This window comes from Kogia breviceps, chromosome 3 (genome assembly GCF_026419965.1).
Source record: "Kogia breviceps isolate mKogBre1 chromosome 3, mKogBre1 haplotype 1, whole genome shotgun sequence".
Taxonomy (NCBI): domain Eukaryota; kingdom Metazoa; phylum Chordata; class Mammalia; order Artiodactyla; family Physeteridae; genus Kogia; species Kogia breviceps.
Genome location: NC_081312.1, coordinates 121,643,491 through 122,175,301, shown reverse-complemented (window position 1 = coordinate 122,175,301; position 531,811 = coordinate 121,643,491). Strand labels below are relative to the sequence as shown.

At 41.6% G+C, this 531,811-nt stretch overlaps 2 protein-coding genes across 17 annotated transcripts; one reads left to right on the top strand and one right to left on the bottom strand.

Moving 5' to 3' along the window:
• The first annotated feature begins 23,266 nt into the window (after nucleotides 1-23,266).
• Nucleotides 23,267-85,598, top strand: KLHL25 (kelch like family member 25). The gene is made up of 3 exons (XM_059058822.2): nucleotides 23,267-23,430; nucleotides 61,939-63,743; nucleotides 84,023-85,598. The coding sequence occupies exon 2, from the start codon at nucleotides 61,950-61,952 to the stop codon at nucleotides 63,717-63,719; it is 1,770 nt and encodes a 589-aa protein (XP_058914805.1). The 5' UTR covers nucleotides 23,267-23,430; nucleotides 61,939-61,949; the 3' UTR covers nucleotides 63,720-63,743; nucleotides 84,023-85,598.
• A 28,500-nt stretch (nucleotides 85,599-114,098) lies between these two features.
• Nucleotides 114,099-460,686, bottom strand: AKAP13 (A-kinase anchoring protein 13). 16 transcript variants are annotated; one of them, XM_067029582.1, is made up of 40 exons: nucleotides 460,410-460,507; nucleotides 377,659-377,705; nucleotides 360,458-360,501; nucleotides 328,236-328,383; nucleotides 315,167-315,463; nucleotides 305,473-305,656; nucleotides 280,546-280,744; nucleotides 274,454-277,601; nucleotides 270,375-270,508; nucleotides 209,630-209,705; nucleotides 203,964-204,100; nucleotides 193,396-193,766; nucleotides 191,135-191,188; nucleotides 187,859-187,924; nucleotides 185,747-185,939; nucleotides 182,575-182,683; nucleotides 176,872-176,997; nucleotides 173,002-173,044; nucleotides 171,113-171,245; nucleotides 164,411-164,585; nucleotides 149,395-149,462; nucleotides 147,162-147,228; nucleotides 143,613-143,748; nucleotides 142,065-142,177; nucleotides 141,328-141,480; nucleotides 140,469-140,719; nucleotides 138,031-138,156; nucleotides 137,797-137,914; nucleotides 136,882-137,130; nucleotides 133,431-133,507; nucleotides 132,717-132,898; nucleotides 132,514-132,596; nucleotides 129,439-129,633; nucleotides 126,183-126,344; nucleotides 125,675-125,745; nucleotides 125,159-125,203; nucleotides 122,529-122,579; nucleotides 121,443-121,892; nucleotides 119,682-120,009; nucleotides 114,099-118,855 (listed from the first exon to the last, which is right to left on the bottom strand). In XM_067029582.1, the coding sequence occupies exons 3-40, from the start codon at nucleotides 360,488-360,490 to the stop codon at nucleotides 118,806-118,808; spliced, it is 8,601 nt and encodes a 2,866-aa protein (XP_066885683.1). In that variant the 5' UTR covers nucleotides 360,491-360,501; nucleotides 377,659-377,705; nucleotides 460,410-460,507; the 3' UTR covers nucleotides 114,099-118,805. The 16 variants fall into 16 exon arrangements, with proteins under 16 accessions (XP_066885683.1, XP_066885684.1, XP_058914797.1 ...); XM_067029583.1 differs by lacking the exon at nucleotides 460,410-460,507 and adding an exon at nucleotides 417,487-417,526; XM_059058814.2 differs by lacking the exon at nucleotides 377,659-377,705 and having other exon boundaries at nucleotides 141,328-141,477; nucleotides 460,410-460,686.
• Between the last annotated feature and the right edge of the window lie 71,125 nt (nucleotides 460,687-531,811).

Sequence of the window (531,811 nt, the reverse complement as noted above, 5' to 3'; positions counted from 1 at the left end):
GGGGTGGAATGTTCTATAAATATCAATTAGATGCATCTGGTCTATTGTGTCATTTAAAGCTTGTGTTTCCTTATTTATTTTCTGTTCGGATGATCTGTCCATTGGTGTAAGTGGGTGTTAAAGTCCCCTACTATTATTGTGTTACTGTCGATTTCTCCTTTCATGGTTGTTATCATTTACCTTACATATTGAGGTGCTCCTATGTTGGATGCATAAACATTTATAATTGTTATATCTTCCTCTTGGATTGATCCTTTGATCATTATGTAGTGTCCCTCCTTATCTCTTGTAGCAGTCTTTATTTTAAAGTCTATTTTACCTGATATGTATATTGCTATTCCAGATTTCTTTTGATTTCCACTTGCATGGAATATCTTTTTCCATCCCCTCATTTTCAGTCTGTATGTGTCCCTAGTTCTGAAGTGGGTCTCTTGTAGACAGCATATATATGGGTCTTATTTTTGTATCCATTCAGCCAGTCTGTGTCTTTTGGTTGGGTCATTTAATCCATTTACATTCAAGGTTATTATCAATATGTATGTTCCTATTAACATTTTCTTGTTTTGGGTTTGTTTTATATGGCTCTTTTTCATCTCTTGTGTTTCCTGCTTAGAGAAGTAACTTTAGCATTTGTTGTAAAGCTGGTTTGGTGGTGCTGAACTCTCTCAGCTTTTGCTTGTCCTGAAAGGTTTTAATTTCTCCATCAAATCTGAATGAGATCCTTGCTGGGTAGAGTAATCTTGGTTGTAGGTTTTTCTCTCTCATCACTTTAAGTATATCCTGCCACTCCCTTCTTGCTTGCAGAGTTTCCACTGAAAACTCAGCTGATAACCTTATGGGGATTCCTTTGTATGTTGTTTTTTGTTTTTCCCTTGCTGTTTTTAATATTTTTTCTTTGAATTTAATTTTTGTGAGTTTGATTAATATGTGTCCTGATGTGTTTTTCCTAGAGTTTATCCTGTATAGGACTCTCTGTGCTTCCTGGACTTGGGACTATTTCCTTTCCCATGTTAGAGAAGTTTTTAAGTATAATCTCTTCAAATATTTTCTCAGACCCTTTTTTTTCTCTTCTTCTGGGACTCCTATAATTCGAATGTTGGTGCATTTATAGTTGTCCCAGAGGTCTCTGAGATTGTCTTCAATTCTTTTCTTTCTTTTTTCTTTATTCTGCTCTGCAGTAGTTATTTCCACTATTTTATTCTCCAGGTCACGTGTATGTTCTTCTGCCTCAGTTATTCTGTTATTGATTCCTTCTAGTGTATATTTCATTTCAGTTATTGTGTTGTTCATCTCCGTATTTTTGTTCTTTAGTTCTTCTGGATCTTTGTTAAACATTTCTTGTGAAAAACCACATTCACAGAAAGATAGACAAGATGAAAAGGCAGAGGGCTATGTACCAGATGAAGGAACAAGATAAAACCCCAGAAAAACAACTAAATGAAGTGGAGATAGGCAACCTTACAGAAAAAGAATTCAGAATAATGATAGTGAAGATGATCCAGGACCTCGGAAAAAGAATTGAGGCAAAGATTGAGAAGATGTGAGAAATGGTTGACAAAGATCTAGAAGAATTAAAGAAAAAACAAAGAGAGATGAACAATATAATAACTGAAATGAGAAATACACTAGAAGGAATCAATAGCAGAATAACTGAAGCAGAAGACCAGATAAATGACCTGGAAGACAGATTGGCAGAATTCACTGATGCAGAGCAGAATAAAGAAAAAACAATGAAAAGAAATGAGGACAGCCTATGATACCTCTGGGATAACATTAAACGCAACAACATTCGCATTCTAGGGGTACCAGAAGGAGAAGAGAGAGAGAAAGGACCTGAGAAAATAGTTGAAGAGATTATAGTCGAAAATTTCCCTAACATGGGAAAGGAATTAGCCACCCAAGTTCAGGAAGTGCAGAGCCCCAAGCAGGATAAACCCAAAGAGAAACATGCCAAGACACATAGTAATCAAATTGGCAAAAATTAAAAACAAAGAAAAATTACTGAAAGCAGCAAGGGAAAAATGACAAATAACATACAAGGGAACTCCCATAAGGTTAACAGCTGATTTCTCAGCAGAAACTCTACAAGCCAGAAGGGAGTGGCATGACATGTTTAAAGTGATGAAAGTGAAGAAACTGCAACCAAGATTACTCTACCCAGCAAGGATCTCATTCAGATTTGATGGAGAAATCAAAAGCTTTACAGACAAGCAAAAGCTAAGAGAATTCAGCACCACCAAACTAGCTCTGCAACAAATGCTAAAGGAACTTATCTAAGTGGGAAACACAAGAGAAGAAAAGGACCTACAAAAACAAACCCATAACAATTAAGAAGATGGTAATAGGAACATACATATTGATAATTACCTTAAATGTGAATGGATTAAATGCTCCAACCAAAAGACACAGGCTCACTGAATGGATACAAAAACAAGACCCATATATATGGTGTCTACAATAGACCCACTTCAGACGTACAGACACATACAGACTGAAAGTGAGGGGATGGAGAAATATATTCCATGCAAATGGAAATCAAAAGAAAGCTGGAGTAGCAGTACTCATTTCAGATAAATTAGACTTTAAAATAAACAATATTACAAGAGACAAGGAAGGACATTACATAATGATCAAGGGATCAATCCAAGAAGAAGATATAACAATTATAAATATGTATGCATCCAACATAGGAGTACCTCAATACATAAGGCAACTGCTAACAGCTATAAAAGAGGAAATCAACAGTAACACAATAATAGCAGGGGACGTTAACACCTCACTTACACCAATGGACAGATCACCCAGACAGAATATTAATAAGGAAACAAAATCTTTAAATAACACAATAGACCAGATAGATTTAATTGATATTTATAGGACATTCCATCCCAAAACAGCAGATTACACTTTCTTCTCAAGTGCACATGGAACATTCTCCAGGATAGATCACATCTTGGGTCACAAATCAAGCCTCAGTAAATTAAGAAAATTGAAATCATATCAAGCATCTTTTCTGAACACAACACATGAGATTAGAAATCAATTACAGGGGAAAAAATGGAAAAAACACAAACACATGGAGGCTAAACAATACGTTAATAAATAACCAAGAAATCATTGAAGAAATCAAAGAGGAAATCAAAAAATACCTAGAGACAAATGACAATGAAAACACTACAGTCCAAAACCTATGGGATGCAGCAAAAGCAGTTCTAAGAGGGAGGTTTATTGCAATACAAGCCTACCTTAAGAAACAAGAAAAATCTCAAACAATCTAACCTTACACCTAAATGAACTAGAGAAAGAAGAACAAACAGAACCCAAAGTTAGTAGAAGGAAAGAAATCATAAAAATCAGAGCAGAAATAAATGAGATAGAAACAAAGAAAACAATAGCAAAGATCAATAAAACTAAAAGCTGGTTCTTTGAGAAGATAAACAAAATTGATAAACCATTAGCCAGACTCATCAAGAAAAAGAGGGAGAGGACTCAAATCAATAAAACTAGAAACAAAAAAGGAGAAGTTACAACAGACACTGCAGAAATACAAAGCATCCTAAGACAGTACTGCAAGCAACTCTATGCCAGTAAAATGGACAACCAGGAAGAAATGGACAAATTCTTAGAAAGGTATAACCTTCCAAGACTGAACCAGGAAGAAATAGAAAATATGAACAGACCAATCACACATGATGAAATTGAAACTGTGATTAAAACTCTTCCAACAATCAAAAGTTCAGGACCAGATGGCTTCACAGGTGAATTCTATCAAACATTTAGAGAAGAGCTAACACCAATCCTTCTCAAACTCTTCCAAAAAATTGCAGAGGAAGGAACACTCCCAAACTCATTCTATGACGCCACCATCACCCTGATACCAAAACCAGACAAAGCTACTACAAAAGAAGAAAATTACAGACCAATATCTTTGATGAATATGGATGCAAAAATCCTCAACAAAATACTAGCAAACTGAATCTAACAAAACATTAAAAGGATCATACACCATGATCCAGTGGGATTTATCCCAGGGATGCAAGGATTCTTCAATATATGCTAATCAATCAATGTGGCACACTGTATTAACAAATTGAAGAATAAAAACCATATGATCATCTCAATAGATGCAGAAAAAGCTTCTGACAAAATTCAATACCAAATTATGATAAAAACTCTCCAGAAAGTGGGCAAAGAGGGAACGTACTTCAACATAATAAAGGCCATATATGACAAACCCACAGCCAACATCATTCTCAGTAGTGAAAAACTGAAACCATTTCCTCTAAAATCAGGAAGAAGACAGGGATGTCCACGCTCACCAGTACTATTCAGCATAGTTTTGGAAGTCCTAGCCACAGCAATAGAGAAGAAAAAGAAATAAAAAGAATACAAATTGGAAAAGAAGAAGTAAAATTGTCACTGTTTGTAGATGACATGAAACTATACATAGAGAATCCTAAAGATGCCACCAGAAAACTGCTAGAGCTAATCAATGAATTTGGTAAAGTTGCAGGATACAAAATTAATGCACAGAAATCTCTAGCATTCTTATACATGAATGATGAAAAATCTGAAAGAGAAATTAAGGAAATACTCCCAATTACCATTGCAACAAAAGAATAAAGTACCTAGGAATAAACCTACCTAGAGAGACAAAAGAGCTGTATGCAGAAAACTGTAAGACACTGATGAAAGAAATTAAAGATGATACAAAGAGCTGGAGAGATATACCATGTTCTTGGATTGGAAGAATCAATATTGTGAGAATGACTATACTACCCGAAGCAATCTACAGATTCAATGCAATCCCTATCAAACTACCACTGGCATTTTTTACAGAACTAGAACAAAAAATCTTAGACACAATGACCCCGAATAGCCAAAGCCATCTTGAGAAAGAAAAACAGAGCTGGAGGAATCAGGCTCCCTGACTTCAGACTATACTACAAAGCTACAGTAATCAAGACAGTACGGTACTGGCACAAAAACAGAAATATAGATCAATGGAATCAGATAGAAAGCCAGAGATAAAGCCACACACATATGGTCACCTTATCTTTGATAAAGGAGTCAAGAATATACAATGGAGAAAAGGCAGCCTCTTCAATAAGTGGTGCTGGGAAAACTGGACAGCTACATGTAAAAGAATGAAATTAGAACACTCCCTAACACCACACAAAAAATAAGCTCAAAGTGGATTAAAGACCTAAACATAAGGCCAGACACTATAAAACTCTTAGAGGAAAACATAGGAAGAACACTCCGTGACATAAATCACAGCAAGATCCTTTTTGACCCACCTCCTAGAGAAATGGAAATAAAAACAAAAATAAACAAATGGGACCTAAAACAAAACAAAAAAACATTTCTTGTAGTTTCTCAATACATGCCTCCATTCTATTTCCAAGACTCTGGATCTTCTTTACTATCATTACTCTGAATTCTTTTTCAGGTAGATTGCCTATTTCCTTTTCATTTATTTGGTTTTGTAGGTTTTTACCTTGCTCCTTCATCTGCAACATATTTTTTTGCCATCTCTTTTTTTTTTTTTTTTTTTTTAAAATGAGTGGGATTGTGTTCCTGTCTTACTTGTTTGCCCTGAGGCTTCCAACACTGGAGTTTGTAGGCTGTTGGGTAGAGCTGGGTCTTTGTGCTGAGATGAGGACCTCCAGGAGACCTCACTCCGATGAATATTCCCTGGGGTCTGAGGTTCTCTGTTAGTCCAGTGGTTCAGACTTGGAGCTCCCACGGCAGGAGCTTTGGCCCGATCCCGGGCTCGTGAACCAAGGTCCTGCAAGTGGTGTGGGGTGTCGGTTCACTTTGGAGTTCCTCCAGTCTCCTTGGGTATCAGAGTCCCCCACCAGCCACTGGCAGTCACCTTGTTTTTGGGAAGATGCTAACTCCGTGTCTTTCCACACCACCATCTTCAATCAACTACACTTTGATTTTTCAAAACTAAATAAAATAAAATGTAAAGTTGCCACCATCAAAAATAAATAAATAAATAAAATAAATAATAAATGCCTACACTAAGCAGTACACTTAAATGTGAAGTATCAAATGCTTTTCCCATGAAGTCAGAAAGGAAACAAGGTTGCTATGAGCACCATTTCTACCTACAATGTACCTGGTTCCAAGGCAGTTCAATAAAGCATGAAAAGGAGATGAGAACTATAAGGATTGGACAGGAAGAAATAAAGCTGTTATTATTTACAGAGAATATGGTTTTGTACTTTGAAAATTCAAAAGAATCTATAGATGAATTATTAGAATTAATAAGTGAATTTATAAGGGACCATGGAGGAAAGAAGAGTCTGTTTAAAAATCAATTTTATTTCCACATGGGAACAACAAACCAATAGAAAATGAAAATTTTAAACAAATGCCATTTACAACAGCACCAAAAAACACCAAACGTTGCTTGGCTCTGGAGCCCATGGATGAGCAGCTCAAGGCTGATTACTTCAAAGCAAACAAAACGAAACAAAACAAAAATACTCAATGCCCAATGGGCTCTGGAGCTGTTAATTTCCATTTCTGTTTCATTTCATTCATGCTGTAAATTTCCCTCCAGCCTAGCCCAGGTCCTGTCTAAAGTAGTATCCCTCCCTGGGAGGTGTGATTGAAAAGGTGCTAAGACCTGTTCTGTAAACTGAAAGATAAATATGAGTAGTAGAATTAATGCCACCAGACCACTCTGAAGGCCTCTTGGGTAAAGCCAAAGATGCTCCCTGGGTAGGATTGGATTCTGGAAGTACACCTGGAGGCCAGAATCTGAAAGAAGAGGTAAGAAACTTTACAAATTGAGTGGTGGAGCTTCTGACCTTTCCCTCCACTCAGACTTGGTGTTGGGAGAATCTGCACAGCTGTGTCAGTCAAAACGGAGAAGAGCTTTTCTCACTCACAGCAAAAGAAAACTGTCTATTTTTTTGAGGAATTTGGGTGAAGTTTCCCTGGGGTTTGTTGCAAGCTATTTGAGTACCATCATCCACTTTCCCCCCCAAATCCCTTGCCTCTCACCCTCCACTCATTTTGCCAACAGCCCCATTTTGTTTGTTTGCCTAAGATAAGTCTTTTAAGTTTGGTGTTGCCACCATTGGCCCCACATTTTTGTCGCATTCTGCGGGGACATTCTCTGGGAATTCAGGAGCCTGTGCTGGCACATTAGAGCTCCTGGTCATTTTATCCACAAGGCACTTTGGTTTCCTTAACTAAGGCTGATGAGCTTTAAAGGACCTACTGACATGTTAGAAACCAGGGGAAGTGCATGGGCTCTAAAATAGAAAAAGGCAACTCAAACACCAATATGAATATGTGTTTAAATGTCTATAAGATGGAACCTAGGCAGCTAGTCAATTTCAACTCCCCTCAGCCCTTTCTGGGCTTTATATGAATTACATTTTATTTGGCTCATGGATAGATTTTAATGTGCTTTGCAGGGAGGTGTTGTCTCTAAAATTAGGCGTGCTCAGTGGCCTTCTGAAGTCTTATACTATGGCCCTCCAGGATTTCCAAGGTGGACTTGCAGGGAACTTCACAAGTTGAAGATTAAATGAGATCACAGAAAATAAACTACTTTGAAAGTAGATTTTTTTAGGTTCTTTGAGGATCTCTTCTGTCATTCTTTTATCCTCTCCTTTTCCAATATCAGAGAATGAGTCACGATTTCCCAGAGCCACTTCCATCCCCAACTCCTACTCCTGTTTCTTCCGCTAATCCAATCCCACTCTAAATCTGCCACTGGAGGCTAGACAAAATCCAAGTAAGGGAAATTTTCTCTGTCATTTCTTGTGCCCCATAGAAACTTGATTTTTCTAAGGCTCACAAATGTTATTATGCCACCCTTGCCAAAAGTATTAACAATTGATTTAGGAAGATTTGGGAACCAGGATTAATAGGGGCAAATTTGGGGACAAGTGGGTCTCCTCAAGTGCCCTTAGGCCTACTGGAACCCTTCCCTTTACCCCTAAAATGTTCTCGGCATACTTAGCTCCCAATTTTCTCCATGATTGAAGAAAAAGTGTGTTTCTTTCCCTTTTCCTCCCTATCTTTTAACTTTTGCTTTTCAGCAAAAGCAGTATATTCTCTCATTATTGTCAGTTCACGGGCAGAGGATGATAATGATAATTATGATACTAGTAATTATTGTCCTAACTTTCTCACTGTTCTGATTGTGCAGCCTCATGTAGTAGAGTTATTTTTCAGGGATGCAAGACCACACTTTGTATCTGCGATTTCTCCAGCAGGCACTTGGAATTTAGAATCCATATTCTCAAACTCTAGCATTTATTAGAGGACATGTGATTAATCCAAGTTTTGCTCATGATGTAAAAAATGTTCCCGGGGTATTAGAAGACCTTGAGTCTAAATCAATGGGTGTTCTTTGAGGAAGTAGTATTTCTCCACACTTCACATCACCTGTGGAGTTGTGGCAGTATAGACAAAAACAGGAATTTTCGGGCTTCCCTGGTGGCGCAGTGGTTGAGAGTCCACCTGCCGATGTAGGGGACGCGGGTTCGTGCCCCGGTCCGGGAGGATCCCACATGCCGGGAGCGGCTGGGCCCGTGAGCCATGGCCGCTGCGCCTGCACATCCGGAGCCTGTGCTCCGCAACGGGAAAGGCCACAACAGTGAGAGGCCCGTGTACCACACACACACACACAAAACAAAACAAAAAACAGGAATTTTCTTCCCTACCCACCAAACCTGCTCTTCCTCCTCTGCTCCATTTCTGAGTATGAAATTGCTCATCAATTCACCCTCTGAACCTTGCAGTCACTTTCAGTATCTCTTCTACCTTCAAGGCTCAAGCCAATGTCAGGTACCGCTCCAGTGAACTACCTCTCCCCGGCAAGCACTGCTGTGAATCCTCGCCCTGTGATTGGTCCCCCCACCTGGAGCCCTATCCATACAAGTCCTTACCAGACACTCCAAAAGATGATGCTTCCCAAACCGAAGTTCATGTCATTAAGAGCCAGAAATAGTTCCTTACCTGATCGTCTGTCAGGTTAAGGAAATTTTCTTCTATTAGAAATTTTAAAAAATCAGACATAAGGATTTATTGTATAGCACCGGGAACTATGTTCAATATCTTGTAATATCCTATAAAAGAATCTGAAAAAATATACATATATATATATACACATATATATGTATATGTAATATATGTGTATAAACATATATAAAAGTATATATACTGAAAGTATATATACTGCATCACTTTGCTGTACACCTGAAACTAACACAATATTGTAAATCAACTATATCTCAATTACATAAATAAATAAAATTTTTAAAAATCAGCAATAAGCATTAAGTTTACTAAAATTTTTTAGTATCTCTTAACTTAGCATGTGGAATTCTTATTGGATTTACTGATATGCCATATCATATTAATATATTTTCTATTTTTATGCCATTTTCACCCTCCTGAGATAAACCCTACTTCATTGTCATAGCAGATAATTGTTTTAAATTGAATTCAGTTTGTTAGTGTTTTGTTTGGAATTTTCACAGCTATGATTCTCAATAATTAGGGCATTACAATAGTAGTGATTTTCAAACAGTGAGTTGTATGGCCCTTAGTTTCCACAGAGGCCCCCAATGTATTTGAGGGTGAGGAATAGGAATTGGGATGGGGGGAAGAGGGGAAAGCAAGTAGGTGAGTACAAGCTCTCCTCTCTTCCTCAACCAGAGATGCAACGTTTTTAAATCTTTTTTATACATTAGTGTTCCATGTGTGGTTTTAGAGTTGACATTATTTGAGTGAAATGAATTGGGTGGTTTTCAATCTGTTCATATTTGCTGAGACACTTTAAATAGCATGGGAAATTATCTGTTCTGTAAAATCATATGAAATCAGATCTTTTTAACAGGCGGAAGAGTGCAAGGGTCAGTAAGTTTTTGAAAACCCTTTAACTTGAAATTTCTGTTGAGGTGATTGTAGATTCATATGTAGTTGTAAGAGATAGTCCAGAGAGGTTCTCTGTGCACTTTGGCCAATTTACCCCAGGTAACATTTTCAAAATTATAGTATAATATCAGAACCAAGATATTGTCATTGATGTAATCCACGGTCTTATTCAGGTTTCCTGAGTTTTACTTGTATTCTGTGTGTGTGTGTGTGTGTGTGTCTGTGCATGCGCACGTTTGCGTGCTCTATACAATTTTATCACCTGTGTGTGTTCATGTATCCAGCAGCACAATCAGGCTACTCAGCAGTCCCAACTCCACAAAGATCCCTCACATTGCCCTTTTATAATCAAACCCACACCCCTCCTGATACCCCTTCCCTCTCCCCTTTTCTAATCCCTGGAAATCTCTAATATGTCCTTCATTTCTTTTTTTTTTTCCACTTAAAAAATGTTACATGAATGGAAACATACAGTGTGTAACCTTTTGGGATTGGCTTTTCTCACTTAGCATAATTTCCTGGCTATTCATTCAAGTCATTGTGTGTAGCAACTGCTGCTTCCTTTTTCATTTCTGAGTAGTATTCTATGGCATGGATGTTCCACAGTTTGTTTAACCATTCATCTGTTGAAGGATATCTGAGTTATTTCCAGTTTTTGACTATTACAAATAAAGCTGCTATGAACATTTGCATACAGGTTTTTGTAAGAATGTAAGTTCTCGGGCTTCACTGGTGGCGCAGTGGTTGAGAGTCCGCCTGCCGATGCAGGGGACGTGGGTTCATGCCCCGGTCCGGGAAGATCCCACATGCGGCGGAGCGGCTGGACCCTTGAGCCATGGCCACTGAGCTTGCGCGTCCGGAGCCTGCGCTCCGCGACGGGAGAGGCCACAGCAGTGAGAGGCCCGCGTACCACAAAAAAAAAAAAGAAAAAAATAAAAGAATGTAGGTTCTCATTTCTCTAGGATAAATGCTCAATTGATGGACTGTATGGTAAGTGAGTATTCAATTTTATAACAAACCGCCAAACTGTTACCCAAGGTGATGGTACCATTTTATGTTCCCTCCAACAAATGTAGGAGTGATCCAGTTTGTTTGTTTCCCTGCCAGCATTTGGTGTTGTCACTATTTTTTATTTTGGTCATTATGATAGATAGGTAATAAGAGGTCATGTGGTTTTTATTTTCCTTTGAGATAATTGACATACAATAATAGATTCAGGTGTTCATTGTGGTTTTAATTTGCATTTCCCTGATGACTGATGATGTTGAACACCTTTTCATATGCTTATATGTCATCTTATACCCTTTTCAATGAACTGTCTATTCATGTCTTTTATGCATTTTCTAATTAGATTGTTTGTTGTTTTTGCTGTTGAGTTTTGAGTTCTTTATACATTGTAGAAATTTGTCCTTTGTTGGATATGGTTTGCAAGTATTTTCTCCCAGTATGTAATGTTTCCTCTTCACATGAACTTTCTCAGAACAAAAATTTTAATTTCAATTAAGTCCAATTTAACAATTTTTCCTTTTATAGATCATGCTTTTTGTGTCAAGTCTAAGAACTCTATGTCTAGTTCTAAATCCCAAAGATTTTTGCCTATTTTTTCCTAAAAGTTTATAGCTTTATGTTCACATTTAAAGTCTATGATCCATTTTGAGTTAATTTTTGTATAAAGTGTGAGATTTAGGTCGAAAGAGGTTCTTTTTGGATGTCCAACAGTTTTAGCACCATCTGTTAAAAAGGCCATCCTTCCTCCATTGAATGGCTTTTGTATCTTTGTCAAAAAACAGTTGAGCATATTTGTGTGGGTCTATTTCTGGGTTCCCTATGATCTTAAGTATATCTCCCTGCCATTAACACCCAGTCTTGAATACTGCAGCCACATAATGTCTTGAAATCAGGTAGTCTGATTTTTCCCACCTTGTTCTTCTTTTTAAAAATTATTTTGTCTATCTACTTTCTTTGGCTTTCCATTTAAATTTTAGAAAATGCTTGTCTGTGTCTACAGAAAACCTTGTGAGATATTGATAAGTGTTGTATTAAACCTATCAATCAGTTTGGAGAGAGTTGGTATCTTAACTATATAGAGTCTTCCAATCAATAACACAGTATGTCTCCCCATTTATGTAATTCTTCTTTGATGTTTTTCATCAGCATTTTGCAATTGTCAGCATTCAGATCCTGTACATGTTTGGTTAAGTGTACAATCTAAGTATTTCATTTTCATTAGAGTGACTGAGAATGGTATCATGTTCCATTCCATTTTGCATGTTCATTGTTATTATATAGAAATGCAATTGATTATTATGAATGATCTCTTATCCTTGGAGAACATCCTTATTAGTTCTCAGAGGGTTTGTAATGGGGGGGTGGAATTTTCTATGCAGACAATCATGACATCTACAAATAAAGGTAGTTTTATTTCTTCCTTCTTAATCTGTATGACTTTTATCTATTTTTTCTTAGATTTGTGGAGTGGCTAGCACTTCCAGTACCATGCTGAGTAAGAGTGGTGAAAGTGGACATCCTTGCCTAGTTTCCAATCTTAGAGGGAAAGCAGCCAGTCTTTCACAACTAAGTTTAAAGTTAGCTGTAGGATTTTCATAGATGCTGTTTATCAAGTTGTAGCATTTCCCCTCTATCCCGAACTTGCTCAAAGTTTTGATCACAAATGGGTGTTGGATTTTGTCAAATGTTTTTTATGTCAATTGCTATAATCATATGATTTTTGGTTTTTAGCTTGTTGATATGGTGGATTTCATTGATTGATTTTGAATGTTGAACCAGCCTTGCATACCTGGAATGAATCCCACTTGGTCCTGGTACATAATTCTTTTTACATTTTGCTAAATTCTACTTGCTAGCATTTTGTTGAAGAATTTTGTGTCTGAGTTCATGAGAAATACTTGTCTATAGTTTTCATTTTTGGTACCGTTTTTGGTATCAGTGTAATACTAACTTCATAAAACAAATAGGGGAGTGCTTCCTTCTTGTCTGTTTTCTGAAGAAATTATGTAGAATTGGTATTTATTCTTCTTTAAATATTTGGTCGAATTCTCTAGTGAATCTATCTGAGGCTGGAGATTTCTTTTTCAGGAGTTTTAAATTTCTAATTCTGTTACTCTAGAGGCTACAAGACTAGTCAAATTGTCTATTTCATCTTGGTTAAGTAGTTTGTGGTTTTCTTGAGGAAATGGTCCATTTCTTCTAAGTTGTCAAATTTATCACTGTAAAGTTGTTCATAGTATAACCTTATTATCCTCATAGTAAAAGATCTACAGTGTCCGATGTTTTTAAAAAAAAGAGAAAGAAAGAGTTTGCTACTCTATTGTATGTTACAAAAGAATTATAGATTGTGGAATGCAGTTTAAAGATGCCATATGCCAACAAGCACCTTGTATTATATGGCACTGCCATAATTTAAAATTGTTTTTATCTTGGAATTGTTTGGTATTAAAAATTAAAACTTCTGCTCACAGGCACACCAAGTTGTGTACCCTGTAAACATGGTATCAGTGATTTTTTTAAAAAGTTATTATTATTCTGGAGTCTCAAACAAGAATTATAACTTATGTGATTATCATTTCTTTCCTTTAATTATTTCTGTAACACTCCACACTGAGTTTTGCAAACTCATCCCTTATTTTTTTAACAAAAAGGGGGAAAAAGTTTGTTACTCTGTTGAATGTTAAAAGATTGACAGAACCTGTAGTGATGTCCCGTATTTCGTTCTTATTACTGGTAATTTATGTCTTCTCTCTTTCTGCTTCATCAGTCTTCCTACAGGCTTATCAATTTTATTGATTTTTTTACCCCAAGAACCAGATTTTTCTTTCATTGATTTCCTCTATTGTTTTCCTATTTTCCATTTCATTGATTTCTGCTTTTGTCTTGATTCCTTCCTTCCTTCTTGCTTTGGGTTTATTTTTGCTTTTCTTTTTCTAATCTCTTGAGGTAGGAACTCAGGTTTTTAACTTGAGACTTTTCCTCATTTCTAATATAAGCATTCAGTGCTATCAATGTCCCTCTCAACACCACCTTGGCATCATCCTGACATATTTTGATACATTGTACTTTTTGTTTTCATTCAGTTCTGTAACATGTAATTGTCAGAAGTGTACTTTATTCATTGTCCATGATTCACTCTTATACAAATGATGCCATGAAGAACTTCAGTTTACAAACAGTTCTTAGCCGTGCCTGGTGTAAAAAAGAAAAAACAAACAAACAGTAGAAACTCTCTCAAAGTCAAATGTGCATCTGGAAACAATTCGAAGATACCGTGATAATCTTGGAGGGAAGTCAGTAAGAAATTATGTGGGAAGAAGGGGGTGTAGCAGGCGCTGTCATTCCATCCATGTGTGCGTTTCCTGAAGATCTGCTTTGCTCCTGTGAGGGAGAAAATATGGGGCATTTACTACCTGGTGCACATCAAATCAATCCTCTTTTCATTATGCCAAAAAACTTCTTACCAAGACCTTGGGTTCTCTGCTTACAACACTTTTACAGGGAATTGGACTTCTGTGGCTTTTAATATTGAAAAGATGTCTTAAAAGATGTATTATTGAGATCGATTGTGTGTGTGTGTGTGTGTGTGTGTGTGTGTGTGTGTGTGTGTTTTCTATTTTCTTTGAGACTTCTTTTTTGACCCATTGTTTTTGGGAACTGAGTTGTTCAATTCCTACATGTTTAGAAATTTTCTAATTGTTTTTCTGTTATTGATTGTTATGTTTGTTATTGTTATGATTATTATTGTTTTGTTATGTTTGATTCCATTATGGTCAGAGAACATTGTATGATTTCATTTTATTTATCTATTTTTTTAATTGAAGTGATTTCATTTAAAAAAATTTGTTGAGGTTTATTTTATGGCCTCAGAGATAATTTATCTTGGTGAATGTTTCTTGGGCACTTGAAAAATAATTTATATTTTGTTGTTGGGTGGGATGTTTTATAAATATGAATTAGAGCCTGATGACTGATTATCCTGTTCAGGTCTCCTATATCTCTGATTTTAGAGGCTGATTAGAACTCTAGTAGTTCTATAAGTTGCTGAGACGGGAGTGTTGAAGTCCCCAACTATAACTGTGGATTTGTCTGTTTCTCCTTTCAGCTCTATCAGTTATTACTTCACCTATTTTGAGGGTCTGTTGTTTGGCCTATGCACATTTAAAGTCATTCTATGGATTGGTGGATTGATTGTTTTTAATAACTTTTTTAACTCCTTTTATTGTCATTGAGCCCTTCATGGCTCCTACACCTCTTCGAGGTAGTTTTAATAACCTATATTTTCCCAGAAAATCTTCAATGGCATTGAGGTTCTCAAAATATTTTGTTATCCCAAAGCATATTGTGTGTGTCTATGCGTACAAGGTATTTTTATATTTACATAATATAAATAACTATGTGCAAACACTATATATACTTTATAGTATTGCTTTGGAAGATTTTATAATATACATAAATGTGATTGTACCCTATGTATCCATTTGCAAATTGCTTTCCTCACTCACTCAACATCATGTTCTCCAGATGTATCCATGTTGACACGTAAAGATACCTCATTGCTTTTAACTGCTGTGCAGTAACCTTTTGTGTGAATACACATTAACAGTTTATCCACTCTCATGCCTGGTTTCTCCTGTCTTGAGTTTTCATTATGCTATGGGCCTGGGTAGGCTCTGTAGCCAGACAGTTGGCAGGACAGCTAATCGAGAGTTAGTCACTCTCTTCCCTACCTTCTGGTCTTTTCTCCTCTGCCCACACCACCCTTATCCCTTCTCCCTATCCTCCCACTAAATGCCATAGTCCTCCCGGGGCTCCTCTTCTTTTCTGAAATCTGTCTCTGCAGTTTTTCCATGCCAGCTCTTTATTTATACCTTGGGAAGCTTTCTCTACCCGTGTTGAATTTTCCTCACCCCAAGGACTATGATTTATTCATCTCTGTGCCCCATCTCTCTCCAGATCTACTCAGCTCCCAGCATTGTTCTAGAATCTGCTGGGCATTCAATCAACATTTTTTAAAATCAGCACATCAATGAACAAAGCTTGTAGCCTTTAAACAACTTCTAGAGACCACTCCCACTTGGCTAGGCATGAACTCATCTGAGTGTGGAATAAAATCCCATAGGGCACACTGTCTATTTTCCTGGAGAAGCTGTTCGGGAGCCAGGCTCAGGAATCCTCCAGTCCTGCCCTGGCCATGGCCCCCACTGCTTTCAGGGATGCTCGGGTGAGGGCCTGAGGGGTGAAGGCCCCTGTCCCCAAAACCCAAAGGGATCAGACCCCTAATTGGGACAGATTTTCAGGGGTGGCAAGCGAGAAGTACAGGGCTCCTGCCCCTCTAGCTGGGGAGTCACCAGAGACCGCCTGTAAAGTTATGGAATTCCCAAATAATAATTACAATTAATTGAACACTTAGGGTAAGTAACCCAGGGACATTCCTTGGCACTTGACAAACACCTGGTTGTACTTGCAGCTGCTAATATTTTAGGGTTTATTAGGTCCAAGGCTCTGGGCTAAGTGCTCCTTACAGATTTTTTTTCTTAATTTCACCTTTTCAAGAACCCTATGTAGTAGGAACTAGTAGTAGCAGCAGCAGTAGTAGTAGCAGTACTAGTAGCAGTACCAGTAGTAGCAATAGTAGTAGTAGCAGTAGTAGCAGCAGCAGCAGCAGCAGTAGCAGTAGTAGCAGTAGCAGTAGTAATAGTAGCAGCAGTAGTAGCAGCAGCAGTAATAGTAGCAGTAGTAGTAGCAGTAGTAGTAGCAGCAGCAGTACCAGTAGTAGCAGTACCAGTAGTAGCAGTAGTAATAGTAGCAGCAGTAGTAGCAGCAGCAGTAATAGTAGCAGTAGTAGTAGCAGCAGCAGCAGCAGTAGTAGCAGTACCAGTAGTAGCAGTAATAGTAGTAATAGTAGCAGTACCAGTAGTAGCAGTAGCAGTATCCCCACTTTACTGATAAAGAAACTGAGGCTCAGATGAGGCAAAGTATCCCGCTCATGATCACACAGTAAGTGGCAGAGCCAGGATACAAACCGAGGTGGTGGTGCTGTCTCCAAATGCCCTTGTTTCTTCCCTCTGTCCCTCCCTCCCTGCTTTTCTTCCTCCCTTTCTGTTAAACATGATTTTTTTATTATACAAAGAAAACCTGAATATATTTTTCTAAAATTCCAGACCATATACCTAGAGTATAAATCTTTATTATCCTCCCTCTTCTCCCATCCTAATCTGTGCATAGAAATACAGGGCTTTATTTCATTTTGAAGCTCCTGACTGGTTTTGTTTTTGTTTTTTGGCTGTATTGGGTCTTCGTTGCTGTGTGCAGGCTTTCTCTAGTTGCGGCAAGTAGGGGCTACTCTTTGTTGTGGTGTGCAGGGTTCTCACCGTTGTGGCTTCTCCTGTGGCGGAGCATAGGCTCTAGGCGCACGGGCTTCAGTAGTTGCAGCACGTGGGCTCAGTAGTTGCGGCACGAGGGTCCTAGTGCACACAGGCTTCAGTAGTTGTGGCGCACGGGCTTAGTTGCTCCGCGGCATGTGGGATCTTCCTGCACCAGGGATGGAACCTGTGTCCCCTGCATTGGCAGGAGGATTCTTAACCACTGCACCACTAGGGAAGTCCCCTCTGACTGGTTTTTAAATGATTTTTTTTTTCTTTTGGGGGGGTAAGCGATAGATTCCCACGGCTCAGAAATCAAACTCTCTAACTATCCAGCACTGTCTCCATCTCTGCCCTGCATCATCCCCACTGCCCCTCCTCACCCACAGGGGACCACTGGGCTCATTTTCCCCATGTCCTCCCAGGGCATCTTCATTTACATCCACGCATGGACAAGTGTCCTTTCTGGTTTCTCCCAATTCGGGCCCCAAAGGTAGCACACTCTCCACACTGTTCTGCATCTTCAACAGTTTTTTATGAACCATTGTTCCATAATGTGTTTTGCCTCTGGTTTGTGGGAAGGAAGGGAGTAGGGCAGTCCCCGGGCAACATGTCTCAAAAGAGGCATTTGTTCTGTGATGTTCTCCTAGCTTCCTTCCTGCAGCTCATTCCCACCCCTCTTGGTCCAGCTCCACCACTGCTGGGTCCTGGATGTCTGAACGTCCTCCCTGACGGCTCTGCACATGCCCGACCAAAGCCATTACCCTCTTTGCCCTTTCCACACCACCAGGATGCACTGCTTGGTACGGAAGCATTAGTGTCCCCCTGTATCGAGTAAAGAGCTAATGGTGGCGTTTCTGGCAGTGCGGGGAGAGTGCCTTTGGGGAAAGGGCCTCATGGGTACTGCCGAATGGAGCTCAGCAAGTGGCTGCAGCATCTTGGGGTAGAAGGAGCAGCAAATCCGGAAAGCTTCTTTCTCATGCAGTGCCCACACTGCCACCAGGCGAGGGCAGGACACCATCCCGCCTTGCACAGCTTCTGTCCCTGCCAGCCCCAGCCCTGCCCTGCTCCTTTGTGCACCCAGAGCTGAAGTGATGACTCACCAGTGACCTTGATCGCAGCTGCTCCCTCAGAAGGAAAGTCGTTGCCTCCCAGCCTCTCCCTTGGGAACCAAAGCTGACAGAGTCATCTCCTGCCACAGCCTTGCCCTGGGTGGGCCTCACCTGACAAGGGCTTCCATTTGGGGGGAGCTTGACCAAAAATGGAAGATTTGATTGAATTTATCCAACGCTGATATCAGAAACTACTGACTTAATGGTGGCTAATACTGCCCCTAAAACTACCTGAATTCATTTTGAATTCATTGAATACATATGTATGGAGAGCCGCCTATGAGCCATGCACTGTTCTATGTCTCGAAATGGAGCAGTGAATACAAACCTTTGTTCTCGTGGGACTTACATCCTGGGAGAGCAGGCAGCCAATCAGATCCTCCCACACCAAATAAAGTGTGTGTGTGTGCTTGTACTGCCAATATTTGTGTATTTGTACTGTCAATGAGGAATACCTATAGATGAACAAGTTGGGTTTATTACTTGTTGCAAAAAAGGAGCCCACACACCATAGGGGAACTGAGGGCACCTCAGCACAAGGGTGTTAGGAAGAACCTAGAACAGGATTTGGGCTTTGGCTGGGTGGTGTGGGAAAGGGCCTGAGAAAGTGGGGCCTTGACCTGGATTGGGTGCTGCCAGAAAGCAGTGATGAGTCTATGATAGGGTACCTTAGTAAATCTCATCTAAAAGGAGGGATACCAGATGGAGGTCAAAGCTGTAATTAATAAAGAAATAGCAGTCACTCCTATTACCCAGGAGACACAGATTTGGGTATTTTGTGGCTTGGACAATGCTCGTGTTTTGCTGCGTTCAGACGTGATAATGGAGTGATCTTGGTTTTGTCTTGACACATCGTGGTCACAGAGGGACCTTGTCTGATGGTGACGTCCTAATAAATTGTTTCTATTCAATGGGAAAACAGCAAAGCCTAGAGGTGCATGCAGGGCCAGCTCCCAGATGTCAAGGCTGCTTCTCTGTCAAGCTCTCTCTCACTCTGTATATAATGTATACGTAACTTCAGGTGGAAGTAAGTGCTTTGGAGACAGAGAGGGCTAGGAGTTGCCAGCGTGGGGAATGTGGTCACTTTGAAGCAGGTGGTCAGCAAGGCCTTAGGGAAGGTACCATCTGAGCAGAAACTTGAGGAAGCCAGGAGAGAACCACGTGGACATCCGGGGAAGAGCTTCCTGGCTGGAGTCAGCAAAGGCCCCCGCGGTGGGAGTGGGCTTGGCTTGTTTGAAGGGGGCTTCTCTTGTTGCGGAGCATGGGCTCTAGGTGCGCAGGCTCAGTAGTTGTGGCACACGGGCTTAGTTGATCTGTGGTATGTGGGATCTTCCTGGGCCAGGGCTCGAACCTGTGACTCCTGCATTGGCAGGCAGATTCTTAACCACTGTGCCACCAGGGAAGCCTGCATGCAGCAACAAAGACCCAACACGGCCAAAAGTAAATAAAGAAAATAAATAAATTTGTAAAGAAAAGAAGGGGGTCAGTGGGCCTGGAGCAGAGTGAGTGAGGGGCAGGGTGGTGGAAGATGAAGTGTGAGGGGTGGTCCAGGCCCGATGGGGTCAAGCCTGTTGGCCAATGTGAAGAATTTGGCCTTCATTCTGAGTGAGATGGGAGCCATTGGAGGATTTTGCAGGGACAATGGACACAGTCAGATTATATTATAAAAAGCCCCCTCTGGCTGCTTTTGAGACTGGACTGTAGGCAGCAGAGATGGGAAATGCTTCAGGAGGCTGCTGAGATGGCCCAGGGGAGGAGAGATGATGGTGGTTTGGACCAGCTTGGTGGTGGCAGATAAAGTGGTATGAAGTGCTCGGACTGGACACGGATTGGAGGTAGGGTAAAACAGAATGGTGCCAAGGTTTTTTATTTGAGCAAAAGATTGAGTTGTCCTTTCCTGAGATAGGGAAGCCCACTGAAGGAGCAGGATGTCTTTTGCAAAGCAGTGCATCGGGAGCTCAATGGAGGCGTGCTAAGGTGAGGAGGTGTCCCTAGACATCCAAGCCGAGGCGTCGAGTAAGCAGATGCACCTGTGGGCCTGAAGTTCCTGGAGAAGTTTGGTGGGAGTACAGATACAGGAGCTGTCTTATGTTTATCTGAACATAAGGCATGGGCCTGGATGAAATCACCTAGATCTGAGTGTACAGAGGGAAAAGGTTTTGTTTATCTGTACTCACTTCCCAGGCACTCCAATATTTGGAAATCTGGGAAGTGAGGAAAAATCAACAGAGGAGACTGGAAAGGAACATCCAGAGAGGTAGAAGAACCAAGAATTCAATCATCTATTAACAAATACGTATTGAATTCTGAACATCATCTCAGGATTTCTAAGACCTTAGATTCTGAACTACTGAAATACTGGACAGATGGCAATGCCAGGAGGGGAAAAAAGGTGTGGGCCAAGACTGTTCGTTGACACCAGGAATTTCTTCCCTCTTTCTTGATAAAAGAAACCTGACTCTGTTTGGAGAGGCAATGTACTCATATAAACCTCTACATAAGATATAAATGGAAGTATCATGTGGGACTTTTGCACTTGCTTCAATGGAGTTAACACGGTTAGGAGGCACACATCTGCTCTTCTGCTCTTATTCCTTCCTGCTGTGTGAAAGATAGATGTTATAGTTGGAGCTCCAGCAGCCATCTTGAATCATGAGGCATCAGCAAAAGGAAACCAAGCATTAAGGATGGCAGAATGGAAGTACAGGAGCCCATGCTCTTTAAAACTATGGAGTTGCCAACTAGTCATAGATTACTTAACTTTAGGTTTATTTTTCATGAGCAAGAAACAAACTTCTGTCTTTTTAAAATTCACAGTTATTTTAGGTTCTCTGTCATAATGTTGCAAAATCTGATTCTAACTGAGATGAGATTTATTCATAGTTTTTCAAAATTATGTGCACAACTTGTGTGAGGAACCAAGTTGCCTACACAGCTTGTCATGGTCTGTGCCCTCCCAGGACTCCGTGTGTGGTGGGGAAGACTAACAGGTAATGGGTCATTACAGCATTGGTTGGTAGGGGCTGTGATGGTGGTGGTGCTCCAGGGTCTACAGTGAGAACTGAGACAGATGGCAATGCAAGCCCCATCCCCTCCATTCCTTTCAAATCATATCTAAATTCAATGACTCAACAAGTGTTCTTGGTCTGATTTTGTTCCCTTGCCTACATTTAATTTTAATTTATTCCAGTACCTAATTTAAGCTTGGAGTTGAGGAGGGGAAAAAAATGATAATGTGGACCAGATTTTAGATGGTTGGCACTTATAATTTCACAGAGAGTCTCAATGGAATAATAAGCAATGGTTATGAACTTGCTAAGAACCAATTTGGTATGTGGAGTTTCATCCAACTAACAATTATATAAAAACTCAAGCTCTAGAAAATTGGCAGGACGCTAAAATTACAAATGTGATCTGTGTCATTTCTTTAATGGGCCAATTATGTTGATGCCCCCTTTTCCCCTTGGAAGGCACCTTAGCAGCACACTTGGCTAGCTTCTTACCTCTGGCCAAGACTGCTCTTGACTAACAGAACCTTCGTGTCTTACCCATCTCCAGATCTAGGCCAAATGGAGACACAAATCTATATTGCGCACTTATTAGTTACCAGGCCCATTACATGCGTGCTCTTGTCTAATCTTTACCATAACCCTGCAAAATAAGTTCTAGAATCTTCTTTTCACCAGTAAGAATCCAACACCCAGAGAGCCTGAGCACTCTGCCTCCAGTCTTAAACAGCTCTTGAGGGTAGAGCTGGGATTCAAACCCTTTCCTCTACACCATGCTGTTTCTCCCCAAAATGCCTAGTGTCTTCCCTGTCATCTTACAGACTTTGAAGCCTGGAATCTCTTCTGTCCAATCTAAACAGCTTCCTACCCATAGGTTCTCCTTCCCAGTTTCCACCAGTCAAAATCCTACACCTCATCCAAATCTTTTGTGTAGTCGCATCACCTCCCCAATAAACTTCCTTGCACCTCCCATCAGTGTGAACTGTGCTTCCTGGGAATTCTCCCCGCTCCATGCTTGGCTCTTACAACACTTATCATTTTCTGTACTTTACCAGGGCTTTTTGCATCCTTTTTGTATCCTACCTGAATTATCCATTTTCAGCGGGAGGGAGGAAAGAAAGGACATTTGTTGCACACTTACTTTGTCATAGGAGTTTGTCTCCTTTAATCCCTCAGATAATCCGATGAGGACTTTTTACCTGCCATGTTACAGATGAAGTTGGATACACAGCAACCTGAAGTGGTGGAATGAGATGCAAACCCAGAAAGCAAGAAGGAGAAATTATAGATAATTTTCCCCACTCTGAGCCTAGCCCATCGCTCAGGCATCCAGCAAATGTTTGTGGAGTGAATTAATGAATGGATGAATGAATGAATGAATATTTGAAGGTCGGCTTACAAAGGAACTTAGTAAGAAATGACATTGGTAGGAGAGCTGAAGTACCCTGAAAAATACATATTCCAAGCACAGATGGGGTTCAGTGGCTGAAGAAAATCCCAAACACTGAAACGAGCTCAAAATAAAAAGAAACGGTTCCCTTAACACTTTCACAACTAAAGGTGTGTCTCCGCAGACCAGGTACAGAAGACGCATTTGCAATCTACAGAGCTCCCTCCTTCGGAAAGCTCTGGAACACAGTTGTTCGCAAACTTCGGCCGCGGGGGCGGGCAGGGGCCTGCCCCTTTAAGAATCTGGTCGAAGTCCTTTTTCTCTCCCTGCCCCCCCCCACTCGCGGTGCCGGGGAAGCCCAGCGCCCACCCCTTTCTCCTCTTGCGGGCTTAACTACGGGTTCGCATGCCCATCTGTCACAGAGACACCACCTCTGATTGGCTTCGGGCCGGGAGGCGGGGCGGGAAGGCCGGAGAAACTAGTTTGTTGGCGGCGCCCGGGCTGTACAGCGGTAGCAGTTCGCTCAGCGGCTTTTGCGAGCCAGGGGAGGGGAGCGGCGGCGGCGGCGAGGGCTGCTGAGCCTCGCGCGGGCGGCTAGGGGCCTCTGAGCGCGGCGGGTGGTGACGCCCCGAGCGGTGAGTACCCGGGCTGGGCTGGGGGCGCCGTCCTCGGGCCGGTCTAGCCGCGCGCCCGGCCGCCGGCTTTGGCACTTGTCACCACCCCCCACCCCGGGCCGGGACCAGGAGCGCCAGGTCCTGCGCGCTCCACCGTGGGAGCCCCCAGCAGAGTGAGCCTCGCGGGACCGCGTGCCCCGCTAGCAGCACAGCGGGGCTCGAGTCTCTGGAACCGCCTCGGGGTCTCGGGGGGCTGGAGTCGGGGACAATGGTGGGGAGTGGAGGTCTGTAGAGAGCCGTCCCCTCCCCAACCCCGCTCCTCCCTCTTCGCGAGTGCCGGGGGACGCGGCGAGGGTATTTGCTGAAAGCTCTGAGCGAGAAAATGAATTGTTTTGCAAATGGATGTTGCGCGCGGGAGCTGCAACTCTTTCCCCTGGGAGTGCTTGATTCATTGAGTCCGCAGACTCTCTTTTTAAAAAATTACTATCGATCCTGGAAAGAGGAGGCTGCCTGTCTTTGAGGATGTGAGCAGCCCGGCTTTGCGCCGCGGGCCGGGCGAAGTCCCCGCTCATTTGACGCCGAGGGCCAGATGGCTGCCTGCCTCGTGCAGAGCTAGGGCAGAGGGGTTTAACCAAGGGAAAGGTCGTCCACGCGAGCCCGGCCCGAAGTCTCCTGTGCCCCGGCCGTTTACGTCCCACCTGACAGGGCCCCTCGTCTCTGTTTAGAGAGCTGTGGAGCAGCAGGGGAATGGTCACCCGTCCTAAGCCCTGCCCACCTGCCCCCCAGGGTGGCCGCCACGGTAGCAGGTCCAGAGCAAGCCTTCTCTGGCCCCGGCTGTCCTGTTCACCCCATCTTGCCCTGGCTCCGGGACCCCGCAGCACTTGGGCACGCCCCCCACTCCTTTTCCCCCTCGTGGTTGCTTGAGAAGCTTTCTGGTTGGGACTCTGTGCCCCTAGGGGCACCATACATTTTTTTGCTGGTGCTTCAAAGAACCCAAAGTTCATTTCCACTATCTTTGAGCAGAGAAATCTTTATAGAGATCTTAACAAAGGGGGTGGGGTGGAGGCCGACCCAGGTCCCCTGCAGGTTTAACGCAGCCACTCTTGGTCCTGCTGGGTTGCTTTTGGGTGGGGGAAGGCTCCCTGAGCTTTGGCCCTCCCTGGTGAGTCAGGGCAGAGAAGGCCAGGTGTCTGGGCATTTTGGTTTCACTCTGGTTCTGGCGGCATGACTGAGGGAGGGAAGTTGCCAGGGGGAGAGGAGGCGGGAACCCCACAGTCTGATCACAGGCCGGACTCTGGTGACTCTGACTTGGTTCAGGCCCTTTGGGACCTTGGGCCTCAGTCTGCCCATTCACAGGTGGGGCCGATGCTCTTTGAGCCCAGGTGTGCTGTTAGGATTGCTAAGGGGGCGTTGGTGAAGGCTTGCATTTGGGCACTGGGAGGAGTAGGACCCAACCAAGGTCCACCCCACCGGGGGCAGGTTTGGTGTCCTTCTAACACGGGGTCCTTGAGTCCCCAAGCCGTGCCTTTGGAGGATGACGGAATCAGTCTTCCGTGCCCGGCAGCTATCTCCGTCTTGAGCCATTCTCTTTGTCAGGAAGTGACTCCATGCAGGTTACTCAAAGGAAGGCAGAGAGAAATGGTAGAGACCTTCCTCTCGGTGCTCAGGCTGCAGCCAGATTTATGTATGCGATGCAGAGAGAGGAGCCGCGGGCGAGTGACACACTCCACCTCAGAGGCGTCTTCTGCAGCCTGATGTCCCTTAATAGCATCTTAAACCTGCGGGCGCTCAGTGTGGGAGAGGAGAGCAGGAAGAAAGAGGACGATTACCCGGGCCTTGGACTTCCTGGTCTGCAGCGAAAGCAGGCTTGGTTCTCCTTCCCATCTATTACCGTGATGCACGATGGGGGTGGGGGGATCAAAGGGAGTGGTGGTTTGTTCATTCATTCGTTAATCGACTCATGGTTTGAAGGGGCGTGATTGGGACCCTGCCTTCGGGGAGCTCCTGGACCAGGTGCGCTGGCATGTGGGTTAGAGGCCCTGACACATTGAGGTGTGCACAGTACCCCAGTGACAAAGGCAGCAAGGGGAGCTGAGGGGACACAGGAGGTACGCGGGTGGTGAAGGCTTCCTGGAGAGAGGATGCCTTGATTAAGTAAAGATGAGAAAGGCATGTCGTGGGCCACCACCTCCCCCCACCCACTCACACTTCTTCCAGAGGCCACTTCATTGCCAGCCTCCAGGCAGGTGCAGGCTGAAGGCAGAGAGCATGCAGGTGGGAGGTGATGGAAAGGTTCACCTGGGACTATGGTGGTCTGGCCCAGGAGTCCCCCAGGAAGATGGGTGGCTTCTGGATACAGCCGATCTGCTCAGGGGATCATGGGAGACCCCACCCCACCAGCCCCAAAGACCAGCCCATCGCCTGAGCCCTTAGTCCCATGGTACCAGCCCTCAGTGTGGGTGTGGCCTGAAAAAGGAGGGGGCTAGCAGAGCTGGCACAAGAAAACAGAGTGGCCAGACACAAATGAATTGGTTGATTGAGATGCTCCTTTTCATCTAATGTGGTAAATTTCATAATTGAATTGCCTTAGGCAACTAGGGCTGTTGAAGCGTTTTCCCAGCCAGAAAACACTTAGTTGGGACAGCTGGGGGTGGGGGGTGGGGAAAGTGTATGCATCCACAGCTTTTACTCACAGCATCCCAGCAGGCCTTTTCCCTTAGGAATCTGGATCTGTCGCCAGGTGATGGAAGTCAGCCCAGCCTCCCCTGTAGGTTCTACTCCCTTTCCTAGACCATCTGGCCCCTGAGCAGCACTGCTCCCACCCCAGTCTAATATGTAGCTAAAGTTGATACCTGTCACCTTCAGGCACTCACCTTGCCAGACTTACTCAAGGTGCCTTAGCTGTTAGGAGCATGGAGGGGGGATTGTGGGATGGAGGGCAGAGAGAGGACTCAGGGATGGGAGGGTTCCCTGTTATTAAGTCTCTTCAGCACCAGGTTGGGGGTTGCGGGGAAGCGCATGGGCTCTTTGAACTGGACTCGGGTTCAGATGTTGTTTATATGTCTGTGGTCAGCCCTCTCCTGGAGTCCCAGCCACCTGCACCCACCCTGCTCCCTCCCTCTGGTGCCAGTAGACGCTGTTCTTTCTCACTGCTAAACCTTTCCTTCCCAGGCCTGTCAGTGACCTTTTGGATGAAAAATGGTAGGCGTGTGTGGCTCACTAACCTGTTTTTCAATGTGCCAGCTCTGTGGTCTCAGAAATCCAGCTTAGTTGGGAAATTTCACTGTATTTTCTGCAAATACATAAATATCTCCCAAGCCATTCTCTCCCCCAACGATGGTCTCCTGCACCTCTGGGACAGAGTTTAGATGAGGCTCTCTGGGCCCCACCTTGTTTCAGTGTGATTGAGGCCCAAGGCCAGCTGCACCTCTTCACCAGCTAGCCCACAGATGGAACCCTCACACCTGGACCGTGTCAGCAGAAAGAGCACTTAAGTTGGGGGGGGGGGGCGGGTTCTGGGAGTCCTGCTCTGCCCCTACCTGGCTGTATGACTTCCTGTAGGTCCCCTTACCTCTATGGGCCTAGATTTGCTCTTCTGTAAAATGGGTGGATGTTCTTCGGTACAATGCTTCTACTAAATGTCTTGCTGTAAAATCTCAAAAGGTCTTGTGTCCTCTGGTATTAAGTAATTTTATAAGGCTCGAGTCACTTGCATAGCTCTCGGGCAGGAAGAGGGAGAGGTGGCCGGTAGAGTGCAGAGGGGCTGAATTAGAAGGCAGGAATCTGGCGTCCTAGCTCCAGCTCCGCCTCTGATGGGTGCTGTGGACCTTTGGGCAGGTCACCTTCTGCCTCTGGGCCCTCGTTTTTCTACCTGTAGAATGAAAGTGGTGTAGTAGGCAGGTGCGCTATTTCCTTTCCTTTCTTGGTGAGTGGAAACTGAGTCAGACTTTCCCAGTAACTCCAGAGGGACAGGCTCTCTCCTCCCTCGGTCCCCTGCCTCTGTCCACTGCCTTGGAGTTTGGGGTCCAGGTGTGAAGGGCAGCAGGTGTGGGAGCACTTAAATTGACACCCCCCCCACCCAGCCTGGAACAGATGGGGTGAGACCTCGCCTGCAGAGTGTTCCCTGGGCATAGAGCCTAGGGCCACCTCTGAAAGGAGAGATGGACAAAGACTTCCTAGGGGGCAAGAGGGATCTTGAGGGAGCCCAGGGCGACTGAGGAGGACGCCAGGCTCCCTGCCTTCTGCATGCAGCACTTTGACAAGGAGGCGCCTGCAAGACCAGTCTGATGGCTCCGGTGGTAGGCGGGGACTGAGCAGGGCCGTGGGAGAACTGTGTCAGCGGCTGCCAAAGGGAGGACCCCTTTGTCGCTCCCCACCCACCTCTGTCTGCCAGGAAGTCACCTTGGACTGTCAGTGGCTTGCCCGTCAGAGTAGGATGCGTGGATAGGATGGAAACTCAAACTCAGGCTTGCTTATTTTCTTCCTGCTCCTGTTGGGCCCCCAGGGAGAGGCTGACCACAGATCAATCTAGGCTGAAAGGAATTAATTTCCTAATTAAGATAAGAAAGGCTTGGCTCATTCAAACCCCAGAATGAGCTGCCTGCCAGATTTGCAGTTGGCCAGGTCAGATCTGTCTGGGCAGGAGTGAGGGCCAAGAGACGGAGGATCTCTTTTTCTAGAAAGCCATGGCGATTGCATCCTGCATCCAGAGTTCAAGTTCTGCTGCATCCCAGCTGGGCTTGCGAGACCCTGGGCAGCAAGTCCCTTAACCCGTGAGCACCTGTATTGTTTGCGGCTTTGGAAATCCGAGGGAGCGAGTTGTACAGCTCCATTCAGGCAACAGACATTTATTCAGCACCTTCTGAATGGCTCACCCTGGACAAGAAACTGGTAAGGGAAAGTCAGGTTCAAAGAGGGTCGGTACTTGCAAGCTCGGCCTCTGGCCTGGGAGACAGACAAGTAGTCAGGTGGTTATGGGTCAGTGCTAGGCTGTGAGTGGCGTGGCCAGAGCCATTGGACACTTGAGGAAATGGACTGTCGTTTGTGTCTCAATTCCTAAAGTGGCCAACGAATGTTTTTTGCTGTCTGTTTTTCTGCCAGGCTCTGTGGTGCAGCAGAGAACAAGGCAAGGTCCCCACCATCCTGGGGCCCCCATTCAACTGGGGGAGGCAGACCACAGATGGATAAAATAAATAGAGCTGCGGTTGGGCTGCAGAAGGTGGACAAGGAGGTGTGAGCAAAAGGATCAAGGTAGGGCATCTGCTTAGACGAGGGAGCTCTGGGCTGGTGACATTTGAGCCGAGACCTCCAAGATGGCAAGAGACAGCTGTGGGAAGATCTGAGGAAGGGGGTGCCCAGCAAGTGCACAGGCTGGGAACCTCGTGGGCTGGGGAGGGGGTCGAGATGAGACCCAGAGATAGGCTGCAGCCATTCCATTCTGGAATCTTCTGATGCGTAGGGAGCCTAAGGAAAACATGTTCCTTTTAAGTTGTTTTATTGTCTTTAATTTCAATCATACATCAGTAGGTTCCCTTTATAAACAAACAATGTAAGAAGAAATGGAGCATGGTGTGAAAGTGGCCCCATCCTTAGTATCTGTCAGCAGTTTGGGGCATACTGTTCTCATCCCCCTTTTCATATACAGATTTTGTGCTTATGTAATGTGGATCATACTCAGTACTCCACAGTGTCTATCACTTACTGTGTGGTGGATCTCTTTCACTTTTCACAGCAGTGTAATATTCCACAGTGCGGCCAGACCATCATCTTTCAGCTCACAGTCTCCTAACAGAAGACGTTTCGGTTGTGTCTGATTTTTCTTCCCCCCTATACAATCCATGAAGTCGTGTACATCTTTGATCATACATCTTTCTCGTCTTTAAATTTTCATTGTCAAAACCAAGTGCCGTTTGCAAAGACTAATAAGCCAGTTTTCTCCCCCATTGATGGTGTCTGGGAGCCCACTTCCCCACGCCCTCACCATGCTTGTTATTATCCACATTTTCCCTTTTAGCTAATGTGATGGGGGAAAAGGATCTCATTATTCCTTAAAAAAAAAAAAAAGTGATCCAGTTTATTCAGGCTTTCTCTTTTTATTGTAATCCATCATTGTTTTTCTCCAGAGGATCAAGGTTTAGTGAGTGCTGCCTCTCGCTGGTGTGACCACGGCTGGGGACTCAGCGAAGCCTTTGCCCTGTGTACTCATCTGTGAAATGAGGTCCCTTTAATCCCCGCCCTGCCCCCTGCCAGGCTGCTGTTTTGCGCGTGGGAAAACATTCCTGAAAGTTCATTTTATGCTGAAAAGCTCTGCAGACATCATGGGTTTTACTAGTGAAAGGCAGATATCTGGAGCCTGGAACATTTGAATGGATGTGAGTGTTTCTAAACAGCCAGTGTGTCCAGGGGAGGAGCTGGGCTGCCTTTAGGTGGGATGTCTGCCTTGCATCCCTGAGATGGGCAGGGCCTCACCCAGCTGAGTCAAAGAATGAACCAGGAGGGCAGAGAAAGTTCTCTAGCTGGTCCTCTAGCTGGTCTGGGGACAGGCTCAGAAAGGGGCATTGGTCACCACAGACTTGATCCCCCGTTTATCTGTTGGTAGAGACCAAAGTCTGGGGCTCCTAGAACTTTGTGTATTTCCATGTTTGTTACTTTGGGGGTCCTTATCTGTTTTCCTGTAACAGGAGGCTTTAAAATAAGCAAAAGATTGACAAAAGGGCCTTGTACTTGATTTGGAGACAGAAGGAGGGGAAGCTGTGGGGATTGATAAAGGAAAGGTGGGATCAGGGCCAAGGAAAACCAGGCCCATGTGGTCCCGTGATGCAGGAGCCAGGGAGCTGGCTGGGCCCCTGGAGGAATTCATCACTGCTGGGATTCAGGTGCCTGGGGATATATAGTTAGGCTCTCCTGTTCTTCCCCAAGTGGGCTCTAACACAGCGGGCCCACACCTTAGGGAGCAGCATCCAGGCTTGGCTGCGGTTGCCCTGCTGCCGCCTGGGACCTAAGCCCTGGTGGAGGCTTCTGTTATCCCCACGAGCCCGACCTGGTTGGGACAGCTGTGGGGAGCTGGGGGGGACTAGGCCACAGACAGGAAGGTGGACAGACATGGGGTGGGGGCAGTGATAGCAGCGGACGAACAAGTAGGTGGACGCAGGGCTTTGCTCGGGAGGCATCCTGCCTTTGTACCTCTGCAGCCAGTGGGCAGGAGGAGAGGAGGCTGAGACCTTGGCTGCAGGTACATCTTTGCATTTGTTAGGCATCCCATGGTTCTGAGGGTTGGGTTTTTCATGAAGGGAGTGAGGGGAGCATCTCACTCAGGAGCTGGCTCGAGGGCAGTCGGTGAGGGCAGGGGCAGAGTGGGCTGCCCTTTCTGGGTCCCACCCCACTGCCACCCCCAGCCCAGCCTGCAGGGGTTTGTGGAGTCAGAGTGAGGTCGAGTCGCCAGGTTTTGTTTCAGGCACCAGGATCAACTGGTCTGTCCGTGTTGCAGGAAGTTGCAGCTGCTATTTTTACTGCTCCAACTAGGACTTTTTACAGGAAGGTACAATTACAAGCAAAATGTCAGGGTTTGGCTGGCCAGCTGATCCCTGGGAGGCTGCCACAGACCAAGGCAGGGACGACGGCGGTGTCAGTGGGTGTGTAAAGCAAGACTTATTTGCACGTGGACACATCCCTACCCTGGGTGCCGGGTGGCTTCCTGTGAACTGCTTGCAGTGTCTATATAGTTTTCCTCTAGGCAGAAAAGAGGACTTTGCCGGAATTTGTCCAGGTTAGTACACCTGAACACATTATGATTGGCTGGTCATGCGATTATGAAGCCAATCTGGGGAGCTGTAAGCCATTCTGTTCCGGACTGCTCAGGAAGTTGAAATTTTGTTAAATGAAATTATTGAGAACCTACGGTGTGATAGCCACACTGCTAAGTGCTAGAGGTAGAGATGGATCAGACAGACCCCGCCCTAGAGCATCACCCATGCAGCATTAAGGATGCAGAAAGTGCCATCCCTGAACCCTTTGGACAAGCACCTGGTATGTTTTTAATTTATATGCCTTATGGCCAGAGGCCAAGCAGGGCTTACATTAGCTTCTGTTGTGGCCTCACGCATCACCACTAACTTAGTGGCTTAAACGATACCTACTTATTAGCTCACAGTTCTGTAGGTCAGAAACCTGGGCTGGCTCAACTTGGTTCTCTGCTTAGGCTGTCACAAGTCCAAGGTCAAGTACCAGCTGGACTGGGCTCTCATCCTGAGGCTCTGGGGGAGAATCTGCTTCCAGACTCATTCAGGTTGTTGGGAGAATCAAGTTCTTGGTGGTTGTAGGACTGAGGTCCCTCTCTCCTCCCTGGCTGTCAGCTAGGTGCTGATCTTGGCTCCTACAGGCTGCTGCATTCCATGCCAGATACCCTCTACCCCACCCCATCTCTAAGCAGCAGTGGAGCGTCAGATCCTTTCCTGCTTCAGATCTCTGACATCAGCTTCTGCAATCAGCTGAAGAAAACTCTGCTTTAAAGAGCTCACGTGATTAAGTCAGGCCCACTCAGAGCATCTCCCTATTTTAAGGCTACCTGATGAGTTAGTAACATCATTAATTATATCTGCAAATCCCTTTGCTATGTAGGTAACATGGTCACAGGAGTAAGACCAGGGGTGGAGATCAGGGTGCCATCCTTGAATTTTCCTGCGAAGGGCTTGTGCCAACAGGGGCTACAGTATTGATAACAGCAGGTCTCATGAATAGAGTGAATTTTGTGTGTCCCACCATGCTGGGCTCTTTACATGGACCTTCTCATTTAATTCTCAGGATAGCACATTGACACTTAATTCCACCTGTCCCATTTTCCAGATGAGAAAAACTGAGGCTCAGAGAATATAAGTACCTTGGGCCAGTCATACAGGTAGAAACAGCAGTGCTGGGATTTGAGACCAGGACCTTAGCGCCTAACCACCCCCTCAGGGTGCTCAACGCCAGCATCTCCAGTTTGATTACTGTGATTTGCAGAACACCATGTAGGACAGGGATGAGGGTTGCTCTTTCCCATCCAGCATTTAAAATACTTAAAATATGAAACATACCAATCATATTGCAGGTTAACACAGCAGACACTGAGGACCTCTCACGTGGATCTTTTTGATTCTTATTCCAGTGGGTATTTGTGGTTAATCTACTTCCCATTCAGCAATGTTATCGATCTAGTGTATTCCAGGCAGCAAATATAACACAGAATAGTGTCCTCAATTAGTTGAAAATAAAAATAAAGGCAGAGTACCCAATGCCATGAAGGAATAAGTAGTGCTGGACTAGAGAAGAGCCCTCACAGCACCGCAGCAAAGGGCCAACGGGTATTAGAACGTTAATTGCAGGAGACAAGACAAAAATGTTCTCTTTACTCTCTGCCATGTTCCTGGTGCATAGCACAGGGCCCAGCACATGGTAGGTGCTCAGAAATTCCTTGTCAGGTTAATTTTTTCAGTATCTACTATGTATGAGGCCCTGTACACGCCAGACAGATGTCAAGTCCAGGGGAGGGTGCGAGCATGAAAAGAGAGGGCTTATGGAGAGAGGGAGTGGGGAGGGAGAGCTAGAAAGTCCAGCATGTGCCCCAGCGAATGGTGGGGGAGAGTGGCTGGGGACCAGATTGCACAAGGCTTGGATGTCCAAGCCTCCTTGAAGCTTTAGAGCAGGAGAGAATGGTGGTCAAAAGTGAAGACCGGATTGCCTGGAGTGGGAGAGACTGGGGACAGGGCCTGTTCATAGCCCATTCCTCAGCTGTGAAGTCCTCACCTTGTTTCCGACGTAGGACTAGCCACACCAGGGACCCGGGAAGGAGGATTTAATGGAACTTGGTAGCCGAATGATATGCTAAAAATGTATGTATGAATGAGTTGCAGTTTCTGGGCACCCATGTATTTAGCTATAAATACACATTACATATGTAATTTCAAGAGACCAAGAATCATCAACTGCAAAGCCCAAGGGCAGCAGCCCATGCGTGGGCCCTGTAGTTTGCCGTCTCAGGCGCTGCCCTCTGCAAACCACCGAGGTCTGTTATTTGGGGGAAAATGAGGGGTCTTGTGGCGAGAAGAAAGCATCTGGTGATGGAGGGAGGGGCAGAGCAGGCTGGGTTCTTCGAGGGGAGGCCGGCAAGCGGGGATCAGGGGGTGCCAGCTCCTGTGCCCACATGTCCATGCAAGCTGGGGAGGGGCTGAGACCCTCCAGGCAGGTGATTGCACTCTCACTGCCCTTCACTTTCCATGGCAGTTTCTTTTTCGAGTCCTTCTAAAAAAACATGGTTAATGTGTGGAGGATGAGGAAGTTTTGCTAACCCACTGTTCTCACAGTGTGGTCCAGGAGGGTCCCTGGGATTTTTTGGGGGGGTCCACGGGGTCAAAACTGTTTTCATAGTAACACCCAGATATTATTTGCCTTTTTCAACCATTCCCTCCAAGTGCATAACCCTGTGACCCAGTGTTTTCCAGATGACCATTGCGTGAAGTTACTAAATCATGCATGGATAAGTGAGCCAGAGTGCAAGACAGACCAGGAGATGGGAAGGTCATAGAGTACACAAGTGCACCACACGGGCTCAGGTCCTACACTGCAGCTAATCTTTAAGAAACTAGTGCTTGACAAGTCTTAGTGTTTTGTCAAAGAGGAATATCCAAAATGATCTGAAAAGGCTCTTAAAATCTGTTCCGTTTTCCAACTCCTTGTCTGTATGAGGCTGGATTTTCTTCTAGTCGTCAATGAAAACATTTTACAATGTTCAGGAGTATGGGATTAACACTTACACACTACTATATATAAAATAGGTAAGCAATAAGGATTTACTGTATAGCACTGGGAATTATATTCAGGATCTTGTAATAACCTATGATGGAAAGTAATCTAAAAACATATATATAACAATCACTTTGCTGTACACCTGAAACTAACACAATATTGTAAATCAGCTATACTTCAATTAAAAAAAAAAAACACGACATTTTACAACAAATTGAATGCAGAAGCAGAGAGTCTGGCCACTATTCTCAATAAAATAAATTTTTTTTTGGAAAGTAGATTTATGAAAAACAGCTGTTATTTATGCTAACATACGAGTTTATTATTGTTCTTCAGGTAACTAGTATACATTTCAGTTTTGTCTCAGTTTTAATTTTGTCTGTAATAAATATCAATAGGTTAAACCATGTAACAGAAGCCCCTTAGGGTCCTCAATCCTTTTCAAATTGTAAAAAGATCCTGACACCAAACCATTTGAGAACAGGGGTGCTAGGCAAAGCCCTTGCAAGCTGGGACCTGGGTGTGGGCCCTGAACCCTGCTCTGTTCATCTGTTTTCCCCTTTTAGTCCCCTGGCAATCCTGCGAGGTTGGTGTGATTATTTTCATGTCCATTTTACAAATGTGGAAACCGAGGCACTGAGCATTTGAATACCCAGCACAAGCCTCGCAGTATAGAGGTGGCAGTGCCAGCTAGCAGGGAGGTGCCAGACCGACGTCCCTGTTCCCCAGGCAGGGAGGAAGGCAGGCACCTGAGAGAGAGCTTGTAACGCAGGCCTGGTCTGTGTCCTCAAGTTACATGCTGTTGGATGTAGTGCAAGCTCTTCAGGGTGGCACGGGGCCTGGCAGGTGGGGAGGCACACTTCCACACCCTTCCTCCTTTCCTGAGGCCCAGGAAGGCAGACTCAGGTTTGCTAAGTGGCAGCGAGGCACTTGGGAAATCAAGTGTTTTTCATTATAAACAGCATCTCCTGTTCAGGCACACACGGCATTTGCAGCCAGGAAGGTGGTTCTTCTTTCTAAACAGCCCATGTTATGCCTTTCGAGCAGGGACTTTGGAGCAAAACAGCTTTGAATACTGAGGATGTGTACGCGTTTCTTACCTTCTCTGAGCCTCAGTTTGCCCACCTGTACAATAGGGACCGTGACGCCTCAAAGAGGTGCTGTAAGGATGAAATGAAAGAAGGCATGTACAGGGCCTGGTGCAAAAGCTCGCTCACAGCCAGGTTCGAAAAAAAGTGACCCCGGGACTTCCCTGGCGGTCCGGTGGTTAGGACTGAGCACTGCACAGGGCACAGGTTTGACCCCTGGCCGGGGAACTAAGATCCCACGTGCTGTGTGGCACGACCCCCCCCCCCAAAAAAAAGTGAACCTGCATCTGGCACAGTGTCCTGCAGGTTCAGGGGTGTGTGCGGTGGGGACAGCCTCCCCGCCCTCCTCCCCAGTGGTAGCTATCAACCCGTTTCTCACCCAGCCTACCAGAGACAGTCTGCAACCCCAGCAGGTGTGTGTGTGTGTGTGTATTACGTGTCTATGTGTATGACTAGGTAGTCGGTTTTTAACATGTAAGAGATGGCATCCTATTCATAGAACTTCTCGTTTTAGCAGAGAAAGCCAGTTGCTTATTTTTTTATATATATATAGTTCTGTAGTACTCCATTGTATGAATGAACCACCATTTCTTTAACTGGGCCTCTTGCCTGTGAACATTGAGCCTCTTTCTAGCCTTTTGCTTGCAGCCAAGAGGGAACATGCAAGTGTGATGGAGGGCAGGATTCCTGGGCGTGGAGAGGCTGGGGTAGAGGGCTTTTGTCATTTTGAAAGATCTTACCAAAGTGCTCTCCAGCTACACTCCCCTGCCCCCCTCCCTCTCCACAGGAGGGGAGAAACAGAGCTGTGTCTTGGGCTTTAGCAAATTGAGGCACATTCCCATTCTGGTTCGACAGCAGTCCTGGCAGCCTGGAGTAGAACGAAGCTTCTAGAGCACAGGGAGAAAGAAATCCACGAACAAGTAGCCGGTGCTTGACTTTTTTTTTTTTTTTTCCCCTTTCTGTCCTGTTCTGCGTGTGCATTTTCCTCCCAGGCTGTCACTCCAGGTGGCTCACTGAAAGTGATATCTAGGCCACAGTGCTTTTAATGACTCCATCTGTGGGCCTCTGTGACTCTTTCAGGGGACCAGACAGGAAGAGAGACAGCCTCCCTCCAGGCCCCCAGCCTCCCTCTGTTTGCCAAGGGCCCAGCCAGTCCTGCTGAAGAGGGAGGAACCCAGGACCAGGAGGCGATGTTTGCTTTGTACAGGGGCTGTTCTCTGCCCCTGCTTGTTTCTCTCCGTCTCGCTCTGGAAAAGTGAAAGGAAACAAGTGATTTCAACAGATGGGTGAACCTGAGCACCAAGTTCTTTGTCCCCTCTGTGGTTAGACCAGGGATGTCCATTTCTTTGGCCCCACTCCCTCCCGTCTGCAGCAATAGCTGGGCTTGCAGACCCCCAGCCTCGGGGGCCAGAGACAGTCCAGGTGGCCCCACTGAGCTGAGGGGCAGCAGGGTGCGGCAGTGGAAGCCAGGTGGCAGCTTCTCTCGGCCCTGCCCTGCCGAATTTGGAGGCATCTGAGCCACTCCTCCCTTAGCTGAAAGAAGCCTCTTTGTTGCAGCGGTGGTTTCATTAAGCATGGAAACCAGAGCTTCTATGACAGTATGACGTCACACATCTGTAATTCTTCTCCAGAGATTTTTATCTCAAGAGAATACAGTGATTCATAATACACCACAGCAGAGATGATTTTGTTCGTTGGATACAAATGCAAAACTATGGATGAATGAATTAGTAAGTCATGGTGCTTATATAATTCACAGACTTTAAAAATTACTGCTGACAACCCCAGAGACGCTGGGATAAACCAACCGGTTCATCCCAGTGTCTGCACGCAGGAGACCCCTGATCAATCTGTGTTCAGTGGTGAATGAAGGATAAGAGCCTGCAAGCTCTGTGAATGGTAAAAAAACAATGTGAAATTGTGTTCTATAGTTGCAACAATGTAAAATGTTTGTTTTGGGATAAAGGCTGAGAATAATAAGCCAAAGTGAAAATAGTCATTGTGTTTGCAGTGCCTCTCAACCTTATCACTTCCCCCCACGAACCTTTTTGGGCCTTTTATTCCTAATTGCACTCAACCCCCCTGCCCGCCATAAATTTTAATACCACATACGCTATATGTCTGTCTGTGTTCTGTATGTATGTCTGTGCTTTGTACCTAAAACAAGTAAGATTTTTTTTCTGTCTTCCAAGAACCAGTTTTTGCCTCCTTAGGACGGTGTTCCTGCCCACCACCTCCTGACCCCTTCACCCCCCGTGAGAACGTCTGCGTTGGGGTTGTGACTCCTTGGGGATCTGTCGTCTTTTGTGTCTTGCCTTCACTTTTGTGTTGTCTTCTCAGTAAAAATGACTGAGCTCCTGGGTGTGCCTGTTGGCCTATCTCACTTGGTGTGTGGAGCTCACACTCAGAAGAGGGGGTCCTGGGCAGAAAAGGGGGTGCCAACCCTCTGTGGCTGTGTCTGCTGGGCTGGGCGTGTGGCTGGGCAGTCATTACAGGGAGTCATTCCCACATCTCCCTGCCCCGTGTCCCGGCCTGAAAAAAGCACCCAGACCAGTGCCCGGTACATAGTAATTGCTCAGTCACTATGACTTATTGGTAGTAGTACTGTTGTCATTACCATTCATCTCTGAGCTGCTGTTTTCTTATCTGTAAATTACAAGACTAATAGGGCATATGGCAGGATGGCACCTCTGGTGCTGTCCCGGTGAATGAAGCCTCATGACTCGTTTTAGCTAATGAGATGGGGACAGAAATGATGTGCGTCTTTCTAAGGCCAAGCACCAAATTGGCAGTGCTACTTTCCAGAGCGTTCTCTATTTTCCCATTGGCCTGGTGACATGGCTACTACTCTGTCATGTGGGTCCCTGGGAGTGACAGTGGTCTCCTCCCCCCCGCCCCACCCCAACCACCAACTAACCCACAGCGCATGTAGCGTAAGCACTAAATGTCTCTGTCCCCAAAGCCACCGAGATTCGGGGGTGTTTGTTGCTGCAGCACAACCTAGCCCATCTTGATTAAAACAGAGTCATAACCTTGTCAGGCTTGGTTGTGAGGATGAAATCTTCCACGTAAGAGGCCCAGCACAGTATGGATACATGGTAGTCATGTGCGCCATGTGGCTCCCTCCCCGACCAGAATTCACTGTGGATTCTTTGCCACAGGTGTTGCTTCTTCCTACAGCAGTTTCACAGGCCTTGAGCCCTTACCCCTGTCCTCTGCCTTTTCTGGGAAGGCAGAGCCTGTTGCCTGGGAAAGGCCAGGGCAGTGCACCACCCAGACCCTTCCTCCAGAAGTGCCCCGCCCACCCCGGCAGAGCTGGCATCTATCCCCATAGTATCTATCAACTAGGAATAACAGCTCTGACTCCCCGTTGACCAGAGGCTGCTGTCAGCCTGAGACCTGGCTATCAATCACAGGAGCTAAAGTGGCTGCCCTTCCTCAAATGTGCCTAACATTCGTGTTCATTGAGTAAAAAGGCTGGAGCGCATGGAGAAGGCACCTAGGCAGTTGCCTGCCCCGCTGGGTCTGCTGGGACCACGCTCCCCTTCCTGCCTTTGGGTGCAGGAAGCTGGGCCATGTGTAGGATTCAGTGCCCACCTGGGACTGTGTGTGTGAGTGTGTGTGAGCCTTTAGAGAGAGTGCACTTGCTCTGTTGCTCACGCCCTCAGGACAGCAGGTGCGAACCGGGCTGTCTCACACTGTGCCTTGTCAGAGGGTGTGGAAGCCTTCGGCTTCTGTCCAGAGGGGACGGGCTGAGGGGCGGGCTCCACCCTTTGTGGGACATTCTGGCACTGCCTGAAGAGAACCCCATTTATTACCAAGCAGGGTATGAAGCAGACACCCTCACGCCTTCCCTGAACCTCACTCCATTCTAGAACCACCACCCGCATGGCCAGCCCATTCGCCTGCAGGAGGGCCGGGGCTTGCAGTGAGGCAAGGGTAGGGTGAGGCTGGGGGCTGGGATAGGGCGGAGTAGCATCCAGCAGGCTAACCACGGGAGAGCAGGAGGCGTGCGTTACACAATTCCCGTGACTTTACTGCGGATTTGAAGTCTTTCAAAATCAAAAGCTGAAAAACAAGATCAAAATAAATAAATACACAGCAAAAAATATAAAGTTTTAACCTGTTGTATTTTCAATACAAATTCAGGTAATACAGCTTCTGAATAAATATATATATATATAAAGTTGTTTTTTGTAAAAGAAAGGGCCATTGGAAGGTAGAAACATCTAGGGAAAGGACCCATTGTCTGATAATTCACTTGTATCTAGAGTGATCTGTGGCTCTGATTCAGTTACAGTGGTCATACTGATTTTACTTTCACTTAACAATTAGATTTGTCTACTTCATACGGTGTTTAGTTTGTTTACCACTTGAAAGTTGGACGGATGGCTGCTCCTGCACCCCATGGGCTCCCCGAGGTGTGTGTGTCCCCCAGACTTGGGCAGGGTGGGGATTTGAGCTACAGTATCATGGGGCGTCCTCTCGGAACCCCGCTCCTGGGAACCTTGTTGCAGCATGCTGCCCTGCATAGCCCTGATATCTGATAGTGTTGGAATCCTTCATTATCACAGTTCTGGAGTAACCCAGATCCAGCAGGCTTGAAGAAAACCTTTAGTGTTTTCCCTGACTATAAAAATATTACATACTCATTAAAAAAAAAATCAAACAACTTAAAAATGAAGAGAGTAGACAGTGAAAATCCCCTTATTCAAAGTGGAGGTTGGGGTAGTGTCTGCTGTGTTCCTTATTCAGTGACGGTGGTAATGACAACAGCAACAATAATAAAACAGCTGACCGAGTAAGCAGGAGAGGGCCAGGCTGTCCCAAATGCTTGTCATCTACGGTCTCATTTAAGTCTCAAACGAACCTATGAAGTAGCAGCTGTTTTCGTCATCACTTTATGATTGAGAAAAATAGCCCGGAGAGGTGAATTAACTTTCCCAGGGTCACCAGTAAGGGCTAAGCTGTCTTCAGGTGCCCTGTTCCTGTGCACTGGCGTTTCCTTGGGGCTGCTTTATCACAGGCGTGTCAGTGCAGCTGGGGCAGAACCCCTTGGGAGATACAGCTTCAAAACACTTGCTGCCCTTCCCCTCTGCGGGCTGGGGTCCACCTGCTGCAGCTGGAATGTCCAAGGCAAATTCTTCACTTACACGACTGGCCCCAGGGCTCACATGCCACTGGCCCTGTGTGATAGCGCCCCTGCCTGTCCCTGGCCTTTCTCTTCCCTGAAGGGCCGCTGGTTTCCACCCAGCCTTTGCACCTGCTGCTTCTCCACCTGAACCCTCCTTTCCCCGCCATCACATCCAGGCTGTGCTCATCACTTAAGTTTCATCCCAGATGTCCCCTCTTCACAGGGGCCTAAATGAGCCCACCGTCGTCTTGTTCCTCTGTGGCCCGTTGCCATTTTATTTTCTTCATAGAACTCCCAGGAAGTGAAAATGTCCTGTTCACTGGTTTGGTTCCTTATCACTGGTCTGTCTGCCCCCTTCCATACCACCAACCACAGAGTGCAGCCCCACGGGGGCAGGAACCCTGTCTCTGTGCATCACTGTCTCCCTGCCTGGCACGTGGGAATTGTTCGGGAAGCTTCTGGTGGATGAGCGAGTCAGAACCACATTACCTGCAACCCCTCAGCTGGGCCCTGGGATTTTCTGGCTCCCTCTGGCCCCCAGCGAAGAGTGATGGAGTTGACACCCTCATTTAGAAAATTGCTAACTCCTGGCTGGGGGTGGAAGGTGGGGAGGGCATTAGCGCTGCAGGACAGAGCTGGGCCTCCCAGAGAGTGACCCCCAGAATGCAGCTTTGATTGCCTCTGGTGCCTTTTTCTCTGAGAGTGGAGGTCTTTAGATCTTAGTCGCTGGAATCTTCAGAGAGCTTGGCAAGTTTTCTTCTGAAGGTCTTGCCTCTTGGCTAGTTTGTTTACTTATGTTTTTGGCTAACTTTCCAAGGAGGATGAAAGGTGAGCTGGGCACCTTGCTATTTGGTGCTTTTTTTTTGCAATTTTATTTTATTATTATGTTTTTAAATAAATTATTTTTGGCTGCGTTTGGTCTTCGTTGCAGTGCGTGGGCTTCTCATTGCGGTGGCTTCTCTTATGGAACACGGGCTCTAGGAGCGTGGGCCTCAGTACTTGTGGCGCATGGGCTTGGTTGCTCTGCAGCATGTGGGATCTTCCCGGACCAGGGCTCGAACCCATGTCCCCTTCATTGGCAGGCAGATTCTTAACCACTGTGCCACCAAGGAAGTCCCTTTTTGAAATTTTAAAACTATATATATATATATATATATATATATATATTATATTGGAGTGTAGTTGATTTACAATGTTGTGTTAGTTTCAGGTGTACAGCAAAGTGATTCAATTAGACATACACATATATTCATTCTTTTTCAGATTCTTTTCTCATATAGGTTATCACAGAACGTTGAGTAGACTTCCCTGTGCTGTACAGTAGGTCCTTGTTGGTTATCTGTCTTACATATAGTGGTGCGTATGTTCATCCCAAGCTCCTAATTTACCATTACCCCCCCCCACATTTCCCTTTTGATAACCATGAGTTTGTTTTCGATATCTGTAAATCTATTTCTGTTTTGTAAATAAGTTCATTTGTATCATTTTTTTTAGATTCCACATATAAGTGATACCGTATATTTGTCTTTGTCTGACTTCACTTAGTATGATAATCACTAGGTCCATCCATGTTGCTGCAAATGGCATTATTTCCTTCTTTTTTATGGCTGAGTAATATTCCATTGTAGGTATGAACCACATCTTCTTTATCTATTCCTCTGTCGATGGACAGTTAGTTTGCTTCTGTGTCTTGGCTGTTGTAAATAGTGCTGCAGTGAACAATGGGGTGCATGTATCTTTTCGAATTATGGTTTTCGCCTTATATATGCCCAGTAGTGGGATTACAGGATTATTTGGTAGTTCTATTTTTAGTTTTTTAAGGAACCACCATACTGTTCTCCATAGTGGCTGTATCAGTTTACATTCCCACTAACATGTAGGAGAGTTCCCTTTTCTCCACACCCTCTCCTGTTTAGACTTTTTGAGGATGGCCATCCTGACTGGTGTGGGGTAATACATCATTGCAGTTTTGATTTGCAGTTCTCTAATAATTAGTGATGTTGGGTATCTTTCCATGTGCTTTTTGGCCATCCATATGTCTTCTTTGGAGAAACGTCTATTTAGATCTTCTGCCCATCTTTTTTGGGGGGTTGTTTGTTTTTTGGATACAGAACAGCATATGCTGTTTGTATATGTTGGAGATTAATCCCTGTCGGTTGCATCGTTAGCAAGTATTTTCTCCCATTCTGTGGGTTGTCTTTTCATTTTGTTTATGGTTTCCTTTGCTGTGCAGAAGATTTTACGTTTAATTAGATCCCATTTGTTTATTTTCGTTTTTATTTTCATTAGGAGGTGAATCCAAAAAGGTATTGCTGTGATATATGTCAAAGAGTGTTCTGCCTATGTTTTCCTCTAAGAGTTTTATAGTGTCCAGCCTTACATTAGGTCTTTGATCCTTTTTGAGTTTATTTATGTGTATGGTATTAGAGAATGTTCTAATTTCATTCTTTTATATGTAGCTGTCCGGTGTTCCCAGCATCACTTACTGAAGAGGCTGTATTCTCTCCATTGTATATTCTTGCCTCCTTGGTCATAGATTAGTTAACCATAGGTGCATGGGTTTATTTCTGGGCTTTGTATCCCATTCCAATGAGCTATATTTCTGGTTTTGTGCCAGTACCATACTGTTTTGATGACTGTAGCTTTGTAGTATAGTCTGAAGTTAGGAAGCCTGATTCCTCCAGGTCCATTTTTCTTTCTCAGGATTGCTTTGGCTATTGGGGGTCTTTTTTGTCTCCATAAAAATTTAAAAAAATTTTGTTCTAGTTCTGTGAAAAATGCCATTGGTAATTTGATAGGGATTGCATTGAATCTATAGATTGCCTTGGGTAGTATAGTCATTTTGAAAATATTGATTCTTCCAATGCAAGAACATGGTGTATCTCTCCATGTGTTTGTGTCATCTTCGATTTCTTTCATTAGTGTCTTATTGTTTTCAGAGTACAGGCAGGTCTCTTGTCTCCTTAGGTAGGTTTATTCCTAGGTGTTTTATTCTTTTTGATGTGATGGTAAATGGGATTGTTTCCTTAATTTCTCTTTCTGGATCTTTTGTCGTTAGCGTATAGAAATGCAACAGATTTCTGTGTATTAATTTTCTTCCTTTTTAAAATAAATTTATTTATTTAATTTATTTATTATTGGGTCCTTCCTGCTGCACGTGGGCTTTCTCTAGTTGCGGCAAGTGGGGCCTACTCTTCGTTGCAGTGCATGTGCTTCTCATTGCGATGGCTTCTCTTGTTGTGGAGCATGGGCTCTAGGCACATGGGCTTCAGGAATTGTGGCATGAAGGCTCAGTACTTGTGGCTCGCAGGCTCTAGAGTGCAGGCTCAGTAGTTGTGGCCCACGGGCTTAGTTGCTCCATGGCATGTGGGATTTTCCCAGACCAGGGGTTGAACTCAAGTTCCCTGCATTGGCAGGTGGATTCTCAACCACAGCACCACCAGGGAAGTCCTGTATTAATTTTCTATCCTGCAACTTTACCGAATTCATTGCTGAGCTCTAGTAGTTTTCTCATAGCATCTTTAGGATTTTCTATGTATAGTATCATGTCATCTGCAAACAGTGACAATTTTACTTCTTTTCCAATTTGGATTCCTTTTCTTCTTCTCTGATTGCTGTGGTTAGGACTACCAAAAAAACTACATTGAGGAAAAGTGGCGAGAGTGGATATCCTTGTCTAGTTCCTGATCTTAGAGGGAATGCTTTCAGCTTTTCACCATTGAGAATGATGTTAGCTGTAAGTTTGCCATATATGGCCTTTATTATGTTGAGGTAAGTTCCCTCTGTGCCCACTTTCTGGAGACTTTTTATGATAAATGGGTGTTGAATTTTGTCAAAAGCTTTTTCTGCATCTATTGAGATGATCACATGGTTTTTATTCTTGAGTTTGTTAATGTGGTATATCATACTGATTGATTAGTGCATATCGAAGAATCCTTGCATCCCAGGGATAAATCCCATTTGTTCATGGTGTGTGATCCTTTTAATGTGTTGTTGGATTCTGTTTGCTAGTATTTTGTTGAGGATTTTTGCATCTATATTCATCAGTGATATTGGTCTGTAATTTTCTTTTTTTGTAGTATCTCTGTCTGGTTTTGATATCAGGGTGATGGGTGGCCTTGTAGAATGAGATTGGGAGTGTTCCTTCCTCTGCAATTTTTTGGAAGAGTTTGGGAAGGATGAGTGTTAGCTCTTCTCTAAAAGTTTGATAGAATTCACCTGTGAAGCCGTCTGGTCCTGGACTTTTGTTTGTTGGTAGTTTTAAAATCACTGTTTCAATTTCATTACTTGTGGTCTGTTCATATTTTCCATTTCTTCCTGGTTCAGTCTTGGAAGATTGTACCTTTCTAAGAATTTGTCCATTTCTTCTACGGTGTCCATTTTAGTTGTCCATTTGAGCCCTCTCCCTTTTTTTCTCAAAGAGTCTGGCTAAAGGTTTATCAATTTTGTTTATCTTTTGAAGGAACCAGCTTTTTGTTTCATTGATTTTTTTCTATTATTTTCTTCTCTATTTCATTTATTTCTGGTCTCTGTTGCTTCTTGGCCTTTTGGCTAAGATCAAGTGTATTTTTGCTGTGATCTTTATCATTTCTTTTTTTCCAACTTTGGGTTTTGTTTCATCTTTCTCTAGTTGCTTTGGATTTAAGTTAAGTTGTTTATTTGAGATTTTTTTTGTTTGTTTCCTGAGGTAAGATTGTATTGCTATAGATTTCCCTCTTGGAACTGTTAGCCTCATCCCATAGGTTTTGGATCATCATGCTTTCATTTTCGTTTGTCTCTAGGTATTTTTTGATTTCCTCTTTGATTTCTTCAGTGATCCATTGGTTGATTAGTAAGATATTGTTTAGCCTCCATGTGTTTGTGTTTTCTACAGTTTTTTTTTCCCTGTAATTGACTTCTAATCTCATAGTGTTGTGGTCGGAAAAGATGCTTGATATGATTTCGATTTTCTTAAATTTACCATGGCTTGATTTGTGACCCAAGATGTGACCTTTCCTGGAGAATGTACCATGTGCACTTGAGAAGAAAGTGTATTCTGTTGCTTTTGGATGCACTGTTCTATAAATATCAGTTAAGTCCATCTGGTCTAATGTGTCATTTAAGGCCTGTGTTTCCTTATTGATTTTCTGTCTGGATGATCTGTCCAATGATGAAAGTGGGGTGTTAAAGTCTCCCACTATTATTGTGTTACTGTCAATTTCTCCTTTTATGGCTCTTAGTATTTGCCTTATATATTGAGGTGTTTCTATGTTGTGTGCATATATATTTACAATTGTTATATCTTCTTCTTGGATTGATCCCTTGATCATTATGTAGCGACCTTCCTTGTCTGTTGTAACAGTCTTTATTTTAAACTCTATTTTGTCTGATATGAGCATTGCTAATCCAGCTTTCTTTTGATTTCCACTTGCATGGAATACCTTTTTCCATCCCCTCACTTTGTTTGTACGTGTCCCTAGATCTGAAGTGTGTCTCTTGTAGACAGCATAAATATGGGTATTGTTTTTGTATCCATTCAGCCAGTCTATGTCTTTTCATTGGAGCATTTAATCCATTTACATTTAAGGTAATTATCAATATGTGTGTTCTTATTGCCATTTTGTTAATTGTTTTGCATTTGTTTTTGAGCATCTTTTTTCTTCCCTTCCTCTTTTGTTCTCTTATGATTTAATGTCTATCTTTAGTGTTGTATTTTGATTGCTTTTCCTTTTTTGTGTGTGTTTCTATTGTAGATTTTTGGTTTGTGGTTCCCATGAGGTTTTGTTATAGCAGTATATGTGTATACCAGATTGTTTTAAATTGCTGGTCTCTTAATTTCCAATGCATTTCCAGTATCCTGCATTTGTATTCTTCTCACGATTGCTGGCTTTGATAATATATTTGTGTGTAGATGTTTACGTTATGTTTGCCTTTACTGGTGAGCTTTCCCATTCATAATTTTCTTGATTCTATTGTAGTTGTGGCCATTTCTTTTCCACTTAGAGAAGTTTCTTTAGGATTTGTTTTAAAGCTGCTTTGGTGGTGCTGAACTCTCTTAGCTTTTGGTTGTCTGTAAAGCTTTTGATTTCTCCATCAAATATGAATGAGAGCCTTGCTGGATAGTGTATTCTTGGTTGTAGATTTTAACCTTTCATCAGTTTAATTTTTTTAACATCTTTATTGGAATATAACTGTTTTACCATGGTGTGTTTCTGCTTTACAACAAAGTGAATCAGTTATACATATACATATGTTCCCATATCTCTTCCCTCTTGCGTCTCCGTACCTCTCACCCTCCCTATCCCACCCCTCTAGGTGGTCACAAAGCATAGAGCTGATCTCCCTGTGCTATGCAGCTGCTTCCCTCTAGCTATCTATTTTACATTTGGTAGTGTATATATGTCCATGCCACTCTCTCACTTCGTCACTGCTTACCCTTCCTCCTACCCATAGCCTCAGGTCCATGCTCTAGTAGGTCTGTGTTTTATTCCCATCTGACCACTAATCTCTTCATGATATTTTTTTCTTAGATTCCATATATATGTGTTAGCATACGGTATTTGTTTTTGTCCTTCTGACTTACTTCACTCTGTATGACAGACTCCAGGTCTCTCCACCTCATTACAAATAACTCAGTTTCATTTCTTTTTATGGCTGAGTAATATTCCATTGTATATATGTGCCACATCTTCTTTATCCATTCATCTGTTGATGGACACTTAGGTTGCTTCCATGTCCTGGCTATTGTAAATACAGCTGCAATAAACATTTTGGTACATGACTCTTTTTGAATTATGGTTTTCTCAGGGTATGTGCCCAGTAGTGGGATTGTGGGGTTGTATGGTAGTTCTATTTTTAGTTTTTTAAGGAACCTCCATACTGATCTCCATAGTGGATGTATCAGTTTACATTCCCACCAGCAGTGCAAGAGTGTTCCCTTTTCTCCACACCCTCTCCAGCATTTATTGTTTCTAGAGTTTTTGATGATGGCAATTGTGACCGGTGTGAGATGATATCTCATTGTAGTTTTGATTTGCATTTCTCTAATGATTAATGATGTTGAGCATTCTTTCATGTGTTTGTTGGCAATCTGTATATCTTCTTTGGAGAAATGTCTATTTAGTTCTTCTGCCCATTTTTGGATTGGGTTGTTTGTTTTTTTGTTATTGAGCTGCATGAGTTGCTTATAAATTTTGGAGATTAATCCTCTGCCGTTGCTTCATTTGCAACTATTTTCTCCCATTCTGAGGGCTGTCTTTTGGTGTTATTTATGGTATCCTTTGCTGTGCAAAAGCTTTGAAGTTTCATTAGGTCCCATTTGTTTATTTTTGTTTTTATTTCCATTTCTCTAGGAGGTGGGTCACAAAGGATCTTGCTGTGATTGATGTCATATAGTGTTCTGCCTATGTTTTCCTCTAAGAGTTTGATAGTGTCTGGCCTTACATTTAGGTCTTTAACCCATTTTGAGTTTATTTTTGTGTGTGGTGTTAGGGAGTGTTCTAATTGCGTACTTTTACAGGTAGCTGTCCAGTTTTCCCAGCACCACTTACTGAAGAGGCTGTCTTTTCTCCACTGTATATCCTTCCCTCCTTTATCAAAGATAAGGTGACCATATGTGTGTGGGTTTATCTCTGGGCTTTCTATCCTGTTCCATTGATCTATATTTCTGTTTTTGTGTCAGTACCATACTGTCTTGATTACTGTAGCTTTGTAGTATAGTCTGAAGTCAGGGAGCCTGATTCCTCCAGCTCCATTTTTCGTTCTCCTGATTGTTTTGCCTATTCGGAGTCTTTTGTGTCTCCATACAAATTGTGAAATCTTTTGTTCTAGTTCTGTAAAAAATGCCAGTGGTAATTTGATAGGGATTGCATTGAATCTGTAGATTGCTTTTGGTAATAGAGTCATTTTCATAATGTTGATTCTTCCAATCCAAGAACATGGTATATCTCTACACCTATTTGTATCATCTTTAATTTCTTTCATCAGTGTCTTATAGTTTTCTGCATATAAGTCTTTTGTCTCCTTAGGTAGGTTTATTCCTAGATATTTTATTCTTTTTGTTGCAGTGGTAAATGGGAGTGTTTTCTTAATTTCACTCAGATATTTCATCATTAGTGTATAACAATGCCAGAGATTTCTGTGCATTAATTTTGTATCCTGCTACTTTACCGAATTCATTGATTAGATCTAGAAGTTTTCTGGTAGCATCCTTAGGATTTTCTATGTATAGTATCATGTCATCGGCAAACAGTGACAGCTTTACTTCTTCTTTTCCAATTTGGATTCCTTTTATTTCTTTTTCTTCTCTGAATGCTGTGGCTAGAAATTCCAAAACTGTTAAATAAGAGTGGTGAGAGTGGGCAACCTTGTCTTCTTCCTGATCTTAGTGGAAATGGTTTCAGTTTTTCACCATTGAGAACGATGCTGGCTGTGGGTTTGTCATATATGGCCTTAATTATGTTGAGGAAAGTTCACTTTATGCCTACTTTCTGCAGGGTTTTTATCATAAATGGGTGTTGAATTTTGTCAAAAGCTTTCTCTGCATCTATTGAGATGATCATATGTTTTTTCTTCTTCAGTTTGTTGATATGGTGTATCACATCGATTGATTTGCGTATATTGAAGAGTCCTTGCATTCCTGGAATAAACCTCACTTGATCATGGTGTATGATCCTATTAATGTGCTGTTGGATTCTGTTTGCTAGTATTTTGTTGAGGATTTTTGCATCTATGTTCATCAGTGATATTGGCCTGTAGTTTTCTTTTGTTGTGACGTCTTTGTCTGGTTTTGGTATCAGGGTGATGGTGGCCTCATAGAATGAGTTTAGGAGTGTTCCTCCCTCTGCTATCTTTTGGAAGAGTTTGAGAAGGATAGGTGTTAGCTCTTCTCTAAATGTTTGATAGAATTCGCCTGTGAAGCCATCTGGTGCTGGGCTTTTGTTTGTTGGAAGATTTTTAAATGCAGTTTCAATTTCAGTGCTTGTGATTGGTCTGTTCATATTTTCTATTTCTTCCTGGTTCAGTCTCAGCAGCTTGTGCATTTCGAAGAATTTGTCCATTTCTTCCAGGTTGTCCATTTTATTGGCATACAGTTGCTTATAGTAATCTCTAATAATCTTTTCTATTACTGCAGTGTCAGTTGTTACGTCTCCTTTTTCATTTCTAATTCTATTGATTTGAGTCTTCTCCCTTTTCTTCTTGATGAGTCTGGCTAATGGTTTATCAATTTTATTTATCTTCTCAAAGAACCAGCTTTTACTTTTATTGATCTTTGCTATTGTTTCCTTCATTTCTTTTTCACTTATTTCTGATCTGATCTTTATGATTTCTTTCCTTCTGCTAAATTTGGGGGTTTTTTGTTCTTTTTCTAATTGCTTTAGGTGTAAGGTTAGGTTGTTTATTCGAGATGTTTCCTGTTTCTTAAGGTAGGATTGTATTGCTCTAAACTTCCCTCTTAGAACTGCTTTTGCTGCATCCCATAGGTTTTGGTTCATCGTGTCTCCATTGTCATTTGTTTCTAAGTATTTTTTGATTTCCTCTTTGATTTCTTCAGTGATCACTTCGTTATTAAGTAGTGTATTGTTTAGCCTCCATGTGTTTGTATTTTTTACAGATCTTTTCCTGTAATTGATATCTAGTCTCATAGCATTGTGGTCCGAAAAGATACTTGATATGATTTCAATTTTCTTAAATTTACTATGGCTAGATTAGTGACCCAACATATGATCTATCCTGGAGAATGTTCCATGAGCACTTGAGAAGAATGTGTATTCTGTTGTTTTTGTATGAAATGTCCTATAAATATCAATTAAGTCCATCTTGTGTAATGTATCATTTAAAGCTTGTGTTTCCTTATTTATTTTCATTTTGGATTATCTGTCCATTGGTGAAAGTGGGGTGTTAAAGTCCCCTACTATGATTGTGTTACTGTCGATTTTCCCTTTTATGGCTGTTTGTATTTGCCTTATGTATTGAGGTGCCCCTGTGTTAGGGGCATAAATATTTACAATTGTTGTATCTTCTTCATGGATCGATACCTTGATCATTATGTAGTGTCCTTCTTTGTCTCTTGTAATAGTTATTATTTTAAAGTCTATTTTGTCTGATGTGAGAATTGCTACTTCAGCTTTCTTCTGATTTCCATTTGCATGGAATAGCTTTTTCCATCCCCTCACTTTCAGTCTGTATGTGTCCCTGGGTCTGAAGTGGGTCTCTTGTAGACAGCATATATATGGGTCTTGTTTTTGTATCCATTCAGCCAGTCTGTGTCTTTTGGTGGGAGCATTTAATCCAATTACATTTAAGGTAATTATCGATATGTATGTTCCTATTACCATTTACTTAATTGTTTCGGGTTTGTTCTTCTATGTCTTTTCCTCCTCTTGTGTTTCTTGCTTAGAGAAGTTCCTTTAGCATTTGTTGTAAAGCTGGTTTGGTGGTGCTGAACTCTCTCAGCTTTTGCTTGTCCTGAAAGGTTTTAATTTCTCCATAAAATCTGAATGAGATCCTTGCTGGGTAGAGTAATCTTGGTTGTAGGGTTTTTTCCTTCATCACTTTAAATATGTCCTGCCACTCCCTTCTGGCTTGCAGAGTTTCTGCTGAAAGATCAGCTGTTATACTTATGGGGATTCCTTGTGTGTTATTTGTTTTTCCCTGGCTGCTTTTAATATGTTTTCTTTGTATTTAATTTTTGATAATTTGATTCATATGTGTTTTGGTGTGTTTCTCCTTGGATTTATCCTGTATGGGACTCTCTGTGCTTCCTGGACTTGATTAACTATTTCCTTCCCCATATTAGGGAAGTTTTCAACTATAATCGGTTCAAATATTTTCTCAGGCCCTTTGTTTTCTTCTTCTGGGACCCCTATAATTCGAATATTGGTGTGTTTAATGTTGTCCCAGAGGTCTCTGAGACTGTCCTCAGTTGTTTTCATTCTTTTTTCTTTATTCTGCTCTGTAGTAGTTATTTCCACTATTTATCTTTCAGGTCACTTATCTGTTTTTCTGCCTCAGTTATTCTGCTATTGATCCCTTCTAGAGTATTTTTAATTTCATTTATTGTGTTGTTCATCGTTGCTTGCTTCCTCTTTATTTCTTCTAGGTCCTTGTTAAATGTTGCTTGTATTTTCTCCCTTTTGTTTCCTAGATTTTGGATCATCTTTACTATCATTATTCTGAATTATTTTTCAGGTAGACTGCCTATTTCCTCTTCTTTTGTTAGTTCTGCTGGGTTTTTACCTTGCTCCTTCATCTGCTGTGTGTTTTTCTGTCATTTCATTTTGCTTATCTTACTGTGTTTGGAGTCTCCTTTTTTCAGGCTGCAGGTTCATAGTTCCTGTTGTTTTTGGTGACTGTCCCCAGTGGCTAAGGTTGGTTCACTGGGTTCAGTAGGTTTCCTGGTTGGTGGGACTAGTGCCTGTGTTCTGGTGGATGAGGCTGGATCTTGTCTTTCTGGTGGGCAGGTCCACGTCTGCTGGTGTGTTTGGGGATGTCGGTAGCCTTATTTTGATTTTAGGTAGCCTCTCTGCTAATGGCTGGGGCTGTAGTCCTGTCTTGCTATTCGTTGGGCATTGGGTGTCCAGCACTGTACGTTGCTGGTCCTTGAATGAAGCTGGGTCTTGTTGTCGAGGTGGAGATCTCTGGGAGATTTTCGCCATTTGATATTGCGTGGAGCTGGGAGGTCTCTTGTGGACCTGTGTCCTGAGGTTGGTTCTCCCACCTCAGAGACACAGCCGTGGCGCCTGGTTGGAGTGCCAAGAGTCTTTAATCTACACGGCTCAAAATAAAAGGGAGAAAAAATAGAAAGGAAAGGAAGGAAGGAAGGAAGGAATTAAGGAAGGGAGGAAGGAAGAAATGAAGGAAGGAAGAAAGGAAGGAAGTAATGAAGGAAGGAAGAGAGGAAGAAAGCAAGGAAGGAAGGGAGGAAAGAAGGGAGGAAGGAAGGGAGAAAGAAGGGAGGGGGGAAGGAAGGGAGGAAGAAAGGAAGGAAGAAAGCAAGAAAGGAAGGAAGGAAGGAAGAAAGGGAGGAAGGAAGTGAGGAAGAAAGGAAGGAAAGAAGGGAGGAAGGGAGGAAGGAAGGAGGGAAGAAAGAAAGGAAGAAGACAAAATGAAGTAGGATAAAATATAGTTATTAAAATAAAAAATAATTATTAAGAAGAAAAGTTTTTTAAAAATGGGTCAGTCAGAACCTTAGGACAAATGGTGAAAGCAAAGCTATACAGACAAAATCTCACACAGAAGCACACACATACACACTCACAAAAAGAAAAAAGGGAAAATAATAGTATATCTTGCTCCCAAAGTCCACCTCCTCAACTTGGGATATTTCGCTATCTATTCAGGTTTTCCACAGATGCAGGGTACTTCAGGTTGATTTTGGAGTTTTAATCCACTGCTTCTGAGGCTGCTGGGAGAGACCTCCCCCTCTCCTCTTTGTTCGCACAGCTCCTGGGGTTCAGCTTTGGACTTGGCCCCGCCTCTGCGCGCAGGTCGTCTGAGGGCATCTGCTCTTTGCTCAGACAGGACGGGGTTAAAGGAGCAGCTGATTCAGGGGCCCTGGCTCACTCAGCCCAGGGGGAGGGAGGGGCATGGATGCGGGGCGAGCCTGCGGTGGCAGTTGCCAGCGTGACGCTGCACCGGCCCGAGGCACGCTGCGTGTTCTCCCAGGGAAGCTGTCCCTGGATCCTGGGACCCCGGGAGTGGCGGGCTACACAGGCTCCCGGGAGGGGCGGTGTGGAGAGTGACCTGTGCTCGCACACAGGCCTCTTGGTGGCGGCAGCAGCAACCCTAGAGTCCCACACCCGTCTCTGGTGTCCACGCCAACAGCCGCGGCTCGCGCCCGTTTCTGGAGCTCCTTTATGCGGTGCGCTTAATCCCCACTCCTCGCGCACCAGGTAACAAAAGAGGCAAGAAAAAGTCTCCTGTCTCTTCATCACCTCCGCGCCCGTCTCTGGAGCTCCTTTAAGTGGCGTGCTTAAGCCCCTCTCCTTGCGCACCAGGAAGCAAAGAGGGAAGAGAAGGTCTCTTGCCTCTTCGGCAGCTCCAGACTTCTCCTGGACTCCTGCCCAGCTAGCTGTGCTGCACTAACCCCTTCAGGCTGTTTTCACTCTTGCCAACCCCAGTCCTCTCCCTGCAATCCAACCAAAGCCGGAGCCCCAGCTCCCAGCCCCCACCCACCCCGGCGGGTGAGCAGACAAGCCTCTCGGGCTGGTGAGTGCCGGTCGGCCTCGATACTCTGTGCGGGAATCTCTCCGCTTTGCCTTCCACACCCCTGTTGCTATGCTCTCCTCCGCGGCTCCGAAGCTTCCCCCCTCCACCACCCACAGTCTCCGCCTGCAAAGGGGCCTCTAGTGTGTGGAAACCTTTCCTCCTTCACAGCTCCCTCCCACTGGTGCAGGTCCCGTCCCTATTCTTTTGTCTCTGTTTATTCTTTTTTCTTATGCCCTACCCAGGTACGGGGGGAGTTTCTTGCCTTTTGGGAGGTCCGAGGTCTTCTGCCAGCGTTCGGTGGGCGTTCTATAGAAGAATTTCCACTTGTAGGTGTATTTCTGATGTCTCTGTGAGGAGGAAGGTGATCCCCGCGTCTTACTCTTCCGCCATCTTCTCTAGTCTCCTCATCAGTTTAACTGTATAGTGCCACTCCCTTCAGGCTTTTGCAAAATTTCTGCTGAAAAATCAGCTGAAAACCTTATGGGGATTCCCTTGTATGTTACTTGTTTCTTTTTCCTTGTGGCTTTTAATATTCTTTCTTTGTCTTTCATTTTTGTCAGTTTGATTAATATGTGTCTCATAATGGTCCTCATCGGGTTTATCTTATATGGGACTCTGTGCTTCCTGGATTTGAGTGAGTGTTTCCTTTCTCATGTTAGGGAAATTTTCAGCTATTATCTATTCAAATATTTTCTCACGTCCTTTCTCTCTTTTCCTTCTGGGACTCCTATAATGCAAATATTTGTGTGTTTAATAGTGTTCCAGAGGTCTCTGAGACCGACCTTATTTCTTTTCATATTTTTTCTTTATTCTGTTCTACAGCTGTGATTTCCACCACTCTTTCAGTCAGTTATTTGTTCTTCTGCCTCAGTTATTCTGTTGATTCCTCTAGTGTATTTTTCATTCCAGTTATTGTATTGTTCATCTCTGTTTGTTTGTTCTTTAAATCTTCTAGCTTTTTGTTAATCATCTCTTCTATCGTCTCAATCCGTGCCTCCGTTCTTTTTTTAAGATCTTGGACTATCCTTACTATCATTACCCTAAATTCTCTTTCAGGTAGGTTGCCTATCTCCACTTCATTTAGTTGTTCTTTTGGGTTTTTGTCTTGTTCCTTCATCTGGAACATATTTATCTACCATCTCATTTTGTCTAACTTTCTGTGTTTGTGGTTTCCTTTCTGCTGGCTGCAGGATCATAGCTCCTCTTGCTTCTGGTGTCTGCCCCTTGGTGGGTGAAGTTGGTCCTGGTGTTTGTGCAGGCTTCCTGGTGGGAGGGACTGGTGCCTGCCCACTGGTGGGTTCAGCTGGGTCTTGTCCCTGTAGTGGGCAGGGCCGTGTCAAGTGGTGTGTTTAGAGGTGGCTGTGAGCTCCGTAAGGCTTTAGGCAGCCTGTCTGCTGATGGGTGGGGCTGTTCCTATCCTGCTGTTTGTTTGGCCTGAGGCGTTCCAGCACTGGAGCCTGCAGGCTGTTTGGTAGGGCCAGGTCTTGATGCCAAAATAGTGACCTCCAGGAGAGGTAATGCTGATCAATATTCTCTGGGGCCTCTGCCACCAGTGTCCTTGCTCCCTCCCCAGTCAGCCACAGCCTACCCCTGCCTCCCCAGGACACCCTCCAAGACTCATAGGTAGGTCCAGCCTTGGCTTCTATGGAGTTACTGCTTTGGGCTGGGTCCCAGTGTATGTGAAATCTTGGGTGTGCCCTCTAAGAGTGGAGTCCCTCTTTGCCCCAGTTCTGTGGAGTTCCTGCACTCAAGCCCCACTGGCCTTCAAAGCCAAATGCTCTGGGGGTTCCTCCTGCTGATATCAGACCCTCAGGCTGGGGAACCTGACATGGGGCTCAGGACTCTCACTCCTGTGGGAGAGCCTCTATGATATAATTATTTTCCAATTTGTGGGTCGCCCACCTGGTGGGTATGCGATTTGACTATGTCATGAAAGCCTCCCTCCTACCATCTTGCTGTGGCTCCTTCTTTGTCTTTGAATCTAAAATATCTCTTTTTTGGTCGGTCCCTGTCTTTTTCGTTGATGGCTGTTCAGCAGTTTGTTGTGATTTTGGTGTTTTCATGAGAGGAGGTAGGCTCAAGTCCTTCTACTCCACCATGTTTTCCAGAAGAGAGGGGCTTCCTTTAGTTTGGATGCTTGCTGTCTCTTTCTTTAGCGTGTGCTGGCTGTTATCCCCTTGATATGGGGTGTGCAGGTGCAGTGGCCCTTGTGCACTCCCAGGATGGCGGGGGCAGTGCTTGGTGCCTGTTCGCAGGTCTCGTAACAGTAGCTGCTGTCTGTGTATTCCTGGGAGACTGGGGGCAGCGCTTGGCACCCGCTTGCGTGTCTCATAGCAGCGACTCACGCCCACCCGTGGAGCTCTGGTAGGCGGTGTCCTGTTGCCTGGGAGCGCTCACAGGGAAAGAAGCTCTTCTGGTGGTCCAACTCCTCTCCTCATGCCCCCTCCCTGTAATGGTGCCTTGCCTCTCTGGTAGGCCCAGGCTTCTTCCAAGTACCCCCTCAGTTGCCACACTCCAGCCTCTTCAGGCTGTCTCCATGCAGCCATCCCCGGTCCTTTCCCTGGGTCTGACCTCTGAAGCCTGAGCTTTAGCTTCACCCAGCCCCCACCTGCACCGAAAGATGAGAGTCTCAGGCTGGGGAGCGCAGGGTGGCGGTGCCGACCTCCTCTGCAGGTTACTCTCCGTTTTGCCTTCCACCTACCAGTTGCTGTACTCTTCTCCGAGGCTCTGAAGCTCCCCCTCCATCCAGGCTCACCTCCCTGCCGGTGAGGAGACTTCCCAAGGTGTGGAAACCTTTCCTCCTTCATAGCTCCCTCCCTGGGACGCAAGCCCCCTCCCAGTTTCTTTCTTTTTTTCTTTCCTTTTGTCCTACGCAGTTACATGGAGGTTTTCTTGCCCTTTCAGAAGTCTGAGGCCTTCTGCCGGCGTTCAGTAGGTGTTCTGTGCGTGTTGGTCCACTTGTAGGTGTATTTTTAATGTTTTTGTGGGAGCAGGTGAGCTCCCCATCCTGTTCCTCTGCCATCTTGATCTCATCCCTTCTATCTGGTGCGTTTTAACCTCTTTCCTGTAGGTTAGGACTGCAGTCAGGGAAGTGGAGCTGTTGTCGGAGGTGGATCAGTACCTCTTAGCAGGATGATAAATTGCTCGTCAGGAGCATAGCAGTGTCATGCAGTTAATTTATGTGCCTTAAATCCATCAATACCCGGGATGACGCTTAGGTCATCAAAATAGTCCTGAGATACATACAGCTTGAGAGTGTGATTTTGGGAGGCCCCCAAAGGCAGGGGGCCATGGAGACAGGCTTCCAAGAGTCTGGACAGACCTGACTCTGCACACACACTTTTGGTGCTCACCCTTCCTGCCACCTGGAACCTTTTGTCTTATACTCTCTTTGGATCTTATACCTTTATCTTATACTCTCTTTGGATCCCCCAGCCCCTGCATAGGGCTGGGTGTGTGACTGGTACTGAACACTGGAAATCACCTCATGAAACCCGTTCTTGGTGTCTAGGGTGGCCTCCCCTGGAGGTGCAAAGGGTGGCAGGACTCACATAGCTAAGACCCCTTACTAAGGCCAGCAGTCCTGATCCCTGATTCAGGAACCGACATCCCACTGATCCTTTTACTAGTTGGGACTCCTGGTGGCAAGTGACAGAAAGGAAGGGGGCGGACTGGCTCAGGTCAGCAGGCATGAGGGCCCCGCTCTCCTCTGTGCAACTCCCACCTCGGGCAGCACTCCCGCTCCCAGCCTCCGTTCAATCTGTCAGCAGCCCCAGGAACAGAGCCGGCCTCACCCCATGCAGCTGAGTAAACATCGTAGACTAGAGTCTCCTGGGCCCATCCTGGGTGTGGGCCCGTCACAGTGGCTGGGAGGATACTGGAGCCCAGGGATGCACCACTTTGGCCAGCCCGGTGCCCCGCCTTGGATCCCGTGTCTAAACAGCCTGGAGTGGAGATGGGTGGTTCCTGAGAACAGCTGGATGTTGGGACAAGCAGGAGGGGGGCTGTGCTGGCTTGCATGTCCACCATGCCCACCCATCGTCACAGCTACCTCGGCAGCATCCACAGCTATCTCAGCCTGCATCTTCTCTGGGCCTGGAGGGCAGCTGGGCGAGCACCACAGTGCATGTTAGTGAGGTGAGCTTTATGCACCATATGCGTCTCAGTGTCATCATTTAGTCCAGTCAAGTGGTCACTCTGTGCCGGGTCCCGTCAGCACCACACATGGTCCCCACCTTCAGGGGCCAGAGATGCAGGAGGCAGATAAGCGCATGATGCTAAGTTGTGATGGGTGCTGCGAAGGCAGAAGTAGGGGAGTGTGGGAGGGGGTGACCTCACCAAGGTGGCCACTCTCAGGAGGCTTGAGAGTGAGCCACTCAGGAAAAATGGGGTGGGCAGGGGCACGTTCCAGGCAGAAGAACAGCACATGAAAAGGTCCTGAGGCCAGTGACAAGTCCGGCGCAGCCTGGGGGGCAGCTCTTTGGGACGTGGCAGGATGTGAGGACACAGGGGTAGCCAGTGGAGACCTGGAGGCCACAGTAGGGACCTGGGATTTTACTGAGGGTGCTGGGACGGCCCTGGAGAGTTTTGAGCTGGGCGTGGTGTGATCCAGGTGACGCTGTTTAAAAGGTAACTCTGGTCTCTGGATGCGTTCAGAGCCTGGAGGGCGTGAGCAGAAGCAGAGGCTGGTGAGGGGTGTTTCTGTTAGTCTAGGGGTAGGGGGCGGGGGTCAGGTCCAGGGCTCGGGTAGGAGGCGCGGCCACAGGACATGTGGTGGCCTGGTTGTTGGGACAATGGGATGTGAGCACCAAGGAACGTGTTGGTGGCATTTCCCAGACCGAGGGAGGAGCAGGTTTGGTGGGAGTTTTGGACATGTTACAACTGAGGTAATGCTTCGGCTTCCGGGTATTTTCTGGTGGAGGTAGGAGCCTGAGGTGGGGCACACAGCATCCAGGGCCCCCGGCTTTCGGGCCTGTCCTCCCACACCGCCGGCCTGGAGCTGAAGGGCAGCCCTGGGCACCCGTGGGCCTGGGTGGAGACTCGATTCGCAGTCTCTGCAGCCCCCTCCCTGTGTCTGGGCCTCAGTCTCCTTGTCTGGAAACTGGGGCCAGTGAGACTCTGCACCCCTCCCCCCCCCCAGAATCCTGGTGCCTTGGGGCTGTCCCTGGAAGACTGGCTCAGGTCCCGGCGCCTCCTGGGAGGAGGCAGGACAGACAGGAGAGACGGCCCTCCTGGCAGGCGCTGCTGCCCTCGGCTCTGCTCAGAAGAGCCTGGGCCGGCAGCCGTCTGGAGGTGGGAACCTGCTTGGGTGTGTCCGTGCGTCGCGGGCTCTCTGCAGGGGTGGGAGTTGGCATCAGCGGGCAGGCATCCTGGTACTGAGCGAGACAGAGTCAGCTCAGGAGCCCTGGGCTGCCCACTCAGCGTTGCCCTTGGAGAGGTCACCACTTGACCTCATTCTCAGGGCAAACGTGGCCGCTCTGTTGGGGTTTGCCCTGCTTTTTGGCACCTTCTCAGTCTTTGAGTCCTGCTTCGTCTTGCCCTTAACGCCCTCCTAAGGGAGTCTCCACCTGGATCCCTCCCAGGGCGGCCCTGTTAACTGCCCCCCAGAGTGGAGGGGGGCCCAGCCCATTCCCACAGCCTCAGTGCCGGCTGCCTCAACGTGGACCTGGGCCCGGGAGGGAGGGAAGCGTGCCACACGGGGCCAGAAAACCCAAGAGGGCCTTCGCCTGACGGGCTGAGAGTGTGTGTCCACATGTGACTGTGGGAGGAAAACAGGGCCATCCACTCTCTGGCTAGCCCCAGGGCCAGGCCCTGTGGGCAGCCTCTGAGCCCACCGCCCCCCCAGGAGCAGCTACTAGTGACGTCCTGTTTGCACGGCAGAGAGCTGGCATTCCAACCCGGAGCTGTCTGTAAAGTGAGTCCAGGAGGAGTTGGGCACCATGCATGGGTGTCCAAGCCCCAGCTTTCAAGGCTACGTTCCTGTGGCGCTCAGAAGCAGCCTGGTTTCCTGGCTGGGGTGGGGCACAGGGCAAGGGCAGTGAGGTGTTCAGGGACCCAGAGCAGATGGGGCCTGTAGAACAGCAGGAACCGAGGTCAAACGTCAGCATCAGGGCCCTGAATTGGAGTCCTCGGAGCCAGTCCCCTAGGTGGCACACAGATCAAAGGCCACGTCCCTCCAACAGCCCAGACACGTGGGAGCCGGATGGACAGTCACCAGGTGGATGGCCACATTTGGGAAGGTGCCCGGTGATCAAGGAGGCAGAAGCCGGAATGAGGATTTAGCAGCCACGTGAGATTCGGGGAGCCGTGTTGCAAGTCTGGAGTTCAGGTTGGGCAATTCAGACCTGGTGGGGGCAGGGGGACTTCCCAGGAAGCCTCTGCGGCCAGGTCAGCGCAGTCTCTCATCTCTGCAGTGCCTGGCCCCAGGGCCAGGCTCGGAGGTCAAGCTCTGTAAATAATTGCCAACGAGTGAGGGACTCCCGGAGGCCCAAGCAGAGCAGGGACTTTGTCTTACACTAGAGAAAAAAACTAAGTTGCAGAGGAGGGGAGAGGTGCCCTAGGACAGGTGGTAGAGTGGGGACCACCGTGTACAGCCTGGACGTCGGGTCCAGCACTCTCCCGCCCCTGTGGGCTGCACTCGGACACACACCCCGCCCTCAGGCGAACCTCTAACCTGGAGCTCAGTGCTCCGCGGTGGCAGGTTTGCACTGCAGGGACCCTGACGGGTCATCGGCCTGCAGTCCGCCTGGAGCTCGGGGGCCAGAGCAGCAAGGCCAGGCCCAGCCCCTGTGTCTTCCCTGCCCCAGCCCGGGAGCAGGGGCCTTGCCCGGGCAGCTCTGATCGCGTCACTCGGTGGCTTCCCTGGCTCTTTGCCAGGAGAGGAGTGCGCAAGGGAGAGAACAGTGCACTTGGACAGTAATTTACCATCCAGTGAAGCATGAGATCACAGCCTTCCTTTACCAGACTATTAAGTACAAAATTGACTTGGAGCTGGGAGTGGGGGGAGTTTACACTTCTGAAAATAAAAATGAAAAAGAAGAGGTTTTTCTGGCCTCCTCACCAGCAGGAAGGAGGAAGCCCAGGCTTTTGGGGTCAGGACGCTGAATGCAGTTTGCTTTTTGGCCACTTTCTCTTGAGGCCTAGGATCTTTGCCTGCCGTCTGGCTGAGCCTCATTCCCATAGTACCACAGTGGGGTCTTGGGTCATGCCATCGGCCAGACTTTAATTCAAGTGCTTTGGAATCCCCACGTTCCAGTGGGCGACGAGCCTGTGTCTCTCTGCACTGGGGAGCCACACTCTGAGCCCTAAGTCCCGGGCCTGGCAGAGGACGCCAGACGAGGGGGCAGGTGGAGCGTTCGCTGTGGCCCGGGAGCCTGGAGTCGCCTGTCGGGACCAGGGAGGCTCCGATGGTGGCAGGTTTTCCTGCTGCTTTGGTTGAGGCAAATCTGGATTGTTTTAGCATCCCGCTGTCACCCAGGACTTTGTCTTGGCTTCCCCTTGGGACCTCAGAATCGAGCAGGTGTCCAGAGGGTGAGCCACAGACTAGCTGGCCTCATCTCCACACCTTGTTTATCGCAGCTGGGTCCGGAAGCCTCTGGAGAGCCCTGGATTTGCAGAACGTGTCTATGCTGAGCGCTTGGGCTGTGACAGCAGTTCTTGGGGAACTTTCCAAGGGCAAGAGGTGTGAGGGGCGTGGCCAGGGCTGCTTGGAGCCCAGCTCAGGACAGGGCGCACTGGGAGCAGAGGGGGGCGTAAGGCTCTGCTTGGGGTCTGTGGCTCCTTGGGAACGGCTTTCAAAATCTCCCTGCAGGAATACCAGTCTCCATGGGCAGATGGGGTGTAGAGATTGGGCTGGAACCAGACAGCCCACGAGGGAATTCTGGCTGCAGCACGTGAGGCAGCCACTTTGTGTCTCTGAGCCTTGGCTTCCCCGGCTGCAGAATGGGGCCACACAGTAGCAGCCCTGGACAGTGGAATGCGTCCAGAGCACATGCTCCTTAGCGCTGCCCTGCTGTGTCTTCTTAACCAGGCTGGGGACACTATTGCACGTTCTAGCAGCCACGGGAGGCAGCTGCAGCTCGAGGTCACCCAAGGAGGCTCGTATCCAGAGCTGGTGCTCTGGATACCAACCGCAAAAGCGGTTGGTCTGAACCCCAGCCTCTACCATCCGAGTCATCCTTGGCTGGCAGATTGAGGGGTGGGGCTTGGGCTGGGTTTGGCAGAGCCGAGCAGAGAGCAGGGGTGGAGGGGGCAGGCCGGCCAGGCTTGGGGGCTGAGCGGGGAGCCGTGGGGGCGCCAGGCCCTGGCCCCTCTCACCTGTGGCCTTGTCCCCCCCGGCAGGTTGGCTCAGCATGTCGGTCAGCGTCCATGAGACCCGCAAGTCGCGGAGCAGCACGGGCTCCATGAACATCACGCTGTTCCACAAGGCCTCGCACCCCGACTGCGTGCTGGCGCATCTCAACACGCTGCGCAAGCACCGCATGTTCACGGACGTCACGCTCTGGGCCGGCGACCGCGCCTTCCCCTGCCACCGTGCCGTGCTGGCCGCCTCCAGCCGCTACTTCGAGGCCATGTTCAGCCACGGCCTGCGGGAGAGCCGCGACGACACGGTCAACTTCCAGGACAACCTGCACCCGGAGGTGCTGGAGCTGCTGCTGGACTTCGCCTACTCTTCCCGCATCGTCATCAACGAGGAGAACGCAGAGTCGCTGCTCGAGGCGGGCGACATGCTGCAGTTCCACGACGTGCGCGACGCGGCCGCCGAGTTCCTGGAGAAGAACCTGTTCCCGTCCAACTGCCTGGGCATGATGCTGCTGTCGGACGCCCACCAGTGCCGCCGGCTCTACGAGTTCTCGTGGCGCATGTGCCTGGTGCACTTTGAGGCCGTGCGGCAGAGCGAGGACTTCAACAGCCTGTCCAAGGACACCCTGCTGGACCTCATCTCGAGCGACGAGCTGGAGGCGGAGGACGAGCGCGTGGTCTTCGAGGCCATCCTGCAGTGGGTCAGGCACGACCTGGAGCGGCGCAAGGCCCACCTGCCCGAGCTGCTGCGCGGTGTGCGGCTGGCCCTGCTGCCGTCCGACTGCCTGAAGGAGGCCGTGTCGGGCGAGGCCCTGCTCATGGCCGACGAGCGCACGCGGCTCATCGTGGACGAGGCGCTGCGCTGCAAGGCCCGCATCCTGCAGAACGACGGCGTGGTCACCAGCCCCTGTGCCCGGCCGCGCAGGGCCGGACACACGCTGCTCATCCTCGGGGGCCAGACCTTCATGTGTGACAAGATCTACCAGGTGGACCACAAGGCCAAGGAGATCATCCCCAAGGCGGACCTGCCCAGCCCCCGCAAGGAGTTCAGCGCCTCGGCCATCGGCTGCAAGGTCTACGTGACCGGGGGCCGGGGCTCCGAGAACGGGGTCTCCAAGGACGTGTGGGTGTACAACACCGTCCACGAGGAGTGGTCCAAGGCAGCGCCCATGCTCATCGCCCGCTTCGGCCACGGCTCGGCCGAGCTGGAGAACTGCCTCTACGTGGTCGGGGGGCACACGTCCCTGGCTGGCGTCTTCCCGGCCTCGCCGTCTGTCTCCCTGAAGCAGGTGGAGAAGTACGACCCCGGGGCTAACAAGTGGACGATGGTGGCCCCACTGAGGGATGGCGTCAGCAATGCCGCGGTCGTGAGCGCCAAGCTGAAGCTCTTTGTCTTCGGGGGGACCAGCATCCACCGGGACATGGTGTCCAAAGTCCAGTGCTACGACCCCGCAGAGAACCGGTGGACGATCAAGGCCGAGTGTCCCCAGCCTTGGCGGTACACCGCTGCCGCCGTCCTGGGCAGCCAGATCTTCATCATGGGAGGCGACACGGAGTTCACAGCTGCCTCGGCCTACCGCTTCGACTGCGAGACCAACCAGTGGACGCGGATCGGGGACATGACTGCCAAGCGCATGTCCTGCCACGCCCTGGCCTCGGGCAACAAGCTCTACGTGGTGGGGGGCTACTTCGGGACCCAGCGGTGTAAGACCCTGGACTGCTATGACCCCACCTCGGACACGTGGAACTGCATCACCACCGTGCCCTACTCGCTTATCCCCACGGCCTTTGTCAGCACCTGGAAGCACCTGCCCGCATGAGGCGCACCTGTACAGCCCAACCAGGTGAGCTCCCACACCCCAGGCCTGATCCCACCCTGGGTAAAGGCTGCATCTTCCGCGGAAGGCCGGGCGAGGCAGGACCTCAGGTGACTGGGGGGCTCTGGGACCCTTTCTAAATTCCGGAGCCGGAGCCTGGCTCTGCCCCTTACTTGTAGTTGATGAGCAAAACACATAACCCCGCTGCCACATGGGGGTGACAGTCTTAGACTGTGGCGGTGGTTCCCAGGCATGGCCGTAGGTCAGAGTCCCCGGGGGCCTTCTGACAATCCTATGTGGAGTCTAGGCCAACCTGTGAAGTCTGAGGGCACAGTCTCCACGCAGGGGCACCCTCCCTCTGACACCAGCTGTGAGGTCGGGGTTCCCCAGAACCGTCTCAGATCCAGCACTCACTGGAAAGACTCATGAATGTGCTGAAGGCATATGTGCATGGTTATGGCTTATTATGGGCAGAGGATACAGACTAAGATCAGAGGGCAGAGATGCAGGGGTCAGAGTCCTGGACGGGGGTCCAAATGCAAAGCATCCCTTGTCCACTCCCCATGGAGTTGGGACACCGTTACTCTCGCAGCATCAGCGAGTGACAGCACGCGCGGAACGCTGCCCGCCAGGGGAGCTCACAGAAGCTGCGGTGTGCAGAATTTTTAGCGGGGCCCCATCACGTGGGCATGACCGATTGATCGTGTCCCCGTGGTTACTGTCAAGTCAGCTGGTCCAGAGTGACCCAAAGCCCCCACCCTAAACAAAGACACTCCTATCAGGTGTGACCCAGATCACCTCCCAGAAGCCAAGGGCAAAGGCCAGGTCTCTATTGGGGCAAGGCCACAAATTCTTCCCTACTCAAATGCTAAGCCCAGGCCTCGCCCTAGGCCATTCGGGGCCTCTGGGGCCCAGGCCTCAGTGGCCGTTATAGCTCCAGGTGAGTCCGTGTACAGCCAAGGTGAGAGCCCCCCCCCCAGGGGGGGTCCTTGAGAGGCAACAGGTGGGGAGTGGATGGAGGGCTCAGAGGGAGGCGGGGGCTGGCGCCCTGGGGCCGGGTGCCACTGTGGACATCTGGTGGTTCCAGGGCTCTGGGACCAGACGGCCCTGGGATTGGGTCCTGCCTCTCCTGGGGGGCGGCTTTGTGCTCACTGGTGTGCGAGGGAACCTCTTGTCTCCCATCCCTCCGCAAGATGGAGAGAGAAGGCCTTCCTCAGAGCAGGCGTCACGATTACGTGAGGAACAGCCCCCCAGCAGGGCTTGCTGCAGTGCTGCCCCAGTTATCCCGAGTTATCTTGCTCTCTGTTCTTAGCGCCATCATTATATGAAATCGTTGCTTGAAAAGGGAAGGTGACAGTGGGTGCCAGGGGCAAAGGGACACATTCAGGCACTCTCTGTGGGTGACAGAGGAACAGGGAGATGGGAGGAGGGACTTGCCCAGGGCCCAGGACGGGTGCAGAGTCAGGGGAAGGGACAGGGTGGAAGGAAGGACCAGCATGTCCCGGAGGGCCTCTTCTGAGGGGTGGGCGGGGTCTTTCCTGCAACCCCGCTGGGGCAGGACCCACAGCAGGCACTGAGGTTGGATTAGGGTGTCCTGAGCCAGCCAGGCAGGGGTGCAGGAGCAGGGGCTGCAATGGAGTGGTGGACTCGTGGGCACTGGAGAAGGTCGTCCACGGTCAGGTCCCAACTCTTAGCCCTCCTCGGGTCCTTGGCCCTTGAGGTGGTGAGGTCTGGGGATGCCTGGTGGATGGGAGTCAGGAGGCATATGTCCTGGGGGCTCTAAGAAGTGGTGTCGGTGGGAGATCCCAGGGTCACGCAGTGGGAGCCTTCCTACCCGGCCCTGGGCTGTCCTGTCCACCAAGGTGTTTGTCTGCCTGGCCGGCCCTGCCCGCACCTGCCTTGTGCTCTTGCAGCTGTGAGGAACCAGCGCCGCACCCTTCACGTTACAGGAACCCCGTCGGGAGCTAGCCAGAGCGGAGAAATTAATTTCCTCAATGACCTGGCAGCTGCTGACAAGAACGCTGAAAGCTGTGCACAGCGAAAGCAATCATACTTAGCTGGGATTGCTTCTGAATGGAATCTGATGTCTCAGCTATTAAATCACATCCAGCCGTGCCTTCGAGGCCCTTAAAGAGATAAGTCCTCTGGCAGGCAAGGCAGGCAGGGCAGGACCCAGCGAAGGCATCAGAGGTGCCATACAGGGTGTTTGGCCTCATAAAGTCCAGCCTGGATGAGAATAGGCTTTGTTCTCTTTTAAGGTTTCTCTGCTTTGTTTTGTTTTAATGTGCTCTCTTCCTCTTTGGGAGAAAAATCTGACCAGCAAAATGTCTTGGTCCTGGGGAATAGGCTTCAAAGAGAACACTGGCATTTCCTTGTTGGTTCCCTGTTCCTACACTCTGGGGACTCAGGCTGGTCACCTGCGGGGCCCAAAGGCTCCTCCCGTCTCAGGCCACCCAGCCCAGGCCAGGTGGCTCTGACCCTGTCTGCTGTTTGCCCATCCCCGGGACCCTGGAGGGCAGTTCTTCCCCAAGCGGGAGAGGGTGGGGGGTAGGTCAGCCGGACCCAGTGAGCCCTTTATTTTTCCAGGACCTCCCCCCATTTCAGGGACCGTGGAAGGGTTGGCTCTTACTCTTGCTGGCTGCTTGACCCTGGTTGCTTAACTTCTCTGAGCTTCAGCTTTCTCATCTGGAGAACGGGAATAAAAACTATTACAGTAGTTGAGGAGGAGAGACCGAGTGAGGGGCTGGGTTCAGAGTCTGCTTTTATATGAGGTTGCAAGGAGGAGGGGATGGTAGTGCTAATGGTTTCGGGATGCCTTGGGCGGCAGGGACCTCTGGATGTCCCTGGGCCAGCCCCTCCTTCGGGAAGGGTCCATCCCTCGCGGTCGGGATCGCACTTGCCATTGCCTGGCTGAGTGCCGCACGGGCCTTGTTCCTTCTGTGCTCCCCAGCCCACGGCGTGGGTGCTGTGGTCTCGGGAACGAGGATGTGGCAGGCACTGGGGTAGGAAGCTGATGCCTGGGCCCATCCGGCCCTCCCTCAGCTCCTGGGAAGCGGAGCTCTGTGGCAGGAAGGCTCCCTCGCTCTGCTGCAGCCGGGGCAGTCGCCACAGTGCTGCCAGGACCCGCTGGGGGAGCAGCCCTCACTCGGAAGGCCGCAGACCAGGTGGTCCTGAGCCGGGGGGCTGCGGCAGGTGGGGGGGATGGAAGGGGCCCGTGACAGCAGTGTTGGGTAAGGAGCTGGGCCCACGCACCCTCGACAAGGCTGCAGGTCGTGACAAGCAGAGATTAGCACGCCTGCTGCCCCTCCGGCACGGGCCTCCCTCTGTCCACCCAGCCTGGCTGCCAGCCGGAAATCCCCATGCCGGGGCCAGAGAATGGCGTCTGTACCCATTGCACCCCCCGAGTGCCCCTCCTTGCTCTACTGTCCCAGTCCCTCCTGCAGGCATAGCACCAGCCTGGGGTCCTGTCTGCAGTGCCTCTCTGGTCCCCGAACCCCACGTCCATCTCTTAAGACTCCACTTAACTTCAGGAACCACCAGCCAGAGCCCTGCGCTCTGCAACCCCTCCCCATCACCCTGAGTGACTTCCCCCATTCGTCCCCAAGTGCTTTGTTTCCCCATTTCGGACACCACTCGTGAGCTCTGGGTGGTGCCTGCATCCACACCAGGTGTCCCAGTCGTGAGCTCATTTAACCCTGGGAAGCATTTGTCATCGGGGCTGCTGTTAACGGAGCTGGCACCTGAGACTCAGCATAGGTGGCTGACATCACATTAACAGCTGGTGAGGGTTGGAGTGGGATCTGAGCCCTGGAGGTGCCTCAGGCCTGCAGGCGTCTCTGGAGACCCGGGCACTGGGCACCCCACATCTGCACCCTGGTGCCGAGGGCAGGCCACACGGTGCTACCCGGCAGTGGGGGTGGAGTGCTGTGCGGGAAGCTGAACGCCGGCAGGACCTCCAGGACCAGCCTAGCTCCCGTGTCACATCCGATCCTTGTCCCTAGGTGACAGCGGCCAGCGGTGGCAGGAGGCCCCTGGAGCTGGGGTGGGTGCCCATCTCCCCGGGCTCCCCACCAAGTGTAGACTAGCTGTGAACGTTCTTTTCTCTTGTTCTCTCCCGCTGAGCTCCCAGCTCCCCCAGCCTGCCTCTGGCCTGAGGGCTTCAGAACATCGGGGCAGGGGTCCAGGTTGCCGGGAGCCGTATTCTCCTCACGGGCATTGTTGGAACCCAGACACTTGGGGTGCCGGGGCACGGGCTCCAGCCCCTCTCTGGGAAGGGCTGGAGCCCGTCAGTCCCCTAGGGGGCCCTGCAGGGGACTCAGTTGCCACCAGAGGAGGGCTGATTCAGCACACTGTCCTACCTTGAGAGAGATTGTGCCTGAGAGGCAACCCAGGAGCACAGGATTCAGGACTGGGCTGGTGTGGCCGGGGCGGGGGGGGTGCCCGGGGCAGGAGGGCAGGCCTTTTGCAACAACCCGCGTCCACCCATCCGCCTGCGCACCCACGGCCTCCCGTTCTGCCTGTGTTCACCAGGGCCTCCCTGTGCCAGGCCCGCGATGGGGACGGCGTTAGTGGCTGCCCGCACGGCAGGCCCCCACCAGCACGCCACGGGACAGTGAGAGCAGTCACGGGGCTGGCCGGGGCCACTGTGCACGGGCGGTGGGCTAGACAAGTGTCCTATTGACTGGAAAAAAAAAAAAAAACCACACAACCTAAAGGTTGAGAATTATGTTTTATTTGGCGGACAAAACTGAGGACTTAAGCCTGGGACACAGCCTCTCAGATAGCTCTGAGGGACTGCTCCCAAGAGGTCGTGGGGGGAGCCAGCACATATAGGAGTTCTTACAATGAAGACCAGGTAGCCAGAACATCAAAAGAATATTGTTAAAGAAACCAGACATCTCAAGTTAAGGAATTTAGCGCTTTTCTGTGTATGGGAAGATGCAAGAGTCTGGGCTCACCGAAGTCATTCCTTTAAGACGCACTTCAGCTGTCAGGGGTCCAGTATCCTGTGCTTTCCCATCCTGAGTCTCCTCAGGGTGCACCGTCAGGGGCGGCTGCAACATCCTTTGTTTACTGACGTGGCGGGCACCATTTCTGCATTGATACATGGTCCCATTTCACAGATGAGGAAACCAGGCCTCAGAGAAGCAACTGCCAGAAATCAGGGTGGCGCAGACCAGCACGGCCATGGGACGCGCCTGAGTGATCCAGGCAGTGCGGCTTCCCAGCTCCTCTGCCTTCAGGGTGCCACCTCTTCCTCAGCAACTCGGGCCAGCCCAGGAGGGCCACTCGCCAGGTCAGGGTCCCACAGCCCCTCACCCCCGGCGCAGGGGGCTCTGAGGCTTGGCTGGGGGCCTGCCCCGAGGGGAACCCCATGTCTGCTTGGTGTTCTGGCAGGCCCCCAAGCTTTGGGTTCACCGCCTTAGGGCTTCTCAGGATGTTTACGGGCCTGTGAGGAGCTTGGAGGGATTTGGGGGCCCTTCACAAGCCCCACTGAGAACACAGTGGTCGCCTTGCTCAGCCCACACATCTGGGAGCTTGCTGACCCCCTGGGCTCGACCAGCTTCCAGCAGAGCTCGAGTCGGCCTTCCAGAAGCCTTGCGAATGAGGGGTGCATCCCACTTGAAGGAAACAGGTCCATAGGTCCGAGTGCTGGCTTGAATTTGTTTCATTATAATGTTACTTAAATACGTACAGACTTACAACTAGATGTAAGCTCCCTGTGTTTGTAGCTCTTTCACAGCTGCAGCGCTAACAATTGTACAGGTGAAATACACCCAAAGACGTAAGACCAAGAACGTGGTCTCCGCTAACTGATGCGTTGTGGAAGCTGTGTTGCCTCCCTCTGCCTCTTGGATGGCTGGATATGCAGGTTTATGGGGAGCTCAGCCCGCCTGTGTGGGAGGCTCCTTCTCTTTTCCTTTTTGGAGCCGCCGTGAGACCCCTTTGGGCAGCTCGGTGTGGGTGGAGGTGGGGGGACAGCATCTGTGTTCCCTGGCACAAACCTGCCTCCTTGGTCTAGGGCTGCCTCTGAGCCTGTGGCCCTCAGAGAGCTGGCCAGAGTAACTGTGCCGTCTGGCATTGTGGATGGGTGGGGAGTGGGGAACACCCTTGGCAAGAACCCCAAGCTCCCTCCCCTGGTACTCCAGAGAACCTGTTTTTTTGTTTTGTTTTATTTTTTTTCAGTATGCGGCCCTCTCACTGCTGTGGCCTCCCCCGTTGCGGAGCGCAGGCTCCGGACGCGCAGGCTCAGCGGCCATGGCTCACGGGCCCAGCCGCTCCGCGGTATGTGGGATCTTCCCGGACCGGGACACAAACCCATGTCCCCTGCATCGGCAGGTGGACTCTCAACCACTGCGCCACCAGGGAAGGCCCAGAGAACCTGTTTTTAAAATAGAATCCCACAGGGGTGTGTCTGCCTGTGGAAGCTGAGTGGGCAGTCCGCCCATCGCTGTCCTGAGTGTTCCCCCCTCCCCACCCCTCTAGGTCCTTCCTGGGCCTGCTGTATCCTTTCTCCACTAGGTGATCAACTCAGGAGCTGCTACCGCAGCCAAGGGCACCACCTCCTGGACACACGTCCACGGCCACATCTCTGCTTGGAGTCAGGCTAGGTTATGCCGAGCTGTCGCTGTGGGTGGGCTTAGAAATGATCACACTGGCCAGCTGCGTTTTCTTCGTTGCTTCCAGGACATTCTACACTAAGCCTTTCGTGTGCATTAGATGGCTCCATCCTTCTCTGGGAGAAGGCAGGTATCTGTCCCCATTTTCCACAGGAAAATGCAAAGCTCAGAGCAGATGCCATACTGATTGAGAACCCAGCACTGGAGTGTGAGCTTCATGACCAAGGGGACCGTTTGACCTCATTCACCACTGCATCTGTCCTGCAGAGTCTGGGTTGACAGGCTGTGCAGTAAATATCTGTCGTGTGCAGGAATGAATGTGTTGGCTGCTGCCCACAGCTGTACTGTTCTTCCTGGTGACCTGACTGGCCGTGACCATGTCTGCCCTCCCTCTCTCACCATTTCCACCTCACTGGCCTACATTCAGGTTCTCAAAAATATCAATACGAGATTCCTACCCCCAGGCCTTTGCACATGCCATTCCTTCTGCCTGGAGTGCTTTTTTGCCTTTCTAACAAACTCCTGTCTGTCCTGCAGGTCTCAGGTTAAATATTACCTCCTTCCCATACCCTCCACCAAATGAAAAGAAAGTCCTCCTTCTAATCTCTAATTTTTTTTTTTTTATTATATATTTTATTTTTTTTAAATTTTGTTTTATATTGGAGTATAGTTGATTAACAATGTTGTATTAGTTTCAGGTGTACAGCAAAGTGATTCAGTTATACATATACTTGTATCCTTTTTCAAATGCATTTCCCATTTAGGTTATTACAGAATATTGAGCAGCGTTCCCTATTCTATACAGTAGGTCCTTGTTGGTTATCTATTTCAAATATAGTATTGTGTACATGTCAACCCCAAACTCCCAATCCATCCCTCCCCCAGCCCTTCCCCCACTCCCAGTAACCATAAGTTTCTTCTCTAAGTCTGTGGCTCTGTTTTGTAAATAAGTTCATTTGTATCATTTTTTTAGATTCTGCATATGAGCGATATCATATGTTTGTCTTTCTCTATCTGACTTACTTCACTTAGTACGATAATCTCCAGGTCCATCCATGTTGCTGGAAATGGCATTATTTTATTCTTTTTAACGGCTGAGTAATATTCCATTATATATACGTACCACATCGTTACCCATTCATTTGTCGATGGATATTTAGGTTGCTTCCATGTTCTGGCTATTGTAAACAGCGTTGCAATGAACATTGGGGTGCATGTATCCTTTCGAACCATATTTTTCTCCAACTATATGCCCAAGTATGATTACTGGATCATACGGTAGTTCTATTTTTAGTTTCTTAAGGAAACTTCATACTGTTCTTCATAGTGGCTGTACCAATTTACATTCCCAACAACAGTGTAGGAGGATTCCCTTTTCTCCACACCCTCTCCAGCATTTATTGTTTGTAGACTTTGATGATGGCTGTTTTGACTGGTGTGAGATGATACTGGAGTGTTTTTTGTTTGTTTTGGTTTTTTTAATTCTTATTTATTTTTTAAAACATCTTTATTGGAGTATAATTGCTTTACAATCATGTAATAGTTTCTGCTTTACAACAAAGTGAATCAGTTATACATATACATATGTTCCCATATCTCTTCCCTCTTGCATCACCCTCCATCCCACCCTCCCTATCCCACCCCTCTAGGTGGTCACATAACACCTAGCTGATCTCCCTGTGCCATGCGGCTGCTTCCCACTAGCTATCCACGCTACGTTTGGTAGTGTATAGATGTCCATGCCACTCTCTCACTTCATCACAGCTTACCCTTCCCCCTCCCCATATCCTCAAGTCCATGCTCTAGTAGGTCTGTGTTTTATTCCCATCCTACCCCTAGTCTATTCATGACATTTTTTTCTTAGATTCCATATATATGTGTTAGCATATGGTATTTGTTTTTCTCCTTCTGACTTACTTCACTCTGTATGACAGACTCCAGGTCTATCCACCTCATTACAAATAACTCAGTTTCATTTCTTTTTATGGCTGAGTAATATTCCATTGTATATATGTGCCACATCTTCTTTATCCATTCATCTGTTGGACACTTAGGTTGCTTCCGTGTCCTGGCTATTGTAAATAGAGCTGCAGTGAACATTTTAGTACATGACCCTTTTTGAATTATGTTTTTCTCAGGGTATATGCCCAGTAGGGGGAATGCTAGATCGTATGGTAGTTCTATTTGTAGTTTTTTAAGGAACCTCCATACTGTTCTCCATAGTGGCTGTATCAATTTACATTCCCACCAGCAGTGCAGGAGTGTTCCCTTTTCTCCACACCCCTCTCCAGCATTTATTGTTTCTAGATTTTTTGATGATGGCCAATCTGACCGGTGTGAGATGATATCTCATTGTAGTTTTGATTTGCATTTCTCTAATGATTAATGATGTTGAGCATTCTTTCATATGTTTGTTGGCAGTCTGTATATCTTCTTTGGAGAAATGTCTATTTAGTTCTTCTGCCCATTTTTGGATTGGGTTGTTTTTCTGTTATTGAGCTGCCTGAGTTGCTTATAAATTTTGGAGATTAATCCTTTGTCAGTTGCTTCATTTGCAACTATTTTCTCCCATTCTGAGGGCTGTCTTTTGGTCTTATTTATGGTATCCTTTGCTGTGCAAAAGCTTTGAAGTTTCATTAGGTCCCATTTGTTTATTTTTGTTTTTATTTCCATTTCTCTAGGAGGTGGGTCACAAAGGATCTTGCTGTGATTTATGGCATAGAGTGTTCTGCCTATGTTTTCCTCTAAGAGTTTGATAGTGTCTGGCCTTACATTTAGGTCTTTAACCCATTTTGAGTTTATTTTTGTGTATGGTGTTAGGGAGTGTTCTAATTTCATACTTCTACAGGTAGCTGTCCAGTTTTCCCAGCACCACTTATTGAAGAGGCTGTCTTTTCTCCACTGTATATCCTTCCCTCCTTTATCAAAGATAAGGTGACCATATGTGTGTGGGTTTATCTCTGGGCTTTCTATCCTGTTCCATTGATCTATATTTCTGTTTTTGTGTCAGTACCATACTGTCTTGATTACTGTAGTTTGTAGTAAAGTCTGAAGTCAGGGAGCCTGATTCCTCCAGCTCTATTTTTCATTCTCAAGATTGCTTTGGCTATTCGGGGTCTTTTGTGTCTCCATACAAATTGTGAAATTTTTTGTTCTAGTTCTGTAAAATATACCAGTGGTAGTTTGATAGGGATTGCATTGTATCTGTAGATTGCTTTGGGTAGTAGAGTCATTTTCATAATGTTGATTCTTCCAATCCAAGAACATGGTATATCTCTCCACCTATTTGTATCATCTTTAATTTCTTTCATCAATGTCTTATAATTTTCTGCATACAGGTCTTTTGTCTCCTTAGGTAGGTTTATTCCTAGATATTTTATTCTTTTTGTTGCATTGGTAAATGGGAGTGTTTTCTTAATTTCGCTCTCAGATTTTTCATCATTAGTGTATAAGAATGCTAGAGATTTCTGTGCATTAATTTTGTATCCTGCTACTTTGCCAAATTCATTGATTAACTCTAGTAGTTTTCTGGTAGCATCTTTAGGATTCTCTATGTATAGTATCATGTCATCCGCAAACAGTGACAGCTTTACTTCTTCTTTTCCGATTTGGATTCCTTTTATTTCTTTTTCTTCTCTGATTGCTGTGGCTAGAACTTCCAAAACTATGTTGAATAATAGTGGTGAGAGTGGGCAACCTTGTCTTCTTCCTGATCTTAGTGGAAATGGTTTCAGTTTTTCACCATTGAGGATGATGTTGGCTGTGGGTTTGTCATATATGGCCTTAATTATGTTGAGGAAAGTTCCTCTATGCCTACTTTCTGCAGGGTTTTTATCATAAATGGGTGTTGAATTTTGTCAAAAGCTTTCTCTGCATCTATTGAGATGATCATGTGGTTTTTCTCCTTCGGTTTGTTATGGTATATCACGTTGATTGATTTGCGTATATTGAAGAATCCTTGCTTTCCTGGAATAAACCCCACTTGATCATGGTGTATGATCCTTTTAATGTGCTGTTGGATTCTGTTTGCTAGTATTTTGTTGAGGATTTTTGCATCTGTGTTCATCAGTGATGTTGGCCTGTAGTTTTCTTTCTTTGTGACGTCTTTGTCTGGTTTTGGTATCAGGGTTATGGTGGCCTCATACAATGAGTTTGGGAGTGTCCTACCCTCTGCTATCTTTGGGAAGAGTTTGAGAAGCATAGGTGTTAGCTCTTCTCTAAATGTTTGATAGAATTCGCCTGTGAAGCCATCTGGTGCTGGGCTTTTGTTTGTTGGAAGATTTTTAATAACAGTTTCAATTTCAGTGCTTGTGATTGGTCTGTTCATATTTTCTATTTCATCCTGGTTCATTCTTGGCAGGTTGTGCATTTCGAAGAATTTGTCCATTTCTTCCAGGTTGTCCATTTTATTGGCATAGAGTTGCTTGTAGTAATCTCTCATGATCCTTTGTATTTCTGCAGTGTCAATTGTTACTTCTTTTTCATTTTTACTTCTATTGATTTGAGTCTTCTCCCATTTTTTCTTGATGAGTCTGGCTAATGGTTTATCAATTTTGTTTATCTTCTTAAAGAACCAGCTTTTAGTTTTATTGATCTTTGCTATCATTTCCTTCATTTCTTTTTCATTTATTTCTGATCTGATCTTTATGATTTCTTTCCTTCTGCTAAATTTGGGTTTTTTTTTTTTTGTTCTTCTTTCTCTAATTGCTTTAGGTGTAAGTTTAGGTTGTTTATTTCAGGTGTTTCCTGTTTCTTAAGGTAGGATGTTATTGCTCTAAACTTCCCTCTTAGAAGTGCTTTTGCTGCATCCCATAGGTTTTGGTTCATCGTGTCTCCATTGTCATTTATTTCTAAGTATTTTTTGATTTCCTCTTTGATTTCTTCAGTGATCACTTCGTTATTAAGTAGTGTATTGTTTAGCCTCCATGTGTTTGTATTTTTTACAGATCTTTTCCTGTAATTGATATCTAGTCTCATAGCATTGTGGTCGGAAAAGATATTTGATACAATTTCAATTTTCTTAAATTTACCAAGGCTAGATTTGTGACTGAAGATATGATCCTGGAGAATGTTCCATGAGCACTTGAGAAGAATGTGTATTCTGTTGTTTTGGGATGGAATGTCCTATAAATATCAATTAAGTCCATCTTCTTAAATGTATCACTTAAAGCTTGTCTATCCTTACTTATTTTCATTTTGGATCATTTGTCCATTGGAGAAAGTGGGGTGTTAAAGTCCCCTACTATGATTGTGTTACTGTCGATTTCTCCTTTTATGGCTGTTTGTATTTGCCTTATGTATTGAGGTGCTTCTGTGTTGAGTGCATACATATTTACAATTGTTATATCTTCTTCATGGATCGATCCCTTGATCGTTATGTAGTGTCCTTGTTTGTCTCTTGTAATAGTCTTTATTTTAAAGTCTATTTTGTCTGATATGAGAATTGCTACTTCAGCTTTCTTCTGATTTCCATTTGCATGGAATAGCTTTTTCCATCCCCTCCCTTTCAGTCTGTATGTGTCCCTAGGTCTGAAGTGGGTCTCTTGCAGACAGCATATATACGGGTCTTGTTTTGTATCCCTTCAGCCAGTCTGTGTCTTTTGGTGGAAGCATTTAATCCATTTACATTTAAGGTAATTATCAATATGTATGTTCCTATTACCATTTACTTAATTGTTTTGAGTTTGTTCTTGTAGGTCATTTCCTTCTCTTGTGTTTCTTTCTTAGAGAAGTTCCTTTAGCATTTGTTGTAAAGCTGGTTTGGTGGTGCTGAACTCTCTCAGCTTTTGCTTGTCCTGAAAGGTTTTAATTTCTCCATCAAATCTGAATGAGATCCTTGCTGGGTAGAGTAATCTTGGTTGTAGGGTTTTTTCCTTCATCACTTTAAATAAGTCCTGCCACTCCCTTCTGGCTTGCAGAGTTTCTGCTGAAAGATCAGCTGTTATACTTATGGGGATTCCTTGTGTGTTATTTGTTTTTCCCTGGCTGCTTTTAATATGTTTTCTTTGTATTTAATTTTTTTTTTTTTTTTTTTTTTTGTGGTATGCGGGCCTCTCACTGCTGTGGCCTCTCCCGCTGCGGAGCACAGGCTCCGGACGTGCAGGCCCAGCGGCCATGGCTCACGGGCCCAGTCGCTCCGCGGCACGTGGGATCTTCCCGGACCAGGGCACGAACCCGCGCCTCCCACAACGGCAGGCGGACTCTCAACCACTGCGCCACCAGGGAAGCCCTGTATTTTATTTTTGATAGTGTGATTCATATGTGTTTTGGTGTGTTTCTCCTTGGATTTATCCTGTATGGGATTCTCTGTGCTTCCTGGACTTGATTAACTATTTCCTTCCCCATATTAGGGAAGTTTTCAACTATAATCGGTTCACAAATTTTCTCAGGCCCTTTGTTTTCTTCTTCTGGGACCCCTATAATTCGAATATTGGTGTGTTTAATGTTGTCCCAGAGGTCTCTGAGACTGTCCTCAGTTGTTTTCATTCTTTTTTCTTTATTCTGCTCTGTAGTAGTTATTTCCACTATTTATCTTTCAGGACACTTATCTGTTTTTCTGCCTCAGTTATTCTGCTATTGATCCCTTCTAGAGTATTTTTTATTTCATTTATTGCATTGTTCATCGTTGCTTGCTTCCTCTTTATTTCTTCTAGGTCCTTGTTAAATGTTGCTTGTATTTTCTCCCTTCTGTTTCCTAGATTTTGGATCATCTTTACTATCATTATTCTGAATTCTTTTTCAGGTAGACTGCCTATTTCCTCTTCATTTGTTAGTTCTGCTGGGTTTTTACCTTGCTCCTTCATCCGCTGTATGTTTTTCTGTCATTTCATTTTGCTTATCTTACTGTGTTTGGGGTCTCCTTTTTGCAGGCTGCAAGTTTGTAGTTCCCATTGTTTTTGGTGTCTGTCCCCAGTGGCTAAGGTTGGTTCAGTTTGTTGAGTAGGTTTCCTGGTTGAGAGGACTAGTGCCTGTGTTCTAGTGGATGAGGCTGGATCTTGTCTTTCTGGTGGGCAGGTCCACGTCTGGTGGTGTGTTTTGGGGTGTCTGTAGCCTTATGATTTTAGGCAGCCTCTCTGCTAATGGATGGGGCTGTGGTCCTGTCTTGGTAGTTGTGGGGCCTAGGGTGTCCAGCACTGTAGCTTGCTGGTTGTTGAGTGAAGCTGGGTGTTGGTGTTGAGGTGGAGATCTCTGGGAGATTTTCACCGCTTGATATTACATGGGGCTGGGAGGTCTCTTGTGCATCAGCGTCCTGAAGTTGATTCTCCCACCTCAGAGACACAGCCCTGACACCTGGTTGGAGCACCAAGAGCCTTTAATCCACATGGCTCAGAAGAAAAGGGAGAAAATATAGAAAGGAAAGAAAGAAAGGAAGGAGGGAAGAAATGAAGGAAGAAAGTAAAGGAAGGAAGGGAAAAAGGAAGAAAGAAAAAGAATGAAGATAAAATAAAGTAGGATAAAATAGTTATTAAAATAAGAAATTAAGAAAAATTTTTAAAAATTGAAATAAAAAAGTGGGACGGTCAGAGTCCTAGGACAAATGGTAGAAGCAAAGCTATACAGACAAAATCTCACACAGAAGCACACACATACAGACTCACAGAAAGACAAAAAGGGGAAAAAATAATATATCTTACTCCCAAAGTCCACCTCCTCAACTTGGGATGATTTGCTTTCTATTCAGGTATTCCACAGATGCCGGGCACTTCAGGTTGATTGTGGAGCTTTAATCCGCTGCTTCTGAGGCTGCTGGGAGAGACCTCCCCCTCTTCTCTTTGTTCGCACAGCTCCTGGGGTTCAGCTTTGGATTTGGCTCTGCGTGTAGGTCGTCTGAGGGCGTCTGCCCTTCACTCAGACAGGACAGGGTTAAAGGAGCAGCTGATTCGGGGGCTCTAGCTCACTCAGACCGGGGGTAGGGAGGGGTACGGATGCAGGGTGAGCCTGCGGCGGCAGAGGCCGGCGTGATGTTGCACCGGCCTGAAGCGCGCTGTGCGTTCTCTCAGGGAAGTTGTCCCTGGATCCTGGGACCTTGGCAGTGGCGGGCTGCACAAGTTCCCAGAAGGGGAGGTTTGGAGAGTGACCTGTGCTCGCACACAGGCTTCTTGGTGGTGGCAGCAGCAGCCTTAGCGTCTCATGCCCGTCTCTGGTGTCCGCGATGATAGCTGCGGCTCACGCCCATTTCTGGAGCTCCTTTACGTGGCACACTTAATCCCCTCTCCTCTCACACCAGGAAACAAAGAGGCAAGAAAAAGTCTCGTCTCTTCGGCAGCTCCGCATCCGTCTCTGGAGCTCCTTTAAGCGGCACGCTTAATCCCCTCTCCTCGCACCCCAGGAAGCAAAGAGGGAAGAAAAAGTGTCTTGTCTCTTCGGCAGCTCCAGACTTCTCCTGGACTCCCTCCCGGCTAGCTGTGGTGCACTAACCCCTTCAGGCTGTGTTCACGCCGCCAACCCCAGTCCTCTCCCGGCTTCCGACCGAAGCCCAAGCCTCAGCTGTCAGCCCCTGCCCATCCCGGCGGGTGAGCAGAGAAGCCTCTTGGGCTGGTGAGTGCTGGTCGGCACCGATCCTCTGTGGGAATCTCTCCGCTTTGCCCTCTGCACACTGTTACTGTGCTCTCCTCTGTGGCTCTGAAGCTTCACTCTCTGCCCCCTCGTCTCCGCCCGTGAAGGGGCTTCTAGAGTGTGGAAACCTTTCCTCCTTCATAGCTCCCTCCCACTGGTGCAGGTCCCGTCCCTATTCTTTTGTCTCTGTTTATTCTTTTTTCTTTTGCCCTACCCAGGTACAGGGGGAGTTTCTTGCCTTTTGGAAGGTCTGAGGTATTCTGCCAGTGTTCAGTCGGTGTTCTATGAGCAGTTCCACGTGTAGATGTATTTCTGATGTATCTGGGGGGAGGAAGGTGATCTCCCCATCTTACTCTTCCGCCATCTTCTCCCCTGGAGCCTGATTTTCTATCCTGCAAGTATACCAGTTTCATTGATGAGTTCTAGTAGTATTCTGGTAGCATTTTTAGGATTTTCTCTGTATAGTATCATGTCATCTGCAAACAGTGACAGTTCTTTTCCAACTTGGATTCCTTTTATTTCTTTTTCTTCTCTGTTTGCCGTGTCTAGGACTTCCAAAACGTTGTTGAATAATAGTGGCGAGGGTGGACATCCTTGTCTTGTTCCTGATCTTAGAGGAAATGCTTTCAGTTTTTTACCATTGAGAATTATGTTATCTGTTGGTTTGTTGTATATGGCCTTTATTATGTTGAGGTATGTTCCCTCTCTGTCCACTTTCTGGAGTTTTTTTTTTAATCATAAATGTGTGTTGAACTTTGTCAAAAGCTTTTTCTGAATCTATTGGGATGGTCATATGGTTTTTATTCTTCAGTTTTTTAATGTGGTGTATCACACTGGTTGATTAGCGGATATTGAAGAATCTGGGCATCTCTGGGATAAATTCCACTTGATCATGGTGTATGATCCTTTTAATGTATTGTTGGATTTGGGTTGCTTGTATTTTGTTGAGTCTTTCTGCATCTATGTTCATCAGTGATATTGGCCTGTAAGTTTTTTTGTGGTATCTTTGGTTTTGGTATCAGGGTGATGGTGGCCTCATAGAATGAGTTTGGGAGTGTTCCTTTTTCTGCAGTTTTTTGGATTAATTTCAGAAGGATAGGTGTTAATCTTCTCTAAATGTTTGATAGAATTTGCTTATGAAGCCATCTGGTCCTGGACTTTCGTTTGTTAGGAGTTTTTACATCACAGTTTCAATTTCAGTACTTGTGATTGGTCTGTTCATATTTCCTATTTCTTCCTGGTTCAGTCTGGTAGATTGTACGTTTCTAAGAATTTGTTCATTTCTTCTGGGTCGCCCATTTTATTGGCATATAGTTGCTTGTAGTAGTCTCTTATGATCCTTTATATTTCTGTGGTGTTGGTTGTAACTTCTCCTTTTGCATTTCTAATTTTATTGATTTGAGCCCCATTCCTTTTTTTCTTGATGAGTCTGGCTAAAGGTTTATCAATTTTGTTTATCTTTTCAAAGAACCAGCTTTTAGTTTCATTGATCTTTTCTATTGTTTTCTTCATCTCTATTTCATTTATTTCTGCTCTGATCTTTATGATTTCTTTCCTTATACTAACTAGGTTTTGTTTTTCTTTCTCTAGTTGCTTTAGGTGTAAGGTTTGGTTGTTTGTTTGATATTTTTCTTGTTTCCTGAGGTAAGATTTGTATTGCTATAAACTTCCCTCTTAGAACTGCTTTTACTGCATCCCATTGGTTTTGGATTGTCATATTTTCGTTGTCATTTGTCTCTAGGTATGTTTTGATTTCCTCTTAGATTTCTTCTGTGATCCATTGGTTGTTTAGTGGCATATTGCTTAAGCCTCCACATGTTTGTGTTTTTTAGTTTTTTTTCCTGTAATTGATTGCTAATCTCATAACATTGTGGTTGGAAAAGAAGCTTGATATTATTTCAATTATCCTAAATTTACCGAGGCTCACTTTGTGGCCTAGCATATGATCTATCCTGGAGAATTTTCCATGTGCACTTGAGAAGACTGTGTATTCTGTTGCTTTTGAACAGAATACTGTATAAATTAAGTCCATCTGATCTAATGTGTCATTTAAGGTCTGTGTTTCCTTTATTGATTTTCTGTCTGGATGATCTCTCCAATGATGAAAGTGGGGTGTTAAAGTCCCACACTATTACTGTTACTGTTGATTTCTTCTTTTATGGCTGTTATTATTTGCCTTTTCTCTTCCCCTCACTTTGTTTGTATGTGTCCCTAGATCTGAAGTGGGTCTCTAGTAACATATATATGGGTCTTGTTTTTGTATCCAACCAGTCTTTGTCTTTTGGTTGGAGCATTTAATCCATTTACATTTAAGGTAATTATCAATATGTGTGTCCTTATTGCCATTTTGTTGATTGTTTTGGATTTGTTTTCCTAGTTCTTTTATCTTCCTCTATTGTTCTCTTGTGATTTGATGACTAACGTTAGTGTTGTGTTGGATTCCTTTTTCTTGTTTGTGTATTGTAGATTTTTGGTTTGCAGTTGTTGTGAGATTTTGAAATAGCAGTCTGTATATAAACAAGATTGTTTTTTAAGTTCCTGTTCTTTTAATTTCAAATGCATTTCCAATATTCTGCATTTGTGCTCTCCCCTTCTCACAGTTGCTGGCTTTGATATCATATTTGTGTGTAGATGACTTCCTGCCTTTCCTGTATCTTTGCCTTTATCTGTGAACTTTTCCATTTGTAATTTTCTTATTTCTAGTTGTGGCCTTTTCTTTCCCACCTAGAGAAGTTCCTTTAGCATTTGTTGCAAAGCTGGTCTGGTGGTGCTGAATTCTTTTAGCTTCTGCTTGTCTGTAAAGCTTTTGATTTCTCTGAGAGCCTTGCTGGGTAGAGTATTCTCGGTTATAGGTTCTTCTGTTTCATCACTTTAAATATATGGTGCTACTTCCTTCTGGCCTGCAGAGTTTCTGCTGAACAATCAGCTGGTAACCTTATGGAATGTACCTTGTATGCTATCTGTCATTTTTCCCTTGTTGTTTTTAATATTTTTTCTGTGTCTTTAATTTTTGTCAATTTGATTATTATGTCTCTCGGTGTGTTCCTCCTTGCATTTATCCTGCCTATGACTCTCTGTGCTTCCTGGACTTGGGTGACTGTTTCCATTCCCATGTTAGGGAAGTTTTCAGCTATTATCTCTTCAAATATTTTCTCAGGTCCTTTCTCTCCCTCTTCTCCCTCTGCGACTGCTATAACGGAAATGTTGGTGCGTTTCATGTTGTCCCAGAGGTCTCTTAGACTGTCCTCATTTCTTTTATTTTTTCTTTATTCTGTTCCGTGGCAGTGATTTCCACCATTCTGTCTTCCAGCTCACTTATCTGTTCCTCTGTCTCAGTTATTCTGCTATTGATTCATTCTGGTGTATTTTTCATTTCAGTTATCATATTCATCTCTGTTTTTTAGTTCTAGGTTTTTGTTAAACATTTCTTGTATCTTCTCGATCTGTACCTCCTTTTTCTGAGATCTTGGATCATCTTTACTATCATTTCTCTGAATTCTTTCTTGGGTAGACTGCCTGTTTCCACTTCACTTACTTTTTCTTCTGGGGTTTAATCTTATTCCTTCATCTGGGATATATTCCTCTGCCATCTCATTTTGTCTAGCTTTCTGTGACTGCAGTTTCTGTTTCACAGGTTGTAGTTCTTCTTGCTTCTGCTCTCTGCCCCCCAGTAGATGAGGCTGTCTAAAAGGCCTGTGAAGGCTTCCTGGTGAGAGGGATTGGATCCTGCCCACTGGTGGGTGGAGCTGGGTCTTGTCCCTCTGGTGGGCAGGGCCACATCAGGGGGTGTGTTTAGTGGACAGCTGTGTGCTCAGGAAGACTAAGCAGCCCACCTGCTTATGGGTGAGGCTGTGTTCTCATCTTGTTGGCCGTCTGGCATGAGGCGTCCCAGCACTAGAGCCCACAGGCTGTTGGGTGGGGCCAGGTCCTAGTGAGGAAATGGTGGCCTCTGGGAGGGCTCATGGCAATGAGCACTCCTCAGAACTATCGCTGCCAGTGTCTTTGTCCCCACAGTGAGCCACAGCCCCCCACCTCCACAGAAGACCCTCCAGTATCAGCAGGTAGGTTTGGCCCAGGCTCTTATGAGGTTACTGCTTTTCTTCTGTATTCTGCTTTGCATGAGACATTGTCTGCACCCTCCAAGAGTGTAGTTTCTGTTTCCCCCAGTCCTGTGGAATTCCTGTGAACAAACCCCACTAACCTTCAACGCCAGATTCTCTGGGGGCTTTTCCTGTTGCCAGACCCCCAGGCTGGGGAGCCTGACGTGGGACTCAGAACTTTCACTCCTGTGGGATAACTTCTGTGGTATAATTATCTTCCAGTTTGTGGGTTGCCCGCTGGCAAGCGTGGTATTTGATTTTATCACAGTTGCGCCTCTCTTACCATCTCTTTGTGGCTTCTTCTTTGTCTTTGGATGTAGGATATGTTTTTTGGTAGGTTCCAGCATTTTTTGTCAATGGTTGCTAAGCAGTTGTGATTTTGGTGATTTTGTAAGTAGTGAGCTCACATCCTTCTCTGCCATCTTGTCTCCGTCTCCTCTAATCACTGTTTTATACGCTACTTTCTTCCATGTTTTATTGGCTCCTTTTTTTCCTTTGTGCTTATTTAGTTCAGTTTCACTTGTTCATAGGTTGCCAGTACAGAGGCCTCTCACCCAGGACTTCAGGCAAGCATTCCTAGTGTGAAATGGCTCCCTAATGTCTAACTTTTTTTTCACATATAGCTCTTTTGTTAGTGTGTGATGGCTGTATACATTTATTTGTACAAGCCTGCAGTTTCTCCCAATGAAGGATGATCCATGGAGACAGCAGTAGCGGTGTCTGCCCTTCCTGTTTCCCCAGGCCTGGCACAGTGCCTGCCGGTTTGAGGGTGCTCAGGTGGACATGGCTGGAGGGGCTGAATGGACCTATGAGTAGTTCCCATCTAGGTGAGGAAAGCATGCATCAGGAAGGTTACAGAACCATTCGGGACTGTACTGCTGGTAAACGAGAGAGCTCCATTCTCACACCCAGGACTTCCACTCAGGGTCTGAGCTCCAGCCCTTCTGTGTGGCTTCTTGATCATCATCTGGTTCCAGGTTAGGACAGAACATTGTTGGTATGATTCACATTCTCTCTCATTCCTCCACAGACGCTGTGTGTTTCTCCCCACCCCACGGCTGCAGCCCTCACTGTTGCACGGTGGCCCGTCTGCCACAGCGGGAACCTCAGCCCGGCCCCAGGCCCAGTACCCCGAGCAGCTGGAAGTCGGCCCCACCAGCTCTGGGCGGCTTCGGGGGCTGCTCTGAGCTTCAGAGAAGAAAATCCATCTCCAGCACCCTGTGTGTCTGGCCGAGGCCTTTCCTGTTTTGCAGTGGTTTGCAGAGGAGAGGACCTTTCAAGGGGAGTGTGGAAGGACGCCAGGACTCCCTCAGCCTTGGGGAGAAGGACACATTTGCAGAGCTTTGAGGTCGCCTATTTCAGCAAGTTCTGGATTGGGACGGGGGTGCTGGGTGTGTGTGTGGGGGGTGTCCCTGAAGGGGTGGGGGTGGCAGCACTGACAGCATCGTCTTTGGCTCAGGGCTTCCCTATTGGTATTGTAACGTCTCCCCACAGATGATGTCCCAGGCCTCTGGGAAACAGGTGCACTGGGGCTGAGAGCAGAATGTGCCATGGAGAAAGTCAACACATAAAGGGAGGGAACCCTTCAGTGATGCCCACCAGTTTCCATAAGCAAATCACACTCAGACTCCCAGGGTTAACAGGCCCCTCCCCAGAGTCGGGCCTTGCTCCCAGTGACTTCACCACTTCCTGGTCAGGCCAGCTATGCCCTAGGATACTGTGCGTAGGTGCAGATGCATGTGGCGATCAGGGCATGCGCCATCACCTCCCCTCAGAGCCCAGCCCAAGGGGCAGCAATGACCCCATCTCCTGACAGGAGCACAGTCACCCAAGAATATGGCACTACCCTCCAAGACCAGCAGCAGATATGAGCTGGGGACCACCGAGGGACTCCAGGGTGCCCACTATAGATCCCACCGGGGCTGGACACATCTCAACTTGGAGGATGACAAGGCCCATGACGCTGGCCCCCATCCAGTGCCCGCTGTCCTCTGAAATCTTGCCCTTCCAGCTGGTAATGGGATCTGGCCCCTTTACCCCCTGAGCTCAAAGACAATGGTCCCAAGAAAACTGCCAACCATTTGTTCATTTTTTCCACCTCCCAAGTCATTGGGTACCTCATAGGTACTACCTCAGCATCTGGGGTTCTGGAGAGGTTGGCTCCTGCCAGCGGCCCTCCTCACACCTAGTGTTAGAGTCTCTGAGCTGGTCCTTCGCTTGCCCCAGTGCAAGACCATCAGCTGCCACTTGGGAAAAAGCCAAAAGCGGAAGGCACATCTCCAGGTTCTTTGGACCATACAGACCCCACCTGTGTGAGAGGCTGACCTCTTGCTGCTCTTGGTGCTTCATCTCAGCCACCTAGAAGCCAGGTGAGCCATCTCCCAGGAGATGGCTCTGCCTGAGATTTGGGGAGGCCCTGGGGCTGGTGGGGAAGCAGCAGCCCCAGGGCCAGAGCCCACACTGCCTGGAGGGGCCCCTGTGGCCTGTTTCATTGCTGAGCCGAGTTAAGCACAGATCTCACAGCACAGTGGACCTCTCAGTGGTGCTTTTCCCAAAAGTTGTGTTGCTTTTATCCGTTTCTAACTTAATAAAAGAGTTGAGAAAAATCTTGCTTTCTTTGGGTGCTGGGGCCAGTCTTGTGGGACATTAAGGCATAAGCAAACTGATTTCCACCCCACCAGCCAGGGCTCACAGTCTGCCCCTCTGGGGGCCTTGAGGGAGATTCACCTTCCTCAAGCACCCACAAGCACGCAGAGGAGACGGCTTCCTGTCCTCAGATTGATTGTTTCAGCAGCAGAAGCCTTTAACTGATTCTCATGCATAGAATCCTGAGTACTTTTTTCCTGAAAAATCCGTGCGTGGGTGAACTCTAACTTGAAGATGTAATTCCATTCATTTCCATGTGTTCTTTTGTGTGCTGTGAACGCCCAGTTGACAATTGTGTGAAAATAACACAAGCAGTGTTAAGGCAGGCATCGATACTCCAGTGGCTAGCATCAGTTATCACGACACAAATGCTAATGCTCATGTTCACCTGCTCTCCTTTCACACATTTTCACAGCTGTTATGAACCATAAACTCAAGAATGTGGAGACAGGGCTGTGACAGCCACAGATTATAAAGAGGAGGCCGTTCCCAACATCCCACTGCAGGCCCTGAACACCACAACATCAAACACACCACCTATCAAGGGGACAACAGCCAACACACCTTGGAGAAAGACGAGGCTGGCATCCATTCCCAAAACAGCCCTTGCACCAAAAATATTGGATTCACACAGCCTACACTGGGATGCTCCACATAAAAACACCCCTTCAAGACCACAGTAGGTAATTGTTTCTTCTAAATTTGTAGAGACAAACATAAAATGAAAAAGCAGAGAATATAATCCCAATTAAAAGAAAAAGAGAAATCCTGTGAAAGAACAAATAATGAAGCAGACCTCACCAGTCTACTAGACCCAGAGTTCAAAGAGGAGATAATAAAAGTAATTAAGAAAGGTTATTGATAGAAATGCAGATCACTGTAATAAAAATTAGACACTATAAAGAGGAACCAATCAAAATTAAACAATTGCTGAGATAAAAACCAATCTAGAAGTGGTGAATAGCAGACTAAAAATGCAAAACTGAATAAGTGATCTGGAAGATAGAATAATGGAAATCACCCAATCAAAACAACAAAGAGACAAATGAAAAAAAAGAAGAAAACATGTATGGGACAATATAAAACCTGCCAACTTACACATAATAGGGGTTTTAGAAGAAGAATAAAAGAAGGGGATCAAAAATGTATTTGAAGAGGGCTTCCCTGGTGGCGCAGTGGTTGAGAGTCCGCCTGCAGATGCAGGGGACGCGGGTTCGTGCCCTGGTCTGGGAAGATCCCACATGCCGCGGAGCAACTAAGCCCGTGAGCCATGGCCGCTGGGCCTGCACGTCCGGAGCCTGTGCTCCGCAGCGGGAGAGGCCACAACAATGAGAGGCCTGCATACCGAAAAAAAAAAAAAAATGTATTTGAAGAAATTATGGCTGAAAACTTCCCAACCTGAAGAAATGAAACATATCCAGGTACAGGAAGCACAGAAAGTCCCAAACAGACCCACACCAGGATATATCATAGCTAAAATGGCAAAAGTTAAATAGGACTCTAAAGGCAGCAAGAGAGAAACAAGAGTCAGTTACAAGGGAACCCACATAAGACTATCAGCGATTTCTCTGCAGAAAATTTGCAGGCTGGAAGCAGGTGGCAGGATATATTCAAAATCTGGAAAGAAAAAAAGCCTGCAACCTAGGATACTCTACCCAGAAAGATTATCATTTAGCTAGAAGGAGAGAGAAAGAATTAATCAGACAAGCAAACACTAAAAGAATACAGCAATACTAAACCTAACCAAAAAGAAATATTGAAAGGTCTTCTCTAAATAGAAAAGAAGCAAGAATCTATAGGAAAGGGAAAATCACAATGGGAAAGGCAAATACATAAGAGGATTAAAATCATTTATATAAACCAGTACATACATTAAAATACAATCAAAAAATTTTTGTAGAAGTGATTATAACTTTTAGAATGTGTTTGAACTTATATGACTAAGTCTAAAGCAAGTAGATATAGCTATGAGTTAACATACTTGAAAACCACGGCAACTGCAAAGGAAAAGCATACAATAGACTCACAAAAGCCAAAAAAAAGGAACTCAAGCATAACAAAAAAGAAAACCATCAAACCACAAAAGGAAAAATAAGAAATGAACAAAGAACTACAAACTCAGCTAGAAAACAAGGTTTAAAATGGCAATAAGTGCATACATATCAGTAATTACTATCCTATCAGTAATTACTGATAGTAATTGACCTATCAGTAGACTAAATGTTCCTATCAGAAGACATCAAGTGGCAGATTGGATAAGAAAACAAGAGATTCACTTTAGAGTGAAAGACACAGATGGAAAGTGAGGGGATGGAAAAAGCTTTCACGCAAATGGAAATGACAAGAAAGTGGGGGTTGCAATACTCATATCAGACAACATAGACTTTAAAACAAAGTCCATTAAAAAAGACAAAGAAGGACATTATTTAATGATAAAGGGATCAAGACAAGAAGAGGATATTGCACTTATTAACATATATGCACCCAGTACAGGAGCACCTAAATATATAAAACAAATACTGTCATAAAGCAAGAAATTGATGGGAATACAATAATAGTAGGAGACTTTAACACCCCACTAGCATCAGTGAACAGATCTTCCAGACAGAAGATCAACAAGGCGACAGAAAACCTAAGTGATACAATGGAACAGTTAGACTTGATATCTACAGGACACTACATCCATAAAAACCAGAATACACATTCTTTTGGAGTGCACATGGAACATTCTCTAGGATAGACCACATACTAGGTCACAAAACAAGTCTCAACAGATTTAAGAGGACAGAAGTTATTTCAAGCATTTTTTCTGAACACAACGGTATGAAACTAGAGATCAATCACAGGAAATACATGGAGAGTAAACAACATGCTAGTAAAAACAATAATGGCTTAATGATCAAATCAAAGAGGAAATCAGAGAATACCTTGAGACAAATGACAATGAGAACACAACCTTATAAAATCTATGGGATGCAGCAAATCAGTTCTAAGAGGGAAAGTTCATAGCGATACAGGCCTTCCTCAAGAAATAAGAAAAATCTCAAACAACCTAACCTACCACCTAAAAGAATTAGAAAAAGAACAAAGCCCAAAGTCAGCAGAAGGAAGGAAATAAAAAGATCAGAGAGAAAATAGATTTAAAAAACAACAATGAAACTAAGATGGTTTTTAAAGAAGATAAATCAACAAACCTCTAGTCAGCCTCACCAAGAAGAACAAGAGAGGACCCAAATAAACAATAGGAAATGAAAGAGGAGAAATAACTACCAATACCACAGAAATAAAAACAAAAACATATTAGAATACTATGAACAGTTACATGACAACAAATTGGATAACCTAGTGGAAATGGACAAGTTTCTAGAAATATACAGCCTGCCAAAATTGAGTCAAGAAGAAACATAATTTGAACAGACCAGTCGCTAGAAGTGAAATAGAATCTGTAAAAAAAAAAAAAAAAACCTCCCTGAAACAGAAGTCCAGTACTGGACAGCTTCACTGGGGAATTCTACCAAACATACAAAGAAGAATTTATACCAGTCTTTCTCAAACTCTTCCAAAAGATTGAAGAGGAGGGAACAAGCCCAAAGTCATTCTGTGAAGACATTATCACCCTGATACCAAAATCAGACAAAGACACTACAAAAACAAATCACAGGCCAATATCTCTGATGAATATTGATGCAAAAATCCTCAACAAAATATTAGCAAACCTTGGCAACCGGCAGCCTACTGAGCAGGACGCATCAGGATCACCAGGCGGCAGGGACTCGTGGTATCCCCAGGCACGTGGCATGGTCCCAATCCTTCTGGTAAACATTTCTTGGCCTGGGATTGGGGCTGGGGATCAGGAACAGGGGACTTGGCAACTTTTTTTCAAACGTTCCTGAGCCAGGTACAACTGCCAGGTTGGGGCAGGGAGGGCTGATTCCTCTCCAACATGCTTCCTGGTCCATGCTGGGCTGGTCCCAGGCACCAGAATTCACTTCAAAGTTTCACCGCAGCATCCTGCTGGGGCTGCCTTCAGCCAGCACAAGCACATTGAGAAATTTTCAACAACGGAAAGACATCCTTCGTATATAAACTTCTGTCAATTGGACACCCTTTGTGTGTGGAGAAAGTTTACTTTTTTCCCCCACTGCTGCTGCAATGAAAAAAAAAAAATCAATAAGACTAATAAAAATATAGGAATATTTAAAATAAAAAAATTTAGCTAACTGAATTCAGCAATACATAAGAAGGATCATACACCCTGGTCAAGTTGAATTCATTCCAGGTTTCAAGGATGGTTCAACATGCGCAAATCAATCAGTGTGATATACCACATTAACAAAAGAAAAGATAAAACCCACATGATCATCTTGATAGAGAAAAAGCATCTGATAAAATTCAACATCTAGGGGCTTCCCTGGTGGTGCGGTGGTTAAGAACTCGCCTGCCAATGCAGGGGACATGGGTTCGAGCCCTGGTCCGGGAAGATCCATCCCACATGCTGCGGAGCAACTAAGCCTGCAAGCCACAACTACTGAAGCCTGTGCGCCTAGAGCCCGTGCTCCGCAATGAGAAGCTCGTGCACCGCAACAAAGACCCAATGCAGCCAAAATTAAATAATAAATAAATTATGGGCTTCCCTGGTGGCGCAGGGGTTGAGAGTCCACCTGCCGATGCAGGGGACGTGGGTTCGTGCCCCGGTCCGGGAAGATCCCACATGCCGCGGAGCGGCTGGGCCCGTGAGCCATGGCCGCCGAGCCTGCGCGTCCGGAGCCTGTGCTCCGCAACGGGAGAGCCCACAACAGTGAGAGGCCCGCGTACCGAAAAAAAAAAAAAAAAAAAAGATGAAAATTCAACATCTATTCATGATAAAAACTCTCACCAAGTGGGTATAGAGGGAACAAAGCAGTTTATGATAACCCCATAGCTAATATGACATTCAATGGTGAAAACCTAAAAGCCTTCCTGCTAACTAAATTCAGGAACAAGACAAGGATGCCCACTGTCATCTCTTCTATTCAACATAGTATAAGTCATAGCCACAGCAATCAGACAATAAAAAGAAATAATAGGTATCCAAACTGGCAGAGGTAAAACTCACTATTTGCAGATGATATGATACTCCATATAGAGAACCCCAAAATTCCACACAAAAACAATTATAGGGGAAGCATAAGCTGGATGAAGTGCGAGAGTAGCACTGACATATATACACTACCAAATGTAAAATAGCTAGTGGGAAGCACCTGCATAGCACAGGGAGATCAGCTCAGTGCTTTGTGACCACCTAGAGGGGTGGGATAGGGAGGGTGGGAGGGAAATGCAAGACAGAGGAGATATGGGGATATATGTACACATATAGCTGATTCACTTTTGTTATACAGCAGAAACTAACACACCATTGTAAAGCAATTATATGCCAATAAAGATGTTAAAAAAACTATTAAAACAAATAAATGAATTCAGGAGGGTAGCAGGATACAAGATTAATCTGTATACAAGATTATCTGGATAAGAAATCTGTTACGTTTCTTTACACTAACAATGAAATATCAGAAAGTAAAAAAACAGTCCTGTTTAAAGTCACATTAAAAACAATACCTAGGAATAAACTTAATCAAGGAAGTAAAAGAACTATGTGCTGAAAACTATAAAACATTGATAAAGGAAATTGAAGATGATTCAAAGAAATGGAAAGATAGCCCATGCTCTTGCATTGGGAAGAATTCATATAGTTAAAATGGCCATACTATCCAAAGCAATCTATAGATTTAATGCAATCCCTATCAAATTATCCATGATATTTTTCACAGAACCAGAACAAATAATTGTAAAATTTACATGGACCCACTAAAGACCCAGAATTGCCAAAGCAATCCTGAGGAAAAAGAACAAAGCTGGAGGCATAACCCTTCCAGATTTCAAACAATACAACAAAGATACAGTAATCAAAACAGTGTAATACTGGCACAAAAACAGACATAAAGTTCAATGAAACAGAATAGAGGGCCCAGAAATAAACCCACACACCTACAGTCAATTAATCTACGACAAAGGAGGCAAGAATATACAGTGGAGAAAAGACAGTCTCTTCAGCAATGGTGTTGGGAAAGCTGGACAGCTATATATAAATCAAATTAGAACACTTCATATACAAAATTAAACAAAATGGTTTAAAGACCTAAATATGACATGACACCATAAGACTCCTAGAAGAGAACATAGGCAAAATATACTCTGTCATAAATTGTAGCAATATTTTCTTACATCAATCTCCCAAGGCAAAAGAAATAAAAGAAAAAATAAACAAATGGGACCTAGTCGAACTTAAAAGCTTTTGCACAACAAAGGAAACCAACAACAAAACAAGACAACCTACGGAATGGGAGAAAATATTTGTAAACAGTGCAAATGACAAGGGGTTAATATCTAAAATGTACAAACAGCTCATACAACTTGATATGAAAAGAACAACCCACCCAATCAAAAAAGGGCAGAAGACCTAAATAGACATTTCTCCAAAGAAGACATACAAATGGCCAACAGGTACATAAAAAGATGCTCAAAATCACTAATTATTAGAGAAATGCAAATCAAAACCACAATGAGGTATCATTTCACACAGGTCAGAATGGCCATCATCAAAAAGTCTACAAATAATAAATGCTGGAGAGGGTGTGGAGAAAAGGGAACCCTCCTACACTGTTGGTGTGAATATAAATTGGTACAGCCACTATGGAAAACAGTATGGAGGTTCCTTAAAAAACTAAAAATTGAGCTACCATATGATCCTGCAATCCCATACCTGGCATATATCCAGAAAAGATGAAAACTCTAATTCAAAAAGATACATGCACCCCAGTGTTCATAGCAGCACTATTTACAATAGTCAAGACACAGAAACAACCCAAGTGCCCATCAATGGATGATTGGTTTAAGAAGATGTGGTATATATACACAGTGAAATATTATTCAGCCATAAAAAATGAAATATTGCCATTTTCAGCAACATGGATGGACCTAGAATTTGTCATACTAAGTGAAGACAAAGATGAATATGATATGATACCATTTTTGCATGGAATCTAAAAAATAATAAAAATGAATCTATATACAAAACAGAAACAGACTCACAGATGTAGAAAACTTATGGTCACCAAAGGGGAAAGGGAGAGGTGGGGGAGGGATAAATTAGAAGTATGGGAAAAAAAAAAAAAAAAATTAGAAGTATGGGATTATATACAAACTACTATGCATAAAATAGATGAGCAACAGTGATTTACTGTATAGCACTGGGAACTATATTCAATATCTTGTAGTAACCTATAATGGAAAATAATCTGAAAATATATATATATACATACATAGCTGAATCACTTTGCTGTATACCTGAAATTAACACCACATTGTAAATCAACTATACTTCAATTTTTAAAAAAAGTGTAGGCACAGGCAAGACACGCTGCTGGGCAGTGTCTGTGATCTGACCTCAAGAGGCCCCTAGGTGGGCAGCTCAGTGGTTGGGTGAGGGCACCTCTGCTCTATACCTCAGCAGTGTGCAGGCCCCCAGAGCTGAAACTGAGATTTAACACTGTGAAGAAATGCTTCAGGTGCTGAAGTAGGGGTATTACAGCACATTTCTCATAAAATTGATCATCACCTGAATGAATGAGGGGATCTCAAAAGTATGGTGCTGGTAGAAGAGCCAAGAGCAGAGATGCCCTTCACAGCCCCCAGGCCCAGCCCTGGGAGGGACACTGGCTACATCACACTGTCCACTCCTGCTGCAGTGGTGAGAACAGCCAAGGTAAGCACCACCTCCTCCCAGGCCTGAGATCTGGTCACTTAAGTTCAGCCTCTCGTTAGGCTGCTATAGAAACAGCCCAGACAGGAAGTAAGGGTGTATTTCTCATTTATGCAGCCGTGACATGAGTATAAACAAGCCAAGGCTGGAGTGGCTGCACAGGGTTGGCTGCAGCCTCCTTCTATCTTGTGGCTCTGCCAGCTTCCATGCAGGCTTCCACCTCCTAGCCCAACATGGCCACCTAGCCCCTGCCATCTCATCTGCATTCCAGCCAGAGAGAAGGGAAGAAGATGACATGACTAGCAAGCCTCTTTAAGGACACATAACTTATGCAAACTCCCAAGGGAGGCTGGGAAGTGTCAGTAAACCTCTATTACTGAGCAAAGGGGAGGGAGGCTATCGAGAGACAATAGCAGCCTCTCAATCTTTCCACCTGGTGTGGAGTGGAACCTGCCTACACCGACCTGCTCCCCCTTCTCTGAGATGGGGAAGCGGGACATGCGTGCCCAGCTATCAATCCATTTCAAGAGCCTGGCCCTTGCGTGCGTACTAGCATTTGTCAGCTGCAACTCTGCTGCCCCCTGACCAGTGCTTTGCATAACTGCCTCCTTTAATCCTCACAGTGACCCCCTGGGAGGTGGGCATCTTTGTCCTCTTCCTGCTGGTGAGGAAACAGGCCAAGAGGTTAAAGCTGCTCACCACAGGCTCACACTGGTAAGGAGGCACCAGGCTGCAGTGGGCAGAACATGGTCTCTGGGGCTAGGCCCGCTGGGTTTGGGTCCCAGCTCTCTCATCTGTGTGCAGGCTTGGATAAACCATTTGATTCTCTGATAGAGGTTTAACAATGGTCAAGTTCTGTAAAGCACTAAACACCTGGAGAGCCCTGGATACAGTGGGAATGGCCACCACCATTGCAGTGAGTGGGACTCGCACCCAGTCACTGACCCACTGGCTCCTTGGCTTCCCAGGGGCCAGACTGACTCTGGGGTGAGAGAGGGAGCTTTCCCATCAGTGATGGGGCAAGGGATCCTGGGGACCTCGGTCCCAAGAGGACCCAGCCGAGCTTTCATGGGTTGTGGCTCCCGATGCAAGAAAGAGAACAGGCCACCTGGAGGGTCAGTGTCCCTGGAGACGCTGCGTTTCCCAGGGCGAGGAGGGGCACAGACTTCCTCCCCTAACTGCTCTTCAGCCAGCCCTCCCTGGTCCAAAGGGCCTTCCCGGCGGTTCTGGGCACTTTCTCTGTAAGAATCTTTGCCATTGACATCTTTGTCCCAAGCATTTTCACTGCCTAACTAGTCAGCCGTAAGACAATTTTGCTGTAAAAGATAAAATAACTGGTTGACAGTTTGGTTTCATTTCTCCATTGACACAATACTCCCATTTACATATTACATAAATCTTAGGAATTTTCAGGAACCTCTGGCATTTAGCATTTTCATAATAGCCTATACAGTGATGGGTAGATGCAGGAGTCTTAAAATAGTGGAAGATAACCATTATGTATATGGATGTGATAGGAAATACGGTGATGAAACTTACTGGAAGTGTGAAATAACAAAGTGCAAAGCCACACTGCCTGCTATACTAGGAAATTATAACCTATCCGTTTGTAAATCCTTCGGTGATTTGAAGGCCCAGAGTTGAACCCACATTTCCCGTAGAACTTTGGAACGTCTATCAGCAGACATATGACAAAATGCCAAAAACAAAAGAGCAGTGAAAGAGGCTTTCACAACACAATACAGAGCTCAGCTATGAATATGCTCTTAGTACTTGGAAAACATACTTTCTTAATGAAGGAAGAAATTTTAATGAAAAAGTGTGATGTCAACGAAACAGATGAACAAGCAAATAAAAATATGTATAAAATACTATGACTTGGAAGACAAGGGCTTAGATACAACTCACAAAATAAAATCAGTTTTTTGTGCAGTATTGCCATGAATCTACACACATTTTAAATGTATTCAAATATTTTGTATTTCACGTTTTAAATTTTGTTATTCATTTCTCATATTTTATTATGTTCTTTTTAACATTCCTCTCTTATTTTTAATTATTTTATCTTTTACAGCAAAATTGTCTTATGGCCAATTAGTTATGTGGTAAACATTCTTACAGCAAAGATGTTTAGGGTGAAAGTACTGGACAGGCTTCTTGGTACACCTGAGCCTGTAAATCATAAATGATAGTGGGGAAAGAAGGAGCTTTTTTTTTTTTAAATTGAAGTATAGTTAACTTCTAATATTGTGTTAGTTTCAGGTGTACCTCAAAGTGATTCAGTTATACATATATATATATGTATATATATATATTTTTTTTTTCGATTCTTTTCCATTATAGAAGGAACCTTTTGGGACTTCCCTGGCGGTCCAGTGGTTGAGACTTCGCCTTCCAATGCAGGGAGTGTGGGTTCGATCCCTGGTCAGGGAGATAGGATCCCACATGCCTCAGGGCCAAAGAAACCAAAAACAGAAGCAATATTGTAACAAATTCAATAAAGACTTTAAAGAAAAAATAAGGAGCTTTAAAGCAGCGATTGTCTTTAATAAGCACAGCTTGAAAAGAGCTTTGGTTCGTCTCGGTGGGTATTTCACACAGCAAGAAACTTGCAAACTCCATCCTGTCCCAGCCCCCCAGCCCCGATGGCTCCACCCACCGGCCTCTCTCCTTCAGGAGGGGGAACATTCTTTTTTTTTTTTTTTTTTTTGGCTGCGTCAGGTCTTAGTTGCGGCACACGGGCTCCCTAGTTGTGGCTCATGGGCTTAGTTGCCCCACGGCATGTGGGATCTTAGATCCCCGACCAGGGATCGAACCCATGTCCCCTGCATTGGAAGGCGGATTCTTAACCACTGCACCACCAGGGAAGTTCCTGGAGGGGGAACATTCTTGAAACACACAGGTGGACTTCTTGATGGGGGCAAGTCTCCTGCTGCCTTCCTGCCCCTCTAGCAGCCAGGCCAGAGCCAGCCACCTGACCTCTAGTCCCAGGCCCACGGCACCTGCTGGAGTGGCCCTGCCCAAGCCAGGCAGGTTGGGGAGACTCTCCAACACAGATGCTCACTTGCCTTGTTGGTGCCTAGGGCTTGGGCTCTGCCTTATTAGCCATTAAGATGAAGCCTGGAGAGACCCCAGGCCTTCCTAAACTTGGGTTCGGGATCAAATTCAAGGGCCCATGCACTTGGATGGGAAAGAATTACACCCTTATTTTCAGGTAACTCTGACATTTAGCATTTTCTTCAACCAGGAAGTAGGCAACCACTCCACTGGTATCAGCAGTCCTCAGGTTGGTATCTCTGGATATTTTCATATGACACTACAGTCATAGATATCTTGAAATACTACATACACTCATTACCATCTTCAAATTACAGTGATTCTTAGACCAGCCACTAGATTGCCTTACTTAATGTGTTAATAAAGGAACACGGATATTACTATTAATATAACATATATTTTTAGTTTTTTTAGGTGTTATGTGTTGAATTGTGTCCCCCAATTCATATGTTGATGACTTAACCCCCAGTTCCTCAGAATGTGACCTTCTTTGGAGACAGGGTCCTTGCCGATGTAATTAGTTAAGACGAGCTCACACTGGCCCCTAATCTGTTATAACTGGTGTCCTTAGGTGGAGGGGAAGTTTGGACACAGACATGCACACGGCAATGCACGTGAAGACTAGAGTTATGCCACCACAAGCCAAGGAACTGTAAGCAGACAGGAGAGGCCTGGACAGACCCTGCCCTGGTATGAAGATAGCGGGTCCTGCTGACACCTTGATCTTGGGCTTGCAGCCTCCAGAGCTGTGAGATGCTAGCTAGGTTCCTGTTGTTTAAGCTACCCAATCTGGGGTACTTTGTTATGGCAGCCCCAGCAAACTCATACTACAAGTTTCCTTTGCTGGCCTGGGTATTATATGTTATGTATTTAAAAACATTCCCCCCAAGCGGTCCACAGAGGGGCAGAGCACGGAAAATGTTAGAAAGCCCTGATGACCCAGGGTAAGCCGAGGGGCACAGAGTCCCACACAGAGCTAGAGGGTCCCATCTGGACAAGAGTCCGCGACCCCGGCTCACTGCAGGATGTCCAGCAGCTACGGCCTCTGCAGGGCCCTCAGCCCAGGCCCCAGCAGCTCTCCTGTCCCCCTGGCATCCTGGTCCAGGAGGGGCAGGGTCTGCCCAGCCTCAGGTCCATTCCAGGACCCCAATGGGCAGGACTGGGCAGGCATCGGGATGGGCCACCCTCACTGGCAGCGGGGTCACTCTCTTCCCCGCTGGCTCACGTGGCACTGCTCCAGGAGCCCCAGCCAGACTTCAGGTTATGTGCCCAAGCGCCTGCCACTCCATCCAGGGGTCCCAGAGCTGTGCTCACACACTGAGCCTTCCTCTCCTGACCACCTGCGCTCCCAGGCCATGGCTGCAAGAGCCGCTCCTGGGTTCACTTCCAGCCTTATCCTCCCTGACCACGGGAGGCCAATCCTGGACCCTGGGTCAGAGAAGTGCCAGCTGTGACTGTTGGGGGCCTTGAATACCGTGTACGAATTTGTAATGGGTGCACGGAGGCCAGGAACCCATTTCCCAGATCGATGACATGAGGGCCAGCCAGAGCCACAAGCTCCTCCCCCAGACGGCCAGGGCAGAGCCTGCAGGTGGGATCGTGCTGCATCCCTGTGGCCCAGCATCCTCCTGCATCCACTCATCTGGCCTCCAGTTGGCTCACCCAAGCCAGGGATCCCCCGCCACCTTTGTAAGAAATGATTGTAAAAGATCTAAACGGAAGAGGGGAACTAGTTCACACCACGTGCTCTTCACCTCCTCTAGATACGTGTCCATCTGACGCCAGGCTCTGGGATAACCCTCTGCAGGACCAGCTTTCGTACTGTTTGGCTTTTGTGTGTCTCCATGTCCCGCTGCTCCATACAGACAGGACCCCGTGGCTCTCACACACTCTGGCCTTGGACCAGACACTTAAGGTCCCTGTGCTTCAACTGCCACATGTGTAAAAATAGAAAACGTCATGAGTGGCCACCTTTCCTTGCGGTTCCTGTTGGCTGAGCACGATGGCCTTTCCTTGTGCCAAGATCCCACCACAGCTCAATCTGTCCCCCTGCATGTGCCCATGGGGCCGATTCTTATCTGTGGTTTCTAGGTTAGTGGTTATCAGTTGAATCACCGTGAACATTTTTGCACACATCACTTTTTCCTTCCCCTGTCAATGCTTTGGGCCATATTATACCCCAGAGTGGTTTTGGAGGTCAGAGTGCGGTGTAGTTTTAATGGAGAAGACACAGGCTTTGAGGTGAAAGGGCATGGTTTGCACCAGAAGAGACTCCAGCTTCAAAGCCAAGTGGATCCAGATTGAAATCTGGCATCGCTCCCCTCAACAGCCTCGCCTTGGGCAAGATATTGTCTGAGACTTTACATCATCTGTAAAATAAAGGATCCTTTCACCTACCTGGAAGGATAATTAAAGGGCTTTAAATAAGAACATGTGTATTTTCTTTCCTTAAAAAACGGTTGGGAGAGATCTGGGGGTGAGGAGGGCCCTCTCAGACTCAGGCTCTGAAGGGAACTTAGGATGCCCTTGGGACACAGACCTCGGGCCCTCCAGCCATCCAAGGGAGATTGCTTGTCACCTGGAGCCCCAGGTGTCTCTGCCCTGTCTAGTTTAGGGCATTTTTTTTCAGGTGGGCTACAGAGGCCAGGGGTTGCCTTCAGAAGAAAGCTGAGCAGAGCAAAGCAACAGTGGCCAGTACCTGCGTGGGAATGGGGGGCCTCGGCACCAAGTGTGTGGGCCCGGATGGGATTTCCTCAGGGAGAATTTAGGATTTGGTTAAGAGAGCCTGGGGAGTTTGTGCCCATGTCCAGGGCGACCAGCTGTCCTGGTTTGCCTGGAACTGAGGGTTCCCAGGATGTGGGAAAGTCCCGTAGAGACCAGGACAGTTGGTCACTCTTCCCGTGGCCCCTCTGGCGTCCCCTGGCCTTCCCGGCCCCATGAGCTGCGGGAGACTTGCTCTGGGCCTGGGGCTGAACTGGGCGCTGCAGCTGGATGTCAGGGCCCCGGGTTCACAGCAGAGAAGGGGAACAGCGACTCTTTCAGACTCTACACATCAGCAGTGCACCATTGGGCAACCTCACTGCCTTTCAGATCCTGCATCTGTAAAGAGGGCTGGTTAGCCCTTCACGGGGTTAATTACACACACTCTAGTCTGAACGCGCCCAGGGGGCAGTCCCCGCAGGCAGGAGCTCAGTAACTGGTTTGTTGAGTTGAACTGGGTAAGACTGGACCATTTTCCTGGCCTTTCTGCAGCTAAGGAAGAGGAGGAGCCTTGCTGTGGGATCCCAGAAGAAGCTTCCAGACACCCCTGCACTGTACAACCAGCTAATTCATCTGATGTATGGGGCACCAACCCCAAGCCAGGCACTGGCTCCAGTGGGTTCCCATCCCCGCAGGGTCCAGCCCTCCCTGTGGGTGACAGGCCCCACCCACGTGCTCACATCACGTCTCCGCCCCCAGCCAGGCCCCCCCCACCCCCCGCGTGGCTCTAAAGTAGTTTGCAGGTAGACTTGTCACTGCTTCACCTGTAACACCCAGGGTGGTCCCACCCAAGCAGCCCTGCCGTGGTGAGGAACCAGGAGAGGAGGGACCAAGAGGGACAGCTCCATTCCCACCCCCAAGACTCATCCAGACGCCAGCACTGAGGGGAAGGCAGGCTCTGAGACTGGACAGCTTCTTTGCCACACGGTAGCTCATTTCAGCTTTGTAATAACTTTGAGACAGCCCTACCTGTGTCCGCTTCACAGAGGGGACGCTAGTGCTCTGGGTCACATCTCCACACTCCTATGAGGGTCTTGTCTCTTCCGCTCTCCAGCTCCCTGCTTCTCAGGGAGAGACACGAGATTTTAACACAAGAGAAGAAACAATATCCCAAAGCCCGGGCTGCTGAGTTTGGCTAGGAAGTCATGACTCGAAGCTGGGCCGGCTGAGGCTCCAGCTTCCCCTCTGCTCTCCAGGCTGCACACTGATGCTCTGGGTGATGCTCCGGGTGGGTTGCGCCCTCCTGGCTGCCTCTGGCCCCTCCCACGGGGAGTGTGAGCTGTGCTCCAGGGTACCGGTCAGGCCTCACAGACAGTGTACATTGTCCCCACTGGCTGAGCCCTCAGGGTGCACAGCACAGGGCAAGGGCGACACACTGGGAGTCAGGCCAGCTGGGGCCCAGGTCACAGCCCGCCTTGTATGTGGTGACCCTCCTCCAGAAAGTCCTTTTACTCCTCAGAAAAATAAAGAGGTTACAGATTTCCTTCAACAATGTCCACGTCCTCTGCCCCATGTAAGGTTCCAACTGAGTAATTTTTGTGTATGTGTTAGGAAAACCATTATTAGAAAGGAGAAAGCATTCCAGAATTTTGGGGGTGGTGGATCAAAGGAAACTCCATTAGAAATACATGTTTCCCTTTGAGCCCTGGCTGCCAGGAAGCCCTGAGCCAACTGGGAGGCTGAGCACGGAGGCCACGATCTCCCTCTTCTTGGCACACCTGCTTCCCCCTCCTGCCACGGCCGGGATTTTCATTTCATGAGCCAACAGTTACTGCAATCACAGGACCTCAGCTCCTGCTTGGAAGTTGTGCAGAATCTTAAGAAACTTGCTCTGGCTCCTGATTCTGAAACTTTTCTCCGTGGGAGACTGACTGCCTCCAGGAAGAGGGAGGCCCTGTGTTGCCGGCGGCCCCGTCCCCTTCAGGCCCAGGCCTCCATCTGCCGCTGAGAGAAGAGTGTTTGGGTCCATACCGTGCACAGTGCACACCCAGCATCGAGGGGCCTGGCCACCGCTTGGGGGTCTTCTCCCAGGAGACCTCGCGGGTCACGGAATGTAAGCAGGTATCAGGGCGAGCAATTTGGGAGGCCTCTCTCTCCAGGTAAAAGCTGGGGCTCCCAGCTCTGGTGGTGATGGGGAAACAGCCGGAAGCCCCGTCAGGAGAAGTGGCCCCAGCCCCAGGAAAGCTTTGGGACAGACGCTTTTCCCTGCTCCTCCTTTCACACCTCCCTGCCTCCATTGTTCTTTCATTCCACAAAAGAAAGACACAACTCTCCCCCACTCCTGAAACTCATTATGCTGCAGGCCCAGAGTACAAAAACTGCCAGAGCCTCCAAGGGATGCGTTAAAAACAGCCGGCACTGAGGACAAGGTTGACAGCAAAGCACAAGTTTATGAAAGAAGCCCGTGCCTTTGGAATTCAACTGACAAAAGCATGGCTGGGTTCCCCATCTTTGTGTGTCTGTCTGTCCACACGCCCATCCATCTCTCCATCTGCCCTAGTTACCTCCCTATCTATCTACCTCTCTATACAATTCTTGGCTTGAATCATAATTCAAAAATGAGAGTGTTGTCACTGGAATGTAGGTTAACAATTTTTATTTAACTTTAAAAAACAAAATCAAACATTTTCTGGTGGAAACAAATTCCAAATTGGCCAGTTTGCCAGTAAGGATTGGCTTTGCTAATTAGTTTACATGGTGGACATTTTCTATGAAGCAAACAGCTTAAATCTTCAGCCCTAAATCTATTTAAAGCACGTAAATACTGTGTCCCCAATTTTATATTTTGAACTATTAAACTTGTGATACCATTTTAGAGATCAACTCAAAAATGCAAGATTGTTTTGCAATTATTTTCGGGAGGACATGGGACCCCAAAAGCCTGCTGATCACTGTCTGGGCCTGCCCCGTGCTGGAACAGGGCTCAGATGAATTCCTCTCTGCCTCTGGGCCCATGTGGGGCTGAGGCCTGGATGTGGAGGAAGAGGCACTGGCTTTGAGCCCATTCCCAAAGCTGGCCCGAGACCTTCTCAGCACCTGGGGCCACCTGGGCAGTGAGAGGCAGGAATGTGAGGAATGAAGGGCTTCCTACAGGTTCCCTACCCAGGCAGAGCGCTGGTTCTCAAGGTCCCTTCCAGGGAGGCCAGGCCAGGCCCAGCAGAGGATGGGCACTTGGTAGCCTGTCCCAGCTGGGGCAGAAGAGGGGCCCCTGAAGCCAGAAAGACTCAGAAGGATCATCTGGGATTCCGTTGTTTGGAATAAATTTACTGCATCGTTGAACATAAGAGGCTAAGTGGCCATTAAATATTTAATAAGTATTTAATGACTTGGAAAGATGGTTGGGATATATTACCAAGTGGAAAAAAAAAAGCAGGGTTACCCCATTTTGTAAAATAAAGTGTGTGTTCATAGAAAAGAGATTGGAAGGATATATCACAATGTGAATTGTGCTTATTTCTAGATGCTCACTGTAGGTGATTTTTAGAAACAGCTTTATTGGGTGTAATAGATATACAATAAATTTCATGTATTTAAATTGTACACAATTTTATAAATTTTGAGATATGGATACATCTGTGAAATCATCACAATCACTGTCGTGATATATCCATCACTGACGAAAGTTTCCTCCTGCCTCCTTGTTAATATATATATTTTATTGAGATAGAATTTACATACTGTACAATTCACCCACACCAAGGGTACAATTCAATGGCTGTTAGTATATTCACAGAGTTATGCAACCATCATCAGAGTCTATTTTAGAACATTTTCATTCCCCCCAAAAGAAACCCCATCCCCATGAGTAGTCACCCCCCTTCCCCGCCAACAGTCCTGGGCAATCATTGATCTACTCTGTCTCCATGCATTTGCCTATTCTGGACATTTTGTATAAATGGAATAATACAAAATAATAAATGGAGTCCTTTGTGACTGGCTTCTCTGACTTTGCATGATGTTTTCAAGGTTCACCCTTGTAGCAAGTATCAGTATACAATGATTAACCACTTGAGAAATTGTCAGAACATTTTCCAAAGCAGCTGCATCATTTATATTCCCAGGAGCAGTGTATGAGGGTTCTAATTTCTCTACATCCTCCTCAACACTTATCTGTTTTCTTCTTTTATTATAGCCTTCCTAGTGAGTGTGAATTGATATCTCATTTTTTGTGTGTATGGTTTTGATGTGCATTTCTCTGATAACTAATGATGTTGAGCATCTTTTCATATGCTTATTGGCTATTTATATATCTTCTTTGGAGAAATGCCTATTCAGATGCTTTGACCATTTTAAAATTTGGTTGTCTTTTTATTATTGAGTTGTAACTGTTCTTTATATAGTCTAGATAAAATTCCCATGTCAGATTAATGATTTGCAAATATTGTCACCCATTCTGTGTGTTGTCTTTTCATTTTCTTGATGGTATCTTTTGAGGCACAAAAGTTTTAAAATCTGATGAAGCACAGTTTATGTATTTTTTCTTTTGTCATTTGTGCTTCTGGTTTCACATCTAGGAAGGCTTTGCCTAACACAAAGTCATGAAGATTTGATCCTATGTTTTTTTCTTAGCTCTTACAGTAGGTCTAGCATTAATTCTGAGTTGTTATGTGTGGTGTGAGGAAGGGGTGGTCTAAATTCATTCTCTTCATGTAGGTAACAAGTTGTCCCAGTATGATTTATTGAAAAGACTGTTCTTTCCACATTGAAGAGTCCTGGCTTCCTTGTCAAACATCAGTTGACCATAAATGTGAGAGTCTTTTTGGACTCACAATTCTATTCTACTGGCATAAGGACAGATCTCCATGTCTATCCTGAAGTCAGTAATACCCTGTCTTGATTAAAATAGCTTTGTAGTGAGCTTTGAAATTGGGAAGTGTGAGTCTTCCAACTTTGCTCTTCTTTTTCAAGATTGTTTTAGCTATTCTGGGTCTTTTGAATTCCCATATGAAGTTTAGAATCAGCTTGTCAGTTTCTGCAAGGAACCATCTGGGGTTTTGATACGGATTGTGTGAATCTGTAGATTAATTTGGGGAATATTGGCACCTTTTTAAATTTATTTATTATACAGCAGGTTCTTATTACTTATCCATTTTATACATATTAGTGTATATATGTCAATCCCAATCTTTAAATTCATCCCACTGCCACCATCCGCCCCTGCCACTTTCCCCCTTGGTGTCCATACGTTTGTTCTCTACATCTGTTTCTCTATTTCTGCCTTGCAAACCAGTTCATCTGTACCATTTTTCTAGACTCTACATATAGGTATTAATATATGATATTTTTCTCTGACTTACTTCATTCTGTATGACAGTCTCTAGATCCATCCATGTCTCTACAAATGACCCATTTTCGTTCCTTCTTAAGGTTGAGTAATATTCCATTGTATATATGTACCACATCTTCTTTATCCATTCGTCTGTCAATGGGCATTTAGGTTGCTTCTATGACCTGACTATTGTAAATAGTGCTGAAATGAACATTGGTGTGCATGTGTCTTTTTGAATTATGGTTTTCTCTGGGTATATGCCCAGTAGTGGGATGCTGGGTCGTATGGTAGTTCTATTTTTAGTTTTTTAAGGAACCTCCATACTGTTCGCCATAGTGGCTGTATCAATTTACACTCACACCAACAGTGCAAGAGGGTTCCCTTTCTCCACACCCTCTCCAGCATTTGTTGTTGGTAGATTTTCTGATGATGTCCATTCTAACCGCTGTGAGGTGATACCTCACTGGAGTTTTGATTTGCATTTCTCTAATAATTAGTGATGTTGAGCAGCTTACATGTGTTTCTTGGCCATCTGTATGTCTTCTTTGGAGAAATGTCTATTTAGGTCTTCTGCCCATTTTTGATTGGTTATTCATTTTTTAAAATATTGAGCTGCATGAGCTACTTATGTATTTTGGAGATTAATCCTTTGTTGATTCACTTGCAAATATTTTCTCCCATTCTGAGGATTGTCTTTTCGTCTTGTTTATAGTTTCCTTTGCTGTGCAAAAGCTTTGAAGTTTCATTAGGTCCCATTTGTTTATTTTTGTTTTTATTTCCATTACTCTAGGAGGTGGATCAAAAAAGATCTTGCTGTGATTTATGTCAAAGAGTGTTCTTCCTATGTTTTTCTCTAAGAGTTTTATACTGTCCAGTCTTACATTTAGATCTCTAATCCATTTTGAGTTCATTTTTGTGTATGGTGTTAGGGAGTGTCTCACAGTCTACCTTCAAGTGATATTATACAACTTCCTATATAGTACAAGAATCTTCCAATAGTTTACTTCTATTTCTCTCCAATTAGCCTTAGTGCTATAGTTGTCATTTTATTCTTACGTACGTTAAAAACCCTATACTACATTATTATTTTTTTTGCTTAAACAGTCATCCATCTTTTTTTTTTTTTTTTGCGGTACGCAGGCCTCTCACTGTTGTGGCCCTTCCCGTTGTGGAGCACAGGCTCTGGACGCGCAGGCTCAGCGGCCATGGCTCACGGGCCCGGCCGCTCTGCAGCATGTGGGATCCCCTCAGACCAGGGCACGAACCCGTGTTCCCTGCATTGGCAGGCGGACTCCCAACCACTGCGCCACCAGGGAAGCCCAGTCATCCATCTTTTAAAGCGTGTTAAACAATAAGAAAAAAACATATGTCTTCCCAGGTAATTACTTTTTCTAGTGCCCTTTATTCCTTTATATAGATCATATTTCCATCTGGTATCATTTTCCTTCAGTTTAAAATATCTTGTAGTGAGGGTCTGTTGGTGATGAATTCTTTTAGCTTTTGTACATCTGAAAAAGTATTTGTTTTGCTTTCACTTTTGAAAAATGTTTTCAATGAGTATAGGATTCTAGTTTGACAAATTGCCCCCCAGTATTTTAAAGATGTTGTTCCACTATTTTCTCTGTTACATTGTTTCTTACAAGAAATCTGCTGTCATCCTTATCTTTGGTCCGCTGTACAGAATGTGCCTTTTTTCCCTGGATGTTTTTAAGATTTTCTTTTTATCACTGGTTTAGAGCAACTTGATTATGATGTGTATTGATGTCATTTTTCTCATATTTCTTGTCCTTGGGGTTTGCTGAACCTCAACTACGGGTTTATATTTTTCATCAAATTTGGGAAAACTTGGCTATTATTTCTTCAGATAATTTATTTCTGTCTCCTACCCCCTTTCTGGGACTCCAATTACAAAATTATTAGGCTGCTTGAAGTTGTCTCACAGTTCCCTGATGTTATGTTAATTTTTTCCAGTCTTTTTTTCTGTTAGACATATGGTTTTTATCTGTAGGAATTTAACTTGGGTCTTTAATGATATCTTTGATGCTTCTAAAACTTTTTAAACATATAGAACGTAGTTATAATAAGTTTTAACATCCTTGTCTGATAATTCTAACATCTGTGTCAGTTTACATGATTTTTATCCTATAATTTTTTTTTTAACATGTGTAGTAATTTTTATTGGATGTCAGACACTGAATGTTACTCTGTTGTGTGATGGATGTTTCTGTAAGTATTCCTGAACTTTGTTCTGGGATGTGGTTAAGTTACTTGGAAACTGTTTGATCCTTTTAGGTCTTGCTTTTAAAGACTTGTTAGGTAAAACTGCAGCAGTGCTTCATCTAGGGCTAATTATTCCCTATTACTAAGGAAAGACCCTTCTGTGTTCTCTACCCTGTGCCCTGTGAATGATTTTTCCAGGCTGGCTGGTGGGAATAGGCACTATACCTGGTCCTGTGTGAGCACTGGGTATTATCACCTCTAATCGTTTGGGACGATTCTTTTCTAGACTTCAACACTTTTCTCACATGTGTGCACTGATCAGTCCTCTAATGAATACTTGAGGGGGACCCACTGAAGATCCCTAGAATTCTGTGTGCATCTCTCTCTTCTGTATTCTGTCCTGCCTATTCTATCTGTCTTCATCTCCCCTGATTCTCAGCTCCATCCTCTCAACTTGGGGAGTCTGCCAGATTCCATCTGAGTCTTCATCCTTTGCTGCAGCCTGGAAACTCAGGGCAGTTGCAAGGCCTAAGGCAGTAAGGCTCCCTTGGTCTCTCAGGGATACCTGTACTTTGTTGTTTGATTTCCAGTGTCCTTAAAACCATCATTCCATATATTTCATCTGAAGTTTTGGTTGTTTTGGGTAGGTAGGTAAGGTAAATCTGGTCCCTATTACTCTATCTTGGGTGGAAGCAGAAGTTCCTACTATGGTTGATTTTCACTTATTTATTCTACTTATTAATAATTTCTACATTTTCTCTAATAAACATGTTTTTACTTTGAAACAGGGGGAAAAAAGATGCTATCAATTAGTCCTGTATGTTATTCATAAGAATGAAAAATTGGAAATACTTAAATTCCCAACAGTGATATATCTAGAAAGTGGAACAATAATAATATCTATAAAGTGGAATATTAAGTACCCAATGTTTGTATGAAAATGTGGAATGAAGTAAATAGGATATAAATGTCTATATAAAACATAACTTTAATTTTGCTAAATAAAAATGTCTACAAAGACTCTTGGTGGGAATGTAAAATGGTGCCGCCACTATGGAAAACAGTATGGAGGTTCCTTAAAAAACTAAAAATAGAGCTACCATATGATCCAGCAGTCCCACTCCTGGCTATATTTCCAGAAAAGATGAAAACTCTAATTCAAAAAGATATATGCACCCCAGTGTTCATAGCAGCACTATTTACAATAGTCAAGACATGGAAACAACCCAAGGGCCCATCAACAGGTGATTGGTTTAAGAAGATGTGGTGGGTCTTCCCTAGTGGTGCAGTGGTTAGGAGTCCACCTGCCAATGCAGGGGACCCGAGTTTGAACCCTGGTCCAGGAAGATCCCATATGCTGTGGAGCAGCTAAGCCCACGTGCCACAACTACTGAGCCTGTGCGCCACAACTACTGAAGCCCGAGCGCCTAGAGCCCATGCTCCACAGCAAGAGAAGCCACCGTAATGAGAAGCCCGCTCACTGCAACTGGAGAAAGCCTGCTCACAGCAACAAAGACCCAACACAGCCAAAAATAAAATAAATTTATATTAAAAAAAAAAGATGTGGTGTGTGTGTGTGTGTGTGTGTGTGTGTGTGTGTGTGTGTGTGTGTATAAATATTACTCAGCCATAAAAATGAATGAAATATTGCCATTTGCTGCAACATGGATGGACCAAAACAATTTATGCTGAGTGAAATGAGTCAGACAAAGACAAATACTATATGATATCACTTATATGTGGAATCTAAAAAAGAATACAAACGAATCTATATACAAAACAGAAACAGACTCACAGATGTAGAAAACAAACTTACGGTTACCAAAGGGGACAGGGTTGTGGGGGAGGGAAGAATGAAGAGTATGGGATTAGCAGATACAAACTGCTACACATAAAGTAGATGAGCAATAAGGATTTACTGCAGAGCAGAGGGAATTATGCCTAATGTCTTGTAATAACCTATAATGGAATATCATTTGCCAAAAAAAAATTACCCCGAATCACTATGATGTACACCTAATTTACAGTATTATAAATCAGCTATACTTCAGTATTTTTAAAGTGTGTATGAAGAAAACAATGACATATTAGTGGATAGTTTCTTCTGGGTGATGGGACTATAGGTGTTTAAAAATGTTAAAAATAAATCAGTATTTCCCATATTTTTTTTTTTAAGGGAATATGAGTTACAATTATATCAAACAACAAATCCCCGCTAAACGTTAAGACAGCATCCTTGCAGAGGAGTGGCTCCTATCAGGCTGGGAGAGGGCAGAGGGAGAGGATGTGGGTGTGAAAGGGCAGGTGGAGCTGGGGCAGGGATCACGATGGTCTAGAATCCTTGGGGGGAATGTCAGCTGGAGGTTGGCACCAGAATCTGGGACTTGCAGGCAGTGCTCGAGCCAACTGAGCTTGGCTCAGACCTCCAGAGTGGGCCGGGGCCCCTGTCTTCTCTGCCCACCATTTTCATTACTTCTGGAGGCCCCTGGAGTGTTCCCTCAAGCCCAGGCCCAGTTCCCCTTGGGCTGTGCTCCTTCCATGGGCAACACTTCTGCCTTGTTCTCCCTCATATTTACTCTGCTGCTTGGCAGACTCTAGTGGGATTCAAGGCCCCAAGGAGAGAGCAGTCATCTTTCAGGCCCAAAGCCCAGGCTTCCGTCAGACACAGAGACGGCTCCATCTCAGGGGCTGTTTGGAGACCCTGGGGGAGGGAGCCTCACCTGCAGGACAGAGCTGATCTCTGGGATCAAGCTTGGGGATCATCCAGCCTCTCAACCTCAGCTGCACGTAGGAACCACCCATAACTGTTCAAATGTACTAATGCCTGGGCCCCATCTTAAAGGTTCTGGGGGGGATCTGCCACACGTGTGGCCTGGGCCGCTGAGGCGCAAAGCCCCCCCAGATGATTCTAACGTGTGCAAGGCTGAGAGCCGCTCTCTAGTCCAACCACCTACTTTGTGGATGTGACACATTCAAGGCCACCCAGCCCTTCAGTGACAAGGTCGGCACACACAACAATGGCAGGAGAAATCTACGGAGCACCGATTCTGTGCTGTCCTGTCATCTCATCATCACAGCAGCCCTTGGGGTCGTAGGGTTCCTACCTTGCAGATGAAGAGGCTGAAGGCTGTACCTTGCCCAGAATCATGCAACTGCTCCCAGACTTTGTCAACAGGTTTGTAAACAGCCAGAATGTTCGCGGAGCATTATCTGCAGAACAAGAGCAGGATTCCATGGAGGGAACTTCTGTTTGCAGAGTGGAAAGGACCTCACTGCTCTGAGGGGTGGGATACTGGAGCTCTCTCCTTCTTCCTTTCCACTCCCCTCCCCAATTTGCCGGGGTGGGACTATTGGGTGCACCCAGGGTCTCTCGAACTGTGGTATGCGTAAAACTCCCCGGGGAGTTAGTGAAAGCTGCGAGTTTCCTAGCCTCCTCCCAGGAGATTCTGACTCATTAAATCTGGGGTTGGGCCCAGGGAGATGCATTTCTAACAAGCAGCCCAGATAGTTCAAATGCAGGGATCTAAAGTGTCCTTTGAGGAACACCGGTCTAAGGGCGAAGCTTGGGTCTGCATGTAGGCAGGCATGGGCTTGCTGCTGGCTCTGGCTGGGCCGATCACCTAACTCCATGAGCCTTGGTGTGATCATCCACAAATGGGGGACTCAGACGCCCTTTAGGTGGTCAGGTTCAAAGGCATCATTGATATGAGTCCTATGGCTTTCCAGCCAGTGAGAGCCCCTTGCTCTTGGGCCTTCCAAGGGAAGGTCATTCCAAGAAGAAGACAAGACACTGGGGCAAACTTTCTTTGACCCAGAAGAAACTGAAAGCTTGGGGGAGCCCTGAAGTCACAGTAAATGCTCATGCCTGCAGGCCCACATGTCTGCACAGTCCCAAGATCCAGGCCTTTATCTTGTCTCTTCCTGCCAAGCAAAAGAAAGGACACGTAATTTTTTTTTTTTTACAGTAACAGTATGGGGGTAGGTGCCATCATCCCCACTTTACAGAGGAGGAAACTGTACTCAGAGAGGTTAAGCATGTTGGCCCAGGGCACACAGGAGTGGGGCACCAGGGTATGAACTTGAGTGGCTCTATTTCCAGACCCAGCTGATTTGGCTTTCCCAGGCTGCCTTTCTCAGAGACGCTCTCATCTCCAGTGGGAGAGGGTGAGAGAGCCCCCCCCCCAGGCTTCCTGGTCCCAGATTGGGCAGAGTGGTCTGGCCCACTTTTGGCTGCAAGACCTGATGGGGGTGAGGCTCAGCTGCTTTGTAGGGGCAGGGGCTGGCGGCCATCCCAGCCCTGGCAGCAGGACTCTGTATGGTTCAACCAGAGACCATCCATGGGGAGAGACTTCTTGGAGTTAGCTGGAGCTGAGGGCCACCTGCCACCTTGGCCCTGCTGGCAGAGCAGTGGCCCCTGCCTCTTCCAGGCCCTGGGACAATCCTGCCTTTCCACTCCCAGCACTGCAGTCTTGGAATGAGGGTGTGTGGGGCGTGGGCTTCAGGCTCAGCCTTGCTTTCTGGTCTGGAAGCTAGGGGGAGGGGGACACTAGCCAAAGGCTGGTGGTTCCAGGTGTCACGTGTTCTGTGTAGGCCGGAGGGTTCCAGATGCTAAGGGCAGACCGGGGCGGGGGGCGGGGGGGGCTGGATTGGGCTTGCCCTGGCTGTCAGGGAAGGATTCCTCTAGGAAGTAACAGTTTACCTGAGCCAAATGAGGGAAGGGGGACAGGTATCCCAAACCAGAAGCTCAGAGACAAGGAGCTCCAAGCCACGCCCTGGGCTGGGCACCACTGCCAGGTGATGGGGAAGGTCGTTTCTTCCTCCGGGCACTCACCTCCAGGTACAGAGACAGAGGTCAGGTATGGGATTCCGGCACTGCTGCTGTGACAGGCTCCTCCTGCAGCTGTGGGTAACAGGCTCTGGAATCAAGAATCATGTGCTGGGGACCAACATTCAGCATCTCACCGAATTGTCACAGCAAATCTGCAAGCTAGATACCCTGGTTCCCGAATGAAAGAGGAAAACAGGGATAGACAGGTTCAATAACTTGTCCAAGGTCACTTGGCCATTAGATGGCTGGACTGGACTTTGAGCCCAGACTCTGATCCGAAGTCTGCGCCTGTTCTTTCACTCACCCTATGGACCCCCAGCCTTTGTCCACTGTGCCCTCAATGGAGCGGGACCCCAGCTGGGGTCCGTCCCCAGCTCCTCACCCCAGCTCCTCCTGCGGGTGGAGGGGGCATTGTTTCAGGCGCCAGGTCCTTTGTCCTTTGGATGCAGAGACCAGGCAAGGCTGGGAACCAGGGTTGTCCAGGCAACGGCACAGCTTCAACCTCAAAGCTGCTGGGGGTGGGGTGGGAAGTTCAGGGCCCTCAAGGGATGTGCTGACAAGGGAGGGGGAGAAAAGCAGGCCGGGTTCTCAGCTGGTCTAAGGAGCTCACTCCCCTCATGCCCCCTGAGCCCGGCCAGCCAATCCCCCCAGAGGCCCTCCTGGGTCCCTCTCCCCTCCCACCTCCATCCCAAGGGTCCAGATACCGTTTCCCAGGAAGAAAGTCTCACCAAGGAGCCTGGAGGGAGGAGCTGCCCAAACTTCAGAGGGACTATTTACAGCTGTGTGAGTGATTACCATATGAAAGAAAGAGGCCAAAGGGGCCTGGGGATGCCCTGGCTGTAACTTGGACACCAAAGGATTTGGGAGGGGGTGGATGGGGGAGGCCCGTGGGGCCCTGCAGCCCACATCCCCCAAGTCTGGGGTGCACCAAGCTCTGCCTCTTTTTCCACGTCGGACTCTTCTTGGGACCCTGATGGGGGTGGCATCATGTCCACCTGGATTGCTCCACCACCTCCGGGCAACCTTCCGGGGGTGACCTGAGGTCCTGAAGGAATGGGGGTAAAGTTAAGGGAAAAGGAATCTCCCAAGAATCCCAGAGCAGGAGCTGTGGAAACCAGGGATGCGGTGATGGCAGGAGGTTCCTGATCTTATTCCGGATGCTCTGCAGCACAGCTCACCATGCATCTACTTTTGTTCCCGCTTCCTAGGAAGTAACAAAACCCGTGCGCTGTATTTCCTCCCTACCCTGCAAGCTGTCTTCTGGACTTTCCAGCATCCCAACCTCTTCCCGGCGTTTGTGACTCAGGTTTCTGTCCTGCTGCGTTGGTTAGCAGGACTCCCTTCCTGGGCACATGGCTGCTACAACCTGGTCTCCCTTCCGGTGGGAGGTCCTCAGACAGGAGTGGCCCCTTTTACTTGGGGTACCTTCTCCCTCAGGGGCAGGCAGAGGCCCCACGCCCCACTGGATGGATGGCCGGTCCTTGTGGAGCCCTGCAGGCTTTGTGCCTCTGCTCTTCTTCTGGAACAAAAGATGGCACCTCCTCCCTCTTCTGGCCTGCCTCCCACTTGGAGCCTGTCCCTGGCTCAGACCCAAGCATGATGGCTGGCGCAGGAGCAGAGCGGCGGAGGAGGGAGGCCGTGGGAACCACTCTCCCAGCCCTGCTGGGGGTGTCAGGACGCTGCAGCTGCTGTGACAGCCAAGGGCAGGCGGCAGAGAGAAGGGACCAGTGTTTGCTGGCTTCTGGGGAGGGATCTATTGCCAGGGCTGCAGGACTCCTTAGAAACCTGGGCACTTCCAAGTTCACTGAGCAAGGCAAAGCGCTTGGCAACCCGGCAGGACTTTCCTCTTTTTGGGTGTCACTTGGGGAGGGCCAGGGAGCTTGGGAGCGCAGAGCTGGGAAACGAGGCAGCTCTGCCCACGTTCTTCGCATTACACCACGCAGCCGGCTGGACCGAGGGGCCTCTCATAGGGACAGCAGGCCTGGACTCCGGGGAGGCAGCCAGCGATTCAGGAAGAGGGGCACAGGTGCCCACAGGCAGCAGCGGCAACAGCTCCTACCGTGCATTCCAGCAATTTCTCAGAGGATCAGACCCAGTAAATCCCTGTGGAGCTACATGCAAATGGGATTCTTCTTTCTGAATTAGTTTCTGGCAGCTCCCTTGTTTGGGGGTGGGATGAGGTGAAAAAAGTTGGCAAAGAAAAGCAAACTGACATCCATCTTTTTTACGTAGTAGAATCTATAGCAAGGATGTTTCTTACCGCGCTGATTTGACTGAAAATGGTTCTGACTCTTGGTGTCCCCGGGTTAGGGTCCAGCTCCAGGGGACTTGAGTTCCCCGGGAGCTGCTTTGTGCTCCGAGGCTGTCCTCCTGAGTCCTGTTCCCGAAGGTAAAGAAATAAGGTTTCACTGGAGAGAAGGGTCCCTTAGAGCTGGGTAGGGGGTGCCCCTTCACCAGGAACCCAGAGTATCCTGGAAGCCTTCACTTCAGGAAGCCCACAGGGACAGGAATACAACACAGTCACCATCGAGACTTAAAGGACATTTATTATTATTTTTTGAAAGGGTGGAGGGGGACTTTACAAGGGTCGGAAGCTGCTAACCAGAAAGGAAGATAAATAAAATACAAAGCCAGTACATTGTGGCAAAATTCCAGAAAACACACCGAAAAAATCTTTACAGTTTAAAACTGCTTCACTTTATACATAATTACAAATTAATATACAGCATCTGGGTTTTAACCCCTTTTTATCTAATAGGATTCAGCACAGAAATGTTCATTTAGCATTTGAGAACAAACGAGAGCAGAGGTATAAGGTGCATGGTAATCACCCTCCTGCATGTCCTGGTGTCCCCTGCCTGCCCAGCGGGGCGAAACGCCAGAAACCTCAGGCTAAACCGTGACTGTGGGCCAGCCGACCGGGCAGGCCCCTGTCAGTGCTCTGGAGCGGCCCATCCTGGCAGGTGGTCACAAAAGGCAGAGGCATTCAAGCAGGGTGAGCAGAGACGGGGCTCAGCCTGGGTGTCTGGAGCAGGCTGCCACCGTCGCAGCAGGAGAGACTTCAGCCAGCTGGGTCTGCCTGTCTTTAAACCTTAGCAAGATGGAGAACTCACTCAAGGACTGTCGAGCTTTTGACAAATTAAATCCGATTGGTACATGGAAAGAAGCCTTTGTTTTTTTCCCTCTTATGGCAGCACTAAAAGACTTTTCACTTTAAAACCTGGCCAGCAGGCAGTAGATCCCAAAGCTCCGGTTAACTAGGAATGTTATGCTACATGGAAAGAAAGAAAGAAAGAAAACGAAGAACCGAACCAAAACAATCTCTTTGCCCCTTTCCTTGTCTCCGAGGGTCAAAAGGAGCAACAGCGCCAGGTGGGGCCGTGATCCCAGGACCACAGGTGTGTGTGCCACACTGTCCCGCTGCAGGAAGGCAAGGCACACATCCCTCAACCACTGCCGTGGAATTGGAAGGGTTCTTTCTGGGCTTCCACATTCCAAGTGTCCCCACACCCCTTGGCAGTGTCTGGGGTCCCCCCCTCCAAGCCACCCTCTTCATGGCTGCTGAAGCCCACTCACCAGGACCGTCTCTCTCAACGTGCTCCCACCCCAGTCCCTGGGCTTAGCTGTCCTCTGGGCACAACTGGCCCCCCCATCAACGCTGTATCAACAACTGCAGCTCCAAGGCTGATACCAAATCCTTGGGGAGAAAGAACCGGCTATGGAAAAAGAACTCTGTGACCAATGGATGAAATGGATAAAGTACTTCTGTGAATGGTACCTTTGGGATGCAGTTCTGGGCCCTAAGGTTATGGTGCTACCTTTTATTTAAGGGGGGGGCCTATTTATAAACCCTACACACTAACACCCACTCTCCAAATAAAGGTACGACAAACCCCAAGGATCTTAAAAATGTGTGCTCACTAATGCTAATACTAGGGGCTTGGGAAGATGACAAATAAGGGAGAATATCAGCAAAGGAACAACTTTTAGTGGTATTACCCTGAGACATGAGAGGAAAAAAGGTAAGATTCGTACCTTTCCCCAAAAAAAAGTCTTCATAAGGATTTCTTCCCCACAGACAGCTCTCATGGGGGTAGAGGATGGAATGATGGCAAAGGTCGAATTATGGCAATCTGCATGTTTTTAACCCTCTCCATTTTCAAAGAAAACAGTTAGCATACTTGATTGTCTCGCAAGTGAAGCTGACTGTAGAGAGCGTTTAAAGTGCACATGCCACCCGATTGGGATGACGACCACTGAGATGATGGAAGTTTTGAGAGAAGATGCAGCCTCCTTCCAGGCAACTCATGAGATTCCGGAACTCTGGATGGTGCTTCCATCTGTCCCCCAAAACCTAAACACAAGGAAGGCCAGGCCTCTGATTTCCGGAGCTAGAGAAGCACGGTCCCTAGCGTGGGGACACCGTGGAGAACTGAGTCTGAGCTGTCCCGGGAGACAGCCCCTTCTCACATGAAGGACACCTCAGTAACCAGGACAGGCTTCAAGGTCAGAGGAGGCCGCAAGGCCATCAGCAAAAGCAGGAGCAGCAACAATCCCAGGCGGTCCCCCAAAAGCGCAACAAAGTCCCCGAGCTCCTTATCAAAGGGGGAGAGAGAGGACGAAGGCATGGAAAAGCACGGGTCCGGGTAAGTGGTTCTCCCTCTGCACCGCATACTGTTTTGGGGGAGATGCCTTCTGATTCGGATTCTAAACTTGTCCAACCACAGGCTGACCAAAGTATTTTAAGTCAGTGGGGTGCAGGTGAAGGGGAAATCACCATTTTTAAAAAACTATCACCGAATAACCAAGGCAACCGAAACTTCACAACTAGTTGGGAGTAAGAGACCCTTTAAAGTTGAAAGCCACCTGTGCAGCTATATACAGAAACTCGGTGTCCAGGGTGCTTTTTGTGAAGAGCTTGCGATAGGGCAAGCCCCATCAGCACTGAGCCCTGGTTTCAAGCCCAGAGACAGGGAGGCCCGGCCTACACGGACAGAGGAAGGAGGATGCAGGTCCTCATTCACCAGCCCCACCCCTTTCCAGCAGAGCTTCCCTCTGTGGGACGGGGACCCACAGAGGTGAACCTGAGCCAGTGACCAGGACAGACGGCTGAGCTCCCTGTGGATCTGAGAAAGGCATGACAGGCTGGCCGTACTCAAGCTGAGCTGTGCAGACTGGCGGCAGGAAGCAACCTAACCTTTTGCTGTTTAGGGTCTCTGTGGGGGGGCAAGCGGGGGTAGTACATCAAGGTTCAATAGAAAATCAGCTGGTCCTGCTCAAGGTGTGTTTCTGAAGGGTAAGAAATCTCCACGACAAAACTAGGCAAATGTAGCCCATGGGTGGCAAGTTTCTTAACTGTCAAGCAAGGAAGAAGACATCCCTTGATCAAAGTGTGAGGTGAGGGTGGGAGGGAGAAGGAAATGGACCCCTCCCCCAACGCTTAATTTTCCTTTGGGCCTTCGAGGCACTTTGACAGACACGGGGGAGTAAGGAAGCAGCACTGGCTGCTGGACTGGACAGTTGAAACCGTTGGGCTGGTGTGTTCACCCTTAAAACACACACACACACACACACACACGCACACAACACACAAATAAATAAAACAAATCTAAGCTAAAAATTTTAAACCAGACCTCTTTCAAATAAACTGAAAGATAAATATCTCCATCTGCAAGGCCAGCTTGCAATTCATCAACAAGCACCAAGTTACAGATTTTTTTGTTTTTAAAAAGTATGTTCAAAGACCCATGCTCCTGAGGGGCAAAAGGCAGGAATCAAAGACCACATTTAAAGCACAGGATTTTCCAGGGTTTCCCCTCCTGGGGGGTTAACAAGTGTGGCAGGTGCAGGGGCCTCAGGGAGAAACATCCTGCACCTCCCTGCTGGTGACAAGCCTCAAGGAATACAGATCAAAACACAGTGGGACAAGAAAAAGATAGAAGGAAAAGAACAAACAGGCAGCATCTGTGGATTCTTCGAGTAGAGTACAATAACCAACAGGCCTTTCATTTTTAAAACTTTTTAAAGAAATCAAATTTTGCCAGGCCTCCTGATAGGAGAACTTCCCAAGCCATACCTTCTGGCCAGCTCCTCTCTCGGTCTGTACTGGTGGGAACCGCTTCATATGCGCCTAACACACCCACCTGAACCTGCTTTTCGGCCAGCTGTCTAGTACAGGGTGGGAACCCCCCGGCAGCAGGAGAAGCAGACGGTCCCTGAGCGGGTGGAGCGCGGATGGGGCCACCCTCTCCCACGGCGACTGCCAGGCAGGAGCAGCTTCCCTGGGGAGGCACCTCGAGGTCTCAGGAATACTGCAAGGAGGCTGTGGCCACTGCTGAATGGCCAGTGACAACCAAAAAGTGTCACGCCGCAGGGGTGATGGTGAGGAGGCCTCTCTACTTCGTCTGTGCCCAGAAAATGTGGGCAAACATCTTGGAAAGCCAATATATGATTTCTTTTAGACTTGATAAAGTTAGATACACTTTTTCTTTTTAAAGTGACTGAAACACCAAAATCAAGGTGTTTCAAGATCATCTGCTTTTTAAAGACATCAAGCCTTCTCTCACTGGTTCTCACAAATGTTTGTCGTCCCTTCTGAAGTGAAATGAGAAATACACGCAAAAAGGGGTGAGGCGTGCATGGGGTGAGTTTACAGGGAGACCACCTGGGAGGGCTAGTGGGTGAGGCTCTGAATGAGCGCTCCCTGAGCGGTGGTGGGCGGCGCCCCTCATGCGGGGCTTGAGCTGAGCGCCCAGCAGGCACCTGGTATAGACCGTGCACAGTTCTGGTGCACTCCACGTGTATGTGCGGATGGGCTACTGTACGTGCTCAGATAAGTCCAAACTACCTGCTGTTTGATTTTTGGTTCTGTTCCCCAAAATAAAAGGCAGTTAAGAGTTTCAGACCGCATTTGGAAACACTCTTTCAGCCTCTAGGAATTCCTGACATGCCCAAAACCATCGCCTGGACTTCTGGGGCCACTACTCTCAGTGTAACATCCACCATCCAGCAGGGCTGGCCCCAACCCGAGAGGCGTTGGGTTGCCAATCCTGGGCCTCCTTCCCCACCCTGACCCCCAAGACCAGTTGTTCTTCTGGTCCAGGACCTGGGCAGTGCAGGAGGGCTGGGCACCACGTGACACGGGCATCAGTGTAGGAGAGTGGGCGCACAGGACAGCAGGGGTTGGGGCTGTAACCGTGGCGGGACAGGAGTGGCTGCCTCGGAGAGGAACGGGGTCAGCAGAAGATCTCCTCCCCCTCTGCGGGTACTTCAGATGCAGAGCCATCTGGAAAAAAGGAAACCAAGGTGGAAAAAGAAATTCAGAAAAACTGCTCTTTTCATTGGTAAATTCTGTTCGTTCCTCCCCAAACGCAAGTCTTCTGGGAGGCAAACAGATGCCAGGCTGGAGGGCAATGACATCCTCCAGCTGGGCCTCCCGGTGACGTAGTGCACCAGGTCGTCAGTGATGTCCTCCGTGTCTACAGCTCCTTAACCTTTACAGAAACACGAGGCTTGCTGTTTATAGAAGGCCTGGAAATAGGGATTTCTCTTCAACCTCCCACACAGAAGGGAGAGAGCAATCCTAATGAGAAGGGCTCAGACCTTGGGCAGTGTGATTTGATAGCACGCCCTGTGGCGGCAGGCAGCTCAGTTAATCCTGAGCTTCAGCTTCCCAGTGTGTCTGGCGGTCAGCAACACCTTTCTCACAGTCACCTGCAGGATTAAAGCAGCCCTCAGAAAATGCTCACCAAGCACCTGTTATTAGTATTACTGGACCAGGCCTAGAAAGGCAGGGAGGACTGAAGCTGCTTCACTGAGTTTCAGCTCCTCAGCTGGACAGTAAGTATGAAAAATGAGCCCGCACTCTCTACTTCGTGCACGTGCCACACAGAGTGGGTTCTTAAATGTCCTTTGAATCTGTGTTCTTAGTGTAAGTTCCAACAGTCCTTTGCGGGCAGAGCAAGTGGGTTTGGTGAGATGTATATGGTTCAGCTTTTACACACCTGAATGGCAGCCACCTCTTTTTAACCACTCCCATGCTGCTAAAGCCACCCACTCTTCAGGATCCAGGGACCACACGGCCAGAGGGAGACCTGGTGTGTGTAACTCACCACCGGGCTGCGAGCGGCTTCCTTTGTTCTTCTTCTTTTTCTCCTTCTTTTCCTTTGGCTTAGCTAACCCAAACAGGCGGGTGGACGTGGACACTGGGGTCTGGCTCTGACCCTCTGGTACTCTGTTTGTCTGGCTGGTGGAACCCAGTATGTGAAAAGGCCCCTTTTCTTTGTGTGTCCGAGAGATGCTGTTCCTTTTTGGGGACACTAAGAGTTCTGAGTCCAATGATCCTGATTTGGCTATGGAAGGTGCCGGTGGCAAGAGGGTCTCCTCAGGATTCGGAAGGAAGGATGGGATCCTCAGCAGCTTGGTGTGTTGATATGAAACCTGCACATGGTCAAGAGAAGGGGTCTGTCTTGGAGGCCGGCAGCATCCCCAGTGCCTACTCGGTGAACACTCCCTGAGGTCACCGGCTGTGTCAGTGGGTCAGCCCCGTGTGCACCCACTGCCTTGGACTCCAGAGAAATGGTAAAAAGATTATGATCTTCTCAGCTCCATTTCCTCCCTCCCTCAGGTAGTATCTATGAAAGTGCTAAAAATATCATCTGATACCATTACTATTTTTATTATCAGCAACATAAAGAATTAAAACTAGCTTGGAAGAGGCAGCTTAGAACTCCATTCCCTGAAGAAGCAGCAAGAGCTGCTTATCCAATGACTGATTTACACGGGGGTGTAGATAATTATTTCAGGGCTAAGAGATTATAAAGGTCTGTTCAGGTTAGAGGGCAGGTGGAGATGTGCTTATAGCAAGAACCTAACCAAAGGTTAAACCAAAGATAAAGAGAGATAATCAGTCTAATCTGTGCTCCCGCTGGGCCTTGCAGCCTTCCCTGTGGAAGCCATCCTTGTGTCACAAAAAGCACACAGAGCCACTGGCTACTCCCCCCACAGACATGAAAAACTCAGGAAGCTAAACTGCTCCCTCTGGAAGATGTCAGTTTCCTTTTCTTTCATGATCCAAGGTCAATCGATCAAACAAATGGCACCCCGAGTATCAGCAGACAGGAGGATCTGTGTGCACCCAAGCTTCCCACCTGCCACAGGTGTCCCGTTCCAGAATAACCGTAGAACACCACTGAAATAAACTCGGGGGTCAGCGTGCTTCCCACATATATGATGCCTTCCTATATAAGTAGCAGCTGCAGGATAAGAAAGGTTTCATCCACAGTAGCGAGACAAATCAGGAATTGAGGCCAGATGTCTGAGCATCCCTGAGCAGGAATATCCTCTCTCCCTAAGAGGGGCTGCCTTCCATCATTTGCCCGGATGGGCTCCTCCCTGTAGCTGACGCCCACTGACCCCACCATGTGGGTTCTTTCAGGAACTCAGGCATTACTGCTCTCTGTGAGCCCAGGCACTGTACTCTGGGGGTACCTGTGTCCTCGGTGTGTTGTCCCCATCCAACTACAAGTTCCTTTAGCTGGGGACCATTCTGATTTCTTAGGTGGCACAGGGCAGAGGGGTTGCTCCCAAAATCCTGGATGGCTGACTGCCATCCTCAGAGATGCTGAGGCTACTCCAGCCTAAGCAACTGAGGGCTGAGGGGAGTGCCAGGCATCCATTAACTCCCTTGGCCAAACCCCAACCCATCATGCTGAGATGCAAAAAGGAGAAAAAGACTCGCTTCCTCACCTGCCCCCTGGTGGTGCATAAACAGATCTGTAGAAGCAGCCTTTATATTATCTGCCTACTTTCCTCCGCTGCTCGGAGGGTTCTTGGTTATGCGGGTCGTGACCCGGCCCCCCAGCGCCCCGTACCTGGCCGACGTCACAGTCGGCAGGCCTCTGGCTGAGCCGGTCGGCCTCCCGCTTCAGCTGCTCCTGCTCGCGCTCGAGCTGCCTCTGGGCGGCGCGCAGGCGCTCCAGGTCGCTCTGGTAGGCGACCTTCCTCTGCTGCAGCTCATCGTGCTCGCGCTCCAGGTCCTGGTGGCCGCGCCGCAGCTCGTCCTCGCGCTGCACCAGCCGCGCCTCGCGCTCCTGCAGCGCCCTCTCGCGGGCCTCCCACTCGCGCTCGCGCCGCCGCTTCTCCTCCAGGTGCTGCGCCTGCTGCCGCTGCAGGTTGGTCAGGTCCTGGCGCTGCTTCTCCAGGCTGCGCTGCTTCTCCTGCTCGAGGAGGGAGCTGGGCCGCGACGCCGTCCGCGTGAGCGCCCGCTCGGTCAGCAGCAGCTTCTGGTCCTCGATGTAGCTGTCCTGCTGCAGCACCACCCCCTGCGGGGGAGACGCACAAGGGGGACAATGCGCCTCCGTCTGGAGGACGAGGACTCCACCCCCGACTACGGCCCTCCCCTGGTTTCTAAGCTGCTCTGGGAAAATGCTCCAGCGTAACCCTGGGCGGCAACCAAGTCGCGATGCCAATGGTGTGGGGGATTCGGATTTTGCAGTCAGCGGCTTTGTCTGGGGTGGGGAGCGTGTGTTTTGGAGGTGGGAGGAGGTATGAACTGGACTGGTTAGAAATTGAGGATATTTCCAGAAAGCTGTGTGGGGAGGGTCACCCTATCCAAATACCAAACAGAGACATGGAATATGGAAGCTTACAATCCTACCAAAGGCCTACCAGACTGAAACCATCTCCTCTGTGCATGTCAGCACCCCATGTGCTCTGGGGCATGGCTATCAAGGGTACCTGCAGTCCACCACGTGCTCGTCAAGTCTAGTCTTAGCAGGCCGATGATACTCTAACCACTGCATTCTGGAACCTTTCTCATCATGAGAGCCAGTCTTCTCTAGTCTGAGGGCCCCATTTACCCATAAGAAACCTATAGACCTCAAAGATACAGGCCAACAATACCCTGGTCACCGATCCTCTCGAAACAAGGAAGTGAAGGGATAAAGAAGGGCACATACCTGCAAAGTGCTGAGGAGCTCGTGCAGATGGACGACGCTCTGGACGACCTGCTGCAAAAGGAATCAAAGGACCATCACCTCAGACTCTGAGGCTCAGACCCCAGCACACTGCATGTCATCCGACAAGAACCCACCCTACCACACAGCAAGGGGCTTGCATTTGAACCAAGTACTTTCAGACTGAAAGCACCACAGACAGTACAAGTAGCCAAGAAAAACAAGATCAAACGAAGTAACTGTGTATGTAGGAGGGAAGTCAGAACACAGTGAAAGGTATTACAAAGCTCCAATTATTTAAAATGACTGGCACAAAAATGGCACACACACCAATGTAACAAAACAAAGCCCAGAAGCAAACCGCAGCATTAGTATATGATACAAAGAGCATTTCTAGTCAATGGAGAAGGAAAGAATATTCAGTGAATTGTTCTGAAAAAACTGGCTAAATCTTTGGAAAAAATTAAGTTGTGATCCACAGAAAAAACATTCAAATGGATTGGAATGTTAAGTGTAGAAAAGAACTGTAAAAGAGCTGTAAGAAAATGTGAGAATGTTTTCTGATCTTGAAACAGGGAATGCTTCTCAGAGACCAACAATGGAAGAAACCACACACACACACACAATTTCAACTTTTTCTATGTAAAAATGTATAATAAAAAGGCAAAGGAAACAGTGAACAGAACAAGGCAAAAAAAACCCCTTTAATTTAAAAAAGGCTCTCGTAGATCAATAAAATAATGAATATTCCAGTAGAAAAACAAACACAGAACATAAACCAGCAATTTACAAAGGAAGAAATACAAATGGCCAATTATATAACATATTAAAAATGATTCAACTTTATTTGAAATCAGAAAAATGCAAAAATAAAGAAATAACCACTTGAACTTATCAACAAAATGTCAATTAAAAAATAATTCCCAGTGTTGGTGAAAGTATGATGAGAATAGATACTCTTGTACTGACAGGGATGAACGCTGTATAACCTTTCTAGAGAGTGGATGACGTGCTGAGGAAATAATCAGAGCCGTGCAAAAAAAAGTATGAGGATGCTCTTGGCTGCATCCTTTTAAAAAGCAAAAGAGTAGAGAAAGAACCACTGGAAAGATTAATAAATAAATTATGGCACATAACATAATAATATGCAGCTGTTAATTAGCATGTTTTGTACAAATATGCCCTGGGGAGATGCTTCTGGTGTGTTAAGAGAAAAAAAAGCAGGATATGAAGCTCCAGTGAGTAGTGAAACAAATTGTATAAAACTATGTTTATGCAATTCACACTCACACATAAAATACATGTCCTGTATAAGAAAAGGCTGGAAATATGAACACCAAACATTTAATAGTAGCTATTTCTCAGTGGTACTATGTTTACTTATTTTTTTCCTTTTTTACATTATTGGATGTTTTCCAAATCTTCTACCACAAACATGTATTCCTTTTATAATATTTAAAACACAAAAACTTAATTATCAGGCTTAGCTCTTCTGAGAATACGATTTACCCCTCATTTAAGTTTATTCTTAATTAACAGAGAGAGGGAGAAGTCACAGCAGACCAGCTGACTCCGGCTGGGCATCCGTAAGTGTATAATCCATGCTGGAATGCCTGAAAACCACTGGTCTTGTACTGTCTCTTATCTGACTCTTCTCACTAAATATGAGGGGGAAGTTGCCAGGTGAAAAAATCAACTAAGGGCTACTTTTTAAGCAGCACCAGAGCACAACAGCCTGTGTGGGAGCAGGTTTACTGCATTCAAGGATGGACACCCTGAAGGGGGTTAGATGTCAGCATGTAGACTAACATGCCAACAAACAGAAGACAACACCCTTCTGTGATTTAGGGAAAAAAGGAAAGATTTCCTTAATCTGAAATTTCAAAAGAAAGCTCCTCAGGGATTTAAGGTATTCTATTAAAAGCAGGAAGAAACACAGAGAACACCCTGAGAGGTACACCCTAGCACCCCACTGTCCCGTGTCCAATTCCAGCCTACTGACACAGTCACACGCTTGGAGTCAACTAGGTTTGGAGACAGTAGTAACCTTGAGGAGGATTTCCTAAGAGGGACCCAAGGAGATGGGGAAACGGTGAAAGACGTGGGTTATCCTGCAGGGTCAGCAGAACTCAGCGGAAGGCAGGTGACAGACTTGCATGGGGACCTGATCTCTAGCTAGGAGATGACAAGGCTACTTTTAGAGTGACACACACAGAGCGAAAAGCAGTGCTCGAAGAAGAAAACTCAGGCTGAGTTGCAGGATAAGAAATTATTATGCAAAATTTTACCCACAGTCAATTTGCCACGTTCCAGACTGTGGCTTTTGGTGCCAGGCTTGTGTTACAGCAAAGGTGGCTACAAATTCTACTCAGTGTGCGTGGATGGAAAGAAGTCACCATGGGAGCTTCATGGCCCACGTTTAGAGAAAGCAAGGGGCTTCTCAAGGACAGAGAAGCAGAGGCAGTACTCTGGCAAAAGGGTGAGATGAGGCCCTGAGGCCAGGGAAAGGAAACACAACTGCACAGATCAGCCAGGAGCCAAGCTTGTTCATCACGGCAAAACAGAAATGAGTATTCCTAACCTAGCAATTATAACAAAATCATATTCTTTTAAATAGCTCATAATGTTCTTACCTCACTGTTTCTTTTAAGCATAAATACCAGGTTAGCATTTCCACCCTATAAAACAAACAAAAAAAGTGCATTTAAAAACAACAAAGACTCTGAGGCAAAAATGATATCCAGCGTGTGTCTGAGTTATGCCGTGACTCCCCGTTTTCGTTCTTTTCTACAGTAGCTTCTCACTGCAGGGCAGTGAAGATTTGAGGCTGAACTGTTCCTGAAGCCTTGAAAAGAGTTCAGGTGGGTGTGTGCATTTAAACAAGCCTCTTAATGAAACTGGTCCAGCCACGGCCGCGGCAGAGCTGTGCACGTAGGACGTGGTGTCTGGAGACAGGCCCAACGGCCAAGAACGTGGGGCTCTGAATTGTACTGTTTGCTTAAAAACGTGCTTTTCTCTTAAGATAAAACCGGAAATAAAAACGGCAAATTGGGCATCCAAAACAAAATCAAAGTAGGCTAATTTCAAAGACTATGAATTTAGAGGAAGTGCCGGGGAGGACTTAGGGAGTGTATTTTAGAAAGAATTACCTTTTTCAGACCACTATCCGATTCTGTTCTCCTAAGATCTTGGCCATCATCTCCCTCTTCCTTCTCACCTCCTAAACAAACAAACAAGGTAGTTTTTTTTTTTTTTTTTTTGCAGTTGTAAAACAGATTAGCCAAGGAAATACTATATACATAGCTTAGGGACAGAATATTTCTGAATCATATTAATGCAAATGGCAGCTAAGTGATTGATTATTAATAATTTTACTGATGCAGAAGAACTAGAAGCAGAAAGGAAAAACAAGTGTTATTACCCCCATCTGGCTATAGCTTAGCTGAGATCTCAGGAAAACCTCTTTTATTACTGAAAATGAACATGACATTCATAGAGGTCCCTGAGTGTTTTAGCAGCTAGATACTTATTAGGATCTCACTAAAACATTTACTGACTGATTGGGACAGAGGAGATGGAGCTACCAGAGTACAGATCATTTTTAGTTGTGATAGTTAAGGACTGCCCATAAGAACACATGAGTTCAAAACCACTGACCTTTTGAAGCATTCATCTGATGGCTGTCAAAGCCTCCAAAGGTCTCTGCTCTCCGGGGCAAGGAAACAGGGCCTACCATGCCTTCTTGTTCAACAGGGCTGCTGACAGCCTGCCCAAGTGTGCCTCCCAGGCTTCCACTCACCAAACCCTGAAGGATCTCCACTGGAAGAAAGGAAACATGCAAAACTGACAACTCCTCTTTTAATAGGAAAAAAAAAAATCTCAAGGTCATGCACTATATGTACAGGGAAGGTGAACAGAAAATTCCAAAGTGACTACGTGACTTCCTTTGCTCAGAGAAAGCTCTCAGCTCAGAATACATGCGTTAGTTGGATTCTACTGGAAATGCAGAGATTAACTCTTCAGCCTTATTCACATGAGACCTAGGAGATTTAAAAGGGTACAGGAAAGGCAGAGTAATTTACTGGAAGGGGCATGGCTCCTGGAGTCAGATCCCAAGCAGCCAAAAGGAATTCCCTAGGAAGTAAGGTGAGCCAATTTGAGAACTGCAGAGGTCAAGGGGCTAGAGCAGTCTAAGCATCTGAATTCTCAAATCCAAGCAGCTAGGGTTCTCTTCTAGAGCAGCAGTGTCCCACAGAAAGGAGAAAGTGCTGAAAGTGGAATAAAAATTGAGCAGGAGAGAAGCAACAGAGATAAAGGAAAAAGAAGGTCCAGACGGAATAAGGGAGGAAACAGAGGCAGGGAATCTCCTAAGACAAGCCATTGTTATTTTCTAAAAACACTACGTGAAAACAACAGAAGAGTCTGATGAAGTGAAAAAAGCCATCTGAGCCTAAAAATGTAGGAAACTTATTTCACGCAAAAATGAGCAACAGAAAAACATCAAAGTCAAATCCCACACAAAGTTAAGAAAAAGCAGAGAGAGAGAAAGAACACGGGGCATAACTTCCCTACATATAATAAAAGCACATCAGAAGGACATGTCCATAAAATAAGTGAGCTAATAAAATAAAGAAAATGACACAAGACATGAAAGAACTTAAGTCAGAATCAGAAAACACAGAAAGGAGGTGGCAAAACTCAAGTGGAAATGAAAGGAAAAAAGGTATCCCTTTAAGAAATGAAAACTGAACTAGAATATGAGAGCAAATAAACCCAAAGGAAAATGACTTAAGATAATAGATGGTGAAAGGGTATTTAAACATTAAAAAGATGAAGCTATAAAAAGTACTATGGGAAAGCAAGAAGTATTGAAGACAGGCAAAGATGATCCAACATATGGATAGTGGGAGTTCTTGAAGAAAAAAATCAAAGCAAGGGTGTAGGAAAAAATACTAAAAACTATAAGAATACATCTCTGAAATCTGAAAAATCTGAAACTATACGTCAAAATAGAACACTGTGAACCTGAGAACATCATTCCAGAATAACCAACAACACACCAAGGCATATTCTAGTAAAACTACTCGGATTTAGGGGGAAAAAAATCCTTTGAGCATCCAGGCAAAGAGCATGCAACTTACATGGGGAAAATCAAATTACGGTCAGACTCTGCCAGCAATGCTTTACGTCAGAAAAAAATAAATAGCATATTCGAGAATTAAGATACTCAGAGGAAGAAAACATGAACCAAGGATTTTATATCCAGAACAGATTTTCAAGTATAAAGGGCACAAATTATTAAGGACTCAGTATATTAGCCTCACGAACCTTTCCTGAGACATCTACTAAAGAATAAGCTTTAGACATCCAAAATGACTGGAGAGACAGTGATAAAAACTGGTGGTGGTTCTTGCAGAAGAATGAAGACTACAGGTCGGGTCTAAAAAGGGGAGAGTGCCGTATACAGTGGTTGTAAGCTGACAGGATAGACAGAGTACAACTGGTAAATAAAAAAGGGGGGAGGGAATGGGGATAGCTGAAAAGAGTCATATTTAGTGATAGCAGTATTAGTATTGTTATTCTGATGTGTATGTTAGGATAAATATAGGATATTTTATTTCTACGACGTATCCTTGAGAATGAGGATTCACAATGTGGAAGAAAAGAGATACAGATGATATAGAAGAGATTAAGCCCTGTAGTCCACAATTTGAATTAAACACGTATCAGTGTAACTTCATTACCCCATCCCCTCACGTACACACACAAGTATATTTCCCCCAAAGCGGCCCACTGAAAAGGCCCAACCTAGTAACAATGAAAACCCCAGCAGCAATAACCACCCCTAGTGCCTAGACAGTGGTCTTGAAACATCATTTCCCACTAAAAGAAACCAGAGCTTCTCAGAAAGATGGCTAATTCCAGGTATGGGCAGAAAACAAGATGAGCCTGGAACATCTTAACATACCAAACAGCAAAGCAGCTCTCAAAGACTGCTGGGGTCACGCCAAAAGGACTCAGAAGCCCCATAAAGAGGTGCTCCCTTGGCAAAGAGAGGACCTTTTTAACTTTTAATAAGGCTAAGAACTGCAATGACTTGAAGCACATCACACATATTTAATTCATGAGTCTATAATAATATATTAAAAATACTGGTCACTTTCAGAGAATGACCATAAGTCAATTCACTACTTTGAAAACTGGTAAATAATGGGGGTGGGGGGAATCAAGCATTTATCTATCCTTTTATCTTGTTTTCCCTATATGTTACAAAATAAAGAAGACAACTAGACATTTTGTGTCCCCAGATGAAAGAGCACAACACTACAGTAACACAGCTTGCCAAAGGGATTATGTCTGAGCAACTGAGCCTCCAAGTCCAGTAGAGAATCTAAAGGAAACGGAGGGCAGAAGAACAGAACCCCTGTGTGAATAAACCCCCAAAAGAGAAACCCATAGGTCAAAGCTCAAGGATAAATTGTGTGGAATAGAAAGAGATGGTGGGGTGGGTGGGAGACTGTAAATAAAGAATCCTAAAAGGCATATCAAAAACCATGAATACAACTGAATCACAGGGTCTATGAACAGGCACTTGGCCATAAAACCATAAAGAAACCTAAGCGATTACTATAAAAGTCACAATATACTTTCAGGAGGGAGGGAGAGAGCTCTGATGGGGACAGGACATGTGGAAGGGCTTTTAGGGGTCTGGTCACATTTTATTTCTTGACCTGGGTAGTAGTTACAAGGATGCCCACCTGATAATGATTTACTAAAGTGAAATATGTATTGGGTTGTTTTCTGTATTTGTGATTTATTTTACAATTAAAAAAGTACGAACTGGTAGATAATATTAGTATGTAAACCACTGTGGGAGGAAACAAAGAGGGGGGCAATGATGAATGTAAATTACCCTCATTTATTGCACTTTTCATTAAAGGCCCTCCTTTGAGAGCCTCTTCTGTGTTGGATCGGAAGAGGATTCTAGAGCTTTGAGTTGGGGAGCAATCCTCTGGCAAGGGAGTGCTGTACTCAGTCATGTCCCGGAAAATCAACTCCTTCTCTTCCAGTAAGAGTAGGATCTGCTGGTCCTTTTGTTGAAGTTGTTCTGCAGGTGCACAGAGAAGAGATCTGGTGACTTGACTGTTCACTGTGATGAGATGACTAAGACATGAGCACCACCTTGTGGTAACGCATGGAACCACAAGGAACATAGCTTCCCCCACTTCCTTTTTCATCATGAAGGCAGTATCAAGCTTTTGATCTGTAATGTCTACCTGGAAAACTATCCTGGGTCTTTCTAGGCAAATACCAGAATTTCTGACATAACGAAATTGCACTCTGTTCCATTCTCCTGCCTCCTGTTTATTTCTCAACCCACACACTCTTCTCTGGCTTCTGCCCATCACTACTCTGCATCTGCTCTTTCCAAGGTTACCCTTTACTACTGAATCCAGTGAAATCTTTCATCTTTTCCAGCATGGATGACTTTCCCCATTTAAAACTGTTTCCCGGGCTTCCCCGGTGGCGCAGTGGTTGAGAGTCCGCCTGCCGATGCAGGGGACACGGGTTCGAGCCCTGGTCTGGGAAGACCCCATGTGCCGCGGAGCAACTAAGCCCGTGTGCCACAACTACTGAGCCTGCACTCTACAGCCTGTGAGCCACAACTACTGAAGCCTGCGCACGCCTAGAGCCCGTACTCTGCAACAAGAGAAGCCACTGCAATGAGAACTCCCCACTAGCCGCAACTAGAGAAAGCCAGTGTACAGCAACGAAGACCCAAGGCAGCCCAAAATGAATGAATGAATGGATGAATGAATAAAATAATAAAACAAAATAAAAATGTTTCCCTCCCCATCTGCTTTTTTTTTTTGCGGTACGGGGGCCTCTCACTTCTGTGGCCTCTCGCGCTGCGGAGCACAGGCTCCGGATGCGCAGGCTCAGCGGCCATGGCTCACGGGCCCAGCTGCTCCGCGGCATGTGGGATCCTCCCGGACCGGGGCACGAACCCATGTCCCCTGCATGGGCAGGCGGACCCTCAACCACTGCGCCACCAGGGAAGCCCTCCCCATCTGCTTTTGAGGACACACTGCTGGTTCTCTTCCTACCACTCTTACTCCAGCACTTTACAGAGCAGACCTGCCACCTGCCATGAATGAGTATCTGGGCTCCCCCCCACACCCCAGCCCCGGGCTCCATCCTAGACTCCTTTCTATACTTTACATGCTTTCCTTTCGGGGACCTCAGTCTCTCCCATGGCTTCAATTACCTCTTATGTGCTGATAACTCACAAAAGGCACCCCAAATCCTACCCACTTTTTGAGCACCAGACCGCTGAGTCCCGCTGTCAGGCGGGCTCTCTCCACCTAGACGCTTTGTTCTCCGCAGGTCAGAAACTTCTGTTCTCCCTTCTTGCCACCCCACCTCCTCCCTGCAGCCTGTGGCCTCTTCCTCAGGCAACAACATTATCATCTCCCAGTTACCCAGCTGGAAACCTGGGAGCGGTTTTGTCTCCTCACTCTGTCCCACCACCCACAGTGGTTCCTTTTTTCTTACTCACTTCCATCCCCCCTCCAGCCTACTTCTCACCAAACTTATCCCAAGAGTCCCCCAACTGGCTTTTCCACTCCCAGTGGGCTCCCCCAGCCCACTAAGTAATTCTCCCAACTGGTGTCAATACCAATTTTAAAAATCTAAGTTTAAATTTTGCTAAAGCAATTGTATCATTCCCTTTGTTGCCTTTCAAGATGTGGTGGCTTCCTAGCTTAATCTCCCATCACTCAGCCCTGACTCTCCAGACATACCAAACCTTCATTCCTTGGCAGACATGTCAAGTCCTTTTTCACTTTTCACCTAACTATTCTTCATCTGGTGAGGTAATTTTTTTCAGATGTAGCTCATGTGTTGTCTTCTCTGTGAGACTCACCACAGGGAGGATTCGTGTGTCCTACACATTTTATATGTGCCTGTGGTCTAGGTGGCCTGTCATTTACGTAGCTCTCCCTTGCCACAGTGTGGGTTTCCCAATGGCAGGGAAAGTGTTTTAGGGCTCGTTGCATCCCTAGCACCTAGCGTTATGCCTGGCCAGGTGCTTCATACATGTGAAAAGGCGGCAGTTCTTATCTCTGCCATCCTAATCACAGGAAGAGATTAAAAAATGTGATACTGGCTCCAGTCTGAATCTGTCTATCTCTCTCTTTTTTTTTTTTCTCCCCATTGAAACAGAATGAAGTAATAAGTAAACTCCTTGGGCACCTATATTTACTTGACTCTGGGCCTTACTTCTACCCAAAGCACAACACGTATTTACTTCAGAACACTCAGCAAGCACCGGCAAAGGGGCACAAGCACTGCACCCTGCAGCTGAGCAGACAGGGAGCACAGCCCTGGCTCTGCCATGAACTGTGTGTGTGTGACCCTGGCTTGCTTGGCCTTCATGGGCCTCAGCCTTCTCACCTACACAGTGGGGATTACAATACAGGTCGTGCAGGGATGCCAACAAGACTACATGAAACAGTAGGGCCTTGACAGAGAGTGGTCAAACATAACCCATAAGCACACTTCTCCCCAAACCACCTCATGACGGATTTGGAACGCAGGGCACAGTGGCAGAGGTAACTGACAAACGGATTAACTGGAAAATTCTTTCCCGTAAGTACCTTTCTCTCCTTGTTTTAATCTTAGATGTGACCATGAATTCTGGCACATTCTTCTGTGACAAAGTACAAAGACTGTCACCAGGGTCCAAGGACACTGATACCGAGACGAGAGACCCAACATCCCCTCGATCTAGTATCAGACACATTCCTACAGCCATTGTTCACCAGGACCTGTGCCAGCTCAGATTTGGTTTCTCTTTTGTTAGGAGCTATTCTCCTCCCCGGTTCACATGCGTACCGGGACGGCTCTGGGATAGAGGAGCGGCGGGGACTCTACGGGACTGCAGACGCCCCCAGACAGGGCCTCAGATCGCTTCCACCAGCTTTACCTTTTAACTCCCGAGCTTTGGTGTCCAACATCTTCTTTTCTTCCTCATTCTCACTAGGAATTCCTTCATCTTCATCTCTGTTCCTAATACAACCACAACAGAACAGCACATTCTGAAGATGTCAGTTAGTCTGATGGCGGCCCAACCATTATGAAAGCACAGAGGCACCAGGAGGCGGGGGTAGGCCAGGGTGTGTGACTCACAGGGTGCTGATCGTGTCCTGGATGATCTGAATCCAGCTGTTCCGCTCCTCTTTGGAGCTGGCATGGACTTCCACCATCTCTGGATCCTTCATCCCCATACTGATTAGGAATAAACCTTTCTCCTCGTGCGCTACCTCTCTTACAATCAGCTTCTTTAGAGAGATCACCGTTGACTTCTGGTCCTGGAAAATGGGGAGAGTGCAGATGTAAGACATGGATACAACATTCTAACTCTTAAGACAACCTCCATCTAAGGTAAGACTAGATGCCTTTTAAAAGCATATGGCTCACTCACATTTTATGCAACAGAAAAAGATTTCCAAAAAGGAAACAAAAATTTAAGGTTATCAAGGTTCAAGTCCTGTTTTGTGCACGATGAGTCCATTCCGGTTCATCACAGAATCTGGTTGGCAATGTTATAAATTGGCAACATTTGTAATACGTAATGTGTGAGACATACTCCAGTGAAAGATTTCTTTTTAGATCAAATGCCAAAGGCTCTCAAAAGGATTATGAGGGAACAGAAAAATAATTGGTGGGGAGGGAGGTGGGCAGAAAATTGCAAGGGTATATAAGAAATGACTCCGAGGCATTTGTCCTGAGCCAATTTTAAGAAAGTGGGAGAGCAGTAATACAGTGTTAACACTCACCACCTACCATCACGGGTTTGAATACTATTAATTACAAACAGCAGAGACAAACAATTCAGCTTACCAATGACGCAAAGATGTATTTTTGGTCTTTTTCTTGAAGGAAAACTAAAACGTCAGTAAGCAGGACCGCTTGAACCTCTGTAGACGGGGGAAGGGAAGAGAAAACAATGACCACTGAACAGTGAAGCACCTTCAGGGCACTTCATTAGAGGAAAATTCAGCAACACACCCGCACAGCACATTACTACACTCCTCCAAGGCAAGGGCTTGACATTTCTGCAGGATCCAGATATGGTCATTAGATTTTTAGAGGCATTTTAAAATGGGACGTATCACCAAAGCCTTGTCTTGGGAAGGTTTAAGCATTCAGTGCTGGAAAGACATATCCCACAAGGCAAGATTTTTAAGAATAAATACTTTAAGAGTAAAGCTGGAGGGCTTCCCTGGTGGCACAGTGGTTGAGAGTCCTCCTGCCCATGCAGGGGACACGGGTTCGTGCCCCGGTCTGGGAAGATCCCACATGCCGCGGAGCGGCTGGGCCCGTGAGCCATGGCCACTGAGCCTGTGCGTCCGGAACCTGTGCTCCGCAACGGGAGAGGCCACAACAGTGAGAGGCCCGTGTACCGCAAAAAACAAACAAACAAAAAAAACAAACAACAACAAAACAGTAAAGCTGGAAAGCAGGACTTTAACAGACGCTAAATAGCAACACATTCTACAGGTCATAATATTCAGGTCATAGTATTTCTCAACTTCTAATCATAGTAATGGGAAAAAGACGTGGGACAGCAGACAGGAAGGCTGCCAGAAGGTGATGTACAAGAATATCTCAGTCTAATGAAAGGCGGGTTTCATCCACACGTCCTAGAGGACACGGATGGCTAGACAACACCCGCTGCCGTCAGAGTACACGGAGTACAGTGGCTCCGCTCCCAGCTCCAACAAAGCACAGTCAACCTCAATCCCTTTGTACCGTGGAAACAGCCTTCTCTTCTTCTCAATTAAGACAAAACAAAAGCCAAATTAACATCTCTAGTTGGATCCAGGAATCAAAAGAATGCCACAAACTCTTGCTCTAATCCTCTAGGAGTATGAAGTGACATTTCCCATCATTCCCTTAAGGACAAAGTGGGAACCCCCTGGAGGTGAGCCATCTACTGAGACCTAACAGGTCCCTCTGTACTACCTTCACTCTGGAAAGGGGAGCCTACAAATCTCTGGGAAAACAACGGGCTGACTTATGCAGCTGCCTCCTGGGTGGTCAGGACCCTCTTGACCTTTTCTACCACTACTGCCAAAACTGGGGTGCCCTCTCTGTGTAATTCATTGCAAAGCTATGAGGTAAACAGAAGCAAGGATGTCTGATTCCTAGGGTGGTCTAGTTTTTCAGCCTAGACCACAGTAATTTTCCATGCACTACCATTAGTTTTGACAAGTTTTTTTTTTTAACTTTACTTTTAAATAGTTCAGGTGTCTGCCAAAAAAAAAAAAAAAAAAGAGCTCTAAGTTTCAACTTTATTGAATCCTGAAGTTTATGTGATCACAGCGTCAGTAGATCAGAGAAGAACAATCCTACCCCTTTCAAGGGTTACCCAACACAGGACTGGCTGTTCTTGGCACAAGTCATTTTCACTTGGGGGTGAAAATGACTAAACACCAAACTCTTATCTCCACTGGAGACATTTTAGGCCAGAAAACCTATCGTTCTGCCATTGCTTTGACCACAACATTATTCCAACAGCTGGAATCTATTAGTTTTTATTTTGGGAATGAATAAATAAACTGCTGTGTAAAGAAAATACAGCACTGGCAGCAACTCTAGGAAATCCACCCTTACAAGAGAGGGCAGGTACTTCTCTACCACCAGGCTACCTCCGACATGGCCTCACAATGGCGGTGAGGCCAGAGCCCTCAACTGTGGTCTCAGGACATCACAGAGCATCAGGGCTGGAAGGAAGGAGCTGCAGGGATCGCACAGTTCAAGTTCATCATGGAGCAGTGAGAGGCACAGCTGGCTGGTGGCAGGAAGGGGTATTTCTTCTCTCTGAGATGACCCTGCCCAGAGAAGCCCTTCCCGGATCCCTGCAACAATGACTGCCCTCGTCTCGGTCACTGGTACCTCCGCACCCCTGCTGTCCTCTACCCTGCCCCCAGCAGCTGAACTACACACACTCTGACTCACCCCTTTCCTGTTCAAACCCTCCATTCTGAGCCCATTCTTCACTCACTCCCATCACCAGCATCCTTGTCAGCCCCCTAGCCTGGAGCACGCACCCACCCCAACCTGGCCCCCGGCCGAGTCTTCAGCCGTATTTCCCGCCTCACTCTGCTGCCAAAGACCCCAACTGCCCACCCTTCCCGATGGGCCAGACCCGTCAGCTCCACGCTTCCACGCTTATTCCTGCCTTCTGCCTGGCTCCCTCCTCTTGTCCTCACTTCACACCCCTCTACTCTAGCAACCATCATACTGCAGAGCAAGAATCTCTTTACAAGTCTCTTCATTCTGAGCCCAACTTCTAATGCAGGGTGTCCTGCGACATTCACCTTTGAGAACAGCTGAATGCCTGGGATCTCTTTACTACGTGGTCTGAGCATGGTGAGACCCTAGCTAAGGACTCCTGGGAATTCTCCGAGAGCAGCTACCTACAGCCTTACTTATACCTCGGTGATGAGAGAAGCACACATTTCACTCACCTGAGTTTTATGCCAGCGGGGCTGATGGCACTGGGCTGCTTTGTGTGCTCAGCTCACCGAGGCCAGGGAGGTGGGCTGGGTATACTCAAGGCTACTGGTGAGGTTAGAGTTACCATATAGGCCCAGAGGATACAGGTTTGATGAAAACAATTATTAAAAAAACAAACACACCAGATGTACAGATGAACAAACCTCCTAACTTCCTTCACTTGATAGGGCTGATCATTTAAAAGGTAAAAACTAAAATAAAACAGAAAATGAGTATCTTTTATGATCTCTTTTGCTTAGAGAAAGATAAAAGATGAAAAACAAAGTTTAATAATAAATCTAGTTGCAGTGAGTTAAACTTTCGTTTCTCTAAGGTCTCAGGAGCTGAGAATTCCTCTGCCATCTCTTAGGAACGAGTGATGTATTTTTAATCTCAGAGAATCTATGAATTGTGCAACTGATGGTATTTCCCTCCTAGCAATTCTTTTGCCAGAGAACCTGACCCCAAATTTGTTGCCCCTCTTTTATAGGGAAAGTATGTCTTCCTTACAACCTTGCTTTTTTGTATGAATCTTACCCTTTGCTTTGTTCTTTAAAAAAAATTTCTTTTTTCATTTCCCCTGACTGCATCATTTCCTCGTTCTCTTACTGTATTCTATATGGTTTTGTAAGCCATCTCAAACCAGTCTTTTCTGATGCAAGATTAAGATCGATTAAATTACCGCTGCTCCTGTGTGATGTCATGGGTCCCTGGGAACAACCTGGTGCCATATGGATTCTGCCCGCCGCCCTCTGGCACACGATTAGACTCTGACGAGAGTGAGCCTCACCTTTCAACCTCCCTGTTGTGCTCTTCAGAAACACGCTCCCATCCCGCACGAGCTTCTTCCGCTTCAGATCCTCCTTGGCAAACATCTGACCACTCTTCATTCTCATGATCGACTTGCTGTCTGTCTTTGTATAAATCTCATTGAGACGGACCTTCTTTTCATAACTTGCCACTTTGCTGTCCACAGCTCCAATCACATCCTTCACCAGGCCCAGGGACTGAGCTAGATCTTCCTGCTCCACTTCACTGTCTGAGAAGCAAAGAATAACTGTCTCTACTGGGCAGAAGGAGCGGGGGGGGCCCTGCCTTCTTGCCCCACGTCACCGTCTTCCCTCTGTGGGCATGCTGGCAGAGCGAAGCCAACACGTCGAAGGGCACGTGCCTACCCCTCGCTCTGCCAGAGTTTAAATCAAGTGAGAAGTTTCAGTGATACAGACGACATGCAATTATGTGCCACATTCTGAAGTGGAAGGAACCCAACATTTTTAGGGAGGGAGAGGAGCAATGGGGTTTTTTATTTACGTCTTTGTTTTACCTAATCCTTAATGTAACTGCCTAGGAGCAGGATTAGCTGAGAGAGAAACTACTAAGTAGTGATTAAACGAGAAACAGTGTTGATTCTAGTACTTGCAGGTGGGAATCATCTCCCAGTCTAGGGACAAGTGACAAGTTGCTCAGGTCACTGAACTCTCACTGGGATCACTAAGTGGTTCCTTCCCTTCTTGCTCTCATTCACCCTAAGTCTGCTGCTATAACACTTTAGGCTTTCACTAAAGAAAACTATTTTTAAGATAAAACACAGGCTCTCTTTTAGACCTTCTCGACGTAAACGAGTTCTTCTACGGGGTCTCCAGTGCTGTTGGACAGACTGGAACAGTCCACTGGCAAACAAGACTGAGTCCAGAGAGAGACTCACCTTTGGTACATTGCAATATTCTTTGGAACAGAACCGGGTATTTGGTGATCCGTTGGGTAACAAGCAATATACACTCTGGGATTCCAAGCCTCCGTACGACTGAACTGCTCATCTTCTTCTGCAAGGAAGTAAACCAAGTGTCAGGAACTACCCAAGGGAGAAGGCTCGAGCTAAAACTGACAGTGACACAATGCTGTGGACAACATGGAAATCCCCACCGTTTCACATCAATACCTTCACAAAGGCCTGAAAACGCTTATCCTTGGTATAGAGGTCTTTGAAGTAGTTTACAGACTGGTTGTGCTGCCCACAAAACTTGCCGTATGTCTTCTTTAAGCGTTCTGCGTTCTCTCCTGAAAACTGCAGAGGAAAGAGAACAGAGGTTATGCCATAACTCAGGGTGCTAAACTCCTATTATCATTTTGTCCAAAGTTTCCAGTCTACTTGTGAAACCCAAGAGAGCTTCCTCATAACTTCCCCCCAAGGATTAAAAGATTAAAATGGTACAGGAGCTTTGGAAAACAGTTTAGCAGTTCCTCAAAAAGTTAAATATAGAGTTACCATATGACCCAGCAATTCTACTCCTAGACATAAAAACATACGTCCACACAAAAACCTGTATATGAATGTTCACAGCAGCATTATTCACAACAGCCCCAGAGTGGAAATAACCCAAGTGTTCATCAGAGGATAAATGGATAACGTATGAACGAAAAAAGCCAATCACAAAGGACAAATACTGCTTTATTCCATTTATATAAAATGTGCAGAACAGACAAACCCACAGAGAAAAGTAGATTAGTGGTTGCCTAGGGCTGGGGAAGTTGATGGGGGTGATGATGATAAAAATGTTCTACAACGGACCGTGGCGATGGCTGCACAAGAGTCACGATATACTGAAAACCACTGAACTGTGCACTTTAAATGGGTGGATCACATGGCATATGAATTATATTTCAATAAAGCTGTTACATATATTTAAAAAATAATAAACACAGAAATATCTATGTACTGTGCACATAAGAAATGCAAGATGTGTTTTAACTCCCATTTGTCATAACACAGTAATAAAATAGACTCCCTAGAAGTCTTTCATGAGGTAGCAGTCTCAAAGAAGTCATCCTGATAAGTTAGAAAGACATCAGAAACGGCCATCATTACCTAGGGATCTGTTTATCCTACTTACGTCAGGCCAGCAGTCCTAACAATTCTGCGTGGCCCTTACATCATTCCCAAGTGTGTGCAATCTCAACGGTTCATCTGAAGCTACGTTCACTGTGGGGTACCCGCTGAGTCTCTGTATGTGGTCCACAAGACACGTGCTAAGCATCAATTCCCGCTGAACTAACAAATCTCTGGAGGCAACACAACTTGATCCTTACCGCCAAACTTGAAAAAACGTTCAGGGCAGCCTTTCCTTTTCCCCTTTACCAACAGGGAAGCTGAGGCAGAGAGATTTTTAAGTGACTGGCTCCCATCACAAAGCAAGTGCCCTAAAAGGGTGACTCTAGCACTGGCGCTCAGAACCAACAAACGGACACCATGGGGCTAACATCTTACTAGAGGACATGCGCAGACACAAGGAGGTTCAAGGTCAGAGGAAGTACCAGTGCAGGTCTGGGGGTGGAGAGGAGAGGCAGAGGGAGAGACATGGAAAACGACAGGAGTGGGTGTCTGGGGAGGAAGGGCCCTCACTTGCAGAGCTGACCGGGCCCACTCCGAGGCCCTGACCACCAGTGTGCACGCGTTCACTACACTGCATCTGCATTTACTTCACCACGTGCCTATCCTTTACTCCTAGAACATGAGTTCCATGAAGCAGAGGTCTACACTACATTTACCTTTGTGGTTCCACATGGTATTGAGTAACTCCCCAGTAAATGCATGACAAATGAATGAATGAAGGCACCAATGAATTAATAGGGCGAGGGATACAGACTCAAGAATACAACGAAAGGACAATATTTCCAATTCTCAGGCAAATGTTCCAGCAAGTAAGCCTCTGCTTCCACAATGAGGCAGAGACTTGCCGGTGAGAAAGAGCTAGTCAGATATGATGTGATACCCCTCTGCCTATAAAGGTTATACTGGCATTACTCTTCTTTCAGAAAGAATGTTTTAAAAAAGAAACATTTAGAAACTGCCTATGACATATACATCTGAAAGTATCAAAACAATTTTTAGCTAAAGTGCTTTTGACGTAGGATTGAAACCATACCGTACCTTGATGAAAATATTAGCAAGAAATATTTTATGAATTATTTTACAGATGGTTTCTTAGTCAAGTTTTTAGCCTCATGTGGTTTTTAGATAAATGAGCCTTTTGATTTGAGGCACAGGTTCAAGTTGAGACTTCCAAAAACTATTCTTTGATCTCTTAAACTATAGTATCTCTGATGTTGGTACAGACTCTGAGGAAGAAAAACTGGCTTTTACTGCCTATCTACCATGTATGCTGGGTACTTTATATATACATTACCTTTTAAATTTTAAAATAGCATTAAAAGAGAAAATCTACTGTCCTCAATTACAGAAAAAGAAACTGAGGGTCAGAGAGGTGCAAATCACTTGCCTAAGCTCGCAGAGATCGTGAGCAGTACAGCCAGGATGTGAACGCCCGGCTACGGGGCCCCCACTGCGTGTGAGGCACCAAGGGCCCTCCGGCTGCTCACCTGGTGCACAAGCACATCCCCAATCCTCTTGATGAGAAAGTTCTTTTCACTTTTATCCACCAGAGAGTCCTTCTTCCGCTCCAGGATCCTCTGAAAGAACTGGCTGTGGATACTGATCAGCTCATCCAAACAGGGGAAGAGCTTCTCCACCATCTGCTGCTCGAAGAGCAGGTCGGCCGTCATGCCCCGGCTGTACACGTCGCTCATGATCTTGAGTGTGCGGAGGTGGTGGAACTCCGTCTGCATCAGCTCTGGGGGAGGGACAAGGCTCAGCGGTCAGGAATGCTCTCCTCGAGGATTCTCCTGCAAAGTGTGTCTGCTGCTACTAAGAGCCCAATTTTGTCTTAAGGCTATTTAAGGCCCAATTTAAACTTTAAAACTGAGTCAACAGCTGTCTTTTCACCCTATTCCTCGATTTTTCACGGGACCTCACACTATTTTCTGACAGGTGTACTGGATTCCATCACTCTTAAGTGGTGGTTTCCAAAGTTGTCTTCATTGGGATTCAAGACCTTTCATAATTTACTATGTTCCTATTTCCCAGAAATGACCTGTGTTTAGTCTAGTTTCTACTGTAGCTGAGGAATTAAACTGTACTGTCACCAAGAGATCTCTTTTTAGGACTATCGCATAAATAAGCACTCATATTAAATAAAATGTCCAATAAAATTAAAGAATATAATTTTACAGAGAGAGTAAAGGATAGATATAAGATGTCTCTATACCTCAAAGTTTTCAAAAGAAAATCTTTGAGAGGCTACATACTTGAAAATTGACTTGACACAGACCAATAAATCCCCTAATAAACAATGCCAGACAATGCAAATCAAATATTAGTAGAGCACATGAAGAGTCTCACCATAAATCACTTCTTGCCGTTTGACCACATCTTTCTTTTGTTGTTTCAGAAACTTGCTGTCCACTATCTGACTCCAGGACTCTGCTTCCAGCTGTTTGGACTCAATCTCAAAGTCTCCCATTAGCTGCCCTTCATTCATGTCTGTACCTACTCCTCAAAATACAAAAAAAATCAATATCAGAATCCTGCATCTGTGACCTCTAAAAAAAAAAACCTCTGCTGGACGTTCCTCAGGGCGATAATTTCATGAGACATAAACATTCTACACTAATACAGGGATGTTCATAGAATATATATTCTATTAGAAAAGATCATTTTCTGTTCCGGAATGACATACTCTATATTCAAGACTTTGGTTAAGGGTGATAAATATCACATAAATCAAAGGTGATTAAGACATGATCAGGGTCCTGGTGGCTTTACTTGTTTAAGAGAGTAGGCTTACAGCTGTGCCAAAAGAGCTAGAACTGAACGTGTATGAAAGTCTAGGGGAAGAAGAAGCGTTTGTACCAGAGTCTGACCACATTAAAATCAATGACATCCTTCAGTGGACAACCATCTAACAACAAGATAAGTGGGTTTGCCAACTCATTATAAAGCATGTGATGCTTTACAGACAGTTCAGAGAAGTCTCACAGGAGTAAGGAAGAGGCAGGAGGCGCGTTAGTGCTTGCATTCTAGGAGATGGCACAAAGTCTCTGCAGACGCACACAATACACGCTGTGGCTTCTGCTTACCCTCATCGGTAAGGGACTCTGTTGACTCATTGACCTTGCTGATTTTATTTAGTGAGTCAGTTGAATGAGACAGGAATTTCCAGGTGTTTGATATGTTCTCATCATTGCCAACTCTGGGGGCAAAAGGAAACACATACTGTCAGATACATTCTGAGAAGCCACAGTTTCCGGTCTTAAGTGAAGATCTGAAAAACTATAAAATGACAGCTGGCTGCAAGTACTACAATGATGGAAGACAAATTACTTATGTCAGGTACCCAGCAATATGTAACACAAACTATTAAGGAAGGTTGGAGGCATTTAACATCACTGCAAGCATGAACTTTTTGAGCCTTGGGGTTTTTTTAAACGATAGGTAGCAAGGAGAATTCTCTTCCTTCAAACTGCATACACATTATAAAAGAAATTTTTCTGTTTGAAACTCATGTCTAACCACTACACTTTTTCCCTGTGTTCCCTAAATAACTATAGACCAAACACATACATTAAACCACATTCTTCGAACTTTTCTTGACCCCCAACTCACCAGCTAGCACATTAGGCACCCAGTAGGTGTTTGTGGTACAACACAAAAGTAAGCCAGTCATTTAAAACTAAATTTTATTTAAAGGCCAACTTTTAAAAGTCATAATATAAACTCATTTGGATAACATAAGAACTCTGAAAAGAAAGCCTTTGGTTAATTACAACAGAAAGACAAAACAATATAAAAATACCTGAAACTTTTTTTTTTTAAGGAGGAAGAAACATTAGCCAGCACAGAGGTTAGGAAACACAGACAAAAGGAGATTTGCATCCTTCAGTTGGGAATTTTCCTCCAGCCTAGGTTAAGAGAGCTGCAAGAGATGTTTTGAGTCCTACATTTGAGATGACTTCTTTACTGCATGGGAAGGCAGGCATCTTACCCCAAACAGCCAGCAACATCATAATCGGCCCTGTGCTAACCACAGACAGCCGAGGCCTGAACAATCAGGGGCCACAGCAACTTCTGGAGGGACCACAAAAAAAACTTCTGGAGGGACCTCATCAGTGCAGATGAGGGACGGGGAACCTACTGTAGTACCCGGCCCATTATTCATTCCCATGACTTAAGAGTCAAGAGGTGAGTTTAAAAAAAAAAAAAAAAAAAAAAGCAAAATGAAACAAAGTTACTCCCTCCCCCCAGGTTCATCTGACCAACAGAAAAGTGTGACATATGCAAATACAAGTGATTGAAACCAAACATTCAGAATTAAACCTTTTTTCCTATTCCCACTTCTTATTTTGATGTGAAAAATCATCCTTTTAGGAGGCAGTTTCTTTAAAAGCAGGGCTGATCATGTATAAAAGCACAAGACAATTGGCCTAAAAATGATGTTTAAAGGGGATCCTTGCTACAAAATGGCAATCATGATGGCACATCAAAGTGTAATCCTCACCCCACGCATCTGTAGCACTAACCCATTACGTTATACATTTCTTTCTAAAATAATCTTTTTGTCAGATGGTATAAATTATTATGCTCTGTCACCCAGATGTCAACTGTGCTAGCTTTACATCCCCACTCACCCAGCAATGTTCTGAATGGAGACACTTTTGGAGAGCGACACACTCTGCTGGGACCGTCTGTTAGCAAACATGGGGGCGGCAGTGGTTTCATCGGCCAGGAGGACTGCGGACCGAGGTCGCTCCTTGGGCTGGGAGGCTGTAAAGAACGAAAGGACACCAAATGAAGTATCACCGACACATGCCCACCAGCACTGACTCACCTGATGAATGCCAAATAGAAGCAAACTGCTTTAAAAGAGATTTACCCTGGGAGTGTAAATAGGTACAAAAACTCTATGGAAGACACCTTGGCAATAGCTGTTGAAACTGTAAATGCCTATATCTTTGATCCAGTAATTCCATTTAGGATATGCTTATTCCACAAGATTTACTTGTTTATATTCGAAATGACATATGTCCAAAGTTATTCAATGCAAAGTTTTGTAAAAGCAAAATGAGTATCCAAAGAAGATCAGTTAATAAATCATGGTACAGCCTACATGTGAATACTATGAAGCTTTAAAAAAAAATGAGGACACTCTCCATGAACTGACACAGATCTGCAGATAACATATTAAGGGGGAAAAAAAATCAAGGTGCAGGGTAAAGTGCGCAACAGACTACCTTTTATGTTTTAAAAACATAATTAATAATCCAAATTGGTATCTGCTTTATTTTAACAAAGAAACTTAAGGAAGATTAAATATAAAACTAAGAAAAGCGGTTTACCTGTGGGGTGTGATGGCAATGAGGATAAAGAATCGTGTGAAAGTATCATATATTTAAAAATTTAAACTAATTCAAAGTCAGAGAAAAGGAGACCAAAAGAATTTCAAGGATAAAAGGAGCCTCAGAGATAACTGAGGCTGGTGTTCTTTGGGAGGACCTACCAAGAAACATGTGAGGGGCTGGTTAGATATGCAAATTCCCAGCCCTCCTTGTTCTGTGCGGGTGGGACTTGGGAGCCTACACATTTACCAGCTCCCCAAGTGATTCTTCTGTACAATGTCTGAGAACACAGGTTTTGACCAATTCCTTTAATTTACAGATGAGGAAAATGCAACGTGTGTTTGATGTCACATAGCTAATTTGTCCTCATACTGCATATTTCTCTTGAACTTGACCAAAGAGGAAACTGGAGCTCTAATTTCATGCTAAAGTAGTCACACTGCCATCTGGGTAACAAATTATTTTTCCTTGGTAGCTAACTAAACTGCTGCATTATCTGTCCATCCCCAGGAGCATCAGAAGCTGAAGGAAATAAGACTGGGGCAGCTGTTATGGCTTCACAGTATTACAGGATATTTCTGACTTAATAAAATTAATAAAACCATTAATTTCCAATTCAAATTCTATTTAGAAGAAGGTGATATAATAAACACCAGAAACATGCTACCCTATAACACGACCAGACCCTTCCTGCAGGAAGCACACAGGAAACTAGGAGATGTGGGTCCCACACCAACAGGGAAGAAGGGCAACCGGCAGGAAAGAGAACATGCTCAAGTGTTCAAGAGCCTGGAGCACATCCTCAGTGTCTCAGAAGGGAAGCTGATAAGCAGATAAAATCTGATGGAGGAAGAAACACCAGTTCTTGAAGAACAGTAGGATGTGGGTAAGTCAACAGAGAAAGAGGACATTCTGATGAGAACGGCATGAAGGAAGGCAGAAACACTCTATTAATGTGAAAGGGAGATAACAAGCAGAAGAGGAAGTAATCAGAGGGGTGCACATAAGGGATCAGCAGTGAAACGGCCGGAGAAGCAGAACGAAGTCATGCCATGCAGAGCCCTGAAAATTATAAAGAAAAACCTGCATCTAAAAGGCAGCATAGGAGGGTGAAAACAACAACTTTCCCTTGTTGAAACCAATCCACTCCACTCAGGGAAGTTGCTAACTACTCTCTGAGCCTCAGCATCCTTGTTTGTGATGGTGATGGTAGTGGTGAAAGCAAACACTGAAGGAGGCCTCTCACCAAGTACTTCATTGGTGTGATCTCACTTAAACCCGATGACCGCCTGCTGATAACTATTACCATCCTTTCACAGAAGAGGAAAACGAGGCACAGGGGATTTAGTAAACGTCCGAGGTTACGTGGCTGTTAAGTGGGACGCCGGGACTCAAACCCATCCAACTTGAATCCACAATCTGTACTCTTACCGCTACGTTACCTCAGGAATAAAATGGGTAAAACAGGAATAAGAATACATGTGGGGGTCAGACATAATAGGTATTTTTTGGAAAAAATGCTATTTTATCTGATTTAAAAGAGGAAAAAAGGTTTCTGAAATAAGGGATAATGTCACAGAACCAAAGTTTAAGGAAGATTAGACTTGTAAAAGGTGTTGGAATGGGTTGGATCATTGGTAAAAGTGGGTGACAGTCTGGCACAACTTTTCTTCTAGGAATCCACGTGCAAAGATGGGCAATAACTGGACTTCTGTCTAAAGGGACTCCACACCCTCCTGGTAGCACAGTCTCTACAGCCATTCTGGGGCCATCTGGAAGCACTCAGAGCAGTTGGGCACGGGGCAGTGGGTCCTCAAGCTCGAGCGTCTGCATCACCATCACCTGGAGCATCTACTAAAACACAGATCACTGGGCTCCGCCTCTGGAATCTCTAACGTAGTAGGTCTGGGTAGGGCCCAAGAATTGGCACTTCTGATTGATCCAGGATCCACACTTTGTAAAACACGGCCTGAGGGTAAGTTTCACATGGGCTCCCATAGAGCAAATTTAGGTGATATTCATTACTGCATCTTTATGGCAGGAGTTGGAAACAACTCAGAGAACCATCTTTGGGGGAACTGATAATTAAAATGTGATATATATTTAGGAAAGAAGACCATGCAGCGGTCTGAGACAACAGCTTACATATAGTAACACGCATAGATCTCAAAACCATATTGAGTGGAAAAAACCCCAGCAGAATGGATAAGCAAGTCATATCATCTAATTTAAATTTAACACACAAAATCATAAGAGATACTTCCAGAGGTACACATATGTCTAAAGATTCGGCAGATTAGAGAGGTTTACATTAAATATACTGCAGTGCGTGCTGAGGAGGGGAAAGGAATGAGATAGGGAATGAAGAATGAAAAGGTGAAAATATTAGGTAAAACCAAAGTGAAGCTTTGCACACACTGGAGAAGACAGGTTGATGTGAATGGGAGAGGTGTGATTTACCCAATTTGTGTACCACTGAAGTCCTTGGGGAAAAAAAGAACTATTTTCATAACTCCACAGTTTGTCAAGAAGTTTAATAAGCAAGATCTCATTTGATGCAACTGTAACGCTGCTAAAAGCAAGTTTCACTGTCGACTCATGCAAGAGAAATTTCAAGACACACAGGGCTAAGGTGCTGCCTTTTAAGCTAAGACACACACTATTCTAGAACCTTCCAGAGAGTTTGATGGTAGAATCTTAAGGTTTTGGTCAATGAAACTGCAGCCTTCTCTAAGTATTCAGATCTTGCTTAAGAATAACAAATAAATACTACAGAAGCATGGGTAAGTCCTGAACCAGAGAGGCGAAAAGGAATCATGAGAGGTGGGCTGAGCTACTTACACTTGCTTCTCATAATGACTGTGGGCAGCGAAGATGTGTCATGTGCTTGAAGGCTCCCTTTGGGCTGCTGAAAGGAAAAGAAAGCCTGAGTGAACACTGCATTTACAATTTATCTTCTGTCAAGTTTCAAGAGGCCTAGAGCAGGAAGCCAGCTGCTCCTACTTCCCTGCTCTGTTCCGGCCAATGGTCCTCGGCATCCTAGTCCTAGCTACGGCCACCCACTCTGGCTCTCCTCTGAATCTGCCAAGCACTCTGATCCTGCAAATGCCAACTCTTCTGCCTGGAATGCTCTCTTCACCTTCACAGGCACGGCATTCTTCTATTTCAAGATAATCCCTTCTTGGTAGAGCCATCTGTTAGTTTCTTTCTTCTCCTCACCTGAGGCAGTGACTGGCACCCCTTAGAATCCTGCACGTGCCCCCGCCTAGTTTGTTCCTTATTTACGGTCATCGTCTGCTTGTCCATCTTCCCCACCAGAATGCTGGTTCCTTAAGAGCGGCATCTGTGCCCTTTTTGTTTCTATTTCTCCAGTGACTCGCATTTATAAGGTGTTAAGTAATTCTTAGGTAAAGTGTTAATTTTAAGACTTTTGATGTAGCATGGAACAGAGACACTGTGTGAGAAATTACAGACTGAAGCAATTAGTCTGAGATAAATCACTAGTGAAAAATGGGTCCATTTAAAATGGAACTCCCCCTTTCAGGTTACGTCCTTTTCTAGGGGATATGCTGTATCCCTATCATTCTCCTTCTCTATAGCACATTCACAGTAACAGCAGTCTTACCAGAGATCACAAACTCAAATGCCTGTGGGGTCAGGCAGGTAACAAAGGACAGAGGCGAGTTGGAAGAGCAGGGGAGTGGCAGTCTGGGGCTTGTACATCTTGTCTAGAGGAGGCAGCAGCCACTCAGCCCCAGTGGATTATCACCCACCACCCACCTCTCCAACATTTAAGGAACTAAAGGACAGATACTGTTCTACATGCTTAGGAGCTATTGATGGATCAAACACTCCTGACTTCAGACTGCTTGACAAGTTTAGTGCTTACATTCTAGTGGGGGGAAGGTACAGATCATAAAAAGTAAATGTAATATAATAAATACAGTGTGTTAAGTAGACCCTAAGAAGGTGATAAGTACTATGGAAAAAAAAGAAACAGAGTAAGGTGGCAAAAGGGAATGCTAGGTAAGGGGAAATACCAGGGCTGTGAGACCTTCCATTTCTTCAGGAGAAATCAGAAATCCAAATTGGTGTGAAATACGATTTTTCAATAAATACACTAACTCAAATTTTACAAAAATTACTCCATGAGCCAAACAAAATTTATATCCATGGACTGAATAAGATCTGGGGTACAGAGGTCTGTCATCTTTACACTAGAGTTCAGTGCTTCTCAAAGTGTGGTCCTCGGACTAGCAGCATTAGCATCATCTGGGAACTTATTAGAAAGGCAAGTTCCTGGCCCCTCCCTACCCGCCAAATTGGAAACTCTGGGAGTGGGGCCCAGTGTCATCTTATAACAAGCCCCCGAGGTGATTCTAATGCACACTCCAGTTTGAGGCCACTGCACTAGATAAATGCGTTTGGTTATTGGAAGCACACAGCATGCTGAGCACTTGTGTAGATGGAGCTGGAGAGCACTCTTCTGACAAGGAACAAAGACATTTATGAGTGACTACCACACTGAAAACCACACAGGCCACCTGAACACCCATCTGCCCCCAGCCCCATACTCTTTAAGGGCTCCGATATGCAGTGCCTGTTATCACACAGCTGCATAGTCGGAGCACCGTACCATCATACACTTCCTGCTCCTGTCATGTGATCCACACGAGCCTGTGGAGAAAAGTGCTGCCAGACAGGCCCATTTAACCCTGACACTCCCCAGCCCATCAGCGTGTCAGAGCCCCTGAATTCCACCTGCTGCCCTCATGGTCCTGAAGGAAGCCAGGCGTGTGAAAGGCAGAGTAGGCCTGCAGACACAGTTAAGAAGAAAACCACTTCAATGTCAACACAGATTAAAATCACAGAGAAATGTGCATTTAACATGGAGAAGTTCTGAAAGTATTTTACCTTCCAAAAGCCACAAATTCCCGAGTGTGTTAAGAAGAGAAAAATCATTTTTGGTTATTTTAGTCTCAAAGTAGGTAGCAAATGATGAAAATAAACAAAAACTACAACCCCAAATCTTCCAACTCTGCAGAGTTTATTGGTTTAGCCAGAAATGTCTTACCTTCATTTTGACCTTTGCACAGGAGGCCAGACTTTCTCTACAGCCTTTGTGGACAAAAGCACTACAATCTGAAAAGAGAGCAAAACCCCAGGTGACGTTAATACACAGCAAACAGATCCCCCAGACTGATTTTCCACTGCCACAGCAACCGAAAGACTGCCAGGTGAAGTCGCTCACACGTCAGAATGTGACTAGCCAAAATGACAGATTGCAGCCCTCTTCCAGGAAGCAGGCATGCGATGTCATTTGGAGGAGGAGAAACAAGAGCAGATGTGATTTCTGATTAATAAAAACTAGAAATCCGAGACTTCTTGGGCAGGAACCTGAGAGGCTACAAAACTAAAAGTGAAAGCATCTGCTGTCAATATGTAAGTCTAAGTCACAAATAATACATAAATGATATGTACTGACATATACAGACATTTACATATACGTTTAATAACACCCACAAATAATACATAAATACAGCCCCTTAACAGGGGCTGTGAAATCTGTATGGCTGTGTCAAAGGTGGAATGTGAATGTGAAAACCTACCTGTTTATGTCCTTTGACTTGGAAACCTAACTACCCTGAACTTTTTGCAACACCCCGAGTGAGTCAAGAGCCGCAGAAGAAAGGTCATCAGAACCACCCTAAAGCACCTCTGGGAGCCCTGACTCAAGAGAAAGCGGGAGACTTCCTGAATGATGAACAGCAATTTCCCGAAAGATGAAGCACAGCCCAGAATCCTCCAAGGACACGATTTTATTTCAACTCATTTCTCACTCCTTGGCCCACAAGGGCCACTGATGTAAAAACCCCGCCCTCTGTGCCTCACAACACAAGGGTCATCATCAGCTTGTACTGCTGCTATGAACTCATAAAACAGAACTGCGCCAGGAGGCCAGAGGTGAAGTAAAACAAATAAAAGAGCTGTCTGTGGGGACACCCCATGACGAGCATCTCTCCAGGGAAGGACTGCCTGAGAAAATCAACAGATACCACCCATCAGGCAACGCTTCACAGCCTGATTCAGGAAGCACCACGGGTCCTGCCTATGGTAACCCACGAACCATGGGCCAGGATGCTCTCCGGGTTCCTATGTACGGATTATGAGAATACTAGAATGGAGGCTGCCAGAACCCCAGACCCCAGAGGCTTTTTTTTCCCCATTCCTTCCTCAATGCCTACTCGGTTCACAGGTCTCTTCCCTAACACCACCAGTCACAATGCGTTGGATAATCTTATAGTTTTCTCCTCCACTGAGTGCTCCTCTAGGGCAGGGTCCCTTCAGCTACTGCCGAATCCTTAATCAGGTCTCCCTAGCATAATGCCTGGCTTATGCCACCTACTCAAATGTCTGTTTGAGATCTTATGTCTATTTTATCCAAAAGCCAAGTGCCCTGACACAACCTAGATTACAGTATGTCAGATATCTTATCAACACTAAAAGGAGTGCTAGAAGAACAACCATCACACTAAATGTGATTTAGGTCCTGGCTCTCCTAATTAGTTAATGTTACCCTATGCAAGTTCCTTCTCTATAGGCCTCAGTTTCCTCAGACCTATAGAATGAAAGGAAGTACCACATCTTCCCCCCAGTTCCTTTTCTCTGTGATCCTATAAGACTCCTTATGCTACAACTCTTGAAGAAAGAGATAATTTTCCAAGTAAATCCACTAGATTGTTCTATAAGGTTCATGTTGCAGAAGAGTTTTCAACTTAGTCATCTGAATTATCACTAGGACAGACCCCATCCTTCAACGGCATGGTTAGGGAAAGTTCCAACTGGAGAAATCTTGGCTGAAGCTATTTCCATAAAAGAGGCGATAGGGAGCAACTCTACTTTTGTTGACAGGATGGCCCAGAGTGGGAACTTGTCTGGAAGTGGGGTGGGGTGAAGTATTCTGGGCCTTTTACTCTCAGGCCTACCAAGCTTTCTATCTAGCTAAGCTCTTCTAGCTTCACCGCAAGTGAAATTCACTGTCTGGTCATTTTTCTGATGTTAAACAATCAGAAGAGACATCCATTTACCAATGGCAGCATGAGGAGAGACTCTCCTCAGAAAGGCTCACTCAGGGAATCAACAAGAGGAAAAAGCCTGGAAGGTTTTATCTCAGTCACAGCTCTACTCTTATTTCCATTGTTTTCTTCTCCAGGAGGAGACTGTAAGGGAGCTATATGGATGCTATATGCTCCCTGCAATTTCTTCTGTTTGTGATCATGACCATTTCCACATAAGTCGTCAAACTGTTCCAGAAGTCAGCAGTTATAAAAGGGTTATGTATCACTGAATATTAATGCCAGGGTTTCTCAGCAACATCCCTTTCAGGGCACAAGGAAGGCTCTGCAGAAAGAGACCCTGGGGAGTGACTCATTCTAATCAGCAAAAGGAAACATTTTGAGGATATTTTTCTCAAGAACCGGAAACCACTGGCCTTCATTAAATTGTCTAGTTCTCTGCTACTTGAAAATAAGGATACATTTTGATAAAAGAAATCGTCTTACTACTCAGAGAAAAAAGCAGAATCACAAATAGAAATCCACATAACTCTGAGATGCCAATGCTGTTATGCCCTTCTATACATCAGGCAATGTAATTCATATTCCAGGATCTAGACTTGGTGAACTTTGGCTCAAGACTTTAAGCCCCACTAGCCAATGGTCTTCCAGTAAGGGTCAAAGAGACAACAGGTGGGCTGGACCATTTGTTCTTATTGATTTGTATTCAAAACTTTTTGCCTCTCTCTTCTCAGAAACTTTTTTAATGGCTCCCCATCATCTTTAGGATAAAGCCCAAACTTCTTACTTAGCTTGACATGGCCCATCACGTGCTGTGTACATTTCTAGGCCCTTGCCATGTTCTGTCACACCTCTGAGCTCTGAACAAACTGTTTCCCGTACTTGTATCCCTTTCCCTCTCTTCCTTACCTGACTAGGTTGGCAGGACTCAGCTCTCTGAAGTCTTCTCTGACTCTCGCAGGGAAGATAAGACTCCCCACCTCTATGCTTTTGGTATTCCATGCTTGCCTCTGTCATGGCACTGTACTGTGATGGCCACACTCTTCCACTGGACAGAAAACTCCTGGAGGGAGTCTAACTCTGTCTTTCTAAATTTTATATCCCTACCCCCAGCCTCAGGCCCACAGTAAACACTAGATGTCTGAAGGAGAGAGAGGGGTGGGCAGGTGAGCTCCAAGCTGCTAGACCCACAGTATGAAGTATAACAAAGTAGTTGAGGCAAACATCTATACTCGTCTTCTAGTAAGAGAGAACGTGTTTCCCCCTCATCGGCCCCACTCTCCTTACTCAGGGTACGTGTCTCCCCTCCCTCCTCTGCTACACAGATGCCTGGGACCACGGAGTGGTCTTGTTGATCCATCATCTCTTTCTCATGCACAGGCTTTCCAGCTCCCCTCCCCATCTTTTCCCTCTGTCTGTCACATACACCTTCTTTAATCCCATTCTTCCTTACCCTCTGAGTCTTGCCTCGGTACCCTAGGAGAACCTCTTCTTCACTCCATTTTACTTAAACAAAATATACTTTAAAACATGGGTGATAAGAATATGAGGAAAACTAATGAATTCATATCATGGACAAAGAAAAGCACACATTTCAAAATGGAATTAAAGGTAGTGCCATAGCCAACAACACCATCTTAAAAATGTTTAAAACTCCTCATAAAACAATAAGACAAAGAACCAAACAAAAAAACAATACAAAGACTATGAACAGGCAATTCACAAAAAACACAAAATGGTGCTCAAGCTCTCTAGAAATTAGAGAAATGCAAGCTCAAACAACATAGAAATATCATTTCACATCCAATCAGACTGGTCAAAATAAAAGTCTGCCAGTTCTAGGCACTGGTGAGGATATGGTGATGCAGGAGCTCGCATCATCTGCCGATGGATGCTACATCTATTTTGGAAAGTAATTTGGCAACATCCAGTAAAGGTAAAAACATGCTCACTTTATAAATTAGCAATTCCCTTCTTGGTATATAGCCTGGTGATACACACAAGTACAATTAAGGATGTTCCCTGCGGCACTGTTTGTAACAGACAGAAATTGGAAATAACCCAAATGACTTAGCAGTGGAACAGATCTGATATATTCAAAAATGAAATACCATATAAGAGTTAGAAGTCAATAATCTAGATCCACGTGTTTCAATATCCTGTCTGGATCCCCCAAATATGATGCTGAGGAGAATAAAGCAAGTTACAGAATGAGATACATTGTATGGTGCCACTTAAATAAACTAAAAGAAAAAAAATTTTAATATTGTTTATATATAAGATAGTTATAAAACACTGGCTACATACACACTGAATTCATGATAGTGTTTGTCTTGGGGAGGAAGGAAGAGGAATGGGATTACGCAGGGAAACAGGGGAATTCAACCTTAACTATAATGGTTTATTTCTTCAAAACTGAAAAATAATCTAAAGTAATATGACAAAAATGTTACTTTTATTTTCATCCTGAGTAATGGGCACATAGGTGTTAGTGATGTTATCCATGCACTATTTTATATTAGTGTGTTCTTTTTTAAAACCCAAATTCTAATTCCTTCAAAGTTCCCTGCATTTGCTTATCTTTTAAAACAAATATATAACAATTCTCAATTCGATTTTATTATCTTATATTCCAGTTAAAAAACAATTTTCTCCTTTGCTGTAATGAAAATCGATATTTTAGGCATGAATGGGAAACACAGGGTGGTGGATTTGCTTGAGAACTTGCCACTAATTCTGATCTACAAAAATGACCAACTAGTACACCGTGGACAGAACTTGCTTTCAAGTTGCATTCTTCCTGTTCCTTTCCTCCCCATCAGTTCCATCACCCTATACAGAATTAAACAATGTAAAGGTACAATCACTTTTAAACAGATTTTAGCAATATTCAAGTTCTCAGGCCAGTGTTTGAGAATTAAAAGACAACTGCAATTGATGAATCATAAAAGCAGAAGTAATATTTAAAATGCACTTCTGATAAACAACTTTTCACACAAATCCACTTTAGTTAACTGAGACATGTCCCCAAACCCACAACCCAGCTGAAAATTTTAATATACTTTATTAACATGGTCACAAGTCTTAGAGATAAACAGTTTGCATGGATGTCTGCTTAACTTAACTCAAGTACCTACTTGCAAACCACTCTACTTGTTACCAGGCTGTCCTGGACTCAGTTCATGGCAATGGTTTTAGTGGTATACGTGAGTGATTTAGAAACTTCCGCCCCACTATCAGCCAAGGTCATATGGTTAAAACCTCTGTTTTGGAAAACAGACAATTACTGAGAACTTAAGAATCGAAGACAAATCTAATACACTTTCAAGCCCTCTGCCACAAACTATACCATGATGTTAGGGAGACCAAAGAATTATTTGGCTTTTTATTTATTTTTCAAAAAGATTTCCTGATAGCAGTAAGCAATATACTCTCATTCTTTAAAGTTCTTCAAAAAGGTCTTGGCACAGTGGTTTATGGGAACAGAGCTCACCCTTAATTAGACTCCTCTGAACTGAAAAGCAAACAGCCCAGCCTTCAACTTCTTTTCTTGCTACAAGGAGGCATCAAACAAAAGGATATGAAGGAAAACCCACGTGACTGGGAGCTATTATCTATCTGTTGCTGCATTTTTTTTAACCTCTGCCACCAGATCTTTGGTGAACTGTTATATACTATATACTCTCTTTCAGCAGAAAAATCAAACAACACATTAGAGAGACTGGCTTAAGAAAATCAGCATTAAGAAGGGTAAGACGAGTGGCCACGCCAAATTGAAATTACAGCATGGCATATTCCAGGCCTCCCTGTTAAGGGAAGGATTCACCTTGAGTTGTGTTGGGGACCTGAAGGAAGGGCTCTTCTGCCACTTCAGTCCAGTGGGCGATGTGCTGAAGAGCTCCTCCTAGAGACAGGTCTGAGCAGCAAAATCCATCTGGGGAAAATTCTCTGACCCTTCTTAAGGATAAACGTTGGAGAGTTTTTTAACTTTAAGGAGAGAAAGGTGCAACTGCTTCCTATTGTGTCAACCCTAACCAAGAAAACTCAAACAACAAAAACAACAAAAAAACATTTAAATACCAACAATTTAGAAATACACGCTCCAAAATTATTTCCACAACTTCTTGTTTAAATTCTTTGGGGAATGTGAGACACTGCCTGGTATGGACTGATAAAGTATAGATACAAAAGCCTTGCAAGATATTCTTGGTAGTTAGTATAATAACCACAATGCTGATGTACAGGACAAGAGGAAAGCCACAAATGAGCCAAATCATCTTAGCTGAAGTGCTCACCTAGCAGCAGTTTTCAGAAGAACACTGGTAAACAAACAAACAAACAAAAACCAAAATGAAAGTGCTCTGTTTGGATAATAATTAACTTTATTGCTTAGGCTCTTTCACCTTCCTTTGCCCTAAACGAACTTCTTTTCCCTAATCAGTTATATGTATTTTACTATCTAAGCAATGAATTCTAAATACGAGAAAACTGCCTATCTGGAGAGCTGTCTTCCTGGATAAAATCTAAAGCTGAATCCAACCATCACAAACATTCTAAACTCTTACGTTTCCTTAGATTGCAGCTGGTCTACTTATTTTTTTAATCAAGAGAACCAACCTACCACAAAAGTACTCAGAAGCTGCTAACACAACAGAAAATAAATCCACAATAATCTCAATATCATTTTACATCTGTTTAAAGCAAACAAAACAGAACCACTGGCAAGATCCAAAAAACCCCAAACAGAACGGATTCCATACTCTGAAAGACTCCACACCAAGCATTCCAAAGACCAAATTATTTGTGGCAGCTGGAAAGAACAGCTGATTATTCAAGGGAAGCTTTACATAACTACAAGTAAGAACTGGAAAGACGCTCTTCTCCTTTCTCCATTAAAGTCACTGAAATCCTAAAATAAGAATAGAGTTTTGGCTGAGTTTTAAAAAACACACAACCCTGTCAAGTTTCCCATAAATTAAATTACTTTGAAGTAGTCCCGACAAGGGGCTTCAGTCCCTGCTCTCACCATTTGTTGGTTTTCCAGGAGCGGACTGCAGAGAAACTACAGGGAGGCTTTGCTCCTGCTCCTTGCTATTTCTAGCATCTGTGATCTTGACCATTTCCATCTAAGGGACTCAGCTTTCACCACGACTATGACTTCAGACCGGTCCAGGTGTGTTCTACTGGGGTCAAGAGATGCTGATTTGTTTTCAAAATTCTATCCTGCTGAATCTCTTAATATGTGCATGCAAAAAGATATATTAAAGTGAATAGACATTTGAAAGACAGGCGAAGATCAACATCAGCCAGCATCACACATAACCATGACGAACCATGCGGCTGATCTCTCTAAACCACGAGTCAAAACTGACTGAGCAGCCACTTGGGGTCTGAAGCTCCAGGGTCAGCAAACAGGGTTAATGTTAAACCAAAAAAGGGAAGCTAAGAGCACAAGGGTTTCCTGGGAGTTAAATGAACTGGAGGGATGCTATGTTTCCTGAGACCCCTGGGAAGATCCTGGACATGAGAGGGGATGGAGGGAGGGGGGAAAAGAGATTCTGAGTCTCCAAATTACTCATATTTTCCACTTCCTGCCAAGGTTACAGATGGTGCTTCACACACACAAACATGCACTGCAGGCACTGTTCTTCAGGAAGCTGGAGAGAACCAGCTCATTACTTTTGTTCCTTCGGGAAGATGACTACATGTTGTTCCTTTGCTTTCAAGCCTTGATTTTTTTCCCTCTTTTTTTAAGCGGCAGGCAGCACCCTGTCAACAAACAGACCTTAATGCCACCACTAAATGTAGAGTTTATTTCAACATTACCTCTGCAGCGGACTGCAAAGGCATAGCTGAGATAGGAAGCCCCTAAGATTCTGAGGTGGGGTGGCATTTAAACTAAAAATGTATTTTTGCACCTTAGGTGCATAGTAGGGTAATAATCAGGCCCTATCAAACAGTTCCTTTTTGCCATCTGATTCTTTCAGTTTATTTATTTTAAATTTTATTAAAAAAATTTTTTTTGGCCACACCACACGGCATGTGGGATCTTAGTTCCCCAACCAGGGATTGAACCCACGTCCCCTGCACTGGAAGCACAGAGTCTTAACCACTGGACCTCCAGGGAAGTCCCTTGATTCTTTCAGTTTAAACTGAAAAACATTAACTTTTCTTCCTTGTTTTGCTAAGCGGGTGGAACTAAGATAATCTGTGACATTTTCAGTTTGATCAAGTGATTTCCATAAATCAAAGAACCGCTGGCAGAGGACATGATGACTATACTTCCTCCCCCAGACTGATTCTCCAAACAGAAAAGACTCTTGTGATGACACACTGGACTCCATGAAATAATCTGCTTCCAAAAGAAATAGACACCTGAGGTGACTTAACATTAAAAATTACAAATTAAAAAAAAAAATTTACAAATTAAACCAAAAAACCCCCATGCTACTTATTATAAACACTGTTAGCATAAAACTAGTAGTCAACCTATTTTACTGATTTTCTACTTTTAAAAAGTCTTAAATAAAATATTGTTATATTGTGTGCTATCAAATATGTAAAATATTTAGTATAGATATTTGAACTATAATTTTAACATTTACTTTTGAAGTTAATAAAAGAGAAAATGAAGTTGTTTTGATGGATCCAAAAATGAGAAATCAGGTGCATATTATACTTGGATTTCACATAACTACCTCAGCATCTAATTTATGCCTGTATTTAGTTTTGCATACATAACATAGAGAATATCTTCATTTTCATAGATAAGCTGGTACAAATATTAGCAGTTAAAAAAAAATGGCTTGCCTTGCAATTATATTACGTTCTTCAGTTAATTCGAGATGGAAGGAAAAATCCAAACAAGTAGGTAGACTGACAGCTAAAGTTAATATGCTGATGTTAAAATTTGGTTACACTTTTGAGCATGTATATTTTTAAGTGGGTTTTAAATTAGTTTAAATCCAAAAATCTGGAACTTCCAAAACACCAGTTCCACAAAAAACATTCTGAAAACCACTGTCCTAGCTACCAAACTATTTAATTACTACACAGATGTGTGGCTGAGAAGTTCCATCTACAAGTCTCAAACCTCTTTTTTAAAAAAAATTTATTTTATTTTTTGCTGCGTTGGGTCTTCGTTGCTGCGTGAGGGCTTTTCTCTAGTTGCGGTGAGCAGGGGCTACTCTTCGTTGCGGTGTGCGGGCTTCTCATTGTGGCACCTTCTCTTGTTGCGGAGCACGGGGCTCTAGGTGCGCGGGCTCAGTAGTTGTGGCGCATGGGCTTAGTTGCTCCGTGGCATGTGGGATCTTCCTGGACCAGGGCTTGAACCCGTGTCCCCTGCATTGGCAGGCGGATTCTTAACCACTGCGCCACCAGGGAAGCCCTCAAACCTCTTAAGTCTGTTTTTTCCTCACCAGTACCAGACCCCACACAAGTTGAATCTCCATGGGTTGCTCTGGTATCCTTGGGCCATAGAAGTTTCCAAAAGGTACCCCAGGTGTCCCCTCCAGGGGGAGTTCTGCCACAAGCTATACTGACAGCATAAAGCAGTTCAACAGTCTGAGGTGCCCTAGGTGTATTTCATCATGAAGTGAGTCCAATAAAAGAGAATTTCTATTTATGTTTCACAGGAAAAGGTATGAAAAAAACAGAACTGGGTTTAGGATGCCTGGTTAAAAGAGGTGTGTTCTCCTACATCATAGTGGGTATTTTTGCTACCTGACAAATCAATCATATGTCAGTTGCAGGTTTAGTAGTCACTGTAGTCTAACACAGACTAATGATACAGTCAAGGAGAGTATAATTCAACTCTTTTAACCTGGAAATAATGTATACTCAAAAATCAATGACAATGATAAGATGTTTCATACACTGACATATATTAGACTTTTTCCAGCCTGCATTTAAATTGAAAAGTAACCTGGAGCTAGTCATGGAAAAAGTCATCCACTCACTATAACCACAAACTGGTCCTCTATAGCACAAAGAAAAGTATTCTTTGGGTCCTCAAACAAGATTTTCTCTTTCTTTTGTCCCTAAACCTTCTGATAATATTTCACTTCACAAATCAGAACTGAGAGTTGGTGGGATCAACGATACTGCTTCTTATTCATGCTGGTGCTATACAGAGCAACTCTCCGTAGGTCTTCTGTCAGGCTGACTGCTTTCCAGAGATCATTTTGTTCTTTGTCATTAAGTTCTTCATTCAACATCAACATATTTTGCTCTTTCATCAGAGACCAGCTGACAACCAGAAAAAACCTTTGAAACTACCAGTGATCTGATGTTTACATTTTTTTTTACTCAGAGAAACAATATTTAAGTACAGTCTTAAAAAATTCAAACAACACAAAAGTATAAAATAAAAACTTAGTCTCCTTCAATCTCTCCTCTCCTAACCTATTTTTCAAATTGTTAACAGTTTGGTGTATATCCTTTTAGATATTCTTATACATCTACGTAAACAATTACTGTTTACTTATCTGCTTTCTGTAAATTGGGATCATACATACAGTTCTGTTTATTGCCTCTCAAGTTATCAAAATGTCTTGGAAATCTGTCTGTACCTGCAGAGCTATCCCAGTGGCTGGCAAACCATGGCCTGGGGGCCCAAGTCAGCCCACATCTGTTTTGTAAATACAGACTTATTGGAACATAGTCACATTCACATTTATGTCTTGTCTATGGCTGCTTTTGTGCTGCAAGAGCTGGGCAGGGTAGTCACCACAGACACCTAATAGTCTGCAGAGCCTGATGTACAATCAGTTCCTTCACAGAAAAAGCTTGCCGACCTTTGATCTATTCTATTTTTACTATTGGCCTAATATTCCACCTGATGAATATCTTATATTTTACTGTTGGATATTTAGTTCCTTTAAAATTTTCCACAATATGAATAATGCTGCAATGAGTAAGTACCAAGGATTATACCTTGAGAACTCTTCTTTCTTTCTTTATTTAATTTATTTATTTTTTTGGTGGTGCTGGGTCTTTGCTGCATGTGGGCTTTCTCTAGTTGCGGCGAACGGGCTACTCTTCATTGTGGTGCGCGGGCTTCTCGCTGCAGTGGCTTCTCTTGTTGCAGAGCACGGGCCCTAGGCGCGCGGGCTTCAGTAGTTGTTGCTCACGGGCTCTAGAGCACAGGCTCAGTAGTTGTGGTGCACGGGCTCAGTTGCTCTGTGGTATATGGGATCTTCCGGACCAGGGCTTGAACCTGTGTCCCCTGCATTGGCAGGCAGATTCTTAACCACTGCACCACCAGCGAAGTCTCGAGAACTCTTCTTATAAGCCACTGTGTAACAAGCAACTTGAGAAAGGTGCCTCTAATTATATATTCCAACCACTAAGAAGAAGGGATCATCATGTGATGTGACAGAGGTGCTAAATATGACTACAATGGCAATCAGATTACAATATATAAATGCATCAAATTAATGCTTTGCATTATTTAAGTTTACACAGTGTTACATGTCAAATATATTCAGTTTTAAGAAAGAGTAAGAGAAAGGTGCCTGCCACATTCAGCTGCTCAATGAATATTTGTTGATGAACTGCTTTTGAATGAACCACAGTGCCTTGCAGAGTTTAGGCAACTGATCTTTGCTGAGTAACTTAAGAAACTCAAATGCATACTTACTGGTAGTTAAATGTAAAAAATAAATCCAGTCTGAAGTCATCAAGATCTCCTAGAATGTTCGCCCAGCTCTCCCCGTACTGAAGCAGAGGACAGAGTGGAAGCCATTTTCTCTTTTATATATATAATAAATATAAATCAGAACAATCCACTGAGGATACAGAACACTGAAGTATGTGAAAATCTCCATGAAGATTCTTCAAGAACTACTTTCATTCTTGAAGTTTTATTCAGTTATTTTTCAAACCTACCCCTTGGTTGTGTAGTACTCTGAGCAGTAGAGAGCATCCCCCTCAACTGGGGACAGGATAAGTGGTCTCAGGGCACATAGTGGGAGTTGGAACTGAGACCCCTAAATAAAGCCAACAGCTTTAAACTAAAGACTGTAACAGCCATGCTGAAGGGCCTGGAAAAAGTCCACCTCTCAGGGTCCTGCCCTCCCCAGGACTCTGAGTGAGAATTCATTCTGTATCACATATGAATCCAGGGTCCAAATTTACACCATCCATATCTCCTGGAACCCTGAGTTAAGAAATCTTCTCTAGAGGTTTAATGGAATCCCAATCTAGGAATGATGAAGCCCTGAGGGATCCAGCTGAAACAAATGCAGAACTGCTGCATCACAGGGTCACTGTGACAAAACAGGGAATCTAGAGGTTCCCACGGGAGGGAAAAATGTCTTACAAACTTACGAAAAAAAAAAAAAAACCCAGATACCATGTAAGGAAGCAAACTGCTATGAAGAAGCGTTAGCAAATGCACAGGCAAGAGAAGATGCTGAGAGTTATTAAAAGTCCCTAATGGAAAGAAAAGAATCTATACTGCTCGGGGATTTTCTTTTCTACATGCTCAGTTATGCATTAGTTTTCTAAAAAATATATTTTATTGAAAATACATATTTAAAAATTACGTTTTATAGCAGAAAGCAGGTGTTCAGTCTGCTGTACTGATGAAGTTCCTTGAATATTAATTTTATGCTGCCAGTCAAGAAATATGATCTTTCCCTATTCTTCTCTGAGACCAGTACTCCCAAAATGGAGATCAGGCACTTTGCAGGAGGAATGCACAAAATGATCCTTTGAAATAGGGGAGGAAATTTTTATAGCTCTCACTTATATTGACTTAAAAGAGAAATGGAGTTAATATATAGACTAATAAATGGGTGGCTCACTCAGCCTTAATGTTAGGCGGCTTCCTGTTATGTTTGATCCTAGAGGATTCTGGAAGGAAGAAGAGGCTCTCGGAAGGTAGGTCAGGGATATGTAACAGTTGCACCCTTCCTTGTTTGTTTACTTGCAGCATCTTGTGATGAATGGAAATTTACAGGTGCTCAATAAAGTAAACTTATAAATTATATTTAGTTTCAACTAAAATAAAATGAAAAAGAGACAAATTCCTACAAAGAAACTGTGCATCTAGGACAATATTAAGGAGACTAATAACTAACCAGCAAACAAGAAAATGGCAAACCTGACTTCTCGTTCCTAGAATGAGCTCCTTGTAATTATAGTATAGAACATGTATGTAATTTTTTACACACACACTCCACACACACACATACCCCATGTGAGTAGACTAAGTATGTTTTAATGATAGATAAACATACTAAAAAGTGCTTGGTGACTACTGCCCTAGACAACCAAGTTATTCTAGTATTGAGAAGCTGTCTGTGTCCAGTGGCTAAGAAACTAAACTGGTGACTGGTTTCCTAAGAATGAGTCCTATTAGAACCTGGGCTCCAGAATAACATGCTGGGGGGATACTGAACAGTGACAGTCTCGAGGTCACATAAAATGTATTACTATGCTGGAGCTGTTATCATCGTCCCGGTAAGTCACACATGAAGGAGGACATAAATGTATGTGATATGTGCACACTAGGATGAAAAAAGAGATGAGAGCTCCCCGGAAGTTTTCTTAAAAAAAAGGACAGTAAAACAAATATGGCTGTAGACAATATTGGGGTATTATATATATTATATTTTATATATAATATATATATTATATATATATCCATAAGAGGCATTTTATAAGCACATGAGTGTTAATGCCAGTCATTTAAAAAGTCACAACAGCTGCAGCGTGGATAAGACAGGCTGTGTGCCAGCTGTCACTCCACTCTTTCTCTAAATATCAAGAAAGCAAGTGAGTGGAAATTATTATTGCAGTAACTTTGACTCTGCTCAAATAAAGTTTGAAAATTTTCAAATTTCAGTAAGTTAACTATTTTTAGTAACAGATCACTTGGGATACTTCACGTAAGTGACTGAAATCAAGACAATGTCATGACATCATGGTCTGAGGAGTGCTTCTTGGAGTCTGAGTTAGTCACTATTTGGTCTGAATTGGTTACAGGTATGACAAGATCTGAATCACCTCAGCCTCTGGAAGAGTGGACCTTCACACTGGCCACTTCTGACCACAAGCAGCCTCCTTGATTTTCCTTGGTGTGCACTATGAATATTATTACTTTCTATCTGTGTGCAACCACAAAATTTTGAGATGTAGTGCCTCAGAGCAAGGATCTGCGAATTAACAGCCTGTGGGCCAAATCTGGCCTGTAACCTATTTTTGTATGGCCCGTGAACTACAAAGGGTTTTTACATTTTTAAATGGTTGAAAAATAGAAAAGATTAATATTCCATGACACATGAAAATTACATGAAATTCAAATTTCACTGCCCATAAATGAAGTTTTACTGGAACACAGCCATACTCATTGGTTTATGTATTATCTATGGCTGCTTTTGCACTACAGCAGCAGAGTTCAGTAGTGTGGCAGAGACTGTATTGCCCATGAAGTCTAAGAAGTCTGCTATCTGCTCCTAGACAGAAAAAGTTAGCCATCCTCTGTCTCAGAGCATATTGTCAAAACCAGGAACCAAGTTCAGTTAACAGACTTGGTTTTAAGGTGGTAGTAAGCAGGTTAGCAAGAGGTCAACACGGAACATCTCCGCATGCGAAGGTACTCTCCCTCTCCCTTGGCAGTTTCCATGACTTGACGCTGGTCAATGGCTGAAGCATATACCAAAGTACTAGAGTAAAAAATGAGCATATATGACCTGACAAGGGACTGCTGGGTAGCTTGAGGGTTTGAGGTTATGAGACTGTTTTCATGCTGACATGGACTTCTGGAATAAGGTAGTGGCTTAGGGACAACAGGACAGAATATTTAAAATTGGGCTGTCTGAAAAAATTATAGGCTGTATGTTATATAGCTAGAATTAATTTCTTCAATGCTATTTAAAGAAAGATAGAAAAAGGGCTACGTCTCCACATAAACGAGGAACAGATTAGGGGTGGTAAGGACAGGAAACTAGAAATGAGTTTTTCTGAGCCAAGAGAGTTCCATCACACAGGAAGAAGCACATCTCTTACTTGCACAAGTATAGGCGTCTTTGTTGGTGAAAGGCTTCGTGCACTGGCTACAGCTGATGGGACCCACAATAGGGATGGAACTGAAAGTGTGCCCGTTCAGAGTCTTCTTGTCCTTCTCCTTCTCTTTGGAATCTTTCTCCTTCTCCTTAATTTTATCTTTCTCCTTTTCCTTTTCCTGCCAAAGAAAACAATCGACAGTTAACTGAAGGCCTTCAGTTAACACTAGAAGGCCTTCCCTTCTGGAAGGGTACCCAGCTGGCATGTGGTCAACAGTGGCTGGTGAATGTTTTGGATGAAAATTCAGAACACTGTCCTGGACAAAATTTTTTTTTATTAAGCTGTGGGCATTTGAGCTACATTAGAAAAACCTTAAGAGGACTGGGAAGGCTAAACAGTTCTGTCAGTGGCTTATTCACTGGTTATTTATGCCAACAGACACATTCATTGCCCAATGACCAGCACCAGAGAGAAAGAGGCTTCTGGTGCTGGAGGAGGAGGAGTCTGCAGTGGCCATGAATCCTGCTCAGTGAGCCACAGCTCGGCCCACAGGTGAAGCCAGCAATGAGTTCAGGGCCAGCTGCAGGCAGGAAGCAGAAGAAAGGATGGTGACAGTTCTGGGATCAGCCTGAGGGAGAGGAAGGATGATTGGGCAGCATCAAAAATGACTCGAGGGTCCCCTCTGACTGCCTCCCAGTCATCGCATATCCCCACGTGAGGGCACGTCTCTGATGTTTCCTCCCTCACTCTAGCCAGAAATATTAACTATCCCCCCACATATACACTTTCTGTTCTTACTAATTAGAATTTCAGGGTTCATAGATATTAACTTTAGCCCAATTTTCAAATTGGGGGAGGAGGGATTTAAACTCTAAATATTTAAAGAAATACTAATGAGTGCTAGATCCTTAATATACTACCCAAAGTAGCCAGGGACATTTCAGGTACACACTACTGTCAGGAGACAAGGGCTGTGGGGTCTAACTATATGCTCTCCACAAGAGGTCCTTCACAAACATGGCTAGGCACACGCTTGGCTGGTTAACCAATACCAAACGAATAATTCTCTTTCAAACTAACTGGACCATGAACTACAACTCACAGAGGTAGGTAGAATGCATTTAATACTTGTCATCAGCACTAGCCTTGGGGTACCCATTTTCCAGGGCATACAATACTACTGTTGTAATCTAAAAAAATTCCTGGAAAATAGGTACCCCAAAGTCAGTGATCCTGACAACTACCAAATGCCTTACATTTTGAATCAATGCCTTCTACATACATTATTTCATCTGATTCAATAATTCTGAGGTGAGTAGAGTGGGCATAATGCTTCCCATGTTCTAACTGAAAAGAGCAAGATAATAAATAGCAGCTAAAAGTTTGAACAGTTACTGTGTGCCAAGCACTGTAGTATACAATTGACATGAATTTTCTCATACATTGGGTACAACCCAATGAACTAAGTACTAGCTATGATCTCCATTTCACATTTGAGGAGACTGAGGCTTAGAGATGTCTCATACTAGAGGCCACATACCAGTAACTGCCCAAGCTGGAATTAAGTTCCAGATCTGCCAACTCTAAAGCTCAGCTCTCATTCACTACGCTCTACTGCCAAGGGCTGGAGAGGTCTGTTGACTCACAGAAGGTCACACAGCAAATGATCTGCAGTTAAAATCAGAACCCAGGTCTTCTGACTTCCTATTCAAAACCCATTTGCTATACTGAAATGGTGAATATTTGCTAAGTCTATGATTCATGTAAACTCCTTTGTTAACAGAATGAATATGGTAAAACTCTAAGAGCCAAATTGCTACACTTTAGAACCATAAAAAATAATGGAGAGGAAGGGAGAAGAACAAACTACTTCACTTTACAAAACAGGAAACTGTTCTGAGTGAAAATTAGTAATTGCTAAAGTATGCAAAACGAATAAAAATTGAGTTTTTCTAATAATTTCTTTCTTTTAACTAAATTTTGCTAGACTTCATACGTAAAATGTTAAACTGAAAAGCACCTGACATTTTGCTCAAGAAAGCGAAAAAAAAGCATGCTGTAAGAGTTAAGAAAATCTTCTATGGGGACTTCCCTGGTGGAGCAGTGGTTAAGAATCCGCCTGCCAATGTAGAGGACATGGGTTCAAGCCCTGGTCCGGGAAGATCCCACATGCCACTGAGCAACAAAGCCCGTGCACCACAACTACTGAGCCTGGGCTCTAGAGCCCGTGAGCCATAACTACTGAGCCTGTGTGCCACAACTACTGAGCCCACGTGCCGCAACTACTGAAGCCCACGCACCTAGAGCCCTTGCTCCGCAACATAAGAAGCCACCACAATGAGAAGCCTGCACACCGCAATGAAGAGTAGTCCCCATTTGCTGCAACTAGAGAAAGCCCGCGTGCAACAAAAACCCAACGCAGCCAATAAATAAATAAATATATAAATTTAAAGAAAAAAAGACCTCATTTCTACCTTTAAAAAAAAAAGAAAAGAAAAAGAAAATCTTCTATGGTAACTCTCTCAAGCCTTGCAATGCTCTTCGAATCTGAATAGATAACAAATAATTTCCTCATCCTTTGCAACAATCCAAACTAGCTCCTCCAGGGATAAAAACAACACAAAACAATAAACTCCACTGTCTCTTTCTGTATTTATTAGGTCAGTGCTTTAAAGAATTCAGGCGCTTACCTCCCCATGTTTTGGTCCTATGAATCTCACTGTTATAAGGGGTGCTTCATGAAACCGACCCCATTTTACCGACATGATTCGATCCCCATGCCAGGAAATGTGTTCTCACGGAAGGAGGGGCTCATGCCAGCAGGGCACAGCCCAGCAGCTTCGAGCTGCCATCAGAGCAACCATTAGAGAAACGGTAAGAGGAAGCCACGGACTGGTTGAGAAAGGGAAGGAGGGAGGGCTGAGGCTGCTTGTTTCCTTAAGACAAGCTTAACTATTTGCATGCTGCCAGTACAGCCAACCACCCTAGTTAAAAAGAACACAGGACACGAAAGAGAACAAATTCCCCCTAACACAGTGTGTGTGGACAGTACTTAAGTTGCAAGATGGGAACTCTGGCAAGATTGAGGCCGATTTTTTAACACTAGAAGTTAAGGAACACATCTATTTAATTAGATGTGCTCATTTTATAAAAAGCAATACATTTATGAAGAAAACTTTTTTTAGTGAAGTCGTGCCTCTGGGTAAGGCGGTGATTGGTAGTTTTCTGAAGTTTGACTTTTCCTTGTTTAACACCTGCCAAAATGCTTTTTAAACCTGTGTGCTGGGGAAATAGAAACTAAGAATATTTAAAGAGAAAACTGCAGGTAACAACTATACTAGGATACTATGAGGGAAAGTGATTTTTTCGTTTTTCTAAACCTACCATTTGAGACAAGTAATTACAAAAAAAAAAAACCAGAGAACTTTCTGGAAAACTGTGAAGCATGCTGTGATTAAGCAACTGTCACACTACAGGTCTTTAATCAAAGAAGGAACGAGAGAGATAATGATATTTAATGCTGATTTAAGCCTTTGCAAACACAACTCTACCCTAGTCGGCACCTTTGAAAGGCGGAGGGGTTTAGTTCTTTTTTAGACACACCACAGGAACTGGGAGTTGAAGCTGAATGTCTTGTTACTAAGTCATGGAGTATATTAACAGCTGTGCAGGAGTCTGATCCTTACATCCGAACATACCTGCTTCAAATCAGATTAAGAATTTGTCTCAAACATCCCTAACTGTCCCCCTGTTGTTTGCAAAGAGGAAAGCTTAGAAAGAAGAAAATCAGTGTGACAGGATGGTTTAAAGAAGGGTCACCCCACTCCCTCTGTGAATGCGGACATTATGCATATTAGTGTTTAAATACTCTGCAGCAAGTAAACTTACTTAGCAGGAAACAGTACTACCTCTTAAAGATACTAAAGACAAAAGCAGAAACTGCCAGTCTTCCTGTTATACTTCCTGTTTAGGTTCTCCCTCTTTCAGAAAAAGATTCAAATATTTACCTTATAACTCATGCCAGTTAATGAGAATTCTTAAAAGGACATATAAAGGATGAGTACTCAATTTCCCCCAAATTTCTCATATACTGGCTACAGGTATGAGAATATATGTATAATATATATAGTGTATACTATGTTATACATAGTATATTATATATACTATAGAGTGCTTATACTAATTAACATAAAAAACCAGTGCTAACATTTATAGTAGCATCTTCAATTTTTTAAGCATTATGGAGAACTAACATTATTCAATCGCTAAGGAAAAGAGTAGAGCTAGCATCATCACACCAAGAAATTATTCACACTTATTTTTGTGCTATCCTTTAGAGAATAAAATACTTCTGAATGGTTAAGCTCTCCTGTGGGTACAATGGCAAATAAAGACAAGGTATTTAATTTTAACATAAAATATATTACTTCACCATTTCCCCTATTTCTTACTATCTTTTGGTATACTGACAAAAGCTGAGCTGTCCTATGGGGGGATAAAACAACCTTATTTAAAGTGAGCTAGTAACAATGATCAAAGGTGACTCTTAAGCTTCTTAATATATTTGGCTACTGGGGCACCTAAACCCCTGATAATGTGAAAAGGATTGCAATCCAGGGTTATAGATTTGTGACTTTTTGTGAATTTCCATCACTAGAGATAGCACAAGCCCCCAGAGATCAAACCTTGAAGCCAAGAGCCTGAAAGAGGAAGCAGCTTCATTGCAAAAGAGTGCTTCACTTTGACAAAGGAGAAGATGGGAGGTGACAGGTCAACTGATGCCGTCTTGCCACTGACGACAGGCTGCACTTATACACAAATTGCCTTCTTTTCTCCTGCCCCTTCTCTTCATCCCCCTACTAGCAAACTCCACTCCTTTGAGGTTATGAAAAAAGTTAAAGGAAAAAGATACTGTGCAGTAAGTTCACTCTTGTTGAAGAGTGAACATGAAATGAAGAGTTCTACTTGCTAGCAGTCAGATCACAAGATATGATCTAGTCTGTTACCTGAAGCATACTTCTCTGCACTTCAGTCTGTAAAATAAGGAAGCTGGTGCAAGACTTTTTTAAAGGTCAGGTTCCAATTTCTAAATTCAGTCTTACATTGTTTCATTCTTGTCTGTTTGTATTACCTTGTCAATGCGATCACTGGTGTATTCACTGCTCTGCCCTTAAGTCAGTGGTATTAGGGGGTGGATGGAAAGGGGGATCTCCACTTTATATTGGTCTTCCAATTAAAAGTTTGTTTGAAGAAAAGATTCCACCATTTAAAAACAAGATAAAAAACAACAGCAACATTTGAAATCATCCAAACAGATCATAAAAATTTTCAAGGTAAAGACTATGTGGCTTTGGTTCTTTTGGGTGCTTGTTAGTACCTAGCAGAATGCTGGTAACAGAAGCCACTCAATAATATTTGGCCAAATTATACTGAACTTTCAAGGAGATTTTCTTTTGTTGGAGCCAACCAGTGTCCAAGCTGGCGGTGATAAGTAAGATAGATATGGCTCTATTTTAAGCCTTGCTGCCGTAATGTAGAATAATGATAAGCATTCTGCCCTCTTTAACCTTAATTTTTTTGAATTATAAAACAAGGCTAAGCGTGACGTTAACGCTTAAATATGCGACTATTCTAGAAACGATTTGCTAGACTTTTTTTCCCTACAAAATTCTGAATTTATTATTCCAAGATTAAGTATCATTTCTACATTTTATACTATTTGTAAAATAATAGTTCACGATTTGCTAGACTCTGCATCTTTTCCAGTTCGCCCATTTTCTGTCCATTATGCATTTGGGCAGGAGAAATGAAGAGAAAACACAATTCTGGTGGCAGGTTTTGTAGAAAAATTTATCTGAGTGATGACCAAATCTAGTATCTGCTAAAAGAAAGAGATCTTATTTACAAAATCAGTAAAGTACATTGGCTCTATTTCTACCAGCCCACTTACCTAACGACCTAAGAAGCTTGTCTGCATTTGCGCTGGTGGCGGGGGTGTAGGTGGCGTGGTGCGTGCACTTTTACAACGATACCCTTGCGTCCTGTGCTTGTTTATTCCCATACTTCTAAGTACATACGTACCTGTGTATATGTGTTTAACACACACATATATAGTGATTCCTGTGCAAGAACTCCATAACTCATTTCCTTTTTTTTTTTTTCTTCTTATTTTGCTGGAGTTTGGGTGGGTGAACAGAGTGTAGGGGAGTGCGAGGCAGAAAGTTTATCCCCACTAATTTGAAATGGAATCTCTTGGTTTAGCACCAGGAATTGGTATAAGAGAGTTAATGCCCTTTTTTCCCCCTTTCTTTCTAAAAATACATGAAAAAAATATTAGAAGAGTAGTTATCTCTACGTGGGATTATTACAGGTAATTTTTATTTCCTAAATTTCCCAGATAAGGTACCTTACTCCTAGAAAAGGGAGATAATATCTACCATACACGGTTGTAGAAAGGATTGAATGAGATTCTATATGGAAAGTTCTTAGCCTATAGTAAAAACTCAATTGGTGGTAGCACCTCTTATTGTTATTTTCCTTGCTGCTAGTCTTCTTCAAATATTAGGCTATTTGAGCCAGCATCTCTGAACTTATTTCTACTTGTCCCCATCATTTAATTAGTTTCCTGGTGTGTGCAGGTTGTGCCTGGAGCCTACTGAGGGCCTGCTGAGGTGGTCACACAGAAGCGCCCATGAGAGTACTTACCCTGCTCTTCTTACTGCTGGACATTTTATTCCTGATGTAGCTGAACGTACGACTGACTTTTGTTCCACTCTTCCCTTCAAAATCTTTCTTGGAGGGGCTTTGTGGCAGGAAATTAAAGTTCTCTTCTGTTATACTAAATAGAAAAAAGAAGAGTTTTTAAAAAGATTATAGAAGTTGATTTTTAAAAATTACAGCACTCTACATATAATTCTTTGTAACCATCGTTGTCATATATTATTTTAGCTACAAGTCACAGCCAACTTATATACTCACATGCAAATGGGAAAAGGTGGACAGAGGCTGACGAATGGTTTTATAGAATAATATCTATCCGAGAACAGAGCACGCCAGAATGCCCATGTTCTAATGTCAAAGCTTGGCTAAGTTTTCTTATATCACTTATTAGTGTTTTACTAACGGGTTTTCGTGATCTGATGATAGAGTCTAAAGATCAATTATTCATTAATTATTTTATCTGAAATTTTTTAATCTAAGCACCCATTTATAAACTTCTTTGCATTAAATACGTGTTTGAAAAGAAACCCATTATATGTGATGCAAACCAAGGAATTTTTATGACTGAATGGATATCCAAGTTCCCTAACAGCAGAGATCACACCTCTTTTTCAGTCCTCTGGCACACTGGACAATCAATACGTGAATTCAGCTATGCACAATTTCAGGCAGGCAAAACAGTAGGCAAAACTGACACCTAGTGTAGAAAGATCCATTCTAGGAGTTTCACAGAGATCCAGATGTACTGACCTACTTATTTAGTAGGACACCTGTATTCTAAGTTCATCCACAATGGGCATGTCTGGACCCTAGGAAATTCACAAAGGTTGATTTCCTCAAAGAATGCTGGGCCCTTGTACACATAATGATTTGTATACATATACAATTATGTACAGTTGTATACATAATCTATTATATAGAAATCTATTCAAACTACTTTTCCTAGGTGTTCTGGAACAGTTATGTTAGAAGTTTTCCATAGAACGTAGTGTAGTGTTTGCCTCAAGGGCCTCTGTGAGAGGGCAGACAAGCAGAACCACAAGGGTCCTATTCAGTAGCTAAAGTCTATTTATATATAAAATATTGTTTACAATATAAGGCAGTCTGTTACTAAGATAAAGGGGAAATGGTGGGAAAATCACCACTCTAGAAAGAACAAAGAATAGGTAAAATATAACAGAAGTGCAAAGAAGAGCACTCATATTGAGAGAGTTCTGGATCACTGAGTCACAACTGATGCCTTTGTGAAAAGGAAGGCAACTTAAAAACCACTGTGGGGTAACAGTCAGAACCCCATTTATGCTTAAATTAGAATATTTAATCTCATAAGCTTGAAAAGAGGAATACAAAAATAAACAATGAGTCCAAATAGCAATCTTTTGCCTGTTGTCAAGTAAAGAACCAATTCACTTATTTGGACAGAGGTGTGTACCATATCAATGGATACTGAAGAAAATAGCTTCAAAGCTTAAACTGGCTAAGAAGGCAGCAATACTGCATGAACACGAACACACACACACACACACAGATTATGAAACAAAATGTTCTTAAGACTTAGGAATTATAAATTCCCATAAGCAAAGAGTGCAAAGTTCATAAAGTTAAATATAAGTGTATCCTTATGTGAATAAATGCAAACTCTTTATTATTCAGATGGTGTAAAGAATAAAGGTGGAAAACTATTCAAGACGTTAATTAAAAAGGATATAGCCTTCATTAAAAAAACATTTCTAACTACTATTCCAAATTTATCAGTCAAGGAAGTAAGATTCGAATGAGCTCAATTAACTTAGTTTGCCTAAATGCCGTTAAGACATTTCGGATTTCCTTTATTTCATCTTGGGAAAAGGAGTAACAAAATAAATATATAATACCTCTCAGTCAGATTAGCATTGGTGTTGTGGAAGGGCCGTGAATCTAGAAAACAAGAAAGGCAGAATAAAAGTTAGAACAAAAGGATTTTACCTGGATAACAGATAAAATGTTTAACGTTTTTACAACTGACACAGATAAAGCAAAAATAGCCTTTGAAAGCCAGTGTGGGATGCCTTCTCCTCATGAGTGTTTGGAAGAAGGAAAAATTAAAAATGAAACCCTCAAATCAGAACAGGAAAATTGGCAGCAATGGGGAGTGAATTTCCCATGTGGCAAAAAATTTTAATCCAGGATTCAAGTCAAACAAACCCCAAATCAACTTAAAAACACACACACACACACAAAAAAGACAAGCTCAAATGCACGTTTAATTCCTGTTCTTGTGAAGGTACAGAGCCCATAGGCCATCTTTCTGAGATGATGTCAGAGGAGGAATATACAAAAGGAAATTAAATGTCATCCTGTATGCTGTTAATTTTGCTTTCATATATTTCTATGCTAAAAATCTAGCTAATATAGGTCTGATATTTTCTTAAGCATTCCTAGAAATGGATTAGTGAACAGGAAAGAGCATCAGAGCTAGCCTATAAGGTCTAGGCCCTGCCACTAATTTGAGGTGAGATCTCTGGATTTCATTTCTTCATCTATGAAATGAAGAAGATAAAACAGATGCTAAGGTTCTTTCCAGGTTGATACTGATCGAATGAGTAGGCCAGATACATTTTTCCTCCTTCCACAACTATCAGACCGTAAACTAAAATGGGTCATTAAATCTAAGGCTAAGTCAAACAGGACAATAACTAGAACAAATATAGAAGGAACAATACCATTATTTTACCTACGACATGTTAATCAAGGTTGAGCTACTTTAGGACTTAGATGAGAGAAAGGCCGCAATCACACAATGATAAATGGTTTCCAAGGTTTTAGGAGATCAGGTATAGAAACACTTTCAGTGTATGATTCCAGGTAGACAAAGGTTGCTCTGTATAACTACTGTTATAATGCGGACAAAACACACCTTTTCTCCTTGAAGTTACTGTGAGTAAAACTTTAATTTGATAGAGATTTGAAAATGTTCCACTACCAGATTACCAGCATTTGGAACTCTTAAAAACTCCAAATTGTTCCAGATTCTGAATAGAAATGCAAAGTTGAAGTTATTACTAACAAACAGCCAACAGGTGGAAATAATGCATGAGAAACTTAAAAATGAATTCTAAGTCTTCAAAAGATTGCTTTCTATAGTTTTTCCTTTTACTTATTTGGGGTTCTTCTTCTATTGCAGTTATCATGCATGGTTAACAATAGCCAGAAGAAAGAGAAAGATGAAGAGTAAGATTTGGGATCTATCTTCCAGTTCTGCATGATCTAAGTGTGAAACCATCAGCATTTTAACCTCAGAATGCCTTAATTTACTTAAACAAAAATCAAGAGTATGATTTAGGGGGCTTTAAAACTTTTTCCACTCAAGGAGCCCTGAATGGTATAAGCAGCATTAAATTCTCTCAGGCTGCCAGGATTCTGTTGTACACTTTATCAATTACCTAGTAAGTTACCACCCTAGTGATATGAACAAAGTAAAAATAAACCCATAAAGAAAAACACCAACCAGCAGAGAGCATGGCCAAAAATAAGCTCCCAGAAGGTCTCTGTCAAATAAACTAAAAACAAGTAAGTGATGTGAATACTGGGAGAATCTATGACTCCTATAAGAATTTCCAACTTTTTTGCTGCTGAAAGGTATTTTAATTCATTTACTATGACCTCTGAGATATGGTTCTGAAAACAGCGATTAATCCACCAATGTTTCTAAAATGCCCCTGAAATTCCTAAAGTGTCATCAACTTTTCAGGGCATCTAAGAATATGATATAACCAGTGTTACTTCCATGCTATAATTGTAGACAGAAGCAAAGAAATCTGTCATTGAAGTTAGCTTATGAAGTACTGTTGCACGTAAATAGCATATTTCAACTAGACCTTTTTTTTTTAAAGGCATGAAATAATTGGCGGACCTAATATAACAATATTCCAGGACTGGAACTATTGGATGGACGCAGTCAATATTTTTTAAAGTATGTTCCTTGGAACACTCGTCTCATGAGATGTTACACATCATCGTGAACATACTGTAGTTAGGTTAGTATGTTTGGGAAACACCGCATACTGAACGTTGCCTTCGAAATTCACAATGTATACATTAGCCTTTGAAACCTGCTTAAAACAGTTTCCTAAATTTATATGGCCAAGAACCAACCCTTTCTTTTTCTTCCTTTTCCCCCTTCCCCATAATTCTCACTGTTCACTGTGAAAATTGTTCACTGTGTTCAAAGGGACACATTCTGAGGAATGCTGGATATTTGACTCAAAGGTTTCTTCAAGCTTCTATACTTTTATGATTACATCAGGTTGGATTAACTGAGTAACCAGTGCTGATTAACTGAATAAACAGTCATAATTTTACTAGTGGTAGAAGAAATACTACTGGGACCTTAGTTTTTTTTCTGCCGTGCTGACCTATTTCTCAGCATATTACAAATACTTTGAGATGAAACAGCTTTGAGAATTTCTGAACACTCAAAGTTGCTGATGAATTTTCACAACTTCCCTCCTATGACAACTGGTACAGACTGAATATCTTGTGTTCCTAAACCAAATTCCTTTTAACTGTGAGAAAATATTGAACATATAAGACCTTCATTTGTGCATAAGCCACTCTCCTTTAAGAACAATGCAAAAATGTCACCCTGAGCTTGATATTGCTTAAGTATTAAATTTTAATATTTAAATATTAAATAATTATTTAGATATTGCTAAAACTCAGGATCAGCAAATGGTAGGGAATTAGGATGCTTAATCATATGGATATTGTAATTGCCTGAGACTCATGAGTTATATGAAATGAAAACAATTCATTATTTAACTTTATATTAGAAGTAGTTTTTCCATTAAAAATAGCAATCCTGGAATCATCTAGAAATCCCGCACAACTGAAAACAGTGATTTTCATGGGGGTGGGAGGGATTCATTTCCTCTCCAAACTTACTAAAACTGATACCTTATAAAGTTTTTAAACTAGGTTATTATCAAGTAACAATATAATAATCTGAAACCTACAGTGTAGTTAAAAGGATTGAAAAATAAAAGTTCAAAAGGAGAAAAGGTAGGGAAACAAATATCTAACTTCCACCCAATAATCCATGTGGTTTAATCTCAAAGAAAAGGTATTCTTAAATAAATGGTCTGGGGGGGTCCCTGGTGGCCCAGTGGTTAGGATTCCAGGCTTTCACTGCCATGGCCCAGGTTCAATCCCTGGTTGGGGAATTGAGATCCCACAAGCCGTGCAGCACGGCCAAAAAAACCTCCAAAAACAAACAAAAAACTGACAAAGATTTAAAAAAAAAGAAATGGTCTGAAAGGTGAGAAGAAAAAAGTTTAACATTAGTTTTTAAGTATAACAAGTGGACATCTAGGTATCTGTCCCATGAGACAAAAAAAGCAAAATAATGAAAATGAAATTTACATGATCAAATGGAAAGTTTTGTGAAATTACTACTCAGCATTACAAAAGGTACAAGGTGGGATGGGAAGCCCTTATGCCTTTGAAGGTATCTCTGTTCTGAGAGGGTGTCTCAGGCCCTGGAATCAGGTCACTGGATCAGTCAGCACTGGTAGTGTAGAGACGACAAAAACTTTGTTGTTTTATCCAAATTAATTTTCAAAGCAAAGCATGAAGACGAATGATTTATAAATGATGACATGCAAGGGGAGAAAAGTCCCCAAATTTCCTAGTACCAAGCCTATAGCATTTTCAGCACTGGTCAGACACTGGAGAACAGCCATTGGACCCCAAAGTTGCTTACTTACTATGCAACTCCTCCTCCTCACCACTGGAATAAGAGCCAAGAGAAAAGAGAGTTTTAGACTTAAGGAGGAGCGGAGGGATGCTGACGGAGAAGGAGATCCGCGTTGTTGGCTGCATCTGCTGCTGGGCTGAGGAGTGGGTGGACAGAAGACGTTAGAGCATGCAGATCATACCAGAACAGAGTGAAAGGCACCTCAGACCCACAGTGCCGAGAATAATGTCATTGGCCTGGATGATTCCAGGAGAGCCTGTCTAGGTGGACAACGTAATGTATTCACATTTTCATCTTTATTTCTGAATATGCAGAATTCTAATGCAGCTTAAGAAAATTCATCCAACCAATACATACTTGTTAGATTAGGAAGACAAGAAGTATATTACTTTTCACAATCATCATTTACAGCTGGAGTTTTTTTCCTTCAAAGTAAGGAAATGCCTGGAGTGGTGGTGTTCCCTCAGGATCCCGTACTTGGCTCTCTTCCCCCTCACCCCAAATCCCCTCATTCACTGTCTCCCCTTTGAGTACAATTTGCATGTGATATAGTGGTGACTCCACAACTTTCTATTTTCAAGCCAGGTCTCTCCTTTGAATTCAAGCCTCATTCATCTCACTGCCCACCTGTGGGTGGATATCCCACAGCAGCTCAAACTGAACAAGTGCATATATCAACTTACCCCCTTCCTCCTGACCTGTTCCTCCTCCTTTATTCCTTCCTTTGGTGAGTGGTACCTAACATCTAACTAATGCAGAACACAAACCTGGGTACCATCCTTGAATCCTTTTATCACATCACTCAGTCCTTTTGATTTTGCCTTCTAGAATTCTCTGAACATCAACTTTTCCCTACTGCCAGTGCTCTACGGCCTGGTCCAGGCCACCATCTACTTTCACCAGAATCCTGCAATAGCCTTCTACTGATCTACCAGCCTCTCCTCCCCAACACCTTCTTCAGTGTGGTCTCTCTGAAGTGTTTGAATCAATTAATTAATCGATTTAATCAACTTAAATCACTCCATTGCCCTCAGACAAGAAGCCCAAATTCCTCAGTCTAGCTTTCCACATACTAGTTCACCCAGCAAATTCCTAGACTCCTCTTGGTCTCAACTCTGGTATCACTTCTCCCCAGTAAGCCTTCTCTGGTCCCTCAAGTCGGAGGCTCCTAAACACCCAACGTTTCTTTCAATTGCTGCATTTATCATCTTCTGTTACACTCAACTGTTCTCATGTCCATCAGTTTAAGTGTGGTGAGAAAAGGAACTGTGTCTGGAAGTTCATCCCTTCTCCCTTCTCTCCTTCCACTAGCCTGGTGCCTAGCAAAGAGTAGGTACTCAAATATTTATTGAATAAATAAATTAATGAATGAATTTCCTTTTGTCAGGCTTCTGGAAGCTCAATAACCTAAATAAAATGAAGGAAAAAGCCCTGTATCTACCCAACACAAAAGCCACTCCACACCCCAGATAAATGCTAAGTGATGACAGACTGCAGGGTGCAGCCACTGCTAGTAACAGAGATCACCTGGCACAAATTCATGTACACTGGCTTTTTAGGCAGCGACGGTCTAGTACAAAAGAAAGATACCATTTTAATGTTTGTTCTAAAGTATTTCCAAATGTAAAGCAAATTTAGGAAATGAAAATGAGCTCTCTTATTACCCCAAATCTAAGAGTATCCCCTTCTTTTGTCACACGATCATGGATCATAAAGAGAAACCTGCTTTGTATGAATAAGGAGTATCTTCAACATATATGGAAAGAATATATTCTGTTAACACAGGGATTCAATTTTACAACATACTCAACTTTAATGACTATGTGTATATTCCAGCCTTGCAATATAATCAAAAAGACCAATATAAAAAGTCTATTTGCCTGACTGAATTTTTGTTCTGACAAATTTGTCAAATGTTACCTTCTCCAAACAGAACTAGCCTAAGAAAATAAATGTATTCCAATAAAGTCTCATCCCACTGTCCAGTTAGAGAGAAACTAAGAACAGAAAGTAAAGATAAAATATCCTCATTAGCATCGATGCCTAACTTTCTATACTCCCACCCTGATCTTTGGTCGCATGGATCATTTAGCTTTGAAGATCCGGTGCATTTTATATATGTAAATGCCACACTTCAAGTTCTTAAGAACCACTTAGCTTTTGTAGTCTAATGCGAGCTATACAATTACAAGCTAGTGTTGCCATCAAAACATGCATAAGGAACTTGGTCAATTCACACATCATGAGTGAAGGTCTGAGAATGATTCCAAGGACAAGTGCGATTTGTGAACACCGTTCTTTGTGATAACAAACCCTGAAAAATGAAGGGCAAAATGAAATCTCATTAAGAAGCCCAGGAGGTTAAATTGTCTAATGGGTATCATTCACTTTTTAATATTACCACCACTAATATGCTTAGCAGGGATACAACCAAACAGTTTACTGTTTCTAAGTATCTTCTGGGTGCAAGCAGTGAAAAGTTAAAAAATATAGTCTTGTTAAGGGATTGTCTGTAATAACTGAATTATTCCATATCTGCAAAATAAAGTTTGTTTTTAAGCTCTACTGAGAAACCATCTGAGTCTCCTGGCAAGCTGGAAGTCTCCACTCAACCCTATGTTGGGAACACATTTCCTGGAGTGGTTCCTCTGAGGGCAGTCCTCCCCGGCATTTTCCCACACAATACATGCCGCATCAGTGCTACTCTGATTCCCTAAAAAGATGAGCCAGCAAGATTCCTCTGTTATGTTCCCCCCACCAAGACAGCAAATGGAAGACACGGGCTAGGACAGCTTTCCTGCCCATTACGGTTCCTAAATCAGCTGTTGCCCATCTACTTTCCACCCCCAGAAAATGACACAGAAATATTTTAGTCGTCACCTTTATGTGGTATTGTCCTCTACATCAATGAATTTTTGAAACAGATTCCAGTTTGGGAATAATGCTGAGTTTGTCTGTTTTTCTAACCTGGCCAGTGATCCAGTGATGGGATATTCCAGACAACAGCTCGGTGGACACACGTTTTCAGAAATGCTCAAATGGTAACAGCTATGAAAGCTTGTGGGAGAAGCAGCTAATTTCCTTCAAGGTAGAAGCTACAACACAAGTAATAGCTGGGAAGTAGTGAGATAAGGCTGAGTTTAGGAAGTACTGTGTCCCTAGACACAGCCACTTAGAGAAAATGAGGGACCACGTTCTAGTTTCTTCATCATTGCTTAGACTCTGGTCAGAGAAAAACGGACCCCGGCACTGCCTGTACACTGTGAACTCATTCCATAAAGATAAAAATGCTTACCATAAGCCAGGAAACACGCTAATGTGAATTTTAAATAAATTCAACTTAAGCCCTATCATATTATTAGCACTGTTTAATAGTTCAAGGACCCAAGGTCACAAAGCCACTACGTGTGCTTACAATAAAGCATTAGTTAAAATATCTTAAGTGTACCACACACTTTAGCCTTTAAAACCACTGGGTAGGTTTTAATTATGATAGTTTCAGCAAGGACGACCATGGCAGAAGATGACTCATGCAGAGTATTTAAGGGATCTGGAATGAAGATTTGTGTCTGCAGCAAGTCGAGAACCACCCAGTCACCCTGAGACTTAAAGGCTCAGCATGCAAGATACAAGTTTTAGCCTTTTGTTTAACAGCCAGAATTTTTACATCTTCAAAAAAATTATGTTTCTAGAGCAGAATAAAAAAAATACAGTTGGGAAAATTAATTGTATATGGGGAGGGACTAAGGAGAAATACTGTCATTAGCGTTGATGAGCCCTCCAATTATAGTATATGCTTAGGGAAGTAAGTGGGGCTGGCTAATCATTCCAATCTGCATGAAATGTACATGACAAATCAGAATGAGGGTACTCTACTTTGATGAAAGGGTTGGACTCTTGCTCCAAGATCTACTCATGACAGCAGTCAGCTACTGATCTCGGTACCCCTCAGTGAGCTGAGCCACAAGTCCCCAGCAACGAGATGTGCCAGAGCTCCTGGCGCTAGAGGACAGTGTTTCCTGGGGGTGACTTGCGTCATTTAGAGTGCTGGTTAGCAACTGGAAGCACAGTCAAAAACCATCTTGCTTTTTGGAGGAAAAATAATGAAATGTTTCATGTACGAGGCAAGAGCATGTGTCACAGAACAATGGAAAAAGCTTTCTCTCTGGGCCACGTTCTGTTGGTACTGGGCAGCTGTTGCTGCAGGAGCAGGCCCTTCACCAGGCCATGGGAGGAGGGGGTGCAGAGCTGAAACGCCTCACTGACTGTCTTTGGTTATCAAGTTCTAGTTCTCTGTGTTCAAAGCCACTATAAACTATTTTGTTATAATAATTTTCGTTCTATACCAGCAAAACCACTAACCCAAAGCCAAATCAAAACCAAACCAAACCAAACCAAGACTCAAACAAAAACAGGAACAGCTATTTCAGTCAAGTTCTGTGAGGTTGTACCTGTTATCTTGGGGAATAAGTCATTATTAGGCACCTTTAGTACAACAGGCCAGACTGGTATTTGAAGTACTAATCATATGAAAATGAGGACGAAGTTAATAGAATTATCCATTATGCCTTAACTCCATGGAAATTAAGAAAATGAGGCCTCTAGTAAGTCATGAATGGAGACAGAACATCCCATTAATGCAGGGCAGCTACTCCTGTCAACTCTTTTAAGATGAGTTATATATCAGGGGACGCTGAAGAAACACCAGAAATACCAGGAGGGGTTATACCCTTTGCTTCAACCCCCTGAATACATGATCTTTCAGTAAAGAATGTAATGTACCATACTCTTTGATGAGAATTTAAATCTTTATATCAAGATCCCACACTGCAACTACTCATGAAAAAGAAATCTATTTTAAAAATAAAACAAAAAAAGTGGGGTTTCCCAAAGAAACCTTTCTGTGGCAAACATCTGGACCCAATTCAAATACGTTTTCGAGCATCTTTAATTTGCAAATGCTCTGTGCCTGTGGATGCCCAATGTCTCTACATAACTTTCACAGTCGTGGATCCTGAATCTGCATACAGCTCCAGTAATCATTTTTGGCTGTAATCCGTTTGGCATTTACTTAACTGACTAAAAATGTATCTCAGTCTCTCTTTATCCTTCAAGAGCTTGACATTTTTGAAGAGCTCAGGAAACTAGTACTGGATAAAGTGTGGATAACTGTACTGTGGTAATATAAGAAAATATCTTTGAGCCATAAGAGCATTATATGTGTAACTTACTTTCGAATGTTTCAAAAAAATCTTTAAGGACAGAGATAAAGACAGGGAGCAAGATGGATAAAACAAGTGTTAAGATAACATTTGGAGGCTCCAGGTAAAGAATGTGTGATTAAGTCTTTGTACTGTTTTTGCAACTATTTTAAAAAATAGTTATTTTTAATTAGAAAATAGTTATAAATAAAAAAGTTATTTTTAACCAGAAATTATCATAAAATAGAAAGTATTTTAAAATGTCAGGTTTAGGCCTAAGAATACAATGAATTTAATGTGTAAAGGAGATTTTTATGTAGTAAAAGGAGGAAGATCCCCATACTGAACTCTGTGTCACCTTTTTTATAAATGATGAGCCATTCATTCAGAGGAACAGGCAGGCAAATGTTGTAAGGTAATGGCATAGTGTCTTAAAGTGGAAAAAAAAAAAGAGATAGAAAGAGAGGAAAAATGTTTAAAATATATTTAATTTTAAAAAGTAGTATACTCACTGTCCAACCCAGGATGGCTGATTGTCATTAATGAGATGGATTTTGTCAATGGAGAAGAAATGGCTGATGTACAGTAATTAAATCCTTGTTGTTTCGATCTGTGACATGTCTGTGAAGGAAAAAAAGTAAACAGGTTCTGAGTACCTGCTCTCATATTTCTAGATAAGCACCAAATTTTATATTCCGACTCAGCCTAGGGAAATAAGGCAGTACACAAGAGGGATAAGAGCACAGGCTTTATAGTCAAAAGTCTCCCATGCCACAAAACAGCTGCTCAACTTCAGAGAAGCTACCTAACTTTTCTGAGCCTTAGTGTTCTTAACGGTAAAATGGGGATAGTTAGAGTAGCCATCCTTCACAGTTGTCTTGTATCCCTCATAATACCTAATGATGTTTCAAACTTCATAAGTGCTTAATAAAACATCTACTGAATGCATAAACAGATAAAAATAATTTCACTGGAAATACTAAAACTACATATAGTTCTTGCTCTTTGAAAATCTAAATATCACTTACAGATATAGGATACTGGTAATATCATTCTTATTTTAAAGAGTTGGAAACAGAGATACAAATAGAAAGTGTTTTAAGATCACAAGCAAAGTTGCCTGTGCATCTGGACAGAAGCCTAAATCATTTTCACTTCCTCTTCTAAGATTACACTGCTTCTACATGAACATGAGGGTGACTGAAATTTGACAACTGAACTCCCTCAGTAAATTCAGCCACTTCAAGGCCATGTAATCCAACCCACTGCAGAAGTTCCTGCAACAAAACTCACGACAGTCAACCAGTGTTTACTAGTATGCTTCCAGTGATGATGGGATCCCTCTCCTTTTGCTTTGAGGGAGGCCATTCTAATTGGCAACTAACTTTAATTACCATAAATCCCTTCCCTTCATAGTAGGCTGAAATCTGTACATGCTGAAAGGGAAGCAATGAAAATCCGTTACCAGGGTGAACTCAATTGCGCCAAAGACTTCTGATTATTTAGAGCTTGTTCCATGGGTAACCATGGAGTCTGAGACAAACAGTTGCTATGTTTTGAATACAACCGTGAGGTCTGAAAAATGACATCAGTGAAAGGCAGAGACCTTCAACAGGAAGTTGGCTGCAGGCAACTTGTGCACATCAGTGACACCAGCAGCTCAAATATCCACTCTGAGGTTACACACAAGATGGAAAATTATGGGTGGGCAGAGCCGCCAGAAGCCTAAGCACACAAGGTGCTACACTGTCAACAACTTCAGCTAGGCAGACTTAATCAGAAAGGTCATTAGAAAGACAGCACTTGGGCTTCTCTGGTGGCGCAGTGGTTGAGAGCCCACCTGCCGATGCAGGGGACACGGGTTCGTGCCTCGGTCCGGGAGGATCCCACATGCCGTGGAGCGGCTGGGCCCGTGGGCCATGGCCGCTGAGCCTGCGTGTCCGGAGCCTGTGCTCCGCAATGGGAGAGGCCACAGCAGTGAGAGGCCCGCGTACAGCGAAAAGAAAAAAAAAAAATCACTTACTATAAAACAGGGTCACAGCTAAAATTCCTATGAATGTCAGTTCAGGAAAGGTTATTACATAAACAATATTAAGAAAATTAAAATGTTCTCATTTCCTCATTAAAAGTCATCTACTTCAAAGACATGGAAAAAAACAGTGAGACTAACAGTCTGGAATTCTGAGTTTAATACTGTTCAGCTAATAGCCAGTTACCAGGCTTAGGCAAGTCACTTAAATGGGCTTGAAGTTCTCACACACCAAAGCTTAAGTGGAACAGGAAGGGATACATTGGCTCTAAGTCTATGATTCTGTTCACAAACACACAATTTTTGGTATTTTACATGGTCCTACAAATGACTTCCAAAGGATTCTATACATGTAAAATGCAACTTTTTCACTTGTCAGACTTTCCACTTGTCAGAGGTGCTCTCGGTAGTCACCAAATTACTGTTTCCTATTTTTTCCCTCCCCTTTCCTGTTACCATTAGGCTAAATAAATCTAAACCATTTACTTCAATGAATATATTCTCTGTATTCTTGTTATTTTTCTTAACTTTTTCTATAAAGTATCAGGCCAAGAAGCCACAGGTGGGGGCCAAAAGGAGGTAAAATTCCTTTAGGCCTTCAATTGCATTTTCCTTAGGCCTAAATTCTCTTAAGCCTTCACATGAGCATAAGCGATACATTCATTACTAAAGTAATCCTCTAGTGCCAAATTTATATTTGGTCATATCATTGCTATGTAATAAAAAATTAAATTTCTACACAAAACCTTAGTCACCGATTCAAAAACAGTTAAGGTTTTTGTTTGTTTAATTTGAAATGTTTCCTTACATTTCTATCTAAAATGCCAGTCACCTATTCAGAGACAGGTGTTTAACTTTTTTGTTTGTTTAACTAGACATGTTTCATTTGAATGTGTATCCCGGAATCCTCTCAGAAGTTAATCTGAAGTCTCCTTGGCCGAAGAGGAAGAAAAAGGACTCGGAGTGGGGTAGGATGCTAGAAGAGCATACGATTCAAATTCTCAACTCAAAAACTCCCCGAGGGTAAGTGATAAAGAGAAGATGAGAACTGAGAAAAAGTCACTCGGTCTGGTTGAAAAGGAAGCCTAGGACTTTCAAGACAGGAATTTCAAGAGCGTGATAGTGGTGGACATTAGGTAGGGAGAAAGGGAAGGCAGGGAGTGCAGACGGTGTCTCCAGTAGCTTGGTAGTGATAGGAAGCAGAGAGAATACTTAGTTGTTGCCTAGACAATGCGATGAGACAAAATTTTTTTTCCCCAGGAAGGAGAAACTTAGGATATGTTTTTGAGAACTGGGAAATTTAACTATGGTAAGTAATACACTTCAAGACTCATTTTACTACTGGCGTGGTAAAAGAAGTCCTCAGACAAGAAGAAAAACTCAATTTAATATCCTGGATACTCGCCTAATTTCAAAATGTTTGCTTTGCTGGAATATTTAAATCTATGCAGATTAATGGCATTCTTTAATTAGTATTAAGTGCTAAAAAACTGCTGTGTGCTACACTGAGAATATTATGTAGTGGGTAAGTAATCATAGCTCCTAGCCTTATATTAACATAAATCTTGCCTTCTTTGTTCCTAATATGAGGACATATTTAGGGAAATAAAACTATTTTTTTCCAAATTAGCAACATATACCCATTTCAGCCTTACCTGCTGATCAAACATCCTATGTTCTCTCTGGCCTGATTCCAGATCCTCTTCTGAAAGTGACACCAACGAGTCACCCCTTTCCTCGCCACTAAAAGGGTGTCTGAGCTCTTTGGTGTTTGAAGAGTTTACTTCCAGAGATGAGGATGGCTTGTTTCCAATACCAGCTCCTCCTGTCAAGCCTTCTAGACTGAAACTGAACACAGAACCAAGAGTTAATTCATTCTACTTCTGAGTTTCAGAAAGGAAGGAGGATACAAAATCCCTTTAGCTGTATCTCCCTTGCTCATAACTATTTCTATGTCACCCAGCAAAACCATCTGCAAGGGCATGGCCATGAGCGCCACCTACCATTCCCCACAAATATCCTGGTATGCTGAGAAACCTACTGCACTTAGATTTTTTTTTTTTTTTAACCTCATTCAACTTATTCAAATGTTGAACCACTTAAGGTCATTTTCTCAGACATTTTTCAATATACCATATGGATAGGCCAAATTAGCTTATTGATCTTTTATTCATGTATGTTTTTTCCCTTGATCTGATGTGATCAATCTTTGCCAGAATCTGAACTCTGCAAATGCCAAAGAATTACATGGCACAGAGAGAATATGAGCATAAGTAACTTTCAGAAGGCAAAGAGGGAGACCTAGACTTGCCCTTGCATCCATCAAGTGGACCTTTATAACTTTACATTCAACTATAGTCTAGGTGACTTTTATAACTTCACAGGTATGCATCCACCCCCAGAAATCCCACATTACGTAGGAGCTTTAACATCTGTGCACACCTGCCCGGACAACAACTGCTTTGACAGGTTTCCTGAGAACTGTTAGTTGCAGACAGGCACATGTGACACCTTACAGGGCAAAAGCTGAAAAGCTACTGCATCTAAAAGAGGTTTAATTTTTTTTTTCCCCCTTAATACTGACAAAGGGGAAAAAAAGCAAACTTAAGGTTTGGTATCTAAAATGGAATCCTTGGAATAGCCTATGTGGTTTGTGGAGTGAAAAGCATATTTTTGTAAGCAGGAGGCTATAGAGAGAGGTTGGCCATCTATCATCCTTGGGGTTACTAGCCAGAATAATTCACATCTGGTTACAACTGGATCTCAGAATACAGCTGTAGCAGACCATGTCCTCAGTTACAAGCATCTGGAATTGTATTTGAAGGTATACTGAAGTTATTTAGTTATCTCTGCTCAAAGTTAATTGCTACGAAAAATTTATGTATGCCAGTCTAGAAGGGTTTCTATTTGCTCTTTTTCCCCATGAATTACTTATTATGAACTGAAACCGTATGCCTCTATTTTCTTGAGTGAGTAAATTAAACAATGGATTTTGTTTTTCTTATTTCAATATGACAATAGAAATCATGACTAACTACACATAAATGTCTCTGTAAAACTCATTTTCAATAGCAGGGATAAGAAGACAGACTAAGTGCAGAAATTAAGTTTTCTATTATGAATTATTTGTAAAGCCTGGGAAAGCCAGATCTATGCTTACCACAAAATCTAAATCTGAAAATGTTTTAGTAATTAAATCTGGCTGCTTAGTTGAGAGAAGAATGTGTAATGATGAGGAATCTGTGAATTTGGAATCTAAACAGATTGGTGGTCTTTTGTCACTTTGTTATACAGCAGCGACTAACACAATATTGCAAAGCAATTATACTCCAATAAAGATGTTTAAAAAAATAAAGAGACTGGTGGATTTGGAAGTGTAAAAAGATGAGTGCATCTTATTAGCTGCCTTATTTCTGTTACTGTTTCCTCAGGATGTAGGAATTCCTAGGATCTGGGAATTAGGACAGATCAAAAAAAACAGAAAAGTGATTTACCATACCATGGAGACAAGTCTGTGCAGAAAACACCAAATCTATAGACACTAGAGCCAAAAAGGATGCATCAGGGTATACCATCCAACTCCTAGGCTGAAGTCCCTTCAACTGGATCAGTGGTGCCCACAGCAGAGGCAGCAGAACACTGTGCTCACAGACAAAGCAGGCTGCCATATGCATTCTAGCCACAGAGAAGCCAGCTCCAAGCCAAAAGCTCAAGTGCCATATTTTATGATTCCCCCTTTGGTGGCTGGACACACAACAATACCATACCTTCTGTAATTAAAGTCAGCACTCAGGGCAGCAGAGTATTGCACACCAGAGGGACACCAGCTCATACTGGGGATGACATCAAAGGAAGAAACAGAAATGGAAGAAGAGGAAACAGGGATGGGATTATTGGGTTTAAAAAGAAAGGGCATGGTTAGAGACAGACGGTTTTATCTGATTATCAAAAAATTAGGAATGTAACATTGATTTAGAACTTAGAAAATGGCTAGAACAAAACACATGGAAACTTAAAATTGTTCTACTGATGTCCATCTACATAATGTGTTGGAAATGACTACGTGAATTATTTACAGGATAACGAGTCCAATCTTGGAAAACCAAGAATTCCTCCTAGCGAACCCTGAACAGAGAATCCACCCTACGTGTGGCTTCTTCTTTGTTCCAACCTCCACTACTGGGGACAATCTCTCTATACATCGCACCACTCCTACAACTCCCTTACCACAGTATCTCTAATCCTTAACTAAAAGGAATGATGACAAAATGCACTAGGGTAGGCTCACTGAGTCATCATTTTTTTTCACGTTTCCATTAAGGATCCATCTAAGCTAGACAATTCATATATCTTTCACAATGATACACAATCAACACTTAGATTCACCTTCAAACCCTATTCACTAGGCTTGTACACTAAAGATAAAACATATAACAATGATCCTGTTTCCTTGTATTTTAATGATAACGAAGGGATTTCTTTCCTTAAAAAGAAAAGGAATTTTATAGTACTGAGTGAGCAATGTGCCTCTTAATTTTAGGTTTGTATCCACTTTCCCAAAAGATTTTTTAAAAATCCACTTGATCATCTATTTCCTTGACTATCTCAGCACTGATATTTATTCTCAAGCAGCAAGAACAGAAAATCTGGGGTTAGAAATGCTAAGTAAACATAATCAGCCAAAAAATAACCAATTCAAAATATCAGATACTCTGTGAAAGGAGCTGCATCCATACTAGAGGATTTCTGATTAACAAAAGCTATCATTTAAAAAATAACACTGCTATTATTTTGGCCTTAAGGTCCTCAGTGACATGCTTTTGTTTTAAGTAAACAGTAAAACCAATCAGCTTCCTGAAGCTTCAAATGGGAAGACCTACAGACACCAAAAAAACCCACCTTGTCTTGAATACAGCTGATAACTCTGTTTTGTTGACAAGTGGGAGGTTTTTGACAGGTGAAAAAAGACAAGGAAAATGGTGGGAGAATAAATATGAGCTACCTCTATGGATCCTCTAAAAGTAAATCTTTAAAATAATATCATTAAAAAATAATTTAAATGGTAAAACATTTTAAATCAGATTAAATTAATAGTACAAAGCTCACAAGTGCAAAAGCAGATTGTGGAAATATACACCTGAGACATGTCTCTATTAGTCTGCTAAGCAAGACCAGACTGACTTATAATTTACTTGTGTGAGGGAAGCAAGACTTGATATAGTTTGCAGACACACATGAGATTCAGAAATCCATTCTTTGAAAATTAACTTAATTTTATATCTCTAAACTGTTAATAAAAAGGTATATTATGCCTAAATAGCCAATTTATTAAAAACAGAATGTAGAAAAAATTAGTAACTGAATATATTTTGCCGATTTATCATTCATTAAAAATAAAATAATGTCTTTCTTTCTACAGATTTAAACCTCCCTTTACTCTCAGAAAATGACAATGATGTGAGAGACTGGGATGAAATTTAGGATGAAGAGAATGAAGAACAACAGGGAGACAGAAACCATGTCCGAAAAGCTTTTCTAAGGATTCAGGAAGGAAGCTGCAGATGGTCCTACAGTAGCAGAAAATTCCTTTCACAACTAAGAGTATTTTTGAGAGCATCCTAATTTCCTCAATTCCTCAACTGGGGGGAGGGTAACAATTCATGGTTCTTTAGCTTTATTTTGAGATTTAGTAGTTCCAGATTTAAAAAACAAAAACAGAAACAAGTATCCCGCTCCCCCCACCTTTTAATACTTGTTGGAATGTTTCGATTTTAGTAGCTAAGGCTTAATACAAAATTTAAAATTATAACCCATGTTCTTCATACAGAAATATGACTAGGGATGAAACTGTCACTGGAGCTGCTGTGACGGCTATCTCTACATGCTAACCTGGACTGTATCCAGCAACTTGTCATCTTCCAGTGTCATCCAGTGCATGATTTTAATAAGTCCATACTGAAGAGTTTAAAAGAAAGTCAGACAAATATATCTCTAAAGGTTAGATACTTCTACTGAAAAAGGCATTTAACAACTTGTTCCCCTGGAGAAAAACTTAACCAGGTTCATGATTATCTAAGATTCATGAGAACATTTGTATTTGAGCTCAACTCTGTGCCTAAATCTGGAATTAAAGGGAACACCCACTTGAAAAAGATGAAGTGGGAAAGACCGTTATTTGCCTGCTTCCCAAAAAACAGCTACAGCTAATAGTTAAAAATACCTCTTTACAAGTATCTCCTAATATGAGACACTAACAATAATCTAACCATCGTTTTTAGATTTCTAAATTTTTTCCCAAACAAGGGAAGAAAAAGTCACAAATGACTTCTGTATGGTAAATATAAAACAAAACTCAGCAGTTGAACAATTTAAAGCAAATCAGCACTTTCTGGCTAGAAATGACTTTTTAGCTTATAAATCGCTATAATTTTTAGCTTCAAAATTTTATGTGACAAAAAATAATTAAGGAATTGAAAGACTGAGAGGGCCCCTGAGAAATCAGCTGATGCCTCTTACTTGCTTTAAGGAATGACCACATCAGCAGTGGAATGGAGAGTGCCAGGTGGCCTAGGAAGACAGGCTTTCATCACATTATTAAAGAACATGTTGAAAATATTTTAGGGCCTGTACATGAGCACACTCATGTTTCTGGTTCTTCCCCTTTTTCTGGAAAGAAAGAAAAAGTACTCCCCAGGATCCATTACATAGGCACAACAGACACTTCTTTGAATTCTCCTGGATAAAGCTGGGGAGACCCTATTATCAAAATGACCTAACACCAAAAAGCACAAGATGGAAGAAATGTTTTTTAAATTGTTTTTCAAAAAATAAAAGTAGAATAGGAAAAAAAACTTCAAATTCGAGAAACCATTTCATATGGAATGGACATTAGCAATTAATAAGTACCTGTATTTTATTTGTCTGAAGCAGACATGACATTATTTAAAAATAGACTGTTTAATCACAGATGAAGCAGAATGAGATGCTTGTTAGTATAAGCTCAAAGGCAAACAGTTAGTCCATCAAGTTAGTGAACTCTGTACCTTCTCCTATGAATGGGAGGTCTCCTGACAACATCCCCAAGAATTCGCATTGAACTGAAAATGAATGGTGGAAGAGGTCAGTGTCGAGTTGAAATAAAATGGATACAAATGCATGAAACATACAGACATCACACTGGGAAGAGACACAATCGCCAAAGAGAAATAGTTCAGGGAGTAAGGGAATGAAAGAATGTGGAATCAGGAAAATATCATGACCAAAAAGGCCTGATAATTTCTGAGAAGGGCTACTTTGCTCCCTCCCTGCTCCAAGGAGTTAATCAGATGACCAAGAATGAGGTTTATTAAATTATAAAAGTAAAAGGATTTTTTTTAAAAGGCCACTCAAAACTTATATAAAAGGGTTTTCTTAAGACTCTACAATTCAGATTACACTATATGCAGATAACACTAAAAGAATTAGTCAAACTAATTAAAGTGAACCCTAACTCTCATTCCATTATCTCCAGAGGTATTGGGACAGTGGTGCTAAGCAATCCTTAATGATAAACTCAAACAGGAGATTCCATGGTATCACATAGGTTGAAAATATAAACAATTTAGGTGATACGGTTCTAATCTTTGCTCAGTCCTAAAATCACCATGTAATCTTAGGCAAAATCATTTAATCTGAGCTTCAATTTCCTCATTGGAGCTACGTGACCCATGAAGTCACATCTAGCTCGGAAATCAAAGTCATGGCAAAGGGATCCATAGTGGTTTATAAAGGAAAACAGATTATATGTAAAGTAAATCCTCATTTCTCAATGCTGTCATCATCTAAGATAAGTATATCCTGTCAAGAAGCTTCTCTTGCTTCAAGAAGGGAATTCTGACTGTAGGGATCATTCCCCCAACCTTATTTTTTCTTGTTGTGTGAATGCATTAAAAAAAAAAAAAAAAAAGTACAGCCTGAATAAAGCTGGGAAGGAAAGCTTTTAGAAACTGCTTTTTACATAATCTAGGATTTCAAATATATATAAAAACTGCCCATCAGATAAAGCAACCACTTATTTTTAAGCTTAGCATCCTGAACTCCACCCCAGAATAATACAGTCGTAGAAAGAGCTCCTGACCAGGAAACTGGAAACGTGGATCCCACTGACCTTGGGTAAATGATATAAACTACCTGCAGAATCTCATCTGCAAAAATGGGGTTAATCCCACCAGACTCATGAAGAGGTTGCAAAATTACATGACACATGTGTTATTAAAAGAATCTGAAAAGGGTAGCAAGTCAGGAAGGGGTAAGGTATGATGAAGGCAGGGACTTTGTTCACCTCTGGGTCTCCAGAACGTAGAAATGCCTGACATGCAGGTGGTGCTTACTATATGTTGGCCGAATAAAAGAATAAATGAGCGAGTGAATGTGATCACACTACATGTACTTACAGCTATGAGCCAAAGTATTAGGAGGTCAAGGAATTTTTAAAAAGCAAACAAACCAGTAACTGCTGCGGGTGAACCGTTTATATCAATTGTTTTACAACTGTCAGCCTCCTCCCTTGGCTGCTTGTCCTCATTAAGAAAGTAGCTTTGGAGTAGGCACACCTTTGTACATACGCACTTGTTCTTTACACTTAAAGCCTTAAATCTGCTTAAATTCATCTAGGCAGCCAATGAATGGTCAGAAGCCAATCCAACTTTTCTTATAGCCTGCTTCCAAACTGAAGGTATGAGACTGGGTGGCACTCACAAGAGAGCCCCAAGACTGAGTGATACATGGCAAAATAGCAACAATTGAATGATTATTATGATCTCTTAAGGATTAAACACTGGTAATTTAGACTTCATCAAAACTCTCTGCACTAGAAACAGATGGCAATTTCTCTGAAGCACTGTGAAGACTTAGATGTGTTAAGACTGTAAGAGTTCATTTCTTAATTCAAAATTGACATGAAACTATTCCCCCCAAATTTTCTCATCTCTGAATTTCATGAACAAATCTGGCCTGAACAAATGCTACCATTTATTAAACACCCACGTGACTGACATATTTCACTTGTAATCTTTATTATTACAAATATTCTGAAAGGCAGGTGTTTTACAGATGAGAAAGTTAAAGCTCAGAAAGGTCAAGTAATTTGCCAAGGTTATCCACATAGTAAGTTATAGAGCTAGAGTTTGAACACAGATTTTACTGATTCCAAAGCCTATATTCTTTCTTCTATACCATGGTGTCTCCTAAAATCTTTTACTACTAGTAACACCAAATCAAAAGCAAGCAGACACTGAGAGACTGGACAAACAGCCTGCCGTCTCACCTCCGGTGGTTCATTTCTGCGTCACTGGCTGCATTCTTCCCAGGACCCCAGCTGTGCCTCCGGAAAGGGGACAGAGAGCGCATAGAGCTCCTCAGGACAGAGCAGTTCGCAGGCACTTCGGTGATGCTGTCCATCTCCTCCTCTTCCATCTCACCTGAGCCGGCAGGCTCACTCTCACTCTCTCGACCCTCAGCTCCCACCCCATGGTTGTAGAAACCATCAAGACATTGCTGGTATCTGGACCTGTTCAAATTTGAAATCTGGGGGAGGGACACATCACTGCCATGAGAAGAATGTCGATCCAAGGACGCTGTGTCATCGGTGGAGGAACTGGATCCAGTGATATCACAGGCCAACTGTTCTTCCTCAGGCTGTAATGGAGAGAAAGCACGTATGGTTGGAAATGGCAGGACCAAGCCGACAGCTCTCTGTTATTCCCCATCGAGCTAATGCCTTTACAGTGGGTAGGACAGGCAAGATCACAGTTGGCTTCAAACAGATTTCTTTCTTAAAGCATGATCACAGACGGATTCAAACAGCGTCCAGTAAAGGTAGGGTCGAGGTCTATGCTCTTTTTACCCTTTTACTAGAGGTGCTAGATGGGAAGTACATCATTTTCCCTTTCTTACAGAGGAACAGATCTAATTCAAGTCATTTCCTTTCAGTCTATACCATCAACTGAAATGAAGGGAAACTATGTCTCTGAGGTTTCTGCTTATGAAAACTCTAAATTCATACCATATAAAGTTTAGGGGTTTTTTTTGTTTTGTTTTGTTTACGAGCCTTAACTAAAAACAAGGTAGTGTGCTTGGCTACAACAGTGATATACTGAAGTTTATATTCTGAAAGCAAGTCTGTTTTCAGTAGCATCTTGAAAAATGCAGAATAGCTTATTATCCCACCTAAAGTCTGCCACAAATGCCCAAATTCTGGCCACAAACACCTAAATGCAAGAAATCTATCCCCTTTTTTCCTTTAACTGAGTACTGGCTGAGTTTTATTGAGACAAACTGTACATAAAATAATCAGTCCTGGCAATGCAGTCTTTGATAAAGTGATGATGCTCTTTCCCTGGCCAACTTCTAGAGCCTAACAGGAACTGTACCATTTTGATCTCAGTGGCCTGACATTCTCTACATGCTGAAAGACACCAGAACACATAATTTGATGTGTGAGGGAAAGGTAAGCATCATGGCATTCAAAAAATAAATTTACCCAAAAGATAAGTAAAGTGTCTAAAAAGACACATGCTCACATTCTGAGTTATAGATGTGGGCACTGTACTATCTTAATACTTTTATTTTGCATTCTTATGGGATAGGGAGCAGGGAATAGAGAAAGGTATTCTGTGATTTTTTTTTCCCCTTCACAGTATTTCCCTAATTAGTCAGTCTACTCAGTTTTAATTAGGAGTAAAGAAACTTACAGTTCTTCAAGAAAGATTTTAAAAATTATGGAAACTAATGAGCCCTGTTAGATGTGAAACAGAAAACAACTCCCATACTAACGGGAGTGCCACTTTAAAGGCTTAAGGTAACACTTCAAAAGCACTTTACCTTCTGAAAGCATTTTTTTAAAACATCTTTATTGGAGTATAATTGCTTTACAATGGTGTGTTAGTTTCTGCTCTACAACTGATTCACTTTGTTGAAAGCATTCTTTATACCACTGGGGCCGGATCTCACCAGCTCATATGAGCCTTTTTTTTCCACCCTGTAGAATCCCGTTACTTACGTTAATTGCTCTTTAAATGATGAGTGAGGGAAAGATGCCAGGGGACCATTGGACAGTCAGAAATCTGAGGCCCAGACTGTCTCATGGGCTCCCCAACCCCCCGAAGTACAGGAGAAGCAAGATCTGAACGGAGGTTGATTTCAACTTTTAAACTGCCCTGTTCTGTTATCTTAAAAAAAAGAAAACCAATCCTGTAAGGATAAGATCACCTTAAAAAAAAAACAAAAACAAAAACAGCAAATCACCCTGTAAAGATAAGATCTCAAAGTCAATATCAGAAAAGCTAGCAGTGTTCCCTTCACTGGGCCACACTGTAAAATAAAACTATATGCTTTACCAAGTAGATTCTAAAACAGGGTAGGTCTTGTTTTAAAATTATCGATGACTCCTTTTAAATTAGTGAGGATTGACCTGGGCATCCTAAAGTTTCTATTCCTGGGGCCACTCTCCACAGAAAGGGAGACTATAAATGGTCATAAATACCAACTTTAGAAGACACTTTTAGGATGTCTTAGCTTTTTCACTGTACTGTGTTGAACAGTGTCCTCCTCAAATCCACATCCTTTTCGGAATGTGACCTTATTTGGTTGAGTCTCTGCAAATGTTATTCGTTAAGATGAGGTCATACTACACTAGGGTAGTTCGTGAATCCAAAAGGAGTAGTGTCCTTATAAGAAGAGACAGCAGCCCCTCTGATACACTGCTTTTAGGACCTCCTGCCTCCAGGACTATGAAAGAATAAATTTATATTGTTTCAAGCCACCAAATTTGTGGTAATTGGTTACATGGGTCCTGGGAAACTAAAGCTGCCTAAAGCTGCCTAAATGTCTAATTCTCAAAACAATACCAAGGGACAAGCAGAACGGGTATTAAAAAAGCAAAATGTGTGATGAACCTGTTTTAAAACACACAAGCAAGGCTTCAAAAGATATGAAAGCTTTCAAGCTGAAGTTTCCATTTATCACACATTCTTCGTACAAGTTAGCTCTTCCCAGTGTGAAAATGACTTGCAGATGGTAGAATAGGTATTTCTCTGTAAAAAGGAGAAATCTGCCTAGCATACAGCCTCAACATAGCCTTGTTCCTTGTGTGTGCTATGGCATTTCTTGGTGTGTGCTTTTAACTCTGATTTTTTTTTTTTTTTTTTTTTTTTTTTTTTTTTTTTTGCGGTGTGCAGGCCTCTCACCGCTGTGGCCTCTCCCATTGTGGAGCACAGGCTCTGGATGCGCAGGCTCAGCAGCCATGGCTCACAGGCCCAGCCGCTCCGCTGCATGTGGGATTTTCCCGGACCGTGGCATGAACCCATGTCCCCTGCATCGGCAGGCGGATTCTCAACCACTGCGCCACCAGGGAAGCCCAACTCTGATTTTTAAAAAAACAAAAAACACAAAATAAAAGACCTGGGAGTTTTTTCATAGTAACACGTGATTTCTTTAGTTTTGAATTCCTGATCCTGATTTAAGAATTAGGTTCACACAGTATAATATTCTTACACTCAAGTATTTTTGTGAGCTAGCAGTTATTATCTGAAAAGGGGAAAATAGGACAAATTCAGAAATTAAGACTGAGCTCATTTATTAAGTATTGAGGCAAATGGTTTTAACTTTAGATTGAATCTAAAGAAGGCTCTAAACTACTTTTTTCCAAGTCTTCTTTAGCATTCTCAAAAGAATTTCCCAACTTCATCACATCTTTACAGACTTTGCAGACTAGAAAGTAGTCAGTGGTGTAATGAGAAATCAAACCCGGAGTATGGTCATAGCCTTTCTATAGCTAGGTATGTATCTATGGATAAGTCACATGATGATCTTTAGATCTAAAGGTTAGAAATTAATATTAGGTCTGTTGAAAAGTATTGTCCATTTAAATCATGGATAACAGAGGAAAGAAGGAAAGCAGGTTTTTAAAACTTTTGAACTGTTTTTGCAATGTTCCCTTTCCAGTCCCTGAATTTGTTAGTGCTACAGTTCTTAGAGAGATCTGCCAAATAACAGATGTGAGAACTACTACTTCCACCATTTTCCTCCCTCCTCAAAAAAGTACCAGATTTGGGGGGATGCTGTTTTTTCATTTATATATATTAGAAAGGGAAAAAAATTATGGCTTCTGACACAGATAGAATGTTCCATGCCTAATATTTGAAGCTCTTCTTAAGAGTTTTTGAGTTATGTGTCAGTCTTTCTTCAGAGAGGTCTTTTCTCTTAAAATGTCTGCTAATTAAACGACTTTCAAGACTTAGGAAATTATTGCTGATTGTCTGGAGGAATGGTGCCATGGGATCAGTTAAACTAACACATTTTTTAAAAATTTAGATTTGAATCCATGTAAATCAAATGTACTAAACATATATATGTAATATAAATATATATTTATATGAATACTTATGCATTTATATATAAATATGTATAAGAATGAAAATATATGTATATATATTTTTTCATTCTTATAAACAAATGGCCAAAACACAATTGTGATGAGTATTAAGATTGGGTTGGGGCAGAGAAGTAGAAGAGATGTTAAAAGGTGGAAACAGGAGAGAAGGGGTGGTTGGGAGTCACGTATGTATGCTAAAAAGCAAGCATACTAGGGAAACTAAGACCAAGTCTGTACCTGAGACTGACACACAAATCCTTCCTCTCTTGAGTTTTCATAATTGGTTTCCCTCCTGCATATAGGAGGATGGGAACACACACAAATAACTATCATCTCTACCATCAGCTTCTCTCTCCTTGGGGTTTATAACATTTTGAAAATCTGCAAATGGTTATCAGGCTAGAAAAACCCAACAGGCATCAGAGAGAATGCCCTCTGAGCACTACAGAGGTGTGAGAGTGGCTGGTCTTTCCAACACTAGCCTTACAGAGACAGTTCTGGCTTCAGGGGCAGGGGCTGAGTCCAACAGAGTGACCCAAGGATACTTGGGTTTTGCTTAATTTAAGGCCAAATAAACTAGGGAGAATGAAATTACAAAATAATTACATAAATACAAGTTAATGTAAAAGTCCAAAACAAATGATGATGTTTATATAAAGCTTGAGAGAATCTATTACTTAAATATATGTGCAGTATAACTATTATATAAATTTGAATAATAATTATTTACTGGATACTCACCATGTGTGGGGCTCTATACTAAGTGATTTCGATGTATGATTTCTTTTAATCCTCACAACTATTTGATTTAGTAGCTATTCTTATTCACATTTTATAGATGAGAAAACTGAAGCTCAGTGAGGTTACATAATAAACTCAAGTTTCTAATTTAACTGGAGTAAGGGCCAGACTTTTTTTTCTTTGTCTTTGTCTTTTTCCCTTCTTCTTCTTCTTCTTCTTCTTCTTCTTCTTCAAGCTCTCCAGGTGATTCTAGGTACAGCTAGGATTCAATCCTATTGCTAAAAACTACAGAGCTGTTACTGCAGCTGGGGGCAGACAAATCAATAACAAGATAGGACACAGGTAGCAATAACTATAAAAATGTGATATGTTACACTTCATCAAAATTTTAAAAATTCAGTTCATCAAGAGAGCATTATCGGGCTTCCCTGGTGGCGCAGCGGTTGAGAATCCGCCTGCCGATGCAGGAGACACGGGTTCGTGCCCCGGTCCGGGAAGATCCCACATGCCGCGGAGCGGCTGGGCCCGTGAGCCATGGCCGCTGAGCCTGCGCGTCCGGAGCCTGTGCTCCGCAACGGGAGAGGCCACAACAGTGAGAGGCCCGCGTATCGCAAAAAAAAAAAAAAAAAAAAAAAAAAAAAAAAGAGAGCATTATCAAAGTGAACAGGCAGCCACAGAGTGGAAGAAAATATTTGTAAATCTAACAAAGGACTGGTATCCAGGATACATATATAGAATTCCTACTTCTCATCAACAAAAAGACAAACAATCTAATTTTTTTCATGGGCAAAAGAGATGAACAGACATTCCATAAAGGAAGATACACACAAGTGGCCAATAAACACATGAAAATATGTTTAACATAATCATTAGGTGTCAAGGAAAAGCAAATCAGAAACATAGTGAGATACCACTACATGCACACCAGAAATGCTAAAGTCAAAGCAAAACAAAACAATTATACATGTTGATAAGGACATGGTGCCACTATAATTCTCATTCTTGCTGTGGAGAATAAAAAATGGTACAACCACTTTGGAAAAAGGTCTGGCAATTTCTTATAAAACTAACCTACACTTACGATATGATCCAGAAATTCCACTCCTGGGTATTTATCTAAGAGGAATGATAATATTTATATTTCATTTATATGAAGTTCTGAAATAGGAAAAATTAACCTGTGGTAGAAAAAAATTAGAACAGTTGCTGCCTCTAGTGGGCTAGAGAGGAGACAGACTGGGAAGGGGCATGAGAAAACTTTCCAAAGTGATATATCCTTATGGGGGTTTAGGTTACAAAGATGGGTGAATGCATTAATCAAAGGTCACTGAAGTACAGCTGTTATGGAAAACAGTATGGAGGTTCCTCAAAAAATTAAAGGCAGGACTAACTGCCATATGTGATCCAGCAATCCCACATCTGGGTATATATCCAAAGGAAATAAAGTCACTGTCTTGAAGAGCTTTGTGCACTCCCATGTTCAAAGCAGCATTATTGACAGTAGCCAACATGGAAATATCCTAAGTGTCCACTGACAGATGAATGGATGTAGAATTATTCAGCCTTGAAAAAGAAGGAAATCCTGCCATTTGCGATAACATGGATGCATCTTGAGGGCATCATACTAAGTGAAATAAGCCAGACACAGAAAGACAAATACTGCACGATCTCACTTAAATGTGAAATCTAAAAATGTCAAACTCATAGTAACAGGGAGTATAATGGTGGTTACTGGGGGCTGGAGGGATGGGGGAAATGGAAGATGTTAGTCAAAGGGAACATACTTTCAGTTATGAAATGAGTAAGTTCTGGAGACCTAATATATACCATGGTCACTATAGTTAATAATAAGGTACTGTATCCTTGAAATCTGCCAAGAAAGTAAATCTCAAATGTTTTCACCACACATATAAAAAGTAACTATGTGAGGTGACAAATATGTTAGTTAGCCTGATTGTGGTAATCACTTCACAATGTATGTATGTAATATGTATATAAGTATTATATATATGTGTGTTTATCTCAAATATATATGATTTTTATTTGTCAGTTATAACTCAGTAAAGTTGGGGGGGAGTCATTGAATGGTACTCTTGAGACTGCATACTTCATTGTATGTAAATTTTATAAAAAAACAAAAAACAACAACCCTATAAACAAATACTGAATTCTAAGTATTTAGGGGTGAAGTGTATTGATATCTGTAAGTTATTTTGAAGTGCATCAAAGAAATTAGATGAACTGGTGGGTGGAAGAATGAGAGACAGATGCATAACTATGTAACAAAGCAAATATAATACAAAGTTAATTGCAGAATTTAGGTGGTGGATGTTCACTGCACAATTCTTCTAACTTTTCTGTTTCAGAATTTTTAAAATAAAATGTTGGGGAAAAAAAATGCCTGATGGCTTTCTTAACCAGCGTTATACCATATAGGTATGATATAGATATGTATATAGAGAGGTGTAAACATTATATACACTTATATACATAGAAATATAGAAATAGCTATGCAGTTTGTATCTTATTACTACACCTGAAGGAATCATGCTTAATATTGCCAAAATACTAGTCCTTTAATTTTCATTCATTTACTTGTCAAATACTTATAAATTATTATCTATTATATTATACACAGGGCACTGCCATGTGCCTTGAAAATAAAAGCTCATATTTTAAAATCCTAATGTATGCCAATCACTTAATCCATTTATGTGCAATACTTTATTTAAGTATCCGATAGCAAGCATCAGCCCTGCTTCACAGTTCTGAAATTACAATAATTTCAATACTTATGCATAAGTGATTATAGTTTTTCTAATTTGGATTCTGTAAACATATTTACTTTTATCTCTAAAAGTTTAAAATAAAAGGTAAATTTTTGGCTTGGAGTTTAAGTACTTGAGAGCAAACTACAGCATAGGAAATAAAGGATTTTCCTTTAAGGGTTAGCATCTTAGGGGAGTTACTTTGATTTTCTTAATCAATTGTGGATATGTCTTATAACTTGGAGGAAAAAACAAGGTGTAAGGGCTTTACTTTACCTCTGGAAAAAGAGGCTATTAGTATTTTCTGTGGCCTTCAATTATCCTTTTGGATAACAGAGTGGCCCAGATCGTGTGTTTTATGATCACACTTTTCTTTCTTAGCTAGTGCCAGAAAGCATCCTAGGATTTCTTCTCACGTTAAAAACAAAATTTAAATTTTATGCTGTTGATCTATGGAAAAGAAAGAACTTCGAAAACGAGCAAATATCCATAAGAATAAACATGAAGCTCTCAACGCTCACCAAAGAGTCATACTTGCCAGGAGGCAGGCATACTTAGTGGAAACATAAGATTAAGTGGAAAGTTCTGACAAACACTGCAGGCTAATGTTAAAGAGACCTCTGTTAAGGCCAGAGTCACACAAGTGGCTGCAGGAAGTGACCTAATGCACCACTCATGGTTCGCAGAAAAGGATGTTGCAATGCCTTGGCTACAGATTATTTTTTAGAGAAGGGAGAGTGGGAGGGCTGGAGCCTGAGAAGAAACTCTGGGACAGTCTGATGTTTCACAGTACATGTTGTGTGGATGACCACAGAGGAGGCTTTTAAGGAAGTACCTGATGGCCTGTCTGCCACTGCCATGCTTCTATATAAAAAAAGCACTGGTTATTAAAGCAGGTGTCTGGAAGTTGAGAGCAAAATAACAGAAAATGAACAGATTTCAGAGTTAGGGCTAAGTACAAATCTCAATTTTGTTACTTAACAGCTGAGTAATTTTGAGTAAACTTCTTTACCAATCAGAGCCTCTATTTCCTCAGGAGTATAATGAAGATAAGATCATCCACCCTGCAGGGTTGCTGGGAGCATGAAATGTGATCACATACGTAAAAAATTCTGTTCAGTGCCTAGTATAAAGTAAGTATTTTGTACCCTCCAAACCTCGCCCCAGGCCATCAGACATTCTTCTGTCAGCATGAAGAGGTGAAACTGCATCCGCCATTTCTAGACTTCCTGAGGCACCCCCGTATGAAATGTTGGTAAAAGTTTATTCAGGGATATGCTTCGACCTTTAAAAACTGTATCTGTCCAGGCATCCTGAAAAAACTGCCAAATCTAGCACTGGCCATTTGTATGAACAATCTCCTAGTGCTTTTGGCAGTTCGAATAATTAGGTAAAACGTAGTAAATTCTAATTCTCCTTAGCTAGTAAAATCATTCAATTTAGTAACCAGAAATAACTATCATTCTGCAGAGATGGTAACACTCAGGGCAAGCTATCACGCACCTAGGAAGTTCAAGCAATTATTTCTTAATGGAAACTTTGCAATTTGTTAAAAATTTCTTACTAAGAAAATTTTCACACATATACAAATGTTTAACAAATCCTCATGTATTCATGACCCAGCTTCAGTGATTACTGATGACTGTTTTAAAGCTGGAACTTAGAGCTATTATCTAATGTATTTATCTCAGACAAAAGCAATACATTTTTAAAGACATGCACCTTTGGAATGGTATTCCCCTTGGGAGGAGGCAGACACTTTAGGAGTCCTTACAATGAAAACCTCAAAATCACAGTGGAAATTACCTAAATTCTGTTGGTTAAAAAAAAAAAGATCATATTGGTGTCCCTCTCCCTAAATAACTTCAGAGAAGGACAGATCCTCCAAGTTGTGTGGACTTTTTACTTTACAGAATCCCTTCTATGAGTAACAATTCCATGAGTCTTTCCAAGGCCCTCTGGAAGACAATGACCACAAGGAAAAGGAACGAGGAAAAGGGCGAGGAAAAGGGCGAGGGGAGGCCAAGCGGGCATATGAGAGCCGCTGAGCCAAAATGAAGGGAAAGTGAAACTAAATGCACAGAGGCTTAAATATATTCCAGACCAGAGTCCCAGAACGGTAAGCCTTCTCCTAGCGTAACTTTTAAACCCAGCATCATCACGCTGCCTTGGAGAACCTAATCAGCCACTAACCCAACTGCTCTCACCACTTCTCCAAAGTCATCGTGAACCCTCACAAGTGTCTGCACAGCTGCCATGTTTCTGCCCCCTCAACCACTCTCTATTATAAAGACAAGCACTTGTGGCATATAACCGAGTACCATTTGCTGATCCTGCTGTGGGAAAGAACTCTATTCTTCTTAGGAGACAAAATCAACCTTGCTGCAACTAGATACAAACATAAGCAAAAGAAAGCAACCCCACACACACTCTCTTAGAGCCTCAAATTATATGAAAACACGAGGTGATTCATGTGGATGGGCTTGGCTTTTCACTAGTGAAAAAGCTTGGATTCCTGAGCAGAGCTCTAGAAACTTCCAATTAAGCAGGCTCGATGAGGACGAATGACATCACCAAGCTCAGAAGTGAGCCTCAGGCCTAAATACATTAATCAGAAGGCTCTGTGGTTAGTTTATACACTTGACATCATACAGTCCGAGCTGTGGTTCCCCTTCCTTCCCCCTGAGAAGTATTCACTGTCATCTGATTTAATTCACATTAATGGAACTTTCATTTCTTTAGGCTTCAATGTGAGCTTCAAAACCTGTATGTAACCAGACATGATTCTACAGAAAATAAAGTGGCCAAGGCCTCTTTCTAAGGCCTGGCAACCTGGAGCTTCATTCTCTGAAAGGGAGCATTTACACTTCTCTAAGACCTGAAGAGAAGCCCTGTAAGGCTAGTAGGAGTCACATCTTACTAGCAGGAGTCACACACTGAGGCCAACAGTACCTTGGAGAAGATAATGCTGTCCACTTCTTCACTGTGTGAGTGAAAGAGGTCAGAATCACTCCCAGATTCTCTTTTAAGGACACCTTGTTTTGAGGCACACTCTCTGCCCAATCCAACTTCCAGGAAGTTATCACATTCTGAAAAAGAAAATTTATTCAACCTCTGCTTTAAAAAAAAATCAGTTTCTTTTCATTCCAGCCTTTTAAATCAACCAACTGATCAATCTCCCTCCCTCCTCATGCTAAGAAGCTGTAAAGGACACAGTTGAATTAGTAGCTTTCAATTCTCAGTTGATACAGTTACTACAGGACAACCATGAGTTTGTCATGTAAACCACAGGTACAGAAAGATAAAACAATGATTTAGAACCATAATTCCACCTATGTATTTAAATAATGATCTTTTCCTCCCGGTAGTTACAGAATTTATTTCTTTTGCTACCAAAATCAGAAGTTCCTTATTATGAAACTATGTGATAGGGTTTGTGGGCAATTTCTGTTTTGAGACTTAAGTTCTTTCTGGAAACTTGTTACTTTATCAAAATACCAAGATAAAAGACAAAGGGGGAGCATAACTAATAAAACATATCAGTGTATTAAACTCACGGGTTCTATTAAGCAATAACAGAAATATAACTATTTAAATTCTCGTACCTTAAACAGATCTGACATTGGATGAATAATGTGATGAAGAAAAATATATAATGTAGAAACTGTTTTCCGTTCAACAACTAGGATATGGACTCTGGTGAACCAGACAGAGGACGCCTTGATAGAAATATTACATTGGTACATCGAGGGATTCTAAAGATTTGTATGCTTAAATTAGCAAAGTATTTAACCTATTTTCTTCTTTAACTCTGTAAACAAAAAGGACGTGATCTGATAACAACAGAGATAAAAATATCTCTATGTACATAGTGAAACCAAGAAAGACATCAACCTCCTTCAAGAAGTTTTGAAGAATGAAGCATTTCCATTCTAGTTAGCATCATGCATGAATTGGAAAAACATACGTATGTTTATCAAACCTGCAGGGTGATACTAAGTGATGAGGGACAGAGTAGATAACCTGGCTACCTGGCAGTTCATGAGAACTCTACCTGGAGGTTTTGCTTGAAAGCAAATTCAAGAGGAGTTGACAATACAAGGTTATGGCAAAACAAACAGAAATACTAATAGTTTTAGGCTCTGTTAATAGAAAATGCACCCAAATCCAAAGTGGGGACAGTCTGGCCAGTATGTGCCACCAACACTGCACCTATACGGTTGTGTTTGTTCCTAAATATTGATAAATTAAATTAAAACACTGATAAACAAAAAGCATGCATGGTAATGAGGTCACCATGAGTGGAAACACCTGAGATACATTCAGGTTGCAGAGGAGCTTGAAGAAAATGTGTCTGAGGATGGCTGCAGATTTGCCCTGTGCCATTCAGGAGGGAGAACAAAGCCCGCCAAGTGGAAGTCAGAGCTTCACTATAACAGGGCTTCAGGCCATAGGCTGGCAGCCTTATAAAGTCATGAGGCTCGTTCACCAGAAGGGCTGGAGCAAAGGCTGAGCGACCGTGGCGAGACATTTCGAAAAAGCTGTCTGCGCAGAAGTGGAAGTGGAGACTGAACTAGATGACCCCTAATGTCTCTTACAGTCTATGCTTAGACGATAAGTGTGTGTGTGTGTGTGTGTGTGTGTGTGTGTGTGTGTGTGTACAGGTCTGTGTTCAGAGATAATGAGAAGAGGAAGTTTTTCTTATCTAAATTAACTAATAATTGATCATCAATCAATAAATAACTTGCCCTGCATTAGCCAGGAATCTTAGAGGAAGGGTCAAAGAGGCACTGCACTGATACAGGTCATGATTCACTTGTCAATAAAATTACCTTTTCTATTAGTTAGTCATTTGACTAGGTACTGGGAATTATCCAAATAAAAAGAGATGTCTAATGTTTGTGTGTATGTGGGGGGGGGTAGTTTACAATTTTGTAGTAGAAATGAATATATTAAGAGGTAATTTCAACACAGAAGTACAGAAAGGATGCCATAGGAATAGAGGCACGGCCCGTAGATTAATCTGAAAATGTTTCAGTTAAAGAAAAAATTACCTTGGTCCATTTCAGTCTTGGTCCAAACTATTTCTGAGTATGTTAGTTAATGGGAATAGCCTTGCCTTTAAAAGACTGGAAATCATGGGGATTCTGGAGTTCTGGTCCCTTTTTTCCCACATCTCAGAGTATGTACTAACTTAGGTGGAGCTGGTAGCTGTGATTTTTCTACTTGTTCCCCCCACACCTTTTCTCCACTTGGAAAACTCAAAAACTCCACTCCATGGTTGAGGGGAAAATAGGGGGACTGGCCAAGGAAAGAAAGGGCTGCTGCAGCAACTATGCTAAGGTGCTAGCTGTCCAGCTGGCAGTCAAACAGACCACGTCCCAATTCCCGACCTGGAAAACAGAGCAGCTCAAGACATTCTAATGGAAAATCCACGGGGAAGATCCAGACTCAGCCCTGATAGGAATACCTCACCCAGAAAATAAATCCAAGCCAGCACTACAAGGGACCACAAACCAAGTATGGGATGAGAATCTGATGCTGTGATACAATGTTGGTTGGTGAGCTGGGGCGGAGGGAAGACTATGAAAACAAGGAACAAGGGAGAGAAAAGGACCTTAAGCCATTATGAAACCCCACAAATGGAAGTGGGGGGGACCCTAAGGCAGAGCTAATCTATACCCCATTTCACATGTGTTGACAATTTTCAAAATGGATGAAATCTTTCCTTTCTTCTTACATGCCTCCTTCCTAAGGAAAAAAGTGGAGCAGCAAACAAAGGTATAAACAGGAACGAATGATCATTGGTTTCAGAGTGAGGCTGATGAGGCTCAAATCTGGATCTGAATACTTACAGCAAAAAGATCCCAGGCAAGAAGGAATTTGACCCTCTAAGTTTCCATTTCCATACCAATGAAATGGGATGATTTGTACCTCCCTAAAATAGTTGTAGGGATGGTTAGAAATAATTTATACATATAGTAAACAGAACTCTGCCCCTGAGTACACAGCACGCATGTGATAAACATGCCTAATGGAGTTAAGGCTTCATTAACCTGTAACGTGTGATTTGACAAGTATCCAGTAAGGACATTACACCTTGAGGTGGGCCAGCCCCATTTTATGACCCATATATAAATCTGTCTATAACTTTTGTGTTCTGAACCACTAGCTTTTTAAAAGCTAAAAAAATGTGTACTTTTAAAGTGCTATCTAGTCTTTTAGGTTTCAATTATATATATGTAAACAAATTATAGTTGGGGAAGGGTAGGAAAACTTAGCAGCAGCCCACTCACTGGGCTTTGCGGAACCACGTTAATCATAATGCATCTGTATTTATTTCTATTTAAATAGGTTTGCATTTATCCTGGATTGAAGAGTATACAAAGTGATTTTAAATGTTACTATCTTATTTAGTCTAACACTACTGCTCTCTTGAGCTGTGTTTAAAAGTAAAATAAAGAGGGCTTCCCTCGTGGTGCACTGGTTGAGAGCCCGCCTGCCGATGCAGGGGACATGGGTTCGTGCCCCGGTCCGTGAAGATCCCACATGCCGTGGAGCGGCTGGGCCCGTGAGCCATGGCCGCTGAGCCTGCGCGTCCGGAGCCTATGCTCTGCAACGGGAGAGGCCACAACAGTGAGGCCCGTGTACCCCCCAAAAAAAAAGTAAAAGAAAGAAACCTACATGACTGAAAGTACCTAGAATTCACAAAAAACCAAAAAACTATGCCTAAAATTAAAATCTCAGATCTGAAGTTCAGAAGCATAATCCAGATCTGGGGTTTTGATAAACTGAAGTTTAAAAAGAATCACTCTAGGGCTTCCCTGGTGGCGCAGTGGTTGAGAATCCGCCTGCCGATGCAGGGGTCACGGGTTCGTGCCCTGGTCCGGGAAGATCCCACATGCCGCGGAGCAACTAAGCCCGTGAGCCATGGCCGCTAGGCCTGCGCGTCTGGAGCCTGTGCTCCGCAACGGGAGAGGCCACAGCAGTGAGAGGCCCGCATACCACAAAAAAAAAAAAAAAAAAAAAAAGAATCACTCTAAAAAGACCAAAGTCTTTTTGGGGGCTGGGGCATGGAGAAGGTCAACAAAATTCAAGATTATACCCTGGGGAAAATGCTCAGGGGTTCAAAATTCATTTCCTTAAACGAGTAAAATAAACTGCAGCATGTGAAGAAACTTCCTGTGAATATTCAAATTATGAGGCAAACTCTACATAGCAGACAATTTCACTGCTTGAGTGGTTGAGAGTAATTACACTTTTAGAAAAAGCCCCAAACAGCTTAAAGAACCAAAACATAGTAAGTACTATACTTTTAAGTAGGAGATTCTAGGGGGAGAGATGGGGAAAATGTCAAGTTAAATCTGTGAACAAGGTCAGTCTTATAATATTCGGAGACCCGAAACACAACTACAGCATAATAATATCCTTTAACCTCTTTCTCCACGTGAGAGAAAAATAGAAAAAAACTTTTCATATTTATTCTGACACTTCCTTTGGAGCAAAGTCAGAGGATTGAGAATCAGGAGGAAACTTCTCCGGAGATAGAGGATTTGAACCATCTGTCTTTAAATTTAATACTACTGCAGGACATCCACAGCTGAACTGTCTCTAAAAAGACCAGTAAATGAAAACTCAGTAATTTTTAAAGCAGGTCAGTGAAAATTGGGAAGGTTAACAGAGGTTTTGTTGGGTAAAGTCGACTCAAGAGCCCAAAATGCAAATTACCAGCTGCAAGAACAGGCAGAGAGACTTCAGTTACTCACCAGGTCATTCAGACTCTTCCCTTAAGAAAGGCCAGTAAGGCTTTAGGGATGGAAGACAATAGAGCACATAGACATTAGGGAATGTACCTTACATCACAGTGAATTACTGGCTAAACTTGGATAAAAAGTTGGAATTCCTAACTAACCACAGATCATGTGCTGTGTGTCATTAACCAGCAAGGTCTTAAGAGCATTGCCCTCATCCAATGCTACTAATACCTCATGGGTGCTTAAGGAAAGACTCAATTGCTGACAATACTTCCAAAGATTATGGGTCTCAATCTAGGCTACAAAGCAGAGGAACCACCGGAGCTTTTAAAGATTCTGGTGCCCAGACCACACCCCAGCCCAATTAAATCAGAATCCCTAGGGGCAGGACCCAGAGATCACTACATTTTTAAAGCTCCCTAGATAATTTCAATGCACAGCCAAAATCGAGAGCCCCAGGATTAGTCCTTAATAACACATATTTATAGTTTTTATAAATTTTCTATATTAAGAAACTTTTATCACATGTACATATATGCACAGCACATATGCCTTCACGATGAATTAATAAATCATAAAGCCACATGTGAAAACTTAATACTGAAGTGAAATTTAGGTAATTAAGTGTTCATTTTCAACTGTGAGACAAAATGACTACAAACCCAAATCACGTACACCCCTTCTTCTGATTTATCCAAACCCAAATCACGTACTCCCCTTCTTCTGATTTATCCCATTAATGTTCATGAAGGACAGACCTTGAAATCAAACAATCTGTTATTAGAGTGGGAATGTGGCTCTAGAAAATGGACATTTTGGATGCAGTTATTCAAGCAAATTGGAAGTTGGAGAATCCCCACGTACCTGGGCTCTGCGTGGGAGCCAAAAGAGATGCTGCACCTGGGCATGGCTCAATGGTACACCAGCTTTCTCGGTTTATCTGAAAAAAAAGAAAAAGAGATTGAGTTTCAGACAGTGAAGTAGTGTGGGATGTTTATACAGCTGCTGCAAGTATATCTACCACACCAACACTCCTATCTTTTTCTTTAATATTTTATTGCAAAGTGGGTAAAATTATGTCATGACAAAACCTTTTTCACAACACAACAAAGCAATCTATACTCAATTAAGACTCTAAAGAAACTGTCAGTAAAAGTTAGACATATAAAAGCAAAAGGAAAAAAGATACAAAGAGGAAGATCATGGTGCAGGCCAACGGTGAAATAAAAAAGAAAAATAAGTTAACAGGTGAAAAGGCTCAAATATTGAAATATGCATTTCACATCCTAGGTTGCAACTTAGAAAATGCAAAAATAATTCCTATTTATTCAAGAATTACTGTATGTTGGGCATCAGGTTAAGAATTCTACATATATTATTGCATTTAATCCCCACACTAGCTCCAAGAAGTTTGTAATATCTCTATCCAAAGAATAGCTACGCTTGGAGGAGGGAGTTGCTAAGGTAATAAATGGCAGGACTGGGAATGGAATACAAGCCTATGTGATTCTAAAGCATATTAAGAAGCACATACATCTGCCCTAAAATATTTTTTAAAAATTTAGCCTTTACAACTCCAAACCATCTTAACGTTATAACTTTCTACTTTCATTAGATTAAAAATAACGTAATTTTTAAAACTACCATAAGAGATTTCAACAGCCCTCTCTCTGTAATTGATAAAACAGGTAGACACAAAATCAGCAAGAATATACAAAGAACTTGGAAAACATCATCAACCAATTTGATTTAATCAACATATACTCAGTCTTTTACCCAACAATAGAATACACATTCTTTTCAAATGCACATGGTATGTTCATCAAGATAGAATCTATTCTGTCGTATAACACAAGTCTCAAATTTGAGGATTAAAATCATATTATCCCTGGTGGTGCAGTGGTTGAGAGTCCGCCTGCCAATGCAGGGGACACGGGTTCGTGCCCCAGTCCAGGAAGATCCCACATGCTACAGAGCAGCTGGGCCCATGAGCCATGGCCACTGGGCCCCCGTGTCTGGAGGCTGTGCTCCGCAACGGGAGAGGTCACAACAGTGAGAGGCCCGCGTACCGCAAAAAAAAAAAAAAAAAAAAAAGAAAAAAAATCATATTAAGCATGCTCTTTGACCACAACAATATCAAATTAGAAACCAGAATCAAAAAGATATCTGGAAAAACCCAATATTTAAAAAAATTTTAAAAAAACTTTTAAAAAGAAATCTTAAGGAAACATTAAAATCAGAAAATATCTCAAGCTGAATAAAAACAGAAATACCACATATGAAAATTTGTGAGATACAGCCAAAATAATGCCTAGAGCAAAATTTATAATATTAAATCCCTGTATTAGAAATGTCTCAAATCAGTAATCTAGGCTTCCACCTTAAGAACGTAGAGAGCAAAATTAACACAAAGCAAACATGGTAAGTAAAACAAAGAGAAGAAATCAGTGAAAGAGAAAATAGAAAAATAAAATCAATAAGATCAAAAGCTGGAACCTTAGAAGATCAGTTTACTGATATCAGTAAAACTTTAACTAGATTGACCAGAAAAGAATTCTAAGTTAAAAAGTACCAGTATCAGGAATTTAAAGGGGGACATCACTAAAGATCCTACAGACACTGAAAGGATAATAGGGAAATATCAATATTACTAACAAGAAATACAAGTTAGATGAAATGGAAGCATTTCATGAAAGACACAAACTACCAAAATTCTTTCAAGAAGATACAGATAATCTGAACACCCTTATTCTATTAAAGACATTCAATACATAGTTTAAAACCTTCCTGTAAGGAAAACTCCAGGCCCAGATGACTTCAGAGGTGAATGGCACCAGACATTTAAGGAAGAAATAATAGCAAACTCCTAAGGAAAACAAAAGAGGAGGGAACATACAGCTCATTTTATAAGCCCAGCATTACGCTGACACCAAAACTAGACAAAAACATAAGAAAATTATAAATCAATATCCTCAGGAACATAGACGAAAAAATCCTGAGCAAAAATTAGGAAACTGAATCCAGCAATATAGAAAAAAGATAAACATCGTGACTAAATTTATCCCAGTAAAATAAGGTTGGTTTAATATTTGAAAATCAATTTATTAACAGACCAAAACCTCCCACAAACTAATGATTATCAAGAGATGCAGAAAAGAATTTGGCAAAATTCAACATCTAAAACTCATAGAACACTGAAAACAGAAAGGAAATTCCTCAACCTGATAAAGGCCATCTATTTAAAAAATCCTGATACATCACTCTGAGATCAAAAACAAGGCAAGAATGTCCACTTCTCAGCACCATTATTCAACATGTACAGGAGGTTCTAGTCAATGCAGTAAAGCAGAAAAAGAAATAAAATGCACAGATGTAGAAAAGAAGTAGTTTTACTACTTTATTCATAGATGGCATGATTATCTATGGAGAAGATCTCAAGGAATCTACAAAAATGCTACTAGAATAAACGAGTTTAGCAAAGCTGAAGGTTATAAAGTCAATGTACAAAAGAAAATCAATACTAGTCCTATATATTAGGAGTGAACAATTAAAAATTAAAGTTAAAAACAAAAATGATATAATTTACAATAGCCTCAAGAAATATAAAATAATTAGGCATAAATTTAATAAAATATGAGCAAGACCTGTACTCTAAACACTGCAAAACACTACTGAGAAAAATGAAAGCATGCTTAAATAGAGACACCATGTTCATAGATCAGGAAACTCAATTCTGTTAAATTGCTAATTCTCCCCAATTCATCACTACTTGATCTCAAGACTTACTATATATAAAAACTTTTTTGGGAGACTGGTTCAGGATGGCGAAGTAAAAGGACCTGCGCTCATTCCCTCTTGCGAGGGCACCGAAATCACAACTAACTGCTGAACAATCATCGACAGGAAGACACTGGAACTCACCAAAAAACATACCCCACATCCAAAGACAACACAATGAGACGGCAGGAGGGGCGCAATCAATAAAATCAAATATCATAACTGCTGGGTGACTCACAAACTGGAGAACACTTATACCACAGAATTCCACCCACTGGAGTGAAGGTTCTGAGCCCCACATCAGGCTTCCCAACCTGGGGGTCTGGAAACGGGAGGAGGAATTCCTAGAGAATCAGACTTTGAAGGCTAGCGGGGCTTGACTGCAGGACTTGGACAGGACTGGGGGAAACAGAGATTCCACTCATGGAGGGCACGCACAAAGTGGTGTGTGCATCAGGACCCAGGGGAAGGAGCAGTGACTCCATAGGAAACTGAACCAGACTTACCTGCTACTGTTGGAGGGTCTGCTGCAGAGGCGGGGGTGGCTGTGCCTCACCGTGAGGACAAGGACACTGGCAGCAGAAGTTCTGGGAAGTACTCCTTGGTGTGAGCCCTCCCAGAGTCTGCCATTAGCTCAACCAAAGAGCCTGGGTAGGCTCCAGTGTTGGGCTGCGTCAGGCAAAACAACCAACAGGGAGGGAACCCAGCCCAACCCATCAGGAGAGAAGCAGACTTAAGTTTTACTGAGCTCTGCCCAATAGAGTAACACCCAGTGCTACCCACCACCAGTCCCTCCTATCAGGACACTTGCACAAGCCTCACAGATAGTCTCATTCATCAGCAGACAAGCAGACTGAAGTTTTACTGAGCTCTGCCCAACAGAACAACACCCAGCACTCCCCACCACCAGTCACCAGTCGCTCCTACCAGGAAACTTGCACAAGCCTCACAGATAACCTCATCGACCAGCAGAAGCAGAAAGAACTAGAACCCTGCAGCCTGTGGAACAAAAACCACAATCACAGAAAGACAAGATGAAACAGCAGAGGGCTATGAATCAGATGAAGTAACAAGATAAAACCCAAAAAAAACAACTAAATGAAGTGGAAATAGGAAACCTTCCAGAAAAAGAATTCAGAATAATGATAGTGAAGATGATTCAGGACCTTGGAAAAAAAATGGAGGCAAAGATCAAGAAGATGTAAGACATGTTTAACAAAGACCTAGAAGAATTAAAGAACAAACACCTAGAATAATTAGAGATGAACAATACAATAACTGAAATAAAAAATACACTAGAAGGAATCAACAGCAGAATAACTGAGGCAGAAGAACGGATAAGTGACCTGGAAACAGGATGGTGGAATTCACTGCCATGGAACAGAATAAAGAAAAAAGAATGAAAAAAAATGAAGACAGCCTGAGACTTCTGGGACAACATTAAACACAACATTCGCATTACAGGGGTCCCAGAAGGAGAAGAGAGAGAGAAAGGACCCGAGAAAATACCTGAAGATATCATAGTCGAAAACTTCCCTAACATGGGAAAGGAAATAGCCACCCATGTCCAGGAAGTGCAGAGAGTTGCAGGCAGGATAAAGCCAAGGAGAAACACACTGAGATGCACAGTAATCAAACCGGCAAAAATTAAAGACAAAGAAAAATTACTGAAAGCAAACAAAGGAAAAACGACAAATAACATACAAGGGAACTCCCATAAGGTTAACAGCTGACTTCTCAGCAGAAACTCTACAAGCCAGATGGGAGTGGCATGACATATTTAAAGCGATGAAAGGGAAGAATCTACAACCAAGATTACTCTGCCTGACAAGGGGCTCCTTCAGATTCGACAGAGAAATCAAAAGCTTTACAGACAAGCAAAAGCTAAGAGAATTCAGCACCACCAAACCAGCACCACCAAAAAACAAATGCTAAAGGAACTTCTCTAAGTGGAAAACACAAGAGAAGAAAAGGACCAACAAAAACAAACCCCAAACAATTAAGAAAATGGTAACAGAAAAATACATATTGATAATTACCTTAAACGTGAATGGATTAAAATGCTCCAACCGAAAGACACAGGCTTGCTGAATGCATAGAAGTACAGGACTCATATATATGCTGTCTACAACAGACCCACTTCAGACCTAGTGACACATTCAGACTGAAAGTGGGGGGATGGAAAAAGATATTCCATGCAAATGGAAATCAAAAGAAAGCTGGAATAGCAATACTCATATCAGATAAAATAGACTTTAAAATAAAGAATGTTACAAGAGACAAGGAAGGACACTACATAATGATGAAGGGATCAATCCAAGAAGAAGATATAACAATTATAAATATATATACACCCAACATAGGAGCATCTGAATACATAAGGCAACTGCTAATAGCTATAAAAGAGGAAATCGACAGTAACACAATAATAATGGGGGACTTTAACACCTCACTTACACCAATGGACAGATCATCCAAACAGAAAACTAATATGGAAACACAAGCTTTAAATGACACAACAGACCAGAGAGATTAAATTGATATTTATAGAACATTCCATCCAAAAACAGCAGATTACACTTTCTTCTCAAGTGTGCACGGAACATTCTCCAGGATAGGTCATATCTTGAGTCACAAATCAAGCCTCAGTAAATTTAAGAAAATTGAAATCATATCAAGCATCTTTTCTGACCACAACGCTATGAGATTAGAAATCAATTACAGGGAAAAAAAACATAACAAACACATGGAGGCTAAACAATACATTATAAATAACCAAGAGATCACTGAAGAAATCAAAGAGGAAATAAAAACATATCTAGAGACAAATGACAATGAAAACAAGACGGTCCAAAACCTATGGGACACAGTAAAGGCAGTTCTAAGAGGGAAGTTTATAGCAGTACAAGCCTACCTCAAGAAAAATCTCAAACAATCTAACCTTACACCTAAAGGAACTAGAGAAAGAAGAACAAACAAAACCTAAAGTTAGTAGAAGGAAAGAAATCATAAAGATCAGAGCAGAAATAAATGAAATAGAAACAAAGAAAACAACAGCAAAGATCAATAAAACTAAAAGCTGGTTTTTGAGAAGATAAACAAAATTGTTAAACCATTAGCCAGACTCAACAAGAAAAAGACGGAGAGGACTCAAATCAATAAAATTAGAAATGAAAAAGGAGAAGTTACAACACTGCGGAAATACAAAGCATCCTAAGACACTACAAGCGACACTATGCCAATAAAATGGGCAACTAGGAAGAAATGGACAAATTCTGAGAAAGGTATAACCTTCCAAGACTGAACCAGGAAGAAATAGAAAATATGAATAGACCAATCACAAGTAATGAAACTGAAACTGTGATTAAAAATCCTCCAACAAACGAATGTCCAGGACCAGATAGCTTCATAGGTGAATTCTATCAAACATTTAGAGGAGAGCTAACACCAAGCCCTCTCAAACTCTTCCAAAAAAGTGCAGAGGAAGGAACACTCCCAAACTCATTCTATGAGGCCACCATCACCCTGATACCAAAAGCAGACAAAGATACTAAAAAAAACGAAAATTATAGACCAATATCACTGATGAATATAGATGCAAAAATCCTCAACAAAATACTAGCAAACAGAATCCAACAACACATTAAAAGGATCATACACCATGATCAAGTGGGAATTATCCCAGGGATGCAAGGATTCTTCAATATATGCAAATCAATCAACATGATACACCATATTAACAAACTGAAGAATAAAAACAATATGATCATCTAACAGATGCAGAAAAAGCTTTTGACAAAATTCAACACCCATTTATGATTAAAAAAAACTCTCCAAAAAGTGGGCATAGAGGGAACCTACCTCAACATAATAAAGGTCATATATGACAAACCCACAGCCAACATCATTCTCAATGGTGAAAAACTGAAAGAATTTCCTCTAAGATCAGGAAAGAGACAAGGATGTCCATTCTCACCACTATTATTCAACACAGTTTTGGAAGTCCTAGCCATAGCAATCAGAGAAGAAAAAGAAATAAAAAGAATACAAATTGGAAAGGAAGAAGTAAAACTGTCACTGTTTGCAGATGACCTGATACGATATATAGAGAATCCTAAAGATGCCACCAGAAAACTACTAGAGCTAATCAATGAATTTGGTAAAGTTGTAGGATACAAAATTAATGCACAGAAATCTCTTGCATTCCTATACACTAATGATGAAAAATCTGAAAGAGAAATTAAGGAAACACTCCCATTTACCACTGCAACAAAAAGAATAAAATATCTAGGAATAAACCTACCTAGGGAGACAAAAGACTCTTATATGTAGAAAACTATAAGACACTGATGAAAGAAATTAAAGATGATATAAACAGATGGAGAGATATACCATGTTCTTGGATTGGAAGAATCAACATTGTGAAAATGATTATACTACCCAAAGCAATCTACAGATTCAATGCAATTCCTATCGAATCACCAATGGGATTTTTTTACGGAACTAGAACAAAAAATCTTAAAATTTGTATGGAGGCACAAAAGACCCAGAATAGCTAAAGCAGTCTTGAGGGGAAAAAAACGGAGCTGGAGGAATAAGACTCCCTGACTTCAGACTATACTACAAAGCTACAGTAATCAAGACAATATGGTACTGGCACAAAAACAAATATAGATCAATGGGACAGGATAGAAATCACAGAGATAAACCCACTCACCTATGGTCAACTAATCTATGACAAAGGAGGCAAGGATATACAATGGAGAAAAGACAGTCTCTTCATTAAGTGGTGCTGGGAAAACTGGAGAGCTATATGTAAAAGAATGAAATTAGAACACTCCCTAACACCATACACAAAAATGAACTAAAAATGGATTCGAGATCTAAATGTAAGACCAGACACTATAAAACTCTTAGAGAAAAACATAGGAAGAACACTCTGACATAAATCACAGCAAGATCTGTTTTGATCCACCTCCTAGAGTAATGGAAATAAAAACAAAAATAAACAAATGGGACCTAATGAAACTTAAAAGCTTTTGCAAAGAGCTTTTGCAAAGGAATCTACAAACAAGACGAAAAGACAACCTTCAGAAATGGGAGAAAATATTTGCAAACGAATCAAAGGACAAACGATTAATCTCCAAAATATATAAACAGCTCATGCAGCTCAATATTAAAAAAACAAACAACCCAATCCAAAACTGGGCAGAAGACCTAAATAGACATTTCTCCAAAAAAGACATACAGATGGACAAGAAGCACATGAAAAGCTGCTCAACATCACTAATTATTAGAGAAATGCAAGTCAAAACTACAATGAAGTATCACCTCACACCAGTTAGAATGGGCATCATCAGAAAATCTACAAACAACAAATGCTGGAGAGGGTGTGGAGAGAAGGGAACCCTCTTGCACTGTTGGTGTAAATGTAAATTGATACAGCCACTATGGAGAACAATATGGAGGTTCCTTAAAAAACTAAGAATAGAATTACCATATGACCCAGCAATCCACTACTGGGCATATACCCAGAGAAAACTGTAACTCAAAAAGACACAAGCACTCCAATGTTCACTGCAGCACTATTTACAATAGCCAGGTCATGGAAGCACCCTAAATGCCCACTGACAGACGAATGGATAAAGAAGATGTGGTACATATATACAATGGAATTACTCAGCCATATAAAGGAACGAAATTGGGTCATTTGTAGAGACATGGATGGATCTAGAGACTGTCATACAGAGTGAAGTAAGTCAGGAAGAGAAAAACAAATATCGTATCTTAACGCATAGATGGGGAACCTAGAAAAATAGTACTGATGAACCGGTTTGCAGGGCAGAAATTGAGACACAGATGTAGAGAACAAACGTATGGACACCAAGAGGGGAAAGTGGCAGGGGTGGTGGTGGGATGAATTGGGAGATTGGGAATGACATGTATACACTGATGTGTATAAAATGGATAACTAATAAGAACCTACTGTATAAAAAAATAAATTTAAAAAACAAAGTACTTTTAGAAGTTTGGATAATTTCCCAAAATGTAGAGATAGTGAAGGTTTTAGTTCACTGAAGTATTTGTTTTTGTATTGTTAATAGCTTTAGCTTTTGGAATGCTAAAATTAAACTAAACAAACAAACAAACAAACATTAAATAAAATCCATACCCCCCCCCAAAAAAAAAAAGAAATAAAGAAAAAGCTATATTGTGACTTCTTCCCTCGTGGTGCAGTGGTTAAGAATCCGTCTGCCAATGCAGGGGATACGGGTTCAAGCCCTGGTCCGGGACGATCCCACTAAGCCCACACGCCACAACTACTGAGCCTGTGCTCTAGAGCCTGCGAGCCACAACTACTGAGCCTGCGTGCCACAACTACTGAAGCCCGTGCGCCTAGAGCCCATGTTATGCAACAAAGAGAAGCCACCACAAGGAGAAGCCCGTGTTCCACAACAAAGAGTAGCCCCTGCTCGCTGCAACTAGAGAAAGCCCATGCGCAGCAACGAAGACCCAACGCAGCCAAAAATCAATCAATTTATTTTTTAAAAAGGCTATATTAATAAAGCCAGTTTGGTACTGGTATAAATACAGGCATACAGATCGAAAGAACAAGAGAGAATCCACAAATAGACCTTCACAGATATGACCTATTCATTTTTGACAAAGATGTCTAGGTATTCCAATGAGGAAAGAATAGGTTTTTAACAAATGATGTTGCAAAAATTGGGTGTTCATGTGAAAATAAATAAATCTCCCCCAAATCTCAAACTTTATATTGTCTATAAAAATGAGCTCAATATATATCTAAAAAACAACAAAACTTCTACAAGAAACAGGGGAATGTTTTTTGTGACACTGGGTTAGGCAAAGATTTCCTAGCATGCATTAAAAAAGCATGAAAAGAAACTTGTAAATTTGACTACGTCAAAATTCTTTTAAAGTCTTGCTCCTCAAAAGGCATTGTTAAGAAAATGAAAAGGCAAGCCACAGACTGGGAGAAAATATTTACAAAACATCTATCTTCTAAAGGACTGGTAATTAGAATATTAAAATATACATAACAACAACAACAACAAAACTTCTTACAATGCCATAAGACAAACATGCTTTTTCAAATAGGCAAAAGATTTGAATAAACATTTCATCAAAGAAGATTATGAATGGCAAATAAACACAGGAAAAGATGCTGAACACCGTTAATCATCAGGGAAAAGTAAATTAAAACCACAAGGAAATAACCGTCTATAGCCATTCAAATGGTTAAAATTAAAAACTGGTAATTCCAAGTGCTGCCAAAGATGGAGCATCTGAAACACTGGTAACATTGCTGGGAGAATGCAAAATAGTAAGTCACTTTAGAAAGTAGTTTAGCAGTTTCTTATAAAGTCAAACATATATTTATAGACAACATAGCAATCAATCCCACTGTGGTATTTACCACCCCCCAAATCAAAATATACCTTTACACAAAGACTTTTACTGGGATTTCATAGCAGCTTAATTCATTATAACCCCAAACTGAAAACAGCCCAGACCGTCATCAATGGGTAAATGGATGAATCAATTGTGATATATCATTCATTGCAATAGCCTCAGAATCAGAAGGAATGAACTACTGATACAAACAACATGGACAAATCTCAAGATCACTATGTTAAATTAAAAGAAAAAAGCCAGACAGAAAGACTACCTACTGTATGGTTCCATTTATATAATACCTTAGAAAAGGCGAAATTAATACAAGAAAGCATATTACTGATTAACAGGGACTGGAGGAAGATGCTGACTGCAAGGGGACAGGAGGGAACTGTAGGGGTGATGGAAATGTTCCTAACATGACTGTGGCAGTGATTACACAATTCAACATTTGTCAAAACTCATCAAACTGTGAACTTAAATTGGTGAGTTTTATTGTATATAAATTATATCGCAATAAAGCTGAAAAAATGTATCCCCAAAAGTATAATATTATATTTTAGTTTTCACCACTCCCAAACACCTTAACATTATAATCCTCTAGTTTCATTAACAATGAAACCGTCAGTGGATTCTAAACAATATAAGTAGGAGTATCCAAACAAATTACCAAGTAGTTGAATATTTATAATGCTCAAAGATGATTTTACTTAACGGTTTCTACAATGTCATGTGTACCTACTGATAAATTTCTGATCTTTGGTGAGAAGATACTAAACTATATTGGTGAGAAGGACCAACAGTTTTACAAAGTATGCTACGTGGGATAAGGTAGAAAGCTATGGGACATTCTGTCAAATTACAACTGTGTGACAAAGAAGAAATGCAAGGAATTAGGCTGCTTGCAAATAACCATGAAACAAAAAAACCAAATCATTTGCTCGTTTCAGCTCTTTCAACATTAGAGGAGAGGAGGTGGGGACCAGGGGCCATCAATGTTTCAATTCCTGGTGTTACAAAATGATGCCAAAAATCTGAAAGTGATCTTGAATGGAAAAGAATCTCCAGCAGGTTCCCTGGGATTATGCAAAATAGCCCCTTTCAAAATGCGATTTGACTATGCCTAAGGAAGAAACCTCAAATCCACCTATCCACATCTTTCAAAGAATTGAAACAGCAAATTTTCTTTAAAACTAAAAAATCTTCCATTTAGAGAAGGATTTTCTTACTGTGAACTGCAACTCATTTGAAATGAGCCAAAGTTCACTTCCAGTGAAGTAAGTTTCTCTGTTAACAGGAAAAGCAAGAGTCCAGAATTGCTGTACTTTTGCTCCATGAATACAGCAACAAATTTAAATAGGTAACAGAAATAAAAAAGCAGATCCTTTAAACAGCGAAGAATGCCAAGCCGCTCTGAATTATCAGGACATTGCTCTCTCCCCTTCCATGACCTTCAACACCTCTTCAGTCAACATTTTAGGAAACTTCGTTAAAATTCTTTATCTGAAAATGTTTTTCATCACCTTTTCACACGTCATTCCATAGCCAATAAGTAAACCGAACATTCTTGCCTTCAATATTTGAGGAACTAATACTCTACACGTTTCATGTAATTTTAGGCATTTGTGTGTTACAGAAAGTGAGTTATACATCTTGCAAAATAACATATAATGTAAATAATCCATAAATATTTGAGTATTACTTAAAATAATATATAATACTGGAAGAAATTAAAATTAAATCAAACCTCTAACTAAATACACTAATTTCTGAATAACAATGATGAGAATATATTAGTGATGGGAGGCAATTCCCCATGGGTCTCCCCTTTTTCTGCATGTCTTGTGGGCAAAGGACACTGACTGTCCTTTTGTTCTAGACTATCTTTTCAAGAATGTCTATGTATCAAACAGCCTTGGAAGATAGAGATATTGTTTCTTTCTGAAGCAAAGGGCAGATGTGTTGAATCAGAGCAAAGGTCAGGTAGGCTTACTGCCCAATGTAAAAATTCAGGTTTCCTAAGGTTGGGGTTCCTCAGCTGTGACAGAGCATCTACCTGGGCCCCTCCGTATTGCCCCCGTGAGACTAGGGAAGCAAGAAGAACCAACGAGAAGCTGATGCTCATGGTGCTTTTTGAACGATGAGTAATAAATTCATCTGTCTCTGACCCAGGAGTTCCGTGACTTCAGCCAGCAGCCATGAAATTGTCAGGCTAACTTGGTACCTTACAAGCAGGGTAAAATCTCAGACCCATCACGTTTTGACAAATGAGTCTATATTAAACAGTATTAAAATGCTTATAACACAGTGGCAGCCAAAAATCTCTCGATATGATCACACCTATGTGGTGAAAAACTCTAATCTGATTCAATCTTTCACTGAGTGGTTATGCTTGAATAATCATCAAGAGACAACTAATATCCATTTTAATTTTTCTATAGTTTCCTGAATTTTCTTTAATGACTGTGTTACTTTTTAAAAAATTTTATAAACTTGGATAGTACAGAATTATCATACACAGGGTCTCACCAGTTTCTCCAATGTTACATAATCACAGTACATTTGTCAATACTAAGAAACCAACACTGGTACACTACTATTAATTAAATTACAGACTTTGGATTTCATTCATTTTTCCAATAATCTTCTTTACTGTTCCAGGATCCAATCCAGGATACCACAGTGCATTTTGTGTGTGTATGTGTGTGTGTGTAATTTTGCATTTTAGGACCTTTATTGAAATGTAATTCATACACTCTAAAACTCACCCATTTAATAGAGTTGTGTAACCATCATCACTAACTAATTTTAGAATATTTTCATGGCACCAAAAAGAAACTCTGAGTAGTAGTCACAACCCACCCCAAACCCAGTTCTAGGCAATCAGTAATCTACTTTCTGTCTCTATGGATTTGCCTACTCTGGACATTTCATATAAATAGAATTGTACATTATGAGGTCTTCGGTGACTGGCTTCTTTCACTTAGCAAGAGGCTTTCAAGGTTCATCCGTGTCTTAGCATGTATTAGTACTTAATCTTACTGCCAAATAATGTTCCACTGTATAGATAAGCCCACATTTTATTTATTTATTCTTCAGCTGATGGACATTTGGGCTATTTTCACTTGCTGGCTGTTATGAATAATCCTGTTGTGAATAACCATATACAAGTTTTTGGTGGACGTGTTTCATTTCTCTTGGGTATACATCTAGGAGTAGAACTGCTGTGTCATATGATAACTTTATGTTTAAAATTTTGAGGAACTGCCAGACTTTTCCAGAGTGGCTGCACCATTTGACATTCCCACTAGCAACATATGAGTGTTCTAATTTCTCCACACCCTTGCCAACACTTGTTACTGTTCTTGTCTGTGTTTTGGTTGTAGCCAAACTAGCAGGTATGAATGGTACCTCATATGACTATATGAGATATACTTCCAAACTTCCATTCTTTTAAAATGGAAAATATTTTTTAATCTATTGGTTACTTTCTAGGAAATGAAGATTCTATAAAGACACAATGCTAAGCACCCTCAGATTTGTTTCCTTCCTTCTTTTATTTAAAAAAAAAAAAAAGTACTAAATAGGGACTTCCCTGGCAGTCCAGTGGTTAAGACTTTGCCTTCCAATGCAGGGGATGCGGGTTTGATCCCTAGTCCGGGAGTTAAGATCCCACATGCCGTGTGGCCAAAGAAAACAAAACATAAAACAGAAGCAATATTGTAATAAATTCAATACTTAAAAAAAAAAAGTACTAAAACCTTCTGTGTATCAAAACATTGTGTCAAGCCTTAAAAGCAGAAGTAGTAAAAGAACTGAGTCCTCAAAGAACTCATAGTTTATGTGAGAGAGACATGGAAATGTTAAGTAAATAAGCGTTCCATAGCGTTTTGCACACATCAGGCACTGAAATGTGTGCTGACTTGGCCAAGGTGTGCTGTGACCAACATACATGGGAATTAGAGTGAATGCGATACTCTTAACGACAAACCATACTTGAAATGCTTTATACATTTCTGCCCAGGTCACAAATGCAACATACAGAGACACTGCGCCAGAATAACAACTCTTCTCTTTCACTTCATACAAGGCATTGCACAATATATAGAGGGGGGAGGTCAGAGATTGCCATGCCCTTGTAGAAGCAGAAGAATTCAGAGAGATGAGTTTCACAGAAGTTAAAGAAGCAGAGGGCTGAAAAGAGAAGGTAGGTCCACAGTGCCAACTGCTGCTGAGAAGTCAAAACTGATAAATTTTTGAAAGGAAGTTACTGAATTGGGCAACTGTGAGGTTTGTGGTGAGTTTGGAAAGAACAGTTTTAACAAGACAGGTGATACCAGAATTAAAACTGTAAAACATCTCCTTATATTTCTAAATTCATGGTACCTTAAAGTTTGCAAAATATTGTCACCTAGATTTGACCTTTCTCCTGTCCCACAAGGAGGCATGCTACCACTTTCGAGAAGAGGCCACACACTCAGTGCGGCTAGATTTGGGGATGGTATAGTTGTGTGTGGACTATATTGTACTGGTAACTTTATCTGCTCAAAAGACTGTAAGCTTCTTGAGAACTGAATCCCATCTTTTATTCCACAGATCTCCCAATGAGTAGATGGTAGATGCTTAGCGAATAATCTTTGAATTCCTTATCATCAATGATTTTACAGAGAACTGTAAGTTGGGAGAAACTTCAGGGTTATCACTCTGCCTCCCTTTACTAGCTCCATTGAAGGGGGATGGGGGCACATCCCCCTTCAATAAGAGACTCAAAGGAGGTAACACAGCACTTAGAGACAGAGTGAGGACCCAGTTTTCCTCACTTCCAGTCCAGCGCTTTCCCCACCCCTGCAAATGTCTCTTCTTATTCTTAATTTTGTCTCAGAATTCAAGTTTTGTTTAAACAATTTTAATAGCAATATGAAATTGGATAAGTCTGGCAAAGTGCATTTAACATCTCTGAAGAAGATTTGTTGGAAAATAGAGTCAACGTTCAATTTAGACCAAAATATTTTAAAAATAAAGTATTATCATAATGCAACAACTAATATATGGTAGTGTGGGTGCCGATATTCCGAACAATGAAATGCTGTAATTGAAAGAAATGTTTTTTGTTTGTTTTGGCTTTGTCTATTTCAAGGAGTCTGCATTTTCAATCACTAACAGTTAATTACCAATGATGTGCTGAGAAGGCTCACTGTCTCTAAGTACACAAAAAACTTCAGGAAATCTGGCAATGACGCAGTTCCAGTCAGTTCCTTCTTTGGAATTAGGACTCATTCACAAACACTGAAAGTAAAACCTATACTGAAAATTAGTAAATTTCAGGTAAATCAAAGACTTCCTCACCAGGAAAGGAGGGGGAAATCTAGCATAACAAGTCTTCCTAGAACTATCTTGCTGATTCATTCACACGTTGGCCAGTCAGCTTTTGGGGAGTACTGTACCCACTTTAGGCAAGGACCAGTGTCAAGGTACAGCAATAGAAAGACAAATCATGATCCTGATGACAACTGGCATAATAGGTCCCACAGTTTTAAAGTATGAGGGACCTCTTTAAAATGTCAAGGGTTTACATCTGCCTCCACATCCCAGGATGACACACGTATAACCATACGGGTCTAAGGATTATCAGACCCCATGAAATAACTCCACAAACTGGGGACTACAGGTTCGGAAACAGACTAGTTTGTGAAATACAATAGGTAAACTAGTACCTGAAACCCAGAGAGGTAAGGAAGTCTCTAGTATTAAAAAAAAAAGATAATTTCTGGCTCAGAGATTTGGGAAAAGCTTATTAACAAAGCTGGTGGTATATGAGGTAAGCCCTACAGGGGGGGAGGTGTTCCTAAAAGAGAGAGATGGTAAGGCAGGGCACTCCAGCCACGTGACAAAGAGGATGAGCAAACAGGACGCTTCAGAGCTGGAGTGCACAGCCTTTGGTGCACAGACTCCTTCAAGAATCTGAGGGAAGCCACGGACCCCCTTCCCAGAAACATGCATGTATGTCAGTGGTTCTGGAGCACAGCTTTACAACTCAGAGCAGAGACTCTTCCTTACATGTTTTTGAGGAGCACAAAAAGCCCAAGAGTGTCCAGAAGTATAAACTGAGGAAAGAAGAATAATGGGAGATATGGCTTTGTTCTCTACCAGGGTGGACCCCTCTCCCCAATTATATAAGCAAGGGAGTGGAAAAAAATCAGTATTATACTAGGAAAACAACTATAGAAATGTACAGATAAAATCGGACAGTGGGGAGGAAAAGAAGCAGCACGGGACATCCAGGACACACAAGACCAGTCGGGAGGGGCCCAGACTGCTCTGGTCTGGAGACAGCGTGTGCCTGGACTGGGGACATGGCCTTTGGAGCACAGAAGCAGCAGCAGGTCAGCAAATTGGTACAAAGGGCAGAACCCACAGAAATGAGAGAGAAAGAGGAACCAAAAATCCAAAATTTAACAGACTCAGAATATCCAGAGGGGATGATGATGGTGCCTTCTATTTGACTGTGTTGAGTTTTAAGTGTTAAGATGTCTTCCAAACGGTTAAACAAAGGTATGGTTATTGAGAGAAAGGTTGGAACTGGCTTCATCTGTTCTTGAGTAAAAGGTGAATAGAATGTGTAAGAGAGTATAGAGGCAGAACACACCAAGAGAAAAGACACACTGAAGGCAGCATGCATGTTAGATAACACACATCTACAGATGAAGCAGCTTAGAAAGCTGGCTTATTACAAACATAAACAGCATAAAATTGAGTGTGGATTAACAAAATGCAAATAAATCAAAACCACAGTGAGATACCACATCACACCCGTCTTATGATGGCTGTTATTAAACACACACACACAGACACACGTACCACCACCACCAACCACCTCCAGAAAATAACCAGTGTTGGTGAGAATGCAGAGAAACTGAAACCTTTGTGCATGCAAACTCTTGAGAATGTAAAGCGGCACAGTCACTGTATAAAACAGTAAGGGGGTTCCTCCAAAACTTAAACAGAATTACCTTATGATCCAGCAATTCCATTTCTGGGTACACACCCAAAAGAATTGAAAGCAGGAACTCAAACAGATATTTGTATACCAACATTCACAGCAGCAATATTCACAATAGACAAAAGGGGAAAACAACTCAAATGGCCATCAACAGATGAACAGATAAACGAAAGGTAGTACATACATGCAGTGGAATGTTATTCAGCCTTAAACTAAGGAGAGAATTCTGACACATGCTACAACATGGATAAACCCTGAAGACCTTATGCTAAGTGAAATAAGCCAGTCACAAAAAGGACAAATACTGTATGATTCCACTTATGTAAGATACCTAGAGTTGTCAAATTCATAGAGCCAAAAAACAGAATAGTGGTTGCCAGGGACTGGGGGAAGGGGGAAATGAAGAGTTATTGTTTAACAGCTACAGAGTTTCAGTTCGCAAAGATGAAAAAGTTCTGGAGATGGACAGTGGTAATATAATAGCTGTACAGCAATATGAATGTACTTAATGCCCCTGAACTGTACACTTAAATGTGGTAAATTTTATGTTATGTATATTTTCCTGACCAAAACAAAAGGGAGTGTGCAGCAGTTAGAGAGAAGCGAGCTTGTTCAGAGAAAAGAAGACGGGCAGCCCAGTCAGAAGGATTACTGGTAATCTGGGCCAGATGCTACCAATCATGGTCAATGCCATTAACCAGAAGACAAACTCCTTATGCACGGAGTGTGGAAAGAATGTCAAAATATGTATCAGCGTTTTCAACCACATCCTCTATACAGTAATAGCAACACCAAGCAGATCATATTCATGTGTGAAAAATACTGTGCTTATTATATGTAAGTAAGCTGTTTAAGATATAAACTGGATTACAAAACATCTCTCCCTCCTTCTGCCCGGTTTCAGAATCACTGATGTGACAGATAAATTTACCCTGGTCTTGACTCTATTTTTCAACAACCCCCCTGTTTCTCACTCACACAATGAGATAACTTAAAGGCCACACACACTACGTAGCTCCACTTGAAACATTTTCAGAGTGCCTGCTATGGGCCAGAGAAAATGCCAGGCCCTGATTATATACATGATAAGACACCTCTTCTCATATTAGTCTCTTTTCCAAAAGGTGACTGCTAAGACTCAGGTTTCTGTATTACTGGATGATGACCTGGTTCTCTGTACTACCGACACTCTTCTTAGCCAGCTCTGAGACTAGACTTGGAAGAAGATTCTGATCGCCAGCAGAATTAGGAGACAGACTAGAAAGAAACAGCAGTGTTGAGATTGCTAATAATTTGAGCTTAAGAGAAAAACAAAGATAATGATTAATAGTAAGCCCCTTTATCCCAGGTTTTGCCCTATGGAATCTCTGAATTATTAGCAAAATACAGGATTGGCAACTGATTGAATGGTTAGGAGAGGAAACAGTTCAAAATGATTCTGAAATTTTGCTTAGCAAGTAATTGGAAATGAGGAAAACAGATTTTGCCATTAAATATCCACATCTTTTGGAGGAATAAGTTACCAAAAACCACTTCCTGGCTCTGACTCCATTTATGATTCTTTTGCTAAAACACAAACTTAGTCCTTTGTCCATGTTATATCTCCATGACAACCAGACCATGAACACTACATGTACTGAACATCCAAAGTCCTGGTGAGTTATAGTGCACATGGAACACGGGATAAGAGAAGTTAATTCAAAAGAAATGTCGACCCATCCTGGTAATTTTTCATTCCTGTCACAAACACTGGGATCCCTTGTGATTATTTAAACCACACCTAAGTTGCGTTCCCATCAGTCTGAAAATAGAGTTGTACATATTTTCAGTGGAGAGAGAACTCTTGTTTTTGGCAGTGTTTCTGCTACTGTTTATATCTGAACATCCTAATAATACAGCTCATGGTTACACCCAGCCTTCCCAGCCATTGCCTGTATTTACTTCCTCTGCAACTGTCTCAGGAGATCTAGCCAGAGTTACAAGGCTGAACAAAAGGAAGCAAAAACCCCTCCATCTGGACATGGAAGCCAACACTTGAGTCAGAGTTTTTTCAGGGAATCTGAGTGTAACTGAGCAGACAGGCATAGTTGTCTTCAATCCTTAGACTCCTTATGTCTTTTGTGTGAAGCAGCATGGAAGTGTCTCAAAGCAAGTAAACTTTTTAAAGGATGTGTACTTCTCTGGAAAATGACACTGAAGTTAAAGACAAATTACTCCTTCCGCGCTTTCGCTAATGAGGTCAGGCGGCCTGCCCAAACATCAAGGACGGGGAGGGGGTCATCCTCCTCTGTGAACATTTTTATTCAATGCACGCAAAACATGGTTGCAAATCTTTTAACCATTCATCTGATACTCTGAATTACTAGCGACAAAGTAAGTTCTCAATAAATCATCAGTAACATGAAAACTCATGTTATTATTAGTAGGCAACGTTTTTCCAGGTACCCAAAGTAATAAAACTAGTAAAACAGAAATGGTCCCTGTACATTTAAAATCAGTTTAAGTCAGCAGTTAATCCTAGATTCCGACTCCCCTCTTTCTGGTTTGCTAGTTTAGCAGTAAGTTCCAGATACTTGGTATCCTCTTGTGTTAGGAGTGGTCTCTTACTCAATGCACTCATGAGTTAGCTACTGAACCGCGTCAGACAAAGGGTCCTATCATTCACCAACTTGTGAGGTCAACACTAGCTTTTTGAAGTATGCTGAGGAAAATGGGCATGTTGATACCAAAGGGCCTCTGCCAAGAATTAAAATTCTTATCCCATTCTGTGCACATGATTCATAGTTACCAACCACTTAACGATCGTGTAAGGCCAGAAGGCATATATGCACTGGGGGAGAGGGGTAACCAATATGGTGAGGAAGAGAAGGTGTGTGTGCGTGTACTGGGCTGGGGGATGGCGGCATGGGTGACCAAAGGATACTATCAACCTACACCTTATTATTTAGAAAAAAATTCAGAAAGTAGGTAAGATTTCAGAGGATGCTGGGGGCTGATGGTGGGAAGCAAGAGCTGATCTGAGGATAAAGACCAGTGTGCCCAGCCTTAGGGAAATCCTAAGAGATGGCTTTGATGCAGAAAAGCTGCCATGAAACTAACTGTACAGAACTGACAAAGGGAACGGATCAGAATGTGGAATAAGCCCAAGAAAGTATGGGTATATAAAAGAGGATCAGAATCTTGAAGTTAATCTACAGTGAATTATTCAGATGCCAATGGGAGGGACCGGAGTTGTAAATGTGTGTGATACCAAAGGGATAGGGGCTCACAATCTAAATTTTGTGATGACTGTCATAATTCATCTCTCTGTTCTTACCCCAATCTCATCAGTACATTAAGTATAGTTTGCATAACATGAACAAATATTAAAAGATTAACTCATTCAATTAACAAAACTTACTGCGCATTTAGTACGAATGAGGGACACTGTTTAGATATAGTGAGTAGATGAAAAAATTACAAACTCCTTACTATAAAATAAAGCAATCTTCCACAGAAAAGAAGAAAATATACATGGATCACTTGAGAACTGAAGTGGCATATACACCCAATATAATTATTAAAAAAAAAATAGTGGCACTGGAGTGTCATGGACATATATACACTACCAAATGTAAAATAGATAGCTAGTGGGAAGCAGCCGCATAGCACAGGGAGATCAGCTAGGTGCTTTGTGACCACCTAGAGGGGTGGGATAGGGAGGGTGGGAGGGAGGGAGGTGCAAGAAGGAAGAGATATGGGAACATATGTATATGTATAACTGATTCACTTTGTTATAAAGCAGAAACTAATACACCACTGTAAAGCAATTATACTCCAATAAGGATGTTAAAAAAAAAACAACAACCATTGATTAAAGACACAAATTCAAAATGGAAGATAACTGGAGACCACTTCTGAATGACTAAAAATCATTCTAAAAATTGTGTGGCAAAATGAATTTAGATGAGATCATGCACCTGTCCAAAGTGCTGCAGAACGAATTCCCGCACTGGGAAAAAAAGTGCTTGCGATAACTTCTAAGACTTCTTCCAATAGAAAAAGTTTGATTTTTAAAAATACATATATATATAAATAAAAATTGATATACATATTCATGCAATAAGAGGAATTGGCTGACTCAAAGAGGAGACCTAGGGTAGCAAGAAAAAACATGAACTTTGAAAACAATCAGATCTGGAGTTGCATCCTATTACCTACTATGTGTGAGCTGTGAGAACTTAGGAAAATTACTGACTATCTGAATCTGTTTTTCCATATGTAAAATGAGACAAATACTAGGAATGATGTAAAAATTAAATGCCTGTAACTCATACCCATCCACTTATTACCACTTCAGACCACAAAGCCATTTCATCATGCCTGGACTACCATAACGGCAGCTTAAGAGACTCCCACATGCTGGAATGATCTTCTAAAAAAATAAAGAAGTAACATATCTAAGCAAAGCAAACTCCTCACCATGGCTGTCAAGGCCCAGCCCTTCCAGGGCCTGCTTATGACTCCACCCCGGTTGCGGAGTATTTTCTCATCACAATGGCCCTGCCCATTCTTCCCTACCTCAGGGCCTCTGTATATGCCGTTCCTTCTTTCTGGAACGCCTTCCCATGGTATAGCTCCAGCATCTCTTTATCCTCTGGAGTACAGTTTTTTAAATGTCAGCACCTCAGAAAGATCCTCTAACTGAAATATTATTCCCATTATTCCCATAGAGCACACTGTTTATTTCTATCAAATCACTAACAGTAATTTGTACTTTTTGTTTCTCTATTTACTGCCTGTCTTTAAGCAATACGAGGACCTTAAAGACCCACGTGCCCCTTGGACCTAGCACGTCTGACATCGAACAGGTCATTAATATAGTTTTCATGTAGAGCTCTCAGTGATGTCACCTTCTCTGTCTCCAAAGCAAAGAATCAGCACCAAACTCACCCATCTCATTTCAAACTGGAAATAGCGTATTTTCAGGATTCTTTGTGTTTCCTTATTTGTAATAAGTGCTTACTTTCTGAGAAGTGAAGTTTCCTCTACTGAAAATCTTTCATTGCGTAAGGGCCGTATGGTGAAAAAAATAATACAAACACAGGTACATCTTAAAAAAACCTAATTATGTCCTTTATTAGCTGTGGCCTTGCGGAAAAAAAATCACATCACTCAAGTCCTTTACGTTCCTCACCCTGGCTCAGGAGAATCCTCAGTCTCTTCATATGAAGAGGTGGGGGAACCATTGCTGCCTGACCAGTCAGTCTCAAACGAAACAACATACATAAAAGTGTCTTGTTAAAACTGTAAAAGCATCTACGAAGCCAAGAAGCCTGTGCTAATTTAGCCCCATTCCTGAGGGCTTTCATGCCCCATGAGAATGAAGAGTACTGAACATTTTAGCACTATTTTAAATGTACCATACTCCTTGTGATACTCAGATTGAGATTTTCTATCCTCCCTCCCCTCTTTTCCTTCTTTCTTTTTCCCCCAGACAGGTAAAATCATAAAGAGTCAAGCATATGAAGGTTCTAAAAACTAGGCTCTCCTAAACATGAGGAGAAAAATTTTAAAACATCACTGTGATTTCACAGTGGAAATCACATTTCAGAGAAACCAAAATGAATAATATCTCAGATCAAGTTCAAAATACCAAGTTGCCCACTGCTCTCAGCCTCGGCCTGGCACATCAAACCACCACCTGACAGCGATCATGGAGGGACAGACGCCACTCCCTCCACAGTCACAACTCCTCCACCTAGCCCCTCATCCAGTGTGGTAGTGTTATTTCATTGACTTTTGTGTCTAGCCTTCTGAGCCGTTTCTTGGCCTCAATGGATCAATGAAAAGAATTAAGGAGTCTCAAGTAATACACTGAATTGATAAATCAGTACAAGAGCTCCACTATTTCCCTGACCAGGGCGATACATTACTACTTTGCCTGGACTCCCCTGGCTCCACACCTTCACAAGTCCAGGTACTGAGGTTCTCTTGGCAACTGTGAAGCACTTGCTTGGCTTCCAATTTCCCTTGCCTTTGCCGGAAAACTGCTAAACTTCCAAAAAGTGCTCCCTGAGTCGTCCAACATTCCCAGACTCCCATCTTATGGCTGGAGGAGTCCTTACTAATTTTAGATTCAAGGATGCCTTCTGTGAGCAATCAGCCATCCAGAGTCTCCGCCCCCATCCTGCTTAGACACCCAGCATCACTACCGGAAGAAAACAAACAAATACAGCTATTAACATTCAAAGGCTAGACCTGAAAAGCAGTCAAACCAAGCCAAAGGGGCCACTTTGCCACTTTAATAAATAGACTGACCGGAGATCCTTCCAAAGGAAATAAGTACTGTCTATCTTTCCCCTCAGAGCTGTGAGGAGAGACAGCAGAAACAACAGATAGAAAAGACTCAAGCAAAAGACAAAGAGACAGAGGCAGAGGGAGAGAGACTGACAGAGAAAGATATCCCCCCAGATGGGGGCCTGGGGTTGGGAGGAGAGGGATGGGGATGACAGGGACAGAGGGACACAGACATCTGGGAAAGGGCAGCTCTGAAGGTGAATTTCTCCGTCTGTGATTTTCAAGAGTATGAGGTTCTCCTGAGCATAAGAATCCATTTTAAAGCAAGTAAAATGACAATGAAACAGTAAGTGGCTCAATGCTGATTCTGAAGTCCCCACTGTTTCTGTTCAGATATTCTGCTAAGAACCTTAAAATCACCAACCCAACCCAGCACTCCCCACTGTTCATTCACACACACACACTTCTCAGACGTACTCCCAATACAGGGGGGCCAGGCAATCCAGCTACTGGATTCAGAGACAGAAGAGCCTGAGAGCTTTGGAGTGGATGGAGTGTGGCCCCTTACCTTCAGCAACACCACGTCCACAGTCCTGTCCACCTTGGAGATGTCACATAGGCTGTAGCGCCTCTTGTGCCGTTCATACATTTTGTCCAAATGCAGAAGAGAGGAAGTAAGATGAAGGAGATGTACCCACTGTCAACCTGGGGGACCACTGCACTCCCGCAAGTCCAGAGCTCCAAGTTTCTTACCGTGAGCTGGAAGGATTTATGACTTCCAGACTCCTCTATGTAGAAAACCCTCAAAGGGTCAAAAACTGAATTAAAGAAAACCAAGCAGAATCCCAATTCCTTGAACAGACTGAGAACTTCCTGGCAACTTCAGAGCACTGGGATGATGAATTTACAATTTATAATTCACAATATGAACAATAAATGCTTCCAGATGATATACTTTAGGCAGATCTTGACCGAAAGAGAAGCACACACCATTTCCATCACTGGCGATAATTCCAGTGGAAAAATTAAGAATTAACCGGCTACACATAATGGCTGACGCACGTGGTGGAATAGACCAAAGCAGGCAATAAAAATCCAGTATGTACTCTGTCAGGAAAAGAGAAAGAGAGAAGAAGGGAAGACAACTCTAATTTGAAGGGATGATAGGAAAATATTCTCTCATTAAATCCTCTTCTTGCTTATAAAACAAAAACGAAGACAAGGAAAATCAATTTTTCCTTTACAGGAAAAAAAAAAAAAAAGTTGAAGCTCCGAGATTCTGTTCAAAGTAAAGAGTCTTTAGTCAGCCTCTTGCTCGCCAGGCGGTAGGGCTTGGTCCTGATTTCAGTTGAAAATATCTAATGACAGCAGAGCGAAAGGAGGGAAAAAAAAAACAACAGACCACTCCTTCCTTCTTGCTCCCTCCCTTCTTGGGCGCTGGCCCTTCCCTAGCCCAGACCCCTCACCCCTTTTCCCTGCCTCTCAGGAACGTCACTACTTGCCCTTTCAGCCCTGAGCCAGCAGCCTCGGAGGCTTGAAAACCTAACGGCAGTGGTGGGAACGTGATTCATCCACAGACGAAGAAGAGAAAAACAAGGCTTCCTTTTCCAACCCGTTTCCTCCTCCTCCCCTTTCTCCTCCTCACACTGTTCCCTATGAAAAAGGCTCTGTAAGGCATTTCCAGATGCACCCCAAGCGCTTTGATGTAGGGGGAGGTATGGTAATAAAGGGAGGGGGTGTCATCGTAAACACCACAGGCAAGTTCAACACACTTATCTGTTCCACGAAATCAGGGAAATTGAAACTACACAAGGCAGACACTGCATCTCCCTGCCAAACGCAAGTCAGTGATTTAATGAGAAAAATGCTAGCCAATATTTCAGGGCTATGTTTCCAGGATCCAGAAAGGGTTACAGAAGTGACTGACAAGGCTTAGAAATCTTCAAGAGGTCAGCTTTTTTTTCTTGGCGGAGAGGAAGGGAGGGATGGGGAGGCGGTAGGAGGAGCACTTTAAAGAAAATTTTAGAGGAAAGGAGTAGAATGATAGGCACGTGTGTCCTTACGTTGTATGACTAAGAAGAGTCGCCTGCCTGGGACTTCTTCCCCCGTGAAAGCCACCACTCACATTAACTGTGCCCGGACTGTGGCTCTACCACTCTGTGCGCCCGCTCTCTTACTATCCAAGAGCCCTCCAGCCCCACCCTAGCCAAGATTCTCAGGGGCAGACCTGTTCCAGAATTCATTTTCTTACCTGGGTCATAAACGATCTGGGAGGGAAAGGAGGAAAAGGAACTGAGGGGGACAAAAAGGGAACAGTGGAGAAAGGAAAACTCCAAAGATGTTCTCCTTCTAGGAGCATTAGGCAGCTGGCATTTTCCTCAAGTGGCCAGAGGAGTCCTTGGCTAGAGTGTCAATGAGGGGACTCAAACATCACAAGTGGAAAGAAAAAAGAGATTTAGTACTTAAATTTCTGTCAATATCACAAACAGAGCTGGGGATGAGGCTTTCCAGGAGCTATGAAAGGGGCAGAGAAGGTCAGATGAGTCACCATTTCCTCTGGCCAGGCATTCAAGTAGCTAACCAGCTCAAAGGAGAGCAAGGCAGCCAATCCTGCTAGTACGCATCTCCCCCTCTACCTAACACACCGCAGCCACTGAGCCCAGTCCCACACTGTTCCATCCACCACAGGGAGGTAGACAGCCCCTCCCCTTCCCCACACGCCCCCAGTGAGCCTAGCTCTGTGATGCTACCAACGTGGACAGTGAACCAGATGTTGCTTTTCATTAGAGTGACGATGGGAAACAGTAGAAACAGATGATTAGAGAGAGATTAGAAAGTTGTAAATAAAATTCTAGCTCAGGCTTACCAAAAGGGTGGGAACCTGGCCGGGGATTTACAACTACTCTGAAACTATGTGGTCTAGGGCACAAATCGAAAGGTCCTTTAGGCTTTAGTGTAGGGAAAAATGGATAGTTTATTATCTTTTCTGTATGAACTTTCACCAAGCAATAATTTAGAACTCTCCTTCCTCCCCATATAAACACAAAGCTGCCACCCCTCTGTCCTCAATATGGTTTATTCCTCACTGCCGCTCCCTTCTGTTTTAATTAGAATCAAATGTTTCCTGCTTCCAAGGTTTCCAGGCATCTCCCTAAGGATCATAGATGCTTTAATCGCCACAGAGCCTTTCTATTCCCAACCTCAAGTAACTCCTGACTTAAATAATCTATACTGATTTAACAGATATTTTGTGCCTTGCAGCAAAGGCAAACAAAAGAAACAAAGAACAAGGTCTCTGTCCTCAAGAAGTTTATATAATTAGAAACCTCTTTCAAAGTTATACAATTGTCTGGAATGGCCGAGATTACTGTTTTGAGACAAACAGATTAATTTCTGTATTTCTGATGATCTGCTGGCTTTGTGCTACAGGCTGGAAATCGAGACTTCCTACTTTTTCTGTACACATAAACATATTAAAAGGATTTGGAATTGTCCTTGAGTATTTTGTTCCTTCTTGGAGAACAAATTCTCTGGGTAGGGAACACATACTCTGGCGGGGCAAGAGTCTGTTTTGCTTTCCCCTCTGGATTTGTTCAGCACTCTCCACAGAAGACTGAGTCTGTAGTTCTGTGCTTCTGCTGCTGATGTGACAATTCCAAGTTTTTATCAGAAACATCTGGAACCACTGAACAGTTACTCTGTTAGGATTTGGAAACACAGAAACCAATCATTTTACATCCAAACCATACAGCTGATACCTATGAATTTTCATTTTAAGAATATTCTCCTTTTCCTTAATTTTGGGAACTTGTAGTAAAGTATGTTTATTATTTACAACCTCTTACAACAGTAATTATTCACAAGATTAATTATATCTCCCTTCTTTCTGTGTCCTCCATCCCACTCTCCAGCCACAACAAGGAGCCCTACATTCTTCAATAGAAGCTTCAAGTGCTTAAAGTCTGTTCATACCACAGGCCCAACATATATTCTTAAAGATTCCAGAAAATGAAGTATAAAAATATTTTATGCATTTGAAGTTAACTAGAGCATTTCTGTTCATGAATTAAATTTTCCCTTGATATTTAACTCTTAAGGTCTAACACTTACCCAAATTATTTCAGCATTCTTATGGGTCAACTCTACTTGGCTCCTTTTGCTTCAGTTAAGGCAGGGTTCTAACCCTATCTAAAGTCTCACAGCAAAGTTTCTAAATTAGGACACCACTTAGTGGGTATATGAAAGATCCAAACAGAACACGAAGGCCAGCAAACACTGGGGCAGGGAGAGGGGTGTCTACTGCTACTAAAACATTTGTCCTGTACCCCAAAGTGAACATAAAGTAGTAGCATGTCACTGGCTAAAAGAGCCACCAATGATCAGTTTCGTCTCTGCAAGGAGCACAAGGTGAAAATCAAAGGTTCTTTCCACTCGTAGGTGTGCCACTATCTCACTGAGCATCCTGCGACAATTAGTTTGACTCTTGGATCTGGGTTTCCAGAACTGGAAAATGAGAAGGGCTGGACACTAGATTGTATCTGAAGTTCCTTCTTGATCGGAAATGGTCGGTTAGTCTGAGACTAACAAATCTTTATCACTTGCCATTTAGCTCATGGGATGTGGGTAGATGCAGAGGAAAAAGAAAAAGGCATTGAGAAGTTCTCTCAAAACCTGTTGTAGAAAACATGTAGTATATTCTTGCTTAATTATATTTTCCACCTCCACTTTTCATGTGAAATGAAAAGGAAGGAAATGTCTACCACAGTCAACAATTTTCATTAACCTATGATTTCATTAACTTAAAAAATAGTGAGTCATCCAGAGCTACACATTTGTTGGTGGCAAAGTTTACTACAATATAGATAAAACATTGTATTATCTTTATTATTATAGCCTCCACGTGAGCAACTCCAGTCTGCTTAAAATAACAGTCTGCTCCAAATAAGATGTTTGAGTAATTGAGAGAGGACGGGAATTATTTACAACAGCTGCATTGTTTCCAGTGAGGATTTCCTTTTTCATTTCAATTTAGGTGTTTAAGCACTACTGGTCCAGGAGAGGAAGGCCTAAGGCCCCCACTCCCCTGGCTTTTCTTCCACTCCCAGATTTGGAGGTTCCAAGAAGGTTAAAAGAATAAAGGAGAAGGGGAAGGCCTAAAGGGCAAGCAACCAGTCAACCAGCAATTCTCCTCAAACTACCATCTGGGGGGCAGCAGGCAGCTCCTCTGCTTTAACCCTTTCTTGACTTCTTCAAGAAGAAACCATAACACAATTTAGCTGGTAGCAGCAGGTTGTTTGACAACAATAACAATGGCAAAAAGTAATTAAGATGGAAGTAAGAGAAGACAAAGCTCTAAAAATGTCTCTTCACCAACCTGTGCTCCTCACAGGAAATAGGTCTCATGGAACAAGCACACATATGTTAAATTTTACTAAAATTACCAACAACGTGGTGAAATAAAAGGCAGGAGGAAGGGAGAGAGGGAGACAGCTGAATCAGAATTCATCTGGAAAAGTGGTGATAGGATAGTTTAACCTCTAGGACAGGTCTTCTGGTGCAAGATTAATAACAACATTCACTGAGTGCCTCCTGTATGCCATGTGCTTCCACATGTACAATTTCACTTATTCCTCATAAAAAGCTATAGGGCAAAACATCACTGTCTATAGATGCAGAAAAGTCGCACTCAGAGCTTAAGTCAGTTGTATCAGGTCACACAGCTAATAAAACGAGTCTGCATTAAACTCGGTTCTGTAAATCTTTCTTTCCATATGCATCTTATTTTGCCTTGAGTAATCCCCTAAACTGAAAGAAATGAAACTATCATGGAGAAAATGTAAGTTAACATTTGAGGAAAGAGAACTTAGAATTTGTTACTCATATCATTGGCATTCTTACATTTGATATTATACAAATGCCAAAGGATAGAAAAAGATTTTATTTTTTCAATAAAAATGACAAATGTTTCCTAATTTTAGAAAGTACAGGTAGAAAGTGTGTCATTACATTCAACGGACTCAATTCTTTGCCAACATTTTAATACTTGATATTTACTTTTTAAAATAGCTTCTCACTATTGGTAATATGTGATAATAATCAGAATGAACACATCTAGCATAGAGGCTAAAAGATTTCTGGATACTGACAACTGTTCTCTAGGTCTCCTTTAGAATGAATGGGTGTACTGTTCCTAGTTCTCCTCTTGGGAACAAACACTAGTTACTTCTTATGGCAGCATTTCAAATATCTGAAGATACTTATTACGACTCGCTACCCTCCTCAAAACTTCTCTTCTGGATCATGGTTCCCACAACTGTTCCTCATGCCACAGGGTAACTGACTGAGGGCTCTCTAGTTAGTCGGTGTCCTTCTTGTGATGCGAACACCAAAACAAAACCCTCTAGTGTTGAGTACACTGGGATGATTAAGATCCAACTGGCTTTCTTAACACGAATACCACACCATTAGAAGTATATAAGCTTGTAGTGAAGTAAGTCATTTCTCATATCTTTTCTTAGTTGGATGTGTCAAAACAGGCCTCCTCCATACTATAATCTTGTGATTTTATTGTAAAACTCATTTTACATCTTTCCTTGTTTAAAGTGTACTAGATAATTTGTAAACGTTTAATTTTTTTAGGTTGAATTTTCAGCTTCCCAAGGAATGTGGCTTTAAAATACATTAGTATTTTTTAAACCTAGACTGCTAAGGATGCTAAAAAGGGCAAATTTACTATCAGTAACAATTTAAACAACAAGAAGTTTTACATGGTAAATCCATAATACTGTTGTGATTGTAAACTACAACTTCTCATGTGTCACTGTCCTGAATCTTCAACAAGCTTTTCAGTAAATGAAATTCGTTCAATCATTAGACAAATATTCATTGAACACCTATTTCTGGCACTGAGAATATAACAGAGAACCAGACAGACATTAAATAGTTACAATAATGTGTGTGAGAAGTGCCAGAATAGAGGAATCACAGGCTACTACTAGAACATCTCCCTTTAGATGTAACATAAACGTCTGTGTCTGGAGCTCGGGAGAACAGCTGGGGCTGGCACACCAATTTGGAAGTCAACACACAGATGTGACATCGAGGAAACAAAAGAAAAAAATGGTAAACAGTGCCAAATGTTGTGAAAAAGTCAAGCCAATAAGAGATCTGGGTTTGGGTATGTAAATGTTTCATGGACCTTGCTTGGTAAGGGCAAGTTCTGGTGTAGTAGTAGAGTGATGAAAGCTGAATTTCAATATTCTACCATTTCACAGGGGAAAATTTAAGTTCTGCCTGTACACTTCGTTTGCTTTTTCCAGTTTTCTCTTAAGACATTTTACCCTTCAGACAAAGTGCCTTAGTGAATCATAAAAAAATAGTTGCTACAGGATGGCTAACCTGGAAATAAACACTTTAGTGTGTAAAAAACTTTCTGAGAAGTAAATGAAGCATTAACAGAGATAAAGAACCATTAACACAAAGTGAGTTCTATGTCCGTTCTTTCAATTCTTTCCAAGAGATCCTGTCACAGAGACCAAAAGGGAACACTTGAGCGCACACACTGCATCTTGGTCAGGAATATGAACAAAGGTTTCATAATAGCTAGAGCAGGGAAGCAGGGCAGACAGTGTTTTGGCAAGGAAATGGAAACAGAAGGAACAGCCAACAAGTAAGAAACTCCCTTTCCATATGATCATCTATAGAAATAAGGACAAACCTCATTCTATAAAACAAAGGCAATGAGGTCAGGGAAACAACACTGACAATTATGGACGAGAATTTCCTCATGGGAGTCTGTCATCACCAGCATGTCATGGCCAACTAGTAGCCAACTAGCTAATATTAGCCAAATTTATTTATCTGTTCAACAATATTTAAATCTCTGCCTAAGTTATGGTGCTCTGTGAGGTGTTATGAGAGATATGAAGATGCATGAGACATTTCTGGGACCTCAAGGAAACATAGCAGGGGCAATGGTATGAAATATAAGATGGCATGAGTAGTACAAATGAAATATAGGGTTTCAGCAAGGAATAAAGATCTCTGACTAAACTGACTAGGCAGAAAAGTTTCATGAAGGTGGTGGTTTAACATATAGGGACAGAAAGAGAGAAAATGGGAGGGAGGAGGCAGCCATCCCCAATGAAGACTGTGGGAGAAGGTGCAGACGTTGATGCGCAACAGGTAGCACAGAGGACGAGCGAGCCGTCTACTACCTGCATCAGATGCCTGTGAGAGCAGTGCTATGGCCCTGGCCTGGAAAAGCATTCACAGGCTAGATTATGGAAGCATATGATGCCGTGCTAAAAAGTTCAGACTCTATTCAGAGGCAACAGGGAGCCATCGAAGATGTGCCAGCACAGAAGCGGTATGACTTGTGCTGTAATTCAGACAGGCTGTACAAGTCTCTAGCCTCATCAAGTCTAATCTCTCTTGTCTGGATATCATAGTATACCATGATCCTTAACCTCATTTGCTGTCATTCCTCAAGATATGTAAACGGGTGATCTCTCAAGGTTCCACAATTAGGATATGGGGTTCTTCCTACCTCAGTGACCCTGGCTCTTAGGACAATCATGGTTTCTGGAATTCCCTACCGTGTCTCTTCCACCTTAACCACAATCTACCCTTCAAATCCCACTTTTCTAGTTAGGCTCTCTGCCTGCTCTAACTCTCCTTCTAAACGCTGTACTATGAACTAAGATGGTCCTTAGACTCTGCCGCACTGACTTTACGGTGCTCTGTCCTGTGTTCTTCCTTGCTGCTGCTGCTGCTGCATATTAGTCTTACTCTAAGTAGAATGGTGACTTCCTTAAAGGCAACAGGTACTTTTAAAATCTCTCCCAGAGTGCTAAAAACGGTACTAGACATCCAAAGGCTGGCTGAGTTACTGATTATGCATTCGTTTCTTACCACAATCATAATCCTAAGACTTTTCAAAAGGCTGACCAGATTCAGTTATTAAAGGAGAGAAAAAGTGTTTGTCACTGTTAACTGTACACAAAAGGTGAGTAGTCTAAAAGAGGTTCTAGATTTAAAGGATAAAAATCCTGGCCAGACATGAAAACTTGTGTTTAAAATAACCATATCCTTAGGAAAAATTTGTATCTTACATAAAATGAGAATGTGCTACTTTAGCCACCCGACTTATTCTTATTCTTCACTTCACAGCAAAAAGAACAGCTCTAGCACAGTCAGTCAGACAAGCCAAAAAATGACTCAGCTTCCCATGGAAGACATCCCTCATCCCTCCCAGGCAAACACACGCCAGTACAGTCAAGTCTTCCCAAAGAATGAAGAGGTATAACTTGCTCTTTATATCAATTGTCCAAAAGACAAAACAAAGGGAAAAGAGAAAAATCCTTCAAGAAGAAAAGCTACTTTTTAACACTACTGTCAGGAGATAAAAATAATAAAGACATATAGTATTTTTTTTTTTTTTTAATTTTTGACCACACCATGAGGCATGTGGGATCTTAGCTCCCCAACCAAGGACTGAACCCTCGTTCCCTGCACTGGAAGGCGGAGTCTTAACCACTAGACCGCCAGGGAAGTCCCAAGACATATTGTATTGATAAAAGAAAAATGTTGCTATGAGGAATAAAGCAATGAATACACAAAGTATTTTGTATAATGCCTGTGGCATGAGTACTACATAAGTATTAGTTGCTATATTTTTAATTTTATTATCATCGCTGTATCTTTGCCTTTTTTTTTTTTTTTGCGGTACACAGGCCTCTCACTGTGTGGCCTCTCCCGTTGCGGAGCACAGCCTCCGGACGCGCAGGCTCAGCAGCCATGGCTCATTGGCCTAGCCGCTCCCCGGCATGTGGAACCTCCCCGGACCGGGGCACGAACCCGTGTCCCCTGCATCGGCAGGCGGACTCTCAACCACTGTGCCACCAGGGAAGCCCCTGCCTTATTTTTTAAAGAGGTATTTAAGTCAGTCTACAAGGGAGCATATAAGAAAAAAACAAGTAACTGAAAATTCTGACTTAAGATACAGCTGAAAGAAGAAAACATCAGACCACCATGTTCCCTCTGAAAATATTTTGTATCATGAGACAGGAAAGCAGACAGAGGGAAAGTTAGGTTCTCTTTCCTCTGATAAGTGGAGAAGGTAGGTAGCTGCCCCAGAAGCTAACACTAAAGGAACTTCTATGCATCTGAATGCCAAGCTGTTTTATACAGAAACAGTTCTTTAAAATTTAAGGTCAACATAGGACTGAGAACTCAGATGGAAGAGTTAGCCTTGGGGAAAAGAAAGAAAAAAAGCCTCTTTATCTGAAGCAAAGGGAAAGAAGTAAAAGATATTTATAGATTTTTTTCCTGGCCAATCCCCAAGTGCCTAATTTGGACGGAACTCAAAGTGTCCCTGAACAGTCCCCACCCAGACGGCCGAAATACCAGTGTCACCACTGGGACAGAGAGCATGTGGCTCTTGGAGGTGACTCTGGGAGGAAAGCCTAGCACCATGTCAGCCTCTCGGGTCTCTCCTCTCACCTCTCCTTGGAAAACTCTTCCACTGCAGTCACAAAAGTCAACTTACTGTGCTCAGATTAGCTGTGACATCTGGCTGCCTCCACGTCCTGGACCCTGCCCCCGTGTTTTTCCCCACAGAAGCAAAACTGGTCAAGTCTTTAAGACCCCTTCAAAAACCATCACATCCTGATACCTCCACTGAACACCTCAGTCAAAAAACTGGCCTGTCGGGACTTCCCTGGAGGTCCAGTGGGTAAGACTCCATGCTCCCAGTGCAGGGGGCCCGGATTCAATCCCTGGTCGGGGAACTAGATCCCACATGCACGCCGCAACTAAGAGTCTGCATGCTGCAACTAAAAGATTCCATGTGCCACAACGAAGACCTGGTGCAGCCAAAATAAATAAATAATTTTTTTAAAATGTGATTCTGTATTTAAAAAAAAAAAAACTGGCCCTGTCCTTTCTCCAACTCTTTTAGAACTGCGTTAGCACTCCTATCACACTTAAATCACAGATTATCACAGTTATCTGGGTACCTGTTGTACAAGTCTCTTGGACCAAGACATCTGTTTCTTTGGCTTTCCTATATGTTCTGGGGCTTATTTAGCATTCAACAAATGGTTCCTATGTGAATGAATAAATATCCATCTCTCTGTCTGAAGAGGAACTTTCAGGCAAGGTAACCCATTCTCAGGAGTAGATCAAACTGGTGCAGGCAACCTAGATTCAGAAGCTCCTTTATTCATAAATGTATATAACCCCTGGATTTTTTTTTTTTTTTTTTTTTTTTTTTTTTTTTTTTTTTTTGCAGTATGCGGGCCTCTCACTGTTGTGGCCTCTCCCGTTGCGGAGCACAGGCTGCGGACGCGCAGGCTCAGCGGCCATGGCTCACGGGCCCAGCCGCTCCGCGGCATGTGGGATCTTCCCGGACCGGGACACGAACCCGTGTCCCCTGCATCGACAGGCGGACTCTCAACCACTGCGCCACCAGGGAAGCCCAACCCCTGGATTTTTGATACAGAGACACACACTAGAGAAAAGGGATCTACTCTGCTCACCACAAACAAATGGCATTAGTTAGACCTTATCAATAAATGGGACATGTCAGAACTTAATCAGCAAGTAAAAGAACAGAATTCTCTGCCTACCCTGAATTTTAAAATTTTTTTTAAAATAAAAATTGCAGTTTGGGTGGGCTCTATAAGATTATCCATGCTGGAGATCTGTCTGACTAAATACATACTAATTTGGGGGTTACTATTTTATTTGTTCATAATTTTTAACCAACTGATATCCCAGTACCTTCCTAAATATGCCTAGGTCTCTTTTCAAAATTAGTGTGAATGCTTTTAATATAAACCCTGAAGAGGGGAAAAAAAACTGTTCCCCTCGAAACTTAAAAATATACATACTCTGCACACAACAGTCAATTCAGGACCAAGTTTCATTTTGATAATTTCTCCAAAAATATGTGAGTGCATATGTATGTATGTTTAATGGCTCAGAAGATTGCACAGCACTGACTGGTTGTGCACTACGTCAAGGACAGCACATCTAACAAACCAGGGAACCCATGGAGATAGTGGAAGTAACTGGTAAAAGCATAAAGTATTATGAGGGTCACCCCCTGAGCCCCCAGCACTGAGCAGGAAGGACACAGAAAAGGCCTTGCTCTGTCCCTGCAACTTGCCATCTATAAGATTATTATGAATACTTCTCTTTTGCTTCCCTGTGAGGATGTGATAATAATATTAATAGTCTTCAAAAGAGCACAGTATTACAGTATTATTTAATATGGCTTACTGTTACTATCTTTCTTTCATACAAGTAGAGTTTTCCTGGGTCTGAATTCTAATGGCTCTATGCCTCTAAACCTTTTACCGATAAACCCAAAGAAGCTTTGACCTATTCTGTGTCACTACAAAGGCAACTCTCCAAATTCTACATATAGGCTCAATCCCAAATACTCATATTAATGGGTTATCAATGAGGAACTTCCTTTTTCTCCACCTAGTTTTTAGTTGAAACTCCTGCCATATTAATTAAACCATTTTTAAGCTGAACTAACAAAACATAAAATCCTCAAATATATTTGTTATGAAAATAGGACATAGAATTTTAAAAGAAAGGGAACTACTAAAGGTTATCAGTGCCCTAAGAAGAGAAATTGATAAATGAAGTATACTCTTAGGTAAAGTCCACTGAAGTCATACCTACAAAAAAACTGTCAATTAACTAGAAATCTGCCTTGCCAAAGTTCTTCCTGTCTTTCAAGATACCCACCAGTCATCCTACATTATAAATGCCCATCGTGTGTGAGACACCGTGGCAGGTCCCTGCCCACGAAACATGGCTAAGGCAGCGCCCCTATCAGGAGATGAAGTACTGTGCAGGCCTCACAGTTCCCAGCACAGTTCCACCACCCAATGTTCCAGAGAGGGTAAAGATGGTGAGAGGAGGGTATGCAGGAGGCCTGAGAGAGTGTGGAGTGCAGCACGGGGCAGCGCTTCTGAGAAGGGTCTTAAAGAATCAAAGAGTAAGTACCCAGGTAGGCTCCAAGGATACATTTCAGGCAGAGAATACCTCGTGGATAAAGAGGGGTCTGGCGTGGCTGGCAGCTGGACTGTGGAACAGAACAGCAGAGCTGACGGTACCGTCTGAGTAATCTCAGGAGCCAGACTGTGAAGTCCATGCCACACCACAACGTTTAGCAAGAATCTCTAACATGAGCCAGAGCAGCGGGTCTCAACACGTGGTCTGCAAAACCTTCAGGGACCCAGAGACCTCTTCAGGGCATCTGTGGGGTCAAAACTATTTTCATAGTAATCCTAAGATGTCATTTGCCCTTTTACTGCGTTGACATTTGCACTGACAGGCCTTAGCACAAACCAACGCAGCGGCACCAAAGTGAACCAGCAGTTGCTATATTCTCCATAGTATAAAAAACAAAAACAAAGAAATATTTTCACACAGAATGTCCTTGATGAAGCTGTAAACATTATTAATATCATTCAATTTCAAGCTTTAGATACTCATTTTTTGATACTCTGTGTGACAAATGGGAAGTAGACATAAAATACTTCTGTCATGGAGGTATTACGGCTGTCTTGAGGAAAATCACCTGTGCAATTGTTTTAAGTTGTGAGCCGATGCAGACACTTTTGTCATGGAACAACATTTTTATTCGAAAGAAAGACTGGCAAATGAAGCATGGCGCTTCAGCACTTGCGTGTTTTCCTGAAAATGAACAAAGTGAACCTGTTTCTCAAAAGAAGCAACTGGCAGTATTTATTGCTGAGGATAAAATTCAGACTTTCAAGGGAAAATGCGATTTTTGAAAACCTGTATCTGACACTGTGAACTTGCCAATTTACTAATACCTAAAGACATTTCAGATGAGATTGGTGGTGATACTACCAAACGTGATTTTCTGATTTGTAGAATGAAATGTTCAACATTTGGAAGAGTTGTATTATTCAGTGAATCAACATTTCCCAAATGACCAATGCATGATGCTAGAAAATCATGCATGAATAAAAAAAATCCATTCAAAGTACAAGATAGACCAAGTGGCTTTTAATGTGCTAGAGTGCAGAAAGTTCAGTGATATGATTTCAGATTCCACACTACAGATAACTTTTAAGAACTTACCATTTGTCAATTCTCATCTAGTATCAAAGAAGAATAGCACAATTATCTGAGAAAACTATTAAAATATTCCTCTCTTTTCAAGCATATATCTGTGTTAGGCTGGATTTTCCCTGTTGCAACAGTCTGAATGAATAAGAGATATGAGAATCTGTTTTCTACTGAGCCAGAAGTAAAACAATGTCACTCTTCTAATTTTGTTTTTGTTTTGGAAAAGTTATTTTTCATGAAAATATGCTCTTTATGTTAACAAGTAGTGGGTTTACTATTGTTACTGTGAATGAATTACATATTTTTAATGTATCAGCTTTAATTTCTAATATGGTAAATAACTGAAGATATAACTCATATAAACAAAATTTCTTTGGAATGCTCAATAGCAGAAAGAGATTAGTGGTAAGGAAACCAATGAGTCCAGGTGAGAGAAGATGAATATCTAACCCAGAAGTTTGAAGTGATAAGTTCAATTTGACTGAAAAAAATTTTTTTGATTTGTGCTAAGAGGAAGGAATCTGGGATGAAAGCTTTCTAGCTTACGAGACTGTATGCAGTCTTTAGCAAGTGGTGTTGGGAAAGGTGGACAGCCACATGTAAATCAATCAAGTTAGAACACACCCTCACATTACACACAAAAATACACTCAAAATGGCTTAAAGACTTAAATACAAGACATGACTCCATAAAACTCCTATAAGAGAACACAGGCAAAACATTCTCTTGACATAAATCGTACCAATGGTTTCTCAGGTCAGTCTCCCAAGGCAATAGAAATGAAAGCAAAAATAAACAAATGGGACCTAATCAAACTTAGAAGTTTTTGTACAGCAAAGGAAACCATAAACAAAATGAAAAGACAACCTATGGATTGAGAGAAAATATTTGCAAATGATGCAACTGACAAGGGCTTAATTTCCAAAATATACAAACAGCTCATACAACTCAACAAAAAAACAAACAACCCAATCAAAAATTGGGCAGAAGACCTGAACAGACATTTCTCCAAAGAAGACATACAGATGGCCAACAGGCACATGAAAAGATGCTCAACATCACTAATTATTAGAGAAATGCAAATCAAAACTATAATGAGGTACCATCTTACACTGGTCAGAATGGCTATTATTAATCTACAAATAACAAATGCTGGAGAGGGTGTGGAGAAAAGGGAATCCTCCTACACTGATGGTGGGAATATACACTAGGGCAGCCACTATGGAAAACAGTATGGAGGCTCCTCAGAAAACTAAAAATAAAGTTGTCATATGATCCAGCAATCCCACTCCTGGGCATGTATACGGACAAAACTGTACTTCGAAAAGATACATGCACCTCTATGTTCATAGCAGCACTATTCACAATAGCCAAGACATGGAAACAACCTAAATATTCATCAAAAGATGAATAAACAAGATCTCACACACACACATACAATGGAATACTAACTACTTGGCCATAAAAAAGAACGAAATAAATGCCATTCACAGCAACATGGATGGACTTCAGGATTATAATACTAAGTGATGTAACTCAGAAAGGGAACAACAAACTTCACATGATATCATTTATATGCGGAATTTAAAATAAAACAAATGAACTCATCTGTGAAACAGAAATAGACTCACAGACACAGAGAACAGACCTCTGGTTGCTGGGGTGTGGGGGAGGGGTGGACTGGGAGGTTGGGGTTTCATAGCAGATACGAGCTATTACACATAGAAGAGGTAAACAACAAGGTCCCACTGTACAGCACAGGGAACTGTATTCAATACCCTGGGATAAACCACAATGGAAAACAAAACGGAAAAGAATTGTATATATATGTATAACTGAATCACTTTGCTGTACAGCAGAAATTAACACAACATTGTAAATCAACTACACTTCAATAAAATAAATTTTTTAAAAAAGAAAGAAAAATAGAGAGAGACTGCATGAAAGCCAGTGCCTTCAGTTTTATATATGTGAAGCGAGGTCCAAACTATTTCCTAATATTCTCAATAAGGCTGATGAATTAAGAGTAACTACAGCAGGAATGAAAAGCAGAGATGGTTTTCTGAAGAGCAAAGAAAATTCTTTAGGAAAAGACTGTTTCCATGGTCTATGTGTGAATGAATTTAGCTGAAAGGCACTTTCTCATAGACCACATGGACGACTGTGTCTCATTCCATTTTTGAAAGACTGAGGCAAATGACCAAGAGGTAAACTGACATGAGTAACTCTTTCATCCAAGTTTCTGGACTGCTAGTAGGATCAGTGCCTGCTGATGTACATCCTTATTACACAACAGTCAAATGATAGCCATAATGATACTCTTGAGCCATCAAGAAGAGGATAAATTTTGTTCAATATTTAAGAAGCAAGTCAAATACATAGGTATCTTAGAAATATACTACAGCAAAGACTTCCAAATGGAAGCACCAGCACTTAAGGCTTTACCTCCAGCTATCTGAAAACTCTGCAATTTCAAAAAGATTCACTTGTCAAAGCCTGCACAGAGTAGAAATGTTTCAATCTAATTATGCGATGGCTCTTCACTCCTGGGGCAGGTAATATGAGGAACCACAAGGCACAATTCTAAGGAATGGAAGTTAAAGACACGGTCGAAGACGTCATATATTTTTCTCTCCCTGCCAGAGCTGAGTTCTCTCTGCTACTCCCTCTGGTCATCAGAGCATATATGCATTTGGGGGATGCGGGGTGGGGGGCGGGGGGGAAGTTATATCCCTTTAAAAGGCCACCTTGTTAAAATGTTTAAAAATGTAAAATCAATGACAAGCATTTGTCAAGTGTCTTACTACTATTTCTTTATTAAAAAGAAGTTCCTAAAGAAACATTTGTTTTGTGAAAACAAGTGCCAATATTTAAAGTCCTGTCTATTACTTTAAAGATGGCCCAGCGGTGCCTCTGCTTAGCAACAGCTGTTGAAATTTCCTGAGTAACTGTGTACATCTAAAAGTTAGAACCTTGCTCTTAAAAATATTTTGACAATTTCCACTTTCTACTTATTTAGATTTGTGCAATTATCTCCCTCCATTAGACTAAGTTAATTGGTTAAGTGGTAAAATCCTTTTCAGAAGAGAAATCAGCCAGCCCTCCTTTTTTTAATATCTCATTTTATAATCTCATCTTCCCCAGTCTATGCTGGGGTGATAAATTATAAGAACTTATACGAACAACTGCTAGAAGAATGAGACAACCTGGGTCTTTTCACAGCTGTTGCCGTTCCAGGCCTTTAGAGCTTGGTCAGTTGCGGATGCTGTAAGGAGGCTTATGTTTTGTTACCCTTCTGCTTTCTCAACCCCCACATTAAAGCTCTCCTTCATCCTCCCTTTCCTTTCTGCTACCTCCCTCCTTTCTGCTCCATGTTCCCACTAACCAGCCTTACGGAGGAAGGATCAAGGCAACTTTTCACATTAGTCGCTTTCAGGGCACCTTCATGTTTGTCCACTAATAAGTGGCTGGAATTAGGTAACCCATGGGGACTCTAAGTCTAAAAATAATAATAATAATAACAAGATTGAGTCAAAACAATCACAACACAAGCATCACTTTCTGGAACTGGAATGAAAAAACTGACTCCCTATTTTAAGGCCAGCAAGGCTGTCAACAGGGGAAAATCTCCTGAGTGAGACATTTCAGAACTCCATTTCATGCCTGATGTTATAATGCCACCAAAAGTGAACAGAAGGGACACTGGTACGTATAGGCCTAAACAAGAGATGATTCTTGAAAGGGCATGCATTATCTTGTTTTTACTTAAACGAAGAGCCATGCCAAGAGATAGACATGTGGCAATAAAGGTCCCCATGGGGAATAAAACAAAGATGAGAAAACTAAGCATTATTAGGCGCTGATGAGCTTTCCACCCCCAGCCCTCACTGGCCCCAGGGACAGCTGAAACAGGAGCTCCCAGTATGACACCAAAACCAAAGTGAGTAGGTAGAGATATATGGTCACTATGACACTGAGCAGCAGATGTCAATCATCTGTATTCAGCATTTCCAGCATTTCCTAAGAACCTCTACTGGCTTTATTGAGCCTGGGGGGCTATGCAGGTGGAGTGCGCCAATGACAAACTCTTTCTCAAAGCCTACAGGACACAGTCTTTCGACTTATAAAGCAAACCTCAGAGCATTGTCCATATTATGTGCCAATCTTGAAACAGCATTTCTGATCACAGCTTGCAAGGTGGGTTCAGCTGCAATAGCAAATGTATTAAAGTCCCACGTCAAGAAAGCCAGGATTTAAATCCTCTTCCTGGGTCAAGGAGCAAAGAATAGTCTCAGGTAAGGAGAAAAACAATTCAATGAGCATGATGTGAAGTAGACACAGCATTAATGAGGGAGGAGGACCAGAGCTCTATTTTCTTCCTCTAGATCATCCCATTAGGGAAATCTAATGACTCCTAGGAAGGAACACAGCCTACTGCGTTGTGGACAATGGTGATAGAGACAGGAACTGTTCCATGGCAAAACAATCACAACACAAGCATCACTTTCTGGAACTGGAATGAAAAGACTGGCTCCCTATTTTAAGGCCAGCAAGGCTGTCAACAGGGGAAAATCCCCTGGGTGAGACATTTCAGAACTCCACTTAATGCCTGATGTTATAATGCCACCAAAAGTGAACAGAAGGGACACTGGTATATATAGGCCTAAACAAGAGATGATTCCTTCCCTAAGTTCCCATGACTCAGATGCCAACTAGTGGTTCATTCCTTTATCTCTCCTAACAGAGCTTCTTGAGGGATGGGATGTATCTTACTCACTTAACCCATCATGCACCCTCAGTTTCTATTATAATGTTCAACACACAAAACAGTAGGTGTCTGCAAATTAAAGGCTTGATTTAGTTTTGGAAATGCACAACAGTAAGTAAGTCCTGTAGGAAGGGAATACATTCTAACAGTATCGTTTACCACTGGAATCTTTTGTTATAAACGTTTAAAAGTAAGGAACTCATGCATGGATATATATGTGCTCTCTCCATGCTTCCCCTGCTGACAAGTCAGTCTGTGGCTTCCCACAATCCCTGGCCTCACAGGGGTGGAATGAGACAAAAATCTCCTGAGTCTCTTGGAATGGATGTCCCGTTGCCCACAAAGTGGAGGTCACACACTGCACGGATTCTGGGGCTTCTTGTCATACATCCCCCTCCAGACTGGTCCAGGCCCTGGTCCAATCTCAAGAGGCCTGTAGCTGAGGCAGTGGCCCTGGCTCTTCTTTTGCCACCTCTGCCACTAGCCCAGCATGGGAGGGAGAGGCCCGATGCCAACCCACTGCAACCCACTGCAACCCCTAGACCCCTCTGCCTAAAAGGAGCTTGGCTTGTAGATGATTCAATGGGGAAATGAATACAATAGAATTTGGGGTGGCAAAATGAGGAGGGCTGGCAAAGAAATGAATCGATGATGCCAGAAACACAAGAGCCCACAAGCACATTTCCATAAGTTATTATTTTCATAGAAACAGAAAGATGAAGGGCACTGGAAAGGGGATCCTCCTCCCTTTCTGCTTTTCCCAGGGATGCTGGGTTATCTCCCCTAGGGGAGGACAAGGCGAGCACAAGGCTCTTCCCTGTCTCATGCCATTCGTCTACGTGGCACGGCCAGGAAGCATCATTAAACCCACCTGTAGTCCTGACGGACTCACAAGGGCTCATCTGGAACCAAAGACCTCCTGCCTTGGTAAGTAACAAATTGCATTAAATTACAGGGAAGGCAACCCAGGACAAGCACACATCAAAATCAAGCTGCCATTATCTGGAAAGCAAAAAGCAACAAGAGGTGAGACTCTTACATCTGTCCAGATTGCCCTGCACTGTGATCGGCATGAGGCCCCACCACAGGCCCCCAAGAATCCACGTGAGATGGCAATTTGCTGCAGGCAGCACTGCAGAGCCGACCAGGCAGCAGATGCCTGCAGCACAGGACTCAGTGTGCAGATTCAGCTGTGCCCTTCCCATGACTTCTCTCTACGTATGGGGATGGCGTGAGGATTTCGTAAAACAGAAGAGGGTCACTCATCAGGAGAGGTGGTCCTATTTAAGTATTTCCCCAGCAGAGGAAGCACAGGCCTGGAGAGGTTTGCAGGGTGCCTCAGCTTACGGTGGGACACTAAGGAGATGACTTCAGTGAGATGAGGTGATCTCTCCAGTAGAGGTGGGCAGGCAGGGAGAGGCTGGCCCACAGCAAGGATCCAGAGTTTGGGGTCCTGGGCCTGGCTCTGTGCTAACCAGCTGCGCAAAGAAGGGCAGGCCCTTTGAGCACTGGAGCACTCTGGGTATAGACTGCAAACTATAGGGTATAGACTGCATGACAGAGACTACAATTGCTGCCCTACACTAAGATTCTATAACAAGAACAACTTGTTCTGGAAGATTTTGACTTCCTGTAGTTGCAGAATCTGGATTACAAACAGAAAAGACCTTTTTTTAAAATTTAAAAAAAATTTTTTTAACATCTTTATTGGAGTATAATTGCTTTACAATGGTGTGTTAGTTTCTGCTTTATAACACAGTGAATCAGCTACACATATACATATATGCCCATATCTCTTCCCTCTTGCATCTCCCTCCCTAACACCCTCCCTATCCCACCCCTCTAGGTGGTCACAAATCATGGAGCTGATCTCCCTGTTCTATGGGGCTGCTTCCCACTAGCTATCTGTTTTACGTTTGGTCATGTATAATGTATGTCCATGCCACTCTCTCACTTTGTCCCAGCTTACCCTTCCCCCTCCCCATGTCCTCAAGTCCATTCTCTAGTAGGTCTGCATCTTTATTCCTGTCTTGCTCCTAGGTTCTTCATGACCATTTTTTAAAATTCCATATATATGTGTTAGCATATGGTATTTGTTTTTCTCTTTCTGACTTACTTCATTCTGTATGACAATCTCTAGTTCCATCCACCTCACTACAAATAACTCAGTTTCGTTCCTTTTTATGGCTGAGTACTATTCCATTGTATATATGTGCCACATCTTCTTTATCCATTCACCTGTTGATGGACACTTAGGTTGCTTCCATGTCCTGGCTATTGTAAATAGAGCTGCAATGAACATTTTGGTACATGACTCTTTTTGAATTATGGTTTTCTCAGGATATATGCCCAGTAGTGGGATTGCTGGGTCATATGGTAGTTCTATTTGTAGTTTTTTAAGGAACCTCCATACTGTTCTCCATAGTGGCTGTATCAATTTACATTCCCACCCACAGTGCAAGAGGGTTCCCTTTTCTCCACATCCTCTCCAGCATTTACTGTTCGTAGATTTTTTGATGATGGCCATTCTAACTGCTGTGAGATGATATCTCATTGTAGTTTTGATTTGCATTTCTCTAATGATTAATGATGTTGAGCATTCTTTCATGTGTTTGCTGGCAATCTGCATATTTTCTTTGGAGAAATGTCTACATAGGTCTTCTGCCCATTTTTGGTTTGGGTTGTGTGGTTTTTTGATATTAAGCTGCATGAGCTGCTTGTAAATTTTGGAGATTAATCCTTTGTCAGTTGCTTCATTTGCAAATATTTTCTCCCATTGTGAGGGTTGTCTTTACCTCTTGTTTATGGTTTCCTTTGCTGTGCAAAAGCTTTTAAGTTTCATTAGGTCCCATTTTTTTGTTTGTGTTTTTATTTCCCTTTCTCTAGGAGGTGGGTCAAAGAGGATCTTGCTGTCATTTATGTCACAGAGTGTTCTGCCTATATTTTCCGCTAAGCGTTTGAAGGTGTCTGACCTTACATTTAGGTCTTTAATCCATTTTGAGTTTATTTTTGTGTATGGTGTTAGGGAGTGTTCTAATTTCATTCTTTTACATGTAGCTGTCCAGTTTCCCAGCACCACTTATTGAAGAGGCTGTCTTTTCTCCACTGTATATTCTTGCCCCCTTTATCAAAGATAAGGTGACCATATGTGTATGGGCTTATCTCTGGGCTTTCTATCCTGTTCCACTGATCTGTATTTCTGTTTCTGTGCCAGTACCATACTGTCTTCATTACTGTAGCTTTGTAGTATAGTCTGAAGTCAGGGAGCCTGATTCCTCCAGCTCCATTTTTCTTTCTCAAGATTGCTTTGGCTATTCAGGGTCTTTTGTGTCTCCATACAAGACTGTGAAATTTTTTTGTTCTAGTTCTGTGAAAAATGCGAGTGGAAATTTGAAAGGTATTGCATTGAATCTGTAGATTGCTTTGGGTAGTAGTCATTTTCACAATGTTGATTCTTCCAATCCAAGAACATGGTATATCTCTCCATCTATTTGTATCATCTTTAATTGATTTCATCAGTGTCTTATAGTTTTCTACATACAGGTCTTTTGTCTCCTTAGGTAGGTTTATTCCTAGATATTTTATTCTTTTTGTTGCAATGGTAAATGGGAGTGTTTTCTTAATTTCACTTTCAGATTTTTCATCATTAGTATAGAGGAATGCAAGAGATTTCTGTGCATTAATTTTGTATCCTACTTTACCAAATTTATTGATTAGCTCTAGTAGTTTTCTGGTAGCATCTCTAGGATTCTCTATGTATAGTATCATGTCATCTGCAAACAGTGAAAGCTTTACTTCTTTTCCAATTTGGATTCCTTTTACTTCTTTTTCTTCTCTGATTGCTATGGCTAAAACTTCCAAAACTATGTTGAATAATAGTGGTGAGAGTGGGCAACCTTGTCTTGTTCCTGATCTTAGTGGAAGTGGTTTCAGTTTTTCACCACAGAGGACGATGTTGGCTGTGGGTCTGTCATATATGGCCTTTATTATGTTGAGGAAAGTTCCCTGTGTGCCTACTTTCTGGAGGGTTTTTATCATAAATGGGTGTTGAATTTTGTCAAAAGCTTCCTCTGCATCTATTAAGATGATCATACGGTTTTTCTCCTTCAATTTGTTAATATGATGTATCACGTTCATTGATTTGCATATATTGAAAAATCCTTGCATTCCTGGGATAAACCCCACTTGCTCATAGTGTACGATCCTTTTAATGTGCTGTTGGATTCTGTTTGCTAGTATTTTGTTGAGGATTTTTGCATCTATGTTCATCAGTGATACTGGTCTGTAATTTTCTTTCTTTGTGACATCTTTGTCTGGTTTGGTATCAGAGTGATGGTGGCCTCATACAATGAGTTTGGGCGTGTTCCTCCCTCTGCTATATTTTGGAAGAGTTTGAGAAGGATAAGTATTAGCTCTTCTCTGAATGTTTGATAGAATTCGCCGTGAAGCCCTCTGGTCCTGGGCTTTTGTTTGTTGGAAGATTTTAATCACAGTTTCAATTTCAGTGATTGTGATTGGTCTGTTCATATTTTCTGTTTCTTCCTGGTTCAGTCTTGGAAGGTTGTGCATTTCTAAGAATTTGTCCATTTCTTCCAGGTTGTCCATTTTATTGGCATAGAGTTGCTTGTAGTAATCTCTCATGATCCTTTTTATTTCTGCAGTGTCAATTGTTACTTCTCATTTTTCATTTCTAATTCTACTGATTTGGGTCTTCTCCCTTTTTTTCTTGATGAGTCTGGCTAACGGTTTATCAGTTTTGTTTATCTTCTCAAAGAACCAGCCTTTAGTTTTATTGATCTTTGCTATCATTTCCTTCATTTCTTTTTCATTTATTTCTGATCTGATCTTTCTCATTTGTTTCCTTCTGCTAACTTTGGGGGGTTTTTGTTCTTTTTTATCTAATTGCTTTAGGTGTAAGGTTAGGTTGTTTAACTGAGATGTTTCTTGTTTCTTGTTTCTTAAGGTAGAATTGTATTGCTATAAACTTCCCTCTTAGAACTGCTTTTGCTGCATCCCATAAGCTTTGGATCATTATGTTTTGTCATTTGTTTCTAGGTATTTTTTTATTTCCTCTTTGATTTCTTCAGTGATCTCTTGGTTATTAAGTACTGTGTTGTTTAGCCTCCATGTGTTTGTATTTCTTACAGATTTTTTCCTGTAATTGATATCTAGTCTCATAGCGTTGTGGTCGGGAAAGATAGCTGATACGATATCAATTTTGTTAAATTCACCAAGCCTTGATTTTTGACCCAAGATATCATCTATCCTGGATAATGTTCCATGCGTACTTGAGAAGAATGTATATTCTGTTGTTTATGGACAGAATGTCCTATAAATATCAATTAAGTCCATCTTGTTTAATGTATCATTTCAAGCTTGTGTTTCCTTATTTATTTTCATTTTGGATGATCTGTCCATTGGTCAAAATGCGGTGTTAAAGTCCCCTACTATGATTGTGTTACTGTCGATTTCCCCTTTTCTGGCTGTTAGCATTTGCCTTATGTATTGAGTTGCTCCTATGCTGGATGCATAAATATTTACAATTGTTATATCTTCTTCTCCTTGGATTAATCCCTTGATCATTATGTAGTGTCCTTCTTTGTCTCTCTCTTGTAATAGTCTTTGTTTTAAAGTCTATTCTGTCTGATACGAGAGTTGCTACTCCAGCTTTCTTTTGATTTCCATTTGCATCTAGTATCTTTTTCCATCCCCTCATTTTCAGTCTGTACGTGTCCCTAGGTCTGAAGTGGGTCTCTTGTAGACAGCATATATACGGGTCTTGTTTTTGTATCCAACCAGTCTTTGTCTTTTGGTTGGAGCATTTAATCCATTTACATTTAAGGTAATTATCGATATGTATGTTCCTATTACCATTTTCTTAATTGTTTTGGGTTTATTATTGTAGGTCTTTTCCTTCTCTTGTGTTTCCTGCCTAGAGAAGTTCCTTTAGCATTTGTTGTAAAGCTGGTTGGGAGGTGCTGAATTCTCTTAGCTTTTGCTTGTCCAGAAAGGTTTTAATTTCTCCATCAAATCTGAATGAGATCCTTGCTGGGTAGAGTAATCTTGGTTGTAGGTTTTTCTCCTTCATCCCTTTAAATATGTCCTGCCACTCCCTTCTGCTTGCAGAGTTTCTGCTGAAAGATCAGCTGTTAACCTTATGGGGATTCCCTTATGCGTTATTTGTTGTTTTTCCCTTGCTGCTTTTAATATTTGTTCTTTGTACTTAATTTTTGATAGTTTGATTAATATGTGTCTTGGAGTGTTTCTCCTTGGATTTATCCTGTATGGGACTCTCTGTGCTTCCTGGACTTAATTAACTATTTCCTTTCCTAACTATTTCCTTAGGGAAGTTTTCAACTATAATCTCTTCAAATATTTTCTCAGTCCCTTTCTTTTTCTCTTCTTCTTCTGGGACCCCTATAATTCAAATGTTGGTGCGTTTAATGTTGTCCCAGAGATCTCTGAGACTGTCCTCAATTCTTTTCATTCTTTTTTCTTTATTCTGCTCTGTGGCAGTTATTTCCACTATTTTATCTTCTAGGTCACTTATCCGTTCTTCTGCCTCAGTTATTCTGCTATTGATCCCTTCTAGAGAATTTTTAATTTCATTTATTTTGCTGTTCATCACTGTTTGTTTGCTCTTTAGTCCTTCTAGGTCCTTGTTAAATGTTTCTTGTATTTTCTCCATTCTATTTCCAAGATTTTGGATCATCTTTAATGTCATTATTCTGAATTATTTTTCAGGTAGACTGCCTATTTCCTCTTCATTTGTTAGGTCTGGTGGGTTTTTGCCTTGCTCCTTCATCTGCTGTGTGTTTCTCTGTCTTCTCATTTCGCTTAACTCACTGTGTTAGGGGTCTCCTTTTCACAGGCTGCACGTTCGTAGTTTCCATTGTTTTTGGTGTCTGCCCCCATTGGCTAAGGTTGGTTCAGTGGGTTGTGTAGGTTTCCTGGTGGAGGGTACTAGTGCCTTTGTTCTGGTGGATGAGGCTGGATCTTGTCTTTCTGGTGGGCAGGTCCATGTCTGGTGGTGTGTTTGGGGGTTTCTGTGGCCTTATTATGATTTTAGGCAGCCTCTGTGCTAACGGATGGTGTTGTGTTCCTATCCTGATGGTTGTTTGGCATGGGGTGTCCAGCACTGTAGCTTGCTGGTCGTTGAGTGAAGCTGGGTCTTGGCGTTGAGATGGAGTTCTCTGGGAGATTTTCGCCATTTGATATTACGTGGAGCTGGGATGTCTCTTGTGGACCAGTGTCCTAAACTTGGCTCTCCCACCTTAGTGGCACAGCCCTGACGGCTGGGTGGATCACCAAGAGCCTGTCCTCCACATGGCTTTTGCGCCATCCTAGTCTCGAAGCTCCCGCCCCTGTTCCTCAGGCTGGGACCGCATGGGAGCAGAAAAGACCTTTAAATGGTCCCACTACAAATCTTATGATCCCATTCTATTTCTGCAAACAAACCAAATGGGTGGCGAGGTATCTCCAACTTAAGTACATTTTTCTACTGGTCTTTCTTCAAGGAGACTCCGAGCAAGAAACTAAGTCATACTTTTTCACTATTTATCCCCCTCTCCATTTTTTTTTTTTTTTTTTTTTTTTTTTTTTTTTTTTTTACTACTGCTTTACTACTACTACTTTTTTTTAATACTGCTTCAGGAAAGGGGTAGAGCAAAATTTCCCAGATGCTGTGATGCTCGAAAAGTATCTCATGTTCTATGTAGTAGAAGAAACACACACACGTGTATGTATACAGTAGGCCCCCTCATCTGAGGTTTTATTTTCCATGATTTCAGTTACCTGTGCTCAACCATAGTCAGAAAATATTAAATGTAAAATTCCAGAAGTAAACAATTCATATGTTTTTAGTTGTGCACCATTCTGTGTAGCCTGATGTAATCTCACACCATCCCGCTCTGCCCCACCTGGGACATGAGTCATTCCTTTGTTTGGCGTATCCTGCCCATTAGTCACTTAGTAGCTGTTTTGGTTATCAGACTGACTATGTCAGTACACAGTGTGGTGTTCAACTAACCCTTATTTTATTTAATAATGGTCCCAAAGCACAAGAGTAGTGATGCTGGCATTTTGGATCTACCACAGATGTAAAGTGCATCTTTTAAGTGAAAGATGAAAGTTCTAGACTTAATAGGGAAGGGGGGAAAAATCGAATGCTGAGATTGGTTGCTAAGATCTATGGTAAGGATGAATTTTCTGTGAAATTGCGAAGAAGCATAAAGAAAACAGTGCTATTTTTACCATAGCACCTCAAACTGCAAAAATTATGGGCACCGTGCGTGCTTAGTTAAGATAGAAAAGACATTACAGATTTAAGGTATTCTGAGAGAGACATCACATTCATGTAACTTGTATTACAGTATAGTTATAACTGTTCCATTTTATTATTGTTGTTGTTAATCTCTTACTGTGTCTAATTCATAAATTAAACTTTTTCACAGGTATGTATTTATATGGAAAAACATAGTCTATATAGGATTTGGCACTATCCAAGGTTTCAGGCGTCTACAGGGGTCTGGGAACACATGCCCCATGCATGGATAAGGGGGGACTACTGTATAACTCACATGAATGAAAGTTCCAAGTCAAATTTAGACATTCAACTAAACACTTTCCACAGTGTCCGCTTTGGGGAGCTATACACTTAATCTAATTATTCCTGTTATAAGTAGTTCAAACTGTTCCAGAAATCATCTTCTGCAACTATCTTCAATAGAAATCCAGGAACCAAACACAAAAAATCTATTTCATTCTTATACTTCGGTTCGGCCCCAAATTCCAACTGCATAATGACTAGGCTTTCGAAACTCTTAAATATGGATCAATTCTGATGACTCAGGACAGAATGCCAACTGCTGCACAGATAAGGAAGATCAATATAATAAATATTTGGCTTACTGTGACTTCTGAGTAAGGCTTAAACTCAAGATATTTTAATTGTGCTCCTAAGAGTATTATCTGTTCTGAACTTTATGGAAAGTATATCTTCATCATCAACTAACTTTCTATTGAAGACTACACACGTGGCAATGATTTAAGACCATGTCACAATTCTTCAGTTCCATAAGGAGGGATGGGGCTTTGGGGGTTCTCAGAATGGAAGCAAAATGGCTATATCACTGCATGAAAGAGGCAAGGAGGAAATGTAGATTTATACTGGCTGAATGGAAATATTTCAACAGAGGTACTACTCTTTTTAATTCCTACATGGCTCACATATTACCAAATACTTCCATTCTTTATGCTTCTTTTGGTAAATGTTACTTTTCAGTTTCCTAAACTGAAATTGGGGTGTTTCTGGCAATTCTTGGATCCTTGAAGGGCCAACTACATTGTGAAAGCAATAAAGAACTATAAAGCTGGAGAGCACATCAAAGGCTCCCTGAACCTATCCCTACTTTCTAATGAATATTTATACCACATGTGTTACAACAAGGCTATCACCAAGGAAACATCACTACATTTCAGACAAGCACTTCTCAGGAAGAACTCATCTCTCTGTGAACTTCTAGAGCACCTTAAAGGCACCTATGGCACATCTCACATACTGAAGCCACAGATTGTGATTATGCCTGTATGTGCTTTCTTTATTTAACTAAACTGGGGACAAAGACAATATCTAACCTCTTTTTTACTTCCCTACATATTCGATGCAATACCTTGAGAGAGAAAGGCATTCATTTAAAGTTTACTAAACGAATGAATAAAAGAAATCAAAGCCACAGACTACATCATGAAGTTGAACAGCCTATTAGGCCCCAAATATCAGAAATCAGTACCTCTGAAACCTTTTCTGGATAAACAATTCCATATACAGCGTGCACCTCTACTCTTATGGTGGCCAACCAGCAAGGCATCTTCTTAAAATACGCAATCAAAATCTGAGAAATCTATAAGTGTCCCAATTATGTGCATCACTGAGAAAGACCTAAGCCTTTCTCCACAGATCAAATGATATTTTTCTTTTAGTTTTTCTACTATGGAAGTTTCTTCTCTTTAGAGGGGAAAACAAGTAGCCATAAAGTCATGTTTATGTCAGTAAGATGAACATAGAACTTGGGATCAGAAGCAATACACTAGTTTATCTGAGAGGTCGCCCAGTGGGGGGCCCGCCCTTCCAAGCCTACTGGCAGAAATAAGTTACACCCAAGCCTGAGTTTCTGACACGGAATGCACATATCTTCACCCCCACAAAAGACAATCCTCCTTTAAAATGAAACTTGGGAAGCCACTTGAGGTAAACATCGTTAAAAATAATACACCATTCCTTAGAAACGCCCCTCCTCCCAGGGGGTATATAGGAAGGAACCTAGGAGAATTTACCATTTATCTAGCTGAAATGTATCTATTCATGAGCCATCCTGAGTTTGCCTATACATTTTAACACTTACCAGACTGTATCTTATTGGTTTAGTAATTGTCTCTTCCCACTGGAATATGAATTTGAATGTAGAGACAGGCTTATTTTCATTTCAGCATTTCTAAGGTCTAGCACAGAGTTCAAGAACATTTGTTGAATGAGGTACTGAATAAATCAGTGCACCCTCACAGTAAACACAAACTGACATGGTAATTTAATTAAGTAACATTATGGCCTGATACAGTTGGTAACTTCTTCCAAGATCACTTTAACCATCACCTATTTAAAATCATTCATCCATAGAGTCTTAAGAGTGGGTCTGATAATTCTGAGTTAGTTTAAAATGAGATTATAGAGTTACATCCTACTGCTTATAAAACATCTAGCACATGGTGGACACTATACTAACTCTAGTTAGTACAAATAACTCTTGAAGTTGGCATCATTATCCCAAATTTATAGATGAGGAAACTGAGCCTCTAAACAAATGGATCAAAGTGGCAGATCAAGGGCCAGAATTGGGATTAAAACCGTGGTTTACTGGGCTCCATAATCTTTCCACTGTGCTTGGCTACTAACCTTGGCTGTCAATATAATGAGATAAGAATGAACAAAAGTGAGATGAGGAGTGTAACAAATGGGCCAAAAGAGTGATAAGAATCACATTTGGTTCTTTTGTCCCAAGAGGCGGAAAAAAGAAAAGGCACACACGCCTCCTCCAAAATGCACATATGACCTATGAGTAAGCAGTTCTATGAGAGAAAGAAGTGGATTATTAATCAAAGTAAGACTGCAGAGCAAAACACCCTGGAAAATGTTCAAAGAAAAAGTGATCAGTAAGAACTGAACATTCAAGAAAGTGTGATTTTAAAAAGTCCTTTGCGGTTGGCCCTTTTACTCCAATACAGTAAGATATACACCCCAACATTCATGAACTTTTTCTTATCATTTTAGAATCACACACTGGTTAAAAATTAAGAACCTGAAGAAACATTAGAGATTACCTAACCGTTATACAAGTGGGAAAATGGAGATCAGAGAAATTAAATAATTTCCTCAAGGTCACTGGAAAATGTATAGCTATATACAATGGTATACTACTACTCAGCCATAAAAAAGAATGGATTTTTGCCATTTGCAGTAATATGGATGAACTTGGAAGGTATTACGCTAAGTGAAGTAAGTCCAACAGAGAAAGACAAATACTGTATGATATCGCTTATACATGGAATCTAAGAAAATAAAACAAACTAGTGAATGTAACAAAACAGAAAGAGACTCACAGATAAAAAGAACAAACTAGTGGTCACCAGGGGGTAGAAAGAAGGAGGGAAGGGCAAGATAGGGTCAGGGGATTAAGAGGGACAAACTACTATGTATAAAATAAATAAGTTACAAGGATATATTATACAACAGAGGGAATATAGCCAATATTTTTCAGTAATTATAAATGGAACATAACCTTTAAAAATTGTGAATCACTGCTAAACAGCTGAAACATATAATATTGTACATCATCTGTACATCAGTTTTTTAAAAAAAGGAAAAAATGTATAGTTAGATCATTAAATTATACTCTTACATATATTATTTACAGATATTTTTACATTAAGGATGTAGTTTTTCCACTTACGGCTTTATGATCTGGGGTTCTTTAAGGCACTTCTTTTTTGCAACTATCTTCTCTAGAAGCACACTTGGAGAATTTCTTGTTGACCCCATTTCAGAAGAGACATCCAGAGTATCTCCAAAAATTCTGTATGAAAAAGCTGAGGAGTATGTTTCCCTGTGACTGAAGCTAGCTCTAGATTTGGACCCAAAAAGGATAATTGGCAGCAGGCGGTGGGTGCAGTGCTAGTTCTCTTACATGCCAAATATACGCAGAGAAGACTTACTGGCGACATGAAGAGGCCACTTTGCTTTTTTTAAAAGACCTTTTTAAAAACTGAAAACTGTTAAATAAGAGGGTAAGATGTGTGAGTCATTTTGAATATCAGTGCCACAACCAGTCCAGTTAGTTACCAGATAGCCTGAGAGCTGCCATATTTTCCTACGGTAGGTGTGCATGAAGGGTATGAAAAGCCACACAAAACGAAAACTTTTTTGAAGAGATTCCTGGACTAGGGATGGAAATGCAAGCTCGCCCCCTTGAGACAAGAGGAAGGAAACACAGAACATAATCAAACTACAGGGAGAATTCAAGATTTTAACCAGAAATAGTCCAACACTGCCCTTACCACAACCTTGAAGAAACAAATATTAATACTGTTGTAAAAATAACTAAGAATGGAAATTCAGTTAATTTAATGTTTGGCTGTGTCGATTTTTGTTTTTTAAGAAATTTATTTATTTGTTTATTTTTGTCAGCGTTGGGTCCTCGTTGCTGCACGTGGGCTTTCTCTAGCTGCGGCGAGCGGGGACTACTCTTCATTGGGGTGCGCAGGCTTCTCATTGCAGTGGCTTCTCTTGTTGTGGAGCATGGGCTCTAGGTGCTTGGGCTTCAGTAGTTGTGGTTCGCGGGCTCTAGAGCACAGGCTCAGTAGTTGTGGCGCACAGGCTTAGCTGCTCCGCGGCATGTGGGATCTTCCCAGACCAGGGCTCCAACCCGTGTCCCCTGCATTGGCAGGCGGATTCTTAACCACTGTGCCACCAGGGAAGCCCTGTGTAGTTATTTTTTTTTTTTTAAAGGGAGCATGGTTCTGACTGGGGAGTGTGTGTTAAATGAAGAGTAGACTTTCCCAGTAACCTAACACTCAACATATGGGATTTTACAGTTGTGCTTGAACATATTTGTTCTCGAGTGTTTGGCTGCTAGGACCATAGGCATCCTGACAAGATATACCTGGCTTGCTGAATTAACTCTTCCATATGGCTAATGAGCTTCTGCAATGATCATTTGGAAAAGGAATTATTACAGAAATACCTTAATGAACAGATCCCCCAGGGAAGCAAGCTCCTTCCTAATGAACTTGGCCACATGTTGAAAAGATTCACAGAGGACATGGAGTATGCTGGTTTGCAGCACTGTGGCAGGGAAGTAGGAGTCAGAATTCCTTCCTGGCCACCATGGAGCATATTCTCAAGGTGAAAGGTCCCAGAAGGCTTTCTGTTCTGGACTCAAGTATTGAATGTCACCTCTACACCCAGTCATATCATTCTTTAGCAAATAAATGGCAGGTTTGGAAAATCTTAGTAATTGTACATCAAAAGCAAACTCTCTGGACAAATACCATCTTGATGGTACTTAGCTACAGCTAAACAAATTATAGTAAGAACATGAGACTTATTTTAAAGTGAATCAGCTTAGATCCTAAAACAGCCAAAGGAATTTCTCCAACTATCACTGAAAGCATGAGGGTATAATGCAATGGTTTTAGAATTTTAGGGTATGTATGCATCATGCAGGGGTACTTGTTTAAAATGCAAAAACCCATCCAAGTGAACTGAATTCCCCAGAAGTATACCCTCAGGATGACTTTTCTGGAAACCACAGTGTAGCAGAAATATTACGGACAGAGAAATGAGGTTCTAGTCTAGAATACAGAATTAACTAGTTGTAAAATGAGGCAAGTTGCTTAACTTTCCAGAAACCATTTTTTCCCTCCTATAAAGCAAAGGTATTAGACTTCAGATAATCTTTAAGCTTCAAATTCTAAAGGTCTCAGAAGTAAAACAAGCACCATGTCTCCCAACTTAAATTAACATTTGATGTTATTCCTGAAGCTTTTATAACAATGTTCAAGAAGCAGAACCTGAGGCTTGATTGTTTTAGGAACCACCATATGCCACTGGTTACTTACATGAGTAAAAAGGATACTGGAATCTAAAGTTATAAAACTAATTAATAATAATATTGCTAAGTGGTACTTATTGCATGTCAGGCTCTAAGTACTTGATATATATTAACTCACTGAGGGGAAAAAAAGAGGACTACAAAAGGTAATCTGAGAACCTTGAAACCAGGAATGTATATAAGAAGGGACAATGTTGAATATTAAATTGTAACTAGTATTAAGGCTTTGGCAATACTTAATAACAACCATGACTATAAAATGCTGATAAAATGACTAATGGGAATGGACCATATTGTGTATAAAACCTGGCCTCTGGGGCTTCCCTGGTGGCGCAGTGGTTGAGAGTCCGCCTGCCGATGCAGGGGACACGGGTTCGTGCCCCGGTCCGGGAGGATCCCACATGCCGCGGAGCGGCTGGGCCCGTGAGCCATGGCCGCTGAGCCTGCGCGTCCGGAGCCTGTGCTCCGCAACGGGAGAGGCCACAACAGTGAGAGGCCCACATACCACCAAAAAAAAAAAAAAAAAAAACCTGGCCTCTGGAATTGTAGAACAATTTTCGATTCAGTGAAGACATATCTGTTAGGACCACGAATCATGTATTGAGACACCCGTAGCATTTAACACATACATGCGTTTTCTCTGAGGATATAAGCAAGCACTATTCTTGATACTGCCTAATTCCTTTATGAACCTATGCTCTAGGTTTTCAAGACAGCGGCAAAGCATAAGATACAGTTTTTTCCCATTTTACATTTGGAAGAGGATGATTCAGTGAAACAATGAGTCAATGAAGCAATGACTGGCTTATTCCCAAGGCCAACAAAGAGACTGGGCATGTGTCTGAAAGATTGAATTAAATAATGCTAAACAAATGCCACTCCACCCTTGACTACAATCACAAGCTCAAGTAACCCTTTTCAGACTGCAAACCCAGACTCCAGAAGGTTAAGGTTAGAAGACGAATAGAGTAAGGAAGCTGAGCCCTGGAGAGACTAAGTCAAAAAGCAAATTCAGGAGAAACACAGAATCGGAACTCTCCACCTTCCTACAGTGCAGTTTAATAATCAGAGCTTTCACAGCAAGCTGAAACAATTTAGCAAAGAAAAAAATTCCACTTGCTTTCTCTTTCTTTTCATCCACTGAAGCACTCTAGGCCAGGAGCCCACAAACTACCACCACTAGGCCACCGCTTGTTTTTGTACAGCCTGTAAAAAAAAACCCTAAGAGTAGGTTCTACATTTTTTAATGATTGAAAAAAATTCAAAGAAGAATATTTCAAAATATTAAATTACTTCATGAAATGAAATTCAAATTTCTATGAAGTTTTATTGGAACACAGTCACACTCTTGTTTACATGCAGCCTGTGGCTGCTTTCACACTATAACATCAAAGTTGATTAGTTGTTACAGAAACTGTATGTCCCACATACCCTAAAATATTTACTCTCTGTCCTTTACCAAAAACGTTTGGGAACTTCTCAATGAATATAACATGTGAAAAGTTAAATGGGAAAAGAGAGAAAATGGGGCATTGGAAAGATCAAATTGTGTGTCCATGCTTTCTCCTTTCAATCCATAGCAAGTAAGGCAAGGCTGGCAGAGCAACAGGGAGGGGGAGGTCAGTGGTCAGATTTCACGTCACTTTAAGAATGCCGTGAACACAAAACCCCCCACTGTGTAAACCTGAAAATCTTCACGAACTAAAAATTCCATTAACGTATGCTTTCTCTGATTACGCTAAGTGAAGGCAGATACAAAGCACAGATAACCCCTAGCAACAGACAATCCCTAGCAAAAGACAAATTACATGGTTCTCACATACTGATGCTCTTTAGAATATACCCACAGTCACAGCACCTGGGGTTAAGAGTCAGGGAGGAAAGCACCCCACTGGGCAAGTCCTAGGTTAGAACCAAACTACAAGGTCCCATTCTAGCAGGCTCTGACCTTGAGCTAGCCATGTGACTCTCTGAGGGTGTAATTCTTTTATCTGTAAAATGAGGCTTGATGACCAACCAGAGGAATATTACCTCTCTCAACTCCTAAAACTGGAGGAAAAATGAGAAGAGGAAAGAGACGAGGAGAGGAGGAACTTTCTTTTAAAAAAACAGTGTTTTGTTTTCTTTTTTATAATAGTCAAGATACAGTCAGGACAGAGATATCCTCATGGGAAAGCAAAAGGTCTATGGCCAAGCATCAGGCTGCACTCAAGGACACTAATTAGCGGGCTTCCCTGGTGGCGCAGTGGTTGAGAGTCCGCCTGCCGATGCAGGGGACACGGGTTCATGCCCCGGTCCGGGAAGATCCCACATGCCGCGGAGCGGCTGGGCCCGTGAACCATGGCCGCTGAGCTTGCGCATCCGGAGCCTGTGCTCCACAACGGGAGAGGCCACAACAGTGAGAGGCCCGCGTACCGCAAAAAAATAAATAAATTAATAAATTTTAAAAAAAGGACACTAATTAGCAAGACTTCAGATGGAAGACTAAGAAACAGAGGCATTTGAATTCAAGGATGTGAGTTGGTTCCTTTCCTTTTTTAGGGGCTCCTGGAAACAAAGACACATGTACCCATGCAGGGTGTGTTCTCTTTTCTTTCCCCAGGGGCAAAAGCAACATTTGTCTGTATAATGCCTGCTGTACGAGTAGCCACCCAGGCATTAGTCATGAATACTATCTGTAATAAGGGGTGGGTGAAAACAGTCAGCACCTCCCTACCACTGTACTCCAATAAAATGAAGCTTGTTTATCACAGTCCATACACTTGAAACAGTCTGGGAGGGTATAGTTCTGTTTATGTACTGGGGTAACTTTCTGAAAAATTACTTAGCCCTCTGAAGAGCAAACACAGTGCACCCTCAAGTCTAGACAAGGAAGGCTCATTTTCCGATGGGCAATATGATTTAGGCCAGTAACTCGATTTTTCAGCTTCCAAAAGGTGTTCATTTTTTAAAAACAAGTGTGGAATCTAAAGCTTAGAACCGTGTTTCTCTCAACAAGTTTAAGTTCTCTGTTTTACAAGTTAATAGCTTTAAACAAGAAGAACAATAATCTCAAGACCCTGAAGAAAACCATTTTTGAAAACTTAGTAAGTATTAAATATAAAATTACCATATGGGTCAGCACACCCATTACTAAGTATATGAAAACATATGTCCACACAAACTTACACACAAATGTTCACAGCAGTTATTATTCACAATAGCGAAAAAGTAGAAACCATTCAAATGCACAACATGTGGTATATAACCATACAACAGGATATTATTACTTGGCAATAAAAAGAAATGAAACACTGACCGATGTTACAACATGGATGAACCTTGAAACATTACACTAAGTGAAAGAAACCAGTCACCAAGGCCACATATTCTATAATTTCATTTATATGAAGTTCCGGAATGGGCAAACCCATAGAGACAGAAAGATTAGTGACTGTTAGCTGAGGGGTGTGGGAGTGAACTGCTAATGAACATGGGGTTTCTTTTCAGCATGATGACAACGTTACAAAATTAGACGGTGGTAACAGTTTTAAGACTTTGTAAATATGTAAATATATTAAAAACTACTAAAATGCGCACTTTACTTGAATGAGTGAATTTTACGGTTATGTGAACTATGTCTCAATAGAGCTATTATGAAAATCTAGTGAACCTTTTTTTCCATCATTAAAAATGACATACTTCATATTTTAGTCAGTATTGTGCTTTAAGTTAAAATCTCATTTTTGCTATCAGTTTCTATATAAAGAAAGAAGAGTCAGGTTTAAGAAGGGTTAATAGATCCCTTTTTCTGGTAATTCCCATCTTGTGACATGTTAAAACTCATGACAAATTGGAAAGTCTTGTGCTCACAGGAAAAGCATTTTTCATTATAATCTCCAAGGGATCCCTGCAGGAGGGTCCATTCTAAAACTATGCTATGCAAAAGCTTCACTGCAACATGTCCACATTTATATATGAGGGAACAAGGGAGAAAGGGAAAAAAATCCTACTGTGAATCAAAAAAAAATCCCCCAAGCAAGTCCATAAATCAGACACAGCAGAGCAGGCTAAACACACTTTGTGCTCATACAGACTTACCGCCTGGGTCTTCGGGCCTTGTTTCACCTCCGGCGTAGAAGCTATGTTTCCTACAGCCACCTCTTCAGAAACTGAACTCTCCTTGGTATTACTCAGAAAATCCACTTCATCTTGAGCTTTCGTGTCTGGCATTTCTGAAGAGAACAAGGTGGTTACAAAGTACATTTGAAAAATTGATTCCTGGGCCTTACTGTTTACACAACATGCTCCAGGTTTCATGTGTTTTGTTTGCCTTTCCCTTTGTGTTAAATAGAAAGTATTATTCTGGAGCTGGTGTCATTTCTGACCCTGTGCTGAACTAGTCCCTCATCACCTGGTTATATGGTTTTCTCCAGCTTCTGTGTGGGTCTGTAGCTAAGGTAAGATCCAGTTCAATGTCCACTGAACTTCCATCTTCACTACTGACTTTTTCATGACAATTTGATGAGTGTGGTGCTGACGTGCACATGGAAAAGAAAACTGACAAGCTTTAAGGGAACAGATTAATAGCTAAAGCTAGTAGTCCATCCTGACCATTATCAAAGAGGCAAGAGATGTATCTGTACAGGACAAAAAGGAAAGAGCTACTGAGAATGAGATAAAGCTTTAAGAGTCTTTCTTTAAAAACATACTACACACACTCACCTACCCATCACAGCAATTGTGAACTATTCTTAATAAATCAGTTTTTGTTTTAACTTTTATTTCTTCCCAAACCAAAACACACTATCAACAGCAATTCCTTTTCTGAAGAAAAAGTTTTTTTATGTTTTCTTTAGAATTATGCTCAACAGACCAAACAGTAGTGGTTTTTGTTACATGACTACCAACCATATGGTCAAGCTAATACAGGAAGGAAGTGGTAAAATGATGCCTGAGGCAAATTTAGGCTTCGACACTTCTTTAAAGGGGACTGATGGTTGAACAGTCAAAATTCACCTTGATAATCCAAATACAAATGGAACTACCATCTCGATTTCATTTGGAAAATTTTCTGTGGTTGTTATTAATCTAGTCACACTACTATTCTGGCAGAGAAAAATGTTCCCTACACCAGAGGGCACAGAGGCTTCTTTCACCAAAGAATAAATTATATTATATTGTATTATGTATTTTATAATTATATAAATAAAATATATTAAGATTTTCTTCTAATAGCACACTGTGAGAATGTATACCTTTATACACTGTGACATATAAAGGTCTACTTTAGATTTAGGGAAGTGACGTTCCTATAAATGAACAGTTGTAAGTCTCCATTCTTTGCCCTAATATTTTAATTACATAAACTTACTAGCAATTAAAAAAATGGGCAGGGCTTCCCCTGTGGCGCAGTGGTTGAGAATTCGCCTGCCGATGCAGGGGACATGGGTTCGTGCCCCAGTCCGGGAAGATCCCACATGCTGCGGAGCGGCTGGGCCCATGAGCCATGGCTCGTGAGCCTGTGCGTCCGGAGCCTGTGCTCCGCAACGGGAGAGGCCACAGCAGTGAGAGGCCCGAGTACCGCAAAAAAAAAAAAAAGGGCAAACACGTTTCCTTGCCCAAAGAACCAAAATCTTTCTTACATTTCATAAAACGTGATTAAAGTTAAAAAAAAAAAAAAAGTGACTAAGCAACCCCCTTAGAAGTATTCCTTGATCAAAACGTTTCTGAGTAAGATAGGGTTGTTTTTTGTTTTTTTTGAAGGGGGGCTGTTGATGATTTTTATTTTATTTATTTGGGGATGTGATTTCTGACACATCCTTACTATCCTACATCCATCAACTGAAAATACGTATCTTGGCAAGTAGCAACCAGTCACAGTGGTAAACAGAGATTAGTGAGACCTGTGGGGTGTTGGCAGCCTCCTCAGGACTGGCCTGGCTCAGTTACGCACAACTAACTTCCCAAAGCACTGCGGCCAATCCTCCTGATGGGTAAAGGGGCCACATCCCCTCGCTCTAACTGGAAGTTTTGTGTTTTCCTCATCTCAATTTCTATTTGGCTTTGTCAACAGCAGTATATAAAAACAAAAGCCAATGCCATGTGGCTCCTTCCAAATCAGCAGTTAAACCGATGTCTCCTCACTTATAAAACAGTATGGTTAAATTCATAAATGGCATGTAAACTTCCTAGAAAATACCCTTTGGTCTGAGATCACACTCAGGTGCTTTTTCTCTAGGGCAATGTGACCAGGGACTTTCCCCAATCCTGGCTATTTTCTGAAAAAAGCACCAATTTCTTCATCACTGGTTACTTCTCTCTGCCCTTTGAGGCCATGAGCATGGAGCACATATGACTTCTCTGGACAGCAGAATAAGTAACTCGTCCCCCACCCCACACACACACCAAAATCCCAAGCCCAGAGACACCACTAAAACTTCATTTTCGTCTCATTTTCCTTCCTAAAGCCTTAAAATCTTAAGCATAATTTCTTAGCACCTTTACTATCTTTGTGTGCTATTAAAAATCAAAGTCTGAAAAAAAAATCAAAGTCGGCTTGGTTTCTATCTTTTCTCTGAAGGTACTATAGACACAAACCTTACATAGTTTGTACTTGCTTGGGTTAAATTCTGACTAGTGAGCCGGAAAGATAAATAATTCCAGCCCATGTGGCAAAAGACACAGCACCCAAATGAAAACAACATAGCCAGGCATCAGCTTACAGCCACTCCCATTCTTCTGAAATGTCAACCTGCCAGGGCCCCCAAAATAGACTTGCTGTTGTGCCTTCTTCTAAAAATTAGAGACCTTCTCATTGAAATTCTGAGATTGTTAGTGATAGAAATTTGTTGGCTGCTAACAATCCAAGACACTTTAATAAAACAAAAAGTGTGAAATCACCAAAAATACCATCTCAGGTTTCTTAAATTCCTCAACTGGAAAAATAGATTATAAATGGTTAAACACCCTCTATCAGGGAAAATAACCACTGTGTTTAAATTGCTCTTTTTCTAAAGCCACTTCTCTCCTTATTCTATTTGTTCATTTCTATTCATGCCCCAACCCAAATTCTTAACACCTACTACAGTAAAGGGGTTTTCAAAAATTAGAAAGACGGCAAGAGCAATCAAAAGATAAAAACAAAACAGGCTTCTTACCTACGAGAGCCTGGGGGCAAGCAAGGAGATAGGTCTTCTGTCTATACCTGGTAACAGGTGATGGTCGCAAAGTGTGAATCAAACTGACCTTGAACGACTTCAGGAGTCAAAACCGAGTCCGACTCCAATTTGAACTTCAGCCTCAACCCCCAATAAGGAGTTTTATTCAGATCGTTTCTTTCCACTGAACACCAGTGGATTCTCTTTGCTCTCTCTGGACATGGTTACCCACAGACGGAACGGGCTGGTGCTGTGTGAGCAATCTGCTTGCTGCAGCTGCTTCACCAAGATAAGCAGACACAACGTCTGCCCTGTGACAGCAGCTCAGCAGACTAGGCTCTGGCGGAAATCCTGTATCCTATCCCCTGCACTTCACAGGGTCCTCAATTCCCAGACTGCTGCCCAAGAGCAACAGGCAATGGAACTGGAGGTCTGCTCCTCAGGCAGGAAAAGGAGGGAGTTCCCTTCCCACAGCCTCCACCAATGACCTAATACCACCATTTGGGATGCTGGGCCATCGGCTTACAATGATATTTAGAGCTGTTTGTGAAACCACTCTGACTAAATTTGCTCAGGACACAGACTAGGATGATAGGGAAAGAAAGGAGTTTCAGGTTTGTAATAAAACACACTTTTTCAGCACTGTTTGTTATGGTTCTTGAGAAAAAGGAATAAGCCATGTGAACAAAAACATCTGCTAAATTCCTTTATCATTTTAGAGCACCTGGGATCTAGGCACTGCTTTCCAGGTTAGGAAAGTCCTGACTGCTCCCGTGCAACAGATAGAGCATTTATAGGCTTTAAGCAATCAAGCCAGAAGTCTGGAATGCAGGGAGCAAAAACTGCCCAACCCTGAGATGACGTGCCTCTCCGGATGGTGTTGACTGGTAACTTGGCAACCTACCTGATGAACGCCAGCCCTCTAAACAACACGACACCTATGTTTTTACCAGCACATCACAAAGACTCTTAAAGGAATTTGTTTCTGAAACTGTTGATTTCGTACTCTGCTTTGCTTACCTGTTGTCGGAGTTGGTCCCTGGAGAGGCAGAATAATCTTCTCTGGCTCCTCCCTTCCAGCAAAGCATCCTGCAAGGTTCCCAGAGGCTTCTCCATGACTACTACTGCCCATTGGCGGGGTCTCCGCAGGCTGGAAAGCACTTGCCTTCCCTGCAGAAGCACTCTCCAACTGTTCAGGCCCTGGGCCCGACTCGGAAGGACAGGGCAGTGACATGTGACTGATTTCCCCCTCTGTCATCAGTTCTCCCGAGGCCTTGACTCGTTCTATGACAGCATCCACTATGCGACTCGCAGCCTCTTCAATCAAGTCTGCTGTCTCAGGCAGAAGCACGGCTTTGGCAGTGACGGTGCAGGGCAGAAGGGCAGCATCCCTTCCCCTGTCTGGGGCCTTGTCACCACGGCTTGAGAGCGCAGTCTCTGTGGGGTGCTCTTTGGCAGCAGGCTGCGGTGGGACGTGATGCGCTTCCTCATTCACCTGTGTCTCCTTGGAGTCGCCTGTGCTACGGCTGCCACCTGCTCCCCCCACCTTCCCCTTCTCCCAACCCAGGGACACGACCTCTGAGGGTGCGGCGCCCTGAGGGTCAGTCACACCTTTGTCCGGTAAAGCTCCTGGCAAACCCAGGATCATATTCTTCTCCTGGCTCGAAGAGACTTGTGGAATCTGGATGTCTGGAGCGTTGTGTGGTATATCCTTTCTCCTGGCCCCAGTGGTGCCTTGCAGAGCACTGACCACGGCACCATCCAATGCTGCATTTCCACTCATCTCACAAGCAATGGTCTTCCCCTGGGACTGAGTGTTTTTCATCTCAACATCCAGAGCAGAAGATTGCTCACAATTAAGAACCTCGAACCCATCTGGTAACAGACTTGGCAATGGAGGTGAGCTGTTCTGCTCTGTACCTGAGGCCTCCTGGCTTGAGTCTGCAGCCAGACTTGCTCCTGGTGGCACCAGGCTCTGTGCAGCCCCACCTTCAATCAGCTGTGTGACTGGTGGGGCCACTTCCTTGTTATGTTTAGTTTCTGCGTGAAGACAGGCCAAGGGTGTGCCCAGTGAATTACCGTTCTGAGGAGCTCTGTCCTCATCACAGGCAGCTGAGCCAGGTTCTTCACAGAATCCCGGGGCCTCTTGTCCAGGAGGTGGTGTTCTCGGCTCTTCCTGCAACGTTCCTGAACGAAGAGTGTTGTCCTTAATGGAGGAACGGGTCACTGCTTTATCCTTGTCTTCTGGTCCCTGAGCTGCAGTGCTCTCTGGAACCACCGGATCTTTCCCTTCTTCAGTCAAAGCGGAATCAGAGGCCAAAGTGGCCTGACCCACATGGAGCAGGGAAGAGTCAGTGGCCCCCTCGACGATATTCAGGACTTCAGGGTCTGCTGAGAGGCAGGGACGTTCACACTCCCCACCAGGTCCTACGGGACTGGTATTGCCCATGCCGGGGTGAATATCTAGAGCAGAGGAGGGTGTGCACAGGCCCGCTGCACTGTCTTCTGCTGGCTGCTTCTCCAGATCATTCGAATTTCCATCTGGGCCAACTCTACAATTTGTATGTGGTTCAAGAGTTGCTGTTCCTTTTTCATTCTGGGAGGAGGGGACAAGAGAAAGTGCGTCATCTTTGGTTACTGATTCACTGCCGGGACTGCCTGTCAGAGAGAAAGTCCTGCCTGATGTCACTGCCTGGTCCGACACCCATTCTTTCTCAGCTTTGGGGACAAGAGCATGTGGATATGGAACTACCTCAAGCATATTTGCTAAAGATGTTTCTAGTTTCGAATCTTTTCCTTGGCTTTCTTTATCCAAAACTTGGAGAGGACAAAAATCCACATGTTCCTGGGTGTCTCTTTCAGGGTCAGGGGTGACTGTGTTAGCCTGTGGGCCTTCCGAGCAGCTGGCAGTGGGCAGTGGTTGTGTGCTGAGCAGCCCTGTGGTGGTGCCTTCAGGCTGGGTAACTATGTCATCGCAGTGTTCTACAGGCAACACACCACTAGAAGTCGCCATGTTCTGTCGACATGCAGAGGCAGCACAAAGTTTATCATCTCCAGTTGTAGAACAGATGGGTGATTTGCTGTTTTGGCTTTGAACACGAGATGAATCCGTTTCTGATTTCTGGTTTGGCATAACATCTTTTTGCGGCCTGGGAAAGGTTAAATCAGAAGGTGACACCGCCACACACATGTTGGCTAAGGGAGTGTCAAGTTCGAGACCTTCTGAAATCTCATCTTTTGCAGCAGCTAGAATTAACTGAGAGTTCTGAGCCCCTGGAGCATCAGCACTCTCTTCACAACTTCTAGAAGTTTCAGTTTCTGCAGTGTTTTCATCAATGGCAGTTTCTTCATCACTAACGACAAGTAAAGACTCAGCAGGCTTGTCAGCAACTAGGGAGCCAGAGGCAGAGACACCGTTTGGAACGCTGGCTTTATCCATAGGCTCGTCTGTGACTTTTACGTCAGAGGCTCCAGCTGTGCTGATATAAGAGTCCTCAAATCCTTCCTTCATACTCTCCCCTGCTGCAAGCACATCCCTCTGGATGGTGGCCTCTGGGTTCACGAGACTGTGTTCCGTTTCCCCTGCAGTGTCTGCGACGCTGGCACCTGCTGGTGAAGGGACCACCAGTACACCTCCAGAGAAAGACTGGGCAGTGCCGGGCTCCAGGGCTACGCCTCCCTGCAGGACATGGCCTCCACTGCCTGGAGACTCCTGGTCTGTGGCCATTGCCGAAGATTTTGCTCCAGTTTCTTCATTTCTGACTCCACAGGATGGAAGGTCTTCTGTGTCCTTTCCTTTGCAATCAGGTGTGCTCTGACAGCAGCTGTCAGGATCAGACGCAGTCCCAGAGTCCACGATAGGTGCTGGCTCCACCTCGTCTCCTTTTCTCTCCACGCCTGTATTTTTCTTCCTACGGGAAGAGTCTGTATTCTCTTCCTTAACCACACTTGACAAATCATAGGAACTTTCAATCTGCCCCACAGTGCTCCCATGGCAGCACTGAGAGCTCTCAGCACCTTCAGGAGAAGAAAGCTGCTGGCTGGCTGTGGGCTCTGATGCACAGGGAAGAAACTGACCATCTGTATCTTGGTCACTGGGCAGACTTGAAGGTTCTTGTGCTGTCACCACTGAGGGCATAAGACTGTCCATCTGTTTGAGGTTTGTTTTCTAGGAGGAAATGGAAGATACTTTAAAAAAAAAATTGTCCGGGGGAAAAGATGTCACTGACACCTATAAGCAAAAATTCTGTTGGAGAGAACTCAGTAGCATTCCAGCCTCTCAAGTCACAGGATAAGCCAACCTAAATAAATACAAATAAATTCTCTCTTGTCCCTGACATTAATTTCCTCTTATAGTTGCATATCCACTAGAATGATAAAAATGGTAAGAATAATACAATATGACTATTTTCTATATTATGAACTTATTTTATTTAGAAAATAGATAAAATACTAATAGATAAAAACTGAGCCTTGGGCTTCCCTGGTGGGGCAGTGGTTGAGAGTCCGCCTGCCGATGCAGGGGACGTGGGTTCGTGCCCCGGTCCGGGAGGATCCCACGTGCCGCAGAGCGGCTGGGCCCGTGAGACATGGCCGCTGGGCCTGCGCGTCCAGAGACTGTGCTCCGCAACGGGAGGGGCCATGGCTGTGAGAGGCCCGCATACTGCAAAAAAAAACCAAACCAAAAACAAAAAACTGAGCCTCAAAAAAGCTCAGCGGCTATCTTCAAATGAGCAGCTAAGAAAGATACTTTTCATAGGGGCTTTAGAGGAACAGAGGCTGCTTCCATCCCACCTCATATATACAAGTAAAAACAAATCCTGGCCGGTCTGGTAAACTCTCTTCAATCACAAGGCACAGACATATGCTCCCATGACCTAAATTCTCACTGAGGAGTTACACAGCATCCTTTAATCTACAAAATATGCTCCGTTCAATCTAGTTTAACAATTTTAGTTATGGGGTTGTAATTTCAAAAAGAGTGGCACGGTCGACTATTTTACTCCTTGATAAAAGCAGTTCCTCTGTTCCTCTAATACTGAATATTAAATAAATAAGAATATATTAAACTAGTAATACCTAATTCTTGATTATTCTCAGATGGTACTGTGCTTTGAGGATATTATAGGTCATCTCAAAAAGTTTTTGCAACTTGAAAAACAGATGTAACCAACTATACAGGAATGGTTAAAACAATCATGGTTAATCAACCTGATGGAAAATGCTATGCTGTTATATAAGTGTTAACCATGAAGACCACAGTGAAATAAGGAAAAGATATTTATAACATAATGTTTAAGAAAATAAATAAAACTTATAGTTAAACTAAGGTTATAATTATGCAAAAACTACAAGTACATGTAGATAAGGCTTAGGAAAAACTGGAGAAAAACAAACACAGCTGAACTTTAGAGTGGGTTTACCTTTAAATCAAAATTTCAGGAATCCTTAAAATGATACTATTTTTTTTTTCAACACATAAAGACTATTTCTCTTTTTTTTTTTTTTTTTGGCTGCACTGCGCAGCTTGCGAGATCTCAGTTCCCTGACCAGGGATTGAACCCAGGCCACGGCAACGAAAGCCCAGAATCCTAACCACTAGGCCTCCAGGGAAGTCCCAAAACTATTTTTATAACACCTGGTTTGCTCTTCACTCATTATCTGATCTACTACTATAATCTCACACAAATCCACCATGCACTGTCATCTCATTCACTTACCCATTCAGTTCCTATGTCGAGCACTTACAGTACTCCATCATCAGCCAATTCCTGTCTACTCACTGGGTCTGATGTAAAAGTTCACACATGTAAGTGTAAAATGAGTTATGCTCACTAAAGTCCTTCTAATAATACAGTACACGAAAAATGAATTTTCACTGAAAGCGTCTGTGCTATGCTCCTTAGGGTATTCAAAATGGCTTGCTTCCCTTCCCACTGAGAGTATAACTGACGCCAAAAAAATTATGAAAGCAGGTCATTAAATTTAATAAAGGGTGCACATTACAGAACAGAGATTTGCAGAAAAAAGTTGTATTGCTTGAAAAATTTTAGATGCTCCTAACACAAGCATGTTCTCACAGTTTTAATATCTCATGCTTTCCTGTAAAATATTCCCACACTTTGCAGGTAGCTTTGGCATCTACAAACTGCTGTTATCAAATGGACTATCATTCACCCAGTAAGAAGAGCCCTAAAGGAAAACCTGACCTTCTGGCAGTCTCTTCAGAGGAAAATAAAATGACACCTATTCTGGAACAAATATGACTCGAAGAGGCAGAGGCAGGTAACATCTACAACCTGCTATGAAGTGTCCTGGCCTGCTGCTCTCCGAAACAAGCAAGGCCTGCTCCCAAAGAAGGCTCTGGCGTTAAGCTGACCCCAGATGACCTTAAATGAAATTACCGCCAAGCTTTTTCCAAATCAAATCAACTCTGAAATAAAATGGGTGGAAAAATTATCTAAACTTAGCCTTTCAGATGTTGCGGCCAAGAGAGATGTACCCATGTGACGTTTATATTATCCATAATAAATGCTACCAGTGAGTATGTAATGTTTTTATGTCTGGCAACAACTTTATCTTGAAGGCTTGAGTGGATTATAAAATCTTTATTGTTTTAGTGATCTTTTTACCACACAACTACCAATTTAAATATAGTAACACAGTCATCACTCATTGAAATAGCTGTGCTCCATTTCTGAGTAAATTTGGTTCTTATTCTTCAGCAACAATCTCAGAAACTGTTTAGCTCATTTTGTTTTATAAAGTTAAACCAACAAATTTACAGAGTTAAATAAATTTCCTTTTATGCCAGGAAAATTTAGTTCTAGTTGTTGCATATATCTGTATCTGCAATGTGTAGGTGTGTCTTTTGCTATTTTAAAAGCCTGGCAAAAAAAAAAAAAAAAAAAGAAAAATTCTCACAGTCTCCTATTGCTACTACCCCAGTGCTGAGTTCTGTCTCTATAAATGCTAACATCTAATATAGCTAAAACTGCTTTACAGGTTTCACAATCTTTGAGGGAAGCACTGTTATGTTCTAATTATAGCAAGGCTCATCGGGGGAAAGGGTGAGGGCACAAATGCCTGAAAATCGAAATTTTCTGTCTTACCATTAGCTGCTGTTGGATGTTCATAAGTTTAAAAATATGTCCAGTGCAACTGTCTCCAGGAAGTAGGGGTTCCTGGTGTGGTTCAGACTCAGAGGTTAACGTATAGATGTCCAGCTCTCGGTGATGCCTCACAGAACAGTCTCCGTAAGGGATTTCATATGATAAACTGCTCCAGGAGTCTGGTTCTCCAGTATCCTCCCTGAAAGCAAGCAAACTCTGGTTAATATATATGTATATTTTATACATAATATACATGAATATATTATAATATTAATATATAATAACATATATACGTATTCTGCCTCCCAGGCAAAGGTTTAACCCTCTAAGTCTTATGCAAAATTTCTAACCTCGTTGCTCTTTGAGGCTCTGCAGCAGAAATCTGGTTTGCACAGTTCCCCAGTAATTCAGGCATATAACTTTCATTCTCTTCATAAGAGGTCATAAATGAGCTAAATGAAAACTGCAGGATTCCTCGCTAAGGATGTTCTTTTGATCAACATAAAGAGAAGACTAGGATCCTAAAATAGTTAATATTATGCTCACAACCAAATAATGAGGAAATTTAAGGAGGATGGTTTTGCCCTGGTTTTCAAAAAAAGCAAGGCTTATGAAGCGTTTCTCTTAAAATGCGTGATACCATATGCTAAATGCAGTTGATCATATTGGGAAGGGAAGAACTAATCAATCCAATCCGTGCAAGGGTACTCCAATTTTTGTTAAAAATAGGTGGAGGAAGCACTCTCAAAATTCTCGAAGTCAACTATATAGAGGAAAACTATCAATATTATAATGCCTTATCATACTACACTTGTCAATATAATTATCAATCCTTTTTTGAATGAAGCACTTGGTTCCAAGAACTTTAAGCTATAACTTTAAATTTAAAAGACAAACAACTTTGCTCAACTCACATCATTATAGATACACCTCATATTCAAATAAAGCCGACAAATGCCCAGGTATGTAAAAAAGCATTTCTGGGATAGGCCTCAAAACATGAAATCTCTTTACGTGGTTCTAATGAACCAGTACGCTGATAAGGTATCCCAGAGATTCTGGAAGAAGGAGGAAGGTAGTGTTTGAGATCATTATCATGTTTTAAAATAAAAAATGAAACTAAAGAATTAAGAACTAATAGACATGCCATCCACTGACAAATATGAGAGGGAAACATTACTTCAACTCTCTCTCCAGTGTTCTGTCTACTAAATCATACCTGTCAGTTATTAACAATTCACCAGAGAATAATTGGAATTTGAAAGCTAAAAATATGCTATAGTGGAAAACTGGAGAGTCATGCACTGGCTGAAGGTAACAATTAAGGCTGCTCCAAAAGAAAACTATTATAATTTCCATACTCAAGAGTGACTCCCAAACAGTTGCTTAAAATGAACTTAGCATATGCTATGCTAAATGTTTCATGCATTTACCAAGCTGCTCTACGCTGAGTAAAGTGACCTCAAACAGAAAGGTACCTAAAAGACAGTCACTTAAAAGTTCAGGGTTTGCCTGGTGGCGCAGTGGTTGAGAATCCGCCTGCCGATGCAGGGGACGCGGGTTCGTGCCCTGGTCCGGGAAGATCCCACATGCCGTGGAGCGGCTGGGCCCGTGAGCCATGGCCGCTGAGCCTGCGCATCCGGGGCCTGTGCTCCGCAACGCGAGAGGCCACAACAGTGAGAGGCCCGCGTACCACAAAAAAACAAAAGACAAAAAACAAACAAACAAACAAATATATTAAAAGTTCAACTGAATGACTCAAGAAGTCAATCAGCTCCACCAAATGAGAGGGAGGCAACGTCTCTGTAAATTCAACTTTGGAGCTTGAGTTGACATTGTCACTAACTGCTTAACTGTCTGACAGGCATTACTGGCATATCTGCTTACTCAGATTACCACTTATAGCCATGCCCCAATTTCTTTTTTTTTAAAAAAAGGTCTTTGAAAACAGAACTTGATTTATACATCACCACTGAGTGTAAACCAAATACAACAAGCTAGGAGAGAACTGTTTGCCAAGGCAGGGGCAATTAAATAGTGATACAGTCCATTTCCAGCAAGATGGAGTTTTCTACCAACCTTGCCACTATTAATTCTCAAATTGCTTCTTTTCTAATATCTAAACCTTGGGAAATTCCCTTCTGTAACCACAATCTATTTATCTCCTACCTCTCCCATGCTCTCCCCTGACAGAAGAATGTGCTTTTGTTGCCACAAGTGCTAACCCTTCAATCTCCCAATTCATCGTCCCTGTGGATTTTTGTTGCTTGCTAGCCCACCTAGAAACCAAAGACTAGTTAATGCAATTATTCTCCCACTGGTTTCCATGAATACTTGCTGCTATTGACACTCTTCAAGCCCATCGTGCCTGTAGGTCTGGGTAAACCCCACCATTCAGCAAGTATTTGTGCCAGTATTCTTGGTGCTGGTGACACAAACGAAAATCCTTGTCCTGTTGAAGCTTATATACTTAGCAAGGGAGACAAGAGCAATCAAGATAAACACCTAGAATTCTGGAAGACAGCAAGTGTCGTGGAGAAAATAAACCAGATGAGGGCTGCACTTTGAAATGTGGTGGGTCAGGGAAGGCCTCACCAAGGTGACATTTAAGCCAATGCATGTCTGCTCTGTATTCAACACTGTATAGAACCTTGGCTGGATCCACTGATAAAACTTGGCAAAGTTCTATGACTAGGAATGTTTACTGTAACATTAGGTATAATAGTACTAAAGACTGGAAACACCCTAACCGAGTCAGTAACTAGAGGGATGTTTGGTAAATTAAAGAACACATCTACAGACTATTATGGAGCCATTAAATATAACTGAAAAAACAGTTCAATAACACTGAAATCTATATTCAGTAAAATAAGCAAAATAAAAAGAGCAAAAGAATATAAGTATAGACAGTAAACTGCACAATAAAAATAGTGTCAGGGTGGTTGGGTTATAGGTTTTCTTCTTCTCTGGGATTTTAATTAATGTCTTAAATAATTTTTTAAAGTTCCTATTCAGCCAGGCCTCGCTGCTGCTCTGTAATGCTTTTTACTCGTGTGTTAATCCATCCCCATGGGGGTTATCAAAATGTTCTGTAATTGCCTCAAAGGCCTAACATTAACCTGGTCTACTTTATTCTCAGGTGACCTTTTCTCCCATCTTAGTGAAAAGCTTGAGGCCATCTAACATGAACTAAACCCATCTTCAATCCACCAAAAAATGCCTGTGCCTGTCTCCTCTAACTTCAGGGCACCTCTCTATACCAGTGGGTTTGCTCTGTTCCACACCCCCGTCCTTAGGTAACTGGCTCGGTAATCACCCCCTGGATGCCTGTAGTTTTCCACCTGCTTCTGGACTAGCTCCTTCCCCATCCACCTGCAAGTACCATGAAAACCTCACCAGTAGACAGAGCAGAGGCAGGAAAAGGGATTACTGCACAGATGCCGGCAGCAGCAGCAGAAATCTTTACTCAGCCCAGCCCTGCAGACCAGCGGTTCTCTCTGAGGAATCCAGACCCCAGGGGACATCTGACAGTGTCTGGAGACATTTTTTGTTGTCACAACCTGGGGATGGGGAGGGGTCCTACGGTGCACAGGACAGCTCCCTACAAGAAAGAATCAGGCCCAAACTGCCAGTTGTGCTGGTGTTGAGAAATCCTGCTGTAAACCCCCGAATCCCTTTCTGTCTGCCCTCTTCTTCCTTCCCTTCTACCTCCTTACCAGCCATTTGAACAATTAAAGGCTTTGCACCTACTCCCTCCCACTGCTACTAAAACTTCTGTCTCGGGTTCCACTGACAAAATAAATCTCCAAGTCCAATGGCTTTTCTTTGTCCCCACTGTCCTTGAGTTTTGTAGAATCTTAAAATGGTGACCTGATTCTTCTTTTGACATTTATTCTCACTTGACATCCATGAAGAATCATCCTATTCACCCACTGTTTTCTCTGGCTTTTTCTTCTTCTTCTCACATCTTAGATGTGAACATATGTCAACTTCCTGAACTTGGTCTTCTATTAAATGGTAGGCACTGTGCTAGATGCCAGGGCTACAAGGTTAATTATGATACCTTTCTCAAGAATAATGTAAACACACAGCCTAAGGTCAAACATGAATTACTATTAGATAGCCACAGTTTGGCTTACTGGTGTAACTGTCACCTCCATGGAAACGAAAAGCAGAAACAATCTCATGGGAGTTTTACCCTTATGAGTGTGGCATTTTATGCACTAAATATACCATATTTCATCAAAATTACAATGCTATTACTTGTAAAAGCAACATCATTTTATGTATTACTAAAAAGAACTGTTGTGAGTTAAATTATGACACAAGTTAGAAAAATTTACATCTTAAAAGAGATAATACAGGGAATTCCCTGGCAGTCCAGGGGTTAGGACTCCTCGCTTTGGGCGCAGATTCGATCCCTGGTTGGGGAACTGAGATACTGCAAGCTGAGTGGTGTGGCCAAAGAAAAAAAAAAAAGAGAGAGAGATAACAGAGTATAAATACAGTCAACTGTCTCTCTGAATACTGGTATGGGTAGTACAAACAGTTCAAATGAACAAACAGTTCCAACATCAACTGCTTAACTTCATGTGCACATTCGCCTGTGAGTCACAAGCCTGCAACAAACGGACAGCAGATACAAGTGAAAAGGGCAGCTCAGAGGCTTTAGACAGACTTCAACACCTAAGACACTAGTTTTCAAACTTTTAAGTAGCTGAACAGTTTCAAATAAAACCACATGCAGAAACAGAGTTGCTCTGGTGATAGGGGCAATAGAGGGAAGGAAAGGCAAAGCCCGGCCCTCCCTCCAGCCTCCCTCCTAGGTGGGCTGTGAGACTCATACCTAAACCCAAGGAGTAGCTAAATGTTCTTAATTCCCAAAGTACAGGCTTTCTTTATGTACAACTACATTTCCCATATGAAGGTCATTCTCCTTGTTTAGTCTCCTTTGCACTTGTAGAATAACTACTCTACATTCTCCTGATTGAAGCCCTTTGTATGCTTGCAGTCAGTAATTAAGTTGACCCCTCGGCCTTGTATTTCTGCCATGGAGAAGAATATGCCTGGGTATCTAAAATTTACCTTAGAAACACACACAAAGATTTTATGTAATCAAATCAAGTCTGGCAGGACAGAAAAGCACATCCACGAATGCACTAGAAATTCTGGTTATTTCAGTTGGTGAATTAAGAGGCACCATAGCCTCAGCTGAGGCTTTTTTAAAAAAAATGAGTGAAAGGGAGATCTGTAGATGAAGGAGTATAAATGCTGTGGGAAGGTTTACAGAGCTCTCCACGACCTTTCATTTTTCACCCCTATGAGGACACCACCACTCTGAACAAAGAAGAGGGTAGTTTTACTACCAATTGTGGCAACTGTGCAGTATAGGCATTATTTCATTACTATGACATCAGATGGTACTGGGGTAGAATTTCTTAGATTGTTACATTCAACCACATCCCAGAACAGACTTCAAGATATAAGGACTGATATTATGATTACTGGAAACTTTCAATCATCCTGTCAGTAAGGCAATTAATATTGTTTTCAACCATTCTCGGGCGCCTTGAATTCATCTGGAGTATCCAGCACAACTCCAAGTGCAGTCTCCCGCCTCTGAGCCCTGAAAGACTTGTTCTGCACTGTAACCTTTTCTTCATTCATCTGGAACCCCTAAGGAGGAGCAGGACCATACATACACCTTCTGACTTGCTGGGTCTCACTACTCTGCTTCATCTCCTGACACATTGTAGGTATTCAAATATTTGTTGGGATTTCACTCCAGGGCAAAAGAGTAGGGATATTCTTTATAAACAAATGGTTTGATATCCCTAAGAACTCACTCTTTGTGAAAGGACAGATAACCTAAAGAAGTAATTCTAGTAAGACCTAATGTAGTGGCAGTAATGGCTTAAAAGGTCTAGTTGGTAAAGGAGACTAAAAAGTCATGACAACTGAATTCAGTATATGATAAAGATGAGGAGGAAAAATCATTGCGTGAAAGGATATGTTTGGCAGCTGGTGAAAACTGAATATAAACTATGTATTAGATAATCATAATATATTAATGTTATATTACTGATTTTGATAATTGCCCTGTTATAAGAACATGCTGAAACAATTAGGAACAAAGGGGCATGATATTGGCAACAACTCTCAAAAGAGTTCAGTAAAATTCTATCCACCTATCTACACACACACATAAAGCAAATAAAACATTAACAACTGGTGGATTTAGGTGAAGGATACACAGTGGTTCGCTGTACTATTCTTCAATTTTAAAAAATTAATTAATTTATCTTTGGCTGCATTGGGTCTTCATTGCTGCACGCGGGCTTTCTCTAGTTGCAGTGAGTGGGGGCTACTCTTCGTTGCAGTGCACAGGCTCCTCATTGTGGTGGTTTCTCTTGGTGTGGAGCACAGGCTCTAAGTGTGCAGGCTCATTAGCTGTGGTGCACGGGCTTATTAGCTGCTCCGCGGCATGAGGGACCTTGCCAGACCAGGGCTCGAACCGGTGTCCCCTGCATTGGCAGGGAGATTCTTAACCACTGCACCACCAGAGAAGCCCCTGCCTTTTTAAAAATTGATGTTTTATATTTAACTTTTTGTTCTGAAAAATTTTGAACTCATAGAAAAGGTGTGAGAATAGTACAATGGGACTTCCCTGGTGGCACAGTGGTTAAGAATCTCCCTGCCAATGCAGGGGACACCGGTTCGAGCCCTGGTCTGGCAAGGTCCCTCATGCCGCGGAGCAGCTAATAAGCCCGTGCACCACAGCTAATGAGCCTGCACACTTAGAGCCTGTGCTCCACACCAAGAGAAACCACCACAATGAGGAGCCTGTGCACTGCAACGAAGAGTAGCCCCCACTCACTGCAACTAGAGAAAGCCCGCGTGCAGCAATGAAGACCCAATGCAGCCAAAGATAAATTAATTAATTTTTTAAAATTGAAGAATAGTACAGCGAACCACTGTGTATCCTTCACCTAAATCCACCAGTTGTTAATGTTTTATTTGCTTTATCTGTGTGTGTGCCCCAGTCTGGGAAGATCCCACATGCCGCGGAGTGGCTGGGCCCCTGAGCCATGGCCGCTGGGCCTGCGCGTCCAGAGCCTGTGCTCCGCAACGGGAGAGGCCACAGCAGTGAGAGGACCGTGTACCACAAAAATAAATAAATAAAATTTAAAAAGGCAGAGGGTAGTAATTCTTTCACTATTCTATGATTACTATTTACTTCTGGCAGGGAAGAAACTAATATTTGGGTATCTACTAAGAGACAGGTACCTTGATACCCCATATATTTAATCCTCATATGAGTCTTTCAAAGAAGTGTTATTTCTAGTTCAGAGGAGGGAAAACTGAGACTCAAAAATACTAATTCATTTGCTTAAGATATAACACATACATCAGACTTTGATAAACCTGGCGTCAAATGACAAATTTTACCACTTACGAGAAGTAAGCATTTGGTCTGGATATGTAGTCTCTTTGAGTATGTATCATAATCTATAAAAAGACAGTAAGAGTCCCTTTAAAAGTTGCAGTGGTAATTAACGGGGACAGGAAACAAAGTATCTAATAATGCTTGCACACAGGAGGCAGTCAGTAAACATTAGTACTCAATTATGTAATGGAGTAACAGATCTGGATCCATGTTGGACTGACCCCCAAAGCCTGTACTCCCCCCCACCTAATACAGCACTGCTTCCAGTGGAAAGGGCTGGTCTTTATAGGAACTCATCAGGTGCCACAGCAGGAAGCACTGAGGGTCATTTGAAGGAAGCATGGAGCAAAGAGGCCTTTAGGGGAAACATTTCTTCACGAATTAAAAGAATGTCCACTCCAGGCAGAACATTTTTCAACACACAAGCATTCTCCAATGAAAAGTTCTGAAGTCTGCCCTCTTCTGAGTTTCTCACAGAATGAGCAAATCAACCACAGTCATTCTTCGGTGTCTGGTGAGACTCTGACAAAGTGTAGGACAAATAGCAGAGCCCACATTCTCATTACCTAGCTATTTTCAAAATGAGCACACATTCTACTCATTTGAAGGACAATATCAACTTGGGCATTTATCCCTTCAATTTTTTTCACAAATGACACACCCAAACTGTTCACCACATTTTCCGTAGAACTGACACCAATCGGTACCTACCTTTTCCTAATGGGAAATAATATTCTACTCACCATAAGAAATCACCACAAATTCATCTAATTATGTTTAATTTAGATTTCCCTAGAGGCTAAATCACCAGGCAATATGAGGGGAAAAGCATGGGTATTGAGGTCTGCATAGAATCTCATTTATGCCATGATCTGATCTAAGAAAAATTATTTAGCTTCTATGAGCCAGAGTTTTTTCATCTGCTTTTTAAAAAGTGGGATAATATTAGCTTTCTTACAGAGTTGTTTTAAGGATTAAAAGATATATGGATAGAGACAGCCTTACTATATATATGCCTAGTTAAGTACTTATTAAATATTGGGTTCTATTTCCTTCCACAAGCAAAGGGTACAAACATAACCACTCTCTTTTACAGCTAAATTTAATCATTTAAAAATGTGTCAAATACTGAGCTGTGTGTTTTACATATCACCTAATTTATTCTTTTAACTATCCTGTGAGGGAAGATACTATTACCCCAATTTGCAGATGAGGAAACTGAAACTGTGAGAATTTAATAACTTGCCTAACAGTCTGTTAAGCCAGAATTTGGGCTGACATTCTAAACCACCACACAAAATTACCTCTGCTGCCTTTATAAAAAAATTTTTTAATTTAATTTTATTTTTTTTTATACAGCAGGTTCTTATTTGTTATCCATTTTATACACATCAGTGTATACATGTCTATCCCAACCGCCCAATTCATCAAACCACCATCCCCACGCCCCCGCGGCTTTCCCCCCTTGGTGTCCATACGTTTGTTCTCTACATCTGTGTCTCAACTTCTGCCCTGCAAACCGGTTCATCTGTACTATTTTTCTAGGTTCCACATACATGAGTCTCTGCTGCCTATTTTGCACCAGAAATGGCAGACCAATGAAACAAACTAAATATTTTTAACATACAGACTCTGGAGGATTAAGTTTTGGAGATGCAAGTTCTAGATTATTGTGCATTGTGGACATGGGTATAGTTTGTGGTCCACGGCTTTTGTGGTCATTCTTCTCTGTTCCTTTTCACTCTGAGGGGCTACTTGGGCTCTCTTACTCTACGGTTCCATGACTTTTGGAATACCTTGCTCCTCTAACAGCTGAAGTTCTCTATTCTCTAGCTTCACCTTATTGCACTGCTTTCAAATCCTGAAAAATAATTTTTAATACCTACCATGATACTAGTTATATTTACATCAATATCTAATATACCAACATTCACATGGTAAGTAAAAATTAAAGTCAAGTTTATACTAGATTAACATCCAAATATTTATTGAGGTGATCAAGCTACTTAGTTGCTGACTGTTCTTACTTAATCAGATTTACGCCACCAACCTAATTCAACAAACTCTCAGGAATTAATTTTCAGATGCAATGTTAAGTCTAATTTTCCCACTAAAGCAAAGTTCTTAATCTTAACTGCATTTCAGAATTACCTGGAGAGCTTTTAAAAATCCTCATGTCCAGGGCTTCCCTGGTGGCGCAGTGGTCGAGAGTCCACCTGCCGATGCAGGGGACGCGGGTTCGTGCCCCGGTCCGGGAGGATCCCATGTGTCGCAGAGTGGCTGGGCCCATGAGCCATGGCCGCTGAGCCTGCGCTCCACAATGGGAGAGGCCACAACAGTGAGAAGCCCGCGTACCGCAAAAAAACACACGAACAAACAAAAAAACCTCATGTCCAGATCACACCTCACACGAACTAAATAAAAATCTCTAGAGGTGGCCCTGAGGCATCAATATTTTTTTAAAGGTTCCCAGGAGATTCTAACGTATAATTAGAATCCCCATGTGATTCTAATGTGCAGCTAAGGTTGTAAAACACCACATTAAAGTAACCTACAGGTCCCAATTCATTTACATAAGTATAGCTAAGGCTAACAAGACTGCAATGAATACTAGAGTTGTTAATATATCCTTTGACCTAATTATACAGTTCTCTGGGATTTATCCTATATAAATAATTTAACAGAAATAAAAATCAGTAAGTAAAAAAATGAGGCTCACTGCAGCATTCATTAGTTAATTTCTGGGTTTTTTAAGATTAAAATTAACATTCAACGTTAAATGGTTTAAATACTCATGATAAACAAAATATTTTAGATGGCCTAAAAGATAATTATAAAGACCAGAGAAACAGATTAAGAGTATGAAAAGTGAAAATATATCAGAATAGAAAACAGAATATCAGCTGCAACTATTTAAGCAATTCCATGCAATGTGGGAGGTAATATCTGATAATAAAATAAACCTGTCTTCTGGTGGCAGCATTATGAATAATTTTGTTACATAAACTTAATTGTTTAAAAAATGCTAATTCTTCCCTCCCTGTTATCTTTCTTGCTTCTGGCCTAAGTCAGAAGACAAAGGCAGCTTAGTGCAGGCATCTTCGAGAGTTGCATCAAGGGAAAATGGAGATATAAACCACAACACAGGGACTTCCCTGGTGGTCCAGTGGTTAAGAATCCACCTTCTGATGCAGGGGGACACAGGTTCGATCCCTGGTTGGGGAACTAAGTTCCCACATGCTGTGGGGCAACTAAGCCCCCGCACCACAACTACAGAGCCCATGCACTCTGGAGCCTGCGTCCCACAACCAGAGAGCCTGCGAGATGAAACTACTGAGTCTGTGCACTGTGGAGCCCACGTGCCACAACTAGAGAGCCCATGTGATGCAACTACTGAGCCCATGCACTCTGGAGCCCACATGCCACAGCTAGAGAGCCCGTGTGCCGCAACTACTGAGCCTGTGTGCTGTGGAGCCTGCGTGCCACAACTAGAGAGCCTCCTGCATTCCGCAACTACTGAGACCAAGTGCCATAACTACGAGCCCACGTGCCGCAACTACTGAGCCCGCATGCCACAAATGGAGAGAAGCCAACATGTCACAACTAGAGAGAAGTCCACACACTGCAATGAAAGATCCTGCGTGCTACAACTAAGACCTGACACAGCCAAGAATAAATAAATATTTAAAAACAAAAAACACAACACAGAAGTCTCAGCTTGGACTCTGATACAGTTACATTTAATTCATCCCCAGAACAACACCAGGCACTTCAAATATATCTTCAGCTAAGAAGCAACCCAGATGGATCAATCTCTACTCACTCAGTAATGCATGCTCTCTTTCTCAGCCCCCTCACTTCCCAGATGACTTTAGGTCAGCTAAGGGATAGAGATTTCTATTTAAATATTACTGGGTTTATCCTTATATATAGATTGATCTCTCACAGAACTTATGATTCTCTGCCTATTCCATGACAGTTATTGGCTTAACACCTACTTACGTCCTTTGCCTACAAAGTGCCTGATGTTACTTAATGAGAGTTAGAAACACAGGCACATGGGAATTATTTTGAAAGGGAGAACATTATCACTGTTGACTAAAATTAAATTCTAGGTTGGGAAAAGAGACAGAAATGCTTACAAAATAGTCTGAAACTTGGGAAGAAAAATAGAACTGTATGAAGTAACTTCAGACTGATAACAGAAAACAGATCAGGAAGAAAAGTCCAATATCTAACTATTAGAAGAGAGGTAATATGTCTTTAAAATGTTAGTTTCTTCTTTAGCTTTCTCATGGAGCAAACACACAAACAAAATCAAATAGCAACCCTATATGTTTACCGATTTAAATAATCTATTCATGATAGAGGGAAAGGAACGCACATCCATTTTTTCCAATCTTATTTCTGACAAGCACTTGCAACTCAGTATGATAGAAAGATTAAGAGCTAAATATGAATCCCAAACTCCAATGTAATGGTGACCATTAAAATCAGCTGAGTAACAGGCTTCCAACAGTGAAGATTCCATGATTCTATAGATAAGCTATTTGTTCTACTTATAGAAACTGATAACTTTAATACAAGTCATCACCCTGTAAACTAGCTTTTCCAGTTCAGGAAAAAGAAAAAGAATTTTTGTTCATTAATCTGGGCAGGACTCTTATCTTCAGGCATGAAGTTCATTTGACTTTATAGCAGGTTACTGTCATTAAAATTTAAAAAAAGAACCCATACTTAAGTCCAATAAGCTTCTAAAGGTCTTGTGTATTTTTATAAACCTCACTGCCCTTATTCAACACTTTTCATAATTTAACTGATGAAATGGATTAATCTTACTTAGAAGCAGTTAGATAAGTAAAATAAGTCAAAACAAACACTAGTCACAGACCAGATGTGACTTTTTTTCAGGTCTCCTCTAAGTTGCTACTTTTGCAGAAACCATAAAACATTGATCTACTCTCCCTGATTACAGCACTATACAATAAGTAGTACAATAAATGAGTCAGACAAGAACTTCTCAAACTATTTATGAATTTCCAATTCATCACAGAAGTAAAAATTCTAAAAATTATTAGACAAAACTTACAAGATAACAAAACACGTATGCCCAAAGTTTTAATAGATTCAATAGACATATAATTACTCTGTCAAATTACTATTAAAAGTTTCTAAACACATACAGTACTCTCATTATACATTATACTGATCTCATCATGGACCAGGGACAAAGAGTTGGCAGATCAGCCCTGATTCAGGGCCTCCCTAACTTTGAACAGCAGTGTGTTATACAACAGAGATCCCTCCAGACTGCGAGGAACCACATCTTACATTCTTAACATCTAGAGACCCTGGAGAGAAGGTAAGTGGCAACAGAAAGAAAAGTCATGGCATAGACTGGAATATGGAATGTGGTACCAGCTACAGACCCACTGGACAAATTTCCTTTTCTCCCAAGGTATACTTCACATCGGCCTGGAAAAGCTGAAAACTGACTCAATAATATTCAAGAGTATTTTAAAAGTTCAATCCCAAACAGTGTTTATAATTATTATTTTTAGAAAATCAAAAGCACCTAAAAAAATCCACTTTAACAGACACATCACAAAGAGCTTCTGTAATTTACTGACATGATTTCCTTTAATCAAACGTGAAATACAGGAAACTAATCACTGTACACAATAAAAATGATTCAGTTGACCCCTGAACAACATAATTTTGAATTGCACAGGTCCTACACATACATGGATATTTTTCAATAAAGACATATAGTACTACACAATCTGCAGTTGCTTAAATTTGAGGCTGTGCAACTGCAGATATAGATGGCCAACTATGGGACTTGAGCATCCATGGATTTTGGTATCAGTGGCAGGTCCTGGAACCAAACCCCAAGGATACTGAGAGACTACTGTACACTGTAAAGCAGTACCCAGCTTTTCAGAGCTCTTTCATTATAAATATCATTTGTAATATCCCAAGTGATAAAGCCGATGTTCTGCGTGTAGACGGAGAACAAAGTTCGGGTACACCAACCAAGGTTTCACAGAGCTAAGGGCTGAATGAAGGTTAAAACACAGTTTTAAAAATTCATTCCAAGCAATCTATTCCTAAGCAATTTAGTAGAGTAACATGTGGATTAATGAGCTAAAAGAAAAGCTACAAGCTAAATGTTTCTTTAGATTACCCTTTAAAAAGGTACTAAGAAGTATCCTACTGAACACCTGTATCTTAACAAACTCATTTTCATATTAGCACATATTCTCTAAAATGGTATATGTATAAAAAGATCTCAGAAGATATTTACAGCATAAACATATAGAGAATTTTAACTTACTCTGTACAAGTTTAAAATGAAAATCTAAATCCTATTAAATAGGAGGGAACTGGGTTACATATGTGGCAATTACAAAAATATTATTTCTCAATATATGAAAAGCTCTGTATGAACACTTGTTTTCAAATGTTCATATACATATTTTTCTATTGCTAAATAAAATGTTACCAAAAGTCCATTGAAAAGATAACACTACAGATGGTATGCCACTGTATTACAAATGCATTCTACCTGGAATTTGGTCTTCTCTATGTTGTTCTTAAGTTCATATTTCAGGATATTTAAAAAAACCATATTTTCAGAAAATGAATAGTCTAGGTTATACATATTTTTCATTTATTCATTCAAACATTCAACAAGCATTCATGCAGTATCTTTTATGTTCCTAGGCACAAGAAATATACTGATGAATAAATAAGACAGCCAAGTTTCCTACCATAATGGAACTTATAGTATAGAGGGGTATGATTACAGTATCAGAAAAATCTTTCAGGAGATAAGGCAATTGATCTGAATCATACAAAAGAGCCAGCATGTGGAGTTTACTGGGACAGAATGTATCAGGCAAAGGGTACAGCAAGTACAATGAGCCTGAGGTGGCAACCAGCTGGTCAGTGCAGTTGGGGCCAATGTAGCTGTACAGAGAAAGCAATGGAAATAAAGAGAATGTTATGAAATGAGGTCTGAGAGTTGTACAGAGTTCGGATCTCATGGAGCTTTGCAGATCATGCAGGAACCAGAATTTTATTTTGAGTGGGGTGAGAACATATTAGAAGGAGGAAGCCAAAGGGGAAAAAAACCAAAGAATGAAACCAACAATACTAGTACAATTAGTATGGTACCAGGTGTATATTACTGACTTTTAATCCTTACAACCTGTTTGAGGCAGGGGTCAGTGTATTTCCATGTTTCATGTGAGGACACTTAGGCTTAAGGAATAACTTGCCCCAGTTCACAGTTAGTAAGTGAAAAGGCCAGAACTTGTACCCAGATCTAATTCTAAAACTTCTGTACCTCTTTACACTATCCAGAGTAATACTTACCCTCTAACAGTTTCAAACAAACTATGAGCACATATTCAAATTATGCAAATTATAAGTCTGATATAATGTTTATCAGAAGCTAATCAGGTATACTGGGTTTTCTGTTATAAATTTTATAACATCCACAGCAAGTTTTCAACTGTAGAAAAACACAAATTAAGACGCCATTCCTCAGAGAAAGGATTACATCATCCAAACTGAGTATCCATAGCTGGCCCCAAACCTCAAGGTTTATGTATGTGGTACAACAAAATTCAATAAGCTCAGAATGAATTTCAACTTATTTCCCAGCATTCCGGTTGTTATGCAACAGTCAACAACCAATCAACCTCTGCCTTCTTACCTTGTCTAGCACGTTGCAACTCAAGAAGAAAGTTCAGTTTGATGCTAACGGACCTGTAAAACCCTGTCAAATCAACTGCAGAGAAAAACATTTTTCCGGTATTAGTCATTCAGGCGGAAGCTCAAAGATACTTGCTAAGATACAGCAAAAAGCCAGATCAAATGGCAGAGAATAAACAATGAAGGTCAACAATGCAATGATTTGGAAGCCGATACTCACTTATGGCTGCCCAAGCACCACGAGTATCGCAAGCCCATCCTATTTGGGTCCTGGCTTTAACAGCAGAGGAAACCCAGCCAGCTCAGCCTTCCCAAAAGGCATGTTTTGCTGAGTCTACGTCTGACAGGAACTGCAGCACCTAGTTCCTTATTTGAGGGTTACAGCAATATCTTCCATGAAACCACATCACCCTAACAGTGCCAAACCTCAAGGAGTCCTACAGAATCAACCACAGCTCCACTGAGATGGAGTGGGAGAAGCTAAATGCCAGAAAAGGGGGAGGGAGGGGGAGGGGAATCGCCGATCCACCTCAAAATGAATAGGAGGCTACTGTCTTAGGTGTCAGTAGGGAACTCACTGCTAGACTAGTTACGCATTCACAAACATGCAGATTCACTAGAAATTCTGGCACTGATACTCGCAGTTTTTGTCCTCCCTCCTTCTTTTGACATAGTACTGCCACTCTGCCCTTAACAGATAGAATGGGAAGAGCGCAAAGGAAAAAGAACACATAATCTGAACAATTACTGTGCATCAGCAATTTGGTACAAATTCTATGCTGTTAAATAATTTAAAACAAAAGTTTTATAAGGCAATGGTTAGAACACGAGCTGGAAAGTCAGACAGACTTGGTTTGACTCCACACTTTAACACCTGGGGGATCTTGGGTTACTTACACAAATTTCTCTGCAGCTCAATTTCCTCATCTGTAAAGTGGGAGTGACTAGGTTTGCTGTGAGGTCAAATGACCTCGAATGTAAAGTGTTACCAGCATAGCGTTTGGCTCTCCCAAAGTGCTCAATAAATTGTGACTATATGGGACACCAGGGTTGGTGTAACTCTAATGAGCAAAACAGAAGGCCATTTCTGAGTATTAGACGTTTAAAAAGGAAAAAAAAAAAAAAAAGGCACAGAGACCTTGTTTTTGGAGTAACTGTCAGGCAGCCACCTCTAAATCTCCCTACCACTAGAAGAAAACAGGACTCTTAATTCCCTGCTGTTTCACAGGATAGCATTACAGTTGCAGGGTGAGTTTGACCAGGAAACGATACGTCAGAAACTGGATGGTGGTGCAAAGAGATGTCATATTCATGTAAAGCTGAGTGACCATCTCATTTCCAATGAATCTTCATTCCTAGCTCTCTGAATAAAGGGACATGCTAAAGTTCCTAACAACTTTATAAGCATGTTCTCACTTAATCATAACAGACCTACGAGGTACATGCTATCATCTCCCATTTTACAGATGAGGAAACTAAGGCTCAAAAATGACAAGCAATAGGGATGCACTCAAGTTCAGCTCTGCCATTTTTTTAAATATTTATTTTTATTTTTGACTGTGTGGACTCTCTAGTTGTGGTGTGGGGGCTTAGATGCCCGGCACGTGGGATCTTAGTTCCCCGACCAGAGACTGAACCCGCGTCCCCTGCATTGGAAGGCGGATTCTTAACCACTGGACCACCAGGGAAGTCCAGCTTTGCCATTTTTAAGGCCAAACAGTTGAATGCCTACCAAACATGTATGTGATCAACGATCAAGTACATAATTTAAAGTGCACATCTCCTTATCTGCTTTTGATGCAAAAATTCTAATGACCACTTAAAGTATAAATGTGTATTTACTATGAGTAAAACACTACAATAATTAGTGTTTGTGAAAATTGTTAATGCTATGCACAACAGTGTTTCAAATGATTAAATTAATAGAGAAATAGCTTGACAGTTAATATAAATATTAAGAGAGTGCAGTGGCTAGATAACTTTACGAAGATCATTTTACCTTTTCTGAGGCACAACTGTTTATAAAAATTTTAATGATATAAGGAAGAATCACAGAATTATAGATATTACATTATATTTAAAAAACCCTAATTTTGATTAACTCTTTGTTAACTCATTCATAACAGTAAATAAACATTCACTAGAATAAATGTTTTAAGTTGTACATATCTCTTTCCATTTAAACCAAGTGTCCTTCAGGGGAAAATTCGATTTGTAAATTATTCATATCTTAAAAGAAAAAAAATTAAAAGCAGAATGTCAACACTGCCACCTCCAAATTTACAAGGAGACATGGCCAAAACCATGTATAACAACTAAGACACATCATCCTCAATCCAGACATAAATGTATTAGAAAAAATGTATTGGAAAAAAATGAGGTACCTCAAATATGTTTTGGTTTTGCAAACCAAAAGTCAAAACAACAGACTTCACTAAGACTACTTCAAGGATATAACAGTATACAGGCCGTGCCTCAGTATCAGCAGGGGATTTGTTCCAAGACCCCCCATGTATACCTAAATCTGTGGATGCTCAAGTTCTTTATATAAAATGGCATAGTGTGTAGTTGTAAGTGTATATGGACACTAAACATTTGAACAAAACCTTGTCAAAATGATTGTTTTACAATGCTAAACAAGTTCAGCAGCTCAAGTACTTTTGAGATTCAATAAATCAAGAATCCTAAGTACAAAATTCCTCTTAGAAAACCTGTTCTGGGAAAACTCCCCTGAATTATAATCTTCTATCACCCACCTGGTTAGAGATACTAATGCTCCAGTAGAAAATGAGTGTGCTGTTAATGAATCAAGAGCAATCTAGAAGCTGGTAATGCTGAGAAATCATTGTTCTTCCACTATAAAATTTTTAAAATAAGACTATTAAATCTTAATAAACATACAGAATTACATTTTATACTATTCCATATTTATTCCTGTATGACACAACTTCATTCTATACTGGTGATATTCAGCTTTGGCCACATATTGATTTTAGCCAAAATGTTTATTCAACAACCCTTATTTTTTTCCTTGCTTAAAAATCATTTTTTATTTTTGTTAACAATAAATGCAGGTAAAATTTTCAAGTCATTCTTTCTATTGGTATGCCTCTAAGGAAATTTCAAAATTGATCAAATAATGTGTAATATGCTAAAGGTTTGTGTTTTTTTAGAGGGGCAGAAGGTGCCAAGTGATCCTTCATTTTCTCACATACACCTATCAAGTCCTATACTCTAGGTTCACGTTTACTTCCAACTGGGTCTGTAGTGAAGTCAGAAATCCTTTCAAAGATCACATGCTGTTGCCATAGACAATTTGTTACCACAGGTTAAGCTGTGTAACTTCATAACTCTGAAGAATACCTCTAAGGCCTAAATGTTACACCAAGAACAAACACAGGCTGGGGCCATTTGTGTGCATACAGCAGGGAGAAAAAAGAAGCGTACGGTAGGAACCACAAGACATATGAAATGGCTTTGTTATTCCAACCAACTTCCAATACCCACGCATCTTCTTAGAAAGCCCAAGACAGTGTAAAAGGCCATGGGTTTTGGATTTGCAACCTGGTTCAAATTACTGCTCCATAACTTACCAGCTATGGTGATCACCTTGTGACCTGAAGATAACATGCCCACCCGCAAAGGGTCTGGGAGAAGAGAAAAGGTGAGAATTTGCACAAAATGCCTAACACAAATACAATAAATGGTAACTAGCATAACTGTTAAATAAATACAAACATTATCCTCAGAAAATACATTTTTCAATTTTCCAGCAGGTTGCCAGATAGGGCAATCCTGAGATTAGTAGTTGAATGATTAAAAAAAAAAAACTACAAAATGTCAAAATTCTTAAAATGCTTCAGTGAGAAATTTACCAAAAAAGGGGGGGAATAAAGTCACTGAAAGTCAGATCTATGAATCATTGTAATTAAATTAGTTTGGTTATAAGTCTGACAATGTTACCAAACATACCTCCCCACAAAATTCTATTAAAAGAGTTTAAAAACAACCAAATGACAGACTTGTGAATAATGGCAACTTACTAACTATATGGCCTTGGGCAATCTAGCCTCTCTGGGTCTATTTTCTCATCTGTAGAAACATACTAACTGTATTAACTATGTCTTAGACATTTCCTGAGAGGTTTTAAATAAGAACACATGTAAACCACCAATGCAGCAGGTAATCAACATTCAGTAACAGTTACTGCCCTCCTCCTCTTTCTAGTTTCCACTCAGTCCTACCACCTTACCTTTACCAAAACACAAAGATCCAAATCTTGCAATGAGAAAGGAGGATGAGTGGATGGATAAATGGATGGATGGATGGGTAGGACTTAGGCCGGAGAAATGTAAAGTAAAAAAAAAAAAGTATTTTTTCTCTCTGGCCATTATTTTGAAGATAAGTTTGTACTTTGTTTCATCCTTTCCCCTCCTAAGCAAAAGCAAAGGCTCCAAACTTGTTTTACACCAGATGGGCTACTGAGGAGTCACTTGTCTAGTACCTCAAGAGAACCCTAAAAAGGCAACCACTATGTTAACAGAACATCTTGCTCAACAAGACTCGGTTCTATTGTGAAATATGTACACTTGAGTACTAGCTACTCTACCATCTGACCCTGACCCAGGTTTCAAGTGCAAATGTGTCAAAAGGAGGACTTGGGAACTACAGACACACTCTTTGAGAGGGGCCAATACTGCATGCTACAATAATAAACCACTGACTGAGAGGCTAGTGTTCGCCAGGCTGGGTCTGTGCTCTGCATATGCACACGGGTCATCTCAACCTAAGCAGATCGTTCACTGGACTCTGAGCCTGAGCCTGGTTTGTAGCCTTGTGATGTTGGGCAACTCACTTTACCTCTCTGGCCTCAGGTTCCCTGATTATAAAACAGGGATAATACCACCGACCCACTCATTAGCCTGTTGGGAGAATCAGAATGTAAAAAGACAGCCTAAGGGTAACCAAAAATAGTTTTAAAACCATATGATGGGTAGTACAAATGTAAAGATTTTAGTGAGGATCTTGTTCTCCTCAGGAAAGTAGAGGCTAGGACTAAATGGAAATCCTGTTACCCTTTCCTAATTAAGTGCTGTTCATCCAGTATCCCAGGGGCCTTTTCCCAAGTCTCTTTCCTTCTGTCAAATTTTTGTAGAGGGAAGAATGTGGGCCTTGGAATTCCACAGATGTGTGTGTACTAGTAACTCTACCATTTCTATAAAGCCTGGCTAGTTACTTCAGTTCTCTGAGCCACCATATTTCATCTGTAAAACAGATAATACAAATTTCAAAAGGTTGTAATAAGGTTAAAATGAAACATTATGTGTAACATACCAACCATGACTTCTAGTGCATTGTAGGCATTCAACAAATAAAGATTTGTTGAGCTGATATGGAAAATGAGATGAAGTATGAGGACAAATACTTTAAAACTTAATCTTAGGGCAAATAAAATATTTTAGCACTTTTATGTCAACACTAGAGAGTTGAAATTCTCCAAAGATATACTCTTCCTGTAAGGGTAACAGCATTGTAAATGATTCCTTATCAATCTCGAGTTCCTAGTTCCATCAACATCACAGCATGTATCAGAGAGCCAAACTAATTTTTTAAAGTGTTATCTATTACACAAGGGAATAATTTCAAACTCTTATTAAATAGGGATGTCCAAATGCTGCCTGAAAATACTTCAAGACTGTGGGCATACTTCCTTAATGTATGAAAGATTGATACAGGCCTAGAAGGAAAGGAAAATTAAGAAAAGAGCAATAATAGATAACATTTATGTCAGTCACTATTTTATGCCCCCCTCTCACTGAAATGTTATGCATTCTTTTGTTCATTTCTCAAAGCAACCCCCTGAAGATAGTCCTCTTATTCTTCCCATGTTACAAACAAGGCACTGAGGAGGTTAAGTGGATCACCCAAGACCACGTCGCTCCACAAGAGGGAGACCGTGGAGTCAAAACTAGCCTGCCTCACTACAATTCTCCCAACCTTTCTACTAACTGTAATTCACAGAGAACTACAATAAACATTACAAAAAGAGATAGTGTAACCAGATCAATCAATGGGAATTTGAGTTTCACTGATCAGTGAACTATCATTTCACTGATTTTATGACTACATAGGAAACTTTCACATAGAGCCCCTTAGAGTTTAACAAGGTATCTGCACAAATCTCACTTGGTTCTAATGACCTGATGATGTCAACAGACTAGATACACTATCCATAAGGAATGAGAAACATGAGACTCAGAGTGGGTAGGTGACTTTTTGTGAGTCACACATTCTACTAAGTGAGGAAACTTAGATTTTAATTAAGTTTTTCGTCCCTAAGCAATTCCACCATACTATACTGTCTCTCTTCAAGCTGAAATATTTATAACCCCTACATTTGCTCCAGGAAATAACCATAATCTGTGTGACAAATAAACCCTGATTTTTTACATTGTACACACCCAGCCCTTAGTTATCATTCTAGAAAGTAGACATTATCCTTTAAAAAAAAAAAAAATCAGATGAAGACATTGAAGCTTAGACAGGAAAGTTACTCAATGTGACCAAAGTAATACAGCTAAAAATGGCAGAGCTGAAATGCAAGCTTATGCTTGACTCCAAAGTTTGCACACTTTGCCATTACCAGGAACTGCCTCTCAATCTCAGCTCTAATGAGTGACCCAGGTCCTAAGACTTCTTATTTGTCATATGTGAGCGAGATATCAGGCAGCATCTGGCTCTAACATTCTCTGTTAGATGGCTCCAATGCAACACTCATCTATTATCATCACTTCCTAGCATCCTAACCTAAGAGCCTGAAGACTCGGGTTCTCTCCCTACTCGGCCCATCGCTAATTAAGGGACCTTGGGCAGGGTGTTCAACCAACTCCTCTTCAAAATGTGGGGGATGACTGTGCATCTACCTAAGAGCAGAAGTAGGTGTAGGTGCTCTGGGTACTCTTCCAGGACTAAGATTTCTCAGGCAAAACTCGTAACATTTGTGTTTAAGGTGAATTTTCAGATCACAAATGCATCCATATTCATAATGTAAATCAAAATATAAGCTAAAGCAAAAGAGCTATAAGTCAACAAAATCTCTCTCTTCCCTGTCACTGAACGAAGTGAAAGTTAACAGTTTCGGGTTACAGAAAAGGGGAACTGCCAAAAATGTCCTAAATAGAGTTCCCTAAAGACATGAGTCTTATTTAGAGAAAGCTTCTTCTTCTAAGCACAGAAGAATCAATAGAAATGACTCAGTTTATCAAAATGGACTATCTAAATAAGGCTTAGGCACACAAACACAAAAATAACTTGGACACTAATAAGCACAATGTCCTCTCTTTCCCCCCTCAAATAAACCAGCATAAGCAGCAAAGAATTAAACGAACAAATTTATTTGGGGAGAGGTATAAAAGGAGTAAAATAAACTTGATACTTCAGTTAGGGCTGGAATAAATGTAAAGTGTATATGCTTCAATTAATAAATGTAAAGTGTATATACTTCAATTTCATATTAACTGAAAAGAGGATAAGAGACAGGCCTATATGAAAATTTTCAATTTGAAAGGGGGGAGGGGTAAGAACACCCAAGTCTAAAGATTTTAGTGAACTACTAGAAAGATATCAGCATATAGTGGAGCAACTCTTAACTTTCCACAAATCTTTTTGTGAATTTCACAAAACAATCTCTTTACTCAGAAACACACGTGCATAAACTTTTACCTGTAATTTCAAAGGATGCAGACCCCATGAAGTCTACTCTTGGGTTCTTTGACTCCTAGGGGTGGAAGGCGCTCTGGACAGCCTCTTAGGAGATGTGGTTTCTGTTTCTGGCCCTGCCACCTTGTCATTCTAATCCACTCAGTTTCCTCATCTGTTAAAGATGATCTTTCCTGACTTCATGGTTGAAATTCTAGCAAAGTCTACTGATATCACAGTAAGAGCGAAGGATTTAGGAAAATCACCACCTGATCTTTTTTAAAATTGTTAATTACAACTCTGCACTTTTTCTAGGTTGCAGAACAATAACACCCAGAAGAATCTAAGTTCAGAGCTAGACCTGCAGCAAGGTGCTCCTACTCTCCTACTACATACAGTCCTCTATTCGAAGACTTCTCAAGTTGGCTTTCCCTTACCCATTCCCCTTCAAAAGGAGCTAAGTTGCTCTCCAACATGTAATAGAGGTAGCAAACTATAAAGCAAGCCAAAAACTATTCTCCAAGAACAAACACACTCTAGTTTCCTTAAAGCTGTGCTGTTAAGAACAGCCTTGTGACATTCTCACCCAGCATATAATGAAGCTGTTGTAATCACTATTTCCCCATTTGGATGGCAATCCTTAACCAACTCTGCTTCCCAGCAAAACCTCTGAGTTCTAAGATTGAATTTAGAGAAACTGCACTTGAACTTCACGATAGTCATACTGAGATAATTGTTTCAACTTCTGGGAGGAAGCCTGTCTTCCTAAGGCCATGAGGCAAACAAGCAGAAGGAATCAAATCACTGGCCAGATGGGAAGTACAAAGGAATGGAACATATCACTCTCTGGAATACTGTCCTAGGAGAGCTCAAGTATCCAAAGCTCATCTGAGATGAGGTGTGCCCCTCCTGCCGTCATTGTATCTAGAGCACCCATCAGAAAGCTTTCTGCAAAGAACCTTCTGTCTGGCTTGACTGGGGAAGTTATAAGCATGGCAGATAAAGAAAAACAAACAAACAAAAAACCCCTATTTATATAACACTAAGTATCATTACATTCTGCGATCTCTTCTTGGCCCTTCCAGATCACCCCTTACACACAGCTTAAAATAGTAAAAGAATAAAATGCAACTAAATTAAGTCTAACATGGGCAAAATATCTGAGAATTTGGGAATACTGACTTAATTTATAAAGATCCTTCAAAAAATAACATAGATCCAATGGGATTGATTCTCGTTTAGATTATGTGGTGGAAAAGATAATGACGACCCTAAAACAATATAAAAATCATTAAACAAGAGAAACTATACTTGAAATTTTCTGCCTTTTATAATATTCCAATGAAAAGTGTTGGCTGTCATAATGCATTTATTTTTCTATTTATTCAAGAAAAAAAGAAAAAAGAACTCTTCTAATGTTTTGACTAACAACCTTCCTTCAAAGGACTCTCTATAAAGAGTCAGAATGTATAACAATTGAACCCACAAACACATAGACAGGATTTCCTACTGCACGTTTCCAGGACAGCTCAGTTGCTTTTTACTGCTACTCATATGAAGAGACCACTGCTCTCGATTTTATTTATAGACATTACATTCAAAGCAAAACTCAGTGTTCAGCGTACTTTCCATAAGCAATTATTAAAGTATTTCTAGTTAACTCTTTCAAAGCTTGAAGACATACCAGAAAGAAAAGTATATGGTACAGAAAAACCGTTTCCTCTTGTACTAAACCAGGAAAAACTGGATACCTTGGTAATGGAGTGCTACCCCTACAGACCAGACTTATTCTGAGTTTTCAGTAAAAATTAAGAGGCATGAAGCAGTAAGGGCAGGGAAACAGAGGAGAGGAAAAAAATGGGAATATGACTTACTTGTGTTACTCTCAGACAATGAAGTCGTGAGCAGGAGCAAGCTTATAAACCTCCAGCAAAAGGCAAGGCACAGAGCCGAGGTTTTAGTTCCTGGCGAAGGCTGGAGATGCCAAGGGGGCAGGGCTACTATGAATCGGGGGTGGGGCTGGTGCTGAGAAGAAGGAAATGGGGAGAAGGAGCACTTACTCAGTTAGAAGCCTGTGCAGCTTGTGATAACCCCGCTCCAAGGCCAAGCTCACAGGGGTCGCTCCTTCTTGGTTGTGGATGCTGAGAGCTCCGCGGCCACCTGGCTTCTGCAACAGGAACCACGTCAACCTCAGCAGCCCCAGCCGGGCAGCAAAATGCAACAATGTCTCTCGGGGGCCACCACCTGCAGATGGGGGAGAAAATGAAAATCAGTGAGGAGAATGTGAAAACCCAAAGTAAACAAACAAAGAGATGGTTCAGGTAAACACCACTGCCTCCAAGCACCTAAGATCCTCAAGTTAAGCCACAACATACAACATGAACAATTTTCTTGTGGCAGAGTAGAATCAGCTCCCAAAGACAAAATGAAGCTAGAAAAAATATAAGAAGCAAAATCTCCAATAGGAGACAGTCCTACAAAAGAGAATCCATTTCTATATTCTGATTTAATGCATTTGTTCAACAAATTTATACAGGCAGATTTTCAGGGTGACTGTACTACACATATGTTCTTTTCCTGAACAGAAAAAGAAAGAAAGAAGTGAATGCAACCTCATAACACGGGGATCAGGATCCAAGGGGAATAGTTATTGGGGCTTAGACGGGTATATCAAAAATGGTATAATTACTTTAAAAAAAAAAATAACACCCAGAGAGCAGTTGGCTAGTTAAACACTAAAAACAGGTTCTGCTTGTTAAGTACACACAGCTCTTTTTATTCTCCCACATTAAGGGCAAATCAAATTGCTGGCACAGTCAGCTTTTTTGGTTGGTTGTTTAATGAAAGAAAGAAATGCATCTCCAGGCATAAGAAAGACTAACTCTGAGATGATATGCTAACACCTTCAGAGAGAAAAACACGCGTCTATTTCACCTGAGGTGAAGTCAAGACCCCTGCTTGGTACAGAGTCACTCTGAAAGTGACAGAGGGGGCTTCCCTGGTGGCGCAGTGGTTGAGAATCCGTCTGCCAATGCAGGGGACACGGGTTCGAGCCCTGGTCCGGGAAGATCCCGCACGCCGCAAAGCAACTAAGCCCGCGCACCACAACTACTGAGCCTGTGCTCTGGAGCCCGCAGGCCACAGGTGCTGAAGCCCGCGTGCCTAGAGCCCATGCTCCACAACAGGAGAAGCCACGGTGGTGAGAGGCCCACGCACAGCGGTGAAGAGTAGCCCCTGCTCGCCACAACTAGAGAGGTGCCCACGCGCAGCAGTGAAGACCCAACGCAGCCCCAAATAAATAAATAAATAATTTTTTTAAAAAAAGAAAGTGGCAGAATGAGGAAGGGCTTTGGAGTCAGACAAATCTGGGCTCAAATTTGGCATTTACCATCATGTGACTGGGCATAATCCATTTCAGTTCTCTGAGCTCTGCTCTCTTCATCCCTAGAGGGGGTTACCACACCACCTCACTCCCATGGCTGCAGTAACAAATCAGAGGGGTAGGTGACATGCTAGTGAGCTGATGGCCCGTAGCAGGCACTCACTGAATAAATGTTGGGTTCCTTTCCTCCCCACCCCCCTTCTCTGTCCCTCCCAACTTCCAATCACATTCTAGGTTCACTGGCAACACTCTCTGTGCCTCAGGCATCCTCTTGTGCCCAACCTGTTAAGGCGGGAGCTACAGCTACCCCAGGGCTTCAGTACACAGCCCGAGATGCTGGCTTACTCAACCACAGGGAGCACCACTCAGAGTCTGGAAACAGGAGTGGTGCCCTGCAGTTGTGCTCGCTTTCATCCCCTCAGCTGAGCTAACATCGTTCATTCTCCGTGGCTTCCAGCAGGTCTCAACTTCCTGAGCATTCTCAGACTTCTTGGACCCCAGTGTTTTCTCCTTACACTGAAGTCCCCGATGCTTCTGTACGTGAGCAGCACGGTAAGAATGAAGGCATCTTTGACCCTGCAGTTTTACACGAGCTGCACTGTCTTCTAACGTCACATGTGCCTTAGTCTTGTCTCCTTACTGCCGGGGTAAATTTCCTTGGAAGCAAAAATTATCTTTCATATTTTACACTTTCCCTATAGAACTCTGCACACTGACTAATTCAGGATTTATATGATGTTCAGCACAGGCACAGGCTGGAAAGACATCAACACTACAGAAGAAACCACTGCACATGTAGGTACAAATTTTAATAATCAACAACTAAGAGCAGGTGGCCAGGCCGGACAAAAGGACAGAAAGAACCTTCAGAAAAGATCAAATATCACCATCTGACTTGTGCCTTACAGTTGTTCACAGGCACTCTGACATCCTTATCAAATACAAAAAAGCTAATAAGGTACTGCCCAGGAACTAGGTGATTTTTTTAGAGACTAGCTAAGTCCCGTCTCACTACCTGACACTTCCTTAAAGTAGCTTCCTCTACACCCCCACCCATTCTCATCCCCTACTTGCTCCGAGTCAGCTCAGCCTTCAAGAGTAGAGTTCCAACACCAAGAGGGGAAAGTGTGGGTGGCGGGTGGTGCTGGTGGGATGAATAGGGAGATTGGGATTGACATGTATACACTAATATGTATAAAGCAGATAACTAATAAGAACCTGCTGTACAAAAAAATAAATAAAATTCAAAAACAAAAAAGATCTCACATTCTTGAGGGGGGGAAGAGTTCCAATAACAAGGCCATACACCTGCTCCAAGCTGGCACCCCAATTCCAGCACCTGCAGGGCTCCCAAATCTCATCCTAACGTCCTTAGCAGCAGGTGCCACATCTGCTTTTCGGTCACCCCCTCTCTGCAATCAACAGATAATAAGAAAAGTAATATCTGGTGAAGACTAGGTGCCGTGCACTGGGCTAAGCGGTTTGTATTCACTTTTTTCATTCTCACAATAACCCTGTGAGGTCTCGTTATCCTCATTTTGCAGATGAAGACAGGTTAATAACTTACCCATGGCAAAAAATCATCAAAATTTGAAAATTCTTGTCTTGGGTCTAGAAACCATACCCTCTCTACTACTCCACCCCATCTCTTTTTGTAAAAATCAATCATGCAAGCATTCTAATACTGTAGTTTAAAAAGTACCTTCTCATGTTTTCCTCCAAAAATAATTTTCTCTTACCTATCATACCTTGCATCATTGCTTTTGTTCCTTTTGTCTCAGTTTAAAATCCAGAGCACCTACAATTTAGAATCAACCTCTTTTCTCGACTCCGTTTTTTTCTCTCTTGTGATCTTTGTGTTTTCCCTCTGTATTATGAGAGCTACTCAACTTTGTTTTTCAGGTCACTAACTGCATTTCCTATGACGTCAATTGGGTCCTTTACCCCAATTTGAATTTAATTATGCTCTGGGATTCTGGATGTCCTTGCATCATTTAAGCCAACTCCCTTCCATCTTTGCCCTCATCGTGATGGCTTTTTTGCAGTAATTAAAGTGCCTAATCAGTTGATTTAATAAGGAAGATTATCCTGGCTAATCTGGGTAGGCCTAACAGAATCAGCTGGAAGGCTTTAAAAGCAGGGCTGAGATTTCCCCTGGAGAGAGAAGAAATCCTGCCCGAGGAGGGCAGAGTCAGGCTGTGCTCGTGGAGTGCCATCCAGCTCAGGATTTCCCCTTCCTGTCTGAGGATGACAGCTTTGGCTCGTGCTGGTGGGTTTGAGCTTGCCCGTGATGTTCTCTTCCACTCTTACCCTACAAATTTTGGACTTGCTTAGCCAGCCCCCACCATTGTGCAAGCCATTCCCTGAAACAAAACTTAATACATATTTTCCTACTGGTTCTGATACTCTGAGTGACCCTGACTGACAAAATCATTAAACTTATTTTTCTCCTTGTTGCTTCCTTCTCCTTCCTTCCTATTTTATAATAGGTCTGACGTCTTCAATCTTTTAAAGGACAAATGGCAAACCTCTTCTAAATTTTTCTTTGGTTTCTTAACGAAAAGTAGAGTCTGCCATCTGAATATTCATGATACTTTTCCATTTCCTTTATGCTATAGTGTTATTTCATAGGCCATATGTTGGTTGGTTAGTTTTCCTGTTTAACAGTGTTCAACTGGAAAAATCTCTCTGTGGGCCCAGCTTCCCACAGAGAAGGTAGGAGAAAATGTCTGAAGCCCTGCTTACTATCTGCTTGTATGCTGGAAGCACCCCTCCACGCATTCCCTCAGCTCTGCAGAGAAAGGTGCTGGGCCTCGCAGGCATTAGACCGTGAGAAGCAGGCGAGATGGCTGCACCTTTTCAAGTTGTCAGATTTTCTGTCTAAGCAAAACATTCTGAGTTCTGTGAACAAAATAGTATTCAAAGGCTACAGGTACTTTTCCTACCCCATCGATCCACCCTGCTCACAGGACTCTCTGACTGTGTATCTATGAGACTCCAAAATCACCATTCTTTCTACTATTCTGTACTACTTCTTAAATAAACCTCAAGTCCCACATGATGCAGGAATTCTCACACCCCGTGGGGAAGGGAAACAGCAGGCCCATGTGAGAAACGGGCATTTGGAAAAATGACACCTATAACCTTGTGACCGAATCAAGGTTTGAGAGGGAACAAAACCTTTTGGAGTTAAAGTGCTGCCATTACGAGGAACCACTTGTCCTGGAGTCAATCCCTTAGACTATTACAATATATTATTAAAATATATTTTAATATTTTATTATTTTCTTTTTTAGCAGCTACGATAGCTTAAAAACATACAAAATTACTAGTGGGTGTAGCTAAGGAAAAATTTTCATGGAAAGCTATCAATCTGGAAAAGGTGTGGGAACTAAAACACTAAATGATTAAGGTTGTGGTTCCATTAACCAACATCAGATGTAAAGAACTGAGAACACACAGACTGCTTTTAGTGCAGCCTGGCTTAAACCTGTCTCATCCTTCTCTCCATCCAAATTTCTCTATGTGGGGAGGGTTCCCACCCCAGAGGTGATTAGATCTTCTTTTCATTTAGTTATACAACACCATGACTAAATAAGAATGCAATTGCCCCCAGGACCTTTCTCCTCTTTGCTTTCTTCAGAGCAAGTCCTCAAAGGCCCACCCTTTGTTACCTGAGAGTTATGCTGATTGCTACTGTACAAGGGTCTTTCAGGGGAAAAACCATCCTAATTCACCATTTCACTAACCACAGAGGCACTGAAGAGCTGAAACAATTAAGTGAAACTTGGTAACTCAGAGGGAAGTTATTCCAACCCCACCATTCACCCTCCACCCAGACGAATCCATATTATTTGCCTTTAAGGCAGAACTAAGGCTAAAAGTACAGTACTTTATGTAACTAGGGGTTAAAGAACTCTTGGAAAAATAAAATGGACAAATTCCCTCTTGCTGATGTTTAAAGTAAGGACTTCCTGTAGAAATAAGCTTAAAAAAAAAGTCTCATTCTTCTTCAAAGAGGTTTTTTTTTTTAAAGTGCTATACTGTTTTATCCTTTTATAGAACATGTCACTTTCCCTCATCAGAGCTCATCAGTGTTTTGTCTCCAAAAGGTTACTGGACATTGGTCATGGTACATTAAAAATGAAGAGCCTGCAAAGTAGCACACACTATTGGATATATTTTCCTCCATTTTACAGATGAAGAAATTGAGAAACAGCGAGATTAAGTATTCTGCACAAACTCTTGCAATGAAGCCCGGATATCAACAAACTGACTCTGCAGCCTATGCTCTTTCTACCTGACAATATCAAGCCTAAGCCAAGAGTTCTTAACACCATGTTCACGCCTGCGGTGCAGGGAGACTGAATCCCTGAAACAATATGCAAATTTTTGCAGGTAGCCCCTATGTATACTTTTTCCTAAGGAGAAATCCGAGCTATTTTCAAAGGAGTCACTGACCTGAATAAAAGTTAAAAAGCACTACATCTTAAACGATTAGAGTGGGACGATTAACCATAAATCTTACATGACTCCTTTGTACAAGTATTAGGCTGGAACACCTGTAAACATCCTAGCTTTCAACAGCAAGTAGTCCTGTTATATGACAAGGTGCCCTATTTAGCTGCATGATTATCCCAGGCAACAAGCTGACTTCGTACCTTCTTCCTTTAAACACCTTTAAAAAAGTATCTGATGTGCAACTCACTGCTGTAAGCAGTGTGTTCCTTTGCATTTGTCCCCCAACAGCAAGCAAGGACCTCTTAATTGATGCTATTCAGCCTTAAAATACCCACTGTTTGCAGATTCTAATCCACAATTAACTGAACAATTTCAACTGCAGAATGTGAATCCAGCACTTGAAATCAGACTCCTGATCCCAAGGTGGACATTAGTCCCTTGCATGCATTTCACCTGGTAAAGTATACAGATAACTTGTTCAATTTCTTCTGTTCTTTTGTTTTTAGTTTATGTACAATAAAGTTCACTTTTGGGGAGTGTACAGTCCTATGAGTTTGAGCACATGCACAGATTCTTAAAACCACCACCAATAAGACACAAAACCATTTCAACACCCAAAGAATTCCCCCATGATACCCCTCTGTGGTCAGACCTTTTCCCTACTTCTAGCCCCTGGCAACTAATAACCTATTTTCTGTTCCTACAATTTTGCCCTTTCTAGAGTATCATATAAATAGAATCATAGAGTAAATAACTTTGGAAACTGACTTCTTTACTTAGTGCAATGCATTTAAAATGCATTCAAGTTGATGCACGTGTCAACAGTTTGTTCCTTTTTTATTGCTGAGTAGTATTCCATAGTATGGGTGTACCACAGTTTGTATACACAGTCACCCGGTGAGGGAGATCTGGGTTGTTTCTAGTTTGGGATGATTATAAATAATGCTGCTATAGGCACATTTGTGAAGACATTTTTTTTTTAGTATATATAAGTTTTCATTTCTCTAGAACAAAGAACCAAAAGTAGGATTGCTGGGTCATATAGTAAATGTACATTTAACTTTATAGGAGACTGCCAAACTGTTTCCTGGAGTGGCTGTATTATTTTGCACTCCCACCAGCAATGTATGAGATGTTGTTCTGCATCCTTGCCAGTGCTTGGTACTTTTAATTTTGGTCTTCCTAAAGGTGTGTGATGGCACGTTATTGTGGTTTTCAGGCATTTCCCTAAGTGTTCAAATTTGATTTAGCCTTCACTAGCACTGCTTGAACAATTTTGTACATCAGAAACTTCAGAAGCACATGGAAAGACTATAAAATATTAAAGCTGGCGAGCTGCCTATTAAAGACAAAGATGCTAAGACCCAGAGAAGGGAAGGATATGCCTGAAGTCTCAGACCTGTGCTTTTCTAACAGTTCTTTCTAATCATGTGGCATGAACCAACTATCCAATTCCTGTACCCTCTTTAAACAAGACAAAGCAAAACCACACAAAATAAACTTTAAGCCCCACAAATAACTAATGAAATCCTTTCTGATACTGATTTATAAAGGGCAACCAGAACAATCATTCTGATCACAACACAGAAACAGCATGAGCTAGGTTTCCAAACATTAGATTTCTGAAAAGGTGCCCATGCCCTGTATAATGGCAAATATTTTGATCTCTAGATCTCAGCAATGTAGAGGTTTCTTAGATGTTGTATAAGAAAAGGAAAATAAGAAAAGGAAAAGGGACAAGTGCTTTTTCCCTTCATTTCAGAGTCCACGCTTTCTTTTGTATTTTACCTGGCAGGAGGGGCCCAGTCATTACCTTGACAGGAAGCCCCTGATAGAGAGGGACATCATTCTTGCAGCTGATCACCACCTTAATGGTTAAATTCAGCGGGTTTAAGAGAGCCAAAACTAGCAAACAACTCCTCACCATTCTTCCACGGGAGGAAGAACACAGTTACCTGACAGGTCTGCGGGAGCAGGAACTGAGCGTGCCCCTGGCTCAGCTCCTCTCAGCACTTCTCCTCAGGATCTGCGTGCCTGCGGTGGGGCGGGGGGGAGGGGGGGGCGGTGACTTCCGGGTGCTCCCCTACAGAACACAATAATCAAAGCTGGTGGACGCTGAAGGGCAGTCCTGTGATTGTCCAGCTCTTTCAGAAATAAAGTAGAAAGGATACGCAACCCCTTCCGGCAAGCAGTCTGAAGTCAGCCTTTCAATCTAGCTTTTGTCAGGAAAAAGGCAAACATTTTAAACTCTGTGTAACTCCTAAATCTTTCCATGATTTGCACTCAGGAGGGAAAGATGATGTTATTTATTGGACTCCAGGTCTATATTGCTTCATTAAATACGTGTGTGTGTGTATGCACATACATATGTATTCACAATATCTAGTAGATGTCATGTGCCACAAGAATAATTACACAGGAAATCCCCTGTCTGAATAAGAAGAACATAAATAGACACTACATCAGTGTTTTTTTAAAAAGTAGAGCCCTTCCTTCAATGAACTCTCATATGGAGAGCCAGCCAGTAGATAAAATAAACAAGAGTGAAAATACTCTGGTTAAAAATGTGCGGGATTTTCCAGAGCTCAGCCTGCTCTCGTGCTGCCCCCCAATTACTTCCCAGTCTTTTCCTTTCCTCCAACTTCGTGGAGTCTCTAGAGAACTTGAGAAGACAATAAGGAAAACCCTGCTTTGATAATGAAACATGAAAGAAGTATCCCAAGTTACTCTGCTACCCTCCTCATGAAGGTCAGGTCTCTTTCTACACACAGAACATCAAGCCTGAAATCTGGGCCCATGGAGGCGACATGCCAACCTCTACTTTATTTTGTGGGTTTTTTGGGGAATATTATTTATTTTTTATACAGCAGGTTCTTATTAGTTATCCATTTTATGCATATTAGTGTATATGTGTCAATCCAAATCTCCCAATTCATCCCACCACCACCACTGCCACTTTCCCCCCTTGGTGTCCATACGTTTGTTCTCTACATTTGTGTCTGTTTCTGCCCTGAAAACTGGTTCATCTGTACCATTTTTCTAGGTTCCACATATATGCGTTAACATACAATATTTGTTTTACTCTTTCTGACTTGATTCACTCTGTATGACAGTCTCCAGATCCATCTACATCTCCACAAATGACCCAATTTTGTTCCGTTTTATGGCTGAATAATATTCCATTGTATATATGTGCCACATCCTCTTTATCCATTCTTCTGTCAATGGGCATTTAGGTTGCTTCCATGACCTGACTATTGTAAACAGAGCTGCAATGAACATTGGGGTGCATGTATCTTTGAGTTACGGTTTTCTCTGGGTATATGCCCAGCAGTGGGATTGCTGGGTCATTTGGTAATTCTATTTTTAGTTTTTTAAGGAACCTCCATACTGTTCTCCATAGTGGCTGTATCAATTTACATTCCCACCAACAGTGCAGGAGGGTTCCCTTTTCTCCACACCTTCTCCATCACTTGTTGTTTGTAGATTTTTGGATGATGCCCATTCTGACCGGTGTGAGGTGATACCTCATTGTCCTTTTGATTTGCATTTTTCCGATGATTAGTGATGCTGAGCAGCTTTTTACGTGCTTCTCGGCCATCTGTCTGTCTTCTTTGGAGAAATGTCTATTTAGGTCTTCTGCCCATTTTTTGATTGGCCACCCTCTACTTTAAATAAGAGCTGCCAAAGACAACAGCGAGCTCTCTCTGGGGTCATTTCACTGCAAGAACAGGTCTAACAGCTCAGCTGAAGAACCGAGGAGAGAGGCCACCGAGGTCACTCCACTACAGTAACTGCAAGGTCTATTCAGCCACAGTGGCAGATGTGAAGACAATCGCCATATAAAAGCAGCCCCATCCAAAAACATAAGAATTCCAAATTCAGAGACTGTGGGTCACTGAAGTTCTTACCATGCGAAGTTGCATCTGTTCCCAACACATTCCACTCCGCTGGCAGCTTCAGGTGCCTGAACGCCAGGGAAACCTTCTCATCAAGGGAATTCACGTCCGTGGACGGGGGTCCTGACCGATCCAGGAAACGGGTGAAGTTCAGAGCCTGCTGATTTCCAGCACTGGTTGCCAGGAACTGGGCTGCATCATAGGCCTCGTCCTGGATGAACCTGAAGTCTTCCTCTGCCACCACAAACACAGGCAGGCCCTCTTTGGAAGCACAGAGCAGCACCTTCACCGTTTCGCAGCAGTCATGACCTAAGGAAACACATGCAGCAAGGAAAACAGGATTAGAGCCCTCCTCCTGAAAGGTGGACACTGCGGGGTGGGGGTGGGGGTGCTTCTCAGCTCTTCCTGCGTGACATACAAGCTCCCCTTCCTAAAACAAACCTCTCCTTCCTCCGAGCTCTAACAGCAATCTTCCAAAATTCTTAAAACTCCATTTCCAACTCATTTTTACAATTGCTATTTGCAATTATGAACTGGTTCCCCTACCAAACAACAAATAACTTTGTATTCCAGCTGCCACCATGCCCAGCATAGTGTTCGGTACTAACAGTCTCTGAAAATCTCAATGTACATTGAACTACAGCGGTTCAGCTTGAACAAATTAAAGAATGAAAGGTGAAGGACCCTAGCGTACAATGGGAAGTCTAACCCCTCCCTAACTGCACTGGATCCGAAAAGCCAACAGGGAAAAAGTCACTCATACAGGTTACATGGCAGGAATTGTACAGATGCCCCAGAACCTGCCTCACTTTCACCACGATACAATACAATTAAGCAGCTGAGGAAGCACTTAGAAAAGTACAAAGCGACTTGATTTTATTTTACTATTATGAAGCAATTCAAGGCCTAGAAAATAACTTTTGCTCTGAGATACACGTTCTTTCCTGTAATGTAAAGAGAACTTCAATCAAATCACCTAGGTCACCCAGGGATGACACAATGCTGTGGCTAGAAACCTGGTTGAGGAGAAGCAAGCATGCCAGAGACTACAGTGCCCACTGTCCAAAGGGGCAGAGACCTCACAAGCTGCAACACTGGCAGCAAGCTACGTGTCACCTCAAAGAGCTCTGTTCAAGTAAGATCAGGAAGGTTTAACAGCAGTGTTTCCCGTGGGGAGGCCTTCCTGGAGAATCAGAATTTCTATGGGTTTTCAGCCTCACAGAACTAAGTATTTCCAAGATATAGAATATTCATCAAAACACGTTTTTCCTCAACTAGCTGGAACTATGCTACTAACATTATCGTTTCTTTCATAAGTATCTTTCTGATGAGAAAAAAGAAAAGGAAATGAAATTGATGCTTCTGTTTGAGTTGCCGCCCCCCTCCCCGGTGCGCTGCCTGATTAACTGCAGGCACCTGAGGCCTGGGCTGCCCTGCGCCCACCAACACGCACTGACCGCTTCCCAGCAGCAGGATGAGGAGGAGGGTCCCTGAATCTGGCTCTCCAGACCACGGGCACAGCCAACAGAGGCTTCACACTTCACAGAACAAAGTAAGCTGGTCTCTTTTTTTTTTTTCGGTACTCAGGCCTCTCACTGCTGTGGCCTCTCCCGTTGTGGAGCACAGGCTCTGAACACGCAGGCCCAGCGGCCATGGCTCACAGGCCCAGCCGCTCTGCGGCATGTGGGATCTTCCCGGACCGGGGCACGAACCCGTGTCCCCTGCATCGGCAGGCGGACTCTCAACCACTGCGCCACCAGGGAAGCCCCTGCTTTCTGCTGTCTTTGAAAGAGAAAACAATTATTTTTTTCCATGTGACCAGTGAGGGTAATAATAGATTTTCCACATATACTTTTTCCCCAGGTGCCTCCTTAAGCTTTTACTTTGTGACAAAAGAAATCTCTCCCTGCTGTGTAATTTGAGGATGGTAACAAGTCTCAATACTTACTAACCAAGAACCTACCACATACCAGGCATCTGACATGTCATTTTCCCTACACAACAAATTTATGAGGTGTGTATTGTCCTCACATTACAGATGAGAAAACTGAGACTTCAAGAAGTAATTTGCCCAAGTTTACACACATGTGAAGGAGCAGAATCCATCATTCAAATTCAAGTCTGATGCCAAAGGTCATGGCCTATTATATCATGATGTGAAAGTTTTGTAACACATTGCTTATAGATAAAGAGGGAAGGGTGACAGCTACATCCCTACCCACGAGGAGCCCAACACTTGGAATGACAGGCCAGTATGACTATTAAGCAAGAGGTACAGGTCCATGAACCACCGAGATCAGTCTCCACACAAACGCGTAACTCCACCAAGGTGCTCCCAACTGCATTCCCAGTTGAATTCCTTCCATGAAGGCTGTGGGAAAGTGAAGCATCCTCTGGCACGCATACGTGCACACATGTGCATGGCGATGTATATACACCCATGTTTTTATTTCAATTCAATAAATATGTTGAATTTATACATCTACTATGTGAAATGAAATTAGAAAAAAGAATCTTAATCTTTCTTTGAAGGGCAGCCAGCCTAGTTACTTAAGACAACAACATCGGGATAAACAAATCAACTGATTCAGGTAATAAAGGTTTGGGTGTTTTTCTGGCAGAAAGTAGTTCTTCTAAACTGTTCTGTAACATTTAACGATTAACATCTGGGGAATTCCCTGGCAGTCCAGTGGTTAGGACTCAGTGCTTTCACTGCTGGGGTCCAGGTTCAATCCTTGGTCGGGGAACTAAGTTCTCGTGAGCTGTTCGGTGCAGCCAAAAATAACATGTGGACATCCACCAAGCCTACCTAGCACACTGTAATTAGAAGCTAATCACAGTGAATCTGAGCTCTCCAGATGTTTATAGCCTATGAGGTGGCAATCAACCAAGCTGCAGATCACTGCAAAATGGGGTGGGTTCTAAAGAAACACATACCATGCGACTCGCCAGAGAGGACCAGTGCATTTCACAGGTGAGCAAAAGAAAGGTGGCAGTCAAGAGGACCTTTTTGATAGGCATCCTGCTCCCAACTCTCCAATCGCAGCAGTTCTTCACTGCAACCCTCAGAACTCAGATGCATAGTCCTATCCTATCCCTCCCTATCTATCTATCACTTCTCTAATAATATCTATCTATCTATCCATCTATCACTTCTCTAATAATTTCTCTGTGCCAGGCACCATCCTCAGTGATTTCCTAATAACAGTTCATTTAAGTATCATAACAACCCTCGCAGTAGGTACTATTATTATCCCCATTTGCCAGATGAGGAAATCAAGTCACAAAAATGTTAAGTAATTTGTCCAAGATTATAAAACTCCTAAGTGGCAGTGGAATTAGAATCTGAACCCAAGTTTCCTTGCTCTCCTGTCTGCCCCTAAACCCAAGATTCATGAAGACAAGAAGGCTTAAACGGGAAATAAAGGTACTATGGAAAACTAAAAGCAAAGGAAGGAAAACACTATGCTCAAATCCTGACTATAAGACTCCTAAGTTGAATGACCTCAGATCATCTGTGCTTCTCCAGGCCTCAATTTCTTCATGTACAGAATAAGGGCAGCCTCTGCAGGCTCTATGGTTTCCCCAGCTGTACAAACCCATGGGTTTTACCAGGCAGAAGGTGGGCAGAGACAAACTTAGGAGGTGATTCCAGGAACAAGAAACAGTTTCAAAAACATAAAAATGGAAGCAGAGAGTAAGTTCAAAGGATGGAATAATTTCTGCAAGAGGCAGTTTCAGGAAGATATTAACTAGGCTACACCTAGATGTTTCATGTGAGGAGAGACCTGGGTTCAAACCTATTTTGTTACTTCCTAAGCTATGTGGCCTGAGGTAAATGATAACTTCTCTAACACTTTAAAATCTGGAGAGTATCCTAATCTCATAAATCAAGAGCTATAATTTAGAAGACTCCTCTCAAATTCTTTAATACTATCACCCAAAATAACATATACAGGCTCATTTCACTTCCAATCAAACTAGACAGACAGACACAGCTATATATATTTCAGTCAGGATAATTACTGTTGACCCTTTAAAAAGATGAGTTTGAACTGCCTGGGTCCACTTATATGTGGATTTTTTCCTTCAATGCTACATATATGTACCACTATATTTACGATCCATGGTTGTCTGAATTTCCGGATGCAGAACTATGGCTACAGAGGGCTAATGAAGGGACTTGAGCATCTGCAGATTTTTGTATCCATGGGGGTCCTGGAACCAATCCCTTTGCAGATACTGACAGATGACTATACTTTAAGAATGTTGTGTTTCTCATTCATGAATCTCACCAGTAATTATATCATTTCCCATTTATTCAGGATTAAGCTCATTTAAAAATTCCTGACACTCCTTTGAGGTAGATACAAATAAATGTCAATAAAAACTAAACTTACAGGTTTCACAATTCAATGATGAGAATGTGAATAATGTGGAATCCAAACTGAATTCTACCTTCAAAACTTAAACACACTGTCTTAGAAGAGATATTAAACTAACCTACAATAATGACATCCACTGCCCCACATATCCAAACAGTTATTCTTTCTTACTCGTCTCCTTCCCCAAGCCTGTGCAGAGGTGTCAGACACCTGAGCGCTTGAGCCAGAAAGCGAGTCACACCATTGCTAAAAGTCAACATCATCACCGCTCTGTAAAATCACCTCCTGTATATACACAGGGTCCAGGCCATAGTCCATACCTTCAACTTCATCTCACACTCTCCTGCACAGGCGCACGCACACGCACACACGCACACACAAACACACACACACACACAGCCAAAAGCCATGGTGAAGCAATACCACCTTAACTCAAAACTGGAAAGTGCAAACGTAATACATCTGCACAGAAATCTATCTGAAATTGCTAAAATGACTTTACTTGGCTAGGACGGGGTAGGGAAAACAAAGAGGGAGAAATAGAAGGTGGTTTAGGGGTGTGTATATGTGTGCACATGTGCTTAGCAGCATAAGCATGCATAATTCTTTCTGCTGCTTTAGCAGAATCTCTTAGAAGGTGGATGGGTGGATGGGCAAACTATCGTCTGCTCTATTTATGGAGAACTAAAACGAAACCATGTATTAGAGAAGATAGGATGTTAGCAAAGGCCATGAAATAGATATCTAGGAAAAGCCATCCAATTGTTAGCCCAATATTTTCCCTTTAGACATGAACTCACAATCTGAAGGAGAAACTATGAATCATCCTAAGTAAAATGTGCCATAAATCTGGAATTGGTTTGGTATGATTATAGGCTTCTTTTTCCAAAGAAAAACTGAGGGTTAAAAGAGGAGTGAAAAACTGAGGGTTTCCTGGCTCAGTCTTTATTAAACTTTCAGTAAATTGGAAGAATTACTATTTAGCTCGAGCAAAGTGCCTCCCCTACCGTCTGGAAAACCACCTCGCAAGGCTGGCAGGGCTACTGTCTCACATTCACGTTTTCTATTAGGCTCAAATGGTTCACAAGATTAGTTTTTAATCCCTATGACCTTTCAGATACAGCATCTAGAAAAAAAAAATCAACGTTTTTCAAAAACAAAGGTTATGTAATATGGACCATTAATAAAACTGAAGTCACTGCATCTGTACACATAAAATCTCTTACTACCATAAATTAGCTCTAAAGACACAACTGTTTTCAGGGGCCATTAGTCTTATGACTGCCTTTGTACACACAAAATACAAGGCATTAACGATGTCTACATCTTCAGGGCAAAAACATGGGGATGGGAAACTATACCCAATTCGACATGATAACCACAATTAACTTCTTTTTACATGAAGACAGAAGCTGCAGCATAAAGAAGAGTAACAAGGTTTTCAGCTAGTTCCATGGTGTTTTTCCTTCCACTCAATTTCCTGGTAACAAAAAAAAGAAAATAAAAATCACAAGTCCTTTTAAAAGGGGAAGTTCTGAAAATTTTACTGAGCTTCTTCTGAGGGAAATACCCCCAGAGAATTGAGACAGGGGAAGAAGAGAGATGAACTGTTAAGGAACATGGCTGAAACCTCAATTCCATTTTTTAAAAGTGACTTCTGAATATATGCTACAATCAGGTCCGAGTCGATTACAACAGAAGTATGAAGTAAATTTTGGGGAGGGAGAGATCGAACACTTACTGAGTGAATTGTAAGAGGTACTGAAGTATGCTGACAACTAGCTGTAGAGTCAGAAGATAACAGGTTTGAGTCTCACCTCCACTGCAAACAGGCTGGGTCAACCTGAAAAAGTCACTCGACCTTGAAGTCTGTTTGCTTGCACACAAAAATGGGAACATCACCAACCTTCCAGGTTATTTAAAAAAAAATCAGAGATGGCTGTACACAAAGCAGACACCTGGCATAAACAGGCATCTAAACCTGGTACTTATCATCAGTATTAGCTATTAAAATCCTCCTATTCATGTGACTCAAGGAAAAGAGATGCCTATTACTCTATCAAGAGCTTCTGCATAAGCCCAACACAGCAAATGCTGCTCCTGACACTGTAGAACTGAAAAAACAAAGGGAAGGAGGAAGAATGCCAAATAAACAACACACAACCAGTAGCACCTAGGTGGGAAACAAAAATTTAACTGCTGATGGTCCTCTTAAAAGCATCTAATCCAAACCTTTTTTAAGCTCACACATCAGGTGTGTGCTCCTGTGGTTGGAGAGCTTTTCCGCAGGCTCCTTATCACTATATGAAGCACCCATACCCATGGAAACGAAACAGTGTACGGATAAACAAAACTGCTGAAGCATGACCCAAGAATTACTTCATTTCCTATTAGGCTAAAAGTGGCACACATCCCATCCAGGCCTTCTCTTTTGAGAATGAAACAATTGCGACTTTGTTTCACCAGCTATCCAAAAAGGAACCCTGAAAGTGCTTGCTGGGCCAACCAAGCCCAGACCCACTCAGTCATTTCCTACCAGAAGACTGCATTTGTAGTCAAAGGTGGAAAATATAAAAATTATATCTTTTACTACTTCATTTTGGCAGCAAAAGTATTTAAAAATTTGGTGTCTTTTTCTTCCCTTTGAAGTGGCTATACAGGGTTGAAGGAAATTTTCAGTCTTCAGACCCACACTCTAACAGGCACAGGATTATGTGCAGAAGTATGTACCTACTGCTAGTTTTCGCTGGTCTAATGGTAGATGTGCAAATTTGGGATACGTATCAAAGATCTCTGTATGTACAGGAGTATTTACGCAGAGGGGGAAAAGACGGCAGGCACAGGAATCATGTATTGATACATCTGGGGGGAGAAAGGGGTTAATTAACACTAAAAATTTGATGTGCTATATAATCCAGCTTATTACTCTAAGGCAGTGCTTCTCAACCTTTTATTCACTGTCATCCCCCAAGCAGCCTTTTGTTTTATTTTGTTTTGTTTTGTGGTACGCGGACCTCTCACTGTTGTGGACTCTCCCGTTGCGGAGCACAGGCTCCGGACGCGCAGGCTCAGAGGCCATGGCTCACGGGCTGGATCTGCGGCTGGGATCTTCCCAGACCGGGGCACGAACTCATCCCCTGCATGAGCAGGCAGATTCTCAACCACTGTGCCACCAGGAAAGCCCCCCAAGGAGCCTTTTTAAACATTTCTATTTGCCACACCCATCCCATGAAACTTTAATACAACAGATATACCATATATTTGTATATGTGTATCTGTGATCTCTATATAAAGAGTTAAGTTTTTTTAACCCCCCTAAGAACCAATTCTCACCCCCTTGGGGGTACTGGCCCCAGTGCAACGTGCGTGCTCCATTCTAGTGCTATGTTCATAGTTCCAAGGTGATGAAGTATCCACACAGGCGTTAATTACAACAGGACAGCAGATACACTTCCCTTCAACTAGTCCTCAGTTTGTTTTTCCAGGATAGCCACTATATATACTGACTAGCATTGGGACAGTAATTTAAGCCTTTTAAAATATAAAATCATGTCTGTCTAGAGACAGCCTTGTAGTAGGAATATTTTAGGATGGTATTTTAGGATAACTGATTACTTTGGCAGAGAGAGGGCACCAGGATTCTCTGATTGTGCCAGTTAAAAGCCAAGGACTTCTTTTCAAATGTGTTATTCAATTTGGCAACCTCTGGACGTCCGCTGCTAGAAACAGTCTTGGTTCACAAGAACTGAGAGACACACGATGACACATGATTTAACTGCAGGACTATTTGTTGAGACCTGGGCTATAAGCACTGGTTTTTAATTAAACCACAAGAGACTTCTGATCATGGTAAATGTACTTTTTTCTTTCTTTTTAATAACAAATATACTTTTATATAGTACCTTCCCTTTGATTAAGTGAGAAAGAAAAGAAATATACGAGAGAGCGGAGTCAAATTCTGGGTCAGTGAATGTTTGCAGTTTTCCTGTCAAACAAGAACCCTTGCTGTGAAGTCTAAAAGTAAGTAACAGACATGCTGAAAAAAAAAAAAAAAAAAAAAGATTTCATTTTATGATAGATTCTGCACCAAAGCCTTTCACAGAAATAGTATGAGCATCCACTAAACATCCTGTCTCATTTTCCATTCTGCAATTACTGTCTGCTTGGTCTAAATTCACATTTAAGTAATAAAAATGAATCCATGACAGTACCTCATATCCCTCAAGAATTACCTTCCAAGGATACTCAGATTTCTTTATATTACTTACCAGTCCTATAGTCTTTTAAAGAAAACACCTTGGCTTCATCCCTCAAGGAAAATCACTGTTTTGTTAAAATGGGATTTGGGGTTGGATTTGTTTTATGTGAAGAGAAAAGAATGGAGATATTTTATTTTCATTTATTACAAACGCAACACCTTTTGTCTGTAGAGATATATTTTCATTTCAGGATGTATTTCACAGCAAATTATATTCTTAAACCAGCCAATTCATAGGTATTTTGAATGTGGTATTTTATTATAATGCTTGTTTATGTTTGTTTAGTGTTCATTAGCACAGATAGTTTATTTTCAAAAGAGAGGACATTATTTCCAAAGTCTTCAATATGTTTTTATTAAAAATTACTATATTCAATATGTTAAAAATAACATGTGCACTTTTAAAACATTCAAACAATTTAAAGACAGATGAAGCCTCCAAAGGCTCCAACTAACTGTCCCTTAAGATGCTACTATTCAACATAATTTCATTTTTAAAGGAGGAGGACTATATCACATCTGCAGCCTTTCTGTAGTGTTAAGGCAAGGGGAAATTACTTTTAAAAGACTTTACGGGCTTCCCTGGTGGCGCAGTGGTTGAGAATCCGCCTGCCGATGCAGGAGACACGGGTTCGTGCCCTGGTCCGGGAAGATCCCACGTGCCGCGGAGCAACTAAACCCGTGAGCCATGGCCGCTAGGCCTGCGCGTCCGGAGCCTGTGCTCCACAATGGGAGAGGCCACAGGAGTGAGAGGCCCGCATACCGCAAAAAAAAAAAAAAAAAAAAAAAAAGACTTTACAATTTCTTTATAACTAAACATACATACACAATTCACTGTAAGCTTCTCATCAGAAAGAGTGAGAAAATATGAAAAAAGGAAAAAAATGGACTGTAATCTCGGTATCTCAAGTCAAAGAGGTTTTTTTCCAGGAGACTATTAAGAAACGTCTCATCTCCCTACCCCCCAAATCATAAAAGGTTACAGACTAACATCAAGGAGTAGCTGTCTGTGAAGGTCAATCAATCATCTGGTTTTAGTGAAAACTAAAATAGTACAAAACACTGACAGTGAAACACGCAGAGAACTCAAAGAAAAATCAGAGCCAGCAATCTGGATGAAACATGACATTAAAAGCAAGATCAAGACACACAGCTCTTTTTCTTCCCATTGTCAGCAAAATGACTAGGACTCAAGGAGCTAGCCCCACACAGGAGAAGAAAGGGCGCAGGTACATCCCTCTCGGTCGCAGCTGCTGCAAACAGACCGTGCATGTTTACCCAGTAACTGGGATGCACGAAGCAATGCAGACTTTCCACGAAGAATCTTGACTAATCGGACACTGCCCTCCACAGACAGGAAATCTGAGGCTATCAATATGGCTAACTGATGCACAGAAATCATTAGAGGTAGCTCTGGAAAGAGCACACAGACCCCTGACCCAAGCCAAGAAGCCAGACTCCTCTTGCAGTTTTCAAAAGAAAGGGTGTGTGTGTGTGTGTGTACACATGCACATACGTATGCACAACCTTTCTAGAAGGGTGCTTCTGAGAACCAGGATGAGTTTCAACAATGCAGAAACTCAGTCCCATCAAGTGATAGGAATTCACAGAAAAAGCCTTCTTAGCATATACCGGTGAACATAACAGACATAAATCCTTGCCCTCAGGAAGCTGACACTGCAGTAGAGGCAAGTAGAAAATAAATAATATATATCATGTGGCCGACGTTGATAAGTGCAGTGGAGAAAAGTAAAGCAGGGAAGGGGAACAGGGAGCGTGGAGAGGAGGCAGTTGTATATTTTTATAAGGTGGACAGGAAAGGCCTTACTGAGAAGGTGATATCTGAGTAAAGACCTCAAGGAAAGTACAGAACAAGTCAAAGAAATCTCCCAAAGCAGATTTAAGGCGGCTTAACTCTAGACAAAACTATTAACTCCATGATACAAACAAGCAATTCCAAACTAACTTAACCCCCACAAGTCTCCCTATCTCTACCCATCCCTCTACAACAATTAGTGGCCCACTCTGGATAGCAGCTGAAGAAGACAAGTGAACAGAAAAATGACACATGTGATGACCTGAGCAGCAAGATCCACTCAGGAATCTCCTTTGTTTCAATAGTTAACAGAGGTTCTACTTCACCAAGGAGGGAGGCTCACTGGGACTCCTGCACATATCAAAGTCTCACATGCTGCCTTACTCTTTGTTCAGCCTGCTTGTACAAGAGGGCCTTTCAGGGACTCTGATCCTCTGTCACCTCTGTTGTGATTAGGGGCCTCAGGCAGCAGGCGGACTGAATTCAGGTGGGTAGCAGAACATTCTGGCCAACTGGGGGCAAAGGGGACAAGTTGTAAGAATATGGTAAATAGGTAAGATCATAACTCGAGGGGACGAGAGCTGATCAGTGAAATATTAGGAGAAACCAGGTACTGTGATTCCAGGCCCCAAGCAAATGGGTCAGGAATGATTACTGAGGATTCAGATCAAATGAGAGGGAAAGAGCAGAATAATTCAATGCACATTCTGGCTGGCTGGAGTCAACAGGTCTAGGGCACTCAGAGTCAGTCAGTACCAAAGGATACCCAGAGATGGGTGGGGCTGGAAAAGAGGGGGGCCTGAAACAGACTGAAGAAGTGTTAGACCAAAAGCAAGAGAAGAAATGGGAACTGAAGTTCCAAAACAGTAGGCTGGGGACAGTATACAAGGATGTGGTACAAACCTAGAGCTCTTGACTCTCATACAAGTTCCATGGGGTCTGTGAACCCGAGGAGAGTAACTGCTTGCAGTCCACACTAATTTAAGCACCTCGTCATTGAAGGTATACGAGCCACCAGGCACATCCCTCTCCACCAGGAGGCTGGACTCGGCTGGTACCTGTGACTGAGGACGGCAGTGAGGGCACGGGGCTATGTCCTTGTAATAGCCGGCCTTCCTCGAACATTCTCCTTATGTCTACTTTCACGCTTTCTCGCTCTCTATATATACGCACACACAAACATATACACATACACACTTAAACTGCTAAAGCACTTCTAAATCAGGAAAAGAGTAAGTCTATAAAAATTACCTCCATTCCCTTCCTAATAAGAGCCCAGTCAGGGACTGACTGATTCTACCTAGCTGAGGGTCTGTTTCTCACAGTCACCCACACCTAAGAAATGTTTAGCAGTGGTGACACTGGATGGCACCTGCTGGAGCAGACATCAAGTTCCAGATCAGCCTCTCTGACATGATATACTTCACAGGAAACAAGACTAGAGCTTTAAGTTACAAAGAAGGATACTTAATACTCTTTAGGGAAAAAATCAGTACCTATCCTGAACTCCATGCTAAATTTCCTATCCCTAAAAGTTTGGAGGGAATATACATAGAAATTGTCAAGAATCTTTAAATCCTGTATTTTCAAAATCACCGTTGTCGAGTAGGAGGATAAATACATCTTTCAACTGTCCTAATCTCAGTTCTTGAATGTGGTTTAACTTCCAGGATCTGGTAGGCATCAGACATGAAGATAATGTATGGAAAATAGCACAGCAGCAACCAAAAACTGACAATCTGATCTAATACCAGCAAGACCAGATATTGAAAGTGCTTGATAAACTAATTCTTTTTTACACCATCTATTTCAACAAAGTGGAATCAGAGTTACATAAAATCACTGGTTACAGGAAATGTTTCAATAAGAACTAAATCCATTTTATTTTCTAAAGGCAAATGGTTCAACTGTCAACATTTTTAGGGGTTCCCCCTAAATGTGCCCTCTTTTGTATTCTGATGAAAATTAACCAATTATTAACTTTGAAGCAAGGTCAATTAAAGAAAGAAGCTCATTTCCAAACATGAATCAATACACCTTCAGGTACCTGGGGTCAGTCAAAAGATCAGCCACTTCTGGTGGAAATAGCAATGACTTAATGACTTTATAAAGAATTTTTAAAAGTAAACATTTTCCTTTTAATTCTGTTAAATGGATAAATGCAATAGTGATTGATTAAGTATTCATTTCACCATGAACTATAATCTGTTAATTTGGGGAAGCTCTGGCTTTTACAGAAGATTTTTAGTCTTCCCTCACGGATACTGAGGAATGTGTTACTAATTGTATTTTACCTTTGCTTTTGCCACAATGATATTCAGAATCAAATATGCAGTCACACCATAGTAACCACATGAACTTTTATCTTTCAAATGTGTTTTAGTTTTCTTCCACATTCGAATAAATTAATATTTTTGATCTTAATTACTGTCTTTCAATTTATGACACCATTTTATTTCAATTATTTCTAGTTAGGCTCAGATTTTTGTGCAACAAGCAAGAAACAAAATACTTTAAAGTGTATTTAAAACAAAGATCTAACAATAGTTCTATCACCCTGATTACTCTATACCAGAACACAGAATAAATAAAGGCTAGTAAAGATTCCACTCAAATACTTACCAGGAGCAATGGTCTCCAGCGTATCAGAACTGACCTTCCGAGTACTTGTACAGTGATGGAGGGTGGAACCCGAAAATACCAAGTAAAAAACTACATCATCCTCAACTTTGTCCTCTTCAGTGAGCAGTACAGTAACAACACAATCGCCCTAGGAAAAGGGAAGAGAGAGCAAGTTTGCATTGGTAAGGTTCCTCTTGGGAGCTTATCTTTAGAAAACATCAAATTTAAGGGGAAATCAAATGTATCATCCAAACTGTGCCCATTCTAGTCAGTTTATACAAATATAAACACTGATTGAGCCCCTATGTGCCGGGAAATATTCTAGGCATTGAGAATACAAAACAATCTGAAAATAAGATCTCTGTCCTCTTTAAGCTTACATTTTAGTGGAGATGGTTAGACAAATAAGTAAACCAACAAGATAATGGTACATTCACTTGGAAAAAAATTTTTTAAAGAATGTAAAATAGCTCCCCAAAAAAGCTCTGTAAAAATTCCAGGAAAATCTAAAAGTAAGGCAGAGAGGATGGAGGAAGTATATTAAACAGTTACATCCTTATACTCAGAATGCCCCTTAACCTCTGTATTCCGTTTGCAGCAATAACTCACTGAACTCTACATCCCACAGAATCACTGCCAAGTCCACTCATTCTCCATTAAACATGGAGAGCCTCTAACAGAGCTGGCCTGGAAGTGGTAAAGTGCAAAGAGCTTGGGCTCCAGACAAATCTGGGTTTAAATTCCATCTACAAAGACTTTACTTAAATCCTCTAAATCTCAGGTTCCTTGACTATATAAATGGAGATAATACCTTCTCTTCTTACAGCTAATACGTGAGAATTCTTGAAGCATATTCACCACTCAGCCTAGGATAATATTCTTAATCTATGAGGATGGGAGGGGTGCTTTTCCGACAATTTGTGTTTCCTGACCATCTGGAATCGCTACTCTTCTTTATCCACCCCTCCCTTGAGCCCACGGAATCAGACATAAATCTTGTGCCAGTAACTCTACCCGTGACTCTGCAACTATTTAGAAGTTAAGACACCTCCGTCCTTTATTTGCAAATATTCTTCTAGCAATTTTTATACATTTTTTTAAATTGAGGTCACTGGATAAATTAAATTTATTCTATGAAATAGAGTCCTAATTACCATTCTGCCAATCATAAACATTATATAATTCATGTGGTAACCATAAACAAAAGATTTTAAAGCACTGAGGTTTAGTACTGTGTAAACCTTAATGATGCATTATGGAAAATCCAATTTAGAGAAAGCCAGGCCATTTTAACATTAAATAGGGGAGAGAATTCCCATTACTTAAAACATTTTTTTCCTCTCCACTTTAGCAGTAGTAAAGCCTATTAGAGAACCATGGCACCCTGTGGCCACAACTTAATGGCCAGCAGCAGAAAGGAGCAGCAGGTAGTGTTTCACTAAATAATAAAAACCAAAAATCATGAAGTCAAACTTGGGATCAAGTCTAGTAACAGAAATGCTCCAGCAGGTTGATTCTGAAGACCAAATTCAAAGTATTTCCTATAGCCCTGAGTGTCTCTTTCTTATCTCTCCCCAGTACTCTGTGTAGCACCCTGTATATGGTAGGGGTTCCAATCTGTTGTAAGAAGTCAGAATGAACTACAAATAAGCTGTAACTTACTAGGACTGCTGAACTGGAAAGCTCCAAAGCACCCTAACACAGGAATAGCACAGTCGGTACAACAGAATTATCACTGACTTCAGACACTATTTAGAATTATACTTTTGGACTTGTATATAAGTCCCTATCTTGGGGGACTGTATTAATAGTACTGAAATCACCTTTATGTACTTATTAATAAGTAAAAAAACATATGTTATTTCCACTTAGATTTCTAACCTGGAAATCTAAGAATAGATCTTCCTTTTCTAGACCAAGGATTCTCTCTCTACATTAGACCTACCTACCATTTTGCTGAGAGACTCGCCATGCCCCAAGATATCAGTTGTGTCTGGGGCCTTCCTTTAACTGGGGACAGTAACTTGATTTGGGGAAAAAAAATGAAATCGGGAAGAGAAGAGCATCTGAGGGATGGGAGAGAGTGACTTACAGTGTGGGGCAAACAAGGCCTTGGAAACAGGGAAGATGTTAGGTGGAGATGAGAGGAATGAGATAGGGAGTTTTGTAGGAGGAATGTTAAAAGAAGGGATAGCACTGATCTCTTAGATAGCAAGACAGTGTCAGTCAAAAGGCTCCTGAAGGTGGGCACAGCCAGCAGCAAGATAACTGCAGTGGTATGCTGGAGCTGGCCTGTACAGGCTTGCAAGAGCGCATCGTATTTTCAGGATTTCTGCAAGCCAGGTGTTAAACACGGCCATTATTAAAAAGTAAATGATATAAGCTTACAATTAATTTAAAAGAGATGTAATAAATACTCAAAACATCACATTTTAATCTTTTGCCACATCTTACTATTATCTACGCTCTTGAGGTTTACATCTGTTGTATCTGTTATAATGGTGTGCTACTGCACATCTTTTCCCAACACACCTCTTGCCAATTCTGTGTTCAGTGATGTGGCATTGATATCTTGAAGTCAACAATTATGGGTATATTTACACCACTGAAATTGGCAAGTGCTACAAATCAGGGTTTGGTTTGGTTTTTTCTTTTTAACCGTCACATCATTGAGAACAGGTCAGTAGAAGGGAAGAGGGGGAAAGTAAGAGAATTTCCTTAGGAAGGCCCAATCAAGAGAGGTCACTGCTTACACGGAATAAGAGTGGAGGAGTAAGAGAAAACCCTAGGCAAGTACAAAGCATCTCAGGTATAGACAACAATGCTGCCATAGTTCTGTTCCCAAGAGTTCAACAGAATCACCACCTTAATTTGTTTTCTAACTTTCAGACTTGGCTTATAACTTGTTACCATACCACAGTAGTTAAGAGGATGGTCTCTGCCTGAATCACAGTATGGCACATCACTTTGTAGCTGTTTAACCTGCGGTATACTAAATTCTCTGCCATAAGAGAGCAACAATCACACTTACTTCATAAGGTTGTTTTCAGAATTAAATGATTGATAAAAGCAAAGCACCTACAGCAGTGCACTGGCACATAATAAATGTTCAATAAATGATAGTTAGAATGTACTGTACAGCATGATGACTACAGTTAACTAGTTAACAATACCGTATTGTTCATGTGAAAGTTGCTAAGAGAATAAACCTTAAATGTTCTCATCACAAGAAAAAATCTGTAACTATATGTGATGGATGTTAACTAAACTTACTGTGGTAATCATTTTGCAATATACACATATATCAAATCATTATGTTGTATACTTCAAACTTATACAATGTTATATGTTAATTACATCTCAATTTTTAAAAATGATAGCTATTATTGTTTACCAGAATGTAAGCCCCATGAGAACAAATTTTACTCACTGAGATATTCCCTTTGTCTAGAATAATAAGTAGCAGGTGCTCAAAACACATATTTGAAAAGAAAGTAAAGGAGACCCCAAAACTTTAATAGTAATTATTCCTAGGTAGTAATTGAGGCCAATTTTAATTTACTTTGTGCTTTGGCTTTCCAATTTTAAAAAATAAAGATTGATTATTTTTAAAAGAAAAAACTTACTTTTAAAAATAATCTTCTCACTTACAAGTTACAAAGGGAAAGATAGAAACCTGGCACATACCACACAAATCAAGTGATCAAAAAAGTTAACAACACAAATAATGAAACGAACTAACATCACATGTCTTCTGATCCCACCCACTGAGGACACAGCATCACTTAGTGTTCCTAATAAAAATATATAACCTCAACCTACTCAGAAGAAAACATCAGACAAACCCAAATTGAGAGGCCTTCTATAAAAATTTAAAAACAAACACACACAAAAAAACTGGCCTGTACTCTTCCAGAATGTCACTAATGAAAAACAAAGAAAGACTGAAGTACTATTCCAGATTAAGGAGACTGAAAAGACTTTCCAACTAAATGCGATACATGATCCTGGGCTGGATCCTGAACAATAAAAACAAATTGCTATTAAGAACATTAACGGGACAAGTGTCCAGATTTGAATGAGGTTCACACATTTAACACTGTAACAATGTTAAAAGTTTCCTGGTTTTGGTAACTGTGCGGTGGTTATGTAAGAGAATATCCTTATTCTTAAGAAATACACAATGAAGTATTTGGGGTAAAGGAGCATGTCTACAAGTTACTCTCAAATGATTCAGGGTAAAAAATGAGAAATAATGATTAAGCAAATGAGAAAGAATGTTAACAGTTGGTGAATCTGGGTTTAGGGTATATGGGATTTCTAACTTTTCTGTAAATTTGAAATTATTTTAAAATAAGAAGTTTCCAAGAAAAAATTTTTCAAATAATTTATATGGTCAGATATTCAAAGTTAAAAGGTGCAAAATTAAGTTACATTTCTGAGGCTAATTTTTATATCTTGCAGACATAAATATTTAGTACAGATATTCTTGCAGGATCCCAGAATGATGAAGTTATAACAATAACTAGCTTTTATTCAAGAATCTTAAAGGAGGTTTACAGGTCTTCCCAAACCAATTTCCCAGTTTGCCAAAATGACAAGATTTATACCCAACAATCATAAGGGAAAAGTGAAACAAAGAAAGTAAGTAATACTAAGTAAATACTGAGCATTACTCCAAAGTATTATCTTTCCATGAGGTGGTAAATATTATACTACCAAAAGAATAACTCCAAAGTGAGTCCTTGTATAATTCAGATACTATATGCATCCATGCAATTAGCTTCATTCTCGCTTTTAATACAAGAGTAAAGGCAACTGACATACCATTTTGCATAATCATCTCCTAAAGCAACCAAAGACTGACAGTCAGCTATAGCTTTTCCACTGTCTGAAATGCAAAGTCTATCCTCTGGAAACGCAAGGCAGCTAGTTTTTAATTTCATTAAAGCCTCACACAACAGAAGGACACCCAGTACCAACGATCATACCTAATGCTCAGATCTTGGTCACTGATAGCATTCTCCACTAAAAGGAACCAAGGCTGCTCAAAGAAATGACTGTTTCCAGGTCTCGGTCAGGGTATGTACAAGATGAGATGGGAACATCTTGTTTTGACAGAAAATAAGGAAATTGGACTTCCCTGGTGGCGCAGTGGTTGAGAGTCCGCCTGCTGATGCAGGGGACACAGGTTCACGCCCCGGTCCAGGAAGATCCCACATGCCGCGGAGCGGCTGGCCCCGTGAGCCATGGCCGTTGAGCCTGCGCGTCCGGAGCCTCTGCTCCACAACAGGAGAGGCCCGTGTACCCGGGGGGGGGGTGGGGGGGGGGATTGACAGAAAATAAAGGAACAAAACATCTTGTTTTGACAAAAAAAAAAAAAAGGATGGGGACATGCTGCCATGCTGCACATTCACGTAGCTTCCTCTGGCCAAATCTGGGACCAATTTTAGACCAAATTGTCAATTAAGAACAGTAATGAATTCTAAACAATAAAAAAAAAAATAGGAAGTCATGAATCTATATTAACAACAGACAGAAAGAGGAAAAAGCGAGAACTCTTATGTGTGGTGGAATGATGAAGCCTGACAGTCAAAGTGGGAAAAGTGCTGAAGTAGTAAAACTATCATTTTGCAATCCTAATGGTAGAAATTGATTCCAGCAAAAATGTTCAATGAATGCTCAACTTAGTGGGAAATTCTGATGAGTAACAAGTTATGTACACTGTCTTAAACGTGTCTCCCCCCAGACTTCTAACAAGTTACAAGGAAGAAAGAAAGCAGTATTTATTCAGGGAATAAATCTACCAAAACCTTGACCAGATAATCAAAATAAACATCCTCAGTAGAGATAAATGAACACTGTGTGCCTCCAGATGTGATACCCTGAGAAGGACATAAAATTACCTATGCATTACTCTGACCAGGAACACAAAACCTCAATCTAACCACAAGGAAGCACGAGACAAATAAAAAATGAGAAATGTTCTACTGAAAAGGAGAGGGGTACTGTGTTCTTCAAAATGGTCAAGGCCATAAAAGATAAAGAGAGGCTGTGGACATGTCCCACATTAAAGAAGTCTAAAAGAGACATGACAACTAAAAATAGTGATTAACCCTACTATGATTTATGAGACAGAAGTTCCTGTCTTAGAAAATTCAGACTGAAGCACTTCAGGGATAAAAGGCCAGGATATACACACCTTACTGACAGATAGTAAAGGAAACACTGTGGATGTATATAGGTTTTTAGCTAGAGAGTGCAAATGATAAATCAAATGGGGTAAAATGTTAACAGGTGTAATCCTGAGTAACTCATATCTGGGTATTCTTTGTACTGTTTTTTACCACTTTTTATAAATTTGAAATTATTTCCACACATAAAGTTTTAAGAACATAAAGATAAGGAAAAAATGTTTAATTCAAAAGGCTTTAAAGGACTTAAGGACTGGGAATATGTTATGCTCTATCAACACAGATGTGGACAAAGCTCTATACCAACAGCAAACTTTGCTTATAAAGTTCCGTTGGCGCTCCACCCCAGGCTGGGAGCAGGGAGCCTGTCCTCACCCCTGTACAACTGTCTCTTACCCAACAATAGAGGGAAAATAACTAGTACAATGCAGCAACCATTTTAATCACAAATTAGTATTCTATAAACAATAAACACAACAGGAGATTGGTGACAGGAGAAAAGGACACAGGCTCACTACAACCATTTTCTGCAGGTCGGAGGCAGAACCAGCTGCTTTGCAAACACTGCAGGGTGAGTATCTTTATCCCTGCTTTGGAGATGAGAAAACTGTAACCCAGAAGATTTGTAATGTCTTGTCTAAGAACAAAGCTAGAAAGGGCTAAAGCTGGGATTCAAACCCAAGTAGGATGCCGAAGTCTGTCTTCTTTCCACAATTCTGACACTAAGGTTAAGTGCAGGAGACAGAGTTAAGTGGCAGGAAGGAGAAATGTGCAAAGAGGCAATTATCAGTAGAAGAAACACAAGTTCAATAGCAAGCAAGTGACAGACACCAAAAGGTCTATAGGTAGAACAGGGGTACTGTATTCTTCAAAATGGTCCAGGCCATAAAAGAGATAGAGAGGCTGTGGACACATCCCGTATTAGGTAGGAAGAAGGAAGAGGGTGCTGAAAATAAGGGAGACAGAAGTATCCGGAGGTGCTGAAGAAGAGAGCAGGCAGGAGACATGCTTACATTTGGGGTAAACTCAAACCTGGGCACACCGGCTGCTTGGACCCAAGGATGTGTGACAGAGCCAGAGTGTGTTTAAGTGTACACTCAGCCCACTACATCGTACATACTTCTCATCACCATCTGAAGCTTATGGAAAGCAAGAATTGTGTCTTTTGGGGCACTTCACACAATGCCTATGTAGCAACAGGAAGCTTTTCAATAACTATATGAATGAACAAAGGTAGCAGAGATCAGTTTATGTAGCATATTAATGGCAAGCCAAAAGATTCATACTTGAACCTGTGTGTAGGCAAGAAAAAAAAACACAGCCTTGTGTGGTATGTACTGGGAGAAAATTGGAGGTCAAGGAGTGGAGGGTGACATGCCAAAAGCAGCAAATGTTCTAGAAAGGTTTATCTCACAGCAGTATCCTAAGAAGGAAAACGAGAATAGAGGAAACCATCTGGGGAAAATATTACAAAAACATAGTGTGAGGAAGCAGAATGGGCTTAAACTGCTATAGTACCAAGATGATCTTAAAAGAAATAAATGTGAGGGCTTCCCTGGTGGCGCAGTGGTTGAGAGTCCACCTGCCGATGCAGGAGACACGGGTTCGTGCCCTGGTCCGGGAAGATCCCACATGCCGCGGAGCAACTAAGCCCGTGAGCCATGGCCGCTGGGCCTGTGCGTCCGGAGCCTGTGCCCCGCAACAGGAGAGGCCACAGCAGTGAGAGGCCCGCATACCGCAAAAAAAAAAAAAAAAAAAGAAAGAAATGTGAGAAAGGCATGTGGTTGAAAATAATTTGATGAAATATGGTAACTGATGATGGGGGCTGAACAAAGATAGGAAGAGAGTAAACATTAAGCAACATTAACAGAAAAGGGAGTATCTCTGTAAAGAAAAAAGGGAGGGGGTATGGGAATGATTTGTGAGAAAGAGAATAATAAGCTCTAAATGTCAAGTTTCATCTACCAACAGGATGGGAAGTTGTAGATATTATACATCCAAGAAGTAGTTAGCAGGACAGGCTGTCAGAAAAGGTCTGGGCTGGTGAGGCAGATCTGAGAGTCAACCTGCACTAAGTTAAGAAGCCCTGACCATCAATGAGGTCTCCGAGGTAACAGAGAGCCAAGGACTAGACCCTGGGTTCCTTCAGGGGAGGGCAGGGAGAAACAAACCAAGCAAGGAAAGGCCAGCCAGATAAGAGGAGAAATCAGGGAACAGAGGATCAGTGATGCTAAAAGAGGCAAGGATTAACGGACTTGCAGTTTTAAAAGGAATGATTTTTAAGCAATCCTCAGAACACACAAAGGAGGAGAGATCCAAAGACAGAAAAGCAGCAAACTATAGAACTGTTTCATTTTTCTCCAGCCTTAAATGGGTCTTGTCACAACATACTATTCATCTACCTATTCCCGTGCCTCAACCCCAGAAACAGGGTCCTTTGGACCCAAAAGCTCAAACTCAAATGCCATCAAGAAAGATTATGAGACTTACCATATTTCTCTTTGTTAATGGCAGCCACAACTGAGCCCTCTTTAGCCAAAAACTTAAAATACTTAGATTTTCTCCTTTTGAGTATTCCAGCGAGCTCATAACTAAAATAAATATCATTTCCTAGATTCATGATGCAGTTAATTTCCCACCATCTAAAATATTTCAAATTTCTCTTTATTTTAACCATCTTGTTAACAATACCCTCAGTAACTACAAAAAGTCTTTGGGGATGATATGATCTAGGCAAAATATAATTGTTGATCTGTACTAATCAGGTAGAAAGCTGGACTGAATTAATGAAAGTTAAAGGACTTTCCAATGACTTATTGCTATCACATATAATAGGACTACTAACCATTAGTATTGGGGCTATTTTGAAAATATGAATATTTGAAAATATGAATATTATACTAAACATTAATGTTATATGTAAATGAGCCTTAAAATATTTGAAAACCTTTTATTACTTTAAACACTTCCTTTCGTTTATTTTACTTTATTTCATAACTTTTTACCGCTAGTATAAAATTTTTATTCTAGTCCATCCATCAAGTAGATAAGTTAAATAGTTGAAAGATATTTAATAGCCCAATATTAATGTGTTCTTTACCTTCCTTTCTTTTCTGTTCCCATTAGCAAAGCCTTAAGTTATTCATCCATTCATGCTAAACAAGCACGAAGTGCCTCTATTTAATATAGTTTGTCTCTGCTATGAACTGGTATTAGAATTATAAATACTTCCTGTTGCCTGCCCTCCAGAAGCCTAGACAGACATGCATATAGACAGAATACCAGCGGGTAAGTGCTATAATTAGCATAAACACCCAGCGTCTCTAGGTGCAGAGGAGGAGATGGGCGCCCAAACTTTGCCTTGTGGGGTATACGAGGAAAGCCTCTGTGGAGAAATGGCTGTGCCCAGTGCTGCTCGTGGCTCAGGACAGATCACCCCAGGCAGGAACATACCTTCTGAAAGCTTAGCCATCTACAGTGAAGTTGGGGAACAGACTATCTAGTTCATCTTTGACTATCTAGTTGATCTTTGTACACTCAACATCTCTTCAAAGGGCCTGACATACAGCAAGGGCTCAGTGTTTGCTGGGCTGAACCAAAAACATTTCATCCTTTTAAAAAACAAAACACAAAATGCTACAAATAAGCCAAACATTAAGTGTGTCTTGCTTATCAATTCCTTCACTTAACTAAAGATTGGTTGAGCATCTGGGTAGGATACTACAGTAGATACCAAGGATATGAAGACAAGACAATTTCTGCTCTCTTGGAGTTCACAGTTTTTCAAGGGAGAAAGAGACACATAAAGCAGTAATTCAGCCACAATAATTCTGCTGGAAAAGCAAGGTTCAGGTACTGTAGGAATTAGAGGAAGCACTGGACACAAGACTGAGCTAAAGTCAGGGGAGGGAGGCTTCCCACAAGGTCATCTCAAACACAGGCCATTGGAAGGAGCCAGAGGAACAAGAACTCCCTCTGAAAGAGATGGTGGTTGCAATGAGTGGACAGGGGTGTGGGAGGAGGTGAAAGAGGATACAATCTAAATGAATCCAAAAATCTTTCAGGAAACAGCTGTCAGATCAGAGGGGTTTTAAACACTGAATGTAATGGAGCTTAAAGAAAAAAAAAGTGTATGTATATATATATATGATAGTAGCAAACCTCAAAGAAATAGCAATCTTGTATTTCTACCTTTGTGAGCACCCCAAAGTGCAGTTCCTTGGCCTTCTTTACACTGGGATTCATTCAAAAGGAGAATACCACAAACTTTAATTACAGAAGGACACAAGAGTTACATTTGTGCTGCCTAATTTACTGGAGTGTTCTAGGTAGGGAAATAAAAGGCAAGTTTATAAGGCACAGTCATGGCAAAGTAGTACCCTGAGTGCCTTTAAGATAAGAACTAACATAAATGCATGATGTTGTTGCCATCAGGCTAAAAACAGAAGACTTACCAGAAAGAAAAAAAAATCCCAAACCCAAATCACTGGACAGGGCTGTTCAGTTCTGCTGGCTTTTTAATATTTCCCCAAAGTAACTTGTATGGTTCTCAGGGTGGCTTCCATTTTCTGGGCAACTAACACCATCACAAAGCACTAGCGCGCACACACACACACACACACACACACACACACGTGTGTGTGTGCGTGCACACGAGAGAGAGCAAGAGAGCGCGCACAAATGTGCCCACACATACACAAATCAATATTATTTAGCATCCACTATTTCTTCAATGTAACACGTTACACACTAACAGAGTATCTGCCACCACAAAGGGTAGTGAAGTAAGAAAAACCGCTGGCACGGGAGTAAGGTCAGAATCACTTAATAGCTAAGTATAGCTGGTTGTTTTATAGACCTGATACATAACCACCTGAAACTCATTTTGTTTGTCAGCAAAACAGGTTTATTCATTACAATATTTACTGATCATCAAACATGTGTCAAACACTGTTAAGAATTAGGGAATAAACCTGAAAGAGACAAGGCTTCTGGCCTCATAGAGCTTATGTTTTAGCAGGTAAGACAACCAAATTATAAAAAATAACATTGGGGGAAAGTTCTGTTACAAAGAATAAAACAGCATAAGGGATTAAGGCGTGTCTGAAGTGGGGGTGAGAGGCTGCTTCAGGTAGGCTGGTCAGGAAAGGCTACTACAGGCTAAGTCACATTTGAGCAGAAACCTGAATGAAGAAGCAAGTTACAAGTGTTCGAGGCCAAGAGAACAGCAACTGGAAGACAAGTATAAACTTGGCATGTATACAGAACAAAGGTCAGTCTGGAAGAGCAAGTGAATAACACTGGATAGGAGATGAGGATGGAGTTTGGATTTTTTCCCGAGTGTGATGCTAAACTAAGCCCCTGGAAGGTTCTGAAAAGAGTGACATAAACCTGATTCACGTTTTAAAAGAATCACTGTCGTTCCCTCTCCTTGGAAAGACTTCATCCTTTGTCTGCCTAGTCCACGCCTACAGGCTTTGAACAACCATGGCCCATTTGAGGAGTAACACGCTGTGGCTTGAGCATAGAGAACAATAAGCAGGAGATGAGTTCACAAAGAAATGCCAAGGATTCTGGCCTTTATACTAGTGCAAGGGGAGCCATGGAAGGCTTAACAACATTACTTCTCCCGTGTACTTTCTACACATTGTTGAAAGATCAAATAAGAAAATCATAAACAACTTTTATATAACATTAATGATTATTCTTCAAATGTCCCCTTATCAGTGAGGTCTTCCCTGACCATCCTAAATGAAATATAGAACTCCCCCGCCCCAACTCTCCTTAGCTTGCCCTGTGTTTTTTCCCCATAGCAATTTTTACTCTCTGACACATATATTTACGTTTATGTGTGTACATGAGTTTATATATACGTACTCAGTGTATATTTTACATACATAAAATTCTAAGAGTATATATTTATTTACATATTGCCCTGACTCCCTCTTCTCCTCCCAACTATTATGTAAGCTTCAGGAGGTCAGGGAGCACATTTGCTTTACTCAATGCAATATCATGGCCTAAAACTATAGCTGGTTGTTTTAAGTGCTCAATAAATGTTGGGTGAATGAATGAATTAATGAATTCCTAACTGGACTTTCTTCCTGTGAACAATCTGCGTCTCTCTCCTTAACCCATTTAAACACTTAAGAAGACGAGATGAGAAATTAAAAGACCATAAATCTAACGCTCTGGCTATGCCAAATTTTTAGCTCAGTGGTCCTTAAACAGTCACGTAAAATATAACTAAGGCTCAAAAGGGCCAGTGACGAGAAGAGAACAAAACAGCATCGTCCCTGGTTTTTTTACCCTAGGGACTTTACCCATCTCTCTGTTAAGTGGAAAAATATTCAGATACTCTTCCACTCTCCTCAGAATAAAGGCCACTCTCCAGACTGGCTAGCAAAGCCCTTTTCATAACACTTCCCTTGAAAGATGTCTCAAAGCACCTCAAGTAACATGAACAAAGTCAACTCTGAAATTTATTAATTTGGGACATAAATTAAATTCATTCCGTATAAGCAGATTTGGGTTGATTTTAATGTTAGAAAACAAGTAACCATTTTAGTTGACATTTGAAGTTAGTTTTTATTTCAACCAGGCTAATCTTTTGCCAGATATAGATATGGGTCAGTGAAATTCCTATAACCTGCCTTCATTTTTAATCAAATATGTCTATATTCTAGCCAAAAAGCATTCCCCTTCTCAATGCAAAACTATTATTTTAAATACTACTACTAATTATGATCAAAATTCATACTGTCTTCCAGCTTCATAATTTTGCAAAACTAAGATATACACAAATACTTAAAGATTTCCAAGCACCATCTATTCGGTCCATTAAAATAAAACCAGCAGATGGTGCTCAATGAGTCTGCTGAGTGCTCTGTATGGAATGGTTTGAGGAACTATTCTCTGTAACAGGGAAGAATCTTGAAACTTCAGCTGGAAAAGGAATCAAAATTACAGAAAGTTTGGAAATCATTTAACGTATGGTCCCCTTAATGCAAAGTGTTCCTTAAAAATAAGAGTTTTTTAGAATTCTAATAAGAGTATGAGCTTTTTGTTTCAATGTACAACCCTGCCTCTCAGTCTATTCTTGTTAATAAGCAAAGCTAAATTGGTTGAAGCCCGTTAGCTGGTGGCTTTAAAAAGCAGCCTCACCCTCTCACAAATGTTTCACAGCTCTCTGGAACTGCTAGAGTAATTAGGTCAACACTTCAAGAGACAGTCCCCCTTTGCTAACAGGACCAGATATTTGGTTAAAATGCAGGGACCGTAAGGATTTTTATTAATTCTTGACAGAATATTCCTCTCTTCCTTCCCTGCCCTCCCAGAGAACAGATGATTCAAGTGGGGACATTCTATAATTAAAATCTATCAGCTTGACTTCTGTTCCACCCATCTCCCATACTTACCACCTAGCTTCCTTGGATATTCCCTGGTCACTTCCCTTGGTTTTCCTCTCAAGTCATCTATGAAATCGGGTCTCCAGGCTTCCAGGCTAGCCCTTCACACAGTAGGAGACCATAGAAGAGTCTCCTACATATGATCTGACCAAGTTACTCCCCTGAAACTCACGGACGGTGAACAGGATAACATCCTAACTCGGGAGCACGTCCCTCTCACCGGCGGCAGACAAGGCCCCCACAGCCTGGCCCTTGCTGACCTCCCCACAAACTCACCACAATCACAGCAAACCAGGAGGACGCCAAGAGGCTGAAGCCTCACTCTTACTCCATGTCTCACTCGCTACCTGGCCATGCTGCTCCCTTTCCCTGTCACACCCTCCTCTCACCTGACTGATGACAGGCCCAAGAGAGGACAGCATGAAACAAGTCCTGCCTTGCTTTCCTGAGGAGACACCTGGGCTCCTTCCTCAGGGGGAAGGCCTCCTTACCTGATCTAACACACTATGCCTCACTCACTGCACGTAGGTCAAGGTCTCTCCAATCCCTCCCCTGTCTGTGTACTGGGCATGTGTCAGGGCAATGCCTCAGGAGGGGAACCCAGCTCGTCAAGTTGAACCACACCTGCTCAGATCTCATTCCTGGCCCAGGATACAACAAACCGTGAGACCACGAAAAGCAATATTCAAAGCTGGCCAGTGGGGACACTGTCAACTACACCAAGATTAGGAGGGAAGATGCAAATGCAGAACGGGAGGCATCGCTTTGGGAGGCAAGCTCACTGGCCTTGAAGTCGCACGACTCAGAACACCAGCTTCAGTTGTCACCAGCTGTGTGACTCTTCTAGGAGCCACCTCGAGTCCTTCTGGGGAACTGCTAGATTGTAAACTCCACAAGAGTAGAAGCTGTGTTAGGATATCCATATATTTGAAGTGCCTGAAACAATTTAATAACAGCTCTTTCATCAAGTGCTCACTATAAACCAGCACCACTTCAACTGCCTTACACAGATTAGGGTTACTATTTAATCCCCTTAAGTACTAGTATTTTAACAAGTATCTAGCGTACAGCAGACACAGAATAAATGTCCCCACTCATTCGCAAGTAAATGAAAATATCCCCCATTTCAGAATCTCCATGTTTTTACTTTCCTTCATACTCTCTTCTCGTAAAATATATTATTTCTCAAACAGAGCAAAATAAAGTAATAAATTTTACTATTTGGGGGTTTTATTTAATTATGAGTGAAGGATTTTAACTGGATGGCAAAATTGGCTTTATGACACCTTCTGAAAAGCAGCCATAAAGGAAGGGAGAAAGAGTTAAAAACTTGATTAGTTTTAAAGGTAAATTATAAAGGTTTCTTAAAGCTGGTTAAGCTTTCTAACTGATAATAAATGGTATATGGGCATTAAACGATCCATAATACTTGAAAACCGTAAAGAAGTAAGAAGAAATATTCTACCATTTCAGATGATAGCAACATTTTTCTTATACAGCCTTACTGGTAAAACCATTGCATATAAATATCCACAATTTGGTTTTTTTGGGTTTTTTTTAAGTTTTCCTTTTAAAGTGTCAAAATTTTAAAAAGTAATAAATTAGCTTTATGAAAACCTAACTAAGGTGCATTACACATTTCCCGGCCTTCTTAAATGCGGACAGGGAAGGGCAGGAGTGGTAAGTGAGCAACCCCCATGTGCTAGGAGCTCTATATGTGGGGACAACAGTATTTAACGGTTGAAGAGTAAATGATGTATGTGAAGCATTTCTCAAAGAACCTGGTACTTAGTAAGTATTCAATAAGTGCTAGATATTGTTGTCATTTAAAAAATCACATTTAACCCTCACAAAAACCCTGTAATACAGGCATTACCCTGCTGAATTTAACAGATGAAGACTCTAAGGCTCCTACAGCTGGTTAGTACTACAGCAGGAATTTAAAACCATATCTACTTGACACCTACAAAGGAGTCACTTTTCTCTACACAGGTTCTCCAAGTGTTGTCCCAGAACCAAAAGTATCACCCGGAAGCTTATTAGAAATGCAAATTCTCAGCTCTGCCCCAAGTGGAGTAAATCAGAAGCTCTGGAGCTGTGGCCCTGCAATCTGTGTGTTAACAAGTCCTCCAGGTGATTCCCATGCAGGTTCAAGTTTGAGAACCAGTAGCCCGCACTGCACTGTACCCCACTGGAATGGCTATCGCAGAAGGTCTAGTGTTTGTCCCCAAATGGTTTCCCTTCTTTCCAAATAATTCCACTTTTCACTGTCTCCTTCTGCCTTCAGTAATCCCATCAATACCTTTATTTTACAAATCCTCAGCAACAGCCCACTTCTTCCCACACCATGGAGGGTAAGAGCCAACACACAGTAGCAGTACACTGACATCGGGAGCCCGGCTTCTGAAGTAAGAAAGGCTAGTGTGAACTCCAACTCTATCCCTTACTAGATGCACGACCTCAGCAAATGGCTGAAGCTCTCTCGCCCTATTTCCTCACCTTCTAACATACAGAAGACAATGGTTATCTCATGAGGTTGTTAGTGTGATTAAATGAGAAAATGAAAGGACATATAGCATAGTGGGAAAGTACCAGAAGGTATTCAATAAATGGAGGCTCCACAGACATGGAAAACAAACTTGTGGTTACCAAAGGGGAAGGGGGTGGGAGGTAGGGACACGGATAAAACAAGAATTTGGGATTAACAGACACACACTACTATACATAAAATAAACAACAAGGATCTACTGTATAGCCCAGGGAACTATGTTCAATACCTTGTAATAACCTATAATGGAAAAGAATCCAAAAAAGAATATATATAGTATGTATATGTGTGTGTATATATATATGTATGTGTATATGTATGTATGTATACGTATAACTACATCATTTTGATGTACACCTGAAACACTGTAAATCAACTATACGTCAATTAAAAATTAATTTTTAGGGCTTCCCTGGTGGCGCAGTGGTTGAGAGTCCACCTGCCGATGCAGGGGACATGGGTTCGTGCCCCGGTCCGGAAAGATCCCACATGCCGTGGAGCGGCTGGGCCCGTGAGCCATGACCGCTGAGCCTGTGTGTCCGCTGCTCTGCAACAGGAGAAGCCACAACAGTGAAAGGCCCACGTACCGCAAAAAAAAATCAATTTTAAAAAAATGGAGGCTCTTAGGATTACCATTTTAATACAATATGCATTTCTGCTGCCTTCTACTGCATATACCTACATTACAGCAAATGAAAAATCAAGACCACAACCCCGTAATCAACAGGAAGACTGGAGTTGGAATCTTAGCACACCACTTCTTAAAATGTCCACTTTTGTCTCATAATAAAGAAGACCCACTTCTAATTCTGAGACCTAGTAAGGTATGGACAAACTATAATCATACCCATACATGTGGCAAGGATAAAAGAACCAACTGTATGGAGATCTGGAAAACGAGGATTTGTGGAGAAGAGATACTGGCTATGAGAAACACCCACAGTAGTAGCTCCTTAATATTATGCTGCCTGGGATCCCTTAACCACACAAGATAGGATGAACCAGACAATGTTGGCAAAACCTAATAAGCTTTAATCAAAGTAGAATTTAAGAATGCAGGAAGTGACCAAAGAGGAATTCATAGTCATGAGAGTAAGTTAAGATCACCCCTGGCCTTTTAACTAGTTCAAGAAGATGATAGGAATGGCAGAAAATAAGTCCACAATCAGATTGGTGGATCCCATGGACCAAAAAAGGAATGCACCACTGCCTGAGTAGTAAGATAAAACTCACATTTCCTTCTGTGGACATAACAAAGAGAGACAGCTGAAAATTCCATCCTAGCTGCCAGATGCTCTGTATATCACACAGGGTCAGCAGTTAATCCAAACACAGAGCTTTGTGAAGGGCTCCAAGGATGCACAAGGGCCAATAGCTCTTTTTCGGTTTAAAAAAGAATAAACAAGCAAACAAATCTCTGAGAGTACAGATGATGTTCTCTATACTTAAAGATGAGGACCCACATAAAAGGAAACAATCAGAATCTCTGGAGGAGAAATGTGTAGGAATGAGAAAAAGTACTAAAGATGCACATCACCAGTTCATTAAACAATCACTAAATTAGTGTACCTCTCAGAAGAATATGATTTCTAAATCCCTGCTGATATAAATATATTCCTAATGTTCTATCTGTATGGAGCTATTTTCGGATTTTTGAATTACAGATTCACTGAGGTGACTCTGTGAATCTACCTAACAGTTTCATCTCAGATGGCATAGCAAATTCCAAAGAGGACAATAAAGATCTTTAGTCTTATAATGAACTTACTAAAACTTTATTTTTTTTTTTTACTGAAGTATAGTTGATGTACAATATTCTACAAGTGACATGTGTACAATACAGTGATTCATAATTTTTAAAGGCTATACTCCATTTGTAGTTATAATAAAATGTTGGCTATATTCCGTGTTGTACAATATATCCTTGTAGCTTATTTTATACTTAATAGCTGTACTAAAACTTCAAAATACAAATCTTACTGTCTCAGTTTCCCCATCTGTACAGTACAAAAACAATTCCTCCTAATTCACAGGTTTGTCAAACCAATAAAATGAGATAAGTACAGAAAGAAGCAAACACAGAGAGTTCCAAGTAAAGAGCCCACACACAACACAGAAGTATTAAACTATTTGGGTTGAAATTCAGTTTTTCATCAAGTATCATTCCCAAGTTTTCCTAGAGGCCCCATCTCAGGGGTCAAAGTGACCCTTTGTCACTGGTTCCAGGTCACAAAGTCCCCTATGTTGTTTGATCTCTTGAGTGGCCTACCCTTCAGGGTCATAAGTTTTACCCCACCCACCCCCCAAAAATCTCATTTTTGACTAATCAGACATTTATAACCATCCATGCATGCAGCAAAGCTCTTTCCCAAACAGCTGTAATTCTATTATATTTAATCAAAAACACTGAGAACCTATTATGTGCAAGGTACTATGACAGAAGCTGAAATTAAAGTGAGAGCAGTAACAACAACAAGTCAAGTATAAAGTCAAGATAGACACAGTAAATGAAAAAGGGCAGGTAAGCAAAAGTGCAATCATTTAAAGTGCTTGAGGTGTTACAGTAAAGTCTGTACAGAGGAGTGATAGATTCCACAGGAGGCTGAAGGTTCAGGAAGAGCACCACAGAGACAAATGACAGGAACTGCATACTGGAAGATGAGCAGTTTTCTTTGTGTGTGTGTGTGTTGGGGGTAGTGGAGAGGGTTTACTGTATTTCAGAGAGAGGGAGAGATGCAAGAACTGTTTTACCTGGCTGAAGGCTAGCACACACAGAGCTGTAACTGGTTTCCCTGCAGTACCACTGACTCAGCATAGGGTCCATAGCTAAACTCCCCAAGGCTGACTTCAAATTTTTTAAAATTCATTGATGCCGTCCAAAAATCCATTACAGAAGCCTGTTTACAACACCATTCCAAAACCCAGCTGCTCTTATGAGCTCCATTTGCATCATGAACTGCTCTGCTAACTAACTATAAAGCAGATCTGGTTGTAATTATTCACAACCACACAAAGAAGAAATCATGAGAAATCTTAAATGACATAAAAATACTGTGAAAAATAATGCAAAGTATTAACTCCCTTAATTGAAAATCACTACCACCTCCTGCTAAGAAATAAGCAGCCCTGTGTTCAATATTGCACACCTTGACGTTATTTTGAGTCAATAATCTAGTAATAATTTACTCAGGAATCCACCATAGATCCATCCATTTGAAACAATATCCTACTTAATGCATATCATTTCCTATATATCTCCAGTCAACCACTGCTGATGGGTTAACAGTCAGCCATGTTGGAAGATCTAAATCTACCCAAGATGCTCCAACTTAATTCATAGGAAAGGGGCTTTTAAAACTATCCTTTTTGTTCACTTGGTTCACGCTTAAACACTGCGGTGCATTAGAATCATCTGGAGCGCTTATTTAAAAATAGCTTGTAGGGCTCCACCCCAAGCATTCTGATTCAGTAGATCTGGGCTGGGCATGAAAATCTACATTTTTAACAAGTTTCTAATGATGTTCACACTGGTGTTAGGGACCACACTGTGAAAACCAGTGCTCAAGAACAATTCAGTTGAAAGTCAGTCCAGGTAACTCCTCACACCAATGACTGCTGTGAGCAAACAATGTTTACAGGATCTCTACCTTACATTTGAAAAAGCGATGGCAAGTGGAATTCAGTGCTAAAGCCAACCTCTAAATGTAGAATGTGATATAAGCATCAGGCTTCGAGTTCCCAGGTTAAGAGAGGGTGGTAGTAATCTGAGGGACTGGTAGTGAAACCATCCTTACTTAGAGAGACTAGACAGAAAGGGCAAGATTTCTGAGTTCAAACCTCTGTTTCACCTCTTACTAGCTACTGTCCTTCATCTATAATATGGGCCTCACAAGGCTGAGGAGAAAATGTACTTAAGTCACCCTACGTGGAAGGTGCTCAGTAAATGCTGTTCCCCTCCCCTTTCTAAGCAAACCAGGGAAAGAGCTGTCAACACAAGTGCATGTGCAGAGATGCAAGAGGAAGTCACCCGATATGTTTATACACTTTTGCACTGTCAAAATAAAGGAGATGGGTCTCTTTTTTTTTTTTTTTTTTTTTTGCGGTATGCGGGCCTCTCACTGTTGTGGCCCCTCCCGTTGCGGAGCACAGGCTCCGGACGCGCAGGCCCAGCGGCCATGGCTCACGGGCCCAGCCGCTCCGCGGCATGTGGGATCTTCCCGGACCAGGGCACGAACCCGTGTCCCCTGCATCGGCAGGCGGATTCTCAACCACTGCGCCACCAGGGAAGCCCGATGGGTCTCTTTTAAAAACCACCTATATATTTAAAGTTTCTATCCATCATTTGTTAAGTATGCTTACCCCATTTAATCCTCCCGACCAACACCACGACCAGCGCACCCCACCCCCTGCGCCACAGGCCGCCATACAGACGCAACCGTTCGCAACCGGTCTCCCTCCGAGGGCCAAGGCAGCTCCGCCCTCACCTACTGGCGCTACACCGTTCTCCCTCTGCCTCTCATGGTAAGATCCTCGGTGTTCCTATCTGTGGCTCCTTGATGCTCTCAGTCATTCTACCAAACAAAATCCATCTGTTCTTCGGAGCAGCTTATCCATCCTCACATCCACTCAGCACGCTGTAACGGTAAACAGGCCTACTCGCTTGATAGTCCCTCACTGCTCTTCCTCTGCTCTCCACACCTCTCCATCAATGCTCTTTGGGTACTACTTTCATCATGTTACTGTCTGCCTAATCAGAAGACCTCCAGTTGCTCTATATCCTGCTTGTAAAATGCTATATTCCATCAGTGCTGGCCAAGAAAATTTTCTGCAGTGATGGAAACAGTCTATATCCACACTGTCCAAAATGGTTGCCACCAGCCACATGTGGCAACTGAGCACTCTGCAATGGAAGAACTGAATTTTTAATTTTATATCGTTTAAATTAATTTAAATGGCTACATGGGGCTAGTGACTACTATACTGAACAGAGTAGATCTATACAATCTCATCTCCATGTATTCTTCCATGTGAACTGTCCTCTCCAGTCAAGCCAGATCCCTCACCACCACTGATAACACCATGTCCAGACCTTACTTCTAGGACTGTGTTCCCTTCTCCAGCTCTGCACTTCCCTTTATCCACAGCCAAATCTGTCCAGGCTAACAGAGCCCCCCATCTTTCCTGAAGGCTTCATGATCATTTCTGCCAACATCTCATTCCTCTCCCTGCTATGAACCATCCCTGTGTAACCATCTGTATAACTCATCCAAGCACCTGAACAAGTACTGCTTGTGCTGTCATTTAACTCTTCAAGCATCTGAGCCCCGGGGAAAGAATCTATTCCTCTAAGACCAGGTCCTCCATTCACTAACAGGTGCTTCACAAATACTTGGTGAATGAGCTAAGGGTACAGAGCACTCACTACATTTTAGTCTTCTGTGCACAGCAAGACTTCTCTTCACTAGAACCAAATGGAAAATTTAACTCCAGCCCCGCTGCCCCATATCCAGATGCTTGGGAAACACCAAGTTATTGTAAAGACATCATGCATGTACACAGACCCTGAAAAGGCTCTGACCTCTAAGTATTTTCATCTACTCTGAAAATGCCAAGGAAAAATAAAATGCTACCTGCAAATGCAAAATCTGTTAACTTCAAAGCACGTTTCTGGAGATGGATTAAAAAGTCCCAACAGAAGGAAACTGAAGCTCTTGCTCTGTAAAACCATCAAACGCTAAACTGAGGAACACTTGACTTTCTTATTTCTTCTGGCACTAGTGACAAAGTTTTCATTATTTAAACAGTCCTCAGATCTGGCTGGAAAGAGCCTCCAAGCTACAAAATGTTGGAGCTGACCCATCAGACATATATTGTTAAGGCTAAGGCAGGTAATTCATTTAAGAGATCAGAAGGCTGATAAAGCTCTCTTGCTCTCCTTGTAAGAGAAAAATGTGACCCAGTAATAGCCAAGCAAGAGGCATAGCCAGATTAGTTCAACTCCTGCTATGGAAACACATTTCCCAGGAAGAGATAAAATGTTGCTATTATCATATAGGTCCTCTTCCCTAAAAGGAGGCAACTGAGAAGATTAAACCTGGGGTAATTTAAACTCTGCAGCCCTTCACAGCTTTGATTATTTATGCCAACTATACTTATGCAAGAATAAACTTTTAATTGCTCATTTTAAACCCGCTTCTTTCTGAGCACATCTCCACTTGCACTCTCATCTTCTGGTACTGTTTGGGCTCTGAGGCCACTTCTGATTAGCACACACACAGCATATTAACCCACTGCACAAAGTCCTCTTCACTGAGGCTGGACACAGAAGTCCAGAGTCAACAAGAATCCAATGTAATGGCAGGAAATCACTCAAGTTTTTCTCAAGATCTAAATGTGAGTCAAACGGAAAGGCTCTTCTGATTTCCCTTATTTAAACGGGCTTGGGAATCATTCACAGGATTTGAACCCTAGGTCCACCATAGCTGCAACCTCAGACAAGTCAGTTACCCTTTGGAACCCTCACTTCACTGGCTCTAAAGTAGAAATACTGACCAAATCTTTTGTCTCTTGTGAAGATTAATAAGGGAATGTGTATAAAGGCCCATCAGGGTACCCTGCCAAGAAGAAGTTCTCAACCAATACCAGCACCCTAACCCACCTTTCCCTTCCTTGAGAAAACAGAGAGTAACATCATCTTAAGAGACAGACCCTTTTCTAACAGAAATAGTTATAATCACTGGATATTGTTTTGTTTTGTTCATTTTAAATGAAGAAAGGAATCCAATGCCAAAGATCTACCTTCCTATGATGTTCTTCTACTGTCAGGATGTTCCAGGCAAACACTCAGTACTAAGGAAAAAGAGAAATGTGAAAGGACATACATAATAAACCAGATCTGTTGGGGTTCTGGAAATTTGTTCTGTAATTAGAATGGCTCCTCCCCTTGAAAATCTAATAAATGTGGGTTTCATCCCAATCATATGGCAGGTAATAAGTATCCCATACATAACCGTGCAGCACGCTTAGAACAGAATTTATACCTCACATCTATCTCTTTGCTTCTAAAAAAGTATTTAGTTTGTAAGGTAAAAAAAAAAAAAAAAAAAAAATGCCTTTTGGTTTTCCTGAGGGAGACCTAGAGATGTGTTCAATAGACCACAAATCTTGGGGACACCAAAAAAGAACAAGTTTATAACTGAAGGATCTGAGAAATGAACTCCAAGTTTTTCCTCTTTAAATGTGTCCTTATGGTCATTTTAGTTAGTGAATCATCAGCGTCCAATATAAGCCTTCTGAGTCACTGTTAAGAGTCACAACCATCCATTCTGGAATGTTATTAACCATAAAGTGCCCAATGCCCACTGGAACACTTTGGCAATCAGTTAAGGACATTATTCTAATATAGAAAAGCATCAAAGACCTGCAGGAGCTGTACTTTACAAGAGAAATGCCTCACTTACTGTACAGGGGTCTTGACCTTCCCTTCTTTTTACTGGTCCAGGGCTAAAAAGCCACCCACCCTCCTGAAGATAAGTATCTGACCAAGTAATTCACCAGGATGGCTATTACTGACTTCCCTACATCCAAAGTTACAACCCACATTTTATTTTTACTCTTTTCTTCTACTGAAGAGGGATTTCAATTAATAACTGTAAACTACTCTCCAATGTGTCTACAGCCCAAAAGACATTCTAATCCTAACCTGTTCTACTTTGAAACAGGGTTCAAGGCTATCTTTTCAAATATTCCTCTCTTCTTCGGCATTCCCACAGCTACCTTTTTTCCTCTGACTTAGCCCACTTACCACCAGACTTATACCACAACTTCTCTGTGTGTGTACTCTGAATCCTAAATTCAAGCCACAGCCTCCTGCACACTGGCTGGGCTAATTATTTGCAGATCCTGCTACATGACCAGATCTATCACAACCCCTATGAAACTTCAGGCAAATCCCTCAATCTCTCTGTAGCTCAGTTTCTTCACTCTTCCCGAAGGAAGAGTGAGCTCAACCACGGGCAAGATACAATGATCCCTATGACTCATCAAATTGTTCTCCCATCCTGACCTCCCCTACAAACTGCATCCCCACACAGAGCACTGACTATGGGACAATCACTTGGGTGCATCATCACAACTTTTTCTCCAGAAAAGTAAAGTGATGAGAGGAGAAAGGAAGTGACTTTTTCTGGAACAATCCGGATCTCCTTATTCTTGACCCCTACTGTCTCCTTGTGCCTTGTAGACCTTCGGGTTTGGCCTGGCCACATTTCTTCTAGAATTAGCCTGAGGCCTGAGATAAGAGGCATCCAAAGACTCTTTCATGCTCCTCCTTCAGAAGTTTAAAAATCTTTCATCCCCTTCAGCTGTTAGTCTGGGGGAGGATTTATTTACTGTTGCTAATGTCCAGTTGCTAGTTTGCTAGGTCCCCTAGTGCTTAGTGTGTAGGGGTGGTGGTAGGGACTCTTTTGTTTTATAAATACCAACCTTTGCTTCATGTGCTTGGCTTTTTCTTTTATCACCTGATAGCATTCCCCCATCCCCTATCCTTTCTGGGAATAGTCTATGCTTTTTTTTTTTTTTTCATTGGGGTATGGTTGTTTTACTATGTTGTGTTAGTTTCTACTGTACAGCAAAGTGAAGTAGAATTCCCTGGAAAAGTCTATGCTTTTATCTTGATAGTGAGAAGGGCTCTAGAGCCAAAGGGTACATGTACTATGTTCATAAAATTATTAGCAGCCACGTGGTTTGCTGCATGTTGTTTACTGTAAACAACTGGCTCAGACCATAAGTCCCATAATGGCTAGAGATAATAGTTCAGGACTCAAGAGATACAGGCACTATGTCTAGCATGCCTTTTCAATTCGCTAAATGACTAGGTAGGTTAGTTATTTCATAGAATACATCTCTGGAATAAAATCAAATACTCTAGGCTACACTTTGCAGGGATGGTGTACATATCTCCTTACAATTATAAGGAAGTTACATATGCACAATAAAGACATCGTTATCACATTTATTTCCTTGTTAGCAATACTTTTAATCACAAAGATGACATTACTGACTATTCAGGACTCACACAAGGTAAACTTAATCAATAATGAAACTTGGGAAACAAACGAGCATCTTTATTTTTTTTTTAATGAGCAACTTTTAAAAGGCAGTTGTTCTGTCAAAAAGAAGCAAAGTGCTACAAAATAACTGGCTAACTGGCCTATACTCTTCCAAAATGTCGGTATCAGGAAAGACAGAGAAGCAAAGGAACTGTTCCTGATTAAGAGATTAAAGAGACTGTAAATAAATACAGTGTGTAATCCTGGATTAAATCCTGAACTGGGGAGAAGAGGGGAGGAGGATGCTATAAAGGACATTATTGGGATGATCAGAGAAATTTGGATATGGACTTACATTACATAAGAGTATTACATCGATGTTACAATTCCTGTTTTTGTTAATTGTACTGTGTTTCTGAAAGAAAATGTCCCAGTTCTTAAGAAATCTATGCTGAAATATTTAAGGAGAATAGGGTATGATGCCTGGGAAAAGCAACTTCCAAACAGTTCAAAAAATATATGTAATACAGAAAATGATAAGCAAATCACATTTAGGTCACACCTAAATGTTAATAAAAGATAAGTAGAGGTGAAGTTGCATTCTTCTAACTTTTCTATAAATGTGAACGTCTTTCAAATAAAACATTTAAAAAATTTAAAAACATGGGAAATGGAAGACTAAACTTGGGTTACTTATTTTAAAAAGGACTTTATATGTGCAAGTCTCTATCACATTAAGTGGGATGAGATTTGTGTGTTTTATGTAACAATTATGGACAGCAACTGTGCATGTCAGCTTGGTATACAGAAGAAAGATAATGGGTTTGAGAGTCACGATTTCTGGGTAAAGCCCTAACTTTTGCATATACTAAATGAACCATCTTGAGCTCTTATTTCCTCAAGTATTATGAGGGTAAGAATGAAGCTTCCTCCACCCTCACAAGGTTGCTGCGAGAACCAAATGATATAATGTATGCAAATGTGCATTTTAAATCAGGAGGTAGTATATGAACATGAACTCTTGCTTTTAAGGAGTTGTCATCCAGAAAGGTTACAGGTGATGCAAATGAGTATTACACCAGTAGGTGAAGCATTCACGGAAAACCAGAAAATGAAAGGACTACTATGAAATCCTAACATACACTGTTCATTTAGGTTCACAAATGGACTAACAGCAAGTTTTGACAATACATTTTTTTCTCCCCAGAAGCAATTCAACCATGAAAGAATATAAAAACTAAGCAGAAATTTTTAATTACACTATCCTTTAATAAATGAGAGCCAAATCTGCTTTAAAATGTTCCTCCATTCAAGAAAATCCAATTTACATCTAAAACACTGATCTTAAAGATGACTACAGAGTACTAAAACTATTCTTCCTCAGATGGGTAGTCCAAAATACTATGCTTAAACTACCCGAGAATCCAGTCTGCCCAGGGCCCACAGCTCCACATTAGGATTAATTCAATATCCCTAAGAGGCCTGACCTGACCCCAAGCCACTGAAGGCTCTGAAGTTCAGAGTACACTCAGAGGTGGGTGCTGGGCTGGGCTTCAGACGTGACGAAGGGCAGGCCCTAGGTAGGTCACCCAATGGTCTGTGAAGTGCTTCAAGATCAGGCTTTTCCCTGTCTCCTCCCTGAGTCTCCAACCTCATCCAGGAGAGGACGCACCCCGCCCCCTCTGCACTCTTGAATCCCAGCCGCCATTTTTTCTGTTCCCCACACATATCAAGCCTAGCCCTCACTTTAGAGCTCTGCACTTGTTCCCTCGGGCTAGAACACTGTGCCAGGATCTGCACGTGGCTGGCTCCTTCTGGTAATTCAGGTCTCAGATTAACTGGCCCACCCCTCAGAGGCCTTCCCCAACCACCCAGCCTAAAACAGCCTCTACTCAGGCACAATCACATCACATCCTATTGTTTTATTTACTTTCATTAAACTGTTCTTCCTGATGTTTTCGATTATCTGCCTTCTCCTCACTATAATACAAGTACCGTAAGAGCAGGGACCCTTCCATTCTGTTCATGGCTAAATTTCCTACATCCAAAAAGCAGTTTGCACAAAGCGGGCACCTGAATGAAAGAATTCCCAAGTTCCAGCTCAAAATTCACTTCCAATACTAATGTGTGGCTGAAATTTAAGAACTCCAGGAATAAAAAGTCAAAAACTCACATGCAACCCCGATTTCTGGAACTCCTTCCTCCTCTCTTGAATCAACTTGCCTTCTCTGCCACAGTCCACTATCCTAATTCCATCCACTCTTATCCGCTCAAAGAACTCATCTATTCTCAGAGTCAAAAGTACCAATTTCTTAAAGATGACTCAAACTCTCTCTAGTTCAAAATCAACTTTCTTACTCCATAGCTCCAAGCCCACATCTCCCGCTGTAATTAGGACATCAATATGCCCTTCAACATGTCTAAAGAACAAAGTCATCACCTTCCTTCTTTTCCACATCTGGCAATGGCATCAACTATCATTCATTCTTTTTCACTCCACCATCTAATAAAGTATTTAGTCCTACTGCTTCTTTTAAATATTTCTTGCATCTGCTACCACCTCTCCATTTTTACCTCCACTAAGCAACCTAGGCCCTCCCCACCCAGAGGGACACTACGAAAGCTGTCAACGTTTTTACCACCGTCATCCAAAGGTCCTGCAACTGTGATTCTCACACATGCACCTGTCAGTAATCCACATTTTTATAGAGGCTGAGGGAAAAACCTGACCTGGTAATGTAACTAGCCTGCCTAACACAAAGGGTGTACTTATGGAATCACAGAGCTGACAGGCGAGGAAACCAAGGCACAGCCAGGTTACACTACTGGCAGCCGAAGTTCCAGGTTCCGCATGTTCCACTGTGAACAGTTCACAAAAATAACTCATTACAATAGCTTCATTTAAACACTCAACAGTACTGCCACCTGTACAGTATGGGACATTTATTACATTTTAACTATTGCAGCTTATTGTGGACATACTTTTATTCAAAGACTGGTTAAGATGATTATTTGGAATATTTGGAATCCAGCCTATTTTTCTTAACTTTCAAGTAAAAGTTATTCTCAGGATCCAGTGTTTTTCCTTATTAATTAGCAGTTTTCTCTCTTCTGTTGATGACATGTACCCCTAGCATATCTCAAATATAAACTAAAAGAAAAACTTCAACACACACTATTCTTTTGCTTAGTACTTCTTTCTCTAGGTGCAGAGAATTGACCCCCTTACCAACAGACTGTCCTGTACAGTTACAGTAGTCCCCCCATCCTCAGGGGGGTACATTCAGCCCCAGTGGATGCCTGAAACCATGGACAGTACTAACCCCATATATATTTTTTCCTGTACACACACACCTGTGATAAAGTTTAATTTGTAAATTAGGCACAGTAAAGAGATGAACAACAATATCTAATAACAAAATAGAATAACCATTATACACTGTAAAAGTGATGTGAATGTGGTCTCTCCCGCCCTCTCTCTCAGAATATCTTACTGTACAAATTTAATGCCTTTTCCATCTTAACAAAAGAACTTATCACATACTGTGCCCGTAACTTTTGCAGTCTGAAGTGTGAAAGCAAAACCAGCATGAATCTGTTTCTCCTTCCTCACAATTTCATGGATAGAAGACTCATTCTTACCATAGATCTTAGCAACCTCAGCAAACGAATTTTTTTCTTTCATTATTAAGTCAAGAACCTTCACCTTTTCACTTAAGGAAGCACTTCATGGCTTCTCTTTGGCATATCTGAATTGTCAGCATCACTACTCTTGTGCTTTGGGGCCATTACTAAGTAAAATAAGCGTCACTTGAACACAGTATTGAGATACTGCCACAGCTGATCTGATAACCCAGACGGATACTAAGTGTCTAGCAGGCAGGACACACTGGACAAAGGGATGATTTAAATATGTCCCCTACAGGACAGAGCAGGATGGTGTGAGATTCCACCAAGCTACTCGGAACAGTGCACAATTTAAAATTTATGCATTGTGGGACTTCCCTGGCTGTCCAGTGGTTTAAGACTCCACACTTAAAAAAAAAAAAAAAAAAGACTCCACACTTCCACTGCAGGGGGCACAGGCTCATTCCCTGGTCAGGGAACTAAGATCCTGCATGCTGCATAGCATGGCCAAAAATAAATAAAATAAAATTTATGAATTGTTTATTTCTGGAATTTTCCATGTAATATTATCAGTCCATGGTGACTGCAGGTAACTGAAATCACAGAAGGTGAAACCGTGAATAAGGGGGAAACTACTACACTTTTCTTCACCCAAACAGTGTAAATCCCTGGGACTTGGCTTAGTTCACTGAAAATGGAGTACACTGTCACTCTTTTAAAAGGGAAAACCGGGCTTCCCTGGTGGCGCAGTGGTTGAGAATCCACCTGCTGATGCAGGGGACACGGGTTCGTGCCCCGGTCCGGGAAGATCCCACATGCCGCGGAGCGGCTGGGCCCGTGAGCCATGGCCACTGAGCCTGCGCGTCCGGAGCCTGTGCTCCGCAACGGGAAAGGCCACAACAGTGAGAGGCCCACATACCACAAAAAAAAAAAAAAAAAAGGGAAAACCAACTGCCTCAATAAGTATTACTGCTGATCTACATAACTGAAATCTGAAATTTAAAATAGTCTTCCCTAGTAGAGCCTGCCCAACTTCATTAAACACATAAATCATATATAAAGCACTACTTTATTAAGTATATTCCCCAAAACTGATGTCGAAGAACCTTGCTTCCCTAACAGAATGAAGCTTTTTTAAGCTTCATAAGCTTTACAGTGGTTTCTATGACTAAGCCCAGAAAATACAGATTTAAATCACAATTTACCATCATCGATGAGCTGTGTGACCTTATCACAGTATCTTCAGAACTCATTTCCTCATCGGAGGAAATGAAGCAGATTATTATCTGAAGTCTCTATTAACTCTAAAGTTCTCAAGTTCCATGATGGCAAGTTCAGAAAACTTCTAACTGATCTCTCTGCCTCTACTCTCTCCTTCTAAATTATCCAGCACACTACCAACAATTAATTTTCCCAAACTACTACTGTATTAGCTTCCTATCGTTGTTACAACAAATTACCACAAACTCAGAGGCTTAAAAGAACACAAATTTTATTATCTTACAGTTCTGAAGGTCAGAGGCCTGAACAACTTTCACGGGGCTAAAATAGAGATGTCTGTGCTCCTTCTAGAAGCTCTGAGGAAAAACTGTTCCCTGGCTTTCCCCAGCTTCTAGAGGTGGCATTCCTTGGCTCATGGACCCTTCCTCCTTTTTCAAAGCCAGCAGCGTGACATCTACAAATCTCTGACTCCCTCTCTCACGTACAGGAATCTTTATGATTACACTGGGCTACCCATATAATTAAAGGATAATCTCCAGTTTCAAGATCCTCATCTTAATGAAATCTGTGAAGTCCCTTTTGCCATGTGAGATAAACATTCACAGGTTCTGGGGATTAAGACATAGACTCAGTTGAGGAACCATTATTCTGCTTACCACAACTACGTAGCTATATCAGCCACCTGATCAAACGCTTTCAGTGGCCAAAAGCAGACAGAGACATCAGAAGAAAACTACAGAATATATCTTTTATACATAGACACAAAAATCCTCAACAAAATACTAGCAAACCAAATCTAGCAACACACAAAAAGGATTATACACCATGACCAAATGAGATTCATCCCAGGAATGCAGGTTGGTTTAACATTAAAAATCAATCAATGTAATTCAGTAATGGAATGAAAGAAAAACCCCAATCATCTCAATAGACAGAGAAAACGTTCAACAACATCCAACACTTTTTCATGATAAAAATACTCAAATTAGGAACAGAAGGGAACTTCCTCAACCTGATAAAGGCATCTATGAAAACCCACAGCTAGCAACATCATACTAATCTTAATGGTGAAAGACTGGATGCTTTCCCTTTAAGATCAAAAACAAGACAAGGATGTCTGCTCTCACCACTTTTATTCAACTCTGCATTGGAGGTTCTACTCAGGGCAACTAGGCAAGAAAAAGAAATAAAAAGACTGGAAAAGAAAAAAACTATTTTCATCATCTTGGATGTAGAAAATCCTAAGGAATCCATTAAAAAAGTACTAGCTAATAAACAAGTTCAGCAAGGTTGTAGATTAAAAGATCAATGCACAAAAATCAGGTGTATTTATATACTAGCAATGAGCAACCTAAAAATGAAATTAAGAAAATATAATTCACAATAGCATCAAAAAAGATAAAATACTTAAGAATAAAATTCACAAAACTAAAAGGCATGTACCCTGAAAACTACTGATATAAATCACTGCTGAAAGAAACTGACCTAATGAAGGATGAATACCAACCCCAAACCCTCCAGCCTCTCACAAGTCTAACTATCCATACCTCTAAGTCAACTCCTCACCAAACAGGCACTTTTCACCACTCTGATTCAGATAATTCTCTCTTACAACAGTTTTTTTAAAAACAAAACAAACACACACACACACACACCCCTAAAATTTACTTTTTCAAGCCTCGATTCATTCATTTATCCATTTCATCTTATAATTCCCTCAATTTAGGGAGATGATACATCAGCTTTCACCCAGATTCTTAAAGTAAATAGCACTTTTGCCAATGAAACAATGCCACCTAGTTGTGGCACAGGGTAACTGACCATGGCAGTAGGAAGCTCTACACACTACTTTTACAGAAATGCACTGTACATAAAAATAAGCCGGAGTATCGTTTGGCAGGGCCATGCAATTGTTTTATACATGCATCTTATCACCCCGATCAGTCTACCTCACAAGTCTTACGGGCATTATTTGTTCTTCACTCAGTACCATGCATTATTATCATTTAATATTTACTAAATCAAATTCAATTTCTTAAGTGTATTATGCCAATAAATTCATGTGTAGATGGTTAAAAATTCCTCTGATAATCACATGAGAGCATTTTTTGAGTTTATTATAAGAATTAAACAGCAAAAGTAAGTATAAAATGAAATCTTGTGATTTACTCACATATAATGGAGCTTGTCGTGGATTAAGTTTCATGACCCAGGACACTGAAACAGAAAAGGAAGAAATAAATGAGAATAAAATTTAAAGTTATCGTCAAAAATCTAAAACCCTCCAAAAGTCCTAGATGTCAAGCAAGGTTACAAAAGCACAATCACAAGTCTGAGATTACTAGATGCCCAGCTTTCCTTAGAGGTTTGGGGAGGCAAGAAGGTCAAAGATTGCAGAATGCCTTGTAGCCCAGATTCCAACTTTTCAAGGGGGAAGAAAGATTTTCTGATTGAAAAATAAAGACAAAAGTCTTCACTGTCATAGAAGAAGTTTCAACAACAAACCAACAGGATATTAAAATCAGTTACCAAAGCAAGAACAGCATGTGTGCAGTTATACTTTTACATAATCCCCCAAACTCACATAATGCTACCTAACCAGGGATTCCCCCCAGTCTCACCGGGGCGCTTAGGGTAGAAGGGATCAGCAGACCACTAGAGAGCCCTCTTCCTCTCAACCCTCCTCTCGGAGAAGGGGGGTTACTGATGGCCTCCAACAGCTAGAAGTTGTCACTTTCCTCAAAATTAATAGCTGGATTCCCTGTGGTTACCTGCACTAAATGAACTCTCACAAAAATCTTAGGAACAACTTTAGAGGAGACTTCCATAATACATTTGTGAATATTGAGAATAGCATGTTCTTAAAAGTTTAACTTGGTAATTTGACCAGGATTTCCTCTAAGCCAAAATGTTCATTGTCCAGTATTGTGTACTTCAGAAGGGCAGGTCTTTTGCCAAATACAATGAATTTGAGAATAAGCTGATCCCATCTTCACAAGAGTCAGAGAAGCAGACCCAAGTGATTTCATTATAATCAACTTTAAGTGTCTTGCCCATGATAGGGAACTGGATTAAATTATTATCCAGCAATATAAACAACAACAGTACAGGAATGTCATTCATACATGCAAAAAAAGAAAGAATCCCATATGTGGTATTATACCAGACCAGATCACAAAAGCGTAACAATTAACTGAAATCCCAACAGCATAAACTGGAGAGTTATCCAAGACCAAATTTTAGAATAAAAAGCAATGCCTTAGCAACCGTGCATAACTCCAATAACAGAACCCTCTCAATATTAAAATTCTCACAAATCTGCCAGTTTGGTCAGGCTGTGTGTGTCTGAGGATCAAGGCTCACCCAAAAAATACCGTTAACACACACCTGTGGAAAAAAAAAAATCTATAACCAGGCTCCTAAGGACAACGACCTCCAACCAGCAGGCCATGGGTTTCACTGTGTTCTGCTAGAAGACATGCTCACAGCCAGGGAGCCCCCGCAGTGACTGACCACCTCCCTGCCTGCCCCGTTCATCTTCTGGTCTACCTGCCACACACATACATTGTAAGAGACTTCCCGGCTCAGGGCACTCTTTCCTTCCTGCCAGCCTTCATTTAATGATTTTGTACCCATAGGTGCTAAAAATCACCTGCAAAAATCCACCCTGAAAACCAAGCTTGAGAAATGTAGCAATAACCAACGCTTTTGTAGAAAAATAGAGATTTCCTGCCCATCAGATGCAAATAGAAAGTATAGATTTAAAAAAAGAAAGACTGAAGATTGAGTACTTTCTCAACGCATTAAATATCCATTTAATTTAAAATTAAGCTCACTGTGCTCACTGGTCTTTTAATCAGCTTTCCAGGTCCTATTCAGACTTACCTGGGACAAAAGACTAAAAGAATCTATAAATTTATGAACCAATTTGCCTTAACTAACTTCTGAAGTGTTCCTGTCATCCCAAGCAGAAGAAATATCAGTGGAAACCAAAACAGGAATTAACACTTTGTAATCTATAAGGTTTGGAGAAATCCACAGAGACAAACTAGTGACTTAACAGCCCTCTGATGCTTCTTGATTTGCCAAAAAACCTAGAATGATGTGTATAAGGACCACAAACATCAACTTATCTGATGTTCCCACTGCATTTGACGAAAGATCTGGTGAAACTCACTTTGCTCTAAGGGCTGATGCCATCTGAACTGTCTGCAATCATGAACTTGCCTAAACTTACTTCAAAATCAAACCCATACAAGTTATTCTGATATGAGGATTAAAGAGGGATGACAAAGTGTCTGTCCATTCACACTGGTCAAAGGGACAGGTCACTGTTGTGTTGGCAACACAGCCGTAGAAAGAATAAATCTGTCAAAAGTCATCGAGGTAATGACCCCAGAAGCATCGGATTGGTAAATTCAGATTGCCTTTAGGCTTCTTCAATGCTGACACACCAGGGGAAAGCGAGGACTAACATTTATAGAGCTTTATATCCAATGTAATTTTTAATTCCCATAAAGAGATATTATTTTCTCCCATTTCACTGGGAGGGAAAAGTTCTTTCAATGATTAAATTACTTAATATCAACATCAAGAGGTGGGAGAACCCAGATTCAAACCCCGTCTGACGCCACAAATTGACTTGCCCTACGTCTAGCCCTCATTCTACAAGCAATACAGACTCTCTTTGACTTTGTTAATTCAACTGTCACTGGGTGTCTCCAATGTGCCAGGCACAGTACTCAAGGCACTGAGAGTACAGAAGCTTCACAGAGCTTATTCTAGGAGTAACACAGATAAATAAAGCGTTAAAATAAACGGTTTTCAGATAGTGATTAGTGAGTGCTATTGAGAAAAATAAAACAGAGAAGAGGGAACAGGAAATGAGCAGGATACAGTTTTAAATACGGTGCTGAGGGAAGGCCTCTGTGAGGTGACTTTTACCCAAAAAATGAAAGAGATTAAGAAAGTTAGTAATACAGATAATAGATGAAAGACCCTCAAACTGGTCCTAAAACTGAGAACTCAGAGTTCTGATACTAAACCATCGAAAACTTGCTACGTATAATGCCTCAACTTATTTCACACCTTTAAACAAACTTACTTTACTTACTTGAGAACTGTGTTCTAAAAAAAGGAGCATATTACAGGAAGGCAGTCTTTTGGGTCAAAGTAAATGCACTTAAAAATCAACATATAGGGGCTTCCCTGGTGGCGCAGTGGTTGGGAGTCCGCCTGCCGATGCAGTGGACGCAGGTTCATGCCCCGGTCCGGGAGGATCCCACGTGCCGCGGAGCGGCTGGGCCCCTGACCCAGGGCCGCTGAGCCTGCGCGTCCGGGGCCTGTGCTCCGCTGAGCCTGGGCGTCCGGAGCCTGTGTCCCGCAACGGGAGAGGCCACAGCAGTGAGAGGCCGGCGTACGGCAAAAAAAAAAAAAAAAAAAAAAAAAATCAACGTATACACCAAGACCAATTTGGAGATCATTGGACTCTTTGCTTTGCCAACAGAATTTTTATCAAGCTTTCCCAAATGGAAAATTAAAGAAATGCACTATGTCCATCCAATCATTTCATCAAGGAATTTTAAGACAGAAAACCCTAGAATTTCTTCCTTACCCAATAACTAACTAGTGAGTGATTTGCACAAGTTCACATGGGCTGCTTCCATGTAACACAAGCACAACATGTGACAGACACAGTGGGACCAGTAAAGGCTGCATGCCATTTGAAAGAGACCATGAAGAAAAGGAACTATCAAAAGTCAAAGATTTAAATGATGTGATTTTAAGTATGTTCAACAACTGTGCCACTCAGTAGTAAACTGCTACAGTTCCAAAGAGTCATAAATTCAGGGGGTGTGAAATAATTATAAGCACAGTAATTATTTTTATTCTTCCCACATTTTGCATTTTATTTCAAAATGCTCAAAGGAAAACCAAATAGTTTGCTACTGTATAAATGTCACACGTTCACTTTATGTCAAAACAAGACTCAACCAATTTTAATGCAACTGTCTCAATTATATAAATCTACACACTCCCACAACAACCCCATGCAAGAAGCCTCAGAGTGCTGCTGATTATGTTTAGACGTTGCCCTGATCTCTTCTTGCACTTTAACATAAACTATCACCATAGGGTGCAATGCACAAACCATCATCAGAATGTACACCAGTTTTGTACGAACATTCACAGTAGCAAAAGTTTTGGAATATTTTGCAGTTCATTCTACCTGAAAATGACTGTGTAGAAACTCAGTCACTATACAGGATCACAGAGAAGCTCAAGCAAGAAGTGATACGCCTGTTTGATTAGTTTGGGGGAAGTAAAGAACAGAAAGCACTTCCACCAACCAATGTGCCTGAGCAAACCAATGCAAAACCTTAGAAGCTACAAAAAAAAAAAAAAAAAAAAAATTACACAACTAAATAAAACTTGGTGTCCACAACAGGTGTCAACAAACATTTTTGTAAAGAGCCGGATGGTAAATATTTTAGGCTTTGCAGGTCATATGGTCTCTGCTGCAATATGTAAATGACTTGGGTGGGGCCATGTTCCAATAAAACTTTATTTACAAAAAGAGGAAGAAGGCTAGATTCAGCCAGTGGGCCACAGAATGCCGACTCCTGGTCAAAAACTTTAAAAAAAATACCTCTTAATAATCCAAAGAAGCACTCTGTCCTCACTCAAAAGTTTTATATGTCTCAAAGAATATTTTCATCTAGAAAAACACTTCTCAATACAGCAAAGGCATAGGGTGTGGCATAATATTCTCTAAGTGAGAAATCAGATTAAATGGGTAGGCATCCAAGTTCTTTACTAATAAACTGTATGAGCAAGTCACTTAACTTGTCTGAGTCTCAGTCTCCTTATGTGTAGAAAGGGCATAGTAACTGCTGCCTATATTATGGAGTTAGTGTAAGAATCAAAAGCAAGTGCCAAGTACTAATGTAGAATGTCTCCAGGGTATATACTGTGTGAATAGAGTGAGATGCCAAACTATGCACAGCATCCTCTTTTTGTGTAAGAAAGGGGGAAATAAGAATACATATTCATGTTTGCTAGTATCTGCATAAAGAAACACTGGAAGGATACGTTAGAAACTAATAAAACTGGATATGAAAGGTAAGGGTCACATGGTAGAAGACGATGTGGGTGGGAGAAAGACTTCTTAATAAATCTTTTTATATTGAATTGAAAAAAAAAAAATGGGCCAAGTAAAGCACTTAAGCACACTTGCCAGGCACAGAGTAGAAGCCACTATTCCTTCTTCCTGGCAGAGTTTCTGGGTCTCAGTGGAGACTACCACACAAAATACTTTGAAAAGTATAAATGGTTAAATGAAAGGCTTCAGGTAGCAAGATATGCATTTCTGTCTTAAAACACGCTGGTGGGTAAAGCAGAATTGCAAAATATAACAAAATAACCATAGAAAAGGATCTGGAGGAACAAATACCAAAATGTTAAATGTACGTATTTCTGGGGATTACAGGGAATTTTCATTCCTAAATTATCAGTTCCTTAATTATAGCTATTCAAACAATGAACAGATATTAGTTTTGCAGTCAGAAGGGAAACATTACACACAGCACATCTGGTTTAAGTCTCAGGTCATTCAGTGTATCGCAACTGACCTAGAAATGCGTAAAAAGACCTTTTTTTTCCTAAATGAAAACACTGAATAAATCTACAATCTTTACTAAAGGTCTCTGGAGCTAATAAAAGCAAAGCAATTAAAACAAGAATGTCTGCACCCATACGTTTGTAAACTTAAACCAAACTCACTATTCTTTACCCACAGCCACACAGTACACTAAACAAGCCTTTAACAGGCGTTCCACCCTTAACGAAACGCCCAAGGGGAGGTGGCGGGAGAGGGAGCGAATCATAGGCCCCCCTCAACACCGTATCAAGTAATTATACTGCAGGCTGCAAACTCTCTTGAACCTGTGAGCATGGAGATCTCAGCCCATTTCCTAAGGACCAGCTGTCCGTCTCTGACAAACCTATCACTTCAGTTGGTTTTTGCGAATTTTTGTCATCCACAACAGGAAAGCTTCTAAATCCACAAAAAAGATGTGCAGCCCCCAGTCTCATTAGAAGGAGGACAGCTGTTTGGGACACAGCCAAGTGTAAACAGAGTATTTTTACCTGCAGGGTACTTCCATGGCAAAATGTGCTTCAAATGAATTTCCCTGGCCAGAGACCCTGCTAAGACTGGGCTACGGTAAACCCTTCGAAACCCACAAACATTTGGAGCGAGGGGTAACATGGAAATGACAATGCATACTCTGGATTCTTGCAAAACAGTCAACATTCAGGTCTTCCTCAAGGAAAATAACAAGATCCAAAGACTCCTTCCTTCATTCCTAAGGAGTCTGGGTTGGTGGCTATAAACATGTTATGAACTGGTTGAGGGTGGGAGCCAGGAATTCTGAACAATAGAAAAAGAAGCACTACAAAGAGCAGATAGACTCTTCCTGGGGAGGATGTCAAGTTAAACAAAAAATATAGAATGCTACATGTACGAAATACATTTCCTGAATTAGGGACTGAGGAAATCTTACAGAAGCCTCATAAATGTCCAAGTTCTTCTGTTTAAAAAGATGCACTGATTAATAACTAAGCAGTTTGCTCTAAGCAGTGATTCTCAAATCTTAGTGCACAGAGCATCAACTGGAGCCTTCTTAAATAATGCCGACTCTTGCCCGGTCCCCTCCCCCCCACTTCTACCATCAGAGTCCAAATCAGAAGACCAAACCTTGTGATGTTTTTGCTTTGAAATCATGGCCCACACTTTTGGAAACAATCATGTTGAGATCCATAACACATGTCTGATTCTCTCACAGTACAGTATGCCTTGCTCTGTCCCACTGTCTCATGACACAGTACTTACTACACACCAAGAAAAAAGCAAAGCACTAGTTGGAATTGGGGTGAGGTGGGAAGAGGGGCCTATGGCAGGTAGTCAGGACATGAAAAGAATGAAGAATCTAACAAAGTGCAATACTCACAGTAAAACAAAAGGATTCAGCAAACTAAGACAAAAACCCAAACAACAAAACACTAACACCCACATTCACTCATTTAATTTCTTCTTTATCAGTGCTGGATTATCCAATAGGCAGAATGATCCTGAACTTAGGGCAAACATACACACGCAAAGTAATTATCATGGAATAAAAAAATCAGAACTCTTTCCATGATAATTAATTAACTAATTAAAATAATTAAGAAATTAAACTTAATTTTAAAACTCTGACTTTCTTACACTCATCTTAGAGCTTGCTCTAAAATTCATATGGCAGAGTACACCATGGTCTTTCTAGAGCTTAAGGCCTCCTTTTCTTTATATATGTATATAATTTCTGCCTGGCACATAAAGACTCAATAATGGGAGATAATCTCATATTTCTGAGCCCTTAGAATATTCCATGTACAGCTAGATGCTGAGCTTTAGGGATAAACACCACATGGCCGCTACCACTTTCATAAGTGACACATAGTAAGTAACCAGGTAATTTATAGTACAATATGATTAAGTGCAATAATAAAAATTTTACAAGGATGAGGAAGGAGCTATAAACTCTCTAGAAGGTGGAAGCCCAGACACAGCTTACTGGAAGAGGCCAAGCCTGAGGCAATTTTCACCAAGTGGACATAGAAGTGTAGTACAGAAAAAACTCCATAACCAAAGACAAGACAGCACAGTAAGTTCTTAAGAACAATACAGAAGAAATGAGAAGTGCAAGCAGGGGATGATGGGAGAAGTCAGGCGAGGCACTCATGTAAATTCACATGCCTCAAAGCTGCTCGGCCTCAGAAGCCAAGGAAGGAAGACAGAGAAAATATACAAACCTGTGGACACAGCTCTAGCCTAAAGAAATTATGGTCATATAATGGCACTGGCATCAACAAATCTCTGCTTTGTTTTTTCTTTTTCACTTTCTTTTCTTTCCTTTCTTTGTCATCTCTCTTTTTTTAAAGCTCAGCTCACATGTCAGATCATACACAACTGCAGGTTCAAAGATTCATTAAAAAGTTTCACTGGAAGGTAATCATGTAGCCTAAACTCAAACCTAGACAGAGCAAGTATCTGTTGCGGGTTACAACCAGTAAGGTCAGGCCGGAACCTCACCATGGCTTTCCTGAGGTGCAGCAAGCAAAGGCTGGCTTCCCAATCAATTTCCACAGGCCCTGGGATCCTCATCCCAAACCCTAGCCAAATCCTGTCAGCCATGGAACTCTATAAACGCGGTCTCAGAAGCAGCCCACATTACCTTCCTTCCCCATGTAGGAATCACTGCCAGTCTACCTGCCTCTGCTTGTAGACATGAGTGCCAGGGCCTTATCACCTTGAGAAAAATCTCTCCATGCTCCATTTGCACCTCTGACTCAACCTTCCTAAAATGCTTCTTTCATTCTACAGCTTCCTCTCTGCCTACATAATTGTATGCAATCACTTACCAAGGTTCTTTGGGGACACCAACCTCTTTTCTTTAGGAAGTTCTAGGCGATAGCATTAAGATCTGCCTTGCTTCAAGAAAGGGAAGGAAAAGCCTAAAAATAAGATGTGATCACAGTTTTGGGAACACATTTAACCCATCTTAGTTCTTCTAAACGTGGAGCCCTGCACCCTAGGGCTCATAAGCCCAGATGCTGCATCCACAGACACACATGGGCAGCTTGGGACTAGCAGTTGCCAACAGAGAGATTAATAAGCTCACTACATTTCCTCTGCAAAATATTCAATATCATATTTATTTTACACCAACTCTCTATAAGCCACTCTGATAATAATGAAGATACTAAAGGAACAGATGACTGCACAGTGCCCATCTAGACTGGGGAAACAACCTTCTAGCATTTAAGAATTCTTGGCAGCGGGGGTGGGGGTGGGGGTGGGGGCAGGTCCGAGAGGGAGGGGATATATGTGTACATGTAGTTGATTCACTTCATTGTGCAGCAGAAGCTAACACATCATTGTAAAGCAACTATACCCCAATCAAAAAAAAAAAAAAATTCTTTAGCAACCCCTCATAGAAGAATGTAAGGATAAAAAATAAGAATGGCAATATAATTCATAGAAGGAGACAGACAGACTTGGATTTGAGTTGTTAACTCTTGCACTTCTGGCTGCATACCCTGGACAAGTTATTTAACTGCCAGGCTTTACTCTCATGTGTAAAATGGGGGGAAATAAGAATAAAAGATGTGTGTAAAATGTTCATACAGTACTAAGCAACAACAAAGTGCTCAATAAATTAAGTTCCCGTTCTTACTGCCTGGGATGAGTTATGTGATTAGCCATCTCAGCACTCACCTTGCATCACATTCAACTACTCTACCATCCTAATCACTGCTGATGTCTAATTCTAAATAAGGGGCACTGATGAGGGAAACAGGGACCCCAACAGATACAGTGCTCTACTAAATATGCCCTTTATCTTTGGTGAACTCTCAGAGGCCATCCAGGCTCCCCCCACTACCCCTTCTGATGTCTCTGCATAGTGTTCAGTGCATTGTCTATGCGGCCTGATGTGGCACTCCTCTCCCCTACCCCATACCCTCCCTTCCACTCACCTCCTACACACACCATCTGCAAGCACCATGCTCAGTGCAGTCCTCACTCCTTTGCTCAAGGTAATGCCTTCCACCTGGCTGATAAGCTAATCTATACAATCAGCAATAAGTCACACACTGGGTTTTCTTTCTCTTTTATTTCTATGCTTACCTTTTCTCTTTAACTTGTTTATTCTAGCCCACCACATCCATATATGTCTTTTGTAGCACTCCTCCACACCCCTACTGCTCCTGTCACACAGCATCTGGCATGGTACTGAGCACCCAATAAACACTAAAGAAATACCTGATTGACATGAACATCAGAGACAGAAATTAATCTGCTTTTCTGCACCATTTGATGGTAAAGGATCCACAGCTCTAAGAACAAAAATCAATCTTACCAAAATATCTAAAGTCAGTCTAGTCCCAGAAGGCTTACCTAGTAGCTTATTAAGAAATGCAGCCTGGATCAATTTGCTTGATTGGCCAGAGAGGTAACAGAGACCAGAGTGGGGGAATTCAGCATCATTTAACTGGACAACAACCCCAAAGTAAAGGGGAGGGCAAAGAGCTGCTTAACACCATACTTAGGCTCTCGCATGATGATTGGTACTTCAGGGAAGAGGAACACTTGCACATGTTATTTCAATCCTCTTTTGGTGTTTAACACAGGCTTGTGGTTTCCTGCAAAAATAGTTTCTGCTGCTTGGCAGAGACCTATATAGAGAACAAAACTCCAAATGGCTATTCCACAGGTGAGAATTTTGCCGCCAGCTGTATCCTGTTATCCAAAGGAAACGGAACTGTAAGCTGCCAGGAGGTCCAGATACAGGAGAGCAAGACCATAAATTCAGTAAGTGCTGACAATCTTATCCCTATGGTAATAAGTATAAACTTTAAATTTAGAAAAATTCACACACAGCTGGGTTTTATGTAAATTAACCTCAGCAGGGGTTAAAAGAGACATCCTGTAAAGAGACTGCCAAATTCAAGCCTTATACTTCCTTCATCCTCCCCAACCTCTATCATCCAAAAAGCAAGCAATCCAATGGGCTAAACCAATTATAAACTATTTGGAAAGACTAAATATAGGCAAGTGGGCACTCACACAAATGTAGACATTACTGAACTGATGACCTAACCTGGACAAATCCCAAGGCCTGGAGTGGCTACTTGGTTAGAAATTATTTCACAGTGACACATAGCCCACCTTCTTGGTCACATTACATGACAAAAGCACTATCACATCATTCCCACAAGTGGCAGGCAGAAGAGGTATTAGAAACAGATGCTAGGAATGTCAATGTTAGCTTTTAAATTGTTAAAATGGTTCTCATATCTCGAGGATAAATATTACCTTCAATGTTATTCTCCAGTAGTATGTCTTTAAATTAACATTTTGAGAACAATGGTATTTGAAAACATGAGAGGTGGCTTTTGTTTTTTTTTTTTTTTAAGGATCTCAAAATCGGAGGGAAAGTTTTAAACAACAAAGATTTCAAACAAAAGAAATTTGTATATTTCATAATTAAAGGAAAACTCTACAAAGTCAAAGAAACTCCAGTATTTTCAGCAGCCCGCTATTAGAGGTTTTTGGGTTTTTTTTAAATATTTATTTATTTTGGCCGCGCTGGGTCTTAGTTGTGGCACGTGGGATCTTTGTTGCTGCACGCGGGATCTTCTAGTTGCAGCATGCGGACTTCTTAGTTGTGGCATGCATGTGGGATCTACTTCTTTAACCAGGGATCAAACCCAGGCCCACTGCGTTGGGGAGCGCACAGCCTCACTGGACCACCAGGAAGTCCCTGTAAGGGTTTTTTCAAATATTACTTTATTAACTTCTTAAGTGAAAAATTTCATTTTTAAAGGAGATTTTCTATTCATAAAGCATCCCTGGCCTGAGTTATCCATTAGGGAGTCATTTTGTTTTTATATCATAAAATGAGCAGAGTATTTTTTTTAAATTACTGATAAACTTAGTTTAGGTGGAAACAACTAGGTCCAGTCAACTAAAAGCACATGAAAATCATCACCCCTACATCTAACAATCTAGATGCCATATAGAACCATAACAAACTATATAGAACCTGTGATAATGTGATTAACAGTTTTAGCAGAGAATTTAGCTACTTAAAGACCAAAATGTATCTGTGTTCTGACATAACAGAACTGTTTCTCACCCTCTCACTATATGGGAAAGGTCTCCCTCAATAATCTCTCCTCCAAGTCACATTGAAGGGGAGTCTAAAGGAAACACTCTGCACTCATAGCGCCCATGTCCACAGTAGAGGAGGAAGTGCCTATGCATTTTGAAAATAGTGACTTATAAGAGTTGCTGCTAATTCTGTTTGGATGTTAATAAAGACAATTCACTTTCAATTAGGACATACAGCTTCACAAAACAAACACAAGTGTTTGACAACACTAAAGTAAAGAACTGGTAAGATTGTATCTCAACTGAATTGAAAATCAACTACAACATGTTCTGCAAATTCTGCTAACTTGATCAGTTCATTGAAAAATGGTTTAAAAATAATGATTCAAAAGGCAGCTTTCCATCAAATTATTTAAAAGTTATTGCCTGGCTAAATTTGGGCGATATTACACTTGTTCTGGATTTAGAAATAACAGAGTTATGAGAAACTTGAGAGGTTATTCCCTGAATTTCAAATTTTCTGAATTCCTCTTAATAGGAAACTCTTAGAGGATCACATATACTAATTTTCCATTTCTTATTGTAAGTTATTAATTTCCCCATGTGAACTAAGTTAAAACGTAAGATCGTTGCTTTAAAACATTTAGCATTTCTAGCCATGTGCGAGTAGATAAGTGGCACGTAACAGGAATGCATAATGATGAACTGTTTCAAGTAAATGTGGAGACAGACAATATTACTATGCATGTGAAACTTCAAATACTTAATATATTTAGAATATACAAAAAAGTAGCTACAGAAAGTCAGGCATCTGCTACACAATACCCTTTCCTTTAAAATTACAATATTTCAAAATACAAAAAATATATATAGGTGTTTCATAAAATAAATGTTACCAAAGAATGACCCAAGTGCTAATAATTTGGTCATAATGAACACTTCAGTTGGCTACTTTTTCTGAAAAATCTTCATAATCAAAAAGTAAATTGGGGTTTCCCTGGTGGCGCAGTGGTTGAGAGTCCACCTGCCAATGCAGGGGACGCGGGTTCGTGCCCCGATCCGGGAGGATCCCGCATGCCGCGGAGCGGCTGGGCCTGTGATCCATGGCCGCTGAGCCTGCGTGTCTGGAGCCTGTGCTCCGCAAAGGGAGAGGCCACAGCAGTGAGAGGCCCGCGTACCGCAAAAAAAAAAAAAGAAAAATGTAAATTGAACTTATTTGCAAAGCAGAAATAGAGTCACAGATGTAGAGAACAAATTTATGGTTACCAAGGGGAGAAGTGGGAGTGTGGGATGAACTGGGAGATTGGGAATGACATATATACACTACTACGCATAAAACAGATAACTAATGAGAACCTACTGAATAGCACATAGAACTCTACTCAATACTCTGTGGTGACCTAAATGGGAAGGAAATCTAAAAAAAAAAGAGTGGATATATGTATACGTATGGCTGATTCACTTTGTTGTATAGCAAGAAACTAATACAACATTGTAAAGCAGCAATACTCCAATAAAAATTTAAAATTTTTTTAAAAATTTTTAAGTAAAATAAGGGAAAAAGAGTAAAGATTTCCAGGCATACTGTCCCCAAAATAAAACTGCTGCTTTGCAGGTTTTGTTAACTGGGAATGAGGGTGGGACTGAAGAACAGGTACCTGTACATGTGTCTTCCAAGAGCCCAGGCTGTCCAGAAGGCAATTCGATGTGGGAGGGATGACGAAGAGAAGATGTAAAGGATGCAAACAAAGGTATGTGAAAGGCAGCAAGAGGAAATTATTCAATTCAGCAAGTATTTGCTATTTGCGTGTGTACTCTAGACAGAGACTGCGGATAGAACAACAAACTATAAATAGTCCAAATAAACTCTCCTGAGAGCTCTGTGATCTTGGCTTTCTGATTCTCTATGTAAATTAAACAGGCCCCACAGAGGTCCCACCCCCACTGCAGCAACAGTTGGTTCAGTGCTAGATTAGTCACAGTTAGAAGACGGCCAGAACTGAGACTGCGCCGAAAGAATGAAAAGCCACGGTTGCTCCTAAGATCTGAGGTGGGGGATAGAAGAGGCAACACCTTCAACATGCCCCGCCAACTGATGAATGGATGAACTGCTCTGACCAGAGTAAGAGGACCACCCGGAGGAGGGCACTGAAGCCTGAGCCCTTGCCAGCTGTAAGACCTTTCTCCTCTGCATGAAGCAGCTGGTAATCACGGGCCTCTGAGAACCACTGTGGGTCAACCAAAAGTGGGCGGCTCTCTGGTACAGTAATGACACAGAGTAGATGTTCTATACACTTTGTCTTTCACTGGCACAAACCCAGCCAGGCAAACCTGACTTGGGACAGCCAACAAGAAAAAAACAGTAATGCAAGATGGAAAAGACTGGGAAACAGAATCCTTACTCCTTATTTGCAGCAACAGCAGAATCCTTGAGAAATAGAGGCCACTCAACTAACCACTAGTTTGGAAGCTTAGAGTTAAAACCTCAGTGATATGAATTCTCCTTCTAAGTGACCTGAATAAAATGAAAAAGGTGTTTTCAGCTATCAAACTTGGGCTCAGGAACAGCTGACTTCGTGGCTGGCTCTCCATCAGCAGGAAGTAAAATGGTGAAAACCACAAGCCAACAGTCTCAGCGTCTACTCCATGAGGTAAAATCTCATAGGTCAATTTTTTTTCATAGTTTCAAAAATATATTCCTAATTCCTCTTTCTTTCCCTCTGCTGCCCTCCACAAATGCTGGTACAACCAAACTAAAGATCGCATTCTAAAATAACCTCCAGAGACATTTTGAAAAGAACAAAACGGCCCCAGTACCTACTACAGGAAAAAGCTAAGCAAAGATAAAGGCTGAAGACTGACTGCTGGCTCTATCCCACATTCCCCTCACCCTCCCCAACTTGACACATGACGTATCTATGGAGAGACCTAGTCATTTTCTACCTTGTATGTTTGCACAAAAATAGGAACACTAAATGTTCAGAGAAGAGAGTAAAAGGATTATCAACTAGTTCCAATTATACCAACTGATCTCATCCTCTTGTTACAAGCTGCCTCCTGGCCTCTGAAATCCATTTCTGAAATTCAACCAAGGGCATTTTTTAAAAAAATATTCCTTCCTCCCTGGTTCTCTCTCTCAAGCATACACTGGAAATACACTGGGTGGTAAACAAGCACTCACTGGCTTTCAGAATTCATACTCACCAAAAATGTGTATATACCTCACTGACAGGTACATTGTAGCCTCCTATTTCATTCCTCAGTGGGTGTTGTTCTTATTCTTCAACCAAAAGGCAAACATCATAATTCTACCATCCTAACATCCTACAGCTTATCAGCTATGAAGACATAACGACCACCAACAGCATCTTCACTGCCACTTACAGAAGAGTTTTCTTAATCTGTGCCAGGCACCTTGCTAATCCTCACTTAACCTATTTTACAAATGAAGAGATTCATGGTTAAAGTTAAGTAACCTGGATAAGGTCCCACAGTTAGCAAACGGTGGGAGCCAAAATCTGAACCCAGACCTTAACCCTTAGACTACTACACACTGCTGCCTCTCCTACTCTGTAGTAAGCCTCATGACCTCCATTTCTCATTCTGTGAATGGAAGGGCTTGGAGTAGGTAATCATGAAAGTTCCTTCCATCTCTAGCATATCATAATTCCACGTACAGAAACACTAGGTACCTTACGTATAGAAACAAAGGAGGAAAGGTGATTTTGTGAGCTCGGAATTAAACACACTGAGGATGAGAAGAATTTCAATGGAAAATGTTTAGTGGAGGAAGCAGCATTTCACTAATTAAAGACTGAAGGGTGAGAAAGAAGGCAAAGACATGCTTGTTTAGAGCTTCTCTGTAGACTAATTCATCTGTTTCATCTCCCACCAAACTGAACCATTTTAGACTACTTTACAGAGGTGCCCTATTCTCTTTTTCCAAAGTAGTAGGTACGGCCTACAGAAAAAGTCAGCTGCGTAATAAAAACAAGTAAAGCAACTCAACAAACAGACCAACATGTTCCTACCCACGTCCAAATGGAAATGTTTACAAGCTTGATAATCAGCTGGGAATGGACAGAGTCCCTTCTACACAAACACAGGCTAACGTCCGCCAGCTAAAATCTGCTGCCCAAAAAATTTAGTTGCTGTTACAGGAACTTCTGAGAATGTTTTCTCCTAAATTCTACAAAAATCTGATAAAGAAAATAATCAAGATTAAAAACCAATGCCCAAGCTTCAAGAGAATGAACAGGAAGTCGTTCACATTCAAAACTGCAATCAAAGTGAACAACGTTTCTGTTGGTACTACATTCAATTTTACAAACTGTAACTACTAAAAAGTACACCATCCTATCACTTCATAGCACATACTGGAAAGTACACTGGCTTTTCATATAGGTAATCAGCAGTCTTGAAGTCTGCTACTAAATTGAACAGAAAATTAAAAAACAAAGCAGTTAAAAGCAAGATGGACAGACCAGAGATGTGTACTGTGACGTTCCATTATAGACTTTGATGGCTATCCCAGGTCAAAGCAAGGAACAAGTGAAGAATGCAGCCACCCACAGAATGCCTCCCCACCCAGTACAAGAGAAAAAAGGAATACCACAGAGTTGGGGAATCTAAAAACTCAGTTATGGAATCTCCAAGGAGACACTCCTTTTTAGTTGATGTTCAGATATGGGCTAACAGCCTCAAGCCTTGAGCTTTAACAAATAACAACCAAAAACCCCTCTAAGGGTCAGCATTAGCTGCACTTACCAATCCCAAGACAAGCTCTGCCTTTCAAGGACTCTAATCAAAACGGAACTAGAAGCAAGGAAAACATTTTTTAAATCTCACCAACCAAATCAACCTATTCCTTTCACTTTCAAAATTTTCAACTCTTGAGTTAGGTTTCCAGTACCTCATTAGAAGATATACACTATGGAAAGTTAACGGGAGATGACTGAAAAAGAGCTCCACTAGTAAAAAAAGTCAACAAAAAAATAAAGGCAGATTATCCTGTAGTAGACTACTGTGCTTGCGGATAAGCAATTATAACTGAATAATATATAAAAAGCTACCATTTGAAGGCACTGGAAGAAGATAAAAGCAGACAGAAAGCTGAAAAAGGAGAAAAGTACTGGGTGAGATTCACTTTTACATTGCTTTTCAACTAAGGTTACTTCCCAGACCACTTGAGACAATAGACAGAACTCAAGCAGAAAGCAGCATTCTTAAAAATCTGCATGTCAGCTTTCCTCAAATCCTTGGTAGACTCCTGAATTGTACATATACTGAGGAGAGTCCAAGATTTCCAACAGAAAGCAAATCTGTGAGGCTGAAAGAACTGAGCAGAGATCAAATTAAAGTGGAAATTTGAGTTCAATCCAATTAGCTGCCTGCCAGAACAAAAGTTAACATTTTTCAGAAGATAAAAAACAGAGTAGTCTCTAAAATATCATCCACAATGTATTGCATACGATAAAAAATTACTAGATACATGGAATAACATATCTCATTTAACATCTTACTGGATACCTCATTAATAAATGAATTAGCTAAAATCTTCAACACATGTTCATTTTATATTTGAATAAGATTCATAACTTTACCTCTGAGAAGCCAAAGACAATATCCACAAATCACATATCTGAAAAAGTACTCACATCCAGGACTTCTAAGGAACTCTTCCAACTCAGTATTAAGAGCCCAACTAAAAATGGAAGAAGTAGACATTTCACTAAATAAGATATATAAATGGCTAGTAGGCACATGAAAATATGCTCAACATCATCAGTCATTAGGGAACAGGCAAATTAAAACTACAATGAGATGTATGTCTATCAGAATCACCTCATATCTATTAAACAACCTGAATTCTTAGCTAAGTTTTATCACAAAGAAAACTCCAGGCCCAGAGAGGATCAAAGTGACAGGTACCAAACAGATAAGGGGAAAAGAATGATATCAATACCAAAAAAATGGAGGGGTGGGGGGATTTTCCAACTTACTTTATGAGGCCAACATTACCCTGATACTAAAACCAGACAAAGACACTACAAGAAAATACAAACCAAACCTCTGATGAACACAGACACAAAAACCATTAACATAATGTTACCAATTCAAATCCAGAAATATGAAAAAGTATAATACACAATGACCCAACTGGGTTTATCCTAGGATACAGTGTTGGTTTATCTTTTGTAAATTAATGGAATTCACCACATTGACAAAATAAAACAGAAAAATGACACAAACATCTCATCAGATGTAGAAAAAGCGTTTAACAAAACTCAATACTGATCCATTATAAAAAAACTAAGGAGGGGCTTCCCTGGTGGCACAGTGGTTAAGAATCCACCTGCCAATGCAGGGAACACAGGTCCAAGCCCTGCTCCAGGAAGATCCCATATGCCACAGAGCAACTAAACCCGTGCGCCACAACTACTGAGCCTCCACTCTAGAGCCTGCGAGCCACAACTACTGAGCCCACGTGCCACAACTACTGAGCCCGCGAGCCACAACTACTGAAGCCCGCGTGCCTAGAGCCCGTGCTCTGCAACAAGAGAAGCCACCGCAATAAAGAGCAGCCCCTACTCGCCGCAACTAGAGAAAGCCCGTGCGCAGCGACAAAGACCCAATGCAGCCAAAAATAAATAAATAAATTTTAAATTAAATTAAATTAAATTTTTTAAAACTACAGAAACTAAGAATAGAAAGAAAATTCCATCAACCTGACAAAAGGGAATCTGCAAAAGTCCTATAGCTAAAATTATATAGAAGGATAAAAGTTTGATTGCTTATCCCTAAGATAGGCAACAAGAATATCAGTTCTCACTGGGAATCTACAAAAGAGCTACTAGAAACAAGTGATTTTAACAAGGTGGCAGGTCAATAAACAAGAATCCATTGTTTTTTTGTTTGTTTGTTTGTGGTTTTTTTTGGTGGTACGCGGGCCTCTCACTGTTGTGGCCTCTCTCGTTGCAGAGCACAGGCTCCAGACGTGCAGGCTCAGCGGCCATGGCTCACGGGCCCAGCCACTCCGCGGCATGTGGGATCTTCCCGGACCGGGGCACGAACCCGCGTCCCCTGCATCGGCAGGCGGATTCTCAACCACTGCGCCACCAGGGAAGCCCAACAAGAATACATTGTTATTTCTACATGCTACAACAGACAACTGGAAGTTGAAATTTCAAACATCTATAATAGTTCCAAAAATATGAAATACTAAGTATAACAAAATATTGCAATTGAAAACACACTTTTAAAACATACGTAAGATATTTAAAAATAGATACACATACCATAGCTAAATGTCAACTGTCCCCAAATTGAGCTACCTATTTAATTCATTTCCGATAAAAACTTCAGTATTCTTTGTCACAGAAATCAACAAGCTGATTTGAAAATGCACATGGAAATGCAAATGACCTATAATATCCATATGAATTTTGAAAAAGAACAAAGTTGGAGGGCTTACACTATCTGACCTCAAGACTTAACCACAAAGCTATAGTAATCAAGACAGGGTAGTACTGGTCTAAGGAGAGATATAAAGGCAATGAAACAGAAGAATCCAGAAACAGACCCACACATATATGGTCGACTCATTTTTCAATAAATGGGTCAAGGTAATTCAATAAGGAAAGGATGGTTTTTTTCAACAAATGGTGCTGAAACAAGTGGGTATCCATAAGCAAAAACTGAACCTCAACCCTTCCCTCACACCAGCTATAAAAGTTAACTCTAACAGACCACAAACCTAAATCTAAGAGAGAGAATTTCTCACAGGAAACATGAGAAAATGTTTGTGACCTTGGGTTTGGCAAAGATTTCTTATACAGAACACAAACATAAATTAGAAAGAAAAAAAATAGATAAATTGGATGATGACAAAATTAAGAACTTCTTTCTGCTCTTCAAAAGACACCATTAATATGAAAAGGAGAAATTATGTGCAAAACATATCTGGTAAAGGACATGTATTCAGAATATATAAAGAACTCTTACAATTCAGTAAGACAAATATCTCAAAAAGAAATTAACATATCTTTCACCAAAAAGGATATATGCTCAATATTAGTAGTCATCAAGGAAATGAAAATTAAAACCACCATGAGATAAGCACTATCCACCCCCTGCATGGTTTAAATTTAAAAGACTGACAATACCAATTTTTTTTTTTTTTTTTTTTTTTTTTTGGTACGCGGGCCTCTCACTGCTGTGGCCTCTCCCGTTGCGCGGAGCACAGGCTCCGGACGCGCAGGCTCAGCGGCCATGGCTCACGGGCCCAGCCGTTCCGCGGCACGTGGGATCCTCCCGGAACGGGGCACGAACCCGCGTCCCCCGCATCGGCAGGCGAACTCCCAACCACTGCGCCACCAGGGAAGCCCGACAATACCAATTTTTGACAAGAGTGACTGGAACCCTCATACATTGTTGGTGGGAATGCAATGATGAATACCCACTTTGAAAAACAGTTTGACAGGTTCTTTGTAAAGTTAAAGATATACTAACTATATGATCTGGCAATCCCACTCTTAGGTATTTACTCAAGAGAAATAAAAATATATGTCTGCAAGAGACTTATATGCAAATATTTCCAGAAGCTTTACTCATATAATAGCTAAAAGCTGGAAACCATCCAAATGTGCATTCAACCAGTGAATGGATAGACAATTTGTCATATAGCCCAACAATGGAATACTTCTCAGCAGAGAATGGAAATACTGACACATGCAGCTACATAGATGGATTTCAAAAGCATTATGAAAATGCCAGAGACAAGACACTATAGACTCTATGATCCCATTCGTATGAAATTCTAGAAGATGCAAAACTGTAGTGACACAAAGTGTATCAGTGCTTTGCCTAGCACTTTGTGGAGTGACAGAAATGTCCTATCCCTGACTGGGGTGTTGGTTATATGACCGTATGCAGCTGACAGAACTAATTACTGTATACTTTAAATGGATGAATTTTATCGTATGTAAATTATACTCTAATAATGCAGATTTTAAAACAATTTCTTTTTTATTTCTTCAAACAATTCAACAATTCTTTAAAAAGCTGTAATGCCTGATGTCACTGTGTTGAACATCAACTACCCCTGGTTCCACAGCTGGGCCAAGACGACAAAGTCTCAGCTTCTCTCACCACGAGCGCGGGAATGGGCTGGCAGCAAGAGGCCAGCAAGAAGTCACAAGGAGCACGAAAAGTACATGAAGCGAGGTAACTAAGACATTGTCATACGTCTGTTCAATAGTACTGACAAGCACTTGGATAACAAGAGTAAAGTTACAATGACACAGCCACAGGATGTTACTGCTCACAGAAAAGTATAAAACTGATTGCTCCTGTGAAGAAGCATCTCTGTTTCTCCCCACATCTCCAAAGAGACATCAAATCACTGAATTCTCTTCACTGTCAATGCTTAAAGCTCTGGGCCTTTGTCTAACTGAACATCTGTTGAATGCACACTGGGTACTCAGAACAAAAGAAACTGATTAGGGCATATCGACTTCATTAGTTCTAACATCCAAGGCAGGGAGGGAGGGGAGAAGATATTTTGAAAAGGGAAAAGCTATTTTTAAAAATCTATAAGCTAGATAAGAATTTGGAAGAACCTTGTATAAGCCAGTTAATCTCCCTAGGCCTGTTTATTCCCCTATACAACAAACTCTATAAAAACCCATGCTAATATTTTAAGATTTTCTATTTAGGGTCTGAGGTATCCTGGCTAAAAAGTCTGTATGCATAGTTATTAAAACAGACAGATCAGTTGTGTTATTTAATACATGCTGCTTAACAGTCACAGGTCCTTGGGTTGAAAGGAAAGAGGTTAGTAGTTAAATCTATATCTTAATGGTAGCAGGTCCACCAGAAATGACCCTCAAGTGATTAACTCAGAATTGTATCATATCAATCACTGAAATAATGGCAGCCGTGTTACCAAGTAGCTATTCCAGAAGTATGCTTAGGGGTAAATGCTATAATTTTACACCTAAAACAGTACCTGTCTAAACTGGATTAAGCTGTTTATCACAATTTGGAGCAGCTTGGAAAGAGGTAGCTTTGATGACAGTAACACCCAATAGTAATACACACCGTACGCAGCAACTACAGCCAGTAACTTCAGATCTACCTATACTAGAAGGCACTCTCTGGTTGCATAGGACACATGCACAGGTATTGGGTCTCTCATTCATCCTCTTAAATATTTCTGCATCTAATGAGGACCAGAGACTGTGCTACTCTGCAGACAAAGAAATTAACCACTTGGTAGTCACAGCCCTGAAGGAACTCTCCACCTGTTAGAGAGATACATAAACACCTAACTGCAAGGCAGCGATAATCATTCCACAGATACTTACCAAAATAGAAAGGGTGGAATAGGGCAAGTTTCACAGTAGCACTGTCTGAGCTAAAAAAAAAATTAGGAAAGACTAAACTCTTTCCCCAAATATTAACTGAATTACATTTTAAGTAAGACTTTATACAGAATTCTACAAATCCAGTTCATGACCTAAGCCCTTTATACTTGTGCTGCTTTGTTTGGGTCTCTTCATATGAAAAAGAACAAAACTTCTGAAAGTGATACAATGGAACTCATCTGAGAGAATCAAGAGACATCTTCTTAGTACCCCAATCTTCTTTAAAATATCAAAGCTACATTGTTAAAATGCTAATGTACTACTCTTACAAGCTACAAGTCACAACTGATTTTACCACAAGTTAATTTTATTTCATAGTCATTTTTCCAAAGATATTACCTCTCATCTACTACTAGTGATTAAAATAGTCCAAACTTAAAGAACTACCACTAAATCATAATATAGTCATAGTCATAATACACTGTTATTTTCAAATGTTGATATACTTCTAGAAGGGCTCGGATTGTCACCAGCCCTAAAGGGTCATCAGCCATAACAGAATATGCTCAGGCTAATTTAAACATGTAATGCAAATTGTGAGCCATGTTAGATAAAACTAGAAAGCAAAAACAGGATTCCCAATTTCAGTTCCTTGCAGCCTTAGTGGGTTTCCATGGAATATCTCAAAACTTCCTTTACCCTGAAAAATACAAGAAAGCTTTTCCACCATGGTCTCCTAATATTCACTGATCTATTCAATACTCAAGAACCATCTCCCTGCACAATACTTTCAGAGCAAATAATCAGAAATTGACTCTTAATCTGCTTACAAAGTGAGCTATTCTGGGCTGTTCCTATACCATGTAAGCCATGAAACAGTAAGTTTTTGTTGTGGTGGTTCTTTCATATTATTCTGAGACAAAAATAGAGAAAAAAGTTAGTATGTAAATTTTAGTCACTGAAGATATTAAAAACAGGCATCAGAAATGACCTCCTCAACCCTGCTTTTAGTCAACACTTAAGTCAGTAACTTTGATGAAGACAGAGAAAGCAGGCTGATCAAACTTGTTGCGTCTAATAACGGGTAGCAGGTTCGATAACAGAATCCAGATCCAAAAAGATTACAGGCTGGAACGTCAGGCCCTGACTCTGTTCATTTGTTTATTTATTCATTCATTCATTCACCAAAGTTTAGTATACAGCTACTGCTAGGCACATTGTGTTAGATGCTGCGGATGGAAATAATAAACACACCATGTTTGCTCTCGAAGTATATACATTCCAAGAGCAACAGAGAGGAACACAAATTAAGTGGAATGATATGCCTTAGTTATCCAGGTAGATGACATGAGAGTATGGGGAAGAAAGAATGGTCCAGAAAGGCTTCACAGAAGAAGAGGTGATTCTTGAGCTGAAAGAAGTTGAAACACATCAGAGATGACAGAAAAGAGGGGTCCTTCTAGAGAGAGAAAACTGTGTGCATACTCATATAGAGAGGCATATATAACTCACAGATGTTTAGGGGTACAATTAATGGTAGTTCAGTAGGGCTAGAGCACAGGTTCTATGGGGATGGTGGGTGGGTGGGAAGAAGGGAGGGAGGGAGGAAAAGCTTGGGGAATAAGCAAGCAAAAATCAGAATCATTCAAACATTTACTAAGTGCCTACTAGGTACTAAGTACTGAAAATATGCAAAGTATACATTTAGAATCAAGGTATACATTTAGAATCAATTATATCAAATAAAGGCATGTAAGATGTAGCACAGCAGAAGCACTTGTAAACTACACTTAAGGGCTGGTTGATACTAAACTCAAATGAAGAGTTGACAGCATAAAAGAGCTGCCAAAATCATTGGTATGCATTAATAGGTGTACTAAGTATCTAAAGCAAAGAAGCTGACAGATGATTCCAAAACCACTGTTTACTCAACATATTTAGAATACAATGGTCCATTCTGGGAACCCCATCAAGATAGACAAAAAATTTTAAAGGTTGGGAACAAAATGAAAGGGATGGTAAGAGAAATGAAAACTATGTTTTAAAAACATTTGATAAAACTAAACAGGCTCATTAACCAGGAGAAAAGATCGAAGGATCTTTAAATTAAAGGATCTTTAAGATTCTCTTAACTCCAAGATTCTATAGCTTGACGACAAAGCATAAATTTTAAAAGCTTATTTATGGTGGTTCAAAAGTTTTATTCACGCCATCACTGACACCAATAAAATACAGTGTGCCTATGATGAGTAGGATGCAGTGCTAGACAGTGAGAAGAGGAAGATGGATAGAATGTAGAATCCTTTGCAGAATTCAAAAGTACTAAAATCCAAGTACTTAATTACTTTTAAAGACCAGAGACTAGAGTACAAAAGACAGATCTATAAACAGATATATAGCAAGGTTAAATTGTAATAAGTGCCTAAAGAACAATACAGATAGTTACATTTCTGTTTAAAAGAAAACTATACAGTTTAGTCCCTCTGGTTTTATCATTAATCCATATGTAAACTGGTAAGTGAGGGTGGGGGGATGGGGTAGCAATTGAAAAGTCTGAACCTACATAACTTTACTATTAGGGATAGCCTGATATAAATTTGTTAAGAGCCCTAGCTCTGACATCAGATTGCCTGAGGTTAAATTCTAGATACATCACTTACTAACCACATAATCTTGGGCAACCCAATTGTTATCTCTGAGCTTCAGTCTTCTCTCTGTAAAGACAGATGAGTGAGAAACCACTGGTTTTTAATTCCTGCTGTAAAATTAATTCCTTAAAACAGAATTACACAAAAATGTACAAAATTAGAGATGACCTAGAATAACTGGCTATGATGAAACCAAAAGGAAATCAAAGTAATCAACATTTATGTGGAAGGCATATTATTATATACAGATTCTTGTAAGCTTCCATTAATGCCTGAGAAGTAGACATTATCCCTATTCTACAAGAAAATGGGTATCAGCATTCAAGGAACTTGTCTAAGGACACCCTGCTCAAAACTGGTAGACTCTGGAGTCAATCCAACTCCAAAACCCTCTTTTTTAATCCTAGACCATACTACCTCCCAAAATGGGTAACCAAATTTCTAACACCTATCTAGGACATGCACTGGTGCACACATGTGGATGGACACAGGAACTAGAGGGACAGACAAGGAGATGTTTGAATATTTATGACCAGGGAAGTCACTAGTCTGATAAAGCCTAAAAGAGGCACCCAGCCCTCATGCCAGATTGAAACCCTCTGGTTGCTGGATCACAAGGAATGTGCTGGAAGAAAACCAGCCATCTTGGGGGAGGTCCAAGGACAGCCAGAGCAAAGAGAAGTGGGAACAAGGGCTTGGGGCAGTATTTCAAACTTCTAACAATCAGTATGGCCTCACCAGTACATACTAGCTGGATGTGAGCATGCAAGCAAGCATTTTTTTAAAAAGTTACGGTCAGAATTAGAGGACTGTGGCCTCCCCATTTCAATCCAGGCATATTAACAACGACTCATTACCAAGTGACTCCATGCACTGCCACCAGCAACATCATCTAGGAGAGAAAAGCAAAGACCCAACAAAGACCTCCCCAGAGGCTACTCTCTGCCAAAGCTGACTCTGATCTCAATAGAACTCACTGCCTTTGATCTAGCCAGTCCAGCTCAAATATATCAGGCTCCTTTTTGCCCTTCTCAGAAACAAGAGGGTAGCAGGAAAGGAAAGCAAAGAAGAAAGGCAAAGGGAAAAGCAGCAGAAACAAAAAGATTCAGTGTTCACTGCAGACCTCCAAAAGAAACCAGCCCTGGCACGTTTCAAAAACACTGTATTCTACCACTCTGTGCAATTCAGTCTTGGCTGCAACTTAAACTACTGATGTCCTAACAGGGTGGATCTGTAAGACCCAGAAAGAAACACCACAGGGACTGAAATCAGTCAGTCTGGTTAAGACCAGACATTTGGGGGAAAGTAGGGCAAGCAAGCCTCAATTCTTCCTAGGTTCTATGCCCATCGTCCTTTCCCCCTTCTTCTCATAAACAATGTCAAAACAGTAATGATTTCTAGTTAATTCGTTCATTGAATTAGGAAATATTTATATCCCTATTCCCTCAAATAATTTCTTCTGTCCCATTCTCCCTCTCCTCTCTTTCTGGAACTTCAAATGCATGCATATTATAGACCTTTTTTAAACTGTCCCACAGGGCTCTGGGATTCTATTCATTTTTGTTTCAATCATTTGTCTTTCTGTTCTTCAGATTAGGTAATTCTTATTGATCTAAAAGTTCAGTGATTCCTTTTTCTGTCCTCTCTGTTAAATTTAACCTGTAAAGTTTTTATCTCAGATAGTTTTTCTTTTTTTTATAGTTTCTATTTCTGTACTGAGATTTTGTAGTTTTTTCATTACAACAGATCTCCCTGTACATAACAAAGTATAAATAATAGCTGCTTAAACATCCTTATCCCCTAAATCCAACATTTGGGTCATCCTGGGATCAATCTCTGTTGATTAGATTTCTTTTGCGAAACGGTCACCTTTTCCTGTTTCTCCATATTTTGAGTAATTTTAGATTGTATCCTGGATATTGTGGAGACTCTGGATTATTTTATTCCTCCAAATAATCTCGATTTTTGTTGTTTGTTTTAGCAGGCAGTTAATTGAACTCAGACAGCAAACTTCTGTCTCTTGGATAGCAACTCCAATCTCCAGTTTAAGCATTAGCTTGGATCCCCCATGTTTCTTCATGTTCAATGGCTGCGATTGCCCCGAACTGTGTCTTCTGGTGATAACAAGCCATAAATATAAATACTGGGGGTTTCCTATGGACTTCAAAATGAGAAATCCACCCAGTGATTGACTGCCTGGTCCCTTCCTCCACATATCAACTGCCCTCCAGAACCCACTTTGTTGGTTACTCTCTAGTACTTTTAATATTGTTGTTTTTGTATTTTATCTAGAATTTATAGTTGGTAAATTATGACAGGCTAAATGAAGCTGGAATTCATGCCAGATTTACATGGAATGCAATTTAACAAAAAGAGTGGGAAAATCAATAATTTTATTTCATTTATGGAAATTATCAAAGTAAAATTTTGGTTCAGATTTCTTTGTGAGAAAGAAGAAGTACACACCACCTGTAAAGAAGCACTAAGTAAATATAATAAGACTGGACATCTGTACAAGCTTCTCTCCAAAGGGACTCAGAAACAATGCTACTCTAAACTGTCATGTGCAAATGAGGTAAGAAAGACTGTATTGAAAGGAAAAAACAAAACAAAACAAAAACAAAAAACACCAACAGGAGAAGGAGAAGAACCACCATAGTTAAAGGAAACAGGAGCAGAGGAACTTCCCTGGCGGTCCAGTGGTTAAGAATCCACACTTCCACTGCTGGGACGTGGGTTCGATCCCTGGTTGGGGAACTAAGATCGCGCATGCCGCGCAGCATGGCCAAAAAAATAAAAACAAGAATAAACAAGAAAAACAAAAAACAGGAGTAGTAAGTAAAGTAAGTTAACAGGAAGAAGGAGACAAAATACTTAAAATGACAATAACAGTAACTCAAAAAGAAGCATGGGGAATTTAGGTGGCAAAGATCCTAAAAGACATTTATAAGGTTACAAATATCACTATATTAGTTAATTCATATGCTCAAAACTTTTGGATGTTAACAATGTCTTAGCACTTGTACTACATGCTGAGGACAGAGGTGAAAATATATATAATCCTGCTCTCACAGAGCTTAAAATCTAGTGAAAAGGACAAGAAAGCAGACATTTAATACAATAAGATAGATAAGATACAATGCAAGAATATTAGTTCTCATGCTTTCATAACAAACTACCACAAACTTAGTGCCTTAAAACAACAACAACAAAATTTATTTTACAATCCTGTAGGTTAGAAATCTAAAGACATGGATCTCACTGGGCTGAAATCCAAAGCGACAGTGGGACTGCATTCCTTTCTGGAGGGTCTCAGGGAAAATCTGTTTCCCTGTCATTTTTTGCAGCTTCTGGAGGGCACCTGCCTCTCTTGGCCGTGGCCCTTTCCTCCACTTCAAAGTCAACAACATTGAACTTCTCTGACCCTTTTTCAACCTCCACCTCACCAGTGCTTGCTGTCCCTCGCACTCTTTCTCTCTCCCTCTACCCCCACTTTCCCCCACCGCCCTCACCACCACCCCGTCCCTCTACACCCCCCCCATCACAGCCAGAAAAGGTTCTCTGCTTTAAGGCCTCCTGTGGTTAGACTGGCCCACCTGGATAATTTCAAGTAATCTCCCCACCTCAAGGTCCTTAATCACATCTGCAATGTCCTTTTTGCCATGTAAGGTAACTTATTCATATAGAGATAAAGATGTGGACTTCTTTCAGGGAACATTAGTCTGTCTACCACAGGAAGTATCATAAAAGGTTCAATAAACATGAAGCAGGTGAGGTATTTCTGGCCAACGCGGGGTGACATGGTTCATGAACAGTGACACAAGTGAACTCAGCTGTATCTTGTAAGAACTTACTATCATGCTGAGGTAAAATGCAGGGTAAGCTATGTGAGGGGCTGTGTACTCTCCAGCAGAACGAATAGCATGTGTAGATGCATAAGCATATAAAATTTCACACAATATTCAGATAACTGCTAGAAGTTTGGTGGCAAAAGTTTGGTGTGAGAGAGAGACAGACAGACAGACAGACAGACAGACAGACAGGAGATAAGACCAGAAAGCTAAGAAGAAACAATTCTAGGCTGTTAAGGAATGCAGACTTTACTTTAGAGGCAATTAGAGTAATGGTTACTCTAGAAACCATTAAGGTCTGTAAGCATTAAAACAGCACGATATGTATGCCCAGGAACGTAATTTCTGGCCATGATGAAGAAACTTGAAGAGGTTAAGTCTTTAAGTAGGAAGATGAGAGGCTATTGCGATTGTCCTGATAAAAACTAGTGAGTTTAAATATGGTAATAAGGATGGAGAGGAGAAAACACATCTGTGAAAGGCAGCCTAGCTAGAATTTAGTGATCAGATACCCTTGGGAGTGAAGACTAAGTAGGAATCTAGAAAGATTTTTACCTTGACTACCTAGATGATGGTACTACCGGGAAAAGACAGATGAGCATGTGGTAATTTTAGGGGAATATAATGAGTTAAATTCTAGATATGCTGGTTTTGAGGTATCCTTGATATAGACAAGAATAATAGCTATTGACAATGAGCAAAAGAAAGATGGATACATGGATCTGAAGTTCATGAGAAATAAGTTCCCATAAATTTAGGAGTCATTAGCATAAGTAACAGTTTATGTCACAGTAGACATGAAATCACGTAGACAAGTATATTCAGAAAAGTAGGACCCAATCCAACACTCTAAGGAAAACAAATATTAGAAAGAAGCCAGAGAATCTGGAGAAGCAAGAGAGGATGGTGTGATAGAAGCCATTAAGAGGAGACTATTCTAGTAACATAGCAAGATTGATGCTTATAATAAAATAATGGCCCTGAATCATTAAGGAGAATTTAAGCTATTAAGCAATCTACTACAGTACATAACGCTTTTCAGAAAAAGCTGTCCAAAATGCTTAAAATAAAGTAGTTTTGAGGGGAAAACCTATCAGTTCTAGAAATTACCAACTATTCAAAATGATTTCCCCAAGTTTCAAGGCAGTAGAAATCTGGTTTCTGCTGTGCATATTATGTACTTAAAACTCAAACAAATATTTTTTAAAATACTTGAATCTATAAGGATTGTATTTATGACAAAAAATCTGGAAATAACTTATTTAACATTAGGAAAATGATTAAGGTTATTTAAAACCATAAGAAGAACTTAATAGCATGTGCAAATGCTTACAACGTAAAGTGATAAAAATCAGAATATAGACATGTAGCTCTCTCATACATAGTAAGGACGGAGGGAACAGACTCAAATGTTCAGTGATTATTCCTGGAAGGTTCAATTATGGGTAATTTTTATTTTTTCTACTTTATATTCTAAGATTTCCACAATGAGTTAAGTTCTACGTATTCCAGAATTTCCATAATGAGCATTACCAAAAATCAGGATAAAGGGGATACTTACTTTTAAGGAATACTTAAGTTATTTTCCTCAAAACTGCTTAAGGCAGATGCCTCATTCCTTAAAGGGACCTACCCTCTATTGGGCAAACATTCAAATCTCTTTTCTTGACACCTTGGCTTAGAAAAATCAAATTCACGACAATTAAGTAACGTAGATACAACTCAAAGTCACCCTCCACCAAGGGCTAGGGTTCTGTGAAGTTCTACTGGAGTATGTAAAGACACTGTAAATGGAAGAGCCTAAAATAAAGGCAAATCATTTTGTTACCATACAACAGATGTCTGCATCAGACAAGGCTTGATGAAAACAGCTGTGTCCAAGTAAAGGGTGACGTACAAGATCACCACAAGGAGTCAAAGGCTACAACCAACACCATGGTGCTGAGACAGGCAATCTCCACCTGCATCAACTATGGCTCCTACTCTGCACACTGATGAAAGGATTCAGCCCACTGCTTCCAAAAGAAAGGTAGGCCCTCCCCTAAAAAACTCAATGGCTCCCCTCACCCTTATTTTAAAAAATACATTCTTGGCTCTTTGAAGGCCAAGAATGTATTTTCTTCCATTTCATATCCTCCAAAGCAGCTAGCACAGCACCATCACAGCAGGCCCCCAACAGCAGTGAGAAAAATCACTTACTCTGGAAGTCAGATAGACCTAAATTAGAATTCTAGGTATGCCTCTTACTATTTCAGGTAAGTTACTCTCAAAGACTGACAAAAACACACAGATATCAAATAGATTATTTCTATGAAGTCTGGAGCAATTCATTTAATCTCTCTAAGCTTCCGGTCCCTTGTCAGTAAAAAGGGGATCATACCTTTCTCACAATGCTGTTGGGAGGATTAAGCAAGCAAATATAAGTTGAATGCCTGGCACACAGTAGATAATAAATTGTAGTTATTATTGTTTTAAGTATTGAATGCACTGAGAAACATCTCCCCTGAGCCGTAACCTCATGGAACTTTGAGGGAAGATTCATGAGCACAACAAAAACCCGTAGGCAATAGTTTACTTGAGCCACTGGACTCACTGCAGGGAAAGAAAGCTGCCAACCTGAGCAGTAAGAAAACAAAGTTTTCTTACTGCTCAGGCAGTGAGTCTCCTACAGACTCTGAGGCAGTGCAGTCCTGATAATTTGGATTCTGATTAAGGAGTGGTCAGGATTAGTTTTCATCTCTAACACCTTATTAATAGTCACATCCAGCCCCAAGCAGAAAAACCTGTTAAAATGTTCAGTGTATATAGCCGAGTGACTAAAACAATTAAACACTTCTGATTTTGTTTACAACAAGAATGATGAACTTACAACACTTCAGAGTAGAAAGGCACAAAGGGTATGAATCTTTACTCCAAAAATGACATGAAGTTGGGAAAAATGTCACAGACTACAAAAAGCCTTCTCGGGTTTTCTATGTTTGAGGCAAGACAAGGAAGGAAGATCTAAGACCCACTGCTCAGGGTGGTGGTGTACAAAAGGAAGTACATAAAGGAATTCCTTATCCATTCTAGTTCCTCCTTTTCTCCCCATCAGAATGGACTTCGGACTACACGATAAAACATAAATAACAGAAAAGAAAAAAATTAACAGCCCAAGACATGGAGACACTGTCAGAGTGTCTGACTTAAAGGAGTTTGCCCCAGGCTACAAAGAGAGACTTCCCAAGTCCTGAAAGATTATTTAAGAATAAAAGAGATGCAATATTCTGTAATAACCTATATGAGAAAAGAACCTGAAAAAGAATGAATATATATGTATAACTGAATCACTATGTTGTACACCTGAAACTAACACAACACCGTAAATCAACTATACTCCAATAAAATTAATTTTTAAAAAAGAATAAAAGAGATGGAGGATTAGAAAGGAACAACAGCAGCTTGCAGTAAGAAAGTAGATTGCATAAACTAATCTATTGAGTTTTATCTCAATATCAGACACAGGTTGTTAAAGGGATGTTTCCTAAGCCTTAGAGAGGGAAGCAACAATCTAAAAACCCAGCATATAGCCACAATTAAGACACACCAGACAGTTCATGGTTTGTTCTTCTTTCTTCTTTTTAGGAACTTTTTTCATCCTAGGGATTGACAATGTGTCTGAATTTCAGCAAAACACCTGGCCAAATCTCCCATGATATTGCTGTGAATGAAGTGAAGAAATCTGGGTTGAGAGAACTCGGTAGCCTCAGATTAAACACAGAGTGAATAAAATTCTCCCTTCCACAGCACATGATTCTGTCTGTACTTCTAAAGCCACAGAATGTGCTTCTAGGTTAAAGAATGTTCTAGGAATTTGGGGAAACACTATGGGAAGGGGAGAATATGCCCCATGTCCCACTGTTGCCATCCTAACCCTGTAATAGTTTTCAACAACAAAGCAAAATGAATAACTGATGAACATCTACAAGAAACAAGGTTTCCATTATAGACAACTGCAACTCTTCAGCACCATACCTCTGTCCAAATCTGATGAGCACTTTTACCAAGGGCTTGATATATCTAATGATAAAATGATCCAATATATGGACTATCTGAGATTAATTAAGAACAATAATATACTGAAAGCTAAGACTGAAGATCCAAAAACCCTGAATGGCTAAACGGGTGTATCAAGGAAGTGCATGAGAGACCAAATGTACCAGGATGAAATTTAATATGGGCATAAATGAATCCTGAACTTCTACATCAAAACACCCAGAACTTACATCAAAACACCCAAAGGAACAGAGAGAAGAGAGAAGAAACCTACCTTATCGGCATATGTAGAAAGAGACCTGTGACTTTGGTAACCAACAACCTCTCCTTTTGTCAACAAAATGAATTAAGGTTCTCGGGTCTAGGAAGGTAATAATCTGGCTCAATTTCTTGACAGCTGTGAAGAGCCCAAACAATAAAAGCAAACTGAGCCTCAGAGAGTGTTAAGTGGGTTGAGATAAAATAGTTATTAAGGGCTTCCCTGGTGGCGCAGTGGTTGAGAGTCCACCTGCTGATGCAGGGGACACAGGTTCGTGCCCCGGTCCGGGAGGATCCCACATGCCACGGAGCAGCTGGGCCCGTGGGCCATGGTCACTGAGCCTGCGCATCCAGAGCCTGCGCTCCACCACGGGAGAGGCCACAACAGTGAGAGGCCCGCGTACCACAAAAAAAAAAAAAAAAAAAAAATAGTTATTAAATGCTATGTCAAGATGGCAGCTCAAGGGTGCAGGGCTTGTTTGGGGGGTGATGACAATGTTCTAAAATCACTGTGATGGAGAAGCAAGAAGAACTACAATCCTGCAGCCTGTGGAACAAAAATCACATTCACAGAAAGGAGACAAGATGAAAAGGCAAAGTGCTATGTACCAGATGAAGGAATAAAATAAAACCCCCAAAAAGTGACTAAATGAAGCAGAGATAGCAACCTTCCAGAAAAAGAATTCAGAATAATGATAGTGAAGATGATCCAGGACCTCAGAAAAAGAATGGAGGCAAAGATTGAGAAGATGTGAGAAATGTTTAACAAAAACCTAGAAGAATTAAAGAACAGAAAAACAGAGATGAACAATACAATAACTGAAATGAAAACTACACTAGAAGGTATCAATAGCAGAATAACTGAGGCAGAAGAACGGATAAGTGACCTGGAAGACAGAATGGTGGAATTCACTGCTGAACAGAATAGAGAAAAAAGAATGAAAAGAAATTAAGACAGCCTAAGAGACCTCTGGGACAACATTAAACGCAACAACATTCACATTATAGGGGTCCCAGAAGGAGAAGAGAGAAAGGACCAGAGAAAATATTTGAAAAGATATAGTCGAAAACTTCCCTAACACGGAGGAAATAGCCACCCAAGTCCAGGCAGCGCAGAAGGTCCCATACACGATAAACCCAAGGAGAAACACACCGAGACACACAGTAATCAAATTCGCAAAAATTAAAGACAAAGAAAAATTATTAAAAGCAGCAAGGGAAAAATGACAAGTAACATACAAGGGAACTCCCATAAGGTTAACAGCTGATTTCTCAGCAGAAACTCTACAAGCCAGAAAAGAGTGGTATGATATACTTAAAGTGATGAAAGGGAAGAACCTACAACCAAGATTACTCTACCCCCAAGGATCTCATTCAGATTCAATGGAGAAATCAAAAGCTTTACAAACAAGCAAAAGCTAAGAGAATTCAGCACCACCAAACCAGCTCTACAACAAATGCTAAAGGAACTTCTCTAAGTGGGAAACACAACAGAAGAAAAGGACCTACAAAAACAAACGCAAAACAATTAGAAAACGGTCACAGGAACATACATATCGATAATTACCTTAAAAGTGAATGGATTAAATGCTCCAAGCAAAAGAAACAGGCTTGCTGAATGGATACAAAAACAAGACCCATATATACGCTGTCTACAAGAGACCCACTTCAGACCTAGGGACACATTCAGACTGAAAGTGAGGGCATGGAAAAAGACAGTCCATGTGAATGGAAATCAAAAGAAAGCTGGCGTAGCAATACTCATATCAGATAAAACAGACTTTAAAATAAAGAATGTTACAAGAGACAAGGAAGGACACTACAAAATGATCAAGGGATCAATCCAAGAAGAAGATACAGCAATTATAAATATATATGTACCCAACATAGGAGCACCTCAATACATAAGGAAACTGCTAACAGCTATAAAAGAGGAAATCGACAGTTAACACAATAACAGTGGGGGACTTTAACATCTCACTTACACCAATGGATAGATGATCCAAAATGAAAATGAATAAGGAAACAGAAGCTTTAAAGGACACAACAGACCAGATAGATTTAATTGATATTTATAGGACATTCCATCCCAAAACAGCAAATTACACTTTCTTCTCAAGTGCACATGGAACATTCTCCAGGACAGATCATATCTTGGGTCACAAATCAAGCCTCAGTAAATTTAAGAAAATTGAAATCATATCAAGCATCTTTTCTGACCACTACGCTATGAGATTAGAAATCAATTACAGGGAAAGAAACGTAAAAAACACAAACACATGGAGGCCAAAAAATACGTTACTAAGTAACCAAGAGATCACTGAAGAAATCAACGAGGAAATCAAAAAATACCTAGAGACAAATGACAATGAAAACACGATGATCCAAAACCTATGGGATGCAGCAAAAGAATCTCTAAGAGGGAAGTTTATAGCAATACAGGCCTACCTCAAGAAACAAGAATAATCTCAAATAAACAATATAACATTACACCTAAAGGAACCAGAGAAAGAAGAACAAACAAAACCCAAAGTTAGCAGAAGGAAAGACATCATAAAGATCAGAGCAGAAATAAATGAAATAGAAACAAAGAAAACAATAGCAAAGATCAATAAAACTAAAAGCTGGTTATTTGAGAAGATACACAAAATTGATAAACCATTAGCCAGACTCAGCAAGAAAAAGAGGGAGAAGACTCAAATCAATAAAATTAGAAATGAAAAAGGAGAAGTTACAACAGACACCAGAAACACAAAGCATCCTAAGAGACTATCACAAGCAACTCTGTGCCAATAAAATGGACAACCTGGAAGAAATGGACAAATTCTCAGGAAGGAATAACCTTCCAAGAGTGAACCAGGATGAAATAGAAAATATGAAGAGACCAATCACAAGTAATGAAATTGAAACTGTGGTTAAAAATCTTCCAACAAACAAAAGTTCAGGACCAGATGGCTTTACAGGTGAATTGTATCAAACATTTAGAGACGAGCTAACACCCATCCTTCTCAAACTCTTCCAAAAAATTGTGGAGGAAGGAACACTCCCAAACTCATTCTATGAGGCCACCATCACCCTGATACCAAAAGCAGACAAAGATACTACAAAAAAAGAAAATTACAGATCAGTATCACTGATGAATATAGATGCAAAAATCCTCAACAAAATACTAGCAAACAGAATCCAACAACACACTGAAAGGATGATACACCATGATCAAGTGGGATTTATCCCAGGGACACAACGATTCTTCAATATACACAAATCAATCAATGTGATACACCATATTAAAAAATTAAAGAATAAAAACCATATGATCATCTCAATAGATGCAGGAAAAGCTTCTGACAAAATTCAACACCCATTTATGATAAAAACTCTCGAGAAAGTGGGCATAGAGGGAACCTACCTCAACATAATAAAGGCCGTATATGACAAACCCACAGCAAACGTCATTCTCAATGATGATAAGCTGAAAGCATTTCATCTAAGATCAGGAATGAGACAAGGATGTCCACTCTCACTGCTATTATTCAACAGATTTGGAAGTCCTAGCCACGGCAATCAGAAAAGAAAAAGAAATAAAAGGAACACAAATTGGAAAAGAAGTAGTAAAACTGTCACTGTTTGCAGATGACATGATACTATACATAGAGAATCCTAAAGTTGCCACCAGAAAACTACTAGAGCTAATCAATGAATTTAGTACAGTCACAGAATACAAAATTAATGCACAGAAATCTCTTGCATTCCTATACAATAATGATGAAAAATCTGAAAGAGAAATTAAGGAAACACTCCCATTTACCACTGCAACAAAAAGAATAAAATACCTAGGAATAAACCTACCTTGGGAGAAAAAAGACCTGTATGCAGAAAACTATAAGACATTGATGAAAGAAATTAGATGATACCAACAGATGGAGAGATATACCATGTTCTTGGATTGGAAGAATCAATATTTTGAAAATGACTATACCACCCAAAGCAATTTACAGATTCACTGCAATCCCTATCGAATTACCAATGGCATTTTTTACGGAACTAGAACAAAACATCTTAAAATTTGTATGGAGACACAAAAGATCCTGAATAGCCAAAGCCGTCTTGAGGGAAAAAAACAGAGCCTGAGGAATCAGACTCCCTGACTTCAGACTATACTACAAAGCTATAGTAATCAAGACAATATGGTACTGGCACAAAAACAGGAACACAGATCAATGGAACAAGATAGAAAGCCCAGAGATAAACCCATGAACCTATGGTCAACTAATCTATGACAAAGGAGGCAAGGATATACAATGGAGAAAAGACAGTCTCTTCAATAAGTGGTGCTGGGAAAACTGGACAGGTACATGTAAAAGAATGAAATTAGAACACTACCTAACACCATAAACAGAAATAAACTTAAACTGGATTAGAGACTTAAATGGAAGACCGGACACTATAAAACTCGTAGAGGAAAACATAGGAAGAACACTCTTTGACATAAATCACAGCAAGATCTTTTTTGATCCACCTCCTAGAGTAATGGAAATAATAACAAAAATAAACAAATGAGACCTAATGAAACTTCAAAGCTTTTGTACCACAAAGGAAACCGTAAACAAGACGAAAAGACAACCCTCAGAATGGGAGAAAATATTTGCAAATGCATCAACGGACAAAGGATTAATCTCCAAAATATATAAACAGCTCATGTAGCTCAATATCAAAAAAACAAACTACCCAATCCAAAAATGGGCAGAAGACCTAAATAGACATTTCTCCAAAGAAGATATACAGTTGGCCAAGAAGCACATGAAAAGCTGCTCAACATCACTTATTATTAGAGAAATGCCAATCAAAACTACAATGAGGTATCACGTCACACCAGTCAGAATGGGCATCATCCAAAAATCTACAAACAACAAATGCTGGAGAGGATGTGGAGAAAAGGGAACCCTCCTGCACTGTTGGTGTTGGTGGGAATGTAAATTGATACAGCCACTGTGGAGAACAGTATGGAGGTTCCTTAAAAAACTAAAAATAGAATTACCATGCGACCCAGCAATCCCAGTACTGGGCATATACCCAGAGAAAAACATGATTCAAAAAGACACATGCACCTCAATGTTCATTGCAGCTCTATTTACAATAGCCAGGTCATGGAAGCAACCTAAATGCCCATCAACAGACAAATGGATAAAGAAGATGTGGTTCATATATACAATGGAATATTACTCAGCCGTAAATAGGAACGAAACTGGGTCATTTATAGAGACATGGATGGATCTAGAGACTGTCATACTGAGTGAAGTAAGTCAGAAAGAGAAAAACAAATATCATATATTAACGCATATATGGGGAACCTAGGAAAATGGTACAGGTGAACTGGTCTACAGGGCAGAAGTTGAGACACAGATGTAGAAAACAAACGTATGGACACCAAGGGGGGGAAGCGGCGGGGGGGTGGGGGTGGGATGAATTGGGGGATTGGGATTGACATGTATACACTGATGTGTATAAAATTGATGACTAATAAGAACCTGCTGTATAAAAAAATAAATAAAATTAAATTTTTAAAATAAATAAATAAAATAAAACAAAATCACTGTGATGACTGTTACACAACCCTGTGAATATACTAAAAGCCACCGACTTGTACATTTTTAAAGAGTGAATTACATGGTATATGAATTACATCTCAATAAAGCTGTTTAAAAGAGAGTTGAGAATCAAACCCAGGTCCATATCCTTGCCGTTTTATTGAAGAGCTCTCTCTTTTTTTTAATGTTATTTTAAAAAGCAAATCTGAGGTTCTGCCATTTTCTGACTATACACCTCCTTTTTTGGCTTAACCCATTCCCCATTCCTTCCTTAAATTTCAGAAAGCAGGACAAAGAACATTAAGTCCTGTCAAGTAGCACAACAAAACCCAATGAAGTCACGGAAACTATGGCTCAAATCTTCCCACACGTTGTTTATGTAGTGTCCACTTTGCTCCAAACAAAAAAGGAATCTCATTTACCTAACTTGCATTTCCAACAGTATGACACCATCCACATTCCACAATAACATTATCCAACACATCCGACACACAGTTTCAACGTAAGACACTCTGCCTGACGGCATCAGTCCATACCACTCCCCAACTCCGCCTTTCTGTCCTCATTACAGAATCAGGGTTATTTCTATCCAAGTCTCACACTTTTACACATTAGAATGCCACTTCTGTGCCCACTGATTAACTCAAGCTCACACATTCATTTAACATATAATTACAGAGCTCCTACTACCTGCTAGGAGACTTACCAGGTATCATGGAGACAATGCTGAGTTCTCTGAAGGTTTAATCTGTGCTCTCAGAGGGCTTAGAATCTAGCCAGGGACAAAATCAAGTAATCACATAAACAGAGAAGTGAAACAATATTGCAAAGATGAGGTACATGATATTATGAAAACAAATAATAAGGAGATTTTACCTCTTTGGAGAAAGTCAAGAAAAAGCTTCCTTCAGAAATGAGTTTTTGGGCTGAGAGCTAAGAAACAAAGAGAAGAATCTTTCAGGTACACAGACTCTAGCAAAAGAGTAAATATGACGGATTAAAAGAAATCAAACGAGTAGAGCAGAGAGAACAGGGGGGAATATGGTGTGAAATGAGGCTGGAAAAGAGTGTAGGGGCCAGAACCATTTGGGGCCTACTGTCAACTATTTCAGTCTTTATTTTAAAAGTAAGGGTCATGATTAGATTTTTATTTTAAAAGGCTCACTTGTTCATGTAATGGACAACAGAGTGGAAGAAGGCAGGAAGTCGATACAGATATTCCAGCTAGAAAGCTGTGGCAATAATTCAGGTAAGAAGGAACAGTTAGCGCTAGGGTGAGAGTGATAAAGATGGAAAGAAGGCGGTAGATGACAGATATCTGGATATTAAACACAGATCTGCTGATAAATGTAATCAAAATAGGGAGTAAGAAAATGGGAGTATCAAGGATGATTTCTAGATTTCTGCCTCCCATGACATAGACTGACAGTGATGCCATTTATTGAGAGTGGAAAAGAGAGAATCATGAATTCATGTGGGCCTGTCTTTTTCTCCAGCAAGACTTTCGATTCTATGATAGTTACACAGTGGATCCCCAAATACTAATTAACTGATTAACAGTATACGCTGGCAACAGTCCTATCTAAGTGATTTCCCCTTTTGAGTCAATATTCTGAAAAATTCTAGCTGAGCAAATAGAAAAGAGTTTTCATGAAAACTACTTTAAAACTGAGCTAAAGTCGAATGGCTATCACACTTTCCAGTTTAAAAGGTACACCTTGGGTTTCCCTCGTGGCGCAGTGGTTGGGAGTCCGTCTGCCGATGCAGGGGACGCGGGTTCGTGCCCCGGTCCGGGAAGATCCCACATGCCACGGGGCGGCTGGGCCCGTGAGCCATGGCCGCTGAGCCTGAGCGTCTGGAGCCTGTGCTCCACAACAGGAGAGGCCACAGCAGTGAGAGGCCCGCGTACCGAGAAAAAAAAAAAAAAAAAAAAAAAAGGTACACCTCACAAAAGCACACTCCAAAATACTAAGCATATTCCCCTAAAACACCAGAGAGCTGTGAAGTGTCGTATGCTAGAAGGAGTTCTGCTGTCAGCACTTGACTTCTTTCCCAAAAACCTTCTTCTCTCCTGCACTAAATAATCAAGCTACAATGACATTCTCTAATAAAATTATAAAACACTAATTACTTTAGTTCCGTGTTTAAATGTCCTTTTTATTTCCTACACTTATTGGTAGGATACACTTAAACTTTTGAGTCCTGTTTCTAGGAATGACATCATCAGAGCTAAATGGAAATGCTGATAATAAAGATCCAGTTTCTTTTCTCTTATAGGGAAGGAAAATGAGACCCTAAGAGGTAACTTGTTCAGAGGTAGAACTGGATGGGACTCAAACGCTGACCACCCAATCCCCTCACACTACCAAGGCAAGTCTGTCCAACATAAAATATTACTTTTACTTAATCGGCCCCCTCTGAAAATTTCTAGTGATTACAGCAGCTGACTGGTGGATTAGAAATACAAAGTTCAATGAATTGCAGCTCATCTTCAAGCCCCAATACAGCCCACGTAGGGCACTGACAGCAGCGTCCACACTGACATGAGTAGAATGAGGTAGGAAAAGAAAGCAACAGACTCAAAATCTATTATTGCTATGGCTACACTTCCTATCTCATCTACAACCAAAAGGGGCACAAAGCTGCTCTAACTTCCCCTAAAAACAAAGCAAGCAAAAAGAGGAAAAGAAATTCAAATCAACTTCTGCTCATTAGTTTTAAAGTTACTGGTAGCAAAGGGAAAGATCTGGGGAGAATAATTTTTAACTATGAGTTACTGGACTCTGAATGTAACAAATTACTACCTGGAACCATTTAGGACAGATATCAGAGTATATGATAATAATAGCTAATAACTATAACTTGAGCTTATGACATACCAAGCTCTGTTATAAGGGTTTTAAAATAAGAAATAATTTAATCCTCACAATAACCACTTTATCTCAGGTTTACAAAAGAGGCAATGGAGCAACAGAGGTTGAACACACTGTCCAAGGTCACACAACTAGTAAGTGGAAAGCTAGTAAGGAACAGAGAAAGGTTTAGGGCCCAGGCATTCTGGCTCTAGAATTTATGCTCTTATTTTCCGTGCAGTACTGCCTCTCACAGTATACACTGTGAAACCCAAATATTTATGCTATCATATATTTATACAATGTTTAATGATACGACGGATTTTAAGTTAAATTCTCTTCATCAGAGCCCAGAGCTCTAGGAAGTGCTGGGCAAAGTGGGGAGGAAGAAAAGGCATGTGTACCTGGCCAGACAACCTAGGCAACTTACTACCCCCAGGCAGCCCTCACATCCAACAAATATTTTTCCACCCCATTCCCTCAGTTTCAACTATCACATATATGCAGATTGCTCTTGACATTGACTCTCTAGCTCTAACTTCTTTCCTAAAGCTCCATACCCTCCTAATTGCCAACTGCCAGCTAGACATCCTATTCTCCATGGATGTTCTGTACCAAACCCATCTCCTATTACCCTCATTCTCTGTCCTTCATCCTCATTAATGGTCTCACCTCAAGCTCTCATGCAATGATTTCCTTCTCCTTTACCCCCTACGTTGTAGCTCAACAAACTCTAATATTTTACCTCTACAATGTCTCTTTATCCATTCCTACTACCCAAGTCCTCATCCTCTCTCTTGGACTATATAGCTTCCCTACTGTTCTCTCTGCCACTAACCATAACCTCCACATTATCACAAGGCTCAACGTCCCCACAGTTTGATTATGATTTGTGTGTCAATTCTCTGATCAAATCCTCCCTCCCAAGGATCCCCTGCTTTTTTCACAATAAGGTCAAGCTTCCTAGCCCCAAATTATATCAATATCTTTATAACCTGCTGCCGTCACAACTCTAGCAATATCAGGCTGCTCTCAACAACCATAGCACTTCTACAACTAAGTAAAATACATAGAAAGAAAAACTTCCGGTACAGTGCCATTACAATGAGACAACTATAAGTAATCTTTGGCTCTCTCTGTCCCTACCTGAACTTTATTAATTTAATTATAAACTGGCTTTTTTCACAGTTGATAAAATCTTTCAACCCAAGTCAGTCTATAAGTAAGTATTATAATAAAGGTAAATCATAGTACTATGGTAGCCCAAAGGAAGATGTAATTAAATGAATTTTTATCAGAGCACACTTCTATATAAACTACCTCCATAATATGACAAGCAGCTAGAAAAAGAATTTAATGACATTTCAGGACACAGACTATCTTAAATAACAAATTTCCTGCATCAGTGATCACTAAAAATCCTCAGATATATCAGTTTACCTTTCTGTCTCCAAAATTAGAGCACACCAATCAGTTTTCTCTAGGCTGACTCTCAGGGGTGTCATCATAACCTATAACTTCCACTGTGAGCTCTAGAAATGCAGGTTTAGAGACAAGTGCCTTTTGGTGGTAAAGTGCCAAGTTGTTTACCATTTTCTTTGGTGTTTTAGGGGCCTCAAAAACAAGGCCCACAAACTATGCTGAGCATTCATTAAAACTATCCAACATCTTTAAAAAAATGTAAATAACCTCAAAAGAGGTTCATTCCAAAGAACTATTTTGATCAGATAACTTCCCAGTACTTATCAGAGATCAGAGGATAAGGGTTTTTTGGTTGAGTAAGCATATGGAGGGCGAGGGAAAAGAAGGGAAGAGTTCCATTTAAAGTCTCAAATATTCTAAGAGAAGACAAGACATTAAATGGGAAAACGGTATGCGTGACGCTGTGCAAATTCTCTCTACCTTCATTTCCTCAGCTGTGAAACAGTTTTCCAAACAGCTGATGATTGTACCATATGAAGAGTTAACTGTTCTGTGGTAACAGAATACCCCAGGGCAAAGGGGCTGGGAGAGAAAGCCTCCGGGAAGTAAGAGGTCCAAAATGGAAAGTAGAAGGCCACCCAGAACAAAATCCACTCACCAGGAAGTGCTGCTGGAATCCTGGTGTTAACCTCAGTAAATTTAACCTAATTGTAATACCTTTCCCACAAAGCCTACGTGACCATGTCTTCTGAAAAAGATAAAAACTGATTCTGTATTTCCCCTCAGACATCCTGAAAGGGTAGCGTTTTGTCTGTTGGTATTTCACTCAACCACTAACAGCTTCTCTTTCCAATTTTTCTAAACATGTAAAAAGCAAAAATATCAATGCAAAGTGAAGATTTTACTCTAAACAACTTCCTACTCCCATGTGGATTTCTTCTGCAATCAAGTCAAAGGTTCACTGGCACTAGAATAAAGGGGATAAAAATAATTTCCTTTAGGATTTCTTTATTTCCTTTAGGATTTCTTTTTCACACCTCCAAAACCACCTTTTACCATTTTTCACTCTGATTCACTGGTCCAAATATGTTAAGATGATCCCTGGAGGCTGCCACCTTCAGTTGTTTTCTGTTTTTAGTTGTTCGTTTTAATGAACCTGAGGTAGCAGGAAGATGCTCCGCTCTAGCCTGACTTCTATGTTCAGCTCAAACATAACATTTGTCAGGAATAAATACAATTCATAAAACAAGTAGTTGGCTCAAGTGGAAAGCCCTAAATCACTAAACAGTTTAGTGATTAACAGAATGGGTTAATATAAAGACTCTAATTTTAACTGTTCAGAGTCCAGACATTCCCTCCCCCCTTAGCACTGATTTATACCCCCAGGCCTTAGCGTGAATCACAAGAAAAAAATTTCTGCTGGTGTATGTCAATGAGGGGGAAAAAAATCTGGATTCCTGTACAAACATATCAACCACCTTTCTGTTTCCAGACAGGATACTACAGCAACAACATAAGCAACAGATTAGAATAGTTAACGCTATTTGGTAAAATGAGGGCGTCAATGGGACAATTCTAGCTGTCAAGAAGGGCTTGACAGTCATAAATACCTCCTAAATGAGGAGGAAGAAAAATGAGGCTCCAGGATTACATATGTCCAGTACAGATCGTGAGTGCATGCACACACATACACACACACTCACACAAAGAGTACACTGCAATTGACGCTTCTTACCCATTAACTCCAATGCAAATGGTTTGGTGATTTGAGATTTAAGGGCACTTAGGAGAAGACAGAGGTTCTTTCAATACTCATCCTTATGGCAATTACTCCTGACCCTATCACCGGAAATTTATTTCATGTTTCCACTAACACAAAAAATTAGAAATACTGATGTACCACAGAAAAATCTTTGGTGCATAGCTGATTCATTTTAGAGATGAAGAAACTGAGTGGTCTGCCTGGTAATCCACAGCTAGTTATTAGTTAATGCTAAATAAATTATAATTGCTGATGAAATCAATCCAACTCAAGGGATTTTCCTTGTTAAAAATCCTCGCTCTCTTCTTTATCTTTCTATTCAGCTAACAGTACCAAAGTTAAAACTAAAGCTCTTGGAGCTGAAAGCACAGCACAGAAAGGGGAAGAGAAAGAAGCCTTAATTTGAGCAGGACGTAAGGAGACCATGTAACTTCTAATTCTGAGGGAGAATAATAAAAGGGAGACCACATGAGCCAAAAAAGAAAGAAAATAAGAATTTCACCCTCTCTTCTTTTAAAGCCTTTCCAGCCATGAAAGAAAATACAGGTTAACTATTTTAAAGGAAAGATGCTTACACTTACTTCCCCCCTGATTTTCAGATTTATCACACTAGCTGAATGACTTTGGGCAAATAATTTAACCCAAGATTGTAAAAAAGCACGGGGGAGGCAGGGAAGATGGAGAGAGGGAATACATTTTTAATACTAAAATTTTTAAATTTAATAAATATTTTAAATAATATATTATAATTTTGATACTTCATGGAGCTTTATGAGGTACAAGGCTTGGCCCACAATAGATGCTCATCAAATATTAGCTCTTAATCTTTTCCCTTCCCATGAGAAGTGCAAGAAAACAGGTCTGAATCCATCAGTAGACCAAAATATTGTTCCCCAAAATTATGCTATACAGAGTCCATATATCAACCACACACAAACCTAAAGTACTGCTGCGCCAAAATCAGGATGGTAGTGATGGGGAAAGAGAGGTTTTTCTTTATACTTCGGTAATTTCCAAGTTTCTGCAATAAACGTGTTTTACTTACAAAGTTAGAAGTAACTGGAAAAAGAAAAGAATGTTTTAAGAAGGGTTTCATCATTCTCATGTTAAAACTATTTTTTTAACAAATGTTCAAGTCAGCTTATACTATCCTAGGCTTATCCAACCCAAACTGTGTGTTAAAAATAAGATTTCATGATCACCCTCAGAGGGAGAGGATAACAGCATCTTCTTAACTAAAGCCAAGCTGGCTAAAACTCTACTCACTGTTTACAAAGACCCTGTGGATGTCTTAATAGATAGAATCAGAATCAAGCAAAGCAAACTATGTTAAGACCTCCCTACAATAAGGCCAAGACTCAAGACAAACCCCTTCCCTCCCTCTTCCCCTAACTTGGCCAGAAAATGAAGGCTTCTGTTCATTAGCACATCCGAGACTGAGAGGTAGTAATACAGCTTTAAAGAACTGTTAAGACTCTTTTCAACAAATGGCACTTAACAAGTGAATATCCACATGCAAAAAGAAAAAAAGAAAAAAAACTTAAACCCTTAGCTCACATCACACACAAAAATTAACCCAAAAGTGGATCACAGACATAAAACATAAGAGCTGAAACTGTAAAACTTTAAGAAAAGTAGGAGAAAATCTTTGTGATCCTGCCTAAGGCAAAGATCTCTTATATATGACATCAAAGGTACAATCCACAAAATAACACATGACAAACTAGACTTATTCGGAATTTAAAACTTTTCCTTCTAAATATTTACATATGTAAAAAACATAACCACATAAAGACCTGAAAAGAAATGCTCAAACTTTCAAATGGCACCAGACTACTGAACTTAGCATTAATTAAGTATGTTTCTTGCAGTTTCTCTTACTATCAAACTGCCATTTCAGCCCCTTTAGTGAAATCCACTTGCATTGTTTAAACCATTCTAGAATTTTTTTTTTTAATTTCCACCACACTAAGCCATCCCTAAACTTAATCCTTGTCTTCTGAATGGCCATCATTACTTTGCTAGAGGCTAGGAAAAGAGGTAAGTAAACTTCTTCAAATTGCAATATGACAAGAATAACTGGATGACTGAGAAAGTATAGTTTTCCTAGGATAAATAAAAGCATGTGAGAGCGAGAGCTTTGATGCACCACCGTGTTGACATGTTTGTGGTGGTTTACTGCTTAGATCTCTCCTTTTCTCCTTTTTGGCACCTGATTGACCTTAAGGTAACTGAAAACTGGTTAATTAAAGAAAAGATTCACCTATGCAATACCAGATAGGACAATTTCTACTGATGAATATAGAAGAATTGCTCTTTTATCTCTATGACAACTGCCTGTTGAAGATTTTGCACCAGCTCTCACCATGATATCAAAGTCAAGTCCCTCCTGGGTAGGATCCATGAGTTTACACTATAGTCAGTTACAATAAAAAGAAGCATTTCAGAACACATGAATAAATTCCAGAAACAGAGAAATTTAACTTAAGAGTTTCACCTATAAAACAGAAATATGCCTAGTAAATACGGAGCTAAAGTTGAATAAACAAGTCCGTATGTAACCTGTAAGCTAGCTGAAAACCTGCTAGTTACAGTCAAAAGAAAAGGCAACAGGAGGGGATGACCAGGTGTCTGCACCGATAAAGGGCAGAGACATTTGGACTGGCTCTTCTGGATGCACAAACTGGTTCCGCCAAAGTAACTGCTAGCTATATAAAGGATGGGCAAGGAACACCAAAAACATGGATAGTTTTGTTGGGTGTTCTTTTACCTTCACAGGGAATTTCCAAATGCTTGCTTAACTATTCAGTAACAGCCTGGTTTTAATGAACCCACTCCAGATCTGGTCTAACACAAAACACTCATGTGTTTACAAAGCTTAGCTAATAATATTGAAGGGATGATCAAGAAGTCCCCAGAATTGGGTTCAGACTAAAACGAAGACCAAGGAGCTTATGAACTGACTAGATAGTCATAGCATTTCTAAGAGAGGTATAATCTCATTGTATTTTCCCCCTGTAAAACAAGAAACGGTAGGAAAACAAAAGCACCCACTGATGACAAAGATGTAGCAAAATACTCCCTTACTCAGATGATAGGTATGAACTATAATGCAGTCAAAGCATTTTAGATAAAATTTAACAAAATTTAACAATTTGTACTAAAAAACTTGAAAATGTTCAATGTTCAGTAATTTTACACAAGGAAATGATAAAATTGAAGGAAAACTTGCTTAGGAAAAGAAAAATTTTTAATCTACTAACAATTAAATTTGATAACTCCAAGCAATAGAATTATGCTATCCCTTACAATAATATTCAAGAAACTGTATTACATGGGAACACACTATTAAATGGAAAAAAGCAGAAAACTGTTTATATAATCTGATCAACTATGTATTTTTTAAACCATGTACAAGGAAGAAAAAGGCTAGAAGAAAATCAAAATATTAACTATCTCTAGGTAATGGAATTACGGGTAATTACTTCCTTTATTATATATTTGCCAAATTCTATGTATCACTTATACAACTGGGAGGTAGCAGGGGGAGGAGAGAGCCCCACAGCCAGTACCTTATAAAAATATGATGGCAAATGCTTTCAACCATAAGAAACAAAGTTGTTGGAAATCTTCCCAGAGCTCTCTCTCAGTAGTGTTCTGCTCTTTTAGAGTAATAAGATTCTGCATGATAGAGATCAGTCTGTGGCAAAACTGGCAGGATCATAGATCATTTTTTTTCACCTTATAGTAGCTTCATGAAGTCCAAATTTGCAAAGTGAATGAAAATCTAGTCGTATAATGAAGCTTACATACACCCAGGTATTTTTCAGATGACAAAGTAAAGTTTTTCCTGGTTTCTATACTGAAGTAAAACTGTGTTGACTCCTTCAAAACCTAGAACTATCCTAGAACAGTAAAGGCATCAACAGTAATCTCTGTATCACCGATAAGCTGCTACCAAAGGATGCTGAGAGAGGAAAGTCAGTAGAATCCTCCCACACTTTACAAACCGCTCCTACATAAAAAATGTTTCAGCTATCCTCAAACTGAATCAACTTTTTTTAAAGACTGGCAGAGGCATGAACAGAGCTCAAGGGGTTAGGAAAATAATGGGGAAAAAAGATAATCCAAAATAAGTATGTGTTAGCTTGCATTTTTTCCCCTCATGGAAGGAAAAATACATTTTTATAGCAGATAAAAAGTGGGCAGGATATTGCAGCCAAAATAAACTATGAAGTTAGGCTAAGTTAGAAATGAGGTTAGAATGAGTTGAGACAGCTAAAAGAGAAAGCTCTTTTCTACTGTTCTTAGGTAAAGTCATATTCTACTGAAAAGGAAAAAAAAATGTGAACTGATCTGGTATGTAACATTCAATACTCAAAAACACAAAATCCCAGAATCCCAGAAACACAGTTGGAAAGAGTTCCTCATCTAAACTGCCTCCCAGGGGCTTCCCTGGTGGCTCAGTGGCTGGGCGTCCGCCTGCCAAGGCAGGGAACACAGGTTCAATCCCTGGTCCAGGAAGATCCCACATGGCATGGAGTAACTAGGCCCGTGTGCCATAACTACTGAAGCCCACAGGCTCCACACCAAGGGAGGCCACCACAGTGAGAAGCCCACATAGAGCAGCGAAGACCCAACACAGCCAAAAATGAATAAATAAATAAATTTTAAAAAAGAATCTCCCTGCCAATGCAGGGGACATGGGTTCAAGCCCTGATCCAGGGGGATCCCATATGCCGTGGAGCAACTAAGCCCGTGAGCCACAACTACTGAGCCCACGAGCCACAACTACTGAGCCCTTGCACCACAACAACTGAAGCCCGCGCGCCTAGAGTCCGTGCGCCGCAACGAGAAGCCCGTGCACCACAACAAAGAGTAGCCCCCACTCACTGCAACTAGAGAAACCCTGCACACAGCAACGAAGTCCCAAAACAGCCAAAAATAAATAAAATAAATTTATAAAAAAAATAAACTGCCTCACAATGAAATTCAGAAGTAATTAGTAAAAAAGTATTTCTATCAATTGAACTTTTGAAATCTTCAAGTGCTCAGCTATTTCAGTCATTATTTCTATCAGATGATGACGAAGAATCATAAAATCTTAGAGCTGGAAAAATTCTTAGAAATCGTCTGCTCCAGCTCATCAGCTGATCCAGATACAACCAGAGAAGACTGCCACTCTTCCTGTACTTGTAAAAATGCAACACAAAGTTATCTTTTAACTTAAAAAAGACCTGAAGATGGGAGTGATATTGCACTGTGTCACTTTTTGGTCCAGAGAAGGTCATGCATACACATGCTGCTCATTGGGTAACTTTTCTGTAGACAGCAGTTTCCAACAATCTGCTGCCTACTTCACTCTCCATTTCCTTCTCCCTGACCTGACTACAATATATAACATAAGCATGTTGCTCCTTATATAGTTTTAAACAGTCTATGTTCTAATTTCAAACCTGGAAACTGAAACAAATAATCACCAATTAAATCATTTATTTCAGTTATCCTACAATGAACTTTTGCACAGTTCAGAGGCCTCTTTACAAAGTAAATGGCTTCCCATCCCCACCTTACGTGGCAAGACAGTTTTCCTTAATGGCTTTCTTTTGAAAACTTAAAGTGTGTTTAAATATTATAGAGAAGACTAAACAAGACAGAGTTTGGTTAGATAAATGCTATTTCTCAGTCATTTTAACATTAAAGGCATCTTTTTCATACACCAAACCCCAGACAGGCACAATTACATCAACCCTTCCTTCTGATCAATAATTGTCACTTGACATCTCTTCTGCCTGCATCCCTCCTACCAAATGCAAGCCCATAAACACATACAACTGTACTTCATATTTTTCAAGTTTTATCTATCCTAAGGTCACTCTGCTAAAATAACCTGGTAATCGATTTTCTTACCATTTACTTCACTTTCATATTAGCAAGAATATTTTTAAACATAAACCACTCTAAATTGTTTTAAAATTATTTCAGCACTTGGAATTTTTATATTCCTGAAGCAATTATCTATGGGTGGAAATAGCAGAGCTTAAGACCACCAACACAAGTCTGCTTAACACTGAAGGACAAAGTACCAGCACCTCAATACTTGATCATCTCCACCTCAGAGCTTTTACATAATCTAAATTTAATACTACTATGATTATCCTATAGGTTCATAATGGAAGGCAACATTTGAAGCTTACTATTTGCGAGATACTCTGCTAAGTATTTCATATTGTCTTGTTTCACCTTCACAACCTCTCTTTGGAGTAAGGTACTAGTACTACCCTTGTTTTACAGGTGAGGAAACCGAGGACTGGGAAGGCTGAATCATTTGCCTGGGGTCACAGGACAGGCAGAACTAAGGTATAACTGTAAACAGTCCAGCTCCCAGCCTGAGTTCTTAATCACTATAATGGCATAACCAGTGGTATTTCGGATTTTCCTGATACACCTGGTTCCTAAATTTGTAACAAATATGCTTCTAAACAATGTTATAATGTTTACTGTCCTTGGTTGAGCATGAGCCTCTACACCATTAGTGCGAATGTCTGGGAAGTAATACACTTGTGACTATTCCATCCACTGGAATCAAAATCCCCAGTGACTATACAAAAAAACAAAACAAAACAAAAAATGCTAACTGATGATGACGATCTCGCCTGGTCCTGGTACAGCAAAGTTAAAACTATGGGTTCCCAGCACAGATATGGATTTCCATTAATTTTAGTTCTATGAACTAAGGCAAGCATTTAAACCTTCAAAACTTTCTCATATGCAAAATATGGATAATAACAATACTACTCACATAGGTATTATTATGAATGTTAAGGTAATAAGTGTAAAGCCATCAAGTGTAAAGCCATCAAGCATAATGCCTGGTATATAGTAAGTATTCAAATGCTAGTTGTTATATGTAATGATTAGGATAGGAATGGAGGTGGCTAGATAAACAGTAACTGTCAGACATGTTAAAACAGGATGAAAAGCAGAAACACTACAAAGGCCCACAGTACCACTTTAAGCACAAGTGTAAGAATGACTTAAGAACTTCAAGACAACATAACTATACAGCTGGAAATCAGAAAGGCTGGTTCAGAGAAATAACTTACAGCTTTTAAGCAACAAACCTACCAACAGCTACTAATATACACATCACTTTTATTTCCCCTGATGGGAAAGATTCTGAGTCATACACAGCATCTCTCTACAACTGAGGAGAAAGTGTCGGCATATTTCTATACAGAAAACAAAGCTGACAACTTCAACCAATTTCAAACTGCTTCGGAAAGATAATTTAGTGACAACTGTTAATGAACTTAAGAAACGTTCACTACTTTAACGCAGATAACTTGAAATTGGGAGCCAATAAAACATTACCGATAAGAGGTTCCATTTGACCTGCTAACAAGGATTAAAACATGTAATCAGCACACTCGGTAAACAATGGTGCCTGTCTGCCTCCAAAATACAAATTTTAATTAACAGAGTCCAAATTAATGAGACTTTATAGAAGATGATGATGCTTTGCTATTAAATACACAAATTTATCCCAAAAAATATACAAATAAATGAAGTCTACTATATTAGGTTCTACACCTAACTCCTAGAAAGACTGAATGTACTTCTACTTTGGAAATTCTGCTTAAGTCAATCACAGATAACATTCACAGATCTACTAACTAGAAAAGGGCAATGAGCCAAAATGCACTCAAGTTCAATTATTTCCACTTTAAAGTACAGGCTAGAGGAAAATGCAATGGTTTTTTCAGAAGATGAGAACAAACCTGTTTCTGAGAACTAAGTAAGAGATTCTCCTCGATGGCATAAATCACTGTGCGTATTGGAATCACAGATTCCTGCCCTGCACCAGACCTACTTAATTAAAATCTCCCTAGTATGTTCTGATCTCGAGCCAGGATTGAGAACCACAGCCTCCCTGTAATATCTGTATAAATCTGTGCTCCCTTCCCCTTCTAAACAGTTGTTTATTTGGTTTTTGGTTGGTTGCTTAGACAATCTACTGCCTTGTGGCACTTATCGCAATGCCAGCTGTACATACTTTAGCTCCCAAACTAAATCCTAAATCTCCTGAGGGCCAGAAAGGTTGCTATTTTCCTGGGCACCACACACCACATCATGTCAATAATAGATGCTCAACCAGTAAAGGAAATTAGTCCAATAAAAACAAAATATTAAGAAGCAGTTTAGGGAATAACCTCCCATGCTTCCCTCTTCCCTGGCCAGTAAAACAACTTCCAGATGGACCATTAGTCTTATAAGGGAGACAGGAAGGGAGAAGATCATCCAGGGAAACTCCAGAAGCATGTGATTCTAAATTAGAAACTCAAAAAAATTAAGAACTCAAAATCCACCAGGGAAAAAGGGAAAACACAGATAAAGAGCCTAACAAGTATAAAAGTAAAGAATTAGGTAGAACAAAATGGTGGTTGTTAGGCCATTCTAAACAAGAAAAATATACTAATTTGTCTTCCTTGGTCATCAAATAAATGTGACACAAGATCTTCTGAGTCAATAAACAAGTGAATTACAATTCCACTCGCTACATGACATGACTTCATTCACACACCACAGTTTCTTTATCTTACCCTGTAAGTGGGGTAAGAACATTACTATAAGATAAAAAGAGATAGTTGTAAAGCATGTGGCTCCTTACCTAGATGTTTAATAAAGATTAGCTCCCTTCCTCCTCAGGTGGAAACTCAGAAGGTAAGATATCAATAATAAAAACGATGATAACCTAGTAGAAAAGGACCACATGGTCATTCTAGCACCATTTTTGAATGTGTGCCTTCTCAGGTGTTTGCTGTTTTTTGATTCCTGTAGGTGTGTCAGTCCTCAGTGCTATCCTCAGCTACCATCTCTGATATATGCAAAATCACAGGGAAGCTAAAAAGTAACAGATTTCTGGGCCTTACATTTAAGTCCCTTTTAGAAACCTTAACAGTAGAAATACAAACCCACAAATGACCATTTAACACCCGCCCCTCACCAGCCACTCTGAAAAAAGAGGAGAGGCCTCATCTTTACTGGGGTTCAGGGCCTGAATCCACAAGACACTGAGAAACAACTTCTATCCTTCACAGCTTTAAATAAGGGTACCATGTCCTGAGCAGGCCTAGAGGAAAGTAAAAGGTGTTACTGTGATCTTGAGGCAGTAGGAAAGGCAAGAGAATCATGTTGAAGAAAACAGGTAAAAGGTCAGCCTTGCTCCTGTGGCCAGGAACAACACTTGAAGTCAGTGACCTGGGGAAGCTGCCTGGGGCATCTGGTTTCAAACAGTGCTCAGGAGTATAAATTGGATGGTAAGACAAACTCATTTGTCAATGTTTCTCTGAAAATAGATAATCCAGGACTAAGTACATTAATAGTCTGAATCTTCAGGTGTGATCTTCTTCTCTAAGAGGCCACCAATGTCCCTTTCTTTGGACATTATACTTTTACTATTGCAATTAAAAATGAATTTAGCAATTCTGATGGCCATGTCACTCATGACTAAAGTACACTTATTATGGTCAATTAACGCTCTAATTAACCCAAGACCTCCTTCATCTATTCCTGCAAAACTGGTTTTCTGGACCCAAATGCAGATCTTTACATATACTTCTACTACAATTAGTCTTATCAGATCTGGCATGCTATTTTAATCTCTTTCCACCTCTTTGACCCTTAGGTTTCTCATCAATAAAATGAACAAACTGGACAAGATGATTTCAATGATTTCTTCAAGTTTCAACATTATATTCTAGCACTTACTAAACTTTTATGGCTAACATTTTACTTTTAAAGCAATTTTATTCCCCAGGATTTTCAAAGGACTTTTTTTTTCCAAACCACAAATGGCCACAGATTTTTGCCTAAAGGAGTCATTATCCTTGCATGCCACTCATGCTCCTGTCATAAAACCACCCTACAGAGCTTTTAGTTCAAGATAACATAACCTTCTCAAAACTTTATACTGGGAAAAGGAAGGAGAACAAACACCAACATTTCTGATGACCAGGGTTCTCTACTCCTATAAAAGCATGAAGAACAAGGTTTTAACTCCTATAAACCAGAAGAAGATCCTGTTGAAACAAGATTTCACACATGCAATCTAAATCTCTAGTCAAAGTAACTATATATGTAAGTGATGGCCCCAAGAATTACCTAAAAGAAAATTCCTCAGAGATGGTTATGAAGGAGAGGGTATGATGTGGAACAAAGTCAAAATCACCTGCAATACATCATCCTTTAAAAAACATTTAGGGGTGGGGACAGGACTGCAGCTAGAACTTCTCTCCTTTTAGGATTTTAAATGACAAAATGTGGTAACTGAGCAGAAACTACACTCACCAGTCAGGTAAACTTAATCATCCTGTACGATTTTCCACGAAGTTTTCCCTGAATGGCAGTGAGAACTCAGAATATTTTTTCTCCTTTACATTTTCACGATCACTTTATGTTTTCCTCAGCCTAAATCCAAGTGTGAAAATACTCTTTAAATATGTGCAACTGCTTCAGTTACACTAAAAAAATTAAAAAAACAAAGATTTATCCACAGACTGTGTTACCTCAATATACAAGTGAAACTGCCTAAACAAAAACTTAATTCTCTTAGATTTTTACCTATTTTTGTATGAACCTTGACAATAATGTCAGAGGCCCCCAACAGTAAAGGCTCATTCATTCACTGTAAGAGATGATTAAGTTCTCAACTCACTGACTGAACACTGCTCCTTTGCCCACGGCCCTAAATCAGCACTTGGCTTAATAATTATCAAGGCCTCATGCAACAGTGAGGCCTTACGTTTAGATTAATTAAGGGAAACTCCCATTACTATTACTCACTAAACCAATACAGAATATTAAAGACTTTGATAACACAGAATCCTAACAGAAATGGGAAGCCTTTTGGAAAACCACACTTTCTTATTTTCAAACTAGCCATTTACCACTCACTGCAAGCACTTAAGAGTCAAAATTGGAAATTATACAATGAACCATTGATTATCCTATTCAAGGTCCTTTTGGAAGAGTCAATTCTTATTCCACCAACACTGCCATTGTTCAAAGTATTTCTGGAGCTTCTCTTTTATAAGGATCTTCAAAATAGCATTAGATATTTATAGATGTGTCTCATTTTCTTTCTTAACACAGAATAGTTCTTTGCAATTTATTATCTATTTGTTTCTAAGTAACTTTGGGGCTATTTTTAAAAACCGAAACTATCTCTCACCCCAAAAAACATATCTATCCCACCAGTTAATATCAATACTTTCAAAGAGGCCTTTGTCCTGAAATGAAAATGATATGTCTTCCAAGTGTTAAAGTCCTTAGAGGACCTTCTTTAAATGAACAAATACTGTCTGATACTCCAAGAATTACTTCCCAAAAACTGAAAGTTTTTATCTTTTACAATTTAAACATGCCCCCAAAATTATCATTTATAACCAGGCTTTTCTTTATAAATAACATAAAGGAAATTCCACTAAAAATACAATAAACCTGAATATATATAATGTTGTACAATATTCAAGGAACTCACTTGTATGTTGCCCATGCAATATATTATAATTAATAAGGTATCAATATCATATTAATAAGAAAATACTGCACTAAGTGTTTTTCAGTCATCCATTTTACTACAGAGCATCTGCATTACTGAGATGGACTTGCTGCCAATATAAGAAAGTGTACAATAACACAACTTCTATCCATAATAAAGTTGAAATGGGTTTTTTCCTTAATTTAGAATCATGTACAGGAATATACTGGGAAGGGTGCAACATTTGGTTTCGTTTAATTAGGTTAGGTAGGATTGATAACTTATTCTTTCTTAAACTGCTCCACTGGAAAGGAGCTTTGTTCAAATTATAACAGGAATTAAATCCAAACAAAACCAATTACTCTTCCTCATAGATGAGTCAAAATGGTAGGTAACCTGAAAACTAAATACAGTACTTCTGCATTGCAAGGGACAGGTTCTCCATGCCTCCAAGCCTTTCCTACTCTAACCCCAACTCTTCCCCAACTAATTCCTCCCCATCCTTCAGAACATGGTAACATAAACATCACTTCATTCAAGAAAACAATCACCAAATTCTCTCAATTCATGGAAAAACTGGGTCAAGTGCCGCCCCAATACTCTCCAAAGCACAGTATCAAACCTCTTAGCACAGCACCTCCATACTGCTGTTGTTGGTTGACTAGTCTAGCCTCTCCAACTAAAATAATAAACTCCCTGAGGGTGAGATTAGGTCCTAAAAATGTATATCCCAGGACCACACATACTGGTTGGTATATAGTAATCATTCAAATGACTGTGGATAATACATTTGCAGGGAGAAACAATGATAGAGCCCGTCATCATGTGTATTACTCCTATCAACCCTCTAGCTGTAGTTGTAACAAAGGCCTTAGGAATGCCGATGTATACTAGAGCACCTATGTTAGTGCCAGGCAGTGTTCTAGGTACTGGATATGAAAAGGGGTGGGAGGAGGGGAGACCTCACTCAGAGAGCAGCGACAGTGGCGTTACTAAAACAAGTATTCCTTAATCAACATGGGAAAATGCAGGTGTTTAACAATGCATACAAAGTGAAAAACAGCAACTTGAGAAATGAACTTTTATTCAAACATTTAAAAACAATATGAATAAACCTATGAAGTAAAGAAAAAACCTATAAAGTTCCCTCTGTTACCCACCTTGGATCTCGGAAAATTTGTAGCTCATTTACAGAAGAAGAAAAGTCTTTGCCTCTTCCATTACACTGTCAAAGTCTGGACAAGAATAAGTATTAGATTGGAGGAGAGAAAGGTAAAGGAAAAAAATATATATATGAACATGAACACACACACACACACACGAGGAGAGAAAGGTAAAGGAAAAAAATATATATATGAACATGAACACACACACACACACACACACACCTCCATAAAAACATCTGCTACTCTCTTGGAACCTCTCCAACCAAATTTTGCTTTTATTTTGTGACAGAGATCATCAAATGTTCCATGCTATTCCTTCCACTTTCTGTGCTCTAATCCAAGCTCCTTTCACATGTCTCTCTCAAAAATGCCCTAAGAGCCAGTGAAGACTTCTCAATAAAACTGCTAACAGAGAGGGAGAACTATTCTGGGAGGGGTAAGGGAATTAAGAGACCCGCTCCAGCTGCTTCAAAAGTTCAAATGTGCATATAAGCCTCCAGCTATTTTTAGCTTTAGCTTTGCCTACCCTTTAAGAGTCTCTAGCACACTACAAGAGCTCTAACACAATCTAAAGCACATTCTCCCTTAATTTATCCCAATTCTATGTGCACCATGGACTGTTCTGAGGCCTACATATCTCACAAAAGACTTGTTTATTTTATGAGACTGTCACTATTTTTTTGGTTACCTTTTTTTTAAATCGATTTAGTTAGTTAGTTAGTTTTGGCTGCGTGGGGGTCTTCGTTGCTGTGCGCGGGCTTCTCATTGCAGTGGCTTCTCTTGTTACAGAGCACGGGATCTAGGAGTGGGTGCTTCAGTAGCTGTGGCTCGCCGGCTCTAGAGCGCAGGCTCAGTAGTTGTGGCGTGTGGGCTTAGTTGCTCCATGGCATGTAGGATCTTCCTGGAGCAGGACTTGAACCCAATGTCCCCTGCATTGGCAGAAGTATCCTTAACCCCTGCGCCACCAGGGAAGTCCCATCATTTTTTAAAAACTTGAGAAACCACACAAACATAATCAAAATCATTACTGTCTGTATTTCTGAGTCATTGTCCATTTGCACCTTTGTTTAATGAGATTCTACTGGAAATGGTTTGCAGGACCATTAGAAAACTTCAAGTTTTCTAATCTGTGAAAAACTAGGAATGGGCCAATAACCCCTTTAAGTGTGAAATCTAACATTTTTAGGTGTAATCCCTTTAAAATGTTTTCCAATACTGAAGAAAGGAGCAGAAAGAAAAAAATATTTTATATTTCAGCTTCCCTTCCTACAATTCCATGCTGTTCAGATACTTCTCTCACATAAAATAGCTAGCTCTTGAGCCCCTTCAAAATGTATCTCTGGTCCCCACATTTTTTACTCTCAACAAAATTTCCTGGCGTTATATTCTGGTAAAATAAGGTATTCCTCCTCCATGTCCCAATAAGGGTGTAAGTTTTAAGAATCAACTTCCAACTTGCATTTGCCTTTTTTTATCTCAGGAGATGGTCAAGTGACTGCTTTACAAATAGCTGGACAATGGTCTTCACGTTGGATAAACAGTAACCACCTTGCACCCATTTCCTTCAAGAAGGAAGAGTAACAGACTGGGCTAACAAGCCCAACAATTGCACCCAAAGTCGTGGGTCAGACTTTCTGTTCCGGGACTTCCCTGGTGGTCCAGTGGTTAAGACTGCGCACGCACTCCCAGTGCAGGGGGCATGGGTTCAATCCCTGGGTGGGGAAGTTCCAGTACCACATGCCGCGTGCGGCCAAAAAGAAATAAAGAAGCTGTTCTGCAGATCATCATAAAAATGAAGCGACAAGAGTCTGAATAGTGAAGCTGCCACTGCTGTGTAAGAACATGGTTTCAAGGGTCAGACACCCTTAGGCATCTAGAAATGACATGACAATATAAAAGGTGTGTCTTCTTTCTCCCATCCTCTTCACTCTGTGACTCCAGAGAAAAAAAATGAACAATTGCCCTTCTCATTGCCCTATTAACCCTGAGGCAATGACCTTCAGCAACAGAAAATATGACACACATGCATGTTTTGTTGATGACAAAATGCCATTATCTTTAAGAGCTTTCAATTTTTTGAAAACAAATAAAGGCTAGTTAACTAATCATTCCTCTCTATTTCCTCTTTCTCCTCACCAAAAGAATCACTAAATTTGGAAAAACATTACTCTCCTCCCCAGCCCAAATAAACTAGAATGCAACAAACCCTTAACTTTAAATGATTAAGCACCTATACTTCCATCTACCTTGCAACCAAGCAATCCTGTACATAATGATATCCAGGTCAGTACTGACAATCATACTCTAGGTGATGTTACTTGTATGAAAAGCTTAGTCAAAAATGCACACCAGGGCTTCCCTGGTGGCGCAGTGGTTGAGAATCGGCCTGCCGATGCAGGAGACACGGGTTCGTGCCCTGGTCCGGGAAGATCCCACATGCCGCGGAGCAACTAAGCCCGTGAGCCATGGCCGCTAGGCCTGCGCGTCCGGAGCCTGTGCTCCGCAACGGGAGAGGCCACAACAGTGAGAGGCCCGCATACCAAAAAAAAAAAAAAAAAATGCACACCAAGTTAATCAACATGATCAACGGGTCTTTACCAGGAACAGAAATGAGGCAACATAATGGCAAGTCACAGACTGTCAGAAGGAGAGTACTTTAAACTTGTTCTGGGGCTCTGACATTTCAACCCTCGGTACAATATAATACCTTCTTAAAATGCACACAAAGAAATTTGCAAAGCACTTTCCTGAAATCCTACAATGCTGTGAGACAAAAGTTGTACCTAAAGCAAACACTGTTTTCATGGTGAAATGTCCCAAAAGATATACAGTTTGACTCTTCCCATCACCCCCCAGTTTTTCTTCTCAACACCAATCAGATAGGGAAAATAAAATATCTTTCTGGAAACAAGTGTTCTAATTAAACCCTTGAGAATGAGATTCTTAAGAGTTCATTTCTTATTTTAATCCCTAAACATATAACAATGCCCGGCACACAGTAGGCCCTGAAAATAGACTGCTGATCTACCTTACATGTATGTACACTATTCCAGCTGTTCCCCTTTTGTGGTTAAAAGTGGTCTTAGTCATTTGTGGTCTTTATTATTAAGGATAAGTATATGACTGAATTCCTTAAAATCTCCAGGTTAAGTGTAATTACTTGCCTTTTAAATACTGCCCGACTATTTTATTTTAACCTACATCATCTACTCCTGTCCAGAGGGGCAGAATTTCTAAATATGGGAAAGACAACCAAATATGTGCATTACCACAGGCTACTATGCCACTTTTTCTAAGGACTTATTTTATTAAACTAGTCAATGCTATAATCATACACTATAAGCGGAAATCAATCAAAAACATGCAAAACTTAGGGCTGATGTTGAACTCTTCATTCCTTGACACTTAAGTAGAATAGAGTAGTGGCAACAGCACAGGCGCTAGGACTGCACCATCCAACATAGGAGCCACCAGCCAGCCACATGTGGATACTGAACTCTTAAAAAGCAGTCCAAACTGAGATGTGCTATACATGTAAAATACACAATGACTTTCAGACTTAGTAATATACAAAAAAAGAATGTACAGTATCTCAATTTTTATATTAATTATATGTTGAAATAACATTTTGCATATTTTGAGTTAAGGAAAATATTTAAATTAATATCACTTGTTTCTTTTTACTTTTTAATATGGTCACTAGAAAATTTTAAATTACATATGAGGCACATATTATATTTCCATTGGACAAAGCTAAGCTGAAGCCAGACAGACCTGGGTTCGTTTCCCAAGACCAATAATTCCCGTGGCTTTGTGCCATTTGAACAGCTGATTAATAGTTACACTTAATTTCCCCTTCTGTGGAACTACAACAATGTCACCTTCTTCACTGGGTCATGGTGAGGATAAATGAGCACTTAGGACATAACGGCTACAACATAGAAGAAATTCAGTAAACGGTAGCACACACACACAAAAAAAGGATAACAAATTCTGCCAATGATGCCACTGCGCTCAAATAAGTATCACAAAAAGTCTGTGAATGGGTTAACAAAGGACTGTTCTTTTTTTTTTTTTGCGGTATGCGGGCCTCTCACTGTTGTGGCCTCTCCCGTTGTGGAGCACAGGCTCCAGACGCGCAGGCCCAGCGGCCATGGCTCACGGGCTCAGTTGCTCCGCGGCATGTGGGATCCTCCCGGACCAGGGCACGAACCCGCGTCTCCTGCATCGGCAGGCGGATTCTCAACCACTGCGCCACCAGGGAAGCCCCAGGACTGTTCTTTTAACACTGCATGACTTGTCATTATATTTCAACATTTCTGTTTCTGCCAAATATCCTTTTTAACCATACTGATTAACTTATTAACTCGACAACACTGACCAGTACTCCAAAACTACATTTCAGTGATTTCTGGTTTATTTTTATATAAATAATATCTTCTAAGTTAAAGGTCTACTGTTTGAATGCTGTTCCAATTTTACCAAAAAAAAATCGTATCAGAATGATTCATTTGGTCATACATAGCAATTTTAAATTATGACAAAGAAAAAGCAAAGTCAAAATCCCTGTCAAAATGAGGTTTCTAAAATCTCAAAGTCCAAAACTATTGGAAGCTCACCTGGTATATATTTAGGGAAAAAAAAAAGGCTTTGCCCCTACCTAGGATGAACATATTAATATTTCTAATACCATTCTAGGGACTTCCCTGGTGGCGCAGTGGTTAAGAATCCGCCTGCCAAGGCAGAGGACATGGTTTCAAGCCCTGGTCCGGGAAGATCTCACATGCCGTGGAGCAACTAAGCCAGTGCGCCACAACTACTGAGCCTGCACTCTAGAGCCCGCGAGCCACAACTACTGAAGCCCGCACTGTGCTCCGCAACAAGAGAAGCCACTGCAATTAGAAGCCCACACACCACAACAAAGGGTAGCCCCCGCTCACCTCAACTAGAGAAAGCCTGCATGCAGCAACGAAGACCCAACGCAGCCAAACATAAGTAAATAAAGTTCAAAACTCAAAAAAAAAATGTTCTAATACCATTCTAGAACTTAATCAGCAAAAAAGCAGAAAGTAAGAAAAAGTTACCTGCTGTTCATAAGTTAGCAAGCTTACAAGAAAAATTTATTACAAAAATCAAGTTAAGTTGTTCAAGTTAAGCATTAATTAATATTCTTTTGGGAAGAAAGGAAGCAAGACAGTTTGGTGAATAAAATCCCATATTTCGCTGGAGAGGGTGTGGAGAAAAGGGAACCCTCTTGCACTGTTGGTAGGAATGTAAACTGATACAGCCACTATGGAGAACAGTATGGAGGTTCCTTAAAAAACTACAAATAGAACTACCATATGACCCAGCAATCCCAGTACTGGGCATATACCCTGAGAAATCCATGATTCAAAAAGAGTCATGTACCACAATGTTCATTGCAGCACTATTTACAAGAGCCAGGACATGGTAGCAAGCTAAGTGTCCATCAACAGATGAATGGATAAAGAAGATGTGGCACATATATACAATGGAGTATTACTCAGCCATAAAAAGAAATGAAATTGAGTTATTTGTAGTGAGGTGGATGGACCTAGAGTCTGTCATACAGAGTGAATACAAAGAGAAAGACAAATACTGTATGCTAACACATATATATGGAATCTAAGGGGAAAAAAAAATGTCATGAAGAACCTAGGGGTAAGACAGGAATAAAGACACAGGCCTACTAGAGAATGGACTTGAGGATATGGGGAGGGGGAAGGGTAAGCTGTGACAAAGTGAGAGAGTGGCATGGACATATATACACTACCAAACGTAAAATAGATAGCTAGTGGGAAGCAGCCGCATGGCACAGGGAGATCAGCTCGGTGCTTTGTGACCACCTAGAGAGGTGAGATAGGGAGAGTAGGAGGGAGGGAGACGCAAGAGGGAAGAGATATGGGAACATATGTATATGTATAACTGATTCACTTTGTTATAAAGCAGAAACTAACACACCATTGTAAAGCAATTTTACTCCAATAAAGATGTTTAAAACAATCCCATATTTCATATTGAAACCTAGTACATCTCTATGAAGCTAACATATCAAACTCCACCACAGATAAAAAATGTCAATGCTATTAAGTACATAACCCTTAAAGGACAGGTCATCCTCCAAGTTACAGTACAATTTTAAAGGAGTGTGTGTAGAGGATGCCTAAAATTTATATCTTTTAATGGAGAGGGAGGAAGAAAGAATGAACATGGAAACCATGGCCTTGGTGAGAATGGACTAGAGGAAACATACTTGTTTTCAGATGGGTTGATTTTCAGGAGAATGACCTTGACACTATTTCTAACATTCCAACATACACCAAAATTCCGATAATCTATCATGATACAATGCGATACTTTACATGTCCTGTAAGTTACAGCAAGTCACCCAAAAGCTCTCAAATTTCCTTTTCCCCACTGAAAACTAGTTAATTGTAGAAGAAATTAAGCACCTTGGACACATTCATTGACCACTGAAGTCCCTAAAATTGTTGCAGCTACCACTCATGCCCATGGGTACTAATGGTGAGAAGTATAAGGTGTGATTTTACATTAATGAGATGGATGATTTCCAAAGCAATTTAATAGCAGGAAGGCGGGAAATTAACAGTATGAACAAAAGGGCACCAGTCTGCCACAGTATCTGGCTACCCACACCAGAGTCTTGAACCCAAAGTTAATCAAGCTGCTCCAAAAAATTACTGAGGCAAGACCACCACATATTTCTTTTGTTAACTCCTTCCCCAAGCACCTATCACAGAGCTAAACATAAACTGCACAAAGAATCGTTGTTTAGAATAATAATTCTTAAGTGTCTGGCAGTCCAGTGAACTCTGAGTTTATAAAAGGATAACCTCATCCCATTCTTCTTTAACACTTTCAAGGTTTTAGACTGTATAGGTGACCCTCGAACAACGCATGGGTTAGGGGCACTGATCCTCGGCAAAGCTGAAAATCGGCATATAGCTTATAGTCGGCCCAATGTATATGTTCCTTGGTATCCACGGTTCCACATTCGCGGACCATGTAGTACTGTAATACTTACTATTGAAAAAAATCCACATATAAGTGGACCCACGTAGTCCAAAACAGTGTTATTCAAAGGTCAACTCTACTTCCCTCCTCAACTCCTCAACGCAGATACAGTTGCTCTACCATCTGTTTCCACCTTTGTTCAAATCTTTCTAATGCCATTTAACATACTGACTCAACATCCTTCTGTTTACAAATCTGCCTTGACCCATGAATTCTGAGCTTACTCAAAGCACCAGCTCAGACACCTCCCGTCACATTTTAGGAGCTAATAATGTATCTACTCATATCTCACTTTAAAAAGTCATTTCTCTCTGAAATTTCTCAGGAGACTAACCACAGAAAAATGATCAATTCCTAGAATAACTTGACTATCACCCCAAACCTGAAACTAAAATTTAACAAACAAAACATCCCAACCCCAGAGAACTCAACCAAAAATGCTCACACAACACTCTTCATCACACTCTGAGGTTACAAGTAAGACTTTTTTCCCTCATCAAAAAGCCGCAATCCTACATAATACAAAGCCCAGAATCAAATTTAGAAAACAGAAACTAACCCTCCTCCCAGGCCGTGTAAGTGACATCCAGTCATATACTTCCCAAATACAATGGGAAGGCTGAAAGAAGAAAAAGTCTCAAGCATATGCCAGCAGTTTCAGAGTTAGGACATCTTTTCAATTTGTCATTTGCTCAAAGACAGTCATTGAAAAGAACCAAGAACAAATTAACCATTCATCTTAGAAATGCACCCACACCAAAAAAAGGCATTCTGACATAAGAAATAACAAAATATGTAGTACACCAACTTGCTTAGCCAATTCTGGAGCTCCCTAACTCTTCCCAAATTACTAAATAAAGGAACACTCTAAAGCCATATCATTTGTATTTATAGTACATTTTCCATCTTCATTCTATATATAAGCAGCTACATCCCACTAAAACTCATTTTCATTTATGTCTGGGAATCTTTTTTGTTAATTATCATTGGAATGAACAGCTACTGACCAGTTCAGAGGAAAAATGCACAATGTTCATATTTTCCTCTTCTATTTTTTTTTTTTTTTTACTGTGCAACTATTCATAGGTTTTCGTTTTATTTTCCCCTCATTTTAAAAATCCTTCAACACAATTAGCAATTCAACTCTACCGCAAAATACAGTTTTAGAAATAAATAGGCAATCTTTACAACGGTTTCAATGTGCCCCGTCAAAGCCTATTCACAAAATACAAATCCAAAGGACAAGTTCCAATTACACACTGGCAACAGCAGTGCTGAGCAAGTGGAAGACTTCGGTTTGAAAGCACATTATGAGAAACCTGGGAATAAAACAAGTTGGTGAAGACCAAAATATGAAAAAAAGAATTACACCTCCTTTCCCTGCTCTTTGGGCTAAAATAGGTACTCATATTTCCATTTCCACTGAGGTGGTTACAAAGAAAGAAAACAGGGCTTCCCTGGTGGCACAGTGGTCGGGAGTCCGCCTGCCGATGCAGGGGACGCGGGTTCGTGCCCCGGTCCGGGAGGATCCCACATGCTGTGGAGCGGCTGGGCCCGTGAGCCGTGGCCACTGGGCCTGCGCGTCCGGAGCCTGTGCTCCGCAGTGGGAGAGGCCACAACAGTGAGAGGCCCGCGTACCGCAAAAAAAAAAAAAAAAACAAAGAAAACAATGAGAGTTTAATAATTATAATAAAGTATAACAAAAATATATATACTCTTTAATAAAGAGGTATAATGTGTAATATAAATAAAGTTCATATAATTACTTTCAAAACAAATTTACAAAGACAATTTTGAAGTATCTAAACAGTAGAAAGTCAAGCTGCTTCAGCATGTGGGACTCTGAGAGTACAAACGCTTGTGAAGTTCTCTCGGTCAGCAAACCTAGCAAGCAGAAACAAGCATTCTGCAAGTGATCCCAAACGCAAGGGCCTGACTGTACACCATCCAGAGTGGAAACTGTGGCAGTATACACTCCTGTGCAGTGTGCCTGGGTGGGGTAGCTTCCCCTTTTCTCAATCTGCTTTCACACTTGCTTTTCTCTCAGTCACCTGATGCTCTCAGTAAATAACCCAAGAGCCTAGGATCAGACAGACGGTGCTAACCTCACGTTCACCGCCTTCAACTCCATTCCCTTTTCCTCTTCTGCCAGTGGGGAAACCCATTTCTGATCCAAAATAACACTTTCAGATGACCTAAAGTCTCTGTACCCCTGAATGAAACCAAGAAGGGCTACTAGTCCAAGCAGTGGCCTCTGAACTACAGCAACCCTGTAAATCTCCGCAACCTTGAGCTCCATTTACATACTAACTACTACTAATCTATAAGACATAAAGCCTACAGCCTTCCAGTCAGGGTCTGCTGTGAAGTTCTGCTCACCTTCTATGGATCTGGTTCCACAAAACAGTACAAGACTACAGCCTGGGTTCAAAAAACAAAACAAAAAAAAAACAGGCAGGACCTTCAGCCACTGTGTGAGCCCTGCATGAGCCATCTTCAGATAATGCACATTTCGGGACTTCCCTGAACCACTTTCCTGGTGGTCCAGTGGTTAAGACTCCGAGCTTCCACTGCAGGGGCACGGGTTCAATCCCTGGTTGGGGAACTAAGACCCCACATGCCGCAGCACGGCCGGAAAAAAACGATAATGAACTTTTATTCTAATGACTGATCTGCAGTGTGTATACAGCGCTGATTCATAACACATGCTTTTCTGTGCGGTGGTAGAGCAGCATGAAGAGCTCAGGCTTTTGAATCAGACTTGAACGAGGCCTAAAACTTGGCTCTGCTACTTACCTCCTGAATAAGTCTGAGCCAGTGACTTAACCTCTGTTTTCCTGTGCCTTTGTGATTTGTAAAACTGGGAAAACACATGTATTGCAAGATAAAGGATCCAACATGCCCCACGGTGTGTGTGGGGGGGTACTATAAAGACTGAGATATGATAAAGCTAATATTTTCACTGCTTCATCAAGAACATTTGGTGAAACTGGCACCATTTTTCACTCCAAGAACACAACTGTTCAACTACCATGACTACTCAAGCTCAGCTGAGTACCCCCGCCTTGGCTCATGCTAGCACGTCAGCAGTTTCACCCAGCACTGCTGTTGCAGTGCCAGTGCCTACGTCTGCACAGTATACAAATGTAAATAACATGTTAATATTATGAAAATAGTGTTGACCTCACAGACCCACTGAAAGGGTCTCAGGAATCCTCCAGGGTCATGCACTGACTATACTCTGGGAACCAATATTATAGATCAATGAATATCTATCAATGACCTATATGTACAGGATTGTACAGAGTATAAGACATGATTACTACCTCAAGGAACTAAGGACAGGAGACGTGTTTGCGCACATACTCACAAAGGAAAACCATACAGAGCAGTTAAAATCAACTGCCTGATGAACAGCACAGAAAATAAGTGCCATAATAATTCTGAAGAAGGGAGACGATCCCTATGGGTTGGAGCAGCTGGAGAAGGATTCAGGATTCAGGGAGGAAATGGATTTGAATGGGGCTTTGAAAAGCAAGGCAAGGAGAAGAGGTGAGAGCGCTACAAGCTGAGGGCACAGCAGGAGCGCAGGCATGCTCAGGGCACAGTGAGGAAATGTGAAGTCACAGACAAGGAAAAACGTCCCAGCTTCCAAGCGCCTTAACCCAGCCAATGAAAATAAAATGCCTTGACCAAGAACCTCAACACAGTAATGACCTGGGAAGTAAAAAGGCTGGAAAGGAAGGTTATATGGTTAAGGTGGAAGGAGTTTGACTGCCAAGCTTAGTAGTTTGAACTTGATCTTGGGAGCATCACGAAGCCCCTGAAAGAGGTTCAGTTTTAATTTCTGAGGTCCTGTGGAAAGACCAGTCTAAACAGTACACAAGAAGAATAAAGGTAAGAGAAATATGAAGCAGGAGACCTGTTTGGAAGCCACTGCCATGATCCAGGTCAAAGTTAATGAGGAGAGGCATGAGCAGGTTTCACATAACTACAACTCTAAAGGGATGTTACACAAAAGGAGCTATGGCAGGGCCTGGCTCTAAAAGGACAGCTGGTGATGAGGGACCAGCCAAGGGAAATAAATTGTGATGCTTATTCTAATAACCATAGTTATGAGGCAAGAAAAAGAAAGAAAGGGGAGTGACACCATTCGAGAGATACTAGGTCAGGAAACCACACCTAGAAAGCAACATTCCAGAAAAAGAATTCCAACCCACCTTCAACTAAACCCAGAAACTCTAAAGGAAAAGGGAAGAAACTGATTCATTGGTTTGAACTCAGTAAATTTACCTCAGAAGCAACAACTCTCCCTCATAATTTAATGTTCATTAAAAGAATACTGGCTGCATCAAAGGCCACAATCAAAAGAAAAGAATGGGAGAAAACATTTGTAAATCATATATCCTATAAGGGGTTAATATCCAGTATATATAAAGAACGCCTTCAACTCAATAACAAAAATTCAAACTCAATTTTTAAAATGGGAAAAGGGGCTTCCCTGGTGGCACAGTGGTTGAGAGTCCGCCTGATGATGCAGGGGACACAGGTTTGTGCCCCGGTCCGGGAAGATGCCACATGCCGCGGAGCGGCTAGGCCCGTGAGCCATGGCCACTGAGCCTGTGCTTCCAGAGCCTGTGCTCCACAACTGGAGAGGCCACAACAGTGAGGGGCCCGCGAACCACAAAAAAAAAAAAAAAAAAAAAAAAAAAAAAACTTGAACAGACATTTCTCCAAAGATATGTAAAGGCCAATAAACACATGAGAAGATGCTGAATATTACTAATTATTAGAGAAATGTAAATCAAAACCACAATGAGATACCACCTCACACCCATTAGGATGACTACTATTGAGGGGAAAAATAAAAACAGAAAATAACAAGTGTTGGAAAGGACATGGAGAAACTGGAATTCTTATGCACTGCTGATGGGAATGCAAAATGGTGCAGCCACTATGGAAACCAGTATGGAAGTTCCTGAAAAAAATTTTTTAAAACTACTATATTATCCAGCAATTCCACTTATAGGTATACACACTCAAAGAACTGAAAATGAGGACTTCAACAGATATTTGCATACCCATGTTCACAGCAGCATTATTCACAACAGCCAACAGGCAGAAGCAACCCAAGAGTCTATCAGTGGATGAATAAACAAAATGTGGTACATCCATACAATGAAATACTATTCAGTCTTAAAAGAGAAGGATACTCTAACACACGAGTGAACTTTGAAGACATTATGCTAAGTGAAATAAGCCAGTCACAAAAAGACAAATACTATATGATTATACTTATATAAGGTACCTAGAATAGCCAAATTAAAAGAAAGTAGAATGGTGGTGGCCAGGGGCTGGGGGTTAGGAGAAAACAGGTAGTTATTGTTTAATGGGTACAGAGTTTCAGTTCTGAAGATAGATGGTGGTGATGGTTGCATAACAATGTAAATGCACGTAATACCACTAAACTGTACACCTAAAAATGGTTAAGATGGTAAATTTCACGTAATGTGTATTTCACCAAAATTAATTTAATTTAAAAAATAACGATTACTGGCACACAGTAAGCAGATGGTATCTTCTGGATGAATAAATAAACTCTAAAACAGACAGTAAGCAAAAACAAGAACCAATGAAAGGGGTAATCTAAGCCAACCTCCTCCAGGAAGCGCACTCCTTCATACCCACCGCACCAGAAAGAATCATGCCTTAAGTACACAAGCATTCACCCAGCAGCCTAAGCTGGAAACTTCCAGTCACCCTGGACAACTACCACACCTTCCTGCCCACCATCTACTCACCAAGCTTAATCCATTCGACCTTGACAATGTCCAGGAGATCTGCTGACACCCCTCTCTTCTCACTTGTACCATCCAGGCCCTCATCACCTCTGTCCTAAACTATTGTGATGGTCTCCTCTACCTCTTCTGAGGGGCAGTTCTCCCCTGCCCCCCACCAAGTCACTACCTATACTGCTCCCAGAATGAACTATCCAAAGTAAAAACAGACAATCCTCCCTTTAACTTCAGGAGGGCAAACACAATTCCCTACCAGATTCCCTACGCAGATACTCCACCCATTCCACCTTAACTTTTCAACCTAATTCTGTGGCTACAGCCCACCCACACTACATACCTCCACCCACTGCTCACTCTGCCAAGCACATCGGGCTAGCTGTTTCTTTGCACAGACTCTGTCCCTGCAGAACCGCTGTTCTATTCCCTCTCTCCTCAACCCACGCCTGGCAAACTCCTATACTCACACTTTAAGATCCAGTCTAGTCACATCCCTCAGCTGTGTTCCTTAGAGCTTTTTATATATCACTGTTACACCACAAATTTCCATCTCACCCAAAAATTATCTTTGCATTCCTAATGGCTGGTTCCATTCATTCTGCTTGGTTTTTTTTCAACGAGCTAATACTACTTGTACCTATAATTGGCATAATATTTACTATTTTTGTTTTGTGAGCAAGATGCTTATCCTCCAGAGATGAGCCTTCAGTGAAATGGGGCTGTGTATTATTCTCCATCAGTTCTTTCAGGGCCTAGACCATAATATAATGTTTCAAATGTTTGCTAAACAGAATCCCAAGATAATTTACCCCTAGAAACAAATCAAGTTAGCTTCATGCTTATATACTTTCCCCTCAGTGTCTATGCTCTGCTTTAAAACGTTGATTATGAAAAGTTAATTGTACTTTAAAAACTTGGCAAAAAAAACAAAGTTGCAAATAATTTATTAGAGCACTAGACAATGCTTGTATCCTAAAACAGGAATACACAAATATCATAACTAACTTACTTCTCAACAGGAGCCCACACTGGGAAGGTCACTGCCTGCTGTGTAGGTTTTCTTTTACCTTCCAACATCCTATACCACGATTTGTACTTTAAAAAAATTTTCCCAATAACAGCTACAACTACAGATGAAATCCAGCAACATGCTATATAAACCAGGTGTTGCTTTCTCCATTTTACACACAAGAGAACTACAGCTCAAAAAGGCTACATTATCTAGCCCAAAGTCACAAAAACTAGTTAAGAGCAAGCATGACTTAAACCCACACTCATGAAACCACACAGAGCTGTGGGGATTTCAGTCAAGTCCCTTTATCTCAGGACATAAAGCACACTAACAAAAACAAAGGGAATTACTCCACTATCATAGAATACATGGTTTAACAGAAGATCCAGAAAGAGTTCATCCAGTCACTCCTTTGTGTCGCAACATTATTCTACAAACAGTATCACATGCAACATACAGTGCTTCCTTCAAGACACATCCAAACCATCCTTCATTTTGCCCCAAAGGCCACTCTGTTAGAAAAACCTAGAACTGCCTGCAATTTACAACAGAAAGAACCTTGGCTTTGGAGTGAGACTGATTTTGGCCAATGTTCTGGATCCTGCTCTTTTTTTTTTTTTTTTTTTTTTGCGGTATGCGGGCCTCTCACTGTTGTGGCCTCTCCCGTTGCGGAGCACAGGCTCCGGACGCGCAGGCTCAGCAGCCATGGCTCACGGGCCCAGCCGCTCCGCGGCACGTGGGATCTTCCCGGACCGGGGCACGAACCCGTGTCCCCTGCATTGGCAGGTGGACTCTCAACCACTGCGCCACCAGGGAAGCCCCTGGATTCTGCTCTTAACAGCTGTGTGGCCTATACAAGGATCCTAGCTTCTTTGAGCCTCAGATTCCTTAACTGAAACATGGATATAAAAATTCCCTCACAAGTGAATAAAGTGAATAAACAGCATCCAGCATATAGTAAGCACTCAATAAATCTAAAGTCTCCCTCATCCTATCCCAACTCCACCAGGATGCTGTCTCCAATTTTTGCATCCACACAGATTAGAATTCAAATAAAGTACTTGGTCCTCTGTAAAATCAGGAAGAGAATCACAGATTCTTGTCAAGCCCACTTGTTTTGTGGACATAAAGTTCACAACCAAAACTAACAAAGTTAGCTAACAGCCAAACCAGACAAAACTCTGCATCTCTTTAACCACCCATTTCAAAACTCTGAATCAAGGGCCCACATCTTTCAGAAGACTCTCAGCAGAGATAGCAAAACATCAAGACAAAAGAAAGTTTGAATTGGCATACATTCTTATGTCCTAGACTCATCCCATATGTCACATTAAGAAACTCTACGGTAACTCTTTAAGAAAACACAAAACAGACCTTATGCTGTGGTAAAGAAGACTCATCAGGTGGCAGTGTGTTAGAATACAGCATTCTAGATATTTTTTTTTAATGCCATTGCCACATAAGGCCCTACTACATAACCATACATAAGTTGCTAAGAATGTACAAATACAAAGATAATAACGAGAAGGCAGCAAGTGCAAGCAAGGAAGGCAGAAGAACTTTAAAGATAACTAACACAATTTGTCAAACAAAAGCAAATTAATCACTGACTGACTTTTCAACAGGACCACAATCTAACAACCATTCACTCGGTAAATATTAGTGTCCTTACCCTTTGCTGGGAGCTAGGTGCTAGGGAAGGGTGTGACTCTACCCCAGCAAAGGGAATAAGACATAACATAAAAATTTACAACACAGGAGAGAAAGTGGTGTGACAAAAACGCTTGAGAAGTCAGAAAGAGAGATTATATCCAACTATACGAATGAAGCAGGGTTTAAATAGGAAATATCCTTCAAGGCTCCTATCAAAAGCTAAGTCAAATTTGGACATGCAGAGATGGGAAGGAACATTCTGTGCGTCCCCAGAGTCAAATCTCAGCACTGGCACACAAAGTGATCAATAGGTGTTGCTCAACTGCATGAACGGGCAAAGGCACATGCTGGAGGTACAGTTCACTGTAGCAAGGGAACAGTTTTAAAGCATGTGGCAGGTCTTATGCAGATTTTACTCTGTGAGCACTGAGGAACTATTAATGTTTTCAAATAGGGTAGTGATATGACCAAAGCTGTGCTTCTGGAAGAATAAACTGACATAACATAAAATGGATGAGAGCTAAAGAGAAACTTTGCTGTTTAATATGTATTTAATATCACTGAGCTTATCTACATCCAAAGTAATTCTGCTCTGCTCTCAGTCAGTCCCTCTCCTCAGCGATCTGTTACACTAATGAGTATTGACAATGCATGCAGTAACATCAGCATAGGCTAGGTTATACTATGCAAACAAACAACCAGAAGGTGGTTAGAGGCTGAACTCAATAACGTTTACTTCGCGCTCACTCAAGATCAGCACGGTTCCAGGAAACTCTCTAGAGCAGCTGTCCTTCATGCCTCGACTCAGCATTCAGTCTGCTCTAGTCATATGGTAGGACCCCAACAGTAGGGAAAGAGAGAGGAAGGATTTCACATCAGCTTTTAAATGCTTCCATCCAAGTGTGATGCGTATCATTCCTGCTCGCATTTCACTGGATAAAGCAAGTCTCATAGCCAAGTGGACTTGAAAGAGGCTGGGCAATGGATCCTTAATAAGAATAAGAAAGGAGAACTAGAAACCTTGGTGAGCAGCACTAATGCCCATCACAATGTGATGTCTTTACAATGTCCAGTAATAAACTATTACATTTTGAAGAAAAAAATGCCTAGTTTCTTTGCAATTAGATAACACCACAGTAAATTTGTTCCCGAGGCGCCAAAATTGTTACCAAATTTCCCATATAGCTTTATGGATATCATGAATCTCTTTCTGATTACTAAACAATCTAATCTGTATATGTTCAGTGACTTTAAAGAATTTCGTATCATCTATTGTAGACTCTTGTTTGTTTTCACATCTATTATTCTTTTAGGAATAGTTTCTAAGCTTTTGTACAGACTATTTCATCCTGCTCTAATCAGAAAAATGTCTTATTTATTCTGTATTTACAAGATAAGGAATATATATTCAGTCTGATCAAACCATTTCTGCCCTATGATTGAGAGTCCTTGGCATAATCTTAAGCAGTTAAGAACAATGAGGGAATTCCCCAGTGATCCAGTGCTTAGGATTCCACGCTTTCACTGCCGTGGCCTGGGTTCAATCCCAGGTCAGGGAACTGAGATCCCACAAGCTGCGTAGTGCGGCCAAAAACAAACCCCAAAACAATGAAAGCTGCCAATTACTTATATTACTTGATTTCATTAGTGAGAAACATGAGTAGTAATGGTGCTATTGATAATTTCTTCACACTACAAAACTCCTGTAAATTTAGGAGAGGCAAGCAAACAATAAAGCATGCACGTATTTTAGAAGTGCAATCCTAGTTTCAAACCCCAGCTCTATCTCTTACTGGCTGTGGGAGCTTGGCCAAGCTACACAATCTCTGTAAGCCTCAATGTCCTCACCTACAGCAGAGTTAACTCCAGCAACTTCACAGACCATCCCAGGGTTAAATGAGACAACTTATATAAAATGCTACAAGGCAGCTGCTCAAAAAAGTGGCAGGTAGTATAAATATGTTCTGATAAGCATGGAATATGATTTTCTTTTCCCTTTTATTAGGATTATCCAAGTTATGAGAGGCAAAAAGTACTTTGATTTCTAACTGTGTATTGAGAAATATCTCATGTGCAGTGGACACCACAATTATCCATTGTGCTGCACAGTTACTTTGCAACTGAGCCAATATTTCCCTAACTCTGAGAGAATTACACGAAGAACAAAGACTATGAAGGAGTATTCATAAACTCCACATCTTAGCATCCAAAAGCATTTTCAAGATGTTTCAGTCTAGATGTTTCCAAACTGATTCTTGGCAATGTGACTTTCTTCAAAGTAAATACTACAGGAAACCCACACGTAAAATTTTTAAAAGTGGATTTAGTCTATGGGGGACAATTTGGTCTCTTCCTCATACCCTGCCCAACCCCACCTGGCCCCCTGATATAACTCTAAGGAATCCCCAGGGCTTGAGAATACCATTTGGGGTGGGGAGGGGGGGGGGAATAAACTAAAAAACAAACATGAATGCACTTCACTTTTAATGGCAGAAACTGGGGATGAGAGAGGTGTGTCTCAGTGACCTGCCCAAGGTTGTCAGCAGCAAACTAAGTCCAGAACCCAAATCTACTGAATCCGAATCCAGTGTCTATCCACTAACCATCAAGCTTTCCTCAGCTACAGAATGCTCTGCGCATCAACATTTACCCTTAGCATCTTTATCACAGTCAGTGAGTTTCAATTCTTCGATTTTATATCTGACATCCTTACTTTCTTATTATTCTTATATTATTATATTACTCTCACATTACACATTCTCTTATTACTTTGTTCCCCATTAATCTTGTCATGTGTCCCAAGACAACTGCAGTGAAACACTTAACTCCTAGCACTGGTACATTACCAGACCTACTATGTTAATGCCCAAATCCATAGGCCAGGAAAGAAGAAGTCACAAGACTCAAAGGGAGAACCCTCTGAAATGTTAGAGGCCGAGAACCCAGTCCTTGCCTGCTCTGCTCAATGTTATTACTCCCCTTTCTATCTCCAAAAGGGTAGTTTGTCAAGAAAATGCTAGGATTAAAATGACTAGCTTCTTTGGTAAACAAATTATAGCTTAAGTTACCAGCAGGAGGAAACAGTGAGAAAGCAGGATGGCACACTTTTAAGATTCAAGTCCAAGCAATGTGATTTTTAAGAGGAAAAAGAGGAGGAGGAGGAGGAGGTGGAGAGAAGGAGAAGAAAGAAGAAGAAGGAAGAAAGAAGGAAGGAAGGAGGGGGAGGAGGGGGAAGAGGGGAAGATGAGGGGAGGGGGAGGAAGAGGGGAGGAGAAGGGGAAGGGGGAGGACGGGAGAAGGGGAGAAGAAAGAAGAAAGCTCATCTGATCCCAAAAGATTTCTAAAACAGAGGTCCTTTGAAAATTTAGGTTGGCAGAGAAGATGGCCTCAAAATTCCACTTAAGAGGGTCCCTACCAAACCAAAACAACACCCAGACACATCAATGAAATCTGAACAGTTCAAGAATCAGGTATGCTACACAAAAAACTGGGTATTTCCAAGAGGATCACAGAAGTGCTCCCACAACTGAATAACAATCTACATGTTCCAGGACAACACTGTTATAGAGCCAGCATAAATCAATTCTTCTACTTTTAGTGAGAATTTATCTACTAAATTAACCAGCAAATCTTTCTCTATAACCAGGACTAGGCTAAAGATCAGCGAGATAATACTGCTAAGAATGCCCAACAGAACAGAGACACTTTGGTGTATCAAGATTACCAGGAGACCAGCTTATGCAACTATCTGACTTATAACTTCTTATGCAACTGATTCTTCCTACCTATAGTACAGAAAATCTTAACATTATCTAATTAAAAATCATTGCTGGGCTCCCCTGGTGGCGCAGTGGTTGAGAATCCACCTGCCGATGCAGGGGACACGGGTTCGTGCCCCGGTCCGGGAAGATCCCACATGCCACAAAGAGGCTAGGCCCGTGAGCCATGGCCACTGAGCCTGCGCGTCTGGAGCCTGTGCTCCGCAATGGGAGAGGCCACAGAAGTGAGAGGCCGGTGTACTAAAAAAAAAAAAAAAAAAAATCATAGTTAAGACCAATTAACTCATCCATCTCACAGAAAAATGTTTGACCAGATTAGTAAGTCAAGAGCACAGACCAATGTTTAATTTGATTATTTTCTTGGTTATTTAAACCATAATGTCAACACATGACTGTGATTTTGGGAACATATGTGAATTCTTCATGTTCATAATTAAATTAGATGTAATATTAATTTTTAAAGCTTCTTATATGCATTTGGATGTGGAACAGAATAGCCACAGGTCACCTCTCATACAGCACTGTGTGTAGAAGAGTACTTTACTCCATACCATCTCTATAAATCTTATCTCAAACATTTCCCTATGTCACTGCTGGAGTTAATTAGGACTGGCAATTAAGGAGAAGCCAGAGAACATGATTATCAGCGACTTTATTTGAAAGTTCCATTATGTGCCTTTTAATATTAAGAACCAATCTGAGGGCTTCCCTGGTGGCGCAGTGGTTGAGAATCCGCCTGCCAATGCGGGAGACACGGGTTCGTGCCCCGGTCTGGGAAGATCCCACATACCGCGGAGCGGCTGGGCCCGTGAGCCATGGCCACTGAGCCTGTGCATCTGGAGCCTGCGCTCCGCAAAGGGAGAGGGCACAACAGTGAGAGGCCCGTGTACCACAAAAAAAAAAAAAAAAAAAAAAAAAAGAACCAATCTGAGATTAACTCTCAGTGCTTAAGAGAGTAGGGACTATGGCTTCATGAGTTTCTATTCTTTTAGAAATACAGAGTTCTTTTATTTACAATTGGCTGCCAGCAATCCAGTAATTCTACTAGTAATTTTACTATGGCATTTAAAACTTCCTTTTAAATGTTGGATTTTAAAAAAACTTTCTTAAGATTATGGAAATTGAGTTCCCTGGTGGCCTAGTGGTTAGGATTCTGGGCTTTCACTGCTGCAGCCTGGGTTCAGTCCCTAGTTGAGATCTCGCAAGCCGTTAAGTCGTGGCCAAAAAAAAAAGATTATGGAAAAATAAATGATAGGGCTTCCCTGGTGGCGCAGTGGTTGAGAGTCCGCCTGCCGATGCAGGAGGCACGGGTTCGTGCCCTGGTCCGGGAAGATCCCACATGCCGCAGAGCGGCTGGGCCCGTGAGCCGTGGCCGCTGGGCCTGTGCATTCGGAGCCTGTGCTCCGCAACGGGAGAGGCCACAACAGTGAGAGGCCCGCATAGCGCAAAAAAAAAAAAAAAAAAAAAAAAAAAAAAGAAAAATAAACGATAAACAGGCACACATACTCTGCCAGTGGGAGTGTAAATGATATAAGCTTTCTGTAGACAACTCGACAGTATCTATTAAAAGCTGTTGAAGCATATAGCCTTTGCCCTAGCAATTCCATTTCTGTGAAGAAAAATAAGAATACAAAGATTATGTACATGGCTGTTCATCACAGCAGTGCTTACAACAGGAGGAAGGGAGGGAAGGAAGGAAAGAAAAGAAATACCACCTAAATATTCAAATAAGAAGGTAATGAGGGCAACTCCCCTGGTGGCGTAGTGGTTAAGAATCTGCCTGCCAATGCAGGGGACATGGGTTCGAGCTCTGGTCTGGGATCTTTCAAGCCCTGATCTGGGAAGATCCCACATGCCGCACAGCAACTAAGCCGGTGTGCCACAACTACTGAGCCTCCGCTCTAGAGCCCGCGAGCCACAACTACTGGAGTCCACGCAACACAACTACTGAAACCCGCGTGCCTAGAGCCCGTGCTCCACAACAAGAGAAGCCACCACAATGAGAAGCCTGCACACAGCAATGAAGAGTAGCCCCCACTCGACGCAACTAGAGAAAGCCCACGCGCAGCAACGGAGATACAACGCAGCCAAAAATAAATAAGTTAAAATAAATAAATTTTAAAAAAAAAAAAAAAAGAAGGAAATGAGGGAATTCCCTGGAGGTCCAGTGGTTAGGGCTCCAGGCTTTCACTGCCAAGGGCACAGGTTCAATACCTGGTCGGGGAACTAAGATCCCACAAGTTGCACAGCATGCCCAAAAAATAAAAAAAAAAAAATTTTTTTTAATTTGAAAAGGTAATGAGTGATCTAAGGGTAAATCTAAATCCATACAATGAAATACTATATAGCCATTAAAATGATTACATAGGTTACTTGATATCGTGTAAAAGTATAGTCATGAAATTTGTTTTATAACCTGTTTATATTCAAGAGCATATAAAATATGATCACATATGGTATATATAAATGCACACACACACTCCCTCTACAAATTTAGTCTGGAAAGAAAAACATCAGTTGTACCATGAAAATTTTCCAGGTAGTGTCATTTATTCATATGTGTACTTTTTGTTAATGTCTAATTCCTGAATTTCTGGAGGGACTGTACATTACTGCTGTTAATAAAAATAAAACAAAAAATATCTCTCAAGAATCATGAAAACTCTCTGACGATTTCCAGAATAGGAGATTATATAGCAGAAAATTAACTATAAAAATAAATTTACTGGCAAAGTCAAAGTTACACAAAGTTCTGCCAAAATCACAGTTCACGGTGGATGTTCCTTTCACATAATTACTTATTTCAACTCTTGCTAGAAATGTTCTTGATGTATAAAGAGCTTGGGTCCTAAAGTCAGAGACTCGTATTCAAGTCCCAACTCTGCCACATGCTGCGACATGCTGAGCAAGTCATCTAGCCTCTCCGAGCCTCAGTCTCCTTAACCATGAAGTATGTGTAACAGACCCCATCTCTTAAAGAGTTGTGAGGATTAAAATGAACTAAAGGTATACAGAACACATAGAAGTAAGCTTGGCACATGGAAAGCAGTACTAAATGACTGCAGTTGTTACTATTATTATTGTTGCTATCACATATTAATCAAGAGACATAATCATGAGCACTTTAAGGGCAGTGACCATGTCTTATTTTTGTTCAGCCCTGGATCCCCAGCACCTAGCAGTGGCCTTAAATGTTTGCTGATTAAGTATACAATTAATTAATTACCTCCTTGCACCTCAATCTCCTTCTTTGGCAAAATCATAAAATCACCTTGCAGAGGTGAGAACTGATTAAACATAAGATACCTAGTTCAACAGAGGCTCTTAAAAAATGACAGCTGTTGTATTAAGGAACATGGCCCTGTAGATTTCAACAGGCATGAAGGCTGAAGGGAGAGAAAAGATATAATTTTTTTCTCTGAGTTTCCTTTAGTATTTGGGTCCTGAGATCTCTCACAGTTAAACCATTGCTTTTATTTAGACTCAGGAAAGAAAATTCTCCATTTACAGGCACACATCCTAGAGAGCTAACTATTAAAGTGGTAATCTTTAGACACCCACAGCACTTTTGGCAAAGCAACTCAAACAGTACTTTACCACAGAGCAGGGAAAAAGTGTGGTATTTCAGAGAATTCATGAGCTTAGGACATAATGTATACAAATACGGGCTATGAAAAACAGTGGATCAATTGTTCTTGAGGCTTCAAATGAAAGCTTTTAAGATGATGGTTTGAATTAAGAAGCATGAGAAAAATCAACACTATTTTTACATACATCATTAAATGAATTCTTAAGGAAGTACTAAATTTATGAAGGTATTCAATTACCTGAAAAGTATTTCCTTCACAACAATCAAAATAAACAGGAATACAGTTTAGGAAGAAAAATAGATTCTCAAAAGAAAAAAAGAATCATTAAATTCTATGGTGGGGGGGTAAAAAAACTACTGACATGAAACCAGTAATAATTTTGTCTAAATCATAACATTCTTGTACTAGTATTTAAGAGAAAGTCATCCAAAGAAGGAAAAAAAAATAAGCCTAACATAAGAGTGAACTCAAAAACTGCAAAGATCAGTAACTTGTGCAGCTCTGTTTAATTTTCCATGTCTAATTTGACAGAAACCTCAGATTTCATACAAAAGTGCTTAATAGAAGGTTTATGGTCCTATTTCTGTAATGATTCTATTGAAAGGAAAAAAAGGCTACTCAGCACTCATTTGCTTTGAGTTACAGTTGTCTGTTCCATATCCTGGAAACACATCATGCCATTATTTACAGAGACATTTCATGGTTTACAGTATTAAACATGGAGTAAAAATACCATTTTAAATTCACTATTAAGAAAATAACAGCCTCGTAGTAACTTTCAAAACAACTATAATAAACATATTAAAGTGAGACAGGTAAATTTTATTCTATATGGATTATATCACAATACAACTGTTATTTAAAAAATGATGTTGCAGAGAATAGCAAAATCTCACTAATTGTCCAAAATCTGAGTAATGGGTATATAGGGATCAATTCTACTGTTCTATTTCGAATATGTTTTTAAATTACATTTTTTAAAAATTAGGCAGGCAAGCCACACCTACGGCCATATGTGAGCCACACCAATATGTCAGTGATGAAGCTGCTGAACAGGTTAAAATATAAAGTTATAGACAGAGACCTACACTGCCCAAGCACAAACCAGGGAAGAGCTGAACAAATTTTACTGCCAGACTTGGTCAACACTGGCCAATCTTGCATTTAACATGGTGCCTTCTCTTCCCCAAAAAGGGATGATTTAACTCACCAAAATCAAACTACAATTGATGCTGGGAGAAAAAAATTAAATGTTGTTCATTTATCCTCAAAAAATAGATTTATTAACAGTAATCATACGCATATATTATTTATATACAGGTGTATCACAAATTCATTCATCAATCAATCCAAATATTTCCTGAGTAGTAACTAACTGCTTTGCTATGTGCCACACACAATACCACATGCTGGGAATACAGCAATGAACAAAGCAGATAAAATCTGTCCTCCAGGACCTTATTATCTAGGAGGAAATACAGACATGTGGGTTTACTTTGTCCCTACCTAGTCAGTGAGCAATGTGACAAATGAATCCTATTGAATTAACTGGGAGAGGGGAAACGAACAGTGGGCAAAGACAACATGGAAAAATTAAAAAGGTGACTGAAAATAGTATAACCCAAGATACCTAACCTAAATAGGGAAAACAATCATTTATCCTAGTTGCTGGCACAGTATCTCAGAAAAATCCATTTATTTCTGTAGCTTATGATACTGCTATAACCAGCTACATGTTTCCAAAACTTCTATTTTGTCTAATTTATATAAAACTTGGCCCAAAGAAGTCTTTTTCAAAAAAGTAAATATGTTACCTATAGACATCCTCTAAAATAAAACAGTGGCTTTAAATATTTAACTAAGTTAATCTCAATTATTCAAAGTTCACATAGTGTATTAGTATTCAAGGTTCAGCTGTATAACAAACATTCCTTCCAAGTTACCAAAAACCTTGGTAAAACAGAATGAAAAACTTAAACCTGGGTGTATTTAATGTTACAAAAAGGTTCAAAAGCCAATTCATCTCACTTGTTTTCAGATTTTCACGAAGTGAAGGAAAAGGGCAGTGGAAAAAAACAGAAAGATATGAAAAACAACACAATTTGACAGAGGAAAAAATTCAGGGCCCATAAAAAGAACAGATTCCCATTCATAATAAAAATGTTATTAAATATACATGCCAAGCTCTCAGACTCCTCCTTTCTGCCATCACATAGTAAGGTTTCTCTGGCAAGGTCACCTAGGCAACGATTCATGAACAGATTCCTCTGAATGACAGGGCTATAAGCAATGATGAAAAGGAACTTGCATGTCCTGTCTTAGGAAATTACCTAGACACAATATTTATCAAAGGGTTCTATTTATTGCTCTGTATTAGAGGAAAAAAGATGTTTAAAGTACAGCAATGTGGCTGGCAAAAACAGTAAGAAAATAAATTATTCCAACCAAAGTAGGAAGGAAGAAGTCACTGCAACTTTGAAGAATCTTCACTGATGTGAAAATATCCTCGATTCCATTTTATATCCTCCTCCAGCCAGCCCTCTAAGGACCCAATGAAAGGTGAGTTTAACACATTATTTCACAGAACAAAAGTACTCAAGGGCAGAAGAGCAGTAACCTGCTCAAGGTCACACACCTACTTAGGTGACAGAAACACAGCTGAACTGAGACTACTGTCTCCTACCAAATCTTTTTCCAACTACACAACCTTGCCAAGTAAAAGCCATTTTACTGGGCGGGCGGCGGGGAGAGGAGATGGAGTCAGGTGACAAGTGAGGAAACTAGCAAAGTATTCAGTTACAGAGTTATTATCTCCTAAGCCAGGAGTGAAAAAGAAAATATTTTTCCCAGAAATTAGCGTGTATAACGACTCTGTTCACTTGCCAAAGTCTCTGTGCCAATCACTTCCCGTCTGTCAAAACCCCACAGAAATTAAGGACCATTCACATTTAGTTTAAGGAACTACAGAAAAGAAAGTTGCAATACAGTCCACTGAATCATCCAAGTCTTTGAACCCCGTGTCTTTCAGTCCACATAATTCCATTCCCTTGCATTAAGCACAAGATGTGTACACCAAAAAAACATGCCTGCTGTGAGCTAAGCTGGGCACAAAGCTAGGGGACAGAGTAGAGATGTTTAATGTTGCACGGTTCCTACCTACATTTTTCTTATTGAAGAATTATTCCTTACGCCCTTAACATTTCAGTACTGCTAAAATGAACCTAAAAAACTGGTTTTTCAACTTCCAATATAGGTTAAACATGAACTAATTAACTGTTTGTAAAACACTTTAAAGATGTGAAAAAGTACATAAATGTTAATTATTAATGTTGATCCACAAAGCCCCTGCATCTGAAGTAAAATACAATTCTTCCAGCAAGTTTCTGCTACTTTCAAGGCACGAACATGGAAGCCCAGCATGTTTTTAGGAATTCTAGGAAAACTTTAAAGGCAGACCACAATGATTTTGATTTACAAGAACAAGCTGGAATTTTAAGCTATGTTGGATATAATTATATCAGAGTGAATAAAAAATGTGACTTATGGCATATATAATAAAACTAGAGTAGGTTTATAGTCAGAGTCCTGGATGAAAATTATAGTCCATTAACCTGAGAGAGGCAAAGTAAAATCTCTGAACCATACTTTTCTCAACAAAAAAGCCTGGAGGATAATACCAATCTTACAGGATTATTGTAAAGAATTGAGAAAATGTAAATGAACACACAATACACAGGTAGACAACCAGTAAAAGTTTCTTCTTCCCTTTAGTGACTTCACTTTTTAGAAAACACCTTTTGGGAAACGGCCTGATCTTGAGCAACAGATCTCTCTAGAGTGAAAAACTCCTTTAAATGCACACTGTCCTATGCTCTAAGCATACCGCACTCTTTTAGCAGGAGGGCCCAGGCAAAAGCTTTGGTCATTCCTGTCCACTGACCCATATGCATCCTTAATCCTCAAACAGAGAAAGCACCTCAGCCAGACCTCAAGGTTTCATGTGACCAAATGAACAATTAGAACTCTACTTCTCAAACTCTCGTTGCCACGTTTTCCCCCTAAATAACTCCCGAACTCCAAGGCCACATCCAGAGTTCCTTTGTATTCAGAGCCCAGCCTCTCTGTGCACAAAGTATCCAAGAGGCAAAAAACCACTTTCTTCTAGATTATAAAAGGTTAACAGAAATGATTCCCATGTAATGCCACAATGGATCTCTCTTCTCCAAATCCAGAAAAACAATGACTTTAAACAGGGCAGAACTCAACTGGCAACACTAGGTAGATGGATTAAATGACAGACACCACTTCAAATTATATTAAGTGTGTTTTCAGAAGTGACTCATAGGGCTTCCCTGGTGGCACAGTGGTTGAGAGTCTGCCTGCCAATGCAGGGGACACGGGTTCGAGCCCTGGCCTGGGAAGATCCCACATGCCGCGGAGCAACTGGGCCCATGAGCCACAACTAGTGAGCCTGCGCGTCTGGAGCCTGTGCTCCACAACAAGAGAGACCGCGATAGTGAGAGGCCTGTGCACCACGATGAAGAGTGGCCCCCGCTCGCCACAACTAGAGAAAGCCCTCGTACAGAAACGAAGACCCAACACAGCCAAAAATAAATAAATTTAAATAAATAAACTTTTTTTAAAAAAAGAAGTGACTCATAAATTACAGAAAATGTCAAATCTGCAGAAAGTCCCTGTCACCTTTGGCAGTTATCACCTGGGAAAAAGAATACTTCTAAAAATCCAAGTTAGTGCAGATAGTTATAACTCAGATTTAGAGGAAAAAAAAAAAAAAAAGGTCATGCTCGACTCAATTTATCTGAAGTGATCTGCCCACCCCAATGCAAATGCAACATAACATCCCCTTTGAACAAAGCGGTGTCACAACCAGCCTGCTTGGTGGGGAGCACATGTGCTAACAATTTTCCCAGGAGCTGTTGTGAACTCATATCAAAACCACCATACTCTTTCCCCCATTCCCCCCTGTGATCAAGGGCTCAAATTTTCAAGACAAAAGACCATAGTCAAAGACCCATCTGTAGTGCTAGCAACCACAAACAAATGAAACTCATCAGCCCAGAGGCTCACCAACTGAGTAGATGCTCCAAAGGTATTAACTCTCTTTATTTAAAAAAGAAAGAGAGATTAAAGAAAAATATATACATTGCAAAGTATTTAGAAGATCAAAAGACACTCTACCACCATCTCACTCCTCAAAGGAAACTACAGTTAACACTTTGGAACAGCCTCCTCCCAAACTATCTTGTGTACTGTGTGTACACTATGTAATGACACCCCTGAACCACATTTAAAGATCACTGATATAGAGACTGAAAATGTACAACAGTTTTCACTGATGTTACTTTTATCGTGCTCAGAGGAGAAAAGTTTTCAGCAGTTTTGGAGTCCTAACTAACACTGACACAAGGTGCTGTTTTTGGTCACTACCATCTTGCTTCTTTCATATCTAGCCCTTAGTCATACCCAGCTGTTGTCATTGCTGTTGTATTTTACCACTGTCATTATTATTACTAGCTGCCACGCCATGTTGCCCTACTATGTGCCAAGAGCTTTAGATATCCCTAATTCCCACAATAACCCCCACCCTCCCTTCTCAAGCTACAGTTCTCTACTTTGTAAATCCAGTCCAGCCTTCAGCCCTCAACTCCAGGTCAGCATATCCAAATGCTTACTGGTATCTTCACTTAAGTCTCACAGATCTCAAACTTATCATGTCCAGAAGTGAAATCAACTTCTTCCTTGACACAAAACCACTTCACTTCTTCCACTCAGGAAACCACACCACCATTCACTCAGCTGTCCATAACACCTAGGAATCATCCTTGATCGCCTTCTTTGCTCAACACCTTTTCCCAATCCGTAAGTAATCCTATCAGTTCTATCTTCACAGGAACATAGATTCCAACCTTCTCAGACTTTCACTGCCACAACCTAACCCAAGCCACCATATTCTCTACACTGAATTAGTGTAAAACTCTTAACTAGTCTCTGTTTCCACCTCCTGCTCCCTACACTCAGAGTGAAACTTTCAAAACCTAAATCAGCTCTTGTCGTTCCTTGCTCAAATCCTTCAGCTGCTTCCCATCTTACTTAAAAGCCTATTTGACCAAGCCTCTATGTACATATACATTATCTATTATTCTCCTTTCTCGTCCCATCCTTAGCCTCCCTGTTCATACTCCCACCTCAAGCTCTTTGCCCTTGATGCTCCTTCGACTTGGAACATCCAGAGACCTTCAGGTGGTTTGCTCTCTTCACTTCCTTCAGGTCTCTCTCAAATCTCATCTCCTCAGAAAGGTATTGTTTGACCTCCCCAATTTTTGCTAATAATCTTCATATTCTTCCTACAGTTATCACAACCAAACATCACCAGAGTTGTTTTTTACCTGTTTGTGTTCTGCTTCTCTCACTAAAATGTCAGCCCTTTTAATGGCACAACTACGTTTTGTCACTGAACTCTCATCACCTAGAACAGTGCCTGACGTACAGAGAGCACCCAAATATGTGTTGAATAACAAACAACCCTACAAGGTATGTCACATGCCCATTTTACAAATGAGAAAACTGAGTTTCAGAGACAAAAAATTTACCTAAAGCCACACAGCAAATAAGTCACCAAATGCATATGAAAGAGCCAATACTCTACCCACTGACCCACTTCATCCTGTGCCATAAAAGGGAATTATAAATACAGGTTAAGAAATAAAAATGTAAAAGAAAGCATTTCTATAAGAAAATATCAGACCACAGTGATCTTTCTCTTTCTGCTCATCACTAGAGCATTTCATATCTTTGATTAATCTCGTGTATGTACTATGTACATACCTCTTCAACTAGAAGATATCTACTTTTTCTGTATTACCTACAGAGTAGGGGCTAGCTACAGGCAGTAGACATTTAACAAACATTTCTTTGATATTTACACCCACAAAGACTTGAATCTTATAACGAGACTTCGAGCACCATCAATAAAGTATACTCTGCCAAGGGATTTCAGTTTCCAACCATGATGGAGTAACTGGATCTAGACTTATCCTGCCACACACCCCCAACAACCAGAAAAATGGACAAAATATATGAGGCAACATCTTTTAGCTACTGGACAACCAGGAGCACAGGACCATAGTCCCTAGCAAAGGGAAGAGATGAGATGAACCCCACAAGTGCACCAGCTTTCTCAGCCTGGAGTCACATGCTAGACCACCTGCAATGAGGAGCCCAGACCATGGTGGTTTTCTCAAGCTAAGAAGTCAAAGAGTATGAGAAGGATCAGGAACCTAAAAGCTGCAGAGTACTAGAAAGGAGGGAGTTGCAAGAAGAAGGATCTCCATAAATCAGCACAGAGGCCTGCTTGAGTCTCATACTGAATAATAGGCCATGTGTGCATATTGTAAAAAAATCTACAAAGGTAGGCAAAGAATGACCCAAGAACTATATGCTATGTTACCCCAGAGCTCACAAAGGGCTGGCAGACATTCATATTCTGACCACCCAGAGCAGAGAACATCTCATTCTTCAATGGAAACTACAAAGGCTTCAGGCCTTAGTAATGGCGTAAAACAAGCCTTAGAGTAAAAGAACAAGAGTTACAGTTGGTCTATCTTAGACCAATCAACAGCAATCAACAACTTAAAATTCACCATTTCTAGGATCTAACAAGAAATTACAAGAAGATGTGACCCAAGACGGGAAAAAAAAAAAAAATCAGGGGCTTCCCTGGTGGCGCAGTGGTTGAGAATCAGCCTGCCGATGCAGGAGACACGGGTTCGTGCCCTGGTCCGGGAAGATCCCACATGCCGCGGAGCAACTAAGCCCGTGAGCCATGGCCGCTGGGCCTGCGCGTCGGAGCCTGTGCTCCGCAACGGGAGAGGCCACAACAGTGAGAGGCCCACATACAGCAAAAAATAAATAAATAAATAAAAATTAAAAAAAAATAAAAAAAAATCAGCCCAGAGAAAGAAACAATGGAATTAATGAACAAGGAGGACTTTAACAACTATTATTTGAGTATTACACATATGACCAAGAATTTTTTTTAATGAACATAAACAGACAAATGGAAGAAATAAAAAAGAGACAGTAGCAAATTGAATACAACAATATATAAACATACATCATGATGCGGACTTCCCTGGTGGTCCAGTGGGTAAGACTCCACACTCCTAGTCCAGGGGGTCTGGGTTCGATCCTTGGCTGGGGAACTAGATCCCACATGCACGCCACAACTAAGAAGCCCACATGCCGCAATTAAGACCTGGTGCAGCCAAAATAAATAAATAATAAAGAGATTTTTTTTTTTAAATACATCATGACCAACTGAGGATTATCAAAGGAATACAAGGCTAGTTCAACATTCAAAAATCTGTGCAATTCACCATATCTACAAAGTAAAGAAGAAAAAACATATGATCATCTCAATACATGCAGAAGCCTGTGACAACATTCAGTATCCATTCATGACAGAAACTCTCAGCAAACTAGAAACAGAACTTTTCAACTTGATAAAGGACATCTTTACTACTACAAAAACAAACAAACAAACTATAAAGAACATCATGTTAATGGTGAAACACAAATGTTTGCCCCCTAACATCAGGAAAAGATGTCCACTTTTAAAACTCCTCTTCAACATCATACTGGGGGTCCTAGCCAGTTCAATAAAGCAAGAAAAAGAAATAAAAAACATACAGACTACAAAGGAAGAAATCAAACTTCCTGTATTGGCCAATGACATTACTGTCTATAAAGAAGATTCCAAGTGAGTTTAGCAAGGTTGTAAGACACCAAGTCAGCATACAAAATTCAATCCTACTTCTACATACTAGCAATGGACAACTGGAAATTGAAATTTTAAAAGCATCATTTACAAAAGCACCAGAAAGCATGAAATACATATTAATCTTACAAAATACGTGCAAGATCCATTTATTAAAAACTACAAAACACTAATAAAAACGTCAAAAAAGGTCTAAGTAAATAAATATAACATGTTCATGGCTCAATATCATTAAGCTGTCAATTCTCCCCTAAGTAATTTACAGATTCAATGAAATGCCAATCAAAAATCTCAGCAGAATTTTTTATATATATCAGCAAGCTGATTTTAAAATGTACCTGAGGGAATTTCCTGGTGGTCCAGCGGTTAGGACTCTGTGCTTTCACTGCCAAGAGCCTGGGTTCGACCCCTGGTCGGGGAACTAGGATCCCACAAGCCACGTGATGCAGCCAAAAAATAGAAATTAATTAATTAATAAAAAAATTAAAATAAATAAAATGTCCTTGGAAAAGCAAAGCAACTATATAATACTCAAAAACAATTCTGAAAAATAACACTATTAGGGAACTCATACTAACTGATCTCAAGACTTAGAATAAAGCTACAGTAATCAACAGTGTGGTAATGGAAAATTGAAAGACACAGATCAATGGAACAGAATACAGAATCCAGAAACAGATCCACACATATATGATCAACTGGCTTTCAGCGAAGGTACAAAGCTAATTCAATAGAGAAAGATGTCTTTTCAAAAAACACTGCTCGCACAACGAAACACCCATATGAAAAAAAAATAAATCTCAATCTACACTTTGCGTCATTAGAAAAAATAACTCAAAGTGATTCATAAACCTAAATGTAAAATTCTGAATTATAGCAGAGGGCAGACAGCAGAAGAACTACGATCCTGCATCCTGTGGAACAAAAACCACATTCACAAAACGACAGACAGATGAAAAGGCAGACAGCTATGTACCAGATGAAAGAACAAGATAAAACCCCAGAAAAACAACTAAATGAAATGGAGATAGGCAAACTTCCAGAAAAACAATTCAGAATAATGATACTGAAGATGACACAGGACCTCAGAAAAAGAATGGAGGCAAAGATCAAAAAGATGCAAGAAACGTTTAACAAAGACCTGTAAGAATTAAAGAACAAACATCTACAAGAATTAAAGAACAAACAGAGATGAACGATACAATAACTGAAATGAAAAATACACTAGAAGGAACCAATAGCAGAATAACAGAGGCTGAAGAACGACAGAATAGTGGAACTCACTGTCGCAGAACAGAATAAAGAAAAAAGAATAAAAAGTAATGAAGACAGCCTAAGAGACCTCTAGGATGACATTAAATGCACCAACATTAGCATTATAGGGGTCCCAGAACGGGGAGAGAGAGAAAGGACCCAAGAAAATATTTGAAGAGATTATAGTCAAAAACTTCCCTAACATGGGAAAGGAAACAGCCACCCAACACCAGGAAGCGCAGAGAGTCCCAGGCAGGATAAACACAAGGAGAAACACACTGAGACACACAGTAATCAAAATGACAAAACTTAAATACAATGAAAACTTACTGAAAGCAACAAGGGAAAAATGACAAATAACATACAAGGGAACTCCCATAAGGTTAACAGCTGATTTCTCAACAGAAACTCTACAAGCCAGAAAAGAGTGGCATGATATACTTAAAGTGATGAAAGGGAAGAACCTACAACCAAGATTACTGTGTGGCAAGGATCTCATTCAGATTCGATGAAGAAATCAAAAGCTTTACAGATAAGCAAAAGCTAAGACAATTTAGCACCACCAAACCAGCTCTACAACAAATGGTAAAGGAACTTTTCTAAGAGGAAAACATGAGAAGAAAAGTACCTACAAAAACAAACCCATAACAATTAAGAAAATGGTAATAGGAATATACATATTGATAATTACCTTAAACGTGAATGGATTAAATGCTCCAAGTAAAAGACACAGGCTCACTGAATGGATACAAAAACAAGACCCATCTTTATGTGTCTATAAAAGACCCACTTCAGACCTAGGGACACATTCAGACTGAAAGTGAGGGGATGGAAAAAGATATTCCATGTGAATGGAAATCAAAAGAAAGCTGGAGTAGCAATACTCATATCAGATAAAAGACTTTAAAATAAAGAATGTTACAAGAGACAAGGAAGGACACTACACAATGATCAAGGAATCAATCCAAGAAGATATAGCAATTACAAACATATATGCACCCAACATAGGAGCACCTCAATACGTAAGGCAACTGTTAACAGCTATAAAAGAGGAAATCAACAGTAACACAACAATAGTGGGGGACTTCTAACACCTCACTTACACCAATGGACAGAGCATCCAATCAGAAAATTAATAAGGAAACAGAAGCTTTAAATGACACAATAGACCAGATAGATTTAATTGATATTTATAGGACATTCCATCCCGAAACAGCAGATTACACTTTCTTCTCAAGTGAGCACAGAACATTCTCCAGGATAGATCACATCTTGGGTCACAAATCAGTAAATTTAAGAAAACTGAAATCATATCAAACATCTTTTCTGACCACAACACTATGAGATTAGAAATCAATTACAGGGGGGGAAAATTTTAAAAACACAAACATATGGAGGTTAAACAATACAGTGCTAAATAACCAAGGGATCACTGAAAAAATCAAAAAATGCCTAGAGACAAATGACAATGAAAACACGATGATCCAAAACCTATGGGATGCAGCAAAAGCAATTCTAAGAGGGAAGTTTATAGCAGTACAAGCCTACCTCAAGAAAAAAGAAAAATCTCAAATAAACAATCTAACCTTACACCTAAAGGAACCAGAGAAAGAAGAATCAACAAAACCCAAAGTTCGTAGAAGGAAAGAAATCATAAAGATCAGAGCAGAAATAAATGAAATAGAAACAAAGATCAATAAAACTAAAAGCTGGTTCTTTGGGAAGATAAAATTGAAAACCATTAGCCAGATTCATCAAGAAAAAGAGAAAGAGGACTCAAATCAATAAAATTAGAAATGAAAAAGGAGAAGTTACAACAGACACCACAGAAATAAAAAGGATCATGAGAGATTACTACAAGCAACTCTGTGCCAATAAAATGGACAACCTGGAAGAAATGGACAAATTCTTAGAAATGTATAACCTTCCAAGACTGAACCAGGAAGAAACAGAAAGTATGAACAGATCAATCACAATCACTGAAATTGAAACTGTGATTAAAAATCTTCCAACAAACAAAAGTCCAGGACCAGATGGCTTCACAGGTGAATTCTATCAAACATTTAGAGAAGAGCTAACACCCATCCTTCTCAAACTCTTCCAAACAATTGCAGAGGAAGGAACATTTCCAAACTCATTTTATGAGGCCACCATCACCCTAATATCAAAACCAGACAAAGGTACTACAAAAAAAGAAAATTAAAGATCAGTATCACTGATGAATACAGATGCAAAAATCCTTAACAAAATAATAGCAAACAAAATCCAACAACACATTAAAAAGATCATACACCATGATCAAGTGGGATTTATCCCAGGGATGCAAGGATTCTTCAATATATGCAAATCAATCCATGTGATACACCATATTAACAAATTGAAGAATAAAAACCATATGATCATCTCAATAGATGCAGTAAAAGCTTTTGACAAAATTCAACATCCATTTATGATAAAAACTCTCCAGGAAGTGGGTACAGAGGGAACCTACCTCAACATAATAAAGGCCATATACAATAAACCCACAGCAAACATCATTCTCAATGGTGAAAAACTGAAGGCATTTCCTCTAAGATCAGGAAAAAGACAAGGATGTCCACTCTCGGCACTATTATTCAACATATTTTTGGAAGTCCTAGCCACGGCAATCAGAGAAGAAAAACAAACAAAAGGAATACAAATTGGAAAAGAAGTAAAACTAAAAACAAAAAAAACCTGAATTATAAAAATTCTAGGAGAAAACACTGGGGCAAGTCTTTGCACTCTCAGATGGGGCAATAATAAGAAAGCGAACAACTCTAATTCAAAAAGTTTAAAACTCCAATTCAAAAAGATACATGCACCCCGATGTTCATAGCAGCACTATTTACCAAAGCCAAGAAATGGAAATAACCCAAGTGCTGAATACACACACACAATGGAATATTATCCTTTTTTAAAAAAATTTTAATCAACTATAAAAAGATATTTGGAGGACAAATAGGGAAAGTTGAATATGCACTGAATAATTCTATAGAATTGTTCATTTTTTAGATATTATTATATTTGGTTATGTAGAACAAGGATTAGCAAACTTTTTCTATAAAAAGTGAGATAGTAAATGCTTTCTGCTTTGTGGACCACAGGGTGTCTTGTAACTGTTCTGTCAGTGTAGCACCAAAGCAGTCACAGACAATATGTAAACAAAGGAGCACTGCTGTGTCCCAATAAAACTTTATTTATTTAAAAAAAAATGTTACAATAGCCAGGACATGGAAGCAACCTAAATGTCCATCGACAGATGAATGGATATAGAAGATGTGGCACATATATACAATGGAATATTACTCAGCCATAAAAAGAAACGAAACTGAGTTATTTATAGTGAGGTGGATGGACCTAGAGTCTGTCATACAGAATGAAGTCAGAAAGAGAAAAAACAAATACCGTATGCTAACACATATATATGGAATCTAAGAAAAAGATGGTTCTGAAGAACCTAGGGGCAGGACAGGAATAAAGACACAGACGTGGAGAATGGACTTGAGGACACGAGGAGGGGGAATGGTAAGCTGGGACTAAGTGAGAGAATGGCATGGACATATATACACTACCAAATGTAAAATAGCTAGCTAGTGGGAAGCAGTCGCATAGCACAGGGAGATCAGCTCAGTGCTTTGTGACCACCTAGAGGGGTGGGATAGGGAGGGTGAGAGAGAGATTCAAGAGGGAGGAGATATGGGGATATATGTATATGTACAGCTGATTCACTTTGTTATAAAGTAAAAAAAAAAAAAAAAAAAAGGCAGTAGGCCAGATTGGCCTGAGGGCCATAGTTTGCAGACAAAACTCTAGTGATAGCGAGGAGAGTAGTGGTTGCCTATGGCAAGGTAGGCAGCAGGGTGAGGGCTGAAGGCAGAACTGTCTGGAAAGCAGCATAAGGGAACTTTCTGGAGTGACAGAAACATTCTATACCTTGATTGTGTCGTTAAATTACATGCATGGATACATTTGTCAAAACTCATCAAACTCCATATACTTAAAATAGGTGCATTTTATCATATAAACAATAACTCAGTAAACCTGATTTGTTTTAAAATGTACTCTTTTCAGGTGACAGCATCAATGATGTGAAAAGCATGCCCTTTTGGAGACAGAATAATCTGAGATCAAATTTTAGCACCAAAAATTTAACAACTATGTGACCACTGTCAAATCACCTTTGAGGGTGTTTCCTCCCCTTAAAACGGGTTAATAATTCCTGCTTCATAGGTTGGTTTCAAAAAGAAATAAATGCATGTAAGACACATAGTATAACATCTGGCACATAAGAGGCACACTCCCTGATTATTTTTTAATTTTTTAAAAAATAATTTAAGAAAATGAGTCAGTAAAGATCAGACAACTACACTAGCTTCTTTTGTACTCCTTGAAACATTCTGACATTCTTTGTTCACTGTTTACTGTGGTTTCACCTGACTTCAAGCACTGGCATCCAATGTCAGTTCCTGTGATTTCAGAGTAACTTGGGTCTCACAGCAAGCACTGAGTTTAGAAAAATACTCCATGACAAATATGTTATAAAAGGAAATCTAAGAAGAGCCAAAAGTAAGAAGTATATGTTTTCCCAAGTAAGGAGAATGGCAATAGAAATGGTATAATATTTATAAAGAAAAACCAATAAAATTAGTTGGATGTTTTCTCCTTTTATAGACTAGGATTTGAATTTTATCCAAAATAGTAGCCAACCAGCAAAACTACAAAATGACAAAGCATCTGTATAGTGCTTTATCTCGAGCGTTTCTCATGACAGTAGTGGTAGTAGGTAGGATGACAATATCAAATTTGTTCTTATTTTATAAGTAAGGATACTAAGTCTGAGACAGATGAAGTGGCCTGCTCAAGGACACACTGCCAATAATTGGTGAAGTTTGGATGTGAAGTCAGCCATGTGGCCCCGTATCATATGCCTTCAGTAGACATCACCATCAGAGAGTTATCTTGGGTTTGTGGAACTCCACATAACTCCTAGGTGCTGTTCTCTTGCTTGACGTCTTTGGCTGTCTAAAGACTAACTCATTACAGTGTGACATACTTAATTCCTAACCATTCAGGAAAATCTAGCCTTTTGAGGTGGTAAAGACTATTTTTGTGGCAGAATATGGGCTTAAGATAGGATCATAAGTGAAAATTCAAAAGGACTGATTTCTGGGACTTCCCTGTTGGTCCAGCAGGTAAGACTCTGCACTCCCAATGCAGGGGGCCCAGGTTCGATCCCTGGTCGGGGAACTAGATCCCACATACATGCCGCAACTAGAGTCCGCATGCCACAACTAAGACCCAGCACAGCCAAAATAAATAATAAACATCAAAAGGGCCGATTTCTAATAGAAGAGCCTACAGAGTGACACAAATGGTAAACCCCTCACAACATCTCCTTCTCCCCATCCCAATACTCACCTCACACACGCCGATATCCATACCTTCCCCTCCCTCTGAACACAGCTCTGAAGAGGTAAAAAAGGAAAACACACCACTGTCCCACACAAGTATTCATAACAATCACAGTATCTCAGTATCAGGTCTACTGGTCCATTCTCTGAGCAAGGACTGACAAAAATGGGTTATCTACCCATCTTCTACTTATATGTCCCAATCAACCGAGAGGTGGACCACAAGACCATAAATGTGAAGACATATGAATGAAACAAACTTCCTTCCACGAACAGCTTCCTCCTCTCCCCCCACTTACAGTGGGGTAAGACTGCCCGACAGTGACTTGGGAGCACTGCTTCCAAGTGGATGCCTGTCCCCATCAGTAATAACCAAGTTTATTCAAGCACACTTCAATGTTAACTTTAAAAGAGGGGATTATCAAAAGTCCAAGTGTGTTCATCTAGCTTTGTCAATTTTGTTTTTTTCCTCAATCTGTGAGTCTGGTAAAATATAATTTTTAAAGGTTTACTATAATCCTTCATGGTTAAGTTTTTGCCCTTATTTTATAAGAAGACAAATGGAAAGATGAGATTCAATATACAGAAATGTCCATGACAGGTTAATATTTCTAGAATGTATTCATTCCACTTGGTATTCTGAATATTCTAAACAAAGCCTGTATCACTGATTTATTTTTTTTTAACATCTTTATTTGAGTATAACTGTTTTACAATAGTGTGTTAGTTTCTCCTTTACAACAAAGTGAATCAGTTATACACATACATATGTTCCCATATCTCTTCCCTCTTGCATCACCCTCCCTCCCACCCTCCCTATCCCACCCCTCTAGGTGGTCACAGAGCAGAGGTGAACTCCCTGTGCTATGCGGCAGCTTCCCACTAGCTATCTAATTTACATTTGGTAGTGTGTATATGTCCCTGCCACTCTCTCACATCGTCACAGCTTACCCTTCCCCCTCCCCATATCCTCAAGTCCATGCTCTAGTAGGTCTATGTTTTATTCCCGTCCTACCACTAATCTCTTCATGACATTTTTTTTTCTTAGATTCCATATATATGTGTTAGCATACGGTATTTTCTCCTTCTGACTTACTTCACTCTGTATGACAGACTCCAGGTCTATCCACCTCATTACAAATAACTCAGTTTCATTTCTTTTTATGGCTGAGGGTATCACTGATTCAAATCACTGTTTCCTTCCGCAAATGGTGGCACCTTCAAAAGTGTTAACCTGAAGGTGAAGTAAATGATTTGCTCAAGTCTCTAAATTGTACTACTGCTATATTAACCCACAGTCCAGTCCCATCTTAATCAAGTTTGAGAAACGCAGTCATAATCCATGCCTGTTATTTTTCAAAATTAAGGTAAAATAAGGAAGAAAAGCTGAAACTAAATAACTCAGATATCCTATTACAAATGTTGAAAACAACCCATCTCTAACATTTCCTAAACACTATAAATGCATAGAGTTCTATCCTACAGAGACACTCTGCAAAGCCCACTCATAGACTAAGAACTGACCGAGAAGATAAAACTGCTGTTTCTATTAACATTCAGTTGAACCTGCACTTTTTTTTTTTTTTTTTTTTTCCCTCGATACGCGGGCCTCTCACTGCTGTGGCCTCTCCCATTGCGGAGCACCGGCTCCAGACGCTCAGGCTCAGCGGCCATAGGTTACGGGCCCAGCCGCTCCGCGGCATGTGGGATCTTCCCAGACCGGGGCACGAACCCCGTGTCCCCTGCATTGGCAGGCGGACCCTCAACCACTGCGCCACCAGGGAAGCCCTCAACCCGCACTTTTAAAAAACTGCATTTAAGACTCTCAATTCTCAGAAGCATTCCCCCTTTACGAAACAAACAGCTAAACCACTGTTCTCAGAAGCATCAGACTTTTTAAAATGCTTTCTTAACTCATACAAAAATTATCCAAACTATTGTCATTACAGCTACCAGGTAATAGGCACCTACTTAATGTCTGGCACACTATGAAGTACATCACATAGTTTCATGTGTAGCTTCAGAATGCGGTAAAGTATGTTACTATACCTTACACAGTAGGAAACTGAAGCTCTGAGGGGATGTGACCTGCTCAAGGCTACCCAACTAGTCAATGGAAGAGTGGGAATTTGAACTCAAATTTACCTAATTCTAAAAAATGTACATTCTTCTAAACTGTGCTACCTCCCCATTTCACAACAGAGGTATGAACAGGCAGAGGAGTGAATGGATTTGTCCATCAGTCTTAATCATTTCACCAAAAAAGGGAGAAATTTTCTCAATTAGAACCACTTTCTGAAATCCATAGCACACTATTTAAAACCTGAATTCTTTTCAAGAAGTAATTAACAGGTTAAAAAGAAAGGTTAGAAATCCTTATAAAGTACACTAAATTTCATCACAGATCTGCAAGTGAGCTATCATGTTTAACAAGTCCCCAGAGTTAGTGGTTCTCTGGGTACCACACTACGGTGAACTACCAAGCACTTCACCCAATTCAAATGCATCCTGAGCACCTGAGCTGTGTTAAGACTCCTTCCTGGCACAGAGGCACAAAGCTAAGACCCATCACAGCCCTCAGGGAGTTAAGAGGCTAGAAGAGGAGTCCATTTATACTACATATGAAGTTACTATTAGTCAGGCAAAAAAAATGAAGTGTGAGAAATCCTAAAACAAAAGTATGTATAACATGCTATCAGAGAGGGAAAGCAACTGGCCTACTTGTCACATGTTCTAAGTAGTGTTTGTTTACATTTTGTCTCTCCCTGACAACGCCTTCCAAACTCTGTCACCATCCCTCCCCACAACCGCCCCCCACACAGGTACACACAGTCACACAACCAGGAAGGAAAGCCCTAAGAGCAAGGATTATGATTCCTAAAAGTGACCTTGTTGTTGTACTTTAAAAATACAAGCTTATGCCGTCAGGACATAGTTCTTTAGCTTTCTCAGGTGAAGTAAGTTGCTTTTTCAAAGCAAAATTAGGCCAACCTAACCAGGAAAACCTGGGCAACACTTCACATAACTCACTTAGCATAAGAAACCAATCAACGCATATTGACCCACACCATATTTCTCAAAATTTTCTTGTTAATTTAGCAGATGGCAAAGGGATATACAACAGATAGGAACACGTTCTGGTCATTTTGTTCCACCACGCAATTTGACAGACATTTAGGCTTGTTCCACTGGGGGGATTTAAACAGAATCATTCTCACATCATAAGCCAAATGAACTGAATTCAGCAGAACCAATGCACCCAAAGCTTGACAACAAGGCTTGCACTTCTTGCAGTCTGCAAATCCCCTAGAGACCGCGAAAGCCTACAGGACTGTAACAATGAATTATCTCAGCTGATCACAACTCCTTTACAAACGTGCAAACAATGATCTTTCCAAAACTGCCAGCATTTATCCTGATCTGGGCAATCCAACGGTTTAAAAAAATAAAGTTACTTATGAAAATAAAACTGGGGCGGTGGGGAGGGCTGTTAAATAAGAAAAAAAGGCACAATGCTTTTTCCTTTAGTTCTATATGCCTGGGGCAACAAACTCTCAAAATAACTTCACTGAGGAGTGTAAAAGCTAGGACGAACACCAAAATACTGCTCAATCCAACTTACATTGTTAACTCCTGAGTTCACAGTAAGATCTAGAAACTTAAATGTGACGGAATCATTTTGCTGTAAGAACTAGTTAAAAAAAACAAAAAACAAAAAGCCAATCCTTTTTTCTGATAGAAAAACTCTTGGGGATTTCCCCCACATTTATTTTAAAATCTTAACATATTGGTTGACTTTGGGGGGAAAAAGGAGGGAGGGAGAGGGGTTCAGTAAGACATATTTACCAAATAAAAGTTTGGTTTGGTCTCAAAGTATGGCTGCATTTGAACTCGACAGAGCTGAGGCCGTGGCACGGTCCCAAAGCGGGTCCCCTCGGACTGCACGTCTCCGACCAGCGCGGGTGCCCCGGCCGCGCCCCCGGGAACAGCCGCCGAGAGCGCCCCCCTAAGGCGGGTAAGGCCCGGCGTGTTTACCGCTCGCGCCGGCCCCCGAGAGCCGCTCCCTCGCGGCCGCAGCACTTGTTCGCCGACTCCCGGACGGGAGGGACCCGTGGAGCAGCCACAGCTCCTGGGGGCTACCGCGGCCCCCGCTCCCATAGGAACTGACCGGGCAAGGCCGGGGGTCCAGGCACCTGAGAGGGGAATAGCGGCCTTGCGGGGCGGCCGTGCCCCCCACTCCGGGAGTGGAGGCGGCCCCGAAGTTGGGCTGCGGGAGCGGCAAGGCGCGCCGCGGCCCCGGGGCAGACAATGCGTGAAGGGGGCCGCGGAGGGAGGCGGGGGCCGCAGAGCCGGGGGGCGCTCCCGCGCCGCCCATTCATCCCCGCCCGCGCGCCCGCGCTACCTCGCCCAGCCCCCGCAGCCCCGGATCCCCGCTCCGGTCCCCGCCCGGAGGACCGGCCGCAGGGGGAGGGGCCCGCGCTCCCCAACCGCGACCCCCCCTCAAATCACAAAACTTCCCCCAACTCCGCCAACTAAGTTGCGCTCTCACCGTGAGGCGCCCGGGGCTCCCCCGCGGGCCGAGCCGGAGCAGCTCCGCACCTTCGCCGCGGAGAAAGACAATAGGCTGCCGCTCCTCCAGCGGCAGAGGCGGCGGTGGTGGCAACGGCTTTAAACTGCGGCGGCAGAGGCGAGGAGCGGGCGCGGCGACCTCGGCGGAGCCTAGGAGATTCACCACGGCGTCTCCAGCTCCCTGCTGGCCCTGCACACAGCCCCAACCAGCCCGCGCATGCGCCACAAGCTACTCTGGGATGGGCGGGGCACCCAGGAAGGGCTCTAACGCCTACGAGCTCTCCTGTAAGTAAGCGCGGAGCCGGGGGCCGCGAGCCGGGGTTGCACAGCAGAGCTGCCCATCAAGCTCCGTGAGACCAATAGGAAGACACCTGGGCGGCCCCCTCGGGTTGCTAAGGAAGGCTGAGGTTGACCGCAGCTGCAGCGCTGCGGCAAAGTGATCAAAGTCGGGTGGCTGGTAGAGGTGCCGAGTGAAATGCTCACCCACCCTCTCCTCTGCGCCCTGACTCCGGAAGCCGCCCTTCCTCTGTGTAAGGGTGCTTACCTGAGCTGTAGCACTTACCGTAACACATACGGAAATGATTTACTCTTCTGTTTCCCTCCACTTGAAATCAGGAAGTGGGGTCTTTTCTGTGTCCAGTGCCTGAGAGAGTCGTTGCTAGGTATTCAACAAGTGTTTTAGTTGGACGGATGGATGGATGGATGGATGGATGGATGGATGGATGGATCTATGGTGGCATCAGGATTGTGACAGGGCGTTCCATAAACTTTTGGCTTCTCTATCAGCGCACAATCAGACAATTTGCAAGTTGCAAGGACCTCAGGAATCATCTGGTGGCTTTTGAAAAGCAAAATGTGGTCTGTTAATACACGAATAAACTCATTTTGATAGTTGTGCGTTTATTTTAATGTGTATTGGAGGAAAATGCCTTTCACATCAAAAGACTTTCATTGATGTTATTTCTTAGATAAGCTGTAAAAAATGAATCTACTTAAAGAAAAAATTTAAGTTAAAAATTTACATTATATATAAAGTATATATGTACTTATACTTCACGTAAGTTCAAAAACGTGCAAATTGATAGTAATCGAAGTAAGAACAGTGGTTACCTAGAGGGAGAAGCATTATTGGCTGGGAAGGAGCAGGGCAGGTGCTGGGCAAGTTCTGTATTTTGATCTGAATGGTAAATAACAAAGGTATAGACTTATGTGAGGATTCATCCACTGTAAAATTAAGATTAGTGCACTTTACACAGATTACACACGTATTTTATATCAATTTAAAATACTTATATAGGATATGACCCTCAAAAATGTGAAGATGCAAAGGACTATCTTTTGGGAAACCTGATCCAGCCAAGCTCCCTACCAGTGACTGACTACTTGAGAGGGGCTACTGTGAATACTTACCGCCTGCATCAGGCGCTTTCATTGTTGTTTGGCTCTAAATCTTAGAAGTGCTCATAGCCTTGAGCAGAAATTTGCTTCCCTGTAAGTGAACCTGATTCTCACATATGTTTTCTTATTTCAGCCTCACAGAATGGAAAACCAAGACCAAACGTTTCCAGTGCTTCATGTGAAATTATTTCCCAATCACCTTATTATTCCCTCCTCCATACTCACTCCAATCTGTCCTGTCAATATTTGAAAGGTGGCCCAGAGAGAAGAGACTCCTAGATCCTAGTCCTGACTCTGTCCCAAAGGAGCCCACCCTGAGCAGGTCACCCCTTCTCAAAGAAATTCAGTCTCCTGTAAAGCAAGGGGACTAACCTAGAAAATCTCTTGGACCCTAACACGTGAAAAACCCATGGTCTTCTGCTGGAGCAAACAGCATTAGATACTACCATGTTGTCTTTCTAGTGACTGCTGACAACAACATTCCCTGCTCCCAGCCTCAGCAGGATTTATACCTTCCCAGTGAGCTGCAGAAAAGGTGGAGGGTCCAGCATTTTTCAAAGTTTACCATGCCTACAAGTCACCTGGGACATTTTGTTCAATGTGGATTCTGACTCAGTAGGTCTGGGGTGGGATCTGGGATTCTGCACTTCTAACAGACTCCCAGGTGATTCTGATGCTGCTGGTCTGAGACCCTGCTTTGAGGGGCAAGGGTCTACTCTACATTCGCCAGACAGCTAAGTTCTCTGTCTTCTTGGGAAGTCCTAAGTAGTTATCTACATGATTGGCACATTCTCATCATCCAGGCACCAGCTCTAATGTCCCTCGTCAGAGAAAACATCTATTTAAAATAACTCACTCTCACCTAGTCTCTCTCATTCATATTACTCAAACCTATTCTCAGCATTTATTCCGGTGTGAAGTTATCTTATTTGCGTGTGGTTATGGGCTCTCTCCCCCACTGTAATGTAAGTTCCCTAAAGTCTGTTTAGTTTACCCCTCTCTCTCCTACACCTAACAGAGTCCCAGTGGGAATAGTAGGCACTCAGAAGTTTTGCATGAATGAATTTGTACAGAAGGAGCTACTTGTGAGGTGCCCTCAAACTGACGGTCCCTGATACTAAAGACTTGTTCTTCCAAGGGACACCAAATGTCTCTATTCAGTGTGCCCCATTTCACCAGAAAGAGATTTGGGGTTTAGTAATTCTCTCACTTTTCTGGAGTAAGTTTTCAAGCCAGGAAAGATACCAGGGCCTTATCAAGCAACAGTAGGATTTTGTATCTCTCAACTATCTCTCACCTGTCTCTCCAGTCAACTTACAGTTCTCCAATGGACTTATATAGGTTATAATACCTATAACTCTAACAAGAATAAACCCCATTTTACAGAGTACCTGGAAATTACCAAAGCAAGGAAAAAACAAAATCAACACAGATGTTAAGAACATGAATTTCTCTTGAGACCCATGGTCCCTAAAATGTCTACTTTGGTAAATAAAGGAGCACTGGAATCAACTTGCCTCGAGGCTCTTCTTTCATAACTGTGGACTCTTTATTCCTTTCACAGTACAAATAATACCCTGCTGTTGCCTTAAGTAACTTTCACTTTCAGCCCCTTGCTTGGGGTGAAGCCAACTCCACCCCAATCTCAGTTCCATGCTTTAGCATACCTTCAAACCTGAGCCAATCAATGCATCCTATCTGCAGGTCAACAATTATTAGTTCAGAGTTGGGCACATGACCCCAGACTGGCCAGTTAGGGGCAATAGGAGTAAACTCTACCCTCTGTTTGAACTATCGGGGTCGCTGACATTTTCTCAACTGGAAACTGGAAGATAGGCTTATCAGCTGTCTCTGCTATGAGGACAGAATCTCTTCACATGGAGCCAGCACAGTAGAAAGGTAGAGAAATTAAAAACAACGTCTTGGTGACATTGACTGGACAGCTGAATCCAGCAATTCCTGAAGCTAGAACAACACATAGACTTTTCAATCATGTAAGACAACAAAGACAGTCGGAGTGGAGATTTCTGTCACTTGCATCCGCAAGAGCTCTAATTGATACACCACCCAGGAGCAGATGATCCCTGGGCAGTTCTCTGACCTGCTTTCAATTCAGTTAGCAAGTAGCTATTGAGAGTCTACTGTGTGCCAGGCTTAGGCTTGGTCCTGGGATTCAAGATGAAGAGCATTGTTCTTATCTTTAAGGAAATCTGTCAAATGAGGGAAATAGGCAAGCAAGCCAGCAGGAAATCAGAAGTGTAAGTGCCCCCCACCCAGAGGCAGACGCAGGGTGTTATGGGGCATAGAGAGGAATACTTCTACTTAGAGGGTGAATGTTCAGGGGAGGCATCCAGGAGGAGTGACAGTTAAGCCAGGTTTTGGAGGACAGTCCACTGGGTAAAGAACGGTGGGGTAGCTAGTGCATGAGGCTTGGGTGTGTGTGCACAGGTAGCAGAGGCCATTCCCAGGAAAAGGAATAGGCAATCCAAAGACACCAAGGTATCAGAAACACAACACACCAAAAACTGGAGCAAGAAGGGGTAAGAGATAAAGCTGAAGGAAAGAAGTAAGTCAAAGTCAGGTTATACTGCTTTGCTAAGGAGTATGGCCTTTATCCTGAAAGGCCAAGAAGAACCTTCCAAGGATTTTAAGCCATGGAACCAGGATGAAAACAGATTTTCATCTTGAAAGATCACCCATGCACCATGTGCTTAAGCTGAATTTAAGTGGGGGATGAGGATGAGAGTGGGGGACAGGAGAATCTCTAAGAGAAACCTGGCTCCAGGGAGGAGGTTTTACAGTCCAGAGCTAAGTTTTCACTTCTTCAGTGACAGAGAGAACCTTTCTTCCCCAATATCAAGCCCAAAGCTGTCCAATAGAAATATATGGTGATCCACATATGTGATTTAAAATTTTCTAGTATCAACATTTAAAAAGTAAAAAGAAACAGATGAAATTAATTTAAACGTATTGTATTTAACCAAACATATGACAAACATTGTAATTTCAACATGTGATACCTACAAAAATTTATGAATGAGGTATTCTGTTTTATCATGCTAAGTCTTCAAAAGAATCCAGTGTGGGTTTTACACTTTAAACACATCTCAATTCAGTCTAGTCTTGTTTCAAATGTTTAAAAATCACATGTGGCTGTGACTACTACACTGGACAGCACACTTCAGGTTGATTGATTCTGATAGAGCATCCCTGTGGGAGTTTGTTCCAAACCTTAACTTGTGCCTGGGCCATAATACCTTCACTATACCTCATTCACTTGCACTGTCTCATTTAGTTTTCACATCCCTGGGCTGGTGCTGTTATTCACCTTTTTTTTTAAAATTGGGATATAATTGCTTTACAATGTTAGTTTCTGCTGTACAACGAAGTGAATCAGCTATACGTATGTGTATATATATATATATATATATATATATATATATATATATATATATCCCCTCCCTCTTGGACCTCCCTCCCCCTACCCCACCCCACCCATCTAGGTTAGCACAGAGCACCGAGCTGAGTTCCCTGCACTACACAGCAGGTTCCCACTAGCTATCTGTTTCACACATGGTAGTGTACGCATATCAATCCCAGTCTCCCAGTTCATCCCACTCGCCCCCACCCCATGTCCATACGTCAGTTCTCTATGTCTGCATCTCTATTCCTGCCTTGCAGATAGGTTCATCTGTACCATTTTTCTAGATTTCACATATATGCATTAATATATGATATTTGTTTTTTCTTTCTGACTTACTCTGTATGACAGACTCTAGGCCCATCCATGTCTCTACAAATGACCCAATTTCATTTCTTTTTATAGCTGAGTAATATTCCATTGTATATATGTGCCACATTTTCTTTATCCATTCATCTGTCGATGGACACTTAGGTTGCTTCCATGTCCTGGCTATTGTAAATAGTGCTGCAATGAACATTGTGGTACATGATTCTTTTTGAATCATGGTTTTCTCAGGGTATATGCCCAGTAGTGAGCTTGCTGGGTCGTATGGTAGCTCTATTTTTAGTTTTTTAAGTAACCTCCATACTGTTCTCCATAGTGGCTGTATCCATTTACATTCCCACCAACAGTGCAAGAGGGTTCCCTTTTGTCCACACCCTCTCCAGAATTTATTGTTTGTAGATTTTTTGATGATGGCCATTCTTACCGGTGTGAGTGATACCTCATTGTGTTTTTGATCTGCATTTCTCTAATAATTAGTAATGTTGAGCATCTTTTCATGTGTCTCTTGGCCATCTGTATGTCTTCTTTGGAGAAATGTCTATTTAGTCTTCCACCCATTTTTTTGGTAAAAGTAACTCGGGCTTAGAGAGGTTAAATAACTTGCTCCAAATCATAGATACTAAGTGACACAACTTAGCTTCCAAAGGTCAAAAACTAAGAGGAAGTTGCTAAATCCACTTTAGAACAGCACACTGGCTAAGTCTTCCCTCACTTGGGCTCTCTCAGCTCCTCCCCTACCCTTTCTCATTTAAGATTGTGAGTGTTCAGCCTAACTACAGAGTAAGTGCTCAGTAAGCAGCTGTTTAAGCAACCAGTTCCTTGTTCAGAATATATTCCTGTAATACGTATCAGAAATTCTACAGGTACAAACACAACAATAGCAAAGAAATAGATTAGAGCTATATGCTGGATTACAGATCAGTGCATAGTAAATGGCATTTATCATTATGATTATTACCAGCTCGGGACCTTGATGTACATTCATTGCAAATTGTCCTGCAGAAAGATTATGCTTCTTTACCTCCCTGCTGTTAGAGTGTTAGAGTGCTTAACCTCTCTGATTTAAGTTCTTCTTGTATTAGACAGAAAGACCAGAACTTTAGAAGCATCCAGGGTTGGCTTTAGATCCTGGATGCTCAAATTCTTTGTTTGTAAATTGGTCACCCCCACCCAATAGCCACACTATGATAAATACATAAAAACAACCTGCGCATAGCCCTTAACACATTGCCTGGCACAATGCAAGTGCTCTGCCTGCTTTAACTCCCTCCTCCACTTCTCCCTTTATAGACAATAAGAAAATGACACTCTAGGAGTAAACCTGATCATGCAGAAATAGTGCTACTTAGAGAAATTCAGGGAAACACGGCCCCTGCCACAACTGTAATAGAGAATTTCCAACAAAAAGTGCATATTGTCATGTATTGACCTCTCCAATAGTTGTGACAGCCATCTAGTCTCCTGCCCCCGAGCAGTTTCCCAGCCTTTAATTAATATAGGCCAGATGTACCACTTAGTGACAGAACGATTTATTTAATCACTGAAACCCTTACTTTTCTCCATAATGACCCTTCCAGCAACAGGTTTGCTAAAAGCTGCTCATGGGATCAAATTAAGCTTCTAAAGTCATTATATTTCCCATGGTAGAAGAGTTAAGGGGCGGCTGGGTTGATGGAAGGAAGGGAATCACAAAAGCCTTAGGGTTTAGGGAATAACCTGCCCTCAAAAAAAGTTATTGACATATTTCTCAGTCAGGAGTCAAGGGGATTTAATTTTAGGGTCCAGAGATTCTCTCTATATAACTGTAAAAGAAAATCAGACTCACTTTGGGGGGTTACATAAGTTTGATTTGGTTAGGTTTGGTTTGGTGTTTGCTTTAAACGTAGGTTCCAGTTTGGAGAAGATGGGGACTGTTATTCTGATTCCAGAGAGATTTATGGGCTGGCTCAAGGACTGCACATTTCATCCTATTGCTTTTTTCTTTGTGCCTGGGCTTTTCCAGTTTATTCAGCTGCTCTCATAATTATCCCCAATTATTTATAATGGTGGGTTTCTGAAGCTGGAGTTGAAGAAACACCATGGGTTTTTTTGAGCCTTAAACACTATTTAATGGAAAAAGGACTCTAACGATTCATGGGAGGCCTAAACTCAGGTCTTCTTTTATTTTTTTATTTTTTAAATTTTTATTGGGGTACAGTTGATTTACGATGTTGTGAAAACTCAGGTTTTCTTGGGCAGATTTTTTTTTTAATTTTCATCTTTGATACAATATTTTTTCCTAAATTGTATGGAGTTTGCAATATTAAAGTAATCTTTATTCGCACACAAATGTTACCAATAACTACAATTTCAGTACAGCTTAAAACAGCTTTTTTCTTTTCTTTTTTATTTTTGAATGGAACAAACATATCACTTATAACTTTCATGTTTTTAGGTCTTATAGTATAGGTTCCCAGGTACCAGAGTACTTCGGGAAAGACCTGGTCAATAGGATGTAATTGAGTCAGAAGCTTATTTTTTCCCCTACTTTGCATTATCCAATGTACAATTCATTTTCAAACTTTACCAGTTGTTCCAATAAGGATTTTTATAGCTGTGCTTATTTTTCCCTTAAGTTATCTGATCAAGGCTAATTCATTGTATTTATTAATAGTATCTCGTTAGACTCTCATAATTTAGATGGGTTTCCCCATCTTTTTTTCTTTTGGTCTTCCATGACATTGACTTATTTGAAGAGTCTAGGTCAATTGTTTAATAGTTTGTTGCACAATATGGATTTGTCCAATTGGTCCCTCCTTGGTAGAATAGGGTGATTTTTTTTTCAAGAATACTACATAGGTGATGTTATATTCTAATATACATGTATGTATATATATCAATACATATATATATAAAATATTAAACTAGTTTCTTTTTCTTTAATGTGATTAATACCTTATGTCTATTCACATTGAACCTCTGTCTGTAATTGTTAGCTCTTTTTAATTCTGTTCTTAGCTTTATTTTATTTATTTTAAAATTTTTATATATTTTTTTGGCTGTGTTGGGTCTTTGTTGCTGCATGCGAGCTTTTCTCCAGTTGTGGAGAGCAGGGGCTACTCTTCATTGAGGTGCACGGGCTTCTCATTGCGGTGGCTTCTATTGTTGTGGAGCACGGGTTCTAGGCACGGGTGCTTCAGTAGTTGTTTCTCGTGGGGTCTAGAGTGCAGGCTCAGTAGTTGTGGCACATGGGCTTAGTTGCTCCACGGCATGTGGGATCTTCCTGGACCAGGGCTCGAACCTGTGTCCTCTGCATTGGCAGGTGGATTCTTAACCACTGCGCCATGAGGGAAGTCCCTAAACTAGTTTCTTTTACAATGCTCTCCTTAAAACATTGGTTTCTGGAGCTCTTCCTAAGAAAAAGCTTTGTCTATTTAAGGGACTATAAGAAATGCTTTATATTCTGTAGTCCTGTCCTCTTGAGGATTCACTGTGCATAGTACCATTACATATTAAGGCTCTAAGAAGAGCTGCCTTTAAAAAACCGTTTAGCTTTGTTTAATCCTATATTTCTCAAACTTCTTTCATCATGAAACCAATTTCTCTTGGAAAATGCATTAATATCTCATGTTGCATTAACGGCACATTTTGAGAAACGGTGTCTGGAATCCATTTAATTCATCTTCCAGAAAGAACAGTATAGGTATAATTGAGTCTGAAGCATCATTTACTATTTATCCACTGTTATCAACTAAATGTTTGAGCCTCCTAAATGTTGAAGATATGAAGTGACATAAAGAGGTGGGGCCTTTGAGAGATAATTAGGTATAGATGAAGTCATGAGGGTGGAATCCCCATGATGGAATTAGAGTCCTTATAAGAAGAAGAGGAGACACCAGAGCTTCCTCTGTCCGCTATGTGAGGATATAATGAAGAGCAGCCACCTGCAAGCCAGGAAGAGGGCCCTCACCAGGAACCAAATTTTGGATTTCCTAGCACCTTGATCTTGGACTTTCCAGCCCCCAAACTGTGAGAAATAAGTGTCTGCTGTTTAAGGTACCCAGTCTATGGTATTTTGTTATAGCAGCCCAAGCTGACTGATATACCCACACTGTCCATTTCAAAGAGTCTTGATTCCTCTGTCAGTAAAGAAAGACAGATGCTTCCTAAATCTCATCTCTAACGTAATCCAACCATTGGTGTTAAATTTCTACATGCAGTCCCACTCACTGCAAGTACCTTTTCACTTGGATAGTCTGCTGAACCTCAGAATTTATTCCCAAAGTGAGGTCTACTTCTCTCCCTCAACGGCTCCATTTCCTGCTTTCAATTTCCCTCAGTTCCATCTAGTCATTTCCAAAATTCTGCCTTATTCATTCCACAATCTCTTTTACAAATCAAGGCCAAGTTTTCTTTTCTGCTTCTCTCATGTTCAGTCACCAACTCATGACTGAATGATAGCAATAGTCTCCTATGGGTTTCCCTGCCTCTAATATCTCCCAACTAGTCCATATTTCGCTATAGAATGATTTCCCTAAAGTACAGCCCTAACTTGTCACTTCCCTGATCAAAAAACTTCAATGACTCGCAGTCGCTTACAGAATAATACTACACATTTTAGCAGAGCATCAAAAAACAATTGACTTCCGGTGTCATTTTGCACAAAAATTATAATAGGCTCCTTCTTTACCTAAACCCAAGTCCCCGCTCAAGCTTCTAACGCTCCTTTTAGCCATCTTTTCCAAGAAATATTTTACTATCCAATTATCCTGCTTAATATAATTTATTTTGGTCCCCTCTGGAATTTTATTTTATAATTTAAACTTTTTGTTCTACACCTTTAGTCCTTATCCTCTGCTTTCAAACTTAGTCAAGCCTCTATTTTCCTAAAAAATAAATTGAAATCCCTGACACAGATGCATTCTTAAGACATCGCCCCATCCCGCTTCTTGCCTTCCCCATCATACTTGTTAGCCTACAGTCACTAGTAATTCCATCTCCTCATCATCTGCCCTCATAAGTCAACTTTATTTATGTAAAATATACATTCAATAAATACACTCATTTTTAAGTGTACAATTCAGCGAGTGTGACAAATGTGCCCCTGTCTTGTCAGTCCTCACCACCACCCATGACTCCAGACAACTTAGGTAAGATTTGTCTTCCCTAGGGTTCATTTAAATGGAATCAGAGAGTTTATGCCTTTGGCAAGTATATTGTTTACTGTCATGAAACAAATGATCCCAAAATGTAGGTTAAAATAGCAAAACAATTATTATCTACACAGTTTCTTAGGGTTAGGAATCTGTAAGTAGCTAAGATGGGTGGTTCTGGTTCAAGGTCTCTCATGAGGTTGCAGTAAAGCTGTCAGCTGAGGCCACAGTCTCTGGACTAGGGCTGGAGAATCTACTTCCAAATTTACTCTCCTGGCTGTTAGCAGAAGATTTCAGTTCCTGGCTACTTGGTCCTCTCCACAGAAATGCTCACTGCATGGCTTGTTACCAAGTAAATGAGGAGAAACAGAGAAAGAGAGAGAGACAGAGAGAGAGAAATAAACAGATAGTAGAAGCAACACTACTTTTTATGACATAGTCTCCAAGTCATGTACCAACATTTCTTATTATATTCTTTAGAAGCATGTTACTAAGTCCAGTCCACATTTAAGAAGAGGGGATTATACAAAGGACTGAATTCTAGGAGATGGGAACCACAGGGGGTCATTTGTAGGCTAGCTATCACAGTCTGTTCTCTGACCTCACATTGATTCACATTCTTCTCACATGAAAAATATCCTCATTATATCCCAAGGCTGAAAAAAATATACTCATCACATCCTAAGGCCTTCAGAAGTCTCCAGACCACTGTAACATCAAAGTCCAGAATTTCATAACCTAAATGAGGTCCAGGTGTGAATGTGGCTCCTCAGATGTAGACCTTACGTATAGTTCCTTGAGTATAGCTCTTAATCTTTAAACTAATCCTATGAAGTAGACAAATGATCTGTCCCCTCCTCCAAAGCACACATCCAATGTACAATTGTGAAATAGGCATCGGATATTCGTTATAGATATCCTGTTCAAAAAGGAAGGAACTGGGAGGCACAAAGTCATCACTGGTCCATAGCAATTCTGAAACCCATCTTGGAAAATATGGTGAGTTCCTAGATTCAGGCTCAGTCCTATCTCTGCCCAGGAATGGTTCTCATAGCTCTTAGTTCCACTCTCTGTGTTATCTTTCTTTTTTCATGAAAGGTAGCGTGTATCTGCAATTAAGTAGTTTCCTCAGTTTGCTTCTGTCTTGTTGAATGTTGAAAGCTCAAAATCCTTTCTACGTTTTGTACTGTTTTCACCTCTTTTAGTCCAAGCTGGTAGTATTTCTGCTGATATAATTATTTTAAATACTTAGTGGGTCTCCTTTGAATCTTATTGTCTTTATTAAAATAAAGACACAGTCACAAATCTCTTTGATATAGTTCTTCTCTACTTTGGACATCCGTGGAAAGACAATATCCTAAAGCTTCTTAGAAGTCCCATTGTTTGATTGAGAGGACCTTTTAGTCACACCCTTAGCACCATAGAGGACTTTTTGTTTGCCTGAACAGTACTGTGAGGCAACACATTTAAGTTCTTCAAGTATTAACAAAGCATTACAGACACACACTAGGCTTTGTCTCTGGACAAGGTTTTCCTGGCAGTGCTCTGGATTTGATCTTTTCTCAGAAGCCATTTTTAAATTTTAACATCATTTGGCATCTACAAATGATAAGAGTGTTCAAACCCTTCAGTTCTTTTTTTGTTTAACAATCCTTCCATTAGTTTATCCCTCTCATTTGCATTTTACCGTAAGCAGTAAGAAGAAACTAGCTGCCACCTTCAGCACACTGGCTGGAAATTTCCTTAATTTGATCACCCAGTTTATCAGGTACATTTTTTACCACCCACATTACTGCAGACAGCAATATGACTAAACTTTCTGCTACTGCACAATGAAGATCCCCTTTTACACAGTTTCTAATAAGCTTTTCTCCATTTTCCTTTAAGCCTTTACTGACGGGCTCTTCAAAGTCCATAATTCTACAAATCGTGTGTTTAAGGCACTTTAAGCTTTCACTAACATTCTCCTCAAAATCCTTACAGCTTTTCTAGTTTCCACTCACTTTGTGTTTCCAAAACAACTTCTACATCTTAGATATTTATTATATCAGCACCCCATTATTGGTACCAAAATCTGTATTAATTATCTGCTGTTGTGTAGCAAATTACCTATAAACACATCAGCTTAAAACAACAAACACTTTTTATCTCACACAGTTTCTGAGGGTCAGGAATTGAGAATGGCTTAGCTGAGTGGTTCTGGCTCAGAGTTTCTCAAGAGGTGAAGCTGTCAGTAGGAGTTATAGTCTCTGAAGACTTGACCAGGGTTGGAAGATCCACTTCCAAACTCAAACCTGTGGCTGTTGACCAGAGACTTCAGTTTCTCACCTCATGAGACATTTCACAGGGCTGATCACAACGTGGCTTTCCTCAAGGAGAGTGATGAGAGAGAGAAAGAGAGAGACAGGGAAGAGTGGAAGCTATACCACTTTAATGATTGTCTCCAAGTCATGCACCATCACTTCTGTCTTATTCTGTTCATCAGAAGCAAGTCACTAGGTCCAGCCCAGACTCAAGGGGAGGGAATGAAATAATGGCATGAATAACCAAGAGGTAGGTTTCATTAGAGTCATCTTGGAGTCTGGCCACCACAGCAAGCTACTTAACCTCCCCTGTGTGTGCATTAATGTCCTCACCTGTAAAATACAAAATAACAGTTTTTTTTACTCACGTAGTTGCTGTGAGGTGAAACGAGAGAATAAATACAAAGCCCTTTAGAACAATACCTGGCACCAAGCAAGAAGGTGACTCTTGGCTCTTATTATTGTTTTAAACATGTGACAGACTCTTAAAACTTTATCTTAGTGCTCAAGACACTTTCTCTAATGTCCTGGGCACTAGTTTTTCTTTTTTAACTGTTTGGATGACTCCCAGTACCTAAAATATATATGCCCCCAAATAGCATCTTTATATTCATTAAGATTCTTTTGGTTCACTGGCTCAAGAAAAAAATGAAAAAAGAAAATTAAATCCAGAGATATATGTCAAGCAAGTCTTGTTCCGAGTGATTCAATGATGCCATTAGGAGGAATCTATCTCTCCCCATCACCACCTTCTTTGTCTCTTGCCATCTCTTTCTCTTGGCTCTGCTCTCTTCTGCCTTGGTTTCTTTCTCAGGAAGCTCTTCTCTCATAGTAACAATATAACTACCAGAAGCTCCAGGCCCCCATTTTATCAGCTTTGTACCCCCAATGAAATGAGAGGTCCTGTATCCCAATACTTTGATCAAAAGTCTCAGGGCTATCTTTCATTGGCCCAACTTTGATCACATGTCCATCCCTGAATCAATACTGGTGGTACCATAGCACTGCAAGCAGGTCACTGGAGAAGACTTAGCTCCCCTATAATCATGTCATCCTCCTGGTTTTGGTGATTTCTTAATCTTACAAACTGCTATGCAAATACAGCTCAAAGTTTCACCATCCCACCATTATGTTAGTATTCATAAGCAATTCTATATAAAATTATAGAGTCAGACCCGATGGCCTGGGAGACGAAATGTTCTGATTAGTCAGGCCTGGGTCATGTGTCCACCCATTGAACCACAGATGGTGTCAGTTACACCTGAGCCACTTGAGTAGAGGATACAGGATGGGGTGTGTGCTTAAAGGAAAATTCAAGTACCATGGATAGAAAGAAGTGGGATGGATGCTGGGAAGCCAAAATCAACAGATGCCCTTCTCAATCACCTCCCCTTCCAAATTCATTCCTTTCCCTGTATTCCATTCTTCAGTAAAGGTCACCACTTGAACTGAAACCTGCCAAGTCACCTCTGACACCTCCCTCTGCCCTGCCCCAAACATCCAGACTGATGCCAAGGCCTTTTAATTCTTTATCTTCACATGTCCAGAACATGTCCTCTTGTTTCTTCCTTCCCACCCTTGTTGGTGTGGTTACCGCTACCCATAATCTCCTCCTACTGCATCACTGCCTGGCTAATTCCACAGGTCTTAAAAGCCAGCTCAAGAATACCACCTCTATGAAGCTCCCAATTTGGGAGGAGTCAGATTAGTCACAGACTTATAGGAAGATATTTCTGGGTCTCACTTTTATTTGGGAGCTGCTCTCACAGTTAAACAGAGCTCTTAAACCAAGACCTTTGGAACTTAGGAAAATTTGGAAGCAGGTACAACTTAAAAGCTGGCCCTTCACCTCCCTCTTCTCTCTCACCTGTCCACACATCCATTTCCCCTCCACAAAGCAAGTGCCTTGCAAATGCTAAAACTGCTAAATGTAGAAACCTATTCATCCAGAACGAAGGCATTGGAGAATGCTTTTAAAATTTCACATCTGTGTCTCAACTCATGAAACTTGAATGAAGTTTATGAAAGAACTATTTAATTTTATTTTATTTTCTTTCCCCTTTCTGGCTTCTATTTGGACTTGATGGATCTCCGTCACACTTGCTTGAGGAGGCCCTCTGTTAATGCAGTTAAATCTTGGCCTGCAGACCCCAGAGGGTGTATAATTCCCAGCTGAGCTGTGACTAGAGCTCCACTTGCAGAGACCTTGGCCTCAGCGTACATTAGGGACAAAGCTTGTGACACAAGAAACTCTTTAGCTGGGGTAATTTTAGCTGGTCTCTTGAAGTGGATACCAGGTCTATTTGGAAATCTGCTTTCCTCTCTTTATTTTTCTCTTGAAGATCTTTTCTCTCTTTCCAAATATGACATTGCCTCCTGATTTTCTACTTTAAGTATTCAGTGACAGAAAGACAGCAGCTGTGTAATACACACACACACACACACACACACTCACTCACTCACTCACTCACTCACTCACTCATGGAGAGACTGATTTTAAAGGTAAGCTCAAACCTATCTAACTTCAGCCAGGCTGCCAAATCAGAGAGGAGGCTTCAAAATAACTTTTGTGTTGGGACCTTGCCTGTCTGAGCTGATTGTTACACATTCCAGCTACTCATTTGTTTCTGACTTGCTTTCCCAAATGCTTCCATTGAGTAATGCCACTTATCACCTGCTTAGTATGTGACACTCTATCTGCCAAGACAAATGTCATATTAGAAAAGCCTTCCAGTGAATGAGGACAATACAGGATTGCAACAGAGAAAGTTTGAGCTTTTTCTTTTAATCTACTTTCTAAGTCTGCTTTCCAGATCTTGCCTGCTGCTGAGGTTAGTGGGATTTTTATTTTATGCTGGCGTGTTGTATTTAAGTTACAGAGACAGAGCCTCAGATAAATGGGTTCTGATTGGTAGGATAAACTGCCCTTGAAACTCCAAAACCCTGACAATAAATTTGATCAAAGGAAGTGACAATGATTAAAAACAAATGTTCACAAATGTTGTGGAGCTACCAAAAAATGAGGTCATCAGATTTTCAGGGCACTTCTATAGACTTCTCAGAATCATAATATTTTTTAAATTAAACGAACTAAATGCTTTTGAAAGTGAGAAGCTGACAGCTTTGGTTAGGGCCAGAAATAGAAGGCAAGCACAGGGGTGCCTTAAGAGTGAGAGTTTACAGTCGTAAACTGCTTCTGCCAATAAATTTCAGGGCTGGGTTATAGCCCTTCTGCTTTTTCACTCCTGAGGGACCTCTGAGAACTCGTTTGTCAGAGTGAAGATCATTGTCTCCAGATTTGGTAAAAATCTCAAAACTCCTATTCATGATCTGAGAACCATGGACTTAGCTCTGTGGGTAAAAAGAGAGCCAAATGCTCTAGTCATAGAGTTAATATTCCTATTCAAATCCAATCTCTCCGACCCCGAACAGCGCCATCAACACAAAACCAAAATCCCACCTAGCATGTGGTTCTTTGACTATTTTAATTTTGGGAAATGTAATTTTCTCTTTCCTTGGGGTAGGGGTGGGGGGGTAGGTAGTGTCATGAGTTCATAAAAACAAGTCAAATCTGAGGACATAAATTGTCATGGCAATTTAGGAAAGCAAATCTGATCATGTTACCCTCCTGCTTGGAATGCTTCAAGGACTCACTATACATTTCATGTTAAAACCAAAAACTGCATAGCTTAGCTCCCCAGACCCTTTGTGATCCGACCTCAGCCCAACTCTCCAGCTGCTGCCCTGGCCTCGCCCCCCACTATCCTCTGGTCCCCTTGGTCAGAACCAGTGGTGATTTCCTACTCCGTGCCTAGGCGTATGCTGTTCCCTCTGCAGGCAGAGCCAATCCCACCTTCCTTGCTCATTTGGTCTACTCCTGCTTGCCCTTTCAGGATCCCACCTGCCCCCCTCCCCTTCATGCCTTATTTCCCAACACACACACACACACACACACACACACACACACACACACACACACACACACACCCCTCAAGCAGTTCCCAAGGATCCCATTTAGATACTCTTCCCGGGACTTGCCCAGACGTTTGCCCTTATAGATCTCACGACTATAGTCTGATTTGTCTGTCTCCCCCTCTAAACTGAGACCCACAACTCATTTATACATCCCCAACTCCTAGTTCAGTTCCTAACCCAGAACACGTGCTTCATCATTTTACGGAATAAAAGAATAATTAAATCGCCCGTTTCTGTTTCTGGAACACAGGGAGTATCCCAGAGTGGCCTTCAGTACATTTCTGATCAATGAGTCCTATATTTGAAGGAACAGATGACTCTAGGGCTCTCAGAAGGATTTGGGAATACAGAAAGAAGCACAGGTCAGCCCAGGAGATTGGGTGACCACGATCTAATCAACCATGAGCCAGACATTGTCCTGGCCACGTTAACATGTAAGTAGTCTTCTCAACAACTTTCCAACGTAAGTCTTGTTTTCTCCATTGTTACGGATGAATAAGCTGCCCAAAGCCTATGCAGACAGGAAGTAGCAGAGTTCATTTCCAGATCTTTATGGTTCTAAAATCCTCTTCTCTTTCCATATAGCATGGATGCATAACTCCCTCTTCTTTCTCTAGGAGGATATGGGTGAGCAGAAAATGTCCTGGTTTCTATGTTTTGAAAGAAAGAAGTGCAGATTATTGAGACCTGCAAGAGCCTAGGTCTGTCTGGGGTTAGAGCACAAGGTGATGCTGACAACCTCTGACCCCAGAATTTACTCACAAAGTTCAGATTCAGAGAGGGAGGTGGACCTGGAGATGATGGGGAGAACACAGACCAAGGACAAACTATGACAAACCTTTTTCATTTTGTTTAGGTCCCTACAAACCCATACCATTATTTTTAGGATAGCACGCAGGCACTGTGTTGACACTTTATTTTTGGCTAGTCCACGTTGCAGATCTTATCTAATAATGCAAATAAATCTGTACCTCTGTGCATTACACACACCTTACTGAGTATCTGGGTACAATGTAGAGGAGAATTAAACAGGTACGCTGTCACTTACGTGACTGTAGGACTGTCTTCTGCCACAGCAGCCCCAGTGAGATTCAGTCGATGATAACAATTCCAATGACCTGCCCAGTGGTCTCTCTCAGGCCCAGTAGAACTGCCCTTTCTCCCTAGGGCAGCCCACTTAGGTCCTCTGGAGTTTGTGAGAGCAGCTGCACCTTGGCAAGCCCTGGCCTGGGATTAATTTGGCAGGAGGTTATCCTGAGACTTCCCTGACTCATATCTTTGGGGCTAACTCTGAGCACCAAGCCCCAGATCTGCCCTCTTTTGCTTTTTCTTTGTGCTGATTCACACTGGGTTGGGATTTTATTGTCAGCAGTCATAATTGTGCATGGGTGGAACTTAGATTTTAAAGATGACAGGAGGCCAAGTCTAGGGCTTCTGTTAGCTTTGTTATTCACTGTGTCATTTTTCTTGATTGAAAAGAGGAAGGAAGGCAAGGAAGGAGGATGGGAGAGAGGAAGGAAGGAAAAAAACAAAATAATGAACTCCCACAACCCACGCTGGAACCTATTCTCTTTCATGTTCTATATTTTCTCTAAGCCCTTGGAAAGGCCCTCTCTGGATATAGTTCACAAGAAAAGAAGCCAGATATAGTAGAAAAAGTATGGATTTTGGAGTCAGCATATCTGAATAATTGGGTGATGGTGGGCAAGTTGTTTAACCTCTTTGAACCTCTGTTTCTTCATCTGTAAAATAGCAGTAATAATATTGACCTGGTAGGATTGTCATGCTGCTTAGGAATATTGTAAATAAAGTGCCTAGCACATTAGAAAGCATTTCATAAATGGCGAATATAATTGTTACAGCTATACTTATTAAGAGGCCCTTTGAAGCAGTGAAAACGTGACCTCACAGAGTAGACTGTAAGTTTATATTTCCTTCCTCTGAGATTGTGGCAGATTGTAATATACTTCCTTTGAGTGGGGTCTGGGCTGTGTCTAGTGTCATGGTGGTTGTAGGGTCCCAGGGACTGACTCAAGCTGTGAGAATACCCCAAACAATCAGTACAGGAGAGAATGAGGCAAGAGATGGGGGGATAAAGAGCTCTGTCAGGTTCAGTGGCCGTCAGCTCTCCCACTTAATCAGCATAATCTTGGGCAAGTTGCTTAAATCACTATAACTTAGCTCTTTTTTCTGTATCTGTCCTTTTGGGTTGTCTTGAGGATTAGAGGAGGTCACACATGTAAAATGCCTAGCACAAAAAAAGTGCTTAGTAAAAAAATATCTCAGATGTTAAGGAGACAGAAGCTGAAATGTATGAAATTCAAGTGAAGTTGGGTATAGACTTTGGAGCAATACTGCCTTGTTCAAATCTGATTTCCCCTACTCTTGGCTTCATTTTTTCATCTGTAAAATGGGTATAGTAATAACTTCCTTACCTGTATTTATTGCATACTTTTGTTATGAAGAATAAATGAGTTAATACACATAAAGCACTTTAGAACATGACTTGGTATATGGCCAAATACTATATAAATATTTGTTAAATCGATAGAAGGGCCAGTGCTGGGACAAGAACAGAACACAAAACCAGAACAGTAGAAAACAAAGTTGGTTGACCCTGGACCAGAATGGGGCATAAAGAATAAAAACAGTAGTGAAGCAAGAGCTTCCAAGGCAATTGCCCTAAATGGAGCTGAAATATATTCAAAGCACATTTTTTTTTTTTTAATTGGCTATGGGCAGTGAAGTGTGAGGGTGTGTCAGCCTGGGTTAAAGACAAGGAGTTGAGTGGACACAGTCCTCCCAACCAGCCATGGACTCCAGGAGAGTGCCACGACCTCACTGGAACAGTAGGTCCTGCTTGCTTAGCTTCCCGACCTGGTGCCTGAGGAGAGTGGCTCGAAACTTTTTCTGGGGGGATGGGTTTGCTCAGGGAAAGCACTCTCTTCAGGGAAGGGCCACTGCTTCACAAAGGCCTGGGACCATTTGCAAGGTCAGTGTATGAGTTCCTGAGAAACCACAGCCACTTCTGCTCTCTAACTTTGGTGCACAAGCAGGACGCAAAATATTCAAATTCCAGTGATAGAGCCAACTGTGCAAATTCCTGACGGGCAAATTGAGGCCCATTATCTGTAATTACAGTTGCCCGAATAACATGCCAGAGAGACCTTGTTTTCCAGCCGTAAGTAATTGCAGCTGCTCTCTAGTGCCAAATGCATCCAGGGAAAGTCCCCAGAATGGAGACGGGCAGCCCACACAGAGGATTCCTGGCAGCCGCTGTCAAGTAACCCAAATCTCCTCTGCTTACTACCTTCAAATGGCTCCTATAGCTCTCAGGATAAACTAGTTAGTTAGGCTTGTCATCATGTGGTCCATCTTGTCTTGAACTTTACTCCCCTTCTTCACTTAAGCAGTACTGAATTACTTGTTTATTGTGAACAACCTGGTCTCCAATTCTATCATGTTGCCCTTCATTACGGTGCTTTCCCCTATGTGATTTAGTTCTTCTGCCTGGAGTTGCCTCATCACAAACTCCAACTCATCCTTAAGCACTTAGTTCTGCCCCTTTCTCTTCTCTGAGAAGCCTATCTTGACTCCCTCAGGCTGCATTTAATTCCTTTTCTCTGGGCCCCCTTAGTACCTGTGCCCACACAACGTAACATGATCATTCTATGTTTGATTTGTTTGTCTCCCCAAGTAGACTATGAGCTGGCTGAGGGCAGGGACCACATCTTATCTGGGTATCTTAGAACCTAGCACAATATCCAGCATCACTAGGCATCCATCCAGTAGATGTTGGCTGAGTGAACAAATGATGACTTCCTTGCTTAAGCACTAATAGGATTATTCCTTCATTTGGTTAGATCAAAAGATTCCTCTCTTGGGATTACTGCTCAAACCAACTTTAAAATCAACCATTGAAAATCCAAGAAGAGCATTCCATTGATATATTGAGGATAATTTCAACTTACCACATGCTCTTCTATCTTTAATACTGTTTAATCTAAAGAGGGTGGGTTCCCTAGGTATATAATAGAACATAAAGACTTAATTAACCTTATTGCTTCCGTTTCATCATGGTGCACTTACGAAGGCCTTATTTAAATATGATTTGCTGTTAATCTGCTTGTAGTTATCAAATAAAGTCCAAAGGTTTTTATTTGATGTTTATTCATGACATTACTTGAAGTGTAACTATTAACAAATGTTTATTTTAAGCGGAAGAGCAGAAACTCAGGTATCTAAATGACCGGATGCCCTCACTGTAGACTTTTTTTTTTAACATCTTTATTGGAATATAATTGCTTTACAATGGTGTGTTAGTTTCTGCTTTACAACAAAGTGAAGCAGCTATACACATAAATATATCCCCATATCTCCTCCCTCTTGCGTCTCCCTCCCATCCTCCCTATCCCACCTCACTGCAGAGTTTTTGCAGGTCTAGCCACTTCTCTTGTGATAACATTGTGGCTCTTCTAGATAATTCTGGGGTCTCTACCTTTTTTGCTTTCAGAGACAGTGGATGAGCCTTGTTTAAAGAAGGGTCTTGTTACTTTAGAACCCAAAACAACAGCAACAAACAGTATCGTTCATTGAAATGTCCACCTTATTTCACTTCTGGAAACTGTGTAAGGTTTTCCAAAGGTTGAATATGCACACCATTAGAGGGATATATTAGGTCATACTCACAAAATTTTAAATTAAAAAATTAATGGTTACATAATTATTTTAATGTGCATTAATAATATTGCTCATATAACATAATATAACAAGCACATCAAACTCATAATTTCATGCATATTGCTTAAGGAAAAGTTAAACTCAAAATACACAGAGTTAATTTACTGAAAAATGGTAAATAATCACGCATGTTACAAGGGTAAGACAAAGATAGGGAAGAAGGCACATGTACGAGTAAAGTGTGAGAAACACTGAAGGAATGAAGGGAGCAGGGACTGTTGGGTCCCGATTATTTTACATATTAGCTCGGAGCCTGTGGGCAAGTTACTTAACCTCTCTGAGCTGGGATTGCTTATCCCTACAATGGGGAGAGAGAGATGCAGATAAGGTTCATGGGGTACCTAGCACAGGATCTAAAAGACTCCATAGTGAGGACCGTTTTTTAAAAAATCACATCCACTCTCATAGGACAAAGATAGGAGTCTATTTTAAAGAAGTTGCCACCAGCTCAAAAGAGACACTTCATTAAATGTGATGAGCCAAGTCAGGCAGCCCACTGGATAGCTTCTCGACAATTTCTTTTCTTTTTTCCTTTGGTCACGCCTCGAGGCTTGTGGGATCTTAGTTTCCAAACCAGGGATCGAACCCAGGCCCTCAGCAGTGAAAGCGCCGAGGTGTAACCACTGGACTGCCAGGGAAGTCCCTTGACCATTTCTTTGAAGCTCAAAGTATTCATTTGAACCTATTCACCAAAGCATGTTTGCTAAGGCTCCAATCATATAATGAAGGAGTCAAGTAGCCACACCTTATATAATGCTAAATAATTGATGCTGCCCTTGAACTCTAGAAATTTCTAAACCCCTAGACATTAAGCCAATGGGAAGCTGTCCTTTGCTGACCCTAACTAATGCCTTCCTCTCTCTCTTTTTCTCTCTCTCTCTTTTCTTTGGCTCACTGGGAGCTCACAGGCAAATTTAAAGCTCAATGCTAGAACTCTTTTACCTGATGAATTACTTGCTCTTCCCCTCCCTCGACACCTCCTGTGCTAATGTGCACTTTCCCTGGTCCTGATATTTTTTATTCTCACTTTACTCTTTTATTATACAGATCTCAGTTTTTATATGTGCAATAAGAAAGGAAGAGTATCCAAGTGTCTTGGTCAGCTTGGGCTCCCATAACAAAATACCATAGACTGGGTGGCTTAAACAACAGACATTTATTTTCTCACAGTTCTGCAGGCTGGAAGTCTGAGATCAGCATGGTCAGGTTCTGGTGAGGTCTTTCTTCCTGACTTGCAGATGGCCACCTTCTTGCTGTGTCCACATGTGGTGGGGGAGGTGGGGGAGGGAGAGAGAGCAAGCAAACTCTCCTTATAAGGGCAGTAATCTCATCATGAGGGCCCCATCCTTAGTACCTCATCTAACCCTAATCACCTCCCAAAGGCCTCATCTCCAAATACCATCACATTGGGGTGTAGGGCTTCAACATAGGAATCTTGGGGTGGACACAAACATTCAGTCTGTAGCATTAAATAAATAAGCAGATGATACAAGTCACATCATCTTTTGCCAGGAGCCAGCAATTTATCATCTGTGTCCCACAAGAATTCCCATATCTTCCAAAAGCCTTCTTTCTTGAATCAGTCATTCTAAAACCAGGTAGACATGCTAACAGTGGTTGTCATACTGAGCCAAGTATATACCCTTGGTGGTTCCTCAGTCATCATGGATTCACAAAAGATGAGCAAGATCTCCTGATGTATCATTCTAGTGAGTTCTCTGTCTCATTTGGTTGGTTACCCTATGTGTAGATAATGAGAGCCTATAATGTGGCAGGAAAGATATTATAATCTCACCTAATCTCACAATAATCCTGAGAGTACAAATTGTTACCCCTTCTTTGTATGTGAGAAACTAAATCTCGATGAGACTTCAGTAATTTGTAGAGCAGGTAACCCATCATTGGAGGAGTCCAGATTTGAACCCAAGTCTGTCTGAGTCCAAGGGCTCTGGGAAGATTTTGATGTTTCTGGAATCCCTCCTTGAATTGCTTGTCCAAATAGTCATTCACTCATTGAACCAATATTCACTGACCTTCTATCCTGTGTTAGACTCTGTGTAGGCAATGGGGACATATTAATGAATAAAACAGACCAAAAAAATCCCTGACCTTATGACTTATATTCCAGTTATGGAAGGCAGACAATGAACAAGACAAATAAGTACAATAAGTAGTGTATTATATGGTGTTAACTGAAAAATAGAGCAGGAAGGGGGACAAGGATTACTGGGTTGGAGGAAGTCATAATTGAAAATACATTGGTCAGGAAAAGGCTTACTGAGGAGACAGTTAAGCAAAGATATGAAAAAGATTAAGTTCTATCAGACTGTCTTTAATCTGAGGACCCAAATCTCAAGGGAGAAGGACTTTTTTTGAAAAGCCATTGTGTCAGGACTTTTTCTCTTGCAAGTGATACAAAAACAGACATATTGAGTCAGATTGACTTAAGCAAAAAGTGGGAATGTATTAATTCAGGAAATTAAAAAGTCCAGGCCAGGCTGGATTCAGGGGTCAAACAATGTCATTAGGATACAACCTTCCTCATCTGTATCTGTCTAACTCTGTTTGAGCTGCTATAACAAAAATACCATACACTGGATGGCTTAAACAACATTTATTTCTCCCAGTTCTGGAGGCTGGGAAGTCCAAGATCAAGGTGCCTGCAGATCAATGTCTGATATGGGCCGGCTTCCTGTCTCATAGATTGCTGTCTTCTTGCTGTGTCCTCACATGGCAGAAGGGGCAAGAGAGCTCTCTGGAGTCTTTTTTTTTTTGGTATGTGGGCCTTTCACTGTTGTGGCCTCTCCCATTGCGGAGCACAGGCTCCGCGACCATGGCTCACGGGCCCAGCCGCTCCGTGGCATGTGGGATCCTCCCGGACCGGGGCACGAACCCGTGTCCCCTGCATCAACAGGCAGACTCTCAACCACTGCACCACCAAGGAAGCCTGGGAGTCTCTTTTATAAAGGCATCAAAGCTTTACCCATTGATGAGGGCTCCATCCTTGTGACCGAATTGTCCCCAAAGGCCCCACCAACTGATACCATCATCCTGGGGTTAGGATTTCAACATATGAATTTGGGGGGACATAGCCTTTCAGTCCACAGCAGTATCTCTGGTTTCCTCTGTGGTGACTTTATTCTCTAGCTCCACACGGAGGTAAACTGGCTGCTGTCACCTCCTAGTCAACATCCTGCCAGGTTCAAACTCAGAAGGAAAGAGAAGGTGTCCCTCTACCTACAGTTCAAGCAAAAGTCTCATTGCATCTCATTGGGTTACAGGCTCATCTGGACACATTACTGTGATCAGGAAAGGAACACATGGCTCTGATTGGCTGGGCCTGGTCACCTGCCTGTCCCACACATGGCTCTGATTGGCTGGGCCTGGTCACCTGCCTGCCCCTGGCGTCGGAGGGAGAGCCAACTTACTGACAGCAGGAAAGGGTGGGGCTCAGAGGAAATTTGGGGTGTTGCCGGAAGGAATGGATGACTGCTGAGTGGAGAAAGCAATGAGTGTCCACTATATCTCTGATCTAAAAATGATCTGTCTTAACCCATTGTGTGCAATGTTGATCCAGTGTGCTCCATGCCCAAAGGATAGTTTAGTGTATATTTCTCCCTAAGAGATGGCCTGCAGATAGTTGTTTAAGCTTGTCGAGTGGGACTGGTGGTTTCTGGGATCTCCTCCCACCATACAGACATGTGGGCAGCATATTCATGGGCAGTCAGCCCCTGGAGGATGGCTGGATGTGTGGTTTTGGCCTGTGACCTCTTGTGTTTCCTCTGTGGGCTTCAGGGAGCCACAATCACAACAATTGCCTGACATCACCAATGTCAGAAGTTTGTGGCTTTCAGAATCTTGTTCCACTTCTACTGACCGACACATTACGCATTGGGCCTGACAACCTGCTAAGGTCTCAGTCCTAAATCCTGAAAACACAGCCCACTACTTTAGTAGAACATCACTATTTTCCTGGGAACTTCCATGCTTGTGCTTTGGGTTAGATGGTCCTGGGGCTGGATCTTAACTCCACAGCTCACTTGCTGGGGGACCCTGGGCAAGTCATGTGACTTCCTGAGCTTCAGTTTTCTTGTTTGCATAATGAGCTCACTAAGAAGAGTAACTAAATGTGTATAAAGAAGCTACCACATGGCCTGGTATACAGTAGGGACTCACAAAAATTTGCTCTTTTTTCCTCTTCCCGGTCCCTTTTTCCAGGAAGCTACTATCATTCTTCCTCAGAGTTAATGTTATGCAACTTAACAGATAAACCTGTCAAATGAAAAGAAAAGGAATGAGAGGGATAGGCAAGGAAACCCTGGGGCACAATTGGGGGCTGTGTGGTTGAGTGGAAGATCATAGGGTTTGGAATTAGACTGGGTTTTGAGTCCAGAAGGCCTTGGGAAGATTACTTAATATCTTAAGTAAATTATTCCTTAATATCTTACTTAATATCTCAATATCTTACTTAATATCTTAAGTAAAATTATTAAGTAAATTACTTAATAATTTAACTAAAAAATTACTTAAAATCCCAGAGTCATTTTTCTCATCTCCAAAATGAGAAAAACATTTATTGCTATTTACGGTTGTTGTGAGGATAACTGAAATAGTGTATGTAAGGAACCTGGCACACTGAGGTCTTCAGTAAGTCTTAGGTCTGTTTGTTTTCGAAAGTAACTAATGCCTAAGTGAAATCTGATTGGCAATCAAGAAACTCATATGAAAATGCCCAGAGAGAATTATCTATTTTTCTGTAGTCTGGAATGTCCAGATCTCTGCCCTATTCTCCTCCTCATTTGCTTGTGTGATGTTTTCCCTTATTTCAGAAGCTGGGCAGAGGAAATAAAAGGTGGCTGGGCAATCTGTCATGAACGAAGAGGATGCTATGTGTCAGAGGTGGGAGACCAAGTAAATAAAATATATGATGCTTGTCCTTGAGAAGCTTCTGACTTAATTAAGAGAAATAAAACATGCAAAAGAGGCTATTTTTAAACACCCATGAGCAAAATAATAGCCTGTTTGCCAAATGCCAAGGTAGAGTGAAGGCATGACCAGAACTAGGTGTGAAAAGTCAGAGAGGTTTCTAAGGGCAGAGATCAGCAGGGAGAAGGGGCCCCAGCAGAAGCCCAGAGAAAGAATGAAGAATCTCCTGCATGTGGATTTATCTGCACAGAAGGAAAGATTTTATGGAGATAATGAGATAACAAGTCAAGAGGCTCTTAGGCAATCGAAGGAGGTCAATCAAGTCAGTGTTTGTTATTACCTGTTGCTAGTGCTGGTAACCAAAACAAATCCAAATAGTCTCTCCAGACTGACCAGTTGGAAGAAGAGTTGAAACTCTCATCCACACAAGGTGGGGACCATCCCTGTTATCATAGTTTCATGGTTGCTAGAAAGTGTGAACTTTCTAGCAATTCTTACAAGATGGCAAGGCTACCTTTCTCTGTGTAGGGTTGCAATGAAGAAGAGCTAGAGGTCCATTAGGTGCTGTACGTCAGCATAGAACAAGTCATGGTGCCACCTCTTGTTGGCGGCAGATCACTGGATCTGCCACCCTCACAAGCGAGGACAGAGGATGCTGAAGGTGAGGCTCTGTCTCTGGACACTGGTCTACAGTTTCAACCTCCCAAGCCTAAGTTAGCTTCTGAATAGAACCTTCCTCTGTGCTATTCTCTACAGCTGGGTGACATCATGGCATGGTGGTTATGGGCATGGCTCTGTTTCTTACTTGCTGGGTAATTTAGCCAGCCAACTATAGGGATGATCTGAACACAGGCAAACGTTGGAGATATTGTTGATTCAGTTCCAGATCACCGCAATAAAGTGAATATCGCAATAAACTGAGTCACGTGAATTGTTTGTTTCCTAGTGCATATAAAAGTTATGCTTTAAGTGATGATATTGAAGCACCATTTAAGAGGGCACAGAGGACCTCTCATTTAAGTGGACAGAACTCAATTTTAGGTGGGGTGCCATTGTATTCTTCTCTTACAATGTATTGTACATCCACCCTTTGAGCTTAAAACCCTCAGGTTTTTATCATTACTTATCAATAGAAGATGACTATTCACGTGAAGGAATGACAAAGTTCTATTAATATTTAAGCAATAATTTATCATTTGGATTCCCACCAGAGACAAAATCTTGGAAAAAAAATGTTCACAGGTTTTCAGAGAAGGTACTTCCCCATTTTGCAGGTTAGGAAAATGAGGTTTGAAGATATTAAAATGCCTTGTCAAAGACAACATAGGATATAAAGAGCAAACCTGTGTGTTTTGTTTTGTTATAGCATTGTGCTTTATTGATCTTTAAGAGAGTATTCTTCACTCTGAGTCAAATTCACTTAGCAACTTTTCCATGTAATGAGTAACTAAAATAATATGCTGTATCCATAACTCATTTAATGGATCTTTTTGGATACCAACCATATGACAGTGGTACAAAAACCAAATGCTATTCCTGGGAGCTTATAATTGAGTGGTGAATAAAAACACTGAACAGGTAATTGTAACTAAGATTTGGGAAACTGATTTAATTCTTGTATGTAATATGGACAGAAATTGAGAGAGAAGCACATCATTGTCTTTTATCAGATGCTTTTTGAGTTTGGAGAAGCAGAAAGAAAAGAATAAAATCGTTGGTGAACAGTCTGAGAAAACACTGCAAATCAAAAGTTTCATTAAATGAGCAACTCGTGTAAAAAAAAAAGTTATGCTTACACTATGTTGTAGTCTGTTAGTATGCGGGCACTAACAATAGCATTAGGACTAAAATTACATACCTTAATTAAAAAATACTTTATTGACGGTACTTCCCTGGTGGTACAGTGGTTAAGAATCTGCCTACCAATGCAGGGGACATGGGTTCGAGCCCTGGTCCAGGAAGATCCCACGTGCCGTGGAGCAACTAAGCCCGTGTGTCACAACCACTGAGCCTGATCTCTAGAGCCCGCCAAGCCACAACTACTGAGCCCAGGTGCCTAGAGCCCATGCTCCGGAACAAGAGAAGCCACCACAACGAGAAGCCCGCGCACCTCAACGAAGAGTAGCCCCCGCTCACCGCAACTAGAGAGAGCCCATGTGCAGCAACGAAGACCCAATGTGGCCATAAATAAATAAATAAATTTTAAAATATACTTTATTACTAAAAAATGCTAACCATCATCTGAACCTTCAGTGAATCATGTTTTTGCAGTAGTAACAGCAACGATCACAGATCACATAGCAATCATCATAATAATGAAAAAGTTTGAAATATTGTGAGAATTACCAAAGTGTGACACAGAGATATGAAGTGAGCAAATGCTGTTGGAAAAATGGTGCCGATAGACTTGCTTGACGCAGGGCTGCCACAAACCCTCCACTTGTAAAGAATGCAGTATCTGGGGGCTTCCCTGGTGGCGCAGTGGTTGAGAATCTGCCTGCCAATGCAGGGGACACGGGTTCGAGCCCTGGTGTGGGAAGATCCCACATGCCACGGAGCAACTAGGCCCGTGAGCCACAACTACTGAGCCTGCGCGTCTGGAGCCTATGCTCCGCAACAAGAGAGGCCACGACAGTGAGATGCCCGTGCACCGTGATGAAGAGTGGCTCCCGCTCGCCACAACTAGAGAAAGCCCTCGCACAGAAACGAAGACCCAACACACCCATAAATAAATAAATAAATAAATTTTTTAAAAAAGAATACAGTATCTACGAAGCGCAATAAAGTGGAGGGCAATAAACGAGGTATGCCTGTAATGGTAATTCTCTCCTATGATTGCTGGGAGGTAATTAATTCAAAAGGTTCAGTGCAGTGTCTGGCACACAGTAATCACTTACTAAATGGTAATTTTTTATTATCTTAAACTCGTTTGGAGTTTGGTGAAGTTGGGATGCTGTTTTTCTCTAGAGCACAAAGGGTAGATTAATCTGGCCCAGAATGGACTCGAATTTAGGTTAAATTCAGGTGTGTTTCTAGCATGGTGGACTGGAGAATCTTCTACCTTTAATTTTCTGGTGATTTGAATGTTTGAAACACTCTTCAGTAGGAAGGTTCATGAAAAGACTCAACGGGGAATTCCCTGGCGGTCCAGTGGTTGGACCCTGTGCTTTCATTGCGGAAGGCGAAGGTTAAATCCCTGGTAGGGGAACTAAGATCCTGAAAGCCGTGTGGCGTGGGACTCAATGGAACAGAGGCCTGTGTGTATGCTAGCTTTTTTTTTTTTTTTTGAGTATTCAAAGTGCAATTACTCTTTCAAAGCATTGCCTAGAAATGGACCTTATGTATTTGTCTGTTATGCATAAAGTAATATATACAAATAGTTTAAACGTGTATATGAACTACACCATGTTCATTAACTTTCAATATGATGGACCAGGTGCCACTGGAGACAGAGAGACTCAACAATGGCTTTACCACTTACTAAATATGTGACCTGGAGAAAGTTATTTTATCTCCTGCCTCAGTTTCCTCCACTGGCAATTGTGGCTAAGTTATCGAACTCAGAGGGCTCTTGTGAGGATTAAACGGGATAAATGGAATGCATCTGACATAGAGAAGTACTTAACTTTATTTTTTCCTTTTCTTCAGTTAAACAGATGTTAAACTGGGATGTAGAGCATTGTCATCAAGTCTTGGTGTCTTCCCCAGCTCCTTTACACTCTAGGACTGTTTGGAAGAAATTACAGAGAAGAAAAAGCCTGCTTGGTGAGGAAGAGAACCGGGTGGGTAAATATATTTCATGCTTGATGCAACTGATGCAATTCCAATGATTGTAAGGACAACTGGAACCTTCTTTAGACAGATGATGATATCATGCAGCCTACTTAGGTAGCAGGTTTCAAAATGAATTGCCTTGGCAGTGTTGCTAGGTTGTTTAGATAACAGATTGCACTTATGACCTACATCCACCTTCTCTCTGGACCACAGCTGGAAAATGGAAGCATCTGGATTCTCAAGGTCCTACTCCAGGAGGCAGAGAGGATGCAGTTCTGTAGTCCTGGGCTGGAAGTGAAGACGCCTGCATTCTGGTCCCACTCACAGCTTGCCCATGGCCATGTCACTTCATATCTGGGTTTCAGCTTCCAACTGATGTTCTCCAAATTCCTTCCAAGTTCTAGTATCTTGTAATTCCACAAATGTGCAGCTTGGTTCCTAGTTGCAGAATATGGTCTTAATGGACCAAGGCAAGGCCAAAATGAAATTTCCTCATTCCATTATGAAATTTCTCTGGCTTTCTAAAAGGGGGGGGGGAGAGTTCAGCAAGACTAGTAATGAGGATGAGCAAATATATCACTAAATTCAGGACTCAGAGTCTTGTCTTTAATGACTTGGAGGTGGTGCCCTGTGATGCTTTCAACACTCCCACCCACCCAGGGTCTGATTCCCCTTGGTTGAGAAAAATCATTTTTGTTTGTTTTTGTTTGTTTTTTAACATCTTTATTGGAGTATAATTGCTTTACAATGGTATGTTAGTTTCTGCTTTATAACAAAGTGAATCAGCTATGCATATACATATGTTCCCATATCTCTTCCCTCTTGCATCTCCCTCCCTCCCACCCTCCCTATCCCACCCCTCTAGGTGGTCACAAAGCACCGAGCTGATCTCCCTGTGCTGTGCGGCTGCTTCCCACTAGCTATCTATTCTACGTTTGGTAGTGTATATATGTCCATGCCACTCTCTCACTTTGTCCCAGCTTACCCTTCCCCCTCCCCGTGTCCTCAAGTCCATTCTCTAGTAAATCTGTGAGAAAACCATAATTCAAAAAGAGTCATGTACTGCAATGTTCATTACAGCTCTACTTACAATAGCCAGGACATGGAAGCAACCTAAGTGTCCATCGACAGATGAATGGATAAAGATGTGGCACACATATACAATGGAATATTAGTCAGCCATAAAAAGGAACGAAACTGAGTTATTTGTAGTGAGGTGGATGGACCTAGAGTCTGTCATACAGAGTGAAGGAAGTCAGAAAGAGAAAAACAAATACCATATGCTAACACTTATATATGGAATCTAAGAAAAAAAATGGTCATGAAGAGCCTAGGGGCAGGACGGGAAGGATTGCCTTTAATCTCTGGCTGAGGTTGTTCTCTTATATTCAGAGCTGGTTTTCAAACCACATCATTTCAGAGAGGCTTCCCTCTGCTCTCAGACACGCAGCTGTGGCACTCCACGACCTCTTTCCACTTGTTGCTGTGGATGGACATGTCAGAGCAAGTCGAGTCATAGGGAAAGCATGAACTCTCCTATGTGCTCCCCAATCAGTTCCCCTCAGAGCTGTTCTCTCTGGAACCAAGCTCAGTCACTTGCCAAACTCTCAAAACAGAGAAGTCTCTAAATTTTATGAGGTCTCTTTGTTGCCAGGTGAAGTGCTTTGTTGTGTTTATAACACTGATATATAACTTTGTTGTGTTTATAACACTGATATATAACACTGACTTTGTTGTGTTTATAACACAGGCTTCTTCTGAGAAAAGCCACCCATTGAATGGTGAGAACTGGCCACCCAGAATATAAATGGGAATTTTCTAGCACAGAAAAATACAGTTGGCCATTTTTACAATTTTTAAGCACTTGGCCATTGATGAAGCCCCTTCACATGTCTTGCATCACCTTATTGGCTTCACGACATCACTATCTGGCAGGTATTATTAAACCCACTTAGCAGATGATAAAAGTGAAGTTTAGGAAGAATACGTTTTGCTCAAAGTCACATAACAAATAAGTCGTGAATCTGAGACTATAAATCCCAGTCTTCTGATCCATGAATACAGCAGAACCAGGAAGTCGATTTAAGTCCACATCGCCACATAAGCAGGAACAATCTGTGAACATGTCTCAGTTCATGATCTCATGACTCATTGGCTCAATTTGTTTGCCAATACCATTTTTATGGTGGTTTAGTCATTTTCCTGATACTCTATGTCTCATTCAGATCTAAATTAAGTAGATAAGATAGTGGAACTGCTCGTAAGTAGTTTACATTCCAGAGAAACAATTCAAGTGAGAGAGCAAGCTGAATTGTATGTTTTTTGTTTAAAATGAGGGCAGAATAAGGGACAGGAAACTCAAAACACTGTTCTTATGGGAAAAATTGTTGCACTAAGGCAAGGTGAAGTCATCAATACATTCTTTCATTCATCAAATATTAACTAATCGTCTATTATGTGTCAAGCTCTGTACTAGCAGCTAGGGATGCAATGATACATAAGACTTAGTTTCCACGTTAAGTAACTGATAGTGCCACGGGGGAGATAGAATTGTCTACCAGTCATTGCAAATTGGTGTGATAAGGGCTCCAGGAGAGATGTATATGTGAAGTTGTGTGGTACTCTGAGACAGGGGAGGCCTGACAGAGCAGCTAATATTACCCAAATTGTAAAGGATTAATAAAATCTTGCCAAATAAATAAAGGGCAAATGATCATTTCAGAAAATCATCATCATTACCATATAATTACTTCCTATATGCCAGACACTGTTCTTAACATTCTGTAGATGTGAACTCATATGATTCTTACAATAAACCACAGGAGGTTTTGTAATTATTCCCTTTATTCAGATGAGAAAAATGAGCAGAGAGATTAAGTGACTTACCCAGAGTCACGCAGCCAGGAAGTGGCAGAGTCAGGATTTGAACTTGGGCCATCCAACTCCAGAGATCATACTGTTGACCACCGTGATTCCTACAGTGGAAGGCCCAGCTGGTGCAGAGATGAGCAGGTGTGTGTGGGTGTTTGTGTGAGGAACGGGGAGCCTGTCAGTGGGCCTGGAGCACAGCACACAAATTGTGTCTGCCTTCGTTGCCCTCCAACCTACTTTTCTGTATCCCTGCTCCCATTTTCTCATCATATTCTTCATGCAGTACCATTTTAAATTCATAGCTTGAGCTCTTGAACCACACCCATGATGCAGACCTAGGCGGTGCCTCTGCAAAAATGCTAGCCCATGGTTACAACCCCTTAGAGATAGGCTGTTTTTCTCTTTTCTCCTGACTCACATTGGCACCAAGACCTCACTCCCTGCAGTCCATGGGGGTGTTGTGGGAGGAGCCCATTTACCTCTGTTTCATGCGTCCTTGAAAAAGTACCTGTGGAAGACCTGGCAATCCCTGGCCTTGACTTCTGTCCTCTGTCCCGAGAAGCCGTCAAAACCACAGCTCAGTTTCACAGCTTGGATGATCCAGATTAACAAACGCCTTCAGAAGAAACGTGATTTTGATGCTCTGCTTACTTCTCTGGGTTCTTGCTTCCTTCTAGATTTAGGCCTGTATTTTTTTAAAACCATTTTGTCAGTTCTTTGATACTTTTATGAAGGTGAAAAGAAAAATTATCCAGCATGCTTGGCTATTTCAGCAGGAAGGTTGATCCAAATGGTTAGTCCTTCAATTACAGGAAACTCAAAGTTCCAAGACTCATCCAACTTTCACAACAACCCTAGGATGTAGATACAATTAATCTGATTTTTCCAATGAGGCAAATGTGATTCAGGGAGTTTAAGTAACTTGCAAAAGTTCACGCAGCTAATAGATGATGGCGCCAAGATTCCAACCCAAGTTTCTCTAAGCTGAGTCCCTATGTTTCTCCCTCCACGTTCCCAGGTTTACCGCTTGCTAGTTGTCTGACCTTGGTGAAATCACTCAAGCTCCCTGTGTTTAAATTTCCTCATTTACAAAATAAAGATAGTAAAATAATCTACATCAGATATTGTGCAGATGAAATGACTTGATACATGGAAAGACTTATAGCTATGTCTTGCACATAGAAAGAACATGTTTGTGGTTATTATTACTATAATTCTCTAGGGAAATCTGGCTTGTTTAGAATCTGGAAGTTTATGACTTGTTTAGAATAGACTATTTGCCAATGTCTCTCTCTCTCACATTCATTAATTCACCATTTATGGGCCACCCCTAGTGCATAAGGCCTCTGACACAGCATACATTTAGGCCTTCTAGAGCTTTGGGTCAAGGCCATGGGTGTCTCCCTAAGTTGGAATCCTATTTTTCCAAAGGGAGGAGTTATTTCCTTTCTGGTCTCTAGGATAAGAGAGGGGGCCTGTTTGAGTAAATGTTTGTAGTTACAGTATTCGTTGATCTTGTTTCCTAATTTGTTCTCCTGTTTTTGAAGTCCTCTTCCTTCCAGCCTCCAGATACACAGTGGATACTTTCGAAAACAGGGATTTACTATTGTGAAGGTTCTACCACCAGGCCTTTTCCTCTTTTAGACTACAGGACTCCTAAAGCATTAGTTAATTGTCTCTCTCTCACTCTTTTTTTTTTTTTTTTTTTTTAAGCTTTAGCTATCTCTTCAGAGACAGCTAGACCCTCTCTGAAAAAAAGAGAATCAGAATCCAGCAGAGCCAGAGTCATCCATGAGATGAATATCCATCGAGTACTCACCATGAGCAAGGCACTCTATGTTGGCATTGTGGAGGGTATGAAGGTTAAGTATGACACAGTCCTGTGACAAGGGAAAGAGCACAAGAGGTGACAAATAATAGTTTAATTTAACAATAGGAGATTGTCATAAAGCCATATCTGGGGGCAAGGTACATTGAACAGCTACCTGGGTTGGGTGCAAGGAATTCAGAGGGGAAAGAGGGAAGTGTGTGCATGAGTGCATGTGTGTGTGTGTGTGTGTGTGTGTGTGTGTGTGTTTTATAGTTGGTGTTATGGTCCCACTTGGGAGGCAAATTGAGTGAGAACACTGTCCATGGGATGGGAGTGAAAAAAATGGTGGGTTTCAGGTTCAGGAAAAATGGGGAAAAATGACTGGAGACAAATATATCCAGTTAGAGTACAAAGATTCTCATGGAGGATTTCATTTAGTTTTGTTTAGTTTTTTAGATTCCATATATAAGTGAGATCATGTAGTATTTGTTTTTATCTTTCTGGCTTATTTCACTTAGCGTAATGCCTTCAAGGTCCATCCGTGTTGTCACAAACAAGCAAGATTTCATTTTTTTAATAGCTGAATATCACATTTTCTTCGTCCATTCATCCACTGAGGTACACTTAGGTTGTTTCCATATTTGGGCTATTTTAACAATGTTACAATGAACATGGGGTGTAGATATCTTTTTGAATCAGTGCTTCTGTTCTTTGGATAAATACCCAGAAGTGGAATTAATTCCCAGATGATACTGTAGTTCCATTTTTAATTTTTTTCAGGAAACTCCATACTGTTCTCCAGAGTGGCTGTACCAATTTACATTCCCACCTACAGTGTGAAAGCATTCCCCTTTCTCTACATCCTGGCCAACACTTATTTCTATCAAGATATAATGTCATTTAAGATTTTAATACTAGTAATTCCATTTTAAAATATTTATATTTTGTATAAAACACATATTGTTGAAGCTCTGTTTGCTGGATATTTCTTTTTTTTTTAAAGAAGATATTGGGGGTAGGAGTTTATTAATTAATTTATTTATTTTTGCTGTGTTGGGTCTTCGTTTCTGTGTGAGTGCTTTCCCTAGTTGTGGCAAGCGGGGCCCACTCTTTATCGCGGTGCGCAGGCCTCTCACTATCGCGGTCTCTCTTGTTGCGGAGCACAGTCTCCAGATGCGCAGGCTCAGTAGTTGTGGCTCACAGGCCCAGTTACTCCACGGCATGTGGGATCCTCCCAGACCAGGGCTCGAACCCGTGTCCCCTGCATTAGCAGGCAGATTCTCAATCACTGCGCCACCAGGGAAGCCCTGCTCTATATTTCTTAATCTTAATGTCTCCAGTTAAATGGTTGTGAGGTATATTCAAGGCACTTCTTTCTTGTTACTTTGACAGAAGGGATAAGGGAATAAAAATAACAGTATGAGCAACCGAAAAAGGAGGGAGTGGGGTTTCAACCTTGGTCCCCAAGAGGCAGCAAAGGAAAAACAACACAAAGCAAATGAGAAATCCAGAAAGTCATTGAAAGGACAGGGGACCACCTCAGGAAATGCAAAAGAAAGCAAAGGCCAAGGAGTAGGATATAGAGACTGAGAGCCCCAGTCACGGGCACTCAAGGGACTAGGATAGTCCCAATTGGAGATGGAAACATTTTCAGAAAGATGAAAGCCTGTCACTGCTAGAAAAGAAAAGGAGATTGGAAGCAGAGAGCGTGATGGAGTGACTGCTGTTCTGTGGTTTATGTGATAGATGCCAGCCAAGGTGAAATTGTATGAGTAGGAGCTAAGAGGAAAAACTGTTGCTTCTCCAATGGGCAGACACATGCTGCAAGCCTGGAAATGCTTCCAACACAGACCCCTTAGAAACACATGAAACGGTATATGGAAATGGATTTCCAACAATTTACTAAGTGTTCAGGGTTGCAGCTGGGCTGAGCTGGGAGACCCCGTAGATTCACATGGAGTAAGCTTTTGACCACAAAGGGGAGGGGAATGGACATTGGTTGAGCAGCACAACAGTGCTGTGAAAAGGATGCTATTATCTCCATTTTACAGGTGAGCCCAGGGACGGAATCTAAGGTGACAATATGTTATTCATCCATGCCCAAGGTCACACAGCTGAGAAGTGTGAAGCTGAGATTCACACCCCAGTCTTTCCATCCCTAAGCCTTACCACTTACATCATGCTGGATATTATTTCATTTTGGAACTCTCACCCAGGGCCAGGTTCTTTATATACTTTCTTAGAGCTATAATAGGATCCAGCCATGAGCTTAAGTGTCAGCATGTCAGCATTTCAAAAACTTGCCACTTTCACATGACCCTAACACCTAGAGCTAAAATTGGACAGGATCTCAGAGCCCAAGTGTTTCTTTCCTTTTCTGATGATTTCATGGGGGTGGGGGTGGGGTGTGGATCCCTGAAGGGGTAGTGTCCAGATTAGGAAATGTGTCCTTAACTGGCACTTGGGCTTGCTCTCATATATTCTTTCCTCATATTCATAGTCTTGTTTAAGAAATACAGACCCCAGAAGAGAAAAAAAAAATCCATATGTTTTCCTTCTGCTATTTGGAGGAATGATGTGATATAATTATATCATTGTCAAAAAACACTCGACTAGGTCTTCTGTCTTAAATTATTTGAAAGTAGAAGCATTAAAAAAAAAAAGAAAGTAGAAGCGTTTTTAATAAAAGTATCCGCTGTTTAGGGGAAGGTAAGAGACATTCACTGTGAGCTTGTTATGTGTCAGGTGCTTTAACCTATGTCATTTCACTTCTGGGAGGAAGGTATCAATATGCTCACTTATAGATGAGGAAACTGAGGTTCAGGCACATTACAAAAATAGTAGGTGGCCGAGCCAGGATTTGAACCCAAGGACACTTGAATTTTAACTAGGCAGCATGCCAGGTTTTAAGAAGGAAATCTGGGGATTAAAGGAGATAAAACCATTAAGGTGTGATCTTTAAGGGACTTAGAACAGTATCTGGAACATAGCAAGTGTTCTATACATGTTTATTACTGTTACTGGCATTATTATTATTGGAAGACCATCTGAAAAACCACCTTTTGCAGAGAATCTCTGACACATGCATTTCTGAACCAAATCTAGCATATCCACTAATACCTGGAGATTATTCTGATGATAACACCGGCCTGTTACATTCACAGAGTGATGTGGGCTCTGTAAGCTTTCCAGTGTCTCCATTCCTGGGGGCAAAGAGCTGTCATACAGACTTCCAGAAGACTTGACTTGTCCTGGCTTGGTCGACAGCTGGAAGGAAAGATATAGGAATTGCCTAAGTTCAGAGCGCTGGTGGCAGTTTTAAAAAGGCAAACTCTAGCCATCCTTGTGATGACAAGAAAACAGTCATGGGTCAGAGATAAGAGACAGAAGGGCCAAGGCAGCTGAAAAAGGCTTCCCTGGAACTCTGCCTGACATGTTCCGAGGTTAGAGAAGAAGATTGGGAGGGAGCTTATTACTGAAGACTCATCTAATTAAGGTAAGAACAGAAGGAATGGCTAGTATTTAAGGACTGTAGAATCAAGTTCAAATTTATCCCAGCTTTTGCCTTTAAAACTTGCTCCATGTGGGCTACCAGCTTGCTATTCAATTTTTCAAGTGTTTAAAAAATAAGTTACATTTGGGTCATAGTGCCCCTACTACTTCCTCGGTCTGGGCCTTTGTTCATGCTGTTGTCTCCATTCGCTGGAGCACTTCCTGCTACTCCTCATGGCTCCTTTCAGCATTATCTTCCCAAAGAAGCCTTCCTGAACTGCCTGCCTCACCTCTCTGTCTCCCCACTCTGGGTTAAGCGCCCCTCCTCTGAGCTAGACGAGACCTCGAACATACATCTCTACCTACATCACGGCTCGTATCACTTTGAATTGATCTCTTGTTCTGCACTGACAATATCTGGTATGTGTCTGACTCTTCTTTTAGACCAGAGCATCTGGGCCTTCTGTCATTCATCAACATAATGACTGGTGTGCAGTAAGTTTCCAAGAATTAGGACTTAGATCAAACTATACACAAAACAGGGTAAACCAATCTTGGTGAACTATGCAGACAGTGGCTGGAATCACATGCATTAAAAAAAAAGAAACCCCTACCTTCTCTTGCCCCCCCACCACCACCCCTCCTGGGCCCAGTACTCTCTCTAATCCCCAAATCCTGTTTTGAGAGACAAGAAGCTATCTTTTGAAAAGCAAACCCAAAAAATATAACTGTAGAAAGAGAAGATAAAATGACCACAGATGACAAGGATGAAAGCTTGGATGATGCATTTTGTCTTTTCCAGAAGGCAGACCTCCTTGGGCCTCCCTGATGTTGCCTCCATTCATTTCATGTCCCTTTAGGTCAACAGCCAGAAACAACGATGGATGCTAGCTCCCACAGCAGCAGACTGCCTCTAGCTCATCTTCCTTCCAGTTCTAAGCTGGGATCCAAGCCTGGTGTGGGCTACGGTATACAGGCTTTGAATGCCCCTGGCACTTGTACGAAACAGTGTGATCCAACTGGTAGCAGAAATTCCATGTTTATGTGGAACAACATCTGCAGATTTTATCTCCAGTTCAGCCCAGTTACAGTCACACTTGGTATTTGAAGAATGAAATGAAGCAACCACAGAAAGAGATAAAATGGCAAGTACTCTCTGTCCGGCGTCTCTGTAGCTGTTTCAAATACAAATAGGCTTCATAACGAGAAAAGGAAAATAGGAAGATTGGGGGTTGGGGGGAAGACAGAGATATGAGCATTTATCTGTCAGAGCTGGCATACATAATCAGTCCTGTGTCAGCTTTGGAGTGGAGGGAACATAAATTATTTAGAGGGAGAGAGATGTGGGCTTCTGGCTCTGGCATGTGCAAAGTGATGTAAGTACAAAGCTATTCATTGCAACATTGTTTATAGTAGCAAAAGATTGGAAACAATGCAGTATCCAACAATAGAGGACTGGTTAATTAAATTATGGTATGTCCATACAGTGGAATACCATACAGCTGTAAAAGGAAAAGAACGAGGAAGGTCTTCATGTGCTGATATGGAAAGACCTACAAGATATCTTGTGAAGTGAAAAAAAGCAAGGCACAGAGCAGTGTGTACACAAAACATGCCATGTTTTGTGTACAAATGGAGGAAAAATAAGCCTATATATTCTCATTAACTGGTATACGTATAAAGAAATGCTGAAAGTATATATGTAACAAGGAACACATGATGGTGGTTACCTGTGTATGTGGCAAAGGAGATGAGATGAAGGCAACTGGATATTTGGGGGTCAGTGGGGATGAGAGACCTTCTATTACATCCCTTTCTAGGCTTTCCAATTTAGATGTGATTGTACTATCTATATATTATCTATATATAAATTAAATCAAACAAACAAGCATCATAGTTCTGCCACTTTGTTAGCAGCTGACCCTGGAAAATTACTTAACAAAATGGATATATATATATATATATATATATATTTTTTTTTTTTTTTTTTTGCGGTACGTGGGCCTCTCACTGTTGTGGCCTCTCCCGTTGCAGAGCACAGGCTCCGGACGCACAGGCTCAGCGGCCATGGCTCACGGGCCCGGCCGCTCCGCGGCATGTGGGATCCTCCCGGACCGGGGCACGAACCCGTGTCCCCTGCATCGGTAGGCGGACTCTCAACCACTGCGCCACCAGGGAAGCCCAAAATGGATATACTTATATTCGCCCCACTGGCCTGTTAGGTCACTGAGCAACGGAAAGCAGAAAGCACTAATCCCAGTGCTTGGAGGGGTGCTCATAAATGTTGGGTGATTTCCCTTCCCTATGGAAGTGCCAGGGTCTCTCTGTCCTGGGGTAATTGTGATCCACTGGCTCAGAATTTCTCAGGAAGCATTTTAGGAGAAACTTTCTCCTGCTTGCCCTGTCATGACTTTATCTGGGTCCTCCCTCCACCGTAAAAATGTCCAGTGACCTTAAGAATTCAGTGGTCTCTGAACACTATTTTGGGCGGGGCAGCCTCTGGAAACGTCTGCCTCATTTCCCCTTCCACATCCGCTCCTCTTGTAGTGTCAACTCTTCCCAGCCTCCTGGGGAGCAGTCCCAGGGCTCAGGTGCCTCCCCAGGAAGGAGGCTGTTTGCCTGAGTTCTGAGGTTCGTTCTCTCTCTCTCCACCTTGCTCCATTGCTTTCTCTCCAAATCAGTTCTCTGGGCTTCAGAATCCGAGTGAAGTGAGGGGACTGACGCCTGTTATCAGTGAACCAAGCTTTCTGCCCCAGGAGAAGCCTGGGAAGAGTCCCAGGAGTCGGAGGAGGGGCTCGGAGGGACCACCCAGCATTCCACCCCGCTCTTGTGATGCAAGGGTCCGGGGTGCTCTGGCTTCGAGGCTGGTGTTTGATCTCTCCCAGGTCAACGCAGAGAGTCGCAAGCAGAGCGCGGAGGTTAGGAAAGCACACCCAGTGCTGGACTGAACAAAGCCAGCTGCACACACACTCGCTCGGGCCCTTTCCTTTCCTCCGTGAAGGGATGGAGCGCGGCCTCTAGCGGCCCCTCCTACACCTGCCCTTGTGGGTGGATCATCTGAAACGCGGCCTTGGCTCCGTTGGAAACAGGCTGCGGGACTGCTTGACGCGGTCCTCGGAAAACCTTCACCGGGCAAAGTCATGGCCTGTCCTGCACGCAAGCGTGTGAGTCAGGCTGGACCTGCACGGGGTGAGGTCGGGCTCCCGGGCTCCACCCGCGCATCCACAAGTGCATCCAGAGCGCCTCCCCTCTCCCTTCCTCTAGCTCTTCTCTGTCCGACTCCTCCCCCGTGCTCGCTTCCCTTCTCCATCTCAGGTATCAAGGGCGGCCTGCCACACTTAATCTCAGGCAATGTTTTGCAGCGCTGGTTGCTGCATTCCTTCAAACTCTCCTTTGCACAGATTCTGGGACCTAATATTTCTTGAATGAGTGAAGCCAAGCCAATTAGAATAAATTGAGAGAGGACCTGAGATTGAACCGGTTCTATTCGCCTTAATCTATTTTCTACGTTATTTAAAAAGAAACAGCCTTGACGCTTCTCTTTTTCTTGTTACAAAATTTTGGTATTATGGAATGCTGTGTTGGAAATACTGATCAAATCAAATCCTCTGATTTTTGTGGAAGATCAGCATAAATCCAATCTTTGTTCCCTACTGAGAACAAAACAAAACAAAACAAAAAAACCAAAAGACAAAAAACCACTCAAACACTTGTGCACACATTGGGTACCTGAAAATGTTTTAGGTACTAGTACCACATTTTCTTGAACCCAAGGTGGATCCCTTTAGGGCACTTAAAAAGATATAACATGGCATTGACTTTTTGCACATATTCCTTCACATTTCTGTTTTCTATATTTCAAGCTACCGTCCACAGAGGGTCATAAATCCCCTGGAGAAGTCATATGTTACACCACGTGATTTGCTTTGCATCTGTTTTGCAGCTGTTCACTTTGCATTTTTATTTTGCCTTTTGGAAACCCTAGAGCAGTGCTTCTCAAACATGAATGTGCATACAAATCACTTGGGGGATCTTGTTAAGATGCAGATTTTGTGTCCGGAGGTCTAGGGAGGGCTGAGATTCTACAGTTCTTCTGGTCTGGACACCACACTGAGAGTGGTGAGGTTGTGGAAAAATAGGGACAAAAGGACTGTGAGAGCTCTTACAGCATCCATGGGGATGAGCTTGCACCAAGAACCAGTCTGGCTGTGGAGGAATTTTCCTTGGAGTGTCTAGTCTACTCTTCCCCTCACCCTTCACTCTCCCTTTTCTTTTTAATATTCCTTCCTGTTGTCTTGATTGGAGAGAAACTGGGAGAGCAAAGCCAAAAGCTATGTTGATACAGGATGTGTGGGTAGCATCTTACGCTTCTTCAGGTCATCTGGGCTGGAAGAAAATAAAAGGATCCTGCAGCCAGCTATCACTGAACCCTGTGTGGCCTCTGCTCTTTGTGTAAGAGCAACCAGAAGAGACGCTAAACCAGTCGTTTCAGTTCCCTCAACTTTATTTTACTAATGTGAGAGAAACAGCAGGCCTCTGCAAGGGGCTATGCTCTGTTCCTTCCTTTCCGTGTGCTGTGATCGAGGGCAGGGTTTCTCAGCTGCTGCACTGCTGACATTTTGGGCTGGATAATTATTTGCTGTACGAGAACCTGAGTATCCTGCACATTGTAGGATGTTTAGCAGCATCCCTAAACTTTACCCTTTAGATACCAGTAGCACCCCCTCCTCCTCCATTTGTGACAAAGAAAAATGTCTCCAGATATTCCTAGATATCAACTTTGGGGCCAAAATTGCCCCTGGTTGAGAACCACTGATCTAAGATAAGGAATAAGCTGTCAGTTCTACTGAATGTCTATCTTCCCCAACCTTATCTATCTACCTTTGCAAATAGCATCTTATTTTCTACTTTCTAGGTGGAATGTTTCTAAGTGGGATACCACAAAATGAAATTTCCAAATAAATGAAGATAAGGCATATGGGTTTGTACTTTGTGCCTATTCCAATGGATTCGTTCTGGCTACTAGAGACACTAGGTTGAAAAGGATTCTGAGGATTCCATATGCAGTAGGAAAGAACATTGTCTGCCATGGGTGTGGGGTAGAGAGGCCATTATGCTTGCCATGAGTTTGTCTCATTTAAAACTATAAATTGCCATCTTCCTTTGCATCTCAATATTTAGTTTATTCTCAGTGGGACAATAGCTGTGGTCTAATGGAAAGCATGCTGGCTTTGGGATCTGAAGATCTGAATTGTAATCCCAGCTATGCCATTTACTGAATAAGACCTTGAATGAGTGGGTCATTTAATCTCCCCGAGTTTCAGTTTTCTCAGCTTAGAATATGGGCTATTCATTCCTAGCTCATATGATGGGTCTGAGGATTAAAGGAGATAAATGAAAGTATCCAAATAGTACCTGTCTTTTAGGGGACTAGGGTACAATAATATATATATGTGTTGATACATTATTTATTCATCCAATAAATAGGTGACACAAATATATGACCAAGGAATATTATCCTATATTAAATGTTTGGAAAATTTCAGAAGATGAAAGTAGGGTCCTGAGAGGCCTTGTCCAGAAGGGAAAAGGAAAGAGCCAGGAGGGTTGGGCCAATCATCCTCTCAAAGTGAAGGTATATTTGGAAGATTTCAAACTGGCCCCCACCGAGAAAATAATTTAGAAGAAGGAAGAAATATTTGTATTTGTTGAGATGACTCATTAGGGAAGCCTTAACGAGTTCTCAAAATGTTGTCCCCAGACGAGTGGCATCAGCCTCACCAGGGACCTTCAAAGATGAAGTCACAAAGGCCAGACCCTAAAGCTCACTTGATTCATAAGCAAAAAACTCAGGTCCTCAGGTTTCATCTCTTGTTTTTTCTAAGTCTTGCTTCCTAAAAAGTATGAATTTTCTAATCCACACTAGAGAAGAAACAGCAAATTCAAAGAGGTAAAGTGGAGGTATTAGAAGTTGGATCCCGAAGGCAAAGATAAAGAGACAATTGATAAAGAATGGGAAACCCCCAAATAGTAAGACTGCACTTGGGTTATGTTAAGTAGGGCAAACAGCCATGTACCCCTCAATAAGTCCTGTGGCTATCATTTAATATTCCAAAAGAAGATATCTGTTATGTGGCCTAGAATCATCAAGAAAAATTTAAACCATGTTTTTTGTTCTTGGTTTAAATTCATGGGAAGGTGTAGGTTTCAGAAATATTTTTTAAAATGAAAAGAACACTTCAAATAGATAAAATCTGAGTACTTTAAGGAATTAGTTTTACTTATTTGGGAATTTCACTTTGTGGCATGCAAGAAACTGATCATGAGGCATGCCCCATACTTTTTTCTACACCTACTGGAGCATACCCTAAGAGCCCTAAGAGCCCAATAAATACATGTTTACTGGTTAAGCTTCTCTATAGGCATTGAGGAAAAAAAAATGCAGAAACTCAATTGTTTTGTAGTCATCACACTGTTTCCACCTTGCCCTTTCTTCTTATTGCTTCTGTTTTCAAAATGAAATGTTCTCTGTTGATTTTCTGTATTGTTTGCTTCTTTTTTTCTCTGGAGAAAATGAAATTTATGCGTGGGGAGGGACCTTGTTGAGAACATTTGCTTCTTTTCAGTATTGTTTCTCCAGAGCAGGGAATTCACCTGCTAGCTCCCTTTGTGTACTAATCATAATTATAGATCTTCAAGAGTTAGGTGAATTTCATCCCTTGTTACTAGCTATGAAGGTCATTGCTTCAGGGATTGGCTATTTGTTGAGATGACTTATTAGAGAAGACTTAATGATTTCTCAAAGTTTGGTCCCTGGACCGGCAGCATCAGCCTTACCTGAGAGCTTGTCTGAAATGTGAAATTTCAGGCCCCACTCAGACCTACTGAATTAGAAACACATGAGTGGATGCGGCCCCAGAAAATCTTGGTTAACAAGCCTTCTAGGTGATTCTGATGCACGGTCAAGTTTGAGATTCCCTGCTATAGACTAGGCTCTAGACCAGGCTCTAGACCAGCCTTCATTCGTCCCACCCCTTATTGCACCCCAGTAGGCACAAGTCGTCCTCAGTTCAGAATATTTGGACCATAAATCTAGAGTGGTGCATAAACCTAGAAGAAAGAGTAGGCTGAGGTAAATCTGGATTTAAATTCTGGCTCTGTCACTTGTTAGTTACCTGTCTTTGAGAATATTATTAACGCATACTGAATATTACTAACCATTTTGAGACTTGGTTTCTTTAATACTTTCCTCAAAGGGCTGTCCTGAAAATGGAATGAGTTGACGTGTATTAAAACACAAAAGGCTAAACAATAACAGCAACAACGAAAACACAAAAGGCTAAATGTTTGGGCTCTTGACTTTCCTTATCTTGTTTAGGCATCAGAGATGTTCCCACTCAGGGAATGAGTCTTCCTATAAAAACATTATTTAGTGCTCAGAACCAAATGTATCTGAAATCCTAATATTAGTATTATACTTTAGGTATACTATGGGTTAAAAACAAGCCTAGCAGACTTTATTTAGTATGCTGACCTGGGACCATTTATTTCTTCCTTTAGTCATGCCTTTAAAAAGCAATTTCCCTATGGGGAAATATATTCCAAGTTGCAAAAATGTAATTTACACATGGCTTTTTGGATATGCCCTGTTCATTAGGTGTTTCTAGGTATATAACTTTAAGGAAGCGCCATAAAATTAGTGCCTTTCCTCAATACTAATAATATCCTTTGTAATTAAATAAAACTCAAAGGACAGGGCAGTTGCAACTTGTTTTTGGTGCTGATCATGATGATCTGAAAATGAAGAAGTCAGACCTTAGGTCAAAGCTGGGCTGGCTGAGGCATAGAGGAAAATGGAAACTCCTGGTTTGAACATGAAGTCACAGTCATTGTCTGAAGGATAAGTTCTCACTGAGGATCCTGTCACCTCAGTCACCACATCATAGGGTGGCTTCAGTGTTAGAGTTCAAGGGCAAGAGATCCAGGTCCTTGAAATGAACCACTCATATTTTCTGCCTCCCAGAAAAAGCACAAGTTGTGAAAAGAGATCACAACCCTTATTCAAGGTTGATGACAAGTTTCTCCTCCTTAAAATTGGTCTGGGAAAATCTCAGTGGGTACTTCCCAAGGAGACAGCTAATTTACATAAGGCAGTGGTGGTACAGTGGACAGTGGTACCTATGGGGCAGAATACCTGAGTTATAATGCTGGCTTTATTTGTTGCATATAATCTGATCTTGGACAAGTCCTTCAGCCTTTCTGAGCCTGTTTTCACTTCTGTAAAAGGGTGGTAGTAATAATAATAACAACAACAGTACTAATGATACCCAACCTTCCTAATTCACAGGACTGTGGTTATAAGGAACAAATGAGATGAGGTATATGAACATCTTAATTTATCTATATGTACATGGAATATGTAGTGAGAAAAATCCCTAGAAAGGCAGCAAGGAGAGCTTTTTTTTAACCACACGAGGACCTTCTGATGGCAGAAGACACAGGAAGCAACTACAGATGGAATGGTCTTGGATAATGGGAGAGATTTTTCTAGCAACATTTAACCTAGGAGTTCTTCTCTTCCTACTTACAGCCAAGGACTTTCTATCCCTTCCACCTCAGCTGGAGAAGGTGTTCACCCTCACAGGTGTTTGTAGGGGTGGTTCTGCAGAAGGCATTTGCAGAATGGCTTAATGTAAACACTCACATCGACCACATTTCAGCATTTGTGTGGAGTTCTTCAGCAGTCAATGGGAACAAGTTGGGAACAAATTACTTAGAGCAACAGAAATGCAGTTGAGGACTCTGCACCGGAAAAACTGAACAGTAAAGCCAAGCTGCCCTGTCCCTCATGATTGCCCTTTACCCACCCTGGCAGAGATCTGGAGATTTAGTCTCAGGATAAGAACAGAGGGCCTCTGGATGGGGTACTTCAGACATATTTGTGGGTGTGGGTACTATACCATGTCAACACTGTAGCAAAAACAGAGAAATTAGGTGACTGTATGTACACTAAATTCAGAATGAAGGGACCCCTTGCCCTGTTCCTCCTGTCGGTGCCCAGAATACTGGCGCCAGGGTTTATCTCCAGGCAGGGGATTGGAAGGTTCTTCTTTGAGATATTGACCAGCCTGAGAAACTAACATCAAGGTTTTATCCCAAAGGGACCACCCATACAATTCTACAGTGAAGCTCAAAGTCAACAAAGCTCATCATATGCTCAGAGCTTCCAACCAGCTTTTCTTCGCTCCTGGTCATTATGAGTAGGCGGCCAAAAAGTACTAGATTTCTGAGAAAAGTCACCATCATAATAGGTTGAGATGAAAAATGGAAACAAATGATAGCAACTTAGGGAATACAGAAACAGGACAGGGAGAAAAAAGTAGTACAAAAGAACCAATAATTAAAATCCTCAAAAGGAAAGGAGAGGTAAGGAACAAGAGGCTATAAAAGAAGACTCATTCAGAGGACAAAATATGCTTCTGGAATTAAAAACTTAGTAGAAGTAAAGGAAATCACCCCCCAAATACTGTAAAAAAATATAGAAACGAAACAAGAATAAAAATATAAGAAAATTAAAAGATCAGCTTAGGAGATCCACTATCTGAATAATATAAGTTTCCAGAATGAGAGAACAGAGAAAACAAAATTATCAAAAAATAATTTAAGAAAATTTCCCTGCGTTGAAGGATATAAGTTGCCAGACTGAAAGGGATGATTGAATGTACAGCAAAATGGATAAAAACAGACTTACAACAAGGCACATATTGTGATATTTCAGAACATTGGTTAACAAACAGAAGTTTCTACAAGCTTCCAAAGAGAAAATAAATAAACAAATAAATTAAAAAGGCTTGTGAACAAAAATGGCTTTGGACTTTTCAATAGCAACATTGAAGGTAAGAAGATAATAGAATCATGCCTTCAAAATTCTTAAGGAAGATGATTTCCATCCTAGAATTCGAGACCCAAACTATCACTTAAGTTTGAGTCGAAAAACTACATTTTCAGGCACACAAAGTCTTGAGACCTTTATGTCTCATGCATCCTTTTTCAAGAGGCTCATCTCAAGTAGGATGTACGCCATCAAAAATGAAAGAACAAACCAGGAAAGATCTGGGACACAGGAATTAGGAGATCCAGTTAGAGAAGCTGAGAAGGAGTCCCCTGGAGCTTGGCGAAAGAAAATTCCAGAATGAGAGGTGTGTGGGAGTGACCAGCTGGTGCAGTGGACCTCAGGGAGGAGTGGACCGGAGAGTCAGGTTGACGGCTCCACCCCATACACACTGCCATTTGCTTTTCTTTTCAACTTAAGAACAGCCAAGTCTGAGATTCATATTCTCTTCTTAATGTGGCTTGTCTTGACCACATACTAATGAAATGCCTACATGTAGTGCCACTTAGATGTGCTGAGAACATTCATTTCACTGCACAGAATTTTTCTGTTTCCACTTGTTCCTGACAGTCATGCGTTTAGAAGCAGAAAATACTCAATAGTCCGTTTAGATTCTGGATGTCCTGTGCCTGGCCCTGCCCGATGGGAAGGTAAGCTCTGTGTTTCCAAGGACTCATTAACAAGATCTGCCCCTTCCACCTTCACCAGAAGGGGCAGAAGTTAAAGCCAGACTGTGACCCAGCTTTGCTTTTCTTGGGAGCCTTCATCTAAAATAGGCGATATTGTCTGTTCCTTCCAAGGTGCGCTTATACTGAGTTTTGCAAAATGAAATAATATATTGTTTAGGGATACATACAATCATGCTACAATTATTATTTTTTTAATTCAGAAGCATGCTTAACATTAAAGTCAGGATAGTGGTTATTCTTCTGGGAGCAAGGAGGAGAAGGATGCAATTAGGAAGGGACACACCATGGAGCTTAAAATGACTTGTAATATATTGGGTGGGCCAAAAAGTTCGTTTGGGTTCTTCCTCTGATGGAAAAACCCAAACAAACTTTTTGACCCACCCAGTATTTCTTAACCCAAGGTGTGGGTACATTGTTGTTTAATCGTTATTTTAAAGTGTACCTATAATTTGTATACACTCTTCCCTATGTATTATATACAGTGTAATAAAATTTCTGAAATAAAAATGGACTTAAAGTCCAGCAGCTGGGGAATTCCTAGAGTGGCTGCTTGAGTGATGTTGGGCCCCAAAGTGGAAGATCGAAGGTAGGATTATTTTAACTCTGATAGAGAGGAGCAAACTCCCAATTACTTAGGTACTAAATTCTCCTAGGAGGCTTTTTCTTTCTGATTTGCAGGGACCTGTTCTTCAGGGACTGAGTCACTGGAAACATCAAGCAAGATGTGATTACTTCTTTACAGACCGCTGGGCTGTGCTTATGCTCTCTGACTTACTTCAGATACTACTAGGGCGGAAAAGCCCCTAATTATAGTCAGTTACTGACTAATAACCATACTTTGCTCCTGGTTATTTCCCCTAAGAAGAAAATATGTGGTATTCTTGCCTAATGTGTGTGTGTGTGTGTGTGTGTGTGTGTGTGTGTGTGTGTGTGTGTGCGCGCGCGCGCGTGCAAGTGTTTGTGTGTGATGTTGTTTATAATCTCTCCAAAATGTCTTTACATGACCTTTAGCCGTAGGGTGAGCCTTCCGAGGAGCTCTTTAAGTCAGCTCCAGCTGTGTGCACAGCTGTTGGATTGCTTTAGCAGACGCACCCAGGATATGGGTGTGGCTTTGAAGTGCCCACCTTTCAGAGTGTTCATATCACACGGCCTGTAGTGTCAGTAGGAACAGAGCAGGAGGTGGAACCTGACCTATTCCTCTGTCCCATTCAGGACTCTGGATAACAAGGGTCAGAATCCCAATTCACAGATTTAAACACAGATTAAAACATCCAGCCCTCCCCCACCCTGGATTTGGGGTGGGGGAGGGATGGATGGGGAGTTTGGGATTAGCAGATGCAAACTATTATATGTAGAATAGATAAACAACAAGGTCCTGCTGTATAGCAGGGGGAACTACATTCAATATCCTGTAATAAACCAGGATGGAAAAGAATGTGAAGAAGAATATATATATGTATAACTGAATCACTGTGCTGTACACAACAACTGTAATTGTTGTGAAACAATTGCAGTTTCACAACACAAAACTGCAAACTAACACAACACTGCAAATCAACTATACTTCAATAAAATAAATTTTAAAAAACAACACAAAGGGATTTATAGGCTCGGTTTACCACATTGCACAGGAGGAGATTCAGGGACAGCTGGATCCAAATGCTCTAAGAAAATCATGGCATCTGTTTCTATCTCCTTCCTTCTATATTGGCTCCCTTTTCAGACAGGCTTGTCCCCAGTGAGATGGCCTAGAGCAGCGACAGCTTTTATGTCACTTGCTTGGAAAGTCCATTATAAAAACCCCTCTTTCTCAATCATTCCAGCAAAATTGTGGGGCTCTATTGACCCAACTACAGACATGTGACCAACCCTGTGCTCCCCAACAGCATATACAAGCCCACCCCCGTTCCCAGGGAGCGGCTTGACTCCACTACTTGATATGGTCTGAGAGAAAAAAGGTAGTTTTCATTATAGCAGCTATGTGTAGATAGAAACTTCTCTGGACTTAATTTTGAATATCTAATTTTTGAATTTAGTTATGCTTGAAATGATACATCTTAGGACTTAGTTATGAACTGTCTTCTGACCTAGCCATATTTGATGAATTTCCACACTTAACAAAAACTCACTTTAAAAACATAAAGTCTTCCAATTCAGATGAGTCAAGAAAGCCTCTTTTACTAAAGGAATTTCGCAGTAATGGAGTCCTGTATCTTTATATTGAATGGGGGGAAAAACTTCAACATAAGAAATCTTCTTCCAATAGATCTCAGAACATAGTTTAGTCTACTTGGCGCCTTCAGTTCAATTTGTTTAATCAGTTCATGGCTTTGGTTTAGTTCAAAGGTATGTACATTTAGTCTTCTTATTGAAGACTTTTCTCACACAGTACCTGGAAAAAGAAAAGCTAAGGAGTTTGTTCCAAAGTTTCTCCCTTTATTAAAGGGAGACTCACATTTCTTTTTTTTTTAAATTCAAATTGTAAGTTTCTTTGATTTTTTTTTTTTTAATTGAAGTAGAGTTCGTTTACAATGGTGTGTTAGTTTCAGGTGTACAGCAAAGTGATTCAGTTATACATATTTGTATCTGTTCTTTTTCAGAAGCTTTTCCCTTATAGATTATTACAAGATATTGAGTATAGTTTCCTGTGCTATACAGTAGGTCCTTGTTGGTTATCTATTTTATATATAATAGTGTGTATATCTTAATTGTAAACTCTTAATTTATCCCTCCCCCTCCACTTTTCCCCTTTGGTAACCATAAGCTTGTTTCCTCTGTCTGTGAGTCTATTTCTGTTTTGTAAATAAGTTAATTTGTATCATTTTTTTAAGATTCCACATATAAGTGATATCATATGATATTTGTCTTTGTCTGGCTTACTTCACTTAGTATGATAATCTCTAGATCCATCCATGTTGCAGCAAATGGCATTATTTCATTCTTTTTTATGGCTGAGCAATATTCCATTATATACATACCACATCTTTTTAAAAAAAATTTTTATTGGAGTACAGTTGAATTACAATGTTATGTTAGTTTCAGGTGCACAGCAAACTGAATCAATTATACATATACATATATCCACTCTTTTTTAGATTCTTTTCCCATATAGGCCATTACAGAGTATTGAGTAGAATTCCCTGTGCTATAAAGTAGGTCCTTATTATTTATCTATTTTATATGTAGTAGTATACCACATCTTCTTGGTCCATTCATCTGTTTATGGACATTTAGGTTGCTTCCATGTCTTGACTGTTGAAAATAGTGATGCTGTGAACACTGGGGTGCATGTATCTTTTTGAAGCAATTTCCTCCAGATGTATGTCCAGGAGTGGAATTGCAGGATCACATGGTAGAGATACTCACGTTTCTGTCTTCATATTTTGTCTTCTCAGTGAAGGCTTGTGTTACTCTCTTTCACCGTTTAGCGGCAAGATGTACTTTGGGGATGTATGAATTGGTTTCATATCCGTTACTAACTCTGACTTTGTCATGTAGTCACTTTGCCTCTGTGTTCTTCTCTTTCCTCATCCTCCTACATAGGACTGCCTATATAAACTCCTTAAGACAGCGCCTGGCATGTAGTGAACCCTCTATGAGTATTTGCTACCACCATTGTTATTCCATGAGCTCTCAAAGCACATAACCATGGCCCTGTTTTACTTCTGGTTGACATGGAAGCTGGTAGGGCAGAGGGCAGATGCCTGAAGCTAAGCAGCCTATTAAAAGTAGAATAGAAATCGAGGAGAGGAAACCCAAGCGCTTTTCTCTTTAGATAGCTATCAAACCATGCTTCGCTGCAGACTATGGGCTTGGGTATGGCTAGAGATCAAAGGCCCTCTTATGTGCAGTGACATTTGTGAGCACAGGGCTGAGTTATAAAACTCTTGAATGGAAGGTTTTGGCACTTGGAACAGCTTGGGATAGAAAGGCAGGGTTTTTATAGAGGCGATTCACGGAACTGCTTATGCTGGTTGAGAATCCAGACTGTTATGACTCATTTGTCTCTTTATTGCTTTGGACCAAGAACTGTTGTTTCCTTTTAAGTCCCTCTGTAGGAGCTGAGCTACAGCCTAGGGCCAAGTAACTCTTTCAGGAAGACAGTGTGGCTTCAGTGAGTGTGAACAGGAAAATTCCTTTGTTGGGCTCTGGGTCAAGTGGACTGGTCGAGCCGAATAAGGATTTTATTTTTACCAGGGGATAAAATTTCTTTTGGAAACTGGCAGCATCCTTAATGCTTTTTTTAACTTTAGATAGGCTTTCCTTTTGTCTATCTGCCATTTTCATTTTCTGAAAGCACAGGCTAAATTTGCGTGACTAAGTAGAGGATAGAAGAATAACTTTGGAAAGTAGAAATCAGTGTGTCTGGATTGCTACATATGGAACTAGGGATAGCAGAAGGGGTCATTTGGAGTTTTGCATTGCTAGGTCTCCTGGGAAAAACTGGAAAGAGGAATTTTGGACTGATGGTAAGACCCAGTGGTAGGCAGACTTCTAATGTTTTCCACCTCCTGGTACTTGCTCCTTTGTGTAATTTCCTCCTGGGCTAGTCCTCAAGACTATAATATGAGGATATGAGAATATTCTCATAAATGGAATACGACAAGAGTAATGAGTTGTTCCCGTGATTAGGTTACAAAAGACTGTGAGTTCTACCTTGCTAGCACTGTTTCTCTCTCTCTCTTCCTTGCCCTTTCAGCTTGCATGCTCTGATGAAGCCAGATGCTGTGGTGGAGAGGAACACATGACAAGGAAGCAAGGATGGCTTCTGCTCGACATCTTGAAAAGAACTGAGACCCCTGGTCTGATATCTGTGAGGAACTGATAATCCTGCTAACAACCACTGGGTGAGTTTGGGAGTACATCCTGCCCTCGCTAAACCTTGAGTTGATGACTGCAGCTCCAGCTGTCACCTTGATTTCTTGAGGGATGCCCTGGAAGCCAAGGACTCAGCTATGTGGTATCTAGATTCCTGACCCCTCGAAACTGAGATAATAAATGTGTATTCTTTTAATCTGATGAATTTGGGGATAATTTTTATTTCTTTATTTTTAATTAATTTTTTAATGTCTTTATGGGAGTATAATCACTTTACAATGCTGCATTAGTTTCTCCTCTATAACAAAGTGAATCAGCCATATGTATACATATATCCCCGTATCCCCAGGCTTTTTTTAATGCAGCAGTAGATTAGTAATACACCAGTACTGTATTTTAAATTGTGTTTTCTTTTCCTAGTGGTTTGAAATACCACTGCTGTCAAGTTCCAAGTTACCATTTATATGGGGATGGGTCTGTTGTCTGTTTCTACATTTCTTATTCTGTTCTCTTGACTTTATTTTTTTGTTCTTTCTTTTTTTTTTTTTTTTTGGTCTTGGTGCCTCTTCTATTTTCTTCACTTAATGTTATTTCATAGGAATTTGTGAGGAAACTTTAAAGGTTGCCAGAGGTGTCTGGACCATGGAGAATGCAGCTGTAAGAACTGGGGTTTTGAGGGGCTTAGATTCCAAGTGAACTCACTAAGGATAGACCCAAGAGACAGAGACCACTCCAAACATTCTGGATTGGCCCTCTTACTAGGCACGATGAGCAAACTTCATGGCTGGAGTTGTGAGTATGATTGCATGTTCTTGGGAAAAAGCAAAAGGGAAGTTTAGCCTGTCTTAGTCATATTCCGCTACCTAAAAGTTAATCTAAATTATTAAAATTTTCACTATAGTATAGATTATTAAAAATTAGACCATATAATAAAAGTGACAACATCCCTATTTATCAGAGCAGGAAATAAATTTAAAGAAATACAGATATTTCCTTTTTTTCCCTCCTAGAGTAATAGAATGTGAGACCAGAGAAATCTCTGAGATCATCTAGTATAGCTCTCCCACTTTACAAATGGGCAGAGCAACCACATGCAGAGATGCTGAGGACAGTCCCAGTTTATACCAGTTGTTCCAGAATAGCAATGAATAGCACTTCCTTTCACTATCAAAATGTCTTGGTTTGTATAATAAATTATATGATCATCCTATTGAGGAGGAAACTGAGATTTTTAGAAATGAAGGGACTTTCTTCTTTACTTTTAAACTTTTTCATCGATTATAACTGCAAACTGTTGACTATAGATTTCTCCAACCCCTACCCTAGGAAGTACATCCAAATGTAAATATACTTAAAATATTTTTCTCATTAAGTATGATGTAAATTTGAGGTTTCAACTAACAAAACCCCTGGGAAAATAATTGATATTTAATTGGTTTGAAGACACATAATGGGGTGACCAAATGATTGAAGTCCCAGCTAAACTAAACACTAGGGGTTATGTAATTTTCAATAGGTCATACAAATACTGTAGATGGTGTCATGAGGGCTAAACTTCGAGCTCCTTGATTGTTTATTGCTCTTTCTATGTTGTTTTCCTTTACAAGCTGTATGGTAGGTTTTGGCAAAATGCTGGACTGAGCTAGTAGATGCCGCCACCTACTATTGCAAATGCATAGAATAAAGGTAAAGAGCAATTTCTTATCAAGAACAAAAAACAAAACAAAACAAACCCAAACCCAGTTAATTATAAAGGAATAGGTTGATAAATCTAACTTCATTAATTAACATCTTCCAAGTATCAAAGGCACCATTAAAAGAGTGAAAACACAGGTTACAGAAGATAAAAGGCATTGGCCACACCCCTAATTGACAAATGAGTTGTATCCAGAATTCTTATAAATCAGTAAGAAAAAGACAACTCAATAGAAAAAGTTGACAAAAGCATTGAACAGGCACTTCAATAAAGAGGAAGCCAATTTCTCTCTCTCTCTCTCTCTCTCTCTCTCTCTCTCTCTCTCTCTCTCTCTCTCTCTCTCTCTCTCTTTCTCTCTTTCTCCCCTAACTATAGATCTAAGTAAAGGGTTTGAAAATGTTGAGCATACTAGTCTTTTCACTTATTGAAAAATTTCAAAAGAAAACATTGGGAAAAATAAAAATACAGCAAACTCAAAGGAAGAAATAAAAAAGATAACCAGATAGCAGAAATGAAAGGGTAATTCACAAGGGGAGCAATAGGTGTACCAGCCAATGCTACAGTGACTTAGGGATAGACCAGACTTTGATATGGGCCCCAGGAACTTGAGGTTAAGGATTGAACTCTCTTGCAGTGACAGGAAGCATGTGACACAAAGAACTAAACTGAACCTCTTGCATATAACCAGATGGCAGGGAGTGGCTGCTTTCTCCAAAAAAAGGGAACTAGAAAACTCCTCCTGTTATCCAACCCCCCACCAAAAAAAAAGCAGCAAGGGAGCCTATCTGTGCCTGGTATTCTGTGTAGAAAAAAAGTATTCTGTTAAAAGTAAAACCCCATTCCTGTGCCACGTGTAAGTATTGAATCCAAATGTTCTCTAACTTCATTATAGATAGAATGGCCTAAACCAATGAACTCTCTAAAATAGTCAACAGAAACAAATGCAAACTACTCTGAAGGGATACTTTCATAACCTCAGGTGCATGAGATGTTTAGTATTAGCTCACAATAAAAATAACAACTCACATAAGGAAACCATCCACCATGTGGGGTGGTTGTTAGGCACAACATGAGGAAGGATTAACACCCTAAGGGCTTAAAATCATGTACTCATCTGAGAGAGATGATAACATAAGAATCTTTAAAACAATCACATACATTTTAGAAATAGAAATTAAAGTGGAAGAAGGGTAAACTATGAAAAATGGAAAGGTATATATCGAAAATAAGCAAATTAAACTTCTAATTATTAAAAATAGTCAATGGAATTAAAAATCCCTCTGTGGATGGGTGAAATAGTGAACGAAACACAACTGAGAGAAAATTTAGTGAACTGGAAGATTTTCCTGAGGAAGTTACCTAGAATGCCACATAAAAGGATTATGAGATGAAAAAAAATGAAAGAGAGGTTGTGACATGGGACTAGACTGATCATAGAATGAGATGGACCAATGTATGTCCAACTGACGTTCCAGAAGGAGAGGAGAGAAAGGAATTGGGAAAAGCAATATTCAAAAAGATAATGACTGAGAATTTTCCAAAAGAGATGAATGACATGGCTAACTGGATGTGAAAATAAGACCATTTTTTAGTTTCTCCTGAGACCAAAAGATCAAGAACTGTTCAATAGGTCACAAGTATCACCCCGATTTTAAAGGTAGCTTCTTGGTCACAAATGCAGGACATGCTAATAGATTGCAAAACTGATTCTGACAATATGAGCCAATTGCCTCCTTCAGATCTATATTAAAAGTTAAAAATGAAAAGTCTTAGAGAGGGAGTTTTTAGGAGAGAGTCACTGATATGCTATGTTCTTATGACCACTCAAAGAGAAGAAGCAGGAAGATGCTTCCCTCTCATTTTAAACCAAGAGAAAGTGACTTCAATGGTGGTATCTGGAAAGCTTGACATGTGTCTCCTGAAGCTGGAAGATCCTAGGGAAGATTATATCTCATGCCTGAAAAATCCAAAATCAAGAGACCATGGTTGGAGGTGCTCCTGACTTGCAGCAGAGTGACAAGCAGTTGTTACACTCCAGGGACAGAGCTGCACATCCATTGATGGTGGGCAAAGATGCCTGCTTCTTGAGCCATGGAAAGGATGACTTGAATTTAAGTAAATTTATAGTTTTGATATTGTATTGGACTATCCTAAAAGAATACAATTATTAAGTTATTATTTGAGATTCCATGTAGGAAAGGGGAAGGATCTGCAGAGAGAGTTTGAAGAGATTGGAAGAAAGAATAGGGTAGTTTTTTCTTATACATTTTTGGATCTAGCTTAATGAAAACAGTAGTTAAATATGAATCTTCAGATTGTAGAATCATTGCTGAGTCACAATTAAGATAAAAAATCAATTCATGTTTACTGCGTATTTTATTAAGATCACAAAGAGAAAACATTCCCTCTCTTGGAATATCATGTGCTTCCAAATGTGATACTTTGAGCACACATCACCTATGTAATTTTCCAGGCAAGAATGTATAACATGAATCTAGTGAAGAAACGTTAGAAGAACCCCCAAATGAGGAACATCCTATTTACAAATTGGGGAGGGGGATGTAATAAGACTTTCAATGTCATAAAAAATAAGGAAAGTCTATATAAAAAGTCCAGATTCATGGAGGTTAAAGATACAACACAACTAAATGTAATACCTGAGACTAGATTAGACTGTGTACTTTGGGGATAGGGGAGAGGATGCTATAAAGGATATTACTGAGTCAATTGAGAAAATCAGAATAAGAATGAAAGATTAAATAAAAATGTATAATTTTAAACTTACTAAAGTTGAAAACTGTGATGACAGTTATTTAAGAAGATGTCTTTAAGGAAATGTGCATTGAAGTATTTAGGGGTAAAGAGCATGATATGCATAACTTATCCTCAAATGATTCAGAAAAAAAATTATGTGCTGTGTGTGTGAGTGTGTACGTGTGTATGTATGGGTATGGAGAAAGAACAATAAAGCAGATAGAGTAAAAGGTTAATTGTGGATGAAACTAGATAAATGGTATATGAATATTTTTAGTACTATTTTTATTTTGCAAATTTTCTTTAAATTTGATACCATTTCCAAACGCTCAAAGAACAAAAACAAACAAACACGAAGTACCAGGGAGACAAAACAGATTATCTACAAAGGCGAGTACATAAGTGGGGAGCAGAATTCTCATCAGCAAAAGTAGAGGCCAGAGGCAATAGTACTGTATTTTCAAACTGCTAAAGGAATGCAATTTTCAGTCTAGTAATTCTTTTTTTCTTTTTGCCCTCACTGCGAGGCATGTGGGATCTTAATTCCCTGACCAGGAATCAAACCCTTGCCCCCTGTAGTGGAAGAACAGCATCTTAACCACTGGACCACCAGGGAAGTCCCTAGAGCTAGTAATTTTATCCTAGCTAAACTGTCATTCAGGGGTGAGGGTGAAATAAAAAACATTTGAAAAGATAAAAACATTTAGATAATGATTAAAACAATCATTCACAGTTTCTTGCTGGAAGAACTACTAAAAGATGCACTTTAAGAAATAGGGACTTCCCTGGTGGTGCAGTGGTTAAGAATCCGCCTGCCAATGCAGGGGACATGGGTTTGAGCCCCAGTCCAGGAAGATCCCATATGCTGTGGAGCAACTAAGCCCACGTGCCACAACTCCTGAAGCCCGAGCGCCTAGAGCCCAAGCTCCGCAACAATAGAAGCCACTGCAATGAGAAGCCTGCACACTGCAACAAGAGTAGCCCCTGCTCGCCTGCGCGCTGCAACGAAAACCCAATGTACCCCAAAATAAATAAATAAATATTTTAAAAGAGAAGGAAATATAGTGCAGAAGAAAGAAGTAGGATGCAAGGCAATTAGTAAACATGTAAACAAATATAAATAAACTTTGACTAAAAACAAAATTTCAAATGATTATATTTTGTGGTTAAAGATGTGGAAATAAAATTCTAGACAACAATAACAAGGAAGGTGGGAGAGGATAATCCAGAACTAAAATAGTCTAATATCCTAATATTTTCTTTAGGTCAACTATGCATGTTAAAAAATTAAGATAATAAATTGAAAGAAAAGAAATAGAATCTGTAACTCCCTAAATGGTTAAAGGAAACAGAGGAAATAAAGAAAACATGGTTCTCCCCTTCCTCCCCTGCCCTGCAAAAAAAGGGAAGGAAAAGAAAAACATAGATAGAAAAAACACAAAATAAAAATGGTGGAAATAAATTCAAATATATTAGTGACACAGGAAATGTAAACATTCAAACAATAGAAAACCACATAGAAGTTAAAACAGACTAACCAGATCTATATGTATCAACACAAATAAATCTCAGAAACATTGTGCTGTGTAAAAAAAGATTCAAAAGGATATACACAGTATGGGACTACTTTGTAAATTACAAAATGATATAAAACAGTGTTATATATTGTTTATGCATGTAGAAATATATATATATAGTTTATGTATGTAGCAAAATTGTGAATGGAGGAATACCTACCAATTTAGTGATTATCTCAGGAGAAAATGGGAGAGAGGAGGGATTAGAGGGAGAAAAGAGGGTGCTCCTAACTTTATCTGCAATTTTTTTCCTGAAACAATAACATCAACTCTGAAACAGTCATGACAAAAAGTTCATGTGTTACATCTGAGTTGTAGGTATGTGAGTGTCTGTTATATTTATTTCTGGACCTCTCTGTATTTTAAAAGTATGTAAGGAGTGAAAAAATTAAACACTAAACTCTATATTTTGTATTTAATTACATTTCCCCAAGGACACAGAGAAGATACAGTCCTGCTCTCCCAGATGCTGGCTTAGGTAAGGGTGTGGGTTATTCTTTGTTTTCCTCCCCTTCCAGATTCATGCTCTGCCCTGCTGAGTCCCGTGGACTGCATCACCCAGGCTCTCTTACCAGCTGGCTTTCAGTTTCAGCCAGCAAGAGCCAACGTGGGGTGGTGGTGGTGGTGGTGGCAGGGAGATGAATGGTGGAATAAAAAGAGGCCTGGGTGTTTCTTCTCTGATGTCTTCTGGTTTGGGCGTCCTGTGGTTGTAGTTACATGCTCCCATATGTACAGCTCCCACTAGACAGACCTTCCTCCAGAGTTCCTTTCTCACTGGGCTCTTAATAACAGTATTTCCTCCTCTGGTCTCAAGAGGCCTTGGGGGTGGTATCAGCTTCTCACCATTGCTAGGCTCTCGACACCTTGCCAAGCCTTGTGTGTTCCCTTTACCATGAAGGAAACTCTGCGAGTAGTCCCTTTATTAAAGTCTTTGCTTTTTTTTTCTTCAAGTTTATAGAACATCTTTGCTGTAGATGAAAAGATTGATTGGATGATCTTCTCCATGTCTCCAGCCTATCTGCACCAAAACAACCTGTCTTGAGCATGTGTGGTTGACAGCTCGATGGAAAGGGATTGTGGCTGACATACACAGGAAGATCTACTTTCTTAAAATCTCATGTCCCAAAGATCTTATGATTCCTTGAATGGTGTCAACTGTGTTTTATGATTCATTTATTCATCTACTCAATTTATTTTGATTGTGTGCTGCTCTGTACCAGGAACTGTGTCAAGAAATGGGGATACATTGTTGAACAAGAGGGAATCCTATCCTCAAGGAGCTTACAGTAGTCAGGGGAAGATACGCACATTTCTAGTATGAAGAAGTATGATAAATGCTAGGGAAATGGAAGTAGAGAGTGCTATGGGGTACCCAGCAGGGTTATTCAACCCGGTCTTATACCATCAGGGAATGTTTCCCAAAGGAAATAATATCTAATCTGAGACCTGAAGGATAAATACTAGTTAGCCAGATTAAGGAGAACAGCTGGTCAGAGGGAATGGGTTTTAGTTTTAAGGTATTCTAGAAAAACAACTTGGGCTAAGACCAGCAGGGAGTAAAAAGCATTTGGGAAACTGAAAGTAATTTCTTGGGTTGATATATAGATGGCATGGGAGATGGAGCGGGGGAGATGAAGCAGGAGAGGAAAGCAGAGGTCAGATCATGAAAGGCCTTATAAGGAAGGTGAAGTGTATGGGTGTTATTTTGAGGACAATGAGGAACCATTACATCTTTTCATGTAGACGGTGTATAGTAGAACTATGTTTGCATTTTAGAAAGCTTACCCTGAGGATGAACTTGAGATAAGACTAGTACTAGAAGGGGGTTCTCTTAGGAGGTTGCTGCAGTAATTGAGGCCAGAGATGATGAGCTGGACTTGGATGGAGACAGTGGGGATGGAGAGACATGCCATGTCTCTAAGAGGGTTTGAAGCAGGCAACCCAAACCTGGCATCCTGTCACATTCAGACAGTTGCTGTCATGATAGGGCAGCCCTGCAAAATGCAAGATATCATCTCCTTGTTTGATTTCAGCTAACTGTGAACTCCCTGTGGGCAGGGACTATTTTATATTCATCTGTGTGTCTCTAGTACCTGGGAGATGCTCAGGGGAAGAATGTTCTTGAAGAAGTTTTTTTGATACAGTGGTTGCCCTCATGACTTACCAGACCCAGCTTTGTTAGGAAAGGTCAATGGTAATCATGAAATCAAGGTCTGGAGCTATTTCAGCCCGCACATCAGTTCTCTTCTGCCATCTGCTGGGACAAGCATTTCATAACGTACCAAAGCGAGATAACCAATGAAGTGAAGGCTAAAAGCTTCGTGGGGGAAGCAGGGGACAATACCTGGACCACTCCTTTGTGCTGTCCTAGCACTGTGTCCTCCTATGGAACAGTATTGTCACTATTTGTTTATAGCTCCATCTTCCTCACAAGACCGTGAACTTCTTGAGGGGGAAGATTGTCTCTTTTTAATCTTTAATCTGGTGTATTCCATAGAGTGGTCAGTGTCTGTTTTTAGATTTTTAAAATTAATTAAAAATACCTTTAATAATTATATACATTTACAAATTCAAACAACAAATAAAAGGTTTATAAGCCTTAACCCACCCCTCCCCGTCTTGATACTAATCTCCAGAAGGAAACAACTCTCTTTCTTCTTCTTTAAAAAAAATGTTTATTTAGTTTTTGGCTGGACTACGTCTTAGTTGTGGCCATGGACTCAGTAGTTGCAGCGCACAGGCTTAGTTGCCCTGCAGCATGTGGGATCTTAGTTCCCCGACCAGGGCTTGAACTGCTGTCCCCTGCATTGCAAGATGGGTTCCTAACCACTGGACCACTAGGGAAGTCCCTGTTTCAATTTTTAGTTCTCTGAGTGTTAATTTGGTTCTCTAAATAATAGACTTGTACCACTGCACCATCCATCCTATGGAGTATTGTTTCTCGGTTTCTGCTTTGGTAGTACTTAGTTCACCTATATGAGAATTTAGTTCACCTCTACCGCCACCCACCTTTCCTGCCCCCATTTGTTCTAGTCCTTCACCCCCTCCCTATCTCCATGCCCACTGCCATGGGGCTCTGCAGATCCTCCCACCTCTACATCCTCTGACTTTGGGCTCAGCCATGTGGTGTCCTTTGGCTAATGGGATGTTCGCAGACATGATGCAAGCAGGGATTAGAAAAGTGCTTGTGCGGTAGGGTTTGCCCTCAAGTACCTCTGTCAGCACTTCGCTAGCCTGCTGGTCTCAGAAGGATAAAAGATATGGGGCAAAGCTCTCCTAGTTGACTTGTAGACCCACAGAGGGAAGCAAAACCATCTAGCCAGACCCAGATTAGATCAGCTGAACTCTGGCTCACCTGCAAATGAGTAAGTGATAATAAATGATGATTGTATTAAGCCACTGGGTTTTGGGGTAATTTGTGATGCAGCAGTAGCTAACCCCCCCACACTACTATCTATCTTCCCTTCCCCCTCCTCCCCTTCCAGTTATACCATCATTTTTCCCCTCTATTGTTTTCATTTTAACCTTTTTCTTCCATTAATTGCTAATGGTATCACTTTTCTTCCCATATTGTACAAGTATATTCTCACTCCTCTTCCTTTTACCTCTACTCACCACTCCCTGACTCCTGATTTCCATCAGCTACACCTTAGCTTTTAAACTGTGAGGTTTGATTTCATAAAACCTGAGTATGTTATAGAAATTTTGGACACTTGCCACTTTCTAAGTCCATTATGTTCCTCTGGAGTAAAACTGAGAAAAGATTATTTTAGAGCAAGCCCATGATTTACTATGAACTAGTTTGATGTGTTTTCCTTCCTTGCAACCAAATAATCCCAGATTAACATATCCCCAGTCCCATCAAAGCTCAAGGAGGAGGAGGAGGAGAAGGGTTAAGTGTCAGGATGAGATTTCTTTGCATTGGGTTTTGTTGGGCTATTAGAGGAGACAGGAAATAGAATATTTCCTCTGTGACAACTCTTTCTACTGCCATATGAATTTGTGCTAGTAGCAGCTGGCTAGGTCACATCAATTTAATAAAACAACCATACTTTACAAAGCTCTAGCTTAATTAATAAAGATAAATTAAACCAAGTTGGGCATTGTGCCCAGAAAATCAGTAGGACATAGAATAGTAAGAAGAGTATTATTTATTGATATATTTTGCTATCAATTTTTACGAGACTCAATCAGAAATTGGAGGTGAAAAATGCATAGATATTTTTTAAGGTTTGGGCTAGAGATGATGATGTCTGAAACTGAGATTCTCAGTTGGTAGGGATGCTTTCCTTGGATTGGTGGAATCTCTTAGGTCTTTCCTGACCCCTCCACACCTACATGGGTCAGAGAAAGTAATGAGAGACTCCTCCGTTCCCTTTGGAGGGCATCGGTGACGTTCATTTCCCCCATATTCTCCGGAATCATGAAGAGAACCTGGGTTGGGGAGTAGAGTGTTTTAGGTTTGAACAGCCAATTTAGCACATCTTGGCAAGCGTAAACTTGGGCAAGTTCCTTAACTTTTCCAACTTTATGGTTCCTCCAAATAATGAAAATAAGTACACATCTTATATAAGTTTTGCTGTGAGGAGTAGATGAGATGACATTCAAAGAACCTCATATGCCTGAATCACAGAGGATATATAGCAGAAGGCAGCTGCCTTTGTTATCGTTCTTCTTATTCATCAGCTTGAGATGTATCATTTATTTTAATATTTAACATAAGTCATCCATTATCCCATAACGCCTCCAGTGAGAATGTATTTTTTTCTTCTCCTGCTATCCTCTCTCCTCATCTCGCCAGGGATACTCCATGATTCCTGGATAGTATCATCTTTAGCCAGGATTTTTGGTTGTTGTTACCAGTCTTGCCACACAGTGTCACTGTTGAAACAGGCAATCTGGCCACTGGGTGACATCCTCCTGGCCAATGCCCAGCGATCTTAGGGAATGAAGCAGGCACCTCCAGGAAATACAGTGATCTGAGAGCAGCTGCTGTATTCCATTTCGCCCTCCTGGAGAGATCGCCTCTATTTAAGTACTTCTTGTGACGGACAAAAGCTGTTAAGACCTTTGTGTGTGCAGAAGGGACCCTCAAACCTGTACATCCTGTCCATGGCTGGGGCTCAGCCTTGCTGCCTAGGTTAAGTCTCTGATCTTAGAGTGACACATCCAGAAGCTCTATGGTAGACGGCTTCTTGTCACGTGGTCTGCTACTGTCATGCTCAAGTAATTAGCATCTCATCCCTGGCAGTACTGACTTGCAGACTCCTGCTACAAAGAGTCCCTTGTAGGAGAGCTAGCCATGATCAAAGGTGTAAAACTCTTCCCTCTTTGGCTACACCTCTGCCCAGATGAGTTCCTTGGACCTGGCTGTTTCTGCCCACACTCATGTGAAGTGGGCTGGGATAATGAGGCAGACAGGGTTAAAGGAATGCTGAATTAACATCAGTTAACTCCCATCTCTAAAGTGAGATCTCAGGTCTTTAAATGTACTGAGGGTGCTTGTCATGGGAAGGATGTCCATGAAGAGATGCCCAAGACAAATAGTTTAATCTAGAAAACAAGCTGCCAAACTAAATGTATAACATGATCCCATTTTGTCTATTTTTCTTTCACATTTCTTTACTATCTGAATTTATTTTTATAAAGTGTATGCATGATTTTGCACATAGTAAAAAAATAATAAAGATTAAAAAAACCCACACCCTATACTGCTGGCATATTGGTCAGGAACAGAGCCTTCAATTGAAGGAAAAAGTAGGGGGATAATGCAGCATCTCTCTAAGGATTGCTTTTGGAAACATTCGAAAAGTTGTATTATCAAAACTATTTTTAAAATGATGAACACAAAGCAAAATCCATAAGGTGATGTAAAAGCATACTGTAAACTAGGCTTTATTTCCTTAAAATGATTCTAAAACGAGCAAAACAATATTAAGGTCTTACAGTAACCACACCCCAAAAGCAACAGCAGAATCATACAAGAGCAGGTGGTGTTTCTGCCTACTTGTGGCCAAGAAAATTTTCTGTGCCTTCTCCTCCTGTAGGCTTCCTTTTTCTGTTTTCACCTGTGATTAAGTGGTAGGTGGCTATATTCTTCCCACTGGATAATGCCTCCATGATGTCCAGTATCTGGGTAGCATCCATTATTCTGTTAGCGATTAAGAATTGAGGAGATGAGGGAAATTGACATTTAATGTGTACTACTGGGTGTTCAGCACTGGACCAGTGACTTTACTGCTCTCACGATCCAAAGGCCTTGGGTCCAAGAGGGGTTAAGAACAAATCCAAAGGGGCTTACTTTTCCCTCTCTAGTTCGTAGGTTTTTTTGTTTGTTTGTTTGTTTGTTTTGCGGTACGCGGGCCTCTCACTGTTGTGGCCTCTCCTGTTGCGGAGCACAGGCTCCGGACGCACGTGTCCCCTGCATCGGCAGGAGGATGCTCAACCACTGCGCCACCAGGGAAGCCCTAGTTCGTAGTTTTAAATAGACTTCATTTTTTAGAGCAGTTTTGGTTTGCAGCACAACTGAGAGGAAGGTACAGAGATTCCCCATATGCCCCTGGCCACCACAGATGTATAGCTTCCCTATTATCAACATCCCCCATCAGAGTGGTACATTTGTTACAACTGATGAACCTACTTTGACACATCAGAATCACTCAAAGTCCATAGGTTACATTAGGGTTCACTCTTGCTGTTGTACGTTCTATGGGTTTGGACACATGTATAATGACATGTATCTACCATTACAGTATCATACAGAGTAGTTTCTCTGCCCTAAAAATCCTCTGTACTCTGCCTTTCATCCCTTCCCCCACCTCAGCCCCTGACAACCACTGATCTTTTTAATGTCTCCCTAGTTATCTTCTCCAGGATGTCACATAGTTGGAATCATGTGGTATGTATCCTTTTCAGATTGGCTTCTTTCACTTAGTAACATGCATTTAAGTTTCCTCCATGGTTTTCATGGCTGATAGTTTATTTCTTTTAGTGCTGAATTATATTCCATTGTCTGGATGTACCACAGTTTATCTATCTAGTCACCTGCTGAAGGACATCTGGGTTGCTTCCCTGGCAATCATGAATAAAGCTGCTGCTATAAACATCCATGTCCAGGTTTTTGTGTAGACACGTTTTCAACTCCTTTGGATAAGTACCAACGAGTAGATGTTGGCTTTTGGCCCTTGCCTCCTGCATCTGTGCACTTGAGAACTACAAATATGTATACTTCTTTTATTAAAAGGACAAATACAAATTTGTCCGTACATAAAGTCTCCTTTAGCTGCGTATGGTTTCTGTATTACTTTGGGTGATATTAGCTCCTGCAACAGATTAACACTGATTTTCAGTGGATTAACACAATAAAAATATATTTCTGAGTTCCCAGTCCAAACTGGTTGGAAAGCTTCCCATGTGGTTATTCAGGGTCCTGGTTCCTTCCATCTCCACCAGTTGCCCAGAGCTCTTTTCATTCAGCTGATGGCTTGGGGAGAGGGATTGGGTGGAAGTCACATGTGTGTCTGAATCACTTTAACCTGCAGGAGACAACATCACTTCTGCTCTTATCTCCTTGGTAAGAACTAGTCCTGTCTAGAAACTGGGGAATGTAGTGCTTCTTGGACAGACACTTCCCCACAGAAAGTCTGCACTCCAGAGGGGGATCACTCATCTTTCACGGTCACCCAATTCTCTACCACAGGTATACTCACGACTCAGAAAGACATGATTTTGGATTCTGGAAAAATCCAGTATTTAATCTCATCAGCCATTTTCCAACTAGCAATGAATGGCAAAAAAGACAGGTCATTTGGAGTTAACTCAGGGAGGAGGTCGAGATTCAGATCAATCATACTGGAGCTTTGGTCTTGAACTTATGCAAGCCATTGATTGACAGATGTGATATCCCCTGAGCAGAGTGGTCAGAGAGCATACAGAAGCACATGTATCTGTCAGCAAATTCTTTGGATGGGTAAAAATCTTCCATGGATTGCAAAGAGTGTCAAGTGTAATGTGTACTTCTAAAGGTTATTAGTAAAACTAAACACCCCTTTGTGTAAGAAGTAGCTATACCTCTAAAACGCTGCTGCTGGAATTTCTAATGGGTTCAGCCATTTGGAGAATAAAATGGTATCATATCTTAAAGTTGGAAACCGGGCGTCTTATGACGCAGCCATTCCATCAGTACCATTGATAAGGATTTATTTTCCAGTCAATAACCCCAGACAGCTAAATAGCGCAAACAACGGCATATATAAATGACTCCCAGTGGTTTCATTTTTTGACAAGATGACATCTGAAGAGCAAGAAAAAATTGACCAAGTTCTTATGAGAAAGAAATTGATTCTTTTGGAATGCTGCTGTCAGCACGGGAAAATGCACATTGGCAGCAAGTTTCAAAATGATGGAGACCATCATGCAGTTTGCCTCACAGACATTCTCAGAGTGAGTCTATCTGAGAGTCAGAATTTGAACAAGTAGAAATATCTGTGCAAAGAAGAATCAATGAAGTATTATATCAGGTAGTTCTTACAAGTGGGTGGACTAATACATGAGAAGGAATAATAAATTTTACAGTAACATTTTAACTAGTTTTTTTTTTAATTAACAGAAGTATTGATTCAGGGAGAATGGAAACATTATAGGATTTTTCAGTTGTAGGAGAAGTGGAGATTTAGAGATAATTATTTGCTTTGCAGACTGACTATTCAAGTAATATGATAGAAGCATGGGTGATCACCATAGTGGCATACGTAGTAAATTTTCTTTTATATGGTCACTTATCTGAGGACCTCAGCTCTTCAGAAGGATATGCTGGAAATATAAAATATATATAAAATGAAACAGGCCTCTGAGCAAAAAACATGTTACAGGCTTCATGCGCTAAAGTTCACCCATTGTACTCAGAGTGGTTTCCTCACAATATTACTTGAGTTTATCTAATTTAACTTTGTGTTTTTGTCTAGAAAGCTTGGCTGGCTGTTTCCTCCTTTAAACAGCATTGTGAAACACATTAGAGGTGTAGAGGTGTGTGTGTGTGTGTGTGTGTGTGTGTGTGTGTGTGTGTACATGCCTAAAAAGTGGTTCTTAACTGGGGGTGATTTTGCCTCTCCCTCCACCAGGTGACATTAGACAATGTCTGGAGACATTTATTTCAATTGAAGTATAGTTGATTTACAATATTGCATTAGTTCAGGTGTACAGCATAGCGATCCAGTTATTTTTTTTCAGGTTATATTCCATTATAGTTTATTATAAGAGATTGACTCTAATTCCCTGTGCTATACAATAAATCCTTGTTACTTATCTATTTTATGTATAGTAGTTTGTACCTTAAATACCATACTCCTAATTTATCCTCCCCCCTTCCTTTCCCTTTTCATAACTATAAGTTTGTTTTCTATGTCTGTGAGTCTGTTTCTGTTCTGTATATAGATTCATTTATATTATTCTTTAGATTCCACATATAAGTGATATCATATAGTATTTGTCTTTCTCCATCTGACTTACTTCATTGAGAATAATATTCTCTAGGTCCATCCATGTTGCTGCAAATGACAATATTTCATTCTATTTTATGGCTGAGTAATATTCCATTGTATATACCACATCTTTTAAAAAAATTTTTATTGGAGTATAGTTGCTTTACAATGTTGTGTTAGTTTCTACTGTACAGCAAAGAATCAGCTATATGTATACATATATCCCCTCTTTTTTGGATTTCCTTCCCAGTTAGGTCACCACAGAGCATTGAATAGAGCTCCCTGTGCTGTACAGTAGGTTCTCATTAGTTATCTCTTTTATACATAGTATCAATAGTATATATATGTCAATCCCAATCTCCCAATCCATCCCACCTCCCTTTCCTGCTTGGTATCCATACGTTTGTTCCCTACATCAGTGGCTCTATTTCTGATTATAAATAAGATCGTCTACACCAATTTTTTCAGATTCCACATATATGTGTTAATATAGGATATTTGTTATTCTCTTTCTGACTTACTGCACTCTGTATGACAGTCTCTAGGTCCATCCATATTGCTGCAGATGGAATTATTTCATTCTTTTTTTATGGCTGAGTAATATTTCTTTGTATATATGTACCACATCTTCTTACGCCAATTGTTTTTTGATGTCAAGACATGGAAACAACCCGTGTCCAGTTTTTGATTGGACTGCTTTTTTTTTTGATATTGAGTTTTATGAGCTGTTTGTATATTTTGGAGAGATTTTTGATTGTCATGACTGGGGAGGAAAGGAGAGATGTTATTGGCATTGGAAGATAGAGGCCAGGGATGCTGAAAAATATACTAAAATACACAAGACAGCCCCTACCCAAACAAAGAATTATCAAGCACAAAACGTCAGTAGTTCTGCTCTAGAAACAGGCAGAAGAACATCAGAATGATGTGTGTGGCAGCTTACAACCTAACAGTGAGGTAGGAGGCAGAAAAATGATAAAAACAGACACAATGAGTTTCAAAAAATTAAATATACAAAAGCATGTCAGGGTGACATGGTTTAGCATGGAGGCAAAGAACTCTATGCATGTCAATAATCACTGAGGCTATCTCTGTATCAGAGCACTGAGCTGTAATGGCTGTTCAAATAATGTTAATATATTCAGTTTAATAAAATAGGTGGGAGATCTTTATTACCTGCAGCTAAGTGGGAATGCAGATGGCAGAGACTGACATCAGTGATAAACAGATACTTCTGAACAATGCCTGGAGCTAAGGGTCTGCTACCCTTAGTTCTTTATGTGGGAGAGGACATGCACCCAGACATCCCAGTCCTGTCACTGTGTGACCTTGGACAAATTTTAAATCTTCTGGCTCTCTGTACGGGATTATCAGATCTATCATGCTCAGTGCTATGAAGATTAAATAAAAATATTTGTAAAGAGCCTGAGGCATAGAAGGCACTTAATGCATGATAGTTTTTATTACTATAGCAATGATAAAGAAATCATTCATTTATATTAATAAGTAAATACTATCTATTTGTATTTATGATGTATTTATATAACAACAAATAATACATGATGAATGTATAATAGTTTTAATAGATAACCTGATGTTTTGAGGTCTAGACATTTCGATATCTTGGCATTGCCAGCATCTGCACATGGTAATAAATCACTTCTATCAGAAAAAACACACATCAGTGAGGCAGTCATACAGCCAAGACATGGTTAAGGGCATCAGTGGCTCGCTCTCTCTCCTTTAACTCTTGGACCTCTTATAGCTTCATCTTCAGACAGAACTAGGTTAGTATCTTGGCTTTGGGGCTTACTAACTGTGGCCTTGTTACCTTGCTTAAACAACTGTGGCTTGTAGAGAAGCAAGTTACTCTATCTCTTTAAGCCTCAGCTTCTTCACTTGTAAAATGGGATAGTAATAATTCCTATTTCTCAGGGTAATTGTTTAACAAACATTATTAAATAAAAATTAAATGCATGCATTCAATACATATTAAAAATATTATTGGATAAAATCATGTCCATGAAATACTTACCTCAGGGTTGGCATATAATAAGAACTCTATGAATATTGACTGCTCTTTTCATTATTAATTATTATTACCACCCTTGGGATGGTTTTGGATGAAGATCTTATTATCACCCTGATAATCCTGGTCTTAAGTTGGCACTGCTCTCAAGGGTAATTCATCTATTGGATTTCTAGTAGTTTTATGTTAACTTTTGAAAGTTGAAAAAATAAATTCAACTTTGAAATTCCTTTTCAATAAGGAATAAGCAACTTCTTCTTTTTTGAAAAAAAGTTCAAA

Excerpts from the sequence above, each read along its gene's own strand:
- AKAP13 (XM_059058813.2), bottom strand. The coding sequence starts at position 360,490 with ATGAAACTTAATCCACGACAAGCTCCATTATAT. Across the intron at positions 149,463-164,410 it reads AGACGCCTATACTTGTGCAA|ATTGTAGTGCTTTTGTCCAC; the intron begins GTAAGAGATGTG and ends CTCTCTTTTCAG. Across the intron at positions 133,508-136,881 it reads CACAACAGGGAGGTTGAAAG|AGGTTCAAGCGGTCCTGCTT; the intron begins GTGAGGCTCACT and ends CCCCGTCTACAG.
- KLHL25 (XM_059058822.2), top strand. The coding sequence starts at position 61,950 with ATGTCGGTCAGCGTCCATGAGACCCGCAAGTCGCGGAGCAGCACGGGC.